The 576,716-nt window shown below is 36.5% G+C and overlaps 9 protein-coding genes and 4 long non-coding RNA genes across 21 annotated transcripts; 7 read left to right on the top strand and 6 right to left on the bottom strand.

The window, feature by feature from the left end:
• Positions 1-48,544: 48,544 nt before the first annotated feature.
• LOC137237821 (uncharacterized) lies at positions 48,545-63,457 on the top strand. The gene is made up of 3 exons (XR_010949045.1): positions 48,545-48,741; positions 51,944-52,138; positions 62,898-63,457. It is a non-coding gene; the product is annotated as an uncharacterized lncRNA (long non-coding RNA).
• A 12,852-nt stretch (positions 63,458-76,309) lies between these two features.
• Positions 76,310-123,358, bottom strand: LOC137237820 (uncharacterized). Its single transcript, XR_010949044.1, has 3 exons — positions 122,077-123,358; positions 91,055-91,223; positions 76,310-86,840 (listed from the first exon to the last, which is right to left on the bottom strand). It is a non-coding gene; the product is annotated as an uncharacterized lncRNA (long non-coding RNA).
• Positions 123,359-146,874: 23,516 nt separating this feature from the next.
• On the top strand, positions 146,875-415,093 carry Alp13 (Alkaline phosphatase 13). 3 transcript variants are annotated; one of them, XR_010949042.1, is made up of 5 exons: positions 146,875-146,975; positions 271,378-271,816; positions 272,558-273,372; positions 273,428-273,692; positions 277,586-277,716. XR_010949042.1 is itself a non-coding variant. In XM_067762024.1 (5 exons), exons 2-5 carry the CDS (start codon positions 271,406-271,408, stop codon positions 414,930-414,932), a joined length of 1,635 nt encoding a protein of 544 aa, XP_067618125.1. In that variant the 5' UTR covers positions 146,875-146,975; positions 271,378-271,405; the 3' UTR covers positions 414,933-415,093. The 3 variants fall into 3 exon arrangements, 2 of the variants coding, with proteins under 2 accessions (XP_067618125.1, XP_067618126.1); XM_067762024.1 differs by lacking the exon at positions 277,586-277,716 and adding an exon at positions 414,703-415,093 and having other exon boundaries at positions 273,428-273,606; XM_067762025.1 differs by having other exon boundaries at positions 273,428-273,606; positions 277,586-277,844.
• Positions 278,072-284,004, bottom strand: nerfin-2 (nervous fingers 2). Its single transcript, XM_067784442.1, has 3 exons — positions 282,376-284,004; positions 282,071-282,276; positions 278,072-278,578 (listed from the first exon to the last, which is right to left on the bottom strand). The coding sequence occupies exons 1-3, from the start codon at positions 284,002-284,004 to the stop codon at positions 278,131-278,133; spliced, it is 2,283 nt and encodes a 760-aa protein (XP_067640543.1). The 3' UTR covers positions 278,072-278,130.
• On the bottom strand, positions 391,001-405,518 carry LOC137237819 (NPC intracellular cholesterol transporter 2-like). 2 transcript variants are annotated; one of them, XM_067762027.1, is made up of 3 exons: positions 405,373-405,518; positions 395,720-395,830; positions 391,001-395,651 (listed from the first exon to the last, which is right to left on the bottom strand). In XM_067762027.1, exons 1-3 carry the CDS (start codon positions 405,440-405,442, stop codon positions 395,326-395,328), a joined length of 507 nt encoding a protein of 168 aa, XP_067618128.1. In that variant the 5' UTR covers positions 405,443-405,518; the 3' UTR covers positions 391,001-395,325. The 2 variants fall into 2 exon arrangements, with proteins under 2 accessions (XP_067618128.1, XP_067618129.1); XM_067762028.1 differs by lacking the exon at positions 405,373-405,518 and adding an exon at positions 397,386-397,524.
• Positions 415,094-423,149: 8,056 nt separating the features above from the next.
• Positions 423,150-426,063, top strand: Fancl (E3 ubiquitin-protein ligase Fancl). The gene is made up of 3 exons (XM_067762023.1): positions 423,150-423,581; positions 424,859-425,872; positions 425,941-426,063. The coding sequence occupies exons 1-3, from the start codon at positions 423,489-423,491 to the stop codon at positions 425,977-425,979; spliced, it is 1,146 nt and encodes a 381-aa protein (XP_067618124.1). The 5' UTR covers positions 423,150-423,488; the 3' UTR covers positions 425,980-426,063.
• Positions 426,064-426,157: 94 nt separating this feature from the next.
• Positions 426,158-566,395, top strand: LOC137237813 (carboxylic ester hydrolase). 6 transcript variants are annotated; one of them, XM_067762017.1, is made up of 10 exons: positions 461,490-461,744; positions 486,836-487,066; positions 529,052-529,156; positions 562,119-562,255; positions 562,313-562,474; positions 562,918-563,107; positions 563,305-563,842; positions 563,904-564,073; positions 564,162-564,442; positions 564,542-566,394. In XM_067762017.1, exons 2-10 carry the CDS (start codon positions 486,917-486,919, stop codon positions 564,732-564,734), a joined length of 1,926 nt encoding a protein of 641 aa, XP_067618118.1. In that variant the 5' UTR covers positions 461,490-461,744; positions 486,836-486,916; the 3' UTR covers positions 564,735-566,394. The 6 variants fall into 6 exon arrangements, with proteins under 6 accessions (XP_067618120.1, XP_067618118.1, XP_067618116.1 ...); XM_067762015.1 differs by having other exon boundaries at positions 486,810-487,066; XM_067762014.1 differs by having other exon boundaries at positions 486,758-487,066.
• Positions 428,833-436,022, bottom strand: ohgt (ohgata). Its single transcript, XM_067762020.1, has 7 exons — positions 435,866-436,022; positions 435,009-435,764; positions 434,018-434,567; positions 431,504-431,903; positions 431,332-431,434; positions 431,165-431,261; positions 428,833-429,836 (listed from the first exon to the last, which is right to left on the bottom strand). The coding sequence occupies exons 1-7, from the start codon at positions 435,897-435,899 to the stop codon at positions 429,626-429,628; spliced, it is 2,151 nt and encodes a 716-aa protein (XP_067618121.1). The 5' UTR covers positions 435,900-436,022; the 3' UTR covers positions 428,833-429,625.
• Positions 437,774-447,716, top strand: LOC137237816 (palmitoyltransferase ZDHHC16A). Its single transcript, XM_067762022.1, has 7 exons — positions 437,774-437,952; positions 438,031-438,160; positions 438,215-438,409; positions 438,464-438,581; positions 446,680-446,891; positions 446,962-447,290; positions 447,347-447,716. The coding sequence occupies exons 1-7, from the start codon at positions 437,906-437,908 to the stop codon at positions 447,462-447,464; spliced, it is 1,149 nt and encodes a 382-aa protein (XP_067618123.1). The 5' UTR covers positions 437,774-437,905; the 3' UTR covers positions 447,465-447,716.
• LOC137244178 (uncharacterized) lies at positions 507,596-508,153 on the top strand. Its single transcript, XR_010950830.1, has 3 exons — positions 507,596-507,700; positions 507,762-507,843; positions 508,060-508,153. It is a non-coding gene; the product is annotated as an uncharacterized lncRNA (long non-coding RNA).
• On the top strand, positions 531,350-532,212 carry LOC137244173 (uncharacterized). Its single transcript, XM_067772800.1, has 2 exons — positions 531,350-531,493; positions 531,566-532,212. The coding sequence occupies exons 1-2, from the start codon at positions 531,359-531,361 to the stop codon at positions 532,142-532,144; spliced, it is 714 nt and encodes a 237-aa protein (XP_067628901.1). The 5' UTR covers positions 531,350-531,358; the 3' UTR covers positions 532,145-532,212.
• On the bottom strand, positions 532,822-533,512 carry LOC137244170 (uncharacterized). The gene is made up of 2 exons (XR_010950829.1): positions 533,348-533,512; positions 532,822-533,286 (listed from the first exon to the last, which is right to left on the bottom strand). It is a non-coding gene; the product is annotated as an uncharacterized lncRNA (long non-coding RNA).
• Positions 566,396-566,428: 33 nt separating the features above from the next.
• Polr3C (RNA polymerase III subunit C) lies at positions 566,429-569,810 on the bottom strand. The gene is made up of 7 exons (XM_067762021.1): positions 569,555-569,810; positions 569,357-569,484; positions 568,802-569,294; positions 568,632-568,737; positions 566,967-567,316; positions 566,729-566,896; positions 566,429-566,664 (listed from the first exon to the last, which is right to left on the bottom strand). Exons 1-7 carry the CDS (start codon positions 569,699-569,701, stop codon positions 566,488-566,490), a joined length of 1,569 nt encoding a protein of 522 aa, XP_067618122.1. The 5' UTR covers positions 569,702-569,810; the 3' UTR covers positions 566,429-566,487.
• Between the last annotated feature and the right edge of the window lie 6,906 nt (positions 569,811-576,716).

Below are 576,716 nucleotides of genomic sequence, written 5' to 3'. Positions count from 1 at the left end.
GTTTTGTACTAATTCTTGCGTTTATTGGATTCGTGACAAACAAAGATTTCAGTGAATTGCCACTTCGTACAACAAAACATTCCTCATCGTTGCAATAAGTGCATACATTTATATGCCTATTATATATAGTTACATAAAAGCATAAGTATATTTATGTAAAAATTTGTGCTCAGCGAAGTGTAAAAGAAGACAAAAAACAATTAAGTTAATTATCGCATTAATGCAAGCGTAGTGAAACTTTGGTAGAGAGGCTGAGCTGAGTAAAAAAAATTACAATCTAACTGACTCATTGTCATTAGTAATTGCGGTTTTAAAAAAGAGCGCTGCTATGCGATAATTACACAGCTGATGAGTGACCAAACTGATGTTGGATTGACTAATCGGCATACTACATATTTGACTAACTAATACTGGCTAGATGACGGCATTTTTTTAGAGGCAGAGACTGTGAATTGTCTTTCAGCAACGAGACCGAAACACGTAAAAATTTCATCACAAAATGAAAAAGTACACTGAAAGAAATGGTGCTAGTAAAATCAACAAATCGGTTCTCTTGTTCTTGACTTAACGGAGATTCGGTGAAATTGATCGAATTATGGTTAATTCGACCGAGTTCTTTGTCAAGCGAACAAATTAGTTTAGTCATTTCAACAGAAGAGAAATTGTCGCTCTTAAGTTAACAAAATTCTGTAAAATTGACAGATTCCTAATCAATCTAACTGATTTTTTTGTTAACACAACTGATCTCACTAGTCATATAAACAGCGATCAACAGTCAATACAAGAGCAAATTTCAAAGCGAATTTTACGCTCACTGCGCTCTCTACTTTGTACTTATATATGATGTGTACTATATGTATGCACATATTTACGTATGTATAGGGCGGCCACCGTGGTGTGATGGTAGCGCGCTCCGCCTACCACACCGAAGACCCTGGGTTCACACCCCGGGCAAAGCAATATAAAAATTTTAGAAATAAGGTTTTTCAATTGGAAGACAATTTTCCTAAGCGGGGTCGCCCCTCGGCACTGTTCGGCAAGCACTCCGAGTGTATTTCTGCCATGAAAAGATCTCAGTGAAAACTCATTTGCCTTGCAAATGCCGCAACATAGGCACTTTCGTACAAAGCTGTCGCAAAAACTTTTTATGTTCATTTGACTACTAAAACGGTCAATTACGAATCAACGATTTGTGCGCAGTTGATTCAACATCTTGTTGCGATAGATAAAAATTGACAGAAATTTCGATTGAATTGATCTGTACTTCGGTTGATTTTACCAGTATTTTTCTTTCAGTGTAACATAAAATATTTAATTGAATGAGAAACATCAATAAACAAGTTTAATATTCTTTGTCGCTTACATATATATGCGCATGCATTTACAACAAAAATTGTTATGCGTGTACATGATTTTGTACGAGCGCAAATTTTCAATTGATTTCTAGGTATTTACTATCAGCAAACGATTATTAAAAAGTCTTATCTGAAGTACAGGGGTACATAAATTAAGTTGCTATTTATACTTAGATATCGACATGTGTAGACATATAATTATGTACATATCGCTATGTAGATATATAAAAGGTATAAGCTCACTCAATCATTACAAACATTTACTAATGACCTTAAAACCAAATTAACTTGTATTTATAAAGTGTGAAATATGGGTTAGTGGTGTTGTTAATTTGGACTGCTTTGCTACGCATGGCAACACTTTAAGCACGAATAACTAAAAATATACATACATACATATGTATGTATATAGTTAAGCAAGGGTGAAGAAATTGAAGTATGTGCTAATAGATGAATCTTACATGGAGGATTTGAAAAAGTCATACTCGTATTCGTATCGCTTTCTATTTGAAAAGTTTGTTACTACAGACCAAAAGCTCATATTTCAAGATTTGCAGTTGCAACGGTGTGATTTTTAGTCGGGGCTGTTATTTATCGTTTTGACTAATTTTATTTATTAATTTTAATTTAATTTAGTTAAAAACAAACTAATCATGATTAGTTGCTTAGTAATATTAAAAAATTATAAGGGATTAAGTTCAAAATAATGAAATGAATAAGCATATTCAAACAATAAAATAAAATCGATTAATTAAAACTGATTATAAGAATGATTATTTCTAATGTGTTCATTGTTTAAGCTAAATGATTATTTTAATTATTTAACTGATTAAAAGTATTTTCCCAAACAGATGAAGCAGTGTTGAGCACATAAAACAAATTGTGTTGAATAATATTAAAAAACAAATCACTAAGCAAGTAAACAGTAAACAGTGCTTTCATAATTATTATGTTATCATTAAATGATTACTAAAAGAATGCCCCATTTTTATGACATTCCTTCTTTAGTCATGAAATAAGTCCTTTGGAAATACTTAATCTTTGTTTTAAGTCTTGTAAATAGAGTTTCGAGTTTTGTTCGGAGTCGGCATAAAACAAGTAGGTCCCACCCAGCCAATTTGTAGGTAAAAAATAAGAGGAGCACGACGGAAAGTGGAAGAGAAGCTCGGCCTTAAATCTATTCGGCAGTAATTTTTTTTTAAATAGAGTTTATTTGGCATAACTACTTGATACGAAAAATGGCAAATTCAACTAGAAAAGAAATAATCATTAATCAAATAAAAGCGAAATTAAAAAAAAAAAAATAGGAATGAAAGAAAAAGTCCCAATAATCGCAACAACCAAGAACTTTAGCTAATCAGATTACTACTTGAAAAGAGTTTTATTTTTATGAGTTTCTTCCATGATTCTAGTTACAAACTAGCTGCCCTGCAAACCATTAATCTATTTTTTAAATTTTATAAATAGACCAAGTTGAATAAAAAAAAAACACAAATAAAAAACTAATAAGAAATAATAAATCAAATAAAAAAACCTGTAAACTATTTGAAAGTCATTTATCACGAAACATAAAAAGAAATTAATAAGCTGATATTTCTTTTTTTAATTTTTTAGTTATTTATCTCCAAAGAAGTAAAACCAATAAGAAATCAGTACATTTCTGCTAATAAGGTCTTGTAAGAGGAAAGCATTCTTTTATTATGTTTAGTCCTTATTAGATAAGTTACCTTTTCTATTCCAATCCCGATTACCGATCTCTAATTGACTGATTAAAGGTATTTAAATCAATAAAAATTGCAACGCCTTAAATTTCGCGTACTATAAATAATCAAAGATGATTGTTTTATTTTAATTGTTTATCGTTATTTCAGTTTCGCCTACCATGCGCAATAGTTTGACTTATGATCATTTAAATTTTGATTGCAATTAGTAATCAATTACTAAAAACATCTTGTCAGTTAATATTATTTACTATCTTTGATAATTTTTGTTTCGCTTTGAATTTTTAGTCTACTGATTTAGTTCTCTTCTCCTCTTTTGTAGTGACAATTTCAATTTCCATTGCTATTATTTATCAATTAAAAGGTGGCAATGCTTTTCAAATTGATAAAAAAGTGTTCCCTCTTTTTTCAATGGATTATGATTATTTCAATTTATATAACAATTTAAAATCAGTTGACCAAATGAATCTTTCTTTTTAATTGTAAGTGGTTATCTTTATTTTAATTAAATTATTAGCTGTAAATGGTTATTTAACTTTCGAATATAATTTGCCATCAACTGATTATTTTGTTTTTTTTTTAGAGATTATATCAATTTATATAAAGTTAAAAAAAGGTTTTAGTAAAAAAAGGTTAGCTACTTCTTTTTTTAGTTCGTATTTTTATTGCTATTCCGATAACGATTAACAATGAACTTATTAAATGTTTCTGTTATTTAATAATAATTTTTCATTTATCACTTAATAGACAGACGATTACATTTTACAAGTTACAAAATAATTATAAGTTATAACTACAAGAGAGTACGAAATAATCAAAAACAATAAAAGTATATTTCCATTTTTTTGATATTTTTTTGGAATAATTTTTCGTATTTTTTAAAAATTATACTTTTTAATTTTTTTAACCCTATTTGGGGAATATTCAGTTACTAATCAATTGCTTTTAATTAATTATTGATTGTATTAATTTGAAATAATCATAAAAGTTTAATTCTCAAAAACGTTAAATTTTTTTTTTTTTTGTAAACCAACTATCATTGTGATTAACAATCATTACCACCAATAATCATTAGCAGATAAATTTGCAGAAACAAATTAAAACAAGTAAGGAAGGTTAAGTTCGGGTGTAACCGAACATTACATACTCAGTTGAGAGCTATGGTGACAACATAAGGGAAAATAACCATGTAGGAAATGAACCGATGGAAACCCTGGAATGTGTTTGTATGACATGCGTATCAAATGAAAAGCATTAAAGAGTATTTTATGAGGGAGTGGGCCATAGTTCTACAGGTGGACGCCATTTAGGGATATAGCCATAAAGGTGGATCAGGGTTGACTCTAGAATGCGTTTGTACGATATGGGTATCAAATGAAAGGTGTTAATGAGTATTTTAAAAGGGAGTGGGCCTTAGTTCTATAGGTGGACGCCGTTTCGAAATATCGCCACAAAGGTGGACCAGGGGTGACTCTAGAATGTGTTTGTACGATATGTGTATCAAATTAAAGGTATTAATGAGGGTTTTAAAAGTGAGTGGTGGTTGTTGTATAGGTGGTCGCATTTTCGAGATATCGCCATAAAGGTGGACCAGGGGTGACTCTAGAGTGCGTTTGTACGATATAGGTATCAAATGAAAGGTGCTAATGAGTATTTTAAAAGGGAGTAATTCTTAGTTCCATAGGTGGACGCCGTTTCGAGATATCGCCACAAAGGTGGACCAGGGGTGACCCTAGAATTTGTTTGTACAATATGGGCATCAAAAGAAAGGTGTTAATGAGTATTTTAAAAGGGAGTGGGCCTTAGTTCTATAGGTGGACGCCGTTTCGAAATATCGCCACAAAGGTGGACCAGGGGTGACTCTAGAATGTGTTTGTACGATATGTGTATCAAATTAAAGGTATTAATGAGGGTTTTAAAAGTGAGTGGTGGTTGTTGTATAGGTGGTCGCATTTTCGAGATATCGCCATAAAGGTGGACCAGGGGTGACTCTAGAGTGCGTTTGTACGATATAGGTATCAAATGAAAGGTGCTAATGAGTATTTTAAAAGGGAGTAATTCTTAGTTCCATAGGTGGACGCCGTTTCGAGATATCGCCACAAAGGTGGACCAGGGGTGACCCTAGAATTTGTTTGTACAATATGGGCATCAAACGAAAGGTGTTAATGAGTATTTTAAAAGGGAGTGGGCCTTAGTTCTATAGGTGGACGCCGTTTCGAAATATCGCCACAAAGGTGGACCAGGGGTGACTCTAGAATGTGTTTGTACGATATGTGTATCAAATTAAAGGTATTAATGAGGGTTTTAAAAGTGAGTGGTGGTTGTTGTATAGGTGGTCGCATTTTCGAGATATCGCCATAAAGGTGGACCAGGGGTGACTCTAGAGTGCGTTTGTACGATATAGGTATCAAATGAAAGGTGCTAATGAGTATTTTAAAAGGGAGTAATCCTTAGTTCCATAGGTGGACGCCGTTTCGAGATATCGCCATAAAGGTGGACCAGGGGTGACTCTAGAATGTGTTTGTACGATATGGGTATCAAATGAAAGGTGTTAATGAGTATTTTAAAAGGGAGTAATCCTTAGTTCCATAGGTAGTCGCCTTTTCGAGATATCGCCATAAAGGTGGACCAGGGGTGACTCTAGAGTGCGTTTGTACGATATAGGTATCAAATGAAAGGTGCTAATGAGTATTTTAAAAGGGAGTAATCCTTAGTTCCATAGGTGGACGCCGTTTCGAGATATCGCCACAAAGGTGGACCAGGGGTGACCCTAGAATTTGTTTGTACAATATGGGCATCAAACGAAAGGTGTTAATGAGTATTTTAAAAGGGAGTGGGCCTTAGTTCTATAGGTGGACGCCGTTTCGAAATATCGCCACAAAGGTGGACCAGGGGTGACTCTAGAATGTGTTTGTACGATATGTGTATCAAATTAAAGGTATTAATGAGGGTTTTAAAAGTGAGTGGTGGTTGTTGTATAGGTGGTCGCATTTTCGAGATATCGCCATAAAGGTGGACCAGGGGTGACTCTAGAGTGCGTTTGTACGATATAGGTATCAAATGAAAGGTGCTAATGAGTATTTTAAAAGGGAGTAATTCTTAGTTCCATAGGTGGACGCCGTTTCGAGATATCGCCACAAAGGTGGACCAGGGGTGACCCTAGAATTTGTTTGTACAATATGGGCATCAAAAGAAAGGTGTTAATGAGTATTTTAAAAGGGAGTGGGCCTTAGTTCTATAGGTGGACGCCGTTTCGAAATATCGCCACAAAGGTGGACCAGGGGTGACTCTAGAATGTGTTTGTACGATATGTGTATCAAATTAAAGGTATTAATGAGGGTTTTAAAAGTGAGTGGTGGTTGTTGTATAGGTGGTCGCATTTTCGAGATATCGCCATAAAGGTGGACCAGGGGTGACTCTAGAGTGCGTTTGTACGATATAGGTATCAAATGAAAGGTGTTAATGAGTATTTTAAAAGGGAGTAATCCTTAGTTCCATAGGTGGACGCCGTTTCGAGATATCGCCATAAAGGTGGACCAGGGGTTACCCTAGAATTTGTTTGTACAATATGGGCATCAAACGAAAGGTGTTAATGAGTATTTTAAAAGGGAGTAATTCTTAGTTCCATAGGTGGACGCCGTTTCGAGATATCGCCACAAAGGTGGACCAGGGGTGACCCTAGAATTTGTTTGTACAATATGGGCATCAAACGAAAGGTGTTAATGAGTATTTTAAAAGGGAGTGGGCCTTAGTTCTATAGGTGGACGCCGTTTCGAAATATCGCCACAAAGGTGGACCAGGGGTGACTCTAGAATGTGTTTGTACGATATGTGTATCAAATTAAAGGTATTAATGAGGGTTTTAAAAGGGAGTGGTGGTTGTTTTATAGGTGGTCGCCTTTTCGAGATATCGCCATAAAGGTGGACCAAGGGTGACTCTAGAGTGCGTTTGTACGATATAGGTATCAAATGAAAGGTGCTAATGAGTATTTTAAAAGGGAGTAATTCTTAGTTCCATAGGTGGACGCCGTTTCGAGATATCGCCACAAAGGTGGACCAGGGGTGACCCTAGAATTTGTTTGTACAATATGGGCATCAAACGAAAGGTGTTAATGAGTATTTTAAAAGGGAGTGGGCCTTAGTTCTATAGGTGGACGCCGTTTCGAAATATCGCCACAAAGGTGGACCAGGGGTGACTCTAGAATGTGTTTGTACGATATGTGTATCAAATTAAAGGTATTAATGAGGGTTTTAAAAGTGAGTGGTGGTTGTTGTATAGGTGGTCGCATTTTCGAGATATCGCCATAAAGGTGGACCAGGGGTGACTCTAGAGTGCGTTTGTACGATATAGGTATCAAATGAAAGGTGTTAATGAGTATTTTAAAAGGGAGTAATCCTTAGTTCCATAGGTGGACGCGGTTTCGAGATATCGCCATAAAGGTGTACCAGGGGTTACCCTAGAATTTGTTTGTACAATATGGGTATCAAAAGAAAGGTGTTAATGAGTATTTTAAAAGGGAGTAATCCTTAGTTCCATAGGTGGTCGCCTTTTCGAGATATCGCCACAAAGGTGGACCAGGGGTGACCCTAGAATTTGTTTGTACAATATGGGCATCAAATGAAAGGTGTTAATGAGTATTTTAAAAGGGAGTAATCCTTAGTTCCATAGGTGGACGCCGTTTCGAGATATCGCCATAAAGGTGGACCAGGGGTTACCCTAGAATTTGTTTGTACAATATGGGTATCAAAAGAAAGGTGTTAATGCGTATTTTAAAAGGGAGTAATCCTTAGTTCCATAGGTAGTCGCCTTTTCGAGATATCGCCATAAAGGTGGACCAGGGGTGACTCTAGAATGCGTTTGTACGATATAGGTATCAAATGAAAGGTGCTAATGAGTATTTTAAAAGGGAGTAATTCTTAGTTCCATAGGTGGACGCCGTTTCGAGATATCGCCACAAAGGTGGACCAGGGGTGACCCTAGAATTTGTTTGTACAATATGGGCATCAAACGAAAGGTGTTAATGAGTATTTTAAAAGGGAGTGGGCCTTAGTTCTATAGGTGGACGCCGTTTCGAAATATCGCCACAAAGGTGGACCAGGGGTGACTCTAGAATGTGTTTGTACGATATGTGTATCAAATTAAAGGTATTAATGAGGGTTTTAAAAGGGAGTGGTGGTTGTTGTATAGGTGGTCGCATTTTCGAGATATCGCCATAAAGGTGGACCAGGGGTGACTCTAGAGTGCGTTTGTACGATATAGGTATCAAATGAAAGGTGTTAATGAGTATTTTAAAAGGGAGTAATCCTTAGTTCCATAGGTGGACGCGGTTTCGAGATATCGCCATAAAGGTGTACCAGGGGTTACCCTAGAATTTGTTTGTACAATATGGGTATCAAAAGAAAGGTGTTAATGAGTATTTTAAAAGGGAGTAATCCTTAGTTCCATAGGTGGTCGCCTTTTCGAGATATCGCCATAAAGGTGGACCAGGGGTGACTCTAGAGTGCGTTTGTACGATATGGGTATCAAATGAAAGGTGTTAATGAGTATTTTTAAAAGGGAGTGGGCCTTCGTTCTATAGGTGTTCGCCTTTTCGAGATATCGCCATAAAGGTGGACCAGGGGTGACTTTAGAATATGTTTGTACGATATGGGTATCAAATGAAAGGTGTTAATGAGTATTTTAAAAGGGAGTGGTGGTTGTTGTATAGGTGGTCGCATTTTCGAGATATCGCCATAAAGGTGTACCAGGGGTTACCCTAGAATTTGTTTGTACAATATGGGTATCAAAAGAAAGGTGTTAATGAGTATTTTAAAAGGGAGTAATCCTTAGTTCTATAGGTGGACGCCTTTTCGAGATATCGCCATAAAAGTGGACAGGGGTGACTCTAGAATGAGTTTGTACGATATGGGTATCAAATTAAAAGCATTAATGAGAGTTTTAAAAGTGAGTGGTGGTAGTTGTATATGAAGGCGTTTTCCAGATATCGACCATGTGGACCAGGGTGACCCAGAACATTATCTGTTGGATACCGCTAATTTATTTATATATGTAATACCTGCCAAGGTTTTAAGGGTTTTTTATTTCGCCCTGCAGAACTTTTTCATTTTCTTCTACATAATATGATAGGTGTCACAACCACTTTATAAAGTTTTTTCTAAAGTTATATTTCGCTTCAATAAAACAATCCAATTACCTTACCATGTTTTATCCCTTTTTTCGTATTTGGTATAGAATTATGGCATTTTTTTCATTTTTCGTAATTTTCGATATCGAAAAAGTGGGCGTGGTCATAGTCGGATTTCGTTCATTTTTCATACCAAGATAGAGTGAGTTCAAGTAAGCACGTGAACTAAGTTCATTAAAGATATATCGATTTTTGCTCAAGTTATCGTGTTAACGGCCATGCGGAAGGACAGACGGGCGACTGTGTATAAAAACTGGGCTAGACATCAACCGATTCCGCCCATTTTCACAGAAAACATTTAACGTCATAAAATCTATGCCCGTGCCAAATTTCAAAAGGATTGGTTAATTTTTGTTCGACTTATGGCGTTAAAAGTATCCTAGACAAATTAAATAAAAAAGGGCGGAGCCACGCCCATTTTGAAATTTTCTTATATTTTTGTATTTTGTTGCACCACATCATTACTGGAGTTGAATGTTGACATAATTTACTTATATACTGTAAAGATATTAAATTTTTTGTTAAAATTTTACTTTAAAAAAAAATTTTTTTTAAAAGTGATCGTGGTCCTTCTCCGATTTTGCTAATTTTTATTAAGCGTACATATAGTAATAGGAGTAACGTTCCTGCCAAATTTCATCATGATATCTTCAACGACTGTCAAATTACAGCTTGCAAAACTTCTAAATTACCTTCTTTTAAGTGGGCGGTGCCACGCCCATTGTCCAAAATTTTACTAATTTTCTATTCTGCGTTATAAGTTCAACTCATATACCAAGTTTCGTCTTATCTGTCTTTTGTAATGAATTATCGCACTTTTTCGGTTTTTCAAAATTTTCGATATCGAAAAAGTGGGCGTGGTTATAGTCCGATATAGTTCATTTTAAATAGCGATCTGAGATGAGTGCTCAGGAACCTACATACCAAATTTCATCAAGATACCTCAAAATTTACTCAAGTTATCGTGTTAACGGACGAACGGACGGACGGACGGACGGACGGACGGACATGGCTCAATCAAATTTTTTTTCGATCCTGATTATTTTGATATATGGAAGTCAATATCTATCTCGATTCCTTTATATATGTACAACCAACCGTTATCCAATCAAACTTAATATACTCTGTGAGCTCTGCTCAACTGAGTATAAAAAGTCTAAGGTAATTAATAAGTCTGCCAATTGGGTTTGATTCGTAAAATGTTTTAGATGATTGCATTGAGAAAACTTGGCTTTGATGGCCGCTAATATTTTTCCATATTGACTTGAAATAGTTATAAATAACATATGATAGGATAGGTTTGGAGGCCCAAAGTTAACAGTTACTTTCTAAGCTCATACAAAAAGTTTCTTAGAATAAAGTCTTCTCCCAATTTAAACTTTTTCAGAGTTTTCCAAGTAAACTCAAGTATTAGCAAGTTTGCCAAATATATCTAGCTTTTGTTTAGGGTCTGTGTTTACAAAAGATCAAAAGTTCAAAGTACAAAAAAACAACGCAAAATATGTATGAGCATTGGGTATTCCCAATGTTTATTACAAATTAAATATTATTCTGCAAATATTGCATCAGAAATCTTATTGACAATCTACCGTGTACAATCAACCTTTGCTCATAAGAAATATGCAAAAGTCTTGACACTTAATATATAAAAAAATCTCTCGCAACGATATACAAATAAAATACATGCATAGATACTCCGAAAAAAAAAAATTACTTAGAGCTTATTTGCTCCTTTGCATTTTTCATCGTGGCTTTCTTAAATTTTTTTTCCCCGGCAATTGGCATGATCTCATCATTGTTTATTTAGCGTAGAGCGTTAATGAAGCAAAACGAAAGTAAAACGTCTCGGGTTTCACTTATTAAGATAAATGTGATATGTATTTACATACATATATATGTATGTAAGCAAGAGCAAAAATATATAGAGAAAATGTAAGTTTGCTGCAGTTAAATCCGAGATGCACAAGGTACACAAACGATACATTTTCCTAGTAGTATGTGTTTACAAGGTGAATGTTTGAGCATATAAGATGTTTACTGCTTGATGTACAAGCAGAAACTGATTCCTTTCCTACTCTGCTCAGTCGCTGCGTTTAGCCGACATGTAAGTGAAGGCCGAATAGCTTTCAAACATGCTACGAAGCTCTTTTGGGCACCTCTGGGTTAAAACTAAATAGTTTTTAGCTACCGGGCAGGTTCCTGGATACCACAGGCAGAATTTTCATATTTATCGACGGTTGTAAGCTGGACGGTAGGGTTGGAGGGGGCGTCTTTTCAAAGAACCCAGATCTCCAACTTTCTTGCAGACTACCTGATCATTGCAGCATCTCCCAAGCAAAAGTAACAGCTATCATGGAAGCCGCGACTCAAATAGGTACACAAAATACCGGCAAGGAAATCTTTATTTTCAGCGATAGTCAAGCGGCAATAAATCCCTTGGTTCCTTTTCATACAACTCCGAATTGACACCAAACTGTGGCCGATCTCTTCAGGAGATGGCCCACAAGAATCGTGTACATCTCACATGGGTCCCGGGACACAGGGGCATAGACGAACTTACTAGGCAGGGTACGACCAGACAGATTCTTCCTGACAAAGAAGGCCTAGGTATGCCTTTTGCCACTTGCAAGCTAATGCTAAAAGACTATACGTACAGTCAAGCCAACGAAGGATGGCTACTAACCCCGGGATGTGGAACATCAAAACAATCCTGGCCTAAATGAGATACTAACAGATCCCGTTACGTCTACACCCTAAGCAGGGATAAAATCTCCGCACTTGTAGGAGTTCGGACTGGGCACTGCCTCAACGGAAGGCATGCGGAAAGGCTAGGAGCGCCCTTTCGACAATGCTGCAGAAGTTGTAAAGAAGACGAGGAAGAGGGTTATGCACCTCATCTGCAATTGCCCAGCGTTAAGTGGCCCTAGACTACGCCGTCTGGGAGCACCCTTCCTGAGCAATTTCCGCCAGGTCTTGGAGCACGATATAAGGGACTTGGTAGCTTTTATCAGGTCCTCGAAATGGTTCGAATAGGAGGGCTAATAGTGTCTTTCTGTGGTACTACAACGGACCAACTGTTACTGACCTATGTGTGCCCATTGGGCAGCTACGACTACCTAACCTAACCTAAGCTGCCGTATAATTAGTTTAAGCTAAGTCGACAACTAACTGGCGGATATCGATCTATATGTCAACCTTATCACTATTAAATTAAAAATGAGAAACAAAATAGTAATCCAATTATTGTAGGTGAGGAAGCGCATATGATTTAACGCCGGATAGTTGATAGCTTGTCATGTTCATTAAAAAATATGACTTCTTTATTTCCTGCAGGGTTTCAATGCCGCAGCGTTTTGCTGCTTATTATATGCCTAGTGATTCTTATTTAATTTATTTCAAGCCCAACTGCCTAGAACTGGAAGCTTGTAATCACTCACGCTAGTGATATAATCTCCAACTAAAAATTTATAAAAAAAAAACTAAAAAAAAGACAACGGGTAGAGCAAAAATAGAATTAAAAAAAGAACGAAAAGGAAAATTTTGTTAAATAAAATCGGAAAAACATGGCATGCGTGTGTTTTTTGTTTTTGTATATTTTATGTTTCTCAAATTGAGTTTGTGGCATTTTTAAAATACGCAACATGCCACACCAACAACACACCCCATTACTGACGACACATAGCCACATATGTTTTTTGCCTTGCCCAACTAGGTTTGGGTTTTTTTTTTTAAAGAAAACTTGTCGTGTTTTTGTTTTTTTGTATGTCTCATATACTCTATAGTTGTTTTTTATGTATATGTATACTAGGGCTGGTCGATTTAAAAATCGCTCATTGCTCTGTAAAAATCGTATTCTAGGGATCAAAATAAGAAACTTTGTCGAAGGAACCATACCTCTAAAACGAATTCTGATGTCCCCCCCCTTTGGGTCGAACTTTTGGGTAGGGGCAATTTCAATTCTACCTGGTGTGTCTTGTGGTGGCTTAAAAAAACAACACAAGCAATTTTACGATCTGCAATTGTGTCACAGTGATACCTTCATTTTTTAAAACGGTTGAATAAAAAACCCACACAACTATGTTTACGACATGCAATTGCATCAGAGTGATGCCTTGGTTTTAAAAGGGGGTTGTAATAACGCTAATTTCTAATAATTTTTTTTTTAATTTCTTTTCTATTACTAAGTTAAATTCATTTTTTCATTAACATATGTTCTGACTAAATAAATTTCTAAAGAGAAAAATAAACTCCAAAAAGAAAAAACATAGGCATTTTAAAGTGGGATTTTTCAAAATTTGCCCCTAGACCCAAAGGGGGGGGGGGGGGGGGACATCAGAATTCGTTTTAGAGGTATGGTTCCTTCGGCAAAGTTTCTTATTTTGATCCCTAGAATATGATTTTCACAGAGCAATGGGCGTTTTTTTTTTGGCTCCTCACAAATCGACCCGGCCTAATGTATACGCATTGTATGTACTTGTATAGAATCCGTTTGTCTATATACAAATAGAGTAAATACAAGGTTGAAAAATTCTGCACATCGTACATTGGTGGAAGCGCAAACAAATATTTGATACCAATTATAAAATGTGCAATATTTAGAAACTAGTTTGTACTGCATATATGTTTATGTATGTATGTATGCATGTGTTGAAATGTCGGTAGCAATTAGCCATTGAATATTAACTCATTCGCGATTTAAACAAATTTTTACATTTCTCACAAAGCCTTGTACAACAATATGTCAGTTAATCGAAATCAATGAACATTTTCTTTTGACTTGACATTCTTTAGCACGGCAAATTGGTTGAATTCGCTTTGGCATCACCTTGTATAGATTTGTCTTGGCTTTATCTCTCGTCTTTAATCAAATATGGTGCCAGAGGAAGTCAGTAAAATGAAATAAAGCGAATTTTTAATTGGACTTATTGTCGTACAGTGGATTGTGCCTTTATTAGCTGTAAAATGCAATCAAATTTGTGAGTGGACTCATATTTGATTCCCGAAATAATATTTGTTTTCAAAGTTAGACTAAAGAAAATCGCAACAGTGAGTTGTAACGAGATATTCGGTGATCGGAATAGCCCTTAAAAAGCTATCAAAAAGAGCAAAGGACTTCGTCTAACAGCAATGACAGCGAAAATTTCAGCTTAGAAATCAACCGAAGATAAACTCTTGCTAAAAAGTACTACATTCAATGAGTAGATAATTGAGCTTTACTTGTCGCTCTTGGTGAACAAAAATTCACGCCCCTCAAGCCGCTCACAGTACCTGCTCTGATGTATGACTCTGAATAATGGACGATGTACAGAGAAGATAATAAGGCTCTAGGAGTGTTCGAGATTTCTCTCCGGAAGATTTATGGTCCTGTCCATGATGCCAAATGCTAGTATCGAAAAAGGTAAATGAAAGCAAATCAGTGCGATTGAACTAAAGAGTACATTCCACTTCGAATAGTCATCTTGCCATTTTAGGCAATAGTTTAACTACCAACCGGGAAGATATATAATTCCAAAAAAGGGTACATGTGTGCAACAATGGCTGTGGGTAGTTAATAGCAATTCACCTAGTCAACTCTCGAATTATCCCATCATTCCCTGTTTTATATTTTATTATTCTTTTGTGAACCTTTTACTAAGTAGTCAAATAATGTGAGCTACACGATGATCGTGCTCACCCTTTTTCTGACGAAAATGAGGTGGGATAACGTAGAATGCTTGAAGTAGTCATATCATATCGTTATCGAGACACATAAGAGTCTAGTACTAGAGTATAGATACGATAGATAAAATCAAACAAAATATCTGCGTATTATTATTTTTCAATTGTCTAGAAATATATAAAACTGCTGACAACATCTCTGAACTGCGTGCAGGGTGTGCACATACACCAACGTTGGGCGCCTTATTACTTCCTTTCAATGAACGAGTTTTTTTTTTTTGTTACTGAGATCAGAAAGTATTTCGTCTCGATTTATTAGGATCTCATCGTAGTATCTTACGTGGTTCACAACGGACCATCATGTTGTCCGAGTGAGATTCCCCGGCCGGGATGGGTACCATTCAACATTTCCCTCTTGGTTTATTTTTTACAGGCTGATTGTTCATACATCTTTTGTATATTCAAATTATCAAATATTTTATAAAAATGTGTTTTGGTAACCATAGAAAGAGATGTAACGGAACGCCCCAAGTAAATCGCTAGTTTACTTTAGTAAAATTGAATGGGAGAAAAGATGATTGCAAAAAAGACAAAAAGTAGATCAGATTTGCTCGAACGGGCGCTGATATCCTAAAGTCATGTACAAAGCTTATGAGGCTCTCTTCAAAGAGTTTCAAACCATTAAACTTGGTGGGATTTTCCTCTGATAATTTTCAATTAAGATATATAGAGCGTATTTAGGATAGAAAGCTGCCTGACGGAGTGTTATGTCTCACAGTTCGAAAAGAAAAATCTATTAGTTAAGGGCCAGATTATGTATGATGCCGTGAAACTTAGCATAGCAGTCACCGACATTTACATTCACCACTATATATTAACAAAGGTTTCACGCTTCCCAAGACAGCCGGTTCTATGTACCGGAGCGACTCGGGATTTTTCCAGACCAAGGGCTGTCATTTCAGTGTAACCCCATTTAAATTGTTGCGTTCTTGGTCGCACCTATTGGATGGGGCAAAGCACTACTACAACAACAACAACAACAACAACAACAACCAAAAGTTTCAAAAAGAAAATCAGGTTTACTGTCATTCACTGAGGTGAATGAATGCTCTTATATCATACGAATTAAGGTTCACACGAGAAAATATGACTCGTTGCGTTATACATAATATGCCTCTAAATATATGATATGAAAAATTTAAATCCAAACAAAATTTATGCAAGAGTCACTTTCACTTGTCATTCAACATCATATTCAAATTATATTAATCACAACTTTATTGCAGATAATTATTTATACAGTATGCATTAAAATCACAATTTCTTTTTAATTGATGTTATGCATTAGTGATTATGCTGTGTGAACAGCTTTTGTTTTAATGGTAATTAATATAAGTTCAATATATTTTGCACTGAAATTTGCTGTTGAACAAATTATTAACTAAATTCAGTAAACAGAATATTACTTGTTATTAAACTCTTCATAATTGCTTCATTTACTTACACTTTCTAGGGATGGTGGCATCGTAAGTGCATCGCAAAGAAATTGAAAATTTAAAAAAAGTTAAGTTTCTGCCCACAAAAAAAACAAAAAAAAAAAAATAACGCTTTCTATGGCGATAACCAGAATAGTAAACTGCAAGGTTGCTACTAATTTGGTGTAAATTGTTGATGGTTTATTGCAGCGCCAGCAAACGGAATTAAATGCGCGCTTGAACTTAAAAATAAAATAAATTTAAAAAAATGTATAAAAATATCTAGCATCTATTGCTTGCATTGCCATTGTGTACATTTATATTTATATAACAAATAAATTACTATATAGACTTATTTACGAAGTTGTTTATGTGTATGTAAATTAGGGTGCACAGAAAAAAATGGCGCTAGTAAAATCAACAAATCGGGTTTGTTCTTTTTCAATTGACGGACATGTGGTAAGATTTATCGCATTATGGTTAATTCAGCAGAATATTTGGGAGGAGAACAAATTTGCTTAGTTATTTAAACAAAAAAGAAGCTGTTGGTCTCAAGTTAGCAATATGCTGTAAAAATGATAAATTTTTAATCAATCTCTTTGATTTTTCTATTAAAAGAACTGATTTAATTGGTAATTTCAACAGTAAACAACTGTGAATATTGTGCATAAACCTGAGCTAATTTAAAAAGTAAACTTATGCTCACGTGGCGTTTTTATGATTAAGGAGCTGTATGTCATACCTACAGCATTCACTGTTATTCTGGTGGTGGAAATGGTGGTGGTGGTTAAGTGAAAACGAAGTTTTCCTTTATCTTCCTATATGTGTCGTTACTTTTTGTACCTTTCTAAGGGAGAAATTTTTCTTTGTTGATTTGACTGTTGAAACAGACGATGCAGAATCAACAATTCGTGCGAAGTTGATTTCACAGCTATTTGCGTTTTTCAAAAAATTTACAGAAACTTCGGTTGAATTGGGCCGTAATTCGGTTGATTTAAGAGCTTTTTTGTTTTAGTGTGGACTTGAAAAAATGTGTTTTCCTTTATTATCCTGAAAAAATTGTTCAGGAGATCCAAAAATTTTGTTGTTTAGAGGTGACTCAACGCGACTTAGTTTGTTTTTTTTTTTTGTGGCCCAGCCTAATGAAGATATTATAAGCCAAAAACGCAATTATTTTTTTATGTTTTGTTTTCCCAGTTTGTGTTTGAGCTTGTGAACTTGCTATTTTTAATTAGAGAATTTTTTCGAATGTTGTTTATTGGTTAACACATATGATGTGAAATGCATTCCATTCTTAAAACCCCACTAAGAATTAAGATGTTTCAAAGATTTATAATATATTGTTTCGGTTTAGTATTTTGCGCATAGATATTTAGTTTAAGAAGCATTATAAATTTTCAATCCAAACTTAATGCAGTTCGAAAAACTGAAGAGATAGTTACATATTTTTAATGAAGAAAGTTTACAGTATTCAGTGTTTAAGTGTAACATAGTGAAATTTGCAGGCAACTTAAAAAAGAAGTTCGAAAAAATTCGAAGTTCGAAAAAGTTCGAAATTTAAAAATTATAAAGAAATGTTTACATATTTATAATGAAGAAAGTTTACAGTATTCAGGGTTTCAGTGTAACATAGTGAAACTTGCAGGCAATGTAAAAGAGAAGTTCGAAAAAATTCGAAGTTCGAAATTCTAAAAATTATAAATAAATGTTTACATATTTTTAATAAATAAAATTTACAGTATTCAGTGTAACATAGTGAAACTCGAAGGCAATTTAAAAATCTTCCTAAATTCTTAAAATATTTTTCTGAGGACGCCTTCCATTTGCTTACTTACTAAACTTTTATTTTCCCTAAAAAATCACATTTTTATGCGGCTAAAAATACATGAAGTACGGAGCTGTATTTTGCGTTATATGATTTGAAGCCAGAATAAAAAAATAAATCATAAAAAAAAATAAAATAAATATATATTCATACATAAAGCTTTTAGTTATGTAAAGAAGTATTGACGGTATTTGAGTGCAAAAAGTCATGGTTTAGGATAGCTGTATAGTTAAACTGAGTTTAATGACGAAAGAAATTAAGCACATGAAACAAAACATCAAACTTTGTGCGGAGGAAAATCTAAACCATACTTCGGAAAAAAAATTGTCAAAAATCAATGCCAAGAGACATATGTATACAGCTATAGCTTTTACTTTATCAGACTAAAATTGATTGCGCTATAAAACTGAATACTGAAAAAAATTCAGAAAACTAAAAATAAAAAGTTGCCTTTGAGTGTTCAAGGCGATTTTATTGACAATGTTGTGCAATTACAAATACAAAACTGCATAATTCACAAATACATGTGTATCTTAAACAGTGGTGGCCAAGACAATAAATTCACATCCAACCACACCCCTCGCATAAGTGAAAGTGCAATGTGGGTCACCACTGATCTAAACCACAATATTCGTTGGACCAATTTTTCTATTACATTTTGTCAAGTGACTAAGCTCTCAATATCTATATAACAAATTTTAATGGCACCTTTATAAACCATATAGATATATGTATATAAGGGGAAGAAGAAGCATACCACGATACAATTGGGCGCAATATATATACTTGTCTTGCATTCTACTTTAGCCACGTGCGACAAATGTATATATCATAAACAATTTGCCCAATAGCTGTTCACTAACAATTGTCTATTAGTATTATACACAAATCTATATCTATACACATACCAAGTAAAAAAAACTAAAACTACAGAACTACAAGCGATTATGCAATCGCGCCTGCAGTCACTTAGCAGATATAGCGAGTACATGCAATTGTTTTCTTGTATTGCCTTGGTTGGCAACTCATCCCATATACGCCCTTCTTTTACACCCACTACCCTCCCACCTAAACTCGTTTATTCGTCTGACATACAACGGATGTCCTTATTTTCACTTTTTACCTAACAGTAATAAATATTTATAGTAAAGTTTTGTGGCGAGTGCTTTTTCAACCTACAAAAATATATACACACTTAATATATACATTCATAGGAACGAGCGACACCCTGTAGGAAAGTCATTTAGCAAGCATTTGAGTGAAAAAATAAAATGTTTTGTTTTTATGTTTGTGAAAACATATTAGATATTACGATTTCACGAAATTATTTGAGAAGAAATTTCTCATAAGAAGCCAAGTTTTCCATATATCGAGTTTCGAAATTCTCACATTCAAAAAGAAAGCGTAAGCTCTGTGTATAATCGTGGCAATGCAGCGAGCTGAGCTGAGCGATTTTTTCGACCAGTTTTTGTGATATGGGATTTTAGAGTCTACAGCCGAAATGATTTCAATACTGCGAATTTAGTTCAAAATATTAAGTGTGTCAAAAACGCCAACATTTTTCCTACAGGGTACTATTCCTATGTGATTTGCCTTCCGCATTTTTTTTTTAGTAACAAGCTGTCATTGCAGCTTTGTATTATTATTGCATTGTATATTGCTCGTGCGGCTTTGTTGTATTGATCTCATTGCTATGATAATTTTTTTCTATTTTGCTATTTTTCATGCAAAGCACTTGCTGCTTACATTATTGCTCACAGCACGCCAATAATGCAATAGGATGTGTTCTTACTAGGCGATAATAGTTTCTTTGATCAAACGACTTTGCGAAATGTGAAGATTTAGCTGCAAAATATGATTTTTTTAACAAATATTTGTACGCCCAATGGTGGGCGCAATTTTTTCGTCCGTATTTTTTTAAATGTATAAATCTAGAGCTTTTTAAAAGGGAGTCAGCCTTTTACGAACCAATAGCAAAAATGAAGTTACATATAAAATAATATGCCTTAAAAGCAATCACTGAAGATTTTTGATTAATCGTAAAAATTTTTGGAAAGAAAGATTTAAGAGAAATATGAGATTTGTTTCGTCAACTGAGCAAGTTATTGTATTATACCCTAATTGAATATACACACCCTAATCTAAACGTTCGTATTGCAGTTACAAGGGCATCGCCTTTTTGGATGCAGGCCAGCAAGTGCATTTATTTTTGGTGTCATCATTTTTAGTGCAATTTATTGTTGATTTTGTTGTTGTTATAGTTGTTTTTGTAGATCTTATTTAAAATTTTGAGCATTTTAAGTTGTTATTATTATTGTTGCTATGATTAGATTTTTTTGCATTTTACAAATGCCACAAATCAGAGCAATTCCTGCAACAATAATATTCACACAGGCATACATATAAGAATATATTAGTTAGTACACATACACACGTACCCTGTAGGGTAGCTCCGAGCTAGTAAGCCTCTAAGGCAGTCAGACTCTCAGTCCCCTAGTTTATGTCAAATCCCTTTTTAAAAACCTTAACTCAATTATTTAATATGGCTTTGTCATATGAAATGGAATCTGGTTGCTGTATATAAACTTTTCTATAATTTCAAACTATTCAGCTAACAAAAAACTGCACTGAAGATGGCACATCATCAAAAATTATTTGCACCTGTAGTAAATTTGACAAAAGATAATAGAAGTTCGTTCTAATATCCTCCAATTTTCCACCCAGATGAAAGACACTCCACTGTTTAGTTCTTTTTTGTGGGTTTTTCCTTTGGTCCCTAACTCTACCTTTTAAAACAGTATTCTAAAAAAGGTCAAATGTATAAGAGCAACGTGAAAATATGTATTTGAGAAATGGGCAATTTATTTCAGAAAAAGTCAACAACATTAACAAAATTCTATTCTTTGAAAAGTTGTAGAGAAAAATTAGTTTTAAGATACAATTTGAATTTCGGGTTAAAGCTAAATTTGTTTGTAAATTTTCAGTTTTAAACTACTGAAGTTCTAGTTATGAACAATCCTTTTAGTTACCAACATGAAATTTCTTTTACTAGCTATTTCCCTGCAGGGTATGTTCTAAATGGCAGGGTATGTACTACATGCATAGAGTCAGGTATGTGAATATGTGCTATAGCACTGACAGCTTACTAAGTGCACTCTATTCTTGTCCCGTCTTCAATAACCATTCACATCACTCTTGCACGCGCTGCCTATTAAGTAAAAAAATGTCATACGATTTATTTGTTATTCGTTTACATTCGCGACCTGCGCATATAAATACATTTAGTACATTGAAATGTAATTTTTTTTATTTTCTATTTACCTACTTTGTTTTGGCCAACTCAGTTGTGATACAATGAGTCATTTAATGTTTGACACATGCTTCCTATTGTTAATATTTAGTACGTATTTTGCTTTTGTTGTAGTTGTCTTTTGAGTTTAAAGTGCTAAATAAATGAGCGCGTGTATTATTTTTGTTACATAGTTGCTTTGACCCGACAGAGGAAAATTTATTACAGCATAATCTGCGAAACTGCTTTCATAATAGTATATTTACCTATTACTTGTTTATTGTTTTAAATTTTTTTATGACATATAAAAAGGTACTTTGTTTTTTGTTGGATTTCAACTCCATGGCCGAAAGAATTTCCTATTGGTGGTAGCAGTACAAGACTCGGTTCCATGTAGAACAAATGGGGACTATAAAATTTATACATTGGTCAGCCGGGTGGACCCAGTGGCAGAAAACAAGGTACTGAAGAAATTCCTAATGCCGCCACATTATTGCATAGAAAAGATGAGGTGATGGTGGATGTTCCCTATTGGTGGAAGCTGCCACATATTGTACTGTTGTCTACAGAATTACAACTTCCATCGCCCGATACCCCTTGTCTGCTTGAAACACGCATAACCAATTTAACAGTTTAGAATGCCCAATGATCTCGCACAAAGAGTTTTTCATAAATTATAGCAGTGTTGGAAAGTTCCAGTGGAATATGAGTTTAGGTACCTAAAATGTTTGGTGTTAAATACTGTATTTCAATGGAAAAGTACGTACATAAATTATATAAAATGTATCTTATGATTGAGGATAACAAGAAAATGGAAAGCTATATTCAACAAAAAAAAAAAAACAAAAAAATCGATAAATAAAACTAAAATGTAAGTTTTATTTTTTTATTTTGTAATTTGAAAAAAAAAAAAATAACAGTAACTTAAAAGCGAAATTCTCATTTTGGTTAAGAGAATAAAACTAAAAAAAATACAATTTTTATATGACAAAATCAAGAGGTTCTACCGAAGAAAGGTCAAAAACAAAATTACGAAAAAAAATAATAATTTCAATAAAAAGTAAAGTTCAAAAATCAGACTAAAAATTATGTTTTTCTTAGGAGGAGAAATAAATGGAAAACAATGATGAAAAAATTAAGTTCAAAACCAAAATTTTAATTGTGTTTTTTTTTTTAAATAAATGTATAAAAATGTTATTAAAAAAATATTTTTGGAGCAAAAAAGTACTACTAAATAAACCTTTTTATTATAATTAACAAATATAACTCAAACAGATTTTTTTTTTTTAAAAAAAGCGTGTATAAATTACAATGAAACAAAGGTGAAAAAATTTTCTCAACTACCAATATCAGAAGTTGTTACTTTTAAAGGAAAAGTGGAAAAGAATAAAATGTGTTTTTTTTTCTGATTCAAATCCAAATTCAGTTCTAAATAAACTGCAAAATCGCAAAATTTTCAATAACTTTAATTTTTGATGACAAGAAAAATTTAAAAAAAATTTTAGTTAAAAAATCTAAGCTTAAAAAATAATAAATTTTTTTGGCAAATAAAACAAAAGCCACAAAATTAACTACAAAATTTTACTCACATGATAAAAATAGTGTATCATAACAATGAGCAATGTCGAATAAAAGTGTTCGTAATAAAAAATTTGAAAAATAAAATAAAAAAGATACAAATTAAAAATACTAATTTTATATTAATAAAATAAATAAAACTGCAAAAAAATTTTTTTTTTCGAAAAAAAGTAAAAAAAATAAAGATAATATTTTTTTTCGTGACATTAACTGAAAATGGCAATAGACACAATAACACTAATTTTATGTAAGGAAAATAGACAAAACTGCAGAAAAATTTGTAAAAAATAAAAGTAGACACAATTTTTATCTTTTATCAAACATTTAAAAAAAACTATTGAAAATAAAAAACTAACAGACGGAATATTTTTTTTAAATATTTCCTTAAAACAATTTTTTAACAGAACCCAATTATTACGATCCATAACTCTGTGCAACAGCCGCCTGGGTATTGGACCAAACCCACTTTTTTGTAGAGATTGAGGCTTATGTAGACAAAGTACTATCTCCGTTTTATGAAGTTAGCCTCCAAAAAATAGATATCGGCTTTCGAAGTTCGAAATTCTACATTTCGAAATTTTATTTTTTTTTGTTAACGCGTTCAGTAAATTAAAAAAGTAAAAATGTGTTCGTGGTCCGCCTTTTTATTTTATTTGAATGGCTCAATTTTTTTTTTTTTGAAAAATTACAGTACGAACAATTCCAGTGCAGAGTATGTGCAGACATGAAAGTAGTAGCCACTATTATGGGACTATCTGACTTTTCACCTCGTATAACAGCTGTTATACTAAATTTCTCAAAAAAAGAATTCAACCCTTTAAATAAGGGAAAAGAGCGGACCACGACCACATTTTAACTTTTTTAATTTGCTGAACGCGTTAACAAAAAAAATAAAATTTTGAATTGTAGAATTTCGAATTTCGAAAGCCGATATCTATTTGTTGGAGACCAACTTCGAAAAACGGAGAGAGTAATTTTCATACTTAAGCCTCAATCTCCTCAAAAAAGTTGGTTAGGTCCAACACCCAAAAAAAAGTTGATTTTTTCGCATAGTGTAATTACTATGCAACAAATGATACTCTTAAATTTCAAAGTATTTCGAGTAAGCACTTTTAAGGGATTCTAAGCTTTTTTTATAATCATTATGAGTAGAGTTTCCTTTTTTTAATATTGAAAAATATATAAATTGAGTTGAAAGAGTTTTCAAAGTACTTATCGACTGCCGAGTGGAATGTCATCTATCTCGTCTACCAGTTCGCAAACGCATTATTGCAGGACATTTTTTTGAAACGACCTATTTCAGCATTCGTTTGAAGAACGCCCGATCTCAGGATTTTATTCTTAAAAACTCTGGCTTCCCTCCAAATGCATTGAAGTATAACTCAGATAGGATTTTTTTGAGACAGACCGTTTTCGAAGCGACAGCCTAAACAGCAATCGATGTACTGGGAAAATATTGCATAAAAACCAACTGACCCGACTGCTTTATGGAATAAATTAAACAGAACGGTAATTCTGAATTAGGAATGCTGTAGTATCAAAACCGTAACTTTTGGTGGAATCAAAAAAATTCGTCATTTTCAGTGCATATCCTTTGATAGATAAATATTTATCTTTGCTCATGTTCATATAAAATATCTTAATGTGGATTGGCTTGAAACTTAAAAGCAGAATAAACTCGAATCAAGGTTGTCATCTTAATAAAAACTAAGCACTAAAATTCACAAACACACACAAACGGCTTTGTCATTTTAAAGGACATTACAGAACAGCAACAGAATTTTGTTTTTGGTTGGTTTGCCAAGAAAAAAATATTGCACTCTAAATTTGATTGCATGTGAAATGCATACATAAATTTGATCATATAAAAGTATTCATGTATGTACATATCTGTGTATGTACACTTAAGTGCATATGTTTGTGTTTATGTATATTTGTATATAAAACTAGGTCATAACATTGACCTAATTTACCAAACTAAATGTGAACACTAAAACTATGTATGTATGTATATAAGTGCATTATATACAAAAAGATAAAGGACATAATGAAATCCGCAAAAAACGACAGCCGCCAACAAATATTTTAGTATTTTCACATTAAGCTAACGATATATATCTATGTATTCATGCGCTTGCTAGGGGCCCTAAGCGCAGTGTAATTGTTGTTAGTGGTTAAACTTCGTTGTATTAGCAGGTAACAAGTGGGTGGGAAAGTGTGGCTTTGGTTTGGTTGTTGCAACATTGTTGCTATTGTTGTACACACTAATAACTTTGTACTTACAATAACAAAATGCAGCTGTGAGCGCTTAATGACCTTTCTTTTTCAACGAAGGTCATGTGAATAAAAACTTGCATGTGCAACAAAAAAGGTTGCATAAACATATGCACATATGTATGTATGTACAATGACAGAATAACATATTTATGTATTGGTTTTTATTTTTAATATCGCTGCACACTACACAATGAAACTTTGTACAAATTAATGTGCAACGATTTTTAATTTTATTTTTTAAGGTTCATTTTGGCATCGTTGGCAAAGGCATCTGTGGTAGTATTGTGGTATTTGGTTCCGGAGGCTAGTAATCTTAAGACAACTAGTCCTAACTTAGTGCCATTTCTAGAAACTTTCAATAATAGAATAGTTACGAGAATAACGATTCAAGTCATTGTTTTAGCTAATGGTTCAATCTGCCCAGAAAATTTGACGAAAATTTGTTCTTCTTCATATGTGAAGCTCTCAGAATTTTTTTAGTGTGCAGCTTTGTATCCCAACCAATTTTAGTCCAACGAAGTACAAATTATAAAACTCTTAATATTCGCATTGATTTTTGACAAGTTTGTTTTTCGGAGTATGTTTTAGATTTTTCTCCATGCAAAGGCTAAAAAAGGTTTTTTTTTTATGTGGAAGAAAATCGGAAAGACACTTTGGGAAAAAAATTTGTCAAATATCAATGCGAATCTTGAGAGATCGAATTGAGAGTTTGTTCTTTGTGAGACTAAAATTAATAGGACTTCAAAACTGCATACTTTAAAAATTCAGAGAGCTTCAAACAAAAAGAAGAAGACGTTTTAATAGAAATTTCATGAAATTTCAATTTTTTTTAAACTTTTTTGAGATTGGTTTGCATAGTTTCATTTACAAAATTTTTTTAAATATAGAAAAGACCAACAAAAATTTTAACCGATTAACAAAAAATGTGCCACTTTCCTGTTCGCTGTTGTAGTTAAGCTAAATAAATATAAGTTATGCCAATTTCACACAGAGGCGTAATGAAATATTAGTAAATTTTCCTACATTAAAGCCCTAATTGAACTCAATCTTCCATACAAAATACAAATTCTTAATTATCTCATTATTGCTTTGTTCAATGCCTAATGGAGTAGAAAATCCAGCCGGCTTTGCTCGGTGCTTCCATTTTTATTGTCAATGTTACAAATGGCATATGCTGATTACATTGATATCATCGGCCTAAACACCCGCGCTGTTAGTTCTGCTTACTCCAAACTGGAAAAAGAAGCGGTAAAGATGGGTTTGATGGTGAATGTGGACAAAACGAAGTACCTGCTGTCATCGAGCAAAGAGTCAGCGCATACGCGCCTTGGCAACCACGCTGCGGTTGGCAGCCATAATTTCGAAATAGTAAAAGACTTCGTTTGTTTGGGAACCAGCATCAACACTAGCAACAACAACAGCACTGAAATCCAGCGAAGAATCAATCTTGCCAATAAATGCTACTTTGGACTAGGTAGGCAATTGAAAAGTAAAGTCCTCTCTCGGCGAATGAAAATCATACTCTACAAGTGACTTATCGTACCCGTACTGCTATATGGGGCAGTGTTCGAGAGAAAAGTTCTTCGAAAGATTTATGGACCTCTACGCGTTGGCGATGGTGAGCACCGAAGAAGATTTAATGATGAGCTGTACGAGCTATACGCAGACATCCACATAGTCCAGCGAATTAAAACGCAGCGGCTGCGCTGGCTAGGCCATGCTATGCGAATGAAAGATGATGTTCTGGCCAAGAAAGTGTTTCTATCGGAACCCGCCTATGGAAGCAGAGGTAGAGGGCGGCCCCCACTCCGTTGGAAGGACCAGGTGGAAAACGATTTAAACTTCCTTGGCGTGACCAATTGGCGCCGGATGGCGGAGCGAAGGAGCGACTGGGGTGCCTTGTTGGACGGCCATAACCGTTTAGACGGTTAAGCGCCAATTAAGTAAGTAATTAAGTTACAAATGATAATCAAAAATAAATAATATTCAATAATTTACGAAAAATAGACAAACACGAAAAAATTCAAAATTTAAATTTCGCTGCATTTGCTGCAAAAGATAATATGGCATTTTCGAAATTAGGCACATATTTGGTTAAGTGCAACATCTATGGGTAGTTGAACATATATTTTATTTTGATTGTATTTATAGTTAAGAAGGAAACGGCTGCTTTCCATTTTAGCTATGTTTTGTAAAAACGAAATATTTTTTTGAGGCTGCTGAAGCAAAAGGCCCTGTATGAAAGGGAAACTTAATTATTTCATTTAATAAAATTGTGATTCGATTAAGTTTCTGAGTGAAAACGGTATTACGTATGATTAAATTTTTATTTTGAACCTATTAAATTTTTTCCATTCCCACATTTATTTAAAATCTTATTGGTTTTCGGCTGATTTGGTACAGCTGTTCGAATTAGTTGAATATTTTTTTGGTCGTTGATATGTCATTCATAGACATTTTTTGCTACTATCACGTGAAAAAACATTGCTGAACTTGCTTAAACCGTCGTCACACAGACGTCAGTGGTATGCCATACGTATGTATGTAGATACCTACATACATATTTATTTATGTACACAAATATTTCTTTGTGTGTTTCTCAAAAAATGCTCTAACACATTTAAGCAAAACACGCAGGAAATGCGTGAATCTGACGACAGAGTCAGTTGCGCCCTACCAACAAAGAAATTTCGGTTGCTGCATATCACTTGTTTTATTTTCTGCTTAAAGTGGACAAAATTTTGCTCATTAATCAATGATAATTTATTTAACAATAGATATCAGTTCCACGCATTGCATGATAAAATAAAGTAAATTTTGTTATCCACAATTTTGTTGTTGTTAAATTTCGCTATGATCTGTTTGATTTCATATTATACAGGGTGAGCCAAAATTGCTTTCAATACTTTTCCAACGTAATCCTGGGACCAAGACAAATAAAATATATTAGATACATTTTTTGCAGTTTCATGCAACTTTTTCGAGAAATCCGTGCTCAAAGCTCTCATTTCAGCCCCTTGTCAATTATGATCTTTCGACCGATGGGGAGCATATTTTTCATTGTAGAAAGATCAGATACGGCACATTGGAAAGAAATGGGCTTCTTTGGGCTTTGATTCTGAAAATATTCGTATGTCCACAAAACGACTCCAAAATATTTAAAAAACTGTAGATTTTTGTTAATTTTTTGACATTCATACCAAAGATCTGAATATCGAGAAATTTCAATATACCACATCAACATTGGAATTTATCGTTCCAAGATTTCAATAGGTTCTATATCTAATATTTCTACCATGTATAGTAAACTCGCCATCGACCGAGATGTGATGGACTAAAATGAAATTGGCTAAAATGAGAGTTTTGAGCACCAATTTCTCGAAAAAGTTGTATGAAATTAAAAAAAAATTGTATTTGATATATTTTATTTGACTTGGTACCGGAAATAAGTGGGCGAAGTATTGATGTGCAATTTTGCATCACCCTGTGTTCCACATATACGCATTTATGTATATCTAGGTTTTGTCAACCGGCGTTAAAAATTTAATTTTTTGTTTACTATAAATATATTAATTATAAAAAAAAAATATAAAAAGCGCGCGAGCAAAAATATGAAACACATTACAGTCAAGTTTGTACATAATTTATTTATATATATATTTTTTTTTATGTATATTGACAGCATTGTTATCGCTTGGAATTTGATGCCCAGACACTTATGAGTCTGAAAAATCAGCTGCTGTCTGATTTTTGCACACAATTTATTGCAGTACAAATGTACTTACATATTTAGTATATGCAATAGTAGCAGATTCAAGAAAAATTCCAGACTTTCTGATTACGTTGGCAAACAAACAAGTCACTGAACTTAACTCTAAGTTGCTACAGAACATTTTACAGTAGAAAGAGTTGATAAGGCTCCCAGCTGCCTTTTTTGTTTAAATGACAAATAAAATATGTGAATTCTATTAAAAAAGACTTAGCGGCTTTTTGACGAAGAAGTAACGCCAATAAGTAAACTAACTTTTACAATATTACATGCAAATAATACAGAGATTTATAGGAGTTTCAAGAGAGAAAATGTGTCACAGTGTCAAACTATGAAAGCACGGAGAGACAACAATGGGTCAAATTAAAATTGGTATTTTTTATACAAAAATTTGTTCAACTTTCTAAATTACATCTCTAACGGATTGTAAATACTTAATAAATGGACGTCATGTAGATGTTTAGAAGAGTACTTATATAAGCAAATTGGAAGCGTTATAGCGCTCTGGTGATCTTGCCGCGCATTCTAGGGTTAATTTGCACTCTCATGTTTTGAGAGGTTAATCAATTTCCTCACTTTCTTTGCACTTGAAACATAATAAATAATTGTTTATAGCGTCTGGTGATTTATTTAATTATTTATTTTTTATTTATGCATATCTGACCTATATACAAAAAAAAAAAAAAAAACGATAAGAAAAATTGAACTGAAATATGCTAAGCCGAATTTAGAAAAAAAGTATTAAGTAGAGCATTACGACTTTACTTGCAGAACAAAAAAAAATAAAAGTGGCATGATAAAAAAGAAATTTCGACAGAAAGATTTTTCGACATTCACAGAAGCGTTATTGTATGAGGTTCTTGGAAAATATTAATGAAGGCATAGAGCAAACAACACAAAATAAAAACCAACAAAACGAGAAATCAACGCAACTAAAGATAAAAATATGTATGACAGCTCAGTCAAGCTCTAAAATGCCATACAGCAATTTCGAAGGAATGGTTCTTCAATTAAGTTTGATATTTATGTTTACTTCGTCTAGGAGCTTTGTGGACCTTTGTGGAGCGTTTGCAACTTTTTATGTACAACCCTAATGAAAAATCTCTTTTTTTCTCGGGCCACACACGTTTATTTTGTGCAAATTTTCTTGTAGGTGGTATTTCGTATATGGCAAAAAAATAATGAATTATACGTAATGACACTACCAACGAGCTATGAACATTAATTGTCAGCGATAAATAACGCCTTCTATCAACTTTTGCAATAAAAAAAATCTTAATTTGAATGAGACGAGTAAAGAAAAGAAGCTCGGCCTTAGATCTCTTCGGAGGTTATCGCGCCTTACATTTTTTGTTTTATTTGAGTAAAGATATTGTTTTTAATTACTTTTTCATTGCTTTTAAGTAATTGAGTTCTTTAAAATATTCCTGATGAAGTAAGATAGAGGGAGACTAAGTTGGTTTTAAAGGCAGTAGCTTTGATCTCTTTTTCTTGTCCCTGTTTTTTGTTTTTTTTTGTATGGATGAAAAACACCAAAAGAGTTTTCGGTTGAATTGATTTAGTGTGTTTTTTTACCAGCGACCGAAACAATAAATATTTCTGTTCATTTTAGTATGAGATTAAACCTGTTTATTTAAGGCAGAAGTTTTTAAATATTTGTTTATGCCAAAATTTTTCATAAATTTTGTTTTGTTAAACAAGTTTTTTTTAAGAACTAAAAACATGTTTGCTTTTAATTTTTAATATAAAATAATTTAAACTTTTGATCTGCATTATTAACAAAAAATTATCTAGAGTTAATTTGTTTTCGTTATTTATATGATGAATCTTTTTTTTTTTATTATAGTGAGATTTATTTTTTTGATCAAAAATAAATTAAACTAAATATTTTTTAAATATATTTTAAATTTTATATTTTAAAATACTTTCGGATTTACTTTAATTTGTATCAAATGTGAAAACTATTCTCAAGTTTTTTCAGATAAATAATAAAATAATATGAAATAAATAAAATAAAATTTAATAAGTTAAAAAATAATAAACAAAAATATTAAAAGAATAAATCGGCCGAAAAGCTTCAAAGAAAACAACAAAAAGTTTAACTAAAATACTTAGCCCTACAAAATTATTTATCGAATTTATTTTCTTTATGATTTATATGCATGATCAAGAAAACATTTTTCGAAATGTTTTTTTTTTTAATTTCAAAAAAAGTTTATTTTCGAGTCTTGATATAAATTTTTTGGTCAAAAATTAAATGTATTTTTGCGCCAAATATTCTCTAAATCTGTAATAAGAAAACCACCTTCCAGATTAATAGTTTTGCTCAAATAATAATTTGTAAGCTTTAAGCTTTTAAATATTTCCAAATTTTTAATTAAAACAAACGAGTTTCTATCCATTTTTTTTTAATATTATCAGATTTATTTCCGATTTCTTTTAGGTGAAAACTATTATTGCGTTAAATTTTTAAATTTAAGCAAGTCATAATTTTTAGATTTAAACAAAAAAACATGTTTATGCTTTTTCTTTGTGTTTATTTTGTTTATTTTATAAAGAAATATTTTGTTTCTTTTTTTTTTGATTTTAAAATAATGAAATAATAAAAAAAATCGGTATTTATTTATATTTTTGTTTCTAGAGAAACGTAGATTATGATTCGTTTATTTTTTAATTTTTTTTATTTATTTCCTTAGCCAAATTTTAAATTACTTTTCAGTTTCGCCTCTTCTCAATCCAAAAACAATTCAAATCATACAGGTTTAGTTAAAAAATTAATTCTAAGTTTTGTGAATTTAAGTTCTTTCAAATAAAATTTTTTTTACCAAGGAACAAAATTTTTTTTTAGCTTCGTTAATCTTTGTTATTTGCTAGTTTTATATTTTTGTTAATTTTTTTTTATTTTTTCAACTTCTGTATTTAATTAGCGAGACTTGCTCATATTACTTTATACAATTTTTTAAGTAAAAATTATTATTAAGTTAAATTTATTTTAAATTATAGCTTTTAAGTTATATTTTTGTATAAAAAAAGTCTTTCGTTTAAATTTTGTAATGACTCCCTTTGAAATCTAGTAAGCTTAAAATCTTGTATTTTATTATAAATAAAACTTCTTTGCGAGTCTTATCTTTAAAATTTTAAACAATTATTAATTTTTTACAATGCCGGAACAAAACATTTTGAAAAATGTTAGTATTTGGACGCGCTGAATCAAAATTTGTAACAGCTTTGGCAAATTACTCGAAATTTGCTTGGGTTTACGAACTGAAAACTCGTTTTTATACACTAGAACAACAAAGAAATTATAAAAATTCAATTTTTAAAGATACTTTCAAGAAAATGTCAGCTATAATTTTGTTCTCAGTAGAAGATATTCCAAAAAATCTTTTTTCGGGCCAGTCTAATGTAAATATCTACCTATGCTTTTTAAGTAAACACGTTTCTATAAGTAAATAATTACATTCGGTCATAGCTTTGTTTATATGTAATTATTCACATAAACTTGTACGAGCTTATTTGCAAACTACTCATCTCAGTTTACGTCAACGTGATTTGATCTATTGCATATCTAAAATCAATGCTGAATTCAAAGAGCATTATGAAATTACACGTACACATTTATATGCATGCATGTGTGTGTGTGCTGGTTTCATTAAAGCTTAATTGATTAATGCATAATTATTGTTGAAACAACTTTTTGCTAAGAATTTTATTACAAAAAAACAGTGATTAGCTTTATGCAGGAATTTTGCAATAAATCAATCATTCACTTTGTCAATATATTAGTCTTGACTAAGCAACAACTAAAACGATAACGGTTTCGAATATATAAAACGAACACAGCCAAAAAACACCAGCAGGTCTTCAGTGAACTCCACAAACAGGCGCCGAGCCTATATGCCAGGAATTGCCCGGTGAATCCTGTACTCAAAGAACAATACCCAAAACTTGCAGAAGAGGAACGCACACTCCCTAGGGCAGCGCGAGTCACTCTAGCTCAACTTCGATCTGGATACTGTAACAGGTTAAACTCTTACCTATCCAGAATCAATCCCGACATACAAAATATATGTCCTGCTTGTAACGTGTCCCCACATGACACCAACCATCTCTTTAACTGTATTGTGGAACCAACGCCTCTAACATCCCTCTTATTATGGTTCACCACTGTTGAAACAGCAAGTTTCCTTGGACTCCCGTTAGAGGATGTTGATGAAAATTTGTGATCGGTCGCACCTATTGGACGGGGCGAAGCACTGCTACAACAACAACAACATTATGGTTTCGAGGCTTAGCGAAAAACGTTTAAGAAACTTTCCCTTTCATCGTGATAATTTGGTGATGAAATACACACATGAATATAAGAATACAGTATTTATTACATATATGCTCCATAAAATTGAGCTTTACTGTCCGTTTTTGTTGGAGGTAAAAACAAAACATTTACTTTTCCTCCTACGCGTTTTGGAGTTATTTAATACCTTCTTCAGGGAGTCCTGCTTATGTGATGGCATCAGTGAAGCGGAATAAGTTTCAAAAAGATAAAAACAGCTTGTTATAGGTGTATTAAATGCAATTTTGTTGATGAGCTAATACACTTGAAGACACCTACATGTTTGTATATTTTCAATGGTTTGTTAAGCCCTTTTGTATTTCAAGTTGAACCGCCACTAATGCAGCGCATCGGAACAATCAAAATGTACATAGATGAGTGGGTGAGTAGCTGAATCAGCGGCAAACCGCTTAACAAAACGAGAAAATATTATTAAAAATGACTAAATATGAAGTAATAAAAATATGCATAGCCTTTATATATAACTCTTTCATATGCACTTCATGTGCACTAATATTTTGCTTGCTCATTCCGCGCCATATGGGAGCCACCCACTAAAATTGCCTTTTGTAAACAATCGAGCTGCTAACACAACTTATTTGAGTGCATAAGCAACTGTTTACAGCATTCTTCAGTAATACAAATAAAATATTTTTATTATTCATTTGCATACTTAATAGTATGTTTGAGATAGTGCGATAAAATTGCTTTTAAATTTTAATGACTTAAAATTAATTCACAGCTGAGCAAAAAATTTTTTTCTTGCAATAAAATTGATGATTAAACTTTGGCCAACAAAGAAATTCTAGGAAAAGTTGTATTTCTTTTGAAATAGAGTTCAAATTGAACTTAAGCACGCGTGCGTGTTTTATGCGATTATTTCGTTTTTAAATCAGTTGAAATTTTTTCAATAAAATGTGCCACAAAAAAATCCCTCTAATGCGAGTTCTAATGGAGAGATTTGGCAGTCAAAAACTGTGTTGCATAGTTTTTTGTTGAGTTTACTCATGGCTCAATTATATGGTTGGCTCATCTCATCCGCTGATTTTATTTTTGTCATTGCATGGTCGATGGGATTGTCAAAAGGAGATGGCAAACAAAAAATGAAATCAACACATTGAAAACATTTCCTTACTACACACAAAAACTGCTAAGTTTTATGTTCTCATTCCATTCAATTCTCATAACACCAACACGCAGATTTTGACAACTAACATATTTTGTTTTTGTAAAGATGAGCCAACCATATAGTTGAACCATGAGTTTACTGAAGTAATTGAGGCTGACAACAGAGTGGAAGCCAGAAGAGTTGTTATAATATAAAGATAGAATACTATGAAAGACATTTCTTATGGAAAACTGTAAACGTTGTCACAGTTCCAGAAACGTTTCAAGCTGGTAAAATATATGAAAATAAAAATTGCTTTTCGCCTAGCCAAGCTTATAGCTAGCGCTCTGCCGTTAGCCTCAAGAAGCTGTTATTGACTTTGATTCTTTAAGAGCTTTCTGAGAGATAATTTAACTAAATGGGGCATGTAGTGAGATATTTGGCAACTCGTGCAAAATCAAAAATCTTAAAAAAAATACTGCTACTAAGCGATAACAATGCTATTTAAAGTGGAAAAATTCCGCTAGATGGCATACAGATCGCGATGTTAAGAAAGTTTAAACATAAAAGGCGAGCTTTACTACTGACTTTTAAGTTATATCTCCGTAACAAGATCCTTGAAACTTGGAAAAGCATATCCAACCGCCAAAAACAATGAAACATATAGAGGCAAAAAATAACGCTAGGTTGCGCACTTGGAGTTAATCAGAAAACTCTTAAAACATGCAAAAAATTAATAGCACAAGATGGAGCACGGAAAGGGTTATTTATAAAATTCGTTCGAAAATATAAGATTTTTGCTAAAGTTTTTTAAGTAACCCGCTGATCTAAAAAATTTTCATGTAACATGATTTAGAATGCCGCATGGTTCGAAATATTTAAAAAATGTGTGTTTATGTTCCGGCTAGCCTCATAATCGAAAAATGTACAGGCCATAGAAAAAACCAGAAAACAAAATTCTTTCCTAAAACTTTTCTCAGACTAAGCCACACAGGTAGCTAGTAACACCTGTGTGCAAAAAAATAGAATTATTAAAAAATTTTAACAGTTATTTTCCCCTATTATTTATTTATTTTTGTTCAGAAATGTCGGAATCTACATATATGTATAACCATGTATGTGGACTTGAAAATTTCAAGAGAAATGTGTTAACCAAATTCGAAAAAAAGATGATATAAAATTTGTCTAGGACTAAGGCAGACAGAAAATTTTGACTTTAAGCGCTAGTTTTCTACTTTTGTCGTTTTTATTTGTTAATTTACAAAAAAGTATTATAAATTATGTTTCGAAAAATATATTAACCGATTTCAAAATTTTTATTTTTTTTTAATTCAAAAAATTGAGTATCTAGTTTTTGAAAATCGTTATGAAAAAAACTAAATCTATATGTACTTAGAATTAATGAGAAAAATATGGTAACTAATTTCAAACATTTGTTTGTAAAACGTTGAAAAATTTGGCTATTCAATAAATTGCATAAAGCGTAAGTTTGAGGTCTTTTGAAATTCGTACTTTATTTTTAAATATTGCTTCAAACAGATACATTTTATTTTATTATTTTTATTTTTCACAAAATTACTGGAATTTAGTTGAATTTTTTGAACAATTTTTAAATTTCCGAATTTTTTTCGCAAAACCTTTTTTGAAATTTTTGCTGTCATTTAATTTTATTATTTTTATTCTTCTCAGACTAAAAATTTGGCTGGCCTATAAAATTACATACTCGATAAGCTTATGAAAATGTTAAGCCAGATCTTGAGATTTTGATGAAGATTTTGAGGAAACTTGGATTTTTGAATATTTTCGAATATTTTTCAATTTTTTTTTTCATTTTGTTATTAGCACCGATTCAAAAATTTGTTTCCCAACTGTGTTTTTTCTAAAATAATAATAAAAATTAAAAAAGTATAAATTTTGAACGTTTTCAATTTGTGGAAAACCTTTTTGAAGTTTTCTATTGTTACCATTATTAACACCCTTTGAGTTATATTAAAAAAAAAATAGAGAGTTTAAAGAAAGTTTTTAATTTAAGCAATTTTAAAATTTATTCATATCGCAATTGTATAAAGATTGAAATATATTTTTTCTTTAAATGAATATTTGAAAAAAATTTCAACAATAAACTAAGCTTGACCCTATCCTTCAGCAGTAAATACGATTACACTATTCAAAGCTTTTGGTATTTGATAAACCACTAATTCACCGATCATTGTACCTGCAGTTCTGAAGTGAAATTGGATACATTCCCAATGAAGTACAAACAGTGAAAAAAAAACATCAATTGAAATTATGGTTTCAGTTGAGATATCGCCTACGAGAACGAATTTTCATACATTGACTTTTCCAACAACTCAATTCAGAACATAAATTTCTTTGCAAATATTTATTTGTCGTAAACGAAGTTGATGAATGCATTTGAAATTAAGTTTTTAATAACAAACCCACACATATTATGCATAAAAATATACATATATATGCATATAAGTGTATATGTGTGGGTTGGAATTAACTTGACTATGGAAACCAGCTCATAAACTGAAATGACATGCAGTAGTCAAATGAACTTAAGCACGCGTGCTCACTTTATAGAGCTATAAGTAAGAAGGAGAAGGGACATAAATGCAAGTCAGTGCATTCATACGTACATATGTATATATACATACATCTATAAACTAACAATGCCAAAGGCAAAGAAAAATTCGAAAAATTAAAGCAAACCCAAATTAAAATTTTTCCACAAAATATTTAAAAAACGAGATAATCTGGAATTGTTTAGCGGTGAAGTACACAACAGCTAGGAAAGCGCTTCTTTCATAAATAAATAATGAACGTTCTTTTTTAATACTTGCCGCGGGTAAAATTGAAATTTGAAATGACATAAAATAAAAAAAAAATAAAGAAAAATTGCGTTGATTAAAATAAAGTTAAAACTCCAGCAAAGTTCTTTGCCAAATAATCAAACTAACGATCACAACAAACACAAAACCAAATGCAGTTTTACATAATTAACTTGAGTTGAGTTAGCTGCCAACACAAGTAGCGTATACGTAACCTCGAAAAATCGCTATAGACCTGCAGGGACCTAGTACATAGACTATTGATTACGTATACGCAGCGGCATGTCGTAGTGTTGGTGTAGAAAGAAATGCTTGCGTGCACACGTGTATGCACAAACACAAAATATCAATACATATATACAATAGGAATGCGCATATGTATTAGCTTGTCAACCACTGCATGTGCCGTGCAAACATGCAAGTGGGCCTGTAGCTGTGTATGTTATTATGTGTATGTGTGCGTATGCATTTGCGAAGGCATGTACTAACTATTTAACTAGTATGACCTTATTACATGCGCATATACAATCATCTCTGAGCAACGGCAAGGTCATTTTATCGGTTTTGTGCTTTTAAATGCAAGTATGCATGTTTGTATGTGTGTAGGTATGCTTGTATGTTTGCTGCACATGCCATCATCGTTTCTCTTCGTATTTAAACTTGAATTTCATTCCATTTAGTTTGCTTTTTTTTTTGTTTTTTTCATTGCACGTTTCTTTAAATACAATTACGTTTGTCACTGCTGTCATTAGTCGTTTATGACATACATAAATTTATTGGGAATTTATGACTTTTCTTTTTTTTCGTATGTTATAGGTAAGCTTATGTATTTGCAGGTAAAAAAATAAACAATAAATGTAAGGTGCGATAACCTCCGAAAAGATTTTAGGCCGAGCTTTTCTTCCAATTTGTGTCGTGCTCCTTTTGATTTTCCCTACAAATTGGCCGGACGGGACCTAATTGTTTTATGCCGACTCCGAACGGCATCTGCAAGTCAGATGAGTTTTCACTGAGAGCTTTTCATGGCAGAAATACACTCGGAACGCTTGCCAAGCACTGCCGCGGGGCAACCCCGCTTAGAAACATTTTCATCGCATTATGTAGTGAAATCTTCTTAGCGACTTGGAAGGTAGATAGAAAAAAGTTGAGGGTTGCTTCACTACTATTGGTCTATTGTGCCCTCATATCCTTCACAGCTCTGGATTAAGCTTAGAAGTTCCACCCGCTCATTACCCTCCACTTCGCTGTGCCCGGGCATCCACGGCCAGTAGTGCTACTTTGTGCATTACTGGTTGCTCTAGCTTTTTCGCACACTGTAGAAGATGAATCGGTTCATTTATAAGGATATAGTGAGTCCTTAGACAGCCAGCAATCTGTTTTTATTTATCGCAAGTTTTGTACGTTTTAAAAGGATTAAGGGAAATATGAAAACAGTAAAATGAAGTCTAAGCAGAAAAAAGAATTATAAAAGCGTGTCGCCTTCTGCTATGCAGACGGTCCCATACTTGTTATGAATGCATAACTCTTCTGCTTTCATATAATGAATGAACAAGATATGTTTTTATTTAGGAGAAAATAAGCAACACTCTTGACAAAAAAAGAAGAAAGAAAAACAGCAAAATATTTAAAAACTCTTCCTTAAAGTATATAACACATTTTTTTAATAGTTCAGTATGAAATAAGATTTAAAAAAAGTAGCAAAAAATAAAGACAAAAAAACCAAAACTATGAAAATTTGTATACTGAATTGTCCGAAAGAATATTTGAGTAATATTTAAGAGGAGCTTTACGAACCGTCGAATTAGATCAAAAAAAGAAATTTATTTTTTCACTCACTCGTTTTGGTACTATATGTACCTTCTTCAAGGAGTATTCTGTATTAGGCAAAATATAAAACAATGACATAATTAAACAATTAAAAGGATTATTTTATATTTTAACAACACAGTAAACTCCTTGAAGAAGGTAAAAATAGTACCAAAACGCGCAGAAGGAAAAAAAACATTGTTTTTCGATTCTAATGCAATGGCTTTGAAGCCACATATGTCAGATATATTTGAATTATTTGCCCAACAAAATTAAACTAAAAGTTCATTACTTCATCCTGAGATATTTACCAGGTATTCTCACTGCAAATCTAATAAATGTAAGGTAATTTAAGTTGAACCGGCCCGTGAGGACCTCACATAGATTCAATGAGTACAAAGTGCTACTAGAAGTTCCTTGTTTTTAATTCAGCTGCTTGTGTAAAAAAACTTGATATCTAAACTTAGATAACAAAAAAATTAGCATCTCTGGCGAAAGAAAATTTGCCATGAAAAAAAAAAAAATGGGGGAAATCAGCTTTTATCTGCATTAGCAACATTTATGAATTCACAAAACTTATAAAATTTTAAAGAAATTTTTAAACCGGATTTTCATTGTCAAGTTTAAACTGCGATTTAAACTATCTAAAATTTTAATATGCAATTGTTTATGCTTAAGGTCAGTATTTCAGCTGCTGTTAAAGTAAACTGCTCTGCTAATCTCTGTTTAAGGGCCAATGTGTCAGGGTTTAAATCTATAAGTTGGCAGTATAATTTTGAACATTTAAATCTAAATTTTATGAGCTATGAAGTTTTGGTTTCAGAATTTTCGATAAAGAATTTCCCCTACTCGGGCGCCCCAGTTATATTGCAGATCAATTACTTGAACTGGCTATGCATCAGCGCAGTCGTATAAGCAAGTGTGTTGGCCTCTCAAAACTCTGAGAATTAAGGAACGGGCATTGAAGATTACACAAAGCAAACTCGGGGTTCTGAAAACGAAAAATTATACTGAAGATGAAGGCGCAACACCGGACGCCCCATTTTGACAAAGAAAGGCGAAAACCCGTTTCAACATATATCAAAATTTAAGTATAATTTATACAATCAGTAAGAATGGCGCAATACATTTGAAACACGCTTCTGAAAAAAATGCGAATTTTGGGAGACCTATGGCTTTGGCGGCGGCCGTGGTGTGATAGTAGCGTGCCCGGGCAAAGCAACATCAAAATTTTTGAAAGAAGTTTTTTCAATTGGAAGAAAATATTTCTAAGCTGGGTCGCCGACCGGTAGTGTTTGGTTAGCACTCCGAGTGTATTTCTGCCAAGAAAAGCTTCTCAGTACAAACTAATCTGCCTTGCAGTTGCCTGTCGGAGTCGGCATAAAACAAGTAGGTCCCGTCACGCCAATTTGTAGGAAGAACTAAAAGCAGCACGACGCAAAATGGAAGAGCTGGGCCTAAGATATTCCTTTGGAGGTTACCGTGCCTTACATTTATTATACTTTTTGTTAAACTAAAATTGCCGGGGTTAAAAAACGGCATACCCAAAAAAATTCTAAGTACCTACTCTAAATAAAAAGAAATCGAAATTTTCGTAAAATTTAAGCGATTTTTAAAATTTTTTCGAAAACGTTCTAGAGATTGTTTTTAATGGTTTTAATTACAAAATATAAGAACGTTTTTTTCAAAGAATCGAACAGATGAAATTTCGTTAAAGTTGTCACTACTATTTTCGTGTTCGTAGCTATGCATAAATACCAGGAGTAATAATAAATATAAAAAAAAATACTTTGTGAAATTTCACGAAATGCAATTAGCTGAAGCTATAACACGAACAAAGTGCATATCTAAGGTATTTTTTAAATCTTTGAACAAATGTGTACATACACCTGCTCCTCAGCTTCTATGCGCCTATAAAAAAATTGAGCAATAAACACACTTGCTGTGAAAATTAGTTATAGCGTGTTAAAAGCGTAGTTTTTTTTTCAATTTCAGTTGCTGCTTAGCAAATAAGCAGTTTCTAATTTTCTTTAGCCAACTAAAGTTTTACGTTAGCTACGCTATGCACACACATACATATGTATGTATAATAATGTGTATCTGCCAAAAGATTATTTGTTTTTCACTTTATTTTTTCGCTACTTTTCTGAGCTAAAAAGCTGCTGCTACCTGCCTTTTCGCCTTTTCGTTTGCACATCTTGTTAAATTCAATTTCTTAAAATAAATTTTGCCTGCATTCTGCTACAATATATCTATTTATTTTTTGTGTTTTTTATTTTGCTTGCATTCGTAAAAGTTTGAATTTTCTAAAAAAAAAAAAAAAAATACACCGAAAAATTTATATATATTCAGCATTTCACACACCAAATACTGCGCTAGACAGTGCTTTGCATTTTCCTTTACCCATAAACTTATTCCTACACCTATATACACACACAATTTCTTATTATAAACGTGTGTGCAACTAATGTATTTGAAATTTTCTTGCTATGTTTTGATGTGTAGAATTAGCTTAGGCTTTGCACTCTTTGGTATGTTGGTTTGGCAACACATGGCAGCCATGCCAATGTCGCTCGAAATTGTAATAATAACACCACTAACAAAATAAAAAAACAAATTTACAAAAAAAGAAAAAAAGGACTAAGATGTTCAGAAAAAACTCTGCTTACAACGTGAAGGTAAATTTCGTGCGGTTACATAATTATGCAAAATGCAGGGCAAGCAAATGGTGCAGTATTCAAAATTTTCAGTTTAAAAATAAGCATGAACATGTGATCAATACTAAATTGGATGTGATATAAAAACTGTAGTGTAGTAAGTATAAAAAAATTAAAACTAAAATCTGAAAAAAAGAAAATAAAAGATTACGAAAAAAAATTATTGAGAAATTAAAATAAAAAAATTTTTTTTTTAATTGAATAAATTTTTTTTTTAAACGACTCAATAAAATTGATTGACAAAGGTCAATCAATAAGATTACGAAAAAAAATATATAGGGAAATTAAGATAAATATTTTTTTTTTAAATTTGAATGAATTCTTTTTTTAAAACCACTCAACAAAATTGATTGAAATTTCAATCAATCAGATTACGAAAAAAAATTTATTGAGAAATTAAAATAAACATTTTTTTTAATTTGAATGAATTTTTTTTTTAAAACCACTCAACAAAATTGACTGACAAAGTTCAATCAATCAGATTACGAAAAAAAAAATATTGAGAAATTAAAATAAACATTTTTTGTTTAAATTTGAATAAAATTATTTTTTTTTAAACCACTCAATAAAATTGATTGACAAAAGTCAAACCATAGTAAAAAACTTGAAATTATCATAGTAACTTTATATTACTTCTTTGTTTAGTGCAAAAGCTTGCTTAGCTTTTAGCGGCATTTTCAAAACGGGCCCATTTTTTTGGTTTTGGTTGATTTTACACTTGCTTTCATGTACATACATATTTATACTAATTTATATATGCATGTGTACATAAGCAATGAATGATATGATTTTACTAGTATGACGATATGATTCTAGTATAGCGTGTCAACTTGATTAATTAGCAGCTATCACCGTTTGGTTGGTATTTATTTAGTCAATGTCAATTGCTGCCTTTTCTGCGATGTAAAAAGTTAAGTATTTGTTAATCAATATACTATTCTTTTATAAATGGAAAAAAATATCAAATTAATTAGACTTGATAAATAGTGACTTTGCAATTGAAAGATTGACTCTATGAGTCACATTTCTATTGCGGAAGTGAGTGGAATTACCGACAGATGAGAAGAATATCACCTCCTTTCTGGTGCCGCCTCGATAACGTTCTACCTCAGCAAAATTTGAAACGCTTTTTACCTTAGCTCAGAATGCGCTTTTTATAAACTCGTTTCAAATTCAACACTCTTTTAAATTTATATAAACGGTTTTTGTAGCAAATTCTTGGATAGCACGTTCGTGTATCGAATTTTGAGGAATGACATGGCGTATGAGTAACAAAAAAAAAAAAAGGATTTGCGAAGAAGTAGATCGAAATAAGATAAATATAGATTAGAGTGTGCAAAAAGCTTTTCTTTTGCAATTTTTTTCGCTCAGAACATCTCTCCTACCTGACAAAGAATTCGCGGAATCAAGCTGAGACCAAACGAGTATATACCCCTAGGAGAGTAAACTGTGCAAAAGTGAGGAATAGTGGAAGTAAAAAGCTTTGGAATAATTCATCTATTCAAATGTAAACAACTACGACTAGTCTACTAATACTGATTAATCGACTAAGACACATATGTCGAATAATTATAGGTAAACAACAAGTTTTACTAGTTGATTCCAAATTGCTCGGTAAGTCGATGATTACTTAGTATGCGTCAATGAGGCTAGGCATAAACCGATCTGTAAGATCTGCTCATATAATTTAAAACTACAGAAAGCCTGACGCCTAAACCTACAAACAAACAATTTAAAATATAATTACGAATAATTTAGTAAGCGATAATCACAATTTTTCAGGAGAGCACACAAACACACAGCTCATTACTGACTATCGAATCTGGTAGGAAATTCTTTGAAACATAAATTTAATAAAAAAAAATAGCTTTATGAGGAAAAAAGAGCGTAAAATGGTTGGTTTTGGAGTTCATTCAATTTAAGTACAAGTTGTAAGTCATTCAAAGTTCGCATTGATTTTGTAAATTTCTTTCGAAGGTTGGTTTAAGTGCATAATTTTGCTTTTAGCACGCTTTTATTAGTTTCACTTGTATATTTGTGTGTATATATGTAACACCCTTTCATATTTCAAATTTTACGTATGCCCACCGGTACCCATCTTTTAAGGTAGTACAGATCTGTTTGCGTGTAATTGGTTTGTAAAACAGCGAAAAAATCTAAAACGCCTTTCGGAAAAAAATGCTCCAAAATGTGTGTGAGTATTAGGCGAGCGGAGACTCACGTAGGCCGTTGTGGCCCATTGTGCTACCACGCGGGGGGCCCCTATTTCCTGTTACCCTACTTTCGAAGGAGAAGAAAGTTTAGACCCCAGTGAAGCTAAACCAGCGCGTTTGCCTAATGAAACGGAAGATGTCGTTTGGGTTTATAGATTCAAGCTTCGCAAGGCACCCAAAGGAGTGTCTGTGGAGGCATTGGTACCTGGTTTTTGACAGTGCGGGACAGTGGCACAGATAGTGCTCTACGCTTTCTATCTCCTCCTCGTCCCTACAGCTGCGGCAGAAGTCATTTGTCTGCAGGTCCATATAGGCACCGTGAGTGCCCATGAGACAGTGACCTGTAAGAAGGCCCACTAGTGGGCTTATAGAGATACTGTTTAACAATATCACCGATTGCGATCTCTCTTCATCCAGCTTAGGCCAGATTTGCTTGGATATACTACAAGTAGGTTCCTTGGCCCATCTGGCGTTTGCCTGCTCTGTGAAAAGAGATCGCAGGCAGTGTTTGCAAGTGTTTAGAGGAGGGCTGAATTGAATGTACTAAAACAACATCTTTGAAAAAATTTCAAAAATTTAAAATCGAAAGTCATGTTGATTTTTAAACAACTTTCGAAATTTTTAATTTTGCCGTAAAGGTTTTTGAGATGGATTTGCTTAGTTTCAGCTACAGAAGTCATTGAAGTTTTTTCTTAATTAAATAATAGGAGTAAAAGAAGCATAAGTGCGTTTACCATTTTTATTGTTACTTTTGCAAACAAAACAATTTCGAAAGAAAAATTAAAAAAAACCTCACATAATACAAAAAAAAAAAAAAAAAATTAATTCGTTAATCTGCTATTGTGATGATGTGCAGAATAGCGTTTTATCAAATAATAAAAGAACAAAAGACATACACATTTTATTGTCACACCTTCGACAAAAAAAGTCCAGAAATTGCAGTTGAAAAAGTTGGTGGATGGCGGTAGACATTCGTTCAGTATCAGAGACTGAATTGAAATCTTAAATACAAAAATTTTGATTTTGATTGGACTCAAATTTCATTGGAATAGTAAGTTCACGGAAACACAATTATTATTAATAATTGCTAATACAGTATCGCAGAGCAAACTATGTACTAAACTTCTTTTTTGTGAGCAAGATGAAGAATAACATACAAAAATTGAAAAAAAAAACTTTTTAGTGTTTTCACTATGTTAAACTCGTACTTTGATCCATTATAGCAATAAGCTAAGATAGAAAAGGGTCAATTTTTTCATTATTTATAAACTAAATATCCCTTTTTTCCTCCGTAATGAAAAAATGCATGAAAAATTCTATAAAAAAAAAAGTCTAGAAAATTTAGTACAAAAATTTTTGGTAAAATATAAATATGCATTTATGAGAGAAGTGTAAATAATTTCAATGAATTTTTTTTTTTACTTAAAAAAATTTAATTTTTTATTATTTTTTCGCTTTTTTTTTGCAAAAAATTAATGCAGAGACAAATTTCAAATGTCAAATTGTTTTCATTAAAAAACTTTTGTATAAGTAACCTTAGTGTGGTATAATAAACAAGTTCAGATATGGGGATTTCCCTACTGTTTATTTTAAAATAAAGATATAAAAGAACAATAAAAATACGATTGGGGCAAAACTATTTTTCCCTAAGATTTAACTTATTATTTTTGCCTACGACCTTTTTAAAGTCATTTATATAAAAGTGGGCGTGGTACTTAACCAATATTATCCATTTTTACTAGAAATATTTCCTGCTATAAGGAAAATATATATGTAATTTTTCTTCGAGTTTTGGCTCCCGAAACATTGAAAATTTCTTAGACAAAAAGGAGGTGGTGCCACACCCATTTTCAAAAATTTTAGCGTTTTCCACCTTAATATTATAATTTAATTTAGAAAGTAAAATTCTATTGATACAAAGCTCATTTTCGCTAATATATAGCTTATTATTTTCATCTTTGACCATTTAAAAAAAAAAAAAAAAAAAAAAATGTAAGGCGCGATAACGTCCGAAGAGATCTAAGGCCGAGCTTCTCTTCCAATTTGCGTCGTGCTCCTCTTGATTTTCCCTACAAATTGGCCGGACGGTACCTACATGTTTTATGCCGACTCCGAACGGCATCTGCAAGGCAGATGAGTTTTCACTGAGAGATTTTCATGGCAGAAATACACCCGGAGCGCTTGCCAAACACTGCCGAGGGGCGACCCCGCTTAGAAAAATTTTCTTCTAATTGAAAAACCTTATTTCTAAAATTTTTGATGTTGCTTTGCCCGGGGTGAGAACCCAGGGCATACGGTGTGGTAGGCGGAGCACGCTACCATCACACCACGGTGGCCGCCCTTTTAAAAATCCTTTATATAAAATTGGGCGTGGTCCTTAACCAATTTCGTTCATTTTTCTCAAAGCATTCCTTATACTAAAGGCAACCTCTCCGTCGTATTTTGTTACGATAGGTTTGATTTATGTTTAATAATATTTGTAAAATTGATTTTACCTAAAGTGGGCGGTGCCACGCCCATTTTCAAAAATTGTTTTAAATTTTTATCAAGAGTCGCAATATCCGCACGTCAAATTTCAACATTCTAGGTGTATTATTTACTAAATAATCAGGTTTTTTTGTGTTTTCCAAAATGTTATACATATATAAAGTGGGCGTGGTTATTTCGCTAATTTTCAATAGCAATCTATTCTGGGTCCAGATAAGCTAGTGTACCAAATTTGGTGAAGATATCTCAATATTTACTCAAGTTATCGTGTTAACGGACAGACGGACGGACGGACGGACATGGCTCAATCAAATATTTTTCGATTTCCAGTCTAATCTATCTCGATTCCTGTATACCTGTACAACCAGCCGTTATCCAATCGAAGTTATAATACCCTGTGTACAAGTGCAGTGGGTATAAAAAGCGTTTGCAATTTTTAACGGTTATACACCTGTACATACATATGTATGTGTCATAGCATGTATATATTTCTGTATATAATTTTGTACGTACATATACACAACGTATTAATACTCGCTTTCAAGAAGTCACGTGTTTCGACACACAAAAATACACTAAAAATAAACTTATAATCTTTTTCATTTACAAACATAGAGAGAAAACACACACACATACACACATTTTCACGTTTGCATACAAAAATGCATAAAAACAAATAACTATGCTTAGGTCACACTTGAGCTAAGTTTTATTTTCGAACTTGTCGTCGTCAAACAGCTGATCATATTACTTAAGTGTGTCGCAGGCGTATGCGTAACATTTAAGAAAAATTTACATACAATCGTTGGAAATACTATTTTGCATGTTGACTGCTAATGAGTTGTTGTTGTGAGTTTGAAAAAAAAAACTAAAAAGATAATTTTAAGCGAATTAACACTTGCTTTTGGAAAATATAAAAAAAATAATCTTTTTGCTGCACTCGCACGCTCAGTTCTGTGCACTTACATTTCATTGCATATTTTGCCACTAATAATAGAGTTAGGTTTGAAAAAAAAAAAACAAAAAAAAATTATAATAAATTTTCAGCAATTTTCTCCACTCAACTAACAAATTAAACAAAATGCTGCTCAATGCATTTTTAATTTGCTGTTACTGCTGCTGCTTGGATTTAATAAAAAAAATTCCTTTTGTTTATCTTTTCCATTGACTTAATAATTATTGCTCAATTGTCACAAAATTTTTTTCAGCTGCTTGTTACTATTAGAGTGTTTTGGCTGTAGCTGTTTGAATGTTGAGCTGCTTTATCTGCTACTGCTGCTGGTACCAATTTGCTGCTGTTGGCTCGGCGTATAAATCAACACTGACAGTCGACACTTGCGAAAAGAAAGTGCAATCGCTTTGCTGCTTTGCGCTTTCTTGCGTATTGTTGGCGTTCGCGTTAGCTTTACAACTGCTACAACGACCATGACTGCTTCTTCTTCTTCCTCTATACTCAACCATTGGTTTGTTTTTTTATTATGTTTTTTATTGCTATGACATTTGCTTAAGTATGCGTGTGCGTGCAATAGTAGTTGATGAAGAAGAAGAAAAGTCGAACAGCTGCTGCAATTCTCAATTGTTTTTTATTTCCATTTTTATTAATATACTTTTCGGATATTTTAAAACTCGCGTTTATTTGTTTCCGTTTCACAAATACAACGTTAACGTACCGAATTATTACATACGTATTTTCGATTTTTTTTTTAATTTTTTTGTATAAATATATATATCCGTTATTGTTGTTGCCATGCATAATTTTCCTAGCACTGTTATTGTTGCTATTACAATTGCCTTGGCCGAATGCGCGCTGCTTTGCTTCGAAAAGTTGACCTTCAACGTCATTACGTTACATCTCTTTTATATGTTAATATGTCACATTGGTTATGTATGCACTGCAAAATGCAGGCGCTCTGTTTTTATCTGCACCCGAAATATTTCATAGTTAACCACGCGCATCAACCACCCAGTTGACTACTTATTCGTGAATGACTGTTTGGCTGACTTGTGTGCGACATCAACTCACTCGCTCGTTCATTTGCTCCACTCATCGCGCCGCACGAAAATTGAAAAATTGTTGAACGAAAGCCGCACAAGGTGTTTTGTGTGTGTGTAAGTGTTGTAGGAAAAGCAAAAGTGCAACAATAATAAATTTTAAATAGTTTCATGTCTACAGTGGTGTCAAAAATAATGGAACGGACCTTGCTCAATTGTTTAGTAATGGGAATTTTAGATTTTTTAAAATTGTTGTAAAGTGTGTTTAAAAAAAAGTACCAAATTTGAATTTTTTGCTAAATTTATCAAAAGTTTATCAAATATCTGTGTTTTTTGGCAACTTTAAATATTTCAAAACCAACTTGTAATGGAACATTTTAAATAAATTTAGTTGAAGGTTTTGTTAAAATTGGCAGGCATTTTTGTTTCTTTCTGAACAAAGTTTAAAATTGATTATATTTGGAATACGTATATTTTGTGTAAGCCATAATTTCTACTGCTTTTTTAGTTGTTTAATTTTAAAATTTTAAAATCTTTTATAATAATTAAAAAAAAATTTGTTTTTAACATTCACAGCTTTTGTCTTATTTTTTTAAATAAATAAAATGTTTCTAAAATTTTTAACAAAAAAAAATTCACATGAAATGAAAAGTAGATATTTTATGTAAGATTTTTATTTCATTTTGATTTTTTTCAATTGGAAGAAAAAAAGATTTAGATATTTCGTAAATTTATTTTTTTCCAAGGATTTTAGAGCTTTAATCTTATATCAGAAAAACTTCCAATATCGTGTTTATTTCAATAATTTGCAATATCTATAATAAATTTTCAATGTTTTATTAGTTAAGTTTTCTAATAACTGTTGCCATCATCATTGGGTATCAACTTTTTCATTAAACATGTTTTTTTATATTTTAGCTGTTTTAAATGTGAACTTTTAATTTTTTATACGTTATTTTATTTTGTTATTAATTTAAAAACATTATATGAATATAAACATATTTTTCTTTTAAACAATTTAAATTTTTACAACATTATAAGAAAGTTTCTAAAGTTTGTTTTAATTTTTTCACTTCAACGTTTTTGGAAATTTTTGGTTTACTTACATGTGAATAATCAGATTTTTTTATTTACAAATAATTATAGAAACTATTTTTTCTTCTATTTTATAATCAATTTATTGTGTTATTATTATTTTATTAATTTATAAGTATTTAAAAACTAATATTTTTTTTAATCAGGTTTTTATTTTAATTTGCTATAATTGCAAAATTATTTTATATATTTTTGGAATAAATAAAAACAATATTCCAACTAGAGAAAAATTATAAAAATAAAAAAAAACATAATTTTATGATAATTATTGTTTTTTTTTTAATTTTTCTATAACTGCAAAATTATTTTTATTTATTCCGAAAATAAAAAATAATTTTTCAACTATAGAAAAATTAAAAAAAGCAATAATTATCATAAAAATTATTGTTCTGGCCTTGAGCTCGAATCGAACGTGGAATCCTTTATCAATAGACCGATAATACTAAAGAACAATAATTTTTCTTAATTATTTCATAATAAAACGAAATTGTTTTTTAATTAAGCCTAAAATTTTTTTTAAGTTTAAAGCTATTTTTTTACTAAAAATTTTATTTTTTTCATTACGTTATTAGACATTTTTTTAACTTACATCATTTTTCATTTTCGATGTTTATTAAAGATTTTAGTTTTCTATATGTGAATCCTCAATTTTTTTATCAACTCATAAAAATATTTTTTTTTATTCATATATATTTCATGACGAAACGATATAGCAATTTTTAGTTTAATACTTTTCTTTACCTAATAGCAATTATTATTATAGATGTTTGAAGAATTTATAATAAAATTTTTATTTATATTTAATTTTTTATCAATGAAAATATACTTAAAGTGTATTTTGTTATTATTTACTTTGTATTTGAATGAAATACTACTTTTTATTTAAACTTTACATTTTTTTATGATAAAAGTAAATTTTTAACATATCTAAAAAAAATATATATTTTTCACCATTTTAGTAGACATTTTTAGTTTTTTAAATATGATTTAAGCTTTTTTAATTAATTTATTAAAAAAAAAAATGTTTAGCTTGGAACTATGCAAAAAATTTATTGATTTTTTTTTTAACTTTTATATGTTTCTAAAAGCTTATCAATGTAATAATTTCAACAAAAATTAAAAATTTTTGGTTCAACGAAATAAATAAAACAAAACAAAATTTTTTGTTTACAAATTTTTTTTGAAAATTTTTCGAACTTTATTTAGTTTAAGTGAAAATTGTAAATTCTAAAGTTATCATTATAATAATTTAAAAAATTAAATTTATTTTTCATTGTTTGCTTCAGTAGGGGAAATAGCAGCAATTTTAAATTTTTTACTTACAAACTTTTTCAAAGTATTCTAGGAACGTACACTTTAAATTTTTTGTTAAAAAACTATTTTAAAGAATTTCAGGAACGTAAACTTTATTACATTTTTCAAGCTCAAGTTAGTTTAGTGAGCGAGATTTAAATTTTTTAAATTTAAACTTTTAAAACGTTTTTGAATGGTGTTTATAAACAAACTAAGAATATCAATATCAATGTTTTTTTATGAACGAATTATTTTTATTTTTTAATTATTTAGTTATTTATTTGTTTTAAATATTAATTGATTTATTAAGATATTTTAAAGCTCGATTTATAATGCACAATTTATATATTTTTTGATACGACCTTTAGTTATATATATTTTATAAGTATTGCTACAAACTTGTTTCACAACCGGGAAAATATTTGTCCGCCATCAGTGTATTTACATATATAAAACTATCAGTTAGATGCCAAAAAAAAAAGTTAGTTTGTGACAGCCACCGCAAGTATTCTGATGGTGAATACTATTAGGACACCATTGATCCATTGGCTGACTGTTAGCGCATCAAAAGGCGTCTAAGGTGGACTATACTATATGAATAAATAAAGTAGTGCAGCTTGCAGCGCACATCACGTTGTTGATACACAGAGCGTATGCAAAAAAAAAAAAAAAAAAAAAAAATTTGAAAATCACTACCCTAACCATACCAAAGCTCTATCGACCGACAACAAGTCAATGCCGTTGACTACACATACACACCATGCACCAACTCTATCTGCTGAGATTTTGCAGCGAAATTACAACTGCACTCATACTAATAAAAAAGATTTCTCGTCTGCCATCTTATTAACTGACGTATCTGACACACTGTACTTCATTGCAGCACTGCACTGCACTATCACTGTCACTTTCATTATTCTAACTATTGCAGCTTTTTACTGCTCGTCTCACATTTCGCACTTGTAATATTCAACGTTGCAACTGCGCTTTTTGAGCATCATCACTCACGACCACAAAAAACGACGCTTGAGCTTAAATCTTCAATGGCCGTTGTAGCAGTTGAGTGGCAGCGACAGCAGCAGCAGCGATTGGTTTTAAATAAGTGTTCTACTGGTTGCGCTCACTGGTTAGTTAGATCTAAAAGTTTATGCATGTTCTCTTTCTTTAAAGCTTTTGTATGAAGGAAATGAGCTTTCTGTCGAATGCTTATTAATTCGTAGATAGGTAATTGAATGTGTTTGTTGATTTTTGGGGCTTGCACTTATCGCTTATTTGCTTTCATTGTACTCGCTGAGATTTCTAACGAAAGAGTATGAGTTATAGCTTGTGCAGCCGTTTAGAATTTAGTTCCATTAATGGTACGATGTACGATGAAACAATCACATTTTTGTTAATCAAGAAAAATGTATCGATATACCTTAAATATTATAACTAAGTTTCTCTTTGAAGGCCATTACATTGTATAACTTGTGTCGAAGGCTTGTCTTGTAACTTTATGGAAACATACAGAAAATCAGTCATAAAAGCTAATGATTAATGTTCTATTCTGTTGAAATATTTTGCACAAAATTTCCAGAAAGCCTTCACTTGAATAAACAGGGTTTCCTATGATATTTGTTAAAAAAAAACCTCATATCATAGCTGCATATGATCAATCAAGTAGAAAAGGCGTGGACAAACCGCGGGCCTTGCAAAGCTTCTAAGATCATGTGTAAAATCTACGATATTAGACTCACAAAGTGGCTTATATCTCTGAAGAGAAAAGACTAAGAGCTCACAATGGGCATACTAACTGGACACAGTCCTCTAGCGTCACATGCTTATAAGTTAGGTCTGGTCAGTAACAGCAGGTGTACTTAGGAAGTGCAAGTTGCAGGAGAAAACAGTTGAGTACATTCTGTGTCCGTATCCTTGCCAGATCTCGAGGCAGCAATTAAGCTAGGTCATAGAAAACTTCTAGTATTAGACGGAGTTATTCTATAACATAAGTCCTGGTACCTGATTGGAGTTCTACCGTTTGGTCGTCAAACAAATTAACTAAACTATGGACACATTCAGTCTATGTGAGGTTGTTTTGTTTTTTTTTTTTACCGGCCAATTCAACCTAACCTAACCTAGGGTAGGTAAGTACCATGACGCAAAAAAATCAGACAGGTGAGGCTTTTAATCCGGTCAAGAGTTTTAAACTAGTAGGAAGGGAAAACTGTACGTACTATTTTGGTACTTTTTTACTACCTTAGTAAAGTAATGTGATATATAGGAAATTGGAAGAAAAAGTAGAGGAAGTTGAAGGAAAGTCGGACAAGTAAAGAAAACAAGAGGAATATGGAGATTGAGGGTAAAAGTAAGAATTAGGGTAACGGTTTGACACAAAGTAGTAATAAAAGTCTAACAGCAAGTTTGAGAATAAGGATAAGACTAAGAGTAATAGTGGGAAAAATATTTGGATAAGAGCAAGAGCCGGAAGATTTCCGAAAGAATGAAAGGGATAGGGAAATTGAATGAGACGATTAAGGTAAACTTGAAAATACAGAGGGGAATAAGAGAAAAAAAGGGTTAGACAGAAAACAGATAGGTGGATAATTAGAGAAAGTCAGAGCAATATCTTTCGGGTTTGATCATACGGCTAAGAATACTTATTTTATGTCTAAACTTTTCATGGTTAGTGGTAGCTATTTAAAATGAAGTTATAAAGTTTTTTCAACCTTCAAGTGAATCTTTAAGCGCTTATTTGTTCAAGCATCGCTGCTGCAGGTCCTCTATCACCAGCTACTCATTTCGGAATCGGGGCAGCGTTATCAATACCAATGATGAAGACGAACAGACTACCTGATTTCGTATCTGCGCTTCCAATGGGCTCTTAGAGCCACAATAGAGGTGTATGGTTTGCGCAAGGGTAGCCAAATGGCAAACGAGGCGAAACAGGTTTACGGTATACTGTGCTAATCCGAAAATAAACAAAACTTACAGGCTGCCAGATCATAGCGTTGTTCGGGCGGAAGTAGTGGCCGTTACCAAAGCAGTAGAAACGCTGGAAGAAAATTGCTTATACTGCAATCGCGTCAACTTTTATATTAGCAACCAAGCACCAATAATCTTGTATAGTACCGTATATAAAATTATATAAGAGTATATAAGAGTGTAAGCAATCCTTGGGAAGAATAGTGACGGGGAGTAGCATACAGCCATATTGGATTCCAAGGCATATATGCATAGATAAGAATGAAAAAGCGTATGAGCTAGCTAAGAAGGGCGCATCTTTCCAAGCTTACTCCGTACATGTCCCAATTAGATTGGGAGAGATTAAGAGAAGGCTAGAGTTGCACATGACTGACCAAGCGGGAAAGGCATGAACCCAGTACGGGGACTGTAAAGTGTCGAAAATCATGTGTAGGTCTTACAACCTTAGAATAACAAATTTACTCCTATAATTAAAAAAATAGCACTGTAGACTCAAGACGGGTATTCTGACTGGACACTGTCTTCTGACGTCACATGCCTTCAAATTAGGCTTGGTTAGTGATAGCAAATGTAGGAAGTGCGGGTTGGAGGAGAAAACGATCGAGCACGTTCTGTGCTCGTGCCCTGCGCCTGTCAGGCGAAGACTCCAGCTATTAGGAGTGATACAGCTGTATGATTTAGAAGTAGCAAGTGGCAAAGGTGCTTGAAAGCTTCTATTATTTGTCATTGAGACGGAGTTAACCAACTTATGGTAGCACTACGCACCGTCCAGTCAATCTAACCTGGTATAAAATATAAAAATAATTATTATATGTTGAGTTTTTAATTAAAATTGAGTTTCTTTGAAATTTCTATTGTGATATGCAAATATCTTTGTTTCAGGGAAAAACTATTGGTTGGCGTATGAAAAATATCTACCCATATACTAAAAAATACAATACGTTTATAAAGCTTTTTAAAATAATATTTCTTTAAAATTCCCTATTTATAAGAATAAGCCACCTAAAGTGTCCTAAATATGAAAAGAAAACTTTTTAACTGTTCTCCATTCAAGGTTCACACAAACAAATCGACATTGAGCGGCAGCAAAATCAGCAGCAGCGAGGTTTCCATGGGTGAAGGTTGCATTTTTTTGATTTCGAAATATGTGAAATACTGCTGCTATTAAAATCACTTATGGTTATTGTTGTTGGCCAGTGTTGGCATTGGTTTAATGCAGCCTTCATGCAAACGTTTTATATAATTGAAATATGAAAAAATTTACGGATCTTCCTTGTCCGTCCGAAATAATTAAAAAGGAAAGTTTTTTTAAGCTTATATAAACAAAAACAAAAAATAGTGGCGAAAGGGATGAGTTGAATTAAATATATGATGAATTTCATATCAAAACCGATATGCATTGATCTCGACCCCCTCAGATTTTGATGAAATTTTGCGCACAGGTACATTTTAGCTATACAAGCACAACCAATTTTTTTACAGTGTATATTTTCAGAAGCCGACTCGAATACCTTTCCAATGGTATCAAGATATTTGAAATCGGTTGAGCCGTTCCGTAGTTATCACAGCTCAAAGGTACCTATTACCGTCATTTTTGACGCATTTTTCACAACTTTGATACCTTGCCACGCCCACAATTTTTCAAAAATGCAATTTCTAAAATTGACGTTCTGCTTTTATAGGTAAATTGTACCTCTATACAAAATTTCATCAAAATCTGAGGGGATCGGGTTCAAATTGTGCCTTTTATAGGTTTTGATATGAAATTCATCATATTTGGTATGTGTGATGAGATATACTTTTAAGAAGGTATGTAAGTTGTCCACTACATAAGTCTATAGGCTGTATAATGAATTTAAAACTGTCAACTTTGCTACTATTTGGCATAGGCTTAGATTTTATACTTTTTTTCAGTCGTTTTAGAATCGATAATCTCACATTAATATAAAGAATGAGTGTGCATGTCAGTTAAGTGTGTCAAGTTTACTGTTATGCCTACATTCCTTTCCATTTCTACTTTTACCTCTTTTAGGTAGAACTTTCATACCTTTTGTATGTATCTCTTGAGTTTTATTTGATGTGTCTTTTCGCTTCGCATTTACATAATGTCTCACCTTGAAAACTAAAGATTCTTGCGTTTTTGTTACTTGTATGTGTGTGTGTGTAATAGTGAATGAATCGATGAGAGAAGCAATGCAGATGGTGAAGCACAGTGCAAGCGTTGGCTAAATCATTTATTATTATTTGAGGTTATGCTCCTTTAATTTTTAAAAGTTTTAGAAAAAGTGATTTAAAAAATGTTAAGTATTACTCTGGTGGCCAAAATGACACTTTTTGTTTGTTCCATGAGTTTTTCTTCTTTTTCTAGCTTACGAAAGACGTTTTTCAGAAGTTTTTCAAATTTTTTCATCCAACTCAAAAAAAGATATGAATTTAAAAAAAAAAACACCGTTTTTGTTTTCAAAATGCTATAACTTTTTCAAAAATTGACCGTTTGGGATCTGTTTTTTTTTTTTTAATTTGTTTTTAAATGTACTTTTCGGAAAAAATTCAAAAAAAATTTTAAAGTTTTTTTTTTTGTAATTTTTCAGTTTTTCGAGATTTTTCGAATTTCGCTATTTTTTTTCTCTTATAAAAAACTTCAATCAATTCTGCAATCATCCCCACTAATCCCGGAGTTGGCCGAGAATTTTTTTTTTTTTTATTTAATTGAAAAAAATAGTTTAAAATTTTTTTTTGTATTTTTTCCGAAAAGTACATTTAAAAACAAATTTAAAAAAAAAAAACATATCCCAAACGGTCAATTTTTGAAAAAGTTATAGCATTTTGAAAACAAAAACGGTGTTTTTTTAAAAATTCATATCTTTTTTTGAGTTGGATGAAAAAATTTGAAAAACTTCTGAAAAACGTCTTTCGTAAGCTAGAAAAATAAGAAAAACTTTTAGGCAATTCTAAAGGGGTCGGGTTCAAAATTGGTCGAAATGGGATGGAATACCCCATACATATTATCATAGTATATCATAGCATATGTAGTAACTGCTGCAATCCATTGTGTTATTTATTATAAACTCATCAAGGAGAATGTGTGTAAACAAACAGTTTTTGTTTTATTTATGGCGCGTATGTGCCCAAGTAATTTCGGTTGAATCCGTCAGACCTAGTGAAACAAGCTTCTGTAGATTTACTCGATTTCCCATATGAAAATAATAACAAACCCCGCATTACAAGTTTTGTATGTAAAAATTGGGTAGCGCCATCATCAGTGTAATTCTTCGTTCGCTTTCTGACATTTTTCGAATGAAAAATGTCAATGATGACGACCCGATACCGAAAACGGTTTGCGTCCAAACCAAGTTTGAAGAATGATGATGGAAAATTGTTCCAAAATACATCAATTAGCCAACCAGTCGGAAATCAATAGAAAAAAAAGAGAAAATTTTAAACTCTGACAAATTCTGAGGAACCAGCAAGTTCAACTTAACCTTAAATTCGAAACACCGCGTTCTTAAAGCAAAGGTCTTTGAAATTTTGGAATATAAGTGAAATTTTCATGAAGATTTTGAAACACTTTTTGAATTTACGAACACTGTCGATAATAATTATTTTGCCTGCAATTTGTTTGCACACACATACACCGAAAGATTTTTATATTCTTGCTGTAGACATAGTTCAAAGTCTGTCTTAGATCCCTCCATTAGTGTGATTGTCTGCTAAAATTCGTGAGCTTTTGTGCGTTATGAAGCTTCCAACGACAACTAGAGTCAGTCAAATTCCCGTGGGAGAATGTCACAGTTTCTTTGCTTGCATGGAAGGCTAGCCTGTTTTAATCATCTTTGTTTTCGACGCAATCAAGCATAACGTATTAGTCTTCCATGCAAACAGCGAACTTAGCTAGGCTTTCATGAGACCAACGATATGGCACTCAAAACAATTAAACTCGCCGTTATGACTCAGAGTACTCATCAGCCTAATAAGAGTTTGGTATAAAGTATATAATAATCAAATCAAGCGAAAAATATGCAAAATATATGGGAGATCACGATGTGGTGTGGTGTCTTGTTTCACACACTTATGGTTGTAGGAAAATAGCGGCCTTGGAGACCAACAAAACTTTCAAAGCGTTAGAACGATTTCTGCTCTGCTTCTCTTCTACAAATATTAAATATTATAGCCGCCTGAAATAGCTTCAAGAGTGGTTGACGCAAACATTAAACTAATACATAGTTGGAAGGACGTAGATCCATATATGATTTTATTTAAAAATAAAGGCATAATACGCATTGAATAAAGGATTCAGTTCAACAATTATTTTTATTTAAACAAAAAACCTTGAAAGACAAGTTTAAATTTAAAATAAAAATAAAAAAACCAACAAATACTGGTATTTACATTTATGCATATAAATACTCGCCCATTTATTTTTATGCACTAAGGAGGCATGAAGGTCGTAATGAAAACTCATACACATACCCACATACACCAACACAATCAATACAACACTTGGCATTTGGTGCAGAGTTTGCCAAAAAAAAATTTGTTTGCCAAAAGTGGCTGAAGGTGAAATGGGCTGCCTGCAGTGTTGACACACTTCTATAAAACACACACACACACACACGAACACACAATCAATACAAAATACACAGCCCGACTATTGGTGATATATTCGAAAGTATTACATAAAGGCAATACAGGGTGGGCATATCCTTGACCCTTTGATTTGATTAATTTGGAAACGAAATTGGCTAAATTACATTCTAATGTAGTTTATATTACTATTATGAGTTTCAGAATGTAGAAATATTTCAATTTATTGATCTCATTCAAAACTATGTCAAGCGAGAAATGTTTTGCAAAAAATTTAATATTTCAGAAGATTTAAACGGAGAGGGGGCGAAAAATAATACTGGCACTAATCAAGTTGTAACTAAATTTTTATTTTTTAACTATTTGATTGCACTCTCTTATTATACACATATAACATGCAAAAAATGCGCGAAAAACTTATTTTCTAATTTGTTAGTAAGTTTTTTCAATTTCTCTAGCTAAAATGATCAGCTCTGATTATTATTCAGTTTCCTTTGTTTTTCATGCAGCAAGATGCCTTAAGTTGTTTATACACTGAAAGAAAAAGACTGGTAAAATCAACCGAAATACGGGTCAATTCAAACGATATTTCTGTAAATTTTTATTCATCGCAACAAGATGTTGAATCAACTGCGCACAAATCGTCGATTCGTAATTGACCGTTTTAGTAGCCAAATGAACAAAAAAAGTTGTTGCGACAGCTTTGTACGAAAGTACCTACGTTGCCATATAAATAAATAAATGTAAGGCGCAATAACCTCCGAAGAGATTTTAGGCCGAACTTCTCTTCCAATTTGCGTCGTGCTCCTTTTTAATTTTTCTTACAAATTGGCGGGACGCAAGCTACTTGTTTTATGCCGACTCCGAACGGCATCTGCAAGTCAGATGAGTTTTCACTGAGAGCATTTCATGGCAGAAATACACTCGGAGTGCTTGCCGAACACTGCCGAGGGGCGATCCCGCTTAGAAAATTTTTCTTCTAATTGAAAAAGCTTGTTTCTGAAATTTTGATGTTGCTTTGCCCAGGTCGTGAACCCAGGGTCTTCGGTGTGGTAGGCAGATCACACTGTCATCACACCACGGCGGCCGCCATATAAATACGTAAATATGTGAATACATAAATACGCATGCTTGCTACATATACATACATATGAATATAGAAATGAAAATAGTAGTCACAAAACTGATTCTCAATTCTTTCAGTTGCAGCTCAGCTCATTCTCAATTTCTTCTCTCGCATGTAGTTGCCACACTTGATTATTTCGAACAAAACGTGTAGTATAAAAGTTTGAGGTAACATTTTAAGAAGAGAACTTGTAAGTTATAGAAAAGTAAAGAATCAAATCGCAGAAACGTAATTCACCACTGGAGTAACTTTACATGTAATTCGGTAAGTTTAGTTCTCATAACACTTTATATTGAAACGATTCCAAAACAACTCAAACTTTTATGCTGTCGGAAAAATCAACATTAAAAAAGGATGTTTTTTATTATCTTACTAGATTCGTTAGCGTGAGTGAAAATTCGTAAAAACTTGAACAAAATGTTACTAACTTTGGAAAAATCATGTTCGTTCAAGCAAAACTTTTGCAATGAGAGGGCGCAATTTTGCATTTCGCTTGGACGAGAAGTTGCAAAATTGTACCTGATAGATAGGTGTCCCGGTATCTCATAACTTTTGCACAGTAAATTCAAAAAAGGGTTTTTTCGTTTTGTATTGATAACTGAAAACCTAGTTTTTTGTTGCTTTCCCGTTTTGTGTGCTTTTTCGATTTGATGGTTTTCGTATTTTGGTGTTTTTTTTTAACAAGTGGCACCATCGTCATAAGTACAAAGTAGAGAGTGCAGTGAGCATAAAATTCTCTTTGAAATTTGCTCATGTATTGACAGTTGATCGCCGTTGAAATTACCTGTAAGATCAGTTGTGTTAACAGAAAAATCAGTTAGATTGATTAGCAATCTTACAAAATTTTATTAACTTAAAAGCGACAATTTCTCTTCTGTTGAAATGACTAAACTAATTTGTTCGCTTGACAAAAACTCGGTGGAATTAACAATGATCAATTTCACCGAATCTCCGTTAAGTCAAGAACAACAGAACCGATTTTTTGATTTTACTAGCACCATTTCTTTCAGTGTAACATAATTGAGTATTTTTTAAGCATGCGTTAATTGCTTTTTATGCATTTCTATGTATGTAAAGGTGGCTATGCAGAGACCGGTTATAATTAATATTTCTTTAAATTTTTAATGCAAGGCTTTCATGTGCATGTCTTTCCCCACATATGCAGCAGCGAACGTGTAAATAGCAGTGGACATTTTTATCAAATTCCGTCTAGTAAATCGTGCTTTTTTCATTTTCGATAATTATAGAAGAGAAAGCTATAGCTTAAAGCTTGTGAGACCAAAATTCATTGGGCTACAAAACAGCATACTCAAAAAAATTCATAAAACATTAACAAAAATGTTCGTAAATTTTTTTTACAATTTTCTCAAATGTTCGAAATATTTTGCAAATGGGTTTGAGACTGTCGATTATGTCATGACATGAATGATAGGCTAACAAAACTCACATGACAGGTAGATATATTGCTGATTGACACTAATCCAAGCTATTCAGCCAATGGTGGTAAAGCGATAAAGATGATCATGCTGTACGTGAGTTATTAGAATATATTGTGGTGAGTGTTGGCAGTTTCGATGGGTCTCTGCGCTGCTAGTAAATAAATGCACAACCACAGCAAAGCAAGCAGACACACATACATGTAAACATCAAAGCTAAAAACGTCGAACATATTTCACATACATCAGAAAAATTTAAATGTAAATGTATTAGTGAGAGCGAGAGAAAATATTGCCGATCACTCGCCTAAAAAATCATATTTCCCAAACTAATACACTTGCCGCAACCAGGGAAATACAAAATGTTTAAAAAATATGTAGCTGACTTAAACTTACTTACTTACTTAATTGGCGCTTAACCGTTTAAACGGTTGTGGCTGTCTAACAACGCGCCAGTCGCTCTTTGTCTCTGCCAACCGGCGCCAATTGGTCACACAAAGGGAGTTTAAGTCGTTTTCCGCGTGGCCTTGCTTAAAGCAAAAAAAAAAAAATGCATTCATGCTAAGTTTCTTTAAACACTCTTTAGTTTTTTTGCAGTACAGAAGTTAAATTTTTTTGGCTCAGAAAAAAAGGGAGTCCAGAATGAAGTTGGTACAAATTATGTTAAAATAATTAAAAAAAAAAAATATTGTATTGAAAAGCTATTAATTATAACATACCCGAAAAGGTAAAAACCCAAACTTAAATATGCTTGGAAGAGGAGCTGCATATGGAAAGGCCATCATTTCAGTTGCATTTCCCCATCGTAATATTTCTCACAGGGAACATTTGTGCGACAATCGTGCGCATTGTTTATTCGTTGCTGTTACGCTGCCGTCGGACGGTGGAGAGTAAGAATATGTGTGAAGAAAGTCTGGCTCAATTGAGCTATGTCCCGTCGACCACTGACATGCATGTAATCAACAGCTATGAGCGAAGAAGAAAGAGGAATAGTCACCCATACTTGTAATTCGCTAAGAGCGAAGATGACATTACTCACACAGATACATGTACATAGCTAAATAACCAACTATGTGATACAGAAACGAGAAATAAAGAAGCAACTGTCCGAGATCGCTATTCGCGAAAGGTCTGTACCCAAGGAGAAACAGGCGAACGAGGCAACTGAGAGTATAAAAGCAGCGCAAGCTGAAGAATAATCAATCAGTTTGTTTTAAGACGCAATAAGTAAATAAGGCGAGTAATTAAATTGTGAAGTAATACTACAATAGAGGTGTTTTAAATAAAGAACATTTTGCTATACTGAATATTTGAGTTATTTAATCGACAACTCAGCAATTCTAACTATAACAGAAGGTGCAGAATAATAAAGAGCTCCCTGAAATTCGTAACAATATGTATAGCTTTACTAATGTTGTTGTTTGATTTTAATAGCTATGATAGCTTAATCAACCTTAGACGTTGAATGGTTGTACGATCCATGGTACAATTCACTTGCATACACATTTGAGCATTAAAATCTACAGTTATTACGATCCCTGGTATGCATGCCTGTAATTTCGTTTAGCACTTATGTGTGTAATACATTTTGGTTTCATTTTTGCGAGCATGCACATCTCACTTTTAGAGCGCATTAATCGGCGTTGCGTTAAATATTGCATGCGTACTTAGAAACTTTACTAGCATGAATACAAAAATAAGTCTTTCTCTTACTTCATATATATATATTGTACTACGTACATAATTATGATTTTTTTAATTTTCTTACTTTGTTTCAGGTTTGTCAATTATAAAAACATATGAAATATTATCTAGTGTTTCATTCGTTTCTCCAAACAAAAATAAATTTTTTGATAATTTCATTAAAGTTAAGCCAATGAATACCTTGTTTTTTAGTTAACTAGACAAATGTAGTCCCAACTTAGTGAAACAAAACTTTTTAAGAGAGTCTAACAACGCTAGCCTGCTTTGAGACCTAAATGACAATGTGATATGGGAATTTATTTCATATCTTTTGCCAATATTGATAAAATGACCGCCTCAAAATTGGGGCGCTGGGCACAGCAGAGACCAAAAAATTATAATGGTATCTTATTTTTAAACTCCAGATTTATTTCTATTGAGTTAAGTTTAGTAAAAACAAAAACTTAGTACTTGGAACACCCCCAAACAATTGGTGCTACATCTTCATCAAATTTTCGATACTTTTTGGGGGAATTTTTATAGCACTATGTATGTCTTATTTGAGTTACACAATTAATTATCTGAACCTATTTGTCTGTTAAATATAGGCTTCAAAGAATGGCCCATTGTAACCAGAGTGTTTCACCAAACAAAGAAATAAGTGGGATGACTCCAGAAGTGCCATTTTGAAACGACTTGCTCGAATAGCGACAACTCTCTGATGCCCAGATTTTTACAATTCCTATAGAAAATGGAATGAGTACCAAAAATTGTACGCATATGCTAACTTTGAATCCATGAAGCAGTTTTAAAACCAAATTTCGCAGAACGGACCCAACAGCTCCTAGGTAAATGGTAAATCGATGTGAGCGGATAAGCCCAGCGCCCGAAATAGGGGCACCACAAAAAAACGCTCAAGAAATTTCAAAGAAACAATTGAAATCGCTTATAATTTTTGTTTTACATTTCGAATTGCTAAATCCTTAAAGTTAATCAAATTTAAAATTAGTAGCTACATAAACTTGACTATTATTTCGCGATGTCGTAAATGTGAAAAAAATAAGTAACACTTCCCACACGCTTCATAGAAAAAATTGTATTATTTCAAGTAGCTCATGGGAGGATTTCAGCATCTTACTAAAAAACGAATCTAAAAAATTTGCCTAAAATAAACAACCATCATTTCAAGGAATTCATAAAAATAAAGCATTTTAAAAATTAGGTGCTGGGCGTATATGGTTGTTTATGTGCCAAAATTCGAATTTCCCAATATAAAAGTTAATGGGCTTAAGTTGCTTAACTGTAAGACTTAATAATTTAGGTGTAAAGTTTTAATGTTAAAAATATAAAATTATGTGCAAAATAGAATTTTTTGGTCGCAGACGAAAAAGCCTAATTATCGTTAAAGGTTACAATGAACTTATAAAGTGTTATGTTTGTTTAGAGTCAATTTATTGTTTACTTTTTAGTTAATTTTATTAACAATAATAAAAGCTTAATTTTAAAAAAGTTTTTTTTTTCTTTAATTTTATTGTTCATTTTGTTCCCACAAGTATAGAACAAAAACGGTCCATCCCCCCAGAGGTCCATTGTAAAGGGATAAGGGCTTCAGTACAACAGGGTTCGCCCTGGTACCCTGAGGCGCAACGTTAGCGATATGAAATTTTTATACACCCTCATATCATTCAGCCTTCGGCAAGTGCTCACCTTGCCACTGGGTCATAAATACTAATAATAAATCAGAAAAAATCCACATTCTTAAAATAATAGCCGTGGTTTTTTTTTACACGTAAACGTCTATACGCTTATACTTTATATGGATTGCTAAGCGTCAAACTTTAAATACACCTCTGAAGTTGCTGCGCATAAAATGTGTACTACTAAATTTCAATACGCATTATACTCAAATGTAACTGAAATATGTGTTTTTGTTTCACCCTCTACACTAATTCTATGTATTCTATGTGCGTCCAGAACTCATCGCAACTGATTTAGCTATATGTTAACACAGAAATACAACAGAGGGTTGTGTCTCCGCTTTTCGCAAGCGTGAGATTCACCACGTGTGACACGCGTGATTCACCACGTCTAAGTCTCAAAATCCACGGTAAGGTACCGGTGGGTTTGTATGGGACTTAGGCTGTTATGCCAAAGTAAACACAAATCTTTGCCGATAACTGTGTTATAGATTTATTTATCGAATTCTCGCAAAGTAATATTGCATTGTCATCGGAGTTATACATGTGTGCAAAATTTTAGCTCAATCGGACACCGGGAAGTGTATCAAATTTAACTTGCAAGATTCCATTACATACAACAGCCAAGTGAAGGTAAATAAAAGCTTATAATGAACGAACTCGCATTACAAACCACCCTCACTTTTTCGATATCGAAAATTTCCAAAAACTGAAAAAGTGCGATAATTCATTACCAAAAACGGATATAGCGATGAAACTTGGTAGGTGCGTTGACCTTATTACGCAAAAGAGAAAATTAGTAAAATTTTGGACAATGGGCGTGGCACCGCCCACTTTTAAAAGAAGGTAATTTAAAAGTTTTGCAAGGTGTAATTTGGCAGTCGTTGAAGATATTACGGTGAAATTTGGCAGGCACGTTACTCCTATTACTATATGTGTGCTAAATAAAAATTAGCATCGGATGACGAACACGCCCACTTAAAAAAATAAAATTTAAGTCAAATTTTAACACAAAATATTATATCTTTACAGTATATAAATTATATCAACATTCCACTCCAGTAATGATATGATGCAACAAAATACAAAAATAAAAGAAAATTTCAAAATGGGCGTGGCTCCGCCCTTTTTCATTTAATTCTTCTAGAATACTTTTAATGCCATAAGTCGAACAAAACTTTACCAATCCTTGTGAAATTTGGTAGGGGCTTAGATTTTATGACGGTAACTGTTTTCTGTGAAAATGGGCGAAATCGGTTGAAGTCACGCCCAGTTTTTATACACGGTGGACCGTCTGTCCTTCCGCTCGGCCATTAACACGATAAATTGGGCAAAAATCGATATATCATTACTAAACTTAGTTCACGTACTTATCTGAACTCGCTTTATCTCGGTATAAAAAATTGGCCGAAATCCGACTATGACCACGCCCACTTTTTCGATATCGAAAGTTACGAAAAATGAAAAAAATGCCATAATTTTATACCAAATACGAAAAATGGGATGAAACATGGTAATTGGATTGATTTATTGACGCAAAATATAACTTCAGAAAAAACTTGGTAAAATGGGTGTGACACCTACCATATTAAGTAGAAGAAAATGAAAAAGTTCTGCAGGGCGAAATCAAAATCCCTAGGAATCATGGCAGGAATACTGTTCGTGGCATTACATATATAAATAAATTAGCGGTACCTGACAGATGATGTTCTGGGCCAGCCTGGTCCACATTTTGGTCAATATCTCGAAAACGCCTTCACATATACAACTACCACCACTCCCTTTTAAAATACTCATTAACACCTTTCGTTTGATACCCATATCGTACAAACAAATTCTAGAGTCAACCCTGATCCACCTTTATGGCTATATCCCTAAATGGCGTCCACCTATAGAACTATGGCCCACTCCCTCATAAAATTCTCTTTAATACCTTCCGTTTGATACCCATGTCATACAAACACATTCCAGGGTTACCCTAGGTTCATTTTCCTACATGTTGATTTTCCCTTATTTTGTCTCCATAGCTCTCAGCTGAGTATGTAATGTTCGGTTACACCCGAACTTAGCCTTCCTTACTTGTTTTCTTTTCAATATGAATACGTACAAAAAATGTGCATTTTTACACCAAAAAACTTTTTTCAACAGGAATTTACCCCCATTTTAATCTTAATTTCATACAAAAGTTTTTGAGTGTATCTTTGCAGGAAATTTTATTGGTTTCAATTTAAATTAGTGATTCCTTGAGTTTAGTGTGAAAAATGTTTATAAAAATTACTTCAAATACACTAAAGTACTCAAAAAAACTCCATAATTTTCGAAATACACTGCCAACTTTTTTGTATTCGCAAACACACCAATCGTTACAAAATAATGTTGAATTGTGAAATTGTAAGTGAGCAGATATCGTGTTATCGACCATTACCATGGATTACCATTCTAATATGAAAAACCTCCGAATTCGTGTGATCATCGATGACAGTCAAAATTCTAAATCTTTGATGTTGTGGGTTAGAACTTGTGCGACCCTCAAACTTCCTTAGACTTTTGTGAATAAAGGACTTAAAATCCACATGATAAGTCACCGTTGCAACATTTAAGGGAAATATGGGTCCAATGGGTCAAGCATGAACTTCTAATTTTTAAACTTGATTTTCTTGGGTTTTCGACAGTTTTACTTCTCTGGCTTGAAAGTTATCTCGCCAACAGGACTCAACAAGTCGTGTTCAACAATTGTCTTTCTAAGAAGTTTAATGTAACGTCTGGGGTTCCGCAGGGTAGTCATTTCGGTCCATTACTTTTCGCCCTGTTCAAAAACGATTTACCAAAAATTGTCTTACATTCCCGAACTATTATGTATGCGGATGATGTTAAGCTTTGTTATGCATACCTGCCCTCTGAGTTATCCCTTTCCATCTGTTGCAGTCCAACTTGGACTCTTTTCAATGCTGGTGTACAGCAAATTTACTAGATTTAAACTGTTCTAAATGCAAGCTGATGACATTTCATCATGTGAAGCCAATTTTGACATCTTATAGATTAAATAGCACGACCGTGGAGCATATATCTGTTGTAAGTGATTTGGAAGTTCTCTTTGATCCGAAACTGTGTTTCAATATGCATATTTAATCAATAGTGAATAAAGCAACAGGGGTACTTGGATTTGTGAAACGTTGGGCCAAAGAGTTTGATGATCCGAATCTCACTAAGCTCCTCTTCACGTCTTTAGTACGCCCAATACTTGAGACACACTGGCAGTCTGGTGCCCGCGGTATCAAAACTATATGCAGCGAATTGAGTCGGTTCAGAAACAATTTTTAATTGTCGCACCTCGTGGCCTTAACTGGGATCCTAACCTTAATCTACCACCATACAAAAATAGGCTGCTTCTTATTAGTTTTCCAACTTTGGAAAACCGAAGAATATTACTTGGGGTAATGTTCCCTCACAAGCTTATCATCGGTGAGATAGACTCTTCTTATACTGTTTTCATACAGAAACTTAATGATCTCATTTCACCTGCTAATGAAATCGTAAATTGTTTGCTTTCACACATAAGTAACTGCTCGATTAGTATGAAGGATGAGACAGACAATCATGGCGGAACAATACAAGGTGGGAGCATGGTGACATACCTATAAACAAAAAAAATTCCATGTGTTTGTAAATTCGATGGACAAATGTCAAAATCGTACTGCGCCGGTAGTTGATGTATCAAATCAAATAAAAAAGGCTATAATCAGCTGTTCGATGCGGCCACCTTGTATCGTTCCGACATGCAGACAATGGCAAAAACTTAGAAGCGGAAACGGTAGTGGAACGCTGCCAACAGAGTTGCATTGTGCTTTTGACTTCATTAGGCATTCGATTAGCTACTAATAAAATAATAATAGATTCGAATTTTGTAGGGAAGATTGAGCTCAATAAGCGTCTTAATGTAGAAAAGTGCCTTTATTATTCAATAAGCCGTCTGTGTGAAAATAGTATTACCTTGTCAGTCACTTAAACTTCGCTGTGCCTAGCAGAATATTTAGACACTATGTGCTCTTCCACCTATCAACTTGCCGATAAAATTTTGCTAAAAATAATCCCTTGCATAATTGGTACTCGTACTATAAAGATTTATATAATTGTATTATCATGGTATACTCTTTTACTGTTTTACATAATTCAATACTCTCATATCTGACCTGATATTTAATTAAAATAAAATAAAAACTAAATTCCCTTTTTGTTTAAAGTTGAATTTAATTCTTAAAGTTTCTATGTATTTAATCATAATGTTAGCTTTTAAATTCCTATTTAATTGGTCCCTCAGATCAGGAAACTTTTTGGATGAGTGGAAAGTTACATCGGTAATTCCAGTTTTTAAATCTGGAAGTAAAAATAATGCATCGAACTATCGACCAATTTCTAAAATAACTAATACTGCCAAATTGTTCGAAAAGATCATCAACTCAAAGCTATCATTTGTTATCACACCATACATTTCGCTGTCCCAACATGGTTTTATACCAGGTCGATCTACAGTTACTAATCTAGCTGTTTTTTCCAATTACTGCATCTCAGCGTTTGCAGATGGTCTGCAAGTTGATTCCATTCATACGTATCTATCTAAAGCATTTGATAGAGTATCTCATATCTTATTAATTTACAAACTACAGTTATTTGGATTTCACTCATCATTTTTAGCCTGGGTGAAATCATACCTAAAAAAAGAGTTAAGTTTGTTGTTGTTGATGGTGTAAAATCATTCTCATATAGAGCAACCTCTGGGGTTCCTCAAGGAATTATTCTTGGTCCCCTATTTTTTGTCATTTTCATCAATGATTGTTCAAAGTGCTTTACAGAGTGTGAACATCTGCTTTATGCCGATGACTTAAAGATATTCAAAAAGATAAACACTCTCTCTGATTTAGAAACATTAGAGATTGAAATAAAAGATTTTCAGGTTGGTGCCTTATTAATAAACTATCTATTAATATTGATAAATGTTGTTCGGTTACCTTCTGTAAAATTAGGTCACCACTTCATTTCTATTCTATTCTATTTGAGATACTGTCCTTAGATCCACTAATAAAATCAAAGACCTTAGTGTTGTATTTTACATTTACTGAACATTTGAATTAGTTCATACCTAAGGCGTATTCCTCGTTAGGGATTATTCGGCGCAATAGCTCTGAATTTAAGAATCCATACACTAAAAAATTACTTTATAATACATTTGTAAGATCTAAATTGGAATATGCTTCCATAATCTGGAATCTGTTTTTATGAAGTACATACTAATATAATTGAAAGGGTTCAAAAAAAGTTTATAAAATTCGCCTTGTCCGGTATTAAGTTTAATTTACCTATTCCATCTTATGTTTCTCATTGCAAATTGATTAGTATGCATACTCTTGCCAGTAGAAGACTGATTTCTGGTTTAGTATTTCTTCATGATGCCTTAAATGGGGCTATAGACTGTCCATATTTATTACATTACATAAGACTTAATGTTCCAACACGATGTCTGCGTCATAATGATTTATTTGCAGTTGGCCTTTGTAAAACAAGGTATGCTCAGAATTCAGAATATTAACTGAGTTTAACTTGCTATGTAGAGTAATAGATTTATATATATTTGCCAATCGTAATGAATTCAAACAAATACTATGCTATGTAAGGTTTGTAAACCATTGACTTAAATAAATAAATAAAAAATAAATAAATTTACAAATATTTCTTATCGAATTATATTAACTTTAGTAGTCGACCGCGTTGTGTCTGTTGTTGACTTTATACAAATAAAAAAAAAACCTGCTTTAGTGAACCAGTACAGTTATTCGAACAGGACTCTGCTCCTGCTTATAGGGCAACAGAAGTTATATATTGGTAGACGAAAAATAAGCTTAAACGCGTACATTTTACCCAACATATAAAATTAATGAATGTCCTCTTTATGAAAATTACTAAAACACATGCCTGTTTCGTACAACGAATCAGAGCTGGTGGTCACCGTAGCTTTAACACTCATACGCCGTGTAGCTTCATATATGTAGGTTATTGGGTCGACACATTCATGGAAATCTTTTCCAATATAGCGTTTACATAAAAAATACATAAGTAATGCAAAGATAACAAAAATATAATATTCTAATAATATTTGTCAGGCATGTCAAGTAATTGTCTTTTTAATTAAATTAATCAAATCGAAACGTCGCATAACGAGTCAATTCAAATTGAATTACATAAATGGCATTGAAAAATAAAAGCCTTAAGCTAAGACTTTATTAAGTGTATGTATATGGTTAGAATAAATAGAATATATGTATGTATTAAGTATCTAAATACAAGCACCCAATTAAGTAAAAAACTACACCCTTGTCTGTGATGAACGATCTTCAAGCGTCAATTATAATTATGAATGAACGCAAAGAACAAATATATCCATTAAAGCGAGAGTAGGCGGCGTGTGAACTTAAAAAATAGCTAATTGGTAATGAATTCAATTTATTTATTGTAAAATTGTTTTTAAATTTTTTTTTTTTTTTTGCTCTATCCAATAGCTTTCAAGCTTTGCAGTGACAATAAAATTGAATGCGCCGCAATGCTAGGAATTTGTAAAAAAAAAATACAAAAAAGTACAATTATCTAATGTTGAAAATATGCAATTTTTCCTAAAATACTTAATAATACTAATACTTTTTTTATTCATACTTTTTTTCGATAAAAGTATTCAATGCTATCATCTTCTAATTGTGAATACATATTTATTTGGTAATTTAGACAAAATTCAAAATATCGGTTTATCAGTTTATGCTAAATACTTAGAATACATAAATGCGAATGGTTGAAAAGCGAACAGAAAAATAGCAGTGATACATTTTTTTCAAATTTCGTCAATTAGGTTGAATTGACCAGTCCGTGGAGCTATTCACATAGACAAATTCGTCAATTAAATTCTTCTTTTTTATTTTCGACGTTTGAAGAAAAAATCTTGTAACTGAAACTATGCAAATCAACCCCAAAAAAGTTTTCGAAAAAGTTCGAAAATTCGAAAAAATTTTACGACAGGTCGCCCCTTTTTATTTAAAATTTTCATATTAAAAAAATTTTTAAGTATGCTATTTGGCGCGCAACCAATTTTAGTCTAACAAAGTACATATTATAGGTCTCTTAAAACGTGCATTGATTTTTTTGTTTTTTTTTTTTTGCGATTCTTCGATATAAAAAGCAAATGTTTCACATTTTTACTTTGTATGTTAGACGGTTTGCCGAAGGACAAGGAGTCAAAAGTTACGGTACTATTTACTACGAAATATAAGGTCCCTGATAGGACTAAGCCTCAGCTTGAAGGGGTAACCCTACAAGAAAAATATAGCGCAAAGTACCTAGAAGTTATGTTAGATAGTAAGTTGCCGTGGAAACTTCATGTGGAAGAGAGAGCGAAGAAAGCCTTCGCGACACTGTATGCATGCAAGAGGATGTTAGGTTCCCATTGTGTATTTAAGACAATTGTCAAATCCATACTTCACTATGGGGTTCTTGTTTGGTGGACAGCCACACAAAAAAGTACGTACACCAAAAAATTTGAGAGGGTATACAGAGTATCAATGATCGGCATAACTGGAGCCCTAAAAATTACCCCCACAGCAGCATTGCATGCGACATACCGCCTGCAGATTTAATGGCCAAAATTATCGCGATAGCAACTGCAACAAGGCTAAAGGCCTCGTGGTAGCTTGAGTCCAGGCAGCATGGCCATTGTAGTATGGATCCATAATTGAGCCGGAGGGTTGGTGCCAGGATGCAGAAATGGAATGAATAGCATATTCATGTATATATGGATGGTTTCAAGTTACTGGAAGTAGTCGGATCTGCTGTTTACTGTGTCGATCCAGAAATAAGTAGATCCTACAGGCTGTCGATTACTGCTGCGTCTTAGACTGAAATTATAGCCGTGAAGGAAGCAGCAAGCAGCAGAAATTTTGAAGGACGCATGCTTAAGCTGCAGTCACATCAATATATATATATTAATAGTCAGGTGGCGATTAATGCAATAATCTCACACAGTACTTCATGAAGCAGTGCAGTGAAAAACTTCGCACAAACCGGACCATACATCTATACTGGGTTCCCCGCGGTGATAAAGAGAGAGAAGATAAGTTGGAAAAGGAGGGTACAACACTAGCTTAATCGGCGATAGACGTCCCAATCAGCTTGCGAGAGATCAAAAGGAGACAGGAGCGCACGCCAGATCAAGACTTCAGCTATTACAGGGTGGCAGAGTTGCCATATCTGCAGGCAGCATTTAGCTAGGTCCTATAAAAGTTGTAGTTATTCTTTAACATAAGTTTTGACACCTGATTGAGGTTCCTACGTTTCACACTGGTCGGTCTTATATGGAGTTGGTGGCCAAAAATACTTCCAGCACAGATATCAACATGAAACTTTTGTCACAGCTTTACAAATATATGAGAAATATTTTTTCATAAAATTGGTTTTTCATAAAATTGGTGCGGGTGATACCTTCATACCGACCCACAACCACCCACTTTCACCGTATGCATACAAAAAGTAAGTAGATGTTTGGTAAGATGTGTCTATCGCAAATACAATGTTTAATAGGATTAAATAAAGAAATTAAAGTTATTAAAAGATCTTGCATACATGACAATAACAAAACAACAAATATATACATATATGTTATATGCTTACATATAACATACGACAATAATTTATCAGGGTGAAGTTATCAGAAAATTGTCACAAAGCATAATTAGTGGCACAAAGTGGCCGCTGATATTAACAATTTAGAATCATAGAGCTTTGACTAATAATATGATATAAGTTCGAACGAGAGGATCGGTGAGGAACCCAACTAAAACTTTAGCTGAAATTGAAATATTTGTGCAAATAAACACTAATAAAGGCACTGGTGAAATTTTAAATAACAAAAACAAAAAAAAAAAAAAACACAACAAGCTAAAGACACCAGAATTATTTCAGAATGAAGTAAATACCTTTGACTTCAATATTCGTTTTTACTTGTTTCAATACAACGCTACTTTAAGTATTTTTAAATAGCTTAAACTTGCAGTTTATTTTTAACTTGTTCACAATGGAAAAACCAACTAATACTATAACCTCACTTTTGAAGCTATTCTTATAGAGTACAGTTCGAATGCTACGAAAACAAATATACCTTTTAAAAGGCTGTTCTAATGAGAGATACTAACGACACATTTGGTGACAAACTTTTCACTTCGATTTTTTTATTTTTGGCTTAAGGAACCGAGCACTGTGCGTTTGGTCGTCAAACAAATTCTGATAACACTACGGACACATTCGGTATGGTTGCCAGACGTCCTCGCTTTCGGGGATTTGTCCCCGATTTCGACGATTTGTTCCAGCGTTCTCGCTTATACTCTAAATGTCCCCGCATTTACGATTTACCAGCACTCATGTAATTTAACAAAGAAATTATGTGCTTTTGTTGCTGACAACACGAATACGAATTTCGAAGGAGTCAATCGCAATGGAAAAAATAGCATTTTTCACAGACTACAAATCTCAATGCTGAATTTATTGGGATCGGATGTTCCGCACATATTATACACAATTCGGCCCATCATGGATTGGAGCAGTTTGTTCTATTTGATATAAATTGTATTGTGTACAAATTGTACGAATACTTCTCTATTTACACTGTTCGAACAACGGAATTGAGATCCTTTTGTGAATTCGTTGAGACAGATTATAAACATCTGCTCAATTATTGTAAAACGCGCTGGTTAAGCCTTTTCCCTACATCGAGAGGATTTTGAAAATGTTTGAAACTTTGAAATCTTATTTTTTATCTCAAAACAAACAACCTGCAATGATTGAACGTTTTTTTTAATAATGACCTCAGCGAAAGTTATCTATTATTTGTCCATTCATTTATGGCTTTGTTTCATTCAAAAATCGCTTCTATTGAAAAAAAGACAATAGTATTTTATATATAGTTTCAGTTTACGATGATCTCCTATCAAAAGTGGATGAACCACAAAAATCGAATTTTATTCCATTAGCTGTAAGGACGAATTTGGCACAATTAAGAAAAGATGGAAAGGACCATGCTTGCGACGAATTTTTGGCAAAAATCGATATTGTTTATTGTGAAACATTAGAATATCTGAAACTTTGGACGTCAGGATTTTCGAAATTCAGAGTTTTCAAATGGTTGGATTTCAAAACAGAACAAAACTTGCAATATAGTGAAGTAGAACCATGCCTGTTTTATTTGCTTGAAAAAAAGTGATCATCAATTATTCTTTGTTACATGATCAAATAGTAAATTTTAGAAAATTTTTGGGATCCAAGGCCGCTGATCACGATTTTTTTGCACAAAAATCTGCAAGCGCCAAAATGGCTGCGTTTTTTCAGCTAGTAAAGATCTCGAAGGATATTCGGAAGTGCTCAAAATTGCAAAATTTTTCTATTCGATATCATATCACAATGCGAGCTGAGAAAGAATTTTCTCCGTAATGAGCTCGCAATGGGCAAAAAAAAGAAATCGTTTGACTGTTGAAAATGTTGGGCACATCCTTCGAGTGAAGTTAAATTTTTCAGATTTTGCATGTCTCGAATTCCAAAAAATTTTAACCCTTCCTGAGAATGCTGAAGTTTTGAAAAAAACCAGCAATTCCCAGAAATATGTCGGTAAGTGCTTATAGAAAAAGAGCACCAGATTCTTGAAATTAGAAGTAAGAAAAAAGAATGTATAAATAATTATCTGTAACAAACAACATGTTTGTGCGAACTGTTAAATTATTTACAATATTCCCCTACTCTTTATAAATTTTTTTGCAGTTGTCTGGGTGCAATTGCCCGTCTTCGACTGCGTTTAGAAGGTTAAACTTGATCAAACTTTTTACTATTGAAATTTGATTACCTTTTTTGCTGGAATTGTCCCCGATTCGACGTCTCGAGCATCTGGTAACCCTTACATTCGGTCTATGTGAGATCTATATTGACCGGCCAGTTCAATCTAATCTACTTTGTATGTGAGAAAATCTGGAGCACGCTTCGTAAACAAAATTATGAAAAATCAATTCGAATTTTAAGAGAGCTATAACTGGTACATTGTTCGACTAGAATTGTTTGGGCTACAAAACTGCATACAAGAAAAATTTTGAGAACTCCAAACAAAAACTTCGAAATTTTCGTAAATTTTTATCGTATTTTGTGGAAATTGTTTTGTGATTGATTTGAATTGTTTCAGTTAAATAATTTATAAAATTATTTTCTTAAATTATTGAAAAGAAATTGATTGACGAAATTTGATAAAAATTGCCACTGCTTGTTTCGTGTTCGCTAATATACGTTTGTCAATGAAAAATACGGGTTTGATGAAAAAACCTATTTTATTTTAAATATATTTTTGGCGTTTAATTAATTAAAAAATGGTACTCACCTGTGCTTTAATACTTTGCTACGCTGCTGCCAAAGAGGGCACTCATTGCTTGTGCAGCAGCTGCTGCTGCTTTAAGTTATCACAAACATACATAGTACAGATATACAAAATAGAAAAAACACTAATAATTTTTACTGCTGCCCACTCATCATCGTATATTGTTGCTTATTGTCGTCACATATGCACCAACCACTGAGATACCACCAGCTGTGTTCACTGATTACGATATGCAAGTTTACGAAGCGAGCACAGGGTGTATCCCGGCAGCAAATGCATAAGAAATTATTCGTTTAACATTAATAACAGCACGTGTTTCATATTCATAAATTTTTCATATTTAAATTTCTTACTTGATACTCTTCCCACCATAATTGCATTTCACTCGCGCACGCTTTTGCATGTGTGGGTGTGCTGTGAATAAAAAAAGCTTACTTTCTCGGCTTTTATTTTCCTTAAGGCCTTAGCCAAGACAAGCACTCAACGAGCATTTGTGCTTGAATTTTTGCATGTAAATATACAAGTTTAGTGAATTGATGAGCTTTCTTTTTATATACATACACAAATTAATGCGTGTGTGCGATATAGTAACTACCCTGTAGGAAAAATATCAATGTAGTAATAAATCTCTTTAAGATGCTATCAATTTACGAATTGAGCATGGCATCCTTTTAGGTAGTAGAAATAGCCCCCTCCAAAAACTAATTTGCAAATAATTAGACTAATTTCGCTACAAAGTATATTTACTTTAAGTAAAAAATATTTCATGGAATACGTTCTTATCTATGTTGTTTGTTGCCATAGATGCATAAGAGCGCTACAGAGCATTTATCCCATATCGGCGGCGAAGGAAATCGAACTTGAAGTAGGATTTGCAATTCTGCCAGACATCAAATCTTTAGCAAGCTTTACAGCTCGTCTTAAATAATTAATTTCTTTCAACTCTTGTCTGCAAGATGTAATGTATTGTAACGAATTTACTTGCAATTTCCCTTATTTGCAATCTTCGAATCACTAAACTGTTGAATAAAGAACTCCAATATTGAATAATGGAAAAATGGCCTTTATTAGAGTACTTCACAATAACACTTATACTTTGCAACGAATAGCTTGCTTAATTAAACCAAACTGATTGATAGCTCAAATGACTCTGATTTCTCGCCTCTACTGTTGTCGCCTTTTTATACTGTCTGATTTCCTCGTTGCATATTTCTAGGCTTTTCTAATTCCAAAACTTAATAGTTAGTTATAAATTTCTCAGCTACAACTACAGATGTATAATTTTTATAGCTTCTCTCATACCCCATGCGCTTGTATGAGTGAGCGACACTTCCACAATCACAATTGCATACCTTTAGGAGCATTTCAGATAAGATATCTGCATGTGTTTGTGCGTTGCTTTTCAGCTGCGTATACGTACATATGTGTAGGCAATGATTGCTTCGTTTATGTAGATACAAGTGACTGTCTCCTTTATTGTTGTTGTGACTTTATTTACTTAGCATCAGACTAGGGATGTGAGTATCACTTAGTCTCACTCATATTCGTCACAGTATGTTCTACTTCCTCCTAGATGCCGACCAATTTTGAAAGTAACGAAAGAGAGCTCCACCGTAGTCGACAGATTCGTTTTCCTCTCTTCCACTTACAGTATCTGGTAAGACTTGGTAGGTGACCAATCAAGTTAATACCTTGGATTATAAGTACAATCCTAGATCGATGCATGAATCCTAAACTTTATAAGGGAAGCTAAATAGCGGTTCTTTATCTCCAGACAGGGTGATCAGGTCATGGAACAGAGCTAAATTACTTCCTAGGTGAAAGTAATGAACCTGGATTTTTAAGAACACTGCTTCATTGACAGCCTAGAGATTATGTGTTTATAAGCTACGCCGAGTAAACATGCCTTTTGTAAACGTCAATTGAGCGGTAATTGAAACCCAGTGATCTAGCGACTTTTTATAAAAGCAATAGGCATTCATACTACGGGCTGGGCACATTCGCATCCCACGAAACTGGCACGTAGAATATAAAATCATCGATTGAGGAATCAAAGCCTTTGGCACTGAACCAAAGATATTGGCCTATGTGAAGATATTCTTACGCAAAAACTTAAGGAGATCTTAGCCACTTAGTTTAAAGAGCTGGGTTAAGGCTGAAAGTACTTGTAAAATACCGTTCTAAAGAAAAAACGTTAAGGACGTTTGGGATACCATAGAAGATGTAACAAAGCTCCCGCATTTGCTTCTTCGCATTCTGCGAGTAGACATGTAAGGCGCTACTGTTTACAAATAACATTGGTAATCTTCGCTGAAGCCAGGCGGTACATCTAGTCTGTTTGATCAGTGTAGACAGTGAGCTATGCATCTGCCGGGCCGACATAGCGTTTCTCTGATATATTATCGGAAATTTATCAGTTATTTATAGAAAGTTATCGACATTTTACCATGAATTTTAAGATTTGTTAACCAGAAGTTATGGGGTTGTTATCGGAGTGTAATTTTTTTATCGAAAATATATCGATTGGTTTTTAAAAGTTTGGATTTGTTATTGCCGTGTCGATTTGTTATCAGAAAGTTATAGATTGATTTTCAAAAAGTTATGGATTCGCCACAAAAATTTCAAAACTTGTTATCGGCGTACTATCGATTAGTTATTGAAACAAAATTGATTTGTTATCGAAAGGTTATCGATTGGTTTTCAAAAAGTTGTCTCTTTTACGTCAAAATATTATGGATTTGTTATTGCGGTGTCGATTTGTAATCAGAAAGTTATAGATTGATTTTCAAAAAATTATGGATTCGCCACAAAAATTTCAAAATTTGCTATCGGCGTATTATCGATTAGTTATCGAAACAAAATCGATTTGTTATCGAAATGTTATCGATTGATTTTCAAAAAGTTGTCTCTTTTTCGTCAAAATGTTATGGATTTTTTATTGCCGTGTCGATTTGGTATCAGAAAGTTATAGATTGATTTTCAAAAAGTTATGGATTCCTCACAAAAAATTTGTTATCGGTGTATTATTGATTGATTTTCGAAGCAAAATCGATTTGTTATCGAAAAGTTGTCTCTTTGACGTTAAAATGTTATTGGATTTATTATCGGCGCATTATCGATTGGTTATCGAAACAACATTGAGATTGGTTTTGAAAACTTGTCGATTTGCCATCAAAAGGCTTTCAATTTGTTATTGGAGTATTAACAATTTGTTATCGGGTTGTCGATTTGCCATCGAAAGCCTATTGATTGGTTTTCAAATATTGTTTATTTGCTATCAAAAATTTATCGTTTTTAATGAAAAGTTATCGAATTGCTTTCGAGAAATTTAAAATTTTTATCGAAAAGATATCCATTGGGTTTCTAAAATCTGTCGACTTTTTATAATTTTGTTTACCAATTTGTTATCGAAAAGTTATCGATTTATTTTCGAAAAGTTATCAATTTGTTACCGAAAAGTTGTCGATTGGTTTTCAACAAGCTGTGATTCGTTATTGAACTGTTACCAATTCCTTATCGGCATGCTTTCGATTTACCATCGAAAAGTTAGCGAATTGTTAGCGGCAACTTATTGGCTTGTTACGAACAGGTGCCGTTAAAACTTCAATTTAAAATCGCCGGCAGCTCTGGAAACCGTCGATAGCAAGCCGATAAGAAACCAATAAGAGACCCATAACTCGACTAGTGAACTATTCGCTATCGATAATAGACCGATAATAAGATAATATATTGTCTGTGTCGGTTGAAGCCGAACCGATGAGAAGCCGAGGAAGCCATTCTCAAAAAAGCCCGAAATAATTTGTTCCCGAAAAAATTGCCTCTATTTAAAGTCAACCCCTCATCAGTTTTGTAGAATACACCTATATTTTAACACATCGAACTTCACGAGTATTTGGTACTAACGCCTGATAAAATGTACATATGTAGGACGCCTTGAAAATGTTCTAGAGTAAATTTCGGTACTTTATTTGGCTCAACACTGTAGATGTTTAAAATAATGTAATAAAAGAATATTACTTCATATTAAGTTACGAAAATTTCGTCAACCACACGCGTCACTTGCACATTTATTATTACAAAATTATTATTAGAAAATTGTCTTTTGAATTCAAATTGCGCTTACTCGTCATTGACAGCACACACAGCAGCACCCACACATTTGCGCATAAAAAAAAAACAACAACAATTTATTGTAAAGCTAAATACGTCATTAGAATTTGAATGTTAACGTAAAGATCGCGTTTATGTTAGCATGTGAAATATATTTTTGGATTTTTTTATTTTTTTATTTTCTGAATTAAGTCACTGCACGCACACCTTGAAGGTAATGAATTTATTTTTAGCAATAAATCAATTGCTTGAATTTTTTATTCTAAGTCAATACTGTACGCTTTGATAATCATACGACTGTTTACGTTTGGTATAAAAAATAAAACAACACAATTCTTACTCGTTAGATATTGCGAGTATGAGTACACCGGGGCGTATAATCAACAAATTTTTGTTTTTGGTAGGTTAATAAATAGTATTTGGTAAAATATAGTTAAATCTTTTTTATATATATATATATTTTTTAATATTTATAAAGATCAAAGGTTAGCCCAAATATGAGATATTTTCTTTTCATACATTTGTTCAGCTCGCTTTTTTATACGAGCCATATGGTCTTCATCTTAAAACAAGACTTGAAAAATTTTACTTTTTCACTTTATAATTGTCTTTTTTGCTATCGAATATTGATTAGCTCATTTGCGCGTAATCACTCAATTGAATTTTGATTACTGTTTTATACTTAATTTTTTTTCTATATGTTTTTCAACAGCTTACACGTACGAGCTTCAACGAACAAGTCAACATATATGATGGGCGAACACTGAACATAAATCAGACGCATATTCCTGTTGAAATTTAACGCCGAAGTAGGGAAACGTTATTATCGGCACTTTTTTCTCCAACATTTTTTTTAGGAAGATAAAAGCATACATACATTCATTGACATATGCATACAATGTGTACAGGTATGTATGTATGTGTAGCTGCTTGTTGTCTCAAGGCTAAAAAGGAAAATTCATTTCCACCACGCCATGCAACATGCTGACGCTGGTAGAAGAAGAAAAAGCGCAGCGTTGCTCTAAATGAAGCTTTTGAACAAAGAAAAGTTAGCTTATGGAAAAGCACACTTAAGTTTATTTATTGGTGCCTGGGTTATGTGTTTGTATGATAGATAAAAAGCTTTGGCTCTCAGCAAAAGCTCTCAATAAACAAATATACTGATGTGTGTGTAGAAAATTTAGCGTCAGTTCTGTTCTTTTCTCTCAGCCTCTGCTTCGCATTTCTTCATCCCTCTCTTTTTCGTTGTCATGCATGGTTGCCACTTTGTTTAGTTTTTATAAAATGTGGTGCTTTTGGCTAAAAATAAAACTTATGCAAAATAACATTTCGGTCTCGATTTTGCTTAATTAATTTCGATTTATTTCTAATTACGGTTCAATATGGAGGTGAAATTTGAAAATAAATTTACTTACTGCCCGCAAACGGATGGGTCATTTCATTATAATAGAGCTTATCATCTTGGGTTAATACTTGATACGTAAATCGTTTACTTGAATAAGCGATACGCCTCAATTCTTGCCGAGGGTGAATGTACCAGTTAATAAATAAATTGTTCTATTCACTGGGTGAAGCGGTAGTATCTTAATATGTACTTGAAAACAAGCCTTCGGAAAGAGACAAATAAAATTGGCATGTCTTAGGTCAAGACAAATTTGATGGGAAAAACTGGCACTAAAAATGTATGAAAATTGTTCAAAAGGAGATGGGTTATTCGAAAGTAACAGAGTCGAGCACATATTCACAAAAGCTGGTCGACTTTCAGTTTTATCAGATACTACAAATGTGAAGTTCATACATTCGTAGTATTTACAGGTGCAGTGAAATAACTCCCAACAAAAAAATTAAATAACTCCCAAATATTTTCCATACAAATTGGAACTTATTTCATTATGAAATAGCTCCCAAATCATTGGGACTTATTTTATAATTTTTGCTGGTAATTATTTCGTAATGAAATAACTCTCAAATGAAATAATCCCCAATAAAATTTCTTTGGGAGTTATTTCATAATTTTTTGAGATTGGGAGTTATTTCATTTTTATTGGGACTTACTTCATTGTTTCTAATTCAGGCATTGGGAATTATTTCAAAATAACATTTCGGTCTCGATTTTGCTTAATTAATTTCGATTTATTTCTAATTACGGTTCAATATGGAGGTGAAATTTGAAAATAAATTTACTTACTGCCCGCAAACGGATGGGTCATTTCATTATAATAGAGCTTATCATCTTGGGTTAATACTTGATACGTAAATCGTTTACTTGAATAAGCGATACGCCTCAATTCTTGCCGAGGGTGAATGTACCAGTTAATATATAAATTGTTCTATTCACTGGGTGAAGCGGTAGTATCTTAATATGTACTTGAAAACAAGCCTTCGGAAAGAGACAAATAAAATTGGCATGTCTTAGGTCAAGACAAATTTGATGGGAAAAACTGGCACTAAAAATGTATGAAAATTGTTCAAAAGGAGATGGGTTATTCGAAAGTAACAGAATCGAGCACATATTCACAAAAGCTGGTCGACTTTCAGTTTTATCAGATACTACAAATGTGAAGTTCATACATTCGTAGTATTTACAGGTGCAGTGAAATAACTCCCAACAAAAAAATTAAATAACTCCCAAATATTTTCCATACAAATTGGAACTTATTTCATTATGAAATAGCTCCCAAATCATTGGGACTTATTTTATAATTTTTGCTGGTAATTATTTCGTAATGAAATAACTCTCAAATGAAATAATCCCCAATAAAATTTCTTTGGGAGTTATTTCATAATTTTTTGAGATTGGGAGTTATTTCATTTTTATTGGGACTTACTTTATTGTTTCTAATTCAGGCATTGGGAATTATTTCATATTTGGTGGGAGTTATTTCATTTTCTTAAAAATACAATTTTATCAAACTTTGACGTTCTTCTAACAGTTTCTGTGGGTCGGCTATACATTAAGGGTCCAATTGGTTTTATTCGTAAACCAAAGGGTTTTGAACTTTGAAATCTCGCACACAGGTTCTCAAGGAGTTCTCCAACGAGAATCAGTAAGTAATCTTTAATTGTTGGTAACAATTTACTAATAATTAGTAGTTAAAGTTACCATGGTATAACTATCACTTTTTATCTACATACGAACACTTTCGCAAGAATTTTATACATAAGTATATTTTATAATGTTTATAAAACCACAATCAACTATTTTCATTTGTTTAAATTGGCGTATTATTGTAAAATTTAATGATTTATTTGTTTACTTTCCGCGAACACAAGCATACAGCCATTTTATCTAATTCACTGCTTGCTTGGTGGTACCAGATGCTTTAAATTGTTCCAACGAATGAAAAATTTTTAAATAGTACCAACGAGGAAAATGGACCTTTTTCATTCAACTCTATTTATTTTACAAAAAATAGAAAATTTAGAATAAAAAATCGCGCGATGCACAGTAATTCTGCGTAGAACACCTTTCTGCATAAGTGGCCTTCGGCCGCGCTTATTAGAAATAACCCTGGCTACGCCATGCCAAGCCCGGGTGTGTGGTATAACCGTGGCTACCGCCACGCTGTTCTACGCAGGCTCGTTCCTTTTATTTTTTACTTTTAATAAATTATCTTAATTTCATAAAAAATGCGATTTTTTTAAATAAATTACGTTTACTTCGACGACACTATTCAAGTTTTCTTGTAATTGTAACTTTTACATATGTACATAATAGTTTGCTGTATTTTTCAAATCTCATTGTAACTGATTATATAGTATAAAGATACAATTTCAAATTTTGATTTGGGATTTATTTCATTTTTTTTGGGACTTATTTCATTTGGGAGTTATTTTATTTTTTTTTTTGGGGAATTGTGATTTCATTATGGAATAACTGGCAAATATTGGGAGTTATTTCATTTCCTTCTTTGGGAGTTATTTCATTTATTAAAGTTTGGAGTTATTTCATTTTTATTGGGACTTATTTCATTGGGAGTTATTTCATGGAATTTATTTCATTTGGGAGTTATTCTCTGCACCGTATTTACATGCTTGCAAACATTAACGTGTATTATCTAATGAGGTTCGTTTGACTCCAAGAATTGACTATAAGACTTATAAGGCCCTCTTATAAAATACATTTTGCTATATTAGTCTAATAATGTCCAAAGAATTTACTTATAAATTTCATCATGTTAAACGATCACGGATCGAAACCTGTTTCACTCAAACGATAAATATGAAACTGTCAAACTTTTGATGATAATGATAATACATTATGGATGTAATGAGTAGACGAGGTCACTAGATCATGTGTATGCCCTTAATCCGACTCGCCAGTACCGGGCTTTTTGTCTCTTTGAATATTTGACTTCGTTCACGGATCATAGAACACGATACGGGCCAAATTTATTTTTTACTAATAGTTTTCAAAATTATTGTTTTCCTATGCTGACTCATTTGAAATCATGATACAATTTTTTTGCTATCCACTATTACCCCAACCACAAAACAAAGCCCTATATCAACGGAATAGGAAATATGAGCTTTCGGCAATTTCATTTCTAAACTCAGACTATTCTTAATTAGCGAAATGATAGAACTAAGCCACAGCATAACAGGTAAGGGAAGTGGTAGGATATAAAAGAAACTTTCACACAAGCTGACTTACAGCTGAAAGGATGTCCAGGGAAAGGCAGATTTTTCTAACAAGTACTTTATTATTTGTTGTTGATTATTTCTATTTATATGAGGGCGTGTCCATGTGCGGCTTTAGTGCTTATTTAAAACTTAAGAGCCGAGGGTTTAGAGAAATGTATGACTTATATTATGGGTTATGCCTCAATTCTGTATTAACTAAAATTCGAGACCCGCCATACATATGTAGCATATGAGTTCAGAAAATTTACTGGAAGTATATAGGAAAGTGGTAAGATCTAAATTATCTCATTCAGTGAGCGACCAGTCACGAATTGTCAACGAAAATTTCTCAAGTGAGTTCTACAAAACGAACAGTTTCAAAAGTTGTGTCATAGCAAATTTTTTGCTAGGGATGTTTCTGCTGTTATGTTCAAGTTCTGGACAATGCCAAAGGTTGCGATTACTTAAATGCGAAAAACATAGAAAAATATTTACAAACAATCTTCATGATTTACTCCAAATTTTTTCAAAAATTCATAAATAATTTGATCATACTTGAAGCTTGTCGCAATAAGTAAGTAGATTTTTCAAACTATCACAAATTTAGACGTTACTGCACTGTCTAATCAATTAACAATAAAAACTAGATACTAAACAACTTTTGGTGTAGTTTTTCAAATGTTTTTATGCAAAAGTAGTGACATATTATTCAAAGTCCAATAAAAATTTTGACCAAAATGTCGCCACCACAGTGGGTTAGTGGTTTGGAATATCCCGTGGTAAGAGGCGACTAAAATACTCAAGTTATTCTAGAGATCGTGTATCGCAACCCTTTCAAGTGTTGCCAATCTCATCTGCTCGTGGCAAATACTGTTTCTTTAGCAGCCGAGTATCTGGTGACCCCAAGTGCCGTGGAACTATGAGGTGGTCAGTATGGTCATATTTAAACGTTCCCGAAATGGTCCGGCTTGTACCTTAATGGTGCTTGTTACCAGAACGTAACAGATCTATATCCTGCAAAAGATCATCAACGTCAATAACACTCCCCAAAACTTCCGGGGAGTTTTTTATCACTACAACAGCAACAACCAACATTTCCTCCTGCAATTACACGAAACTTAATAAGTACATTCAGATACATATGTACATATGTATATATGGGAAAGCTGTGTACGGAGTAATAATTTTATGAATTTATTTAGACATTGTTTTAATATTTGTTTGGTTCTTAATTCTTTTCTTTTGTCCTTTTTAATAACGAATTTTGGTCCCGCAAAAATGTGATCTGGCAACCGTGCACTATTTTTACTCCGCGCTTTCTCTCTTTTAACAACACATCGACCTCTTTCTGTTATTCACTCTTATCTATCTTTCTTCCCCTTCCTCTCCTATTCCATATTTATATCATTCTTCAATACTTTATATTCCTTTAAATTTTCATTTCCGCTTTTCTTCTTATGTTGCATTTAAAGTGAAATTTCTCATTTGTACCATAAAAATCTTTCACAAGCTTTTTTGTCAATTGAATTTACTAGCAAAATTTGTCTTGAGCATTCCCCAAAACGATCTCCCGCATCTCATTTGGTAAGGAAATCGTTAAAATTTCACAATTTTCCACCATCGGCTTTAACCTTTGACCTTCATAAAATAAATAAATTTTTAGTATATAAGTTATTTCATAAGCAGAAAATTTACAATACACGCAGATGTAAAAAGCACATACCTGCTTGTCAAATTAGCCAAATAATTTTGTTTCCAATATTGGTCCGTTTTATTGTAAGCAAAGTATTTCACCAGCTGCTGATGCAATCGTTCAAATGCCACTATTCCAAATATACAGATTCCTGTATTACACAACCTCTATTGTCCTTGTGTTTACGTACATACATACATAGATACATATATGTGTATCCTTTTATATTCCTGTTTTGTGCTCATTGCTTCCTCTGGGTTCCATTTCTCGAGTGCCATAGCTTGAACATTGGGATTTTATGGACGTCTGTTTCCCGTTCAATTTCTGTTGCTGTTGCAGCTGCAATTGCCTTCACCATATAATTTTTCTATATACAAATGCAAGTATGCATGTGTGTATGTGCAATCAGAAAATTTCAAGTTCAAGTTGAAAGCATTTGCGCATGTCTGCCACACATACAAATTGACAAACAAACCTACAAATATATATAAAATGTATATTGTGGTGCTAAACTTTATGTATGCATGTATGTATATATGTAGCTGTCATATTTTAGTGCATTGTTGTTGTTAGTTCATTTCTATTTGATTTCAAACAGCAGCCGATCAACGTATCGCCCAAACACCCCACTGATACTTGATTGAATAAGTTGTACATTAGGGTGGTCAATTTTAATTGAAAAAAAAAAAAAATTAAGAAAACATTTGAATGGGTAGACAAGTTGAATATAAATGACAATGTAGGAGTTTGTGATGTGTATTTTTTTTAATCGTGACCACAAATCGATATTTAAAAAAATAAATAAATGCAAGGCGCGATAAACTGTGAATAAATTTTAGGCCTAGCTTCTCTTCCAATTTGCATCATGCTCTTTTTATTTTTTCTGCAAACTAGTGGGACGGGACCTACATGTTTTGTGCCGACTTGTCATCTGCAAGACATATCAATTTTCCCTGAGGGGCTTTTCATGGCAGAAATACACTCGGAGTGTTTTTCAAATCACTGTCGAACACGTCCCCGCCCAGAAAATCTTTTTTCTACTTACAAAAAAAATTGTTTCTAAATCTTCGATGATGCTTACCCGGGCTTGAACAGTATATTCAAAGCACGCTACCACCACACAATGACGGCCGATCGATCTAAATATTTACATATATAAGCTAGTTTCGAACCATTCCATGAAAAACAATAGAAATGCTTCACAATTGGGTGTATGATAAGGCCTTGACTAACACAAACGCGAAACAAAGAATAGGCAAATACGAAATCTATAAAATCCCAAGTTCCGATCAGTGCTGAAGATTGAAACAAGTTTTAGGTGGAAACCCAAGATGTTGATGTGTATATGACTGGTTTCATTTGGATATACCCATCTTCTGAGGTAAGAATGTGGATGCTGGTAAATATAAAAAAATCTGTTCATTTGCTGTTAATTTAACTATATTTTTAATTGAATGTTCTATCCTGTTTCTTTTTCATTCAAAGCTGGAAAGATTCTGGATGCTCATCCTTGGTTGGAACTACAACAAAAAAAAAAAAAGGAAAGGTACATGGCGACATCTTATCAGCAAAAGTATAGATTAGGATACCCGAAATATAATTTTTCACAATTTACATAGGTATACACTAGGGCTTGAAGTTTAATTCGGATTTTTCCACTATCCGGGAAAACCTAATATTCGAATATCCCCATTGCTATGTAAGAAATTCGGGTATCCACATATACGTCTACATATACAGGAAAACCGGATATTCGTATGTCCGGATACATGAATATCCTAATATTCGAATACAATGAAGCGTCTCCGGAAACAGCGATCTCACGGCCATAGATATAATCCTCAATGATTAGCAGAGTGACAAAAGAGAGGAAACGAATTTTAGCGCTGCTTCTTTTGAGAGCAAATAACCCACAAATTCAGTGCCAGAAATTGGTGAATTATCATGAACAAATATTTCCCTATATGTAGAAATTCGCCAAAAGATATCTTGCAGCACCTGGGACTCCAAAAGCTTCTAAAAAGGTATTTTCCAATTTATTTTATTATTAAAGCTTTAAATGCTATACACGATCCTTGAAAATGACTGGACGAAACTGTGCCCACTAGTTTGTCCCCAGTTTCTTCTCGAAAACTCAAGAAAAATAAAAGTCTGTTTGCAACTTGTGGTCATTCTATTTGACAGTAGTACTCGTCGCCATTTAGTGCCTAATCGGGTGTAGTACTGTACAAAGAATCCGCTGAGACTTCGAAGACTGTAGTTAGTACTGGTTCAATCACTAGAGACCACCCTTTAGAAGTGACCAGAATTGGCACAGCAGTAGTGCTATGTACTCACACTTAGGTCCACGACCAGATTAAGCGCTGATTCACAAGGCAGGGAGTTTCAGGTGGGGCTACGTTACAAATTATTTGAAAACTATGCTGCTTATAAGCTGAAAAAAGAACCGAAATACTCGAATGGAGCTGAGAAATTAATTTCCATGGGAAAATATACAGGCTGGAGATTCACTTTTTTCAAAGTTGATTCGCTGTTCTATGGTAACAATGGGGTAAAAGTTCCAACTCAAATCTCTTGCATGGATAAATGCATTAAAATTTTGTTAGAAATTCAAATCATAATAAATGAATGACTTACTTAAGAAAATTTGTCTAATATAAAAATTGACCACCCCAATATTTGTACGTAATATATTGCACTCACTTTCAAGTCGAACTGTTAGGCGAATGCAATCGATATAAATATGTGTATGCATAATACATTTGCGGCTTTTGAACATGGTCGCGTGTGTTCGTATTATTTGAATTGTAAATGTGTGTATGGGTGTGTGTGTGTGTAGCGGCAAGCTAAAATGGAGAGTACAACACACATGCATACAGACATTCGATTTGCACGAGAGAAAGTCAACTTTTTCTTTTATGAACCATTCATTGCTACGAGAATTTGCTGTGTTGGTGGTCATGGCTGTTCAAATAAATTGTTTCCGCTTTTTTCTCTCTTTATTTATTGCTACCTCTCTCTTTCTAGGTATTTCTGTATAATTTTGTACTCGCACTACTCATCTATTAGCTCCGCTACTCTGCGTTTTGCCCATCTCACAACACTATTGTTGTCGTTGCTTTTTATACTCAGCTGAGCAGAGCTCACAGAGTATATTAATTTTGTCGCATAACGGTATCCCTTAACGGCATAAACTAATCGAGATAGACATAGACTTCTATATATGAAAATGATCTGGGCGAAGAAAGAAATTAACTCGATTAAATTTTGAGGTATCTTAATGAAATTTGGTATGTAAGTTCCTGGGCACTCATTTAAGATCGCTATTTAAAATGAACGAAATCGGACTATAACCACGCCCACTTTTTTGATATCGAAAATTTCGAAAAACGAAAAAGTGCGATAATTAATTACCAAAGACGGCTAAAGTGGTGAAATTTGGTAGACGCGTTGACCAAATAAGTTATTTTAAAAGTTTTACAAACTGTAATTTGGCAGTCGTTGAAGGTATCATGATGAAATTTGGCAGGAACGTTACTCCTATTACTATATGTATGCTTAATAAAAATTAGCAAAATCGGAGAACGACCACGCCCAATTAAAAAAAAAAAATTTTTTCAAGTCAAATTTTAACAAAAAATTTAATATCTTTACAGTATATAAGTAAATTATGTCAACATTCGACTCCAGTAATGATATGGTGCAATTAAATACAAGAATAAAAGAAAATTTCAAAACAGGCGTGGCTCGGCCCTTTTTCATTTAATTTGTCTAGGATACTTTTAATGCCATAAGTCGAACAAAAATTTACCAATCCTTGTGAAATCTGGTAGGGCTTAGATTCTAGGACGATAACAGTTTTCTGTGAAAAAGGGCAAAATCGGTTGTAGCCACGCCCAGTTTTTATACACAGTCGACCGTCTGTCTTTCCGCTCGGCCGTTAACACGATAACTTGAGCAAAAATCGATATATCTTTACTAAACTTAGTTCACGTACTTATCGCAACTCACTTTAACTTGGTATTAAAAATGGGCAAGATCCGACTATGACCCCGCCCACTTTTTCGATATCGTAATTTCGAAAAATACCATAATTCTATAGCAAATACGAAAGAAGAAATGAAACATGGTGATCGGCTTGATTTTTTAACGCAAAATATAACTTTAGAAAAAACTTTGTAAAATGGGTGTGACACCTACCATATATTAAGTAGAAGCAAATGAAAAAGTGCTGTAGGGCGAAATCAAAAGCCCTGGGAATCATGGCAGGAATAGTGTTCTTGGAATTATATATATAAATAAATTAGCGGTACCCGATTGATGATGTTCTGGGTCACCCTGGTCCACATTTTGGTCGATATCTCGAAAAGGCGCCCACCTATAGAACTAAGGCCCACTCCCTTTTAAAATAATCTTTAATACCTTTCATTTGATACCCATGTCATACAAACACATTCCAGGGTTACCATAGCTTCATTTTCCTACATGGTGATTTTCCCTTATTTGACAAAGGATGAAGGGAAATCGTTACAAAAAACGTCACCTTTGGCCTACAATGTGGTCGATATTTCCCAAACGTATGTGATATGGAATTAAAAACCACTTATAAACCATCTACAAAACCCAATACAGCTAAGCTCTCAGCTGAGTATGTAATGTTCGGTTACACCCGAACTTAGCTTTCCTTACTTGTTTTTTTTTTTTTTTTTTTTGTTTTGTTGTCATTCGCTGTTCTCCTTTTAAGCTCTTGTATTTGATTCTGCTTCTATTTAACGCCCATTCTTGTTATACATGTGGCTTGTGTTGTTGTTTTTGCTGCGTCTAATTACATTTCTTTGCTAGCTGACGCATTTTGAAACTGCAAAAGAGAAAAAGGAAACAAATTTCAATTATTGAATTAGTTACGAAATTGAATGTTGTTATACAAATATTTTTTGCACGGGTTGAAAACAAGAATGTGGGGTTCATGTTGAATTAAATATTTTATTATATGGTGCTAGATTTTATCAACGCTTAAAAATCCATATACAACCCTAATGAAAAATCCATATAAAAAGCACTCAAGAAATGCTTAAGACGAATTTCGTCTCTCAATTTTATTTACAGTCCGGATTTCTCAAGAATTTTTTACTGCTAATTTCTGATGATTTTTAGAAGTTCACACGGCAGCTTTGATTTTGATTGATTGAGCATTGCTTCCTTAAATAAAAATGACAGTTTGGACAGCAAACAAATAAACAAAATTAGACATTAATTCAAATCAATTAAACTGCAATATACTATGTGTATCATTGTATACAAAACAAGTGTGATATCTTATTCATCAACTGGCTGACAGGATGTTCAAGACGGCAAAGATGACCCAGACGGCTTCTCTTTAGCGTTTTGACAGGATGCGGGTGATAGAAAGAGACGCAGGATGAGACCACGATAGCATTTCAAAAATCAGCTGATCGTTTATTTTGCAATTTTGACATATATACTTATGTTTCCGTTATCACACTTGTCTTATCCAAAAGGATTTGTATTTTGCATCAATCACGGAGCTTCGGCAAATGTCCAAATCTCGTCGCAAATTTGCACTATGTATATCCATATAAAACAGCTGATCCAAACAAGCTTGTGGATGTCAATGGGCGCTTTCAGCGAACACAAGTGTTGATCAATCGTTGAGTGATAATTGTCTGAACGCATCATTGAGTATTTTTAACCACTCAACGGTTGGGATTTTACGTCAAATTACTTAGCATAAACTTGTTTTGCTACATTCGCTCAACACCAACAAACATTTGGCTTAGAGAAAGATTAGAAAACGGATCGAGTTCTGACGTATTTCTCTAAGGTAGAGGGTTAGAGGACGATTTGGGAAACTCTTCTCGATATCGAGAAAAAGATTTGAATTCGAATAGAATTCTAACGTCAAGTTCTAATTGGTATATATTGTGAGTTTTAAATTGATGCGCAATTTAATTCAATTATTTAAAATCATTTTAAGTTTTATTGTTTTATTATTTCCAATACTTTTAATGGGTTATAAGCTTAAAAACTTAATATGAATATACATAATTCAAAGGCCTCTTATAATAATTCAAAACCTAATTTAAGCGTAATTTTCGTCGGGTTGTCCGCCAACGCGGAGAAGACGGATATGTTCTTGTTTACAAAGAGGTACAATGTCCCAAATTGATTTATTTATTTAATCAACAAAAAAATTGGACCAGACCTAAGCTATAAGAGGTGACCCTGCAGAAGAAACCTTGCACAAAATATCCAGGAATTAACGTAGACAGTAAGCTGTAGTGGCAGCTCGACGTGGAGGAGAGGGTGAAGGAGGCCTCGACGCAATTTATGTATGTAAAAGAATGCTGGGGTGTACGTGGGGTTTATCCCACACAAAATAGAACCTACCTCAAAAATCTAGAGGAGTATGAAGACTGCCATTTTGCACATTCCACATGTGGACCTGGCAGCAAGTAACATACATAGCTTTAATAACTTTCACGAGGCTCGCTGCCTCGGGACAGCTTGAGCGCAGATCATACGAACATACTAGTATAGCGTCATCAATTGCAGAACGAACAAACTACCTGATTCCCTATCTGCGTTTCGAGGGAGATCTTAAAGTTACAATAGAGGTGGATGATTAGCGCAAGGGTGCTCAAATGGCGGGCGAGGCGATAAATGTGTACACAGATGATTCCAAAGTAGTAGAAGGCGTCGGATCTGTGGTATACTGTGCTGATCCGGAAATAAATAGCTCTTACAAGCTGCCAGGTCACTGTAACATTTTCCAAGCGCAAGTATTAGGCGTAACCAAAGCAGTAGAAATACTGGAAGAGAATAGCTTAAACTGCAGCCATGTTAACTTTTATATTGACAGCCAAGCAACAATTAAGGCAATAATCTCGCATAGCATCTAAAAGTGTGTTAGAGTGTAGGCAATCCCTGGAAAGAATCGGGACTGGGAAAAGCATACATCTATGTATATTGGGTCCCAGGGTATATGGGAATAGATGGGAATGAAAAAGCAGATGAACTAGCTAAAAAGGGTGCATCCCTTGAAGCTTGCTCGGTAGACGTCCCAATTTGATTCGGCGAGATTAAGAGAAGGCGAGAGGTGCACATGATCGACCAAGCGGGAAAGATGTAGGTTCTAGCGCAGGGCTGTAAAGTGTCGAAGATTATGTGTAGATCTTATAAGAGACAAGAGTGGCTATTGGAGATGTAGAGAAAGATAATTGTAAAATGAACCTAATGAATATAGACGGAGATTAAAGGATAGGAATTAAGTGGGATTAAAAAATGAGAAAGTGACATACGGAGAAGAGGAGAAGTGAAAGCTGAAAAGGTACAGTTTTTATTTTTTTTGCAGAAGCTACAAATATGACAAATGCTTTTGTTTATTGAGAAGGTAGAGAGGAATATTATTGGATAGGAGAACCTCTCCATTTTCTATCTATATCATATATATAAAGACGAAAGCGATTTTAAAAATTTGCGTTTCACAACATTTCGTAATGGTTTATAAAAACAAAGATATGAAATCAGCCAGTCAGGTGAAGCAGGTATTCCATATTTGCTATAGAGATGCCATATATGCGGAAATTGAGATGAATGTTACCTGGAGTGGAAGTAGCAGTTAGTGTTGGAATGAAGGCTTAAAAATAGGAAGCAATATGGCAGACAACGTAGAAGAGAATGTTATAGTTAGTGAAGAGGGGAAGGTAAGTTCACATTTGAAATGTAGGCAAACCAATTTTCAGACAGAACAAAGTCTGCCTGGTACTCTAGTACATATGTACGTTTATTCAAAATATGACAATATTTATTTGTTAATGAAATTTTTTAGCTTTTATGCAATGCAATTCTTATTTCTTCCACGATTATGTTACAAAGCAAATATTTCATTCATTCAAATTTGGCGTGCGTGCTTTTTCAGTTGTTTGGACTTCATTCATTTGCAACGTGGCATATATTTTCATACAGTTATTTATGTGCATAAATGCAATTAGAAGAATGCGCATCTGTATATACATACATATATATATACTATACAACGTTTATGAGCATATTCATATTGCTATTCTGTAAGTATTTATTGTTTATAAAAATTGTGCCCACGATTTGTTTGTTTTAAGGTTAATGGATTCGTAAGCATTAATATACTGGCACCAGTGAACATACATATATGTATTTAAATAAAACAAGTAAGGAAGGCTAAGTTCGGGTGTAACCGAACATTACACACTCAGCTGCCAAATTGCAGCTTGCACAATTTTTAAATTAACTCCTTTTAAAAGTAGGCGGTGCCACGCCCATTGTCCAAAATTTTACTAATTTTCTATTCTGCGTCATAAGGTCAACCCACCTGCCAAGTTGCATCGCTTTATCCGTTTTTGGTAATGAATTATCGTACTTTTTCTGTCTTTCGAAATTTTCGATATCGAAAAAGTGAGCGTGGTTATAGTCCAATTTCGTTCATTTTAAATAGCGATCTGTGGTGAGTGCCCAGGAACTTACATACAAAATTTCATTAAGACACCTCAAAATTTACTCAAGTTATCGTGTTTACGGGCAGACGGACTAACGGATGGACGGACGGACGGAGGGACAAGGCTAAATTAATGTCTTTTTTCGCCCAGATCATTTTGATTTATAGAAGTCTATATCTATCTCGATTGGTTTATTCCGTTACGGGGTACCGTTATGCGAACAAAATTAATATACTCTGTGAGCTCTGTTCAGCTGAGTATAAATACAAAAGCATGAAGAATACAAAATTCATCATCTTGCTAACATCCACAGCTAAGTGGAACATCATCCTATGTGGGCTGCCGTTTCGAAAATGCACTATCTGAGCATACTTATGAAAAACGCACTATTTCATAAATACTTTCAATACTGCTCTGTATTCGGATTTGTTTCAAAAGAAAATATGACTTTCTGCACAATAAATGGCGATGCTCCCACTCGAATTGTAGGAAAGTGTCGCAGCTCACCAGACATTTCCATCGTCAGCGCAGGACTCGTAAACTGCGTCGAATGGCTACCGGTGCCTACTTTAGCGTCTAACCACCTGCTCATAATCCTTTCAATACAGCGTCCAACTTATTTTATCACCTCTGAAAAATGAGATTTCGCAGGCTTGAAAATAATTTTTTTGGGTATGCGTAGTGGAACTTTTTTTCCTGAGCCCAAATCCTAACGAAAAATCGATGTCGCGATATCAGTTAACATTCGCCCATACAAATCGATCCATCCTAGTGTATGTTGATAACGGGGTTCGACAAGCGCATCCTTGTAAAAGCGCTTACTGATTATGTGTGAATTATGTTGTCAGATGGCGGATCTCATCATAGTGCTTATGGAAATATTCCCTATTTTATCATTGTGTTTTGTCGGGTTAGACAAGGATTTGGCGGTTGAACATAGTTTACCGCATCTTACTCGCAGACAGGTTACAGTTCTTTAAATGCTCTTCCCATCAACATTTTCTTATTATGTATTATTTTTCGAAATCTAAGGAATATATAACCTTCAAAAATCAATCCCCATTTCGACTGATTTTCGGCAAGGCAAGCGTGCGTTCCGCTAAGTCTTCGGCACGTTTTATTAAAAAAAAATTTCATATGTATACCCTGTTCGACCCAAAAATGCCCGCTAAAAAGTTGTCGATAACAGTTTTTTGAAAAAAAAAAAAAATATATATTTTTTATATATACAAATTTTACAATCGAATGAAGTTTTTTTAGTAGGTTAGGAAAAAAACTTAAAATCAAAGTCGAAAAAAGTAACAAAAATAAATTTTCGCAGGCTCGAAAATTATTTTTTTTGGTATGCGTAGTGGAACTTTTTTCCTGAGGCCAAATCCGATCGAAAAATCGATGGCACGATATAAATCCACCCAGTCTGATATTCACTATTCTACTTTTGCAGAAAAGGAAAGCAACCTACCAAGGAAGACACGAGTTTCATTCTCGATACTGTAACAGAATCAACCCCGACATATGTACGTAGTACTGTTGAAGCTGCAAGCTTTCTTGGACTCCTGTTAGACTGTGATGACAATTTGTTGACATTGAATAGGGCGAAGCACTGTTAACACAACAACAACGACGATTTGACGTGTGATATAAAGGGGTTCAATTGCCATCATTCGACCATATGCATAAAACAGTTAGTGGCTTTTTGAAAGCAATAACTGGAAATTTTAATATAATTTGTGAGTGATTACTGTCAAAAATAGACTTCATCACTACATTTATGCATATGGCCCTTTAACAACTGCCGCAAAGGGAAATCAAGTATTTTGCAATTGTTCACCCTACTCAGAAGAGATACTCAGTTGCCTTGCTCTGCTCTCGAATTCGGTTAACGGTGCACGCAGTTTTCAATACGAGAATAATCATAAATCTTCCATACAGCCTTTATTTCGACACTGTCTGTGATACATTTGTTTACTCTGTCCTAAAGAAGCACTTGTTGGAAAGAGTGATTATCCGTCAAATATCTGTGAAGGATACGAATGAGCTAATCCTTGCTGTGATGAATAGTACTTCGCAATTAACTTAATTTCTTTGATCAAAATCAAGAGGCAGCCAAGTTGCTTTTTATATATGATTACGCTGGGACTCGGTATTATAGATGCCAGATTTGGAGATATGGCGAAGTCAATCAACCGAAACTACAGATCCCTTTTTTGCCCACAATAGCGTTAAAGTGCCCAAACAGGATTATGTTGCGGATCACGGCGAGACGATTGCTCACAACAATGAACTGCACTACTAGGTAACAAAGTCTATGCTCTCCCCGCAGCGGGTCAGGGGGCTTAGAATATACCCGCGGCAGGTATGCCTGTCGTAAGAGGCGACTAAGATAACAAATTGATTCAAGTGGTTGTGTAGTGCAACTCCTTCAAGGGGTTGTCAGCGCAATTTATAGCTTCTCCAACCCAATTGTCAACCTCACCTACCCTGTTACTTGATGATCCGAGGCTCTGATGACCCCAAGTTCCTCACGGATCTAGTGGGTGGGAGGGCGGTATATCCTTGAAGGTTTCATTTGATCATACAAAATCGTTCCCGAGATGGTGCTTGTTACCGGAACGTACGCTCTGCATGCGGCAAAGGACCATCAACATCGATAACACTCTCGAGACGAAGAGTTCCCGTCTTACCTTGCCATGTACACGGCATTTCGTGCATTGTGGTGATGTGGTATTAGAATAAGCAGTAGAAGCTACTGATATCACAAGTATACACGGTTTTGGATCTGGGCAACTAAAAGTGGTTTTTAAGTCAATTTATGACGCTGAATCCGAATCTGCATTCCGTTTTTTAAGATTGATTCTAGTTTTTAATATAGTCAATAAATTCATTTTTTAAGATTTTTGTCAAATAATATTCATTTTATTAACTTAAAAGTAACAAATCAGAAATGAAGATTGGTGGAACTTTGCCTTTGTATTGTTTAGTATCTGTTTCGCGTATTAGAGTCCAACAATAGTCGCTCATCATGCCTTCATCCCAAAATCTTTGGTATCGTCTTTCAATGTTGGCTAGATCTTGGTGTAACCGCTCTCCCTGTTCGTCGCTCGTATCACCCAAGTTTTCGGGAAAAAAATCGAGATGGGAATGCAGAAAATGCATCTTTAGAGACATCCGAGCTCCAATCTTGCGATAATTTTCCAACATATCGCCAATAATTTCCTTAAAATTAGGGGATTTGTGATTAGCAAGAAAGTGGTGAACGATATTTTGAAAAGATGCCCACGCGGCTGTTTCATCGGGCGTTAAACATTTTGTAAATTCTTTATCAGCCATTAGTTTTCTAATATCAGGTCCGACAAATATTCCTTCTTTGATTTTTGCATATGACAATTTAGGAAACAACTTGACTAAGTACTGAAAATCCGGCTTTTATGAAGTTCTTTATAAGACCAAGTTTAATGTGAAGAGGTGGCAGGAAAATGTCTTGTGGATTTACAAGTGGTTCAGCGGAGACGTTTTGCTGTCCAGGCTCATATTGAGTATGACTTTGCCATTCTTTCCTCAAATAATAATGTTCGGTTGCGCGGCTATTCCACAAGCATAAGAAACAACAAAATTTGTTGAATCCAGATTGCATCCCAGTTAAGATGCCAATAACCTGTTGAAATAATATTATTTTTATATAATGGTGTTGATGGTTTAGAATATATTTTAATTCTGAGTCTTAAACTATTTTACATTTGCTTATATACTAAATCTTAAAACTATGTTCCTAAACGTAACTATACTTGTAAGTGCGTTTGTGTATCTAATGTTAGACAAAGGACTAATTTTAATGTCTTCTTAGTTTATTCTATTGTTTGCTTCTATTGTTCTATTGATTCTATTGTTTGTTTGTTCAAGGGCATTGCTTGAATATTAAGAAACCATCTGTTTTGTATGAGGGTTGTTTATACTTATCTTTCCTCAAGTGGGCTGTATGTGTGTACATATGTGTGTGTATGTGTGATAGGTTTAGGTACCTTATCCTGTTTGTTTTGTAAGTATGTATGTATGACAATATTATCTTAAATTCTAGTGGACTGTATAAATTTACTTATTTTAGAGCGGCGTAGTTATATGTTCATACTTTTATGAACATTCTGCCATTTTTACTTACTTATCAAGCAGTGCCACGGTTTAAAAGCTGCTATAACAGCACAATGGTGCTATCATGCGAGATCTCGGAAACTAGAATCAATCTTGAAAAACTGAATGCTGATTCGAATTCAGCATATCAAATATAGTTAAGAATCGCTCTTATCTGCTCAGATCCAAAAGTTGACCTGAATTTGTAAACTTGTGTATTTGGTAGGTACATCATTTCAGAAACGAGGTGAAAATCTACTTTTACTAACTTATGGGACCTGCCAGATAGATACAAGGTTTGAACAACCTTCCCTATGCACCCATCATTGTTATCACATAGTGAAGCGGTTACTAATTAAGGATCACGTGGGTAGTATCACAAGAAACCTTGCCACTTTAAATTCTCAAAATTACCCAAAACCCACATAAAAGTTTCCAAATTTTATACAAAACTCCCCAAAAAAAAATTACGTATATCCCCCAAATTGTATCCGGCTTTAATGGCAGCCCTAATTCTAACAACCACAACACAATTTCTGCGAGGAATCGGTCGTTCTCAGTGATGTCAGCTGCCGAAGTTAAACCACTAAAAATTTAAAATAATAATAAACACTCAGGCAATAACATTAAAGCTTACAAACATGCCCACATTTTAGGCATTTCTATCGTTCCAATAGTTCTACAAAGTGAGAATAAAGTATAAGCAAGCAAAGCAATGCGTTTTGTTTTTCTCCACGTGCCATGTGTTATATGTGACGAGAAAAACAAAAACAATAACGGCAGTGTTGCCAGAAGACAAAATTTCTTTGAAGCTAAAAATAAAAGGTAGAAAGAGCTAAACTTAATAATATATTGTTATCTTAGTTTCCCTATCCAGCAGGCGAATTTTTTAACGATGCGTTTGTGAGGATTTAACTGACGATTTTCGCTTGCGATAACAATTGTGCATCATCAACATTGATTGGTCCTTAACCGCCTTAACGATTTTTGGCCGTTTTGTAACAAGTCACGCCAGCTTTCCATGTTTCGCAATAACTGACGTCGAATGAGAGCACCATCGGTCACATCTTCCTTCACCTACCTCTCCTAACCCTGTGTTGGTCTTGAGATACTTAAAATAGATGGATTTCGTGTTCAATAGTGACAATTCTTGGGGATTTTGTTGCTGGTTGGATGACCACCACTAGTCTTACTCTTACCTTCATTGATGTTCTCATTTTCAGTAGTTATGCCGTAATGAATAATGGGGATAGCGATTTATTTTGGGTCACAGTTTGCCTATACAAGTTGGTAGCAGTTTACTGGTGAATAGTGGGTCACTTCTGTGAACAGCTCCAAAAAAATATTACGCTTTTACAAAAAATAATAGATAGTAGCAATTTCCTCCTTAACTATAAAGACAATCAAAATAAAATGCATGCGCAACTACTCATAAATATATGAACAGAAGGGATATATCCAGAGTAGTTGCGGTGCTCACGGGGCATTGGACAATTGGGGTACATGCCGCATGTATGGGACTGTAACACAATACCCCCTGTCGCAGCTGCAAGCGTCCGGAGGTGGAGGAAATGGTTGAGCATCTGCTGTGCGAATGCCCAGCACACTGTCGAAGCAGAATTAAGTTTCTTGGAAAGCACTTTTTCGAAAGGCTCCCAGAACTCAAGGATATTAGGCCGGCAGAGCTTCTCAAATTTATAAACTCCACGGTTTTCCCTGAGGCGCGTGATAATGTTTATTAGTCTAACTCACGAGTTTGTGGTATCAAAACGCCGCATGAGCGCTAATTGGAGTCAATTTGGACTCGCCACTCCAACCAACCAACTCATAGATATTTTCCCTAACCAAATATGTGCCAATTTTTGAAAAAAAAAAAAAAACATATTATTTTTTGCAGCAGATGCAGCGAAAATAAAATTTTCAGTTTTTTCTATTCTTCGTAAATTGTTGAAAATAATTTATTTTGAGTGATCCCAAAATAGTCCATAAACTGTACAGAAAATAATCCGTAAATGATCAGGAAGTAAGTACCTAAATGACGATATAGCCCCAAAGCCAAACCTAACTTTTTTTTTTTTAAATAGCTGAGAGCTCGATCTACATACATGGCTAAGATAGCACATGTATTGAGTATAAGCAAAGAGGATAAATACAATAAGAGCCGTCGCTCGCTATTTTTTTGGCATTTACTCGATGTATACTGAGAGGTAGTCGCTACTTTTTTTTTGGCGAGATGTTTATAAATGTCTTCTATACATTTTCGTGGGGTATTTGTGTTTATTTTTCGACTGTATTTAATTAATTTATTTAATTCTCTTTCCAAAAATCACAGTTGCACAAGGGGCCTACACGGCATGGATAAATGCGAGACAATTAAAAATGTCCCTCTCAGAAAACATTCGGCATCAATTTTTTCAATTTCCAGCGAGATACTCGCCACAAAATAACGACTGACGGCTCTTATTGTATTTATCCTCTTTGGTATAAGTCAAATAGACAAATTTTTAAAACTGTTTAATGGTGGGTGCGGAAGGTAAGGCGGTACATCAATGAATATCGCCCGCATATAGCTAGTGGAAGCTTCTAGGCTCTTGGCAAACTTCATTCAAATTCGTTCAGCTATTCTGGCGTGATTTAGAAAGAAAGTAAGCAAAATGGCAGCACTGCTAAATAACTTAACTGTGATCGGCCAACTACTTACACAAAACAGTTCGGTTGTTTGTTGGAGAGTCAAAATGTTGGCACCGATTATAATAGATTTTGTGTGCTCTCTGCACCTCGCAACCGCCTTACCCAAAAAGCTTGAAATTGCGTCAATGTGTTTGTATGTGAGTCAAGCTACTCGTCGGTGGATATATATGTAAATGAGTATGTGTGTTTCAATTTTGTTTTTCTGTTGTTTTATTGGTGCTTGTTTGCCCCCCAAACTTTTTGCGCCGAGTAACGAGTTCGGCTGGTTTTTTCTGCTATATTTGTTTTGACTTTTTTATTTTGTAATTTTGCTGATGATGATGAGAGCGTACAAAGTATACATATACAACTAGTTTTTAACCTTGAACTTGAAATTTGCTCTGCCACTAACGCTGCTGCTGTTGACGTAGACGTTGCGCTGTCGCTGTTGGCTGTTGATTGTTGCTGTTGTGAGCTTTACAAAACAAATTGTATATGCATATAGCTTGGGGTACACATATGTATATGCACATACATATGTATGTAGGTAAGAATACTTGATTGGAGAATTTATTAAAAATTCAAGCAGCTGTACTCTCCGCTCGCGATTTTTGTTGGTGGTTCATATTCGTTCAGATGTTCATATTCGTCGTTGATTTTTGCTCCCGGCTGTTGGTGGTTGTTTGTCGTTTCTTCAATGGGACACAGGCACGGCACCAGCTTTTGGTTTGGCTTCAATTTTGTCTATTTATCAGCTTTGTTTGAGGTTCTTTTCGTTGGATGTCTGTTTATAATTATAATTTATATATATGTTACTTTTCTCTGTTCGCATGTATAGGTAGCTACATATGTATGTACATTGATATAAACACATACGTAGGGATGTATAAATATTTCAAATCAGACGGGACGCTCGAGCTTCCGGGTACTGCTCTAAATTAAAAACGCCAAGAAAGGTACAAACTGAAAATTTTCTCTTTAAGTATAATAAAAAAGCTATGCTCTTGTAAAACGTGCCTAGGTTCCAAGACCCTCATACCTGATTCTAGCGAATACGTGGTAGATTTACTGCTTATTCATAAAAAAAAAAAATGTAAGGCGCGATAACCTCCGAAGAGATCTAAGGCCGAGCTTATTCAAATGCACATAATTAACCGTTTCATCCGCCTTTAGTAAAAGAGGAAGGATTGTGTTGCCTTGTCACCAGATCACAAAGATGTACATACTTATGTGAAGTTGCCTCGTTGTTCGAATAGGGCGATGCTAAAACTGAGGTAACAATAGGTTGATTTGTAGCTACCCCGCGGAACTTCACTTGGGCCGCGCGAAGATGCTTGGAAGCGCCACATAAGTGACGTAAGCTATTTAGACACACATTACAACGATTTAGTTTGCAACAACACCAATATCGAGCCTGTATAGATCCTGCGGAGATCCAGGTGAGCCGAGATCGAAATATCTTGAACAATTTGTAGAAAAAGTTGTACAGTCCAATATGAAAGCACTTAAGTACCTACTCCGCCACATCAGTCTTCATGCAGATATAGCAAGAAAGGTTTGCTTACCCCACAGAAGGCAGCGATCGTTCAGCGTTTGCTTCGCTGATTCGGGACCCATTTGCACAAAAACCAACCACAGATAGCCAGCGGAACTCTGAGTCTAGTGCAGTTTTACCCATTCCGCCTAAAAGAGTTGCATGACAGTTACATGGAACACAGATTATCATAATCTCGAAATAGCTCGGTGCAACGGTAAGAGAGGTCAGACTGTGGGGTTCAGAACTTTGGTAGCTTGTAAGCTGTCCGAAAGACAGTTGGGGACGGAAGCAGAAGGTGTGATGAACGATAGGGTTCAAATTAAATCGTTCTCGAGATGGTCGGACTAGTACCTTAAGGGTGCTGTATGCCGGAATGTATTTGATCAATATCTGGCAAAGCATCACCAAAACCGATAATACTCCCCAAAACCTTCGGGCCGTGTGTTTATCACCACAAGAAGAAAATGAAGAGATTTTAGTATCGTTCCAGCATAGTAGCATTGGGTAACTTTCCACCCACAGCGTCCTCATTATCCGCAGCTCAAACTTATATCGAGGTCCTACCTAAAAGTCTCCTCGAACCTAGCCTTTAAACTTTGACCTATTCGTTAACCATAAAACTAATCCACTGCCAAATATGAGTTCCACTCGTCATTCCTCTTTCGAGGGAATGACTCGTTTGGGCAAGCCGGTAGAAATGTTGGTGTGCCCGAAACAGAAAATTCATACACATCGACATCCTGATCAGTTCACCACCGCCTTGATATGTGCAGCATGACATTCAATGAAATGCTAGGTATTGTCCTAAGAGCTGTTCTGATACCAACCAGACAGACATCACACCGCCTCAAGCATAATTGATACCTCGTGTCGCATCTCATGTAAGCCAGTGTAGAACCTTTGGTAGGAAGTCCCCATTTGCTCCCACCTATGGCCCTTCTGTCCACATTGAGTATCCAGGACAGTGTCCTGTCCAAATTAATCCATAGATTAACAACAGTGCTCCCCCAATCAAGGCAGTCAGTCAGTCCCACCTTATTAGGGCTGACAGGTCACAGTCAGAATTCTATTCACCCTTGGGCAGGAAAGCAAGATCGTCTGCATAGGCAACCACTCGACAGCCAAGGCTACTTACTCTAACAGAGACCTCTAAATGGATTCAGGCAGGATATTGCTAAATGCCCCATAGATGTCCAGAAAGGCACCAATTGAGAATACTCTCAATGCTACAGGGCTCGCTCTACTTGCTTTGCAAATAAAATCAGAGCCGTTTCAGTAGACCTACCATCAGAATACGCATGCTGTCATGCTAATAGGAATTACCGAAGAATCCTGTCTTTTAGGTGCAGATCGGATTCTTCAACTGACAGGCCTGAAGTTTTGGGTGATATGACAAAGTTTCCGGCCTTTGAAATGAAGGTAATTTTCAACCCGTTTCAAGGCGCAGCCTAGTTTAAGGCATTTATTAGAAATTACGACCAACCAGTGACTGGAAATGACCAAAAACATCGAAGATGTGCAGAAATTACACTAACCGAGCCATGAGACGCGTAGAGCTCCCCCAGCGGGTTCCTCATGGAATTTGGGGGCGGGGAGGGAGGAATGGCCTGAAGGTTTAACGTGGCCATATAAATCGTTCCCGAGATGGTCGGACTAGCGCCTTAATGGTGCTGTGTTACCGGAGCGTACCGGATCTGTATCGGGCCAAGGACCATCACATCGATAACAATCCCCAAAGCTTTCGGGGAGCAACCTTATCGCTACAACAACAACAACGCGTAGAGCTTGAACAGGCGTTGCTGCAAAGCCAACAATCTTTCGTGGTGCAGGTAAAGATTCCAGTCCATGCAAGGCGTCGAGCGGGATTGATTTAATAATGGATTTAATTACGTTGATCGATCGGTACACAGCTAATCATTCCGGTGTTATGCCTAGCTTCCAAAATTTATATTTTTACTTGGGTGCTTTTAGATCTAATTGTGCCATGTGATAAAGAAATATATACTTTATTTAGATAGATTTAGACTGAGCTCTCTACTGTTCGTTTTAAATTACTAGCTCGTGGCACAAGCAAGCATTCACGTGTTACTAAGTGGGTAGGTATGTAATTACTAAAGCGCAAATGTCAATAGCACTTGCGCACTTACAAACATAACACACCACACTTAACATATTTAGAATAAAATAACAAAAGCGTGTATTCCAGTTTGTACGTAAATCAGTATAGTATGATCACATTAGCAGTTACGAGTGGAAACGTTAATTAGAAATATTACAGATGTATGTGTGAAAGTAGGTTGGGTACATGTTAGTGTCCGATCGAGACCCTACCCGAACTGAATAATCGACTATTTTGATGTGTATACAAAATTGCACGCCGTGAAGCCACTGTGGCGTGGAGAGCGAGCTCCATCACCAAACCAGTACTGGGGTAAAGTCCAGGGAAAAGCAACATCAACAATTTTAGAAACAAATTTTTTCAATTAGAAGAAAATATTTCTAAGCGGGGTTGCCCCTCGGCCGTGTTTGACAAGCACCCCGAGTGTATTTCTGCCATGAAAAGCCTTCAGTGAAAACTCATCTGCCTTGCAGATGCCGTTCGGAGTCGGCATAAAGTAAATAGGTTCGCTCCCGACAATTTAATGAAGGAAACATTAAAAAGGAGCACGACGCAAATTGGAAGAGCAGCACGGCCTAAAATCTCTTCGGAGGTTACCACCCTTAAATTTTTATACTTAGCGTGCTTTGCGCACAGAGTATATTAACTTTGATTGGATAACGGTTGGTTGTACAGGTATAAAAGAATCAAGATAGATATAGACTTCCATATATCAAAATAATCAGGATCGAAAAAAAATTTGATTGAGCCATGTCGTCCGTCCGTTAGCACGATAACTTGAGTAAATATTGAGATATCTTCACCAAATTTGGTACACTATATTATCTGAACCCAGAATAGATTGGTATTGAAAATGAGCGAAATCGGATGATAACCACGTCCACTTTTTATATATAAAAATTTGGAAAATACAAAAAACCTGATAATTTAGTAAATAATACACCTAGAATGTTGAAATTTGACATGTGGACTGATATTGAGACTCTTGATAAAAATTTTGGAAAAAATTTTCAAAATGGGCGTGGCACCGCCCACTTATGATAAAATCAATTTTACAAATATTATTAATCATAAATCGTTAAACCTATCGTAACAAAATTCGGCAGAGAGGCTGCCTTTACTATAAGGAATCATTTGAGGAAAAACTAACTAAATCGGTTAAGGACCACGTCCACTTTTATATAAAAGATTTTAAAAAGGGTCGTGGACGAATAAAATAAGCTATAACTTAACAAACAATTGTTTTGAATCAATAATATTTCACTTACCAAGTTTTATTGTAAGAAAAGTAATTTATCTGAAAAGAAATGTACAATTGAAGCTCACGCTGAGTATATAATGTTCGGTTACACCTGAACTTAGACACCTTTTGCTTGTTTTACATTTATTTAAAAGTTATCGATATATTATACAAAAGTTAAGCATAATATATCGAAAATTTATCGTGAACACTTGGTTGAGTTCATATAAGCGTAAACAGATATGAAGGAAAAGACTAACAGAGCAAGAGCAGTAACAGGACAAAAAGTAAAACCGAGGAACTACGAAAACAGGGGCAAAAAATGGAAAATTAGTATGAAAAGAAAAAAGTTTCCAGCTAACCTTAGTTAAAATAATTATTATACTCTGTCATTTATTAATATCCTACTGTCTCGAAAACGATGTAGCCGATTCGGGCAAACTTCTGTTATTGTTATTGTTGTAGCCGCAAAACCATGCCCGAAAGTTTGCAGGAGTGTTGTAGAGATGGGGAATAATTTGCATTTGGTATGCTCCGGTAATAGCACCTTCTGGTATTAGCCCAACTGCCCTCTGACTCTAGATTTTGTGGACTTTAGTCGCCCCGCCTTCCGCGGGAATATTTCATCCCTTGGATAATGCGAGTTTTTGAATTTATGTAACACACTACATTTACAGGTCTTTTGCCAACATATATGCTGCTACTCAGACAAATTTAAAAGTATTGCCACCTATTTGAAATTAAAACAAGTAAGGACGGGACTGTCTTCGGCTGTGCTGAAGACTTCATACCTTTCATGAATGGAGCTGAACAATAATCTTATCACGTAATAAATATCACCAATTTTAACGTTTTATATTGGAAATTGAGAGAGAGAAATGGCTAAAAGTCTTTCTATCTGAACGATCGGTTGTATGGGATATATATTAGAGGTTTACGCCGATCACTTAATCGGCGGCGGCGGCGCAGGCTCTATTATATACCGGCGGCGGCGGCGTGTGCGGCGCGCCGGCGTACGCCGGTGTTCTTACTTTAAAAAGCTTGATTTTTCGATTTAAAAAAATAGTATTTATGAAAGGGTTTGCTTGTATGTATTTAAGGAAATCCACGTGTTGGCCATTTCGGAAAGATCCGAGGTTTTTGCCTCAAGATCTCGCAGACTGTTCAAACATTTTCAGGAGTAGCTCCTTGCGGAGGGATTGTCCCTCGTTCACTTGCTCCAGAGAGGCTTCGAACTTAGCCCGGGTCTTTGGAATTGGTACTGCTGCGTCTGCTGAAAATTGAGATACATAAAATAACCACAGTTTTGTCTGCATATCCCGTGTAAAGCGTAGTTTCACCTAGGGTTAACTCCTAACAATCGTCGCGAACACAAATTCTTTAAATCATTTGTGGCTCCTTGGCGGCCACGCCCAAAGTTGATTTACGGTTGCTGTTTTTAAGAGCTACAATTCCCGATGTGCGAACAGTAGCAATCCCGATCACCAGTCGCTACCAGGCCTTCTTCCCCTCACACCATATGCCAGCACAGAAGCTATAGGACTACGACTTCGAACTCATACCTTCCTCGATGTCATTTTCCTAGAAGTTCTAGGTGTAGCTGCGAAGACTTTCCAGCGGATGCTTTTGCTGAGCTACACCAGAGAAACAAATGGAAACGTTACGGAGTTCGGCCAAGGATGCCGTCATTGCGTAATGGGTGAAAATCGTATAATCCTCGGCGCATCTGTATATTTAAAATTTTACAAGGACCCTGGATAAAATTTTTAAAATGTAGGCCAGAGTTTGCAGACATTTGTGTTCACATCATTGATTTCAATAGTCTTCGTTAAATCAAAACGATATTTTAGAATGAAAGTCGACCGATTTTAAGTTGAATGATGTTTACTGCTGTTTTCCGGCCTAATGATATAAGAGCTCATTATGGATGACCGCGTAGCTTCAGTTTTCAGACTAGTTCGACTGTCCAGTTCGTTAGGGTAGTAGCACATACGATCATTATTTTGACTCTCTTGGGAAAGCTTTTGCTTCACCACTTTGAGTGCTCTTGCGAAGGACAAAGCCTCACCTGGTAGATATATGTGCCTACGTATTCACATTTGTAAAAGGAGCCGTAACGTGTAGGTGATATTTAAACTTGGTTGATAGACTATAATCAATGTAATTAACTCCAATAGTTTTGAATAGGGCCGCCAACTTTATGTCAAACTGGGAGACTTGGGTGTTGAAGGATGAAGTGTTAAAATTAAAATTAACATTTCAGACGCTATTGTATAGTTTCGCAAATAGACAACAGATGTTTGAATGCAAGCCCAAGTGATTTTTCAAACCCTTCTCATACGTACATATATTCTCAACTTAAGTATGAGGTAAAAAACATTTCAAAGGAGTGTTTATGCCTCTAGAACCTACTAAAGGGTTTTGCATCACTGATTTCGCTTATTCTTTCAGCCAATCGCAATATAAAATTTAAAAAAAAATTGGCACTTTTTTTGCTTTTTTAACAACTTGAAAACAATTTGAAACGCCTTGGGTATTTTTTTTTTTTTTTTTTTGGAAAAAATATGCAAAGTGATTATAATAATTTATTATATAACGTTTCTTTTAGTGTTTTGTTTTAATAACTTGGTGAATTGGGTGATGCAAAGTCCGTGTTAGGCTGACATCGAAAGCGCCTGTTTTTAAAATAACTTTTGAACAGTTAGAAAGGGTTAAATTTCGCAATTAGTTTCTTATAACTGGCAGTGATGGGTATCCGTTGATACCACTTTCGACCATATCCGACCAATTTTCGACTTGAACAATAAATAGCCTAAACAGTCTTAAACAAGTAGAAAATATAGTAGAAGCGCGCCGGACGCCGCCGCCGCCGCCGATATTTTGGACATTCGGCGGCGGCGTGCGAAAAACGACCCTAATTGGCGGCGGCGGCGGCGTTTATCGGCGGGGTATATCTCTAATATATATTATATATAGCTCCGATCGGAATGATTTTTACAGAAAACTTTCTATGATATATTAAAATATATATCACCGAGTTTCACGTTTATACTTTCTAAATTAAGGGAGAAATGGCCAAAAATCTTTCTATCTGAACGATCGGTTGTATGGGATATAACTATATATAGCTCCGATCAAAGTGATTTTTTCAGGAAATCTTCTATGATATATTAAAATAAACCAATTACGAAACCCTACGAAACCAACGTAGCTGTAATTATTATGTATCCATGAAAAAGACAATTTTGTCTCCAAAGCTATCAGCTGAGTATGTAATGTTCGGTTACACCCGAACTTAGCCTTCCTTACTTGTTTTCTTTAGAAACGGTGACACTAAAAACCAATCATTAATTACATTTCTTAGTATACCCCTAATGTAAATTTATACTTTCTTTTACAACAACAACAAAAAAACTGAAACAGTTGCAACTAAAAATAAAACAAAAAATGTAAAATTTTCATTTCAAAAATTCAAAGTAAATAAATACAAGCAATAAACTTTGGAATGTACAGCAACTGAAAATAAATATAATTGCAATTTCGATTTTATGGGAAATTTTCTTATTTTCCTGCAAAAAGTGTTGTGTAAACCTGAAAGCATGCGAAGAACTTATTTTTGACAACTTTTTCGCATTCCGGCCACCGTGGTGTGATGGTAGCGTGCTCCGCCTATCACACCGTATGCCCTGGGTTCAACTCCCGGCCAAAGCAACATCGAAATTTTAGAAATACGATTTTTCAATTAGAAGAAAATTTTTCTAAGCGGGGTCGTCCCTCGGCAGTGTCTGGCAAGCGCTTCGGGTGTATTTCTGCCATGAAAAGCTCTCAGTGAAAACTCATCTGCCTTGCAGATGCCGTTCGGAGTCGGCATAAAACATGTAGGTCCCGTCCGGCCAATTTGTAGGGACAAATCAAGAGGAGCACGACGCAAATTGGAAGAGAAGCTCGGCCTTAGATCTCTTCGGAGGTTATCGCGCCTTACATTTATTTTTTTATTTTTTTTTTTTCGCATTCCGAACAGTGCTGTGCATATTTAGCCTTCCTATTTACATGTGAATAATATTCAGTAGCGCTCCCAGGGTGGCTCTTTTGAAGGCAGAGCGGAATATCAGCCTATCTCGCCTGCTAGCTCGAAAGCGATCTACCAAGCCAGTAAATCCATCAAAGATTCTAAGGCTTTGTTATAAAATATTCTAAGTATTCAAGGATTCGTCAACACGGTGGTTCACATTGTTCGATTAGCTAAACGAATGAACGTTATAGTCACCCACTCAGTTAGTTATTCTCAAGCACCTTTAGTTTACTGTTTTGCTCACCTCTGACTTGAAAACAATCTTTTGAAGTGTGGTAATATACATACATACATATATATGTAGTCATGTTATGCAATTTATTTTTAAAGAAAGGCCATGTAGGAAGGTAACAATAAAGCGTTTTTTGGTGTAGGTGGTTCACACGTACGTTAAGAAATCAATAAATAATAATAGCTTAGTTCGGTTGAGAGAATTTTAAATAAGATGCATTGAAGTTAATAAAACTCATAACATCAGTCAGCATTGAATAGGTATAGAAAGAAAAATAGTGATAATTTTATTAGCTAGCTAATATTACAAGCAATTTCGACATATTTATGTAAGCTGAACAATAAGTATGTGATGGTACAAGATTTAAGTGGATTGCGTTTCGTAAGAAAGCCCGTTAATACGAAATTATTTATATCAAATTCTTTATACCACAATTATCAGGATCAGAAAAGATTTTGATTTAGCCGTATCCATCCGTGCGGCCATCAAGACGATAAAAATTGGAATATATCTTTTTAAAATTTGTAAGCCAGTAACGTCGACCCAAAATTGACTTTGAATATAACTGGAATCGAACGATGCTTTTTCGATATCGAAAAGTTTTAATAATGAACAAAGTCGACAGTGTGTTATCAAACATGGAAAATATTTTGAAACTTGGCAAAAAAATTAATTTGGAAACATTTTTGGAAAATGGGTGTGGTACCGACCACATTTAGAAGAAGAAAATTCAAACGTAAATCAAAACCCATTGAAGGCATGGCGTTGAAGTTTGGCACAAATTTATAAAAACTAACAAAACCGGTTTTCAACTTCGGCCGCTTTAAAAAACATCGATGTCGAAATTTCAAAAAATGCTAAAAATGTGATAGTGCAATATCAAAGACCGTTAAACTGGTGCAATTTTATGGTTGGGTTGATTTTATGACGTAAGATAGAAGCTTATTAAAATTTTGGAAACTTGGCATGGCCGCGCCTACATTCAGCAGAGCAAAACTTTAATGTTTTAAAGTCAAAACCCGTTTGAAGATAGCTTATGAAAGTTTGGCATTGTTGCTGTCATTGTTTTTATGTATATAAACTTGTCGAAAACTAACAAAATCGGATGGCGAAGACGACGACTTAAAAACAAACTTTTAAAGTCTAATGGTAACAAAAAATTCGATACATTTGCGGTATCAAACTAAAATATACTTATATTTCATCTCAGTAGTGATATGATGTAGCAAAGTACGATAAGTTGAAAATATTTTAAAATGGGCTTGGTCCCACCCCTTCCATAAATCCAACAAAAAATTAACAATCCTCACACCACTTCCACTGCACTCGAATCCTCAGTCTCACCCCCACTCCAACTCTCGCTATCATTCCTTCTTCAACACTCACTCTCACTCCATATCCCACTTCCACTCTCACTTCCACCCCAACTCCCACGTGCACCCCGCTCATATATGTAATCTCCATAAAAAATTATGGATACCTTCTCTACATAATTGCGGAGATAAAACGAGTAAAGATTTTTACAAATAGGAGGCGTGGCACCGGCAAAAATCATTAATGTTTCTTCTGGTGTTCCTCAGGGCAGCCATTTTGGCTCGATTCTGTTCTTGTTGTTCATAAACGATTTATCAAATACAATAAAATACTCAAAAATCTTGATGTACCCTGACGATGTAATGTGATCATAATGTGATGTGATGTAAATCATACGCGTCTGTTGAGGAACATTCTTTGCTTCAAACGGATTTAAATCACTTGTTTACCTGGTGCAATGTAAATTATGTGCCACTCAATCTTAAAAAATGTAAAGTTATGTGTTTTTCTCGTAGAATTTCGCCGCCAGCTTCATATACAATAACAACTATAGTCTAGAAATTGTATATAGTTTTGTTGACTTGGGAGTCATGATGGATTCCAAACTTAGTTTCAATTTTCATATTAATGTTACAGTGAATATAGGCAAAGGTGTTTTTGCATTTGTTAAACGGCGGTCAAAAGAATTTAACGACCCTTACGTAACTAAAGCACTTTTTACAACAGTAGTTAGGCCAATATTAGAATATGGCTTAGTTCCGCGTTATCAAGTCCATGCAGACAGTCTCGAATCAATACAAAAACAACTTTTACTATTTGCCTTAAGAAATTTTCAATGGGACTCCTTATATTATCTTCCACCTTATACTAATCGATTAAAGCTTATCCATCTCCCAACTCTTGCTAGTCGAAGGAATGGATCAATTTCAAACCCATTCCTTCTGAATGAAGTGAGCTTTTGTGTTCCCTCTTGGACTTCAAGACACTTCAAAGCTTTCCTGCTGAAACAATGTAGAACGAATTTCGAACTAAATAAACCTTTTCGGTGTTTATGCCAAGATTATAACTCTCACTCAAACACATTTGATAGCCCACCACTCTTAATAATTAATGTATAAAGCGATAGGCGGCCACCGTGGTGTGATTGTAGCGTGCTCCGCCTATCACACCGTATGCCCTGGGTTCAACTCCCGGGCAAAGCAATATCAAAATTTTAGAAATAAGGTTTTTCAATTAGAAGAAAATTTTTCTAAGCGTGGTCGCCCCTCGGCAGTGACTGGCAAACGCTCCGAGTGTATTTCTGTCATGAAAAGCTCTCAGTGAAAACTCATCTGCCTTGCAGATGCCGTTCGGAGTCGGCATAAACATGTAGGTCCCGTCCGGCCAATTTGTAGGGAAAATCAAGAGGAGCACGACGCAAATTGGAAGAGAAGCTCAGCCTTAGATCTCTTCTGAGGTTATCGCGCCTTACATTTATTTATTTATTTATAAAGCGATTGCTTCTGTTCTCTTTAAGCATTAAGCTTGGCTGAGGAGCAGTTTCAGATCTCGACGCTTGACAAACCGCTGCCCATTAAAGACTCGGCAAAAAAAAAAAAAAAATTATGATATACATAGATACATATGTATGTATGTAAATCAACCGCATGAACAGGATTAGCCTGCTTTCATTGGGCCACTTGAGGGCAGCGCGCTGCCACAACGTCCATTAAAAAAAAAAAAGTTCCATGTACTTTGTTTTTGTAAATTCGATGGACTTATGTCAAAAAAGTACTGCGCCGGAAGTTGATGTATCAAATCAAATAAAAAAAGTACATATCTGCTGTCCCATGCTGTCACCTTGTATAGTTCCTGCATGAAAACTGCATACCGAAAATAATTCATAGAGCTCCAAATAAAAATTAAGTTTAAATTGTTTTAAAACTTCCGGATTTTCGAATCTCTTCTCAAACGATTTTGAGGTTGGTTTGCATAGTTTTACCTAAAAAACTCATAGACATCTTTTTTAAATAGCGAAAATGAATAAAAAAAAAAGAATTTAATTAACAAAATTTAATAAAAATTTTCCACTGCTACTTTCTTTTTCGCTGCTGTATAATATATATGTATCTTCAGTGTTGAATGGTAGGTAAAGCAATTATTTGTTTATAATCTTCCCTTATTTTTGCAAACTTGGAAACTGCTGCCTATTGTCGCTACGTTTTGGACGCTTCTTTAAGACCAAAGCTTTATTATTTTTGCATGTAAGCTTTTAAGTTGCCATTTGTTTTTTTTTTTCAATTTTTGCAATTTTTGGGCTTATGCTTATGCCTCTTTTTTTTCAAATACAATTTCGTTATGTACTTTATTTTGACGATTTGAATTGCTGTGGCGAATTTTGCGCAATTTAAATAAAGCTTCACTTACACACAAACATAAATGAAAACAAAAATAAAAATAGAAACTGAGTTTAATAAATACATACATATATTTATTTGTTTATCAAGTGTATTAATGTGAAAAGTTGACGCTGTGGCTTCGTAAAAATTAAAAAAGAATTCGTTCACCCGACGCGTTCAGTTTGAAATATTTGTGGCATCTTGGATTTTTGATGATTTGCTTTTTTTCCATTGCGTAAGCGAAACGCAATACGAAATTCATTCGGGGAATGGAATTTATTGTTTTGAATGAATTTCTTTGTTTATACATAAGAGATAAAATTTCACGCCACGAAGATGGGTAATTCTGGAAATTTAATTTGACACAATACTCGGTTTAAGGATCTTTTACAAAAAAAAAAAAAAAAAAAAAACAAATATTCAGAAAATTGGCAGTCTTCTTCATATTATTTTTTAAAAAGTCTTTTCTCCTAAATGTAATATGGAATTCTTTTAGTAGGTTATGAAAAAATCTCAAAAATCAAAGTCGAAAAAAAGTAAAAAAAAGAAATGTCGCAGGCTCGAAAATTATCTTTTTAGGTATGCGTAGAGGAACTCTTTTTTCTGAGCTGAAATCCTATCAAAAATGGGATTGCGCGATATCGGTTAATAAATCGAATCAGTCTAATGTATATATAAAAAAGTTGTTAATGTCCGCCCCGAAATTTTAAGATTATGTTGAGAGGGTTTCGGAGAAAAAAATTTTAATTTTTATTTTTACAGCCGAAAAGGTTTTTTCGTTGTAACTTGGTTATTTGACGTCCGATTTTTAAAATTGATATGGCCTTGAGAAGCTTCACTTTTCTTTGTAATGTCCTTTTAAGCTATGAAGTCGTTTTCACATGATTAGGTAAACTAACAAAATTGTACCCCCCCTCCCTTCCCTCCTAAAGTATCCTTTTTTCCTTACCAAACGAAACTACTTAAAATTCAACAAAAAGTTTTTTTCAAACAATTAAATAAAACTAAAACAGTTTAAAAATTCTAAGAAATAAAAATTTTTATATACTACTTCTGGTTTTCAAACGAAGCCAAAAATTTTAAATTTGCTGCTGAAAATTTAAAAATAAAAAATGTCATAGATCGTGAGCTCGATCCGAGCTCCACGCCTTAACAACCTATTTTTATACTCAGTTGAGCAGAGCTCACAGAGTACATTAACTTTGATTGGATAGCGGTTGGTTGTACAGGTATAAAGGACTCGAGATAGATATAGACTTCCATATATCAAAATCATCAGTATCGAAAAAAAATTTGATTGAGCCATGTCCGTCCGTCCGTCCGTCTGTCCGTTAACACGATAACTTGAGTCTATTTTGAGGTATCTTGATGAAATTTGGTACGTAGGCTCCTGGGCACTCATCTCAAATCGCTATTTAAAATGAACGATATCGGAATATAACCACGCCCACTTTTTCGATATGGAAAATTTCGAAAAACCGAAAAAGTGAGATAATTCATTACGAAAGACGGATAAAGTGATGAAAATTGGTAGGTGAGTTGAATTTATGACGCAGACTAGAAAATTAGTAAAATTTTGAACAATGGGCGTGGCACCGCCCACTTTTAAAAGAAGTTAATTTAAAAGTTTTGCAAGCTGTAATTTGGCAGTCGTTATCATGATGAAATTTGGCAGGAAAGTTACTCCTATTACTATATGTGTTTTAAATGAAATTTAGCAAAATTGGATGACGAACAATTTTAACAAAAAATTTAATATCTTTACAGTATATAAGTAAATTATGTCAAAATTCAACTCCAGTAATGATATGGTACAACAAAATACAAAAATAAAAGAAAATATCAAAATGGGCGTGGCTCCGCCCTCTTTCATTTAATTTGTCTAGGATACTTTTAATGCCATAAGTCGAATAAAAATTTACCAATCCTTGTGAAATTGTGTACGGGATTAGATTCTGGGACGTTAACTGTTGTCTGTGAAAAAGGGCGAAATCGGTTGAAGCCACGCCCAGTTTTTATACAAAGTCGACCATCTGTCCTTCCGCTCGGCCGTTAGCACGATAACTTGACTAACTAAACTCAGTTCACGTACTTATCTCAACTCACTTTGTATTGTATAAAAAATGGACGAAATCCGACTATGACCACGCCCACTTTTTCGATATCGAAAATTACGAAAAATGAAAAAAAATCCCATAATTTTATACCAAATACGAAAAATGGGATGAAACATGGTAATTGGATTGATTTATTGACGCAAAATATAACTTCAGAAAAAAAACTTGGTAAAATGGGTGTGGCACCTACCATATTAAGTAGAAGAAAATGAAAAAGTTTTACAGGGCGAAATCAAAAGCCCTTGGAATCTTGGCAGAAATACTGTTCATGGTATTACATATATTAATAAATTAGCGGTACCCGACAGATGATGTTCTGGGTCACCCTGCTCCACATTTTGGTCGATATCTCGAAAACACCTTCACATATACAACTACCACCACTCCTTTTTAAAACCCGTATTAATACCTTTAATTTGATACCCATATCGTACAAACAAATTCTAGAGTCACCCCTGGTCCACCTTTATGGCGATATCTCGAAAAAGCGTCTACCTATAGAACTAAGGCCCACTCCCTTTTAAAATACTCATCAACACCTTTCATTTGATACCTATATTGTACAAACAAATTCTAGAGTCACCCCTGGTCCACCTTTATGGCGATATCTCGAAAAGGCGTCCACCTATAGAACTAAGGCCCAATACCTTTTAAATAAGCATTAACACCTTCCATTTGATACGCATGTCATACAAACACATTCCAGGGTTACCATAGGTTCATTTTCCTACAAGGTGATTTTCCCTTATTTTGTCTCCAAAGCTCTCAGCTGAGTATGTAATGTTCGGTTACACCCGAACTTAGCCTTCCTTACTTGTTGAGATTGGTTTGCATAGTTTCAGTCTCAGAATTCATTGAAGTATTTTTAAATATGATGAATTTCATATCAAATCCAATATGCGTTGAACCCGACCCCCTCAGAATTTGATGAAATTTTGCATGGGGTTACATCTTACCCACCCAAACACAACCTCATTTTTATAAATTGCATTTTCGAAAAATTGTGGGCGTGGCAAGGTATCGAAATATCCGAAAATATTAGAAAAATGACGATAATAGGTACTTTTAAAGTGTGATTACTACGGAATGGCTTTACCGATTTCAAAAACCTTCATACCATTAGAAAGGTATTGAAATAAGCTTTCAAAACAATACACTGTAACAATTTTTTAATACACTGAAAAAAAAAATGTTTTTTAAATAAAATTTAAAACTGAAAAAACACTTCAAAGATCAAGCGATTTTGAAAAATAAAATTTTATTTCAGAAAGGTCTATTCAAAATATATAACACATCTGAAAAATAAAATGGGTTTTTTTTTTAAATTTATTTAAGTAAATGCATCTCTTGGTTACTTTCTCATATTTGGATATCACGCGTAAGTTAATCAACCAATTTGAAAATTTTTTATACCGTTAGAAAGGTATTAAAATCACCTTTGAAAACATATACTGTAATGATTCTATATTACACTGAAAGAAAAAAAATTTTTTAATTTTTTTCTACATTTTTTTTTTTTTCAAACTGGGAAAACACTTCAAAGACCAAGCGATTTAAAAAAAATTTTTTTAGAAAGGTCGATTTAATATAAAAGCTAGAATGGTGTTTTTTTTTTTCTTTTAAAAAAATTTATAAATAAAACCATCTCTTGTTAACTTTTTTTTATTTTGCTATTATTGTGTGACAAAAAAGGTACCTATCTATACTTTGGAAGTTATACAGATACAGATACTATGACTAAGTATTCTAATAGATTCGAACAAGAATCGTATTATCAAATTTTTCAGACACGCACAATAAATAGACATACACATAATAAAGTTAATTTTTTATTTTTATTTATTTAGATTTAATATACAACTTTGCGCAGCTCATACTGCTGACCTTCGGAATATTTGCTTACTTTTAGTGATGTTTCATCTAAAGGTACAAAGGAATGGAAGCTTTGAGTTCCCGTAATAGTTTTGGCATTTTTGTATCTTGAAAGTAGCTCTTCTTTTGTTTTGTTGTATTCATCAGCGTCTGCGCAAGCAACTTCTATGGAGGTGTCTTACGTTTGTGAAGCCCAATGATAAAGGTCCTTCGCCGTTTGAATTTGATTTTTATTTGCCATGCTATAATTCCGAGCGCCTCTTTTTAATGTCCCACCTATACCATCCCATGCAGATTTTCCATGGCTAGTTGCGTAAAAGTGCCACTCAGCGAATATTTCGAAATCAATTTTATGATGACATAAATTAATTAAGTTGTATTTGTTTTTGTACTGTGCTCCTGCACCATCTGACACGTAGATAATTTTCGTAATTGAATTGCTTATATTAGCCTTAACAAAATTAATCATTTTTGAAATATATAGATGAACTGCTATGCTATCATGGATATTACAATCGGATATTATGGCAAAGGTTCTATGAATTAAATTATCGTTATCTTTGTAATAAATAACGAACGGATGTATGGTGGCTTGATTATTATTCCAATGATATCCTTGAATGGCATATTGTATAACAAACGCATAGTTTTCAGCGAAATCCATTTGAATTAGCAGTTCTCCTGGCAGCAGTGTCATTTTTCGTTCACTTACGAAGCGGGACTGGCGCTTAGCTGTGAAATGATGTGACACCAGCTTATTGATGTGTTGTACAAAATCGTCAACAAATGTGTTTGTAGTAGAGGAAATGGTTTCGAGATTACATCTGAGTGTTGTGTTCCATTTTTCCGTGGTAGGTAACGTTAATATACGTGTGTGTGTGCGCGGTATTGATACGTCCGAATTGTTACCTTTTCCAAGGGTTGTTTTTGTAGGTATCTAGACATACCGCTTGTTAGCTAAGCGGTAGGTTGAGGTAGGTAGAAATCGGTGATTTTTGCCGTTTGGTAAATTTTTCGTTTTTGCTTGTTCATTGTTACGTGTTTGGTTGCTGTACCTTCTGGATTGTGCTGTTTTTTGTAAACTAGTTTTAAGGGTTCAAATATTTCGTCAGAGATAGTGTTGGTTTGTTCGTTTATTATCCTGCCGTCAAATATTTTTAACTTGTATATCTCCATGTTCTCAAGTACATTGAGCCGCCGACCTTTTCCTTGTACGTGAAGTATTCGAGCCGTTGTTTTGATGTTAGCTGGGGTGCACCCCACTGGAATAAAATTTTTTTACAGTGTATTTTTTCAAAAGGCGATTTTAATACCTTTCTAACGGTATACAAATGTTTGAAATCGGTTGATTATTTTACACGTAATATCAAAATATGAGAAAGTAACCAAGAGATGCATTTACTTAAATAAATTAAAAAAAAAAAACCCCATTTTAGTTTTCAGATATGTTATATATATTAAATAGACCTTTCTAAAATAAAATTTTATTTTTCAAAATCACTTGATCTTTGAAGTGTTTTTTCAGTTTTAAATTTTATTAAAAAAAATTTTTTTTTTCAGTGTACTAAAAAATTTGTACAGTGTATTTTTTTGAAAGCTTATTGCAATACCTTTGTAATGGTATGAAGATCTTTGAAATCGGTGAAGCCATTCCGTAGTAATCACACTTTAAAAGTACCTATTATCGTAATTTTTCTAATATTTTCGGATATTTCGATACCTTGCCACGCCCACAATTTTTCGAAAATGCAATTTCTAAAAATGAGGTTGTGTTTGGGTGGGTAAGATGTAACCCCATGCAAAATTTCATCAAATTCTGAGGGTGTCGGGTTCAAAATGTACGTTTTTTTCAGCCTTTGATATGAAATTCATCATATCGAAAACAAAAAAAAAAAAAAAAACAAATTCTTGAAAAATTTACGAAAACTGCCAATGCTATTTTTTTATTCGCTGGTGTACGTAGTGGAGAAAATGTTTCAAATTTAGGCTCACACTTAAAACCGGTTCAATTTGTTATTCGTTTCATAACCCAAAAGCGGAATTATTCGGCTAAAACCGGTTTGTATTCTTGCTTTTGGGGGTTAATACAGAAACTTCTTAGAATATTTGAACTGAAAGCAAAACTTACAAGGTCAGTTAGGTACTAACAAATAGGTCTGATGTTAAAAATATATTTTCTTCCACTGTGCAGAATGATTCAAGAAAAATTCTGAAGTATCTAATTAATTATCTAAGATATGAATGTGCGATTGCGAGTACTCATATCATAATGGTACCTACTTAATTAATTTAGCAATAATATTTTCCAAGATTGATAGTTTACGAAGAAATTTTAATTACGTGGAATGATAAGAAATGAGTTAGCAGAGTTAGAAAATGTAGAGCATGTCATACAACATTCTATAGCATTTCAAGTCAATTAAAAGTTTTTTTACTAGTAAAGTGAAAATATTTTCAAATCAATTGAAACTTTTTCCAAATCCAATTAAACTTTCTTCTAATCAAATGAAAGCATTTTCAAATTAATTCAAGTGAAACTTTTTCGGAGTCAAACGAAACTTTTTTCTAGTCAAATGAAACCCTTTTCAAGCCAAATTAAACTATTTTTAAAGCAAATGAAACTTTTTCGTAGCTAAAGGAAACCATTTGCAAATCAAGTCAAGTGAAACTATTTCTTAATCAAATGAAACTTATTTCAAGTCAAGTGAAACTTTTTCGAAATCAAATGAGAATTTTTTCCAAGTCAAATAAAACGTTTTTGAAATCGAGTCAAGTGAAAGTTTTGTAGGAATTATATAAGAATTTTTCGAAATCAAATGAAACTATTTTCATATCAAATCAAATCTTTTTTCAAATCAAATTAAACTTTTTGAAGTCAAGTCAAGCGAAACTTTTTTCTAGTCAAGTGAAACTATTTTCAAATCAAATCAAATATTTTGTAAGAAAGATTAAACTGTTTGCAAATCCAATGAGACTGAGAAATGAAATAAAAATGTTTTTCAAGCCAATGGAAATTTTTCGGTATCATATAAAACTTTTTTCACATCAAATGAAACTGTTTTCACATCAAATGAAACTGTTTTCAAACCAGAAGAAAGTATTCCCTGGCCTATGAGATCTACGGATTTTGGACCTGCCTTTTAAAACGTTTATTTCATTTAAAAAGAATTACATTTAGTTTGAAAAAAAGTTTCTTTGCTATGAAAAAATTTCATTTAGTTTTGCATTTGATGTGAAAAAGTTTCATTTGATTTAAAAAAAAAAAAACTGAGTCGATTTGAAAAGTTTTATTTGATGTGAAAAAAGTGTGAATTGACTTAAAAATGCTCTACCTAACCTCAAATGAACTTTGACAGAAATTTTTTGAGAATTTCGCTAATATTTTCACAAAATTATGCGATTTTCAATAATTTTGCTACATTTTGTACATTTTTCAAAAGTTTTGGGAATTTCATCACAAACAACAATAGAACATTCATATTGGCATACATACATATATAAAATGCGAAGACATTTGTTGCGACGCAATAAAATTGTACTCACACTATTTTCATGCAAAAATTGTTGTTGTAGCTGCTTTGCGGCTTGTTATACAAAAATTCTCATTCCATATAGGAGCCATTCTAGCTGTCAAGGGTTGATATATTGATGAAATTGTGTTAATTTCTGAATATTAAGATGATTTTTGTAATTCTTTTGAAATTTTTGGCACTATAACAATATTTTTTTTAACGTGTAGTGCAATTTTTACTGTAACAATAAATGTTGATTGTTGAATTGATTAGATAAGTGTTTTATGGGTGTTTTTTTTTTTTTTTTAGTGAACAACAAAATGTTATTTCATATAACTTTTTTTTTCTGAACTACGAATTTCTTTTGAAAAAGTTATAAAATTTTATCAATTGCGTTTTTATTTTCTCTATTCGTGTAGACTTTTTTCACTTAAATAAATTTATTTTGCGTAATAATTAAAAGTTAAACAATTATATTTAAATTTTCCTTATTTCACATTGGAATTTTTTCTACTTTTTATTTTTTGTAAATTGTTCTAATAACACTTTTTTTTATAAAAAAAAAAATTTTTAATAATAAATTTTTTTCCGCTCCTTATTGTCGTCGCTGCCGCGTTGCGGTACAATCGCACAAAGGTTTTAGTTCTCAATGTCGCTGTCGTCGTTAGCAGACCGAATGGAAAGTTCAATTTTCTACCTTCTTCGGCGTTTGTTGCGTCGTTGTTGTTTTCGTTGCCTTCGTAGCCTTTGTTTTCGCTCAGCCATTTCGTTTCATTTTGATAGCGTCGCAGTTGCGGTTGATGCTACTTCTGCCGCATCCGCCGCTAGATTCTGACGATATTCTAGCACCAACACAACGTTGTTATTGTTATTGCTCTTTGCTGCTTTAGTATCCCTATGTTGTTGTTGCTCCCCATTTTGCTGTTATTGTTGTTCTTGTTAGTTGCTCTTCACTTTACTTTGACTGGTTTGTTCGTTTGCTAATACGTAGTTTTCCACTTCTTTGCCGTCGTCGCCGCTGCTGCTCCCATCATTTGGTTCGGGTAAAACTGGGAACAAGCTCGTCGCCCCCCTTACATAAGCTAACAAAAGCCCAGCAATGGTAGTTGCTACACACACATGTGCAAAAAATTATGTACACACTCACATATAGAGCGCTCGTTGATTATTTGATTGTTGCTTGTGCGATTTCTTGTTGACGTTGTTGTTGCTTGTTTTTATCGATGGTATGGCGTGTGCACGTGTGTTGGCTTCCTGTGTCCCGCCCTTTCTCATCCCGCCATTCCACAAATGTCATGGCTGTACTTTTTAATAGCATTTCATGTATGTAAGTTTTTTTGTATATACATACATATGTACATACATACTTAGTAAGTGTATAAATATGATGTGAACGGATGTACGTAAGTATATACATTAGAGCGGGTCAAATTGTATGGATGGATTTTTTTTCATCAGGAGTTAGCAAAAACGTAATCTACAGATGATTATAAGAAAAATTGGTGAAGACAACATAGCTCTAAGTCCGATTTCGAGTCCCCCACTTTTTCAAAATAGATATTTCGCCATATAAATGTAGGGTTTGGCCAAAAAATCTTCATAGCCTCTGATAGAATTATAGGAAAAATATCATATTGGGCTTACTTTAAAGGTATTTTACATACATTTCAGAATCTGTATTAATATCTACAGTGTTTTTGAGTTTTAGTAGAGATATCAGGCTTATATTATGAGAAATTGGCCTAAAATGAACTTTTAACTACTATATTATCATATTTAACAAATTTCTTATGGGAAATTCTTTTTCTTTACAGCTGAAATAAGTTCAGAACATTTCCAACAACTTTCATTCAGACAGTTTTTTTTCGAATTCGTTTTAGTAGAAAAAAATTTTCAAAAAAACAAAAACCTATACGATACGATGCTAAAAATTTTGCTATGATGTGTGACAGATTCGATGTTTCAGATAGAGTTCCTTCATGTTTAGCAACAGCCCTTTTCGAAGATATAAATTTGCGAGATGTTCGTGGTGAACTTGTCATAATGAATAAATCTAAAGTTGCAAGAAAAAAAATTAAAGCTAGATGTGAAGTGATTCGTAAACGATGCATAGATTCCAACATAACTGCATTTTCCTTCGATGGCAGAAAAAATTGTTCATTAATTAGAGAGAAAATTAATGAGAAGTTTCATACAAATATGGTAAAACAACCCCATTTAGTTGTTCTAAAAGAGCCTAATGCTGAATTACTTGGATATGTTAATTTGGGTGAAGAAGAAAATGCAAAACACAAATTAAAAAAATTTAATTAATTCTTTAATAGCGAAAAAATGTCAATAGATCAATTAATAGGCATATGCAGCGATGGAGAACCAGCTAATACTGGAATAAAAACTGGTGTTATAAGACTTTTGGAAAAGCATTTAAATATACCACTGCACTGCTTTATATGTTTATTCATTTCAATGAATTACCATTTGGTCATTTATTCAGAGCATTAGATAAAACAGTCACGAGTGGACCAAGAGCAGCAAGTGGAAAAATATACAAATACTGCGAAAATAAATAGGTATGCATTTGTTAAAATTATTTTATAATGTTTTTTCAATCAAATTAAAATGGGAAAATTATACAAATTTTAATTGATCTAAAAAATTTATAATTCAAGCTGTAAGTGATTTTGAACCAAAAGCATTGCAAAATATGCCTTGTATGATCAGTGATGAACAAGAACGAGAATTATCTAAAGATGTTAAATATTTATATCAAATGGTCTAAGCAATTTCAAATGGTGCTGTTTCAGTTGATTTAGCTAACACAAATCCAGGACCAGTTGTACATTCTCTATGGCTAACCAAAGCAAGCAGGTTATTACGTCTATATACAACAACTAATACACCATCGGAAAATTTGAAAACCCTAGCAGTTTATATTATTAGAATTTGTGTGCCAATGTATTTGAATGTAAAATACTATAATTCTGTTGTATTCAGCAGTGTACTTTTATCAAAGTTTATTCGTTGGACACGATACCTACCACGTAATTTACTTAATATTGTAGATGGTGTAATCCAAAATAATTCATATTTCGCTCATCCAAAAAACATTTTATTAACAATGTTATTTGATGATAGAAAAGCCATACGTGATAGAGCTATCAAAAAAATTGTATACTATCGAGAAAAAATACTTGATCCAACTAAACTCAGAGTTTACAAAAAATATAATATCAATTTTAATGCTTCAGATTATACTGATATGATTGAGCTGAATGACGATAATTTACTATCTGAACCGGCATTCACAAGAAATATTCCATACGATCACTTGGTACAATTCTTAGATTATGATGAGCCAACACTAGATGATCCTAATATTCCAATGCATATACAAGGAACAGAAAGATATGTACAGTTGTTAACAACTTGTTCCAAATTTCTCATAATTTAAGCCTGATATCTGTACTAAAATTCAAAAACACTATAGATATTAATAAAGATTCTGAAATGTATGTAAAATACCTTTAAAGTAAGCCCAATGTGATATTTTTCCTATAATTCTATCAGAAGCTATGAAGATTTTTTGGCCAAACCCTACATTTATATGGAAAAATATCTATTTTGCAAAAGTGGGGGACTCGAAATCGGACTTAGAGCTATGTTGTCTTCAGCAGTTTTTCTTATAATCATCTGTAGATTACGTTTTTGCTAAACTCCAGATGGAAAAAAAGTTTGACCCGCTCTAATATATATATATAATAAACTTTATAGAAGGAACAAATATACATGTATACATATACATACTACTTATGTATATACATATTTATAAATATAGTTTACAAAGTTTACGTGAGTAAATTTATTTTTTGCCATGTTATATTTGTATCTGCTGTGCTTACTTATTTTTAAAATTTTTTTGCAATGCTGTGCTTGCTGTGTAATTTTCACTCTCATTTGCTTCAAAATCATTTGCGATATATTTTTCAGTATGTACCTACTTATGAAAAATATATAGGTTTCATGGTGTTTCACTTTTATTTAAACTCTTCATGGTACAGTGGGTTTGTAGGGATCACGTTTATAGCTAAATGATATGTGTGTGAGTAAATGATGTTCGAATAAAGCAGCAATTGTATATACTATATATATATATATATATATATATATAGATATGAACATTTATTGGAAAATCCAAATGAATGCAATTGAATCTTTAAGTTAAAAAACTCGTGTTCGGAAATTCGAAATTCGGTAATTGAAATTCGAAGTTCAAAAAAAATTCGAAATGTGATATGAGAGTTTAAGGTTAGAATTTGTCACTCGAAAATTATGCATATAAATGCTTATAATTTGAGCACTCAATTATGAAAAATTCGAGATTTCTAAAGTTCGAATTTTGTAGTTAGATGCGTATGTTTCAAATTTTAATTTAAAACTTTAAATTCTAAATTTGGTAATTGAAATTAGAACTTTGAAAACTAAACCCCGAAGTTAGGCAATTTAATTCGAGGAGGGAATTTGATATACGAAAATTCAATATTCCAAATTCTCAGTTCTAAATTTGAGTGTGTACAACTTTAAAAAAAATTATCATTGTTTCAAAAATGCGTATTTTGCATTTAGAAGTTCAAAACTTTAAATAAAAAACTCGTGTTTGAAAATTTAAACACGAAATTTGGAAATTTTAATTCGAAGTGCGAAAACCAAAATTCGAAGTTGTGAAATAGAAGTTCAAGGTTAGAGTTTGACCACCTGAAAATTATACTTTCAATTTGAGCATCCCATATTGAAAAGTTCGAGATTTTTAAAGTTCAAATTTGCATTTACATGCTACAAAATTTAATTTAAAACTTTTAATTCGAAATATGGACATTGTAATTAGAACTTGGAAAACTAAAACTTGAAATTAGGAAAAGGGAATTTGAGGAGAGCATTTAATATACGAAAGTTGTATATTCAAAATTCTTAGTTACAAATTTGAGTGTGTATAATTTGAGATCCCTGTATTGAAAAATTTGAAACTAAAAAAAATCATTATTTAAAAAATGCGTATTTTGCATTTAGAAGCTTTAAAACTTACTTTAAAATTTTAAATAAAAAACTCGTGTTTGCAAATTGAAATTCGAAATTTGGAAATTTAAATTCGAAGCTCGAAAAGTTGAACTCGAAGTAAGGAAATGGGAATTCGAACTTAGAATTTAATACTCGAAATATATGTCTTTTAAATACCAGGCACAAAATTTCAGTGTTAATAACTTGAAAGCCCAGTATTGGAAAAATTGAAATTAAAAAAAGTTCTTTATTCCAAAAGTTCGAGCTTTGTATTTTTGACCATTTGCTTGAAAAATTAAAAATTAAAGTAACAAAAACTTCTTAAATATTTCAAAATCAAAAATCATAAAAATAATCAATAAATCTTTAAGTTGGAAAATTTGTATCCTAAAAAGTTATACTTAGGGCGCAATACTCAATAGTTGAAACTCGAAGTTCGAAAACTAAATATTGGAAATCCAAGGTAATGAGTTTTTGAGCTTGAAATTGCGTTTGACAAAAGTATAAGTTTAAAAGCTCACATTTCACAAGTTCAAAACTCGAACTTTGAAACTTTAAACTAAAGATTTTCAAATGTAGAACATTGAGCAAGAAACATGATATTAGCAATTCAATATTTCGGAAACGCAGTTCAAAATATCTAAAAATCTAACACATTAAGTCAGAAAATTTACTGGTTTACAATGAAAAAAAAAAACAACAATGTTTTATAGTTTAAAAACTTAAATTGAAAAATTCGAGTCTAAAATTCAAATTCTTATTTGGAAAATTGAATTGGTATGTAAGTTCGAATATTGAAATTCGAAACCTGAGATATTTTTGTTCACATTTTAAAAGTTCTTTTGAGTTAACCTTTAATAAACATTTCAAAATAAGAAAAAAAGGTTCATTGAAGCCTGGGCCTATATAGCGTTTTGCAATCCGTGATAAAAACTCTTTTTAAATCACTATAGCTCTGATATGGTGGATCGCATTAATGATTGAGGTGAGCTAGCGACAAAAAGTACTCGTTATATCCATAACTTATTAACGTTTTTAGAAAAGTTTGACAGTAGTATACCTAGTTATCGTTTGAGTGAAAATAGTTTTCAGCCATTGAAATCTAAGAAAATATTAAATACTGAATTTAAACTACAATGTCGATATTCCTACATTGGAAACGAAACAAAATTTCAAGATTTCGTTATTCCAAACATTCGCAAAACTTGAGCCTTTACGATTAGTACCGAACTTTGGCTAACTTAAGCTTGAGCTGAAATTGAATATAGGAAGAGTTTGAATATAAAATACAAAAACAAATGTGAGATCATTGTTTACTGCTTAAGTAGGTACATCATTAGAATGAGTGAAATAATAATTTCGCAGGTTTATTATGCTTGGATATTTAGAGGAGTGTGTACAAAAACAATTTAAGTATACAAATGAATGTATGAGTCATATCGACATTATCGTGCTCAAAATTTGCTGTAAACAAAATAATCTCTTTTCGGCAGGTTACTGAATCGATGAATGATATACGAACTTTTCTTATTGAGAAAATATGTTTAATTGATTATTATTGCAAATTGCATAAAAAGAGTTTAATTTTATTAAAAAATCAATAACTTATATACTGCCCATAAAAATGTTTTTATAATTTTTTTATATAAAAATGTGGAAAATAACACCGCGTTACACACATTCTGTCCTATGAACCAAATATACTTTTTCGGAAAGGGGAGACAAAATAAAAATACACGTGTATCAGCGATTTTCATGTACACGTCAGAATTTTTTTATATGTATAAAGTATAAAGCTCGTAGTGTCCGTCTGTCCGCCAGTGTGAAGACTTTGTATCGATTTTTAACCCTTTTTCCGTGATCCAATCGAGCTGAATTTTTGCAGGAAGACTCGTGGAAATGTCTGTACCAAGTCAAATTTAAAAAAAAAATAGATTTTTATCAATTCTCAGATTTCCCTGATTTTTTTTTTTTTTTTTTATTTTAAGTATATTTGGTTCATAGGACAGAACTAAAGCTCGTTTTGGTAACGCAGTGTAATTAATAAACAGATTTTTTCTTTCTTATTTTATTTAACTTTTTTATTTTCCTACTCAGTTTATCTAGCAACTGGTATTTTTTTCCAAAAATAATTCAAGATAATACATACTAGTTTTATATACAAAAACTTAATTTAAATAAGTTCTTTTAATAATTTGGGAAAAATTTAAACAACGTGACATCGGGACGGACAAGGCGACAGCTGTTTCGATTATACCTTTTAAATCTCTTCAAAGCCTTTTCTCCCAGGAGTGGGAGTCGAATCCGCACTCCTACGATAGTTGAAATGGTTACAAACGCATTCAGCTACGTCATGCCTTAGTTGTTGTAAATTTTTCCCAATTACCTTCTTTTTGCATATTTTAATCTTTTACACATTGCATACTTCGTATACAATTATGTGTTAAAGCTATGCTTGATACGGCGGTTTTCAAAGAAACTTTGGAATTTGTCGCTGTTTTTGTTCTATTTATAGAACTACAACGAATTAACCAATTATGTCTGTTTGTATGATTTAATCGGGGATTGCCCGTATTGCTTTTTTTAAATGTATGAAAACATTTATTTGAAGCAATTTTTTAATCTTATAATCTATTTAACAATTTGGGAAAAATTTAAACAACGTGACATCAGGACGGACAAGGCGACAGCTGTTTCGATTATACCTTGTAAATCTCTTCAAAGCCTTTTCTCCGGGAGTGGTTCAGTTTAAAGTAAAGTTATCTGTAACAACTCGACAGGTATCTTCGAATTAAACGACCGAAATTATTCCGATGGAGTGAACGCAACTTTTGCGGAGAGCCACCATAATATACATACAAACAGACTGATATTCAGCAGCACGTGTAGAAAATGTCTCATAAATCCATACATACATACAGCTGCGAACAAAAAAACAAATGTGGCAATTTTTAGCAATTATAGATTATTTTTTTTAATTTCGACAATGTTCGAAACTTTCATGAATTGTGTAAGTAAAACAGTGAAAACTTATCTCAAAAATGCCAACGAAAAATTTTGTAAAGTCGAAAAGTTTTTAGGAAAGATTTCTGATTTTTAATAAGTATTTGCGGATCTCACGAAGGGTGAATATTTTTATTTTTTATATATGGAACAAAATCTGAAGAACCCTTGGGAAAAACTGTCTAAAATCATTACGAATTTTAAGAGACCTATAACTTGTACCTGGTGGTTAGACTACAATTGATTAGGCTAAAAAAGTGGATACTTAAAAACTTTTCGAATTTTCGAAATTTTTCCAAAACATTTTTAAGATTGGTTCCATAATTTCAGTTACACAATTCATTATTGTTTTTTCTTAAATCAAAAAAATCGAAAATAGAAAAGAGAGGACTAGGCTGAAAAAATTTGCCACTGCTATTTTTGTGTTCGCAACTGTAGGTGCATATCTACTGTACAAATATAAGGGTACCGTAGGAACAAGTATCTACATACTTATATAATATAGAATGATTAATGTTTATTATTGTCATTATTTTTTTTTTGTTTTTTTTTTTTTTTTTTTTTTTTGTTAGAGATAGTTATTTCTGTTTTCTTTTGCACAGTTTTGCTCTTGGGTAATGTGCTTTATTTTCTTTTATAATTTACATTTTTCAATACAGTTGTTACTTGGCTATAATTGAGTGTACCATGTACGATTTGTAGGGTGTGCCACTTTTTGCAATACTGTTCTATTATGTCTACTCTATTGCTTGGCCAATGCTAATGCGAATTCAGTACAAAGTAGTGTTATTCCATCAGCCGATTGCTTGTTTTTGGAATTTTCCTGGCAAAATTTGGTACAACAGGATGTCAGCAAAACGAAATCGGCGTTAATTTTCTTAGCATTTGACATTCTGCTGTACGGCGAATTCGGTTCTTACTCCCTGCAAAAATCGTTGGATCATGTGGTCCCCTGGAGTACCTACTTACCATTGTACTCCACTGTAATGCAGCAATGGACCAACTCATATTTCTACACGAACATATTGTAAGCCGAGCATTGCTCGTTTTTAACGATTGTAATTACTACACGATGTTTATTGGACTGTGCGTACTCCATGGATTACTCTAATGTAATGCGGATCTGGAGTATATGGTCCCGTCCCAGGACATCGCAATGTTAATTGGACCATATTTTTTATATGAATTGTGGTTAATTTTGGAGCACTCGGTTGGTCCATAGCGAGTACTCCATACATGCATGCCTGGAGTACTCGCGATTTTTGCAGGGCTATCCCACTCTTCCGCTTCTATCTTTCTCTAGATCTCTTCTCCTCTCGTTTTACTTATTCAAATATTGAGTGTTCATAAATATTTGCTTGAACAGACCAGTACCTGGTTCCCTTCCTAAACAATTTATCCAAAATACTTATCATGGCAAATTTCAAGTAAATCGAACTATAAATAAGTATTTTTTTTCAAGTATATTGATTATGGTTCATTGACCGGAAAATGAAATTCCAAAAAAAATTAAAAGGAAACCGGGTAAAAATAGGAGTTTTAGGCCGATCCCAGGTCCATTTCTACAAATAAATTTCATACGAATATTCTTCGGGTCTCTTTAAACCCTTCCTGGAAAGTTGCACAAAATCGGTTGAGTGGAATTGGGTCCATAGAAAGAACTTTTGTCTTGATTTAAAACTTGAACAAGAAAAGCAACGCTTCTTTTAAAAGGAACACATTCAGGGTTGCCAAATAGCTTTGCAGGTATTTTGCGTTTACAGATCAGCCTATTCTCCCAATTATTGTGATAGCTCAATGAAAATTAAACTGCTAACTCCATACACCATTATATCCAGTTAATATCGAAGAGGCAACTGGCGCGATGTTTTAAACGGCCAAAAGCCATTAAATGGTTAAGTGTCAATGAAGAGCTGGGTGTAATATCAACCTATCTCGACTGCCATTTCAAAAATGCCCCTTCTCAGAAAAACTTTAAAAAACGTCTTATTATAGAATTTGCTTCAAGAACGCCCTACTTCAGAATTGTATTCAAAATAGTCCATATCAGAAATTGTTTCAAAAATGTACTATCTGAAAATAAATTCAATATATTTTGACGTTTATGGAGCATTTATGATAAAAGAGCGTTGTTATTAGAATGTTAGTCTTAAAACAAGTCCTGATATGGGGCGTTTTCGAACTAGCGAGATAGGCTGATATTCCGCTCAGCCGTCTATATATACCACTTACAACCGATTGTTCAGTTAAGAGGACTTTTGTCATATCTACTCCAAATTTTGTTGTAAATTTCGAAAGACTCCCTTCAAGCAGGACTTAGACTGATGGCCTTTAAAATAATTGATTCATATGATGTGAGGATTGATGCTCCCCAATTTAGAGAATTATCAAAGTTGCAATAAGATTATTAGTTAGATTCATGAGACGTATGAGGCTATGACAGTCGAAGGTAGCATTGTTGTTACTTGGGTAAGTGAACGGCATGAAATTTTACGCAGTCTTTAGTATCGTGGAGAACTTTCTAAAAGAAGAATACAAAGAGTTGGTAGGAATAACTTGGAAAACTAGCACATGATGCACTTTGGAGAATACTTATAGTAAACGGTAAAAAATAGGGCGACAGCGACCAGTTTTTATGCAGTAGCAAAATACTTTGCCTTTGTTGCGAAATTGCTCCGTTAAACAAATTTCTTGAGCAGGTTTGCTTTTAAACCCAGCGGAGCCTAGAATATTCCCGTACTTGCCATGCCTGTCGTAAGAGGCTACTAATATCCAGAGACCTAGAAGGTTTGACGTGGTCATATCCCTCCCAAAACGGTTAAGGGTATAGTACCAAAATAACACTTATTTTGAGAACGTAACGGTTCAATATCCGGTCAAGGACCGTTATCATCGATAATACTCCCCAAAACCTTCGGGAGTGTCGTAATCGCCGCAAGAAAAAGCGGAAGAAGTATTCCATACAAGCTTAGGCACCCGAATTGATAACCACAGTCGTCGAGCGAGTAGTTATTACAAAGGATGGGGTTTTCACAAGGTTTTCCCGAACACAAGATTCAGGCAGACGAAAACACAGATATAACACACTCCCGTCAAAAAAAATATTCAGACAAATTAAAATCTCTACAAGCCACATTTAGCCGAGTTTTTGCACATTTTTTTTCGAACACGAAATTTCGGACAAATGTGTCTTGTCGGCATCTTTCTTTGTCTGGATATTCCCTTGTTGGGATTTTGTTATGTCTGTACTTTGGTCTTGTGGGGATCTCTGAAAACTATCGAAATTGTGTCTTGTTAGAATCATAAGGTGCAGCCATTCAAACCTCCTTCGGTAAGTGGACTTCTTACACACTTCCAATATGTATACAAAAAAAATTGCTCACCCTAATGTACGAGTGCTATGGAAAATAACTACACACACACAGTGATACTTGTTTGACGTTTGTTGTTTGATGTGTGTACTCATTTTGTACTGCCGATTGTTTTTTTGAAGTAGTTATATTCCCCCATTATGCCGTTTACCGCTGAATCGATCAGCGAATTAGTATTAGTTGATGTTATTTTCGCGTGCCATTTTACTTAGGGAAAACAAAGGAAGCACCGCCATTTAATCGCACACACGATTACGCATTACACTACACAGCGCTGATGTAATTACTTTTCTATTTTAATAAATCTGTAAGTTTTACTTTATTTTGAAACATATTTGTTTAGTTTTTCTTTACGCAACTGTACCACTGTTACAAAGTAGAGAGAATGCTGCATTTTTTATGGAAAACGTGGAAAATTGCAAAACATTTGAGCTGCGGCGTTGCGCTCTTCAATTGGATGATTGCCTTGTCGTTTGGCCGTTTGGGCGAAAGGCTGCTTGGTGGCCTGGCTGACGTTAGCCGACTATTACACTGTGGCTCTTCGCGGCTCATATTGCATGCTGCATTTTTTGCCTATTTTATTTAATCGTTCTCTTTTTTCAACGAATTTGCAATTACTTGCCCAGCGTTCTTTATGTATTCAAAGATATTCTTTATGTGACTAACGCATCCACGTTACGTTTGCAAATTTTCAATGCCAACGGGGAATACGAGTTACTCACACACATATTGCGAGAAAGCAACAAATCATTTGTGAACCCAAAAAAACTAACAAAAAAACATGGCAGAATAAACGACGAAAAGGAACGAATTGACATTCGCAACCGAAGCGTCAAAATACGATTTGCAGACATGCATACAAACGCAATTTGTTATCTACTTGCCCCACTCTGCATTGCAACAGGAACATGCTGCAGCAAGGGATGCCGAAATTAGGCGAAGTGTGCGTGCAGTTGTTGCAGACCTACCAACCGAGAGACCAAGAAACCGAGCGACCCAAAGAGCGAACACACAACTCAGTTGTTATCGCCTCCACACAACAAATAACCACCAACAAGCAGCAAAGGGACAGACGGGCATGCTTCAAACAAAATGCTTTCGATTGTTCGAGTAGCCGAGCAACAAACTACCAAATGCGTTTGCCGATCGGATAGTTTAAGTTCGTCTATTCTTTTTTACACAATTTATCATATGCATCACTATATGTAGCACATCGTCCCCCACACAGCACCTTCCCGCTAGCATCACACAGCCTACGCCGGCATCGTGCCACAGCAGCAGCGTAGCTCAAGTTCAAGGATATTATGAAATATCACACAATGAATGCGTTTGTGCAGCAGGCTACGCTGCAACATCAATTTTACTGCAGCCACAACCAGCTGCTGGTAAAACCAGTGTACTTTGCTGTTTGTGTACACACCCCTTTGTCTTACCCCTTCCAGCTGTTATGTGATGGCCTTGAAAGCTAATGCGAGGCGTCGTTCGTCATTGGCGAGATTGTGCTGTCGCCACACCTTGTGATTATGTAGATGTGTGTATGTATGTATGTACACTTGCTATATATTTACTCTTCGTATATGCATAAACATACATATGCACACACCTGTAAATAGAACTATATACAACATCCATATATTGAGCACATCTCATGACATCTTGAAATTGCACATTTCTCCAGTATTCTCTGCCTTGGAATTGAATTCGCTTTCGTTTAGCGTTTGTGCGAGTGCATTGGTATTGAAATAATTCTCTATATGGTAAATAGTTTTTATATAACAAAACTGCAGATCAGGGTCGGATTAACAAGTAGGCTGAATAGCCAGTTGCCTGGGGCCCCCGATTTTAGGGGGGCCCCCGAAAAATGAAAAAGATTTCTAAAATTTTCTTAGAAACATAAAATTCTAGAGAGTGAAAGAAAAATATAATCAGAACTGAAAATAATTTCTACTCAAATAAATAAACTTAATTGACCGCATTCAAAAGGCGGCGACCAACGAACTAGACAAGGTTCCTAAAAACGACATTTCCAACTCATTTGACAAATGGTATTAGCGTGCAAAGAAGTGTATCGAAGTGAAATGAGAGTACATATATTGAATAATAAAAAAGAATTATCTCAAAATGTACGCTGGTTGTTATACTCAGTTGAGCAGAGCTCACAGAGTATAATAACTTTGATTGCATAACGGTTGGTTGAACAGGCATAAAGGAATCGAGATAGATATAGACTTCCATATATCAAAATCATCAGTATCGAAAAAAATTTGATTGAGCCATGTCCGTCCGTCCGTCCGTTACCACGATAACTTGAGTAAATTTTGAGGTATCTTGATGAAATTTAGTATGTAGGCTCCTGGGCACTCATCTCAGATCGCTATTTAAAATGAACGATATCGGACTATAACCACTTTTTCGATATCGAAAATTTCGAAAAACCGAAAAAGTGAAATAATTCATTACCAAGCAAGGATAAAGCGATGAAACTTGGTAGGTGAGTTGAACTTATGGTGCCGAATAGAAAATGTGTAAAATTTTGGCCAATGGGCGTGGCACCGCCCACTTTTATAAGAAGGTAATTTAAAAGTTTTGCAAGCTGTAATTTGGCAGTTGTCGAAGATATCATGATGAAATTTGGCAGAAACGTTACTCCTATTACTATATGTAAGCTTAATAAAAATTCAGCAAAATAGGTGAACGACCACGCCCACTTTAAAAAAAATTTTTTTTAAGTCAAATTTTAACAAAAAATTTAATATCTTTACAGTATATATAAGTAAATTATGTCAACATTCAACTCCAGTAATAATATGGTGCAAAAAAATACAAAAATAAAAGAAAATTTCAAAATGGGCGTAGCTCCGCCCTTTTTCATTTAATTTGTCTAGAATACTTTCAATGCCATAAGTCGAACAAAAATGTACCAATCCTTGTGAAATCTGGTAGGGCTTAGATTCTAGGACGATTACTGTTTTCTGTGAAAAAGGGCGAAATCGGTTGAAGCCACGCCCAATTTTTATACACAGTCGACCGTCTGTCCTTCCGCTCGGCCGTTAACATGATAACTTGAGCAAAAATCGATATATCTTTACTAAACTCAGTTCACGTACTTACCTGAACTCACTTTGTATTGGTATAAAAAATGGGCGAAATCCGACTATGAGCACGCCCAGTTTTTCGATATCGAAAATTACGAAAAATGAAAAAAATGCCATAAAAATATATATATGCCAAAAAAAATATAACTTTAGAAAAAACTTTGTAAAATGTGTGTGACACCTACCATATTAAGTAGAAGAAAATGAAAAAGTTCTGCAGGGCGAAATCAAAAGCCCTTGGAAGCTTTGCAGGAATACTGTTTGTGGTATTACATATATAAATAAATTAGCGTTACCCGACAGATGATGTTCTGGTCCACATTTTGTTCGATATCTCGAAAACGCCTTCACATATACAACTACCACCACTCCCTTTTAAAACCCTCATTAATACCTTTAATTTGATACCCATATCGTACAAATACATTATAGTCACCCCTGGTCAACCTTTATGGCGATATATCGAAAAGGCGTCCACCTATGGAACTAACGCCCACTCCCTTTTAAAATACTCATTAGCACGTTTCGTTTAATACCCATATTGTACAAACGAATTCTAGAGTCACCCCTGCTCCACCTTTATGGCGATATCTCGAAAAGGCGTCCACCTATAGAGCTAAGGTCCACTCCCTTTTAAAATACTCATTAACACCTTCCATTTGATACCCATATCGTACAAACAAATTCTAGAGTCACCCCAGGTCCACCTTTATGGCGATATCTCGCCCAGAACTAAGCCCACTCCCTTTTAAAATACTCATTAACACCTTCCATTTGATATCCATATCGTACAAACAAATTCCAGAGTCAGCCCTGGTCCACCTTTATGGCGATATCCCTAAATGGCGTCCACCTGTAGAACTATGGCCCACTCCTTCTTAAAATACTCTTTAATACTCTTTAATTCCTTCCATTTGATACACATGTCACACAAACACATTCAAGGGTTACCCTAGGTTCATTTTCCTACACGGTGATTTCCCCTTATTTTGTCTCCATAGCTCTCAGCTGAGTATGTAATGTTCGGTTACACCCGAACTTAGCCTTCCTTACTTGTTTTTATTTTGAAAAGTTTCGGTTATTTTTGGAACAGAGGGTGTAGAAGCCTTCAAGCGGAAATTTCAACTAGAATGATGAATGAGTGAATGATTAATGATGGATGAAAAATAAATGAATGTATTGTATCGAATTTGGAGATTTCCTGATATTTTTTGTACGGAAGAGAGTTTAGTTTCATTCCATGGAAAGTTTAATGAGTTCGAGGAAAAAACAAAAAACAAAACAATTATTACCTAGTGCAGGTTATACAGAAATCGTAAAACGTACTCGTTGTTGAAAAAAGCAACCTAATGACGGAAATGAAAAGTAGAATTTTCGCCTCGCGATGATTTTAGGGCAAAAGGTTTCCTCGAAATCATCGACAATCTTCACAGTGAAAGTATATGGAAGTTTCAGAGAGATTTGCATTTCTCATCAACTTTTCTCCACGAAGCTATAAATAACTTAGTTATTTTTTATTCTAGAGCCTTGGACGCATTTTTCATTGAAATGAAACAATTCAAATTTACGTGAACTCCAGATACACTGATGCACAAAAAACTCATAGTCATTTGTATAAGATTCTAAGTGAAGAACACAGAAATAGCTCTTCGGATTTTTTTAACATTAATGATCACAAATTGTTCTGCCGAACGATCCTTCTCGCAATTAAAAAGAATCAAAGCTGCTGAAAGAGCTACAACGCGACAAGACCGACTCGAGATATTAGGCATACTTTACATTGAGTCACATTTATTGAACACAATCGATATTGAAGATATAATTGATGAATTTGCCGAAAACAGATGTGGAAAACGACATGTTTAAAATGTGGATAGTAATTTTATTGATATTATTACATTGTGACAATAACATTTTTATGAAAGATATAAGTTTGTGTTTTTTAATCGAAAAAAGAAGGAAACGGACGTGAAAAAGGCCCCCAAATTGATGTGTGCCTAGGGCCCCGTTGAGGGTTAATCCGGCCCTGCTGCAGATAAATAAGTATTTGCATCGCTTAATATAATTATGCATATTTGTTGTTGTTGTTTTTTTTAACCAAGTTACATATTAGAAATGTTTATTTTCTCCTCCCAAGTAATTTTAGCAAATTGTTGAGTCATCTGCCTCGTATGATTCGTTAAAAATATTCACATTTGTAAGTCCGTATGTGAATTCAAATATCGATTAATCGTCAACCCTGAACTTAAACAACGATAAGAGAACTCAGCAGTATTTGAAAAAGAAGTCAACAGGTAGAAATGTCTTCCGCGCAGTATCCGCATCAAGCAACCTTAAAGTTGGCCCGCTCTGATTCTAGTTGGCCTTCTCATTTGTTTCCTTTTCATCTACTAGTTCCACTTCTATCCTAAATTTTCACTCTATGTACTCGAGCTTCTGCTTCTAAGTACGCCCTATTCTTATTTATCTAATTTCTTTACTTCGATTTATATTTCTACTATTGATTCTTTATTTACTTATACTTTTGTTTCTTATTCCACCTCTACTTTTATTCCTAGTTTTGCCTCCACTTCTTCTTCTTAAAATCTGGCATATACTTCTACTTCAACTTTTACTTCTAATTCTCCTTTTACTTTTACTCCTACTTTCACTTTCACTTCTTCTTTTAATTTTTCATTTACTTTTACTTCTGCTTCTTCTTTTACTCCTTCTGCTACTTCCACGTTGAAGTATTGTTCTTCTCCTTTCACTTCTACTTCTTAAGAGCGGGTATCGATCCTCTACCGGGCGACTCCTTTGAATCTTACATATTCCTCTAATTTTACTTCTAATTCTAATTCTCCTTCAACTTTTACTTCGACTTATTCGTTTAATCCGTCATTTACTTCTACTCTTACTCATTCTGCTACTTCCACTTCCGATAATTATTCTTCTCTTTCTACCGGTGGTGTATACAAGAACGCTTCCGAAGAAGAGAGGTACTTAGTAAATAAAGTGCTCAGGACGAACCGAAACGAGCACAGTTTATAAACGAGTATGTGGCTCAAAAATTACACACTCCTTAAGTTTCGGCGGTAGGGCCACAGTAAATACCATATAAAACAACCATATGGTCAAGACTGGTAAGATCCTGCTGACTGAACAGAACTGGAAGCACGATATTGAAGAGTGTGTTTTGTTCTGGCGATTGCGGCACTCTTCCACCATAATAGACAAAGGTTTCCTCACCCTAACCTGGTAGGTTCCCTCACCATATCCGTCTCGTTAAAGCTTTAGCAGTTACTTGCGAATTCGGTCGCTATTGAGTTGGTGGAGTAGGCTCAGTTGAGTCAATACTGCATTTAAGCAGTTAACAAAGTTTCTCATGTGGGCTTAATACCGCGACTGCACATCGTGCGGAGATAGCGGCTTTAAGCGGAGACCCAACAAAAAAAAACGCCACAAAATCATAAAATATAATAAATGAGAAAGACAAAGTCAACGAAATGATATTCAGGAACAGCTGAATGCACGATTGTTAAGCTCGCGTTGAAATCGGCCACGTAATGCCTAAGCAAGGCACCGGGTGGGTAGAAGAGATACCGCTCATTATAAAAGCACAAGCACTCATCTAGTGAAGCACCCATCTAGTCGGGAAGTAGAAAGCGGCGACAGCCCCAGATTCTCCCTACCATACGCAGCATCAGTAATGCGCAAAATGCCGAAAACTATGCTCCACATAAAAGACCATATTAATAAAATGCTAAGCCGCCTGGGCGTTTTAAAGGCTCTACCTACACACGGACTGAAGATTTAGAGGCTAGAAAGTAAGAACTAAGGAACAAAAAACTTCTGGCTCGGGAGTTTTGGTACGAAATAAAGCATCGGAAGTCAAACCCGTTTCCCAACCAGCTAGAAAGCAAAGGTCAAGTCTCTTGGGACAAAAAAAAACGACGAAAAGGAGTGGATAAGCTGCAATTTTTGTGTAAAATACAAGGGCGATCGTATGGTTAACACGTGACCAGCTCCTATCGACGGCACAGGTATGTTTAAACGATTAGTATAAAAAATCGACCATCTTTCAGGGAAGCCATAGCACACGCAGTCGGATAGATTGAAGAAACACAAGAGCTCCCCAAGCGCGTAAGTCTGGTGGTACTAATGCCTTCCTACCTTCTTCTACTGTTTTGTGCGTTTCTGTAATCTTTTTTCCTTTCCCCTTGCTCCTTGCATTTCTCTTTTCCTCTCCGTTCCACTTCCCATTCCCCTTCCATTTCGTTTGTCTCCATCTCCTTTTCCCTTTCCTGCCCATCTCCCTCTATCCCACCCAACCGTATACATATACGATATTTACTGCAAATATCCTGTTGTTGTTGTAGCGATAAGGTTGCTCCCCGAAGGCTTTGGGGAGTGTTATCGATGTGATGGTCCTTTGCCGGATACAGATCCGGTACGCTCCCGTACTATAGCACCATTAAGGTGTTAGCCCGACCATCTCGGGAACGATTTATATAGCCACATTAAACATTCAGGCCATTCCTTCCCTCCCCATCTCCCAAGTTCCTTGAGGAGCTTGGGGTCGCCAGAGCATCGTCTGTTAGTGAAACAGGATTCGCCGCGGATAGGTGAGGTTGACAATTGGATTTGGAGAAGATATATATTGCGCTGGCAACCTGAAGGGTTGCGCTACACAGCCCCTTGAATCTAGTATTTTAGTCGCCTCTTACGACAGGCATACCTACCGCGAGTATATTTTGATCCCCTAACCCGCTGGGGGACCAAATATCCTGTCTTAAACCTCTGTGGCTCATCTGTATAAAATGATATTCACCTACCAATATCTTACCCTATGCTTTTCTTTAAGCCAGTCGCCACTGCATTATATCCGAAGAAGGCTGTCCTTTTCGGGAATATTCCCTTAAGTTTTGCTTTCATAAGAACAAAACAACGACAAAGTGTCATATTCAACCTTCTTCTGACTCACAACTGGGTTATAAGGGCAGGATCTAGCAGTAGCAAAACTAAGCAAACTTTATCGACTAGTTTGCATTGTCATAACAGATGCGATGAGAACGGCTCCTGCTGATGCACTTGGTGCTTTAGTGGGAATACCTGCCTTCCCTATTTCGATAGAGAAAGAGGCAGCACTAGGCGCACTAAGACTTCAAAATATTTCGGAGTTGAAGCCAGGAAACATGATAGGGCATATGAAAGTAATAAGAAAATTCATAGGAAATCAAACATTACAACTGCGTGACATAATGTTCCATAAGCTCAGAATCTCACGAAACTTTGAAGTGTCAATTTTGGACAGGACCCACTGGGAAACAGGGAATCATTATAATGAGGCTAACTTGGAGGTCTTGTTCACGGATGGATCGAAATTCGATGACGGAGGAACGGGAGCTGTATGGGCCGAACTTCAAGAAATCGATATCAATGGGATGCTACCCCACCACATTTAAGGCAGAAATCCATGCAATAGAAGTGTGTGGTAGAGAATCTCTGCGGAGAGGCTCATCCTCGAACAGCATCTACATTATGTCGGACAGCCAGGCGGCCTTGCGTGCCTTGCATTCCTACACAATTACATCTAAGCTAGTGGATGACTACATTGAAATTCTTAATGACATGGGAGCCAAAAACAAGGTTTTGTTAGGATGGGTTCCCGGTTCACAAAAGCACACACCAGGGAAACCATAGGTAACTGGGAAACAAAACAATTCAGACGTCACTGGATTAACTGCCCAGGGCAAAGACAGGCCAAACTGCTTATACTTCCGGCAACGAAAGTATCAGCCAAACTCATTAATCTAAGCAGGGTGACTTAAGAACTCTCACTTCACATACAAAATTAGGCTGAGAGGTCATGCACAAAATTAGGGCTGCGAACTGCATCCAGATTTTTCAACTATCCGGATAAACCGGATATTCGAATAACCGGATAGCTAAGCAAAAAATCCGGCTATCCGGATATCTGGACACATAAATGGGAAATCCGTATATCCGCTGTTCGGATATCCGGATACATAAACGGAAAATCCGGATATCCGTATGTCCGGATACTGGACTATAAAAGTTGAATATCTGCATATCAGAATTGAACGAAGCAAACATCGAAAAATTATTCACAAAATATGTCTGTACATTATTAAATTAACGCCAAAAATTAAAAAGCCACAATTTCACAAACAAGTGAAAATAAGAACCAGGCATGCTTAACCAACGAAACGATATCATTTCGTTACGATAATCAACGTTAATAAACGAAACGAAGTCATTTCGTTTCGTTTATTAACGTTAAGATCGTCAAATTAACGAAATGATTTCGTTTCGTTTTCTGCCATATCAAAACGAAATCAAATCGTTTATGTTGATTATTAATTTCAAACTATGCTGGCAAAGCTGATTGATGGCGGAGTCATTAAAGGTGAAAGCATTATCCAAGCTGATTGCAACTTTTCTCATGAATTTTGACAGTACGAACATTTCTCAGAGTATTTTTGACATTACCACCAACGAATTACACAAACAAATTACATAGAGTTTGTGTGTGTATGTGCGCTCGTTGTTGCCACCTTACGGCTTCACCATGGCTATAGCATTGCCAGCATAATTCAAACATAAAGTATCACGTTTTCGTTAACGTTTTTAACGTTAACGAAAGCTTTTCGTTTCGGTTAAAAACGAGATACAATTTATCTTGATAATTTCTTTATCGATAATATTTCGAAGTGTTTCAACGGAAACGGTGGAAATTTTTTGATAAACGATTAGCTTAACGTTAAGGTGCATCCCTGATAAGAACAGTGCCATTTGTTTATATTGTGAAAAAAGCTGTTAATTGATTTAAATGCCCCACAAATGCATTGTTATAAATGTTAAATAAACATATATGGTACATAAATTTTTTGCTTTCACTGGATATCCAAAAATACGGTTATTAACCGGATCTTCATAAATCCGGATATCCGGATAGTTTCACAAACGAATATTAACCGGATATCCATGACGTACGGATTTTATCCGGATAGTCCCAGCCCTACACAAAATATTGCACAAAGGTAGCTGTGCTTCCAGGCCTAATAGTAATAATGATAATATTCTAACAGTAATCGATCAATCGTGGAACTGACGTCAATCCCCAATATATAGATAGTATATCTGTTTGAGTTATTAACTGCTAACGGCAAAACACTAAACATGCGAACTTTGTGAAGTTATTTAAATAAAAATTTATTCTTGCCGCACGTTCATCCATTTTAAACAATCCAGAGGGCAATTATAAAATATAACAACAGCAACAATTAGATACAGATATTGCTAAGAACATTTTATTTACATTAATTTAAATATCTTTGATAAAGAGCTTAACTCAAAGTTCCTTTCGTTTTGCACTTTGACAAGGGGCTGACGGGAGGAATAGCGTGGAAACATCAGAATTATTTTCAACAAAGTCGTTATGTAAGCGTTGTCACATACATAAAAGAAAGAGCTTCGAATTAAGGTGAGCGAAAATCTTTAGTTATAGATTTAGAGGTGTCACGGCTATAACGCCTTACTTGTTACTACCCTGTAGGGAAAATCTTTGGTTCGCCCTCTATCTCTTTTACATGCATTACCTGTTCACTAGTTCCGAACCAGTTAAAAATTTTCACTTTAGAACTAGTTCTTTACTGGCACTTTTCTATAGTTTCGAATTAGTGTAAAATCTAGTTCTTTTCTACGTACTATTTCTTTGGCTCCGAATCGGCTCGAAGCTCTACATGTTGCTTCTAGTAGATATCATCCCCTTTTCGATAGTTCCGAACTGGTGGGAATGTGTGGGGAAAAAAGGCATACTGTTGTTTTAACAATGCTTCGCCTTATCCAATAGGTGTGAAAACTCACAAATTGTCATCAATATACTCTAACGAGAGTCCAAAGAAATTTGCAGTTTGAACAGGGGTGGACCAGAGTGAGAGGGGTGTTAGGGGCGTTGGCTCCACATTGCAATTAAAGAGTTGATTGGTATCATATGGGGACACATTGCAAGCAGGACATACATTACGTATGTCGTGATTCATTCTGGATAGGCAAGAGTTAAACCTGTTACAGTTTCCAGATGTTGAGCTAGAGTGACGCGCGTGTACCTAGGTAAAATACTTACCTCTTCCACGAGTTCGTGGTATTTATCTTTAAGAACGGGCTCTCCTGGCATAGAGGTGCGACGCCTTTTTGAGGATATAACTGAGGACCTGTTTTGTTTTTTTTTTTTTTTACATACTTCCGTGTGTGTTCCCAGGTGCTGTATTTCTTCTTGCGGATATGACATCTTTCTTAAGCCCCTTGGAGGTGGAGCCTCTTCAACTAGATCTCTGTTGGAATGCTCAGGATTCTGGGTATTAAACAAAAACTGTTTGTTCAGCATTTCATTTCTCTTACTTATTGGGTGAACTCTCACCTCACTGTGTAGGTGGTGTTCTGGGGACATAAGAAGACAGCCAGTGAGTAACCTCTGGGCTTGGCGACCATATCGATAAGTGGTAATGAGCGTCGCTTTGTCTTTACCCCAAGTGCTGCCGGCAAAAGATTTGAGGATATTATTACAGTTCTGGATTTTAGGTGCAATCGCCTTTGCATGCTCGCCAAAATGTAGATCCTGATGGAACATCACACCCAGTATTTTTGGGTAACGTAATGCCATTGACGTTGATGTTTAATATGGTCGACATTTGTCATGTCCATGTTGCAAATAAGGTCGCTGATGATTTGGTCGGTGACAATGTCAGATTTCGCGAGGCGAAAAGGCTAGAGAGATCAGGGAGATAGTTGTTTATTTTATTACGTAGTTCATGGATGGGTGATCCAACTTCAAATACAGGATAGGCTTCCTGTAAAGATTCTTTCCGGGAAGTGGACAAGGGACCGATCTATTCGATCAAATATTCTTCACTGTTCGATTTGCCTGAAATTTGTTTAGATTATTATTTACGATTTTTTTTTTCGGGAAGAGGACCAGGTACCGGCTGGGACTGGGACTTGGACTAGGACTAAGAATGCGACTGGGACTAGGAGCGGCACTAAGATTAGGACTGGGACTGGGACAATCTCCATTTGTTGCATTTTAGAATTTAATTTAATTATACAATTAAAAATAACATATAAAAGCTGTACGTACATATATATGTACGTACGCATTTATAGCGAAAATTGTTACAACAAACAAATTCAATTAACAATCAAATAATGAGAGAGCACAATGAAAACGATAAAGAAATATATGAGGAAATAAAAGTAGAGAAGTGAAGAGAAGAGAAAGATAGAGAACCAATAAAAGTCAATATTTTAAGAGGTAAAAATTCTATTTTGCGCAATAAGAATGTACATTAGGGTGGATCGATTTGTATGGACGAAATTTAACCGATATCGCGCCATCGATTTTTCGATAGGATTTGGGCTCAGGAGAAAAAAGTTCCACTACGCATACCCAAAAAAATAAATTTCGAGCCTGGGAAATTTTATTTTTTTTTTTTTTCGACTTTGATTTTTAATTGTTTTTGTTTTTATCGGCCTATTGATAAATCATTCAAGGTTCGAATCGAGCTCAAGGCCAGAACAATAATTTTTTTCTAATGTTAATTATTGTTATTTTTTAATTTTTCTAAATTTGAAAAATTTTATTTTGTTTTTGGAATAGTAAGTAGAAAATTTTTCAGACAACCTGCCATAGCTGCGCAGATAGATCCATTTCGAAGGGTGATGATGAAGGCTATGGCAGGTTGTTTGAACAATTTTCTACTTACTATTCCAAAAACAAAATACAATTTTTCAAATTTAGAAAAATTAAAAAATAACAATAATTATCATTAGAAAAAAATTATTGTTCTGGCTTGAGCTCGATTCGAACCTTGAATGATTTTTAAGGTTTTTTTCATGACCTACTAAAAAAATTTTCATATGTATACACTGTCCGACCCAAAAATGTCCGCTAAAAACGTTGTCGATAACAGTTTTTTGAAAAGAAAAAAAATATATATTTTGAAAATTTTACAATCAAATGAAAATTTTTTCAATAGGTTATGAAAAAAACCTTAAAAATCAAAGTCGAAAAAAAAAAATAAAAAAAAATGAAATTTTGCAGGCTCTAAAATTATTTTTTTGGGTATGCCTAGTGGAACTTTTTTTCCTGAGCCCAAATCCTATCGAAAAATCGATGGCGCGATATCGGTTAATAAATCCACCCAGTCTAATGTACATATATTTAAAAAGCCGCTACAAAAGAAGTAATTACTCCCGAACTGGTAACTTCACGAATGTTGCTATAGTTTCAGTAGTTATTGTATTGCCCGAAGGTTTTGTAAAGTGTTATGGAAGCGGTTAGTCATTTGCCGGATATAGAACGAGTCGCTACGTAACTAGAACTTTAAGGAACTGGACCAAGTAGCTCGGTAATTATTTGTTATGCTATTTCCGATCCTTCTCAGTTTTAAACCAGAGAGGTATACATCTGCATCTAAAAAAAGTAAGAAAAATCTAGTGAACGATGCCAAAGTTTCGAACCAACGTGCTCCGCATCACAGCAGTGTTTCTACCCACTGAGCTAGTTATCACATATCGCAACGCCATATATGTATATCAAAATGCTTGGAAAAAGAATCTAAGACTTGCAGCACTTTTCATAAATGAAATTCTTGATGTGCTAACATCTTTGCTCACGGCATGGGGCAATCCTGAATGTAAGATGTAAGAGGAAGCGTAATATTTTAAAGAGCTATGCTATATCCTAACAAATATTTATATTAGAGAACGATTAGAAACGAATCGTATTTCTCTAAGCGGCCGCCGTGGTGTGATAGTAGCGTGCTCCGCCACCCACACCGAAGATCCTGGGTGTACGCCCCGGGTAAAACAACATTAAAATTTTTTGAAACAAATTTTTCAATTAGAAGAAAGTTTTTCTAAGCGGGATCGCCCCTTGTCCGTATTTGACAAGCACTCCGAGCATATTTCTGTCATGAAAAGCTCTCAGTGAAAAATCATCCGTCTTACAGAGGCCGTTCGGAGGCGGCATAAAACAAGTAGGTCCCGTCCCGTCAATTTGTGGGAAAAATTAAAAATAGGACGACGCAAATTGGAATAGAAGCTCGGCCTAAGATCTCTTCGGAGGTTAGCGAGCCTTACATTTATTTTTATTTATTTCTCTAAGGTAGAAGGTTAGAAGATGATTTGCGAAGCTGTCGAGAGTTATAACATTCTTGGGGACTTTGTTCTCGCTATCGTGAAAAGGGTTAAAATTCTAATCGAATTGTAGCGTCAATTTCTAATTGGTTTCTAATGTGAATTTTCAATTGAAGCGCAATTAAATGCATTTATTTAAAATCTATTCAATTTCAATTGTTTCATTTTATTAAAAACTTGTGATGTGTTATAAAATCACAATACTTCTCGAACTTTAGAAACTGTGTCTGCTGAGATGGTGATAGCGTACTCCGCCAAACACACTGAAGGTTTTGGGCTCAAGTCCCTCGCAAAGCAACATCAACAACTAAGCAAAAAGTTGTTTCAATTAGACAACAAGGTCTTCTATGCGGCGTCGCCCTTCAGCAGTGGTTTTGCAAACGCTCCAAGTGTATTTCTGTCGGCATTAAATATTTAGATACCGTCGCTCCAGCTTGTAGGAAAAACTAAAAAGAAGCACAACGTAAATTAGAAGCGAAGTTCACGCTTAAATCTAATCGATGGTTAATCGTGTCAAGTATTTTTTTGTTTAAATAGCGGTACCGCTTTCCGAGGGGTTTCTAATTAGTTCGATTATTGCGACTTCTAGCGACACCTATTGCTAAAATAAAATCGTATTTGGGCAAAATATCGGCTGTTGTTGTTGTTGTTGTTGTAGCGATAAGTACACTCCCCTAATGCCATGGGGAGTGTTATCGATCTTGATGGTCTTTGGCGGATGCAGATGCGGTGCGTTCCGGTAACAAGCACCGTAAAGGTAAGATTTGGTATGATCACATGAAACCTTCTAGGCCATACCACCCTCCCACCCCTTAGATCCATAAGGAGTTCGGAGTCGCCAGAGCTTCGGCTGTTTATGAAACAGAATAGCCACGGGTAGATGAGGTTGACAATTGGGTTGGAGAAGCTATATATTGCGCTGGCAACCCCTTGAGAGAGTTGCGCTACACAACCCATTGAATCAATTTAGTCTTTTAGTCGCCGCTTACGACAGGCATACCTACCGCGGGTATATTCTAGGCCTCCTAACCCGCTAGGGGTACAAAATATCGGCTCTTTAAAGGCCCTGGAAAACTTGCGCTATGAATAGCCCAATTCGTACAACGCAGAAATTTATGGATTACGGATGCGAATACCCAAAACTAATTGCTTGGTTATGATGTCGTTATGACGAAGGCGTTATACTATGGCTTCAATAACCGATTACATTGATTTCCATTAAGGTTTATTGGATCAACTGTTTTACACGGAGTTTGCCAAGGCCTTTAGGGAGTTATTTCGCTATTTTTTTTTTATCTCATGATCTGTTCATACACGAGGGAACTTAAAAGTTGTGAACAAACTTTCACCTCCTGACTTAAGTCATTTACCTGCATCATACTTTCATTGCATACAATTAAAAATACTTATTTATTCGTAATCATAACAATTTATTTGCACAAGGTTCAGGAAAAAAATAACGACATTTCGACTGCTGAGTGAAATAACATCAAACCTCAACTGCTGTCTCGAAATAGACCTATCTTAGATAGTTTGGAAATTCGGCTTTTATTACAGTTAGGGTGATATTCCACTCAACAGTCAATTTATAACAACACGCTTTAATAAGAACGTATCGCGTTTAAAATAAAGTTTCGCACTCTTATATTTGTTACATCTGTTAATAAAATCGGAATATCGGGTTGATTGCAACCACCTTCTACCACCGCAAAAAGTTGTCCTTTCACAACGGCCGCTGCTCCAGAATCTCCATTGCACACATCACTTCCACTACATCCAGCACAAATGAGTGTTTTTGCTAAAATTTCCGGGTCGCGTTTAGTCGCATAAATATATCTGCATTCTTCCATTTCTAGTAAAGGCAATGCAACAGTTTGCAGAAGATAACTAGGAACAAAACTCTTTGGAGTTACTGAACCCCAACCACTAACTCGCATCATTAATTGTTCTGTTAATTCATCTTCGTAAAGTGGTATTGCTCGTACTTTAGCATTTTCTGTAAAGGGTCTTTCGACTTTAACAACGGCTATATCCATAAATTTTGTATGGCTATCATAATCATCAGGACGATATACATGCGTCCCACTTCGTCGTTGCCCCCTTCTTCTGTTTATTTCACGTATATCGACTACACCAGCTAGAACGACGAGGTCCTCCTTAACTCGCCCTACTACGCAATGTGCAACTGTAACCACCAATTTCATATTGACTAACGAACCAACGCAATCGTACTCGTCATCTATAAATATTGCTACCGAGTGCGGGCTCTGTTCTATTGCTATATCTACGCCATTTCGAATTCGAAATTCCGCCTTCGCGCAGCTCAAATGGCAGCTAAGCACGACAAACAGTATCGCGAAATCAATGCGGTAATTCATTTTAGTTTAAGACCTTTTGCAACACTTTTTAAGTATAAAATACACCAAGATTCATTTTATGAGCGGTATTTATACCTATTTGAGTCGTGTCAATAAAAAATAAGCAAAAAGTGTTTCTTCTAGATTTCAGGAACTTGACAATACATAAAAATAAAATAAAAAATTGTTAGCTTCCTTTATATAAATGGACAAAAATCAGCGAAAAATGTATTCTTATATACAGACATATTTTTGCTTAACTTTGATTTTTAAATTTTGACATAGAAATTGCAAAAATATTTATGAGAAGTAAAAATATAAAAGTGGAGCGCATATTACTTGGATTGGAAAGTTGGTAGAAAAGGAGATATTATAAGTTAATAAATTGGAGGGTGGAGACGTGTTTAGAAGTCCGCGGAAGTGAGGAAAGCTTCTGACCGCCATTCACCTGGGAATGGCCAGAGCGATTCTTTTGCATGCGGTTCAAGCAGCTCACTACTGCCGGTCGCTTGCGGCCAAGTATCCTCTGGGTAGCCGCTAAAGAAGACGACAACCTGGCTAGGCCACTCTGACATAATCGGTTTAAGGGCTAGCCGGGGAGATCTCATCGGCAGCGTCTGTACACCTCTAGGTGCGGCTGCAAGCGGGCGTCTGTCTTGGAGCAAGCGGCTCGCTATATAAACGTGCAAGTAATATTTTCACCCCCGCTGAGCGGGTTGTGCGCTGGGCCTGGAACCCGCCACGCAAAACCATACTCCAATGAAATATACCAACAAGCCTCGGATAAATACACTCTCTATTGATGACGACCATGGTAAACGTTTGAAGGACAATGAATTGAGGGCATGCACCTGTAACGTCCGCTCCCTGAATGGGATTGGTGCAGATGCCCGGCTGGTTGATGTCCTCGTCAAAGCAAAATCTGGCATCACCGCCATCCAAGAAATGCGTTGGGCGAAGCAAGGAAGAAAGAAGATCAAAAAATATGACATCTACTGGAGTGGCCATACGAACAAGCGCAGTTTCGGCGTCGGATTCGTGGTGGGAGAGAGACTTCGTCGCCAAGTTCTGGCGTTCATGCCTGTGGACGAGCGTTCCGCGGCTATCCGAATAAAAGCAAAATTTTTTAATATATCATTCATCTGCGCCCATGCGCCGACAGAGGAGAAAGATACTCTTTATGAATAATTAGAACGCACATACGAGCGCTGCCCCCGCCATGATATAAGAGTCGTGATTGGCGACTTTAACGCCAGGGTGGGAAAAGAAGGTGTTTTTGCCCTATAGTCGGAAAGTTCACGCTACACAATGAAACTTCTCCTAATGCACTGAGGCTGATTGACTTTGCCGGTGCTCGAAACATGGTTATATCCAGAACGAGGTTCATGCATAAAAAGATACATCAAGCTACATGGCTGTCTCCTGATCGAAATACTCGCAATCAGATCGATCACGTTGTGTTAGACGGACGGCATGCCTCCAGTGTTTAGATGTGCGCACGATCGGAGGACCTAACATCGACTCGGACCATTATCTCGTTGAAGCCAAAATACGCGCCCGCCTCAGCACGGCTAAAACCAAGGAACAAAAAACACAAGGAAAGCTAGACGTCGAAAGGCTGCAATCGCAACAGACTGCCATTGATTTCACAACTCGACTTTCACACCTGCTCTCTGAGAGCACACCCCAGCCTGAAGGAATACAGGAGCAGTGGGAGAACATCTCCAAAGCTCTTCGTACTGCCGCCGAGGAAAAAATTGGTTACCGGCGGCTACGGAAAAACAACTGGTATGACGAAGAATGCCGCGTTGCAACCGAAAGAAAAGACGCTGCCCACAGGGCTACGTTAAAAACGAGCGCAACAAGAGGAGTGTGTGAACGCTATCGTTAGTTGATAAGGGAAGCGAGACGCCTTTTCAGGAAGAAAAAAGCAGAAGCAGAAAGGCGTGAGTGCGAGGAGCTTAAGCTGCTAGCCACCAGGAATAACGCCCGAAAATATTACCAAAAAAATACGCCGACAGACGGAAGGTTTTAAGACCGGGCAAACTCCTGTAGGAACGAAAACGGCGATCTCGTAACTGATGTCCAGATAGTACTTAGATTATGGAGGGAATACTTCTCTGCTCTCTTAAATGGAGGCAGCGATTCACCGCGCAGAGATGACAAACCCGATCCCGAAATCGAAGATGATGGAATATATGTCCGCCCGCCCGATTATGCCTAAGTTAGAATAGCAATAACCAGATTGAAAAAACAACAATGCCGTGGGCGCTGATGGATTGCTTGCGGAGCTATTCAAGTACGGCGGCGAGTTGGTAAGGCGCATACAACAGCTTCTTAGCAAAATATGGGCGGACGAGTGCATGCCCGACGATTGGAATCTAAGTGTTCTTTGCCCAGTGCACAAGAAGGGGGATACTGCAAAATGCACCAACTATCGTGGAATCAGCCTTCTTAATATCGCATATAAGGTCCTTTCAAATGTATTCTGCGAAAAATTGAAGCCCACCGTGAACCGGCTGATTGGACCTTATCAGTGCGGCTTCATACCTGATAAATCTACCATCGACCAGATTTTCACAATAAGACAAATCTTGGAAAAAAAAACCCGTGAAAAGAGAATCGACACACATCACCTCTTCGTCGACTTTAAAGCCGCCTTCGACAGCACGAAAAGGAGCTGCCTATATGCCGCTATGTCTGAATCTGGTTTCCCCGCAAAACTTATACAGCTGGGCAAAATGACGTTGAGCAACACCATCAGCTCAGTCAGAATTGGAAAGGACCTCTCCGAGCCGTTCGAAACTAAACGAGGTTTCAGACTGAATGACTCCCTATCGCGCGATTTCTTTAATTGATGCTGGAGAAAATTATACTAGCTGCAGAACTTAACCGCTCTGGAACAATATTCTATAAAAGCGTGCAATTACTGGCATATGCTGATGACATTGATACCATCGGCTTAAACACCCGCGCTCTTAGTTCTGCTTACTCCAAACTGGAAAAAGAAGCGGTAAAGATGGGTTTGATGGTGAATGAGGACAAAACGAAGTACCTGCTGTCATCGAGCAAAGAGCCAGCGCATACGCGCCTTGGCAACCACGCTGCGGTTGGAAGCCACAATTTCGAAATAGTAAAAGACTTTGTTTATTTGGGAACCAGCATCAACACTAGCAACAACATCAGCACTGAAATCCAGCGAAGAATCAATCTTGCCAATAAATGCTACTTTGGACTAGGTAGGCAAATGAAAAGTAAAGTCCTCTCTCGGCGAACGAAAATCATACTCTACAAGTCACTTATCGTACCCGTCCTGCTATATGGGGCAGAAGCATGGACCACGACCACAGCAGATGAAGCGGCTTTGGGAGTGTTCGAGAGAAAAGTTCTGCGAAAGATTTATGTACCTCTACGCGTTGGCGATGGCGAGTAGCGAAGCAGATTTAACGATGAGCTGTACGAGCTATACGCACACATCAACATAGTCTAGCGAATTAAAACGCAGCGGCTGCGCTGGCTAGGCCATGTTATGCGAATGAAAGATGACGCTCCGGCCAAGAAAGTTTTTCTATCGGAACCCGCCTATGGAAGCAAAGGTAGAGGGCGGCCCCCACTCCGTTGGAAGGACCAGGTGGAAAACGATTTAAACTGTTTTGGTGTGACCAATTGGCGCTGGTTGGCGGAGCGAAGGAGCGACTGGCGCGCCTTGTTGGACGGTCATAACCGTTTAGACGGTTAAACGCCAATTAAGTAAGTAAGTAAGCGTCACCTAACGGAATTATTTTCTCCTTTTCTTAAATTTTCTCGGCGTCTTATCCTATGTGTGAAGTTTTACAGTTGTAGCTCAATGAGGAACTAACATAAAAATCACTCCCAAAATTCCCACCGTTACGTAAGATTTTTCTAAATATCTCATCCCGTGCACCCCCTAGCGAATCTTTTTGTATCGTGTCATCGGCTGTCATCGACCTCTGAATTAAGTTTGAAATTTCAAATATCTAGCTCATCGAGAAATTACTTAAAAGCTGATTTGAAAATTTTTAAATTCTTATCTAATTATTTCGATCCGTGCGCCACCTAACGGATTTTGTCCCCTTTTGTTTGTCACGGTTTTCTAGCTTATGACCTATGTGTAAAGTTTCACGTTTGTAGCTCAATGAGAAGTTACTTAAAAATCGATTGCAAGATTTATATAAAATGCGGACAAACATTCAACCGACCTAATATAAAGGAAGTAAAATAAATCCAAATTTAAGTTAAAGCTGTACAAACAAAATCTTGTTTTTTTTTTCACTCCGTCTATTATAGCAAATTTAAAAGGAAAATTCCCATTATAGGCATTAAGAAGCCCTTTTAATTAATAACTATTATGACAATTTTTAATTAGTTGAACAAACAGGTTCATATTTACGTATATTCCAGCGTAACGAAATAAACGTGGATTTCACAAAACATTTTGCTATACTTTTTCAAACGAAAATTTCCTTGTAACTTTTTGTTTATATAGGTTTATGTATATTTGCAGAGTTGAATTGCGTTATCAAGTTGATATTTGTAAAATGGCCATATTTTTTAATGAATAAATACATAAAAGTACAACGGACACACTTAACTAGTTATATCTGTTTCCAAACTGCTAATAGTCTCTATTGTATACAGCTACAAGACCAGAGTTAGGAGCAGTGCACTAAATTTTGAATAACAACACTGCTCGAACTTAAGTGGGCTGGCATAATCGAAATCTTGCGTTAAGTCTTAACATGGCGTTAATTTGTTGTGGATTGAAACGCCTGTTCATCTTTCACATATTCGCAAAACTAGCCTTTACCCGCGGCCTAGTCCGCACGACGAAAAAACAAGTAAGGAAGGCTAAGTTCGGGTGTAACCGAACATTACATACTCAGCTGCCAAATTAAAGCTTGCAAAACTTATAAATTACCTTCTTTTAAAAGTGGGCGGTGCCACGCCCATTGTCCAACATTTTACTAATTTTCTATTCTGCGTAAAAAAGTCAACCCGCCTACCGAGTTTCATCGCTTTATCCGTCTTTGGTAATGAATTTTCGATATCGAAAAATTGGGCGTGGTTATAGTCCGTTTTCGTTCATTTAAATAGCGATCTGAGATGAGTGCACAGGAACTTACATACCAAATTTCATTAAGATACCTCAAAATTTACTCAAGTTATCGTGTTCACGGGCAGACGGACGGACGGACATGGCTCAATCAAATTTTTTTTCGATACTGATGATTTTGATATATGGAAGTCTATATCTATCTCGATTCCTTTATACCAGTACAACCAACCGTTATCCAATCATAGTTATAATACCCTGTGTACAAGTACAGTTGGGTATAATTAAAAGGAGCACAAAACAAGTTTGAAGAGCAGCTCGGCCTTAAATCTCTTCGGAGATTATCACGCCTTACATTTATTTAGTTGTCTTCAAAGTTTCCTTTGACAAGTACTTTATCATTTCATGAAGAAATTTATTCCTAACACTCCCAAAGATGCATTTTTAATTTTTCAAGTAAAACATACAAACATACATACTTATATATATTGACGTAGTACTTGAGTTATGGTAAATAAATAAATATAAAATAACATTTACGACGACAATTTGTCTCCTAGCTGACATTCTTATAATTTATAATTGCTGGAAAAAATCGCTGAAAAAACTAGCAACAAAAAATATAAAGCAAATATTCAAGCGCAATTATGCAATGCAATTTGAGCTAAGCGACGAGCTATGAATGTTTGTTATCGTGAATAACATTTTGATTACACAATGCCTTTTCACCAAATAAATATGTATGTGTGTACATAAATATGTTTATAATTTTTTCAGTATTCCAATAGAAAGCGCTTCAGTGATAGAGTAGCAGACCCGGCAGACATTGTTCTGCCCTAAATTTGGTCTATCTGCCTACATTTTAATACGCTTTTCCGTTTAACTCTGCCCTCGCCCCTCTACACTTCTTCCTAATCTTTGTATTCACTCCTCCCTCCGTATTTTTCGCTTCATTTATCTCCATCTTCGCCTCATTATATCTCTTTCTCAGTCTCCTTCTCTCTTTTCTCTTCTCTCAAGTTTTTCTCATTCTAATTCATATCTTTTTGCCAGTCCCAGAGGGTGGTATGTATTTTGTTCCAGTCCCATTCCGAGTTTCAGTCCCAGTCCTAGTCCTAATCACAGTCCCAGTCCGTCTCTGGTATATTTCCTGGAAAAAAGCAAATACTAATATAGGCAAATTTATATACCAAATTTCAGGCAATTCGAATATGACGTATGTAAATAGGTATGTGGGTATTATTAATTCATGTCTTTATTTCGGCTTCGCATGCATATTTATCAGTTTTGCCAGGTTGATGGAACTAAATCGAATATCACAATGAAAATTACTTTAAAGCTTTCAGCAACAGCTTTCATTTGATATCCATAATGCACACACATTCTAGGGGCATCCGGGTCCATGTTTTGGCCTATATCTCGAGACCCTAGTGGTGACTACACTGTACTAAAGCACACATCACCAGCTTTAATTTGATACCCATAATGTAAAAACACATTCTAGGGGTATCCGGGTCCATGTTTCGGCCTATATCTCGAGACCCTAGTCACCCAGCGGCATACAACTTACTCTGTACTAAAGCACATATCAACAGCTTCAATTTGATATCCATAATGTAAAAACACATCCTAGTGTTACCCTGATCCACGTTTTGACCTATCTCTCGATACCCTAGTCACCAATAGGTATGAAAACTACCCTGTACTAAAGCACTCATCAACAGCTTCAATTTGATACCCATAATGTAAAAACACTATCTAGGCGTTCACGGGTCCACGTTTTGGCCTATATCTCGAGACCCTAGTCACCCAGGGTATGAAAATTACCCTCTACTAAAGCATCCATCAACAGCTTTCATTTGTTATTCATATTCTATAAACACATTCCAGGGGTACCCGGGCCCACATTTTGGCCTATATCTCGAGACCCTAGTCACCCAGGGGTTCGAAAATTACCCTCTACTAAAGCACTCATCAACAGCTTTCATTTGTTATCCATATTCTATAAACACATTCCAGGGGTACCCGGGCCCACGTTTTGGCCTATATCTCGAGACCCTCGTCACCCAGGGGTACGAAAATTTCCCTCTACTAAAGCACTCATTAACAGCTTTCATTTGTTATCCATATTCTATAAACACATTCAAGGGTACCCGGGTCCCCGTTTTGGCCTATATCTCGAGACCCTGTACGTCGATCCTGAATTTTATATATTTATAATGCAACCGTGGAAATCGGTTCGTGCGTTGTCTGGGTGGTTGAATTTTTTATAAATAAAACCGTTTAAAAACTAGCGTACTTGGCAGACGTTGTCCTGCCCTGTATTTGAAAAAAAGGACTTCCATTCCCCCTATTCCAACTGTTACTCTCTCTTCCAATGTCTATCTCTTCCATCTAAATTACTTCATATGTGGAATCTATGTACCAAATATTGGATACACCTTTCAAAAAATGACAAAGGCTTTGAGAATAACATTTCTGTTTCATTCACACTCTCACTCCAGCCCCCACTTCCACGGCCTCAACCACTTTCACCTAAATTACCTTATGTATGGAATCTTTATACCAAATAGTGGATACCCCTTTCAAATAACTCTCACTCCTACTCCCACTTCACGCTCTCTACCTCTCCCAACCAAATGACTCCATATATAAAATCTACCTATAAACCGAACATTGCATAACCCTTTCAAATAGTTATGTAGATATAGCGATTTTGAATATTTGTTTCACTCGCACTCACATTCCCCCTACTACTCGCACTGCCACTCCCAAGCCGTCTGCCCTTTCCACCAGAATAACCTCATTCAGAGAGCTTATATATCAAATATTGTACACCCCCTTAAGAAAATTGCATAGATATAGCGAGTTTACATTTTTGTGACACTTCTAATCCGACTTTCATTCCCGTTTTCACTTCCACCCTCACTCCCACTTTCACTCCTTCTACCTCTCCCACCTAAATAACTTCAAATACGGAAAATATGTACCAAAACGAATATAGCGAGTTTAACATTTTTGTTTCACTCCCAATCATTCCTACCTCCACTTTCACTCTTGCGCTAACTTTGAATTTCATTTCTACTTCCTCCACCTGGCCGAGTAAACCTACCCTGAAAGTTTTGTGAAGATCGGTTTAGTACTTTGAATGCCTATAAAACACACACACGCATACACATCCATTTGTATGTATAAAATGAGATATATGCCTAAAATGCTACCATCCGCTATCTTTCTATGTTTTCGAGACAAATTAATTTGGACATGCCAAAAGGTGACTCCTAGTTGCTTTCGTGGACGACGTGGCAGCTTTCTTAACAGCGCGAAGCTGCAAGCAGTCACAGCTTAAACTAAACCAGGTCATGCGCAGTGTAAAAAGATAGGTGGCTGATCACGGTCTTCAGCTTATAACAGCAAAAACGAAGATCGTCATCCTTACGAACAGGCGTATTCCATCATTAACTTGATGGGTTGTGAGGGTGAGGGTGAAGCTAAACAGTAAGCTCACTTTATCGGAGCACATACGAGGAGCCTGCGAAAGGCTGCGAAAACAATATCGAATTTAAGTAGATTATTGACAAAAACAGGCGGTCCAAAGCCATGTACAAGGAAGCTGCTTGCATCAACCTCGGACTCTAAACTCTTATACGGTGCAGAGGTCTGGGTGGATGCAATGAAATATCGAAAGAACCAAGTCCCCCTCACCCCGGTCCAACGCAGAGGGGCACTACGAATAGCTCCAGATTAGGATATCGGCTGAAGCTGACCTAGTCGTTGCGGGAACCATACCGATCCATCTTCTCGCTGAGGAAAGAAAAGCATTATACTAAAGCGCGTCAGAAGAGAGTAGGAAAGCGCACCAGTGAAGTAATTTCCGAACTGAACCGATGGTTAAGGAGACCACGCGGAGAGATCGACAGTTACCTGACTCCATTTTTAACCGAACACGACTCCGCAAATACCTTAACAGAATGGACAAGGTGGAAAACTTAAACTGCTTGTACTGTGGAAAATTCGAAAGCAAGCACTTCGCCAAATAGAGAAGGAGGGTAGAAGAGATACTTGGCGAGCTATCCCCGGACAGTGTCATTAAAAGCATGACTTGCCGAATGAACAGATGTAACACGGTCAGCACATATCGTCGCCCGCTTGCCAGAAGCATGAATGTGTCAAAGTTTATTACTCCCTCAAAATTAGAAGAATTAGTTTCGGGACTATTCCGGGATAATTTCGGGACTATTTCGCGATCATTTGGGGACCCTTCCGGCATCATTTCTGAATGGGTCTCGTGACCCGTCCGGCATCCCGTCGTGGTATTTTTGGGATCATTTGCGTACCTTTTAGAGATAAGTTCTTGATGGTTTCCGGGATCATTACGGTACTTTTTCGGGGTTATTTTGGGTCCCTGTAGACATCATTTCTGGATGGTTTTCGGGATCCGTCCGGGAACCCGTCGGGCCATTTCGGGGCTATTTCGGGATCATTTGGGGTATCTTCCGGCATCATTTCTGGATAGTTTTCGGGATCCTTCCGGGATCCCGTTGGGGTTATTTCGGGACTATTAAGTGATAATTTCAGGACCTTTCCTGCATCATTTCTGAATGGTTTTCGGTATTCGTCATGTATCCCGTCGGGATCATTTCGGGACTTTTTCTCGACTAATACGGGATCATTTGGGGACACTTTCGGCTTCATTTCTGGATGGTTTTAGGAATCCGTCCGAGATCCCGTCGGGGTCAATTCGGGACTTTTGCTCGACTAATACGGGATCATTTGGGAACCCTTTCGGCATCATTTCTGGATGGTTTTCGGGATCCGTCCGGGATCCCATCAGGGTAATTTCGGGAATATTAGGGTATCATTTGGGGACCTTTCCGGCATCATTTCTGTATAATTTCGGGATCCGTCCGGGATCCCGACGGGGTAATTTCGGGACTTTTACGGGACTATTTCGGGATCATTTGGAGTATTTTCCGGCATAATTTCTAGATTGTTTTCAGGATCCGTCCGGGATCCCGTCCGGGTCGTTTCGGGACTTTTTATCGACTAATACGGGATCATTTGAGGACCTTTCCGGAATCATTTCTGGATGGGTTTCGGGATCCGTCCGGCATCCCGTCGTGGTATTTTCGGGATCTTTTGCGTACCTTTGAGATATAAATTCTTGATGGTTTCCGGGATCATTACGGGACTTTTTCGGGTTCTTATAGGGTCCCTTCCAGCCTCATTTCTGGATGGTTTTCGAGAACCGTCCGGGATCTCGTCGGGGCCATTTCGGGGCTATTTCGGGATAATTTCTGGATGGTTTTCGGGATCCGTCGGGAATCCCGTCTTGGTAATTTCGGGACTAATACAGGATAATTTGGGGAGCCTTTCGGCATCATTTCTGGATGGTTTTCGGGATCCGTACGGGATCCCGTCAGGGTGATTTCGGGACTTATTCGGGATCATTTAAGGATGATTTTCAGGATTCGTCCGGGATACCGTCAGGGTAATTTCTGGACTTTTGCGAGACTGTCCGGTATCCCGTCAGGGTCATTTAGGGATCCGTTCGAGATCCCGTCGGGGTCATTTCGGCACTTTTTCGGGGCTAATACGGGATAATTTGGGGACTCCTTAGTTGTCATTTCGTGACTTTTTCTGTATTATTTCGGAATCATTTGGGGACCCTTCCGGCGTCATTTCTTGATGGTTTGCTGGATCCATCAGGGTCATTTCGGGATCATTTTGGGATCTTTTGGGGACCCTTCCGAGATCATTTCTGGATCCGTCCCAGATGCCGTAGGAGTCATTTCGGGATTTGTTTGTACTTTTTCGGGATAGTTTTAGGACCCTTCCGGTATCCTTTCTGGATCCGTGCGGAATCACATTGGGGTAATTTCCGGACTATTTCGGTATCATTTTGGAACCTTCCGGAATAATTTCTGTATGGTTTTCGCGATCCGTCATGGACCCCTCGGAGTAATTTCGGAACTTTTTCTGGAGTATGTCCGGATAATTTAGGGACCCTTCCTGGATATTTTCTGGATGGCTTTTCAGGGTCATTTCGGTACTTTTTCGGTACTATTTCGGGATTATTTTGGTACCCTTCAGGGATCATTTCTGTGTAGTTGTCGGGATAAGTCTAGAATCGTGTCGTTGTCATTTAGGTTTTTTTTTTACTATTTCGGGAACTTTTGGAGACCCTTCCGGGGCATTTCTGGATGATTTTCGGGATAGTGTTGGGGTCATTTCGTGGCTTTTTCTGTATAATTTCGGGATCATTTCAGGATCCTATCAGGTTATCAGCTCATTTAGTTCTTTTTTTTACTCAATTACAAAAACAAAATGCGTTAAACAGAAAAATTTTTTTAAACAGATAACTAGATAAGCAGGCCAACGTGAATGGCCCATATATTTAATTTTTCCTTGCGGACGGGGCCGCAGGTTATAAATAAAAAAATCGTTATACAATTTTGTGTGAACTTCGAAAGGTTTTGGTGAGTTACGAGCTCCTCTAATAATTTTTGCCCAACCTTCAGGCACGTATACCGGAACATTCGAACATACGAATGTGTGTTGTTCTTACTTTTTTTCAAAAATTGTTGAGCCATATCAACGAATGTGTCATACAAACAGGAACATCATTACCTTGTTGTCAGCCAGAAACATGAATGTGCCACATTCATTTTTCTGGCTCAGCTTTGTATGATTGAATTATACATTTATGAAAATGGCACTGCAAATTATTGGGGTTTCCATGTGCGTAGGAAGCTCTAGATTTAAGTAGAACCAAGAGAATATAAAGGGTAATATAATGAGGCCTATAACACAAAATCGGCAAAATTGCACATTCATGCTTCTGGTTAGTGGGCGACGATATGTGAGTTATATACTTCTCAGAAAACGAGAAGGTGGATGCCCAGCCTATTATTAGAAGAAATTCTAAACACGGTCCCAGTTACGGGAAATCGCGGCCGTGGGAGCTTAGGTTTTAGTGGATAGCCCTTCATGGAAGAAGGAAGTCCAACAATCGTAGAGTCTTGCAGTGAGGCTTAAATAAGCCGATTAGTGCATAAAGCATTTCCCCATTCCGCGAAACATAAAAAAACACTACCTTGCATAATTAATTTGAGGTAGAAACATATTTTTTTAAGGCGATTGATTATGATATCAAAATGTATGCACAGTCTAATACTAAGTTGTACAAATAGTTGTTGGTACCAATGCGATTCGCTAAATAAAGTTCTCTTTGAAATTGTGGGTTGCTAATATTTGCTTTTTCAATGCGCGAAACTTATTGATAAAAAAAAAACATAATTGTTGTTGTTTTCGTCAGCTTGGTTATTTGCATTGTTGATCCGAAAACACACGCTGTGAGTTCTGGCTTCTCGGAACTAGATAAACAAGCAAAACAAGTGAGTCTTGAGGTAAATGCGGACAAGCCAAAGTACTTGCTTTCATGCAAGACATCATTCGCGCCTTGGCAGACTCGTCACTGTTTACTGATATAAATTGGAGACTGTGAATGGTTTCGTCTATTTCTGGATCAATTTTCCCTTTCAAATTACCTTTCCCTCACATAAAAATAAATGTAAGGCGCGATAACCTCCGAAGAGCTTCTCTTCCAATTTGCGTCGTGCTCCTCTTGATTTTCCCTACAAATTGGCCGGACGGGACCTACATGTTTTATGCCGACTCCGAACGGCATCTGCACTCAGATGAGTTTTCACTGAGAGTTTTTCATGGCAGAAATACACCCGGAGCGCTTGCCAAACATTGCCGAGGGGCGACCCCGCTTAGAAAAATTTTCTTCTAATTTAAAAACTTTATTTCTAAAATTTTGATGTTGCTTTTTCCGGGGTGCGAACCCAGGGCATACATTGTGGTAGGCGCTACCATCACACCACGGTGGCCGCCTTTCCCTCACTCTCTCTCTTTTTATCACGCTTTCCCTTCCCTTTTCCTTTCCCTTCATTTTCACCTTTATCTACATTTACAATTACCTTTACCTTTACCTTCACCTTTACTTTTACCTTTACCTTTACCTTTACCTTTACCTTTACTTTTACCTTTACCTTTACCTTTACCTTTACCTTTACTTTTACCTTTACCTTTACCTTTGCCTTTACCTTTACCTTTACCTTTACCTTTACCTTTACATTTACCTTTACCTTTACCTTTACCTTTACTTTTACCTTTACCTTTACCTTTACCTTTACCTTTACTTTACGTTTACCTTTACCTTTACCTTTACCTTTATATTTACCTTTACATTTACCTTTACCTTTACCTTTACCTTTACCTTTACCTTTACCTTTACCTTTATCTTTACCTTTACCTTTACCTTTACCTTTACCTTTACCTTTACCTTTACCTTTACCTTTACCTTTACCTTTACCTTTACCTTTACCTTGACCTTTACCTTTACCTTTACATTTACCTTTACCTTTTCCTTTACCGTTATCTTTACATTTTCCTAGTTGTTTAGGATTTCGAAGTGCCTTCCGATCAAAGCAAAATGAAGAAAAATCGCAAAACAAGAAGCTAAAACAAAAAAAAAAAAAAAAAAAAAAACAAAAAAATTAAAATTGTACCGATTTTTCCGGCGAATAGAGATATCCTTAAGATGAAACGGTGTATTATATACAAACCAAACAATTTTCTTATGGTTGAGCGAATTAAATCTTTTCATCAAATGCCCCGTAAAACTTTATTACATAAAAATCTAATTATTTTCTCCAATTTCATAAAAATATGGAAATATGTATGTAGGCATGAACGATTTTTCGTGAGGATGGTCAGGGAATTGTGGTGATGTCAGCAAAAGTCGTTAAAATGTTAAAATAAAAAATTTACATAATATATTATTTCTAAGTGCATATTCCTATTATATGCAAATGTATTATGTGTGAAAAGAACTTATCTATGCCACATACATATATATATACATTAAGCTGGGTCGATTTATTAACCTATATCGCGCCATCGATTTTTCGATAGGTTTTAGGCTCAGGAAAAAAACTTCCACTAAGCATACCCAAAACTTTCGAGCCTTCAAAATTTGAGTTTTTTAACTTTTTTTCTTTGATTTTTAAGTTTTTTTTTCATGACCTATTTAAAAAATTTTCATTTAATTTTAAAATTTTCATGTATACCCTGTCCGACTCAAAATGTCCGCTAAAAACTTCGCGATAACAGTTTTTTGAAAAAAAAAAAAATATTTTTTGGGTTTTGAGGAGTGTTTTGGTGAAAAAATTTATTCTTTCGCCATTTTTTTTTAAGGGTTTCCTCAGAAACGTGCAAAAGTGTTGTCGATGAAAACGAATTTGTCTCATAGTTCCAATCCCATTTTTTATTAACACTTTTTAAAAAAAATTTTTTTTTTTGGTTTTTGAGACTTGTTTTGGTCGAAATCGATTTTTTTCATTTTCACGGCTCCAAATCATTTTTTATGTATATGTTTCCGTTAGACCCACCAATAAGTATACCGAAATGATCAGGGGACGAGCTAAGTTGATTTAGCCATATCCGTCCGTCCGTCCGTCCATCTGTCCGTTTGTTTGAACGCAAACTAGTCGACCGGATCGGACCACTATAGCATATACCTCCCATACAATCGATTGTTCAATAAGATGGTTTTCGCCATTTCTGCCCCATTTCTGCCTCATTTTAACAGCTAGCAACACCAAATTTTACCACAAGCTTACGTATTGGGCATAGATGGTTGTCTAAAAAAATCGTCAAGATCGGACATATTTATAATAAAAATCGATTTCGAAAAAAAATGATGAAAATCCTCTTACCTGAACAGTCGGTCGATTTCGACCAAAACAAGTCTCAAAAACCAAAAAAAAATTTTTTTTTTAAAACTGTTATTGCCAAAATTTTTGTTATATAATTTTAAGTGGGATAGGAACTATGAGACAAATTCGCTTTCATCGGCAACACTTTTGCACATTTCTGAAAAAACCCTTAAAAAAAATGGCGAAAAAATTAATTTTTTCACAAAAACACTCCTCAAAACCCAAAAAATATTTTTTTTTTTTTTCAAAAAACTGTTATTCTCAAAATTTTTAGCGGACAATTTTGAGTCGTACAGGGTATACATGAAAATTATAAAATCAAATGAAAATTTTTTAAATAGGTCATGAAAAAAAAACTTAAAAATCAAAGAAAATAAAAAAATCAAACAAGTAAGGAAGGCTAAGTTCGGGTGTAACCGAACATTACATACTCAGCTGAGAGCTTTGGAGACAAAATAAGCGAAAATCACCTCGTAGTAAAATGAACCTAGGGTAAACCTGAAATGTGTTTATGTGACATGTGTATCAAATGGAAGGTATTAAAAAGTATTTTAAAAGGGAGTGGGCCTCAGTTCTACAGGTGGACGCCATTTCGGGATATCGCCATAAAGGTGGACCAGGGGTGACTCTCGAATGTGTTTGCGCGATATGGGAATCAAATGAAAGGTGTTAATGAGTATTTTAAAAGGGAGTGGACCTTAGTTCTATAGGTGAAGCCTTTCGAGATATCGCAATAAGGGTGGACCAGGGGTGACTCTAGAATTTGTGTTTACGATATGGGTATCAAATTAAAGGTATTAATGAGGGTTTTAAAAGGGAGTGGTTGTAGTTGTATATGTGAAGGCGTTTTCGAGATATTGACCAAAATGTGGACCAGGGTGACCCAGAATATCATCTGTCGGGTACCGCTAATTTATTTATATATGTCATACCACGAACAGTATTCCTGCCAAAATTCCAAGGGATTTTGATTTCGCCCTCCAGAACTTTTTCATTTTCGTCTACTTAATATGGTAGGTGTTACACCCATTTTCAAAGTTTTTTCTAAAGTTATATTTTGCGTCAATAAACCAATCCAATTATCATGTTTCATCTCTTTTTTCATATCTGGTACAGAATTATGGCATTTTTTTCATTTTTCGTAATTATCGATATCGAAAAAGTGGGCGCGGTCATAGTCGGATTTCGGCCTTTTTTTATACCAAGATAAAGTGAGTTCAGATAAGTACATGAACTAAGTTTAGTAAAGATATACCCATTTTTGCTCAAGTTATCGTGTTAACGGCCGAGCGGAAGGACAGACGGTCGACTGTGTATAAAAACTGGGTGTGGCTTCAACCGATTTCTCCCATTTCCACAGAAAACAGTTATCGTCATAGAATCTATGCACCTACCAAATTTCACAAGGATTGGTAATCTAGACGAATTAAATGAAAAAGGGCGGATCCACGCCCATTTTGCAATTTTCTTTTATTTTTGTATTTTGTTACACCATATCATTACTGGAGTTGAATGTTGACATAATTTACTTATAGACTGTAAAGATATAAAATTTTTTGTTAAAATTTTACTTTAAAAAAATTTTTTTAAGAGTGGACGTGTTCGTCATCCGATTTTGCTAATTTTTATTTAGCAGACATATATTAATAGGAGGAACGAGCCTGCCAAATTTCATCATGATATCTTCAACGACTGCGAAATTAAAACTTGCAAAACTTTTAAATTACCTTCTTTTAAAGGTGGCGGTGCCACGCCCATTGTCCAAAATTTTATTGATTTTCTATTTTGCGTCATAAAGTCAACGCATCTACCAAGTTTCATCGCTATATCCGTTTTTGGTAATTACCTATCGCACTTTCTCTGTTTTTCGAAATTTTCGATATCGAAAAAGTGGGCGTGGTTGTAGTCCGATTTCGTTTATTTGAAATGGCGATCTGAGATGAGCGCCAAGAAACCTACATACCAAATTTCATCAAGATACTTCAAAATTTACTCAAGTTATCGTGTTTACGGACGGACGGACGGACATGACTCAATCAAATTTTTTTTCGATACTGATGATTTTGATATATAGAAGTCTATATCTATCTCGATTAGTTTATGCCGTTACGGATTACCGTTATGCGAACAAAGTTAATATACTCTGTGAGCTCTGCTCAGCTGAGTATAAAAACTCAAATTTTGCAGGCTCGAAAATTATTTTTTTTGGGTATGCTTAGTGGAACTTTTTTTCCTGAGCCCAAAACCTATCGAAAAATCGATGGCGCGATATGGGTTAACTTTCGTCCATGCAAATCAACCCAGCTTAATATACATATGTATGTATTTGATTAAAAGTATAGTATGAGTGCTACATATATATATGTACTATATATATGTACTATAAAACCTTTTTACTTTGTAGAAAGCCGTGCCACCTAAATAAGTATATATGAAAATATGTATGTATGTATGTAAATATACACACTTAATTTTGGTGGTCCACCAATTGACAGCTTGCATTCAAAATATTTACACCGACAGGACGTCATCTGGAAACAAAATAGCGGAAATGCTGATTAAGGAATTATTGATAACTGTAAAATCAAAGCGTGAAAAAAAGTTTGACTAAGCTATGTCCCCTCTCGGCAGTGATTTGGCTATCACACCTTGTATTTATTTATTTTATATTCCTCGCACATAAACTGACGTTCATTTCTATTAAAGATATCTAACTTATTTCAAAAAAAAAAAAAAAACGATGGATGTTCCTATTCGTCTGGAATATTCAGTGAAAAAGTTTTCGAACTTTTATGTTTTAATTTAAGCAGCATGCCAACTCGATAGCTGAACCCCTATCATTAGAGATGAGCAAGGTGGGATGACGTTCGTCATAGTCAAATCAAATCGTTAGCCCTCGAACCGCTCTCATAAAAGCTATACCGCAATGTTCAGAATCATGACTTTGAACCAAAAAAAAGTTTTCTCAATACAAAGAAAAGACGATAAGTAGGCAGGGTGAACTGGCCGGTCAATAAAGACCACACATAGACTAAATGTGTTCTTAGTTTGACAAGAATTTGTTTGACGAACAAACGGAAAAACCTCAATTAGTTGTCAGGACTTATGTTATAGAATAACTCCGTCCTCTTCACAAATACTAGAAGTTTGCTAGGATCTAGCCTAATTGCTACCTCGAAATCTGGCAACTCTGCCGCCCCTAGTAGCTGGAGCCTTTACCCGGCGCAGGACACGAACACGGAACGTGCTCAACCTTTCTTCCTCCAGCTCGCACTTCAGCAGTGTCCAGTTAGTATGCCTATCGTGAGCCTCAAGTCTTCTTTCTTCAAAGATATGAGCCACTTTGTGAATCCAATATCGTATGATTTGCATTTGATTTTAGGGTATATGCAGCCTCGCGTTTCTATCCATGCCTTCCTGCTTGATGGATCATTTGGAACTCTTGTCTCCTTTTAATTTCTCTGCACACTGTTTTGCCAACTCATCGGCCTTTTAGCTACCTTCTATCCGTTTTTGGCAAGGAACCCAATATAGATGTATGGTCCGGCCTGAGTGAAGTTTTTGTATAGAAAATGTATCGATTTGTGGTCGAAATACTATCGATTTGCTATTGAAATTTGTTTATATTTTTTTGATGACAAATAAATAAATTTTCTATATCTAATCGATAACAAATAGATATTTTTGCTTTAACAATTCGATAACTCGTATTTACTCAGTCGGCAACACGCCGATTACAAACTTTTCTCATTTCTTTTCTTTTTTGTTTGGTCTTCCCTTCACTTGAGAGCAATGGCTTCTGGATCTGCAATCTCCCTCTGTCAATCTGATTATTGTCACTAACCTGGATCTTGGTCCGAGTCTCTCCCTTTTCCGTCTCTGAAGGGCGGGTTTGTGGTATTCAGCCGTATGCTGCTTCATATTTTCTCAAGGAGCCTCTTCCTCTAGCCAGCGAACTTCCTCCTAACTGCTTCTTGTGGTCTTTTGCTTGGGCTTTGGCTCTCAAGCGACAATTCTTCATGATGCGCAATTCTGTGATAGAGTTCTCTTCCCTTCCTGCTCCATACTCTTTTTATCTCTTACTCTCTCACTGAGCTCTCTGAAAACATATATAAATCTTTTTCCAGATCTGGCTCATGGCTGGTAGTACTATAGTTAAAGGCTACAAACACTTTTCTCAGTAACTTGCTATAATTATCTACGTTATTCATCTATGATATTTATTTCGTTTGAACAACCACCTGCCCCAAGAAGAGACATCTGTGGCCTGAACAATATATGTACACCCAAGCAGCGTCCCTGCCGCCGTAACGCCACCGCTACTTCCAAAAAGCGATCCAGTGTCGGGAAGGCTCTATTCTGTTCGGCTGAAATTTATCCAATGGGCGCGGTCGGTATATCACCCTGGATAAAACCGGTAGGCAGTTCTTAGTCGCCGACCTCCCGCCGCCCTCATACGAAGCAGAACAGCGTTGATGCAAGGTGGACGCAAGGTAGTTCGGTTAAGCCATTACATTAGTGACAAGGTGCCCACTCTAACGAGGCTGCCATCCACCCAAATAAGTACGAAGTTGCTGACTTTTTTCGTTAATCTTAAAGCGTTTCAGAACCAAAAATAAATGAAAATCACTTAAGCCTGAAAAAATAAACAAATCGATGCCTTAAATTTGTATACTAAAGAGAAAAATTAAATATATCAAAGCTATAGCTAGATTGCAAACGTCGCCATAACTTGTTGGCTCAATGCAGCTACCTCATTCATACTTATCTCTCGAGAACTTGTATATGGTCGCTATGGTCTGTCCATTTAGTTTTCAGAGAGTATGAGCACAAGTGCATTGCGCCAACGTCAATTTGTTACGAGAGCGGGCGACCTTGACAGTGAACTTGAAAATTCACTACAAGGATTCTCGTCACGCTTTGTTGCATTGGTTTGGCAAAAACAGCAACAAGCACAAACGTCAGTGCATACATTGCTGGTTGACATGTATTGTGGTGTTGGTAGAGGTGTGAGCGCAAATGCAAAATGCAATCAAATATTGATATACGAGTTTGTGTGTTCATGTTTGATATCGACGTCAACGGTCGACGTTCGCAAATAAACATGATGATGGTTCGCTGATTGTGTGGTGATGAAGCGCAGGTTAAACCTGTGCGCACGTACAAAAAGCTATCGATTTTGCCCTGCGCTCACTCATACCATCAAAGCAATATATACAAAAGTATGTATATGGATATGCAGGTGTCCACGTTGTGTTGTACGGGTGTTTGTGTGGCTTTTTTGCTCCCAAACAGGTTTTCAATCGATTTTTGCTACGCTTAGGTATCTACCTACAAGAATCTATTCAGAAGTATTTACGCTAATGCGTTTCTCTAAGATACTCTCATGCGTACTCATAAATATGTACAGGGCAGAACTAAGCATATGGAGTAATGAAAATTTAAGGGGCATCTTTTTATAAACAGCTGTGCATAGCCCACAGAAAATATTATTCACATAAAAGAGTAAGCTGTAACAACATAAGCGAGTCGAGATATACCTCTATAGTTTATAGAATATTATTGGTATGTGGGCTTAGTCGCTCCTATCTCACATCGCCATGTAAAATGAAAATGAAAAAAAAAAATTGGACGACACCTCACAAACCAGCAGCAGCGAAAAGGAAAATAGCATTGGGAATTTTTATCAAATTTAGACAACTAAGTTTGTCTCTTTTTTAAACGGTTTTATTTAGCTTGACTCTATGTAGCGAACAGAACTTTGTAATTGAAATTTACGTAACTTCCCGATAATAGGTATATAGTTCAGAACCCGGTGACAATGTAATAATAAGAAAACAACTCCGATAGGTGGCGCATGGATCGAAATATATCAAAAAATCGTATTTGAGGTCCGATTTGACTCATATTTGGAACACATAATACATACATGAATAGAAATCGACCAATGAAAAAAATCGCCGCTAGGTAGCGCAAGGATAGAGATAGTCAAAAAATTGTATTTGGGGTCCGATTTGGTTTATATTGGGGACACGTATTATATACATGAATATAAAGCGACATATGAAATAAAATAATAAAAAAATGTTTAAGTTAAACGGTTTTATTGAAAAGAATACTTATGTATATTAAGTAATAATAATACTAAAAGCTAGAAAATAATTAGGCAGGTCCTAGGCACTAGTCATCTCACTCCTCATCAATCTATTGCGTTGATCAGACAAATAAATAAAAGCGTGGGTCGATTTAAAATTCAATTGATAGTCGACCGCCCATATCTTTACAAATCATATTTTCATATATGTATAAGTAAGACCAACTGAACCTTAATCAGGTTATGCTACACCCACGTTTTTAGAAAGTTCACGCGCCCAAATTTAATTGCCTGATCAATGCCTTAGATGGATGAGGAGTGTGATGACTTGTACCTAGGACCTACCTAATTATTTTCTAGCTTTTAGTATTATTATTACTTCATGTCATGGCCGCCGAGAGAAAATCCGGTCCCGGGGGCAAAAAAATACGGGTCCCCTACTAAAACGAACAAATTCTCAAAATCAAAATTACCATCTTTTACATACTTATTTGCATTTGTATATACATGTATATTATACATTCAATGAATATATAGTTGAGAACATTAATTTATCTGCACATTCATACAGATCAACATATGAGTAAATATGTTTACATAGAAATATACATATTCTTCATAAAGTACTAATATATTTGTAGAATATAAATTATTATATTGATTGCGAGAACTATTACACTTTAAAAATCGGTGAGGTGTGAAAACTAATGAAAAAACAAGTAAGGAAGGTTAAGTTCGGGTGTAACCGAACATTACATACTCAGTTGAGAGCTATGGTGGCAACATAAGGAAAAATAACCATGTAGGAAAATGAACCGAGGGTAACCCTGGAATGTGTTTGTATGACATGTGTATCAAATGAAAGGTATTAAAGAGTATTTTAAGACGAGTGAGCCATAGTTCTATAGGTGGACGCCATTTAGGGATATCGCCATAAAGGTGGATCAGGGTTGACTCTAGAATTTGTTTGTACAATATGGGTGTCAAATTAAAGGTATTAATGAGAGTTTTAAAAGGGAGTGGTGGTAGTTGTATATGCGAAGGCGTTTTCCAGATATCGACCAAAATGTGGACCAGGGTGACCCAGAACATCATAAGTTGGATACCGCTAATTTATTTATATATATAATACCACGAACAGTATTCCTGCCAAGATTTTAAGGGTTTTTTTTCGCCCTGCAGAACTTTTTCATTTCATTCTACTTAATATGGTAGGTGTCACACCCATTTTACAAAGTTTTTTTCTAAAGTTATATTTTGCGTCAATAAACTAATCCAAATACCATGTTTCATCCCTCTTTTCGTATTTTGTATGGATTTATGGCATTTTTTCGTTTTTCGTAATTTTCGATATCGATAAAGTGGGCTTGGTCATAGTCCGATTTCGGCCATTTTTTACACCAATACAAAGTGAGTTCAGATAAGTACGCGAACTGAGTTTAGTAAAGATATATCGATTTTTGCTCAAGCTATCATATTAACGGCCGAGCGGAAGGACAGACGGTCGACTGTGTATAAAAACTGGGCGTGGCTTCAACCGATTTCGCCCTTTTTCACAGAAATAAGTTATCGTCCCAGAATCTAAGAATCTATCAAATTTCACAAGGATTGGTAAATTTTTGTTCGACTTATGGCATTAAAAGTATCCTAGACAAATTAAATGAAAAAGGGCGGAACCACGCCCATTTTGAAAATTTCTTTTATTTTTGCATTTTGTTTCACCATATCATTACTGGAGTTGAATGTTGACATAATTTACTTATATACTGTAAAGATATTAAATTTTTTGTTAAAATTTGACGTTCTCCGATTTTGCTAATTTGTATTAAGCATACATATAGTAATAGGAGTAACGTTCCTGCCAAATTTCATCATGATATCTTCAACGACTGCCAAATTACAGCTTGTAAAACTTTTAAATTACCTTCTTTTAAAAGTGGGCGGTGCCACGCCCATTGTCCAAAATTTTACTAGTTTTCTATTCTGCGTCATAAGTTCAACTCACGTACCAAGTTTCATCGCTTTATTCGTCTTTGGTAATGAATTATCGCACTTTTTCGGTTTTTCGAAATTTTCGATATCGAAAAAGTGGGCGTGGTTATGGTCCGATATTGTTCATTTTAAACAGCGATCTGGGATGAGTGCTCAGGAACCTACATACCAAATTACATCAAGATACCTCAAAATTTACTCAAGTTATCGTGTTAACGGACAGACGGACGGACGGACGGACATGGCTCAATCAAATTTTTTTTCGATCCTGATGATTTTGATATATGGAAGTCTATATCTATCTCGATTCCTTTATACCTGTACAACCAACCGTTATCCAATCAAAGTTAATATACTCTGTGAGCTCTGCTCAACTGAGTATAAGTACAGTTTATTACTTACAGAATTTTTTTTAAATATTGCATTAATTGTATGAAATAAATTTCTTTAAATCGCCGTTTACATACATACATACATGTATATCACTGTATAAGAATTTGCATCATACCGACTTTTTCTGCTGCAACAGAAAACGAATTCAACTTTATCCTACAAAGCCAACACGTTAAGAGATTTATAAAATGTGTTGATATTTAAAATGATTGCTATCTACGAAATGTGATTAAATGTGTGGTTTGTTTATTTTCTCTAAGCAAAAAGCTAGGATAGCATTTTGACATTCCCGGACCCCTCCAAAGCCCGGGGGTAATGACCCCCTCATCCCCCTCTCTCGTCAGCCCTGCTTCATGTAAGTATTGTTTTCCATAAATCCGTTTAACTTAAAATAAATTTTTTTAATATTTTTGAATTGAAACTATGCGAATCAATCTTAAAACCCTTTCGAAAATTTTAAGAAAGTTTCTGAACTTTTTATTCATATCTCTCTGATTTTTATACTCAGTTGAGCAGAGCTCACAGAGTATATTAAGTTTGATTGGATAACGGTTGGTTGTACATTTATAAAGGAATCCAGATAGATATAGACTTCCATATATCAAAATAATCAGGATCGAAAAAAAATTTGATTGAGCCATGTCCGTCCGTCCGTCCGTTAACACGATAACTTGAGTAAATTTTGAGGTATCTTGATGAAATTTGGTATGTAAGTTCCTGAGCACTCGTCTCAGATCGCTGTTTAAAATGAACGATATCGGACTATAACCACGCCCACTTTTTGGATATCGAAAATTTCGAAAACGGAAAAAGTGCGATAATTCATTACAAAAGACATAAAAAGCGACGAAACTTGGTAGATGAGTTGAACTTATGACGCAGAATAGAAAATTAGTAAAATTTTGGACAATGGGCGTGGCACCGCCCACTTTTAAAAGAAGGTAATTTAAAACTTTTGCAAGCTGTAATTTGGCAGTCGTTGAAGATATCATGATGTAATTTGGCAGGAACATTACTCCTATTACTATATGTACGCTTAATAAAAATTAGCAAAATCGGAGAAGGACCACGCCCACTTTTAGAAAAAAAATTTTTTTAAAGTAAAATTTCAACAAAAAATTGAATATCTTTACAGTATATAAGTATATTATGTCAACATTCAACTCCAGTAATGATGTGGTGCAACAAAATACAAAAATAAAAGAAAATTTCAAAATGGGCGTGGCTCCGCCCTTTTTCATTTAATTTGTCTAGGATACCTTTAACGCCATAAGTCGAACAAAAATTAACCAATCCTTTTGAAATTTGGTAGGGGCATAGATTTTATGACGTTAACTGTTTTTTGTGAAAATGGGCGGAATCGGTTGATGCCACGCACAGTTTTTATACACAGTCGTCCGTCTGTCTTTCCGCATGGCCGTTAACACGATAAATTGAGCAAAAATCGACATATCTTTAATGAACTTAGTTCACGTGCTTACTTGAACTCACTTTATCTTGGTATAAAAAATGAACGAAATCCGACTATGACCACGCCCACTTTTTCAATATCGAAAATTACGAAAAATGAAAAATATACCATAATTCTATACCAAATACGAAAAAAGGGATGAAACATGGTAAGGTAATTGGATTGTTTTATTGACGCGAAATATAACTTTAGAAAAAACTTTATAAAATGGTTGTGACACCTACCATATTAAGTAGAAGAAAATGAAAAAGTTCTTAAAATCTTGGCAGGTATTACATATATAAATAAATTAGCGGTATCCAACAGATAATGTTCTGGGTCACCCTGGTCCACATTTTGGTCGATATCTGGAAAACGCCTTCACATATACAACTACCACCACTCCCCTTTAAAACTCTCATTAATACCTTTAATTTGATACCCATATCGTACAAGCTCATTCTAGAGTCACCCCTGGTCCACCTTTATGGCGATATCTCGAAAAGGCGTCCGTCCACCTATAGAACTAAGCCCCACGCCCTTTTAAAATACTCATTAACACCTTTCTTTTGATACCCATATTGTACAAACAAATTCTAGGGTCACCCCTGCTCCACCTTTATGGCGATATATCGAAACGGCGTCCACCTATGGAAGGATTACTCCCTTTTAAAATGCTCATTAACACCTTTCTTTTGATACCCATATTGTACAAACAAATTCTAAGGTCACCCCTGGTCCACCTTTATGGCGATATCTGGAAAATGCGACCACCTATACAACAACCACCACTCCCTTTTAAAACCCTCATTAATACCTTTAATTTGATACCCATATCGTACAAACACATTCTAGAATCACCCCTGGTCCACCTTTGTGGCGATATTCCGAAACGGCGTCCACCTATAGAACTAAGGCCCACTCCCTTTTAAAATACTCATTAACACCTTTCGTTTGATGCCCATATTGTACAAACAAATTCTAGAGTAACCCCTGGTCCACCTTTATGGCGATATCTCGAAACGGCGTCCACATATGGAACTAAGGATTACACCCTTTTAAAATACTCATTAACACCTTTCTTTTGATACCCATATTGTACAAACAATTTCTACGGTCACCCCTGGTCCACCTTTATGGCGATATCTCTAAACGGCGTCCACCTATGGAACTAAGGGTTACTCCCTTTTAAAATACTCATTAACAGCTTTCATTCGATACCCATATCGTACAAACGCATTCTAGAGTCACCCCTGGTCCACCTTTATGGCGATATCTCGAAAAGGCGACCACCTATACAACAACCACCACTCCCTTTTAAAACCCTCATTAATACCTTTAATTTGATACCCATATCGTACAAACACATTCTAGAGTCACCCCTGGTCCACTTTTATGGCGATATTTCGAAACGGCATCCACCTATAGAACTAAGGCCCACTCCCTTTTAAAATACTCATTAACACCTTTCGTTTGATGCCCATATTGTACAAACAAATTCTAGGGTCACCCCTGGTCCACCTTTATGGCTATATCCCTAAATGGCGTCCACCTATAGAACTATGGCCCACTCCCTCATAAAATACTCTTTAATGCCCTTCATTTGATACGCATGTCATACAAACACATTCCAGGGTTTCCCTCGGTTCATTTTCCTACATGGTTATTTTCCCTTATGTTGTCACCATAGCTCTCAACTGAGTATGTAATGTTCGGTTGCACCCGAACTTAACCTTCCTTACTTGTTATCATTATTATTACTTTTTTTTTGTGTATGTAGTTTTGCAGCGCAATCAATTATGGTATGACAAAGCTCAAGTTATAGGTCTCTCGAAACTCCCATTGATTTTTGAAAATTTTATTTCTGAAGGGTCTTTCAAATATGCAGATGCGTTTTATTTATATTATTTACTAAGATAAAGAGTAAATTTCTCTTTTCGATTTTAGCTATTTTTTTTAAGAGTTATTTATTTTAAGTAGCGAACAGGTGGTCGGTAATGAAGGAAGTCTCTGCGTATGAAAGGCAAATTTTAATTATTTCATTAAAATCCTTAATGACTATTTAGGGTTTCGGTGTACAGTTGAAGGTGAATTATAACGCAGATACCTGTCTTTGTAGACCTAACTCTACGGTGTCAAACACGGATCTACTGCACTTGAAAGCCGTGTTTCCAAAACTATGTGACACATAAATCAAGGAAGGTATGAAAATATTTTCAATTTATACATGTGATTCACAGCAACTAACAGAGTACAGACCATTGATAGAATTTTTTTTTATTAATTTTCTTGTTTACAATAAGTGCCGTAACTTAAACATTTATGAACCGATTTTGATAAACCTTGACTTTTCTTTGTCGGGATAAAGAGCTCTTTGAGAACGAATATAAAAAACTAATTTTTTTATGATACCTTACATAACCTCAAACTGTGAGAAACGGGGGAAAAAATGGTAAATCTTAGATAACTTTTGGAAAATGTAAAGCGATCGGTTAAAACATGACGACGTTATGATTGTTAGAATGGGCGCAGCAGACGAAAAAAGGTTTTTAGACAATAACTTGAAAATTTGGGCGTGTTAGACAATTTTCAAACACATTATCATGATGTACTCGTCAAGGCCTACAACGTACACTAGGTCACTTCAAAAGTGCAAAATCCCTGTAGCACTGTGTAGTTGATTTCTTTATCAATACAAAATGTATAACAATATGTTAAGTTTTAACAATTATGTAGATAACCAAGTACTTTCTATATTTTGCTTCATGCACGCTCAACAAACATACAAATATAGCACACAGATATGAACTTCGATTTCATACCCACTTACCCAAAAAATTACGTACAAAAAAAACAATACTTTTGTTAATAGACGTGTTTTTTTACACGCGCATACGTTTCGTTTGCGCATGAAAAAAAAAAACGTCTATCTTCGCTTAGACCAGCGATGGGCAAAACGGCTCGTATGAGCCTTTTGCTCATACGGGCACGCTTTGCACATTTAAGTGCTCGGTGAGGGACGATCAAGTGCAGGTGTGTGGGGCGAAGAACACAGGAAGAGAATAATATACAAACACACATAAGATTGATAAAGAGGGAGTATTTGGAAAATAGAGCTGCCACCGCTCTTATTATGTTCAAATTATTAAGAGTTTTAGGATAAACCAGCCTTTACCGGCGGCTTCGCTCGTACCAAAGGCCACAAATATGTAATGTCGCTTTTGTGAATCTCAACTCGAACTGAATTTTCAGTTGTAATTTTGAAAGTTCCTTTATGATTCAAATCATAAGCAAAGCAAGTTTTAAAATTAGAAAAATGATCGCCGTAAATTAAACACATATGCAACACATGCTCCAACAATTTTGGCAGTGTGGATTTAACGATATATGTATGTGAGCTGAAGAAATTTTGAAAAATCCTCCATAATTTTAAATTTATAAATGAAAGCAGTTATGTTTATAATAAAAATGGTAAAATTAGTCATTGTTTATGCGATTGGTACCTTTTTTTATTTGTAAACTGATACATTTCTTTCTAGGCTCACCGCAACACTGCCAACAAGTATGAAAAGGGTTTCGTTTTCCCTCGATTGTATACGAAACGTGCATTAGTACGTTTTTCTACTCCTACTTTCTCCAATGCTACAACTTTAAAAATACTTTTTTAAATACTTTTATGTATATATTGCAAAATGAATCGGCTTGCATATAATTAAATGTATGTGGAGGCGAAATGAATTTCAATAATGCGCTGCTTAACATAAAGTCGACTTTAGTCTTTGGTTATTCCGTTTTTCGTATTTCTTGCCAAAAAATGTATGTTTTTGTTTTCGTACTACTGCAACACAGTTTGGGAATTGGTTTTCGAGGTTGAGAGAGAATATTTTCATTTCAGTTTTTTAGTGTTTCCGCAACATTCTTGAGATGAATATCGTTTGAGGCGAAGCATAGGATATTTCCAATGCATTTTTTACTCCCGTAACACCGCAAAACACATAAACGCCTAACCTAGCACTTGCTGGCACTTAAACTGATTTAGGAGCCTAAAATATGCCCATCCCTGGCTTAGATAATGCTTAAGAGACCGTCCGTCCGTCCGTTTGCCCGTTAACACGATAACTTGAGTAAATATTGAGATATCTTCACCAAATTTGGTGCACGAGTTTATCTGGACCCAGAATAGATTGGTATTGAAAATGAGCGAAATCGGATGATAACCACGCCTACTTTTTATATATATAACATTTTGGAAAATACAAAAAACCTGATTATTTAGTAAATAAAACACCTAGAATGTTGAAATTTGACGTGTGGACTGATATTGAGACTCTTGATAAAAATTTGAAAAAAAAAAAATTTTTAAAACGGGCGTGGCACCGCCCACTTGTGACAAAATCAATTTCACAAATATTATTAATCATAAATCAAAAATCGTTAAACCTATCGTAACAAAATTCGGCAGAGAGGTTGCCTTTATTATAAAGAATGCTTTCAAGAAAAATTTACGAAATCGGTTAAGGATCACGCCCGCTTTTATATAAAAGGTTTTTAAAAAGGTCGTGGACGAATAAAATAAGTTATATCTTTGCAAAAAAGAGCTTTATATGAAAGGTATTTCATTTCCCAAGTGGATTTATAACAACAAATGGGAATATAACAACAAATTTAAAAAATGGGCGTGGCACCGCCCCTTTTATGACTAAGCAATTTTCTATGTTTTGGGAGCCATAACTCGAAGAAAAACTAATGGATCGTAATAAAATTGGGTACACAAATTTTCCCTATAGCAGAAAATATTTCTAGTAAAAATGGACGAGATCGGTTAAAGACCACGCCCACTTTTATATAAAACATGTTTAAAAGGGTCTTAGACTAGAATAATAAGCTACAACTTAGCAAAAAATAGTTTTGAATCAATGATATTTCACTTATCAAGTTTTATTGTAAGAGGAAATGGGGAGACATTTTTTTTTAAACGGGCGGTGCCACGTGTTATGTAGAAAAGTAATTTATCTGAAATGAAACGTACAATTAAAGTTCACGCTGAGTATATAATATTCGGTTACACCCGAACTTAGACACCTTTACTTGTTTAAACTTAAATAAATTTGTACGTGCCGGTGCATAAGAAATTCTTATTAAGAACACTATTGACCATTGTGAATTCATACAAGTGAAAAATCTTTCTATTCCTCCATTGCCATATCTACATGTCAAATAATAACTGACAGGGAGAAGGGCTGTCTCGAATGGCCAGAGAATGGAAGTAAGGTTTGTTTTTTGCTCGCGGTTATTAAATTGAAGTGCCATGAATTGCCCATTAGTGTTTTAAATCAGCTTTTCTTTTCAATATGTATACAGAAAATCAGACTACATATTAATTTTCATTTCTAAAATCTAGTTTATAGATTAAATTTGCGCAGCCAGTTAAGCAAACATTTTAAAATATGTAAATAATGTCATATACCAATCGTCTGCAAAAATATTTGAAAAACGCTATTGAGCAAATGATTCAAGTAATCGAACAGCGATTGAACAGGTAATTCGAGGTTGTTTACTATTGTGAACGTTTTTTCAAACATTCGCCACTTGTATAAATTCAATGAGATTAAACAAGGTAAAATTGACATCTCTCCAACCTCCTAATCAAGGGTGCTAGGGACGGTCCCTATTGGATAAATTGCAGCCAAGGGGTATTTTCGGAACGGAGTCTTCCCCATACCGGACCGCTTCGGGAAGTAATGGTGGCATCACCACAGCATGGGGCGCTGTTGTAGCGTACGATTTTTATCCCCACTTTTAACATTAGACCGCTGAGTCCGCCTTGTTGGACAGGTGGTCGTACGACCAAGATGAACTCAAAAACTTCTAAAGTATGTAAGGATGAGAAGTAGAAAGCGGTGGCGTCGCATGCCCGGGAGGACGAAATCGCTATTAGTAATGATTTAGACGCAGATAGCGACGATGGTATGCAGTCAGTGCGCTCGGTAGAGGAGCAGTCTACCAGTACAATTAAGCTGTGCAAATATATAAACAAATCAAAAGGAATTTTTGTTTTTTTGAAAACAGCCAAATATTTTCTTTGTGCCCATTTCCTGATATCTAGAAGTTTATACTTGTTTTTTATTCACACAGTCCACTAATGTATAAATAACGCCCACAAAACCGTCTAGATTTTTGACTCCATTAGGCACTCAATAAAGCAATATAGATAAATTAAGAATTTGTATTTTGTATGGAACATTGGGTTTATTAAGGGCTTTAATGTAGAAAGCTTGGCTAATTACTTAATTAACGATGTATATTGGAACGATTTTCCGTCATCCCTTGTCAAATTTGGTTCGGTTTGTCTCGAAACCAAATTTGATAAGTGATGACGGAAAATCGTTCCAATATACATCATTTATCCACACTGTCGGAAAATCAACAAAACAAAATAAGTTATTTCAATAACCTTCTGTGAGAAATTGCTATAGAAATCACAAAATTTTGCGAATATGGGAAGGATGAACAGACGCTTAAGTCCACAACTAATTAACGTGTCATTAACACCTAACACAGGATCTTGATTATGTCAGCCCATTTAACTTCGAGCAATGGTGCTGCTCAAAACTTGGCGCACTGCTGCCAACTCTGGTTTTGTGGCGGTAAAAATAGGCAAATTAGCAGTTTGGACACAGATAAAACTAATCAGTGTACCTTTTGTACTTTTCTGTGTTTATGCATTAAAAATACAAATATTATATCACATAGCCTTTCTCAATTCAACAGCACAATTAAGCTGTGCAAATATATAAACAAATTTGAAAACAGCCAAATAGTTTCTTATAGGATTGTGCTGATATCCGGAAGTTTCTAGTTGTTTTTTATTCATACAGTCCGCTAATGTATAAATAACGCCCACAAAACTTATCTTGATTTATTTAATATTTAACAAACGTCTGAAATAGTCATAATTTAAAATGAATTTGCGCAATAATTTCGGGCTCCTATTGGTTGCGCTTAGCTTCCCTTACACCTACACGAATGCGGCATTTCGCGGTGGAGTTAGCACTTCTAGCAGTTCACAGCATAAATCACATGTGGTGGCTATATATAAAGACGATGTATATGCTTGCATTGGATCATTGATCACCTTCGAATATGTGGTTACAACTTTAGAATGCCTGAAGAAAAATGGGATAACCTCAGTTAAGGCTGGTATAAATAGTTTATCTCAAACGAAGCAAGCGGAAGTGCGCAAAAGCTGTGTTTCTATTTATAGAGAAGACAAGGGAGACGGTGTATATATAGGTATTATTCGAGTGTTCCCCCCCTTTGATGGAGATACAGTAGGAACAATAAAACTTTGCACAACTGAATTAAAATCGGGCACAGAATTGGATGTTAGTGGATGGTGTTCAAGACTTGGCAATGAAATCCGCTCTACTGTCGAAATTCTACCAGAAATGTGCCACTTTCCTTGTTACTTATATGACGAAATAATACAGATTTCTGGATATGCTGCAACAAGCGAACTAGATTCTGGAGCACCGGGCGTTGTGAAGGGAGGTCTATGTGCTGTGGCATCAAATTATGTTGGCTCGTCTTCACCGTTTTATATAGATGTATCTCCTGGAAGTGCTGCATTTAAATTTATAAAAAATAAAATAAAATCGTAATAAGTGTTGTTATAAATAAAATGCTGATAGATTTCTATTAAAATGTTTTCGTTTTTCTTTTCCATGAGGAAATGTATCTAAATAATTAAATAATTTTTTATTGTAAAACTTAAACTGCTACCATTGTGAATTCATACAAGGGAAAAATCCATTGTGAATTCATACAAGTGAACAATTTTTCTATTCCTCCATTGCCATACCTACCTGTCAAATAGTTGCTAACAGGGAGAACGGCTGTCGCGAATAGCCAGAGAATGGAAGAAAGGTTTGTTTTTTGCTCACGATTAATAAATTAATGTGCCATGAATTGCCCATTCATGTTTCAAACTAATTTTCTTTTACAGAAAATGAGACTACAAATTAATATTGATTTTCAAAATCGAGTTAATAGAGAAAATATGAGTCACAAGTTAAGTAAACATTTTAAAATATGTGAGTAGCGCAATTTAGGTACCAGTCGTCTACAAAAATGTTTGAAAAAAAAAAAAAAATTGAGCAAAAGATTTAAGTAATCGAACAGCGATTCAACAGGTGATCCAGGCTGTTTATTATTGTGAACATTTTTTTCAAACATTCGCCACTTGTATGAATTCACAATGCTATTGACTCATTTGGTAGGAACCGAATTCGAGTAAGTAGGTCATGCAGTAACAAAACAGACTGCCATATGTCAAAATTTACAGTCATGTGTCTCCATCTATCGTTTCTTCCTTCTGCGAGAACTTGAATAAAAACTGAGATATCTCATAGCAATAAATTTGTGCAAATAAAAAAGTTGTCCCAATTTTACTCCCTGCACCAAAAGAATCATATATCGTCATTTACTTCATAACTCGTAGGAGATTCAAATTTTCTACTTTTACGAGAATTTTATTAAAATATTTTCTAAGACCCACGCTAATTACGAAACCTAATAAGAAACAATTAAAAATTAAGAAATACAAATAAAAATACGTAAACTATTTATTATGACAGTATGACTGCTTCAGGTAAAGGTGTCTAAGTTCGACTGTAACCGAACATTATATACTCAGCGTGAACTTTAATTGTACATTTCATTTCAGATATCGTTAGCTTAATGTGAAAATATGCTAAGTCACTTTTTTGAAAAATTGTATTTTAATGCAGTTTTAAAACTGAATTCAAAATACAACGATAACACAAAAAATATTTTAATTTTTACGTGCTGTGGGCAATGATGTGTAAATGTGCTAATACATCAACTGTTCAAAAAAAATGTGCTAAGTCAACCAGTCAATAATATCAATCTGAATTTCTAGTCATTTCTTTGTGCGCGCATTTTATTATTTTTTATTTAAATCATTCAGTATAAAAGTACATTCTTTGTTGTTGTTGCTGTATTAACGATAAAGACAGTCCCTTTGGGCCGATGTTGATGGTCCTTTGCCGCATATAGATCCGGTACGTTCCGGTAACAAAGCACTATTAAGGTACTAGTCCGACCATTTCGGGAACGATTTATATGACCACATTAAACCTTCTAGGCCATACCGCCCGCCCCACCCCCTAATGTCATGAGGAACTTGGGGTCGCCAGAGCCTCGGCTGTCAATGAAACAGAATTCGCCACGGGTAGGTGAGGTTGGCAATTGGGTTGGATATTGCGCTGGCAGCTCCTAGAGAGGGTTGCGCAACACAACCCCTTGAAATTGGATTCACCCAATTGAGACATACCTTTGGTGTTTGATAAATGCTTTGCGCTGACCATAATCTACTTCAATTCCTACATTTCTATAACTACATGCTTTGTTACAGACTAGTTAAAAATAGAATATAATTCAAGCTTAAACTTATGAAAGCTGTTATTAAATTTAAGAACACTACTGAATCGATTTGCTAGATGTATAGTCCTAGTTATAGGTTCATTCATAGCATAATTAGTTTTATTAGTTATTTAGATAAATAATCTCTTATGCCGAAGATCACGCAGTGGAATATATGGTATGAATAAAGTAGATAAATCAGAGCAATTCGTACTAACGTTTATTACATTATAAGCAAGCATGAGTGAGATTCAAGTTGTTCTGCCATGCAAAGCCTGAAGACCAACCAATTTGCACATGCTGGTATATGATGGGAGACCGTCTGTCCAGTGAAGCATACGTAAAGCAATTTTTGTAAAAAATGTTTGAACTCTCTCAATTTTATAGGAGTTATATTCTTAGAAAGGATTCCATATTATTGAGCAATATTCAAGATCACTTCTGACCAAGGATATATGAAGTGCCCTCAACGTCATAGGGTCCTTAAGTCACTGGTGTTACGTCTACTGAAACCAACCATTGAAACAACACAGTCAATGGTACTAGAAAAAGAGAGTTTGGAGTTAAAAATTACACTCAAGTCTTTACTCTCTTGACAACGATTAAGAGATTTAGTATTTAGTTTGTAGATAAAGTATGTGGCAGTTGTCTTTTTGGAATAAGACACAACACAGCATTTGTCTGAATTTAAATATAAATTATTGTCTCCGCACCATCCGTCAAAAGAGTCCAGATCAGAACCGTTAGAAATAGTTTGACAAATAAATAGTATTTTTTGTCAAATATATAGTTTTAGTGTTATATTTCAATCATTAAATGTGAGGAGTGTGGAAAAACATATTGAGTAAAAAGTGCTAAGTCAGGAGAAAAAATTTGTTTTGAGTTCGGAAATTGTGCTAAGTCATAAATTAGCTGCTGGGTTGGCATACATGATCTTTATTTATCTTTTTCAAAGCTTCTACACTTAAAAGCATTGCAATTAAGGTATCCTCATTCACAGTTTTGTAAAAAGAAGGTTATTTCAAAAGTTATTCATTTTTTTCGTCTCTTGTAAAATTCGTAAAACTTGACTTACCACGTTTTAACATTAAGCTAACGATATATTACTTGTCTACATAACACGTGGCACCGCCCGTTAAAAATAAAAATGTCTCCCCATTTCCTCTTACAATAAAACTTGATAAGTGAAATATCATTGATTCAAAACTATTTTTTGTTAAGTTCTAGCTTATTATTCTAGTCTACGACCCTTGTAAACTTTTTTTATATCTAAGTTGCTGTGGTCTTTAACCGATACCGTCCATTTTTACTAGAAATATTTTCTGCTATAAGGAAAATATGTGTACACAATTTCATTACGATATGTTAATTTTTCTTCGAGTTATGGCTCCCGAAACATAGAAAATTGCTTAGTGATAAAAGGGGCGGTGCCACGCCCATTTTCAAAAATTTTAGTGTTTTCCAATTTAATGTTATAGTTCAATTTAGAAAGTAAAATTCTATTGATAAAAAGCTCTTTTTCTCGCTAGGATAAAGCTTATTATTTTCGTCTACGACCCTTTTAAAAGCTTTTATATAAAAGTGGGCGTGGTCTTTAACCGACATCGTCCATTTTTCAATATTTCCTGTTATAGGGAAAATTTGTGTACCCAATTTCATTGCGATTAGTTAATTTTTCTTCGAGTTATGGCTCCCGATACATAGAAAATTGCTTAGTTATAAAAGGGGCGGTGCCACGCCCATTTTTTTAAATTTGAAGTTTTCTCTTTATTGTTATAAATCCACTTGGGAAATGAAATAACATTGATATAAAGCTCCTTTTTGCAAAGATATAGCTTATTTTATTCGTCCACGAACTTTTCAAAAATCTTTTATATAAATGTGGGCGTGGTCCTTAACCGATTTCGTTAATTTTTCTTGAAAGCATTCCTTATATTAAAGGCAACCTCTCTGCCGAATTTTGTTCGATAGGTTTAACGATTTCTCATTTATGATTAATAATATTTGTGAAATTGATTTTATCACAAGTGGGCGGTGCCACGCCCATTTTAAAAAATTTTTTCAAATTTTTATCAAGAGTCTCAATATAAGTCCACACGTCAAATTTCAACATTCTAGGTGTATTATTTACTAAATAATTAAGTTTTTTTGTTTTTTCCAAATAGTTATATATTTAAACAGTGAATGATAACCACCTTCGATTTTCAATACCAATCTATTCTGGGTCCAGATAAGCTCGTGTACCAAATTTGGTGAAGATATCTCAATATTTACTCAAGTTATCGTGTTAACGAATCAAATTTTTTTTCGATAATGATGATTTTGATATATGGAAGTCTATATCCATCTCGATTCCTTTATACCTGTACAACCAACCGTTATGTAATCAAAGTTAATATACTCTGTGTGCAAAGCACGCTGAGTATAAAAATCCACTTTGTGTGGAGCGTTACTTGCATTAAACTTTAATTCCATTGTATGTATGTGTTGTTGTTCATATATGCTAATATCACTGTCACATAAGCAGTTTTTCATATAGATGAGTCTAACACAAGCTTATGTATTATGAGTAGAGTGCACGTATTTTTATGGAGAACGGTAGATTGAGCGACACTGGCGCTATCTGATATGGAAAATTAGCCAACTCCCAAATTTTGTTGCAAACAAATCGTAAGAAGAAGAATTTGACATTTGCTTTGGGTAAGGGTGTTGGCACACTTTGCAAGTGAAATTATTTTTCCAACTGGTTGGTAACTTTTCTAACATTTTTCGCAATTAAAAACTGCAATATAACAATCGAATACGACACAAAATATGTTAGCAAGTATTTTTGTTGTATTGAGAGAATTTTTATAACAGCGCATCGCGAAATTTTGTATGTGAATGTGCAAGGCGAAATAAACTTCAATTGCCAAGTGTGAAGTTCCTTCATATTTACAAATACAACATCTTGGTTGATTGTGGCGATGTTATTGGAATGCACAAGCTTGTGTTAAACGCATCTATATGAAAAATTTTATTGTGCCGCGGCCTTAAGTTCGAATTGCTACAAGTGAGTTTGTGGATGAAGTTCCAAGATTGTAGCTTAATGGGAAATCTCTTGAAAATTGACGCAAGATTAATACAGTTCCATACGATTTTTTTTAATATCCTAATTCGTGAGCCCCCTTCGAAACTTTTTGTATTATGTTTTTTACTGTCACCGGCCTCTGAATTCAGTTTGAAATTTCAAGTCTCTAGCTCATCGAGAAGTTACTTAAAAGCCGGTTTCAAATTTCCGTGCGCCACATAACGATTTTTTTTTTCCTTTCGTTCCTTTGCCACGGTGTCTTAACCTATCTGTGAAGTTTCACTTTCGTAGCTCAATGGGAAGTTACTTAAAAATCGATTGCAAGATTTGTATTGAATATGCGTATAAACATTCAACCGCCCCAATATAAAGGAAATAAAATTAAAATAATAAAAAATAAAAACTCGATGTGAATAGATGAATAGAGCTAATATCATAATATAGTGGCGACTGGTGTACTTTGAATGCATGCACCCCTCTTTCATGCCATAAAATAAATAAATTGGGGGCAAATTATGTATAGCGCCACGAGCCATTTTTTCTAGAGATGCCACGAATAGTGAATTGGCCGAATACCGAATATTCGGCAACGCTGTCGGCCGAAGCGCCGAATATTAGGCCGCCGAATATTCGGCACGAAATACATGTTTGTCGGGGCGAGTTAGTTACGAATAGTACGAATCTTAGTTGTGATGAATCTAGTAGTACCGATGACGATTCTTCTCCAGTTCATAAAGAAAGAAACTTGAATGAAAATGGTAGGACTACTGAAATACACGACAGTTTCTGGAACTGCTTTGAGGTAGTCGCTACAGATAATATGCGAAATGCTAATGATGAGGCGGACGTGGAGAAGAATGCTGTCGCAAACGAGTTGGATTTTTATTTGCCTATATCGGAAGGCCGATCCTTACAAGTGGTGGTTAGTAAACGAAAAACTATACCGAAAACTTCGAAATTTGCTAAAGTTTATCCTTCTTCTCCTGGAAGTAGCGTGCATAGTGAGAGGTTATTTTCTGAGGCTGGTAACATTTGCGATGAACAGCGTAATCGCTTGCTACTCAGAAATGCTGAAAAGCTTGTTTTTATCCATCATAACTTACCACTGATGAATTTTAAATACTAAAGTGTTGTAATTTGGAAATAAATACATAATTTTGAGTAATATAACGTGTCTTTTTTACATGATTTGATATTCGGTATCCGGCCGAATAATTCGTACTATTCGGCCGAATACCGAATAGCAAAAAAGTGGCCGAATAGGCCGAATACCGAATAGTTGCCGAATATTCGTGACAACTCTAATTTTTTCTCGTGTGAACCAAAATTCATATAACATTTGTCGAAATTTAGGAGTAATCAAACAATTGTATTCATCTAAAACAGAAGTTTTTATTAAAATTTACACAATTCACACGTGATCAACTAACCTAAAACAGAAGAATCAACAATTAAAGTTTTTTACTTCCGTACTAAGTATTTCGATCGGCAAAGTATTCACAACATCAATTCATTAATAAATTATATTTAGGCTGTGTGCGAGTTTGCCTAGATTGCTATCTAAATACACAAAAAACCTAAATCACTGGAAATTGTCGGCAAGGCAGTGCAAAAGAAAAATTTAGAATTTTTTCGAGCATACTTTTCAACCTAAATTTATATGTCAAATTTCAAAATAAACAATTTTTGATTTTTCGTTCTATTTTGTTTTTAAAATGTTGTATGCAAATCAAAAACGTTTGTCCATTCATTAAAAGTACCAGATATATCAGAGGACGAGGGCTCATGCTGCTGTTAACGGGCCGATTCTGAGCGTTACCGCTAAAATAGTACACAGAACATTATGTAACCGAAAATCGTTACCAGTTCTTTTATTCGCGATTCTGGCCAAAGTGGTAACGCTGTCATCACTGAAAAACTCACCAATGTCTGTGGTGAAATTTAAAAATTGGTTTTCTTCGCTTTACCCATGGCGGAACGATACAAAGTGACAGCATACGACAGCTGAATATAAACTTTTTTATTTGATTTGATACATCAACTTCCGGCGCAGTACGATTTTGACATTCGTCCATCGAATTTACAAAAACAAAGTACATAGAATTTTTATTTATGTTTGTAGGCAGTTCATTATGCTGCCGCCTTGTATGGTTCCGCCATGGCTTTACCGAAAATGTGTCACTCGTAGATACGAGGTTAACGAATAAACGAGATGATGTGTATATATGTACATACATGCATAAGATTTTACATAGCTATATTGTAATTTATTCTGTGAAAGTACATAATGTAAACAAATATATAATATATAGCAAGAGGCAACACTTTTTTACTATTATCTTTACTTATTTGCGCTTACAATTCTTTATTTTTCAGTTTTGCCTTTTTCTAAACAACAGCTGTTGTGTGGTTATTTCGATGTAACCACCTACTTTTGTGGGTAAAAAATTACCCGGCTATTTTCGTGGATAGAATACCAAAAGGGTGTAAAAGTTTCCACATGATTTCGTTACCGTGGTGAAGAATGTTGTTACCACACTAGAATCGGGGCGTAAATGTTATAAAATATGGATCACAATCTGCGCATACATATTTGGCAGAAGTGTATACTAATTGGTCCGATGTATGTATGTAGGTAAAGCTGCGGACATTGGTGCTTTATAGGTAACCGTATCGGTAACCTCAATGCAATCGATTATTGGTGCCGCTAAGGTCGTAACCGTATCGTAGCCAACCAATTGGTTTTTGGTTTACCGTCGTAACGATAAACAGTTGATTACGTTAGGGATACGACTAAAGCGATACGACATACCGCACCAATGACTCCCGCTTTATTGGTGGCATGCATAATCGTAGTTACCATTGTTTACTATATTGTTTGGCAGCTTAAATTGAATTCAGTGAAAGAGGCACTCGAATGTGAAATGAAGAACAGTAGGAAGAGCAGAGTTGCATTGGATTAATATAAATCAATCATTGCATCAATATTAAAGATAAATTTAGAAAAAATAATTAAATAATTGAGTATAAGCAAACATTTTCTTTCAATTACTGCAATTAAGGTGTCCTAGATGCTATATATTCTAAAATTATAACATTTTATGTCTGTTTAAAAATTTAACTTCAATATCCGTAATATGGCCATTAGTGATGTTTGTGTGTGTGTGCAAATTTTGAGCGATCAACTGTTAGTTGCGCTACTTGGTAAAGTTTACAATGGTAGTTACATCCACTTCAAATGTTGGCAAACGTCCCTGTCCCTGGCATTTACTCCATGCCATGATGTTAGGCACAGGCCTGAAGGCTTAATGTGGCCATATAAATCGTTCCCGAGATGGTCGGGCTACCACCTTAATGGAGCTGTGTTACCGGAGCGTGCCGGATCTGTATCCGGCAAAGGACCATCACATCGATAACACTTCCCAAAGCCTTCGGGGAGCTACCTTATCGCTATAATAACAACAACAACAACAACGTTAGGCAAAAATACCCATATAAACTGGAGCCGCTGCCTTTGTCTTGCTATCCAGTAATACTAACCGTAGATGTCCCTTGTAGAGATACACGCCGCCGATAAACGCCGCCGCCGCCGCCGCCGAATGTCAAAAATATCGGCGCGTCGGCGCGGCGTCCGGCGCGGTCCTATATTTTGTACTTATTTTAGGCTATATAATGCTGATTATCTACATCGAAAATGGGTTCGATGTTATAAAAATGGGTATCAAATGACTCGTGTTGCTATCACCATTAAGAACACTAATACCAAAATAAATTTGTTTAGATCGGCTTAAAGTTATTTTCTAAAAACAACATATATTAGGTATGCATTTCAAACCCCAGAGGTCTGAATAAAAATTTAAAATATAAGATCTCTTTTAAGTGGAATTTAGTGGAAAAATAAGCGAATAATTTCTTGTCACTTTCATACATTTTTTATTATAGTACGTAAGTAAATTGTTAAAAAAAATAAATAAAAAAGTAAAGTAAATTGTTAAAGGTAAGGTAAAAGTATACAACAGCGGTCGACTGCAAAATCGCGTCCGAAAATATCGGGAGGGGTGTCAAACTGCGCGTCTTGAACTCGTCAACAACAATCCGAAGGTGGAAAAGAAAAACTTCAACTCTGTCAGGAGATAGGAGTAAAACGCTGTTCTAGACATTGCCAAATAAATAAAATTTCATTTTACAAGAACTAGAAGCATCCGGAAGGTGAAGCATTTGATTTTGTCATCTGGGAGGGTTTCTCGACCAAATATTGGTAATATTTTACAACAGCATGACACTGCTAATACGCGTCCAAAAACATCGGGAGAGGTATCAAACGGCGCGTCTTGACATTAGTATTAATAATCCGAAGGCGGAGAATAAAAATTTTAACTCGTTCAAAAGATATTAACGAAAAACCGAAAAAAGACCCACGGGTCCCTCCGAAACCGGGGTTGAAATCCATAGTATTTTTGCGCAGAACATCTTTCTGCGTTGGCGGCCTTCGGCCATGGTGATGCACAATTTTTTTTTGTGGGTACGACACAACAAAAACCACTTGAAAATCGCCAGCTTCAACTGCAAATATCTCCGGACAGAGATACAATTTTTCTTTTCCTTCGTATTATTGTTCTCGAGATTAATACGCGTCTTTTGACACCACTCTCCATATTTTTGGTAGCGTATTAGCAGTCGACCCCTCAACTAGACTTTTACCTTGACCAGTTATAAATAATGTATTAGCAATTTGTTCCGATAGTTACTATGTAAATAACATCAGTTTTCTTTTTTGAACGAACTATTCAACTATATGTTTTTACATATGTAAATACACAAGTTAGTATGTATAAAAGAGTAAGCACCGATTTCAAATATTTTAGAAACTTATTTATGTATATATACCGCTGGACAGTGAATAAATAAAAATGAATCTGAATACTTTACTTTTCGCAAACCATGAATGCAGCCATTTTCCTAGTTCACCAACTTCTTTGTACCACCAAATAACGAATTGAAGTGGAGGAAACCGCGGTATTTTTTATTCAAAATCTTCGGGCGTAGCTATTTTCCCACATAAATTAGATGTATTTGGCAAAAACAGAAACTTTTGGCTTTTAGACATCAATTTTGGCACCTTGTTTACAAAAATCAGGCGTGTTCTTTTTGAACCAAAAGCAAACCAATGTTGCCCGAAGCATTTTCCTCTGTTCTTTCCGTTGGGTTTTGGGTAATTATCAAGTTCGAGACAACTGCTAAATGACGAGAATATTTTAATAAAGAGTATTAAGCAAGATGTTTGTTTTGAAAAAAGAATTTACACCAAAAGCTCACTTCAGATAGGGCCCATTTATATTTGACTTTTGCGTTTCTGCCATTATCGTTGATTGGAGAAAATAAACATGATATGCAAATTAAAATATTTTTTAGAATAAAGCAGATGGAGGTAAAAATTATAAATTTTTTCATGGCTTCCAGAAATTTGAAATTTTGAATGACATCGCAGGACAAAATGTAAGTTTTTTTAATTTTTGTGTGTTGCTTATAGCAATTAAAGCGGGAGTCATTGGTGCCGTATATGGTATCTCTGTAGTCGTATCCCTAACGTAATCAGCTGTTTATCGTTACGATGGTAAACCAAAAACCAATTGGTTGGCTACGATACGGTTACGACCTTGGCGGCACCAATAATCGAAAGCATTGATTCCTATAAGGTTGGTCGAATCAGTTGTTATAAGCTTACCGATACGGTTACCGATAAAGCACCAATGTCTGCAGCTTAAGACGTGTGTTGTCAAAGACTGCTGTATACGCAGCGTAAGCGCCAAAACAAAGCAAAATGCAAATGTGTTCGGGCCTTTGTTTGTTGAGTGAAGACTTTAATTTTCTATATATTGGAATTATCAATTAAATAAAATCCTTTTTCTCGAAAGACAGCGTGAAAAGTTTTTAGTTTTATTATCTAAATTTTTTCTAAACTTGATAATATTTTACAACAGAAGTCGCCTGCTAAAACACAACAAAAATTTACAACAAGCCCATCAAAACTTTCAATCGGTTTTTGAAAATATGATCTCTAGTACACGAATCAAATTTTTACCGTTTAACCAATGGGTGTCAACTCTTGACAGAAGCGAAACTTCAATTTCTCGACTTCGCATTATGCATATAAAGGTCAAAGTGCACCTTTTCGACATTTTTAGACGTATTGTAGCAGGCCAACCGGTTGTTGTTCTTGTAGAATTGCAGGCCAACCGGTCGTAAAGTATTGCGGCGACTTTGACAGATAAGCGCGCTTCAATGCTTCATATTCCACAAACAGCCAGACCGGGTCTAAACAATACATTTAACACATCTGTCGAGGAAAAGGATTCAATGTAAATCCGTCATGAATGATTCAACTTCAAAGCGAAATAAAAGTTGAAGCAAATTTAAACTTTTGATGAATTCGCATTTAATATCCCTTCCATAGGTACCTTTTGCAAAATATAAAAAACCATAGTTCAGGCACCCCATGCTATTATACATTATGGTCGATATTTTGACACCAACCAAAATTACAACGCCATTGATGGGGTTACACCTGTTGGATGGTTCAGCGTCGAAAAGTAGCCTCTACAAATTCCAGTAATGTAAAGGGGCCTTTACATTTAAAGGGCGCCTTTACGTTGAATATCTGGCGGCATCCACTTACTAAAGAACAGTCATATAATGCCCCTATTGTAATTAAAACAACCTAACTTTAAAACAACTCAACTCCTGTTTGGTATTACGAATTGCAACTTATTTCAGTTGAAGTTGAATTGATGTTGTCAACCTGAAAAAGTGATGATTTGACAGATAAATGAACAGCTGATCAATTTGTGGCTGAAATGTAAACATTTGCAAGTGATTTTTTATACTCAGTTGAGCAGAGCTCACAGAGTATATTAAGTTTGATTGGATAACGGTTGGTTGTACATATATAAAGGAATCGAGATAGATATAGACTTCCATATATCAAAATAATCAGGATCGAAAAAAAATTTGATTGAGCCATGTCCGTCCGTCCGTCCGTCCGTCCGTTAACACGATAACTTGAGTAAATTTTGAGGTATCTTGATGAAATTTGGTGTGTAGGTTCCTGAGCACTCATCTCAGATCGCTATTTAAAATGAACGATATCGGACTATAACCACGCCCACTTTTTCGATATCGAAAATTTCGAAAAACCGAAAAAGTGCGATAATTCATTACAAAAGACCGATAAAGCGACGAAACTTGGTAGATGAGTTGAACTTATGACGCAGAATAGAAAATTAGTAAAATTTTGGACAACGGGCGTGGCACCGCCCACTTTTAAAAGAAGGTAATTTAAAAATTTTGCAAGATGTAATTTGGCAGTCGTTGAAGATATCATGATGAAATTTGTCAGAAACGTTACTACTATTACTATATGTATGCCTAATAAAAATTAGCAAAATCGGGGAAGGACCACGCCCACTTTTAAAAAAAATTTTTTTTTTAAGTAAAATTTTTACAAAAAATTTAATATCTTTACAGTATATAAGTAAATTATGTCAACATTCAACTCCAGTAATGATATGGTGCAACAAAATACAAAAATAAAAGAAAATTTCAAAATGGGCGTGGCTCCGCCCTTTTTCATTTAATTTGTCTAGGATACTTTTAACGCCATAAGTCGAACAAAAATTAACCAATCCTTTTGAAATTTGGTAGGGGAGTAGATTTCACGACGTTAACTGTTTTCTGTGAAAATGGGCGAAACCGGTTGATGCCACGCCCAGTTTTTATACACAGTCGTCCGTCCGTCCGTCCGTCTGTCCGTTAACACGATAACTTGAGTAAATTTTGAGGTATCTTCATGAAATTTGGTATATATGTTCCTGAGCACTCATCTCAGATCGCTATTTAAAATGAACGATATCGGACAATAACCACGCCCAATTTTTCGATATCGAAAATTTCGAAAAATCAGAAAAGTGCGATAATTCATTACCAAATACGAATTAAGCGATGAAACTTGGTAGGTGAGTTGAGCTTATGACGCAGAATAGAAAACTAGTAAAATTTTGGCCATTGGGCGTGGCACCGCCAACTTTTAAATGAAGGTAATTTAGAAGTTTTGCAAGCTGTAATTTGGCAGTCGTTAAAGATATCATGATGAAATTTGGCAGGAACATTACCCTCATTACTTTATGTCTGCTTAATAAAAATTAGCAAAATCGGAGAACGACCACGCCCACTTTTTAAAAAATTTTTTTTTAAATTCAAATTTTAAAAGAAAAGTTAATATCTTTACAGCATATAAGTGAATTATGCCAACATTCAACTCCAGTAATGATGTGGTGCAACAAATTACAAAAATAAAAGAAAATTCAAAATGGGCGTGGCTCCGCCCTTTTTCATTTAATTTGTCTAGGATGCTTTTAATGCCATAAGTCGAACAAAAATTAACCAATCCTTGTGAAATTTGGTAGAGGCTTGGCTCCTAGGACGATAACTGTTTTCTGTGAAAAAGGGCGAAATCGGTTGAAGCCACGCCCAGTTTTTATACACAGTCCACCGTCTGTCCTTCCGCTCGGCCGTTAACACAATAACTTGAGCAAAAATCGATATATCTTTACTAAACTTAGCACACGTACTTATCTGAACTCACTTTATCTCGATATATAAAATGGCCGAAATCCCACCAAAACCACGCCCACTTTATCGATATCGAAAATTACGAAAAATAAAAAAATGCCATAATTCTATACCAAATACGAAAAAAGGGATGAAACATTGTAACTGGATTGGTTTATTGACGCAAGATATAACTTTGGAAAAAACTTTGTAAAATGGGTGTGACACCTACCATATTAAGTAGAAGAAAATGAAAAAGTTCTACAAGGCGAAATCAACAGCCCTTGGAATCTTGGCAGGAATACTGTTAGTGGTATTCCATATATAAATAAATTAGCAGTACCCGACAGATGATTTTCTGGATCACCTGGTCCACATTTTGGTCGATATCCCGAGAACGCCTTCACATATACATCTAAGGGCCACTCGCTTTTAAAACCCTCATTAATACCTTTAATTTGATATCCATATCGTACAAACACATTCTAGAGTCACCCCTGGCCCACCCTAATGGCGATATCTGGAAAAGGCGTCCACCTATAGACCTAATGCCCACTCCCTATTAAAATGCTCAGTAACACCTTTCGTTTGATACACATATCGTACAAACGTTCTAGAGTCACCCCTGGCCCACCCTAATAGCGATATCTCGAAAAGGCGTCCACCTATAGACCTAATGCCCACTCCCTATTAAAATGCTCAGTAACACCTTTCGTTTGATACCCATATCGTACAAACATTCTAGAGTCACCCCTGGCCCACCCTAATGGCGGTATCTCGAAAAGGCGTCCACCTATAGACCTAATGTCCACTCCCTCTTAAAATACTCAGTAACACCTTTCGTTTGATACCCATATCGTACAAACATTCTAGAGTCACCCCTGGCCCACCCTAATGGCGATATCTCGAAAAGGCGTCCACCTATAGACCTAATGTCTACTCCCTCTTAAAATGCTCAGTAACACCTTTCGTTTCATACCCATATCGTACAAACATTCTAGAGTCACCCCTGGCCCACCCTAATGGCGATATCTCGAAAAGGCGTCCACCTATTGAACTAAGGATTACTCCCTTTTAAAATACTCATTACCACCTTTCATTTGATACCCATATCGTACAAACACATTCTAGAGTCACCTCTGGCTCACCCTAATGGCGATATCTCGAAAAGGCGTCCACCTATAGAACTAAGGATTACTCCCCTTTAAAATACTCATTACCATCTTTCATTTGATACCCATATCATACAAACACATTCTAGAGTCACCCCTGGCCCACCCTAATGGCGACATTTCGAAAAGGCGTCCACCTATAGACCTAATGCCCACTCCCTCTTAAAATGCTCAGTAACACTTTTCGTTTGATACCCATATCGTACAAACATTCTAGAGTCACCCCTGGCCCACCCTAATGGCGATATCTCGAAAAGGCGTCCACCTATAGACCTAGTGCCCACTCCCTCTTAAAATGCTCAGTAACACCTTTCATTTGATTCCCATATCGTACAAACACATTCTAGAGACACCCCTGGTCCACCTTTATGGCGATATCTCGAAACGGCGTCGACCTATGGAACTAAAGATCACTCCTTTTCAAAATACTCATTAACAGCTTTCATTTGATACCCATATCGTAAAAACATATTCTAGAGTCACCCCTGGTCCACCTTTATGGCGATTTCTCGAAAAGGCGTTCACCTATAGAACTAAAGCCCATTCCCTTTTAAAATACTCATTACCACCTTTCATTTGATACCCATATCGTACAAACACATTCTAGAGTCACCCCTAGTCCACCTTAATGGCGATATCTCGAAAAGGCGTCCACCGATAGACCTAAGGCCCACTCCCTCTTAAAATGCTCAGTAACACCTTTCATTTGATACCCATATCGTACAAACAAATTCTAGATTCAGCCCTGGTCCACCTTTATGGCGATATCCCTAAATGGCGTCCATCAATAGAACTATGGCCTACTCTCTCTTAAAATACTCTTTAATACCTTCCATTTGATACACATGTCATACAACCACATTCCAGGGTTACCCTAGGTCCATTTTCCTACATGGTGATTTCCCTTATTTTGTCTCCATAGCTCTCAACTGAGTATGTAATGTTCGGTTACACCCGAACTTAGCCTTCCTTACTTGTTATTAATAGCAAAATGGATATTAGCATAGAATTATTTTGTGACGAAAATGTTGGTGGCATGTTGCGATTAAGAAAAAATTTACGTGATCACTCCAATCCCTTGGAATTACCAAGTACCAAGTAAGAAAACGTTTAAATGGCAATTGATGAGCTTCTAATGTAGTTATTTTCGGTTAAGTGAGAATTCATTTTGCTCCTTACTAAACGAAATGAGTGGCCATTTCTGCAATCGCGTTATGCACTACACTCCGATTCCTTGCTGGCGGCAGCTATCAAAAATTCTGTGGAAATGATTTTAGTGTTGGACTGGCACAACCTACAACATCTAAAGTTATTAAAGATGTATTAGATATTATTGAGGAGCATATTTGTGCGAAGTGGATTAAAACCCAAATGACTGCAGAGTATCAAAGCGGTTCAAAAATCTCGTTTTCATCTAAAACAGGATTCCCAGGAGTAGTTGGTTGTATCGATGGGACTCACGTTCGCATAATTTCACTTATTTTGGCTGCATCCGAACTGCGGCTGGCCTCGTCCGACTTCGGGATGTTGCTCCATAAGGTCAATAAGATTTTCAATGCAATCTTTCGTTGAAACTGTGTTTTTACTAAAAATGTGCACAGAACTGCTGATTATAAAATTTGTTTAAATTAATTTTACAAGGCCTAAAAACCCGCTTTCCATTTTTTATAATATCCTTTCCAAACAACTTCAAAATTTTCTGAGACAATCATTAATCAGTTGTCAGATTTTGATGCCTTTGACAACTACACCAACACAAGGAAGTAAACGGTAATGCCACAAAAAGTTGTTAGAATAGACAACTCAACCGACTTTTTTTTTGACAGGTGAGTTGAAATCATCTGTAACACCAAATTGCGAAATTTGAACCCAATGAGAGTTGAGTTGTATACCGTAATAGGGGCATAAATTTCAGTGAGATTTATCGATTATCTGAGAGCTATCACATCCCTACAAATATAATTTAACTTGTAAATCCAAATAGTGTAAATTCCTTGCGCATATAATTTCAGTTCAGTTGTTGGAATAAAAGTAAGTTTTCGGTAAGAGACTTGTTGAGGGGTCGACTGCTAATACGCGTCAAAAATATCGAGAGAAGTGTCAAAAGACGCGTATTAATCTCGAGAACAATAATCCAAAGGCGAAAAAGAAAAATTTTATCTCTGTCCGAAGATATGGTAGTAGTGCAGTTTAGGGGCCCCACCCTAAAGTTGGGCCAAGAGTTTCGAGTGAGCTATCAAATACGCGTATTAATCTCGAGAACAATAATCCGAAGGCGGAAAGGAAAAATTTTATCTCTGTCCGGAGATATTTGCAGTTGAAGTTGGCGATTTTCATGTGATTGTTGTAATCGTACCCACAAAAAAAATTGTGAACGCAGAAGGACTGTGGCGGTAGCTGCTAATACGCGTCCAAAAATATCGAGAGAGGTGTCAAAAGATGCGCCTTGAATTCGGTATTAATAATTTAATTAACTCGTTCAAAAGATATTAACGAAAAACCGAAAAAACACCCGCCGGTCCCTCCCAAACTGGCGGTGAAATCCATAGTATTTTTGCGCAGAACATCTTTCTGCGTTGGCGGCCTTCGGCCGCGCTTATAAAAAATAACCCTGGGCTACGCCATGCCAAGTCCGGGTGTGTGGTATAACCGTGGCTACCGCCACGGTGAAGTCCTTCTGCGTTCACAATTTTTTTTGTGGGTACGATTACAACAATCACATGAAAATCGCCAACTTCAACTGCAAATATCTCCGGACAGAGAAAAAATTTTTTTTTTCCCGTTTCGGATTATTGTTCTCGAGATTAATACGCGTCTTTCGACACCTCTTTCGATATTTTTGGACTCGTATTAGCAGTGCCATGCTGTCGTATAGAATTACCCATTTTATTATTAGTAGATAGTGCAAGTAGCTTTTGTTTGATGTACCAACATCTTTAATTAATGAAGACTTATAATAAAAATATGTTATGTAAGAAAGCGTTTATTATGTGAAAATGCATAAAAGCTAACTAATTTGTTCTTAAATTTTATGCATTTTCGTTCTGCTTTATCGGCCTGTAACTTACAGATGGAAAAGGCAGTGAAAGATTACATAATCAAACTACACATTGCAAGTAGCCGACGTAAAAGCAGTGTTTGGCAATTTTTCGGAACCGTTAGAAGAGGCTCAAGTTGGAAAAACTATTGAAAAAGAAAAAGGTTTTTGCAACCTTTGTCTAACAAAACAGAAAAATGAGGATTCATCCATAATTTTTTCTTGGTAAGTTTTGAGCCTAGTACTTTTTCTATTTCACAAGTAACAAATATTTTAGTTCCAAGATCCAGTCATATAGCAAAAACGTTTCTACAGGGAATCTAACGAGGCACTTAAAAACTGAACACAATATTCGTGATTTCGACGCTGAAAGTAGTTCTAACATATCAAACTTTTTTAAAAAATGTCCTAAAAAATCTTCAACGAATTCCAAATGGCTATTGGGAAGAGACTTGGCATTGTGGATGGCACGAGATTTAGTACCGTTCCATACAATTTCCAATAATGGAATAAAAGACTTCCTAAAAAAATACAAAGTTGTATTAGCTGATGGTGATATACCACATTTCAAAACCATTTCAACAACAGCGTTAGATGATGTTTATGAATGCGTTTTAAACACAGTTCGACAAAAAATCTCTGGCCAGGAACATTTTGCACTAACATTTGATTTGTGGACTGATAATTTTCGAAGAAGAAATTATATTACATTTACTTTTCATTATCTCGACAAACATTTCCTGTTGGAAAATCTCACCTTGGAAACAAAATACATTTCAAAGTCTCACACTGGCAATAACATTTTAACAGAACTTGAACAAGTAACAGATTTTTTCAAATTAAAGCTGGGAACCAATTTTGTTGTCACTGATCAAGGTAGGAACATTAAAAAAGCCATTGATTTAGGGTGCATCAACAACCATTTCTGCCTTGGGCATGGGCTACATAATTTGCTTATTATAGATGGCTATAATTCCGTCCCTGAAGTAAGCAACTTAATTGCGAAGGGCAAAAGTATTGCAAGGGCCCTTCGTTTTAAAACAGATGTTTTAAGGTGCCAAGCTGATACAATACAAAACGAAATTTTAGCAAATATTGACAACTTGGAGGAACTCCTTGCTTCCGAAGACTTGTGTTGGGTCGACTACGATGACGGATTTGGTCCACTAGACGATGTTCCGTTAGAAACGTATAAGCAGATCAACAATCCTAATGACTTACATGGTAGTCTGATGGGCAAAAGAAATGTCACTCTAAAAAACGCGGTCGCAACAAGATGGCACAGCGTTCTGTCAATGCTTGATAGTCTTGGGTCTCAAAGAGCCGCAATATATAAATTGCTGAAACACTGTAATAAAACTGACTTGATTTTACTCGAAGATGAAGCACAGCTTATGTACAAGTTGAAGGACTTTTTACAAAAATTCAAAGATGCTGTGAACATTTTGTCTGGCGATTCATATCCATCTATTTCTCTTGCATTAATTATTCGAACGGAGATAGTGACAATATTATTTGAGAACGTCGACATTGATTTGGATGAGAATAATGCAAACTTTTCACAGTTGCATTTAATTCAAAAAATTAAAAATAATATAAGAAGTAAACTAGACTATAGATTTCCAATAAATGATATATTAGTGTGCGCAGCGCTGCTTGATCCGCGCTTCAGCACACTGGATTGTGTCACGGACTACCGCAACGACAGAAATATTACGAAAGTAATTTTTTTAATTAAAATGTATAAATCCCTTATTGGCGACTCAAAAAATACCGAAGGTAATAATGATAAAGATATTTCTCCACCTTCCTCTAAAATATTGAAGTTTGCTCAGAGGTATTCCACAAATTCAAAAAATATGAATTTATCAGCAGAATGCCATTTGCTGTTGAGTTTGTCATCAAACCAAAATGTTTTAAATTTCTGGAGGGAAAAGGCTGCTGCAATGCCACTATTATCTAAGTTGGCACAACAAGTTTTGTGTATTCCGGCAACGAGTACACCCAGTGAGCGGGTTTTTTCTATTGCTGGCCTTACTATTACAAATAAACGGTCACAGCTCAGCCCGCACAACGTAAACAAAATTATTTTTATTCACAATAACTATGGATCTTGCAAAGAAAATTTCAAATAGGTATTTTTTATATGAATACTGGAAGTATATTTTTAGTGGCCTAAAATATAGACATAAAATAGCTGTTCTTACAAGATGTATCTGAATAATTAATAATAAATAATAAATAAATAATCTTTAAATTCAGGAAGTGTTAAATCTAAGCATTTGGGAGAAATTTGCTGGATATAAATTTGAGAACCATAAATTTTTCAAAATTTCTGTAAGGTCAGAGAGTAATTGAAAAAACTTGTGGAGATCAAAATTTATTTACGAAGTCTACGCCGCCGCCGCCAATAAAGTAATCGGCGTAAACCTCTAGTCCCTTGACGTCTGGCCTGTCTAAGTACGTAAAACCAATGCAAACACCATAAAGTTTGATATTTAAATATTTGGAACTTTTCCCCGCATAAACAAACAATTTAGATTGTCAAATGAACTCGCACAGTTTTTGACAATTTTTTCCTAAATTGTTGCGGTGCTGGAAATTTCCAGTGGAACAATCGTTTAGGTACCTAAAATTTAGGCGAACTCGCACCCAGCCTTAATAGTATAATCACTTCAATGTTAAATTAAAGTAGAAGATTTTGTTATAATTTACACAATTCACATGTGCTCAGCTTACTTTGATATAATCAGAAATTTTATTCCTCTCATTGACTTGTTCTAGCACCTTTCTTTTCCATTCTCTTCCCACTTCTTCGTATCGTCGTGTTGCTTTACATAAGGTGCGTCCGCATATACCCAACTTAAATAAACAGAGTAATATACAAAGCTTATACTGTTTTCCCACAGACGGCTTATTCAATAATAAAGGCAGTTTTCTACATTAAGACGCTTATTGAGCTCAATCTTCCCTACAAAATTCGAATCTATAATTATTTCATTAGTAGCTAATCGAATGCCTAATGAAGTCAAAAGCACAATGCAACTCTGTTGGGAGCGTTCAATTTCTTAGTTTTTGGTGTGTTCAGTGCTTAAAAATGTCATTTGTCAAAGTAAATGTCATTGTCTGCATGGCGGAACGATACAAGGTGGCCGCATCGAACAGCTGATTATAACCTTTTTTTATTTGATTTGATACATCAAATTCCGGCGCAGTACGATTTTGACATTTGTCCATCGAATTTACAAAAACAAAGTACATGGAATTCTTATTTATGTACGTAGGTATGTCACCATGCTGCCACCTTGTATCGTTCCGCCATGATTGTCTGTCATATAGCATTGTCATTTTATTCGCTTGACATTTCATCCTTCATACTAATCGAGCAGTTACTTCTGTGTGAAAGCAAAAAAATTACGATTTCATTAGAAGGTGAAATGATATCATTTTCTGTGTGAAAACAGTATTACATTCATATGATAAAAGAACATTTGTACACTTCAGTAAGTTATAGTAAATCTGAGTGCCTTTGTGAAATGTTTGGTATTATGTAGTGTTGAATGTGAAAGTCATTGATTGCGACGCAAAGTGTTACGGCGTCATACGCAATCTGGCCTTTACTTACTTAATTGGGGCTTAACTGTTTAAATGGTTATGGCCGTCCAACAAGCCGCGCCAGTCGCTCCTCCTCTCTCCCAACGGGCGCCAATTGATCACATCAAGGGAGTTTAAATCGTTTTCCGGTTGGCCCTTTCAACGGAGTGGGAGCCACCCTCTACCTCTGCTTCCATAGACGGGTTCCGATAGAAACACTTTCTTGGCCTGAGCATCATCTTTCATTCGCATAACATGGCCTAGCCAGCGCAGCCCCTGCGTTTTAATTCCCTGCATCATGTTGATATCTGCGTATAGCTCGTACAGCTCCTCGTTAACTCTTTTTCGCTACTCGCCATCGCCAACGCGTAGAGGTCCATAAATCTTTCGAAGAACTTTTCTCTCGAATACTCGCAGAGCCTCTTCATATGCCGTTGTCATGGTCCATGCTTCTGGCCCATATAGCAGGACGGGTACGATAAGTGACTTTTAGAGTATGATTTTCGTTCGCTGAGAGAGGACTTTTCTTTTCAATGGCCTACCTAGTCCAAAGTAGCATTTATTGGCAAGATTGATTCTTCGCTGGATTTCAGAGCTGATGCTGTTGCTATTCTTGATGCTGGTTACCAAATAAATGAAGTCCTTTACTATTTCGAAATTATGGCTGCCAACAATAGCGTGGTTGCCAAGGCACGTATGCGCTGACTCTTTGCTCGATGACAGCAGGTACTTCGTTTTGTCCTCATTCACCATCAAACTCTTCTTTATCTCTTCTTTTTCCAGTTTGGAGTAATCAATGTCATCAGAATACGCCAGTAATTGCACGCTTTTATAGAATATTACTAGAACACCCGGCAGACGTTGTCCTGCCCTAAATTTGGCCTATGGGCATAAATTTTAATAAGCTTTTTCCGTCTGACTCTGCCCTCCCCCCTCTGCACTTTTTCCTAATCCTTTTATTCACTCCTCCTTCCGTCTTTTTCGCTTCATCTATCTCCATCTTCGTCTCATTCTATCTCTTTCTCAATCTCCTTCTCTCTTTTCTCTTCTCTCAATTTCTTCTCATTCTTCTGCATCCCTTATTGCCTGTCCCAGAGGCTGGTATGCATTTTATTCCAGTCCCAGTCCCATTCCTACTCCGAGTCTCAGTCCCAGTCCCACCGAGTCTCAGTCCCAGTCCTAGTCCTAATCCCAGTCCCAGTCCGTCTGTGGATAATATATTACTCTGTACTAAAGCACTCATCAACAGTTTTCATTTGATATCCATATTGTATAAACACTGTCTAGGCATTCACTGGCCCACGTTTTGGCCTTTATCTCGAGACCCTAGTTACCTCAGGGTATGAAAATTACCTCTACACAACTAAAGACTCTCCTGAATTAAAAAAAAATGTCATAGTGCCTCTAAATCGCGGGCCCCCTCAGAAACCCACCCACCTTCTCGGCGGGCCTGGTGATGTGCTATACTTGATATCATTCGCTATAATATTTTTTATTGATAAGCAGGTTGTTTAATTTAACACCAGTGCGGAAGTATATCCACACCACCTGAAAATATGAGTGCCCCTGCGTATACGTAACATTTTATTATTACGTATAAAGAAATAAAAAAAATTACAATAAAATAATATTGCGACTATGAACTGAGATATAACCTATCTTATCTTTCAAGCTAGATCAAACTACACACGGGGTGCAAAACAAATTCAAAATCGGTTAAGTAGTTTAGGAGTCCATCGCGCCCAAAAATGTTGTGACACGTGTTTTTTATATATTAAGATTACAGAGCGGTTAAGTTCTGCAGCTAGTATAATTTTCTCCAGAATCAAATTAAAGAAATAGCACAATATGGGATAACCCTCTCTGAAACCTCGTTTACTTTCGAACGGCTCGGAGAGGTCCTTCCCAATTCTGACTGAGCTGATGGTGTTGCTCAACGTCATTTTGCTCAGCCGTATAATTTAAAATCGACGAAGATGTGATGTGTGTCGATTCTTTTTTCACGGGTTTTTCCAAGATTTGGCGCATTGTGAAAATCTGGTCGATGTTAGATTTACCAGGTCTGAAGCTGTACTTATAAGCGCCCGCCGCCTTGTTGCTTTTCAATCTGGTTATTGCTATTCTGACTTCGTCATAATCGGGTGGGGGGACATTTATTCCATCATCATCGATTGCGGGATCGGGTTCGTCATCTCTGTGCTGTAAATCGTTATCTCCATTTAGGAGAGCAGAGAAGTGTTCCCTCCACAATCTAAGTACTCTCTGGACATCAGTTGCAAGGTCGCCATTATCGTTCTTACAAGAGTTTGCCCCGATCTTAAGATCTTCCGTCTGTCGCCGAATTTTTTGGTAAAATTTTCGGGCGTTATTCTTGGTGGCTAGCAGCTCAAGCTCCTCGCATTCACGCCTTTCTTCCTCTGCTTTTTTCTTCCTAAAAAGGCGTCTCGTTTACCTTTTTAACTCGCGGTAGCGCTCACGCACCCCTCTTGTTGCGCTCGCTTTTAACGTAGCCCTGTAGGCATCGTCTTTTCTTTCGGTTGCAACGCGGCATTCTTCATCGTACCAGTTGTTTTTCCGGCGGTAACCAATTTTTTCCTCGGCGGCAGTACGAAGTGCTTTGGAGATATGCTCCCACTGCTCCTGTATTCCTTCAGGCTGAGTTGTGCTCTCAGAGAGCAGGTGTGAAAGTCGAGTTGCGAAATCAATGGCAGTCTGTTGCGATTGCAGCCTTTCGACGTCTAGCTTTCCTTGTGTTTTTTGTTCCTTGGGTTTAGCCGCGCTGAGGCAGATGTGTATTTTGGCTGCGACGAGATAGTGGTCCGAGTCGATGTTAGGTCCTCGGATCGTGCGCACATCTAAAACACTAGAGGCATGCCGTCCGTCTATCACAACGTGATCGATCTGATTGCGAGTATTTCGATCAGGGGAAAGCCATGTAGCTTGATGTATCTTTTTATGCATGAACCTCGTGCTGGATATGACCATGTTTCGAGCACCGGCAAAGTCAATCAGCCTCAGTCCATTAGGAGAAGTTTCATTGTGTAGCGTGAACTTTCCGACTGTAGGGCAAAAACACCTTCTTTTCCCACCCTGGCGTTAAAGTCGCCAATCACGACTCTTATATCATGGCGGGGGCAGCGCTCGTATGTGCGTTCTAATTGTCCATAAAAAGTATCTTTCACCTCATGGTCTTTCTCCTCTGTCGGCGCATGGGCGCAGATGAATGATATATTACACAATTTTTCTTTTATTCGGATAGCCGCGAGACGCCCTTCCACAGGCATGAACGCCATAACTTGGCGACGAAGTCTCTCTCCCACCACGAATCCGACGCCGAAACATTTTTTAATATTCTTTCTTCCTTGCTTCGTACAACGCATTTTTTGTATGGCGGTGATGTCAGATTTTGCTTTGACGAGGACATCAACCAGCCGGGCATCTGCACCAATCCCATTCAGGGAGCGGACGTTCGAGGTGCATGCCCTCAATGCATTGTCCTTCAAACGTTTGCCATGGTCGTTATCAATAGAGAGTGTATTTATCGGAGTCTTGTTGGTATATTTCATTGGAGTATGGTTTTGCGTGGCGGGTTCCAGGCCCAGCGCACAACCCGCTCACCGGGGGTGAAAATATTACTTGCACGTTTATATAGCGAGCCGCTTGCTCCAAGACAGACGCCCGCTTGCACCCGCACCTAGTGGCGAACAGACGCTGCCGATGGGAGATCCCCCGGCTAGCCCTTAAACCGATTATGTCAGAGTGGCCTAGCGAGGTTGTCGCCTTCTCACATTAGCTCACCACTAAACGGATGTTTAGTGGCTACCCAGAGGATACTTGGCCGCAAGCGACCGGGAGTAGTGAGCTGCTTGAACCGCATGCAAAAGAATCGCTCTGACCATTCCCAGGTGAATGGCGGTCAGAAGCTTTTCCCACTTTCATGGACTTCTATACACGGCTCCACGCTCCATCTGGCCCTTAGCATGGCTTTATTCTTGTGTCAGCATTGTTCACAACTGCATTTTCTTCGTCATAGCTCTGAAAAGTAACTAATTTTCTATCCTTCAACCCACCTACCAATATGCATCGCTTTATCCGTCTTTGGTAATGAATTATCGCAATTTTTCGGTTTTTAGAATTTTTCGATATCGAAAAAGTGGGCGTGGTTATAGTCCGACTTTGTTCATTTTAAATAGCGATCTGAGATGAGTGCCCATACCAAATTTCATTAAGATACTTTACTCAAATTATATTGTTTAGGGACAGACGGACGGACGGACGGACATTGCTAAATTAATTTCTTTTTTCGACCAGATCATTTTGATATATAGAAGTCTATATGTATCTCGATTAGTTTATGCCGTTACGGGGTACCGTTATGCGAACAAAATTAATATACTCTGTGAGCTCTGCTCAGCTGAGTATAAAAACTAATTTTTCTAAACGGGTTCATTCCTTGACCGTGGTTTGCCAAACATTCCGAGTGTAAATCCGCCATGAAAAGATTCTTAGCGAAATTCATCTGACTTGTAGATGCCGCTCGAAGTCGGCATAACACACGCAGATCCCGTCTCGCCAATTAAAAAATTAAATTAAAAAAGTAGCAATGAAAATTAAAAAGTAGCAAAACGGGAATTAGAGGCATAGTAGGAAAAGTATATTTTTTTATTACTATATAACTAACTCGCTTAAACCTCCTTTATTTGATGACATTTTATAACAGTGTTTTAAAGCTTTCTCGTTTGTAGAATATTTGCGAATTTGAAAAACGTTATAAATATTTCTTAAGTGTAACATTTGTACAAAGTTACCCGTAAACCTTTACAGTTACTACTGCAATTCTTTCAGTTCTGAAACTTCTAGCCTGAGTATGTAAAGGAATTTGTTCCAAGGATTTGTGGAAAAAGTATCGTCTCAACATAAATGCTATATTTAGCTAAGATAGCTCGTCTAAAACCAATACGTCTTTTGTTTTATTAGGTAATTATATTCGCATACTAGAACTACCGACTTTGGGTCTAAATTCATTTGAAACAATTTAGCTCAAATGCATTTCTGTTTCCATTTTATTCCGAACCATTTAAAATTAGAATCAGACAAAAAGTCTGCATATCGTTACCTTGGCAGTAAAAGCTGTAACTCCTTTCAACAAAATTTCACAATAGGACGAAACAAATCTTTATCTTATATATGTAACTATAAAAAAACTTCACCCCCTATCTTAATTTTTTTGTTTAACCCTTTCAATACTGCGGGGATATATAAGTCCCAGAGAATATTCAAAAATTACTGGAGCGAAAAATATTCGCTTTAAAAGCGCTGGGATGGGATTAAACCGTAGGTTGTAGACAGTACTTCACAACACGTGCTTCGGTCAACATAACCTAATTAATTTGTACTTGGTATACGGTCATAAGTGTAAGAGTGTTCTTGGTGCATACACGTGTAAGCAATATTTTAAGTTTTTTCTAAGTGTTTTAGTGAAACATTTTTCTGTTTCTCATTACAAAATGAAAAGGTAAATTGCATGTCACATTTACATATAAGAATAAATTGATCTGTATGCATATATACCTTGTTTTGCTGCATTGGGACATATACATCCCTACAGTGCGGTAGTGTGGGATGTAATTGTCCCAGCAGTTTTCTATCAAACGAATTTAGTTTTTGTTATTGAAATAATTTTGGATGAATCGACCACTGACTAACGAAGAAATTGAGTACGAGCTTGATAATTCATCTGATATGGAGGTGAATCCTTTCCACGACAGTGACGATAGCCGTGACACAGATTATAAAGTCTCTGATGCCTCCATATCTTCTGAAGTAGATTGCACGGATTCCTGAGATGATGAAGATATCAAGATGCTTGAAAATGTACAAACGGTAAATGAAGATAGTGATAACAACTCTCAAGATGCAAATTTCACTGATACAGCTCCTGTACAATCAACAAGCAGTGGTAAGTTTATTTGGCACGGCGGTATTGATAATTTTTCGCCAAAAATGTCACTGCCTCAAGAGGACAAGCCAATTATAATGGTTAACCTGACCAGAGGTTCCACCAATCTCGATTGTTTTTATAAATTTTTCCTAAAGATTCTCATAATGCAGATAAGCCATTATACAAATATGCGCCTACAGAAGCTCAATAATGCAAAGATGATATCGCCAGGAGAAATAAAAATTATTCTGGGCTGTTCATTGATAATGTCATATAATCGTGTACCACGCATACATCAGTATTGGTCTCGCAACAAATCCCTCCGGAACGCAGCAATATCAGATGCATTTCCCGAGATCGTTTTATGCTACTGATATCAAAATTGTATTTCTGTGACCCCGAAAAACTTCCAGATGCATCAAAAACGTATTACATTGAAGAAGTTTCCATTGATGAGTCAATGACGAAATTCAAAGGGAGGTCCAGTCTGAAACAGAATCTCCCTCTGAAACTTGTTAAAAGAGGAATCAAACTTTGGACAAGATGCGATGCAGAAACCGAGTATGTTTATGACACAAACATATATAGTGGACGGGAAACTGAAGTTACTGCTGAAACCTTGGGAGAGCGTGTGATTCTAAAATTGGCAGAAACCATTAAGAGTTCAAACGTAGCTTTGTCTTTCGACCATTTTTTCACTTCAACACGTCTACTTGACACTATAAAATTTCCTGCTGTAGGAACGTTTATACAAAACCGTAAAAAAACACCTAAGGTTGAAACTAAACTAAAAGAAAGAGGTGAATATGAAATAGCAGTATGTGATGAAGGGATATTAGCAGTCAAGTGGAAAGAAACAAAAGACGTGCTTCTTATGAGCAACTGCCACAATGCCACTATTGATGCCACACTTCGAAAAATTAAAGATGGTACTACTAAAAATATTGAATGTCCTGAAGCTATGATTTTCTACAACAAATATATGGGTGGCGTAGATCATGCAAATCAAATGATTACTTTATACGATTTTGATAGAAGAAGTGCGAAATGGTGGAAGAAAGTATTTTTTAGATTGCTAATGACAAATGTTTATAATTCGTATATTTTTTATCAAGAAGTCACTCGCAAAAAATTCCATTTATCGATTTCATAGTAAATTTAGCTGTACAGTTGATTAGTCAAGGACGATCAGAATCTTTGTACAAACGAACCAAAAGGCAGGGTAGGATTTCAAAGAATGTTAAAGTTTTCGAAAATGTTGGAGATTATCTTCCAGTTGAAAAAGGCGGCCGAAACAGATGCGTGAGATGCCACACTAGGAAAATTTAAAAACGGACTAAAATTATTTGCCAACAAAAGTCAAGTACCTTTATATATTGATTGCTTTACACCATTCCAAACATAATGTATCAGTTTCGGTAAAAATAAATATTTTTTACTCTTGAATACCTAAATTTGTGTTCTGATTATTTACTGCTGGGATATATTTATCCCAAGGCTTTTTTCAAAAATTATATTTTCTAAAAATCTGAAATTATGTAAATATGTTTCTTTACTTATTTACAGCCCATTTAGCTCAATTATATAGAAATATCTTCACTGGCCAAAAGTCGTATTGAAAGGGTTAAGTTAGCAAGTTTTACTTTTAGTTATTTTTAGTGAATCCTTAACACTTCGTTTATACTTTTTCTAGTAATTCTCAACAATTTTGTATTTACAAAAAATCACTCAAGTCTAGTTTTCTCGAAAGAAATACACTTTCTAAGCTGTGAAAACTGTGAAATTTTATTTACATACCTAAGCTTAGTAATGAGATAGAATAGATCAGCATGAATAAATTTGATACTCATTGTTCCCCAAAACAAGAAAAAGTCCTTATGAAAAAGGGAAATATTTGCTCAAGAAACCATTTAATCTCAGGTTATCCTGAGCTCAGTACCCAGCTGTCAATAAAATCAAAAGTGTACAATGTTCCCGCAGTAGGCATGCTTGTCGTAAGAGGCGACTGAATTCCACAAACCTAGAATGTTCTGCGTGTTCATGTAAAATTGTTAAATGATCGGGCTAGCACTATTAAAAATAATAGAGATTAATGAGTTAATTGATAAATTTAGAAAAAATTCCTTTATATCTGCTAACAAGTTTCAAACCTTCTGGCATTAGGTCTATACTATCGCTGACATTTAATTTTAGTATCAAATGTGGAATGACTACGTAGACTTAAAACTCTTCTGCAGATTGTGCTACAATTATGCTATCATTGCGTCTATTTTCTCCAAATATATATAACTCAAGAAAGCCAAGTGTTTCAAATATTAAATAATTGTGTTTTCTTGTTTGAAACAAAAGATAATTACTCCCTGAAAAGGACACAATATCGTGTCGAAACGCGTCGGAGTTAGAAAAGCAAAAATAAGTTGGTTGCTTTAAACTCAACGGCCAATACGGCTCTGAATAAGTACAAAACAAAGAATTTTCCTTGGCCTAAACCAAACATTTTGAAAGTAAGTGGCTTTAGAAAATCCAACAATGCTTCAGAAAAGGATACAAAAAATTCAATAAAGTGCACTTATGTATATACCGCATAATTAAAAATGAGATAAGCATTAGACGAACTACAAGGCAAGCGTGAACGTGACTCTATTGATTTATTATTACTTTTATTGATTTTTGTACTCAGCTGAGCAGAGCTCACAGAGTATATTAATTTTCTTCGCATAACGGTAATCCGTAACGGCATAAACTAATCGAGATAGATATAGACTTCTATATATCAAAATGATCTGGGCGAAAAAAGAAATTAATTTAGCCATGTCCGTCCGTCCGTCCGTCCGTAAACACGATAACTTGAGTAAATTTTGAGGTATCTTGATGAAATTGGTATGTAGGTTTCTGGACGATCATCTCACATCGCTATTTAAAATGAACGAAATCGGACTATAACCATGCCCACTTTTTCGATATCGAAAATTTCGAAAAACCGAAAAAGTGCGATAATTCATTATCTAAGACGGCTAAAGCGATGAAACGATGATTTTATACGCAGAATAGAAAATTAGTAAAATGTTGGACAATGGGCGTGACACCGCCCACTTTTAAAAGAAGGTAATTTAAAAGTTTTGCAAGCTGTAATTTGACGGTCGTTGTAGATATCATGATGAAATTTGGCAGGAACGTTACTCCTATTACTATATGTTTGCTTAATAAAAATTAGCAAAATCGGAGAAAGACCACTCCCACTTCTAAAAAAAATTTTTTTAAGTCAAATTCAAACAAAATATTTAATATCTTTACAGTATATAAGTAAATTATATCAACATTCAACTTCAGTAATGATATGGTGCAACAAAATACAAAAATAAAAGAAAATTTCAAAATGGGCGTGGCTCCGCCTTTTTCATTTAATTTGTCTAGGATACTTTTAATGCCATATGTCGAACAAACATTTACCAATCCTTGTGAAATTTGGTAGGGGCTTAGATTCTGGGACGACAACTTATTTCTGTGAAAAAGGGCGAAATCGGTTGAAGCCACGCCCAGTTTTTATACACTGTCGACCGTCTGTCCTTCCGCTCGGCCGTTAACACGATAAATTGGGCAAAAATCGATATATCATTACTAAACTTAGTGCACGTATTTATCTGAACTCACTTTGTATTGGTATAAAAAATGGCCCAAATCCGATTATGACCACGCCCACTTTTTCAATATCGAAAATTACGAAAAATTAAAAAAATGCCATAATTCTATACCAAATATGAAAAAAGGGATGAAACATGATAATTGGATTGGTTTATTGACGCAAAACATAACTTTGGAAAAAACTTTGTAAAATGGGTGTCACACCTACCATATTAAGTAGAAGAAAATGAAAAAGTTCTGCAGGGCGAAATCAAAAGCCCTGGGAACAGTCTCGTGGTATTACATATATAAATAAATTAGCTGTACACGACAGATGATGTTCTGGGTCACCCTGATCCACATTTTGGTCGATATCTCGAAAACGCCTCCACATATAAAACTAAGGGCCACTCCCTTTTAAAATACTCGTTAACACCTTTCTTTTGATACCCATATCGTATAAACGCATTCTAGAGTCACCGCTAGTCTACTTTTATGTCAATATCTCGAAAAGGTGACCACCTATAGAACTAAGGCCCACTCCCTTTTAAAATACTCATTAACACCTTTCTTTTGATACCCATATCGTACAAACAAATTCTAGGTTCACCCCTGGTCCACCTTTATGGCGATATCTCGAAAAGGCGTCCACCTATAGAACTAAGGCCCACTCCCTTTTAAAATACTCATTAACACCTTTCATTTGATACTCATGTCGTACAAACGCATTCTAGAGTCACCCCTGGTCCACCTTTATGGCAATATCTCGAAAAGGCGTCCACCTATACAACTAAGGCCCACTCCGTTTTAAAACACTCATTACCACCTTTCATTTGATGCCCATATCGTATAAACACATTCTGGAGTCACCCCTGGTCCACCTTTATGTCGACCTCCGAAATGGCGTACAGCTATAGAACTATGGCCCATTCCCTTTTAAAATACTCTTTAATACCCCCCATTTGATACCCATGTCATACAAACACATTCTAGGGTTGCCCTAGGTTAATTTTCCTACATGGTGATTTTCCCTTATTTTGTCTCCAAAGCTCTCAGCTGAGTATGCAATGATCAGTTACACCCGAACTTAGTCTCCCTTACTTGTTTTATGCTCATATGCGCACAAACTAGCGACAATTGTTGTAATTGTAGCGATAACGACAATCCCCGAAGGTTTTGGGCAGAGTTACCGATGTTGATAGTCCTTTTCCAGAAGTAAATCCGGTACGTTCTGCTAACAGGCACCATTAAGGTACTAAACCGACCATCTCGAGAACGATTTACTTCCACCTCCTAAACCCACGAGGACTTTGGGGTCGCCAGATCGTCGGCTACCTAAAGAAACAGCGTTCGCCACCTGCCGCGGGAATATTCAAATCCCCCTAGCGGGATAGGGTACTAGCAGCAGTCATTCCCCTTGGTGGTTGAGACTGATCTCTATTTTGGGTCATTTAACACAACCATAAACAGTTTCAAATTCATTGGATTCGGAGTAATTTCTGATAAATTCTTTTTCTAGGGCTTATTTATGAATGAAATAAAACTTCCGCATTACACTGAACGCTTCCTTACTTTTTTTTTTGTTTTGGCTAGGTAGCGCCCATCTGTGATAAGTAGGTACATAATATAACTTAGTTTCACGTATGTATGTTTATTTGTGCAAAGTTTAATTAACTGCCTGCATGCCACCTACTGCCCCAGTGAGGCTATAAAAACAACAACAACTACCACTACATATCTATACCACATTTGGTCCCAATTCGCTTTTTTGCCAGCTTTCTCATATTTTATTTTTACGTTTTTCGTGCTTTTATTGACCTTCAAACTGACATTTCAGCTTGACTGTGTCTCGAAGTGATTTAGATAAAGGGTACTGGGAGAGAGAGATCGGCTTGTTCGGTAGATAGGTACGTATGTAAGTGGTGGTCGACAATATTAATATGTTTGTGGCTATTGCTGTGGTGTTGTTGCAATACGAACTAAATATGCAATCTGCTGCAAAGTGCCTCAACTACAAATGCATAGCACGAATGTACTATATATATGTATATAGATGTTTGCCAGTACTTTTTATATAAGCATCTGGATATATTTATATATACATAGGACGGTATTTGAGGCGTGAGGCTTGCGTTAAGTTTACAAATGCATGTGTATATGCACAGGCTGTCCGGGTTGCCGGGCTATTAAAAGTACAACCCGTTTTAGTATAATATCAAAGTTGTGCCAGAGTGACGCGGAGCTCTAAGGGATGGTGCAGTATAAAGTAATTGTCCTATATCTGCGACATTGGCCAGACTACAGTTGATGTAGGAAACGGCGAACTCTTTAACTGCTTTAATCCACTTCCATGGAGAGTCAGCCCGGCTTTGTCTTATTACTTATTTCGCTCCTTTACTCTTGAATTTTTGATAGAAATAAGCGAGACCTGCCGATCTCAAGGCTATTCTCCGAACTGCATTTTCTCGATCCGATGAATTTTTGTTGAGAAAACTACGCTCACAACAACTTTTGGAGAAACTTTTATTCGATATGTCACTTTAACTGGGATTTTGGGGATAGTAGACAGTAGTCATCACCCGGGACACAATGGCCGCCAAGCATATAAGCATTCTAATTAAATGACTGTTTTAAATGCTTCGAGATCTTGTCGTCTTCTTGAGAGTTTCAATATATATAACACTTTAAGGGAGATGCCAATACTACATCTCCCCTGATTTAGATGTTTCATTTTAAATTGCATGTGTATATGCACAGGCTCTCCGGGTTGCCGGGCTATTAAAAGTACAACCAGTTTTAGTATAACATCAAAGTTGTGCCAGAGTGACGCGGAGCTCTGAGGGATGGTGCAATATAAATAATAGATAATAGACAGTAGTCATCATCCGGGACACAATGGCCGCCAAGCGTATAAGCATTCTAATTAAATGACTGTTTTAAATGCTTCGAGATCTTATCGTCTTCTTGAGAGTTTCAATATATATAACACTTTAAGGGAGATGCCAATACTACATCTCCCCTGATTTAGATGTTTCATTTTAAATTGCATGTGTATATGCACAGGCTCTCCGGGTTGCCGGGCTATTAAAAGTACAACCCGTTTTAGTATAACATCAAAGTTGTGCCAGAGTGACGCGGAGCTCTGAGGGATGGTGCAATATAAATAATAGATAATAGACAGTAGTCATCATCCGGGACACAATGGCCGCCAAGCGTATAAGCATTCTAATTAAATGACTGTTTTAAATGCTTCGAGATCTTGTCGTCTTCTTGAGAGTTTCAATATATATAAAACTTTATGGGAGATGCCAATACTACCAGCAGTTTGTCTCGAGAGAAGCTGTATTTTTTTGTGGTTTTGACATAAAGCGTGGAGTACACGTACCATTTGAAGAGATATCAGATCAGATCAAAACCAGCGGAAACCGTTCTTTTATTCCGAGAAGTTTGGTTGATTCCATAATCGCATAATCTCAATATATCTGTATGTTTAGCACTGCGGTTGAGATATACACTTTCTGGATTTTGAGCTTAGTTTTCAGTGGTTTAGCTACTGGATAAAGGATAGTTATTGTTGGCTGTGTTTGTATATAGGTTGAAGAACTTCGTTTGATAGCTAGCTTTCTCACGTCTAAGATAATTTAGCATCAGCATAGCGATGACTTATGTGACAGTGAAGATCCACGTTTTCTAATTACTTATGATATCATTGACTTTTCTGGTAAATTACGTCCTAGATTTTCCATTTACATATCAGCAATTCATCTGTTCCACCGAAGCAGACAATGCAATGCACATGATTTTTATTTACATATCTGACCCAACACTGTCGCCGAAGGCAAACGATGCCTTGTAAATGTACTTGATAGCCTTATTTTTCTTCTTTAGCGATAAACACTTTCCATTGCTGAACCAGTACGTTCCGGTTAGAAGCACCATAAAGGTACTAGCCCGACCATCTCGAAAATGATTTATTATTATCTAACGTTGCATCTTTTGGGTAATACCGCCCCCCCCCCCACCCTATAGTTCCATAGTTCCATAAGTAACATGGAATCGCCAGAACCTCGCATATCAAGCTATAAATAATCCTTGGTAGCGTTATATAGGGTTCCTACCATTGAACATAGCCTTCCAACATCAGTGAGGATATTATACGTCCTTAAGTGTACTTTCTATCTGGTAAGTTCATGTCGATTTGCCAGCTCATAAGCAATTTCCCTCGACAGAGCCGAAGAAAGAAGTGACCCCAAAACAAAATCAATGATGGAATATGATCAGAAAGCTGATCGAATCAGCCTTATTATTAGATTGTCTTTAGATCACAAAAATGGTATCTCATCCCCCTTCTTCAATCGAGAGAAGTGTAAATGCGTTAGCCCGTGTTACCATTGGTATGGTCAATGGAGTTGATTAGTCTTGAGGATACCGGGTTAGGTTTAATAATTTACTACCTATCTTATAATTATATAAGATCGGTAGTGCCTAACTGAAGAACTATTATTAACATTCCAGAGTTTGGTGTTGTCTTATAAATAATAGCGTTATACACGACGCAACTTGAGATATAACTCGGCGATAAGATTTGCCTTTTGGATCGCAACGATGCTGATCAATGAAGTTGAAGATTATTTTGGAGAAAGGGATTGCTAAGTAGCCAAGGTGGATAAAGGCAACGACTTAGCCTAGTAAGTTTAAATTATACGCTTAGAAGTGATTAGGGAAGAGAGGAAGGTGCCTCTTCTTTGACAAACCATGCAATTAACCTTCAAAAAAAAAATATGTTGCTAGACCCAAACGTCTGCTCGGAGCTTTTGTGATGGAGTCAACCTGCATATTGCACTGGTTGTATTCTTTCTAAATATCCAAATAATTAAATATATAAGGCAACTCCGCACAGTTTTTTGCATTTTTGTTGCTTCCCTGCAAAGGGCAATCGGGCGTGTAAGAATTTAAAATGCGATCGCTCACAGGGAGAAAAAATGTGAATAATAAAGAGCGAATATGCGCTCACGATGACTTGCATGTGCAGCGGAGATGTAGTCGATAGCAAGACGATTGTTGTTGTTGGTTTGTTTGTTTGCTGGTTTGTTCGTAGCGAAAATTGCAAAATTGCAGTTCATGTTCAAGGCCATCATTAAATTTCACACATACACTCAGACACATGTGCGCATTTGTTGCACTGCACACACTCACTCGAATGTGCCATAAAAGTATACAAATAAAGCTTTATGTGCCGATACACGCCCATATACTTTTAGATACGGCTACGGTCAGTGATATAGCACCAGAAAAGAATATGGCTAATTTACGTGTTCCTTGTCGCGGGAATCCTCTGACTTCAATTAGCGGTAATATGCAAAGTTCGATGAGACTGCTTAAGAAGCTCCGCAGGCAGGAAGTATGAAGAAGAGTGATAAGTATATATCTTTTATTCGACCTTTCAATAAAAAAACTATTTGGTTTGGATATGAAACCGAACCTATTCTTCCTATTGCACTGTTTTACGCAAATAGGGATCTTCAGCCCTTGATCCCTTTTTGCGCGCAACTCCTCAATTATTTAGGCTTTCCGCTTGGTGGTCCAATGAATTGAGGGCTTCAGACTACGTGATGTCTTTATTCTGACGAGTTCAATCTAACCTATTTTCAAAACGCGAACTTCACTAATTGATTTTCCACTATTTTCACATATTCATGTCCCTAAAAAGAGAACGACGATGTGCTAAAGCACTAGCCATAGCTTTACTGTATTACATTTAAATACTTAAACTTGTTCATAAATACAAAGGGACCGCGGGAAGCGGATAGGTTTAATACCCACACGCATACTCTTCCAAATGTGTATTTTTATAAGCTCATATATGTACATACATACATACATATATGTATATTCATTAGGGTATTTCATTTTCAAGAGATTCTACTATACGATTCCTAATAGCAAAAACAGATAAAAAAAAAATAAATGTAAGGCGCGATAACCTCCGGAGAGATCTAAGGCCGAGCTTTGCGTCGTGCTCCTCTTGATTTTCCCTACAAATTGGCCGGACGGGACCTACATGATTTTATGGCGACTCCCAACGGCATCTGCAAGGCAGATGAGTTTTCACTGAGAGCTTTTCATGGCAGAAATACACCCGGAGCCTTTGCCAAACACTGCCGAGGGGCGACCCCGCTTAGAAAAATTGTCTTCTAATTGAAAAACCTTATTTCTAAAATTTTTGATGTTGCTTTGCCCGGGGTTTGAACCCAGGGCATCCGGTGTGGTAGGCGGAGCATGCTACCATCACACCACGGTGGCCAGCAAAAACAGATATAAAATTAAAAATAACTAAAAAGTTCGGAAAGGAAAAAAGAATTTCATTAAATTTAAATTCCGTCCGTCCGTAAACACGATAACTTGAGTAAATTTTGAGATATCTTGATGAAGTTTTGTATTTGGGTTCCTGGGCGCTTATCTCAGATCGCCATTTAAAATGAACGACATCGTACTGCAACCACGCCCACTTTTTCGATATCGAAAATTTCGAAAAACAGAAAAAGTGCGATAATTCATTACCAAAGACGAATAAAGCGATGAGACTTGGTGGGTGGGTTGACCTTATGACGCAGAATAGAAAATTAGTAAAATTTTGGACAACGGGCGTGGCACCGCCCACTCTTAAAATAAGGTAATTTAAAAGTTTTGCAAACTCTATTTTGGCAGTCGTTGAAGATATCACGATGAAATTTGGCAGAAGCGTTACCCATATTACTATTTGTGCGTTAAATAAAAATTAGCAAAATCGGATGACGAACACGCCCACTTTTAAAAAAATTTTGTTTGAGTAAAATTTTAACAAAAAATTTGATATATTTACAGTATATAAGTAAATTATGCCAACATTCAACTCCAGTAATGATATGGTGCAAAAAAATACACAAATAAAAGAAATTTTCAAAATGAGAGTGGCTCCGCCCTTTTTCATTTATTTCGTTTAGAATACTTTTAATGCCATAAGTCGAACAAAAATTTACCAATCCTTGTGAAATTTGGTAGGGGTATAGATTCTATGACGATAACTGTTTCCTGTGAAAATCGGTTGAAGCCACGCCCAGTTTTTATACACAGTCAACCGCCTGTCCTTCCGCTTGGCCGTTAACATGATAACTTGAACAAAAATCGATATATCTTTACTAAACTAAGTTCACGTACTTATCTGAACTCACTTTATCTTGGTGTAAAAAATGGCCGAAATCGGACTATGACCACGCCCACATTTTCGATATCGAAATTTTCGAAAAATTAAAAAAATTGCATAATTCTATATCACATATGAAAAAAGGGATGAAACATGGTAATTGGATTGGTTTATTGACGCAAAATATAACTTTAGAAAAAACTTTGTAAAATGGGTGTGACACCTACCATACTAAGTAGAAGAAAATGAAAAAGTTATGCAGGGCGAAATCAAAAGCCCTTAGAATCTTGGCAGGAATACTGTTCGTGGTATTACATATATAAATAAATTAGCGGTACCCAACAGATTATGTTCTGGGTCACCCTGGTCCAGATTTTGGTCGATATCTCGAAAACGCCTTCACATATAAAGCTAAGGGCCACTCCCTTTAAAAACCCTCATTAATACTTTTAATTTGATACCCATAACGTACAAACACATTCTAGAGGCACCCCTGGTCCACCTTTATGGCGATATTTTGAAAAGGCGTCCACCTATAGAACTAAGGCCCACTCCCTTTTAAAATACTCATTAACACCTTTCATTTGAAACCCATATCGTACAAAGAGATTCTAGAGTCACCCCTAGTCCACCTTTATGGCGATATCTCGAAAAGACGTCCACCTATAGAACTAAGACCCACTCCCTTTTAAAATACACATTAACACCTTTCATTTTATACGCATATCGTACAAACTCAATCTAGAGTCACCTCTGGTCCACCTTTATGGCGATATCCCGAAATGGCATCCACCTATAGAACTGTGACCCACTCCCTTTTAAAATACTCTTTAATACCTTCCATTTAATACCCATGTCATACAAACACGTTCCAGGGTTACCCTAGGTTCATTTTCCAAACGGTGATTTTCCCTTCTCAGCTGAGTATGTAATGTTCGGTTACACCCGAACTTAGATTTCCTTATTTGTTTTTTTTTTTCTTTCTTTTTTTTGACTTTGATTTTTAAGGGTTTCTTCATGACCTACTAAAAAAATTTTCATTTGATTGTAAAATTTTCATGTACGTGGGCGATAACAGTTTTTAAAAAAAAAAAAAAAACAAAAAATATATAAGGTTATCGCCAACGTTTCTAGCGGACATTTTTGGGTCGGACAGGGTATACATATGAAAATGTTTTTAGTAGGTCATGAAAAAAACTTTAAAAATCAGTCGAAAAAAGTCAAAAAAATGAAATTTCGCAGGCTCGAAAATATTTTTTTTTGGGTATGCGTAGTGAAACTTTTTTTCCTAAGCCCAAATCCTATCGAAAAATCGATAGTGCGATATGGGTTACCCTTCGTCCATACAAATCGCCGACCCTATTGTATATATCTATATTTATACTCAGTTGAGCAGAGCTCACAGAGTATATTAAGTTTGATTGGATAACGGTTGGTTGTACATATATAAAGGAATCGAGATAGATATAGACTTCCATATATCAAAATAATCAGGATCGAAAAAAAATTTGATTGAGCCATGTCCGTCCGTCCGTCCGTCCCTTAACACGATAACTTGAGTAAATTTTGAGGTATCTTGATGAAATTTGGTATGTAGGTTCCTGAGCACTCATCTCAGATCGCTATTTAAAATGAACGATATCGGACTATAACCACGCCCACTTTTTCGATATCAAAAATTTCGAAAAACCGAAAAAGTGCGATAATTCATTACAAAAGACCGATAAAGCGACGAAACTTGGTAGATGAGTTGAACTTATGACTCAAAATAGAAAATTAGTAAAATTTTGGACAATGGGCGTGGCACCGCCCACTTTTAAAAGAAGGTAATTTAAAAATTTTGCAAGCTGTAATTTGGCAGTCGTTGAAGATATCATGATGAAATTTGGCAGGAACGTTACTCTTATTACTATATGTACGCTTAATAAATGGTAGCAAAATCGGAGAAGGACCACGCCCACTTTTTAAAAAAAAATTTTTTAAAAGTAAAATTTTACCAAAAAATTTAATATCTTTACAGTATATAAGTAAATTATGTCAAGATTCAACTCCAGTAATGATATGGTGCAACAAAATACAAAAATAAAAGAAAATTTAAAAATGGGCGTGGCTCCGCCCTTTTTCATTTAATTTGTCTAGGATACTTTTAACGCTATAAGTCGAACAAAAATTAACCAATCCTTTTGAAATTTGGTAGGTAGATTTTATGGCGTTAACTGTTTTCTGTGAAAATGGGCGAAATCGGTTGATACCACGCCCAGTTTTTATACACAGTCGTCCGTCTGTCCTACCGCATGGCCGTTAACACGATAACTTGAGCAAAAATCGATATATCTTTACTAAACTCAGTTCACGTACTTATCTGAACTCACTTTATCTTGGTATGAAAAATGAACGAAATCCGACTATGATCACGCCCACTTTTTCCATATCGAAAATTACGAAAAATGAAAAAAATGCCATAATTCTATACCAAATACGAAAAAAGGGATGAAATATGGTAAGGTAATTGGACTGTTTTATTGACGCGAAATATAACTTTAGAAAAAACTTTATAAAATGGTTGTGACACCTACCATATTAAGTAGAAGAAAATGAAAAAGTTCTGCAGGGCGAAATCAAAAGCCCTGGGAACAGTCTCGTGGTATTACATATATAAATAAATTAGCGGTACCCGACAGATGATGTTCTGGGTCACCCTGATCCACATTTTGGTCGATATCTCGAAAACGCCTCCACATATAAAACTAAGGGCCACTCCCTTTTAAAATACTCGTTAACACCTTTCTTTTGATACCCATATTGCACAAACAAATTCTAGGGTCACTCCTGGTCCACCTTTATGGCGATATCTCGAAACGGCGTCCACCTATGGAACTAAGGATTACTCCCTTTTAAAATACTCATTAACACCTTTCATTTGATACCCATATCGTACAAACGCATTCTAGAGTCACACCTGGTCCATCTTTATGGCGATATCTCGAAAAGGCGTCCACCTATAGAACTAAGGCCCACTCCCTCTTAAAATACTCATTAACTCCTTTCGTTTGATACCCATATTGCACAAACAAATTCTAGGGTCACTCCTGGTCCACCTTTATGGCGATATCTCGAAACGGCGTCCACCTATGGAACTAAGGATTACTCCCTTTTAAAATACTCATTAACACCTTTGATTTGATACCCATATCGTACAAACGCATTCTAGAGTCACACCTGGTCCATCTTTATGGCGATATCTCGAAAAGGCGTCCACCTATAGAACTAAGGCCCACTCCCTCTTAAAATACTCATTAACTCCTTTCGTTTGATACCCATATTGCACAAACAAATTCTAAAGTCACCCATCTTTAATACCTTTCATTTGATACACATGTCATACAAACACATTCCAGGGTTTCCCTCGGTTCATTTTCCTACATGGTTATTTTCCCTTATGTTGTCACCATAGCTCTCAACTGAGTATGTAATGTTCGGTTACACCCGAACTTAACCTTCCTTACTTGTTTTATACTCAGTTGAGCAGAGCTCACAGAGTATATTAACTTTGATTGGATAACGGTTGGTTGTACAGGAATAAAGGAATCAAGATAGATATAGACTTCCATATATCAAAATCATCAGTATCGAAAAAAAATTTGATTGAGCCATGTCCGTCCGTCCGTCCGTCCGTTAACACGATAACTTGAGTAAATTTTGAGGTATCTTGATGAAATTTGGTATGTAGGTTCCTGCGCACTCATCTCAGATCGCTATTTAAAATGAACGATATCGGACAATAACCACACCCACTTTTTCGATATCGAAAATTTCGAAAAATCGAAAAAGTGCGATAATTCATTACCAAATACGGATTAAGCGATGAAACTTGGTAGGTGATTTGAACTTATAACACAGAATAGAAAACTAGTCAAATTTTGGACAATGGGCGTGGCACCGCCCACTTTTAAAAGAAGGTAATTTAGAAGTTTTGCAAGCTGTAATTTGGCAGTCGTTGAAGATATCATGATGAAATTTGGCAGGAACGTTACTCTTATCACTATATGTCTGCTTAATAAAAATTAGCAAAATCGGGGAACGACCACGCCCACTTTTTAAAAAAAAATTTTTTTAATTCAAATTTTAAAAGAAAAGTTAATATCTTTACAGTATATAAGTAAATTATGTCAACATTCAACTCCAGTAATGATATGGTACAACAAAATACAGAAATAAAAGAAAATTTCAAAATGGGCGTGGCTCCGCCCTTTTTCATTTAATTTGTCTAGGATACTTTTAATGCCATAAGTCGAACAAAAATTTAATAATCCTTGTAAAATTTGGTAGAGGCTTAGATTCTAGGACGATAACTGTTTTCTGTGAAAAAGGGCGAAATCGGTTGAAGCCTCGCCCAGTTTTTATACACAGTCGACCGTCTGTCCTTCCGCTCGGCCGTTAACGCGATAACTTCGAAAATTACGAAAAATTAAAAAAAATGCTATTATTATATACCAAATACGAAAAAAGGGATGAACATGGTAATTGGATTGGTTTATTGACGCAAAATATAACTTTAGAAAACACTTTGTAAAATGGATGTGACACCTACCATATTAAGTAGAAGAAAATGAAAAAGTTTTGCAGGGCGAAATCAAAAGCCCTTGGAATCTTGGAAGGAATATTGTTCATGGTATTACATATATAAATAAATTAGCGGTACCCGACAGATGATGTTCTGGATCACCCTGGTCCACATTTTGGTCGATATCTCGAAAACGCCTTCACATATACAACAAAGGGCACTCCCTTTTAAAACCCTCATTAATACCTTTAATTTAATACCCATAACGTACAAACAAATTCTAGAGTCACCCCTGGTTCACCTTTATGGCGATATCTTGAAAAGGCGTCCACCTATGGAACTGAGGCCCACTCCCTTTTAAAACACTTATTAACACCTTTCGTTTGATACCCATATTGTACAAACGCATTCTAGAGTCAACCCTGGTCCACTTTTATAACGATATTCCGAAAAGGCGTCCACCTATAGAACTTAGGCCCACGCCCTTTTAAAATACTCATTAATACCTTTCATTTGATACACATGTCATACAAACACATTCCAGGGTTACCCTAGGTTCTTTTTACAACATGGTGATTTTCCCTTACTTTGTCTCCACAGCTCTGAACTGAGTATGTAATGTTCGGTTACACCCGAACTTAGTCTTCCTTACTTGTTAATAATAAATTATTGCTTTTGTACTCGTGTTTTTGAGATCTGCCATCACTGAAATGCATTTGACAGTTTACCTAAGGCACACCTTATTTATGTGACCGATGACTCTCGGTTGAATCGATAATTGCATCTGATTGCAAGTTAAATTTTTATACTCAGCTGAGCAGAGCTCACAGCGCACACCAATTTTGTTCACATAACGGTACCCCGTAACGGCATAAACTAATCGAGATAGATATAGACATGTATATATCAAAATGATCTGGACGAAAAAAGAAATTCCTTTAGCCATGTCCGTCCGTCCGTCAGACCGTCATTCCGTAAACACGATAACTTGAGTAAATTTTGAGGTATCTTAATGAAATGTGGTATGTAAGATCCTGGGCACTCATCTCAGATCGCTATTTAAAATGAATGAAATCGGACTATAACAACGCCCACTTTTCGATATCGAAAATATCGAAAAACCGAAAAAGTGCAATACTTCATTACCAAAGACGTATAAAGCAATGTCACTTGGTAGGTGGGTTGACCTTATGACGCAGAATAGAAAATTAGTAAAATTTTGGACAATGGGCATGGCACCGCCCACTTTTAAAAAGAAGGTAACTTAAAAGTTTTGCAAACTGTAATTTGGCAGCTGAGTATGTAATGTTCGGTTACACCCGAACTTAGCATTCCTTACTTGTTTTATCGTGCCATCATACCCACATCAGCATTTATATAGTATATTATATACATATGTGTATGAAAACGTTATGTAAGCAAATAGATTAATTATACTTAAGTATATTAAAATTTAAATAATTGTAGGTAGGTACATACATATGTACATATGTGTACAGGATGTATGGCGATGTATTCGATGTCGCTACGAAAAAGTGGAGAATGTGCCTCCAGGTTTGGGCACTTATGAAAAACCAAAAAGAAATGTTCCGACGCCTTGTAAAAACAGCGTAAATGGATTTAGTTCTTTGTCTTCTCCATCTTATTATCGATTTTCACTTTAGCACTGCGGCAAATCAAAAATTTGTTTGGAGCTGTCGGTTTTAAGAAAACGTCAATAAAACCTGCAACATGAGTGAATACCTTTAAAACTTTATATTACCAAATGAAATCATTGATCAATAGGTGAGTTATAAAGAAAAAAAAAATTTTTTTGCTGTTGGGTGCTAAAATTAGTAAGGTAGTTCGGCGGCCGACATCGGAGCAAAGTAATATGAAAAATTTAGAAAACAGGTTTTTTCAATTAGAATAAAGATTTTCTAAGCAGGGTTGCTCCTCGGTAGTGATTTGGCAAACACTCCGAGTGTATTACTGCCATGAAAAGCTTCGCAGTGAAAATTCATCTGCCTTGCAGATGCCGTTCAGAGTCGGCAAAAAACATGAAGGTGTCCTTGTAAGTATATTTAATAAAGATCCCGAAGCAAAAAAGGAAGAGAAGCTTATCCTAGATCTCTTCGGAGGTAAATCGCGCCAATTATTTATTTTATTTTTAGTTGGAAACTTTGCATTGGTGGCGCACTTTTGTAGCAAAAAGCGTGGTTGCCGGTTGATTTGGGGCCGAAGGAAATAGCCGTAATAGCAGCTGCAAAATGGGGAAAATGGCATGCTACGAAATCGTTCGACATGTTCTGAAATTTTCAAATTAAAATTTGTCCGGTATTTGTACATTCGAATACGATCAAATAGCGGTATTTTCACGTACTGGGCATCAGTTCATTACATTTTCCTGTTTTGATTTGGGCAACTTTAACCGAAGTGGTTTAATGCTAAGTTTTTACAAGCAATTTAAAACAAGTAAGGAAGTCTAAGTTCGCAATAATACATATACATATAGCTCTATTCTGAACTAATTTTCGTTTAAAATAAACAAAAAGGATACAGAGGCTAACACAAATGACCTTACGCGGATAATAATGTAGTTTTCCTTCAGATATGGGAATTTCCCTACTGTTTGCAAGTAAATATATACAAAAAAAAATATAAAAAGGGTAGGGTTATTAATGAAATTTTCCAACTTTTACTAGAAATAGCTTATTACTTACGAACTTTTACAAAATCTTTTATATAAAAGAAGGCGATTTAACCGATTTAGTCCATTTTTACTGAAAATTTTTCCTGTTAAAAGGCATACATGTGCACCAAATTTTTCGTCGAGTTATGGCTCCAGAAACGTTGGGAAATGCATTGTAAAAAAGCGGCAGTGCCACGCCCATTTATCAATGTTTGATTTTTTTCCCATTTCTTGTTATAATGGCACAAAATACGATTGGTACAAAACTATTTTTCGGTAAGACTTAACTTATTATTTTGGCCTACGACCCTTTTTAAAGTCATCTATATAAAAGTGGGCCTTTAACCGATCTCAATTTTTGCTGGAAATATTTCCTGCTATAGGGAAAATTTGTGTACCCAATTTTTTTAAGATCCGTTAATTTGTCTTCGAGTTATGGCTCCCGAATCATAGTAAATTGCTTAGTCATAAAAGGGCGGTGCCACTCTCATTTTTTTAAATTTGCAGTTTTTCCTATTTATTGTTATTAATCCACTTGGGAGATGAAATACCATTGATACAAAGCTCTTTTTTGCAAAGATATGGCTTATTTTATTCGTCCACGACCCTTTTAAACATGTTTTATATAAAAGTGGGCGTGGTCCTTAACCGATTTCGTTAATTTTTCTTCATAGCATTCCTTATAGTAAAGGCAACCTCTCTGCCGAATTTTGTTACTATAGGTTTAACGATTTTTGATTTATGATTAATATTTCTAAAATTGATTTTATCACAAGTGGGCGGTACCACGCCCATTTTACAAAATGTTTCCAAATGTTTATCAAGGATCTCACTAGCATTCCACACGTCATATTTCAACATTCTAGGTGTATTATTTACTAAACAATCAGATTTTTGGTGTTTTCCAAAATGTTATACATATATATAAAAAGTGGGCGTGGTTATCATCCGATTTCGCTCATTTTCAATACCATCATCAATTGTTTGTGCCTTAACCTAAAAATCGTAAGATTTTCATGAAAATGAAGAAAACGGAAAAAATTGCAAACATATTCCACAAACAATAAGTCTGTTAGTCAAAATGTATCCAAAACAATAAATAAAATATACAAAAAGTTAATAAATTCACCAACTCAAATATTTGTAGGTTATGGATATAGTGAAAACCCAAAAAACAATTGGTTGGCTATGGTATGGATAGGGCGTTACGGTATCAATTACATTGATTTCAATACGGATGGTTGGATCAGCTGTTTTATGTGGATATGGATACGTCAACTTTGCCAGAGCTTTTACCCGAATTTCTTTTTTTCTTTAATGTTATTGATGTTAAAGAAAAAAGTTTACAAACGGCGATGGTTACTATGACATATTTCTGAATTTAACTTCTTCATCAGCTAGCTTTTCGGGAGCTGAGTATTGAACTCGAAATCTCCAACATTCATACTTTATACTAGTGTAGAGGCAGTTGCCTATATCCGCTCAGCCATAGGAATGCCCCGCTGGGCGCTTTGCTATTAGTATAAGGCAATACTTAGTGAAATTCAGAAACATGTCCTAGTAACCATCGCCGTTTGAAAACTTTGTAATTTCTCATCAATAACAAAAACAATTGTATAAAGCATTGTGGATAAGGCAAGTGTGATAACTTCTGCATAGACGTCAAAAATAGAACCGATCGCCTGATTTGTTATTGTCTATCGTGATTTCATTCTGTATCTCTTTCTATCATCCGCTGAAGGTAGCCGGCCTTATACGCCGCCATATTGAACATCCTGTCAAAACGCTAAAAAGTAGCCATTTTGAATGAACATCCGGTCAGGCAGTTGACGGATGAGATATCACACTTGTTTTATCCACAATGGTATAAAGCAATATGAGCAATGGTATAAAGCAATACTAGCAGATATTTATCTCTTTAAGTTCACCAGATATTGGCATTTAATTGAAAGGAATTGAAAGTATTTTATATAATGATCAGGAATGGAAAAAATATGTATTCATTACCAAGTACCAGCAAAAAGTAATTGTACCTGATAATTAAATTTTTTAATTAGCAAATACTCTTTCAATCTATGTAATGTCCATATTCAATTTAAGTTTTAATGATACTAAACCGACTCCATCGATTTCAGACGAAAAAAAATTTTGTTCACAAAGCAACCACAACCTCGAAAGACGCTAGCAGACAGCGGAGTTTCTGGAACTTCCCATTTTAGAAACTGCAGGAATTTACATATTCGTTCTCTTGAAGATAAACCAATCAGCTTTTTAAATTTATCGTAACGGAAGTAATGAGTTAAAAAAACATTCAATAACACTGGTCATCAACATTTTTGTACATGGGCATATATTTTTTTTATTGCTTTTGCGCCCAGAAATAAGAATATGAACATAAAACAGTGTTTGAGTTGGTTTTGTTCGAAAAAAAAATGAGAAAAACGAAAACCATGAAAATTCATCAAAATTTGACATAAATTTGATTTATTCTAGTATAGTGAAAACCAATTTAAGATTTATTTTTATAAATTTAGTTTTAGAATACAGTTTAAATGTTTAAAAATGCCTTTTCCTGCTTTTTCCTTCCTTTTCCTGCTTTTCCTGCCATATTCGGTAATATCGCAGTTCATAATTTTTTTTATTGGAGGGCCAACAAAGACTCTAGCTTTAATTTTCGCCTCTGACAGCTTTGGAAAAAAAGTCTGCAAATATTTGAAAGCTTTAGACTCAATATTAAGAGCCTTCACAAATTGTTTAATAAGGCCCAATTTAATATGCAATGGCGGCATCAATATATTTTTAGGATCGACAATTGCTTCATGTTTAATATTAAATCTTCCCACTCCATACTCAGTACGTTCAGGCCAATGTTTTTGGCTATAGTGGGCGGCATCATTTCTGCTATCCCATAAGCAAAAACAACAGGAGTGTTTGGTATATCCAGCATGCATTCCAGTAAAAAAAAAAACAAACCATCTTGAAGTCTCCAATAACTTCCAACTTGTATTCCGTATATTTGATTGCAGTTAATAGCATTTTAATAGTGTCGTAATTTTCTTTGAGATTTATGGAATGTGCAAGTGGAATAGATGGAAATTTGTTCCCATTGTGTAGTAGAACTGCTTTTAAACTTTTTGTTGAGCTGTCGATAAAGAGGCGCCATTCATTTGTATTACAAGGAATACCAATTGCTTCAAATAAACCTTTCACGTCATAGCAAAAACAGAGTCCATCTTCCTTACTGTAGAAAAAAGAAAATTCTTCATGACGCTTTCTTTGCCGAGATATTCGAACATCAGAAGTAAGTAAATTTCGTTGTTTAAGCCGCGATGCTAATAACTCTGCTTTGTCTTTTGATATATTTAAGTCTCTTATTAAGTCATTGAGATCTTCAGAGTTGATGAGATGGTATTCCTGGTTCAAATTGAGGAACAAATTCGGAATGTACGGATGCAGATGAACTCGGTGTTTGAAAGCTGCCTTGAGGGAATAGTTGCTTTTCCAACACAGGTAGATCAGGTACAGGATTTTGTTCCGTTTGTGGTACTGGAGCGGATGTCGATGGTAGTTCCGCATATATTGTTTTCCTTAAACGTTTCCCTTTCAGTGGTTTCACTACACAAAAATAGCAATCAGTGTCATGATTACTCGGTTCCCTCCATATCCTCGGCACTGCGAACTTCATGGCTCTTTTCTCACCCTGGTACCAAACTATAATAAAACGTAAAGCATTTCATAACAATTTCAGTTATTATGCAATTATATATATGTAGATATATCTATATATATATGAAACAGTTAGTACAATAAAAAAGAGAATATAAACTTACGCTCAAGAATGCTTCTGCAAGAGTTACATGAAACATGTGGAGCCCATTTTTTGTCCTGGTTTTTAACAGGTAGACCGAAGTAGGCTAGGTAAGTCTCGCAAATCCTTTTGTTTTTAGTTAAATCGAACTTTTTTTGTCTTCTTTTAATACATTCGCCACATATATAGCAAAACGAATTAGCCGCACTTCTCGAAGACATCATTCCTCTGTGATATGCAAAAACATAGTGTCGCCCACAACGAGTGACCCAAAAACTACAGCTTCTTAAAAGAAATTTTACTTACAAAAACCCTATCAGGTAGCTGGCATGCTCTATTGCTAGGCCTGTCAATCCGTCAGTAAAAGTTTCGATAAGTTTCTTAATATGTACTTAACGAATTGCCAAATCTACCTAAAATCATGTGTATCTGGGACCTTTTATCTCCTTTTTACTGTTTCTCAGCCACATTTTTTTTTGGTTTTTTTTTTTTTTAAGATGAGTATGTTGTGCTTTAAGTAGATCTTTTTTCGATGCATTGCTGCATCAGGTAGCTACCCGCCGCCCTCTATCAACCGAAATAGCGCGAAAGGACCTACATTAGCCTGGTGCAAAAATGCAAAATTTTCAAATCGCTATAACTTCTACAAAACCAAACATTTTTGATTCGTAATTGCATTTTTTTTTTTTTGTAGAATTGAACATAGAATCCGAATATATAGGGCAAAACCCATGTACAAAAAATTTTTTTTTGTTGACCTGTGTAATCGAAGTAATACGGAAATATAGAAATATAAGACAAATAAATGCATATAATATGCATATATGTATTTTTGTACATATCTATTTACATATATAGGTGTAAGTGTGTATTAAAAAAATCCCTCATACTCATACCACTAATACAAATTTAGAGGCCAAGGTCATAAGAAACTAAATCAGTCAAACCACAGCCATCCCCTTAGCGAATAAGCGTGTCAGTATACTAGTCAGTTGGCCGTTAAGTGCATCTCCATATGCATGTATATATGTAAATGGCATAACGTTATCCGGGCTGGAATTCATTCGGTTGCTTATATTACTACCACGGCTGGACTAGGCATGTTTGGCCGCCAGGCAGTGCAATTTAGGGCCCTTAACTTTTATAATAGGCGGACTCATTTAAACATATAAATGCCTTATAAAGTTTATATCCATTTACATACGCTGTTATATGAACGCACCTAGTAATATTCTAGATAAACTTAACAGTCGTCAGCTGTATTACTGCCAAAAATAAATAATTGGTCAAAAAAACTAAAAAAACACGTTTTTATAGCTAACCGAACTAAAAAATAGAAAATAATTTTCAATTAAAAAGAGTTTATATAACAGTAGTAGAAGGTCAAATAATCATTTATAGTTAATCACCTCAAAATAAAATTATAATAAAATTTAAGTTATTAACAGAATAATTTAATTCAGATTAAAAAGCATGGGGTGCATCTGACTACATTTCATATCTATCCTCTCAGATAGTTGCCAATAGAATAATTGTAACATTCAATATCAAGCCCCACGCTTTTTACTGTGAATTAAATTATTCGGTTAATAACTTAAATTTTATTATAATTTTATTTTGAGATGAGTAACTATAAATGATTGTTTGACCTTCTACTACTGTTATATAAACTCTTTTTAATTGAAAATTATTTTCTATTTTTTAGTTCGGTTAGCTATAAAACGTGTTTTTTTAGTTTTTTTTTTTTAAACTATTATTTATTTTTAATTTTTTAGTTCAAGTAATTTTAAAAGTTTTAGTCGAGCGTGATGAAACCTCGAAACGCCAGCGGTCCATGGATGAATCCAACCCCACGGCACCGAAAAGGGCCAAGACGCAGGGAGGCTGGACGCGGTCTTTCGCCGAAATTGCCAAGGGTGTCGGCAGATCATTGGCATTATAGACGAGAACAGCGAAGATGGCAGGATCCCGAAACAACAGTGGAAGTGGATCGAGGCCGCGCTCGCTACGGTGGCCGTTAAGATTAAGAAAGACAACCCTGGTCCACCGCCATCTTACACCGATGCAGGGTGGTTCCAGGGCAATGTCAAGCTAATTTCCTGTGACGACGCCAGGTCGGTAAACCTCCATAGGGCCGCCGTCACGCTGATAGGGGTGGTATATCCGGGCGCGCGCCTCAAGGTATTGGAGGCGCGTGATATCCCCTCACGACCAAGGGCTAGAGCCTGGATTCCAGTGACGTCAACGGACCCAGCTGACATCCTGGAGCTGCTCCAGGAGTACAACCCGCCACAAGTTTGGAAGTGAACCCGGATAAAACCGAGCTTGTCATCTTCACGAGGAGGTACAGAGTACGAAATCTTACACCGCAAAGAATTTGTTGTACGTTCTTAGCGTTTAGCGATCAAGTCAAGTATTTGGGAGTCATTCTGGATAGGAAGCTATTATGGAGTGACCATATAGTGGAGCGATCCAAGAAGGCAGCAGCAGAGCTGTTCACCAGCAAGAGGGCAATTGGCACCTCCTGGGGATTCTCCCCTAAGGTGACCTACTGGATTTACACAGCCATTGTGCGCCCGATTATTCTGTATGGTGCCTTGGTCTGGTGACCTGCACTAGCTAAAAGTACCTATCTTAAAATGCTTCAAAAGGTGCAACGGAGTTCGGAGCTCTGCATTATCGGGGCTTTCGGCTCCACTCCAGACTCCGTTACATACATACATGGATACATAGATACATAGATAGATACAGGCCAAGCTAATAAAAGCGTGTTAAAAAGGGCTCCAATATGCTCTTTCGTAGATGTGCCATGCATCCACTTCTATCATTAATAAAGGAATTCTTATTTCGCATTATGTGTAAGGTTTCAAATCTATGGGCATTTGGGGTGGTTATAAGTTCAATTGTCCGTTAACCTTATGTCACCCCACCATCACATTATTGCATTGTCATCGAGCCTTGATACGTGTGCAAAGTTTCAATCAAACTTATGGCCATTCAAAGTGGTAATAATGCCAATTGACCTCATGGCCGTTGACCTTATGTCACCGCACCATCACATTAATGCATTGTCATTGATCCTTCATACGTGTGCAAAGTTTCAAATTAATCAGACTTCTAGAAACCGGCGAAAATTAAGCTCAAAGATTCCGTTACATAGATACAGCCCAAGCTAATAAAAGCGAGTTAAAAAAATTGTGATTATTATACAAATTAAAAAATGCCAAGATTAAGTGAAAAATCATAACTGAAACGTCTTTACTAAGATATTCCTGTAAACGACTTGCTAATGTTGGAGATTTCTTATGAAAATTACGGCTTTTATGTTTGCAAGGTTGCATTCCTTTGAGTTTACCGCGTTTACACCATGAAATGTGCGCGTAAATTTATACAAATTGTGTAAATGATTTTTCCGACAGTTCGTTTACGCACTAGATAAAGTTATACGTTTACACACTTTATAAGGCATTTATAAGTTTAAATGAGTTCCCCTAATATCTGGAAATACATTTATTTTTATTACAATTTAGGCTTGACAGTCCAGCGGAATGATGGTATGATATCTTAGGAAGTTAAACCGATTGTATTAAAGTATAGTTGCATCAAACACTAAAACGGGCGCTGACAAACTAAAATTTTTTTCTCATTACTTATAACTGGTTGTCAAGTTTTCATCATATCTAGCTTTTGGCTATAATTTCTGACAATAGCTGTGTTTTTTTTTTTTTTCACATCTATATACGTTTACGCTTAAACTTTATATGGACTGCTAAGCGAAAAACTTTAAATACACCTCGGAAATTGCTACGCATAAAATTAGTACTTCTAAATTTCTATACTCATTATACTCAGATGTAACTGAAATATGTGTCTATGTTTCACCCTCTGCACTAATTCTATGTATTCTATGCGCGTCCACTATTTATCACAACTGATTCAGCTATATGTTAATACACAGAAATACAACAGAGGGTTGTGTCTCCGCTTTTCGGTACATCCTGTGCTGTAGCTAGTTGTTTAACCATTGGCACTAGATGGATCTCCTAAGCATTATCTAAGCGAGGATAGGCGTGTTTTTTTTTCACGCGCAAACGAGACGTATACGCGTGTAAAAAAAACACGGCTAATATCATTATGTATTTTATCCCAAGCTGAGTGGCGTTTGTATGTAATCATGTGGGTAATAGTATACGAAACGGTTTCGGTCTTTAAATGAACGATAGGACCAATCCTCTTTGTACACATATGGAAATGAATGAAGACTAATCTCTTATCTCATCAAAACGTGTTAGTTTTAGTTCCGTTCGAGGTTATGTACATTTTAAACGCAATACTAAAACTTGCAACAATTTTTTTAGATACATCTATGTAAAAAAATTATTAAGTCGCCAACTTACTTATATTATAATATATGGTCCAAGTCATTTAGGTTCAGTATAGGGTTACGCAGTTTTCTTAAATAATTCGAATAAATCAGCTATAATTTTTTTTTATTTTGCTCACTTCGTTGCCGCCTTTTTGTGTTTCTTAAAATAGGCTACATAGTTTTCAACCGGACTAGTCCCAACTGTACCCAAATGGGAGGAGGAGAGTTTATCAATTGTGCCCCAATGTTGACCAAAGAGATCAGTCGGAGACGGCTCTCTTTAGGAATACGTCGCACAATTTTTTGCAGGCTTTTCACTACCGTACTACAAGTAGAGGTCTGCCACATATTAGGTAAATTTTTCCAGATATATATAGTACCCATAACCACCCTTTGAAAAAATCGAATGTCCTTGGAAAACAGATTTTGAACTATGATAATGTGTTCCACTGGTTTCTTACAAGCGGTTGAATGGGATTCATTAGCCCCGATATCTTTTATTAAAATTGAATGCTTATGACCTATTTTTGTACACCAATGGGATACTATGTTCTCTTTTGTGTAGCCCTAACCCCACTGATTAGGTATATAATCCCAAATTAGGTCTAGAAAAGTCTATTTTTAAAACAGATTTCATTGCAAGTTTACAAAAAAATCTCAAAGTTCCAGAAAATTTTTATGAAAATTTCGAACTTCTTACTCGGCGCTGATATTTTTTGAGAATGCAGTTTTGTAGCACTCAACTTTAGTCCTATAAAGTGCAAGTTATAAGTCACTGAAAATATGCATTGTTTTTTTACAACTTTTTTTCCTCCATAAAAAGAGTGAAGCATTATTTTTTTTTATGAAAGCAAATCTGAAACACCCTTCTAATAAAATTGTCAAAAATCATTGCGAATTTTGAGAGCCCTTCGCATATTTTGTAACCTGTTAGACTAAAATTAATCGGGCTACACGACTGCATACTCAAACAAATGCAGGAAACTCCAAATAATAAGTTCGATATTTTAATAAAATTCTCTCAAAAGTCAGAATTATATGCCCAACTTTGCTTATGAATAATCCACCTCTGAGTGCCAAAGTCACAAAAATATTTATGCATGTGTAGGACTGTTTGTATATGCAAACATACTTTCACATAACACTATTTGGTAAATAAGTAAAACTAAACGCCTACTTTATCTTGGTGTGCGTTCGAGTGCATTTCAATTGGTGCATTGTTTTTCCTTTTGTTTTTGTTCAAAGCGCTTTTTGCCTGTTGCCTAAAACGCGAATGTTAATGTTTCTCGCAAACTCTCTCCAATGCAAAGCTTTGGTTGAGCTTTTGCAACCATATGGCATTCAAGGCGTTAAGTTGTCCAGGAAAAAGCTTTGATGTTAAGAAAGTTGGGAACGAAAATACATCTCTCTAAAACCCACCCACACGTTTGAGTACCTAGAAAAATTTTCTATTGGATATGGCATTTGAAGTTTTTTGGGTTAGCTGACAAGTGAGTTGATAGATGAACTCATATCAGTGATGCTCACAGAGAACCAATGTCTTAAAAGATGAGCGAGTTCACCATTCAATTAAACAGTTTACTTAATGCAAAAGTTCCAACCTTAAATATGTCCGCTGAATTAGACTGTCCAACAATTTGAATAAATGAAATCTTAGAACTCGTCATATGATTCAATTGAAAAATACTCTAAAAAAAGAGAAGCTCGTTTATGTATGCAGTGGAGTCTTGAAAAGGCTATCTAAAATGTCCCAAGATTATTGTTAATAATATTAGCATCACTAAGCTGATACTAAATAAATAATCACACAACAATAAAAAAAAAAAACATGAAGCAGCCACTCGTATATACATGAACAGATCAATCATCATTTACACACATATATAAAACGAAGATATATTTCACACACACACATGTGGTCATCAGCCGACGTAGTTACTCAGGCATATGGTTATGCGAGAGGTTATAAACTACAAATTCACACGCATATAGCTGGTAACCAAGCAGGAGATTCTAGAAGGAGAAACGTCTAGACCTTTGGAGAAATATGCGGACAAGGCAACAGAGAGTATAAAAGCAGCGCAAGCTGAGGAATGACTAATCAGTTTGATTTAAACATGAAATAAGTTGCGAAGTGAATTATAATTGTCAATTATAATTGTACTAGTCCAAAAGTAGTCAAATAAAGATCATTTTTCAATACAGAATTTTGGAGTGGTTTATTCAACAGTTTAGCGATTCGAACGTTAGCAGAAGGTTTCAAATAAGCGGAATTTCCCGAAATTTGTTACAGTATTTAACTTTACTCTCTCAAATTTTTATAAATTACAGTAATAAACATTTTTCGTTTTAGTTGTCATTTTTAACACACAAATCATACAAAACTCACAGGTTCAAAAGCTAACAACTTACTAAATATGAGCAGTTAAGAATTATTGCCAGCGTCTAAATAATTCTTCACACCGTAGTTCAGAAAATATAGGGAAATTAACGAAGTTAAGGGAATATCCGGCTCTTTTTTGTTGCCGAACAAATAGTTGGCCTTAAAAAAGTTAACCTGAGCCAACCATGAGTAAACATTTCAAAGCGGTATTTCGACGCTCAAATTCAGCTAACTCAGCTGAGCATTCAACTACTCTCTTTGGTTTCTCACGTTCGTTGGCTGTAGTTTTATTCGAATTTTTTGGCAAATTATTTTCGGAGAAAAATTTATCGAAATTTTCAAAAAAAGGAACAAAAACTAACTTTTTGCGTGAGAACACTAGTAAGATATTTTAGGCCGACCTTCTCTTCCATTTTGTGTCGTGGGATCTACATGTTTTACGTCGACTCCGAACGGCATCTGCATGGCGAATGAGTTTTCACTGAGAATCTTTTCATGGCAGAAATACATCGGAGGGCTTGCCAAATAATATTATTTATAGTTTTTCTTTAGTTAACGTCTAAAAATGAAAACATGCGTACGATTTGTCCCGTATGAACCGTAGAATGCCACACCAGCAATCATAGAATATGAAGAAGATCTTTCAGCGGAATCCTGCAATAGCACTGCAACGGCATCATCTGCTTCGGGTAATTCTGATTCAGTTATGTCTGGCAGCGCAAGTTCACGCGTTCACAATCGTCGAAATATCAGTAAATGTGGGCATAATGATCATCTGCAAGAATTACGTAGGCGTCGTGCTTTTCTCTTGAATTAAATTTTAAAACTTATGCCGTCTAATATGGTACAACCGGAACGGAATTGAAGCGATTTTGTTATGTAAAATGCATTACTAAAACTGGTCATGTATAGAATATTATCATTTTCGCTGTGTTCTTCATTGCTCCCTCCCATTAGGGGGACATAAAAATGTTCCCTCTATTTTTTGATTTTTGTTGGGGCAAAGATACGAGCAGCCTTAGTAGACATAGTCGCGGTTAAATACGCTTTTTAAGTCAACCCTACATAGTTGTTCACACTAAATTTTAGGATTGTCGCTTTATAAATTACATAATATATCCCGTCAGGTATTGAACTACCACAGATTTGGGCGTAATAACAAACCTATTACGCCCATTTATAGGTGGATAATTAGTCACAAAAAACATGGGATGATGACACAGAGGACATATATGAATGATCAGTAAAACCTATCAGTTACTTTTTTGCTGCCCTTATAAAATTGTGACATGCAAATTCGTGACGTTTGTAGTGAACTTCATTGAGGATCACTAAGCAGCTTTCTGGAGATCTTATTCGATTTCTTGCTCTGTTAACCATACTAATTTTTTATGCTTACATATATTTTATTTAACTTTGTGGTTATTGGAGCTGTTCGGCCGATGACTTTAAGCCAAACACATGTGTTTTATTTATTCCTGCGGCCTTAAGCTCAAAACATGACAAAACTATACAAATATATAAGGCTATTAACCAAAATGGTAAAGTTTTACAAGACGTTGCACCACCTAATTTTTATCCAAAATTATCAAAGGTGGTGTCAAAAGACGCGTTTCGACCTCCGTTTAAGAATCCGAAAGCGAAAATAATAATTTTTATTTCTGTCAAAAGATATAAGCAAAAAATCGGTTCGAATTTTCTTGTGGTTGTTGTATTTTGCCAGATTTGTTGTACATACACACACACTAATGCAGACATGTGTTCTGCGCGCATACAATTTTGATCCCCAAACCGGTGTTGGACCCACCCAGGATTATTTTTTTAATCGCGGCCGAAGGACGCCAACGCAGAAAGGTGTTCTGTGCACAAAAAACTATGGATCGGGCCCCATATTTCGGACCCTCTCGTGGTCATTTTATGGTTTTTTGTAAATATCTTTCGACAAGAAGAAAATTTTTAATTTCCAATTTCGAATTCTAAAAACGGAGGTAGCAACGCATCTTTCATACCACCTTTGATAATTTTTGATAAATATTAGGTGGTGCACCGTCTTGTAAAACGTCACCTCCAAAATCACCAAAATGGGGTTTTGTAGGTTAATTTATGCAATTAAAATAGAAGAGCATTAATTCTTCACAAGCAAAATGATTACATATTTCACTGCAATACAAGTAAATTTGCTTTTTAGAATAATACTCACACATTTGACAACATACCCTCAGAAGCCGTTAGCCGCAAAAGTAAAGCACAAATATATTACGACCTCTTTTATTCGGTAAAGTTTAATATGTAGTTGTGGCTTTACTGCAAACTTGCAAAAGCTTCTTAATAAGAACTTATTTGTTGAGCTTTACAAAAGTTTGTAAACTACTCTTAAGCAAATACATAAACCAATGTACTAAAGTACATACCTTGTAGGAAACAAATTACCTATTGCATAGAAAACACTGGGTGGTCGAATATTTTTCGAAAAGTAACTCACTTTTATTTAATTAGTTAAAAAAAAAACAAGCTGTTGATGGGTTGTTAAGTCAGGAAGCGTTGCTATAGCAACTTCTACGTTTTTTTATAAATCAAAAGAAAAGCAATTGTTTTTTTTTTTTTTTTCAACAATAGTTATGTGCGTTGGTTTACAAGAGACCAACCTATAATGAATAAAAGCTAAGTATATTTTCATGCTGGGTGTAGCTATATGTATATAGGGGGAAATTAATGAGAATATCAGGAATGATTTTTCACGGTTTCCTTCCCCATAAAATATAAGCTTATACGAATTTCGGCCAAATCATGATGGAAATCCAGCATTATTTTTGAGAAAATTGTTTTCTTATTTCTTTCAAAAAACACACAATTAACACTTATGTATGGCCATATAGAAATAAAGGGTATAGCGAGTAAGTTCAACAGTTTAAAATAAGTGCTTCTAAATATATTTTATCTTAGTTCCTATTCTTAAAAAAAAAGTGTGGGGAAAATGCCTTGCGAATTGACAAAAAACCATCCGTTTCTTCGACCCCTCTAGCGTTGTTAGTTTTCAAGATATTGTTTTTATACTCAGTTGAGCAGAGCTCACAGAGTATATTAAGTTTGATTGGATAACGGTTGGTTGTACAGGTATAAAAGAATCGAGATAGATATAGACTTCCATATATCAAAATAATCAGGATCGAAAAAAATTTGATTGAGCCATGTCCGTCCGTCCGTCCGTTAACACGATAACTTGAGTAAATTTTGAGGTAAATTGATGAAATTTGGTATGTAGGTTCCTGAGCACTCATCTCAGATCGCTATTTAAAATGAACGAAATCGGACCATAACCACGCCCACTTTTTCGATATCGAAAATTTCGAAAAACCGAAAAAGTGCGATAATTCATTACCAAAGAAAGCTAAAACGATGAAACTTGGTAGATAAGTTGACCTTATGACACATAATAGAAAACTAGTAAAATTTTGGACAATGGTGGTGGCACCGCCCACTTTTAAAAGAAGGTAATTTAAAATTTTTGCAAGCTGTAATTTGGCAGTCGTTGAAGATATCATGATGAAATTTGGCACGAACGTTACTCCTATTACTATATGTACGCTTAATAAAAATTAGCAAAATCGGAGAAGGACCACGCCCACTTTTAAAAAAAAAATTTTTAAAGTAAAATTTTAACAAAAAATGTAATATCTTTACAGTATATAAGTAAATTATGTCAACATTCAACTCCAGTAATGATATGGTGCAACAAAATACAAAAATAAAAGAAATTTTCAAAATGGGCGTGGCTCCGCCCTTTTTCATTTAATTTGTCTAGGATACTTTTAATGCCATAAGTCAAACAAAAATTTACCAATCCTTTTGAAATTTTGTAGGGGCATAGATATTATCACGTTAACTGTTTTCTGTTAAAATGGGCGAAATCGGTTGAAGCCACGCCCAGTTTTTATACACAGTCGTCCGTCTGTCCTTCCGCATGGCCGTTAACACGATAACTTGAGTAAATTTTGAGGTATCTTGATGAAATTTGGTACGTAGGTTCCTGGGCACTCATCTCAGATCGCTATTTAAAATTAATGAAATCGGACAATAACCACGCCCACTTTTTCGATATCGAAAATTACGAAAAATGAAAAAAATGCCATAATTCTATACCAAATACGAAAAGAGGGATGAAACATGGTAATTGGATTGGTTTATTGACGCGAAATATAACTTTAGAAAAAACTTTGTAAAATGGTTGTGACACCTACCATATTAAGTAGAAGAAAATGAAAAAGTTCTGCAGGGCGAAATAAAGAACCCTGGAAATCTTCGCAGGTATTACATATATAAATAAATTAGCGGTATCCAACAGATGATGTTCTGGGTCACCCTGGTCCACATTTTGGTCGATATCTGGAAAACGCCTTCACATATACAACTACCACCACTCCCTTTTAAAGCTCTCATTAATACCTTTAATTTGATACCCATATCGTACAAACACATTCTAGAGTCACCCCTGTTCCACCTTTATGGCGATATCTCGAAAAGGCGTCCACCTATAAAACTAAGCCCCACGCCATTTTAAAATACTTATTAACACCTTTCATTTGATACCCATATCGTACAAACATATTCTAGAGTCACCCCTGGTCCACCTTTATAGCGATATCTCGAAAAGGCGACCACCTATAAAACGAGGGCCCACTCCCTTTTAAAAATACTCATTAACACCTTTCATTTGATACCCATATCGTACAAACAAAGTCTAGAGTCACCCCTGGTCCACCTTTATTGCGACACCTCGAAATGGCGTCCACCTATAGAACTAAAGCCTACTCCCTTTTAAAATACTAATTAAAACCTTTCGTTTGATACCCATATTATACAAACATATTCTAGAGTCACCCCTGGTCCACCATAATGGCAATATCTCGAAAAGGCGACAACCTATAAAACGAGGGCCCACTCCCTTTTAAAATACACTTTAATACCTTCCATTTGATACACATGTCATACAAACACATTCCAGGGTTTTTCCCTCGTTTCATTTTCCTACATGGTTATTTTCCCTTATGTTGTCACCATAGCTCTCAACTGAGTATGTAATATTCGGTTACACCCGAACTTAACCTTCCTTACTTGTTTTAATGAAAGTCACTTACACGTTTATTTTGGAAAATATCGTGACGCCAAAAGGGCAAGCCAATCCCGGGAAGTACACTAACCTTGTTTGTACATCACCATACAAATCCTGCTATGCTCCTTGAGTTCACTAAAGCAATTTTTCGATTTTTTGAACTTTCCACCAACATTGCTTAGCAAAGAGGCCATCGGTCTACTGAGGGACTACTCAAGGTTCCTTGGGTTCAGATCATATGGCTTCGAATCACTGCAGCACCATGTAGTGATTGATTTGAAAATCATTACTGGATAGAATAGTGTCTCTTTCTAAATGATCACTTCGGGCATATTTCTAAATTATTGCCAAATCCTTTCGGGATCACTTTGGTATTTTGTGCCGACGTTTTGTGGTGGGTTTGAAAATATTTTTTTATTATAGTCATTTCGATATTATAAAGCGGTTTTTGAGAAATCTTTCCAACATTATATCGGAAATATTTTGGAAATATTTTTGGCATAATTTGCGAACTATTTCACCAAAATTTCGTGACTGTTTTTGGGATTACTATGAAATATTTTCGGCATGATTTCTAATTTCGGACAAATTTTGGTGCTATTTAAAATTTTTGACAATTCTCAAGATCGTTCTGAGATATTTTTTGAGATTGTATTCGGTAGAATATTTAAACCTTTTTCTAATGCATTAAGATATTATTTGGGAGCATTTCGGCTTTGTATTTAATATTTTTCTCGTTTATTTTTTCTGAATAGTATCAAACATATTTTCGGGGTAATTGCGGGGAGCATTTGCAGACTATCTCATAGTTCCGAATTGTTTTCGGAAAAAGTTTGGCGCTAATTCAGAATTAATTCGAGAGAGTTCCCAAGTTCGTTTAGATATTATTCCGGGATAGTTGTTTGGATAGTTCCAGGTGTAATTTTCTTTATGATCATTTCAGTATTATTTTGGATTGAATGAGGAATATTTTTGACATAATGTTAGAACTATTTTCTGACTGTTTAATGAAAATTCCGGTGTCATTTCTGAGATTAATGCGGAATGGTTTCGGCATAGTTTCTAAATTGTTTAGGGAAACATTTTTGGGGTTACTTCTCAAGATCGTGTCGAATTCATTCCGATATAATTTTTGGGGTTGCTTTTCATACAATTTCATAACTATTTCGGGATCATTACAGGATTGTTTCTGTAATAACTGCGAAATTATTTCCCAATATTTTACGGACTGTTTTTGGGAGCACTTCAAACCTTTTTCGAGGCATAAAGAGACTATTTTGGGATCACTTTGGATCTTCATTAAATAGTATTTGTGTTTTTTTGGGTAGTATTCAAAATATTTTCTGGTTCATTTCGAGACTGTGTATTTCGGGACCAATTAAAGGCTATCTCATAATGACCGAGGAGAATTACGAAATCTTTAAAATGATACGCAAATAGCTTTTAATCTTTCCCGAAAGCAATACCGAAACCATAATACAGTTATCCCAGACAAGTTTCAAAATGAACAACGAAACAAACATGAAATGCCTTGTAGGGGGCAAAATAGCAAAAAGCGGGTCTTAGTATATCTATGTGTAAGCATTCACACATATAACCTGACGCAGCTCTTGTAATATGATATTTATTTGAGGTTAAATATGCCACTTAACATACAAATGCTAAATAATTGATCTGTTGAATTTCAATTGCAAAACTGGCCTAACACACATACATTCATGCATGCGTACATTTGTATGAGTAAAGAACTGCACATTTCTCCAACCACGTATAATGTCAGTTATAACGCCTCAAAGTATGCAATATGAAATGAACAGTTTCGAAGAGTTCAAAGTTTAATACAGAAGTTAGAGGTTAATTAATGAGGAGTAACATTTATGACAATAATTAACAATTCTATTTCAAATGTTATCGATTTGTCATTTTGCGAAAGCATAACTAAACACATACACACATATTATAACAAACATAAGCAAAACTATTTGTACATATGTATGCATGCATAACGACGGTGCAGACAAACATATTTGCATGTAAATAAATGGGCCTATGAATGTCAATTGTCATAGTTGCATGCATTCATCCACCATACTTTTACCAAGCAAATGCATTCAGGCATGCACGAGCTCGAAAATGCAGATACGGATTGAAATTCGCGCCACTAACAACCGATTGTTTAACAATTTGCGGCAGTCATTAGATGTGGGGTAATTTCAAGCCCTAACTAGTTAGTGGAAATGTATAAATGCGTGTGGTCAATCATAAGACGATTTTATTTCTGTACAAGTTATTCAAAGCCTGTCAATACTTTACTTCTAACTCAGTCTCGGTTGTAAATAATATCACAGCGTTTAGACTAAGACTAAACCTCTAAGGCACCATCTGCAGCAAGAAGTCTGGCATAAATGAGATTTGCTGATAATACTGTTCCCATTGGACTTCGTAGTCGCTCCGTCGACACCATCTTTTATGTCCAGGTTAAAGAGGTGTTGTCACAAACGGGGACAAGACACGATTAGGTTAGATCAAAAGGGCATTCATGGTAACTTCTCAGTGATTGCCGGGTGGTGGCATATTCATCCAACCAGATCACTTCCTATTCGTACTCAATGAACCACTTGCTTTCTGTGATGAACTTTATGAGGAGCAACAGATCTACCTTCCCAACCTCTGCCAGACTGTCGAGAATCCGTGCGCCCAGAAATATGAGCCATCTTATTGTTAGTCCTAGATATCAGCAGAGAAAGTGATGCATCAACTCCTCTGCCTACTTATCCTTCTTATTCTGCAGAGAAAGCTTGTTGGTATGCGCCATCTTCGGAGAATCGGTGCAATAGCGCAATGACTTGTGATGCCAACTGTTAGTATTCTCACTGCATATTTGTTAAGCTTGAGCAGGAAGCTACTTCCTTTTCTATCGAAATATAGTCATGAGAACCTTGAGACCTCGCAGTTATCACTTTGTAACCACAGCAAGTTGCCCTAGTTTCAAATTCCTCGTTTTCATTCACGAGATAGCCCAGTGGTAGTCATACCGGGCACACGATCTCGCTTGTGGCCATTTGGGACCCTTTCCATCTCATCTGCAAATTCATTACCTTCATAATCGCTAATCAGGGACCTAGCAAATTTTGAAGCTCAAAACCTCGGCGCAATATTCGTCTTTATCACGTGGGATTATAATGGCTTTAAGGCAGCCTGGCTGTCAAAAGAGGTCGTAACATCGGTGTCTGCAACCGTACTCTCCTGAAGCAGTTTGGCTGCTCTCTCTATGACGCACTAAGACCTTCTCTCTACGACATTCTTAAGCCTCCCTCCAGGGGGTTAGAGGGCTTAGTATATACCCGCGGTATGTATACCTGTCATAAGAGGCGACTAAAATACCAAACTAATTCAAGGGGTTTTGAGCGCAACCCTTTCAAGGCATTTCCAGCTCAATTTATAGCTTCTCCAACCAAATTGTCAACCCAGCTACCCATTGCGAATCCTATTTCTTTAGCAGACGAGGCTCTGGACCCCAAATTCCGCATGGATCTAGGGCGTGGGTGGGCGGTATGGCCTAAAAGGTTTCATGTGGTTATACTAAATTGTTCCCGAGATAGTCGGGCTAATGTCTTAATGGTGCTTGTTACGGGAACGTATCAGATCTATATCCGGCAAAAGATCATTAACATCTATAAAACTCCCCAAAACCTTCGGAGAGTGTCCTTATCGCTACAACAACAAAAACAACAACCTCCGCTTGGAAGACACTGCATGAGTCAAGAAGTCGATACGACTGATGGAGACCTGGAGAGGCTGTAGATTGCAATGCCGAGGCCTTCCTCCCCCTTCTCCCTCGAAGAATATTTTACGTTCTGCATCTGGAATTCAACAACCACCAGGATATGGCCGGTCCCCACGCCATATCATCTTATATCGTCACGTGTACGAATTTAATTGATTTCCACATGTTAGATTCTCTTAGCTGTAGAGCGACTTTCGCGCCCAAACTCTGCACAAAACCTTGTAGAGGCGTCAAGTGAGAAATTACGTGTCACCCTTTCTAGGATGCAGGAGATTTATCGTAGTTCCGTTATTGTTGGATTTAGTGTCAGCTCGATTTGGCCTGCCCATCACGAAATGACGCAAAGTGCCGTTTCCAGGAGCTCGCTAATCGTTGGCAGGAGTTTGTCTGTGATTAGACGTATGCAATTACCCTTGGCCCTTCTATCCTGAAGATTGCCTCTGGTAGCCATTGCACATACTGAAACAGCTCCTAAAATTGCGTGAACGACCCTACTCCGTCTTCATTCGATACCATCTCTTATCCTAGGCAACATATCAGGACAGACAAGATGAAAGACTTATATACCATTATTTTTGCTCGCTGAGAGAGTACTTTAGCTTTCTATTACTTGCACAAGCTTAAGTAGCACTTATTGGCAAGAGTGATTCTCCGTTTCGTTTCTAGGATGACATTATTAGGTGAAAGGAATCACACGATGCGATGTCGCCTTATTTGAAGTTTGGATTGGTTTCCGAAAAGTCCTTCCCAGGTCTAAGGAAGTTCATCGTATTACTTGGTACAAGGGTTTCTACAAACTGTCCCGCTACGCATCGGATAAACTTCAGTAGTCATTAAATCTGTAGTGCGAAACTGTCGAATTGTGTGACTGTATCCAATTTTCCCTGCAGGGTATGCACAAATAATGTGAAAATGTGCTAAGTCAACTTTTACGAATTTTACAGGAGACGAAAGAAACTGAATAATTTTTGAAATACCCATCTTTTTTCAAAAATGTGAATGAGGATACCTTAATTGCAATGCTTTTGAGTGTAGAAGCTTTGAAAAAGATAAATAAAAACAAGTAAGGAAGGCTAAGTTCGGGTGTAACCGAACATTACATACTCAGTTGAGAGCTATGGAGACAAAATAAGGGAAAATCACCATGTAGGAAAATGAACCTCGGGTAGCCCTGTAATGCGTTTGTATGACATGCGTATCAAATGGCAGGTATTAAAGAGTATTTTAAGAGGGATTGGGCCATAGTTCTATAGGTGGACACCTTTTCGAGATATCGCCATAAAGGTGGACCAGGGCTGACTCTAGAATTTGTTTGTACAATATGGGTATCAAATGAAAGGTGTTAATGAGTATTTTAAAAGGGAGTCGGGCTTAGTTCTATAGGTGGACGCCTTTTCGAGATATCGCCATAAAGGTGGACCAGGGGTGACTCTGGAATTTATTTGTACGATATGGGTATCAAATGAAAGGTGTTAATGAGTATTTTAAAAGAAAGTGGGCCTTAGTTCTATGTGTGGACGCCTTTTCGAGATATCGCCATAAAGGTGGACCAGGGATGACTCCAGAATGCGTTTGTACGATATGGGTATCAAATGAAAGGTGTTACTGAGTATTTTAAAAGGGAGTGGGCCTTAGTTCTATAGGTGGACGCCTTTTCGAGATATCGCAATAAAGGTGGACCAGGGGTGACTTTAGAACTTTTTTACGATATGGGTATCAAATGAAAGGCGTTAACGAGTATTTTAAAAGGGAGTGAGCCCTAATTCTATAGGTGGACGCCTTTTCGGGATATCGTTATAAAGGTGGACCAGGGTTGACTCTAGACTGCGTTTGTACATTATGGGTATCAAACGAAAGGTGATAATGAGTATTTTAAAAGGGAGTGGGCCTTAGTTCTATAGGAGGACGCCTTTTCCATATATCGCCAGGGGTGACTCTCTAATGTGTTTGTACAATATGGGTGTCAAATTAAAGGTATTAATAAGAATTTTGAAAAGGAGTGGTGTATGTGAAGGCATTTTCGAGATATCGACCAAAATGTGGAACAGGGTGAGCCAGAACATCATCTGTTGGGCACCGCTAATTTATTTATATATGTAATACACGAAGAATATTCCTGCCATGATTCCAAGGGCTTTTGATTTCGCCCTGCAGAACTTTTTCATTTTCTTTTACTTAATATGGTAGGTGTCACACCCATTTTACAAAGTTTTTTTCTAAAGTTATATTTTGCGTCAATAAGCGAATCCAATTACCATATTTCAACCCTTTTTTCGTATTTGGTATAGAATTATGGCACTTTTTTCATTTTTCGTAATTTTCGATATCGAAAAAGTGGGCGTGGTCATAGTCAGATTTCGGCCATTTTTTATACCAATAGAAAGTGAGTTCGGATAATTATGTGAACTGAGTTTAGTAAAGATATATCGATTTTTGCCCAATTTATCGTGTTAACGGCCGAGCGGAAGGACAGACGGTCGACTGTGTATAAAAACTGGGCGTAGCTTCAACCGACTTCGCCCTTTTTCACAGAAAACAGTTATCGTCATAGAATCTAAACCGCTACCAAATTTCACAAGGATTGGTAGATTTTTGTTCGACTTATGGCATTAAATATATCATAGACAAATCAAATGAAAAAGGGCGGAGCCACGCCCATTTTGAAATTTTGGTTTTTTTTTGTTTTTTGTTGCACCATATCATTACTGGATTTGAATGTTGACATAATTTACTTATATACTGTAAAGATATTAAATTTTTTGTAAAAATTTCACTTAAAAAAAATTTTTTTTTTTAAGTGGGCGTGGTCGTTCTCCGATTTTGCTAATTTTTATTAAGCATACATATAGTAATAGGAGTAACGTTCCTGCCAAATTTCATCATGATATCTTCAACGACTGCCAAATTACAGCTTGCAAAACTTATAAATTATCTTCTTTTAAAAGTGGGCGGTGCCACGCCCATTGTCCAAAATTTTACTAATTTTCTATTCTGCGTCATAAGTTCAACTCATCTACCAAGTTTCGTCGCTTTAGCTGTCTTTTGTAATGAATTATCGCACTTTTTCGGTTTTTCGAAATTTTCGATATCGTAAAAGTGGGCGTGGTTATAGTCCGATATCGTTCATTTTAAATAGCGATCTGAGATGAGCGCCCAGGAATCTACGTACCAAATTTCGTCAAGATATCTCAAAATTTACTCAAGTTATCGTGTTAACGGACGACAGAGTATAATTTTAACAAAAAATTTAATATCTTTACAGTATATAAGTAAATTATGTCAACATTCAACTCCAGTAATGATATGGTGCAACAAAATACAAAAATAAAAGAAAATTTCAAAATGGGCGTGGCTCCGCCCTTTATCATTTAATTTGTCTAGGATACTTTTAACGCCATAAGTCGAACAAAAATTAACCAATCCTTTTGAAATTTGGTAGGGGCATAGATTTTATGACGTTAACTGTTTTCTGTGAAAATGGGCGAAATCGGTTTATGCCACGCCCAGTTTTTATACACAGTCGTCCATCTGTCCTTCCGCTCGGCCGTTAACATGATAACTTGAGCAAAAATCGACATATCTTTAATGAACTTAGTTCACGTGCTTACTTGAACTCACTTTATCTTGGTATGAAAAATGAACGAAATCCGACTATGACCACGCCCACTTTTTCGATATCGAAAATTACGAAAAATGAAAAAATGCCATAATTCTATACCAAATACGAAAAAAGGGATGAAACATGGTAATTAGATTGTTTTATTGACGCGAAATATAACTTTAGAAAAAACTTTATAAAATGGTTGTGACACCTACCATATTAAGTAGAAGAAAATGAAAAGTTCTGCAGGGCGAATTAAAAAACCCTTAAAATCTTGGTAGGTATTACATATATAAATAAATTAGCGGTATCCAACAGATGATGTTCTGGGTCACCCTGGTCCACATTTTGGTCGATATCTGGAAAACGCCTTCACACCACTCCCTTTTAAAACTCTCATTAATACCTTTAATTTGATACCCATATTGTACAAACAAATTCTAGGGTCACCCCTGCTCCACCTTTATGGCGATATCTCGAAACGGCGTCCACCTATGGAACTAAGGATTACTCCCTTCTAAAATACTCATTAACACCTTTCTTTTGATACCCATATCGTACAAACGCGTTCTAGAGTCACCCCTGGTCCACCTTTATGGCGATATCTCGAAAAGGCGACCACCTATAGAACTATGGCCCACTCCCTTATAAAATACTCTTTAATGCCTTTCTTTTGATACACATTCCAGGGTTTCCCTCGGTTCATTTTCCTACATGGTTATTTTCCCTTATGTTGTCACCATAGCTCTCAACTGAGTATGTAATGTTCGGTTACACCCGAACTTAACCTTCCTTACTTGTTATTTAATATGTTTTCCCATCACTCCTCCGCTTTAATGATTGAAATATAACACTAAAACTATATATTTGACAAAAAATACTATTTATTTGTCAAACTATTTCTAACGGTTCTGATCTGGACTCTTTTGGCGGATGGTTCTCAGACAATTTATTTTTAAATTCAAGCAAATGATGTGTTGTGTCTTACACCAAAAAAAAACTGCCGCATTTATCTCCAAACTAAATGCTAAATCTCTTAATCGTTGTCAAGAGAGTAAACACTTGGGTGTATATTTTGACTCCAAACTCTCTTTTTCTAGTCACATTGACTTCATTGTTTCAAAATTTGTTCCAATGGCTGGGTTCAGTAAACGTAACACCAGTGACCTTAAGGCCCATATTACGTTGAAGGCATTTTATATATCCTTGGTCAGAAGTGGTCTTGAATATTGCTTAATAATATGGAATCCTTTCTATGAATCTAACTCATATAAAATTGAGGGAGTTCAACAATTGTTTACAAATATTGCTTTACGTATGCTTCACTGGCCAGACGGCCTCCCATCACATACCAGCAGGAGCAAGTTGCATGACAGAAGAACTTTTATCTCACTCATGCTTTCCTATAATATAATAAACCTTAGCACGAAATGTTCTGATTTATCTAATTTGTTCATTCCATATATTCCACTGCGTGATCTTCGGCATAATATATTACACAGGCCGACAGCATCTCAGATTCAGACCCCAACGGGTTAGGGGATCAGAATATACCCGCGGTAGGTATGCCTGTCGTAAGAGGCGACTAAAATACCAGATTCAATAGGCTGTGTAGCGCAACCCTTCAGGTTGCCAGCGCAATATATAGCTTCTCCAAACCCAATTGTCAACCTCACCTATCCGCGACGAATCCTGTTTCACTAACAGATGAGGCTCTGGCGACCCCAAGCTCCTCATGGAACTTGGGGTAGGGAGGGAGGGAATGGCCTGAAGGTTTAATGTGCCTACATAAATCGTTCCCGAGATGGTCGGGCTAGCACCTTAATGGTGCTATGGTACCGGAGCGTACCGGATTTGTATCCAGCAAAGGACCATCACATCGATAACACTCCCTAAAGCCTTCGGGGAGCAACCTTATCGCTACAACAACAACAACAACAACATCTCAGACTCAGGAACCGGGCTATATATTTTCGAAGGATTTTGATGCGATGAATCGAAATCTGGCCACAAAATTGCTCTATCAGCTCTGATTTTCGAGATATCCTAACCTAAAATTCAAAAAAGACCGTTTTTGCCCATATTTGAGGTCATACAGCTTTCCAGATGTTTTATTTCACCAAAATTAAAGGACGGCATCTTTGAATACAATTCTCATTCTTTCAAATGGCGTTGACATTGCTCAAATATAATTTGTTTTCGCTGAGATATCGTATTTTGAAATTTTGTGGTGTAGTAGGAGTGGTTTCTAGGGGTTAGGGGATACGGAAGTTGATGGGTTAACAGTTAAGTTGGTTAGCCCACTTGTGGTGTGAGATATCTAGATAAATAAAAATTATTTTAGGAAAAATATGTGAGTAAACGCTCCCAGGGTTAAGTGGGTTAGCCTGCTTGCGGTATGATAGGGGTTGTTTCTAGGGGTTAGGGCTGTGTGTGACTTGGTATCCGAGGGTTAGATAGTGTAGGGGTGAGGTGAGTTAGCAAACTTATGGTTTGAGACAAAATTTTAAGAAAAATAAGACTCAATTCAAGAAAATTAGTAATCGACTATATCATGTCTATGTCATCTCAATCGATTTTCAGGTGTAGGGAAATTTAGAAACATGAAAATTTCAAAATGCGATATCTCAGCGAAAGCAAACGGTATTTTCGCAAACTCAACGGCATTTGGAAGAAGAAGACTTGTACTTAAAGATCCCATCCTTTAATTTTGGTGAAAGAAAACATCTGCAAGGCTACATAACCTCAACTATGGGCAAAACCCGTGTTTTTTGCACTTTTAGGTTATGATATCTCAAAAACCAGAGCTGATAGAGCAAAGCCAGATTTGGATTGAAATATATAGTCTGATTTCTGGGTCTGAATAATTGTTTTATTTTGTCGGCCTGTGTTATTTATCGAAATAAATCATAAAAGGAATTATGCTATGAATCAACCTATAACTAGGACTATACATCTACATAGCAAATAGATTCAGTAGTGTTATAAATTTTAATAACAGCTTAGATAAGTTTAAACGTGAATTGTTTTCTATTTTTAACCAGTCTGTAATAAATTATTTAGTTATCGACATGTAAAAATTGAAGTAGATAAAAGTCAGCGCAAAGCATTTATCAAACACCAAAGGCATGTCTCAGTTGGGTGAATCCAATTACAAGAGGTTGTGTTCGCAACCCTCTCGAGGGGTTGCCAGCGCAATATATAGCTTCTCCAACCCAATTGTCAACCTCGCCTACTCGAGGCGAAACATGTTTCATTGACAGCCGAGGCGATCCCAAGTTCCTCATGGAGCTAGAGGGTGGGGTGGGCGGGATGGCCTGGAAGGTTTAATGGGGGCATATAAATCGTTCCCGAGATGGTCGAGCTAGTACCTTAATAGTGCTTTGTTACCGGAACATACCGGATCTATATCCGGCAAAGGACCATCAACATCGGCCCAAAGCCTTCGGGGAGTGTCTTTATCGTTAATACAACAACAACAGCAAAGCATGTACTTTTAGACTGAATGAATTAATATTGTTAAATAATATAAATCTGGCAACTCTAATTATCAGTTTTCTTTTCATACTATTTCATTATACCTCTGTTCGTATTATACTGAATAAAGTTAGTCGCCATCTTACTCTGAAACTGCGTGTACAAATCTCTATTACAACAGGTTATGGGCCTATCCACATAGAGTAAAATTAAAGTTAAATATATTAATTTAATTAAAATGGCAACGGGCACACTCAGTTTTCCTTTCGAAAAACTTCGCGGTCGGGAAAATTTTGATGTTTGGCGGCGAAATGCAAAGTCATACTTGGTGCTGAAAAGTTGTTGGAAAATCACCGAAGCAGGTTTGTCTGAAAATGCATCGGAAAAAGATCGTGACACAAACGAACGGGCGCTGGCGGAGATTACGCTCATGGTGGAGCCGAGTAATTTCTCGCACATAGCAAATGCACAGACGGCAAAAGAAGCATGGGATTCAATAATGGCAGCGTATGAGGACAGTGGTTTAACTCGCAAGGTAGAGCTTTTGAAAAAGCTGGTGCAGTTAAAACTCGAACAGTTCCAGTCCATACAGGATTATGTGAATGAAGTGGTCATGACTTCAATAAAATTGCAAAGTGCAGGTTTAAATGTCGGTGATGAATTGATTGCATCTTTATTGCTAGCTGGGTTGCCTAATGAGTATCAAGCTCTTGTTATGGCAGTGGAAAATTCCAAATCGAAGTTAACCGTCGACAGCGTAAAGAATTTGTTGTTGCAAGACGTCAAATTGGATTGTAGTAAGGAATCCACCAACAACGCTTTGTATTCGAAGAATTTCGAACCGAAAAAGAATGACAAAAATTCTAATCGTAAAAAGTTTCGTTGTTTGAATTGTGGTCAGGAAGGCCATATGCGTAAAGAGTGTCGTAAATCTATACAGTCGAAAAAAGCAAATGAGAACGAAAGTAAAAGCAAGACAGCTATGTTTTCAAATTCTTTGCTAGCGAATTCGTGTTTACACTCTCAGAGTGGCGAGTGTGTATGGTACGTCGACTCAGGCGCAACGTCGCATATGACGAATGATCAACAGTTGCTTTCAAAAGTTCGAGCAGCAGAACACAACGAAGTTATTTTAGCTAACAGTGAGCGAGTTCCTGTTAACAGCGTAGGAGATGTTAGCCTACTGTTAAATGTCAACAAACAGAAAATTCCAACTAATGTTCGAAATGTTGAATATGTTCCTAGTCTTTGTGCAAATCTTTTGTCAGTTCGACAAATGACTAAGCAAAACAAAAAGGTGGTGTTCGAAAAATATGTATGTAAAATTTTCGATGTGAAAGGCAATTTAATAGCAAAGGCATTTGCGGACAACGATTTATACAAGTTGGATTGCGTTAAAAATAAAATTGGGAGAGCAATGACTACAGTTGATAACTTTGAGCTTTGGCATCGTAGGCTGGCACACATTTGCAAAGAAAATATGAAACGAGTGCAGAATTCAACGCTTGGCGTTAATTACAGCAGCACAAGTGACAAAGGGTGTATTATATGCTGTAAAGGTAAACAAACTAGAAATATAAACAAATCAGCTGGTACGCGTGCAGAAAATTTGTTAGACATCATACATTCTGACGTGCTTGGTCCAATTAGCACAAAATCGTTCAGTGGTGCAAGATTTTTACTTGTATTTGTTGATGATTTTTCAAGAAAGGTATTTGCGATACCGATTGTACGAAAGTTAGATGTGTTTGCTAAATTTAAGGAATTTAAAAGCGAAGTAGAGACACAGTGTGGCCGTAAAATAAAAGTGCTGAGGACAGACAATGGCACTGAATATTGCAACGAACCATTTGAAAATTTTTTGCGTGATTGTGGCATTGTTCATCAAAAAACAGCTCCCTACACGCCCGAACAGAACGGGGTGGCTGAGCGTATGAACCGAACGTTGATTGAACGTGTTAGATGTATGTTATTAGATTCTGGGCTGAGAAATATATTCTGGGCAGAGGCTGCAAACACGGCAGCATATTTGGTAAACCGCATTCCATGTAGAGGTAATAATCGAAGTCCAGAAGAAATATGGTCAGGTGTTAAACCTAATTTAAAGCATTTACGAATATTTGGTTGTACAGCGATGGTTCACATACCGAAACAAAAACGTTCAAAACTTGATGCAAAATCAGATGAGTGCATATTTGTAGGATATTGTGCTGTGTCAAAAGCTTACCGGCTTTATCGTAAATCTGATTACAAGTTTATTGTGAGCCGTGATGTTACATTTATAGAAAATTCATGTGACGTAACGAAACATACAGAGCCAAATTTGATTATTGATATTATTGATACAAGGGAAGATTATAACATTAACAATTCAGAGGAGGATAATATGAGCGAATTGTTAGATGTCAACAAATCTTCGGACAGTGACTACGATACTCCTGATGAAAGTGAAGCAGTTAATATGCATAGTGACGATTATGATAAATTGCATCCAGTTCGTCGGTCGGAGCGTATTGCAAACAAAACGAAAAGAAATTTGTTGTTGACAGTGGTGTCTGATGCTGATGACCCTGTTAGTGTTGAAGAGGCGTTGTATAGTGCAGAATCAAGTGCCTGGAAGCGCGCCATGGAAGAGGAGATGGATTCTCTTAAGTCAAACAACACTTGGGTGCTTACGAAATTGCCTGCTGGTAAAAAGGCAATAAGTTCAAAATGGGTATTCAAAGTGAAACGTGATGCAGCTGGTGAGCTTGTTCGTTATAAAGCAAGGCTTGTTGTGAAAGGTTGCTCGCAGAAACAAGGCGTCGATTATTCGGAAACATATTCACCGGTAGTTAGGTATAACTCATTGAGATTCTTGTTCGCCATGGCAGCGAAATATGACTTGGCGGTGCATCAATTAGATGCGGTAACAGCATTTTTAAATGGTGAGCTTCGTGAAGAAGTATACATGAAGCAACCGGAAGGCTATGATGATGGTTCAGGCAGAGTATGTCGTTTGGTAAAGTCACTATACGGCTTGAAACAAGCAAGCAAAGTTTGGAACGATAAATTGAATACAGTACTCATCGGTCTAGGACTAGTTCGGAGCGAAGTCGATCAATGTATCTACTATTATGTAAAAGATCAAAGTATGGTTTACGTAGCGATTTATGTAGACGACGTGTTGGTGTTCTCCAATGACAAAAAGGCTACACAGCGTATTAAGAGCGAGTTGTCTTCCAGATTTAAAATGAAAGACATGGGTTCAGCGTCATCCGTATTGGGCATTCGAGTTCAAAGAGATGAGGTAAAAAAACTAATAAAACTTGATCAATCTGAATATATTTGCAGTGTGCTCAAACGTTTTGGAATGGATGACTGTAATGCCGTTGCTACGCCACTTGATTTGTCACAGAAGCTAACTATTGAAATGTGTCCACAAACTGAAGAAGCAAAGAAATAGATGGAAAATGTTCCATATATGGAGGCTATTGGTTGTCTGTTGTACGCAGCACAGAACACTCGACCTGATATCAGCTTCGCGGTCAATTTACTGAGTCGGTTTACACAAAATCCCGGCAAAGCTCATTGGCTTGCAGTGAAGCGTGTGATGCGATATTTGAAGGGAACTATAAACAAAGGCATCGTGTACAAAAAATCTGCTGAAGGTCTAGTTGGATTTTGCGATGCTGACTGGGCAGGAGATCTTGATCAGCGTCGATCAACTTCTGGTTACATGTTTGTTATGCAGGGTGGTGCTATATCTTGGTCAACGCATAGACAGCGAACCGTTGCATTGTCATCAACAGAAGCAGAACTTATGTCAATAGTGGGTGCAATGCAAGAAACGATTTGGTTGAACCGATTGGAATCTGAGCTTATTCCTCGCGATGCAAAAACAACAACATTGTATTGCGATAACAAAAGCGCAATTCATATTGTTCGTAACAACAATTTTTCTCCACGTACTAAACATGTCGATATAAAGGTGAAATTCATACAAGAAAGGCTGGAAGATAAGTCGTTAAAGCTAGAGTACATTTCTACAAGCGAGATGTTGGCAGATGGTTTAACGAAAGCTATACCAGCTGTTAAAAATGAATTTATTAATGTCGGAATAGGTTTACAGTAAACTTACATATGTATTACTTAACATAGTTTTTGCAATGTAAACATTTTGGATTTGAATTAATGGTCGTAAATTTTTACTTATATATATTTACAATGTTGCCAGATGTTCTATTAAAGGGAAGTATTGTTAAATAATATAAATCTGGCAACTCTAATTATCAGTTTTCTTTTCATACTATTTCATTATACCTCTGTTCGTATTATACTGAATAAAGTTAGTCGCCATCTTACTCTGAAACTGCGTGTACAAATCTCTATTACAACAATTAAATAAGTAAATAAAATGCGCGCACAAAGAAATGACTAGTAATTCAGATTGATATTATTGACTGGTTGACTTAGCACATTTACACATCATTGCCCACAGCACGTCAAAATTAAAAATTAAAATTTTTTTTTTTCGATCGTTGTATTTTGAATTCAGTTTTAAAACTGCATTAAAATACAATTTTTCAAAAAAAAGTGACTTAGATCATTTTCACATTAAGCTAACGATATTTGTAGTTTGATTTGCCTATGCACCTGTCACATTCAATTACTTGTAATTTCATAACAATCTTGACAATTTTTTTTATTTGTTTTATTAATAGATACTTGACAAAGAAATTAATGTTTTATGATCCTTTCATACTACGGTTTATACCCGTAAGCCAAAGGGATGTTAGTTGGATTGACAAACGATGTGCTGAAATTTTAGAACGGCTTAGAATCAGGGTGCGGAGAACGCTCAAAATACGATCTCTCAAACAACTTATCGCTCAATTAAAATTGAGAGCTTGGCATTTCTCGCGAGTGAGAAATCAAATTTGCCTACGAATGAATAAACAATCTCTCACAATAAAATGTAAGGCGCGATAACCTCCGAAGAGATCTAAGGCCGAGCTTCTCTTCCAATTTGCGTCGTGCTCCTCTTGATTTTCCCTACAAATTGGCCGGACGGGACCTACATGTTTTATGCCGACTCCGAACGGCATCTGCAAGGCAGATGAGTTTTCACTGAGAGCCTTTCATGGCAGAAATACACTCGGAGCGTTTGCCAGTCACTGCCGAGGGTCGATCCCGCTTAGACAAATTTTCTTCTAATTGAAAAACCTTATTTCTAAAATTTTGATGTTGCTTTGCCCGGGAGTTGAACCCGGGGCATACGGTGTGATAGGCGGAGCACGCTACCATCACACCACGGTGGTCGCCAAACAATCTCTCACAAGATACAAGAATTTTCACAAACTAATACGAGCAACAAAACTTCTTTTCAAGCGTGGTGATTCGATTTTTCGGTATCGATCGTTATTTGCGAGCGTCCACTGCAAAACTCTAATATTTTCTCGTTTTAAAAAGATCGATCGCGCGATCGATCGCGATCGTTCGTTTGAAAATCAATATGATGTTGTAAAATAAACAATCTTTTAAATAATAAAAAAAAAAAAAAAATAAAAAAAATTTTAAATAATGGTGATGCAATATATTTGAGTTTTCCCTTGATAAGTTGAATGAAAAGAATATCTTTTTTTATAAGTAATATGTGAAAAGTTGAATTAATTAATTCTTAGATAAATTGTAAATAAATAAAAGAAAATTTTTTTAAATGTTCTCAAACATTAAGCCATAAAGGGCTATCCCCTCTTAACACAAAGAAAAGTTACTATTTTTGTAATAAGCATTTAACAAAACTGAACAATTTACTTGAATTTATTTCTAATTTATATGTATTGCGATCGTCCTGAGAAGGTCCCAAGTACATACAAAATTATCAGTAATGAGAAATTACACAAATGCATATACATATGTACATTGGGGTGGGTGTTGTTGTAATGAAAAAGTTTTTCAAGGCATCTAAAAATATAGCCGTATAAAATTTCAAATTTTTATTTGTTGTTTTATGTTCAGAAGAGTCTCATACGGACCTTATTTTTTTCTATACAAATATAAAAAGTGTGGGTTAGTCCCGGGCAAAGCAATATCAAAAAGAGTTTTCTCAATTATACCTACATAGTTAGTTAGGGTAGCTTCGCAAACAATCTGAGGGTATTTCTGCGATGAAAAACTTAGACCCTGGGCCAATCGCATGAAAAAGTAAAATTTTGACAAACCGAAGGAAAATTTTGATACCTATCGTGGTGAATACGAACGTCAGAATTTTCCCTAGCCAATGAGGCTAGGTAAAATATTGATAATCGCTAGGTAAAATTTGACAATTACTATTGTGTGCTCGTGCATATATTTTGTTTCAGAAACATACGAAAAGAAGAAATGCATGTCTTTACACGTGGACTAGCACATCTAAATCGAAAAATTTTCATCAAAATGGAAAATTTTTACACCTTATTTTTCCATTGAGTAAGATGTTATCGATTGACTTGACGGAACAGCTAAAATGACTTCAGCCAGCTTATACAAATCCTTTTCTTTTGTGGACAGATTTTTCAAATAATTAAGTATATCAGCCGCAAAAGGCTTCCTTTCGCCGTATGCTAAACTATCGAGCTTTTGGCGGATACTATCATTGCTTTCAGTTGTCAATGTATACCTGGTCATGATGTTGAACTCCTTTTCTAAAATACTGTAGGGATCATTAAGGAAACCTAGCGCAGTATCTTCTGATTCATTTCTTTCGTTAGGCGAATTGCATTCTCCATTCAAGGAATTAAGGCTTGCCTTTGTTCGTAATATATGCACCTGAGGAAATGACAATTTTTCAAACAAAAGCACTTAGTTAGATTTTTTACACATACCACTGCACTTTTATTCTGCTCATCAGTCATATACGGTGAATCTAAGAAGTTAAATCTTGGATCGAGGTATATACCAGCAAGGAATGCGTCGTTGTTCATCAATATTTCTTTTCTCTTTTCCATAGGTTCTAACAGTTTGGCAGCAAAAGCATTTCCAGTCATTCCTTTTAATTTGACTTCACATATTAGCCAATCTCTGCAGAAATCACCAATGATGTATTGCTCAGTTTGAAGTTGCTTTGTACATTGCGCCATTGGTTTGAATACATCGACAAAACTTTCTACAAAGCTCCAATCAATTTCAGTATCAATAGGAAACTCGATCTCGTTCCTATTTATGTGATCTTTTAAACTCAACAGGGACTCCATCATTTGGTTGAGTTCCAGCGGGTGATGTTGTCCAGAGGTGGCATACGTATGTCCACAATGTTACGACCACGCCTAATGCTCGCCCTTAGGAGTTTCACAATTTGTCTGCAATCTTCTAATTTTCCTTGCATATGTTTTAAGGAATCATGAGCTGCAAGTTAAATTGTATGCGCAGCACATCTAACTATGGCCAGCACTGAATTTAAGCGATCGTGTACTGATTCGCAGTCGTCATCCTCGTTTTCTTGAGGAACCTCCAACTCATCATTTTGCAGGTCTCACATTTCCTGCTGGAGTAGTTGCGAGGCTTTTATCATGTTTCTCCCGTTGTCTGATGTAGTTGAATAAATTTGTGTCAGTTCAATTTGATATTCCCGTAGGCATTTTAATATTTCCTCTTTTAAGAAATGTGCCGTATGCCTCTTTTTCAGTTGTATCATACCAATAGTGTTTATCACAATTTTAAAATCTTTGATGTATTGAATATTTATACCCAATATACTTTTTCCCATTCTTGTAGCAATATCAATCTTTAAACATAACATTTTCTTGGAAAAGTTTAGTTTCAAAATATATTTTATGTTATCTGCGATAAGGTTCACGTGTTCTACGATATTTTTAGAATTCAAATTTAAGGTAAACTTTTTTTCATAGGGTGTAATAATTTGCTTAAAATATAGTTCGTCGTCGAAAATTCGAAAGGGTATGTTGTTTACAGTTACCAGTCGAACACAACATTTTATAAACTCGGTTTTATTTAATTTTACACGATTTGAGTCCTTACTTGCACTTGTGGATGGTTCCACTTCACCAAAGCTATGTTTATCTATGGTCTCGTAGTGTCTTAATGTTTCCTAATATATGCCCTTTAAGCTCTTTTTCGCATAAAAGGCATTTTGACAAATTGGTATCTTTATTAAAGGCCACAAGTTTTGCCTTGTCAATATTCGACGTTTTCCCCATTTTTTTTTATTAATATAATACTAATAAGATTAAAAACAATCTACCACGTATATATAACTTTTTTTCGACTGATCAAACTCAACTTTTTGCATTCGCACCTTAGGAAGAACAATCGCGATTGCTCAAAAATTCGATCTCTCACGATAAATGCTAAGTTCAACGAACGTTCGTTAAAATATTTTTCGTAGTTGAGAGACCGCAGGCAATAATTTTGTGTATACACATCGAAAACGAACGAGCGTACAAAGCGATCGATCGCGGCGGAAAGGCTGCTGTGAAAAGTTGTTTATCTAGTCTCTCAAAAACGAAAAAGGTATACATATATTGTTTTTCAATCGATCGTCCTTATAAGTATTTGTCGCGAGAAATCGCGAACGTAAAATGAGAAAATCATGTTTTTGAGCAATCGCGATCGAATTTTTGCGCACCCTGCTTAGAATACAAAAGCTTGAGTCATTCAAAATGTTAACTCAGCTCGAGCTTGTCTATTAATATCCCAAATATTCACAGATACATACATATGTACGTAAATATAAGGCTCTTTATTAGGGTGGGTCGATCTGTATGGACGAAAGTTAACCGATAACGCGCCATCGATTTTTCGATAGGATTTGTGCTCAGGAAAAAAAAGTTCCACTAAATTTAATTTTTTTGACTTTTTTTCGACTTTGATTTTTAATATAATTAAAAAAAAGACAGGATATACATGAAAATTTCACAATGAAATGAAATTTTTTTAGTAGGTCATGAAAAAAACCTTAAAAGTCGAAAGAAGTTAAAAAAATTAAATTTCGCAGGCTCGAAAATAATTTTTTTTGGGTATGAATTTTTTTCCTGAGCCCAAATCCTATCGAAGAATCGATGGCGCGATATCGGTTAATAAATCGACCCAGTCTACTGTTTATCAAGCTACAAAACATACGCGTATTTCATGCGACTGATTAAACTTCTTTTGAAACCCAAAAAAAAATGTCCCTCTTGGGATAACAACAATCAATTCCACCCAATTTTGTAAATTTTTTGTTTTCTCATAACTCTTCCAAATACACGTAAAGACAGATATAACATGCATACAAACATTTGCAGTACATACAAACAACTTCTGAAATTTCTCTCCAATTTATGCATGACCAAATTTTCTGTTGTTCACTTTTTCTACAACTTGGTTGGTGACATTTAAAACAAATACAACACACCACATTGACACTTTATCGAGTTTGCTGTGACATCACAGGTGGACAAACGACATTTTCCTACATTTGCTTATTTTTTTTTTGTTTTTGCGTGTCTGTACAATTGTCACATTTAAACATCTATTATGACAATTTCTATCAAATATAATTTTTTTATGCATTCCTATATGCCTGACTTGTTTTTGATTTACCTGACTTTGTTTTACTGACCGCAAATTATTTTTGTGTTTTGAGCGTACCATTTGTTGGGGAGCCATGCCCCGAATACTATGAAGATAAGAAACTAGTATTCTAGCCCTAGTGTGTCTTAGTTGCACTGGTAGCGTGCTCTGCCATCCACACCGAATATCCTGGATTCACGCCCCGGGAAAAGCAACATTAAAATTTTAGAAACAAGTTTTTTCAATTAGAAGAAAATTTTTCTAAGCGGTGTCGCACCTCGGCAGTGTTTGACAAGCACTCCGAGTGTATTTCTGCCATGAAAAGCTCTCAGCGAATACTCATCTGCTTGCAGATGCCGTTCGGAGTCGGCATAAAACAAGTAGGTCTTGTCACGCCAATTTGTAGAAGAAATTAAAAGGAGAACACGCAAATTGGAAGTGAAGCTCGGCCTAAAATCTCTTCGGAGGTTATCGGACCTTACATTTATTTAGTTTCTTTAAATAATAAACTTTGCGATATTACACCTTCAAGCGAATTTTCAGATAATTTTTTTTAGCCCCGAAAAGATCCAGAAGTTGTTCTGTAATAATACCTGAAATAATCCAGAAGTGATCGTGTGATTGTACTGAATTGGTCCGAAAAGTCCTCAAAATGATTCCGTAAATAATCCTGAGTTGACGCCATAACAGTCCTAAAATGGTTTCGACATACTTTCGAAATGATCTTAAAATACTCCGGAAGGGATCCTGAAATTATCCCGAAATTTCATCGCAATAGTTTTAGATTTATTCTTATAATAATCCCGAAATAGTCACGTTACAGTCCCGCAGTAGTGCCAAAATACGTGTTCCTATCATTATTTGATCGAAGTCCGTCAATCCGTTTCGCATGGACAAAGGTGGCACTTGTGCGGTGGCCGCTAAGTAGAGAGGTAAAATGCATAAAATTTCAATATCCTGCAAGACCTATGAAAGCTGGCGGTGAATTTTTTTTCCATCCGACCTTCATATCTCAAAGTGTATGTGATTTTCCTGAAGAAAAAAAAAATCAAAAACTGACATATCCCATTCTATTGTAATGAATTTTGGGGAGTTCCTGTTAATTATGTACTGTATGCTAACGTTCGAATCGCCGAACTGTCGAATAAATAACTCCAATATTCAGTATTGCAAAATGGAAATACTACTTCACAATTATACTGCACTAATAGCGTGTTTATTTATTTATTTATTTATTTATGTAGTCTAGTAACAAATATTTATTACAGACACTTATGACTAAATTACAGAGACCAGCTTATAATAAGCTATGGAGAACACTAGCAGAAAGAATTTATATTATTACATATTAAGTAATTTTTTAGTTTAAGTTGAAAAGCGTATTTTGAGTCGGAGAAATCAATATCCAAAACACTTGAGAAGCAATTAATTTCTGATAGGGCTCTGTTAATAGGCGCTTTTGAGTTATAAAGAGTTCTACTCAGCCCTATGAAAAAGATTTCAAAGTGGCGGAGGTTTCTACAGGGAGTATTTAAGCATAGTCTTTCAAGAAGCAGCGCGCAGTCAATTTTGCCCGTGAAGAGATCGAAAATGAACAACGAGGCCAAAAGAATTCTGCGACTGTTTAGGGATAGTAAGGATATTAGTTGGCATCGAGACTCATAAGACGGGATCGGTTCAGAGAAACGTAATGAAATAAGCGCGAAGCGCATAAAGATTTTTTGAAACCGCTCCAGGCGGTTGATGTGAACTGCGTGGTAGGGCCGCCAAATGAAAGCCGCATACTCAAGTTTGGATCGCACAAAGGACGTATATAAAACTTTGAGTGTGTAGGGGTCAGAGAAGTTTGCGGAATGGCGTCTGACAAAAGCAAGCATTGAAAGCGCCTTAGAAATTTTGAAGCTGACGTGAGTGTTAAAATTAAACTTTGAGTCGAAGTAAACCCCCAAGTCCTTAACTTCAAGAGTCGTACGAAGAAAGGTTTCTGCAATATGATAGGAGGTATGAAGTGGCCTTAGCAGTTTACCGTACGTCACAGTGTGGCACTTACTTATATTAAGGAAAAGACGGTTCTTAACACACCAGATATAAAGCTTATTAATCTCAGATTGAAGAACAACGACATCATTATAACAACTGATCTCAGAATAGATCTTGAGATCATCAGCATAAAGCAGAAATTTGGTAGATGAGAAGCAAGAGCTAATGTCATTAATGAACAAGATAAATAGTAAAGGGCCCAGAATACTGCCCTGGGGCACTCCAGAGGTGGCCCAAAATGGTTTCGAATAAACACCGTCAATATTTACAACATTACTTCTGTTGTGCAGGTAAGATTTAATCCACTGTAGGAACGTAGAGTGGAACCCATAACAAGCTAATTTCGCAATTAAAATTTTATGAGAAATTTTATCGAATGCCTTGGAGAAGTCTAGGTATATTGTATCAACCTGAAAACCCCGCCTAAATGCCGCGTAGAAATCCTCAGAAAACACAGCGAGGTTCGTTAATGTGGATCTGGCCGGGACAAAACCATGTTGATTGGCGCAAATCAGGTGTTTAATACTAAAGTAAAGCTTGTCATTGACAACACATTCGAAAAGCTTCGAAGTTGTAGACAATTTGGAAATAGGGATGTAATTAGAACAGTTACTTTTGTTGCCTGACTTAAAAATGGGAGTGACGGATGCTTGTTTCCAGTCATCAATAAAAATACCCGATGCCAATGATTTATTGAATATAGTCATTAACGGTCGTACTAGCGAAGGACAATTTTTCAATAGAATAACTGAAAGATAGTCAACATCAGTTATGGAGGAATTTTTAAGTTTTTTAATCCCCTCAACTATGTCTGCCTCAGTGAGAGTAAGTGACCCAAAATTATTAGCGGAGGGAGACTTAATTAACTTGTGTATGTTATCTGTATCTTCCACAGTTAAATCATTATCTGTGATAAAGTTCGCCGAGAAGAAGTCAGCAAAGAGATTAGCAGCCTCATTAACAGAGTTGGCAGTAATATTATTGTAGCTTACTGATTTCGGTATGCTAGATACGCTCTTCATGGAGGTAATGTAATTCCAAAAGTTCTTCGGATTGCTCTTGATGTTTACCTCAAAATTTCTGACGTACTTAGCATATAAAGACTTATTAAGATTGTTAAATTTTTTCTTATAAACAATAAACAAATCATAAAATCGACGCTGATTAGTAAACTTATATTTTTTAAAGAACTTGTTTCTCAAATTTTTTAGATGTTTGAGCTCACTATTATGCCAGGGAGATTTATAAATTTTATTTTTATATACCGGCACGATTTTTTCGCAAATCTTATGAATTTCATTTTTAAATACATTGAAAGACTTTCCAACTTCACTTTCGCCAAGCATAGCATCCCAATCAACTCCACGTAAAGCAGAATTTAAACGATTAAAATCACATCTTCGAAAATTGAACGATGTTTTCATATTTGATGTAGGAATACAGAAATACTCAAAGAACTAAATTTCAAGCTTTAAGGGCAGGTGATGCAAGTTTGGTGGCGAAATTGAAGACGCAGGTTCCGAGATAACAAAACTAATATTATTAGTTACAAAAATTAAATCAAGAGTGCGATGTAAAGAATTATGGAAACTATTAATTTGAGATAAACCAACCCCTCCAAAATTATCAATAAGATACGATTCATAAGAGCTGTTAATATTAGTAGGAGTTAAATAGAGATTGTTTTCAAGAGAGATCCAGCTAACATTACTTAAATTAAAATCCCCCAGTACACATAGCTGCGTTTCTCCTAAACTTCGCTTAATATTTAAGATATTATTTACATGAGCCTTATAAATACTTTATGGGCTGGACGGCGAAATGTATGAAGCCCAATTCTGCTACGGTCTAGACGTTTGACGATCAAGCCTTTTAGAACAGTTGTATCTCATTATTGGTTATTTAGATATATATATATGTTCTATCAGCAGTTTATTTTTTTCTTCTAACCATATGTGTGTGTATGTGTTAGTAACTTCTGGTCTTAGCTGGCGGCTACATACATTTATGTATGTGAAATAATCTCTCTGCTTTAAGCTGCTGGGTATGTTTATGGAATATTCTTCGTTGCCTTGTACTTAAGTGTGGCTGCTAGCGGTTTCTGTTGTTGTGATTATTTACTAACAGCATAGTAATTTTAACATTCGCCAAACTATTTACAATTTTTAACTAAAAAATTCTAAGTAGTGTTTAGTATAATAGTTTTATAAATATGAAATGTTTGAAAAAGTTTGATTCAAATCCTGTAAATTGTAAGAACCTTAAGGAGAGATCAGCCCGCATTAAAAATCAACTTAAATGATTAGGACGACGAGCTGGGTGGTTTTAGCCACGTTCGTCTGTTTGCTCCAAGGCTTGTCTCGAGACATAAATATTTTTGAATTAAGGTGAGCGGATATAATTCGACATCCCATTAGACACTTGTGGCAACCTATAAGATCGGACCACTGTAGCACGCATCCGCCATAAAATTGATTGTCCAGACAAAAGGTATAAGAAAACTATCCAAAATTACAAAAATTCCCTAACAATTTGAAACTATCTCGAGAGCAAAACTACTTAAAAGATTCAAAAGTCTTTCGTTTAACTAGTCAAGGTACCAGTTACATATATGATCCAATACAGAAACTACAAAAAACTACTATCCCATAACACATACATACATATGAATCCTCAACGAAACGATAGATGGTGATTTTTTATGGGTCGTTGTACCTAATATAGATACAAACATAACGCACACCCAGATCAAAATAGCGATAAACTGAAAATATCGCAATGTGAGGAAAGGAGAAAACTGATTAATTTCCGTAAATGCGTCAATTGAATTTATAATTTTTACCAAGCCTTCTCTGTGTGATAAGTTAAACTAATATTTAATAGAGTATACAGATCAGTAAGTATTGAATAGAGCACACAGGTAGTATGCATAGAGTCGAAATTTCAGAATTTTGAGTTAGCCCCTATTGATCTAGATGCGATATGCATATTAACTGGCATTCCTTATTAACCATATTATCTGATATATAACCATAAACATTGTAAAGCATATTTGACAAATAAATCTGCTAGAAAACAATAAACTGGTTATAGATAAAAATATACACAAAACGACTACATTAAAGGTATAGGGTGACTTAATATCATCATAATGATCAATTTGGCGTTTTTCTAGTTAACCGCTTTCTTATATAAAGCTTCGTTTGGTTTCGAATGGCTATAGATATATAACATAGGATATACAGACATTTTCCGACCATTTTGGGGACGTATCCCAAATTCTTCTTAATTGACGCCCAACGATTAACAGCAATTTTGAAAGTCTTGCCAAGCACTAAACATTTTTTTTGATTTTATTTGGGCACCCATATTAACGCCTAGTCTTTGACAACCTATCATAAAATACAAAGTGGGGGCTTCAAATTGACCATTTTCCTGGCTGGCGACTTTCATTAATTGGCATAACATTACCTAGCCATGTGTATATCAAATGCAAGCTAGTCGATACTGCATTCCATAGGGTGGTCGTAAATATAGAGAAAGCCCTGGAAAGGCAAACATGGACAGTCTTAACTCGACTAAAGTTCATCCAGCTTTAATAAATTGAATCGGCTCTATGTTATGCTGCAAAATGCTCATACCGTAATGGGGTCTGTGCGAGGCAACAAAATCTGTAAACAGTGTAACGCTGCAGGGTGAGGTTCTACCATCATTGCTGTGGACGCTGGTTAAAAGCAAATTGAAGAGGCGGTTCCACTGAGGACCAGTCAAACTTACGGCATATGCAGATTGAAACGTCATCATCATAAGCGGCAGATGGCTCACAAAAATTTCCTCAGGCACTTCCGGATGTACATGCCTCGGCATCTGCAGTATTATTTACTGGGAAGTGTAAAGTTCCTAAGTGAACTCAGTCTAAGCTCTACAAGAAAAATCTAGAAGTTATACTAGATAGTTAGTGGTCGTGGAAACTCCATGTGGAAGAGAGAGCGAAGAAAACCTCTGCGGCACTGTATGCCGATGCTAGGTTGCAAATGAGGCCTATCACCCAAACTCCCACATTAGGTATTTGCGGCAGTTGTCAAACCCATACTTTATATGGGGCTCTTGTTTGGTGGACAGACACATAAAAAGTACGTATACCAAAAACCTTGAGGGGGTATGCAGAGTATGAATGATTAGCATTACGGGAGCCCTAAAACTATCCCGACAGCGGCATTGCCGACATTCTACACCTCTACACCTACCGCCTGCAGACCTAATGGCCTAAAACATCGCGTTAGCAACAAGGCCTCAGAGCAGTTTGAGTGCAGGCCATATGGCCATAGCAATATAGCGCCATCTAATATCGGGCAAACGGAATATATGGTCCCGTTCCTAAGCGTCGAAAGAGATCTTGGGGTCACAATTGTACCAGAAGGGGCCAGGGTGCAGAAATGGCAGAAAATACAATACATGTGTATACGGATGGTTTCAAATAAATGAAAGGGTTGGTGTCTGCTATTTACTACGTTGATCCAGAAATAAGTAGATCCTACAAGCTGCCAGATCACTGCAGCGTCTTATAGGGGTGAAGAAAGCAGCAGAAATTCTGGAGGAATTTTAAGCTGCAGTCGCGTCAATATATTAAATATTGATAGTGAGGCGGTGATTAAGGCAATAATCTCACACAGTACTACATTAAAAAGTGTTCTGAAATGAAATGAAGACATTGGAAAAACTTCGTAACATGAAGGGATAGAAGGTAACGAACGGTCTTAAGCGATATATTTCTGCTGCTCCAGATATCTCAAAATATTACTTCAAGGAGTTGTTAAAAATATAGTTGACTTGGCACAAAATCGGTTTACGGTCGAAAGACTTTAGGAGATTTTTCTTAATCCCAACAAAGCTTCTGGTGTTGGACGGCAAAACCAAATTCAAGAATAGTAATATATTTACAAGCTCTTCCTTTTTGCAAAGATTTGTAATTTTATAAGTCTGTGATTTTTTCATATCGACTGAATGATCACAATAAATGGTAGCGATAGTTGCAAAAAAATCGCCGCGACTGATTGAGAAAGTACATTTCTTGAAAAACATTGCAAATGGACAGCTGATAATAAAAATGTTTGGGATGCAGTTGGATCCTAGTAGAAACTACTTGGGCAGAGTTGGTAATCTGCATATTATATTCAAACTCAAAGTACAAAATCACGTAGAGATGATGGCCGTTTTATCATCCATTATTAGCGCTAACTGACACTTTATCTGGCAGATCACCGAACTATTTCTGCCAAATAAAGTACCAGTTAGTGTTGATTGAAGATGGTGAAAACGTCCCTTATCTATGTATCTTATTGGCATATAATCTACTTTATCTGTTAACAATTAAAAGATGATAACGTGACAGATAATCATGTCTTAGTTGAACGTTCATCACTTCAATGAGTTTAAGTTAGATATTTGTGATCACTGCAGCTTAGATCACATTTTCGTTGCTCGAAAAATGGAAAAAATCAAATCCACAACAACAACAGCGCGTTATCTGCAATTCAGCACCGCACGAATTTTCGGTTTAGCAACAACAATTCTACTCACATTGATGGTAACAGTGTTGTGCATTGCAATTTTAGTGCGTTATGAGGTTGACAGTGAAGTCTCGAGTATAGAGGATATACCCTATTGGAAGGATAAAGTGCCAGCAGAACAACAATTATGGTTCGATGAAGCTATTAAAGAGTTGAAGCTGGCGCTCAATAAAAATTGGCAAAAGCATTTGGCGCGTAACGCAATAATTTTTGTAACGAGCGGCATTGATACGGAATCGATGGCGGCAGCACGAGCTTTGCTTTCGAATCGTACGAAGCCGCAGACGGCGTTAAGTTGGGAGAAGTTTCCACATCTGGGGAGGTTAAGGGTGAATATGTATTGTCTTCTAAAATGTAGAAATGGACAACCAGGAATCCCAGTCCATTTTGAATACTGCAAATTTCTATATCTTTTAATCTCTTCAAGATATCGAGTGGAGGGGAGAGTGAGAGTGGGAGTTGGAGCGGAGTGGAGTGGTAGAAGAAGAAGTAAAAGTAGAAGGAGAGGTAGAAATCGAAGTACATGTAGAAGAAGAAGCAGAAGTAGAAACATAAATAGAAATAGAAGTAGAAGAAGAAGAAGAAGAGGTAGAAGAAGAAGAATAAGTAGAACTAGAACTGGAAGTAGAAGTGCAAGTAGAAGTAGAAGTAAAAGAAGAAGAATGATGGGAAGTAGAAAAATAAGTAAAACTAGAAGTAGAAGAAGAAGAATGATGGGAAGTAGAATTAGAACTGGAAGTAGAAATATTAGTACAAGTAGATGTAAAAGTAGCAGTGAAAGAAATCGAAGCGGAAGTGGAAGTAGAAGAGAAATAACAACTGGTAGTGGGATTGGGAGTGGGAATGGGAGAGTGAGAGGCAGAGGTTAAGGCAGAGGGAGATAGAGGAAAATGCTAGGAAGGGGGATGATAGAAGGGGAAAGGGAAGTTAAGGGGGGCGGGAAAAAGGCAGCGCAGTAAAGGTGGAGAGGAGAGGAAATCTATAAATACAAAAAAACCATAGTTCAGCAGAATAAAGTCGGACCCGCTAGATTCGTATATATATATTTTTTTTTTTTTTAACATTTCCAGAACAGCTGTAGCAACACAGACCTTTGTGATCAGTTCACCGTAGCCAGCGCAATATTCAATGGTGTCCGAACGAAATTTCGCCTCGGCGGATTAGATGCCAGGGTAGCGTTTCGTGATTGTCGGGCCGCTACAAATGTCAGCCATCATATCAAAAGCATAATCGAACAAGCACAGGAGATCGGGCTGCGAACAGGTTTCGTAACAACAAGACGTGTAACTGGAGCAACTATGGCAGCGCTTTACGCACACACACCCAACACCGCATGGGAATGTGATACGACGTTACCTTTACCGGCTGCCGCAGCTGGTTGTCTCGATACAGCGGTGCAGTTAATCAAAAGTAAGACGGCCCAAAATTTTAATGTCATAATGGGTGGCGGTAGGCAAACACTCGTTTCGCACGTGCCGAATACAGTGTGGGATCCCGTGGATGAGACAGTTTGCGATTCACAAGATAATCGAGATATTATGCGCGATTGGCAAACAATTAATTTGAAATTGAAACGTGAATTTGCAGTTTTACAAAATAATGAAGAGCTGCAAGAGTTCAATGGTACTGCGGTGGATCATGTAATGGGTATTTTTGCAAATAATTACATTCCGCTGATGGATAATGGGAGAGCAGTGCCAAAGCGCCATCGCACGCCGAAATTATCGCATTTGTTTGAGAAAGCTTTGGATGTACTCAAGCGCAAAGATCGAGGGTATTTGTTAATAGTAGAGACTGGCGTCGAATCAACAGCGAGCTCAGATGACCAGACACGCACGCTTTTGCAATTGAACAATGTGGTACAGCAATTGGTGGAGCAGCACAGGTGCGACATTTCATTTTCCATAAAATTCTTATATAAAATGTTTTCAATTTCACAGTGACGACGAGAGTTTGATCTTAGCGCTTTTCACCAATGGATTTTATGTTCGCGATGCATTCGACAGTAGCTCTGAGGTCGATGTGACGGCAAATGAGATTGAGTTTGAAAATGAAAATGAAATCGTGAACGCGAAGCGATTGCTCGAATTGCCTACAGAAGCTTTGGTTTATGCAAAAGGTATAGTTAAAATTTGATATTCGAAAAAAATGCGTTCTGTTAATTCTATCAGAGAGTTTGCATTCTACTTTGCCGACATATCTAAGGTGGCAGCCCAATGTTTTCTTTACTAATACTAACAGACATCAAGTGATATCAAAATACTGTCTATTCTATCTTTCCACTTTCTGTACTTTCTCCGTAGAGTGTCGAATACTTTCTAGGCTAGAGTACTTTGGGTTTTGAACCGCTGAACTGTGACTATATCTATGTCTTCTTTGTACAGCCAAATCTCATAAGTTCAAAAGCCAAATTACTCTGGTAATCTCATTCAATGAAAGGTATTCAGTCTTATAAACAATATACACGAAGTGACTTATGCGGCGTGATTTTCGTTCTCCGCAAGCGGAACTTACATCCCAGTTGTCCACTTAGTCCGTAATAGTATATGCTGGCAAGCGTAAAGATGGCTGATAGCAAGTCAAAACTTAATTCGAGCTCAACATTTTCGTAACAGCCTTTCCATAACTTCCTTTTTTTTAGTCTAAGGGATAATTCCACTGTAGTGGCAGTTTCTGGCTAGTCATAATGACAAATCATAAGTCAGTGCGGCGGAATTTACCGCTAGCTAAGCTGTCATCAACCTTTGGAAATGGAGTTTTAGGGCGTTTTTGTAGCTTTTTCGTAAAGAGAAGAAGTTTTGCTCGTTTAGTTGATACCTGAGCTGACCTGAGGTAACCGATTTCGACACTGAAGGGCACGAATCATATAAGAAATTACTACACATTAACCCCGTTTTTAGAAGTCCCCACATTTGAATAAAACTATAAAATAATCTTCTGTGCAATTCTGGATTGCACTCCCTAATCCGGCAGGTCAGAGAAGCTCATATCTTTGGTTAGATTTCTCGGCCCTTCTTCAGGAAAATTCCCTCCAGCATGAGAGTATCGATAGTAAAAGAAAACAAGTATGAACGGGACTATCTTCGGCTGTGCCGAAGACTTCATACCTTTCATGAATGGGGCTGAACAATAATCTTATCCCGTTCGTAATCTCCGAATAATCGGATGTATAAGATAAGAAATATATAGTGAACAGATCTACATACCTAAACGATTTTTAAGATAAATATAAAATAAAAACAGGTTGGTACTTTGTGTGAGGATGGAAAGTTTCAGGTTTTTTGTGGTCTGCGTGTAAAAACTATGACTACGAATCACGTATTTCAAAAATATATGACGTAAAGGTAACTATTTGATTAAATTTGATGAATTTTGAAGCTTCTGGCCGTAAAAAAGGGGCAAAAATGACAGTTTATATGAAGTATATAATATATATACCACCGATCTCTATGATTTTTTCAGACAACAGTATATGCTATATACGTAAGCAATCGGTGAAATTTGAAGCTTCTAGCTGTTAAAATGGGGCCGAAATCGCAAAAATATATATATATATATACTATATATACAACTATATATACCATCATATATATATTATATATATCACTGATCTCTATGATTTTTTGACACAACAATATATACTATATACGTAAGCAATCGGTGAAATTTGAAGCTTAAAGCTGTTAAAATGGGGTAGAAATTACGCAAAGTTTCTTATCTGAACAATCGGTTGTATGAGATATATACTATATATACAACCGATCTCTATGATTTTTTCAGACAACATTATATGCTATATACGTAAGCATTCGTTGAAATTTGAAGCCTCTAGCTCTCAAAATAGGGCAGTAATTACGAAAAGTTTCTTATCTGAACAATCGGTTGTGGGGGATATATACTATATATACGACCGATCTCATCAGTTTTTTCAGGCAACAATATGTGCAATATACGAAATTCTGTGGTGAAGTTTGAAGCTTCAATCTGTTAAATTGAGTAAGATATGACAAAAATCCTCTTTTTCTGAAAAATCGGTTGTATGGAGGATATATGCTATAGTGGTCCGATCCGGCCGGTTCCGACAAATGTCTAATCAGACACCCAAATACACCCGGTAACCAAATTTTATCAAGATATCTCAAAAATTGAGGGACTAGTTTGGATACAAACAGACAGACGGACAGACGGACATGGCTAAATCAACTCAGCTCTTCATCCTAATTATTTCGGTATACTTAATGGTGGATCTATCTATTTTCCTTTAAAGACTTAAAATTTTGGGTTTCGTGACGAAATTAATATACCATTTCATTTTCATGAAAGGTATAAAAATAACATTGTAATTTATCTGGCACTGCGACTTTTCAGACTATCGACTAGGTTGAACCAAGTGTTATACATAACCTCAATTTATCTCTTCATACACTTCTGAATTTGCGCTTAAAATGAATTTCATTAATCTTATGCAAATACCCCAAGTGATAGCTCACAGGATTTTGTCCATTTCAATGCTCCGTCCAGTTAAAATGAACGATATCACGGCTTCGTGTCGAAGACTCCTAAAATAAATGTACGCCTTATGGAAACCAGCGCTGCATATCTTCAATTAGCACCGTATTGCTGAAATCTTATATTTTCCGCAACTGCAATACGAAACCGATGATGAGTACAGTTTTATTGCTCGTTTACTTCCTTCGCAATCCACGAGCTGTTTCAGTAGCTTATCGAAGGTAAGCTTTTTTGGGATCCTGGAAACACGTTTTTCACCGTGTGTGTACTTTGGCTACCACAAGATAGTGGAACTGATCGATTTTGATGGCCAGGATAGCGCTTACATCCGTGTGTCTACCTTTAAAGCTATACCAATGGAACTGTTTTCCTTATTCGCGCCCTCCAAAGCCGATAAGCATTATCTAATTGGTTGATACTACGCCGTTGAAATATTGGATAACGAATAGATTGTGTGTCACCCCCACCGCCTATGATAATAGCCATTACAGATATTAACTCTCTAAAGTTAGTCTCTCTATTGATTTCCCTATTTCTTTCATTGCAACTGCCTTTCATGTGCCCCCCCCCCCCCCCCCCCTCCCTTTCATCTCCTCCTAATTACTGAGTTAGGGTTTGGCGTAGACCTTACTCAGACAATAGAAACTTCAGCAATAGAAACCTAACCACATTCCACAGTGAAGACTTCATGCGACTAGGCACAAATATTTATTAAACTTGTGTTCCCTGTACTGTGAACAAATACTTGCATAGTTTGGGGTCGGAAGAAGACTGTAACACTTTGCTGTTCTAAAAAGACCTTCACTTTAGTTATTATATCATCTGACCAATTTAGTCGTGAGGGAAACTCACTTAAATGTTCTTATAATAGTTCAATTTGGGAAAAATTAATATGTTATCACATCCACATAGGCTTAGGATACCACTGTGACTATACTGCTCCTCGTTCCCGCATCTGGTCTATATCGAGTATAATGGCTGAGACAATAGCCGTTGCGCATTTACATAACTGGGCACTCGAAGTCATTCATCTTTTGACCTAGAAGTTGGCAGAAAAGCAGGCAAGACTGGCTGGCTGTTTGATATATGTATGATGTAAATATGTCTTAATGATGAACTGCATTGAAGACATTATCTACCGTGGAGTCACTGGTAGGGCAGCATCCCATTTTAGTAGACTGGCCCACCTCCCGTTTTATCACCATTTGATGGTACTCAACTCCGAGATTCGATTTTCCAGAGAATTCTATCCGCAAATTACACTTCCAAGTTCCGTAAGCTCAAGGTTCATACGATCTCGTGATTTCAGTTTGAGATTGTCTAAGATTTTTCTCATTATCTTAATGCAGGGTCGTGCGCAAGGGGGAGGGCGGTTTGGGGGTTCAATCCCCCCATGGACTTACAACGACTGAATTTTCTTCGTAAAAAGTGGTTGATGGAAGCGTGCATTTGTTGACTGATAGCCAATAAATATGGTAAATGTTTCTCTTTACTCCCGATATGTTCAAAGCCCCCTCCGCCACCCCATAGACAATTCCTGCGCACGCTCCTGTCTTAATGCAACTAAAGTTACTATTTTCCGCTTTCAGGTCCGCGTGCTTACCTGCTGCATGGGGTCCATGAGGAAACCTACATGTCCCACGTATTATCGTATGCATTAGAGATGGGGTATTTCAATCGAAGAGCTGCCAATAAGCAAAAGTGAACATATAAACGTGATACACATTTAAATACACAATTTAATTTAATATTTTATTATTACACAAAATTAATATTTAATAATAAGTGCATAAAATTTTGTTTTTAATATATTTTATTTAGCTAAGGAAATTTTTCAAAAATTCATAACTAACTATGTACAGCTTTCCAATATCGCTCTATCCCTTTAAATATTTCCAGCGAAAGCTGATAATGGAACTGTTGAAGCCAACGCCGTCGCATCTCTCGTTGGTGGTGGAGCTGTAAACCAATTAAATTGTCGATTACTAACCGCGACCGTTGGCGTACCATTTGTCCGGCTCATCCCCACTGTATTCGGTGATTCCTGTGCCACTGTGGGCATTTGTGTTATATCCATATTTGTTGTTACATTTGTACCCAGAGCAATGCGTGGCACGGGTCTTACAATATTTTGTCACTTGGCTGTTAAAGCTGTTAATGGCGGTGCAAGTGGTGGGCGTGGCACAAAAGGTTCAGCAGCAGCTGTTAAATTACGAAAATGATTTGCCTGTACATATTGAAATGCTGACGTGCGATCCAAATGCTGGGAGAGACAAAGTTCGCCAAGTGAGTAGAAGCGTCGTTGATCGATGGTTGGAAAGGGAAATGCGTTGAAACGTTGCGGGTAAGGCCTGATTGCTGGCGGTGCATGAGTGGAATTGAAGTGTGGTGCATGCGTGCGTGGGGAATGCGATGCTGGTGCTGTGGTCGAAATATTTGAGAAAGGGAAATGACTTTTTGTATGTGGAATTGGATGCGCATAACCGTGGTTGGATATTGCGGAAGAATTTTTGAAAATATTTAATGATTTAAGATTTTCCAACATCTGATGAGATACTTGATGTTTCTTTAGGTAGGCGTGGCTGTGAAAATATAAAAAATATATTAAAAAATTATTTGTTAGTTTTCTTGTTAATGTATGTATGTGTAAATTATTTAGATATCGAATGGTGAAGGAAACATCGGCCTTTTCGAGAACGCTCTATGTTAGCAAACTGAAAAAGGTCCTTTACCCAAATTTGTATACAGAAAGCACTTTCTTCGATATCTGCATGAAGCTTGTACAGTATATCATTAAGTCTGTTTCGGTTATCGCCGCCACCAACGCGTAGATGTGCACAAATCTTTCGAGCGTCCATGCTTCTGCACCATATAGCAGGATGGGTACGAAAAGTGATTTTAAAGCTTGATTTTCCGAAAGAGGAACTTACTTTTCAATATCCTGCTTTGAAAGAAAAAAAAGCTTGCCAAGTCCTCTCATGGCACGAAAAAAATTACGCTAAGTAAGCTTCTCATCATAACTGGCTTGATGTATGGCACAAAATGGTGGACGGTGTCGAGAGATGATGGCATGGCCCTTGGAGTTTTCGGCGAAAAATTCGGCGGAAGATTTAGCAAACTGTCCGAGATGCCGACGGAAAGAACGTATAATTATGAGCCGTATGCGCTTTATGCCGATATGAATGTGGTGCAATAAGCCGTCGAAGATCCAAGATATTCCTATCGAAACCAACAGTTGAAAGCAGAAGAAGGGATAGACCTACACTGAAGTTGGAGAGAGAGTCGGAGGATTACCCTTGCTGCTCCAGGTTGGCGTCAGATATTTTGAGACAGGAATAGCTAATGTGAATTATTACGCTACAACAAAAATACCCGTAGCAGTAAAGCACCATTAGGTGAAGATGATGTTGGTGCTCATTTGTCAGATAAAGTCGTAACGGATGTGTTTTTAGGTCATACGCATCAATTAACCTTCTTCAAAGCAGTTATTTCACAGGGAGCAGTGGTTTATACTGCATTGGAAGCAGAGGTAGAGGGCGGCCCCACTCCGCTGGAAGGACCAGGTGAAAAACGATATAAACTCCCTTGGTGTGACCAATTGGCGCCGGTTGGCAGAGAGAAAAAGCAACTGACACGCTTTGTTGGACGGTCATAATCGTTTAAACGGTTGAGCGCCAATTAAGTAAGTCTTGCCGTAGTACTATTTGAGTTTATTGACTTGATCGCCGTCTGAATATCAATATATATAGCATCTTCTTATTTCTGGATAGATACAATAAACGGCAGACCGGACCCCTTCCGTTACGTTAATTTTATAATATGTTCTGCCATTTCCGCAACCTTGCTTCAACCTTCCTTCGCTATTGCGGCCTTGAGATGTCTTTCGAAGTCCAGGTGCGGTAGTGGTGTGAGTACATTCGTAAAACATGACAATTCATGATTCCTATCAAACCACATGCTTTCTCGTCTATAATTAAGCTGCAGCGAGAGACCTTGAGATCTCAGAACGTTCATTGCCCTTACAGTATGTTCATTGGTTTCCTTCATAAGAACGCCTAATGGTAGTCGTAACTCTGCACGACTCTCTATCTAGTTTATATCTATTTCTGAGCCTTTTCTGTGCATCTTATCTACAATTTTCTTTTCTTCGATAGTGTTGTAACCAGGCACCTAGAAGAGGGAGACATTCAAATGTTCTATGGGCACGAACGAGACTCGACAGTTCCTTAAAACATTCCATTTAGTTAAATTAGATTCTTATGTAGCCTGTGTTTCATTATAGATCGTTATGCTGGTCACTGTAGTCGAACCCTGCTGGAAAAATACGATCGAGGCTTTGAGGAAATTGCAGTGATTAAGTCGATAAAATTGCCTGTCCTGCAGGGCCTTCGAGTAAAACCCTGAACAATTCCTTCTTGCTGCTAGCTTAGCTGCTGGCCTAAGTCAGATTATATCCCGTGGCTAATAAGTAGTACTTTTTTCGACTCTTTTTCTACTGAAAATGGATACTATCGATTCAACCTTCAGCTTCTCGGCGCTCTCCCCAAAATTTTGTAGTGGCCCTACCAGTTTGGCGTTTAATATCTCGTGATGGCTCATTATTGCTATTTGCATTTATTTTCTACAAGCTTTGAAAATTCCAAACTAATATAATTTGACATAAAGGGTTTCCCTGATTTTAAAGCTTTTGTATTAAGGTTAGGTTAGGTTGAACTGGCTGGTCCATGATGACCTCACATAGATTGATTGAGTCCGTTACCAGAAGTTTGTTTTAACGACCAAACTGAAAAACCCTATCAAAAACCAGGACCTATGTTATAAACTAACTCCGCCCTCTTGGCAAATATTAGAAGTTTCCTATGACTTAAGCCACTTGCTGCTTCTAGATCTGACAGCTTACGGAGCTCCTAAAGTCTATGCTGAACTAAAAGCTTTAGGTCTAATTGGGACGTCTGCGGAGCAAGCTTCAAGGGATGCGCCCTTTTTAGCTAGTTCGTCCGCTTTTTCATTCCCATCTATGCTCATATGCCCTGGGACCCAATATAGATGTATGCTGCTCCCTGTCCCGATTCTCTCCAGAGACTGCTTACACTCTAACACGCATTTAGATGTTGTGCTATGCGTGATTATTGCCTTAATTGCTGCTTGACTGTCAATATAAAAGTTAACACGGTTGCAGCTTAAGCTATTTTCTTCCAGGGTTTCTACTGTTTTGGATACGGCTAATCCGTAATCCGTCAGCCTGTAGGATCTGCTTATTTCCGGATCAGCACAGTATACCGCAGACGCTAGTCCTTCCACTACTTTGGAACCATCTGTGTACACATGTATCGCCTCGTCCGCCATTTGCGCACTCTTGCGCCAACCATCCACCTCTATTGTGGCCTTAAGATCTCCCACGAAGCGCAGATAGGGAATCAGGTAGTATGTTCGTCTTGTGATTGATGACGCTATACTACTATGGCCATATGGTCGGCGCTCTAGCTACCCCAAGGCACCGAGCCTGGTTGCGGTTGTTAATACTATGTTCTCTGCTATCAGGTCTACAGGTGGAATGTGCAGAATGGCATACAGTGCAGCCGTCGGGGTTGTTTTCAGGGCTCCCGTAATGCTAAGCATCGATAGTCTGCATACCCCCTCTAATTTTTTGAGGTATGTTGTTTTTTGTGTGGCTTTCCACCAAACAAGAACTCTATAGTATAGAATAGGGCTTACAATCGCTGTAAAAACTCAATGAGAAAGAGAGGGCGATAAGCCCCACGTACGCCCCAGCATTCTTTTACATGCATAGAGTGCCGTTGAGGCCTTCTTGACCCTCTCCTCCACGTTGAGCTTCCATAACAGCTTACTGTCTAGGATGATCCCTAGATATTTTGTGCAAGGTTTCTCCTGTAAGGTCACCCCTCCTTTATATTAAAAAATCTGTAAAAAATATTGGATTGGCACATCAAAGGTATCCGGTCTATATCAAAGCACAGGAGCCTTTGAAAACACATCCTTCATAAGTCTACATACATCCATACATACGAAAATATCTTGAATCTTTTTTTTTTCGTTTTTTACAGTGTACTTACCGACGAAAATGTTTGCCACACTGCTGACATGGATAAATGCCCTCTGGGCCCTCTTCGGTTGCATTGCCCTTATCATGCGATAAACTTTGTACCGCTCTTTGCTCCATCAAATGACGTTTCTTACTTTGTCCACTGCTGGCCATCAGTTCAGACTTGGGCTTATGCCAACGACGATGTGAAGCCAAATTAGCGGGACAATTGAAGACCTAAGACAACAACGAAATTAAATAAAACCCAATGCTAAAAATATTCACATAGCGCAATAGTATCATCAAGTTTTTCTTTCTCCCACATTCAACACTAACCTTCTCACACTCCGAGCATTTGTATTCAATGTGCACAATACGCGGACAACGATGTTGCGCCAATTGGAATGCGTCATCATACAGAGTCCGACACAGCTGGCACAAATAAGCGCCAATTTTGTTGTCGATACTTGCCAAAATCGCCTTAGCTTCTTCGGTGATTTCGACTACATTGAAAGCCGGATCAATGTCACCTTTACGCACCACCAGCTCTTCGTCGTCGCGTAGCTTGCGTATGATGGTGCCTGAGACAGGACTTATAGTTTCTTCATCGAGCGCCAGCTGATGCTTGCGTAATTTCATGCGTTTCCTTTCTGCTTTATGTGTGCGTTGTTGTTGGTGTTGTTGTTGTGGGTGATTATGTTCATGAAACGGTCTACCAAAACTATTTACTTTCATTGTTGATTTTTCCGCATTTGTTATGCTACTGTGCTGCCTTAAATCAGCCTCACTTTGTTGACCGCCAGCAGCTTGCGGGGCATTCGTTTGTTTGTGTGTCGTAGCATCGCCACCAGCAGCGTTCGCATCATTCTTTGGTAGCGCAAAATCTCTTTCAAATAATTTAGCCAACCCATCAATAGCGCGATGATGCAGCTCAATATTGTCGTAGGTAAGTTTGTTGCGCGTCAAAACTTTGCCGGACTTTTCCAACTCTTCCTCCAATGCGTGACTCTGCAGTCGTTGCGTTAAATTGACGCTATTGAGCGGATTTAAGTCATCATCGTCGTTACTTAAGATGTCTACATATTCTTCCTCCTCATCGTCCGCTTCGAGCTCACCATCATTCACACTAATGCTCGATTTTTTCTTGCCGTTCTCATTACTGCTAGCATCTGCGTAGGTGTTTAGTCTGTAATCAGAATGCCGCTCCGAGCCCCTTGTGTCGTCATATTCATCGACTTCGTCAACATCAACAGCATCACCATCCCTACAAACATAACCGTCATCATCGTCGATATCCTCTGTATAACCGTGTGAACTGACAAGTGTTTCCTCCTCCCCCTCCTCTTCCTCATCCTCGTCCTCGGTCAACACAATTGTTTCTTCGTCCACGCATATAATAGGCAATTGGCTTTGTTGTGGCGTTTGTTGTATAAGATGTTGTTCCACTAGCTGCTGGTCTTGCATTGTTGTTTCATGTTGTGCAGGGGAGGTTCGCATTGCGGTTACTTGACTTTCTGGAATTTCTTCATAGTTGTTTATTATTTTGTGTAAATTGTTTTTAGTATATCCGCTGGACTCAGCATGTTGCATCGTCAAAGCGTCCACAAGTCGACAATCATAGTGTACCGTTAGCTGAGGTGGGTAATTGCTAACAGCAGTGACCGTTGTTGTGTGCGTGGTTGTAGAGGTCGTTGATGACAACGGCATTAACGGCGTTAGTTGATTTTGCTGAGTTGCTGCTGCTACCATGGCATGCGGTCGCCAAAGGTAATTCTCGTCTGACATTAATCTTTGTCGCTTTCGTGGTGGTGAGGGTGTTGAGGGTGGCGTTATCGGTATTAGATTTGAGGCGCGTAATGATAAGTCAAGTGGCGAGAACAATGTTGCAATGGATCGTCCAAATTGTGGAAATGTTTCATTGATGGCTGGTAGAATTCTACATTCTGTATATTGTTCGTTCATCATGTTTTATTTATTTTTTCTTTGCCTTACAGTACCTAAGGAAATTTGAAGGAATTAAAGTATATTTTATTGAGAGTGGTCTTTTAAAAGCTTGTACTATTTGCATTAAACGGCGACCCTTGCAAACCCATGACAACTGACCACCTTCTAATATTCGTTTCGATTAAGGGACCTGTTGATTACGCAAATTCCGCAGTTATGTCAACTTCAATAAGGCTGTCTGGTTAAGCTTTCGAAATTCACAGAGATCTTCTTCTGAGCTTTCTCCCAGATGGTCTAACTACAAGAATTCTGAATCAAGCACTTTAATATGATAATTACAAAACTAGTATAACAACAAAAGTGGCTTCACATTATGAAAAAAAACTCGGAAAATATTAAACGCTTTCTAGAACCAACGAAATTGCAGCCTACATATCTGATAATCCTACCGCCCCTAGGAGCTAGAGCCTAGACTTCGCAAGCGCAGCACAGAAACCCGAAATGTGCTCAACCGTGTTTCATCTCATACTGAAGTGACCTTTTTTTATAAGCATATGCCAGCAGAAGACAATGCCCTGCTAGAAAGGTAGTCAATATTGTAGAACTTGAATAAGGTATTAGAGATTCTGCAGCCTCTCGCATGAATCCAAGTTTTTCAATTCCCTTGTTATCCTTCCCATGCAATTTAGAATGTCTGTTGTATATGCTTCGAGTGCCGCATCCTTTTATTTTCACATCTTATTGGTCTTTTTATACCCGCAAAGCAATATAAGTGTACACTGCGCTTAGACGGAACTCTTTTTAAGATCGATTGCATTACCGGGCACTTCTAGTTTCAACGCTAGTGCTTAGATTTCCGCCTGAAAGACAGCCTGCAAGATCTGCTTAATTCAGGATCGTCATAGTACACAAGAGATCCCTTCCGCTAATGGAACCTTCGATTTACACATGTATCGTATATCCCTTGATTCTGCACCCTTGCGAAAACCTTCCATCGCTACTGAGGCTCAAATATCTCTTTCGAAGCTCAGGAACGGCGCCAGTTAGCCTGTTAGTCTTGCGTTATATGACGCTATACCACTATCACCATACTTCCTACACTCGCCACAGGGAGGGACCCAGATCATTATCATTAATTGGCGCTTCACCGCCTAAGCGGTTTTAGCCATTTCGTAACATGTCACGCCAACTTTTCCTGTTTCGCGATAACTGACGCCAATCGGGAGCACCAAGTGAGGTCCAAACTTCCTCTGCCACCTCATTGGAGGTCTCCTCCTTCCTCTGCTTCCAAACTACACTGTCAACTGAAATACTTTCTTCTACTTCTATTCGCATAACATGACCTAGCCTGCGAAGTCTTTGGGTTTTTATTAGCTGCACTATCGCTGATACAGCCTTTCATTATAACTCCTCCGATATTCGCCTTTGGAATCACGGCTGGGACCATGAATCTTCCGAAGAACTTTTCTCTTGAACACTCCAAGAGCCATGTCATATTCTCTCGACACCGTCCATGATTCTGAGCCATACATCAGGACAGGTGTGATGAGCGACTTATAGAGCCTGATTTTTGTTCGTCGAAAGAGGTTTTTACTTTTCAATTGCCCGCTCAGTCGAAAGTCCAAATAGTCCAAAGTAGCGCTTGTTGACAAGAGTTATTCTCCGCATGGTATGACCCTCATAGAGATTGATTAATATTGGTGACAAGAAATGGAAGCAACAGTTACCTCTATTATATTTTGAGCTTTTAAACTTTGTGAAACTCGACTTTGCCGCGGACCAAGTTTACATCCACAGCAAAAACATCTAACAAACTGTTGACACTGCAAGTTTCTTAAAACTTCCAATTTAGGAGACAGTCAAGGCCCACACCTAAGAATAGTGACTCATAACCCGCACTCACCTCCTCCTCTACTTTACTTGAGATATTCTAAATAAACAAAAAATTATATGGCATGAACAAATTAACGACAGTCAAGTTAGTATCTGGATGTGCTCTTACTAGACCTTTCCGTCTTGCATATTTTACATGTTAGGTAGCCAGAGCAATTTATAGCTCCTACAACCCCATTGCCAACTTCACCTGTGGTGAAGTTTGTTTATGTTTCAATCGAGGCTCTGCCAACTCCAAGGAAGGAGGGGGTTGAATGACAAAACGAGGTCATATCTTAATGGTGCTATTTTCCGTACCTATATCCGGCGAAGGGGGGGGGGGGGGGGGGGGGGGAGCCGTGTGTAAAAGTCTACGTAAGTGAAGAAAGCTTCTGATCTAACCAGGAAATGGCAAGGGTCATTCTTTTGGATTCGGTACTTCACTACTTCCGGTCGCTTGCGGCCAAGTATCATCTGGGCAGCCACTGCACATCCGTTTGTTGTTGAGCTAATGAGAGAAGGCAATATTCTAGCTAACCTCTCCATCGTAATCGATTTAAAAGCTAGCTGGGGGACTTAATCAGCAGCTTTTTATCTCCGTAAGCTGTACCATAAATTCCTCATTCCCGCTGAGCGGGTTGTCAACAGGGCTTAGGACCCGCAACATAAAATCAGACTTCGATGAAAATACCAATCAAGCTTCGGATAAAGAAAACCCCCTTTTTTGATGACGACTTCGGTAAACGGTTAAATGAGGCTTACTATTTCAGGAGATGCTCCTGAAATGTCCGTTTCCTTAATGGGATTGGTGCCGATGTCCTGCTGGTTGATGTCCTCGTAAAAGCACAAGCCATGCGATGAACAGAGCATGAAAAGAGACAATTAAAAATGTATGGTCTGTGGCAGATCAGTTACCCCGGTGCTCGAAACATAGTCAAAGCCGGCACTAGGTTTCAGCATAAAGATATACGTCAAGCTACATGTCTGGTCCCTAATCGAAATACATGTAACCAGATCGACCACGTTGTGATAGCTGAACGGCATGCCTCCAGAGCTTTAGACGTACGCACGATTCGAAGACCTAACATAGACGGTATCACTATAAGGTTGCGCGCCCGCCTGCACGCGGCTAAAACCAAGGAACAAAAAATAGAAGGAAAGCTAGAAGTCGAACGGCTGCAATCGCAGCAGCCAACTTCCAATGACTTCGCAACTCGACTCTCGCACCTGCTCTATGCGAACACAACTCAAGCAGATGGAATCAGGAGTAATGGGAGCATATCTTTAAAGCATTCCGTACTACCACCGAGGAAAAAACTGACTACAGACGACCACGGAAAAAGAAATGATACAATGAGGAACGCCGTGTTTCAACGAAAAAAAAGAGGCTGCCTACAGCGCGACGCTAAAAGCGAAGGCAACAAGAAGAGTGTGTGAAGAGGGAATCAAAACGTCTTTACAGGAAAAAAAAAGCAGAGGCAGAAAGGCGTGAGTGCGAAGAGCTTAAGCTTGATAGCTATCAGGAATAACGCCCGCAAATTTTACCAAAAAACTGGTGGCATACAGAATGTTTCAAGACCGTAGCAAACTCCTGTAAAAACGAAAACGGTGACCTCTTAACCACCTCCCGAAGGTGCTTAGAATATGTGGGGAGCACTTTCCTGTGCTCCTCAATGGAGAAACCGTTGACATGCACAGGGAAGGTGATGAACCCGAGCCCGCGATCGATAAATAAAAATAAATGTAAGGCGCGATAACCTCCGAAGAGATCTAAGGCCGATCTTCTCTTCCAATTTGCGTCGTGCTCCTCTTGATTTTCCCTACAAATTGGCCGGACGGGACCTACATGTTTTATGCCGACTCCGAACGGCATCTGCAAGGCAGATGAGTTTTCACTGAGACCTTTTTATGGCAGAAATACACCCGGAGCGCTTGCCAAACACTACCGAGAGGCGGCCCCGCTTAGAAAAATTTTCTTCTAATTGAAAAACCTTATTTCTAAAATTTTGATGTTGCTTTGCCCGGGGTGTGAACCTGGGGCATATGGTATGGTAGGCGGAGCACGCTACCATCACACCACGGTGGCCGCAATCGATAATGATGGAATTATTGCCCCCTACTCGATTAGTAAGAGTAGCGATAGCCAGATTTAAAAACAACAAGGCCGTGGGCTCTGATGCACTACTTCCCGAGCTATTCAAATACGGCGGCAAGAAGTTGGTAAGGCACTTGCCCCAACTTATATTGCCAAGTCCGCAAGAAGGGGGTCTCTGCAAACTGCCCCACCTTCGTGGAATCAGCCTTCTTGGTATCGCATACACATAAGGTCCTGTCCGTATGATTTGAACTAAATTGTTCATAAACCCGTTAATGCCTTTTGCTTGACACCCATATTGTGAAAACATATTCATCGATACCCCAGGTACACATTTTTGCCTATAGATATCCTGTAAATGGGTTTAGAAGTCACAATTAAACTTTACCCGTATTAAAGTCCTCATCAGCAGCTTTCATTACATATCCAATATGGCTAAAAACACAGTCGAAAGTTTACCTGGTTCATACATTAGATATTAGGACCTCAGAGACCTAGAGGTTTAAAATATAACTTAAAATTTGGTATACGGCAGTGAAATTTGCACTGAATTCTTTATATTGATTTCTTAGTGATGCGCGAACAAACACACAGGCAGGCACAAATTCTAAATACTCTTGATTTGAGTTTAATGGGTCTAATAATGACACCCCTACACCCCGATCTGGAGAATATGAATCACCGCTCTTGCAAAAAGCCCTACCAAGGATGAAATATTCAAAATAACAGCACTCGGTCGAGTAAAACCGGCACAAATCCGTTTTTATATTAAATTTTACTGGTCATAACTTCCTCATTTAAAAAGCTGTAAACATGAAAGTCTGGAAAGTGTTTCCCTAGTGGTCATGCGTTTGTTGGGTTAATCATAAGGATCGGTGCTTGCAATCACTAAAACAAATTTGTAGTTAAGAACCTGTTCACCTGCTCTCTGAGAGCAATCTTTCAGCTTACATTTCCCATTTACAACATACCATCGGTACAACGTACATACGGTACAATCGAGCCCGAAACCCCCAAAGGTACGATGAGAAAAACCACACCACCTAGGAAAAGAGGTACGGTGCCCCCTGGGCCAAAATAGTACGGCGCAATATACCCGTTATAACTGACTAGTGGGAGCATATTTCTCGGCACCTACCGCCACTGCGGGTAATATAGGGTTCCACATAATTCAGGAAAAAAACACGTTAATGGCGGTTTGAGCTACGGTATTTTTATACTCAGTTGAGCAGAGCTCACAGAGTATATTAAGTTTGATTGGATAACGGTTGGTTGTACATATATAAAGGAATCGAGATAGATATAGACTTCCATATATCAAAATAATCAGGATCGAAAAAAAATTTGATTGAGCCATGTCCGTCCGTCCGTCCGTCCGTTAACACGATAACTTGAGTAAATTTAGAGGTATCTTGATGAAATTTGGTATGTAGGTTCCTGAGCACTCATCTCAGATCGCTATTTAAAATGAACGATATCGGACTATAACCACGCCCACTTTTTCGATATCGAAAATTTCGAAAAACCGAAAAAGTGCGATAACTCATTACAAAAGACAGATAAAGCGACGAAACTTGGTAGATGTGTTGAACTTATGACGAAGAATAGAAAATTAGTAAGATTTTGGGAAATGGGCGTGGCACCGCCCACTTTTACAAGAAGGTAATTTAAAAGTTTTGCAAGCTGTAATTTGGCAGTCGTTGAAGATATCATGATGAAATTTGGCAGGAACGTTACTACTATTACTCTATTTGTGCTAAATAAAAATTAGCAAAATTGGATGAAGAACACGCCCACTTTTTAAAAAAAAATTTTTTTAAATTCAAATTTTAACAAAAAATTTAATATCTTTACTGTATATAAGTAAATTAAGTCAAAATTCAACTCCAGTAATGATATGATGCAACAAAATACAAAAATAAAAGAAAATTTCAAAATGGGCGTGGCTCCGCCCATTTTCATTTAGTTTGTCTAGAATACTTTTATTGCCATAAGTCGAACAAAAATTTACCAATCCTTCTCAAATTTGGTAGGAGCATAGATTCTATGACGGTAACTGTTCTCTGTGAAAATGGGCGAAATCGGTGGAAGCCACGCCCAGTTTTTATACACAGTCCACCGTCTGTCCTTCCGCTCGGCCATTAACACAATAACTTGAGCAAAATCCGATATATCTTTACTAAACTTAGCCCACGTACTTACCTGAGCTCACTTTTTCTTGGTATAAAAAATGGGCGAAATCTGACCATAACCACGCCCACTTTATCGATATCGAAAATTACGAAAAATGAAAAAAATGCCATAATTCTATACCAAACACGAAAAAAGGGATGAAACATGGTAACTGGATTGGTTTATTGACGCAAAATATAACTTTGGAAAAACCTTTGTAAAATGGGTGTGACACCTACCATATTAAGTAGAAGAAAATGAAAAAGTTCTACAAGGCGAAATCAACAGCCCTTGGAATCTTGGCAGGAATACTGTTAGTGGTATTGCATATATAAATAAATTAGCAGTACCCGACAGATGATTTTCTGGATCACCTGGTCCACATTTTGGTCGATATCGCGAGAACGCCTTCACATATACATCTAAGGGCCACTCGCTTTTAAAACCCTCATTAATACCTTTAATTTGATATCCATATCGTACAAAAACATACCAGAGTCACCCCTGTCCCACCCTAATGGCGATATCTCGAAAAGGCGTCCACCTATAGACCTAATGCCCCCTCCCTCTTAAAATGCTCAGTAACACCTTTCGTTTGATACCCATATCGTACAAACATTCTAGAGTCACCCCTGGCCCACCCTAATGGCGATATCTCGAAAAGGCGTCCACCTATAGACCTAGTGTCCATTCCCTCTTAAAATGCTCAGTAACACCTTTCGTTTGATACCCATATCGTACAAACATTCTAGAGTCACCCCTGGCCCACCCTAATGGCGATATCTCGAAAAGGCGTCCACCTATAGACCTAATGCCCACTCCCTCTTAAAATGCTCAGTAACAGCTTTCGTTTGATACCCATATCGTACAAACATTGTAGAGTCACACCTGGCCCACCCTAATGGCGATATTTCGAAAAGGCGTCCACCTATAGAACTAAGGATTACTCCCTTTTAAAATACTCATTACCACCTTTCATTTGATACCCATATCGTACAAACACATTCTAGAGTCACCCTGGCCCACCCTAATGGCGATATCTCGAAAAGGCGTCCACCTATAGACCTAATGTCCACTCCCTCTTAAAATGCTCATTAACACCTTTCGTTTGATACCCATATCGTACAAACATTCTAGAGTCACCCCTGGCCCACCCTAATGGCGATATCTCGAAAAGGCGTCCACCTATAGACCTAATGTCCACTCCCTCTTAAAATGCTCAGTAACACCTTTCGTTTGATACCCATATCGTACAAACATTCTAGAGTCACCCCTGTCCCACCCTAATGGCGATATCTCGAAAAGGCGTCCACCTATAGACCTAATGCCCACTCCCTCTTAAAATGCTCAGTAACACCTTTCGTTTGATACCCATATCGTACAAACATTCTACAGTCACACCTGGCCCACCCTAATGGCGATATCTCGAAAAGGCGTCCACCTATAGACCTAATGTCCACTCCCTCTTAAAATGCTCAGTAACACCTTTCGTTTGATACCCATATCGTACAAACATTCTAGAGTCACCCCTGTCCCACCCTAATGGCGATATCTCGAAAAGGCGTCCACCTATAGACCTAATGCCCACTCCCTCTTAAAATGCTCAGTAACACCTTTCGTTTGATACCCATATCGTACAAACATTCTAGAGTCACACCTGGCCCACCCTAATGGCGATATCTCGAAAAGGCGTCCACCTATAGAACTAAGGATTACTCCCTTTTAAAATACTCATTACCACCTTTCATTTGATACCCATATCGTACAAACACATTCTAGAGTCACCCTGGCCCACCCTAATGGCGATATCTCGAAAAGGCGTCCACCTATAGACCTAATGCCCACTCCCTCTTAAAATGCTCAGTAACACCTTTCGTTTGATACCCATACCGTACAAACATTCTAGAGTCACCCTTGGTCCAGCTTTATGGCGATATCTCGAAAAGGCGTCCACCTATAGAACTAAGGATTACTCCCTTTTAAAATACTCATTACCACCTTTCATTTGATACCCATATCGTACAAACACATTCTAGAGTCACCCTGGCCCACCCTAATGGCGATATCTCGAAAAGGCGTCCACCTATAGACCTAATACCCACTCCCTCTTAAAATGCTCAGTAACACCTTTCGTTTGATACCCATATAGTACAAACATTCTAGAGTCACCCTTGGTCCACCTTTATGGCGATATCTCGAAAAGGCGTCCACCTATAGAACTAAGGATTACTCCCTTTTAAAATACTCCTTACCACCTTTCATTTGATACCCATATCGTACAAACACATTCTAGAGTCACCCCTGGCCCACCCTAATGGCGATATCTCGAAAAGGCGTCCACCTATAGACCTAATGCCCACTCCCTCTTAAAATGCTCAGTAACACCTTTCGTTTGATACCCATATCGTACAAACATTCTAGAGTCACCCCTGGCCCACCCTAATGGCGATATCTCGAAAGGGCGTCCACCTATAGACCTAATGCCCACTCCCTCTTAAAATGCTCAGTAACACCTTTCGTTTGATGCACATATCGTACAGACACCCCTGGTCCACCTTTATGGCGATATCTCGAAACGGCGTCCACCTATGGAACTAAGGATCACTCCTTTTCAAAATACTCATTAACAGCTTTCATTTGATACCCATATCGTACAAACACATTATAGGATCACCCCTGGTCCACCTTAATGGGGACATCTCGAAAAGGCGTCCACCGATAGACCTAAGGCCCACTCCCTCTTAAAATGCTCAGTAACACCTTTCATTTGATACCCATATCGTACAAACAAATTCTAGAGTCAGCCCTGGTCTACCTTTATGGCGATATCCCTAAATGGCGTTCATCCATAGAACTATGGCCTACTCTCTCTTAAAATACTCTTTAATACCTTTCATTTGATACACATGTTATACAACCACATTCCAGGGTTACCCCAGATTGATTTTCCTTATTTTGTCTCCATAGCTCTCAACTGAGTATGTTATGTTCGGTTACACCCGAACTTAGCCTTCCTTACTTGTTTTTTTTTTAATTCGACAGAGCATAAATAATGCAATTCCATTCCACTCTTCCCTATATATGTATATGTATTAAGATGCTGATGATATCGATACGAGTTGACTCGTACCTTTTACTCTTTGTTTGAATTGCATGGCCGGTGGTCCATCGTTTCCCGACATCGAGATATTGATATTTTCCTTTCGTAACATATAGCCGGCTGGTGGAATATGTATTCCGTCCGTTGTTGTTGTTGTTGTTGTTGTAGCGATAAGGTGGCTCCCCGAAGACTTTGGGGAATGTTATCGATGTGATGGTCCTTTGCCGGATACAGATCCGGTACGCTCCGGTAACACAGCACTATTAAGGTGCTAGCCCGACCATCTCGGGAATGATTTATGTGGCCACATTAAACCCTCAGGCCATATCTCCCTCCCCACCACCAAGTTCCATGAGAAGGTTGGGGTCGCCAGAGCCTCGTCTGTTAGTGAAACAGGATTCACTGCGGATAGGTGAGGTTGACAATTGGGTTTGGAGAAGCTATATATTGCGCTGGCAACCTGAAAAGGTTGCGCTACACAACCCCTTGAATCTGGTATTTTAGTCGCCTCTTACGACAGGCATACCTACCGCGGGTATATTCTGACCCCCTAACCCGCTGGGGGTTATTCCGTCCGTTGTCAGTCATTATGTACGACGTTCGTCATTTCCCTTATTATCTATTAATTGGGTGAAGTATTCATTTCAGGTCACCATTATCGTTCATGGAGGAATTTTCCCGGCTCTTAAAACCACCACAGGTATTTCCCAGGGTACAAATTATTAAATCCAAGAATATGCAATTTTTAAAATTCGAATACAAAATGAGTTCCGAGGAAATGGTATGCGGCAAATTGATTCACTATATTTTGGTTTTAAAAACTAGGACTAGAATTAAAAACTAGGACTAGAAACACATCCGCCAAATATTTCTTTAAACAAGTAAGGCAGCAATTAAGCTAGATCCTAGACAACTTCTAGTGTACGCCAAGAGGACGTAGTGATTCTATAACATAAGTCCTGGTACCCTATTGGAATTCTTCCTTCTTCCTTTTTCTTGGTCGTCAAACAAATTCTGGTAACACTATGAACATATTCAGTCTATGTGAGATCTTTATTGACCGGACAATTCAACCTAGCATAAGGGTGTCTAAGTTAGGGTGTAACCGAACATTATATACTCAGCGTGAATTTCAATTGTAGAGTTCATTTCAGGTAAATTGCTTTTTGGAATTTTGTTACGAGGGACTTATTTTTTTTTTATTTTTTTTTTTTTGAGGCTTTAGAAATGTTGTGTACTTGGTAAGTGAAATATCATTGATACAAAAGTATTTTCGCTAAAATATATGTAGCTTATTATTCTAGTCGACGACTTTTTTAAACATATTTTATATAAAAAAGGGGCGTGGTCCTTAGCCGATCCCGTTCATTTGCACCAGAAACATTTACTGCTTTAAGGAAAATATGTGCACCCAATGTTATTACGATCCGTTAATTTCTCTTCGAGTTACGGCTCCTGAAACATAGAAAATTGTTGGTCTTAAAAAGGGCGGTGCCACGCCCTTTTTTCAAAAATTTTAATTTTTTCTTTTTCTTGTAATAATTCCACTTGGGAAATGAAACACCGCTGATATAAAACTAAAAAAAATCTTTTATATAATAGTGGGCGATTTCGTTCATTTTTCTTCGAAACATTCTCTATAATAAAGGCAACCTCTCTGAAGAATTTTTTTTATGATAGGTTTAGCGGTTTTTGATTTATGATTAATTATATTTGTAAAATTTACTTTATCACAAATGGGCGGTGCCACGCCCATTTAAAATTTTTTTTTAATTTTCATCAATAAGCTCAATACCAGTTCACATATCAAATTTCAACATTCTAGGTGTATTATTTACTAAATAATCAGGTTTTTCGTATTTTCCACAAAGTTGTATATGTAAAAAGTGGGCGTGGTTATCATCAGATTTCGCTAATTTTAAATAGCGATACGAGATGAGTGCCAAATACATACAAAATTTCAATAAGATATCTCTATACTTACTAAAGTTAACGGACAGACGGACGGACATGGCCTCATCATCCATCATTTTTTTCATTCTGAGCATTTTGATATAAGGAAGTCTATATTCATCTCGATCAACCTTTAAGTTACCAAAGTTAATATACTCTGTATGCAAAGAAGCTGAGTATAAAAATACAGCATTTTTCATCTAATAACCTACAGAAAATTTTAAATCGAAAATCGATAAATTTTTTATTCTATATTTTGACTTGCTGCGCTGCTTCTCCTATATTCTGGTTTTTTTCGCATTAAAGACAGGTCGGGCGGACGTTTCTTTGAAATATGAAGACAATTTTGAAATAAACTTCTAATCCACGCTACCATCCTACGGAGCTCTTTTGTTATAGTTCTGATCCCAATTAAAATATGGTCATAAGGGCAATCGAAAGTTTCCTAATCTTATTTGAAGTGATCATTTGAAGTGATCATAAAGTCTATTGACCGGTGATTTTATGTCTTCTGATCGGCCATCCCGCTTCCTCCAAACCTCGGCGGCAGCTTTAAAAACTTCCGGCTTTTATCCCCACAACTACCGTTCCGATGCATACAAACAATTTTACAAAATTTTCTAATTTTTGCAAAACAAGTTTGAACAGGAGATAAAAAAGTATCAAGACGAACGGATATTCAGCTTTCAAAATGGGTGTCATGCATTTGAGGTCAGTTAATTTACGAAACCGAGCTTAAATTTATTTTTGGAATATAGTTAGATATGATAATTTGATTCGCAGACGATCTTTCAGTCTTAATAGGAATGCTTGTTAAAAAAATTTTTTATCATATAATAGTTGTTCGTTTTTTGGTGATAATAATGTTATTACTGTATCATTGCTTTCGAATTATAAAAATTCCAGAACATTTTTCACTTCAAATAAACTCAATAATTTTTGTTTGTTGTTGTTTTTTTTTTCTATTTTGTTTTTTGAGTTTACTGACTATTTTAAGTAACTCTCACAAAAAATTGTTTACGCACTTTCATAATATTTGCCTAATTTTTACTTAGTTCACTTTTAAAATTCCTCTAAACAAAAGTCACATTCATACAATTTTGACAACAATAGTTCTCTACACATATCTATGTAGATTCCTTTTTAGCATTTGCTGACGCACCGTTAGAACCGTTATTTGAGCCATATGCGAGCGACCGTCAAAGTAAACTAAATTCTTTTTATAAATATTCGTTGCCGTTGGGTTACCTGCAGCAATGTTTCCAATTTAAATTTTACAAAAGCGAATAGGCAATGGAAAAGTCAATCTTAGCCTCATAACAGCCACACCCACTAATGCCACCCACTTCAAGGATATTTTCATATTACATACACACGCACATTGGTAGGTCAGTATAAATGCTTGAGAAGTACGTGTCGGCACTCAAATATTGCCATCTCGCTTGCTCGCTTTTGTTGAGTTTTGTGCGGAGGAATCCTTATGCATATGCGAAACCTCCTGCAAAGCAGGGACCGTAATCGCAATGAATGTTATTAAAAAGTTAATTTCATGGTATAACGATAAATAATCTAATTAAATAATTTCGTTAGAAATGAATGAATTTCGAAGTATTAGATCCATTTAGCTTTGAACAAAATAGAAATAGAAACTTTTCTGAAGGACAAAATTTACCAAAACTCCACAATTATCTGTTTAATGAATGTGGGAATAAGTTCGCGATATAATAGGGAAAGTAGGAAAAAGAATAGGAATGAAAAATAAAAAAGAAAATAAGTAGGAACACAATTACGAATACCAATACTAATACGAATATGAATGTGAATACGAATACGAATAGGAATTGGAATGGGAATAGGAATTGGAATAGGAATAGAAATGGGAATGATAATAGGAATATGAATACGAATACGAATAGAAACAGTAAAAGGAATAGGAATAAAAATAGCAATAGTAGTGGGAATACGAATACGTATAGGAATATAAATCGGAATATGAATAGGAATAGAAATAGGAATAGGTATAGGAATAGGAATAAAAATAGGAATAGCAATAGGAATAGGAAAACGAATTGGAATATGAATAAGTATAGGAATATGAATAGGAATAGATATAGGAATAGGAATAAGTATACGAATAGGAATAGGGGTAGAAATACGAATTGGAATAGGAATAGAAAGAGGAATAGGAGTACGAATAGGAATATCAATAAAAATAGAAATTCGAATAGAAATACGAATAGAAATATGAATAGGAATAGGAATAAGAATGGAAATAGGAATACGAATACGAGCACGAATAGGAATAGGAATAGTGTAGCATTATGCGTTATGCCCTCCTATGTAATACATTTGCGGCATTATGCATTATGAACTTCTATGCCAATGCATTTTTTATGAACCTGCCATACACAGTCATAGTGCAGTCGTATTACAATATTGAACCACATAAATTATATTGACCCGACACAGCGGGAAGTCAACATCAATTGAATGCCGAATATGAAACCCATGTCATTTCACACCTTAATAGTTTTGCTCAATTAGTCCCGCCGATCAATGCACGTGCCCATCGGAAGAATTTCTTCAGTAAAATCATTTATTGTCAGACGCTCAAAGTCGAACATTTCTATTTATTAATTTAAATATTTCGATAGGAATAGGAATATGAATAGATATCATCATATCACTCTCGCTGTTTACTGATAAGTCTTATGTCACTAGACTCCAGGTGAACTCAGTGCGCTGCCTTTGATATTGTTTCGGGCTCAATTGACTGTTCTTACCTCTTCATGAAAATTCGTTTTAATGTAGCCTCTCGTATCCTTCGTTGTAACGATTTGCTTTATATGGGTGTTGCTAGAACGGTCTATGCAATGAATGGTCCCCTTAGGAGGGCACTTTCTCAATTTATTCCAATTCCTTGGCATTTGATTTTAGTTTTAGTAAATTTACATTTAAGAACCTGATCATTAGGCACTTGTCATAAAGTTAAGAACATAAAGGACATCAATTGTAATCGGTATTAAAAACAGAAAATAGAAAGAGGAATAGAAGTATGAGTAGAAATAAAAATGGGAATATGAAAACGAATACGACCAGCAACAGAAATAGGAAAAGGAAGGGGAAAGGGAAGATTATAAGATAGGGACGGGACAGGTAGAGTAACTGAAAAGGGATGAATAAGATTAATGGGGAAAAGCATTACCAGATAAGCAAGAAGTTAATTAACCAAAGAGACCGGAAGATATAGAGGCCGATGCATCAAACGGCATTAGGGTATGGTGGCTGTACAACGCCATATAATACTTTATACCCCCCGCTGGTCATACCTTGGTTCTATTCAGAGAACTTTGGCGCTAGGTTGTCGGCAGAAGAGTTTTCGAGAAACATCGTACAATGGTGCGGGGTATCGACAAACTTAAGTCAAAGAAACAAAATGAGGGCACGAGAGGAATGGCGTTAATATTAAAGGGTACGCAAAAATGTTACGAGTTTACAAATAAACCTGCGAAACATTGGACTGGTGTTGACTGTACTCCTCTAGACTCTGGAGCAAAGTTTGTTCATTCCTTGGTGGCGCGTATCATGGCTATCATCTGAAAGAAAGACATCTGCACTCAGAGAGCTTAGATTCGGCGACTGCTACTTGAAGACAAAAAGTGCGATGAGAGCTGCAGTCATGACAGAAAATCACCAACGTATACGCATTTGTGCTGTCTTATATCAGCACGGAAGACCCAGCGATGATGGCCACCGAGAGGGAATAACACCTTCATCTTGATATCCTGTTACAGCGCTGCAGTATACATCAAATCAGGATTAAATCGCAATCAATTTTGATTATATCTCTAAAGAGAGAGGGCTTGGGGCTCATGAGGGGCATACTAACAGGGCATTGCCATCTAGCACGAAATTAGGCCTAGCCTATGGTAGCATACGTACGAAGTGCAGGCTGAAGAAAACCTCCTGTATTAGCCAATTGAACGCCGTTATTTCATAAGTCCTGAACTTTTGAATGGGGTTTTCTGTTTGGTTTGAATGGGGTTTTCTGTTTGGTCGTTAACAAAATTAGACCACAGTGTGGTCACCACACCAACTAAACCTAACTACGTGAGAAAAGGCAGGAGATGCGAGGTTGGGCATTTGCAAATATATCGAAACATTGCACCGAAAGCATTCAAAACAAAAACATTTTTTGTGGTCCCTGCTACCAACACAACCTGTCACACTGTAGCTACTTTGATTTGCAAACTTTACAAGCACTTGTTGCAACAACACCAAGATTACTGAACATCATCCCTCTTGCACGCTAATAAATAATTTAAACACCCTCACCCAATGTAATTCCTTCATACCTACCCCATGGACTTGACTTTTTTCTTTTGCGCATGCCCGGCACCGCCCACAATGATGTACGTGAGCCCCAAACTTTCGAACTGGACTTTTATGACACCGAAGTCCATTGAATTCGGGTTTAAAACTAAAAAAAGAGGCATCAAAACTTCAAAGACATGCTGCTGGATGCCTTGGAGATTGGAGGGAGAGCTTGGCACGCCCCTTTTATTTTAGTCCTATTTTGTACTACCCATGCATAGTTTAACTGTGTAACGAAAGCCAGGCGCATAGAAATGAAAGCAATAGTGGATTCTCTGTATTGGCGCGTGGAACATTGTTGTTGTTATTATTATTCGTGCTCAACAAAGAGAAACGGTAATTGAAATTGATTTACATTTTTATGCAGTCCAACTTTAGTATTGTAGAGCACCGAAGTATCTGCGACATATTGAAAGAGTAAGTATGTATGCATATTGGGTACGAAGTATTGTGGATCTGTTGGTTGAAAGGATGCATTGTCATTGGCTTAATCTGTGGAGTTGCTCTGCCATTTCTCTATTTCTCTTAGTGTAGGGATTTAGTAGGTTGGGTTGAGTTGTGGTCATGGGTAATGGCAAGCTGGGCGTCTTTTGTGGTTTTCGTGTTCGGGGTGTGGGGCAGTAATATTTTTTTTATCCCTGCTGCATGCGTAGAGTTGGAGAAAATTTCAAAATGGTGGAGATCAAAGCCGAATAAAATGATGGCATTGCTTTTTAAGTATTACGGACGATGGCAAATGCCTTTGAGATTAGTTTTTTATGGAATGATGAAAATGCTTTCATTACGTAAAATTATGTGGATTTTTTATTTTGTTGATGATAAGTTTACGGGTTGTGGTTGGTTTGAAATGGAACGCAATATGGAGAAATGATTTTGTTAACTATACTTTTTGAATTAAGATATATTTCCTTGGAAAAGTTCATTAGTTCCTTTTGTTCGTGAATGGATCGTGAAATGTTTCAGATAGAAGTGAGAAGTGACGGCATTGTGTGCAGCAGCTGGCCGATCCATGGGCACCTCACATAGACTGAGTACATATGCTCATAGTGTTACCATAAATTGACTCTGTGCTGAAATCGGAAAGCCCTGTCAAAAGCCAGGACCTACGTTAAGAACTAACTCCGTTCACTTGGCAAAAACCAACACCTTTCTTGGTCTTACTGCTTTTAGATGTGATAGCTGTGACACTTCTTATAGTTGGAGCCTTAGCCTGGCGAGTGCAGGACCCATGCGCCAGAGGTTCTCAATCGTTCCTTGCTGCAACCAGTAATTCTTACATCTGCGAAATAGATTGAAGGTAATCGCGTGCGCAGACGGCGGCGTTAACGCTATATCAGGTCCATTGCCTCTACCTTAGGTGAAATACTAAAGTGGGCGCATCGAAACTTCACGTCTGGGGAGCGAATAAAGGCGCTAACATAAACCCTAGTAAGACCAAGCTGTTACTTCCAATACTGCCCTCTACTAGAGTAAAATATCTGGGTTTCGAGATAGACAGCAAGCTTAGCAGAAAAGCTAATATCCAATGTAGGATCGAAATGACAGAGAAAGCTCTCTACTCGTGTAAGAGAATCGGCAGCATAAACTGTGTTCTTAAACCCAAACTCATGCTGCCGCCAAATACGGCAATTGTTGAACCAATACTAACATGTGGAGCTATAGCAAGGTGACCGATCATGTACAAGGAATACAGTACCAAAGAGATGAATAGAGTGCAGCGAGCAGTCGTGTTCAAATGACGCTCTAAATGTGCTTCAAAAGCAGCTACCCCTGAATCTAAACTTTCTTGAAACTGCAACTTGTTCCGCAGTCAGTCTCTGTAAGTTTGACTTTTGGAACTCGAGGCAATATGGCCACAGTGGTATCATCGGAAAGCTTCCCGGTGTGACTCCATCATCAGACTATCACACGTCACTAAGTTTTGACAGGTGACAGAAGTTTAAGTTCCCTTCATGAGGGGACAAAAGGGGCGACGGGTGCAAAAGAAGCATGTAATTTATTTCTACACCAACGGGTCCAAAATGGACTGCCGCTCTCGAGCTGGTGTCTTTTCTGACCAACGTAAGCTGTATTTCAAACTCTGCTATTATCCCTCAAAGTGGAAGTTCTGGTATGGTCATATCCCCCATCACTTTATCTTGGGCGGTCAGCAGCTGCTTCGCTTCAAGTCATAGCTAACTTCGCAAACATTGCTCTTATATGGGTCACAGGGACATTGAGGGCAATGAGAAGGCAGACAAACTTGCGGAGACAGGGGCACTGCTGGACAGTGCGGAGGCGGTCGAGATACATCATCCACACACATCAATCAAAAGTAAAATGGATATCAATTTCCAGGAGATGTCGATCTCCAGCTAGTACTCCTTGAACACCTGTAAGATAACCAAGCGAACGCGGTGAATTTACGATATTAGGGGAACAGAGAAGCTGCTAAATACTTAAGTCAAGAAACGAAATATTTAAGAGCACTGCAACATTCACCGAACACTGGGCGCTAAGCCTGCATGCTTAAAGAATGGGGATCCTTTCTAACAGCTTATGCAAGAGCTCGCACATGTTCTTCGACACTTTGCAGTCCCGCGCTTGATTCCACGCATTTACTGATTGGTCGCCTTCTTTTTATTTCGCCCAATCCGAATGGGACGTCTTTGATGCAAGCTTCGAATGATGCGCCCTTTTCAGATAGATCATCCGCTTTTTCATTTCCATCTATTCCCAAAACCCCGGGGACCCAAAATCAAATTGAGAAACATACATCTATCCCGATCGCTTACACTCTAACACACTTTAGTTGTGCTACTCGAGATTTTTGCCGCTTGGCTGTCAATATAAAAGTTGACGCGGCTGTTGTTCATGGATAAGCACAGTATACTGCAGATTCTGCCCCTGCCGGTGTATACGTGTATCTCCCCGTCTCTCATTTCACCGTCCTTGCGCTAATCTTCCACCTCTAAGATCTACATCGAAGAGCAGGTACGTGATGAGTTAGTCTGTTCGTCCAATATTTGATGACGCAATATCACTATGGTCGTATGTTCTGCGCTCAAGCTGCTCCTAGAAATTTAGTCTGGTTACGTTTGTTAATGCTATGTTTTTCCCCACGACTACCAAGTGTCTAAAATGATTCCTAGATATTTTGTCCCAGGTATATATGTATGTATATCGCAAAGCACCGGATCCATCACAGAGTAAATGTTGAAATAAATGTTCTCCTTATGACAACTGTAACGTCATATACGTAAGATTAACCATCTGGGCCTGGTGATTTAATCTTAGAGAAGTCGTCAATCTAGATGTCAGGAACAAAACCCAGTACTGCCCGCTCCATGTTCGAGGTGAGAGCGCTTTCTCCTGATCCTTCTGCATCATCTCCCGACGGGAAATGTTTACCGAGTAGCCTCTCAAGGGAGTTTTCATTACTACGCATCATATTGAGAGAGGCTCTCTACAAATATTTGCTTTCTACCGCCGCTCTGCCGCTATTTATATATGCGTCCCAAGGTAAAAAACACATATCTCGCAGTGTGGTCTTAGATGTGCAGAGCTATAACATATCCAATAGAACGGTCAATCCAAACTCTTCAAATAGCTTAAGCATTTATTGCTGCAGTAGTGACCTCAGAGCAGCTCATAGTTTTGCATGAAAACCCACCAGCATGACGAACGCCGACTTATCAGCGTTCGAATTTTGGACGTCCAGCCGTCCTCCTCTTTTTCTTCTTCTTGTTCTTGTTGTGATAAGGAGACTTCCCACAAGCTTTGGAGAGTTTTATCGATGATGATGGTCCTTTGCCGTATTTAGATCATGAATATTCCGATACATAGCACCAATAAATGCTGGTCCGACCTTCTCGTGAACGATTTGACATGACCATGTTGAACCTTCTAGTTCATCCAAACTACTGCTTCCGTGAGGCACTTGAGTTCGCTTAAGCCTCGCCAGCTACATCAAAATATACTGCCGTCGTTCACAAGATCAGCTTACAGACAGACTAAGCTAGTGGTGTTGGTTTATTGGCTTATGATTGCATGAAATTAAGAATTTATTGCAGCGTTTAGAAGAGCATGGACTAATGAAGGGCGTAGGATGGAGCAAATAAATATTCTGACTGAAAGAGTCATACACAGATGCATTGAAAGACGAATAAATATGCGTAGAGAGAGTCTGTAAAATTGATATAGCACTACAAAAGCACAGACAGGTCGATTAATATGCGAATGGGTGGATGGATAAACGACTAAACTGGCTGACGGACATATGGATACATAGACAGGTGAATGGATGTAAAGGTGAATTTACGTATATACCAGGCATGCTTAACGAACGAAACGATATCATTTCGTTACGATAATCAACGTTAATAAACGAAACGAAGTCATTTCGTTTCGTTTTTTAACGTTAAGAACGTCAAATTAACGTTAATTTGACGATCTTAACGTTAATAAACGAAACGAAGTGACTTCGTTTCGTTTATTAGCGTTGATTATCGTAACGAAATGATATCGTTTCGTTCGTTAAGCATGCCTGGTATATACGTATGCAACGACGAATCAATTGATAACGAACCGCTTAACGAATGGACTGCCTGAAATTGAGATAGATGATTCAGGAGGATCATTGTAGAGATTGGCGTTTGGGTGGCAGAAGCATGCGCCGGTCTTATCTATTTACGTATCCGTTCATTGAAAGCATGTTATGTCAATCCAATCACATTTTCAAGATTAAAAAAAAACTTACTACAGTCGTTTAATGCGCTTTTTTAACTGAGTGAACGCATCTTAAGTCCTTCATTCATCAAGCAGTGTTCTCAAATATTTTTTATCTCAAAACCAATATCAGTATTCGATTACTCAACATATGTGAATTTGAAAGCTAATCCGGCGATCACAAATATTTAGTCTAGCAAAGAATAACCGCAGTCTATGTAAGTGCGTATCACCCTCGAGACAAATTAGCTATCTTGTGTATATTAACATTTACCGTTACTTTAGCCGTATCAAAGTATCAAAGTAATTATGAGTGAATCAGATATTTTACTTACTTGAAACCACCCTCCATAGCGTGGCACGTAAAGACGTATGTAAGAATCAACACCCCATTGCCTACGGCAAATAAAACCGCAAGCAAGCGTGTCAAGGGGCATGGGGTGATTTCTCAAATCACATGACTATTTTTGAATGAAATGAAATGATGCATTGATGTGTTTTTAAATGATACGGAAATCAAATAGAAGTTAAGTAATTTGACACTAACTAGAAAATCAACAAGCGCGCTGCATTCGATATGTCGGCATACGCAGATTTCTGATATGAAAGGTCATGTAGGATGGTTTGCTTTGGAATATGTTTGCAAATTTGACCCTGACAATATAGATTTGGCCTTGAACTGGATCTAATATCTTTGAGCAGGTAGTAAGTATCTATCTTAAATGGTTGGTGGGGTAATGTCCTAACTATCTACATTTCGTGTGACTATTGAGTTCTGTCTCTGTTGGTCTGGTTCAGAATCTATAAACTATGCCCGGCGCAGACCCGAATACTATTTCCTGTGATAAAGTGAAAGTGAATTTTCATACATTTGAATACATTTTTGAATGACGAGTTATATGGTTTTTATCGATATGTTATCCACGAGGTAAAGAAAAGTTATCGATTTGCTATCAAAGTTTTATAAATTTGTTATCGACGAGTTATCGGTTTCTTATCAATATGCAATCAATCTGTTATAGAATGGTTTTCGTTTTTTTTATCGAAAAATTATCGACATAATGAAAACAAATTATTCGTTTGCTATCGAAAATTTATAACTGCGTTTTCGAGTTGTTGTCTTAAGGTTATCGATTTTTTTTTAAAGGTTATCGATTTATAGTCGAAAATTTATTGATAATTTCTCGAAACCGTTTCGATATGTCATCAAAAGGTTATCGATTGGTTATCGAAAATTAACCGAATTTTTGTTGAAGTGTTACTAGTTTATTATGGATATGCTGTCAAAAAATGTTTGATTATTTATCGAAATGCTATTGAAGTGACTAGGCAAGCACTTCGAGTGTATTTCTGCCAGGAAAAGCTTCTCGATGAAAACTCTGCTCTCTGTTTGTTATCAATATGCATTTGCTTTTTTCGCATAATCGATTTTTTTTTTTAAATTATCGATTGGTTAACTGAAATTTATTGATTTATTATCCAAAGTTTATGAAAAATGTACCGATTTGTATCGAAAATCTATCGGTTTGTTATCGGAGAGGCCGTTAAAACTTCAATACATCCCGATCCCGTCGATAACAAGCCGGTAAGAAACCAATAAGAACTCATTTGGACCAAATTTAATTAGTAATCCTACATTCAGTTGAAAAGTGGGCCCTATACCAGACATATGCGATCGAACCACTTCTTATATTACTTACTTACTTAATTGTCGCTTAACCGTTTAAACGGTTTTGGCCGTCCAACAAGGCTTGCCAGTCGCTTCTTCCCTTGGCTTCCGATAAAAAAAAAAACTTTCTTAGCCGGAGAGTCATCTTTAATTCGCAAACTTGCCCTAGCCAGCATAGCCGGTGCGTTTAAATTCGCTGAACTATGTTGATGTATGCATATAGCTCGTTCAGCTCATCATTAAATTTTCTTTGGTAGTCGCCATCGCCAATGCGTAGAACTTTTCTCTCGAACACTCCCAGAGCTGCTTCATCTAATGCTTCTGCACCATATAGCAGGACGGGTACGATAAGTGACTTGTATAGCATGATTTTCGTCCACTTCCTATATACCATGACATAAATCATTAGTTATTGTTTTCCTATTTCCGTTTAAAATACGCTTAATGCTCGACGGAAAAGGGTTTCCAGGTTCATTGAGATAATTAAAGTTTGAAAGAATAATATATTGACGGCTAGAGAAATAAGTAGTTCGTTTTCGACTTTTTGTGCGTAGCTAATCACTATGGATTGGTTGATGAACCTCATAATAACGATTTTCAGAATCCTCATAAGATTTATTTTTTTTTACATTGTCACCTGTCAAAATTATATTGCGGTGGGATTTGATTATGTCTAGATTAAGATTATTTGGGAGTTAGTCATGTCGTGACTATGTCTTTCGGCGTTTTTCTAGGTAGGGGTATTTTATAATCCCGAATAGTATTGAAACTTTGGCACTTGCTTGTTCGCATAGCTCATTATATATGTAACCGTAATCGTATTCATTCATAACTGTAAGCGCAACTATAACTGAAAAAGTAACTGGCTACAATTGCCGCAGCAGTCAGAAAAGTCTCAAGCTAGCTTATAATAAGGATTACTATAATCCACCACCGCTAACAGTATCAAAAATCAGCTGTAAATGACCTCGTCTTCGTCCAGCGTTTGCCTTTGCTTCCTATTGTCTTCATCATTACCAATATCTTCGTCATCATCACAACTGAACATCCGGCAATATAAAACGGATTTAGTTTAAGAGTGAATAAAGGAAAACGCGTATAAATACATCCGTAAAACGGAGTTAAAAAAATTTCAGTGAAAATGGGACAACTGCTTGAAACCTCAAATACCGAGCTACTCAATCCTTATACACTTAAGGCACGTTTGTTTTTGTTTTGCTCTGAATCATTGAATCAATAGATACAAATTTATACTTCCAGTTAAAAAAAATCAAAGCACTCCCGTATACCCTCTTATCATGATTCAATTACTAGAGTTTGTTCTCCAGCAATGACAAAGCTTTGACACTCCCAAATTTAAAAATTTTGGCGGGTTGCTTTTACGAAGTAAGGAAAATTTAATTTAATTTAATTTATTTGATATATAAAAACATAAAATTAATGTTACAATTAAAAATAATTAAATTCAACCATACATATGAAAGGAATTACTAAATATCAGGCCAGACGTGACAGTATTAAATTATGCAACTCGGAAAACGAACATTCAAAACTGATGCAGTTATACAAGTTGTTGTAGTGCGAACACCAGCTTCGCAGTGGATTATTTTTGGCAAAATTTTGCCGGCAAACCAGGAACAGCAAAATTTAGTCGACTAACAAGATCAGATGAGTCGATCTCGCCCATAATAAGCTTGTGAATGAACATTACCCCGAGTAAAGTTCTTCGATTTTCTAAAGTTGGCAGATTTATAAGGAGAAGCCTATTTCTATATGGTGGCAAATGCACACTAGAATTCCAGTTAAGACCACGTAGTGCAAATATAATGAATTGCTTCTGTACTGACTAAATACGCTTTATAAAGTTTTGATACCCTGGGCACCAGAGACACGAACAATACTCTAAGATTGGTGGTACGAACGATGTGTAGAGGGTCTTAGTCAGATACGGATCATTAAACTCCTTAGCCCATCGCGAGTATACCCGTTGCTTTGCTTACCATTGATGAAATATGCGTATTAAAACTCAGTTTAGGATCAAAGAGAACGCCTAGATTACTTACGACAGATATACGCTCCAAAGGCGTGCTGTTTAACGTATACGATGTCAAACTTGACTTCACTCGGTGAAATGTTATTAGTTTGCACTTCGAGCAATTCAAAACTAGTAAATTTGCAGTACACCAGCATTGAAATGAGTCCAAGTCTGCCTGAAGAAACTCCACACGGGAAGACTCCGAAGGCAAGTATGAGTAACAAAGTTTAACATCATCTGCATACATAAGAGTTCGGGAATGTATGAGAGTTTGTGGTAAGTCATTTATAAACAAGGTAAAAAGTAACGGAGCCAAATGACTATCCTGAGGCACAACAGACGTTACATCAAACAACCTAGAAAGACTGTTTTAAACAAAACTTTTTGAGTCCGATTCGCGGGATAGCTTTCGGGCCATGCAAGTAATTGCTTCGGAAATCCAATGAAATCAAGTATGTAAACTAAAAGCTCATGATTGACAGAGTCAAATGCATTACTGAAGTCGGTATAGATCACATCCGTTTGCCTATTGTTTAAAAATCCATCCATTACAAAAGAAGTAAACTCTAGCAAGTTGGTAGTAGTTGATCTACGCAGCACAAAACCATGCTGGCAGGACGATAATATGGAGCTACATATGTGTTGAAGTTGACATGTAATTATTCGCTCAAATGTTTTGGGAATAGCTGAAAGCTTAGCTATACCTCTATAGTTCTCGATACTAGACCTACTACCTTTTTTGTGCAAAGGTATAATAAATGATTTCTTCCAAATTAATGGAAAAGTGGCAGATTCCACAGATAATTGGAATAATTGGCTCAGATAAGTTAACTGCACAGTATTTGAGTACACAACTAGGAACACCATCTGGAGCCGGAGAAAAAATCGGTTTCAAACCGAGAAGGCTCTGAAGAACAGTATTCTTAACAATTACTGGATTAGGAATGCAATTAAAACTTTCCAAGTTGTAGGAGTGTTGACCGGGTTGAAAACGTTTACATGAGTAGGTCGACTTGAAGAATTCTGCAAATAATTCCGCAATATCATTATCAAAACTAGCATTCTTGCAACCAAAAGAAAAGGTAGCTGGAAAACCTGATGTTTTCCTCTTAGAATTAACAAAACTGTAAAATCTTTTCGGATTGTTGAAAAATTGAAATTTACAACTGCTTAAGTATAACTTATAACATTGTTGGTTTAGACAATGAAAGTTGCAACGAGCAACCGAGTATTTAGAAAAATCGGCAGAAGATCCTGATATCTTGAAACGTTTATTTAGATTTAACATTATTGAGTCTTATAAGTTGTCTTGTGAACCAATGTGGTTTACTTGTTCCAGCTCTAACACATCGAAGGGGAACAGAGCTTTCAAAGAAGCCATCAAGAATACCGTAAAATAATGAAGTCGCTGAGTCGACGTCATTACTCGAATAAAGATCTGACCAGTCATGAGTAGCAATCAACGGGGAAAGGGGGAATAATTCAATCCCCGTCAGCGAAAATTGTAGTGTCATTCGTCCAGAATTCTTGTCAGAATATTATTCAAAAATGGACTCTCTCAAAATTTGTTTCAAAAACTCCCTATATGACCATAAGTTCAATGCATTTAACATAAGAGGGAGATACTGAAAAGAATTCTTAGGTAAATGGTTCCTCAACCTAATTTTGATATAGGGCGTTTTGAGAGAAATCTTGAAATTGGAAATTTTTTAAAAATATTGAGAGAAAGAACGATTTCGAAATGGGAGACGACATGGGGTGATACTCTACTCATCAGCCGCAATGTTCTGCAAAAAAATAAAAGAAAATGGCTTATTGTCTTAGAACTTTATATTCCGACCTTGACTTTGACAGAAGAGTTAAGATTTTGAATCGTCCTGCTACACATGGAGTATTTACCATTTTATTCTGAAATATCGAAAAGCTCTTCTCCGTTTAAGTGTTCATGGAAGTTTTCCAGATAAACCATTAATTTAGAATACACGGAACACGTTTGTTTGATAATACCTCTCGAGGCCCGAGACGAATGCGCCGAACATACGGAATGAATAAGTTAACATGCCCAATGATGATATAGCAAATTACGAAAAGCAATCGATATATGTATGTATGTATTAAAATACCCAAATATTTACCCCAAAAGGAGGGTAAAAGTAATCTTTTGGAAAATATGAGAAACAAACACACAAATTCCATCCAAAATGTACCCAATTTGTCCTATATAGGTGGGTAGTTATCCATTAAGCTATCGGTTGAATTAGTTTTAATCTGTAATCCAGCGTTTTTCAAAAATATTTAGCCAATAATGCATGCCGTTGCAAAAATTTAAGTTTACCTAGTAAACATTTTAAGTCAAAAAAGGGTAAGAAAAAATAACTAAATTGGAGCGTTTACAGTCGGTATGAGCTCATTTGGGAGGCCGAAACCAAAGTATTTCGCTTCTTGCAATGGTCATCCTAGATGAGCCTATTCACGTATATCATTTGAGCCTAAATAAGAGTCCGATATGAATCTTAAAAGGCTTTTAAACAGCTCATATTATACTCTACTTGAACTCTTTCCGGCGTCATTATAAACTCTGATTATATGAAATCTATTGGGCCTATTTATTAGGCATCGTCAGCGCTTATTGGTGGCATATATAGTTCGACACACCAGGACAGAGTGTGGCAGCTTTGCGGTCACATTAAAAATGTCGAGAAGCGTTCATGAGCGGCAAACCGTCGATGATTATACAAAGAAAGAATAGCAAGGGTAACAATAATGTACAAATGTAATTCATTTTGTATTAAAATGAAAAATTGTCGTAACAAAGTATCAATATTTATTTCAAACTCGCTTTGACGAACATAAATATTTGAAAAATGATAAATTTTTCATGCTAGGTTAGGAGCTTGGAGGAGGAAACGATCGAGCACGTTCTGTGCTCATGCCCTGCACTTGCGAGGCTAAGATTCCATCTATTAGGAGTGATACCGCTGTCAGATCTAGAAGCAGCAAGTGGCTTAAGTCCTAGGAAGCTTCTAGTATTTACCAATAGAGTTATTTTATAACATAGGTCCTGGTTTTTGATAGGGTTTTTCAGTTTGGTCGTTAAAACAAACTTCTGGTAATACTACGGACTCAATCAGACTATGTGAGGTCCTCATGGACCGGCCAGTTCAACCTAACCTAGGAGCTTTTAGGCCGTTAAATAAAAGCCTAGGCGTGTCGACGCTTTTCTAACTCCTACATTGCCCACTTGTTTTCGATTCATTTCGAACTCTTAAATTATGATCATCGTGAGCATGTTTGAGGGGCAGCCCTGTTTGCGTAAATACATTCTCGAAGCGCTTACAGTTCTGGAGTTCAACATGGGTCCGAAATAGGTGAAAATATCAGCCTCAAAAATATTATCACCTAAGAGTTTTTTATGACTCCAATTTGATAAAATTATGAACAAACGAAAAATATTAAAATCAGTAAACTATTAAACTTATATATGATATCCGAAGGAGGCCTGTATAAGACTTATGTTAGAAGCAAAATATGAGCATGCTAGAGATCATATAGCATTCGCTTCAGGCTCCTAAATGAGTTCATAAGAGTGCAAACGATACAAAATTTGGACTCCTTTCGGATTAATTGTTGACTCCGAGTGTTTGCTGGGTTGCTTGATTAAAATCAAAACGAAATTTTTGTAATTTCAAATGACGTATAAATTTAATTGCTGGATTCTAATTCCCAGCAGCCCCGATTCAAATGATTTTTAAATACCCAAAAAAAGATAGAAAAATGGAATATTCCGGGTATTTTCCTAGTATTTACCCATAAAAATGTTAAATAGCCGCTACAATCGCAACTTTATGAATATACAATTTTGTACATGTATTGTGATTTGCACTTCAAAAGAAAAAATTTTGAGCAGCAGTGCTTATATGTATATACTAGCAGACCCGGCAGACGTTGTTCTGCCCTAAATTTGGTATATCTGCATACATTTTAATACGCTTTTTCCATCTAACTCTGCCCTCGCCCCTCTACACTTTTTCCTAGTCTTTGTATTCACTCCTCCCTCCGTATTTTTCGCTTCATCTATCTCCACCTTCGTCTCATTCTATCTCTTTCTCAGTCTCCTTACCCTTATCTCTTTTCTCTTCTCTCAAGTTTTTCTCTATCTTCTAGTCCCATTCCGAGTCTCAGTCCCCGTCCCACTCCGAGTCTCAGTCTCAGTCCCAGTCCTAATCCCAGTCCCAGTCCGTCTCTGGTCTACTTCTCGGAAAAAATCATCGTAAATACTAATATAGGCAAATTTATATACCAAATTTCAGGCAAATCGAATAGGACGTATGCAAATAGGTATGTGCGTATTATTAATTGATGTCTTTATTTCGGCTTCGCATGCATATTTATCAGTTTTGCCAGGTTGATGCGACTAAATCGAATATCACAATGAAAATTACTTAAAAGCTCTCAGCAACAGCTTTCATTTGATATCCAAAATACACACACATTCTAGGGGTATCCGGGTGTATGTTTTTGCCTATATCTAGAGACCCTAGTCACCAATATGTATGAAAACTACCCTGTTTTCATTTAATATCCATATGGTATAAACATTGTCTCGGGGTATCCGGGTCCACGTTTTGGCCTATATCTCGAGGCCCAAGACACCCAGCGGTATAAAAAATTATCTGTAGTAAAGCACACATCAACAGCTTCAATTTGATATACATAATGTAAAAACGCATCCTAGTGTTACCCTGATCCACATTTGGCCTATAACTCGAGACCCTAGTCACCAATAGGTATGAAAACTACCCTGTGTTAAAGCACTCATCAACAGATTTCATTTGATATCCATATTGTATAAACACATTCTAGGGGTGCCCGGGTCCACGTTTTGGCCTACAACTCGAGACCCTAGTCACCAATAGGTATGAAAACTACCCTGTGTTAAAGCACTCATCAACAGATTTCATTTGATATCCATATTGTATAAACACATTCTAGGGGTACCCGGGTCCACGTTTTGGCCTATATCTCGAGACCCAAGTCACCAATAGGTATGAAAACTACCCTGTACTAAAGCACTCATCAACAGCTTTCATCTGATATTCATATTGTATAAACACATTCTAGGGGTGCCCGGGTCCACGTTTTGGCCTATATCTCGAGACCCTAGTCACCAATAGGTATGAAAACTACCCTGTACTAAAGCACTCATCAGCAGCTTTCATCTGATATCCATATTGTATAAACACATTTTAGGGGTGCCCGGGTCCACTTTTTGTCCTATATCCCGAGACCCTAGTCACCAATATGTATCCTGGTCCACTTCCCGGAAGTAAAATTATCCGAAATTTTATTCTAGATATAACGCTACCTACATACCAAATTTCAGGCAAATCAAGCCATATATACGATAGTTTAGAATAAATCGGTCCCTGGTCCACTTCCAGGAAAAAAAACTTTTCACAAACTCTCTCCGAGTTCCTACTAAGCTATCCTGAAAATTTGAATAAAATCGGCATGGCAGTTTCGGAGTTCATAAGCCTCATACAAACATAAAAACATACATACATACACACATACATCCTATTTTATATATATAGATAAGGAGTTCCGTTTTACTAAACTTTTTTTGTGCTTCGTTTTTACGAATATATTTATAACTTTTTCTTCTACACCCACCTTAAAATATTTATATTTGATTGCCGGCGCATCAAATGTGGTTGCAAATATATTCTTGTCAATTTTAATCTGCTTAGAACTTCTGCTGAAGCCTTTTCTTGGCAGCAAATTATTACTAAAACCACTCCCGAGAGGCAACCAGACTCATCTAAACAAACACTAACTCTGACGAAATATTTGAACCTTTAAAGCTGGTTTACAAAAAAAAAAAGGCAAACAAGCATGCACAGCAAACATACTTTAAATTGTTAAATTGTGCAGAATACAATCGGTCTGCTTACGAAACCATTGCCGAGGAGCGACCCACTACCCGAATATCAGAGGGGTTCGCATATTTGAACCTTTAAAGTTGATTTATAAGAAACTAAGAAAACCAGAAAACGCACAAAATAAAACAAAAATCAAAAAATTACTGACTTCTACCTACGTCCAAAAAACCGCATAGGCCCCCGTGCGGTAAAAAAAAATTATTAGTAATGCATATTTCTTAAGCTTTCTACACTCAGTTTCTTATATGCAGCAGCTTCCCATCCTTGTATGCAGTATAAAGGTACTTCTTGGAAAAGGAATGTAATTGTAATTAAACGCTGACAACTGTCATAAGCATAAGCAAACGTTTACAAGAAGTAAAAAATTTAAAAATAACAAGTAAGGAAGGTGAAGTTCGGGTGTAACCAAACATTACATACTCAGTTGAGAGCTATGGTGACAACACAAGGGAAAAACCATGTAGGAAAATGAACCGAGGGAAACCCTGGAATGTGTTTGTATGACATGTGTATCAAATGAAAGGTATTAAAGAGTATTTTATGAGGGAGTGGGCCGTAGTTCTATAGGTGGACGCCATTTAGGGATATCGCCATACAAGGTGGATCAGGGTTGACTCTAGAATTTGTTTGTAAAATATAGGTATCAAATGAAAGGTTTTAATGAGTATTTTAAAAGGGAATGGACCTCCGTTCTATAGGTGGACGCTTTTTCGAGATATCGCCATAAAGGTGGACCAGGGATGACTCTAGAATATGTTTGTACGATATGGGTAGCAAATGAAAGGTGTTAATGAGTATTTTAAAAGGGCGTGGGTCTTATTTCTATAGGTGAACGCCTTTTCTAGATATCGCCATAAAGGTGGACCAGGGGTGACTCTAGAATGTGTTTGTACTATATGGGTATCAAATTAAAGGTATTAATGAGGGTTTTAAAAGGGAGTGGCGGTAGTTGTATCTGTGAAGGCGTTTTCCAGATATCGACCAAAATGTGGACCAGGGTGACCCATAACATCATCTGTTGGATACCGCTAATTTATTTATATATGTAATACCTGCCAGGATTTCAAGGGTTTTTTATTTCGCCCTGCAGAACTTTTTCATTTTCCTCAACTTAATATGGTAGGTTTCACAACCATTTTACAAAGTTTTTTCTAAAGTTATATTTCGCGTCAATAAACCAATCCAATTACCATGTTTCATCCCTTTTTTTCGTATTTTATATAGAAATATGGCATATTTTTCATTTTTCGTAATTTTCGATATCGAAAAAGTGGGCGTGGTCATAGTCGAATTTCGTTCATTTTTTATACCAAGATAAAGTGAGTTCAGGTAAGTACGTGAACTAAGTTCAGTAAAGATATGTCGATTTTTGCTCATGTTATCGTGTTAACGGCCATGCGGAACGACAGACGGACGACTGTGTATAAAAACTGGGCGTGGCTTCAACCGATTTCGCCCATTTTCACAGAAAACAGTTAGCGTCATAAAATCTGTGCACCTGCCAAATTTCAAAAGGATTGGTAAATTTTTGTTCCACTTATGGCATTAAAAGTATCCTAGACAAATTAAATGAAAAAGGGAGGAGCCACGCCCATTTTGAAATTTTCTTTTATTTTTGTATTTTGTTGCACCATATCATTACTGGAGCTGAATGTTGACATAATTTACTTATATACTGTAAAGATATTAAATTTTTTGTTAAAATTTTACTTAAAAAAAAAAAAAATTTAAAGTGGGCGTGTCCCTTCTCCGATTTTGCTAATTTTTATTAAGCGTACATATAGTAATAGGAGTAACGTTCCTGCCAAATTTCATCATGATATGTTCAACGACTGCCAAATTACAGCTTACAAAACTTCTAAATTACCTTCTTTTAAAAGTGGGCGGTGCCACGCCCATTGTCCAACATTTTACTAATTTTCTATTCTGCGTTATAAGTTCAACTCACCTACCAAGTTTAATCGCTTTATCTGTCTTTGGTAATGAATTATCGCACTTTTTCGGTTTTTCGAAATTTTCGATATCGAAAAAGTGGGCGTGGTTATTTTCCGATATCGTTCATTTTAAATAGCGATCTGAGATGAGTGCTCAGGAACCTACATGCCAAATTTCATCAAGATACGTCAAAATTTACTCATGTTATCGTGTTAACGGACGGACGGACATGGCTCAATCAAATTTTTTTTCGATCCTGATGATTTTGATATATGGAAGTCTATATCTATCTCGATTCCTTTATACCTGTACAACCAACCGTTTTCCAATCAAACTTAATATACTCTGTGAGCTCTGCTCAACTGAGTATAAAAATTGAAAACTAACTGTCGTGCGTTTAATTTGTTGGTATGCTAATTGACATCGTATGCCCAGCAGGTGACAACAACTACAAAAGCAGTAAACAAAGCCATATTTTCCGCAAAGGAAAGTGTAAGGTAAGCTGACATTTGTTGGTGGAATGAGCTAACCACAACAGATACCAGTAGACAGGCAACACAAATAGCAGCAAAAGTAAGAAAATGTAACAGTTTGCGAAGGCTAAAAGGGGGATGGGGCCGCCTGCTTGGAGAATGAGCGTTGTAGATATAACAAATATTAAAAGTTTGCAACGTAGCAACGTCAATTAGCAACACATTTTTCACTTTTGACCTGTTTGCTTTGCCCTGGGTGCCCATAGTACACGCACACATATGTACATACAAACACATACACATATATAACGTACGGTAGCATCCCAGTGTGTGTGTGTGGGTAGCGTATAAATTGTGTAGCTAATAAAGGTGCGAGTGAAAATCTTGCAAAAAAATGTATACGCAGTTATGAAAAAAAAAATTGTATTGTACCAAAGTGTAACTCAAACAAAAGATAAGTGCCGTTTAATGAAGTTTATGGCATAAAAAATGCGTTAATGTTGAAAGTCAAGTAACAGCAAAGAATGCTACTGAAGTTTTTTTTTCAAACTTCATAGAAAATTAAATTTTTTCTATACAAATACATTTCTTTTCTAAAAAAATTATATTAATACCTAGTAAAATTTATGTAGTATACTTTAAGGCGTTTATCCTGCAACTTATCTATTAAAGCCTCTCTAGTTCAGCTACATATCATCCGTAGTCGCGCTCATATTTTCATCCTTGCCACGTATACATATATACACTCGTTAGTAAGTATGTATGTGTGCGTCATCTTCCGTCATACCAGTTGCTGTTGTGTCCGCGTTCTGTTGCATTTTAGTCAACATTCAACATTCACCACTTAATTAAGTTATGTTGCACAAAAGTTCATAATTACATTCCAGTTTATTAGCAACGATTGTGCTGCTGCTGGTGCTCTATCAAACTTTAGTAATAGCTGCCGATTCTTCGAAAATATCACACACTTACATATACAAACACAAATTAAAATTTACAAATAAATTTAGTAAAATTGTATTGAAAGTTTTTTGGTTCTACACTTTTTGTTTTGAATTGGGTTTTTCCAATAAGTCCGTGTCCTTAAGGTTTTTTTTTTTTTCAAGATAAAAGCTGGAATTAAATGTAATACGTGATATACTTAGAATTAGTTGGTAATACTATTTTCACACACACGGCTTATTGAATAATAAAGGCAGTTTTTTACATTTGGGCGCTTATTGAGCTCAATCTTCCCTACAAAATTCGAATCTATAATTATTTCATTAGTGACTAATCGAATGCCTAATGAAATCAAAAGCCCAATGTAACTCTGTTGGCAGCGTTCAGTTTCTTAGTTTTTGGTGTGGTCAGTGCTTAAAAATGTCATTTGTCAAAGTAAATGTCATTGTCTGTCATATAGCACTGTCATTTTATTCGCTTGACATTTCATCCTTCATACTAATGGAGCAACTACTTCTGTGTGAAAGCAAAAAATTTACGATTTCATTAGAAGGTGAAATGAGATCATTAAGTTTCTGTGTGAAAACAGTATAACCCTCATCTAAAAAAGGAATATAATTAATGTATATTGGAACAATTTTCCGTCATCCCTTGTCAAATTCGTGTTCGGGGCAAACTGGTTTCAGCGTTGTGCCATCATCAGTGTTAATTTTCTTTCTAATCTGTTGTTGTCGTTTGTGCTGTATTTATAGTTCGTATATACATAAGTAGGTATTGTAAAATTGACACACAAACCAACAAACGCATCAAAGCAACAAACACGCAAAGAAGGTCAAACGACAAAAATTACTGACTTCTACCTGGATTCAAAGGGTTGCTAAGCGCAATACAAAGCTTTATAACTTCAGAACTGCCGCAACTCAATTATCAACCTCACTTACGCGATGGGAAGCCTGTTAAAAATATGAATGTATAATACACATATTTAGAAATCGAGGCTCTGACGATCCCAAGTTCCTCATGGAAATAGTTTTTGAGGCCGCTGGATGGCATAGAAGTTTTAATGTGGCCATATTAATCGTTCCCGATATGATCGGGCTAGTACTTTAATGGTGCTTGTTACCGATACGTAGCGGATCTATAACCGGCAAAGAACCATCAAAATTGATAACACTTCCTAAAACATTCGGGGAGTGTCTCTAACGTTAATACAACAATAACAACTGAATCTATATGCCTCAGTCAGCCACACAAATCGATCAGTAAATAACCACCCTCGGTTCTGAATGAACACATAGCACATACACATATGCATACACAAAAGTCCATTTTAACAATACATACATACTGCAAATACAAAACAAACGACAACAACAGATCAGAACGAAAATTGACATTGATGATGGCACAACGCCGAAACTGATTTGTCTCGAAGCCAAACTGGTATAGGGATGGCGGAGAATCGTTCCAATATACATAAATTACCCTTACTTAGTTATGTACTTGGAGCTTAACCGTTTAAAGGGTAATGGCCATACAACAAGGCACGCCTGTTGCTTCTTCGCTCAGCTAACTGGCGTTAATAGGTCACACCAAGGGAGTTCAAATCATTTGCCACCTGGTCCTTCCAGCGGAGTAGGGGCCGCTCTCCTCTGCTTCCATACGCGCGTTCCAATCAATTTATTTTCTTAGCCGTCTTTCATTCGCATAACATGGCCTAGCCAACTATGTTGATGTCTATGTAAAGCTCGCACAGCTCATCATTAAAACTTCTGCGATACTTGCCACCGCCAACTTGTAAAGTCCGCAAATCTTGCGAAGAAGCTTTCTGTGGAACACATCAATCAATGACCCTGTCGGAAAATCAACAAAACAAAATCAGTCAGAATATAAGTACGAATAGATGGAAACCTTAAAAACTATTTCCAATTACGTTTTTCCGTATTGGTTTATTTGGGTTAAGTATTGATGGCCGTAAATTAAAAGCGCAATGTATGGGAGTGGCCGAAGGAAAGGAAAATAAAATGGCAAACAATTTTGAATACGGAACCGTTTTCGGAAATTGGACGGCATGTTATCGAAGTGTTTGTTATGGAAAACAACTGTTGCCGCTGAGATATCGGTGTTATCGACGTGTTATATATTTCGTTTTGTTATCGATTTATTATCATCAATTGGTATTCGGCTATGAATAGACGTTATAAATTTTTTCATTTTGTTATCGATTTTGACGAATTATCGGTTTCCTATCGAAAAGTTGCCAATAATTTTCAGATTTGTTAAGGAAAAGTTATAGATATGGTATCGAAAGTTTATGCTTTTTTTATGGGTGAGTTTTTTAATTATTATATGCAAGTTATCGGTACATAATCGATTTGTGATCAATGCGCTATGCATTGCGTTTGTAATCGCTGTGTAATAGATTTTTTACCGACGCATTATCAGTTCTAATCGAAGTGTTATTGGTTTCTTATCATAATATATATCATTTCAAACATATAGTATTAAATCAGTATATTAAGGCTGTTTTGGGATGACTTGATGACTTCGCAATGACTTCTAGTTCATACCAGAATTATGTTCATGGCAGTTTATTTCTGGATAGCTTCGGAATTGTTTTAGGAATTATTTGAAATGGAGAGTTATTTATGTACGGTTTCGGCATCATTTCCGGACAATCTTCAACAATTTTAAATACTACGTCCGCCAATTTGTAGGCAAAACTAACAACTAAGGAAGACTAAGTTCGGGTGAAACCGAACATTACATTGCCAGCTGTGCACTTGAAACGCTGTTGTTGTTTGCTTTGTGTGATTAATAAGGCTTTTTAAACTTCCAAATTTTTTCTTATAAATGTTGTAGGTGCCACGCCCACCCATTAGGGCGGGTCGATTCAAAAATCGCTCATTGCTCTGTGAAAATCGTATTCTAGGGATCAAAATAAGAAACTTTGCAGAAGGAACCATACCTCTAAAACGAATTCTGATGTCCACCCTTTGGGTCGAACTTTTGGGTAGGGGCAATTTCAATTCTACCTGGTGTGTCTTGTGGTGGCTTAAAAAAACAACACAAGCAATTTTACGATCTGCAATTGTGTCACAGTGATACCTTCATTTTTTAAAACGGTTGATTAAAAAACCCACACAACTATGTTTAGGACATGCAAAGGCATCACAGTGATGCCTTGGTTTTAAAAGGGGGTTGTAAAAACGCTAATTTCTAATAATTTTTTTAATTTCTTTTCTATTACTAAGTTAAATTCATTTTTCATTTACATATGTTCTGACTAAATAAATTTCTAAAGAGAAAAATAAACTCCAAAAAGAAAAAACATAGGCATTTCAAAGTGGGATTTTTCAAAATTTGCCCCTACGACCCAAAGGGGGGGGGGGGGGGGCATCATAATTCGTTTTAGAGGTATGGTTCCTTCGGCAAAGTTTCTTATTTTGATCCCTAGAATATGATTTTAACAGAGCAATGGGCGATTTTTTCCCCTCCCCACAAATCGACCCGGCCTACCGCCAAATATTTCGAAATTTTTTAGAAGTTATGGTTCACGTTATAAAACCAATCCTCCAATCAAATTTCATTAGCTTAGCAGTATTCGTTTTTGAGTTATCTCGTTTTTTCTATTTTTCTAAATTTTCGATATCGAAGATGTGGGCGTGGTTATCGCCCGAATTCGCTTATTTTCAATACCAATCTATTCTGTATCCAGATAATCCCGTAAACCGAATTTGGCCAATATATCTCATTATTTGCTGAAGTGATCGTTTTAGCGGGTGGACAGACGCACATGCCTTAAGCAATTTTTTTTTCGATACTGATGGTTTTGATACATGAAATTCTATATCCATCTCTATTCCTTTATACCTGTACAACCAACCGTTATCCAATCAAACTTATAATACCCGGTGTACATGTACAGCTGGGTATAAAAAGAAACACGACGCAAATTTGAATAGAAGCTCAGCCTAGATCTCCTCGAACGTAAATTGCGCAAAGTAATTATTTATAAGATTGCGTGTTCGAATCGAGCTCAAGGCCTAACAATAATTATTTTATCTTATTATTGTTATTATACATTGTTTCCTAAATGAAAAAATTGTTTAAATTAGAATAGAAGAAAGCAAAAAAATTTAGACAACTGCGTTGTATAGATCCATTTCGGGAACTGCTAAATTCCTTCATCGGCAACGTTTAGGCGCCGCTCATTCAGCTATCACAGCGGTTGTTTGTTTCACTTCATTACCTCTACCTCTATCCTGTTTCTTGCTAATTGATTTTTACAGCGCTGCGAAACCTGTTGCAGATGTTAGGCCTTGAGCTGGATTCGAACCTGCGATTAGAGATATACGCCGCCGATTAACGCCGCCGATTAACGCCGCCGCCGCAGACGATTTTGGTCGTTTTTCGCACGCCGCCGTGGCGGCGCGGCGTCCGGCACGTTACTATATTTTCTACTCGTTTAAGACTGTTTAGGCCATTTATTGTTCATGTCGAAAATTGGTCGGATATAGTCGAAAGTGGTATCAACGGATGCGCATCACTGCCAGTTATAAGAAACTAATTGCGAAACTTAACTCTTTATAACTATTCAAAAGTTATTTAAAATAACAGGCGCTTTCGATGTCAGCTTAACACGGACTTTCCATCACCCAATTCAGCAAGTTATTAAAACAAAATACTAAAAGAAAAGTTATATAATAAATTTATATGCTCACTTTGGATTTTTGAAAAAATTAATAATGAACAATTATTTCAAATAAAATGACCCAAGGCGAACATGTTTTTAAACTGTCCTCAAGAATAAGCTAAATCAGTGATGCAAAATCCTTTAGTAGGTTCTAGGGGCATAACTCCTTTGAAATTATTCTTACCTCATACTTAAGTTGAGGATGTACATATACATATGAGAAGGGTTTGAAAAATCGCTTGGGCTTACATTCAAACATCTGTTGATTTGCGAAACTATACAATAGCGTCTGAAATATTAATTTTGATTTTCACACTTCATCCTTCAACACCCAAGTCTCCCGGTTTGACATTTCCTAAAGTTGGCGGCCCTATCCAAAACTAGTCCCTTGGAGTGAATCACATTGATTATAGCCTATCAGCCAAGTTTAAATATCACCTACACGTTACGGCTCCTTTCAAAATTGTGAATACGTAGGCACATATATCTACCAGGTGAGGCTTTGTCCTTCGCAAGAGCCACTCAAGTGGTGAAGAAAAGCTTTCCCAAGACAGTGGAACTAATGACCGTGGTAGTATGTAATGATGTGGTAGTATCACACCCTAACGTAGTGGACAGTTGAACTGGTCTGAAAACTGAAGCTACGCGGTCATCCATAATGAGCTCCTATATCGTAAGGCCGGAAAACCGTAGTTAACAACTTTCAACTTAAAATCCGTCGACTTTCATTCTAAATTTGATTTAACGAAGACTATTGAAATCAATGTTGTGAACACAAATGTCTGCAATCTTTGATCTACATTTTAAATATTTTATCCAGGGTCCTTGTAAAATTTTAATTATGAAGATGCGCCGAGGATTATACGGATTTTCACCCATGACGCAATGACATCCACTTAGATTGCTTATGATTTCGAGGGCGGCATGTTTGGCCGAATAGTCACTCCCTAACGTTTCAAAGTGTAGCTCGGCAGCGCAACAAAAGCATCCGTTGGAAAGTCTTCGGAGCTACACCTAGAGCTTCTAGGAAAGTGACGTCGACGAAGGTATGAGTTCGAAGTCGCAGTCGTATAGCTTCTGGCGTGGTAGCGACTGGTGGTAGGGATTCCTACTGTTCGCACATCGGAAATTTTAGCTCTTAAAAACAGCCGAAAAAACTGGACCTGTGCCACGATAGTCATGAGTATTAATAGACCATTCATAGCAACCCTAAGTCGCCTTTATGCGTGACTGCCAAAGAGCGACAAATGATTTAAAGAAATTGTGTTCGCGACGATTATTAGGAGTTAACCCTAGGTGAAACTACGCTTTGCACGAGATATACAGGCAAAAGTGTGACTATTTTATGTATCTCTATTTCTTTTCAGCAGACGCAGCAGTACCAATTCCAAAGACCGGGGTTAGATTCGAAGCCTCTCTGGAGCATGCGGACGAGAGACAATCCCTTCGCAAGGAGCTACTCCTGAAAATTTTTGAACGGTCTGCGAGATTTTGATGCAAAAACCCCGGATCTTTCCGTAATGGCCAACACGTTGATTTTCTTAAATACATATAAACAAAAACTTTCCTAAATATTATTTTTTTAAATAGAAAAATCAAGCTTTTAAAGTAAGAACACCGGCGTACGCCGGCGCGCCGCCTACGCCGCCGCCGCCGATAAAGTGATCGGCGTAAACCTCTACCTGCGATCTTACAAGTCAGTAGGCCGATATAACAACAAAAATTTTAATTATTTTATTAAAATTTTTTTTTGGACTATATCGGGTCTATTCTGACATTATTTACAATTTAGTTTCGGAACCGTTTCCGCACTGTCTCGGGATTGTGTTCCGAATAATTTGGGACCTATTTCGGCACCGATTCGGGATAACTTCGGGAATATCCTGGATAATTTCGACGCGATTTGCGGATTTTTCTAGATCAATTCTGGCGTATTTAGATTTCATTTTGGGGACCTTACGGTCTTATATCTTGATTATTATTGGTATCATTATCACGCCCGTTTTGCAGCTTCCTAAGGCGTCATTTTGGGATAGCCACGGGCTTCTGCGGGATCTTTTTGGGGCCATCTATCGATCATTTCGGGATATGACGAAACTGTTTGCTTTATCATTTTGTGGGCATTTCGGAATCGTTTTGCTACTATTTTGGGATTGTACGCGGTTTCGGGATCGTTTTAAGTAGCACATCAGAGCACATTTTTTTTTAATTCCGTGAAATTTTATTTCATTATGCATATAGTAGATATTAATTTAGTTTTTTAAACAAACAAATATCAGAGAGTAAAAGTACGTTTCTAAAAACACCTTTTGCTTATTATTGTATAGAAAACCCTCTACTACATTAGGTGGCTTAATATGCTTCGTTTTTTGTGTAAATATGTAAATTATAATAGAGTGTTTTGTTATTTGAAATTTAATACTTTAATGGATGTTAACCTCTTTCCATCTAATTAAGATTTCAAAATGCGTAGAGTTAAAACAGGGTGGCTTCCAATGTCCAAACGAAGCAAAATAACCACATAGCCTCAGGTAATCAATACACAAACACATACACATGCATTTGTATTAAAAATCCAAATCGCTGAAAAATATTTCTTAAGCATTGAATATTCATTTTTTACACGCACAATAAAATTTTCGCAAATTGAATTGGAAAATTGAAAATACAAAATATAAAGATATATGTATGTGTGTGAATGGATGAATAATCGAAAGAATTCCCACAAGTGGGTCGGTCATCTCGTCTGCCACACCAAATATCTTACCCAAATGCCAATTGCAATCATTGAAATCAAAATCAAATGCCTAAGATGTTGGATTTTTTTTTTGTTTGTTTGCTAAGGCTTGTGGGTGCCGCGAAATTTTAGAAAAATGCATCCTTACACATACACATACACATGTACATACATATGTACATATTTGTGTGTGTCTGTAAGTATGTATTTATTAATTTACGCCAATCGTCGAGTGTATCAAGTGTCACTTAGGTATGACCTTTGCAAATTCAATTTGTCACCTTTTTATCTGCAAAAATTTCTATTAGTGAAAATAACTGATTTATTCTTCTTTGCTATGAAATTTCTTTCCATCTTCCATTTACGCTGACGTTTATCCTTAAGAGTGTTTCTTGTTCGTATTTGTGGCAGCATTTTCCATTGAGTTTTACATTTTTAGCCAAGCATAAGTAGTGTTAGAGCACTTCATCCACTTATCTTTTGAGATGCGAGATTGCAACGACCAACACACTTACATACATCTATTTGGCATATATGTACGTGAATGTATGTGGGTATGTGTCCCAAACAGGAATATGTGTAACAGTACATTATAGTTCGTTCCTTTGATATTGCTTTCCTTACTCAATTTCTGCCATTTGCTTCTTCAAAATGTTATCACACATGCAAAATTGAATCAATCAAAATCGATTTCGAAAGTCGCAAGACAACAAATTCAATTTCGTTTGCTCTCTGAGCGAGTGTTGGGCAATTGTTTTAGAATCACAGAAATTGATTGAGTTTTAAAATATAAAGAAAAATTTCATAAAAATAAAATTCAAGAGAGATGCACAAAAAAAGTTAACTAATTGTTGAATAATTCACACAAATTAAAATAGAGGCAGAATGTCTCAATTTTGTTGTTAGTGTAGAAATGGGATAAACTAAATTAAGCAAGGAAACAAATACAAGCAGGATAACCTAGTGGTTAAGGCAACTGCAGTTTCACCGTGTGATTCGCGGTTCGAATCTCGGTGAAACCTTTGATAACATTACGAAATTGCCTGATGATGATTACGTGGCGGTTTTCGAAATGGTACCATCGCAATATGCCAGTAAATGTTTCTTTCTTTCTTTTCAGTTTATCTTAGAAAAACATAATAATTGAATATTCAATTATTATAGGCCGGTGTTAAGCTCATGAATTCTTAAATAACTCACTTCTAGTTATCTACATAAAGCCGGGCATTAACTAGTTGGAAAGTAGTGTACAGAGATGGGAAAGGGGGTAAATACCCGGTAAATTTGTTATAAATGGGTAAATACCCAAATATTTACCCAAAAGAAGGTTAAAAATAATGTATTAAAAAATATGGGAAACAAACACACAAATTCAATCCAAACATACCCGATTTGTCCTATATTGGTGGGTAGTTATCCATTGCGCTCTCGGTTGAATTAGTTTTAATCTGGAAACCAAGCGTTTTTCAAAACTCTTTACCCATTTTAAGTAAAACAAGTAAGGAAGACTAAGTTCGGGTGTAACCGAACACTACATACTCAGCTGAGAGTTTTGGAGACAAAATAAGGGAAATAAACCATTTAGCAAAACGAACCTAGGGTAACCCTGGAATGTGTTTGTATGACATTGGTTTTATATGGAAGGTATTAAAGAGTATTTTAAAAGGGAGTGGGCCATAGTTCTATAGGTGGACGCCTTTAAAGTGAACCAGGGGTGACTCTAGAATGTGTTTGTACGATTTGGGTATGAAATGAAAGGTATTAATGAGGGTTTTAAAAGGAAGTGGCCCTTAGTTGTATATGGGAAGGCGTTTTCGAGATATCGACCGAAATGTGGATCAGGGTGACCCCGAACATCATCTGACGGGTATCGCTAATTTATTTGTATATATAATACCACGAACAGTTTACCTGCCAAGATTTCAAGGGATTTTGATTTCGACCTGCAGAACTTTTTCATTTTCTTCTACTTGATATGGTAGGTGTCACACCCATTTTACAAAGTTTTTTCTAATGTTACATTTTGCGTCAATAAGCCAATCCAATTACCATGTTTCATTTCTTTTTTCATATTTGGTACAGAATTATGGCATTTTTTTTTCATTTTTCGTAATTTTCGATATCGAACAAGTGGGCGTGGTCATAGTCGGTTTTCGGCCGTTTTTTATACCAAGATAAAGGAAATTTAGGTAAGTACGTGAACTGAGTTTAGTAAAGATATATCGATTTTTGCTCAAGTTATCGTGTTAACGGCCGAGCGCAAGGACAGACGGTCGACTGTGTATAAAGACTGGACATGGCTTCAACCGACTTCACCCATTTTCACAGAAAACAGTTATCGTCATAGAATCTATGCACACACTAAATTTCACAAGGATTGGTAAATTTTAGTTCGACTTATGGCCCTAAAAGTATTCTAGACGAATTAAATGAAAAAGGGCGGAGCCACGCCCATTTTGAAATTTTGTTTTATTTTTGTATTTGGTTGCACCATATTATTATTGGAGTTGAATGTTGGCATAATTTACTTATATATTGTAAAGATTTTAAATTTTTTGTTAAAATTTGACTTAAAAAAATTTTTTTTTGAAAGTGGGCATGTCCGTCATTCGATTTTGCTAATTTTTATTTAGCACACATATAGTAATAAGAGTAACGTTCCTGCCAAATTTCATCATGATATCTTCAACGACTGCCAAATTACAGCTTGCAAAACTTTTAAATTACCTTATTTTAAAAGTGGGCGGTGCCACGCCCATTGAAATTTACCAGTTTGCTGTTTTGTGTCATAAGGTCAACGCACCCACCAAGTTTCATCACTTTAACCGTCTTTGGTAATGAATTATCGCACTTTTTCGGTTTTTCGAAATTTTCGATATCGAAAAAGTGGGCGTGGTTGTAGTCCGATTTCGTTCAATTTAAATAGCGATCTGAGATGAGCGCCAAGGAACCTACATACCAAATTTCATCAAGATACCTCAAAATTTACTCAAGTTATCGTGTTTACAGACGGACGGACGGACGGACATGGTTAAATGAATTTCTTTTTTCACCCTGATCATTTTGATGTATAGAAGTCTATATCTATCTCGATTAGTTTGTGCCGTTACGGATTACCGTTATGCGAACAAAGTTAATATACTCTGTGAGCTGTGCTCAGCTGAGTATAAAAATAGTAAAAAACAAGTAAAGAAGTCTTAGTTCGGGTGAAACCGAACATTACATACCCAGTTGTGCACTTGAAATGCTGTTGGTGTTTGTTTTGTGTGCTTAATAGTGTTACAAGACGGCTCAATAATACATATAAATATGGTTCTATTCTGAACTAATTTTTCTTCGAGTTATGGCTCCCGAAGCATAAAAAATTGCTTAGTTATAAAAGGGAAGGTGCCACGCCCATTTTTTAGAATGTGAAGTTTTTCCTATTTATTGTTTTAAATCCACTTGGGAAATGAAATACCATTGATATAAAGCTCTTTTTTGCAAATATATAGCTTATTTTATTCGTCCACGACCCTTTTAAAAACCTTTTATATAAAAATGGGCGTTGTCCTTAACCGATTTCGTTAATTTTTCTTCAAAGCATTATAGTACAGTCAACCTCTCTGCCGAAGTTTGTTACGATAGGTATAACGATTTTTGATTTATGATTACTTATATTTGTAAAATTGATTTTATCACAAGTGGGCGGTACCACGCCCGTTTTAAAAAATGTTTTCAAATTTTTATCAAGAGTCTCAGTATAAGTTCGCACGTCAAATTTCAACATTCTAGGTGTATTATTTACTAAATTATCAGGTTTTTTGTGTTTTCCAAAATGTTATATATATAAAAAGTGGGAGTGGTTATCATCCGATTTCAATACCAATCTATTCTGGGTCGAGATAAGCTCGTGTACCAAACTTGGTGAATATATCTCAATATTTACTCAAGTTACCGTGTTAACGGACAGACGGACGGACAGACGGACATGGCTCAATTAAATTTTTTTTTCGATACTGATGATTTTGATATATGGAAGTCTATATCTATTTCGATTCCTTTATACCTGTACAACCAACCGTTATCCAAACAAAGTTATAATACCCTGTGTGCAAATACAGCTGGGTATAAATAATTCAACTAATTCGCCGTGCAGAAGAATGTCAAATCAAAAGATAATTTCAAATGATTTCGATTAACTGACATATGTACGTATTAAAGTGCAAGGCGCTGTATGGAAAATAATCAAAAAGAAGCAACCAGCTGTTGGTATAACAACACCTGGTACTGAATTCGCCTTGAGAGAAGCTCGAAAAATTTAACTGAAATCATTTTAAGTCAGAAATATCTTTCTCAAAAAAAAAATTGTGAAATATTAAAAAAAATTGTTTTTTTAAGGGAATCTGCATGTTATTTCTTGGACTAAAATTTTTTTTTTAACAAACATTTCCTCACCTTTCCCAGCAGCCGTTTATTGGCTTCTATTTAGATTTGATGCATCGCAGATCGGGATAATAATTCTATTATATTAGCTGGTTATCAACCAATCGCTTAGGCTGTTCTTCGGAGGACCAGTCAAACTTACAGCATATGCAGATGACGTTTCAGTTTTCATAAGCCTAACAACAATCAACTGTCTGATGGATCAGGTATTTCGGGATGTACATGCCTGGGCGTCTGGAGTTGGGTTAACCACCAACGCGAAAAAAAAAACCACCTAGCTAAGATATATCTGAACAAAGGTAACCCTACAAGAAAAATGTAGCATAAAATATATAGTAGTCATCCTGGATAGTAAGTTGTCGTGGAAAGCCTCCGCGGCATTATATGCATGCAGAAGGATGTTAGGATGCGGGCCTATAACCCAAACTCTCAAATTACGTATCTACGGCAATTGTCAAACCCATACCTTACGATGGCGTTCTTGTCTGGTGGACAGCCACACAAAAAAGTACGTATACCAAAAACTAGAGGGTTATGCAGATTATGAATGATTAGCATAACGAGAGCCCTTAAATCTACCCCGACAGCAGCACTGCATACCATTCTACACATACCGCTTGCAGACCTAATGGCCAAAAATATCGCACTCGCCAATATAACAACCCTTAAGGCCTCGGGGAAGCTTGAGTGCAGGCGGTAGCGCCATCTAGTATCGGGCAAACAGAATATATGGTACGGTGCCTGAGCTCGAAAAACTTTTGGGGGGACCACAATTGATTTAAAGGGTTGGCACCAGGGTGCAGAAATGGCAGAACATACGAATCACGTGTATACCAATTTCTCCAAATTAACGAAAGGGGTCGGCTGTTTACTGTGTCTATTCAAAAATAGGTGAGCCTACAGACTGCCTGATTACTGCAGCGCTTTCAGGCGGAAATTATAGCCGTGAAGAAAGCAGCAGAAATTATGGGGGAGCGTACTTAAGCTGCAGTCGCATCAATGTATATATTGATAGTCAGGCGGCGCTTAAGGCAATAATCTCGAACAGTACTTCATCAAGAAGTGTCCTGGAAATCAAAGTTGAATTGGAAAAACTTTGCTCAGGCCGGATCATACATCTGTACTTATTCCCGGTAATAAAGGAATGAATGTAACGAGGAGGCCGATGAGTCGGCAACGACGGTAAATGTCCCAATCCGTTTGAGAGGAATCAAAAAGAAAAAGGGATGTATATGATCCATCAAAAAGAAAAGGCGTCAACAGAAGCGCAGGGATGCACAATTTCTAATATCATGCGTGAATCCTACGATAATAGGCTCACAAAGTGGCTCATATCTTTAAAGAGAGAGAGGACTTAAGGCACAAGATAGGCATACTTACTGGACACTGTTTTCTGACGTCACCTGCTTATAGGTTAGGCGTCGGCAGTAACAGCATTTATAGAAAGTGTGAGCTGCAGGAAGAAACGGGTGAACACGTTCTGTGTCAAGGCCAGGTCAAGGCTCCAGCTATTAAGTGTGCCAGAATTGCCAGGTCTCTAGGTAGCAATTTAGCTATCCTCCCGGTGATAGCTCATATGCCATCTCGTTTCTGTGTATGTTACGATGTCCCAGCACCAAAATCGGAGAAATGATATTCCTACTCGCCAAATTCGTGGCCTACTCCCTACACTGACGAACCAGTCTTAATGGTTGACCTGAATGACCTGAAAGCCCGTTTGGTGAAAGGTGCTTCATCTGGCTGTCAGAAAAAATGACTATCCCCTTACTATTAGAAACTATTTTGAATCCAGCAAACGCCTTACGCCTTTTGGCTAGCGGGCATCTTGAATGTAAGCACATTCGCTGAGTCCGAAGGACGATATAGGCGTGCCCGGCAGTGTTACAAAGAATGTCTATCCTAATCAACAAGTCATTTTAGCTTCGTCCGCGAAAACTAAGATGTGGAGTCGGGAAGTAGCGAAAATTATTAAAATTACACCAGGGAGGATGTACAATTTATCTGAAGGTTTATGAACAACCTCTTCGTAGAGCATACTCCGTCACTTGGAGCTTAATTAGATTTTGGTGTCCCTTAATGGTTCGAATACAAAAAAATTTCTGGGGCGATTTACCCCGATGCGTTTCCTTTTTTAATGTTGCTTAATTGGCGGCACACGGCGCCCGCCGCGGTGTGATGGTAGCGTGCTCTGCCTACCACACCGAAGATCCGGGGATCACACCCCGGAAAAAGCAACATCAAAAACTTTAGAAATAAGTTTTTTCAATTAGAAGAAAATTTTTCTAAACGGGGTCGCCCCTCGGCAGTGTTTGGCAGGCACTCCGAGTGTATTTCCGCTATGAAAAGCTCTCGGTGAAAACTCATCTGCCTGACAGATGTCGTTCGGAGTCGCCATTAAACAAGTAGGTCTCATCCCGCCAATTAGTAGGAGAAATAAATAGGAGCACGATGCAAATAGTAAGAGAAGCTCGGCCTTAGATCTCTTCGGAGATTATTGCGCCTTACATTTTTTTTATTTAATTGACGACACGGGACCAACATTGATGATGACGGCTTCAAACGGCATCTGGAAATTTTCACAGAGGGGATTTTCATTGCATAAATACTGTAGAAGTATTTGCCAAACCAGTGCCGGAGATTGACATCCGAATAGAAAAACTTTTTTTCTAAATTCTAGATGCTGCTCTTCCCGGGACTTGAATTTTGAACCTGCCGTGTGTTAGGCTACCACCACACCTCAATAATTTGCTATGAAATTTGCAGAGTTGCCTTAATTTTACTTTAATTGCTTTAACTATAAAAGTTTTCAATAGAAATTATATTTCAAAGTAGTACAAAATTTTGCATGGCATAACTAAAAGGCAATTAGATCTCACCTTTAGGCGCTTTGTAGTTCACATCATCGCAGTCTTCAAGTATTTCTAAACATCAAACACATTTCACTGCTAAAGTAACAATTTTCTATTTTTAATTATTTAATTACTTTTGCATAAATTCATATTCAACCCCGATGCAACTTAGTTTAGTAATTAAGCCAAGATTTGCATAAAAATTACCAATTACATTGAAGAAAGTTGCATTTTTAATTTAATTACACGCACTGCGCTTTGTGGCATACTTACAGGCGCTAAAGCATGCGCATGTACATCCAAACGCAATACACTCGCTCTCTCATAGCCATTCAATAACCGACTACTGCCCCAGTTAATTACTAGGCTGCATAGGCACTTATTAAAGGTCATTTGTTCAGCCTGCAGCATTTTGAGTTTTTTAATGCAAACCCTTTTTTGTGCTGCAGTTTTCCAATGTCAGTGTTATTTAATAAGCAATCTTTGGTTGGATGTTAATAATCTAAAGACATTCGATGACGCGTCTTTGCGTTATCGTTTGTGACTTGTTGGGAATTGTCGATTTTTTGGTTTGGTCTATATCGATTACTACAGTACCCGGCAGACGTTGTTCTGCCATATATTCTATCCTCCCTCTATCACTCTCTATATCATCGAAAATACTACAATTTTACTACTTTTTTTTAAATTTCGCCTTCTTATTTATGGCCTTTCTTTATTGCCTTTATATGTACTCCCCTCCTATTCTGATTCTCCCTCTCACTCCCAAACCCATTCCCCCTTCCACTCCCTCTCTCATTCCCATTCCCACTCGTACTCCCTCTTCCTCTCTCTATCTCTTCAATCTAAACTACTTCATATATGGAATCTATATACTAAATAATAAACCTTAATAACCTAATATATACAAACCTAATATATAGAATTTATATATCAAATATTTTATAGCCCCTTAAGATAATGACATAGATATAGTAAATTAAAATTTTAGTTTCACTTCTACTCCGTTTTCTATTCTCATTTGCACTACCACCCTCACTCCCACTTTCACTCCTTTTACCTTGTTATGGTTACCCTACTGGTTAGCTTAGAAAGCTCCTCTGAAATGCATTAACCTTCCCGTGTTACCCCACCGTGTGCACCTTGCTCGATACCCGGATTTTCAGCCATTGTCGTGGGAAAAAGAAAAACAATTAAGTAACTACAGCAACAGGCCCTACAAAAAAATTATGTGCACACTAATTAACTCACTTACAAAGTCAACGATAATAAACAACCGTGTAACCAGGGTACCAAATAAACAACAAATCATGTTAAGTGAAAGACAACACTACTTGGTCCTTACCAATATCAATCCTGGTAGTTAAGATGGTGGAACTGCCGCTTGCTCACCCTATCCATGGCTTCCACTAAAGTTGGGAAAAGCCCTGCCTTCATACAACCTATTTTACTTTTGGTTTCAGATAGAGATGGAAATAATTTTCTACACAATCATTTTCTATTCACCAATACAGTGACGTAGTGATGTTTTCTTGCGCCCGGGGGAAAATTTCTTTTCCACTGCGAAGTAATATTTTGCTGTCACATATTTCGATAAAAAGTTCTGTTCTATCGAAATCTGTATTATAAAATTCACCCAAGTTCTTACAATTTCTTTTAAGTCGTTATTTTCCTTGTTTAACAAATTTCCAACGTCTAAGAGAAATCCAAATCTAAAACTAAGGTCATTTAGTCGTGTAAATCTTGTACGTATTTCTTGTTGAGACGATCGAGACCTCTTTTCATAACGCAAGAAATTTCACATTCTGCGAAAAGACCAATTCTCCGGGCATTTTGGGGCACCTCTTACACGTTTTACTACATCAATATCCCACTTTTCACAAAGATACTTCGCTTTTTATATTGCTTCTTCACAGAGAGTGTCTCGAAGTTCGGATAGGCCAGTCGGAAGTGATTTAAGATCATGATACGCTTCACTAAAATTCATCCCCGGATTTTGTAATCTGAGCTGCACACGATCAATCCTCTTTAAGATTTCATACCAGAAATGAACTAATGTTAAGAAACTAAAATGTATTAGATTTTGCAATAGAATTGTAGCTTCGCCTCTGTGTCACTTGCGGTGTTAGTGTCCTCTGCTAATTGTTCTAAGTGTTCTACTATATTCTCTAGCCCATCGACGATAACGCTAATTGGTTGCATTCTCGCGCTCCATCGTGTTTCAGATTTACGTTTGACAGTTTTTGTTAAAGCATTTTTTAATAATTCCCATCGTAACGTTGAACGTGAAAAAAAAGATATGTATATGTTTTCAATTATTCCACAACCTGTCGCAAGTTTTCCGGATATATGCATGCATTTTTTAGTATAGAAAATTGTTTCCAGAAATTAGTTATAATCAAAATACAGATTATCCAGTAAGTTCTTTTCGGACCATTTGGCGCTTCGTTGTGAGGAGCCCCCGGTGCAAGAAGGAAGAATCGAAACTATATTGCAAAACAAATGCAAATATGTAAACATAATTTTAGGAGTTAGAGAGATAGTAAATTCCCCCAATAAAAAATTTGTCTATCCTACTTTTTGACCACTCTTCGCTACGCTCTAGCTTATGCTATACACTATAGCGATTAAAATATGTATGTTTAGCCTACACGCGTAGGCACATACATATGTATTTGCCTATACGTAGAAGTACATATGCTATAGTAGGGTGGTTCAAAAAAATTTACGAACAACAAAAAATGTTGACGATTTAACCTTAACGAAAAGAACGAGCTAAGAGTACATTCATGTGCATCAATATATGTGAGCCGGCCTATGAAAAGGTGGCTTATGACTCAAAAAAAAAAAAAACAGCTGTTTCTCGCAATTTATTTTTTGAGTCATAAGCCACCTTTTTTCATAGGCCGGGTCACATATGTATAATTATATAAATAGGCAGACTTGTGCCGCTTTCTTGTACGCCGACCCATGTACACATATGTGCACTACCACAAATATATATATATTAACCTAGGTCGATTTATTAACCGATATTGCGCCATCGATTTTTCTATAGGATTTCGGCTCAGTAAAAAAAGTTCCACTACGCATACCCAAAAAAAATTTTTTCGAGCCTGTGAAAAAAAAATGGCGAAAGGGTAAATTTTTCGACCAAAACACTCCTCAAATCTCAAAAAATATTTTTTTTTTTTCAAAAAACTTTTGTAAAAACGTTGGCGATAACAGTTTTTTGAAAAAAAAAATATTTTTTTGGGTTTTGGGGAATGTTTTGGTCGAAAAATTGACCCTTTCGCCACTTTTTTTCGCAGGCTCGAAAATAATTTTTTTGGGGTATGCGTAGTGGAACTTTTTTTTTTCTGAGCCTAAATCCTATCGAAAAATCGATGGCGCGATATCGGTTAACTTTCGCCCATACAAACCGACCCAGGTTAATTTATATATTGTTTTTTTTTTTATACCCAGCTGTACTTGCACACAGGGTATTATAACTTTGATTGGATAACGGTTGGTTGTACAGGTATAAAGGAATCGAGATAGATATAGACTTCCATATATCAAAATCATCAGTATCGAAAATAAATTTGATTGATTTTTGGAATTTTAAATGAAAAAAAAATCAAGGTATCAAAAATGGATAAATAAAAATATATATGTACATCAAAATACTCACATTTTTACGTACTGGTGAAGCGCTTCCCTCTAGTAACGAACGCTTCGGGCTGTATATATACATATATATTTACGTAGGTCCTCATACATCAAATGTAATTCAATTACTTTTATATATGTTTATACATATGTGCATATTTACATATATAAGCACACCACACACTATACCCGCACTGGTCTTCTAAAGAATACAAACAAATTTTACTGCGTCTGCATGCATTCATATACGCACTTTTCGTATTATTTGTCAGACTCTGGCCCATTCTTCCATATTTCACACAACCTTCTTTTTAACTTTGATAATTTAACTAATTATTTAGTAAATAAAATAATATTTATATGATTTTTAATAATCGGGGATTGCCCATATTGCTTTTTTAAATGTATGAAAACATTTTTTATTTGAAGCAATTTTTTAATTTTATAATTTATTTAATAATTTGGGAAAAATTTAAACAACGTGACATCAGGACGGACAAGGCGACAGCTGTTTCGATTATACCTTGTAAATCTCTTCAAAGCCTTTTCTCCCGGGAGTGGGAGTCGAACTCGCACCCCTACGATAGTTGAAATGGTTGTAAACGCATTCAGCTACGTCATGCCTGTTGTGAAGTCTTTCCCAATTGCCTTCTTTATGCATATTTTAATCTTTTACACATTGCATACTTCGTATGCAATTATGTGTTAAAGCTATGCTTGGTACGGCGGTTTTCAAAGAAACTTTGGTTTTTGTTGCTGTTTTCGTTCTATTTATAGAACTACAACGATTAACCAATTTTGTCTGTTTGTATGATTTTTAATAATCGGGGATTGCCCATATTGCTTCAAATAAAAAATGTTTTCATACATTTAAAAAAGCAATATGGGCAATCCCCGATTATTAAAAATCATACAAACAGACAAAATTGGTTAATCGTTGTAGTTCTATAAATAGAACGAAAACAGCAACAAAAACCAAAGTTTCTTTGAAAACCGCCGTACCAAGCATAGCTTTAACACATAATTGCATACGAAGTATGCAATGTGTAAAAGATTAAAATATGCATAAAGAAGGCAATTGGGAAAGACTTCACAACAGGCATGACGTAGCTGAATGCGTTTACAACCATTTCAACTATCGTAGGGGTGCGAGTTCGACTCCCACTCCCGGGAGAAAAGGCTTTGAAGAGATTTACAAGGTATAATCGAAACAGCTGTCGCCTTGTCCGTCCTGATGTCACGTTGTTTAAATTTTTCCCAAATTATTAAATAAATTATAAAATAATATTTACCCTATTATTAACTTGCTTTATTTTTCTTAATAGTCATAAAATATTTCATTTCTTTCTCTAATTTGTATTATTTTAATTATATATTAATACAAATTTCTTTTTTTTTTTGTTTTTAGTATAAATGTTATCGCTTCAGAATTATCACGTTGACTAATTTAAGCTACTGCTTTTAAGCATGAATTAGTGTCTCACTTGTGCCTCCTGCACCTTTTCTCTTATACAAGAACTTAATTCCATGGGAGCAAAAGTGGGGCCTTTCTATTTCAAATAAAAAAAGAGCTCTCGCAAAGCTATTCATTACTTTTGCAGTTTTTTTTGTTATATTTGTGTTTAACTTTATAGTTGTCTAGGCCGTTAGGAGTACATATATATAAATCTATTTTTCCATGTATGCACGTACCTCCGAGTAAATATTGTGGCGAATATTAGCAACACTATGTTAGTAAATAATCACAACAAAAAAAAAAGAAAGCAGCCACACTTATGTACATGTACACATTGAAACAAGCAGCCACACTTATGTACAAGGCAACGAAGGATGTTCCACACACATAACCAGCAGCTTGAAGCAAAAAGATTATTTCACAAATTATTACGCAAATGTAGTCATCAACCAAGACCAGAAGTTGTTACTCACACATACACACGCATATAGCTAAATAACTAAGTATGAGATACAACTATTCCAGAAGGCATGTTCGTGAAAAGTCTAGACCTTAGGAGAAATATGCGAACGGGGCAACAGAGAGTATAAAAGTAGCGCAAGCCGAGGTAGAATAGGTCAATTGGATTTAAACACGCTATTAGTGAAGTATAAGTGTGAAGCACTACTCCCAAAGTAGTCTAAATAAAGACCATTTTACAATACTGAATATTGGAGTTATTTATTCGACAGTTTAGCGATTTGAACGCTAACAGAAGCTGCAAAATAATTACGAATTTCCCAAAATTCGTTACAATATTATCTATAAATACCGCCTTAAAATTTTCCTTTCACAAACTTCATGTGGCTTAACTTCTTGTGCTTCTCGAGTATGTAGTTATTCAAAGTATGCTCCTTTCCAGCGGCGGTCCTAATCATTCCTACGATATGATAGATTCCAGTTTTGCAATAATAAATGATTATCATAGACTTTTAGTTTATGGACGCAAATTGTTAACGTGCACTTTCACTCATGCTCCTACTTTGAGTTTCATTTCTCTCCACCTATACCACTAATTTTTTTTGATATTTGAAATTTCTATATCAATGAAACCGGGGCTGGACGGCCTTAAATGTTCAATGTGGTCGTATTAATCGTCCCCAAGATGGTGGGGCTAGTAGCTTAATAACGCTTTGTTACCGGGACGTACCGTTAAAGCAACAACAATAACCGCCAAGTTGGCGAAAATCTTGGTCGAATGTGTTGTTGAAACATCATATACGGGATAGACCAAGGCATTAACTGCTTAAAGATGTGTCTTGTCTCAAAACGTGATTGCCCTCGAAAAATAAGGGCGTGAATTATAACTAGGTATATAAGCTTCTGATCACCATCTCTTCTAATCATTATTGGTATGTGGAGTGATCTCCAAAGTGCGCGGCGTGGTTAGACGCGATAACCAGCCCAGTTTGGTGTGGCTTTTCGAGCAGCACCTTTTCCAATCGTTAAGATCTCTAGGAGGCACATAATTCCTACACAAGCTTTAACACCCGAAACACTATGCTCAATGTAACTATCTTTCTCCAGAAGATGCAACTAATTCAATATCATGGCCTGGGATTTGATGTTTTACAACACTAGACTGGCGCACAGTTCACCTGCAAGAGGGTTGGATGAGACGAATAAGACAGTGTATTGTAACGAATTTTGGGAAATTCTGGTTATTTGAAACCTTCTGCAAACGTTCGAATCACTGGTAATAAATCACTCCAATATTTAGTGTTCCAAACTGGTCTTTATTTAGATTACTTTGGGAGTAGCATTTCACAATTATACTTCACAACCAATAGCGTGCTTAAATCAAAACTGATAACTGAATACTCAGCTTGCGCTGCTTTTAAACTCTCTGTTGCTTCGTCCGCATATTTCTCCAAAGGTCTAGACGTTTCACCTTCTAGATTACCTAGATTAAACCTCCCACTGCCAAAATCTAATGAGGTAGACAGTCGTATGTACAATTTAATATGGAAGCATTCAACACACGAAGGATTAAATCGGGAGGCCTATGGAGTGGTCAATACTCCCTTCTTCACCAAAAGAAATGACCATAACTTCTTACACAGACAACTGGATAATACTGACTGCAGACCCAGGTACTTCGTTTTATAAGCCGTGCTCCAAAATAAGCAGTTCTTTTATCCACTTCCACCACACTAAAGAGTGGAACAACAACTAGGCACACACATCGCTGGCATCACTTTTTCCATAGATAACGACCCCATAAAATTTCCTGTGACATTAGGTAGTAATCTGATATTCAACACACATAAAAACGAAACCAAAGTACGTAGGGACAACAAAACCCTCTAGACTTTTTTGGGAAAATCGGGGGAAAAATAAAGAAAAGTACCAAGTACAAGTAGTCATGTGTTATCAATGAGCTCTTGATACCGTCCTGCAAATAAGAGATCATAACTGATAGCACTTTGCTGAAATCCGATATCAACTAAACGAACCATTTGATCTGAGAGATTATATGGAGGTATTTAGCCTCAACTATACACAACCGGAAAGTATTTTTATTAACTCAAGCCCAGAGAAACACATAAGTTAGGATAAGATAAGGATAAGAAGAGTGCGAACTACTTTGGAGGATGCAAATCACTCTAGCTCAAATCTATTCCGAGCGTTGAAGCATGCTAAAATTTTACTTATCCAGACAGATCCAGGCAGATCTAAGTACTGCTTTAACAGCGAAAACTTGCCAGCTTTAGGATTGTGTTGTTGACAACCGGTGGATTTTGAATTGTACATATGTACATATCTGTAAAGGTCACTTTTATATAGTTCTTTGTACCCTTTCTTCCCACTTTCCCATTATTGTTCTTTTCGTTGTTGTTGTGTTTCTATTCAAATTGTTTCTCCATTGAGCGAACACTTTTTCATTAGTCACATAACATTTGAAATTCCGACGTTAATTGACCCCAGCTCAAAGGTTATATCCAAGCAGATGAATGTGTATGTGAATATGGGCCATTCCATGTCAACGATTGATTTGCTTTAGCGATTCCGTTGAAATTTGAAATTTTTGGGAAAAGACTTCTTAGATTGTTTTATAATTTTTTTTTCAGCCACAACAACTAAATGGAGCTCGAAAAGCGCTTAAGTGCCAATCTTTCCAGAAAAGCAAAGGAAATACCTTTTTTTATTTCTTTTTTTTTTCAGTTTATCATAATGTATGGTAAATATGAAAATCTTATGTATAAAATTTTCATATCCAATTGTTTGTAGTTGAACTCCCTCGAAACGGCTCCACCAATTTTTATGAAATTTTGTGAACATATTGCAGAAGTTTGAGAATCGGATCTTATCTATTTTCCAGATCCCAAAACGGTAAGGGTAGTCCACCCCTTATTCTTTTTTTTTTTTTTTGAGCCAAAATTTGTTTCTTTTATTTTTTTTAAGAAACAGCATTCAACCACACAAGAAAAGAAGGCATGGAGAGGGAGAAAGAGACCCAAAGAGAGGAGTGAATAAAAAGATAAGGAAAGTGGTGAGAGACGCGGAGGGAGAAGTTATACAGATAGACTAAGTTAGGGCAGAACAACGTCTGCCGGTTCTGCTAGTATACATGTAAAATACTCGGCAGAGTCATTGGCTAGTCATTGCATCACCGATTCTTATCGGTTCGTTATCGATGGGTTACAAATCTTTCAGCTATTTTATATTGAAGTTTTATAATTATCCGTTTCAAAACAAACCGATGGATGAGTCGTCGGTAGCAAAACAAAGAACCAAGAACTTTTCGATATCAAATGGATAATTTTCTTTGAAAACAAATCGAAACTTTTTAATAACAAATCGCTATATTTTCAATAACAAACCATTAACTTTTTATTCACATTTTGATAACTTTAAAGAAAACAATCGATAATTTAGCGATAGCTTTTTGATAACAAATCGACAATTTTTTGATAAAAAATCGATAAAACGCCGATAACAAATTGGTAACACTGTGATATCAAATCGATAGCTTTTCCATTGGATATCGATAACTTTTTTATAACATATCGATATTTTTTCGATTATTAATTCGTAACTTTTCAGTAGGAATCCGTGTTTGCGATTACAAGCCGATAATTTTTAATAATATTTTAATAGCTTTAAGAAAATAATCAATAACTTTTCGATAATAAATCGATAACTTTTTGAAAAAAAATCGATAAAACGCCTATAAAAAATTGGCAACATTCTAATATCAAACCGATACTTTTTCCATAGCAAATCGGTAACTTTTTGATAACATGTTGACAATTTTTCGATTAATAATCGGTAACTTTTCCATAATCATTAGATAATAAATCGAAAAACTTTTCGATAGAATAGTTTTTCGATAGTAGATCGATATCTATTCGATAACTTCCTGATAATAAATCGACAACTTTTTGATAACAAATCGATAAAACGCCAATAACAAATTGGTAACACTATGATATTAAATCGATAGCTTTTCCATTGGAGATCGATAACTTTTTTATAACATATCGATATTTTTTCGATTAATAATTAGTAATTTTTCAATAGTAAATCTGTATTTGCGATTACAAGCTGATAACTTTTTAGCTCCATCTTAATAGCTTTAAGAAAATAATCAATAACTTTTCGATAATAAATCTAAAACTTTTTGGTAACAAATTAAATCGATAACTTTTTGATAACAAATCAAATCGATAGCTTTTTAATAAAAAATCGACAACTTTTTGAATACAAGTCGACAAAACGCCGATAACAAATTGACAACAGTCCAATTAAGCCATAGCACATCGATAATTTTTCGATTAATAATCGGTAGCTTTTCAATAATCATTCGATAGTAAATCGGACAACTTTTCGATAACATATCATTAACTTTTTGATAACAAATCAAGTCGATACATGTTTAATAAAAAATCGACAGCTTTTTGATAACAAATCGATAAAACGCCGATAACAGATTGGAAACACTCTGATATTAAACGGATGCCTTGCCATAGCAAATCGATAATTTTTTTTATAGTATATCGATAATTTTTCGAAGCGATAGCTTTATATAACGAAGCGATTACTCTTCGATAAAAAAATTGCTTAATAGAACAAGTTTTGACTAAGTCATTCCATACAAATTTAATAAAAACTAAAACCCCGTAATTTTCAGGTCGGTTTGAAAAAAAAAATTGTTAAAAGTTGCAAAACAAATTTGGAGGTTATATTGTAAACGAGAATAGGTTGACATGGAAGGCTTCAAATTTGTGCACATATACAGATATGTACTTGTATATTTACGTGTGTATGTGTGTATTTATGTTTGACTTGTGTATAACAATTAAGCACACTTATGGAACGTGCGTTCTCACCTCAACTCAGACCAGAGACCATGATGGTTTGATTTATAATATACACACCTACTATGGGCAGTGGTTGTAACTCAACACATACACATACATATTGTTTTAAGTATATATATATATGCATTTTTTCCGTCTGCGTCCTCCTCAAAAGTAATATTTGGGGGCGCCAAATTGTCACGATAAAAGTTTGTCAAGTGATATGAATTTTCATCGTGCAACAAATAGTAAAATTAAATTGTTGCTTAATTGACAAGACGCGCGCGTATTAAATTACTGTTACTCCAAACCAGCTGGCCAACAATTCGTTGATATTATGAAAAATATTTGTATGTGTACCAACATACACACATATGTAAGTATTTCGGCCAGCATACCCGTAAAGGAATCTGTGTGTGTGGCCCGAATGTCATTTCTGATTTGATAAATTAATTGTTTTTGAATGAGCTTGTTGATTAACGTAATGATGATACTGTTAATTGAAATTGCATTATACTGGTTTGTATATACAAACAATGTTTGAAGTCACGCCTTGATGTTTTGCATATTAACATTTCCGAGTATAGCAAGATTTTACTACAAAGAAAGGGCAAAGACAAAATTTAATATTTGAAGCGCCTTTTTTTTTAAATGGATTATGAAATGGCTTCTATAATGGACTATTTTGACTGATTTGCTATTGTGGTGTTCCAGTTATAACTATTTACTTCAATAAGTATAGAAGTAACGGTTGAGCCGTAGGTAAACTCTCCGGAAATAGGAGTTCTGGCAATAGCAGGTAATACCTCGATGATTGCACTTCTTCATCCTCCACAGATTGTAGGAAGGTGTTTCCAGTATATTGAGACGTACAGCATGGACTCCGATTGGACCCATCAGTACCCAAATTGGTCTTAATTGACGCTTGGATCTGCAAAAAAAATTTTAAATTGCCTTTACGTAGAGGTACTGGATACTCTACACATCCCGACTTCCGCTGTGTAGCCTAACCTTTTCAAGGTATGTCAGCGAAATTAAAGCTTCCTCAACCCATTTGTCAACCTCTCCTAACCTAGACGAATTCTGTTTATTTGAAAGGCGAGGCTCTAGGTCCTCCAAGTTCCTCAAGTATGGAGGGCATTGGATGACCTTGAAGGTTCAACGTGGTCATAACTGAAATTAGAATAAAAACAAGCATTTCCAGAAAACTTTCTGCCGACACTTTGTCACTCTCGCGATTACCCACGCCGCAGATATTATTGGCCTAGGTAATATATATATATATATATATATATATATACAAAGAGTTATAGTGATTGAAAAAAAGCATGCAATTGCTCCCATAGGTGGGTAACCCCGACCTTTATCAAAAAAAAAAAAAAAACATTCTGACCCCTAAAGATCCCTCTTCGCAATTTCATAACAATTACTTTCACCGTCTATTCTTTCGAGGCAGGGCTACAATCGCCATTTTTTTAATAGTTCTTCGGTACCCCCCTAAATTGTAGCGATAAAGACACTCCCCTAAGATTTAGCGGACTGTTGTCGATGTTGATGATAATTTGCCGATATAGATCTGAGAGTTTCGGATAACAAGAACCCTTAATGTACCACCTTCAACCTTCTACGTCATACCGCCCCTGAACCCCTAGTTCCGTGAAGAGAAAATAATATTTAGGAAAGGTTTTGTTTATATTTATTTAAGGAAATCAACGTTTTGGCCATTTCGGGAAGATGCGGGGTTTTTGCCTCAAAATGTCGCGTTAACAAATGTTAGGAGTAGCTCCTTACGGAGGTACTGTTCTTCGTTCACTTACTCCTGGGAAGCTTCGAACCTAACCCCAGTCTTAGGGACTGGAACTGCTGCGTCTGCCGAAAAAAATAGAAACACTTGAAATGGGCACATTTTTGTCTGTGTGTCTCGTGCAAAGCGTACTTTCGCCGGAGGAGATGTTCTGAGCCAACTCCTAATACTCGTCGCCGACACGATTGCTTTAAATCATTTGTGACTGGTCAAACACAAAGGCGAACTAACGGTTGCTATTAATGGTATATTAATACCCATGACACTCGTGGCATAGTTCTAGCGATTAGCATCGATGCTGGCCTATTATTAAACGCGGCTGTTTTTTAAAGCTAAAATTTTAAGAAAAAAGATATCAAGGTAATATCCTCAGTCCAAACTGTTGTTTTCCGGCCTTATAATATAAGAGCTAATTATGGATGACCGCGTAGAGAAGAGTTTTCAGACTAGTCCGACTGTCCTCTACGTTAGGTAGTAGCACACCCTCCTGCTTCGCCAATTTGAGTATTATTGCGAAGGACAAAGCCTCACCTGGTAAATTTATGTGCCTATGTATTTACATTTGTAACAATTGCCGTAACGTTTAGTTGATATTTAAAATTGGTTGATAGGCTATAATCAATGCGATTCGCTTTTATGGACTAGTTGGGGATAGGGTCGCCAACTTTACGAAATGTCAAACTGGGAGCCTTGGGTGTGAAATTTTTAAGTATGAAAATCAAAATTAATATTTCAGACGCTATTTTATAGTTTTGCAAATAAACAACAGATGTTTGAATATAAGGTCAAGTGGTTTTTCGAACCATTCTCAAACGTACGTACATATATCTTCACTTAAGTATGAGGTGAGAATCATTTCAAAGGGGTGTTTAAACCCCTGAAACCTACGAAAGGTATTTGAATTACTGATTTCGCCTATTTATTTAGCCAATCGGGATAAAGAACTTTTGAAAAAATCTGCACCTTTTTCGAGTAACTTCCTTTTTTTAACAACTTGAGGAGAATTTGAAAACATGTTCGATTTTGGTCATTTTACTGAATTCATTGTTCCTTTGAAAAAATGATGCAAAGCGGGCATTTAAATTTATTATATAACTTTTCTTTTATTGTTTTGTTTTAATAACGTGGTGAATTCGGTGATGCAAAATCCCCGTTAAACCCGAGCTAAAGTTGACATAGTCATAACGCCATAGTCATAACCATATTTTTACTTATCCATATCAAATTAGCATCAGGTATTGGTGCCTTAACCTATAAATCGTGAAAATTCCATAAAAATTAAGAAAACGTAAAAAATTACAAACATATATGTACCAAAAAAAATAAGTCTCTTAGTCAAAACGTATCCAAAACAACAAAATGAAACCTACAAAAAGGTAAATTTCCCAACTCAAATATTTTTAGGTTATGGATATGGCGAAAAACCAAAAGCCATTGCTTGGTTCTGATATGGTTATGACTTTAGCGTTATGGTATGACACCACTAATCGATTACATTGATTTCCATAAGGTTGGTTCGATCAGGTGTTTTATCTGGTTATGGTTAAGTCACCATTAACTGGCCTTTGAGCTGGCTTGTTTTTTTAAGTAATCGCATCCGGCGATACCGCTTTCGACCATAGATGAATAGTAAACTGCCTAGAAAGCCTTAAATGAGTAGAAAATATAGTAAAGCGACGATATTTTTGACATTACGAGGCGGCGTTTATTGGCGGCGTATATCTCTAACTACCTCAACTTATAGTTCGAACTTTTGCCATTGTCGTCATTTGGTATTTTTATACTCAGCTGAGCAGAGCTCACAGAGTACATTAACTTTGTTCGCATAACGGTAATCCGTAACGGCATAAACTAATCGAGATAGATATAGACTTCTACGTACGTAGGTTCCTGGGCGCTGATCTCAGATCGCTATTTAAAATGAACGAAATCGGACTACAACCACGCCCACTTTTTCGATATCGAAAATTTCGAAAAACCGAAAAAGTGCGATAATTCATTACCAAAGACGGATAAAGCGATGAGACTTGATGGGTGCGTTGAGCTTATGACGCAAAATAGAAAATTAGAAAAATTTTGGACAATGGGCGTGGCACCGCCCACTTTTAAAAGAAGGTAATTAAAAGTTTTGCAAGCTGTAATTTGGCAGTCGTTAAGGATATCATGATGAAATTTGGCAGGCACGTTACTCCTATTACTTATATGTGTGCTAAATAAAAATTAGCGAAATCGGATGACGAACACGCCCACTTTTAAAGACAAATTTTTTTAAGTCAAATATTAACAAAAAATTTAATATATTTACAGTATATAGGTAAATTATGTTAACATTCGACTACAGTAATGATATGGTGCAACAAAATACAAAAATAAAAGAAAATTTCAAATGCGCGTGGCTTCGCCCTTTTTCATTTAATTTGTCTACAATACTTTTAATGCCATAAGTCGAACAAAAATTTACCAATCCTTGTGAAATTAGGGACATAGATTCTATAACGGTAGCTGTTTTCTGTGAAAATGGACGAAATCGGTTGAAGTCACGCCCAGTTCTTATACACAGTAGACCGTCTGTCCTTCCGCTCGGCCGTTAACGCGATAACTTGCGCACCAAACGATATATCTTAACTAAACTTAGTTCACGTACTTCTCTGAAGTCACTTTATCTTGGTATAAAATATGGCCGAAATCCGACTATGACCACGCCCACTTTTCCGATATCGAAAATTACGAAAAATTTAAAAAATGCCATAATTCTGTACCAAATATGAAAAAAGAGATGAAACATGGTAATTGGATTTGTTTATTGACGCAAAATATAACTTTAGAAAAAACTTTGTAAAATGGGTGTGACACCTACCATATCAAGTAGAAGAAAATGAAAAAGTTATGCAGGGCGAAATCAAAAGCCCAGCCGGAATACTGTTCGTGGTATTACATATATAAATAAATTAGCGGTACCCGAAAGATGATGTTCTGGGTCACCCTAGTCCACATTTTGGCCGATATCTCGAAAACGCCTTCACATATACAACTAAGGGCTACTCCCTTTTAAAACCCGCATTAATACTTTTAATTTGATACCCATATCGTACAAACACATTCTAGAGTCACCCCGGGTCCACCCTTATTCCGATATCTCGAAAAGGCGTCCACCTATAGAACTAAAGCCCACTACGTTTTAAATAATCATTAACACCTTTCATTTGATACAAACACATTCCAGGGTTACCCTAGGTTCATTTTGCTAAATGGTGATTTTCCCTTATTTTGTCCCCAAAGCTCCCAGCTGAGTATGTAATGTTCGGTTACACCCGAACTTAGCGTTCCTTACTTGTTTTATTTTAAAAATTTTTAACTGTTAAGGTACTTTTCTCGAATAAAAAATCTCTATATTTCTTTCCTCCTTCAGTGCAATCTTAATTAGCAATGCCACCCTTACATACTAATTATTTGTTAATCAAATTATTATGTTGAAATATTTTCGTACAAATTTTATTAAAAATTAATTAACAAATGTAAATTGCGTGACTTTACTCAAAATACATACAAATATTTGCACACATACATTAACAAGGCATACTTGTAGATAACATTTTTACATACATTCATAACAAAATATAAATACATTGACAGACACATCATTTTCGCATTATTAATGCAAATTTTTCAACCTTTAAATCAATTTAAAACATAAAATATGCTAAAAACTTACATTAAGTGGTGTGCGTCAAAAAAAGGAATAACTGTGAGACAAGCTAATTTGCATATAAAGCAGTTCAGCACTTTAAAATTCAATACATTCATACACACACCAACACATTTGTACATATACAAGGATTCTCATAAATCATTAGCCCTCTTATTTACGCATAGCAACTCAATATTGTAAAAATATTGAAATTTAGTTACACACAAAAACAATCCCCCTTTTTTGGGAAAACAGTGCTATTGACGAGCAGCAACTGATTGACACCATAATCTAAAACACCACCACAGCATCACGGTCGTTGCACAGTGTGTCGGAGATTAAAAATATTATTATGAATTGCGCTTTACCTCCTATTCGAATTTGGCCGTTTCCTAACAAGTCAGATTTTGTATACCTGTTTCGCCACAACTGAGCAAATTTGGAGCGCAAAGTGAGATCAAGCCTTCTTCTACCTACCGCCCTTAACTCAGTGGGGGAGTTCTTCCTCTTCCACTACTTCAAGTGCTACTCTAGAGTCTAAAAATATAGCCCTCTGCGCTTATATGGATATATCAGGGGCTTTCGATAACACAACACATCAAGCTATCGAACAAGCTATGATTGACAAGGACATAAGCCCTATAATAATTCGATGGGTGCTGTCCATGTTAAAGAGTAGAAAAATCCATTTGGAACTGGGAGGTACAACTGAATTGTGGCCACAAGAAGATGTCCACAACAAGGTGTGCTCTCCCCTCCCTGTGGACCCTGGTCATAGATGACCTCCTTCAGTTAATGAAAACCTAGGGATTTGACACACAAGGATATGCAGATGACCTAGTTATTTGCATCACAGGGATGGCCGACGATACAATGTCAGATCGCATACGACAAGCCCTTTGCATCATAGAGACGTGGTGCGATACCAAATGATTGTCTATCAATCCTAACAAAACTGTTATAGTGCCTTTCACCCGGAGAAGGAAAGTATCCATCCCAGATCCATCCCTGGGTGGTACAAAAATACAATTCTCAATGGCGGCTAAATATCTAGGGGTCACACTGATAGAACCCTCACGTGAAATGCTCATTTGGATCCTATCATAAACAAGGCAACAAGAGCTTTCTTCTCCTGTACTCGTCTCTAAGGCGAAACATAGGGGATATGTCCAAAAATAGTATATTGGACAGTTAATGCTGTTGTAAGGCCAATAGTCATCTATGCTTCCCTAGTTTGGTGGCAGAAGGCCCCGCAAAGAACGACAACAGCTAAACTAAGCAAACATCGACTAGTTTTCGTTGGCATAACGGGTGCGATGATAACCGCGCCTGCTGATGCACTTAGTGCTTTAGTGTGAATACCTCCCTTCCTTATTCTGATAGAGAAAGAGGCAACACTAGGCGCACTAAGACTTCCAAATATAGTTACCTGAATTGAAGCAAGGAAATATGATAGGGCATATGAAAGTAATAAGAAAAGTCATAGGAAATCCCTCATTACAACTGCGGGACGTAATATCCCCTAATCTCAGAATCTCACGGAGCTTTGAAATATCCATTGTGGACAGGACCCACTGATAAATAGGGAATCCTTATAACGACCCTGACTCAGAGGTCTGGTTTACGGATGGATCGAAATTCGATGACGGCAGAACGGGAGCTGGCATCTATGGGCCGAACTTCATGAAATCGATACCAATGGGATGCTACCCCACCATATTTCTGGCAGAAATTCAATAGAAGTCTGTGGTAGTGAATGTCTGCGGAGAGGCTCAGCATCTACACTATGTCGGACAGCCAGGCGGTTCTGCGTGCCTTGCAATCCTACTCAGTTACATCTAAGCTAGTGGATGAATGCATTTAAATCCTTAATGCCCTGGGAGCCAAAAACAAGGTGTTGTTAGGATGGATTCCCGGACGTCAGGTACATGAAGGTAAGGAACATGCAGATTACCTAGCAAAGCAGGGTGCTACATCAGCATTCTATGGTCCAGAGCCCTTTTGTGGACTTACAAAAGCACACACCAAGGAAACTATAAGTAACTGGGAAACTAAACAATTCAGACGTCAATGGATTGACTGCCCAGAGCAAAGGCAGGCCGAAATATTTAAACTTCCGGTAGCGAAAGTATCAGCTAAATTCATTAATCTAAGCAGGAAGGACTTAAGATCTCTCACTGGGTACTATACGGGACACTGCGGTCTACGATATCATCTAGACAAGTTAAATATATCCGATACCCAAATTTGTCGTTTCTGTGAGCTGGATGATGAAAGGCCGGTTCACATTCTCTACGATTCCGTCGCTCTGGCTAAGCAGAGACTATCCCATCTAGATGGTGGCAATCTTAATCCCTATGTGATATTAGGTAAAAAGCCTGAAGAGGTACTTAGACACATCAAAAGCCTCCAGATACAAAATTAGGCTGAAAGGTCTTGCACAATAGATCTGCACAAAGGTCGAATTGCCTCCAGACCTATTAATGATAATAATAATAAATTCAAATACGAATGTGGATAGATACACTATTTTAGTCGTACAGTCTGCGTCCATTTTCACCAACATGATCTATCGAGGAAAGCCTTTGGCCTGCTATTCGTTGCACTATCTTCATATCTGCGTAAAGCTCATACGGCTTATAGCCAAAAAAAAATACATACAATACGTGATAACCTGCGACGAAATTTAGGCGGACCTACTCTCCTACAGCGAAGAGAATATTTCACACACATGTAGACGGCTTTACATAAACATACAAATACATGTATGTAGCCAAAGCCAATAAAAGATACATAAACTAGAAATAAATAAGCAACTATTCGAGACAACTTTTCGCATCGATGCAATTTAGAAATGAAACATCAAAACCAAGAATAATTAAACAGGGGGTGCCACAGGGTGCCACAGGGTGGTGTGCTATCCCCACTTTTGTTTAATTTCTACATATCTAAGCTACCTTCGCTACCAGAAGGAGGTACTATCGTTTCCTATTCCGATGACTGCACAATAATGGCCACAGGCCCAGGCCTAAAGATCGATGAGCTTTGCAACAGAATAAACGGCTACCTCTCTGATCTCTCCAGTTTTTTTGCCTCGCGAAACCTGGCATTATCACCGACTAAATCCTCCGCGACCTTATATACAACATGGACGTCCCAAATGTCGACCATTTTGAACATCCACGTCAATGGCACTACGCTACCGACTGTCCTACACCCCAAAATGTTGGGTGTGACGTTTGATCAGGATCTATATTTTGGTGAGCACGCAGCCGCAATTGTATCGAAAATTCAGAGCCGTAATAAAATCCTCAAATCCCTTGCTGGCAGTACTTGGGGAAAAGACAAAGTAAGGCTCATTACCACATACAAAGCAATTGGCCAGCCGATTGCATGCTACGCGTCCCCTATATGGTCGCCAAGGATAAAAATTACCCACTGGAATAAGCTACAGGCCTGCCAAAATTAAGCATCAGAACATCATCTACATAATAAGGCGAGAATACTTCCCATCAGGGAGAGAAATGAGATGCTAACCAAATAGTTCCTGTTGAATACCCAGAAACCTGGGCATCCCAACAGACATCTGATTTATGAGCCAACACCACCTAGGGACTTAAGGAGTCATCTCCGTAAGCCTTTTGAGGAAATACGGCACCTGACAACTCAGCCGTATGAAGCAAAAAAAAACACAAGCAGGTCCTTGGTGAACTCAACAAACAGGCGTCGGACCTTTATGTCAGGAATTGCGCGGTGAATCCAGTACTCAAAGAACAATACCCAAAACTTGCGGAAGAGGAACGCATACTCCCCAGGTAAACGCGAGTCGCTCTGGCTCAACTTCGTTCTGGATATTGTAACAGGTTAAACTCTTACATATCCAGAATCAACCCTGACATACAAAATTTATGCCCCGCTTGCAATGTGTCCCTACATGACACCAACCATCTCTTTAATTGTAATGAGGAACCAACGCCTCTAACACCCTTTTCATTATGGTCCACCTCTGTTGAAACAGCAAGTTTCCTTGGACTCCCGTTAGAGGATATTGATGACAATTTGTGATCGGTCGCAGCTATTAGGTGGGGCGAAGCATTGCTACAACAACAACAACAACTTTTCGCGAAAATCTAGACCCTGGGAGAAATACGAGAACGAGGTAAACTGAGAGTATAAAAGCAGGCGGTGCAAGCGATAGTCATTCACTTCAATTTTAAGCGAGCATTGTAATTGTGAAGTACTACTACGAAAGTAGTGAAAATAAAAAACGTTTTGCTATATTGAATATTTCAGTATTATTATTATTCGACAATTCAGAGAATCGAACGTTAACGGAATCTGAAAAATAATCAAGTATTCTCATAAAATTTAAAATAAAAAATAAATAAAATAAGATAGCATATTAACACCTAACACTAACTCCAGTGAGCCAACCCACTAAAAATATTTTTTATACATGTATGCATCAAATTTTAACTGTCAGTGGCAAAACCTAGGTGAAAGCTACAATACAAATTATTACATTGAAATTTGCGTTACTAGCCACTGTACTTTCACACCATATGAATGCATGTAGTAGCTGTTGTTGTTTTTGTTTAGATTTAAAAGTCAAGTGGCGGAATAAATTCTATAAAACTTGTTATAAATTTCTTCTGCATATAAATTGGCGTTAATGTTGTTGGCGTCTAAAATGGACAGACTATAAACGTTTTTTAAGTAGGCGAAGAGTAACAAAATAAATCTGTTAGGAGAAAAAAATAAGTTTTTTAACCAATTCTAAATCCATGAAAAGCATTATTGTAGGAAATTTAATTGAACGATCCGTAATCATGTCTACAACACACAGTCAGCGTGTTTTGCACACAGAGTATATTAATTATGGTAAATGATGAATGATGTGACCATGTCCGTCCGTCTATACGATAGCTTGAGTTATTGAGATATCTCATTAAAATTTAGAACACCTATCCACCGATTTACACGGTACTTGTTTTACACGATTTCGCTTTTACACGGTTCATAAATCAGCAAAATTTGAAAAACTCCGAAGTTTCACAAATCATTAAAAAACTTTTTGAGTCCCCTTGGCAACACTGATTGCAATATTGAGGGATTCCCCTTATTGTGAATATGTATGCACATAACCAAACGCAGAGTACATATGTAGTTCATGTGGAAGGAAAATCGTTTGATAGAAATTTGAACAAAAAGCCATAATTTTTACTATTATTGCGAGCTTTTTTGGTTTGAACTGGTAAGTTATCGATTGAATTATCTTTTCGTGAACCTTCATTAAGATGTTTTAGTTTTGTTTTATTTAAATAAGTGACTGAATTGGGTAGTTTGTTCGCTTTACACGGTTTTTGTATAGGGAAACGAAGATTTCACTTTACACGGTTTTGTCTGGAACCGATCTTCCGTGTAAATCGGGGGATAGGTGTATATGGGTTTCTTGAAACTCACTTCCTATCTCTGTTTAACCCTAGAAAGATAAAGTTATTTTCTTACCTTAGAAAGATAACGTACGTCTGAGAGACGTGTTCAAGCTTAAGGACCATAAATATATAAAAAAACTTACATTTTTTTTTGTTTTTTTTTTTAATCATTTATTTGATATATATTCACTTGTTTTAAATGGTTTTTAAAGAAAAATATTTTTTTTAATATATCAAAAATTAAGTTTGACTTGTCTTGGACTTGTCCTTACAAAAATCAGTCTTTTTCGAAGGACCTCAGTTTATAGCAAAAAAATTAAAATAAAATACATTTTTTTGTACTTCAATTGAATGAATTGACTGTTTTAAACTATACTTAAAAAAAATATTAACTAAAATTACCATTTTAGGCAAAAATTACATATAAAATTTGTATTCACGTATTTTTAAAAAACGATCGTATATATGTATGTATTTATTTATTTAGTCTATGATATACAGAGAATCATACAGACTAGATTACATAAGAATTCATATACTTATATATAATAAAAAACGACTTAACTTAAGGCAGAAAAGAGCATATTTTTAAAGCATTGTCGCGATAAAGAAAAATCAATACAATGTTTATGATTAATTGAGTTGATTAAAATTAGAGCGCGTGTGATTGGTCCATTCAGCTCATAATTATACTTAAAATTCTCAAGAGCAAACATATTATGTTGACGCAAATTACGTTGCGGAACATAGAAGTTCAAAGATTCAAGAATTATTGGACAATCGATTACGCCATTAACAATATCATAAAGGAACATAATTGTGGATATTACCACTCTACTTTCCAGGGAATGAAGGTTAATTAACTTACACCTTGAAGAATAAGGAGGAAGGGGCTGGTCGAATTTTAAATCAGATAAACAGTACTTCATAAAAGTTTTCTGAACACGTTCAATCCTCATATTATGAACCTCATAGTGAGGACTCCATATGATGGAAGCATAATCAAGCCTAGATCTAACGAACGCATTATACAGCAGCTTCTTAGTATATGGGTCCTTAAATTCGGAGCCATTTCTTTTAATAAATGCCAATAAGGCGTAAGCTTTGGGAATTATGAAATTTAGATGTTCAGTAAATGTGAATGATGAATCAAACACATCACCTAAATCCCTTATTTTACTTACCCCAACTAGAGCTGTATCAGAAACAAAATAAGTCGAAGTCACTGTATTTCTTAATTTAGAATACGTAACACTGTAACATTTATTGACATTGAGCGCGAACTTATTTCTACAGCACCAAGCATTAAAATCATTGAGTTCAGTTTGAAGAATGGAAACATCAGACTCTTTTTTAATTTTCAAAAAGATTTTTAAATCATCAGCATACATGAGGTGACGACATTGTTTAAAACAAGCACTTAATAAATAAATAAATGTAAGGCGCGATAACCTCCGAAGAGATCTAAGGCCGAGCTTCTCTTCCAATTTGCATCGTGCTCCTCTTGATTTTCCCTACAAATTGGCCGGACGGGACCTACGTGTTTTATGCCGACTCCGAACGGCATCTGCAAGGCAGACGAGTTTTCACTGAGAGCTTTTCATGGCAGAAATACACCCGGAGCGCTTGCCAAACACTGCCGAGGGGCGACCCCGCTTAGAAAAATTTTCTTCTAATTGAAAAACCTTATTTCTAAAATTTTGATGTTGCTTTGCCCGGGGTGCGAACCCAGGGCATACGGTGTGATAGGCGGAGCACGCTACCATCACACCACGGTGGCCGCCAACAAAACAAGCACTTACCTCATTGAAAAACATAATGAAAAAGAGTGGACCAAGAATGCTTCCCTGAGGTACGCCCGATGTAGCCACATAAGCTGCTGACTCCACACCGTCAATAACGACGAAATTGACTCTATTGGATAAGTATGAACTTATCCATTGTAGAAATGAGGAATGAAATCCCCATCTTTCTAGCTTACCCAATAGTACGCAGTGCGATACTCTGTCAAAAGCTTTGGCTAAATCAGTATAAATACAATCAACTTGACAGCCATCCGTGAATGATGAAATGCAATAATTAGAAAATACAGTGAGATTGGATACTGTGGAACGTCCTAGAACAAAACCATGTTGACAAGAACTTAGATAAGGATTAACCATGAATGATATTTTAGCCATAACAATTTTCTCAAATAATTTAGATATAACAGGAAGTTTAGAGATTGGACGATAATTTGAAACTTCATTTTTATTGCCACTCTTATGAATTGGTTGAATGTACGAAATTTTCCATTCATCCAAAAAATTGCCAGACTTTAGTGATAAATTAAATAAATACATTAGAGGTTCCGCAACAGAAACCGCACATTGCTTTAAAAAGAAAGATGAAAATTGTTGATAATCGCATTGCTTTGAATTTTTTATAGCCTTAATACCCAAAGTAACGTCATCAATATCAAGAACTAATGAGCACAAATTGAGATAAGACGGTATATTGTTGAACATATCACCATTGTCATTCAGTGGTTATTCACTCACGAAATTCGCCTTAAAAAATTCAGCAAAATAATTAACTTTGTCGAAAGACGATGTGGAATTCTTACCTTGGTACGACACAGACACGGGAACTGCCGAAGATGAGCGCTTGGAGCGAATGAAATTCCAAAACGATTTTGGGTTCGATTTAATATTCGTTTCAAAATTATGAATATATTGCTTATATAAAAATTTGTCTAGGCAATTAAACTCTTTGGCATACCTTAAGTATAGTTGCTTGTGGGCTACCAGATTCTTTGAAGAGCTTATGAAATTTATTACGTAAGTGTTTAAGTCTCTTTAGATTCCTGGTGTACCAAGGCAACTTATACACTCTTTCGGGAAAACGCGGGATATTATTATTTACTATTTCTGATACATTGTTTTTAAATAACGCAAAACAGTCCTTGAGATTACGCCCATTAAAAAGGTGTTGCCAGTCAAAATTGGAAATCAAACTATTTATTAAGACAAAATCGCAGCGACTATAGTTGAAACCGCACTCATTATTGTGTAAATTAATAGCAAACTCATAAAATTCAAGCTCCAGTATTAATGGAACATGATGCTTATCTGTATTGGACAACGGACAGCAGGCGCGAGACAAATTATAATTTAGATCAGTACTAACAAAAATTAAATCTAGGATTTTACCAAGCGAGTTTACAAAATTATTAATTTGAACTAATTGCAAACTATAAAAATTATCAACAATATGCATTTCACTAGCGTAATTAACATTTGTTGGAATAAGAGTATTTTCACCTGGAAAATAACTCCAAATGATTCTATTTAAATTATAATCACCTAATACACAAAATTGCGAATTCAAATTAGTCTTCGATTCGTACATAATATTGTTCACATGATCTTCATATAGCTTAACAGTACTATTTGGTGGTATATAGAAAGCACTAACATGAAGAAACCCAGTTTTACCTCTAATGTAAATAATTAATTGATCCACAACAAGATCATCAATATTAAGAGGAACTATGCAAACAAAAAAGTTACTACTGAAAAACACCCCCCACTGACAAGCTGGTAATGGTAGCTGAGAAAACTGAGAATGAGAATGTTCTCTCTTTACGATTATGGGAGACTGAGAGCAAAATTAAAACGATGAACGTTTCACAGACGTACGTTATCTCACTATAGTTAAAATACATATGTGAAATCAGATGATAACCACCTCCACTTTTTATATATATAACATTTTGGAAAACACAAAAAAACCTGATTATTTAGTAAAAATACACCTAGAATGTTGAAATTTGATGTGCGGAGTGATATTGAGAATCTTGATAAAAATTTTTAAAATGGGCGTGGCACCGACCACTTTATATAAAATCAATTTTACAAATATTATTAATTATAAATCAAAACCGTTAAACCTATCCTAACAAAATTCGGCAGAGAGGTTGCCTTTACCATAAGGAATGCTTTGTAGAAAAATTAACGAAATCGGCTAAGGTCCACGCCCACTTTCATGTAAAAGATTTTAGAAAGGTCGTGGATGAATAAAATAAGCTATATCTCCTTTTTGTTTCGTGATCCATAACTCGAAGAAAAATTAACATATCGTAATGAAATTGGGAATACAGTAGACGCTTACAAATTAGAACCTCTTTGTTTTTAGGGTGATTGTAATTTGAAATATGAATAATGACAAATTCTAATTCCTGCACGTTTTTTTATTTGTATAAACCTTAAAAATTATGTCAATTTGCATTAAAAAACTACAATGAAATTTTTTTTATTCATAAATATATTTGTTCATTAAAAATACATAAATGATGGATAGAAATACATTAAAAAAGCCAAAAATTAATCAATAATTTCATTTCTAATATTCAACGATTTTTTGTTAGCCTCATGATAGGTATTTGAAACAGCGTTTAAAACTGTTGATTTATTCGATTTGATAAACTAGCTGATTGCAAATGGCGCCACATCAAATTCTAGGGCTAACCGCTTCCCTTGAACACCTTTGTCAAGCTTGACCAAGATCTGAACTTTGGTTTCTAAGGACAAAGTATTTTTCTTACGTTTATTTGGCATTTCAGCGAATTACTTTTAAACAAATAATGCCAAAACTCGTGCACGCGTATCGAATTTCACACAAAAACTGTGCAGAACCGCGACGAAAATCGAGCGACTACCGAGCGTAACATGAATAAATTGGGGATTACCCTTTTTATATCTATTTTGCAACAAAAAAATAAAATAATGTAATGTATTGAAAAAGTTGATTCTAATTTCTGGACATTCTAATTACTGAAGGTACTTATTTGTGAGCGACTACTGTACATACTTTCCTTAAAGCAGGAAATATTTCTAGTAGAAATGGACGGGGTGGGTTAAGGACCACGCCCACTTTTATATAAAATATGCCCACTTTTATTTAGGTTTAGAAAAGTAATAACAATTGTACAATTGAAACTCACGCTGAGTATACAATGCTCGGTTACACCCGAACTTGGATACCCACAAAGTTTCAGGTTTTCGTTTTATTCCTAACACCAAGACGAACTTTTTGACAATCTGAACAAAGGTATGTTGTTGCTGTAGAGATGAACCAATCATATAGTTGAACCATGTTTAGATCCTAAACCATTAACAGAATAGAGCTTAGCATCCAGTGTGTTAAGAGGATGAGAATATTCGCCTCGTAGGTCGTAAAAAACGACGAAAATCCACAGACCTATGGGATGCGACGTGGTTATAACAAATCGTTCCAGAGATGATCGCGCTGGAAGGTTGATTGTGCTAACTTTCGGAGCATACTGGATCAATGTTCGGCAAAGGACCATCATTGTCGATAATACTGAAGAACCATCTATTTGTGTCTTTATCGCTGCAAGAAGGGGAAGAAGAAAGATGTAAAATACTTTACTTTATCAAAGCAAGTTAATCTGTGCGCTATTGATTCACCTCAGAACAAATTAACTTTTTGTAATATGATCCGGATGATATTATAAACATAAACAGCTTCAACAAAACATATGCACAATAAAACAAAAACTATCAGAAGAATTTTGGAGCACACTATAATATTAATCAATCTCATTGTTTCATATCGCTCTATAATTAATTGTATGAAGTATTACACAAAAAAAAACTTTCTTAAATCAGCTTAAGTTAGAAAAACCAAATAATTTGACATTCGTCTGACAGACAGCTTTCAAATAAGAAATTCAAACTCGTGGATTTATAAAGGTATGTATGTATGTTTATTATTAGCCACCGTTGATACAACTTAATTAAATGATGCAGAAAATTACCAGCCAAAAACAAGAAGCTAAGGCAGTGGGGTGTTAAAGAAGGCAGCTAAACACAACGAAAAGTGTATGTAATTAATCTTAACGCACAAATATTCACCTTTCACCTTTGAGAGTATAAACGAGTTTATACATATATGTGCATAAGACTGGGTCGATTTATTAACCGATATCGCGCCATCGATTTTTCGATAGGATTTGGGCTCAGGAAAAAAAGTTCCACTACGCATACCCAAAAAAATAATTTTTGGAGCCTGCGAAATTTAATTTTTTTTATACTTTTTTTCGACTTTGATTTTTAAGGTGTTTTTCATGACCTACTAAAAAAATTTTCATTTGATTGTCAAATTTTCATGTATACCCTGTCCGACCCAAAAATGTGTGCTAAAAACGTTGTCGATAGCAGTTTTTTGAAAAAAAAAAATATTTTTTCCGACCCAAAAATGTCCGCTAAAAACGTTGTCGATAACAGTTTTTTTTTCAAAAAAAATATTTTTTTTTTTTCAAAAAACTGTTATCGACAACGTTTTTAGCGGACACTTTTGTGTCGGACAGGGTATACATATGAAAATTTTTTTAGTAGGTCATGAAAAAAACCTTAAAAATTAAAGTCGAAAAAAGTCAAAAAAATGAAATTTCGCAACCTCGAAAATTATTTTTTGGCGTATGCGTAGTGGAACTTTTTTCCCGAGCCCAAATCCTATCGAAAAATCGATGGCGCGATATCGGTTAACTTTCGTCCATACAAATCGATCCACCCTAATGTACATACATACATACTACAAACATATGCACATGGAAGTTGGTCGATTATAAGTTAATGGTAGCCAATTAGACAGTGTTCAACAATAACTCTCAACCAAGTGAAGAATTAATAATTATTATCAAAAAGAAGATAAACTTCTGTATGAAGTTAATGTAAAGATAGCTTTTAACAAGTAAGTCGACATAATACGATTTTCCGTTATCCCTTTGTCAAATTTGCTTTGGAGACAAATCGATTTCAGTGTTGCGCCATCATCAGTGTCATTTTTCGCAGAACTGTTACATTATACATCAATTATCCATCTTATCGGAAAATCAACAAAATAAAACGAGACCTCATACCTTTCATGAATGGAGCTGATCAATAATCTGTTGAAACTTGAAAAATTCATAAAATCTGAGCAATCAGTTGTGTGGGAAATATATATAGTATATTGATCCGATCGAGACGGATCCGACAAATGATTAATCGAACACCTAACTATACCCGCTCACCGAATTTCATCATCAACAATTTAAAGGCTAATTTGCGCTCAAACAGACAGAGGGACATGGCTTAATCAACACAGCATGTCATCCGTACTTATTGGTGGGTCTATCTCATCTCCTTAGGGGACTCAACATTTTCGAGAGTCGGACCAAACTTAATATGACATTTCATTCTCATGAAAGGTATAAAAGCAGTTTTAACAGAAAACCCAGCGAACAGCGGAAGGCTATAAAACTGCTGCAGAACTCACTGAAGTTATATATGTAGAAGGTTCGACCGAATATAAAAGTCCACTGATTAAACTATGTGAATACAGCTTTAGACCTAGTAAGGTATCAGGAACTTATCGCAGCCAATGTCTTCCTGCTGTTTTATCTCTTCGTGACCTTCAAATAAGTTTTTTCCAGATTAAAACAATAATGCCTGTAAGCTGCTATATCTAATTTAAGGCTCTCTGCATAGCTTACACGATGATAACAAATTATGTTAAGTTAGTAACAGCAATAAGGGTAAAAGACCTCTTAGGGTAATTCATAATCAAACGAGTCTTCAAACAAGTCGACACACATCATATGACTAATTTGTTCCAAAAGAGAAGACAATTAAGAAGTTAAATTTTACCAAAATTAGTAAAGTGGATAAACAACCCAAAAATGAGGTCAGACGAAATACCTGCTGACTGAAAGAAAACTCGGTTGTCAAAAGTGTTCTCAGGTAGCTCACTACTTCCGTATGCTTTCGTTCAAGTATCCTCTTCGTAGCCCTTGAACACCCGATTAGTGATGAGATTATGTGAGAAAGTAACAGTCTGGCAATACCGATATCACATAATCGGTGACTCCATCGGCACCAACTGAGCACCATGTGGGGCGGCTTCAAGTGGTTGTCTGTCTTACTTACTTACTAGCACCTTCTGGTACCAGCCCGTCTGCTTCTGACACGATTCGTTGAACTCTCGCCTCTTATGACATACATGCTTTCGGAGAGAACCATCTAAGTCCCTTAATACACTGCCGTAATGATATTGTGCTGTATGATATCAAGTACTGCACATCACTTTGTAGATCATATTTCCACCACCAAGCCAGTGTAAACTCATCTGAGCAGCGGTCCACTGAGAGTGGTACCTGTGCTTAAAAACTAATTATGAAGGACTTCAACTTATACGCTTTGGGACAGGACCTACTTGTTTTATGTCGACTCCGAACGCCATCTGCCAGACAGATAAGTTTTCCCTGAGAGCTTTTCATGACAGAAATACACTCGTAGTGCTTGCTAAACACTGCCGAGGGGCGACCCCGATTAGAAAAATTTGCTTCTAATTGAAAAAACTTATTTCTAAAATTTTAATGTTGCTTTTCCCGGGACGAGAACTCGGGATCTTCGGTGTGGTAGGCGGAGCACGCTACCATAACACCACGGCGGCCGCCTTAGAGCTTATTAATGGTGTAATATTTGGCCATTCATTGAAACGCACCCGTAACAAATTTTCTTTCTTCTCGTATTTTGGAGCCCGGGAGGAAGGGTAGGATGTATAGTTTCATATACACATCCTTGTGTATACGTGCAGATGTATATAAGAAAGACTCACCTTTGAACAAATTTCTCGTACTTGTCGAATAAAATTACACTCATAATCGAGTTGACAATTTTCTCAATTTTCACACCTTTTCGACCATAAAATTCACACCTTTTCGTAAGGAAATTACCTATAATTGCGGCTTTTGCCATTCTTGAATTTCCTGTAGTTGCAAAATTTTTAAGTGCTCCTATAATAGGGAACTCCCATGGCAATATTTTAATCGTCTCTAATATAATTTAAATCGTTAACTAGATGACCACTAATTGTAGTACTAAAATAAAAAAATTAAAAAAAAACAATTTCGTATGATACTGCAAAGAACAATAAGGAAGCAAGTCAAATTATTTCTGGGGCTGCGGCAATTTTGGAGTCAAGATTTTTTGTCAAGCGAGGCGGTAGCACACTGTTTAAAGTAAATTCGCTAGTGGTGGTGCGATGGATTGAAGCTGTCACCAGTGTTGAAAACCTTCAAGGAGCTCAACCCGAACTGATTTATCCCCTTGTACTGAATAATCAGGCTCGGCGACATTTTATCGATTGTGATCTAGTCATAGAGACTACCTGCTATTCTATTGGCCTGAGAACTTTGTACCGATTCGCAATAAGTTTTGGAATGGAGTCCACTGTCAATACAGGAGATAGCTCCAAGATTTAAACTATATATTAGACGAAGCAATAGATAAGACCGAAGATTCACCTCCAGCTGCTCTTTCGCCATAAGGCATCGGAACCGCGGAAATTTAATGATGTCATGTATGTAAAGCCCACAACCTTAGTTTCATTTTTTCAGCTAGTCCCACTGAAGCACTGAAAGGAAAAGACTGGTAAAATCCATCGAAATACGGGTCAATTCAACCGAAATTACTGTAAATTTGTATCCATCGCAACAAGATATTGAATAAACTGCGCACAAATCTTTGATTCGTAATTGACCGTTTTATTAGTCAAATGAACAATAAAAGTTGTTGCGACAGCTTTGTACGTAAATACCTATGTTGCGGCATTTGCAAGGCAGATGAGTTTTCACTGAGATCTTTTCATGGCAGAAATACACTCGGAGTGCTAGCAGAACAGTGCCGAGGGGCGACTCCGCTTAGGAAATTTTTCTTCTAATTGAAAAACGTTATTTCTAAAATTTTTATGTTGCTTTGCCCGTGGTGTGAACCCAGGCTCTTCGGTGTGATATGCGGAGTACGCTACCATCACACCACGGCGGCCGCCATATACATACGTAAATATGTGCATACATATAGTACACAGCACACATAAGTACAAAGTAAAAAGCGCAGTGAGCGTAAAATTCTCTTTGAAATTTGCTCATGTATTGACTGTTGATCACTGTTGAAATGACCAGTGAGATCAGTTGTGTTAACAAAAAAATCAGTTAGATTGATTAGGAATCTTTCAATTTTACAGAATTTTATTAACTTAAGAGAGACAATTTATCTTCTGTCGAAATTACTAAACTAATTTGTTCGCTTGACAAAGAACTCGGTCGAATTAACCATAATTCGATCAATTTCACCGAATCTCCGTTAAGTCAAGAACAACAGAACCGATTTGTTGATTTTACTAGAACCATTTCTTTCAGTGAGGATACTTTCTTCCTGCTACCATAGAACATCAGGCCCATTAACTTTTCCTCTACCAGCAACCATCTCTCCGGCGATATCTTCCCATTTGGGATAACCTTGTCGTTGATGACTCCTTCTTCGTCCTCTCAAAACCATTTTTACTGAAAACATGCAAATGTCAATTGCAATAAGTACTAAATACTTACCTCAAGTCCAATGGAAGCCGCTTAATATGCCAAAGAAATGCTAATTATCGAAGCCGCATCAGAAATTACGCCCCAAAAAGATTTCTTTCATGCATGTCAATAGTTAAATGAATAGCCAACTAACGTTATAAACATATACACTTACGTGTGTATTAATGCCATTTTAGAAAAAAACATCAATTTAGGATTAACCAAACATATTCTATTCATACATGTTTATACGTATTTTGTCAGATGTTCGATAGAATGATGTGCATTCGTGCACCAATTATACCACATGCAGGTTAATGCAAACTATGACCTGCATATGGCTTCTGTCCAATGATGTCCAACTCACAAAGGTATTATATAAAGATACTTTCATACCCAGCAGTCAAAATAACTAGTAATTGTGAAATTTCTCAGTCAGAAGCACGCCAACTTTGCAATGAGGGTATAATGAATCAAAGCGTTCAATATTTATTGTTCGCGGTCCGAGTAACTTGATACACAGTTTTTAAAGATCACTGACTACTAATAAGAAATCATCATTATCAACTTAATGCAACAGGGCGGTATGGCTATTTAAACTTTAGAAACGTTTAATATCGAAAAAGTTGATCTCTCGTACGGTTCTGATGAGAGGGCATGATGCACTGATAGTCCTGACGCGTTCAATATGAAATAGGTCTATGTTCTAAAGTTCTTGTATTGAATCAGGAAGTTAATCCGTTCAAAAATAAATGGAGGTTCTACCGCGCCTTGAATGATGTCGAATTCGCAACTGAGAGAGAGATATCTAGCATTATGTGTAGGAATACAACCCGCAAAATGTGTAGGAGATTTTTAAATAGATTTTAAAATCATCTGATAACAAACGGAGCAAGAAAGAAACAAAACTAGATGATATGTTATTAATGAAAATTATAAGAGGAAGAGACCTTAAAATGCTGCCTTGACGACGACTACACTTTGCAAACCAAATGCTTGAAAACAAAATTAATCAAATATAGAGCCAAGCTTTTCCGTACACAACACAAAGTCCTAAGATTGAATACACTTGAAAACATGAAAGTATAGAAACATAAAGCATTTCAAAAAGGTATATCAATAAGCGGTGTATCAATTACGACAGGCATACCTACCGCTGGCGGTTAGAATATACCCGCGATAGGTATGCCTGTCGTAAGAGGCGACTAAAATAACAAATAGATTCAAGGGGTTGTGTAGCGCAACGCTTTCAGGTTGCCAGCGCAACATATAGCTTCTCCAAACCCAATTGTCAACCTCACCTATTCGTGGCGAATCCTGTTACAATAACAATATAGGCTCTGGCGGCGGTATAGGCTAGAAGGCCGCATGTGGTCATAACAAACCGTTCCCGAGGTGGTCGAGCTTGGTACCGGTACGTACCGGATCTGCATCCGGCGAAGGACCATCAACATCGATAACACCCCCAAGACCTTCGGGGAGTATCCATATCGCTACAACAACAGCAATAAGCGAACAAGCAAATACCGATCAAAATAACATACGAAAAAATTTCTAAAACACAGAGTAACTGACGAAAACACAATAACACGAAATCAACCCCCAGAAATTAACAAATTAGAACCACTTACTTCTACCTGCTAACGAATCGCATGAACTGAGTAAACTTTATACACAGAAGACGTGACAAAACTGTTGAGTGCAAACTAATTTATAAGATCGCGGGTTCGAATCGAGCTGAAGGCCTAACAATAATTATTTTATCATTATTATTGTTATGATAAATTTTTTCTTAATTGAAAATGTTATTAAATTAGAATAGAAGAAAGAAAAAATTTAGACAACTGCCAAAGCTCGTTTTATAGATCCACTTCGGGAACTGCTAAATTCCTTCATCGGCAACGTTTAGGCGCCGCTGTTATAACCATTCAGCCATCACAGCGGTTTTTTGTTTGTCGTCATTAATCCTACTTCTATTCTGGTTCTTGCCAATTTATATTCACAACACTGCGACATCTGTTGCAGAATGAATGTGAAAATTGGACTCGTTTGATGGCAGTGTTGCCATAGTGTCATATTTTATTGACACTTTTTCCCCGTGCTCTGGTATTTATTAACAATTTTTGTTGTTATATCGGCCTACTGATTTGTAAGATCGCTGGTTCGAATCGAGCTCAAGGCCTAACAATAATTATTTTAGCTGGCTACACCTCCTAAATTAACCAAAATATGGCTTAAAATTGAAAACGAATGCAACTATTTTTTATTAACTTTCAACAAGGGTGTATCAAACCCCCTATCTGCAAGTATTTGCAGCTAAATTTAATGCAGTTGACAAGCTAATTGTGCCAAGTACCATGTTCAAATCTAATTTTCAATTGGACGGACTTGGAAACATAACAAAACAGGTTTTGAAAACCAAAAAAAATGTTTTTTAATATCCTAAAAAATACGTTCTTTATTCATGTATAACTTTATAACTTTTAAATATCTCAAAAACCATTAATAAATGTTAAAATTTTCCTATAATATCAGAATCCATCACAATTACTCAATTCAAATGTTTTAAAACTCAAAATATTCACGTCAAAACAGGGGATTTCACATAGGTTAAAAAAAACTATAACGCTTTTCAGAAATAGCTAAATTCCGATTACTTGATAGCTAACGCAAAGTATGCGATCGATGGGAAGGGATAGAATTATTGTCCCCCTGTCTATTCTTAAGCTCTGGGAGTGCCCTTTTTTTGTAATTGTGCCAAATTTCAGAAATTCAATTATGGCCGCCTAAATGTCTAAAATCTACCTATGTGAGACGTAGCGATTTAGCCAAGATAGTTTGCTCATCTCCATAATTTACCTAGGTAATTCCACGAGTCTGGACTTGTACAATATCACTCTGAACATACCAGTACTGTGGGGTTAGTAGTTAGTAGTTTTTGACTAGCCTGCCGTTTCACTGCTGGGTATATGTATCATTCATGTTTATATGTACATATTGCATACACATTAGCCGTTATCCTCTGGGAAATAGATTTTGATGTAATCGATTTCTTTTTTTGTGGTTATTGTATTTATTTTAACAAACTAACAAAGCGGTAAATTAAGTTAAAAACACAACGATAATCATGATAATCGTCCAATGGCCTGAGCGTGAGCTAATACAACCACAAAGTTCTGTGCAAATTATTGTGAGCCAAGGAAGCACGAAATCGACATTCTGTAGTTACTTTCCAATTACATTCGATGCATTATTGTTTTTTGAAAATGTGTAAACTCAAAGGACAATCGGCTTAAGTACGCTTTAACATTCAGAAGCTATAATACTTAGGGTACATTACGTTAGCGGAACTTTCTTTGTGCACTGTCAAAGGTGGCTAAGATAGAAAAATATAATTTTAAAATAAAAATTTTTAGTTAAACGCGTTTATTGAAAACAATACTTACATTACTTCATGTACTAAAAGCTAGAATATAATTAGGTAGGTCCTAGGTAATAGTCCTCGCACTCCTCATCAATCTAGGGCATTGATCAGACAACTAAATAAAGCAGCGACGGAAAATAATTATTTTTTTTTTCGGAGGCGAAAAAGTCCTGGTCAAAAAATTGTCCTAGATGAAAATTTTTGAGTTCCCAAGTATCGCTATGGCAATATAATGTCAAATCATGCATCCTTTTTATTTTTCGAACTTTTTACATAAAAGGCCACATATAAAAGTAAAATCAGTATTTTTATTTTTTTAGTCCATAGAACTAGTTAAACTCGGACTTTTAAAAATAAAAGTCCCGAAATAAAGGTTAAATCCGGACTTTTATTTTTTATGGCCAAAATAAAAGTCCCGCTTGATAACAAAGAAACGGCTTATCCGAATTAAAAAAAAAATTGTTTCGGATAAGCCGTTTCTTTGTTATCAAGCGGGACTTTTATTTTGGCCGTAAAAAATAAAAGTCCGGATTTAACTTTTATTTCCGGACTTTTATTTTCAAAATTCCGAGTTTAACTAGTTATATGTGATTCAAAAAATAAAAATCCGAAAATAATTTTTACCTTTATCCAAATATATTAAAAGTCCAAAATTAATAGTTTTGCAAGGAATTATATAAAAATCTGAGGCGTAGCATAACCTGATTAAGGTTCAGTTGATCTTATATATGACTATCAATAGAAATTTGGCGCGGCCAACGCTTTTATTTAATTGTCTGATCAACGCCCTAGATTGATGAGGAGTGTGATGACTACTACCTACTTACTTACTTACTTAATTGGCGCTTAACCGTCTAAACGGTTATGGCCGTCCAACAAGGCGCGCCAGTCGCTCCTTCGCTCCGCCAACCGGCGCCAATTGGTCACACCAAGGGAGTTTAAATCATTTTCCACCTGGTCCTTCCGACGGAGTGGGGGCCGCCCTCTACTTCTGCTTCCATAGGCGGGTTCTGATAGCAACACTTTCTTGGCCGGAGCATCATCATTCAATCGCATAACATGGCCTAGCCAGCGCAGCCGCTGCGTTTTATTTCGCTGGACTATGTTGATGTCTGCGTATAGCTCGTACAGCTCATCATTAAATCTTCTTCGGTACTCGCCATCGGCAAAGCGTAGAGGTCCATAAATCTTTCGAAGAACTTTTCTCTCGAATACTCGCAGAGCCTCTTCATATGCTGTTGTCATGTTCCATGCTTCTGCCCCATATAGCAGGACGGGTACGATAAGTGACTTGTAGAGTATGATTTTCGTTCGCCGAGAGAGGACTTTACTTTTCATTTGCCTACCTAGTCCAAAGTAGCATTTATTGGCAAGATTGATTCTTCGCTGGATTTCAGTGCTGATGTTGTTGGTAGTGTTCATACTGGTTCCCAAATAAACGAAGTCTTTTACTATTTCGAAATTATGGCTGCCAACAGTAGCGTGGTTGCCAAGGCACCTATGCGCTGACTGCTCGATGACAGCAGGTACTTCGTTTTGTCCTCATTCACCATCAAACTCACTACTACCTAGGACCTACCTAATTATTTTTTAGCTTTTAGTATTATTGTTACTTGATGTAAGTATTGTTTTCAATAAAACAGTTTAACTTAAAATTTTTTGTTTTTATTATTTTAATTTCAAGTTATTAGTCTTTATTTAATTGCCTATTATTTCTCATTCTATTTAGTTCATTTAGTGACTCATTATTACAACGACTCTTTCCTGAAAATTTGTTACAATCTAAGTCCTCAATACATAATCCTTCCAATGACTTTACTCGACTCTGCGCCACGTATGCTTGTCCCTCCTCCAACTCTAAAATATTTTGATGTCACTTCTACCGGACTATATGTAATATTTGTTCCAAATATGAGCCAAATCGGACATCATAGGTCGCTTTCTATTAATGTATATATTATGTGTTCCAAATATGGACCAAATCGGACCACAAATACGATTTTTGTGAATATCTCGATCGTTACGCCACCTAGCGCCGAATTCTTATTATTGCATTGTCATTGTGTTGTGAACTATATTCCAAGTTTCAAGCTTGTAGCTTATCGGGAAGTTACTTAAATTTCAATTACAAAAAAGTGCTGGCCAAGAAGCCTGTCAAGTCAACCTAAATAAAACCGTTTAATAATAATAAAAAGATGATCTTGGCTCACGCATTCAGCTCCCACGCTAATGAGATACTTCGTCAAAAGTAGATGACGCTCATAAATTAATTTATTTTAATTTGAATTCTTCCTTATTTCTTATGGTTGCGTGCAATATTCGTTTTTCTCTTTATAACTCAGAAATGCACTTTTGGGAACCAATTTATTGTCTCTAATGGATTTTCGCTTTTAAATCAATTCAATAAACTCAGTACATACGTTACATGGTTTTAATGCAGCAATTGGCTTCATTTTTAATTTTTTAGCTAGTATTAAATTTGCCAGCGGTCACGCCAACTCGGTGTTGATCTCCAAACAATTACTTACAATAATCCTTTTACACCAAGAATGCTCCATTGATTGAGATAAGGCGAAATGTTCCAACGAATACTCTGCATCAAAGATGCGTGTAAATCGGGCGTTTAATGACTACACATTACCCAACAACAAACAAATCTAATTTGATAGAATAACATGGAAATTTAGCACAGCATCAGAGAACGTTGTGAATTTAGAGAAGAGCTAACAGAAGGTAAATTAGGCGTTCAATATGAACTTCTTGAGTGGGAGGAACACAACAAATTAAATGGGGTTACACTGAAATGATGGTTGGGAAAAATCCCGATTTGCTCCGGTATATAGAACCGACTGCCTTGGGATTTTGTAATGTGAAATCAACGCCGCGTAACACCCTTCCCATTTTGGTCAACCCCTGTTGAAACAGCAAGTTTCCTTGGACTCCCGTTAGAGGATATTGATGACAGTTTGTGATCGGTCACACCTATTGGATGGCGCTAAGCACTGCTACAACAACAACAACAACTTCTTGAGTTTTAATGTTAGTAACTATCTGCCCAGTTCACAAGAAGGGTGATCCTGCAAACTACGCCAGCTATGGCAAAATCAGCCTTCTTAATATCGCATATAAAATTTTGTCAAGCGTATTGTGCGAAAGACTTAAGCGCACTGTGAGTCGGCTGACCTTATCAGTACGACTTTAGACCTATAAATATACCATCGACCAGACTTTCACTATGCGCCAAATCTTGGAAAAAACTGGGAAAAAGAATTGACACACATCACACATCTTCGTAAATTTTAAAGCCGCCTTCGACAGCATGAAAAGGAGCTGCCTATATGCCGCTATGTCTGAATTTGGTTTTACACGGCTGTGCAAAATGCATACGAAGCAACACCAACAGCTCAGTGAGAATTGGGAAGGACCTCTGCAAGCCCTTCAAAAATAAAGAAGCGGACAAGATGAGTTTGATGGTGAATGAGGACAAAATTAAGTTCCTGCTGTCATCAAGCAAAGAGGTGGCGCATTTGCGCCCTGGTGCACACCCCACCATTAGCACCCATAATTTCGAGCTAGTAAAACACTTCGTATATTTGGGAACCAGCATTAGCACAAACAACAGCATCAGCGTTGAAGTCCAACGAAGAGACCCTCTTGCCAATAAATGCTACTTTGGATTAGGTAGGCAATTGAGAAGTAAATTTCACTCTCGGCAAACGAAAATCATGCTCTACAAGTCAGTTATCGTATCCGTCCTGCTATATATGCTAACATCAGATGAGGTGACTCTGGCAGTGTTCGAGAGTAAAGTTCTTCGAAGGAGTAACGAAGGAGATTTAATGATAAGCAGTACGAGGTTTACGCAAACTCCAACATAGTCCAGCGAAATAAAACACACCGCCTACGCCATGTTATGCGAATCAAAGATGATACTCCGGCTAAGAAAGTATTTTTATCGAAACCCACCTGTGAAAGCAAATGAAGATGGCGGTCCGCATTCTGCTGGAAGAACCAGGTGGAAAACGCCAGTTAGCAGAGTGTTTAAACGGCTAAGCACCAATTAAATAATAAGTAAGTAACTTTTCACGGCCTGACACCTAAAATTTCTCTATGTAGAATCCCTGCAGCACAAAACTATCGCATGAAAAAACGGTTTTAGTCCTAGTTCTATCCCTCGCAGTGCTTTCAACTGACACTTTTAACATTATGGCAATTGCTGTGCACAATATTCGCTGTATGTTGGCTGTTAACCAGGTAAGGAGGTGTGGGCCCGCATCGAAACGCGGTTAGGAACACATTTAATCACTTTATTCTACATATAACTTAAATCAACGGAAGGAAAGCTCGGAAGGAGTACACATTGAGATACGTGTGTTACTAATAATAGAGGACAAATTTAAGAGTTTGCGATGACTTCAACTCTAGTTGTTATGAGTTCTACGTAAAAAAGCACTTGAAGATCAAAAAGCTCTCAGGAATGACACAATTCTTGGAAAAGTTGTTTAACAATGCTAGAATCATGGTAGGCCGGATGCCAAACGATTAAGCAAAAGCATGAAAGGCAGCGGATTATTATCTCAAACAAAGGTCCTCAAAGTATCGTGTCAATCCACCGAATCGGTTCCACCCAATAAAACATGAGGTGGATTAGCAGGAGATAAACTTTTCAGAACAGCTTTAAAACCATAAATTTCTCCAAAATCAGTTTAAAAATCATAGTAGGATTACACCCAGCCTACGTCCGAATTTAGACGGAACATCACACTTTTTTTACATTTTCTGTTCAAAGTTAGGGAGAGAGAGTATCTATAGAACCTAGATACAATAAATTGATCATAAATATACAGTTGGTGCTACTGAACAACTGTACGGCTCCTAGGCAAACTTCGCCAGATTATGACAATGGAAGAATAGAAAACCCAGTAAGTATGCTAATGAAGGAAATATTAAGCCACAATAGCAGAAGCGCGCGGTCATATTCTCTGACCCCAGTTTTAATGGCAGCCCTATAATTGCAATCAGTCCGAGTACTCCATTATGAAGATAATTACTTTGTATTCGTGAGTTTTAAATGCATCCAACTCCAGTCTTTCCAATCATTCGCATCACTTTTTTCACTTTAACCGTAGCGCTCAAATACTGGTGACGTACCAGATGGGTAGAGATTGACCAAAACAGCAATGTGCACTCATGTGTAGTTATTTTAATAATATACCACATATTCCTCTATTTAATTGTCCTCTTTATTATAATTTTCATGTTAAAACCAAAACAAAACGCTGCGCGCCAATGGCCTTGAATTTGTTCTACAGAAGCTTCAAAAGGCTGTAAAGGAAAACAAATACGGCCGAATGAACTCGGACAGCAAGTGAAAACGCATTTTATGCGGAAAATTACACAACAGGAAGATTTCATGCATAGTTTGTGTCAAATTGTAAGCAAAGGTACAAGTGCGATAGTGTTTGTGAGTTATGACCAACCCAACTAACTTGCAAACTACCTCACGACTAATCTCTGTAACTAGTCAAGTGATATCGGTTTACCATACAGGTTGTGCACCTCACAATTAGAGTAATGTCAACCCGGAAAAGATTTCGGTGTACCCTCCGTTTCTATTGTGGCCACACGAAATAGATTTGAGAATAGAATTGGAAGGTTAGCGAAAGAGAACAGAAACGACATAACATATCATTCATGGCGTAAATCAAGAAAAAAATAGATTACTGAAATGTCTTTCTGACGGAAATTGTAGCCCCCAAGAATGTCTTGCAAACAAAAAAAGCTCTAAAGAGACTTTTCTCAGGCCAGACATACATCTTTACTGTGTTCAGGCCATAAATAAATAGAAGGCAACGACGAGGCCGATGGTCTGGCAAAGTAGGGCGCTGAGCTCGATGAATCGACGGTAGATGTCCTAATCCACTTGGGAGAAATCAAAAGGAGACAGGAACTGCATATGATCCTTTAAGCAGGAAAGGTGTGGAAAGAAACGCGGAGATGCTACATTTCAAAGATCATGTGAAAACTCTACGATATCGCACTTACAAAGTTGCTCGTATCTCTTAGGAGAGAACACTTAAGGTTAATGAGGGGCATACTAACTGTACATTGCCTCCTAGTGTCACATACTAACAAGCAAATTCTGTATTCGTGTCAAGGCCCCAGCTACCAGGGGCGGTAGAGTTGCAAGATCTCAAATTAGCATTTAAGCTAGGTCCTAGAAAACTTCTAATATTTGTCAAGAGAACGAAGTTATTTTATAACATGCGTCGTGGTCGCTTATTTGGGCTTATCCGTTGGGTCGTCAAACAAATTCTAGTAAAACAATTGACACATTCAGCCTATGTGAGGTCTTAATTGACCGGCCAGTTCAACCTAACCTATGCCGACATTGAAAATAAGATTAAAAGCTCCCGTGGCAAAGTAGGCGAATTCTCGGTTAGCAAAAGATCCAAGGTTCATGCCCTGGCCTAGATATATATTAGAACTGCTATTAGGGACGGGCTTCGAAACGACCCTGCTACCTAAATGGACGCTAGAGCCAATAACGAATCACAATTGTATTCCCGAACCAAAATTCCGAACCGAAACTCTAGCAATAGCCTTAAACGAAATTAGAAGCAGCCTACCAGTGCAAAAACTATTAGTTCGGAAATGGAAACCCAAAGAAAAACCAAAACTGGCAAAGAAACTGAAGTCGGAAACGTACCCATAAATATAATGGAAGCAGAAACGGGAAATCGATTCCGGAAAGGAAAATATAATTTGGAATGAAACATATATAAGAATAGAAACCATAGCTGTAATTGAAACTGAAATCAACAATTAAAAATTACCCGGATATGACAACGAAGCCGGAAACACAAATTCGTTTGAAACCCGAAACTGGAAATGAATCGGTAATTGGTTGGAAAACAAAACCAGAGCTGTAATCACCAGAGGATTGGAAACCAAAGCGGAGCGTAACTTTAACTACAAACCAAAGAAATAACTGGAATATAAACTGAAGTCTTGACTGAAATAAAAACCTGAAGGTAAATCATAATAATAAACCCTCGACCTGACGGTGACGTGCCATGCGCTTTGACCACAATCCATATCAAAGCAGCCAACCGTTTTGACTACGAAGTGACAACTAAATAAATAAATGTAAGGTAGAGTGCTTGCCAAACACTGCTGAGGGCGACCCCGCTTACAAAAATTTTCTTCTAATTGAAAAAAATTTGTTTCTAAAAACACCACGGCGGCCGTGACAACTAAAATAAATAAATATGTAAGTGCACATGGCTATTGCCCGCCAGTATGGCAAATTTAATATTGTAACGAATTTAGGGAAATTCCGCTTATTCCAAACCTTCTGCTAACGTTCGATTAGCTAAACTGTTGAATAAATAACTCCAATATTCAATAATACAAAATGGTCTTTATTATATTATTTTGAAAGTACTTCACAATAACACTTATACTTTACAACCAATAGCGTGCTTAAATCAAAGCTGATTAGTCATGCCTCAGCTTGCTCTGCTTTTATACTCTCGGTTTCCTCGTTCACCCATTTCTCCTAAGGTCTAGTAATTTCGTGAAATTCATGCTTGGTTACTAGCTATATACATGTATATTTGTAGTTTGTATCCATAGCGTGTGTATATGTGAGTACTACTTCGGCTGATGATGACATGCGTTTGTGAGTATCTCTCTGCTGTATTGTATGTACATATGTGTGTACATGATGACTGATTTGTTTACGGACATACGAGTGGCTGCTTAGGATAGGCTTAATGATGGTAGTATTCGTCACAATATTTTTTCGTTTGCCAACTGGCGTCATACGGCATGGGAAGCAACAGGAAATAACAAAACGGTTATGTAATAAATGACCAAAAAAAAATTTAAGTTTGGTTTTCACCAATTCGGGCCAGTTGCGAAGGCGAATCAGTTGTGTGTCATCATAGATGCGCCTTGGACACCAAATGACTAGCGGGTAAGTTTGAGGCAGTTTTTGATGTCAGTCAATTTGACCAAGCATAACAAACAACAGCGGATAGCATCCAATTTATCGTAATTTTTGTAGCGGCGGCCTTCGCTTTCGAATCTGGCAACAACAGTGGAAGCCGACAACCAATTCTGGAACCCTAAACACTGCAGTATTCCCAAAGCTTTGGATTTGGATATGGAAAAATTCTGGTTCTTTTTCGACTAGTTCATTTCGAACCGTAAAGGTCAACCTGCAAACTTGATTCATTGCCGACGAGCTGGTACCGTAGCTTTTTTACTTCCTTTATATTAGGTCGGTTGAATGTTTGTCCGCTTTTTATACAAATCTTGCAATCGATTTTTAAGTAACTTCTCATTGAGTTGCAATCGGGAAACTTTACACATAGGACATAAGTTAGAACACCGTGACAATGCAACAAAAGCAAAACAAATCCGTTAGGTGGCGCACCGTGACAATGCAACAAAGAGAAAAAAAAATCGCTAGGTGACGCACGGATCGAAATAATTAGATAAGAATTTGAAAATTTTCAAACCAGCTTTTAAGTAACTTCTCGATGAGCTAGAGACTTGAAATTTCAAACTTAATTCAAAGGTCGATGGCAGCCGATGATTCGCTAGGGGGCGCACGGACTGAGATGTTTAGAAAAATCAAACGGAATGGACGGAATTTTGGGATTGATTTTTATGTAACTTCTCATTGAGCTACAACTGTAAAACTTCGCAGATAGGATAAATTGCCGGGAAAATTTATGAAAGGGAGAAAAAATTCCGTAGGGGCGCACGGATCGAAATATTTAGATAAGAATTGGGAAATTTGGTGTTTTAAGATCGATTTTAAAGTAACTTCTCATTGAGCTACAAATATGATACTCAGAGATAGATTGAGACACCCTCACAAAGGAACAAAAGGAGAAAAAAATCCGTTAGGTGGCGCACGGATCGAAATAATTAGATAAGAATTTGATAATTTTCAAACCAGCTTTTAAGTAACTTCTCGACGATCTAGAGACTTGAAATTTCAAACTTAATTCAGAGGTCGATGACAGCCAATGACACAATACAAAAAGTTTCGCAAGGGGGCGCACGGACTGAGATATTTAGAAAAATCAAACGGAACGGAGGGAATTTTCCTATTGATTTTTATGTAAATTCTCATTGAGCTACAAGCGTAAAACTTAACAGATGGGTTAACACACCGAGAAAATATAAGAAAAGGAGAAAATAAAAATACAATAAAAAAATTTTAAGCACTTGCTTTATATAAATGGACAAAAATCAGCGAAAAATGTCTCCTTATATAAAGACATCTTGCTAAACTCTGATTTTTAAGTTATGACATAAAAATTGCAACAATATTTATGAGAAGTAAAAATATTGTCACGAATGTAGGGAAATCCTGATTATTTGTGCACTTCTGCTAACGTTCGAATCTCTAACCTGTTGAATAAATTACTCCAATATTCAGTATTTCAAACTGGTCTTTATTTAGATTACTTTGGGAGTAGTACTTCACAATTATACTTCACAATCAATAGCGTATTTAAATCTAAACTGATCACTGATTACTCAGGTTGTACTGCTTTTATACTCTCCGTTGCTTCGTTCGCATATTTCTCCTAAGGTCTAGACGTTTCATATTCTACAATTTTTGTATCGCCTGCTTGGTTATCATCTATACACATGTATAATTGTAGTTTATGTTTTTCTTATAGCCATATGCGGGTGTAAGTGTGAGTAACTACTTCGGCTGATGATTACATGTGTTTGTGAAATACCTCTTCGTTGCCTTGTATGTATATGTGTAAATGATGATTGATTTGTTTATGTACACAAGAATGGCAGCTTGCTTTATTGTTGTTGTGCCTTTATTTACTAACAACATAGTGGTGCTCAAATTCGCCACAATATAAAGGTGGAACGCAATTCATTGACTAATAATATCTCCTTTCCTACCAACTTTCCAATCCAAGTAACGTGCGCTCCACGTTTAAATGTTTACTTCTCATAAATATTTTTGCAATTTCTATGTCAAAATTTAAAAATCAAAGTTTAGCAAGAATATGCTTTTATATAAGGAGACATTTTTCGCTGATTTTTGTCCATTTATATAAAGGAAGTGCCTAAAAGTTTTTTATTTTATTTTTGTGTTCTATTTGAACTATTTACATGCGTTGTTCTAGTTTTTTTCACTTTATATTGTGGTTATACTTATGTACATATTTTGTTATTTTATTAATTTGCATATTTTGTCATGCGAAAATTTTGAAAACAACAACATAACAACATACCAACGCGTCAACAATCATACAAACACATACATATGAGGAGCATGTGAAAGTGAATATGCCAGCAAGTTGTCCTTTTGCCTTTGAGATTCGTTTGAGGAACGACGCGTCGTCACTCGCAACGCGCCATCAATTAATTTGCCACAATTACTGAATGTATGCAAAAATTCTTCGATTCAGATAAGAAATTACACGCGTCCAAACAACTTGAACATACAAAGTGCTGCGGCGTACACCTTAATGTTAAGCAATTTGCCGCCGATATTGTCAGCGTGTCGGCATGTTGTTGCAGATGATGTTATTCTTGTTGTTGTTCGTATTGTTGTTGACATACATCACCTACTTTCGTTTGTGTTTAGTAAATAATAATAATTTTATAACGTAAAAATGCAAAGAAATGCGCTTATGAAATATGAAATATAAATTTATGCTTAAAAGTTATGGCTGCGTCGTAGAAATTTGCCTAGAAAAACACAAAAACTACAGTGTTGAGCTATGCATATGCGACAGTGCAGCTGTTTGTGTATGGGAGAATATGCATATTTGGTACGGAATTTACATTCAAATGTTATAAGATTAAAAAAGTGTATGTAAACTATTATTTAGTTGTAATTAAAATGTTACTTTGCGGCTTTTACTTTTAATATTTTCAGTTATTTAGAATGCGTTGCCTACTTCAAGGCGCTCGCACAGCATGCAAAGCTCATATTTTTTGCAAGTGTGAGTGATTGCCACTTTGCATAAGGATTTTAATTATATGACTGCGTTGGTTAATTAGTAACATACGCGTATGAGTAGAAATTGGCACAATTGCATGGAAAAGAAAATTGTAGTTAGCTTTCAACATTTAGATTGATTGGATATTTTTTGCGTGAGTTTCAAAAAGGATTTCAGAATGCGTTGCGAAGGATAGATGATCAAAAATGGTCAATTGAAGATTCCAATATCAAAAAAAGGAAAGAAAAGGAGAGTGCAGTAGAGTTGGAGCGGAAATGAAAGTTGAGGAGAGGAGTGGAGAGGAGAGGAGAGGAGAGGAGAGGAGAGGAGAGGAGAGGAGAGGAGAGGAGAGGAGAGGAGAGGAGAGGAGAGGAGAGGAGAGGAGAGGAGAGGAGAGGAGAGGAGAGGAGAGGAGAGGAGAGGAGAGGAGAGGAGAGGAGAGGAGAGGAGAGGAGAGGAGAGGAGAGGAGAGGAGAGGAGAGGAGAGGAGAGGAGACGAGAGGAGAGGAGAGGAGAGGGGAAGAGGGGAGAGGAGAGGAGAGAGGAAACGAAAGGAGAGGAAAGGAAAGGAAAGGAAAGGAAAGGAAAGGAAAGGAAAGGAAAGGAAAGGAAAGGAAAGGAGAGGAAAGGAAAAGAAATGAAAAGAAAAGAAAAGAAAAGAAAAGAAAAGAAAAGAAAAGAAAAGAAAAGAAAAGAAAAGAAAAGAAAAGAAAAGAAAAGAAAAGAAAAGAAAAGAAAAGAAAAGAAAAGAAAAGAAAAGAAAAGAAAAGAAAAGAAAAGAAAAGAAAAGAAAAGAAAAAAAGAAAAGAAAAGAAAGGAAAAGGAAAGGAATGGAAAGGAAAGGGGAAAAAAGAAGGGAAGATAAATAAAAGATAAGAAGTCAAAACCAATGCCGGAATCCAAACCGGACGGCTAGTTATCAACTTGTAGTCCAAGTATTAACGGGTTGTTATCGATGAGTTATCGGCTTGTTATCGACGAGTTTTGGGCAATATGTCTACTTCTTATCGGTATCAAGTTATCGATTTGTTGTTATACATAGGTGTGTTATCGACGAGGTGTAGACGATTTATCGACTTATTGTTGAAATGTTGTAAATTTTCTGTCGCTAAGTTCGTTCGTAATTCGTTATCGACGAGTTAAAGATTTTTTGTCAAAACAGCTCTGTATTTACTATCGAAGAGTTAACGATTACTCATTGGAAATTTATCGATTTATTATATTTTTTTCGCAGGCTCGAAGATTATTTTTTTGGGTATGCGTAGTGGAACTTTTTTTCCTGAGCCCAAACCCTATCGAAAAATCGATGGCGCAATATCGGTTAATAAAGCTACGCAGTTTAATATATATATTGCGGCGATTGTTAGCAACTTCGATGCGTCACTGTGCGGTTAGTAAATAAATGCTATACAACAACAGTAAACCGAATACACATATACATAGAAGGCAACAAAGAATATTTTACACACATAACCAGCAGCTTGAAGTGAAGAGAATATTTCACACATAAACGGCAATAAAGCATATGGCCTTACATAAACTACAAATATACATGTATATAGCTAAAGGAGAAACGGGCGAACAAGGTAACCGAGAGTATAAAAGCAGCGCAAGCCGAAGAATCAGGGATTAGTTTATTTTAAAACGCTTGAGTGAACTACGCGATAATTGTAATTGTAAAGTACTTACCCCAAAGTAGCCAAAATAAAGAACGTTTTGTTATACTGAATATTTGAGTTATTTATTCGAGCGATGCGAACGTTAACAGAAGCTGAAAATAATCAGGAATTTCTCAAAATTCTTTACATTTTGTATTGTGGTACTTTTTAATATTTCCTACAAATCGAGTCGGCCCCGAACAGCAGCTGAATTTTCATTGGAAAGCTTTTCATGGCAGAAATACGCTCGGAGTGCTCACCAAAAAATGCCGAAGGGCGACCGCCTCCTTTTCTTCTTTTATTTTACTAAATTTTGGATGTTACTTTACCCGGTATTGTGTTGCGGCTTAGCTTCGGAAAGAAAACTTTTATATATATATCCATCCTCAGCTTGCGCTACTTTTATACTCTCAGTTGTCTCGCTCGCCAATTTCTCCTAGGGTCTAGGCTTTTAACGAACAGCCTTCTCGAACAGTCGTATATTTATTTCTCCTTTCTGTATCTTAGTTGGTTAGCTATATATATGTACATATATGGCTGAGTAATTTTATTTTCGCTCTTAGCTGATTACATGTAAGTTTTACCATTTCTCTTCGTTCTTCGCTCTTAGCTATTGATTACATGTATGTGAAATATTCTTTTAGCTCTGATGTTTACATGCATGTTTGGCTGTTTGCTCCGCTGTTGTTGTGCACTTAATTACTAGCAGCATGCTAATATACGCCACAATATATTTGGTTGCCTAGGATATCGCCATGTTAAATTCGCCAGTTGAAAGCTGTAAAACAGATAAAGGGTGAACCAGTAGTGGTTCCGAATGCACTAAAAGGGACCAGTTTTGAACTAGAAATTTTCGCTACAGGAAAAGTTCCGCGCTAGTTTTGAACTACTAAAGTTCACCGCATTATTAAATTTTCTTGTCTCTTTGTTTGCATCGAAAACACTTGTTGTGCTTCCTAATTTTAAAGTTAATACGTCCCATATCTAAATGGAATGAATGTCGTTATACTCCCAAGCTACCGTAATAACATTCTTTTCACCTTTAAACTTTAATAACAGCACTTCTAAGTATGTACGTATTTGCTTGAGAAGAAAAAAAAGTATGCTTCATTTGTTAAATGATGTACAAATCCTTAAGGATGCGTTAAGCCGCAAAAGCCCATAAAGCAAAGTACGAAGCAACAAAAAAATGAAAAATTTGTCCAGACGTTTCTTCAAAATTCTTTTGTCCAGCAAAAATGTGAAAGGTGGAAAATTATATCAATGTAAAAATTGCACACATTTTCTGCACAAGTGAATCTGTGTTTAGATGGAAATGAATACTTACATACACGTGTATAAAATAGTGCCCGGTTGGAAAATCTAGGATATATTATAATATAAATTACGTCGTATAGCTACAGTAAGTATACATGTTTAACACGCTTATAACCAGATCGCGTAAGTCAAGAACTAGTTCCTTACGATCAACTGCAAAAACTTCCCACGAAGTATTGACCTAGGCTCAATGCATCATCGGTGCTCTACCAGCTCGTAGGCGACTTAATATCTTAGTGTTTTCAGCTCGTATTTCAGGTGTATATGCGAATCATTGTTTGATTGGTCTCGCTATCGACTCATCTTTACCACGTTATCGCTTGGTTATCATCGCATCTTCGTTTCATCATTATCACTCCGATGGTTGTACATTGGGCCGAATAAAGTCATGCGCTGAAAAAAAGTACAACTATGAAGGCTTGGGATTATTGCCGATGTTACGAAAGGAGAGGTAGTGAAACGAAAGGAAAGGAAATGTAGGGAAAGGAAAGGAAAGGAAAGGAAAGGAAAGGAAAGGAAAGGAAAGGAAAGGAAAGGAAAGGAAAGGAAAGAAAGGGAAAGAAGAGGAAAAGTAAGAAAAGGAAAGGAATGGAAAGGAAAGCAAAGGAAAGGAAAGGAAAAGAAAAGAAAAGAAAAGAAAAGAAAAAAAAAGAACAGAAAAAAAAAGAAAAGAAAAGAATAGAAAAGAAAAGAAAAGAAAAGAAAAGAAAAGAAAAGAAAAGAAAAGAAAAGAAAAGAAAAGAAAAGAAAAGAAAAGAAAAGAAAAGAAAAGAAAAGAAAAGAAAAGAAAAGAACGGAATTAAGGCGTGAAAAGGAATAAAGAATAAAAGGGGCCGCTAGATAAGGATATGAAACTGAACGGCAGCGCAACCACAACCAAAAAACCAGAACTGAAACCAGAACCAAAATTTTAAGTAGAAACAGAACCAGGCCGACAACGGACAGAAGCTTAAAACAACGATCGAAGTTTAAATCGAAACTGATATCGGCCACGAAATAAAAAGGGTGCACCTCATAGTTTCGACTTTCAATACCCCAAAAAATCATAATATCAACAATTTTCTAAAATCTGGACAAGACACAATTCAGACATAACAAAATCCCGACAACACACAATCCAGACAAGAAACATGAGTTAGTTCATTGCTGCATTACAGTGGAGTATAATGGTAAGTACTCCCGTGGACCACATGATCCAACGATTTTTGCAGGGATGCAGTATTTCTGCGCAGAACACCTTTCTAGCTACGCGATCCGCAGCGGGCCTAATAAGTAATAACGAGCATTTCGAGTACTCCATAGCGAGTACTCCATACATGCATGCATGGAGTACTCGCGATTTTTGCAGGGATATGGCGGTAAAATAAAAGAACAATATCGAAAATGAGTATTTATTAGGACAACATATATGATTTCCCAATTTATATGCTATCGGGATTGAAAGTCTTGACTTGGTTCTGTCGGGACTATGAATTACAAGGATTTGGTCCTGTCGGGATTTTGTTGTTTAGGGATTATGAACTGTCAGAATTTGGTCGGGTTGGGATTATGTGTTTCGGGTTTTTGTATTTTGGAATGGTAAATCGGGTTAAAATATTTTTCATAACATGCATAACAGCCTAAGCGTAACTTAAACTGCCTAACGTAGCCATAAGCCCAGAATCAATATTTGTTTTTTTATTCCCATTTCCGGCAGGGTATTGCATCCAGTCAATGGATTTATCAACGGAAGCATTGCAAACCCACCCCAATACAAAATCCTGTTGCTCCCTAAGTTTTCGCAAACTAACATTGTGACGTGTGTCAACGTTTACCACCTTCCTGCGTACAACTAACTGTAACTATATTGTTTTTTTTTTACTTTGTATAGAAAGAACACAGTAATTTGTCACATTTACCGCAAACCAATCACTCACATAGTTACATATGTACATACACACTTACTTACATACTTACCCATACACACATAATAGTTGTGATTTTCACTTAACATTGCGCTTTCAATGTGATTTTTCACAATTTTCTACCTGTGAAATATGTGATTTCCTTTAATGTGATGCAACTATGAACTTACATACACATGCACACATACATAAGTTAAATATAGCGCATTAATGTGTATTGTGACATTATTAAATATGTCAAAGAGCGTTCACACACGAATCGGATTAGTTAAATTCTATTAAGAATGAAAATGAAAATAAACTAAAAAAAAAAATTTGTTCATTTATACGAAGCTACCGATGGTAGAGACGTAGTCGTGTATATGTGTACCTACATACATATATGTAAATGTAAATCAATGAAACGGAAATATTTGATTAAAATCACAAAAATACGCATCGATTACTGTAACGCCTACAGATATGCATCTTTTTTCATTCATAAATAGACTTATATACATTTGTATGTTTAACAATGCATATGCTTATATGTATACATATGCGGTCAAGCTTTTTTATACCTTTCATGAAAATGAAGTGGAATATTCAATTTGTCACGAATCTCAAAATTGTAAGTCCTTAAAGGAAAAGAGATAGACCAACTAATAAGTATACTGAAATGATTAGGATGAAGAGCTGAGTTGATTTAGCCATGTCCGTCTCTCCGTCTGTCTGTTTGTATGCAAACTTTTGAGATATCTTGATAAAATTTGGTGAGCGGGTGTATTTAGATGTCCAATTAGACATTTGTCGAAACCGGCCGGATCGGAGCACTATAGCATATATAAAACCGATTTTTCAGAAAAGAGGTTTTTTAGCATCTTCCACAATTTAGCAGATTGAAGCTTCAAACTTAACCATATGATTTCGTTTTTTGCACATATTGTTGTCTGAAAAAATGGATGAGATCGGTCGTATATATAGCATATATCCCCCACAACCGATTATTCATATAAGAAGCTTTTCGTAATTACTGCCCCATTTTAACAGCTAAAGGCTTCAAATTTCACCGAATGCTTACGTAGAGGGCATTCACTGTTGTCTAAAAAAATTTATGGATCGGTGGTATATATAGCATATGTCCTCTACAACCAATTGTTCAGATAAGAAACTTTTCGGAATTTCTGCACTATTTTAACAGCTACAAGCTTCACATTTCAGCAAATGCTGACGTATATAGCATATATTTTTGTCTGAAAAAATCATAGATATCGGTGGTATGTATATATATATATATATATATATATATATATATTATACCCCATATAAACTGTCGTTTCTGCCCCATTTTTAGCGGCTAGAAGCTTCAAATTTCATCAAATACTAATAAAATCAATTTTACAAATATTATTAATCATAAATCAAAAATCGTTGAACCTATCGTAACAAAATTCAGCAGAGAGATTACCTTTACTATAGGGGAATGCTTTGAAGAAATATTAACGAAATCGGTTAAGGACCACACCAACTTTTATATAAAAGATTTTTAAAAGGGTCGTGGACAAATAAAATAAGCTATATCTTTGCAAAAAAGAACTTTATATCAATGGTATTTCATTTCCCAAGTTGATATATAACAATAAATAGGAAAAACTTCAAATTATAAAAAATGGGCGTGGCACCGCCCCCTTTATGACTAAGCAATTTTCTATGTTTCGGGAGCCATAACTCGAGAAAGATTTACATATCGTAACAAAATTGGGTACACATATTTTCCTTATAGCAAGAAATATTTCTATAAAAAATGGACGAGATCGGTTAGAGACCACGCCCACTTTTATATAAAAGATTTTTAAAAGGGTCGTAGACGAAAATAATAAGCTATATCTTATCAAAAAAGAGCTTTGTATCAATAAAATTTTACTTTCTAAATTAAATTATAACATTAAATATAAAACACTAAAATGTTTGAAAATAGGTGTGGCACCGCCCCTTTTATGACTAAGCAATTTTTTTATGTTTCGGAAGCCATAACTCGAAGAAAATATTTCTAGTAAAAATGTACGGGATTGGTTAAAGTTCACGGCAACTTAGATATAAAACATGTTTAAAAGGGTCGCAGACTAGAATAATAAGCTATAACTTAGAAAAAAATAGTTTTGAATTAATGATATTTCACTTATCAAGTTTTATTGTAAGAGGAAATGGGAGACATTTTTTTTTTTTTTTTTTCAAACGGGCGGTGCCACGTGTTATGTAGAAAAGTAATTTTGTACAATTGAAACTCACGCTGAGTATATAATGTTCGGTTACAACCGAACTTAAACACTTTTACTTGTTTGTTCTATATTTATTTCGAAAATCGCTTAGGTATGTTCATATTGTGGCGAATGTTGACATCACTTACCTGTTAGTAAATAGTCACGCAATAACAAATACAGTAAGCAGCCAAACTTATGTACATGCACATATAACCAGCAGCTCGAAGTGAAGAGATATCTCACATACACACACGCATGTAGTCATCAGCCGAAGCAGTTACTCACACATACACACGCATATGGCTATAAACTACACATATACACGTAATGGTAACCAAGCAGGAGATAGACAAGTTCAAGAAGGTGAAACGTCTAGACCTTAGAAGAAATATGCAAACGAGGCAACGGAGAGTATAAAAGCAGCGTATGCTCAGTAATAATGAATCAGTTTTGATTTAAACACGCTATTGGTTGTGAAGTCCAATTGTGAAGTACTACTCTCAAAGTAATCTAAATAAAGACCAGTTTGCAATACTGAATATTGGAGTGATTTATTCAACAGTTTAGCAATTCGAACGTTAGCGGAAGGTTTCAAATAAGCGAAATTCCCCAAAATTCGTTACAATATGTTCACTATATATTTCATATCTTCTACAGACGATTATTTGGATATTACGAATGGCATATGGTTATTGTTCAGCCCCATTCATGAAAGGTATGAAGTGTTCGGCACAGCCGAGAACCACCCCATCCTTACTTGTTTTATATTTGTTTTTTTCATGTGGGAAGTATTCTTAGAACAAGTCCGTAATGTATTGTTGTACCTAATCTTTTACCCTAGTAAATGTCAAGGCGTGCGAACATAAATGCAACTTCAGTTTGCAAATACTCGCAGCAAAAAATTAAAACCTTATATTAGGCTTGCTTCATATGGCCAAAAAGCTTATGGTATCAGACCCTAATTCTATAAGGAATGTGAGTTGTGTGGTGTATTCCTTTTATTACCCCTTATATTTCTGTACTTATGTCATCAAGCATAAGGCTTAACTGGACGAAATTATGTATACGGCTTATAGGCTAACATTTAGTTTGTATTTTTGGATTTACCTTAGAGATGAGACTTATTTTTAGCCTAAATATGTCTAAAATAAGGGGTTATTATAAGGCGTACGATTTGCTCTTTTTACCTTACACTGAACTTTATCTGTCAAAAGTAAAACCAGTATTCCTTACTGCTTACCACCGCTATGTTTTGCTGGGCATATATTCATATATAAGTATGTACCTACATATGTGTATAACTAACAGCTCACCCTCAGACGTTGCGTGCTTTCTTTCATATTCCCAATACATTTTGTCATTCAAATGCTTTTACATATCCGATTAGCGTATTGAATAATATGCTATTGCGTTCCCTAACGTATTGAAATGCTCTTTTAAAAATTTACAAATAATAAATTTATGAATATAACAAAATACTTATTCAATTCAAAGAATGTAAATCTACTATGTACGTACATATCAAATCTAAACTAACATTATAAAGTGGAGACTATTTGTTTGTTTGTTTGTCTTCAATAGGCTCCCAACCTAAAGGACCAACCAAAACGTGCGACCACTCACTAATTGTCATCAATATCCTACAACGGGAGTCCGAGGAAACTTGCAGTTTCAACAGGGGTGAACCAGAGAGATAAAGGGGTTAGAAGCATTGTTACCACATTGCAAATAAAAAGATGGTGGGTATCATCTGCGGACGCATTAAACGCGGGACATACATTGGGTATATCGAGTTTGATTCTGTTTAAGTAAGATTTTAACCTATAACAGTGTCCCGATCGAAGTTGAGCTAGAGTTACGCGCGTCTCCCTGGAGAAGTAGGTGAAGGGTATTTTTCTTCAATAACGGGATTCACCGGGCAATCCCATTTGATGGATGTTTCTAGAATTAGAATCACTCCATGGTAACAACATGGTTTGGTCTTATATTTACGTTCGGTTTCAGACCTAGTACCATCGAACCTGCAAAAAAAACTTCACGCGCATCACCTCTTCACCAATTTTTATACCGTATTCGATAGCGCCAAAAATTTATACGACTGTGCGAAATCACGTTGAGCCTCACCAACGCATTCAAATGCGCAGGGACCTCTTGGCGCTGTTCAAACTCAACCAGGCTTCAATTCTCGTATCATAAACTTTCTTTCATTTCAACTATTAAAGCATTTTTGAGTTCTTGAAATAAGTTGAGTTTTTATGTATGTATACTAAACCTAAAGATAACGGATCTGCTACTCTTCCCGAGGAAAGACAAAACCTACCTTTGAATTATCAAAGCTAAACCACCAGCAATCAGCCATATTAAATAGTACCAAGTATCGGAGACTAACCATCGATTGTAAACTCATTCGGAAAGAGTGCATCGAGGGGCAGGTGCGTAAAGCCTGCATCCCTTTCTACGCCTGTAAGTTAACGTTCGGTAGGAAATGGGTCCATACCAAAGATGGTAATATGGCTATATGAGACTGTGGTGCGACAAGCTTTGACGTGTGGCTCTTTAGTGTGGTGATAGTGTAGTGAGAATTACAATCTCAACAAACTTTGAACCGTTTTAAATCAACATGCACATACTATGTACGTCGCACTGAAACTCAGGGAATCGGGGTGCTGGAAGGATACTCATAAGGGTCATAGCAGCATTCTTACTTTACTTCCGGCATGCACTTTTAATGCAGAACTATATTATTATTTCCATAAACTATAGTTTGAGGGCAGCATCAATAATATCCTTCTAAGAAGAAATGATTGGAATTGTGGTAACATTCCAGCTAATAACGGTATACAAATCGACAGCTCTAAAATGGACTCAGGCTTGGGGGCTGGAATCTATTTGCAATCTCTAGATATTTCTACTCTCTTAAAACAACCGCCACACTGCAGTGTGTTTCAGCCAGAAGCCCTCGCGATTTGACAAGCCTGTAAAATCGATAAAATGAGATGGGTGATGAGCAGACAGATATGGGTTCAGCAGAAGGAAATGAGGGAATAACATGCATCGAGGTAAGCATATCTCTAGGGCAGTGGTGTAGTGAGGGGGGAGAAAGGGGCATCTTACCCCGGGCGTACTCACAGAGGGCGCCAAAAGGTCCGCAAAGCAGAACTTCTTTAAAAATATTTTTCCCCGGGCGCAAGAAAACCTCACTACGCCACTGCTCTAGGGGCAACCAAAGGGGAAATTCGAAAATTTACGGGTAAAAAAGTGAAAAATAATATTGGCTATGCAATTTAGGAGCAATATGGCCAGACGACAATTAAAGAAGGACAAGGTATCTGCTGAGTAGATCTAGCGCTGGTCCCCATAACAGTCTGCACGGGTGATTGGACTTTAGGCATTCGTCCGGAAACGATGGGTGCTTCCTATAATGACGACTGCAGAGGTTTGAATACTTAACTACCAAGGAGACTGTTGAGCAATTTCTATGGAATTTCCAAGCTCTAGCTAGAACACGTCTAAGATTCTTCGAAAGCTTGTTCTTGCAAAATCTGCGTACATTGTCGGAAATGGCTCTAGATTATATAAACTGGATGTAGTGCATATGCGACGAGCTTAATGTGCTCAAAACGGTTTTTCGTTACTTGGTCCACCCTGGGTTGCAGCCATTATACCTATCTTCCAACCAGGTTCGCGTAATTCCCATTACTAAGCTGTTTCCGCCATTCATTGCTTTTTTCCGAATTATGATTTCATACATTTTTTTAAGCTTCACCATTGTCATTCATTTCTGTATCGGTACGAAAACTCATCCTCCGTTCATCACATCCGCTTCAGCTTTTACTTTTCATTCATTTTATAATCCCGCAACGCTTCAATATTTAATGCTGCCTAAAAGCTCGTGTTGGCCTTGGGTTTAAGGGGGTACTTTGTGTTATTCCATGCTGATAAAAGTTAAAATGCCATAAGTATATGTAAAACTGTTTTGCAAAAATACATATGGGCACATATAGAGGTAATTGTCATCCATATTCCATCCACCAAACGATTATGAGTTTTCTTTGTTCATTCTTTTATTGCTGTTGTTATTGTAGAAGTACAGAATTGCTTAGCCGACACTTGTGTATATCACGGGGCATTGGAAGAGCTACATTGTTTGGTGTGGTGCTCTCTCCATGGAGTATAAATATTGACTACATAAAGTTTTAGCCCGAGCAGACAAGAGTGTAAACTATTGCAGTATTCCTCGGCTGGTAATGGAACCGAACCAAATAACTTGTATCTCTTGGGATAGATCACATTCTGACTTTTCCGTAGGTGTTGCTTAGATCCGACGGTATTCGAAATATAAATGGAGCCTTATGAATGGCGTGAATGGTCTTTGCCTTGAATCAAATAGCGTTTTATATACCGTTAATGCGTTGTCGATTCATTTTTCGTGGGTTTTCCAAGAATTGGCGCATTGTGAAAAACTGGTCGATGGTGGATTCACCAGGTCTGAAGCCGCACTTTCACGCAATACACTTGACAGGACCTTATATGCGATATTACGAAGGCTGATTCCGCGATAGTTGGCGCAGTTTGCAGTATCCCCTTTCTTGTAGACTGGGCAAAGAAGATTGCAATCGTCGGGCATGCACTCGTCCGGCCATATTTTGCAAAGAAGCTGAGGCATGCGTGTTACCAACTCCTCGCCCTTGTATTTGAATAGCTCCGCAGGCAATCCTCACCCCCCCCCCCCCCCCCCAACACCCTAGTTCCATCAGGAGCTTGAGGTCGCCAGAGCCTCACCTACTAAATATGTGTATGGTAAATTCATATTTGTAACAGGACTCTCCTCATGAGGTTGACAATTGGGTTGCAGAATCTCTGAAGCTATGAAGCTTTGTATTGTGCTTATCTACCTCTTGAACAACAAACACGACGTTTCGCTCAACACCATCACCATTAAATAAGAAGCGATTAAAAATGCTAAACCTTCAAAATTAGTAGGCTTTGGCGTTAGCCTGAGAAACCTACTAACCAATGCTAGCCCGAAATCGCTCCCTTCACCAATATCAAAGACATTGAAACCCGTTGCGCTCAGTTAAGTCAAGGTCTAAATAAGGAAAACCCCCATGAATAGCAGCTTCATCAATAGTATCTTCAAAAATTTAATTTTCTTCCTGATCACAAGTCTCAAGATTTTCCACATAAAAGAAATAAATGTAAGGCGCGATAACCTCCGAAGAGATTTTAGGCTGAGCTTCTCTTCCAATTTGCGTCGTACTCCTTCTAATTTTTCGTACAAATTGGCGGGACGGGACCTACTTGTTTTATGCCGACTCCGTACGGCTTCTGAAAGACAGAAGGGTTTTCACTGAGAGCTTTTCATGGCAGAAATACACTTGAGGTGCTTGCCAAACCAAAAACCTTGTTTCTAAAATTTTGATGTTGTTTTTGCCCGGAGCGTGGACCCCGGATCTTCAGTGTGGTAGGCGGAGCACGCTACCATCACACCACGGCGGCCGCTTTCCACATATAAACGTTTTAATTTGATAAGGTTTGCTGACTTTGAAAAAAGATTCCTGTATGTGACAGGAGTTCAACTAACGCTTGCCTTGAAAGTCCTTTTGACATTTTAAATTATAAAACTCCCCGTTTTACAAAGGAGTTCTTTCCACTCCTGACGATAAAAAGACACTTTTCCCTTCGTATTTAAATTTATATTTATTGAAGCGTTTCCTGTGAACAGTTTTCTATCAACTAAACTTCTTAACAATATTTTTTCCAAAAAAGTAATTTGAAAATATGTAGTTATTTTTCAAAGCAATAACGATATTTTTTACATTCATACATTAAGGCCCAGTTTTTCAGTAAAAGTTCAACTCAGTTTTTCAGTTAAACTACGCTTAAACTTATTTGGCAGTTATTCAGTCTACTTTAACTGAAGTTTGCGCTAAGCTCAAGCGGCCGATCTGCCAGGGTTAAACTCTAGTTAACTTATCAGTTATTTGAGTTCGTTCGAATTGACGTCGAATATACCCAACAAGCATTTGGACTTGAGTACCATTAGAGCTCATGTTGATAACTAGGCTTACTTCTAAAATCTCAAGAGTTGTTTCGAAACAGTGGCTCAACTCGAGAATCATAGCGTACTCAGCAAAAGAGGAACTTTTTTATAAAGTAAAACATGCTATTAAGTTGAAAAAGTGTAACTAACAACTTGCGGTTCTCTAACTGGACTCAAATGTAAGATTCCATGATGTTGATGTTGGATCTTCGGTGTGGTAGGCGGAGCACGCTACGATCACACCACGGCGGCCGCCTTTATAATTTATTTTTGAATGATTACGCTTCATTACTTCTACCAACCAGGTGTTTATTTCTCACAATAATCAGCTGTTGGTTTTTGGTGGTACCACCTTGGAGATTTTTCTCAACTCCACTTCCACTCGATATATAATGTAAAATATCAACTGGAGAAATGGGTTGAATATTCATTTGAGAACTGTACATTTCTCAAAATCTGTCGAAATTAGGATAATAATTGGAAAATATTAATGACGTTGGCAGGGCCGTAGAGAGAAAATCCGGGCCCGGGACTAAAAAATTTACGGGCACCCTATAAAAAATCCGCTAATACATTTGATTAACTTGAATTAATGACGTCTCATTCATGAATCATTATTGATGGATTACATCAAAAAAAATGTTTGCCACACCAACTAAATGATTTTGGACTAAGAGGTGACAATAAAATTAACACAGAATATTTACTATTTATGCTACTTTATTGTAACGTAGAAAGAAAATTCTCTTTTAACAGCCACATATTGTTTCAAATAATCTGTTCTAGTTATTTGGTAACATTTTAATATATTTCTGATAAATTTAACGATGATTATAAATTTTAATTATTCAATATAGAAGGTTCGGATATCAAAGAGTGGATTTTCTTGCTTTTTTCGCTGCAAAATTTTTATTATAATATCGAAATTTAACTGTCTTGCCAAAACGGATTCAACACAAAGCGTGTCAAGCCCTGAAATTCGCTCTTGAGATGAACACGATCTATGAAAGTTTTTGATTCTTGAAAGGACGCTGAAGGAACGTTCTGCACTAGCTACAGTAACAGGTATAGTGCAAAAGATACGTAAAGCAACACAAATGTTGGGGAAACTCGTATACAGATTTTTAACATATGTAGATATCATTTAGCAATTCCAATGGTGGCAGACTTTTATCAAAATTTGCTTCGTAAATGTGTTTCAAGTGAATTATTTCGCATTCTAAGCTTTGAGAAATGTCCGACTTGTATTTTTCGACAAATTTTGCTGCACTCGCCCGAACCGTAGTTTCATCCATGTCTTCAAATTGCCACAAAAAGGAAAACTTCTCATAGCTGCAAATCGTTCAGTAATGCCAGTGATTACCGAATCGACGATCACCAAGAATGTATTGTTTTTAAAATCAAACTCTGGGTCATCCGTAGTCATCTCATTTCCATTATCTTCAAAACGTCTTTGGGTTTTCTCTTTCGAATGTCCGGAAACTTTAGAGAGATGTTCAATTGAATAGCAACTGTTTTGTATTCATTTAAAATTGTTTCCCATTGGTTCCTGATCAACTTCAAATCAGATAATAAGGCGTCTAGATGTCGGACCTCATCATCTATGGTGGCGTCTCTAGCTTGGAAGACCACGTTTCTTTCATTAATGGTAGTCAGTATTTTGAACCAAACTGAGGACAGCAACATACATTCTACCTTGTTCATGTACTTGAGAATGCTAATAACATCGCCGTACGCTTGCGCAGTCAAATTTGGCTTTGGCTGAAAGACTATGAAGAGAGCTCGGTACATTTTTTTTTTTTGAGGATGTCCCATCGTTGTGGAGTACTGCTGAAAATAGTAAAACATTTTTATACAACTCCGAAGAAAGTAATTGCAGCCCCACAACATTCTGCAGCTTCAACACCACATAAATTGAGACTGTCGGTTGCACAAAGCGAGTAACCAGCATTCGAGTTTTTGTCGAGAATGTAACCTAGTGCTCCGTTGTAAGCTCTTTTCATATTGGCGCATGGCAAATTAGATCAGCGATTTCCTGACCAGTTTTTTGGTTACAATCCACGAAAGCCAAAAACCGTTCTTGAATTGTAAAATTTGCTGCTTCGAATTGAAATGGAGGTAGCGCAAAATGAACGTAGTCTGTTCAGCGTGACTAGCATCAGGTATAGCATCAACAATATTAGCAAAATTCTTGGCTATCTTGCGTTGATCTAATATAGTTTCCCCCACGTGCTTTGCACAAATTTCTATAAACTAGTTCTGAATGTCTGGGGAAAGTTAGTGAACTTGTAAACATTTGTGCTGCTGTTGTGAAATCCTAACTTTCTCCAAATGATCTCTAAGTATCGGATCATAATGGCTTATGAGATCTTAGATGCCCAAAAAATGTCCATCGTTTCGTTCACCAAGATATGTACCCTCGCCTTGAAAGCTAGATTTCTTTCCCCCAAAAATTAAATAGTGTCCAAAATTCTATATAAAATTTCTTTTCACTTTTGAGTTTCAGTGATTAGCTGTTCATTGATAAGTGTTTCAATTGTAGCCTCCTTTTGAATTAGATTTTGTAAAGATCGCCAGTGAATATAACATTTAATGTGATCTTGGGTATATTCGTGTGATGGCAGTTTATCGTATAGCTTCTTCCATACCTGGAATTTCGAATATCCGCCAGGACATCAAATTTTAGGTTGATTTAAAGTATTGGTGCTTAACAGACGCCATGGTAGGCAATAAAAAGCATTGCTACTGGCACTCCACACTAACCAGTCACGCTCCACTTTCTCTCCATTTGGCAAGATTCTGTTTAACAACGAGGTAGGATGTGCCTCGTCATGACAATCACGTGGAAAAATAACAGGGCATTTTTGATGACCTCGACGAATTATTTCGTTGACTTCTTCAGGTCGCAAAAACTCGTTATTCACGGTACCGATATCGAAGTCGTTTAAATAATCTGGTTGGTGGTATTGTTGGAAGACTTTTTGAAGATGAACCTTCATCAGTGTCACCACGAAAACTTTACGATTTCGAATTCATGTAAACATACATTTTTTTTGAGGTTTTTATTGCCTCCTCAGGTCCAGGCAAAAAATCATTATCAATATTCCTTGCTTTTGAAATTCGGCTTAAAATTTGCACATAGAACAACTAAAGACTTTCCTGAATTAAATAAAAAATATCTTAGTACCTCTAAATCGCGGGCCCCCTGAGAAACTCCGGGCGCGGGGAATCCCCCCATCCCAATTCATCTGGAAAACTTTTAATTTTACAAAATTTCTCATAGGTAAGATAGTGACTGGAGAACGAAGTTGGATATCAACTCGAGAACTACCTGATTTAAGAATAATTAAATAATGTTGTTGGATATCACTTCCGGAACTATGTATATATATAAATTTCGCCAGAGAATTTTTTTCCATGTTTGTTGGGTAAAAAAAAGACAACTGTTGTCGTATCTACAAATTATCTAGATAATAAAAAAACCAATGCTGCCGCACAAAACAGCGTACCCCAAAGGCGGTCTTAACCTGTGACTGAAAAACTGCTCATTAGTTTAACTGGAGTTTAAATTTGAGTAGAGTTTAAGCAAACTTAGTTTAAGCTTAGCTTAACCAACTACTGAAAAACCGGGCCTAAGGCAGTTCAAAATTTTTGTGCATTTGACATTGGAAGTGTTGCTATAGCAAATATAAACTACGGGTATTGAGCAACTATTTTCACTTTAAACTTTTTCTTTGCACTTAATTTTGTTTTGACAGTTTATGATTTGCTATTCAAAGTTGAAAAAATAAACTAAGGTTTTTCATGTTGCGTATTTGTCATGGCGTAGCAAATGCATAACCGTGTATTTTGTTGGTGTACTTTAAAATATGCTACGGATGTTTGCAATGCAATAATACTAGACCATTTGCACAAACTCCTAATTCCCTTATTATAAAAAAGTCTTTAGAAGTGTAATCATGATAACTGAAAATAAATTAAATGTCGGAAAAATACATATAATTACGCAATTTTATCAACTTCCTCGGCTTCCAAATATTTTTTTGATGATCCTTTTGTTACTTTAATATCCACAGTAAAGCAAGCAATGGATTGTTTATTTTCGTCCACCAAATCTACCTCCACTTTCACAGGAATTTCTGGATAACTCTTATCAATATAGAAATTTAATTGGTATGTCGCATCCTCGCTCTGATCAATCGGACAGTTGGCTCCATATAATAAGTTTTCGCATACATTGGCTACATCTTCGGGGAGTGGGTAAGGCACAGTTATTCCCAAAGTTGTAGCACGAATAGCTGTGGTAATTTCTTGAATATTATCGTGTGCTGAAAATAAATTTATTGTCATAGTTGTAATTGTAAGGATTTGGTTTTTATTTATCCATAGTACTTACTGCCCACAAATTGGGCTTCCATTACAGCTGTGGAGCCTTTTGCAACAGCACATGGTGGTACATCGCAACCCACAACATTTACACTTAATGGGAATGGTCGACCTTTTGAGCCTGAAAATTTAAATTTGTTTCAATCAATTATTTTATTAGAAACCATGGAAACATCCTATTGTCTTAATTGTCGTACTTAACTCCTAATCGGTAATTATATAACTAGATTTCCCATATAAATGTTTTCCCTCGATAATCGGTAATTAAAAAAAAAGAATGTAAGTTGCGATAACCTCCGAAGAGATTTTAGGCTGAGCTTCTCTTCCAATTTGTGTGGTACTCCTTTTTTAGTTTTTCCTACAAATTAGCGGGGCGGGATCTATATGTTTAATGCCGACTCCGAACGGCATCTGATGAGTTTTCACTGAGAAGCTTTTCATGGCAGAAATACACTCGGAGTGCTTGCCAAACATTGCCGAGGGGCGACCCTGCTTAGAAAAATTTTCTTCTAATTGAGAAAACTTGTTTCTAAAATTTCGATGTTGCTTTGCCCGACCCATGAGCCCAGGATCATCGGTGTGATAGGCAGAGCACGCTACCATCACACCACGGCGGCCGCTAATTAGGAACAAATTATTAATACAACATTTGTTTTTGTTCATAGAAAAAGTTCAACCTCTAGAGTCGTATCTAATTGGAAGCACAAAAGCCATCATCCAGTGAGTTTTCTAGCTCCGTATCACGGTTAATTCTCACGGGAATGCTCTGGATCATTGGGAGACTTGAGAAGCAGTGGTCGTGATATTTTTGTACATATGAGTAGTGATAGGCAGATGTCACCGTTGCATTTCATTTAGCAACGGCTAAAGGTTTATTAAGGCAGCGTTGCCAAACTAAAGATAAGAAATTAACAAATTATCTGGCTCACAAATTTAATCAGACTTCTATCTGGATTTATCTGTCTCAAATCATTATTTTTGCATTTACATGCACAATTATTTATACCGATTGTGCGGATATGATTTAACACCTGTAACACGCGGCCTCGCTAAAGATCGTGGTTTTTGTATTGAAAAGAAACAAATAATAAAACAATCTTTTTCTGGCATGAAGAGCTCTTCAGTAAGAATTCATCTGCCTTGCAGCTGGCGTTTATAGTCGGCATAAACTATGTAGGTCCCATCCCGGCCACTTTGTGGGAAACAATAAAAGGAGCATGACGCAAATTGGAAGAAAAGCTTGGCCTAAATCTCTTCGGAGGTAAATCGCGTCAAGCATTTATTCTTTTTTATGCTTCCCTGGTAGGTTTTGGAACTAGTATCCTAACTAACTGGCCCGTTTATCTCACTGTGCCGTCTCTATATCCTTCCGTACTATCTCCTATCTCGCTGGAACTTCGCCTGCTAAATATGTGTACGAACTCGTACACATTGTAACAGATTCATCTGTTATGGGCGAGGTTGACAATTGGCTTGGAAAACCTGTATATTGTTCTTGACAACGCCTTGAGTACCGTTCAATTTTGCTCTGATACCTGTTCAGGTAGAAATAAGCATGATTTCCTTGGTCTTTTTAATTGACGCGAAGAAGAAAGCCAGCAGTGCTTGCTTGGATATGAATCATACAACTCACCGTATAGTCGACAAGCGAAAAGTGTACGAATTTGTCAGCCTACCTGTGATCCTCATAGTTGTTGTAAATAGTTAAACCAAAAAGTACGGAAGGTCTGAGTGGCAGTTCGAGCTTGGCGTCGAATGATATCCGGCAATAAACAAAATTAACAAGGAATTGGTCATATGCATCATCACTTCCAGTCCGACGAATGTCATAATTCACACTCAAGCACTCAAGAGGAATAAGAAAATGCCAGATCTATTCGCGTTACTTTTGCGCAACTTTGATCGCTTATCTATCTTAACTGTATTCACGTTTACATAATGTATGTCTGACTTATAGGCTATAGGCATACATTAATTTTTTTGGCACCGTCACTGAACTCTGTGACTTAGATTTTGAGTTTATCAACTGATTGTACACTTAATCTTATCGACATATGTTTTATTACGTTATCACACAGATTTATAAACGTTTCCATGTGTTTACTATATGGCTCATCAAAAGAATTATTTTCTCTTTCTTCATAAAGGCGATAGATAACGGGACGCTCATCAGTTTCTATTCTTAACACAAAATGTTGAATTAGGTTATTGGCCTCTTATATTGAATGAGGATATATGTTTGTCTACCCCTTCTCCTCTACACCTTGCTAGTTTCATAACAAAATAAATTCAGTCCACTTTTTTCAAGCACCTAGGATAGCATAAGCTGAAGCTGGAAGTAATCATTCCAGTGGTGAAGAGCACTAGCACTATGTTTGATGAATTCATGAGGTTTACAAACCCGAAGTCTCTACACATCTAGTCAGTCCACTCAGTGCCCGTTGATACAATTGGGCACATACGAGATTCCCGTACTATCATGGATCTGCGTATTACTTAAGGGCAATTTTTTGACGTTCAACCATTTTGTTGCAAAAATACTCTCCGAAGTATAGGGGAGTGTTGGTAATATGGGCAGTCAGTATACGGTACGCTCCTCTACTAGCCTCTCACGATAGACAGGCCTACCGCGGAAATATTCTAAACTTCTCAATCCGTTAGGTCAACCATAAAGTGCCTTAACATCAAAAATTTCAATGAATTAAATGTCTCATATAAAAAAACCTTAACGCCATTTCCGTTGAGTTGACGAACAGTGTTTGCACTTCCATTTGATTGTCTGGGATATATTATTTTAGAAGTCGGCTGAGTCGGTCCAGTTTTTCATAAAAACAATTAACAGATTTTCCTAAAATACAGGCCTCAGAAAGGCTGGGAGGTGACTATGGCTTCGCCGGAAACGGTTTTATCTCAACTGATGGGTGTTAGTTAAGGGCCAATTAAACTTCCTTAAGGGCCAATTAGACTTCCTTAACCCTAACGCCAACGTAACCATACCCATATCCATATCCATCTCCAATGTGATCGATTAATGGTGCCTTAACCTAAAAATCGTGAAAATCTCATAAAAATGAAGAAACCGCAAAAAATTACAAACATATTCCACAAAAAATAAGTCTCTTAGTCATAACGTATCCAAAACAATGCATAAAATCTACAAAAAGTTATTAAATTCACCAACTCAAATATTTGTAGGTTATGGATATGGCGGGAAACCAAAAACCAATTGGTTGACCATGGTATGGTTATGGCGTTAGCGTGATGGTATGGCACCATTAATCGATTACATTGATTTCCGTAAGGTTGTTTCGATCAGCTGTTTTATCTGGTTATGGATAAGTCACCATTAATTGGCCCTTTAGGTCAAAGTGTTTTATTCTCAGCTGCCTCACCCACCAGGTTTCAGAATGTAAGGTCAACTAGTTGACTGATTATTATTTTAAACATAGAAATTTGCACATGAATTTTCTCGTAGGATCTTTTTTATAGAAATCAAATAAGTATATGTGTACCGCCGTGAGATAATTTGCTACCCCAACTAACCGAACATCCTCGACTCAAGATTCGCGACAGTTAACATAAAAAAGTAATATTTTTATACTCAGTTGAGCAGAGCTCACAGAGTATATTAAGTTTGATTGGATAACGGTTGGTTGTACATATATAAAGGAATCGAGATAGATATAGACTTCCATATATCAAAATAATCAGGATCGAAAAAAAATTTGATTGAGCCATGTCCGTCCGTCCGTCCGTCCGTCCGTCCGTCCGTTAACACGATAACTTGAGTAAATTTTGAGATATCTTGATGAAATTTGGTGTGTAGGTTCCTGAGCACTCATCTCAGATCGCTATTTAAAATGAACGATATCGGACTATAACCACGCCCACTTTTTCGATATCGAAAATTTCGAAAAACCGAAAAAGTGCGATAACTCATTACAAAAGACAGATAAAGCGACGAAACTTGGTAGATGGGTTGACGTTATGACGCAGAATAGAAAATTAGTAAGATTTTGGACAATGGGCGTGGCCCCGCCCACTTTTACAAGAAGGTAATTTAAAAGTTTTGCAAGCTGTAATTTGGCAGTCGTTGAAGATATCATGATGAAATTTGGCAGGAACGTTACTACTATTACTCTATATGTGCTAAATAAAAATTAGCAAAATTGGATTAAGAACACGCCCACTTTTTAAAAAAAAATTTTTTTTAATTCAAATTTTAACAAAAAATTTAATATCTTTACTGTATATAAGTAAATTAAGTCAAAATTCAACTCCAGTAATGATATGATGCAACAAAATACAAAAATAAAAGAAAATTTCAAAATGGGCGTGGCTCCGCCCATTTTCATTTAGTTTGTCTAGAATACTTTTATTGCCATAAGTCGAACAAAAATTTACCAATCCTTCTCAAATTTGGTAGGAGCATAGATTCTATGACGGTAACTGTTCTCTGTGAAAATGGGCAAAATCGGTGGAAGCCACGCCCAGTTTTTATACACAGTCCACCGTCTGTCCTTCCGCTCGGCCATTAACACAATAACTTGAGCAAAATCCGATATATCTTTACTAAACTTAGCCCACGTACTTACCTGAGCTCACTTTTTCTTGGTATAAAAAATGGGCGAAATCTGACCATAACCACGCCCACTTTATCGATATCGAAAATTACGAAAAATGAAAAAAATGCCATAATTCTATACCAAATACGAAAAAAGGGATGAAACATGGTAACTGGATTGGTTTGTTGACGCAAAATATAACTTTGGAAAAATCTTTGTAAAATGGGTGTGACACCTACCATATTAAGTAGAAGAAAATGAAAAAGTTCTACAAGGCGAAATCAACAGCCCTTTCAATCTTGGCAGGAATACTGTTAGTGGTATTGCATATATAAATAAATTAGCAGTACCCGACAGATGATTTTCTGGATCACCTGGTCCACATTTTGGTGGATATCACGAGAACGCCTTCACATATACATCTAAGGGCCACTCGCTTTTAAAACCCTCATTAATACCTTTAATTTGATATCCATATCGTACAAAAACATACCAGAGTCACCCCTGTCCCACCCTAATGGCGATATCTCGAAAAGGCGTCCACCTATAGAACTAATGCCCCCTCTCTCTTAAAATGCTCAGTAACACCTTTCGTTTGATACCCATATCGTACAAACATTCTAGAGTAACCCCTGGCCCACCCTAATGGCGATATCTCGAAAAGGCGTCCACCTATAGACCTAGTGTCCACTCCCTCTTAAAATACTCAGTAACAGCTTTCGTTTGATACCCATATCGTACAAACATTCTAGAGTCACCCCTGGCCCACCCTAATGGCAATATCTCGAAAAGGCGTCCACCTATAGACCTAATGCCCACTCCCTCTTAAAATGCTCAGTAACACCTTTCGTTTGATACCCATATCGTACAAACATTCTAGAGTCACCCCTGGCCCACCCTAATGGCAATATCTCGAAAAGGCGTCCACCTATAGACCTAATGCCCACTCCCTCTTAAAATGCTCAGTAACAGCTTTCGTTTGATACCCATATCGTACAAACATTCTAGAGTCACACCTGGCCCACCCTAATGGCGATATTTCGAAAAGGCGTCCACCTATAGAACTAAGGATTACTCCCTTTTAAAATACTCATTACCACCTTTCATTTGATACCCATATCGTACAAACACATTCTAGAGTCACCCTGGCCCACCCTAATGGCGATATCTCGAAAAGGCGTCCACCTATAGACCTAATGTCCACTCCCTCTTAAAATGCTCAGTAACACCTTTCGTTTGATACCCATATCGTACACACATTCTAGAGTCACCCCTGGCCCACCCTAATGGCGATATCTCGAAAAGGCGTCCACCTATAGTCCTAATGTACACTCCCTCTTAAAATGCTCAGTAACACCTTTCGTTTGATACCCATATCATACAAACATTCTAGAGTCACCCCTGTCCCACCCTAATGGCGATATCTCGAAAAGGCGTCCACCTATAGACCTAATGCCCACTCCCTCTTAAAATGCTCAGTAACACCTTTCGTTTGATACCCATATCGTACAAACATTCTAGAGTCACACCTGGCCCACCCTAATGGCGATATCTCGAAAAGGCGTCCACCTATAGAACTAAGGATTACTCCCTTTTAAAATACTCATTACCACCTTTCATTTGATACCCATATCGTACAAACACATTCTAGAGTCACCCTGGCCCACCCTAATGGCGATATCTCGAAAAGGCGTCCACCTATAGACCTAATGCCCACTCCCTCTTAAAATGCTCAGTAACACCTTTCGTTTGATACCCATACCGTACAAACATTCTAGAGTCACCCTTGGTCCAGCTTTATGGCGATATCTCGAAAAGGCGTCCACCTATAGAACTAAGGATTACTCCCTTTTAAAATACTCATTACCACCTTTCATTTGATACCCATATCGTACAAACACATTCTAGAGTCACCCTGGCCCACCCTAATGGCGATATCTCGAAAAGGCGTCCACCTATAGAACTAAGGATTACTCCCTTTTAAAATACTCATTACCACCTTTCATTTGATACCCATATCGTACAAACACATTCTAGAGTCACCCTGGCCCACCCTAATGGCGATATCTCGAAAAGGCGTCCACCTATAGACCTAATGCCCACTCCCTCTTAAAATGCTCAGTAACACCTTTCGTTTGATACCCATATCGTACAAACATTCTAGAGTCACCCTTGGTCCACCTTTATGGCGATATCTCGAAAAGGCGTCCACCTATAGAACTAAGGATTACTCCCTTTTAAAATACTCCTTACCACCTTTCATTTGATACCCATATCGTACAAACACATTCTAGAGTCACCCCTGGCCCACCCTAATGGCGATATCTCGAAAAGGCGTCCACCTATAGACCTAATGCCCACTCCCTCTTAAAATGCTCAGTAACACCTTTCATTTGATTCCCATATCGTACAAACACATTCTAGAGACACCCCTGGTCCACCTTTATGGCGATATCTCGAAACGGCGTCCACCTATGGAACTAAGGATCACTCCTTTTCAAAATACTCATTAACAGCTTTCATTTGATACCCATATCGTACAAACACATTATAGAATCACCCCTGGTCCACCTTAATGGGGACATCTCGAAAAGGCGTCCACCGATAGACCTAAGGCCCACTCCCTCTTAAAATGCTCAGTAACACCTTTCATTTGATACCCATATCGTACAAACAAATTCTAGAGTCAGCCCTGGTCTACCTTTATGGCGATATCCCTAAATGGCGTTCATCCATAGAACTATGGCCTATTCTCTCTTAAAATACTCTTTAATACCTTTCATTTGATACACATGTTATACAACCACATTCCAGGGTTACCCCAGATTGATTTTCCTTATTTTGTCTCCATAGCTCTCAACTGAGTATGTTATGTTCGGTTACACCCGAACTTAGCCTTCCTTACTTGTTTTTAACTGGTTCGCCTCTCGGTGACGCATAGCAATTTCATTGATGACTAAAGTAGAGATAACAGCTATATCCTCTGCTATCTTCCCGAATACGAAACAAGATAGCAAGAAATCACCTTTAGCATACCCCTAGACGTATGTACTAGCTCCAAGTGCGTAGGTTATAATTTTGAAATGCTTCCTTTATGTCTAGAAACTTTGCCAGGTTCAACTGTTTACCCCTTTGGACCGATGACTACGTCGAAGTAGGTGCACAGCTGTCTGTGCAAATAGACGAATAGCAATACTTCAAACGTTTATGAGTGAAGAGGCGAACAAAATGATTTCGAAGTCCTCCGGCTTTCCTTTCCATATACTTTTGAAAAGAAGGCCACCCTTGTCCCTGTCCAATTATATTGAATTGTATCTTATTTGCACTCAGCTGAGCAGAGCTCACAGAGTATATTAATAAACTAATCGAGATAGATATAGACTTCTATATATCAAAATGATCTGGGTGAAAAAAGAAATTCATTTAGCCATGTCCGTTAGTCCGTCTGTCCGTAAACACGATAACTTGAATAAATTTTGAGGTATCTTAATGAAATTTGGCATGTAAGTTCCTGGGCTCTCATCTCAGATCGCTATTTAAAATCAAGCAAATCGGACCATTTTTTCGATATCGAAAATTTCGAAACGACGAAAAAGTGCGATAATTCATTAACAAAGACGGTTAAAGCGATGAAGCTTGGTAGGTGGGTTGACCTTATGACGCAAAATAGAAAGTTAATAAACTATTGGACAATGGGTGTGGCACCGCCCACTTTTAAAAGAAGGTAATTTAAAAGTTTTGCAAGCTGTAATTTGGCAGTCGTTGAAGATATTATGATGAAATTTGGCAGGAACGTTCCTCATATTACTATATATATCAAACAAAAATGACCGAATTCGGATGACGAACACGCACACTTTAAAAAAAAATTTAAGTCAAATTTTAACAAAAAATTTAATATCTTTACTGTACATAAGTAAATTATGTCAACATTCAACTCCAGTAATGTTATGGTGCAACAAAATACAAAAATAAAAGACATTTTCAAAATGGGCGTGGCTCCGCTCTTTTTCATTTAATTTGTCTAGAATACTTTTAATGCCATAAATCGAACAAAAATTTACCAATCCTTGTGAAATTTGGTAGGGGCATAGATTCTATGACGATAACTGTTTTCTGTGAAAATGGGCGAAAACGGTTGAAGCCACGCCCAGTTGTTATACACAGTCGACCGTCTGTCCTTCCGTTCGGTCGTTAACACGATAACTTTAACAAAAATCGATACATCTTTGCTAAACTTAGTTCACGTACTTATCTGAACTCACTTTATCTTGGTATTAAAAATGGGCGAAATCCGACTATGACCACGCCCACTTTTTCGATATCGAAAATTTCGAAAAATGAAAAAAAAAATGCCATAATTCTATACCAAATACGAAAAAAGGGATGGAGCATGGTGATTGGATTGGTTTTTTGACGCAAAATATCACTTTAGAAAAAACTTTGTAAGTAGAAGAAAACGAAAAGGTTCTGCAAGGCGAAATGAAAAGGCTTTGGAATCATGGCAAGAATACTGTTCCTGGTAGTACATATATAAATAAATTAGCGACAGCCGGCAGATGATGTTCTGGGTCACCCTGGTCCACATTTTGGTCGATATTTCGAAAACGCCTTCACATATAAACCTAAGGCCCACTCCCCTTTAAAATGCTCATTAACACCTTTCATTTGATAGCCATATCGTACAAACACATTATAGAGTCACCCCTGGTCCACCTTTATGGCGATATCTTGAAAAGGCGTCCACCTATAGAACTAAGGCCCACTCCCTTTTAAAATACTTATTAACACATTTCATTTGATACTCATGTCATAAAAACACATTCCAGGGTTACCCTAGGTTCATTTTCATATATGGTGATTTTCCCTTATTTGACAAAGGATGAAGGAAAATCGTTAAAAAATACATTTGGTCGATATTCCCCAAACGTATGTGATATGGAATTAAAACCACTTATAAACCATCTACGAAACCCTACGAAACCAACGCAGCTAAGCTCTCAGGTGAGTATATAACGTTCGGTTACACCCGAACTTAGCGTTCCTTACTTGTTTTTTTTTTTTTTGTTTTTTAATTTAGCAACACAATTTTACTCACATTGCTTCACAGTGGTAGCTGTTGCAGCGGCCAGAAAAAGCGCCAAACTCAGAATGATGAAACGTTGCATTTCGATAAAAATTTACGGCACTCTACTTTTGTTTAAAATAAAACGGTAATGGTATTATTTGAACTTCACAATCTGTCGAAGTGGCGACTTGAAGTGATGTCAACTTAGTATTGCTATCCACTTTAAGTACTTTTAGAAAAGCATTAGGGGTATTCACAAAACGAAGCAGTTTGAAATACTAAACAGGTTAGGTTTTTGAGTTATAAATTTACTTAGGATTTGCAATAAATTTGAAGGCCTAATTGGATCTTGTAATTATGGCAAGATTAGGTTGAACCTGTCGGTCGGTAAAGACCTCATTTGTGTGTGCGACAATATGTTTAGCTACCCCAATTATGTAAAAGCAATAATGTTATCAAATAACTCTGTTCCCTTGCAAATATTTGAAGTTTTACTGCGCTCTTTATGACAATTTGGCTGTGCGCTAGCTTTTACCCTAATTCTAAGTGTTGGAAAGAAAAATTACAGCCCTGTGGCCAAATTTACTAAATATTTGTTGATTTAAAAAATATATTTTTCATTATCGAACTGGTGAATGCCACTATCATTTCTTCTGATAATTCCATAAATAAACTTTAGGCTTGTTAAACTTGCAGGTGTTTATTTGTGCCAACAACGTGCAGGTGTCTCGAAAAGTTTCTTATCTCCAATTAGTAATGTCTAATAATGTCTATTGATAATTTGAGGAAAAAACCGTACAGAAACTATTTAATAAAATGCACTATGACACATATTTTTCCCGCTTATCGTATTTTGGCCATAACATCCCTGCATAATGGAATAACTGGAAAAATCTCTACATAGATTACAATATATTTTATAACGTTGTCGACAGTTCTACGATAAGTTTCATTCATGAAAAAGATTTTGTTAACCTAGGCCGACTTACTGAGTCTCACTGCTTCGTAAATGGCTTCGACCATCTAATTTTTCCGCTATGGTCGGACTTGTACCTTACTGGCGCTTGTTACCGGAACATACCGGATTTATATCCAGCAAAGGACCATAAACACCGATAACACTCCCCAAAACCTTCGGGTAGTGTCTTTATCGCTACAACCACAACAGCATCTAACGTCGATAGCTAGGTCATATAAAAATTGCGTCTTATTTTCTTCTTAGCGACATTTAAGCGAAGCTCAAGCTCGGAAAGCTCTTGTTAGTGGCGGTCACCCTCAAAGCAGTTCTCATAAGCTTTTGGAATGATTTCACGATTAGATATCTTATATTGAGAGCCACAAATAATATTAAACTTCAAGATTTTCGCTTCAGGCTAATACGACTAAGACGACAATTAAGGAGACTAAACCCATATTAATGCACTTGACTATCTGTTTTATTTATTTACCTGAAGGTCATCAAGCAAAAAGTCAGCTCATTTGCGTCTTGGCAACCACGTTACTGTTGGCAGCCGAAATTCAGCGTAGAATCACTCTTGCCAACAAATACTTCTTCGGACTGAGCAGGCAATTGAAACGTTAAGTTTTCTCTCAGCAAACGGAAGTTATGCCTCTACAATTCAATTATCGTACCTCTTCTGGTATATCGCGTAAAAGCATGGACGCTGACCATATCTGATGAGGCGGCTCTAGGAGTGTTCGCGAGAAAAGTGCTTCGAAAGATTTACAGATCTATACGCGCTTGTGACGACGTGTATGGAAGAATATTTATTGATGTGCTGTTATGCGAAAAGATGATGCTCCGGCTATGAAATAAATCTTCTAGGAACCCGCATATGGAAACAGAAAAAAAGGGCGACCTCTTATACTCTGAAAGGACCAGGTGGAAAACGACTTCCCTTTCCTTGGTGTTGTCAATTAGTGCCAGTTAGCACAGCGAAGGAGCGATTATGTAAAATAGTAAGCTGTAGACATCTGTTAAGGTCAAGACTTATATAGGAATTTATGAGTTAAAAGATAGCTGTATTTTTTTGTGTACTCTGTTGAAGTAAGCTGATGGTGGCTTGGTGGTATGTAGTTTGTTTGCTTATAAGTATATCTTTTCCTAACTAATGAGTTTATTTTTCTAAAACTGTGTAATTTCTCGACAGTGGCGTGGAGACTCTTCGAATTAATTTCCTCCATTAAGAGCTCCTTAGGAGGAGTTCAATGCCACCATAAGACTGTATGTCTGGGATTCAAGGGGTTGTGTAGCGCAATATATAGCTTCTCCAACCCAATTGTCAACCTCACCTTCGAGCGGCGAATCCCGTTTCACTAACAGACGAGGCTCTGGCGACCCCAAGCTCCTCATGGAACTTGGGGGTGGGGAGGGAGGGATGGCCTGAAGGTTCAATGTTGCCATATAAATCGTCCCCGAGATGGTCGGGCCAGCACCTTAATGGCGCTGTGTTACCGGAGCGTATCGGATGTGTATCCGACAAAGGACCATCACATCGATAATACTCCCCAAAGCCTTCGGGGAGTAACCTAATCGCTACAACAACAACAACAACAACAACTGTATGTCTCGCCAATTCATACGAAACAGACAAAAATTCTACTCCGAGGAGAAGCTGAGCTCACAACTCCTCGAAAATAGTCCCACCAAATTTTTGCATTCTTTTTGTGGTTTGGTTATAGTGCTGTTCTTATTTAGGCTTATATGGCATTGCCAGTCTTCTAATATTTGCACCAATGTTAGCTCTATACGGACCGTTTGAGAGAAATTTGCGCGAAAGTCGCAACAAATTAAATAAAAAAAAATCATTCGCTGATCTTTCAAATGCGCCAGTTAGCGTTAACCAAAGATTGTGAAAACTGTGTATATACTCTAATCCAGAGCAGGAGTTAAAGTGAAGGAGTCCGAGGAGGAAGAGCAAAGCAGATTTCGTCTGAAAAAAAAAAATAAATGTAAGGCGCGATAACCTCCGAAGAGATCTAAGGCCGAGCTTCTCTTCCAATTTGCGTCGTGCTCCTCTTGATTTTTCCCTACAAATTGGCCGGACGGGACCTACATGTTTTATGCCGACTCCGAACGGCATCTGCAAGGCAGATGAGTTTTCACTGAGAGCTTTTCATGGCAGAAATACAATCGGAGCGCTTGCCAGACACTGCCGAGGGGCGACCCCGCTTAGAAAAATTTTCTTCTAATTGAAAAATTTTATTTCTAAAATTTTGATGTTGCTTTGCCCGGGAGATTTCGTCTGAACTGCTGAGATATTTACACCAGGTGGTTCATAATCATTATATCTTTAGCTTTCTCAATCAAGATTGTTGTGTGTGAGTGCAGCGTCGGCCAAGTTGGCGTTGGCAACCATATAAAGCAGTTAATTAAGACTATGTTGAGGGTAGTGAAGTCTATTCAGCTTTATTAACTTAACATAGTTCATATGAAGGCGTAGTTTTCATCTGTCCAGAATATGGAATCGTCTGTTTGGCCAATCACCTCCTAACCCCCATTTAGAAGTATAGAGACCTAAAGATGTATTGGTTTCCACTTCATATTAGTTTAGGGATCTTCCTTTGATAAGTGGATTAATGTCGTCCATTTTATATAGCGCAGTTTCTCCTAGATTTCAGCAAAACCTAGATGTGGTAAACAGTTGTTGATAAAACATTCCATATGAGCAAGTCTCAGTTAGAGCAGCGCATTGTGAAAACACAACTCTTTCTACTTATAGCCTTCTAATCCTGGAAGAGACAATGTTCTATTAACATTCCAACCAGTTGACCTAGGGAGGGAAAATTATAATATAGTAAAATTTTCTCTGAATACCTTCTATGTGGATTCCAATGTCCATATGACATTACCTCACTTAGTTAAATCAAACCCAAACCAGTGATTGCATGGCGGTCGGCGTGGTATAAGAGCAGTGTGCTGGCCTAACTAATGAAAGTTAATCGACTCAAGTTACGGGACAACTAACATCAAAATACCTTAGACAATGCTTCTAAAAGAGGGAGTAGTGGTCTGCAACGTCCTTGGAGTGTATTTTTGTCATAAAAAGCTTAACAGCAAAATTTATCTAGGAAATGTCATCCGCAGTCATCATAAAACATGCAGATCCAGCAATTTATAGGAAAAAACAAGTAAGGAAGGTTAAGTTCGGGTGTAACCGAACATTACATACTCAGTTGAGAGCTATGGTGACAACATAAGGGAAAATAACGATGTAGGAAAATGAACCGAGGGTAACCCTGGAATGTGTTTGTATGGCATATGTATCAAATGAAAGGTATTAAAGAGTATTTTAAAAAGGCGTGGGCTTTAGTTCTACAGGTGGACGCCTTTTCGAGATAGCGCCATAAAGGTGGACCAGGGTGACTCTAGAATGTGTTTGTACGATATGGGTATCAAATTAAAGGTATTAATAAAGGTTTTAAAAGGGAGGGGTGGTAGTTGTATAGGTGGTCGCCTTTTCGAGATATCGCTATAAAGGTGGACCAGGGGTGACTCTAGAATGCGTTTGTACGATATGGGTATCAAATTAAAGGTATTAATGAGGCTTTTAAAAGGGAGTGGTGGTACATAGTTGTATATGTGAAGGCGTTTTCGAGATATCGACCAAAATGTGGACCAGGGTAACCCAGAACATCATCTGTTGGATACCGCTAATTTATTTATATATATAATACCACGAACAGTATTCCTGCCAAGATTTCAAGGGTTTTTTATTTCGCCCTGCAGAACTTTTTCATTTCATTCTACTTAATATGGTAGGTGTCACACCCATTTTACGAAGTTTGTTTCTAAAGTTATATTTTTCGTCAATAAACTAATCCAAATACCATGTTTCGTCCCTTTTTTCGTATTTGGTATAGCATTATTGCATTTTTTCGTTTTCAGTAATTTTCGATATCGAAAAAGTGGGCGTGGTGATAGTCCAATTTCGGCCATTTTTTATACCAATACAAAGTGAGTTCAGATAAGTACGTGAACTGAGTTTAGTAAAGATATATCGATTTTTGCTCAAGTTATCGTGTTAACAGCCGAGCGGAAGGACAGACGGTCGACTGTGTATAAAAACTGGGCGTGGCTTCAACCGATTTCGCCCTTTCTCACAGAAATAAGTTATCGTCCCAGAATCTAAGCCCCTATCAAATTTCACATGGATTGGTAAATTTTTGTTCGACTTATGGCATTAAAAATATCCTAGACAAATTAAATGAAAAAGGGCGGAGCCACGCCCATTTTGAAATTTTCTTTTATTTTTGCATTTTATTTCACCATATCATTACTGGAGTTGAATGTTGACATAATTTACTTATATTGTAAAGATATTAAATTTTTTGTTAAAATTTGACTTCAAAAACAAAATTTTTTAAAAGTGGGCGTGGTCGTTCTCCGATTTTGCTAATTTTTATTAAGCATACATATAGTAATAGGAGTAACGTTATTACCAAATTTCATCATGATATCTTCAACGACTGATAAATTACAGCTTGTAAAACTTTTAAATTACCTTCTTTTAAAAGTGGGCGGTGCCACGCCCATTGTCCAAAATTTTACTAATTTTCTATTTTGTGTCATAAGTTCAACTCACCTACCAAGTTTCATCACTTTATTCGTCTTTGGTAATGAATTATCGCACTTTTTCGGTTTTTCGAAATTTTCGATATCGAAAAAGTGGGCGTGGTTATAGTCCGATATTGTTCATTTTAAATAGCGATCTGAGATGAGTGCTCAGGAACCTCCATACCAAATTTCATCAAGATACCTCAAAATTTACTCAAGTTATCGTGTTAACGGCAGACGAACGGACGGACGGACATGGCTCAATCAAATTTTTTTTCGATCCTGATGATTTTATATGGAAGTCTATATCTATCTCGATTCCTTTATACCTGTACAACCAGCCGTTATCCAATCAAAGGTAATATACTCTGTGAGCTCTGCTCATATTTGTATTATTATTATTAGTACCAGGATTTAAATGCAGCCGAAGGCCACAATATCCACAGCAAAGTTCAGGCTTACATAATAATGTTATAATAACGAGGTTGAAAAAGGATTGTTGTATAATAGTCTAACCTTATTATAAGTTTTATTGCACATATGAAATTGCTTGGACTTATGTATAATAAGACACCATCTTACTTCAAATGCCTTTATTCATATTCATAATAAACTATTTCAAACCTATTTTATTTAACCGCGGGTCACTAATCGACAGTGGTTCGGTCAGCCCAGAAACTGTCTTGAAACTTGAAAAAATGGTTCTCATACAGTGTGGAATGTATAGAGTTTACATCTTTCATGGGTTCGTTAAAAGGACAAAAAGTAGATTTTCTTATTGAAAATAGTTTTATCGGCGTTCTTATTTTGCAAATAAAAAACCATTTACCTCAAACAATTTCGAAAACTTATAGACTATAGTGGAGTTTTATTTATCATGTAACCCTTTTAAATTAAAACACAAATAGCGTCTGCAAACTATTTTTTTTTTTTTTATGAAACTGGAGTACAAATGTTATGTTTGTTTAAAAAAAAAATTTATAAAACGCATAGAAAGTTGCCTTAAATTTTTTTTTATATCCAGTATAAGTTCAACTCAGTTTATCAGTTAAACTACGCTTAAATTTATTCTGCAGTTTTTCAGTCTACTTTAACTGAAGTTTAAGCTAATCTTAAGCGGCCGATCTGGCAGGGTTAAACTCTAGTTAACCTATCAGTTAGTTATTTGAGTTCGTTCGAATTGACGTCGAATATACCCAACAAGCATTTGGGCTTGAGTACCATTAGAGCTCATGTTGATAACTAGGTATACTTCTAAAATCTCAAGAGTTGTTTCGAAACAGTGGCTCAACTCGAGAATCATAGCGTACTCAGCAAAAGAGGAACTTATTATAAAGCAAAATATGCTTCTAAGTTGGAAAAATGCAATCAACAACTAGTGGTTCTCTAACTGGACTCAAGTGTAAGATTCCATGATGTTGATGTTGGATCTTCGGTGTGTTAGGCGGAGCACGCTACGATCACACCACGGCGGCCGCCTTTATAATTTATTCTTGATTAATTACGCTTCATTACTGCTATCAACCAGGTGTTTATTTTTCACAATAATCAGCTGTTGATTTTGGTGATACCACCTTGGAGATTTTTTTCAACTCCACCTCTACTCGATATATAATGTAATATATCAACTGGAGAAATGGGTTGAATATTCATTTGAGAACTGTACATTTCTCAAAATCTCTCGAAATAATAATTGGAAAATATTAATGACGTTGGAGATGAGCTCAACAACTTTTAATTTTACAAAATTTTTCAAAGGTCCGATAGTGATCGGAGAATGAAGTTGGACATCAACTCGAGAACTATCTGGTTTAAGAGTAATTAAATAATGATGTTGGATATCACTTTCGGAACTACATATACATATATTTCGCTGGAGAATTTTTTTCCATGTTTGTTGAGTAAACAAAATCGAGCTGTTGCCGTATCTACAAATTATCTAGATAATCAGCCCAATTCTGAATATTCCCATGGGAATTCATCTCCCAGAAATTTTTTTCTCCCAAAAATAAATTCTCCCAATTATAAACTCCCTGGGAGAAGATTTTTCCCAAAAGTTTTGGGAAGAAGAATTCGAACCTCGAATCAGCTGTTTCGGGTAAATTTGACATTTCGTTTACAAGTTTTTATTTAGCGCGAAAAAGATTTAATTTATCAAAAATTAATAAAATAGTGGCTCAATATACAAATCTTTAGTATTTTGCATAAAGTCATCAATTTACCTACAAATAAAGTATTACCATTTACTATGAGGAGAATAGCAGCCCGAAAACACCAAGAATCTGAAGGTAAACCAACCTGAAGACAGAAGCATCAGATATACATTCTCGTGATTGATTAACGTCCTGGCCATTCAACCAAATTTCTAAAAACATAAATAACAAAAGGTTACTAGCGTAAAAATTATAGTGAAAAGTTTTTGTAATAGTCTGGAACAGGGGTCGACTGCGCGTACCCGCAGTTACGGTTTTTATCTTTTCTAGACATACAATTTAAAATATAAAACTTAAAACTTTGAAAATTGTGTAAAAACAGAAATTTTGATTAAAGAATTAACATTTCTTTGTGCGCGGCATTTTCCAAATAAAACTGTGTTACGAAATATATTTCTTTTTTGTTAAATGCAGTGTTGCGGGTCTATCGGTTGTGGATTGTTGTTGTTGTAGCAGTACTTCGCCCCTTAAAATAGGTGCGACCGATCGCAAATTATCATCAATGTTCTCTAACGGGAGTTTAAGGAACAAGAGGACAGTATTTTGGCAGGCCTGTATTTTCTTCCTGTGAGTAACCTTTAGGCTTGGCGACCATATCGAGGACGCGTAGCATGCAATCGGCCGGTTAATTGCTTTGTATGTGGTAATGAGCGTTTCTTTGTCTTTACTCCAAGTGCTGCCGGCAAGAGATTTGAGGATTTTATTACGGTTCTGGATTTTAGGAACAATTGCAGTTGCATGCTCCATATGCCATAGATCATGGTGGGCATTGAAATCGCCTAAGATAATACGATTATCGCCAGTGAGTAGTACGCTGATATCAGGGCAATATCCACTGGGGCAACAGGTGACAGGAGGGATGTAGATGTTGATGATTTCTAAATTTATATCGCCTGACCGGACAGAAGTGCCTTGACGTTCCTGAGTGTTTTAAACTTGGTCTAGAAAATTTAGAATATCTTCTATGCTTTTAACCTTTTTTTTTTTAATTATTAGGATTTTTTTGAGAAGACTATTATGCATTCTATAGCAACTAACCAAGTATATTTTTGTCTTGAAATGGTTCTCACCAAAAAGCGACACATTTAAACAAATAATAAAACTGTGCTGAGTTTTTTTAAATAGTTCTAGAGTCCTAACAGGAAACCGCTGTGGTTTGATTCGCTGGACTACGTTGATGTCTGCGTTAAACTCGTAAAGCATATCTTTAAATCTTCTTCGATACTCGCCGCCGCCAACGTGTACGTCGAAGAACTTTTTCTCGAACACTCCCAGAGTCGCCCTTGGGGGGTTAGTCCCGGGTACATTTTTAATAGTTATATTTTTTCATTATTTCAAAATAAACCCAACAGACCTGCTTGCTTTGAGGAAGCAGCGCCCAAACAACAAAATCAAACCAAGGAAGCGTTGAATAATGAATATCAGATCGCTAATCGTTTTGATAATTTTTGCGGCGGTTGGGGCTATTCAGGACACAGCGTAGAGCCTATAAGCTTTTCGGTCGATACTGATATAATGATTTGTAAATATGTAGTTTTTAAATGTTCAATCACATTCCAATCTTCAAAACGTTCTCTTTTTTCACTTCAGGCGGTTTCGGCATGTTTGGCGAACGCGGTGAATATACTTGCAAGCAGAGACTTTTCGATTTAGGCGTTGACGGTGGCGGTTATGAAAAGGAGGGTGCACTTATAAATGAGACAAAAGAAATACCATTTGAATGCGCGGCACGTAGTAAACATCATATTATGTTGCCGAAACCGCATTGCTGCGCCATCGTCCAACTGTGGCTCATTCGGCCAGGCTTCAGTCACTACTGAGGATCAAGTTGTCTTCACTTTTAAACCATCGAAAAAGGCTAATAATGGCACTGATATAAATTCAGGTCAAATACCATCAATAGTCTGTCGTCTGATTACACAAGAATCAAAACAACCAAGTGTAGCGGTCGACGTAGATCCGGTACAAGATGTACTACTACCACAATTGCAAAATTAAAACCTTTATGTAAAATTAGATACTGAATTGTCAATCTTAATTTTTTTTAAATTCATGGATATATAAAGCACAAAGCAAATCAAAAAAATTGGATCATATACGTATATATTTTAGTAATTTTTACTAAATATTAAAATATAACAATATAATAAACAAAAACAAATAATTCAGAGCAACAAAATTTTTCTAAAAATAGTTGTGTATAAAATATGAATTTGTTCCAAAAAGCCCCTGAGTATAAATTCAACATATTTTGGCATGAGATAGGGCGTTTTTGAAACGAAATCTCCCTATCTGAGAATGTCAAAATATATTGAATTCATACTCAGGGGCTTTTCGAAACAAATCCTAAATTTGGGTGTTCTTCGATCAAATTCTGAGATAGGGTTTGAACCATATTTTGAGATGGGGCGTTTTTGAAAAGGGGTTTGAAATAGGGTGAGATATACATACATATACATTCTAGTATATTAGCAAAAACATAGCGATTTTTAAAAAGACGTTTAAGGTGATAGAGAGCCTATAAATAAAAAAAAATCAAAAGAAGTCCTTTGGCACAAGTCACATCTTCAGTTACAGTTTAACTGCAGAATTCTGAAGTGCAACGGGGTAGACGTCGTCACTCTGGGAGTAAGTGACGGGTGCCTACGCCTGGGTTGTGAAAGGCTATGACGCAACTGCTGATGTGGCCCTGGGACTGGACGTCCTTGGGTAAGCATTGGGGTACCCGGTGTATTTGATTTGGGGCCTGGCAACATGGCGCAATGAAACCCGTCGGGGGGTTGCCGTAGCGGAAACCAGAACATCTAGGAAAGTGGCACCGTCCAAGGCAGGAGCTGCATTGGGCGGATGTCGCAAACATTTATGTTCTGTGCTGGCACAGCAAGGAGCCACAAAAGATTTATAAAAGTTACGGGGACGTCGGGTTTTGGGTTATAGCCCAGAACAACCTGTCCGATGCACGAGACAGCTATTTCTTCCCTTCAAAATCTTTAGGGAATTAACTCCCAAAACAAACAAATCAATTCAAATTTCTTATTGCGCTCGTGATACCTACTTTTCTCCCAAAACACTTTTCCCCTTTTTTGAAGTTCGTTTGTGATAGCGGGAATGGGAAATGGGAAAAAACTCCCAAGAAATTTGTGTTCGTGATTGTGGGAATGGGAAAAGGGAAAAATCTCCCAAAAAATATATGTTCAGAATTGCGCTGAATAAAAAGAAAACCAATGTTGCCGCACAAACAGCATACCCCAAAGGCGGCTTTAAACTGTGACTGAAAAATTGCTCATTAGCTCAACTGCAGTTTAAAGTTGACTAGAGTTTAAGCAAACTTAGTTTAAGCTTAGCTTAACCAACTACTGAAATACCTGGACTTAGCCTTAAACATTTTTATTTAGCCTTTTTTAGCTTTTTTTACCAATCTAGCGTTTTTTCTGAAAAAGTTCTGGCAACACTGGACGCCACCTCTAATGACATGCCAATGTTAGGGCCGGTTTTTCCGTAGTTGGTTAAGCTAAGCTTAAACTAAGTTTGCTTCAACTCTAGTCAAATTTAAACTCCAGTTAAACTACTGAGCAGCTTTTCAGTCACAGTTTAAGGCCGCGTTTGTGGGTTGGATTTCACCCAACAAACATGAAAAAAAAATTTATCCAGCCTTAGAGAAATATATATCTAGTTCCAGAGCTGGTATCCAACATCATGCTGTAAATTCTTAAACCAGATAGTTATCAAGTTTTTATCCAACTTCATTCTCCATTCACTATCCAACCTTTGAGAAATTTTGTAAAATTATTTTCCAACCTTTGAGAGGTTTTGTGAAATGCACAGCTTCCATGCATATCCAATACGTTTCTCCAGTTTATATCCTACTTTGGATATCGAGTTGAGGTGGGTTGAAAAAAATTTTCCCCGAGGTACCACCACAGCCAACAGCTGTTTGTTGTGAGAAATAAGCACCTGGTTCAAAGCACTAAAGAAGAGCCATTAATTAAAAGTTAGTTGTACCAATTTTATTTTCGTGAAAATACTGTAGCATTGTAATCTTACATTAAAAAAGGCATATGAAGTGTATAAACGGGGGTCACCCTTTCCCAAAGTATTCTCATACTAGTGACAGACCCACTGAAAAATTGCACTATCACTAAATAGTATTGGGACTCTTATCTGAAACAGTTTACACTATCAAAGATCAACTTTGCTCCGAAATGAATAGTTAAATCCACCCAGATTACAATGCTCTAAGATCTGGCCAAAGTTTAATGAAAGAGGAGGAAATGTTAGCTTAATGAAATGCTGAACAGGCAGCTTCTGCTAAATTTCGAGAAACCAGGGCATTGCAACAGACAACTACTTTCAGGGCCGCTGAGAGAAAATCCGGGCCAGGGGCAAAAAAAATACGAGCCCCCATACTAAAATGAACATATTCTCAAAATCAAAATTACCATCTTTCACATATTTATATGCATTTGTATATACATGTATATTTACACGTAATGTATATTATATACAATGAATATATAGTTATCTTTAATTTATCCACACATTCATACAGAACAACATATGAGTAAATACGTTTACATAGAAATATACATATTCTTCATAAAATACTAATATATTTGTGGAATATAAATTATTATATTGATTGCGAGAAATATTACACTTTAAAAATCGGTGAGGTGTGAAAACTAATAAGTACAGTTTATTACTTATAGAGTTTTATTTAAATATTGCATTAATTGTATGAAATAAATTTCTTTAAATCGCTGTTTACATACATACATACATACATGCATATCACTGTATAAGAATTTGCATCATACCGAATTTTTCTGCTGCAACAGAAAACGAATTTAAACAAGTAGGGAAGGCTAAGTTCGGGTGTAACCGAAGATTACATACTCAGTTGAGAGCTATGGAGACAAAGTAAGGGAAAATCACCATGTAGGAAAATGAACCTAGGGTAACCCTGGAATGTGTTTGTATGACATGTGTATCAAATGGAAGGTATTAAAGAGTATTTTAAGAGGGCCATAGTTCTATAGATGGACGCCATTTAGGGATATCGCCATAAAGGTGGACCAGGGCTGACTCTAGAATTTGTTTGTACGATATGGGTATCAAATGAAAGGTATTAATGAGTATTTTAAAAGGGAGTGGGCCTTAGTTCTATAGGTGGACGCCTTTTCGAGATAACGCCATAAAGGTGGATCAGGGGTGACTCTAGAATGCGGTTGTACAATATGGGTATCAAACGAAGGGTGTTAATGAGTAGTTTAAATGGGAGTGGGTCTTAGTTCTATGGGTGGACGCCTTTTCGAGATATCACCACAAAGGTGGACCAGGGGTGACACTAGAGTTTATTTGTACGATATGGGTATCAAATGAAAGGTGTTAATGAGTATTTATAGATGGAGCGGGCCTTAGTTCTATAGGACGCCTTTTCGGGATATCGTTATAAAGGTGGACCAGGGGTGACTTTGTAATGTCTTTGTACGATATTGGTATCAAATTAAAGGTATTAATGAGGGTTTTAAAAGTGAGTGGTGGTAGTTGTATATGTGAAGGCCTTTTCGAGATATCGACCAAAATGTGGACCAGGGTGACCCAGACCATCATCTGTCGGGTACCGCTAATTTTTTTATATATGTAATACCACGAATAGTATTCCTGCCAAGGGCTTTTGATTTCGCCCTGCAGAACTTTTTCATTTTCTTCTACTTAATATGGTAGATGGAACACCCATTTTACAAAGTTTTTTCTAAAGTTATATTTTGCGTCAATAAGCCAATCCAATTACCATGTTTCATCCCTTTTTTTCGTATTCGGTATAGAATTATGGCATTTTTTTAATTTTTCGTAATTTTCGATATTGAAAAAGTGGGCGTGGTCATAGTCGCATTTCGCCCATTTTTTATACCAATACAAAGTGAGTTCAGATAATTACGTGAACTGAGTTTAGTAAAGATATATCGATTTTTGTTCAAGTTATGGTGTTAACGGCCGAGCGGAAGGACAGACGGTCGACTGTGTATAAAAACTGGGCGTGGCTTCCACCGATTTCGCCCTTTTCCTAGAATCAAAGCCCCTACCAAATTTCACAAAGATTGGTAAATTTTTGTTCGACTTATGGCATTAAAAGTATCCTAGACAAATTAAATGAAAAAGGGCGGAGCCACGCCCATTTTAAAATTTTCTTTTTTTTTGTATTTTGTTGACCCATATCATTACTGGAGTTGAATCTTGACATAATTTACTTATATACTGTAAAGATATTAAATTTTTTTTTTAAATTTGACTTTAAAAAAATTTTTTTTTAAAGTGGGCGTGTTCGTTCTCCGATTTTGTTAATTTTTATTAAGCATACATATAGTAATAGGAGTAACGTTCCTGCCAAACTTCATCATGATATCTTCAACGACTGCCAAATTATAGCTTGCAAAACTTCTAAATTACCTTCTTTTAAAAGTGGGCGGCGCCACGCCCATTGTCCAAAATTTTACTAATTTTCTATTCTGCGTCATAAGTTCAACTCACCTACCAAGTTTCATCGCTTTATCCGCCTTTGGTAATGAATTATCGCACTTTTTCGGTTTTTCGAAATTTTTGATATCGAAAAAGTGGGCGTGGTTATAGTCCGATATCGTTCATTTTAAATAGCGATCTGAGATGAGTACCCAGGAACCTCCATCCCAAATTTCATCAAGATACCTTAAAATTTACTCAAGTTATCGTGTTAACGAACGGACGGACATGGCTCAATCAAATTTTTTTTCGATCCTGATGATTTTATATGGAAGTCTATATCTATCTCGATTCCTTTATACCTATACGAAGAACCGTTATCCAATCAAAGTTAATATACTCTCTGAGCTCTGCTCAACTGAGTATAAAAATTTGTTGAAATTTAAAATGATTGCTATCTACGAAATGTGATTAAAAGTGTGGGTTGTTTATTTTCTGTAAGCAAAAAACTTGGATAGCATTTTGAGATTCCTGGGCCCCTCCAAAGCCCGGGCCCGGGGGTAATGACCCCCTCAACACCCCCGCTCATCAGACCTGACTACTTTATGCAGCCGCATCTCATGGAATTATAAGGATAGGACATATTCGTAAGCAATATGATGGGACTGCTGCTCATCTTGGGAAAGTACTCTGTCCACACAGGTCAACTTTTTACATATGCAGAATCACCCACGGCATGATGTATGTTCAGCATGAAACGTGTTTTCACAACCGTCTGTTCATTTGGAATATGGAGGTTAGGTTAGGTTGAACTGACGGGTCCGTGAGGACCTCACATAGAGTGAATGGGTTCATAGCGTTACCAGAAGTTTGCTCAACGACCAAACTGAAAACCCCTAGCAAAAACTTGGGTCTGTGCTATAAAATAACTCCGACCTCTTGGAAATACTAGAAGCTTCCTAGGAGCTATTCTATTTGATGTTTCTAGATCTAATAGCTTTACCACTGTTTGTCTAAAATTTGTAAGATCTGTACATAATCTTCAATTTTTTGCAGCCTGCCCTTGGTTCTACGCCTTTCCTGCTTTGTCGAACATGTGAAATTCCAGTTTAAGCTATTTCCTCCAATGTTTCTCCTGCTTTGGTCATGGCTACTTCTTCCGCCGTAAAAACACTACCATGATCTGGCGGCTTGTAGAATTTGTTTATTACCAGAAAAGCGCAGTATACCGCAGACCTCACTGCTACAACAACAACAACAACAACCGCAGACCCTACTTCTTCCGTTATTTTGGAACCAACGTGTACACGTGTATCGCCTCTTCTGTCATTTGGCTCTAAGAGCCTATCGGAACGCAAGTAGGGATCTTGGTAGCTTCTTCATCCAATATTTGTAGACGGTATACCACTCAGGCCGTATGGTCTGCACTGAAGCTGTCGCTAGGCATTGAGTTTCGTTACAGCTGTTAAAGCTATGTTCTTCGATATCAGGGCCCGTATCGTGTTAAAAGATCCGTGTTCGAAATTAATTTTTTAAACCGAAGTAGCTCCGAAATGGTGAAGCGGATTATGGATATATGTGAAAAAGTGGCTACTAGTTCTCATAAGGTCCATAACTTCTTATAATTTTTACGAATCTTTTGACAGTTTCACATTTATCGCTTGAGTGAAATCCCTTTTCGATACGTGAGTATAAAACACGATACGGGCTTCAATGTGTGCAGAAAGGCATGCAGTGCAGCCAACAGGGTTGGTTTCAAGTACTGCGAGAGAGCTGTCTTACTCCCTCTACCTTTCACCATTCTACTTCTCAGTTTGGATTCACCTTCCGTTCCACCACGGAGCTCGTTAACTTTATATTATTTTCGCTTTCCGAGTCTGACGCACCGCTTATAGCGCTTTCGTCTTTCTTGGCGCTTGCGAGTCCTTTTCTCCCTCTCTCATTCTTCTTACTAACATAAGATCTTGAGTTGTTCATTTTGGACGTATGACCACCAGGCCGCCCAGGCGATCTCATAATATTAAATATGGGTAAGAAACCCGTCTACCACAGCTGCTCTCCTAACTGTTGTAAGAACATCTTGTCCTTTCAGAATGATAGAAATACAATCGCCAAACAGTAACGGGGCGATATAAATTACAGTTTTTTAAAACTTCTCAACAACGCAGCCATAGTTCGGTATCTGCCTTGGGACTGCGGGTTAAAAGGATAGACGGTGCTCCCTTATGTGCAGGACTAAGGCCCGGTTTTTCAGTACAAGTTCAACTTAGTTTGTCAGTTAACTGGACTCAAATGTAAGATTCCATACTACAGTATTTTCACGAAAATAAAATAAAATATATATAATTTATTTTTGATTAATTACGCTTCATTACAGCTATCAACCAGGTGTTTATTTCTCACAATAAACAGCTACTGGTTTTGGTGGTACCTTTTTCATCTCCACCTCAGCTCAGTATGCAATGTAGGATGTCAACTGGAGAAATGTGTTGAATATACGGTAGTAGTGCAGTTTACGGTACCCACCCTAAAGTTGGGCCAAGATTTTCGAGTGAGGTATCAAAAGACGCGTATTAATCTCGAGAACAATAATCCGAAGGCGGAAAAGAAAAATGTATCTCTGTCCGGAGATATTTGCTGTTGAATTTGGCGATTTTAATGTGGTTGTTGTTGTGTTTGTACCCATAAAAAAAATTTTGCATCACCGTGGCGGTAGCCACGGCTATACCACACACCCGGACTTGGCATGGCGTAGCCCAGGGTTATTTTTTATAAGCGCGACCGAAGGCTGCCAACGCAGAAAGGTGTTCTGCGCAAAAATACTATGGATCCCACCCCCGGTTTCGGAGGGACCCGCGGTTCTTTTTTCGGTTTTTCGTTAATATCTTTTGAACGGATTCTTGATTTAGGCGTGAATACGCGTCTTTTGATACCTCACTCGAAAATTTTGGCCCAAATTTTGGTGGGTACCGTAAACTGCACTATTACCGAATATACATTTGAGAACTCTACATTTCTCAAAATCTCTCGAAATTACGTTAATAATTGGAAAATATTAATGACATTGGAGACCAACTCGAAAACTTTTAATTTTCAAAAATTTCTCAAAGGTTGGTAGTGATTGGAGAATGAAGTTGGATATCAACTCGAGAATTATCTGGTTTAAGAATAATTAATGTTGCATATCACTTCCGGAACTAGATATTTATTTCGCTGGACAATTTGTTTCCATGTTTGTTGGGTAAACAAAATCCACCGGTTGACGTATATACTAATTATCTATATAATAAAAAAAACAAATGTTGCCGCACAAAAAGCATACCCGAAAGGCGGCCTTAAACATTGACTGAAAAACTGCTCATTAGTTTAACTGGAGCTTTAATTTGACTAGAGTTTAAGCAAACTTAGTTTAAGCTTAGCTTAACGAACTACTGAAAATTCGGGCCTAAATGGAGGGTACTGATATTTAGGAAGAAATAAGAATGTAAATACATATAAATGCAGTCCTGAGGAAGAAAGAAAAAGCATCACATTCACAATAAAACCCATCAGCTGTTGTTGTCTTCGGTGGTCAGCAGTTTATTTTAAATTGTTTTTGATTTATAAGAAGTATTTGTAATTTCCTTTTATTTATAAATATAATAGTAATATTTGCACCAAGTTTAAGCAAGTTTCGTTGTGCAAAGATCCAAAGTTGAAACTGCAGTTCTTTTGGGCGTCCACTATTCTGTGATTTGCGTTGTGGGACTTGTAAAACGTTACCGCGTTGCGAAATGAGCTTACATATGTGCAGATTTGTGGGCGGGAAATTTAAATAATCTACCTGGCCTAGTTTTGCTTTGGAACTATAAATTAAAGGTTCTGCGTAATCATACTTGTCCTCCACTTCTTTAGTAACTCCAATCAGTTTGGTGAGCATGGAGCAATGTGGAGAGTGGGAAAAATTGCAACTCCGTTATGCTGGTTTTACCGGTAGCAAGGCAAATGCAAGGGGGACGATAAAAATTGAAGTAAATAACATGAACTTTATTCATACACGTATATTTGTCTTGAACAGTGGTCGACTGCTAGTACTCTTCCAAAAATATCGAGAGACGTAGGACTGAGGCATTTTCCCTTTCCCTACTGCCTCTTAAAGGTAGGATTGTCGGCTTCAGCCAATTGCTGTTTCTTCTATTTTCCTCATCAACTCGGTTGAAGTATGGAAGGCTTCTCACGGTAAAGCTCTCCTCCACGAACTATCATCAACCAGATTCCAATGTCTCTGGGGCTGTGCGAAATCATTTCCTGATCGGTTGGATCGACCACGACGAACATGCGCTGGGTTCTGCCCTCAGAACTGCCACGGGCTGTCTTCTTATGTCCCCAGAACACCCTCTACATAATGAGGCGAGAATACTCCCCATCAGGGAGAGAAATGAAATGCTAACCAAAGAGTTCCTGTTGAATACCCAGAAACCTGGGCATGACATCAGACATCTGATTGATGAGCCAACACCGCCCAGGGGCTTAAGGAGTAAGCACTATGAGGAAATACGGCACCTGAGAACACAGCCGTATGAAGCCAAAAAACACAAGCAGGTCCTCACTGAACTCCACAAACAGCCGTCGGACCTCTATGTCAGGAATTTCCCGGTGATTCCTGTACTCAAGGAACAATACCCTAAACTTGCAGAAGAGGAACGCACACTCCCTAGAGAAACGCGAGTCACTCTAGCTCAACTTCGATCTGGATACTGTAACAGGTTAAACTCTTACCTATCCAGAATAAACCCCGACATACAAAATGTATGCCCTGCTTGCAATGTGTCCCCACATGACACCAACCATTTCTTCAATTGGAATGTGGAACCAACGCCTCTAACACGCCTCTCATTATGGTCCACCCCTGTTGAAACAGCAAGTTTCCTTGGACTTCCGTTAGAGGATATTGATGACAATTTGTGATCGAACACATCGATTGTATGGGGCGAAGCAATGCTACAACAACAACAACCATGCGCTGGACTATTCCCAATACACACAAATTAAATGGGGCAATTCCCAATGTTGTCTGGTACTGTGAAATCTTTCTTTCCATCTCAGTTTCGGTTATTTTTTATATTCCAATTCTTTGTTTGGACTTGTCAGTTGCCGCTCCCTAACGGAGCTTACGGAGACTTCCGGAGTACACCCTGGATTAATGGGTTCGTAGCCTAGTTTGGGCGATATTCCACTATGTAGTCGCATTACACCTCAATAATTTACTTTTTAAATTGCAATCAAAAATTATATTAAAATCTTTCAGGGAAAATGGTATCGCTTAAAATTAATTTGTCCACATTTTCCACAACTTCAAGAAGCCCGAATTGAGCTACTACTACCACACCAAATTAAATACACTAAAATACCAAATGAATATCTGCCATCTTCGTGGACATTGTATGACTTTATGGAAAACATGCCACAAATAGCAGACAAGTTAAATACGGATGTTACACCGCCCACTCCAAGTGAGCATGAAACATCGACACAAAATATCTACAAAGAAATAGCTGATGTTTATGCCCCAGAGTCGTATCAACTACATTTGAGTGACAACTATGAACGTGTAAGATTCTCAAAATTTTCACATTACTATCAACACTATTTGCAAGTGGATCTACCTAATCTGCTGGTTAGCGCCCATAGTTTACCCGATTGTTTTGCTTGGGAGGAACAATTACAAAAATGTTCAAATCTAGCCGCAATGATACAACAATTTCAAAAATATTTGCAAGATTTACAAATGTTTTACGATTGTTTTCAAGACATTGATGAACTATGTTATGTTGTGCAACCAAGACCACCGATATCTACTAAACACAATTGGCGTTTATTTGTTTTGCGTGAACGTGTCTACTTGAAACTGGTGATTAGTGATCCTTTTGCACCAATAGCTTCAATGTCACTACAAATTTTAGGACCAACACAAGCTGTTGAAGAATTGAGACGTATGCTTAGTGAAGGTTTACGTGATTGGGATGCTGAATTGGATATACATAAGAATTTATTGCGTATATTTGATCTTTGCTATTTTCCTATGCCACCTGGTAGCGGTTGGATTGGTGCCGAACATGAGACTACATCCACTGGTGAACAATTTTGTAATATTTGTTATGCGTATGCATCGGATGAAGGTGAAATACCAATTGTGTCATGTGACAATGCACAATGTACATTGATATATCATGCGGCGTGTCTGCGTGAATGGTTTAATACACTAACAGAAGGCAAAGATTTTTTGAGCGTGTCTTTTGGTGCATGTCCATTTTGCAAAACGGTAAGTTTGAAATTTTCTCTAAATTTACGTTTATATTTTAAGAGATTTCTATATCGCCCTTTTGTTAGAAACTTTCAACATCCTTCGCTGAGTTATTGGAAAATTAAGTTTTCTCGAGTTCGCACCTGGTCCCGAAAAGCGGTTTTGTTCGGAGCTTCAAGCACTGCTGCAGTACAGATGGAGTACTCAAAGAAAAACCTCTAGCTTTTAAATTGTTACTTTTAGAAATTTGACATACATTTACTCAAAATGAGTACTTGGATGTATCTGTGAGAATAGCAGTTCCATCCTTTCCAACTTAACAATACTGCGGCAGTAAGTTAAGCTCAGAAACAGTCCAGCGTGCAGCGGGGTATTCTAATGGCTGACTTCATGGAAATGTCTGATTTCTACACTACTATATATGCAGGTAATCAATTTCATACCGATACACTCGAAAAGCTAACTGTTGAGTTTAAATTAAGATCCATGTTCTAATAACCACCACCCTGAGCAGTTTTGCAATTTTACTCTAATATCAATATAAATGATAATTAATCATTTCGGAAAACGTATCATGTCAATACATAGTAACTTATATATAGTATAGTTCGGAGTTGATGTGGCTGTGGTTGAAGCAGTGCATCGTCCAATAGGCGCAATCACTAAAAAAAATTCATAAAAACCCTCTTGCGGAACCATAGAGGCGATGCTTCAACATTGTTGTTGTGTTAACAGTGCATTTCCCCATTTAATGGGCACGACCTTTCCCAAATTTTCATCAAAGTTCTCTAACGGAAGTTCAAGGAAACTGTCAGTTTCAACAGGGTTGACCTTAGGAGATTGGTGTTAGAGGTGTAGGTTCCACATTAAGATTGAAAAGATGGTTGATGTCATATGGAGACACATCGCATGCAGCATATATATTACGTATGTCGGGGTTCAACTTCAAAACACTCCGAGTGTATTTCTGTCATGAAAAGCTTCTCAGCGAAAACTCATCTGCCTTGCAGATGCCGTTGGGGGTCGGAGTCGGCGTAAAGCATGTAAGTCCTGTCACGCCAGTACGGAAAATTAAAAAGGAGCACGACGCAAATCAGATGAGAAGCTCGGCCTAAAATCTCTTCGAAGGCTGTCGTGCCTTGTATTTTTTATTTTTTTTTTTCTTTCCTATTATCAGCCTAATTGTAATTCCCTTCGAGATTTTTCCCTTCTTCCATTCTTTATATTCTAAATAAAAAGTCCTTGAGACTTTTTTCACTTCTCTTTTTCCTCTTACTCTGAACAATGTTCGAACCGGTTTGGATAAAAGTAGGTATTTTTAGTCATTTAAATTATAGTTTAATAATTTGGTGTTAATTTTAACAAATTTTTGGATAACATTAATATTCTACGAACATACTCTTTATTTTAAGTCGAAAAGTAGTAAAGCAGCAACGGAAGAGCTGCTCTTAGTAAATTTGATGCAGCTATCCAGAAATTGCGCAATGATTTTTTAAGAAGGCTTAAATAGATTTTCCATATGACGGAAGAGGATTTCAACTCCGATTGGCCGCCAGAAAATTGTTTTGCTGAATGGAAGCAGCCAACTCCAGCTGATTTGTGATATCGCGCAGTCTTCTTCTTAAGTTCCTCTATTGATGTTGCTGTGGCACCAATTCATTGCTTATTCGTCCAATACCATATGAAATGCAATATAGTTTATACTTTATTTCTGAATTTGAAAAAAAACTGGCCACATGGTAAAATTTTTCAAAATTCAAAACTTGCTACATACTACAGGCTAGGTACACTCACAAACATCAGAGTGCCGATATATGCTGTTTAAATGTTTTTGTTTTTGTATTCAATAATCGAATGTACGTTATAATTTAAAATTTTTCTTGTCACACTTATGCTGCTACAATCACAAAAATTTTGTAGGCTGTCTTGTTTTGATTTCAAAACTCCTTGAGAGGATTTGGTATTAGCAATATAGGAGTATTACATATATGGACTGCTTGAAAGGAAAATAGAAATGCCAAATAAAATATTTACACCTTCCGCTTATTTTACACCTTCTACTAATGTTCGTATCGCTAAATTGTTGAATAAATAGCTCCAATATTCAATAATGCAAAATGGTCTTTATTTGACTACTTTGAAAATACTTCACAATAACACTTATACTTCGCAACCAATAGCATGCTTAAATCAAACATAACTGCCTACTCAGCTTTCGCTCCTTTTATACTCTGCTGTCTCGTTCGCATACTTCTAGGCGTTTCTTCTGCTAGAATTTTCTACTTGGCTACCAGCTATACGCGTCGAGTATGTATCTGTAGTTTTTAGCCTCTCGCATAGCCATATGCGCGTGTATATGTGAGTAATGATGATTGCATACTTTTGTGAGGATCTCAGATATATGCATGTGTTTGTACGTATCTCTCCACTGCTTGTATGTACATATGTGTAGACATAATGATTGATTTGATTATGTACATACAAGTGACTACTTAGTATCGGCTTAGAGGTGATAGTATCCCTTAGTGTTGCTAATATTCGTCACAGTATATAAGCTTGAAAAGAAAAAGATTTATACCATTCCTTCAAAGGGTTCAGTATCTAACTTCGATAGCATATAAAGCTGCGAATACCAAAAAAGTTGCGGAAATTATTGACAATTTTATCATTTATTTTTGTCCTTTACTTAATTTCGTTAATTTAAGAAAAAACGCCAATGAATTGTGTTACTTAAATTATGCATTATTTCAAAAACGTTTTCGAAAAATTTGAATTATGATACATTTTCTTCTAAAATACCTGGTAAAGGTTGTTAATAATATTTGTTGCTTTTTCGTTTTTCGCAGCTGTAAGTATGGTAACACATCGAACTTGAAGAGTACTTGGTGCTCACGCCTTTTATTTCTTTAAAATTTAAAAAAATTCTTTAGTTTTCATGTTTTTTTATACAGTAAACAAACATATAATTATGTGCAACATTTTTAATTTTTATGAACATCAAAATATTTATTATTTATATTCATCTTACAAATTATAATTTTTTCAACAAAGATTATAATGTCAAAAGAAAAAACATTACAATCAGTCTCTCTTCTTATGCATACATACAAGATATGCCAACAATTCAAAATGCTCATGGTAATAACTAATATAAAACAATGGCTAAAACGAGGCGGCCCATTTTCTTTGAATCCAGATACGCCTTACATTAGAAATTGTCAAAATTGTAGAATAAGTAGTATTGTTTAAAAGCTAGAGTACACATGCGTTGAGTATTAAATACAAACATATGTTTTTATGCGATTCTTAATTATAAAATTATGTATGGGCTTGTTTCAGTGGTGTGCAAGTATAAACTTTATTAAATTTTAATAAATGTAATCAAATGGATGTCGTAATCTGTAACTCAATTCGAAAAAAAAAATGGCTATTTTAATAACTTGTTTTTAAACAATTTAAGTAAATGTATTAAAATCTTAAGCATCGTTGAAACAGCTTAAAATACAAACAAACTGCAAATATATTCTTTAAATTACATCCGCCCACTTTCCATTTAGGGTGAAACGTTTGGCATTCCTTTGTCAAACTGACTAATACATATACATAAGACGTACAATATAAAATTGCCTCACGTCAGACTAAATTTATGACATTTACTTCATTAACTTGCGGTCCGTGAGCACGACTAATACGCCATCTTCTCATAATGGCGCCGCAAAACTGGCCTGAAGAACAGCAACAACAACATAAACGCTTCACCGTACTCCAAATTCATTGCATTTCCCGACGTGCCAATCTCATTAAACTTTGAAAAACTCTAGCACGTGTATTGGTGTTAGTGGCCGGTAAGGGTGAACTGATACGTACGCTGGAACTTGAAATACCAAAAAATGATTTCGGCACTAAATTCGGTTCGAGCGCTTTAAATTTCCAGCCAATGTGACGTGAACAAATCTTGCAAACAATAATGTGCCATTCGTAACTGTATGGGGGAAAAATAATAAGATCTTTTTTGTGAATTGTGATATACGAATAAGATTATAGTATGAAATCGAGCGAATTTCCTTAAAGCTTGACACAACTGTACTTTTTTTCAGAAAGTATGCAAAGTGATTTGAATGTGCCGGCCTTTTGAGTAGTTCGCATTTTAATTGTGATCCAGACCGCTATAGTTTCGTAATTATTTTAGGGGCATTTCGAGATTGCTTGCGAAAGCCTACCCGTACAATTTAGAAATTTTTTTCGAAACCATAAATGTAAGAGGATATTTTCGGTCAATTTTTGGTATTATTTAAGGAATATTTGTCGAGTATTTGTGGCCGCTGTGGCATGGTTGATATTGTTTTTGGCTACTATTCAAACGTTCGTGGTTCGAATTCCGAGCAGGTAACATATACAACCAACATTCAGAAAGATGCCATTCGAAGTTCGAAGCTAAAATACTAAGCTTTCTATTTGATTTATTTATATATACATATAATACTTCTATATTTGCTACTATATTCTCGGTACACTCGCAAACATCGGAATGCCGATACATTGCTGTTCAAATGTTTCTTTTCGATAAGGGAATGTACCTCGAATCCCTTATCAACCGCTTGAATGCCAGGGATTGTATTATCAAGAAATTGATTAATTTTTAAGTTATTTTTATTTTGAATTTATATATTACAGTTTTTTTGACAACTGGAAATTTCTTCTTTGCTCTAAGAAAACATTTGGTGCAGAAATTTTGATCCATATTGCATTAGAAGACTCAAAATTACGTGAAATATTTCAACTTGGCGTAAGTTAGAGCAGCTCAGTGGTAGTAGTCGGTATTTTTGAATTAGCGCAATTTCGACCTAGATGTTTGAAATAGAATCCATGAATCCCGAAAATATCATCCAAGTTATTCCAAAGTCCCGAAATAATTCCAAAATTAAATCCGATTCCTTACTCATCCATTAATAATATCGAAATCATTTCGAAATGATCGTTATTATTTTACATTACTTATTCCAAAGTTATGCCTATCGATATAAGAAAACTCAATGTGCTCCTTAATCCCCCCCCCCCCCCGCCCTACAAGTAAGCTAAATACTTTCCCTGACTAGCCTTATAATGGCGGATACAACGACCTCCAAAGTTTGCGACATTTTTATTCGTTCTCATTATTCCACTGCTAAAAGTAACGTGATTTATATTTTTAATTTCCAGAATAAAGTCCGGAAATGACCCGAGATAACTTCGACAAAATCCTAAAGCTATCTCGAACTTGAGTAGTTCGCAAGTTCGCTCAATAGTTCCATTTTTATTCACATAACTCACCCAGGAAACCAACTAAATTCTGCGGATGGTTGTCCACTGTAGGTGATAGCATCTGGCAACAGCTGATACACAGTATTTGTTTCATGTATATAACCAGCTAAAAAAATAGATAAAAATAAGTTATAAATATTTGAATAAACTTCAACATCAATTCGTATTAATTTTACCTGAGTTACAATATTGAGTTTGTACACCATGCTTGGACATAGCAAAAAGTTGCTGGCAATTTGCAATGCGATTGCCACAATAACGACACGTGAAAACAGAATCCTAAAAATTTCATGAATATTATATAAAAATTAGGAATGCAAAGATGTATATAAAATCACACGAACTAACATCTGTAAATGTGTCCGAGATCAGTTTCATACGTATATTAACGGAATCTGTTAAAAATATCGTTTTCATTAAATTATCAGAAAGATGTAGATTTCTCACAAGCCAAAATGATAATTGTGTGGGATCTGTGGGCATTGTATCGATTTTATGTTGTGCCAATTGGGAACGTGCCTTTTCCACAATGGCCGTAATGCTATAATAATCATATACATGGGCTGGCCAAGCTGTTGTTGCAGCTTGATAACGTTTATATGTATCGCGCATAGATTCTATATCGCGAAAACGATTCAACGAACCCATATCCAAGCATTTCAATGGTTCACGCAAATAGATTTCGGGTAAAATGCGTACAGTTCCATATACTTTCAACTGTGGATGAGCAGCAATGAAGGAGAGTGGACTGTAAGAAAAGAACAAAATGAAAGTGTTTAAAACAGGGGCCGAAACTGTTATTCCTTTTATAATATAATTCCTTGCAAAACTATTAATTTTGGACTTTTAATATATTTGGATCAAGATAAAAATTACTTTCGGATTTTTATTTTTTGAGTCCGATAGAACTAGTTAACTCGGACTTTTAAAAATAAAAGTCCGGAAATCAAAGTTAAATCCGGACTTTTATTTTTATGGCGAAAATAAATGTCCCGCTTGATAACAAAGAATCGGCTTACCCGAAGCAAACAAAAAAGTTCGAAAAATAAAAAGGATGCATGATTCGACATGATATTGCTAAAGGGATAGCTGGGAACTCAAACATTTTCACCTAGGTCAATTTTTTGACCAGGACTTTTTCGACTCCGAAAACCCGTCCCTGGTTTAAAACAATATTTAAAAGTATATTCCTGTTGGCTCGTAAAATGATAATTCGTAAGGAATTTATCTGTACTACAGCAATCTTCCACCAAGGTGGTAAACAACAAGGTCTTATTACCCACAAGCATTTTAGAGAGCAGTTATTAGAAAAACTTCAAGAGCCAAGGGTTAGTTGCCGAAGTCAATGGTAAGCTGGATATTGGCGTCTATCGGAACGATTTCACCTTAACTTGAATATACGGATTCTTTTCAGCTATATAGAACCAAACTATTTATGATAACATAGCCAGATAGAGATAAGTCTTGGAGTCACACCATGGCGATCGATCCAAGCACGCTGTAGATTACTGTAAGCACAACAACAACCACGCCGTAGATTACCGGCAAACAAGTATATTCCCTGCTAAACAGAGCTGACGGAAACACCACATTAACAGAATTGTTGACATCATTAATACGCTCGCATAAATTTTTCCTTTTATTCGTATGGAATACCAGGGTATGTGTGTGCATGCATACACGTATGCACAATGTTTATATCAGGTTTGTCATGACGCTTCTAACAACCTGATAGAAACTTTGCTTTACGCTGTGATGATAGCTGTCTAGCAGGGTTGTTTCGACTGTGCTGTTGACACTCAGACCTGTGCAACCTAAGGCAAATGAGAGCGGAGGAAATCGACCATATTGAACATCCACGTCGATGGCACTACGCTACCGACTGTCCTACACCCCAAAATCTTGGGTGTGACGTTTGATCAGAATCTACATTTTGGTGCGCACGCAACCGCAATTGTTCCAAGAATTCAGAGCCGTAATAAAATCCTCAAATCCCCTGCTGGCAGTACCTGGGGAAAAGATAAAGAAACGCTCTTGACCACATACAAAGCAATTAGCCAGCCGATTACGTGCTACGCGTCACCCATATGGTCGCCAAGCCTAAAAACCACCCACTGGAAGAAACTACAGGCCTGCCAAAATACTGCTCTCAGAATCGCCACGGGCTGTCTTCTTATGTCCCCAGAACACCATCTGCATAATGAGGCGAGAATACTCCCCATCAGGGAGAGAAATGAGATGCTGACCAAACAGTTTCTGTTGAATACCCAGAAACCTGGGCATCCCAACAGACATCTGATTGACGAACCAGCACCGCCTAGGGGCCTAAGGAGTCATCTCCGTAAGCATTTTGAGGAAATACGGCACCTGAGAACCCAGCCGTATGAAGCGGAAAAACACAAGCAGGTCCTTGGTGAACTCCATAGACAGGCGTCGGACCTTTATGTCGGGAATTGCCCGGTGAATCCAGTACTTGAAGAAAAATATCCAGAACTCGTGGAAAGGGATGTTATTATGTTATGACTTGACATTAAGATGAACCAGTAGATACGCCCAGTAGAACAAAGTTTCTTTAAAAAAATACAAAAAAAGTTTAAAATGTCTTATATGTAAATACATAACGTCGGCTTAGAATGCAAACCCGTTAAGGTACCGTTTTTCCAAAAATTTCATTTTCATGCAGTTTGATGGAGCAGGAGCTAATGCATCAACCTGCCATAACAATATCATCAAATAGTGACCACACACAAAGTAAATCAACTTTATGATGAGTTCACTTTCTATACTTTCAATGAAAAATTCAAATAGATTTTTGTTCTTTTATGTCAATTAGGTTTGCACTGTAGACCGACGATATATTACCCAGTTACTTGACTGCCCTTCGTTACAAATCGCTGTAGTGCACGCGATTTTATTAGCACATTACCACGTTCATCCGTGCCTTTTTCGTATATTTGACACGTCACACCATAAAAATTATCATCCACATCCTCACTATTGCAGAGTATCGGAAAGCAAACACCAAAAAGCAAACCATTTTGGGCATGCATATTCGATTCAATAATCGTACCCGAAATCATAAATGGTAAAATTTCACCCGGGAATAATATGTGTTGATGCATGAAGAGCATCATATTATATTGTTGTCCAACTTCTAAATAATGCACGCCTGACACACGATTCATATTCTCGCCCAAATACGAATGTTCAGCTGGCAAGTTTGTGTCAAATGAAATAGGGTTTTCAGGTTCTTGCTCCTCTATTTCCACTTCATTGTTTTCCGGTTCAGTACGGCGACGCTCCCTATTATGTTCCATTGTAAAGAAAGCGCTACGAAGACGTTGCATAAAATTTTCACCGCCTCGTCTATTTTGCACTAACATTTCCCGAAAAGCAGCGCGCATCTGATCATCTGTAAGAAGAAATTTGGTATACAACATTTTTTAATTTATATGATTATATATTGTAAGAGTGATATTGTGTAGTCATATAATACCGGTCCGTTAGTAAACGGAGCGCACGGAATCTATATCAGGCAAAGGACTATCAACATCGACTATCACCCGAGAAACCTTGAGAGCGTCATTATCGTTACATCAACAACCTGGGTGTATTATTGTTACAATAGCAATCCAGCAATTCGAGGGATCAAAAAAAAACATACTCTCAGAAGTTTTGAAGAGGATTTTCGTAATTGATGGTCTTTTGCTGGTTATAGATCTGGACCGTTTCGGTAACAACCACCATTAAGATACCAGCGGACTATATCTGGAAAGGTTTAACATGGCCACATTGAAGCCTCTAGGTCATCCAACAAGAGGCTTAATAAATCATAAATCAACTGTATTCGTACCATCAAAAACAGCATCTGAAGAAGATGAAGCATCATCTGATATAACCTCTAGCATTAAATTATCCTCGCCATCATTTGCACCGTCAATTGGCTGCTCTTCATTATTATCATTATCGTCTAATCCTTGTTCTTCCATGTCGTCATCTTCTAAAAGCGGGTCAATCAGCGGCGAGGGATCGAAATGTAATCCACCTTCATTATTATGATCATTGTTTTGATTGTCGTAATCAATATGCTCAATACTATCATTGTGTTCTAGCAGTTCTGGTAATACATTTTCTACTTCATTAGAGGTTGCTTCATTTGCTTCAACTTCCATATTGTCGGCCACGTCTACTGCCTGCTCCTCCAATTCATGGTATCCTTCGTTCTCGATCTCATGCAATACCTCTGATTGGTGATCATTCTCTTCATTTGCAGAAGAAGCAGCTTCAGTAGTAAAACCAGCGGCTTCCGTAGAAATACTTGGTTGTACATCTCGTGCTATTGGCGCTTGTCCGTCAACGCTATTCTCTTGTAGTGGCTCGTTACAAGAAGTGGTTGCTGTTGGTTCATCGCTCACGACTGGAGAAATTTCAGGCGGAACTGCCACTGATGATTTCTGTACGCTTAACGGTGGAACATCCGTACTATTACAGCCTTCACTAGGTGGTGGCGTTTCCACCTTGCTATTGGCATTTACCGCAGCCGCATTAGCGTCAGATAATGTTGTTGCGTTAGTGCTGTCCTCGGCGATATGCTCCGCATTTGCTGTCGCTGCAAAAGACAACAAAAAATAAAAACATTTTCGCCTATGATACTCCAATCGATTTTGTCTATGTATTCTATAATTTTGGCCTTTTTGAACTCATTAGTACCTTCTGCAGGACCTTCTGCTTCAGATTGGTCCATTTTAATAGAATATAAATATTCCTCGATTCGCAATTAAACTTTATTTTATATTTTCTGTGCTGATATCTTCCATAAAAAATTTTCACTTGTTTCTGATTCCTTTGCTTACGCCTCTTCACAGTGGTGAGTTTAGTTTACACCATGTAACCTATCAATAAAAAAAAAAGATTTTTTATTTAAAAATAAATTTCGCACGTATGCTCACTGTACATTAAAAAAATAATTAAATTAAACAAATGTTACCTCGCAGTGCTTTAAACTGTCACTTCTAATAATTTTAATTCAAGGCCTGGGTCAATTGGTAGCAGTGATTCCAAAAAGTGTTGGTTTGTCCTAAAAAAGGGGAAGGGGATTTCCTCAAGCTAACTGAACACAAAGTGGGAACTTTCGATATGAAGAATAAGCGGATTATGGATAATTTATACAATTTCTTGGGATATTTGTCTCGATGCGATGGCATCGCTGATCAAAAGCAATACTTTCCAAATATTTGCTCTAAACATCTTTTCCAAGGGACTTTGCCACCGGGCCCTAAATATTGAATTCATCTGCAAAAGGCTAAGGATTGGCATATTCATTTTATATCTACCACCTGTTTTTATAACACCCCACAATCCGTTTATCAATTAAGGGCTAATTAAACTTCATTAACTCTAACCCCATAGTCGTACCCATATCCATATCCATCTCCAATGTGATCGATTAATGGTGCCTTAACCTAAAAATCGTCAAAATTTCATAAAAATGAAGAAAATGCAAAAAATTACAAACTTATGCCACAAAAAATAAGTTTCTTAGTCATAACGTATCCACAACAATAAATAAAATATACAAAAAATTAATAAATTCACCAACTCAAATATTTTTAGGTTATAGATATGGCGATAAATCAAAAACCAATTGGTTGGCTATGATATGGTTATGGCTTTAGCGTTATGGTATGGCACCATTAATCGATTACATTGATTTCCATAAGGTGGATTCGATCAGCTGTTTTATCTGGTTATGGTTATAAGTTACCATTAATTGGCCCTTTAAGCATGGTTCAACTATATGGTTGGCTCATCCCCACAGCAACAAAATACCTTTGTTCCGATTGTCAAAATCTGCGTGTTGGTGTTAGGCGAATGGAATGGAATGAAAACATATAATTTAGCAGTTTTTGGGTGTCGTAAGAAAATGATGACATTGTTTTCGTTTAATTTTGAGTTTACCATCTCCTTTTAACAATCCCATCGACCATGCAATGAAAAAAATTAAATCAGCTGACGAGATGGGCCAACCATATAATTGAGCCATGTCAATTAAGCTAACGCCGTTTGTTTGCGAAACTTTTAACACAAGCATATGCATTCCAATAACATCGCCACAATCAATCAAAAGATGTTGCATTTGTAAATATAAAGGAACTTCGGACGTAGCAATTGAAGTTTATTACGCCTTGCCCATTCACATACAAAATTTCGCGAAGCAATGTTATAAACATTCTCCCTATACAATAAAAATACTTGCCAACATATTTTGTGTCGTAATCTATTGTTATATTGCAGTTTTGAAATGGGAAAAATGTTAGAAAATTCATCAACCAGTTGGAAAAATAATTTCACTTGCAAAAAGTGCCAACACCCTTAGCCAAAGCCAATGCCAAATTCTTCTTCTTATAGTTTGCATGGAACAAAATTTGGGAGATGGGTACATTTCTCCATAAAAAATACGTGCAATCTACTCATAATGCATAAGCTTTTGTTAAACGCATTTATATGAAAAACTGCTTACGTGTCGGAGCTATAAAGCGGAAGGCGTGTGAAATGTGTGGTGAACTCCTATACCGAAATGAAAAAGTCAGAATAACCTGTAAAAATAAAATATAGACAAAAACAAAAAAATGTTTTTTTTTATACGCAACATGCAACTTAATTCTACTAGATAGCTGAATTTAGTGCAAAAAATATGGTTAATTGAAATAAACAAAAAGAATAATCAGACTCAATAAGAACGCAGAAAAGATGAGTCGCTTCAATTGGCGTATAAGCGGTTCATTGGTGAAAATATTGTAAGTCAGCATTTGCATTAATTCCAACTTTAGTGCATTTAACAATTTGTAATAAAAAAAATAATTTCTTTCCTTTAGCAATAAATTTCGAATAAGTTTCCGGCATGCAAAATCATGGTTTCACAGACTTTACACAAACTTCGATTCGGACACTTGTTTGGAACCGATGTTCTGGATCGTTGACAACTATACATATGTTCTGGGTCCCGTGAGTTTCAGTCACAATCATATTTTTACAGAAATAATTATATTCTTTATTCAGTTCTTCATAGTTGCTGTGTCGAGTCTTACCATTGCTGTAGTTGTAATTGCTTATTGGATCGGTTTGCCATTTTGGTGGCAGAAAAGCCAGCGAGCTACTGTCGGATTATTCATTATAGGCAATTGGCTTTTAATAAATGTCGTCTTCCACTATGTAATGGGTGTTATTACGCCTCCCGGCGAACCGCCAAAAGTTGTAAGCTGACTACGTATTTGCTTAGAGTCTGTTATTATAAATTTAAAATTTTAGGTTGATGGTACTTTTGAGGTGCGAAAGATTTGTAAGAAATGTCAATCACCGAAGGCGCCACGAACACATCACTGTTCCATTTGTAACCAATGTATACTAAAAATGGATCATCATTGTCGTAAGTACCTTTTTTATGCGTTTTTATCGTTGTTTTAGCTGCTTTATCGGCCGTCATGGTGTGTTGGTAGCGTGATACGCCTATCACACCGATGGCCCTGGATTCACGCCCCGAGCAAAGCAACATCAAGATTTTAGAAACAAGTTTTTTAGAAGAGAATTTATCTAAGCGGGGTCGCCCCTCGCCAATGTTTGGCAAGCACTCGGAGTGTATTTCTGCCATGAAAAGCTCTCAGTGAAAACTCATCTGCTTGCACATGCCGTTCCGAGTCGGCATAAAACAATTAGGTCCCGTCCCGCCAATTTGTAGGAAAAATTAGAAGGAGCACGCCGCAACTTGGAAGGGAAGCCCGGCCTTAATCTCTTTGGAGGTTATCGCGCCTTTCATTTATTATGTTTTTTTTTTTAGTTGCTTTGTTATGTATGAAACGAAGTGGTAACGCCCAACACTGAATTAATTTACTATCATTTTGGTAACTCAACACATTTTACATTGTAATATTCATATCCACTCATATTAAATAAACTGAGTAAATATACATATACAAAAGTGGTGTCAGAAGTGGGATTAAAAAGATGAGCCTCACACCGGAAGATTTGACGAGGGTGTTGGATGCAGGGGCAATTCACGAGGCTGTAGAGGGGGCGTCCCACAGTGCTGGGGCAAATGCAAATCAGCGGGCAGCAACCAAAACGCCACCGTTTAGTATTGCAGAATACAAGTCAGAAGACAAATCCTCAGTGCAGGATTTTTTCACACACGTAGATCGGGCCTTACAGCTGAGCAAAGTTCCAGAAGAGGAACAACACAAATTCGTACTCGTGCATATGGGGGCAGAGCTGAACGCCGCACTAAAAATACTTGTTAGCCCAAAGACGCCTGACTCGCTGAAATACAATGAAATAAAAACCGTGTTAATTCGCCATTTTGATGGCTCACGGAACAAGTATGCTGAAAGTATCAAATTTAGACAAAGTAAGCAAGAAAAAGGCGAATCGATTGCCGAGTACGCACTTCGTTTAAAAAAGGGCGCTGCATATTGTGAATATGGCGACTTTTTGGATAGGATGTTAACAGAGCAGTTACTGTATGGCGTGGAGTCACGCTATATTTGCAATGAGGTTATAAGTAAAAAACCAAACAATTTTACTGAGGCATACGAAATTGCGCACACAATCGAACTAACACAAAGTGCAACAACAGATCTGAAGTGTACAGAGTGGGAACTACCAAGTGAACCAACGTGTAAACTGGGATACGAACCAGTCAAAACAAAAAGGAATGCAAATGCTTAAAAGTTGACCAAGAAGCCAAAAGAATAATCCGCAAATTGTTACGGATGTGGGGGCCAACACAGCAGAAAAGACTGCAAATTCAATAGCTCCAAATGTTTTGCGTGTGGAAAATTGGGCCACATTGGAAAAGTGTGCAAGGCAAAACTAGATCAGATTTCAGAGGATGAGCTCGAACCAGTTCAGCAGCTGAACTGCATTAATGTATGTAAAGCAGTAGACAGAAAAATGCTTCACGTAAATATCGATGGAAAGCAAATACAGATGGAGCTTGATACGGGTGCCCCATGCGCCATTATTAATTATAAAACTCTTCGCACTATAAAACCGAATTTTAGATTATTAAAAACAGATAGACGATTTACAAGCTACACGGGGCATAGAGTGAACTGCATGGGTAGGGTTGTAGTAACCGCATCAATGGGGAGGACTAAGCGGCGCCTGAATCTGTATGTTATCCAAGAAGATTTCGATACACTTTGCGGCAGAGAATGGATCTCACAATTCGCACGTGAAATTAACTTTTCGGAGCTATTTTCGTCAGCCAGGCAAATTAACTCTATAAGTTCAACCGCGCCAAAACTTTCAGAAAACCAACGAGAACGGCTGTAACATCTCCTTGCAAGTTACGAAGAATTGACACGACAGCGGGTAAGTTGAGAGGGCCGCCTGCAAAAGTGAAGCTGAAGGCGGTAGCCACACCAGTGTGCGTACGAGCACGCGAAATACCAATGGCATTGAGAGAGGCGTATGCCAAGGAAATAGATCGCAAAATCCAGTCTGGCTTTTACGTGAGAGTATAGCATTCGGAATGGGCTTCAGCAACACATGTAGTCGCGAAAAAAAATGGAGATATTCGCATCACTGGCAATTACAAGCCAACGGTTAATCTAAGAATGATTATTGACGAACATCCGATTCCTAAAGCGGAAGACTTGTTCAATAAAATGAAAAAAGCGGCGATATTTTGTCACTTGGATATAACCGACGCATATACACACCTTACGATCGACGATGATTTCGCACATGTTTTGACATTAAACACAGCTACACACGGACTAGTACGACCGACTCGTGCGGTATATGGGGCAGCAAATATTCCAGCTATTTGGCAAAGAAAAATGGAGACGCTCCTGCAAGGAGTGCCAAACGTTTTAAATTTCTTTGATGACATCTTGGTGTTCGCGGAAAATTTTGAAGAGCTGCTGAGGGTTTTGGCGACAACGCTAAATCGCATCAAATGCAATGGTCTACGCTTAAATAAGTCAAAGTGTGTTTTTGCTACTCCATCGGTGGAGTTTTTAGGCCATCGCATCGACGCACAGGGGGTGCATAAATCTGACAAACACATTGAAGCTGTACTGAATAGCCCCAAACCAACGAATGTGGAGGAGCTACAGCTGTTTTTAGGAAAAGCTACTTACTATAGTGCATTTATCCCAGACCTGGCGACGAGAGCGCGACCATTGCGCGATATGCTGAAAAGCGAAAAATTTCACTGGTCCAAAGAGGCAAATTCAGCCTTTGAGTATCTAAAACAGGCGCTGGTTTCTCCACAAGTCTTGATACCCTACAACCCGGCACTACCGGTTCTACTAGCGACGGACGCGAGTCAAACAGGATTGGGAGCGGTGCTATCACATCGCTTAGAGAACGGAACTGAACGACCCATTGCATACGCAAGTCGAACACTGAATACTGCAGAACAGCGATACCCACAGATGGACAAAGAGGCACTGGCAATAGTATGGGCAGTTCAGAAATTTTTCAAATATTTATACGCGCGTCATTTCACGCTAATCACAGATCATAAACCGTTGTCACAAATTTTACAACCAGACAAATCTCTACCAGTACTTTGCATTAGCAGAATGGCTAATTACGCAGACTTTTTTAGTAGATTTGATTTCGAAGTGGTGTATAAAAATTCAAAGGCAAACGCTAACGCCGACTATCTTTCACGGGCCCACCCTCTACGACAGCAAACATTACAGGTGGGACAGGTGCGGCAGGCATATACGGATAATCCAGACGAATACGACGAGTTCGACAACTTTGTGATTCGCCAAATCAACCAATAACCATTAAGATCCGACAAAATTGCAAACGAATCCAGAAAAGACGAGCGACTGGGTAAAATAATTAAACTGCTGGAAACAGGTCATTGACAATGATATCGAGAACATGGCGAACAAATGCGAATCATGTGCAAAACAGGCAAACAAACCCGGGAAAAGTGGCGATCATCATTGGGAGTATCCCAAGGGACCGTGGGAACGCATTCATATTCAGACCAATTCTAAATATTCTCGCGGAATTTTGTTCTCGCGGATTTTTTTATTCCCGCGGAAAAATTCCTCCAATTCTGTTCTCCTAGGGAGAACAATAATTGGGGAACAGGAATTTCGAATTTTCGAAGTCAGCTGTTTTGTCAATTGAAATTTCGTTGCACATTTCTTATTTTGTTTAAAAAATTGAAAAGTTTAATTATTGTTGTAAATTTGTTGGAAATTAAGAAATAAAATATAAACAATGCACAGTATTTATTGCATTTCATGTGGTATTCACTGAAATGAGTAATGAATTGGTGCCACAGCAACATCAACAGCGGAACATAAGAAGAAGACGGCCGCAAAACACAAATCTGCCGGAGTTGCCTGCTTTCATTCAGCAAAGCAATTTTCTGGCGGCCAAGTTGAGTTGAATTCGTCCTTCGTTCCTTCGTCATATGCCAAAATCTAATTAAGCCTTATTAAAAAATCCTTGCGCAATTTCTGGATGGCTGCATCAAATATGTATACCAAGAGCTCTCCCGCTGCTTATGATATACTTTTCGACTTAAAATAAAGAATATTGTGGTTGTAGTTGTTGTTGAATTAACAGTGAGAATATTGTGGTAGAATGTTCATAGATATTTTAGCACAAATTTGTACAAATAAGTGTTTTCTTAAAAGAACCAATTTCCTTTAACTATTTTGATGCATTCCCTTTAATTTAACTAGTGAAAAAAGTCCTATGAAATGGCAGAGAAATCTCCCTCTCCCTCACATTTATAATACCTACTTTTCTCCCATAACCGGTTTCCACTTTTTCGAAGATTGTTCAGAATAGGAGGAAAGGGAGAAGTGAAAAAACTCACAAGGAATTTTTATTTAGAATACGAGGAATGGGAGAAGGGAAAAAACTCGCACGGAATTTTGGTTTAGAATTGGGCTGATTGACTATGCGGGGCCGTTCGAAGGAGCAATGCTACTGATAATCTCGGATGCGTATAGCAAGTGGTTAGAGGTGAAAATCACTAAATCAATTACGGCGGCCGCGACAATTACTTTGCTGGACGACGTATTTGCGGCTTATGGCGTTCCTCAAACGGTTGTATCTGATAATGGAGCAAATTTCACGTCCGCGGAATTTAACAACTTCCTGACTACAGTCGGTGTTAAATATCACAAATACTCAGCACCGTATCACCCGGCAACTAATGGACAAGCAAAGCGAAGCGTACAGACGGTCAAGAACGCATTGAAAGCAATGGGTACCACGAATAGTTCTTTGCAGGAAAACATAAACGATGTCTTGAGACAGTACAAAAATGCACCACATTCGACAACAGGCACCTCGCCAGCACTATTGTTTATGGGGCGGCAGCTACGAACACGATTGGACTTGATTCGACCAGAGGAAATCTCGAGGAAAGTAGAGGAAAAACAATACATGCATCTCAAGAAAAAGGGAAGAGAGTTCAAGGTAAATCAAAACGTATACTTCCTGTCGGGTAACCCGCGAATTTCTAAGTGGCTCAAAGGAACAATACACGCCCGTCTAGGGGATCTTCACTATCAAATACAATTCAATGGGAAAATGATAAAAAGACATGTATACCAAAAACGGAAGTCACACGCGGGGCCCGATAAAGCAACACCGGAAGTGAATCATCATGAAACGAGAGTTGCAGCTAAAGAGAACGGCACAGCTGCATCGGGTATAGTAGAAAACCACGAAGAAGTCGAAGCACCCATAGAATCACCACAAAATATATCATGGGATCAGAAGAAGATTTGGAAGGGTTCTCTACTCCCAACGCGACAATAATACAGGACGATACACCGCCATCGCATTCAACACCAGCACGGCAGGCGACACCGGAAAGAGATCCGGAACTAAGCGAGACGCCGGCAGCCCCTCGGCGGTCGACCAGACAAAGGAAACCGAGAGTTCCATTCTCACCTTAACTCCTGCAGAGGAGGGAAAAATTTTATGTATGAAACGAAGTGGTAACGCCACACACTGAATTAATTTACTATAATTTTGGCAACTCTGTTTTGCTTATTCTTTTTCGTTCTTTTTTATTCTTTAGTATTAACTCAACACATTTTATATTGTAATATTCATATCCACTCATATTAAATAAACTGAGTAAATATACATATACAAAATGCTTTAAGCTGTGAGAAGTCCTTAACGGCTTGTGTTAATTGCGAACTAGTTTTGTTATTGTAATTGTAAAAATAGTTCCCGAGATTAGTAGAGTGTAACGGACATGGGCTGTTATTTACCGGATATGAATACACTACCCTTCGGTACTATGTAGTCCTACTGTCGCGAGAACTTAGAGGTTTTGTTTCTATGCTTGTGTCTTAACCATGCTAAGCAATGGAAGGGTCCTGTTTCAGACTCCCCTAAATGTTCTGGTATTGTTTTTGCCTTTGTGAGTAGAGAACAATTTTCAGATTTGCTTGATATGAGGCATTTTTTAACGCCAATCATCTTTTGGAGAACACACAAGTAAGGTTAGGCCATCCGAAAGTTTGACAAGGCTAAAAAATAATACGTTCAGGATTACACAACATCAACAAGTGTACTTTCTTAATTTAGGGGACTTTATCGATGTGATGGTCCTTTGCCGGGTACATATCCGGTACGCTCCGATGACACTGCACCATGAATGTGCTAGCCCGACCATCTCGGGAACGATTTATATGGCCACATTAAACCTTAAGGCCATCCCTCCCCCCACCCCAAGTTCCATGAGGAGTTTGGGGTCGCCAGAGCCTCGTCTGGTAGTGAAACCGGATTCGCCACGGATATGTGAGGTTGACAGTTTGGTTTGGAGAACCTATATGTTTCGCTGGCAACCTGAAAAGGTTGCGCTACACAACCCATTGAATCTGCTATTTTAGTCGCCTCTTACGACAGGCATCCCTACCGCGGGTATATTCATTTAGATCATAGTTGCAATTTCTTCAAAGTAATTTATGTATTGGTTCCCACAGATAAATTCGTGCAGTCAAGAGGTTTAGGGACTTTCGCTGGAGTGGACAGTCCGTTGGATGATATTAATACGGGGCACTCGATCCCTCTATGCCAGCCCCTTATGCTCAGAGGGAAGTCTGCGCATCAATATATATTCAGACCAATTCTAAATATTCTCGCGGAATTTTGTTCTCGCGGATTTTTTTATTCCCGGGGAAAAATTCCTCCAATTCTTTTCTCCTAGGGGGAAGAATAATTGGGGAATAGGAATTTCGAATTTTCGAAGTCAGCTGTTTTGTCAATTGCAATTTCGTTGCGCATTTCTTATTTTGTTTAAAAAATTAATTATTGTTGCCAATTTGTTTGAAATTAAGAAATAAGGTATAAACAATGCACATTATTGCAGTTCATGTGGTATTCACTGAAATGAGTAATGAATTGGTGCCACAGCAACATCAACATAGGAGCATAAGAAGAAGACCGGCGGGATAACACAAATCCGCCGGAGTTGTCTGCATTCATTCTGCAAAGCAATTTTCTGGCGGCCAAGTCGAGTTGAGTTCGCCTTTCGCCATATGCCAAAATCTATTTAAGCCTTCTTAAAAAATCCTTGCGCAATTTCTGGATGGCTGCATCAAATATGCGAAGAGCTCTTCCGTTGCTTATGATATATTTTTCGACTTAAAATAAAGAATATTGTGGTTGTTGTTGTTGTTGTATTAACAGTGAGAATATTGTGGTAGAATGTAAATACATATTTTAGCACAAATTTGTACAAATAAGTGTTCTTTCTTAAAATAACCAATTTCCTTTAACTATTTTGATGCATTCCCTTTAATTTAACTTGTGAAAAAACTCCTATGAAATGGCAGAGAAATCTCCCTCTCCCTCACATTCATAATACCTATTTTTCTCCCATAACCGGTTTCCGCTTTTTCGAACATTGTTCAGAATAGGAGGAAAAGGAGAAGTGAAAAAACTCACAAGGAATTTTTATTTAGAATTCGAGGAATGGGAGAAGGGAAAACACTCGCACGGAATTTTCTTTTAGAATTGGGCTGATTGTATTCAAGAACACTTGAAATTTCATTTAAAGCTATACCACAAAATAAGTACATGCCTGATCTCTGAACTCAAGCTATATCTGCTTATTAACAAAAAAAGGAAAGGCGCGATAACCTCCGAAGAGATCTAAGGCCGAGCTTCTCTTCCAATTTCCCTCGTGCTCCTCTTGACTTTCCCTACAAATTGGCCGGACGGGACCTACATGTCTTATGCCGACTCCGAACGGCATCTGCAAGGCAGATGAGTTTTCACTGAGAGTTTTTCATGGCAGAAATACACCCGGAGCGCTTGCCGAACACTGCCGAGGGGCGACTCCACTTAGAAAAATTTTCTTCTAATTGAAAAACTTTATTTCTAAAGTTTTGATGTTGCTTTGCTCGGGGTATGAACCCAGGGCATACGATGCGGTAGGCGGAGCACGCTACCATCACACTACGGTGGCCGCTCTACTGTTTATTAATCCTTTTAAATATCATATTTTTAATTAGCTTGGCTCAACAATTGCGTGGGTTTTTTCAATCATCGCTATTTCTTCCTCTACATGGCCTACACAACTATTGGTTGTCTCTTCCTAATCGTTTTTGGCTTTGAAATTGGTTACAACTTCTTGTGGCTGGATCATAGCGACAGTTGGGTAGAGTCTGAGCCATTGGAGGGACAACCAGTTAAATTTAATATTAGCGGTCACATCATACCGGTGGTAAGAAAATGTGACAGCACACCCAAACCAAAGTTAAATAAATTTTTTTATTACTTTGTCTATATAACAGACGCATGCCAATGAATATGATGATGATTTTATATTAGCCGCTAAACATATATTACCTACTCCGCCTACATCAGAGGGCAGTTACTATACAGACGGAAAACGACGCGCCATTGTATTTATGGCTGTGACAAATGTAACTGCCGCATTTGCATTGGGTGCTTTGACATTATGGCATGCAAAAATAATAACACGGGGCGAGACCAGTATAGAAGCGTTAATAAATCAAGAAGAGACCGAGCGTTTACTTAAAGAAAATAAAATTTATGTAAATCCATATAATTTTGGTGCCCGCAAAAATTGGAAATTATTTTTGGGATTAGTGCGTGGAAGGTTAGGGTGGTTGTTTTAATTTATTTAGTGATAGAATTATATTAAATTTGTTTCAGAAAATTTTGGCGTTGCGTCTTATTGCCATCATGGCATAAACCAGAAGGGAATGGCTTAAGTTTTTACACTGTTAATGATGCTCGTAACGAGGATTCATCATCCGATGAATGGCCATAACGTATTAGAAAATGTTACTTTAAATAAAAACCAAAATAATATGCCATTTGATGTTACCAAATGATAAGTGGCGGCGAGCTGCTTAATATTGAATGCTACTCAAGGCATAAAAGTATTTTATTTTTTTCTTTACTGATACTTGTAAACATTCTGCTAGGATATTTAATTAATTATTGTTACTTATATATTTATCTTAGTTAACATTAAGGTTTTGCACACTATTTTATAATAATTAGCTGTAATAGACAAAATTGTATTCACATAATGTTAAGACAAATTAGTTTAAAAATAAAATTTTTCTTAATATTTATCTAAAATTAAATAAATATATTTTTATTACTAAAAGTGAACATTACGGTTAATACATTTGATTGAAACTGTGTTTTGTAATTGTTTAATATTTGCAAAAGCATAAATACAATGCTGCAAAAGCCACAGTCCATGGTCGATATAAATACAGCTATGGTATCGTAATCACTCTAGCTCAACTTCGATCTGGATACTGTAACAGGCTAAACTCTTACCTATCCAGAGTCAACCCCGACATACTACCAACCATCTTTTCAACTGTATTGTGGAACCAACGCCTCTAACACGCCCCTCATTATGGTCCCCCCTGTTGAAACAGCAAGTTTCCTTGGACTGCCGTTGATGACAATTTATGATCGGTCGCACCTATTGGATGGGGCGAAGCACTGCTACAACAACAACAACATGGAATCGTAACATACGATCACGGATCGAAAACCGTTTTCACACAAGCGATAAAAATAATGCTATCCAACTATTTAAAAACATAGTAATATGTATATTATAGATTTCATGAGTACGCGTTGTCCCTAGTTCACATATTTCATTAATCCAATGCACCATTTCGGAGCTAAAGTGATTTAAAAAACGGCATTCGATCACGGACCGTATGTAACGATTCGGCCCCAGGCAATAACAACATTAGTAGTAGTAGTAGCCACTATCATGGGACTATCTGACTTTTCACCTCGTATAACAGCTGTTATACTAAATTTCTCAAAAAAAGAATTCAGCCCTTCCAATAAGGGACAAGAGCGGACCACGACCACATTTTTACTTATATAATTTGCTGAACGCGTTGCCAAAAAAAAAAATTTCGCAGAAATGCAGAATTTCGAACTTCGAAAGCTGATATCAATTTTTTGGAGGCCAACTTCGAAAAACGGAGATAGTACTTTGTCTACTTAAGCCTCAATCTCTACAAAAAAGTGGGTTGGTCCAATACCCAGAAAAAAAGTTTATTTTGTCGCATAGTGTTACTATTCACACTTCTATTAAATATTAAGAGCAAAAAAAAAAATTCAAAGTATCAAAAACTTGGCCAACAGACAAATAAACACGTTGAGTGAATGTAGCGAAAAGAATTATGCTCAGTAATTTGACGTAAACCCCAAACCATTGAATGGTTCACAAATCGACTGTTGATTTGAATATCACCCTATCTTGGATACCTTCTCGAAGGCTTACTTACTTACTTAATTGCCGCTTAACCGTCTAAACGGTTATGGCCGTCCAACAAGGCGCGCCAGTCGCTCCTTCGCTCCGCCAACCGGCGCCAATTGGTCACACCAAGGGTGTTTAAATCGTTTTCCACCTGGTCCTTCCAACGGAGTGGGGGCCGCCCTCTACCTCTGCTTCCATAGACGGGTTCCGATAGAAACACTTTCTTGGCCGGAGCATCATCTTTCATTCGCATAACATGGCCTAGCCAGCGCAGCCGCTAGGCACCCTGTCAGAATTGATATTGATATTGAATTTATGTATTGAAATTGAGCTCAAATGGGGCGTTTTTGAAAAAAAAACTTGGTAGGGCTTCCCAGTGTTGTACCGCGGAAGGGCAGGATTTGTTGGTTGAAAATAATATACCACTAAGGCCCGGGTTTTCAGTGGCAGTTTAAAATACAGTTAAAGTTGACTAAAATTTAAACCTGCCACTTTGGACACCTAAGCCGAGATGAGCAGTTTTTTTTTTTTTTTTTGTATTATTAGCCAAATTGGCAAGGTTGAACAATAGTCAACTTTAACTGATGTTCAAAACTCGCACTGCAAAACCAGCCATAAATCGCTCATATCAACGAAAAACCCCGAACGCCTCACAAAAAACGGTAGCCGCTACGGATGAACGCATAGTTGAGACAAGAGACATGAAACATCATAAATGTTATTTATACTCGGCGTGCTTTGCACACAGAGTATATTAACATTGATTGGATAACGGTTGGTTGTACAGGTATAAAGGCATTGAGATAGATATAGACTTCCATATATCAAAATCATCAGTATGGAAAAAAAATTTGATTGAGCCATGTCCGCCCGTCCGTCTGTCCGTTAACAGGATAACTTGAGTAAATTTTGAAGTATCTTGATTAAATTTGGTATGTACGTTCCTGCGCACTCATCTGAGATCGCTATTTAAAATGAACGATATTGGACTATAACCACGCGCACTTTTTCGATATCGAAAATTTCGAAAACCCAAAAAAGTGCGATAATTCATTACCAAAGACGGATAAAGCGATGAAACTTGGTAGGTGAGTTGAACTTATGACGCAGAATAGAAAACTAGTAAAATTTTGGACAATAGGCGTGGTACCGCCCACTTTTAAAAGAAGGCAATTTAAAAGTTTTGCAAGCTGTAATTTGGCAGTCGTTGAAGATATCATGATGAAATTTGGCAATAAAGTTACTCCTATTACTATATGTCTGCTAAATAAAAATTAGCAAAATCAGATGAAGAACACGCCCACTTAAAAAAAAATTTTTTTAAAGTCAAATTTTAACAAAAAATTTAATATCTTTACAGTATACATATAAGTAAATTATGTCAACATTCGACTCCAGTAATGATATGGTGCAACAAAATACAAAAATAAAAGAAAATTTCAAAATGCACGTGGCTTCGCCCTTTTTCATTTAATTTGTCTAGGATTCTATGACGATACCTGTTTTCTGTGAAAATGGGCGAAATCGGTTGAAGCCACGCCCAGTTTTTATGCACAGTCAACAGCTTGTCCTTCCGCTCGGCCGTTAACACGATAACTTGAGCAAAAATCGATATATCTTTACTAAACTTAGTTCACGTACTTATCTGAACTCACTTTATCTTTGTATTAAAAATGGGCGAAATCCGAATATGACCACGCTCAGTTTTTCGATATCGAAAATTTCGAAAAATGAAAAAAATGCCGTAATTGTATACCAAATACGAACAGAGGGATGAAACATTGTGATTGGATTGGTTTTTTTACCCAAAATATAACTTTAGAAAAAATTTTGTTAAATGGGTGTGACATCTACCATATTAAGTAGATGAAAATGAAAGAGTTCTGCAGGGCGAAATCCAAAGCCCTTGGAATAATGACAGGAATACTGTTCGTGGTAATACATACTATATAAATAAATTAGCGGTACCCGACAGATGAAGTTCTGGGTCACCCTGGTCCGATATATCGAATACGCCTTCACATATACAACTAAGGTTCGCTCCCTTTTAAAGCCCTCATTAATACCTTTCATTTGATACCCATATCGTACAAACACATTCTAGAGTCACCCCTGGTCCACGTTTAAAGATGTCCACCTATAGTACTATGGCCCACTCCCTTTTAAAATACTCTTTATTACCTTCCATTTGATACCCATGTCATACAAACACATTCCAGAGTTACCCTAGGTTCATTTTCCTACATGGTGATTTTCTCTTAGTTTGTCTCCAAAGCTCCCAGCTGAGTATGTAATGTTCCGTTACACCCGAACTTAGCCTTCCTTACTTGTTGTTTTATAGAATGAAGCTCGATTTGCCATTCTTGTAAACATTTATTTATTTTATTTTATGAACCAATTACCTTAATCTAAGACTTGCTAGACGCCATTTGGTAAAGCAGTTGGACTTGACGTTGTTGATTTACTTTGCAAGTCTTGACCATTTTATGCGAATATTTTCAACAAATTTTTTCAATATGTTCAAAGTGTAGTGCTAAATAAAAGCAACACAGATTAGAATACTTGATTTTGTAATGCTAATAAACGGTTGTCTTCAAGTAAAGAGTCATAGCCTTTATATATTAGCAAATCAGGTAATTTTTGGCAGCCACAACAACAGCAAAGTCGGCATAGAAATCCGGCTAAGAATTACCCTTACCAGCAAACGAAGGTGAAATGAGTTGGGAAGTGGATTCAGCTTCGCTGGCTAAAAAGGTATACTTATGGAAAAAAATTCTGTGAGGCCATAGAATGCTTTAGTAAAACGGCAAGGCTGATAAAGAGAGATAAGGGAAAAGGTCTCGTAGCAGCAAGGAGTCCCTCGGGCACAGACAATTTCCATTACATATCGGATAGTTGCAGGGTTGATAACTGATATCTAATTTCGAGTTCAGATAGAATATTAACTGTCACGCTACAAATGCCAGGTATAACTTGTGGAGTGGCTACCAAAGGCAGGGAAGATCAGCAATTCGGACCCCAAAGCTTAGCATTGTTTGGGGCCCTAAAGATTAACATTTAAAGGACTTTATAACGTCGAGCAAGCAAAACTGTTCTCTTCAACAAAACACGCTTAAGGCAAAAGCTATTATGTAAGCAGTTTGGAAAGCTTTGGAACACAAGAATCCTTTGATGCTAAGATGCAGGAAGATTACTTCCTTATGGATCTACATATATAAACCCATACAATCTACAAACAGGGCTGATAACCACAAAGAAACAGTATAAAATATTTATGAATCTTACTAAAGAAGAGTTACATTTGCGGCCTTTCGCTAGCACCCCACCTCCTTATTTTGTATTTATAGCGACAAAAGAACAAAAATTAAGAAAATCAGTAGACTGCGAGCTTTGAAAAATCATCTTAGCGGCATCATTGCATTCTGTACATCGCAACACGTTAACAAAAGCAACGACAACAACGCTTCGGACTTCATGAACGTGGGCCAGCTTGATATGGGGCCATACGGTCATTTTAGTATGTCGTTATATAACATTGATTGGGCATATCGCGTTACTGTACTTCGATACAGATCTTAATATTGATATAGATGAGAAAGATTTGCGCGTAGGTACGGTAAAAGCGGACGAAACGGGAAACGTGTACATAAACTAGTTAAGGTCTTAGTATACTGTACTGATAACTGGAAAATCTGTGTAAAACCTCTCTGGCGGGCGTGGTAGCTATGACCAAACGTGTATCTCGACCTACGGAGGATAGTCAGTATTGCATCTTCCAAACAAACAGTCGGTTGATATGTTGTAAACGCAGCTAGGGCTAGATTTATTTGCGACTCAGGAAAAGAAGTCCCAAGGATAACAATCTCAACACGATAGAAGCGGGTGAATAAGGTGACGGGAGGACAGGAAAAGAGCAAGGGCCTCACGGTGAAGGTGTTAGTAAGGAACAAACGGCAAAATGGTGCTACGGGTCTAACAAAGGAACCTCCAGCACAGCTTTTACGCCTCGGCAAGAAAAATATAGAGGATAAAAATTGCAACATTCGACAAGCGAGTGAGGTTAAAGATGATCTCGAAATTCTGAAATCCAAAGAGCAAGAGGATTACGTAGACGTCACGACATACGTGTTGGATGTGGACATACTCCTCCTAACAATTAAGGATGGTGCCTTTGACGTGGCGCTGGATGGTGGCCTAAACATTCAAAGACGCATCTTGCTTATCGCTTCAATTTCCGGCAGTTTAATTAACTACGGAGAAACACGCCTCGCATTTGGGGGTTTTCACGTGAGCTTGATCATCAGCTAACATGTTGGCTTATGTGCTTATATCTTTTACACAGTTTAAAAAATAAAATACACTGGAGCGAAATTATTTTTAAACGGTTTTATTTAGCTTGTCTTGACAGGCTGGCTGGTTGGCTGGCACTTTTTTGTAATTGAAATTAAAGTAACTTCCCGATAAGCTACAAGCTTGAAACTTGGAATATAGTAAAAGTTTCTGTACGGACATAGAGTGCTCCAGCAAAACAGCACGGTTGAAAAAAGTCCTAGCAAAGGGAAACATAGTCCAGAGACTAATAAAGAAAGAGAACGGAGAATGGTCACGTAATAGTGACGAATCCCTTGAGGTGCTTCTCGACACACATTTCCCATCGGGAGACGGTTTAGAAGAGCCAGCAGACATCACTCACATTTCGATCACGGAGCTAGTAGTGCCGGGCTTGGTGACCGATACCAAGATAGAATGGGCTGTGAAAACGTTTTCTAAGTTTCAATCGCCGGGCGGTATATTCCCGGCCATGCTACAAGTTTCAAGTATGGCGGTCGTGGAATGGCTTAAAATAATATTCGATGGGTGCATAAGGCTGAATCATGTACCGCACTCTTGGAGAACTGCTCGTGTAGCTTTCCTACCAAAGGCGGGGAAGATCGGTCACGTGTATCCCAAAGACTACAGACCCATTAGCTTAACATCATTTCTGCTCAAAACCTTTAGATGCTGATAGATGTGTACATAAAGTCCAACGTGGATGAAAAGCTGCTCTCCACAACACAGCATGCGTACACCAAAAGCAAGTCGGTAGACACCGCATTGCATAGGGTGGTAATAAGCGTAGAGAAATCCCTGGAATATAAGGAGTATGCTCTAGGAGTATTCTTGGACATTGCCGGAGCTTTCAATAATGTTGCAAAATGGGCGATTATGGATGGTCTTAATTACATTAAAGTACATCCTTCCTTAATCAGATGGATCGGCTGCATGTTAAATTGCAGAAAGATTACATCACAATGGGGACTGTACGAGGCCACGAAATCAGTGCACAGGGGCACGCCACAGGGTGGGGTGCTATCACCTCTGCTGTGGACGCTGGTCATCAACCAACTGCTCAGGCGATTCGATGAGGGACCCGTAAAACTTACGGCTTACGCAGATGACGTTGCAATTGTCATAAGTGGAAAGTGCCTTCCAACGATTAGTTCTTTGATGGATCGGGCGCTTCGCGATATTCATACCTGGGCATCTAATGTCGGGTTGAAAGTCAATGCGGAGAAGACGGATATGGTCTTGTTTACAAAGAGGTCCCAAATTGGACCAGGCCTAAGTTAGGAGGGGTGACCTTACAGGAGAAACCTTGCACAAAATATCTAGGAATCATCCTAGACAGTAAGCTGTCATGGAAGCTCAACGTGGAGTGACCCTCAACGGCACTTTATGCATGTAAAAGAATGCTGGGGTGTACGTGGGGCTTATCGCTCTCTCTCATTGGGTTTTTACAGCGATCGTAAGCTCTATTCTATACTACGGAGTTCTTCTTTGGTGGAAAGCCACACAAAAGACAACATACCTCAAAAAATTAGAGGGGGTATGCAGACTATCGATGCTTAGCATTACGGGAGCCCTGAAACCAACCCCGACGGCTGCACTGTATGCCATTCTGCACATTCCACCTGTAGACCTGACAAGACGAACATACTACCTGATTCCCTATCTGTGCTTCGAGAGAGATCTTAGGGCCACAATAGAGGTGGACGATTGGCGCAAGGGTGCGCAAATGGCGGACGAGGCGATACATGTGTACACAGATCGTTCCACAGTAGTGGAAGGAGTAGGGTCTGCAGTTAACTGTGCTGATCCGGAAATAAGCAGATCATACACGCTGCCGGTACTGTAGCGTTTTCCAAGCGGAAATATTAGCCGTAACCAAAGCAGTAGAAACCCTGGAAGAGAATAGCTTAAGCTGCAACAGTGTTAACTTTTATATTGACAGTCAAGCAGCAATTAAGGCAATAATTTCGCATAGCACAGCATCTAAATGCGTGTTAGAGTGTAAGCAGTCTCTGGAGAGAATCGGGACAGGGAGAAGCATACATGTATATTGGGTCCCAGGGCATATGGGAATAGATGGGAATGAAAAAGCGGACGAACTAGCTAAAAAGGGCGCATCCCTTGAAGCTTGCTCCGTAGACGTCCCAATTAGACTGGGCAAGATTAAGCGAAGGGGAGAGGTGCACATGATCGACCAAGCGGGAAAGGCGTGGGTTCAAGCGCGGGGCTGTAAAGTCTCGAAGATTATGTGTAGGTCTTACAACGTTAGACTAACAAAGTTGCTTCTATCATTAAAAAGACAGGACTGTAGACTCATGACGGGTATTCTGACTGGACACTGCCTTCTGGCGTCACATGCGTTTAAATTAGGCTTGGTCAGTGATAGCAGATGGGAAGTGCGCGTTGGAGGAGGAAACGATCGAGCACGTTCTGTGCTCCTGCCCTGCACTTGCCAGGCTAAGACTCCAGATATTAGGAGTGATACAGCTGTCAGATCTAGAAGCAGCAAGTGGCTTAAGTCCTAGGAAGCTTCTAGTATTTGCCAAGAGGACGGAGTTATTTTATAACATAGGTCCTGGTTTTTGATAGGGCTTTTCAGTTTGGTCGTTAAAACAAACTTCTGGTAACACTACGGACTCAATCAGTCCATATGAGGCCTCATGGACCGGCCAGTTCAACCTAACCCAACCTCTACCGGACTATAGATATGCACTATTCGTTCGAAATACGGAACACAAATATGATTTTTTAAATATCTCGATCCCTGCGACACCTAGCGGCGATTTATTTCTTATTAATGCATTGTCATTGGGTTCCGAACTATATTCCAAGTTTCAAGCTTGCAGCTTATCGGGAAGTTACTTAAATTTAAATTTCAATTTTCCCTATCATCGGCCTAAACACCCGCGCTGTTAGTTCTGCTTACTCCAAACTGGAAAAAGAAGCGGTAAAGATGGGTTTGATGGTGAATGAGGACAAAACGAAGTACCTGCTGTCATCGAGCAAAGAGTCAGCGCATACGCGCCTTGGCAACCACGCTACTGTTGGCAGCCATAATTTCGAAGTATTAAAAGACTTCGTTTATTTGGGAACCAGCATCAACACTAGCAACAACATCAGCACTGAAATCCAGCGAAGAATCAATCTTGCCAATAAATGCTACTTTGGACTAGGTAGGTAATTGAAAAGTAAAGTCCTCTCTCGGCGAACGAAAATCATACTCTACAAGTCACTTATCGTACCCGTCCTGCTATATGGGGCAGAAGCATGGACCATGACAACAGCAGATGAAGCGGCTTTGGGAGTGTTCGCGAGAAAGGTTCTTCGAAAGATTTATGGACCTCTACGCGTTGACGATGGCGAGTATCGCAGAAGATTTAATGATGAGCTGTACGAGCTATACGCAGACATCAACATAGTCCAGCGAATTAAAACGCAGCGGCTGCGCTGGCTAGGTCATGTTATGCGAATGAAAGATGATGCTCAGGCCAAGAAAGTGTTTCTATCGGAACCCGTCTATGGAAGCAGAGGTAGAGGGCGGCCCCCACTCCGTTGGAAGGACCAGGTGGAAAACGATTTAAACTCCCTTGGTGTGACCAATTGGCGCCGGTTGGCGGAGCGAAGGAGCGACTGGCGCGCCTTGTTGGACGCCCATAACCGTTTAGACGGTTAAGCGCCAATTAAGTAAGTAAGTAAGTAAGATCAACGCCCTAGATTGATGAGGAGTGTGATGACTAGTAGCTAGGATCTACCTGATTATTTTCTACCTTTTAGTATTATTACGAGACTCCAATTGTATCTTGCGCTGCTTGAGTATGGCACAACACTGTATGAATGCGATTATTACGTTAAAAAATTATATTTCTGATTTGCATGCGCGCGCTGCTAAGATGCGCCAACTTTACTTTTTTTATAAGTATATCTACAAATTTTCTAGCACATATGTTGTATGTACATACAAATAAATGAGCTGCTTTTAGCAATTTTTGAATTAAAGAAATTCGTCAAGCACTCAAGTTCATTGAAGTGCTAACATAATAGATCAAGGATTTGCAAATGTATTAACAACGGCTTTACATGTTTTTGTTACAAGTAATAAAATAATTAAGTTACAGATGTTAATGGACTACATAAAAAAGTGATAATTAACAAGTAAAGACTAAAACAAAACAAGTAAGATAGACTAAGTTTGAACCAAACCAAACATTATATACCCAGCTGTGCGCGACCACTCACAAATTGTCATCAATAACCTCTAACAGGAGCCCAAAGAAACTTGCAGCTTCAACAGAGCTGAACCAATGAAAAATAGGCACTAGAGGCGTTGGTTCCATTTTACAATTGAAAAGATGGTTAGTGTCATGTTGGACACGTTACAAGCAGGACATAAATTATATAAATATGCCGGCGCTGATTCTGCAAGGATAAGAGTTTAACCTGTTACAGTATCCAAATCGAAGTTGGGCTAGAGTGACGCGCGTCTACCTAAAGAGATTGCTTTCCTCTTCTGTGAGTTCAGGGTATTTATCTTTAAGAACAGGGTTCGCCGGGCAATTGCTGGCATATAGGTCCGACGACTTTTTGTGGATATCACTGACGACCTCTTTGTCCTATTTTTCTACATACGGCTGTGTTCTCAGGTGCCGTATTTCCTCATAATGCTTGCGGAGATAATTTCTAAAGCGCCTGGGAAGTCCTATTTGAGCAGATGTCTGTTGGGATGCCCAGGTTTCTGGGTATTCAGCAGAAACTGTTTGTTCAGCATTTTATTTCTCTTCCTAATGGGAGTACTCTCATCTCACTGTGTAAATTGTGTTCTGGGGACATAGGAAGAAAACCCGTAGCGGTTCTAGCGCTGTTTTGATAGGCCGGTAGTTTCTTCCAGTGAGTAATCCCTTAGGATCGACTATATTGGGGACGCGTAGCATGCAAGTGGTCTGTCAATTGCTTTGTAAATGGTAATGAGAGTCTGTTTATCTTTACTCCAAGTGCTGCCGGCAAGATATTTGAGGGTTTTTTGTTACGGCTCTAGATTTTAGGGACCATCCCGGATGTATACTTACTTACTTACTTAATTGGCGCTTAACCGTCTAAACGGTTATGGCCGTCCAACAAGGCGCGCCAGTCGCTCCTTCGCTCCGCCAACCGGCGCCAATTGGTTACACCAAGGGAGTTTAAATCGTTTTCCACCTGGTCCTTCCAACGGAGTGGGGGCCGCCCTCTACCTCTGCTTCCATAGGCGGGTTCCGATAGAAACACTTTCTTGGCCGGAGCATCATCTTTCATTCGCATAACATGGCCTACACACGGCCCCACCCTCGCGGATGTATACTCGCCAAAATCTAGATCCTGATGGAACGTTACCTCCACTACTTGGGTGTAGGATAGTCGGTGGCGTAATGCCAGCAACGTGGATGTCCAATATGGTCGACATTTGTTTTGTGTATTGTGTAAGTTATTCAATATGCAATTGTGTGTTTGATTCAATACGCAATTGCTCTGTGTGTTGATGGCGTTTAGTCCGGTGGTAGTGCTATGCAGTTTTCGAAAGCCATATTGATGATTGGCAAAATGTAAGTTTGCGGTGAAATCAGGCAGCAGAATGGCTGAAAGTGTTTTGGCTACTGGGATAGGAGAGATGTCGGGCGATATGCCTCTCCTATGTTAGCTGGTTTTCTCGCCACTTTTCATTTTTCGGAGATGAGGAAGTGGACAAAGACATGTTGAAGACATGTGCTAGATATATAAATCCCTCTTTGCCAAGTTTTTAAGCATCGGCATGGATATACCGTCTGAGCCTACTGCTTTGGATGGTTTAGCATGACCCATGGCATCTTCAACTCCTTTGACGGAGATGGTAATGGGGGACGCGCTGTTTTTATGCTTGTGTGCGCGTCTGTTGGCCCGCCGTCTGGCTTTGTCACCGATTTTGTCAATTTTCAGAAAGTGTATATATAATAGCAAGGACAAGCACCATGACATATGTAGTTCAACATGATATCTTGACTTTCCTTTGATTTACGGCTTATGAAACTACGCATATTTTCCAAAGTTTTAGGATATTTCTATTTTGAGTCATGAGGTTTCATCCCTTTATCGGTCTTTGGTATTAAATTACCGCATTTTCATTTTTCGAAATTTTTCATATAAAAAGGTGGGTGTGGTTATCGTTCGATTTCGCCCAAGTTCAATAGCACTCTATTTTGAATCATGATAAGCCAGTATAGGAAATTTTGTAAAGATATCTCAGTTTTCATTCAAGTTATCGTGATGCCTTTATACCATTTCGTACTTACGTTAAAAAAGTGAGTGTGGTTATCGTTCGATTTCGCCCATTTTCAATACCACTCTATTCTGAATCATGATAAGCCAGTAGAGGAAATTTTGTAAAGATATCTCAGTTTTCATTCAAGTTATCGTGATGCCTTTATGCCATTACGTACTTACGTTAAAAAAGTGGGTGTGGTTATCGTTCGATTCCGCCCATTATCAATACCACTCTATTCTGAATCATGATAAGACAGTATAGGAAATTTTGTAAAGATATCTCAGTTTTCACTCAAGTTATCGTGATGCTTTTATGCCATTACGTACTTACGTTAAAAAAGTGGGTGTGGTTATAGTTCGATTTCGCCCATTTTCAATACCACTCTATTCTGAATCATGATAAGCCAGTATAGGAAATTTGTAAAGATATCTCAGTTTTCATTCAAGTTATCGTGATGCCTTTATGCCATTACGTACTTACGTTAAAAAAGTTGGTGTAGTTATCGTTCGATTTCGCCCATTTTTAATCGCGATAAGCCAGTATAGGAAATTTTGTAAAGATATCTCAGTTTTCACTCAAGTTATCCTGATTACTTTATGCCATTACGTACTTACGTTAAAAAAGTGGGTGTGGTTATCGTTCGATTTCGCCCATTTTCAATACGACTCTATTCCAAATCATGATAAGCCAGAATAGGAAATTTTTTAAAGATATCTCAGTTTTCACTCAAATTATCGTGATTACTTTATGCCATTACGTACTTACGTTAAAAAAGTTGGTGTAGTTATCGTTCGATTTCGCCCATTTTTAATCGCGATAAGCCAGTATAGGAAATTTTGTAAAGATATCTCAGTTTTCACTCAAGTTATCGTGATTACTTTATGCCATTACGTACTTACGTTAAAAAAGTGGGTGTGGTTATCCTTCGATTTCACCCATTTTCAATACCACTCTATTCTGAATCATGATAAGCCAGTATAGGAAATTTTGTAAAGATATCTCAGTTTTCATTCAAGTTATCGTGATGCCTTTATGCCATTACGTACTTACGTTAAAAAAGTGGGTGTGGTTATCGTTCGATTTCGCCAATTATCAATACGACTCTATTCCAAATCATGATAAGCCAGAATAGGAAATTTTCTAAAGATATCTCAGTGTTCACTCAAGTTATCGTGATTACTTTATGCCATTACGTACTTACGTTAAAAAAGTTGGTGTAGTTATCGTTCGATTTCGCCCATTTTTAATCGCGATAAGCCAGTATAGGATATTTTGTAAAGATATCTCAGTTTTCACTCAAGTTATCGTGATTCTTTATGCCATTACGTACTTACGTTATCTAACCAAAGTTATAAGGTGACGTGTAGTGTCAATGGAGCTAACATCAACTGACATAAATTCGCTTTTGAAAGAGAATTAATTGACACTAGTTCCATTGACAGTGTTACACGTCACCAAGTGATAATATCCTTGCGTACAAGTACACGCTGGGTATAACAACAATTTATTTACGTGAAGATGGCTAATCTTATTCTAAATAGCTAACAAAATTAATAGAAACGCACATGAGTTTACAAATGTTTTTTCCTTTTTTTAAGCAAATGTCACACAAACTTTTTTCTTGTATTTTTTTTTAATAAATTTTTATTTTTATTTTTATTTTTTTTTTTTGTTTTATTGCTCTTTGACATTTGTTCGCGCGGACGTTTATTTGCAGAATGCGGCACTATTACATCGTAAATATAACGTGCATTACATATCGACATATCTACATACTCGCAATGGCATTTTTATTTATAATTTTTTTATTTATTTTTTATAATTTAAATATTTTTTGTGACCGCGAGCTCAGCATGCACTTGTTCGCTTCAACTTTAGCAGTGTCGATCTCATATCACAAAACAATTTGACGCATAAATGAGCAAAGCAACTTCAGTTCAGCGACGACCGCCAAAGCATAAACAACATTTTGCGCTAATAAAGCGGTTAAACATTGAAAATTTTTAAATTCGTAAATCAAAGGCGGAAAAACGTGATTTAAATGCAAAAAAAAAAATAAATAAATAAATACAAAAATTCCATGGTGTCCAAAAAAGTTAAAAGAAAACGAATTTTTTAAATTTAAATATTGTAAATATTAATTTACCAAAAAGAAATGCAAAAAAAAAAAATAAATAAATTTTAAAATAAAAATTAAAAATCACATAACGGTAATAGCAACATAATTCATGTTTATCAAACCAATGTAGTGCAAGCACGGAAGGCGGATTTGACAGTTTTTTGTTTTACCAAAACTAAAGACTTAAGCTACAAACTTGAACTTCAACAAAAAAACCTCACGCAAGCAACACTGCTGAGCTACGGCCTGACATACTTACACACTAACATTATAGAGCACAATGTCGGGTAGACTAGTGTATTTATTTTATTGCTTATCAATAGAGCGCATTTTCATAACTCTTTTGGCGCTTATTTAGCTCGTTGTATTTTTACTTCCTTGTACTTTCCCGAAAAAAAGCCAATATTGCATAAGAGTTGGCATATACACACACATAAACACATAATTACATACATGCCGGGTAACGAAAGCGGGAGCGCAAAAGTAGTTACTATTTTGAGGCTTCAACTCTTGATAAATATCAGAGACGGACGTCTTTTAAGGAATCATAGCATGGGATGAACGAATGCCTTCATATAGAAATTTATGTGTGCTCTGTCCATCACACAAAAAAAATGATGCCGCAAACTGCGATTATTACCGCAGAATAAGCCTGTCTAATATCACGTATTGACCAGATCTTCACGATGCGCGTACAATCGCTAGTGTATTCTGATGATATTGATATTATTGGCCTTAACGAACGTGCTGTGAATTCTGCCTTCTCTGCATTAGGCAAAAAATAATATAAATAAATACAAGGGGCGATATACCTCCCAGGAGATTAAGGCCGATCTTCTCTTCCAATTTGCGTCGTGCTCCTTTTAACTTTTCCTACAAATTGGAGGGACGGCAGCGGCATATTTTATACCGACTACGAAGGGCATCTGCAGGGCAGCCGAATTTTTACTTAGAAGCTTTTCATGGCAGAAAAGGATTCGCATTATTTGCCAGGACAGTGCCGAGAGGTAACCTCGCTTAGAAAAACTTGTTTTCTAATTGAAAACACGTTTTTTTAATATAATTTTCGATGTTCCTTGCCGGGACCTTGAACCCACACACCACGGCGGTCGCCCTATGATGGTATGAATTACATACGAGTACTACTCGAAGTGAGTGGAACGTTTTTCAGTTCTTTGAGCTGTTCTGGAATCGTTTGAGCTCACATCACAAACCCACATTCGGGTTGTAGATGTTATGTTTCGACTTGAAATATGTGTCAGGAAGCGCATCCAGAGAACTTTCACTACAACATGACCATTTCCGGTGTTGTCTCTAAATTCTAGCTCCTTCAGGGAGAGCATTCTTCAACCTGTTTTGCTGAAGCATCCAATATACTCATAGACATTTTTTCATTCAACTCCCTTTTCCTTGTTAATTTCACGTTTAAAGATCCTGGAATGATCCTTATCACCGTCCCATCAGGACTCGTGGTGAAATGTTGGATTCATCCAGCTTCTCTATAGTGGTGGCCTTAGGTGCATACATTGCAGGAGTTTGACTCTTTTGTTCTCTACTCTTTTTATTGACATACCGGAGCTGATATAAGGTCTGGCTACAACCGCTAGATCTTTATCGATATTAGAACAGGCTTTTCGTTACCATGAATTCAGCTTTTTCCGTACCGTTTCTTCTACTGCAACATCTTCAGCATTGTACCTACGTCTTAGTTTCAAGTTCTTGAGGTCTCTTAACTACCTATGCTGTTTCCACCGTATTAGCCGTTTGAAGGTCGCGTTATTGTTCCATTTCTTCTGCGTTCTACCTTAGAGACTTAAGTAATTCCTGCTGGCTTACATTATTTTGACTGTCTCTTCATCCCAGCCGGAAATTCTTTCTTTTTCTAAGAGCAGTGCTTCTTCTCTCTATCAAAACCGCTTGCGAAATTAAGGACTAATAGTGGCAAAGTTCTTGTTAGTGAATTGGCGTCGGCAGAGGGCAGCCTCTTCTGGCCAGTTTGGTCAACTATTCCCTCAGTGCGCTGTACAAATCTCAAAGCTGCCCGTTATAGTAGAGGGTTCTTTTCTACTGTTTGTCTCGTTCTCTTCTATACTCTGTATCTGTATTCGGGGTCGCAAACATCTGCCTCTTTTTCACCCAGCTCAATATCTTGTCCCGCTTCCCGGGCCCCAATCAGCGGTTTAATATTAAATATGGGGAGAAGCAACCTTCCGCCATATTAGCCCCCCTTTCTGTGGTAAGGCCACCGTTTCGGCAAAAGCTCCAAAAAGGAGTTTTTTTCATATCTTCTACCTCAAAATTTTTGGTTTGGCGAGAAGTGTGTATGTATGTACTTAGGCCAGTTAGACAGTGGGAAACAAAATTCAGAAAAAATAAAAGACCAAAAGTCAAATATTTGAACGAATTATGAATGTCAATATCTAATGTATGTCGCAAGTGTCATTGAAGCTGTTTTTTTTTTTTCATTTTTTTCTTATCAATTTCAAAAGTGACTGCCAACGCAAAGAGTGACACAAAAAATCTAACCCAATGGCAAGAAATAAATGTGATATGTATATTAAGTCACGTGTTCTTAGTGACAGTTTTACTTATTTAGCATGCAGCGTTTGGCGGTCCAACAAATTCGGCATGTAACTTCTCTCAATTGGAGATTCCAAGAGATCTTCTGCTTTCAAATGAGTTAAGCATTCCTCTTTCACTGCTTCCATAGGCAATCCGATTATCGATAAGAATACTTTACTCCATTCTTGTTGACAGCAGGTCCTTCGTTTTGCTTTTGTTCCTTGCGTCAAAGTCATTTTGAACAACCGTATACGTTTTTGTGGGAAAACAAAAGTCAGACTCTAAAATCAGGCGGCTTTAGTTTAGGTTAGGTTGAACGGGTCGTTCCATGAGGACCTCACATAGACTGAATGAGTTCGTAGTGTTACCAGAAGTATGTTTTAACGACCAAATTGAAAAAAGCTATCAAAAACCAGGACCTATGTTATAAAATAACTCCGTCCTCTACGAAAAAAATTCGAGAAGCTTCCTAGGACTTAAGCCACTTGCTGCTTCTAGATCTGACAGCTGTATCACTCCTAATAGCTGGAGTCTTAGCCTGGTAAGAGCAGGGCACGAGCAGAGAACGTGCTTGATCGTTTCCTACTCCAACCCGCACTTCTTACACCTGCTATCACTGACCAAGCCTAGTTTAAAGGCATGTGACGCCAGCAGGCAGTGTCCAGTGAGAATACCCGTCATGAGTCTACAGTCCTCTCTTTTTAATGATAGAAGCAACTTTGTTAGTCTAAGGTTGTAAGACCTACACATAATCTTCGACATTTTACAGCTCGCGCTTGAACCCACGCCTTTCGCTTGGTCGATCATGTGCATCTCTCTCCTTCGCTTAATCTCGCCCAGTCTATTTGGGGCGTCTGCAGAGCAAGCTTCAAGGGATACGCCCTTTTTAGCTAGTTCATCCGCTTTTTCATTCCCATCTATTCCCATATGCCCTGGGACCCAATATACATGTATGCTTCTCCCTGTCCCGATTCTCTCCAGAGACTGCTTACACTCTAACACGCATTTAGATGCTGTGCTATGCGAGATTATTGCCTTAATTGCTGCTTGACTGTCAATATAAAAGTTAACCAGGTTGCAGCTCAAGCCATTCTCTTCCAAAGTTTCTACTGCTTTGGTTACGGCTAATATTTCCGCTTGGAAAATGCTACAGTAATCCGGCAGCCTGTAGGATCTGTTTATTTCTGGATCAGCACTACTTTGGAACCATCTGTGTACACATGTATCGCCTCGTCCGCCATTTGAGCTCCCTTGCGCCAACCGTTCACCTCTATTATGGCCTTAAGCTGACCCGAGTCACCTAGCCTAGTTGCAGTTGTTAACGCTATGTTCTTTGCTACCAGGTCTACAGGTGGAATGTGCAGAATGGCATTCAGTGCAGCCGTCGGGGTTGTTTTCAGGACTCCCGTAATGCAAAGCATTGATAGTCTGCATAAAAAAAAAATAAATGTAAGGTGCGATAACTTCTGAAGAGATCTAAGGCCGAGCTTCTCTTCCAATTTGCGTCGTGCTCCTCTTTATTTTCCCTACAAATTGGCCGGACGGGACCTACATGTTTCATGCCGACTCCGAACGGTATCTGCAAGGCAGATGAGTTTTCTCTGAGAGCGTTTCATGGCAGAAATACACACGGAGCGATTGCCAAACACTGCCGAGGAGCGACAGCGCTTAGAAAAAATGTCTTCTAATTGAAAAACCTTATTTCTAAAATTTTGATGTTGCTTTGCCCGGGGTGTGAACCCAGAGCACACAGTGTGGTAGGCGGAGCACGCTGCCAGCACACCACGGTGGCCGTAGGGCTTACAATCGCTGTAAAAATCCAATGAGAAAGAGAGGGCAATAAGCCCCACGTACACCCCAGCATTCTTTGACATGCATAAAGTGCCGTTGAGGCCTTCTTCACCCTCTCCTACACGTTGAGATTCCATGACAGATTACTGTCTAGGATGATTCCTAGATATTTTGTGCAAGGTTTCTCCTGTAGGGTCACTCCACCCAACTTAGCCCTTGTCCAATTTGGGACCTTGTACCTCTTTGTAAACAAGACCATATCAGTCTTCTCTGCGTTGACTTTCAAGCCGATATTAGATGCCCAGGTATGCATATCCCTAAGCACCCGATCCATCAAAGAGCTAATCGTTGGAAGGCACTTTCCACTTACAATTGACAACTGCAACGTCATCTGCGTAAGCCGTAAGTTTTACGGGTCCCTCATCGAATCGTCTGAGCAGTTGGTTGATGACCAGCGTTCACAGCAGAGGTGATAGCACCCCTCCCTGCGGCGTACCCCTGTCCTCTGATTTCGTAGCCTCGTACAATCCCCATTGTGATATAATCTTCCTGCAATTTAACATGCTGCCGATCCATCTCGTTAAGGCTGGATGTACTTTAATGTAATTAAGACCATCCATAATCGACCATTTAGAAACATTACTGAAAGCCCCGGCAATGTCTAAGAAGACTCATAGAGCATATTGCATATATTCCAGGGCCTTCTCTATGCTTATTACCACTCTATGCAATGTGGTGTCTACAGGCGGCTTTAAAATCAAAGCATTTTCTACGGATTTTATTGATTTGACACCGCGAACATAAGATACAATCTCTGGACATCGTTTACCAGGTTGCCTATTTTTGTTCTACTTCTGCTGGATATTTTTCCCACTCACGTCTTTCTGTGTATACCATTGCATTTTGATCATCCACTCAGCCATCGATATGCTATATATTAGGGGCATTCCACGCCAACTTGCCCAACTGATTGATTTTACATAATCACCTTCGCTGAAATTTGTAAATCTTTTCGTACCCTTCCTAGACGGTTTATGTGATCCCAGCCAATCGGAAAATATAATTTTTACAAATTTCAGAGACTCTTCCTGGAAATACAATTTTTAGGCTCAGTCTTGCAATAGGATTTATTAGTTATATAGCTGATAATCTGGAAATACTGTTGAGAGAAGATTTCTGGGCACCCTGGGCAATGTTTTGTAATATCATATCTGTATATTGTAAATAGATGGGAAGAACCGTGCGGACAGGCTGCCAACCCCACCGACACTGACGTCGTTCTTATCAAGAATATATGAGCTTCCCTGTTTCAGGCTGTTCCTAATTAGGAAAGTAACTCTGGTATTATATTTTAGGATTAAATGTGTCAAAAGGTAAGTTGGTGTGTTAATCCTATGGGGGTCGTAGTATTCATACTGCATTTGTTATGCATGTCTAGGTCTGCTTTGACTGTGACTATGAAGCTTACTGTGTTTCTGGTGCATTGGCTTCTTTTAAATTTATTAAGGCGGATGCGGTTCAGCAAACCCCAATTTCTCGTCATTGCTGCAGCGTGGCCAACAAAAATAGCTTTTTAACATATCAAATATATCTTCCTATACTCACCTCCTGGTTGGAATGGGTATTCGTGAAAGTTTCGCTGGTTTATTGAAGGCTCTTCTTCAAAAGATGGGCTCATGGTGAGCTAAAAAACACACAAAGCAGGAAATCAGATAAATGTAACAAAGGGTAATCTTCCCTATCAATTGGTAATTTATGCCTGGTATTTGTTGTTTTGACAGCTCAGCTTAAAATTTTATTCTACTGGAGTTGACAAGATATAGTCATAAAGTTCAGTTATAGTAAAACAATATGAAAGTACCTCGATGTCACCCTTCTCGGATCTCCGGAAGACTTATCCAAGTACCTCAGTCTCACCTTTCTCGGATCTCCGGACGATTTATCCAACACAGCGCGTTTCCATGTAGTTTAAATATGCTTATCCTACCCAAAGGCAGCTACCGTTCAGCACAAACTAACATAACATGTGCTTTTAATATTCCAACAACAACTCTTTAACATTAAGGTAACCGTTAACTACCCACAATAGCGAACAAATTATTACATAATTATCACTTTGACGTTTTTGTTTGTATTTAAAAACGAAATCTGCAACTCTAAATGGTGAGCGAAAGTCGATTTTTTTTTTCTTTTGAAGATGAAGTCATTGTCCAGCACACATCCCACTCTCATGTAATGAACGTTTGAGGCAACCTAATAAAACTCTTTATTACTGCGCATGCGCCAAATGTGTCCACAAGCGTGCTCGTTTTTATGCGCTTCAATGAGCATATTTTGAATTTCTTTTTATTTAAATTTTTTTGCAGATTTTTTTTCTTACCCCATTGAACTAGTTTCAGTTTTAAGCCTTATTTTAGTTAACGACCTTATCCAATTATGTTTTTGCTAATTTTCTTTTAGTTACAATATTTTTCAATTATTATTTGCACACTTTTCAATCATTTCGACAAGCATTACATAATTGTTATCCATTAACTGCAAATCAGTTACGCATCACTAAGTAAATGTGTACAATATATTTGTCATTTCATTGATGAGCTAAGCATCCCAACCTATGCACTGCGCAGTTCGGAGATAATCAGCGAAGTAAATTAGAGAATCGAGTTTGTTGCTTAAGTCTTTTGTTGGGCTTGGCATATTCGCTTGCAAAATTGATTTATAAGGGCGGTAGCAATTGTAACTTTGATATTTTGATTACTGTTAAGTAGCTCAATTAAGTATATAACTCCTATAAAAACAACAAAACCAAACTCGTGAACTTGTAAATCTGTTAATAATTATCTTCAATCGCTATTTAAATGAATTCGTTCAATTAATGATGATAATTAAATAAAGTGATTTATAGCAGCTTAAATTGAAATAATTTATCTTATAAATCATATATGTAAATATATTTGCATCATATACTTACATACTTACACAGTATTTACATATGTAGTACATACATTCACGTAAACCCAATAATCATTGGGATTCGGCTCGAATTTTATGGATAATTGTGATTGTCGGGAATGTCCATTTTCGTTAATCGGTTGAGTATTTTTATTTTTTCTGATGGTTCGCAATTCGAGATTTAGGGAATTTGGCTCTTTAAAATTTTGAGTAATTTTACTTTTGGGAGATTTCGAAATTGCAGCGTTAGAACTTTTTGGTCGTTCAATTTAAAGCAAAAACATAGATTTTGCTTTTCTCCAATGCGTTTCGACACATTGTAGCTTCTGTCTGACACTGTAACTTCTTCAGAGTTACTATGTATTTATTCAAACAAGAAAGCAAAATAAGCATTTTTTTTTTTCAAAATTACACACAATCCACAAAATTTTTTCTTTTTGTCGATTCGAGATTTTAGCCCTTAGGCAATTCTTTTTCCATTCCAATACTTTTAATTTTCGAAGATTTCGCAACTCGAAATTTGTTCTCATTAGCGATTCGAGATTTTTGTGATTTCCGACAGTTCGAAATTATTCTTTCCCAGATCGTTCAAAATTCGAAATATTTTCGAATATTTCCAATTTTTGAACATTTTAAAATAAAAAATTTGTTCTTAATGTCGATTCCAGATAAGTTCTTTGGAAATTCGAGTTTTTGCGTTTTTTCCAAAAGCTCGAAATGTGAAATATTTCCGAATATTTGCACTTTTCGGACATTTGGAAACTCAAAATTTATTCTCTTTGGTGATTTGAGATTTTTTCGACTGTCGACAGTTCGAAAATATTCTTTCTCCGATCGTTCAAATTTCGAAATATTTTCGAACACTATCACTTTTCGAAGATTCGGAATAAAAAATTTGTTCTTGCTGTTGATACAGATTTTAGGTGTTTACGTTGCCTGATAGCTCGAAATTCGAAATACTTTCGATTATTTTACTTTTCTGAGACTTCAAAACTCAAGACTTGTTCTCATAAGCGATTCAAGATTTAAGTAGTTTAAAATTTGTTTTCATTGACAGTTCGAGTATTGTTACTGCATTGACATTTAAAAATTTTGTGTTATTGGCGGATCGAGATTTTTTTTGCAAACTTTCTCAAAAACAATCGTTCGAAGTTCAAAATATTCTCGAATATATTTACTTTTGGGGCATTTCAAAATTTGTTCTCATTAGCGGTTCAAGATTTTAGATTTTTGGTACTTTGAAGTTTTAAATTTCTTTTCATTGGTTCGAGATTATTCTTATCCCGCCATTCGAAACTCAAAATATTTTCAGTTAGTTTCACATTTAAATTTTTATACTCAGTTGAGCAGAGCTCACTTTGATTGCATAACGGTTGGTTGTACAGGTATAAAGAAATCGAGATAGATATAGACTTCCATATATCAAAATCATCAGGATCGAAAAAAAATTTGATTTAGCCATGTCCGTCCGTCCGTCCGTCCGTTAACACGATAACTTGAGTAAATTTTGAGGTATCTTGATGAAATTTGGTATGTAGGTTCCTGAGCACTCATCTCAGATCGCTATTTAAAATGAACGATATCGGACTATAACCACGCCCACTTTTTCGATATCGAAAATTTCGAAAAACCGAAAAAGTGCAATAATTCATTACCAAACACAGATAAAGCGATGAAATTTGGTAGGTGAGTTGAACTTATGACACAGAATTGAAAATTAGTAAAATTTTGAACAATGGGCGTGGCACCGCCCACTTTTAAAAGAAGGTAATTTAAAACTTTTGCAAGCTGTAATTTGGCAGTCGTTGAAGATATCATGATGAAATTTGGCAAGAACGTTACTCCTATTACTATATGTACGCTTAATAAAAATTAGCAAAATCGGAGAAGGACCACGCCCACTTTAAAAAAAAATTGTTTTTAAGTAAAATTTTAACAAAAAATTTAATATCTTTACAGTATATAAGTAAATTATGTCAACATTCAACTCCAGTAATGATATGGTGCAACAAAATACAAAAATAAAAGAAAATTTCAAAATGGGCGTGGCTCCGCCCTTTTTCATTTAAATTGTCTAGGATACTTTTAATGCCACAAGTCGAACAAAAATTTACCAATCCTTTTGAAATTTGGTAGGGGCATAGATTTTATGACGCTAACTACTTTCTGTGAAAATGGGCGAAATCGGTTGAAGGCACGCCCAGTTTTTATACACGGTCGTCCGACTGTCCTTCCGCATGGCCGTTAACACGATAACTACAGCAAAAATCGACATATCTTTACTGAACTTAGTTCATGTACTTATCTGAACGCACTTTATCTTGGTGTAAAAAATGAACGAGATCCGACTATGACCACGCCCACTTTTTCGATATCGAAAATTCCGAAAAATGAAAAAAATGCCATAATTCTATACCAAATACGAAAAAAGGAATGAAACATGGTGGATTGGTTTATTGACGCGAAATATAACTTTGGAAAAAACTTTGTAAAACGGTTGTGACACCTACCATATTAAGTAGAAGAAAATGAAAATATTCTGCAGGGCGAAATAAAAAACCCTTGAAATCTTTGCAGGTATTACATATATAAATAAATTAGCGGTATCCAACAGATGATGTTCTGGGTCACCCTGGTCCACATTTTGGTCGATATCTGGCAAACGCCTTCACATATACAACTACCACCACTCCCTTTTAAAACTCTCATGAATACCTTTAATTTGATACCAATATCGTACAAACACATTCTAGAGTCACCCCTGGTCCACCTTTATGGCGATATCTCGAAAAGGCGTCCACCTACAGAACTAAGCCCCACGCCCTTTTAAAATACTCATTAACACCTTTCATTTGATACCCATATCGTACAAACATATTCTAGAGTCACCCCTGGTCCACCTTTATGGCGATATCTCGAAAAGGCGTCCACCTATAGAACTAAGCCCACTCCCTAATAAAATACGCATTAACACCTTTCGTTTGATACCCATATCGTACAAACACATCCTAGAGTCACCCCTGGTCCACCTTTATGGCGATATCTGGAAAAGGCGACCACCTATACAACTACCACCACTCCCTTTTAAAACCCTCATTAATACCTTTAATTTGATACCCATATCGTACAAACACATCCTAGAGTCACCCCTGGTCCACCTTTATGGCGATATTTCGAAACGGCGTCCACCTATAGAACTAAGGCCCACTCCCTTTTAAAATACTCATTAACACCTTTTGTTTGATACCCATATTATACAAACGCATTCTAGATTCACCCCTGGTCCACCTCTATGGCGATATCTCGAAAAAGCGACCACCTATACAACCACCACCACTCCCTTTTAAAACCCTCATTAATACCTTTAATTTGATACCCATATCGTACAAACACATCCTAGAGTCACCCCTGGTCCACCTTTATGGCGATATTTCGAAACGGCGTCCACCTATAGAACTAAGGCCCACTCCCTTTTAAAATACTCATTAACACCTTTCGTTTGATACCCATATTGTACAAACGCATTCTAGAGTCACCCCTGGTCCACCTTTATGGCGATATCTCGAAAAGGCGTCCACCTATAGAACTAAGGCCCACTCCCTTTTAAAATACTCATTAACACCTTTCGTTTGATACCAATATTGTACAAACGTATGCTAGAGTCACCCCTGGTCCACCTTTATGGCGATATCTCGAAAAGGCGACCACCTATACAACTACCACCACTCCCTTTTAAAATACTCATTAGCACCTTTTTTTTGATGCCCATATTGTACAAACAAATTCTAGGGTCACCCCTGGTCCACCTTTGTGGCGATATCTCGAAACGGCGTCCACCTATGGAACTAAGGATTACTCCCTTTTAAAATACTCATTAACACCTTTCATTTGATACCCATATCGTACAAACGCATTCTAGAGTCAACCCTGATCCACCTTTATTGATATATCCCTAAATGGCGACCACCTATAGAACTATGGCCCACTCCCTCATAAAATACTCTTTAATGTCTTTAATTTGATACACATGTCATACAAACACATTCCACGGTTTCCCTCGGTTCATTTTCCTACATGGTTATTTTCCCTTATGTTGTCACCATAGCTCTCAACTGAGTATGTAATGTTCGGTTACACCCGAACTTAACCTTCCTTACTTGTTTTCTTTTGATTCAAGATTATTTATCAATAGCGAATCGAAAATTTTATCCTTTTTTAGTTTTTGGAGATTTTGAAATTCAATATTTGTTCTTATTGGCTATTCGAGATTTTAGATCTTTAGTAAGTAGTTAGAAATGCTAAATTTGTTCGCAATGGCCCACAAAGTATTTTTGCTTCTTCAAAATGTGAAATTTGGTCTTATTGGCAATTCAACGTTTTAGCTCCTTTTCAATCTTACCTTATCTTCGATCGTTCGAAATTCGAAATATTTTTGACTAATTACGATTATCGGAGTTTCGATTTTCAAAATGTCTTCTCATTTCGTTCTTATCCGAATTCAAAGCTTTAAGTTTTTCATATGAGCTTTAAGCAGGGATTATCCTTATTGCTTTAAATGTTTGAAAATATTTATTTGAAGCAATTTTTAATTTTATAATTTATTTAATGATTTGGGAAAAATTAGGCGACAGTTGTTTCGATTATACCTTGTAAATCTCTTCAAAGCCTTTTCGCCCGGGAGTGGCATTTGAAGCCGCACTCCTACGATGGTTGAAGTGTTACGAACGCATTCAGCCACGTCATGCCTTAGTTGTTGTTAAGTTTTTTCATTGGCTATTCGAGTATTGTTGCTTCTTCGAAAATAAAAATGTAGTCTTGAGGGCGATTGGAATTTTGGGTATTTGGCAAATCGAGTATATTTGCTTTTCCCGATAGTTCGAAATTCGAAATATTTTCGAATATTCTTACTTTTTGAAGATTTCGAATATCAAAATCTGTTCTCGGGGTTTTAAACATTTAGATAATTTGAAATTTGATTCCTTTTCCGATCGAATAATTTTGCTTTTTCCAAACATTTTCGCCTTCCCGACCTTGTGGCAACAAAAATATTTTTACTTATTTTTTAGCTACTTAAGAACTAGAGCGTTTTCACTTTCTCGGGTCTTTCGAGATTCAGGATGAGTCGCGAATGGAGACTCAAAATTTTTTCTCTTTAAAAATTCGAATAATTTTACTTTCCCACATTGAAAAATTATGAGTTTGAATCTCTGGCAATTAGTGAATTTTAGTGTTCTCGAGTTGCTCGAAATTTGGTCGCTTTTGCAATTAAAAACTTTAGCTGTCGACTGTATTCGCTGTCGTGGATCTTTCAGAGTTTTTTAAAAAATCGAAAATTTTTACTTCTTTGGGTTGTTCAAAATACGACATTGGTTTTCATTGGCTATTTGAAATTTTTGCTTTTCGCAATTCAAGTGTTTTTACTCCGTCAAATTGTTCAAACTTCGAGATTCGGTCTCATTGGATACGAGATTTTAGCCCAAAAGGCTATTCTGTTTTGGAAAATGCCATAGTGCAAATTCTTGTTAAATTTCTAACGGCAAAATTCAATCTTCCTCGGTATTTGTGCTTATTGGGATTATGTATGCTAATCAGCTAACTGTAGTTATGTCTTGCCTTCCCCATGAACTCTAGTGCCAGTATAAAGCTAAGGTACAACATTGAAGCTAGTTTACCAAACAAGATTTTCATGCTATTCAATTACAAAAACAATGCACTTATTCAAATGTAATGATACCTAATCTCTCCAATAAAAAAAGTTATAATAATAAAAAGCTTAGCTCACAACATGCAGAAAACCATGCATACCAAAATAAGGAAGCTGACTAAAGTGATGCTGAGGCAAACGACCGAATATAAAGTAGGGAGAGAAAATTTGGCAGAACCACTTATAGGTGCAAGTGTGTTAGTGTGGGCAGGTTTGTGTGTTAATTTTTGTAACCGATTGTGTTTTAACAACTGAGCAGTCTCCCCCTGCTGGCCACCAACCACACAGATAGCGACGATTTTCATAACACTTTCGTTGAAAATGCAAGTATTACCATATCATTGCCATAAGAGAACTCTACTCTCTTTTGTTTGCCTTCATTTGGTGCATTTTACTTGCCCCATACTTTCGTTGAATTGAAAAGCTGACCGATACAAAATAAAAATTAATAAACTCACAGCTAAGCTGATATGTAAATTTGCATGTGTGCAGTGAATACTCCCTGCAGGAAATACTTCCATATTGTTACGAATTTAGTAAAACTCCGCTTATTTTCCACCTTCTACTAACGTTCGTATCGCTATACTATTGAATAAATAACTCTAATATTCAATAATGCAAAACGGCCTTTATTAAAGTACTTCCAATAACACTGGTACTTCACAACCAATAGCTTGCTTAAATCAAACTGATGATTGCCCATGCCTCAGCTGGTGCTGCTTTTATACTCTTCGGTTTCCTCGTTTGCATATTTCTAGGCATTTCTAGAATTTACTACTTGTTTACCTGCTATAAACCCACCAGCTATAAACTACAGATGCACGTTTATAGCTTCTCACATAGCAATATGCGCGATGATTGCATACTTTTGTGAATATCTCAGATATATGCATGTGTATGTGTGAGAACTATTTTGCTGATGATTGCATACTTTTGTGAGTAACTCTCCGCTGCTGTATGTACATATGTGTAGACATAATGATTGATTTGTTTATGTAGATCAGACATCGGCGTTTCATAGATCAATTGATCAGACAAACAGGTTACGCTCTTCACACAGACAGTTTGCTTACCAAATGATTTAGTCGTCGCTGAACAAGTGGCGTAGCAACATCATGTGTTTCTATCGCATGTTTGCGCAGCGAATGTTAAAAAAATGCATGAACGTACGTAAAATTTTTTTGGTTAACATAGAAAATTGTTCGCTTTGCACACTGCGCATCAAAAAAATAGAAGTCTTTGTTATTTGATGTCTAACAAGTAACTGAGATGAAAACAAATTGGTTCGCGTGATCAATGCGCTCCCACTTACCTATACACTTGCATTTACAAATCTGCCTACGCTTGATATAGATACAAGTGACTGCTTAGTATTGGCTTAGAGATGATAGTATCCCTTAGTGTTACTAATATTCGTCACAATATATTCAGTACAGTTGTAAACATCTATTAATACGGTATGACGAATCTATTAAGTTTAAGGCTACCCGTCAGCTATTATCCAACGTAACCAGCTCTATAATGTTATATGCAGCACCAGTATGGCACGGATCCAAAATGGTCCACCAAAAAGATATATTATCAGTCTACCGCATTACTGCTATACGAATAGCATGCGCATATCGGACGGTGTCCGACGACGCGATCCATGTTTTATCCAGGAAAATCGCAGTAGATCTATTCTCAGGTGAAATGGCCGACCTGTATGGCATTGGAAACAGCCGACCATCTGAAGATGCTAAGAAAAGCGCAAGGTCACGAACAATAGTTAGGTGGCAAGAACGGTGGGAAGATTCGAGAAAAGGGCGCTGGACTTTCATGCTAGTCCGGAATATAGCGGAATGGTACGAGCGAAAACACGGCGAACTAAATTACCACCTCACACAGATATTGAGCGGGCATGGCGGCTTCAAGGGATATCTACATAAGCGTGGGATATGCGAGGATCCTTTCTGTCCACACTGTCCCTCCGAATTGGAAATCGCATAACATGTAATGTTTCACTGCTCTCGTTTACACAGCGAACGACTGTCTGTACACAGAATTTTTGGAGAGGAGCCTTCCATTAGGAATTTTGTTCCACAAATATGCGGACAAATAGATTGTTGGACTGCTGTGAGGAAGATGACTTTTATTGTAATGACGAAATTGATGCACGCTGAAACGTAGTGCAGAGAAATGCGCATACGAGGTAGTGGCGACTAAATCGCCACAGTCATTTTCCACACTTCCACTCTCCAAAATTTATTCCATTGTGAACTCTTTCAGTGAGTTTGCTCGGTGAAAGAATATTCGCCCAACTATATTTTTCCTTGTTTATTTCCATATGAACTTACGAAGTATAACCGAAGGATCCATGCAATTCCAGTCATCCGAAAAGAATGTGATGAATTGACTCCTCTCTAGAGGAAACTCGTTGGTATACGCCATTGTCGAACTATCGGCGGCATAGCGGAATGAACTGTGTTGACTTTCGTACGTATCCTGCCTAGCTTCATATGTAGGATGAACAGCTGAGTCAATAAAGGCCTAAATAAATAAAATATACTAAATTTGTCCGAAATTGGTTTGAAAACCTAAGGAATGAACCCAATTGAATATTAAGACTTCTGTTATAAAACTATTCTCTTCAACAGTACCTTATTCAGATTTGTTAATTTCAGAAGGAAGCTCGTTATTTTCCTTTCTCAACATGTACATTGGGCCTTTGATACCTCGAAATCGTTCGAAGGTAGTTTGTTGCCTAGCACTATGCTGCTCAATTTTTCTCATGTAATAAATCTTAGTGGTCGTACAGAGCTTAGTGATTCCCTTATGTCCATTTCGGACTTTCCGTTATCATCTCCTTCAATTTAGTTTTCTTTCAGATTTTCGTGTCTGAAGACCCAGTAAAGGGATGCTCCATGAGCGCAAATGAGGCTCGACATTTACTTGCTCGACAATTATTGCCAATTTAGCCAAAGAGGACTCTGATTTCTTTAAGACATCCCAAACATCGTTCATCGGTGTAACTCTATAACCTATCCTTAGTTCCCGTCTCCATTCAAGAGAGGTTTTTACACAGTAATTTTTCTACCGCTGCATAAGCTCTCCTACCATTCCGCCCTCGAAGGATATTCTATATTCTGTGTCCTTTGCTCTAAGTGCAAGACTTCCTTTTTCAGCGCAACGCTGCACAAGCACATGCAGTGGTTCCAGGTGAAAAATTATAAATAGCCTCGTGTGAGCTGCGCTGCTCTTGTGAAACAGAGCTTTCCACATTTTCTAATGACTTTACCAGTTACGAATTACTCGTTACCACTTTTTTAAATTAGTATAAGTGCAACTAAATACTAAGAGACATAAAAAAGAAAAGATATAAAATAATAAGGAAAAACGGATAAGAGAAGGGGATAGAAAAGGGAATAGATAAGAAAGGGCTATTGTTAGAGTTACATTTATGGCTACTGTTCCGACTTCGGTTAGTACGGACTAGACTTTAGGCAAAGGTTATAATTACGGTAGTTTTTAATGGCACGATATTGGTTACTCTCACGACGGATTATTAGCTTTTTTTTCGATTTTTTATGAGTAATCGGTATGTTATCTATTTGTTATCGATGTGTTATCAACGAGGTATAGACGAGTGGTCGACTTCTAATCGAAGTGTTACAAAATGTGTTATTGATTGCAAACATTATGTATGAGTTATCGGTTTTTATCGACGATTTAATATCGAAAAGTTATAGTTATCGGTATGTTATCTATTTGTTATCGATGTGTTATCAACGAGGTATAGACGAGTGGTCGACTTGTAATCGAAGTGTTACAAAATGTGTTATTTATTGCAAACATTATGTATGAGTTATCGGTTTTTATCGACGATTTAATATCGAAAAGTTATAGTTATGTTATTGCAAAGTTATCCTTTTTCTATCGAAAAGTTACCGATTCGCTATCGACGAGTAATTGGTTTGTTATCGAAATATTTGCGGTATAATATACGTAATCGACGACTCAGCGGTTTGTTATCAAAAATATAAAATCGAGAACTCTTCGATAGTAAACCGGTAACTTGTCGATAATTTCGTTGTCAATAACAAGACGATAACAAAACTATAACTCGTTTATATGGCTTGCTACCGATTAGAAGCCGATGAACCTCTTTTCAAAAAGTCTCTAAATTATACCCGAATGGTTCTAAACTATTCCTTCTCGGCGTGATTACGAAAAAGTCCAAATGTAAATCCGAAAGCAATTCCGAAATATTCCCAAAGTAGATCCGAAATGACTCCGAATGTTATCAAACAGACATCGATGTGTGTTCCAACTTTGATTCAGAATGGTACCAAAGTAATTGGAAAAAATTTCCAACTGGGCTCCAGACAGCAAAGATTCTATTCGAATCCCCAGAAATGCTGAAAACCTTTACAATTTTCTTAAATTTCACTATTTTCTCACATTTCAATATATAATTCAAATTTCGTACTTTGTACTAAGCAACACGTCAAAGTGTTTTACAATTTTGAATTCGGTTTCATACCATTGTTGCGTTTTGGGATGCACACTCTTATTTGGTGTATATATGTTTCGGATATAATTACTTATTTTATGGTATAACTTCAACCATTAGGCGAGCTCAGATACTTGGCTCTTGAGAAAAGGAACTACTCGGGGACCACGCGAGTAGTCGCACAATTTTTTACAGGGTATATACTTGTAGCTAGGCGGCCACCGTGGTGTGATGGTAGCGTGCTCCGCCTATCACACCGTATGCCCTGGGTTCAACTCCCGGGCAAAGCAACATCAAAATTTTAGAAATAAGATTTTTCAATTAGAAGAAAATTTTTCTAAGCGGGGTCGCCCCTCGGCAGTGTCTGGCAAGCGCTCCGATTGTATTTCTGCCATGAAAAGCTCTCAGTGAAAACTCATCTGCCTTGCAGATGCCGTTCGGAGTCGGCATAAAACATGTAGGTCCCGTCCGGCCAATTTGTAGGGAAAAATCAAGAGGAGCACGACGCAAATTGGAAGAGAAGCTCGGCCTTAGATCTCTTCGGAGGTTATCGCGCCTTACATTTATTTTTTTATTTTTTTATACTTGTAGCTATATATATATTTACTATTATTGACATAAATATCTCGTAAGATATATTATATTTGTTTTCTCTTGATAAATACCATACTTGTTTGTGAATAAAGGAAGTGAGCAAAACCATTAAGTACAATGGGGTAGTCGCATATGCATAAAAGGCGGAAAAAATGTTAAACAAAAGAGTTGTAATAAAATATAAAGTCGAATTTGTGTGAAGTCGGGCATTTGACGCCAACTTTCCTTTATTGTTTGCATTAAGATGGATTTCAAAATCAATACAATGGGCGCTTTCAGCGAACAGTATTTTTGTTGCTACGTTGCAAACATGTTTCCGTAAGTTGAGTGATAGAAAATTTGTTCTCTGAACAGCGAGTTGAGCCAACTGTCAAATGAAATAATTATCCTTAAATGAGCGAATATAACGAAAAAAAAATGTATGCTAAGTAATTTGACGTCAAAATTCAACCGTTGAGTGGATCAAAAATACTCAACAATGCGTTTAGAATATGAGCACTCAATGATTGCTCAACGCTTGTGTTCGTTGAAGGCGCCCAATGTTGACTCCGTGGTAAAAACTGCTAACCCCACTTTTTACTTAAATAAAAATAAATAGAAGGATGATTCCAAATCCCTAAAAATTACTTATATTTATATCATACTTCAGCAAAAAAACGGCCAACTCAAGCAAAATGAAAGTTATAACAAAATGCTCAGATTTCCTCATTTGTTTTATTCACTATATTTAGCAATATTAGTGAAAGTTTGCAATATAAATTTTTTGAACAAATACTACTAAATTTTACGCCAAACAAACCATAGTCTACCACGGCGGCAACAAGTGAGGGAGTTATGAAATATTGAATCCCTAGTGCCCGCAATACCCTCGCGACACCGTATCAAGCTCACCAAGCGCTTTGAAGAGAACTGAAGATATGCCGTGATGTCATGTGAACGGTGTTTGCTGGTGGATCAGGTGCCGTATCGTTGCAACGATCGATATAGATAAGGCGTGTTTTTCGAAACGCACCTCACCAGCTTCTCGTTGCATATCACGCAGTTTTCCGTCTTCCCGCTGGAAGAGAACTCAAGGCATTAGCTCCCTGTCTTGGCATATTTTTATGAAAACGTTGTTATATGTAAAATTAGTGTACATATGTGTCATGTTCAAGAGTCCATACTGAGCTCTGGTCGTTAAGTATTTGGAGATCCTTGAGTTTGTCTGTAAACATAACAGGAACAGACTACGATTAACAAGTGTTAATGTTAACGGTTATGTAAAGATATTATTTACGAAAGAAATCGGAACTAGAGGTATGTCACTCGTAAAGAGTGCCCACAACAGAGCTACAGCTAGAGCTTCATCCAAATACCTGTTAGTAACGGAAGCCGAACGTCTATAGTGTCTTTCAGCAGCCAAAATAACCAAGGAACAGGCCACTTGGTGCCCCGGACACAAACGGCAATGCTGTTTCATCTCTTCCGTCGACTCCGTGGACATGTTTTCATTTTAACGACTCGCCGCAGCGTTCGCCGCATTTACCTGGGCCAAGCCATGGCAAGAAGTTGTATGCCTCAGATTTACCATTGGATGACGGCGTCAGAATGCCGAAAAAAGCTCGTTCTCTTTTCGTACTGGCAGCTACATGTAAATATACAAAGGTCGTAATGTGAGTTGTATTCTCGCTTAACCAGCCATCCAAGCAGGCTGTTGCAATCAGAGTAGTCTTCATAAAGAACAAGCTCTTCATAGGGTGGGTTGGGAATAATATGAGTCCAGCCATGAAGAGTCGAAGTCTTCACACCTCAGTCACAGAGTTTGAACTGACGCTCAAAGCTATCATCGTGTCGCCGTAATCCGATGACTGTATAAAACAATCCCCCGTTAACGTTGGCCAGAGATTGAGGTATGAGTCACTAAAACATCTCCGGCGCCAAGACATACATGTGTACATACATATATACATATGTACTATGTACATACGGTTATTCGAAGATTCCAGTAACTTGGCACTACCACTGGCCAAGTCATTTGCGACTGTATTTACAGCGTGGACAATTTACAGCATGGACAAAGCAAATATTAGATATCCATGTGCAGGCATTACGCTACCGACTATTGACACCCAAAATACTGGGAATGACGTTTATTTATCGGCGAGCATGCAGCCGCAATTTTAATTTAAGTTGAGGGCCGTAACAATATCCTCAAGTTCCTCGCTTTCAGCACTTCTCTAAAAACTAATCATGATTTGTAATGAAGCTAGTCAAACAGAGCCACTCAAGTCTTCGACCTCCTAGCCTAAGAAAACCGTAGTTATTCATCAAAACTCCTATTTCTTATTTGAGTCAATATTTGCATTATTTTTATATTTGAAAATATTAAATGACATTTATTGTCAATATTTCTATTAAAAATAAAAAATTAAAGGCGCGATAATCTCCGAAGCGATTTAAGGCCGAGCTTCTTTTCCAATTTGCGTCGTGCTCCTTTTAATTTTTGCTACAAATTGGCGGGACGGGACCTACTTGTATTATGCCGAATCCAAACGGCGTTTAGACGGTTAAGCGCCAATTAAGTAAGTAAGTAAACGGCATCTGCAAGGCAGATGAGTTTTCACTGAGAGCTTTTCAAGCAGAAATACACTCGGAGTGGTTGCCAAACATTGCCGGGGGGCGAGCCCGCTTCGAAAAATCTTCTTCTAATTGAAAAAACTTGTTTTTAAAATTTTGATGTTGCCTTTGCCCGGGGCGTGAACCCAGGGTCTTCGGTGTGGTAGGCGGAGCACGATACCATTACACCACGGCGGCTGTAGGAGATACATATCGGGCCCAAATCGTTGTTGTCGTATTTACATGCAAAATTGTTTATCTGGATCCGGATCATTACGAGGGGATGACAAGGTATATCTACCTCGATCGCTTTAGGTTATTACAAACCCCTCTAGGGATTCAAGGGGTTGATAAGCGTAATACAAAGCTTTATAGCTTTAAAGCTTCCGCAACCCAACTGTCAATCTCACCTACGCGAGGGGAATCCTGTTACAAATATCAATGTACCATACCCATATTTAGCAGGAGAGGCTATGGCGACCCCAATTTCCTCATGGAAGTAGAGCGTGGGGAGGGGGGCGTTATGACCTAGAAGGTTTAGTGTGGTCATGTTAATCGTTCCCGAGATGGTCGGGCGAGTACCTTAATGGTGCTTTTTACTGGAACGTATCGGTTCTATATCCGGCAAAGAACAACAATGATAACATTCCACAAAACCCATTCGGGGAGTGTCTTTATGTTAATACAACAACAACAGCGCTAGTTTCTAGGTTATTCGTACGTTTATATTAATAATAAACCACCAACATACTCAACTCATTCATATCTACATTTATGGGAACTAAAGTTTCTATTATTATGATCTTTAGTGGAAATTTTTGAGTCGAGTAAATCTAGAACGGTTACCACATATCAAAAGACTGAATTCCTTTGTTTAAGGTAAAAAAGTGTTTAATGTTCATACATAGTCACATTAATCAGAACACAACACTTATATGCACTTTTATAGCTAAGTAGGTACGGTACGTAAGTAAACTCAAGGCCATAGAATATAGTACTGGTGCAATCAGACAATAAACCGTTAATTACATGATACTGGATTTGCCAAAAAAAATATTCTTTACGGTACACATGGCACGCAATAAAATTGTTTTTTTATTTCTTGTATGATTTAAAAAATTTAACAACTTTACAATGTTATGTAGACAAAGTGATTAACCTTTTATTTTACAACAACAAGTAAGCTCTTCAACTTTCAAAAGTCGTTAAGGTTATAATGAAGCTAACATTTGCATAAATTATGAAGCCAACTTGTAGTTGGTTCTATGTAGTATAAGCTATTCATATTACATAATATGGATGGTGTGGGCTACTCGCCGGAGTTTCTCTCGCTAACTGATACTAGTTCCGTACAAGAATGAAATCAAAAAATCATTAGATGTTTAAACAGGCAAAAATCTCGAATTAATGTCGAACAGCTAATGAGAACAAGTTTTGAATTTCGAAGAAGTAAAAATACTCGAGTTGCCAATGAGAAGAAATTTTGAATTTAGATCTACCAACCATCCGAAATCTCGAATCATCACGGAAAACAAAATTTTAGTCTCAGATCATTAAAAACATTCGAAAATCTTTTGAATTTCGAACGATGTTGTTGTTGTTGTAGCGATAAGAATACTCCCCGAAGGATTGGGGATGTTTATGGTCCTTTGCCGGATACAGATCCGGTACGATGCGGTAACAAGAACCATTAAGGTACTAGCCCGACCATCTCGGGAACGATTTGGTATGACCACATGCAATCTTCTAGGCCATCCCGCCCTCCCGTCCACTAGATCCATGAGGGACTTGGTGTAGCCAGAGCCTCTGCTTTTAAAGAAACAGAATTGGCCACTGGTAGGCATGGTTGACAATTGGGTTGGAGAATCTATATATTGGGCTTGCAACTCCTTGAAATGGTTGCGCTACACAATCCCTTGAATCAATTTGGTATTTTAGTCGCCTCTTACGACATGCATACCTGCCGCGGTTATTTTTAAGCCCCCTAACCCGCTGAGGGTATTTTCGTGCCTTCTGAGCATTGCAGTAGTTTTTTAAAATCGTTATTTGGTTTAAAGACTTTAATTGTAGAAGGTATATAAAATCGTTTCCTTCGTACCAAATTTTGAACGATCGGAGAAAGAAATGCAAAAAAAGCAAAAATCTCGAATCACGAAAAATCTTTACTCTCGGTTCGTAATGAAAACTAATTTTAAGTTTCGAAGTCTCTCAAATTGCTAAGGACCTAAACTCTATAATAAAAGTCAAGAATCTTTGAAAAGGAGAATCCCAAAGTGTGTGAGATAGGTGCATATCAATATAAGTTATTGTTTGTTCTCTCTAGACCTATTTTGAAGACACCACGTGCACCTTTCAATATAGTATGCTTCGCCTACCACTCTGAAGATCCTGGATTCTAGTCCCGGATAAAGCAACATCAAAAGTTTGGCAAACACTCCGAGTTTAATTGTGCAATGAAAAGCTGCTTGTCGTTCGGATTCAACGTCAAACATGTGGCACCTACAACCAGGCCACTTCAACCTGTCTGCCTGTTACCGATTTGTTAACAAGTTATGGATTTTTTCGCAAACTTATCGATGAATTATCGATTACTTATATAAAAGTTACTGCCGTGTTATTGTTTTTGTAACTGGCATGTCATCGATTTGTTATCAAAAAGTTATTGATTTGTTTTAAAAAGTTTCCACTTCCTTATCGAAAATTTATAGATTTTCTATCTTCTTGTTATCGATTTGTTACTGAAAATTTATCGATTTCTCACCGAAAAGTTATCGATTTGCTATCGGCGCTATAGATTTGTTATCAAAGAATTTAAAATATTTTTTGAAAAATTATCGATAACCACTTGGAAAGTTAACGATTAGTTATCAAAAAGTGAGCAACGGTTTTTTTTTTAAAACTGATAACTTTTTTAGTTAAATTTTCAATAACTAATGATCTTAATTTATTGCGGTGTTATTCTTTCGAAAGCCTCCACTTCACCATTTCTAGGCAGTTTTGTAAATTTCACCGAGGCTCGAACCATCATCCTAACTTCAAATCTCGTTGAAACAGTGGATTGCATCGTGTTAGCGACAGACCACATGTCGAGGATTGAAACATTAAAGTCCAGTAAAAAGATGGCATGAGATTGTGACAAATATGGATGGACCAGCTACTGCCTCTATATTTGAATTTGAATTTATTCGACCTTATGAATGTACATAGCTTGAAACCTGATAAGTGTTTGCCGACTTCAATGAAGGTTTCGACAGCGCGGAAATAGTCTTCCTGCATGACCCATGAACCAAACAAAGTTTTTATGAGACTTGGAGTATTTCAACCCAAGCTGTATCGTTAGCTAGGTTATGTTGTGATGTTGTATTCAATTACTACGCACCAAGCGTTTACCTCTGGCTCCAGGCTGTAGATAATAAGGTGATTCAAAATATATATCGAAATATGTAGAAGTTTACTCCTATAAAAGTAGTTTACACTTGCAGCACGGCATGTTAATTTTTAAGCTCGGAGTCAATGTAAAAAGTTTTTGAAAAATGTATGAGTATAAGCCCTCATGTCAGATTAATCCTGAGCTAAAAATTTGACTTACCGCTCTGCAAGTCGATCTTCAACTACTTTGTTTTCATTCAAAGATGTAAGACCACGTTTATACATGCACAAATCTACAATAAATCCTCAATAGACAATATACGCGTTTACATATGAAGGGCTTAGAACCAAAAGGATCTAAGTAACATCGACGTTGAATTGAGATAATTAAGGTTAATGTAAATTACTTATTGTAAATTCGGGGTAAATGCGTTTGAAATGATTCCTGTCTAAATGAATGCAGGTTAGTCAACTAATTCAAAGGATGTTTACTGCAGATGGAAAATAACTGTAAATTTCCAAAAATTATTGCAAAAATTCCCAAAAATTATTGCAATAAAATTTCGAACGTTGATTGCTAGGCCAAACGAACATGTAGAAGTTTTTCGAGTATGCAGTCTTGTAGCCCGTATAATTTTAGTACAATAAAGTGCTAAACTTAAGTTCGTAGGAAGTCTCGCTGATTTTTTTTTTTTTTTTCACATTTTCACTTTTTACCACATTTTTACTTTTTTAATTTGCTGAACGCATTAACAAAAAATAACTAAAATTTCGAAATGTAAAATTTCGAACCTCGAAACCCAATATCTATTTTTTGGAGGCTAACTTCGAAAAACGGAGATAGTACTTTGTCTACATAAGCCTCAATCTCTACAAAAAAGTGGGTTTAGTCCAATGCCCAGCCGGCTGTTGCACAGTGTTTATGATGGAAAAATTTATATGGGAAATCTAGTTTAAAATTAACGATTAGGAGTTAAGTACGAAAATGAAGATAATCTCGTTATATGTAAAGTAGGTCTAAATGGTTTTTCTTTATTCAAAACAGGGAACAAATGAGCTAAAGTGTTTTTTTTTTTTACAATTTGAAATCGACACAGTGCTGACGCCTGGAATGCATTTTTAGTACAACTTATTTAAATTAAATACAAATATTTACAAAACAAAAGCAATACTACAAAAGTGTAATTGAAAATTTCTGTTAAAAATGGTGCGAACACATTTAGTGACCTTATTGCCATTGTTTTTATTTGCATTGTGTAATATATTTGTGCGTGAGTCCTCATCGATTGCAATTGCACCATCAACTTTTAGTTCGGCTCTAGCCAGAGCTGGGAAATTATCAAATACTTTAAAGGTAAGTCGTTTTAATTGAAATGTAAACTATCTTATCTTAACAAAGTACATATTTATTTATTCCCAACTTATTCCTTAACCTTCGAGGAACTTAATGGGCCAAGTAAAATTGCTTCCCCGCAACAATTTTCGCAGTACTCATAATTATGAGTCATATGGGAGCGCGTCTACCAATATGTTTTTAATTTAGTAACAATATTTATGTCCGCACCAACCAAATGAGTATGAGTAATCATGTACCTGGATTTAGTGCGGTGTTAAGTGATTTTAGGGCGCGGAAGCGATAAAGATTAAGTATCGTTTAGCTTTTTAATAATTTTTTGGATAATGTTTTTTTTCACTTTTTCGATAACTTCCTCATTGTTTACATAGTTTCTTGAATATTTTGTCTGTCCGTGTGACTAAGTTGTCGCTATAAAATTATGATGTGATTTATTATCTTTCATTAGCATCTTTACCCGCTTAAATCTGACATCAATGCCTCAAATTCAGAAAAATAATATTAACGGCAAATAAATTTTGTTTACACATGTTAGTAAAATTTTGTGTTTGTATATATTTTGGTTATACCCTGCAAAAAATGCGATTAGTCTAGGAACAGTCCGGGAAGAGTCGCAAAGGCGTGTGCGACTAATGCCAGATTTGATCTCTTTGTATGGGTTAAAGCGTTCCTTTTTGTTTGAGCATGTCCTATGAAGAAACTAATTGTACCAATTTGTACACGAATGGGAACGATAGGACCAATCCAATTTTTACCCATATGGAAACGAATGAAGACTTATCTCTTTTCTCATCAAAAAGTTAGTTAGTTTTCGTATAGTACGAGGTTATGTAAATTTTAAACGTAGTATTAAAACTTGCAAAAAATTGTTAGATGCATCTTTGTAGAAAAAATTATTAAGTCACCAACTTATTCCAAGAGATGTAGGTCGACGATAATGGAACATATGGTTCAAGTCATGGTAAAAGTCTAGTTGAGGGGTCGACTACTAATACGCTACCAAAAATATCAAGAGAGGTGTCAAACGACGCGTCTTGACATCAGTATTAATAATCCGAAGGCGCAAAATAAAAATTTTAACACATTCAAAAGATATTAACGAAAAACCGAAAAGTGACCAGAGGGTCCCTCCGAAACCTGTGTTGGGGTTCAGAGTATTTTTGCCCAGAACAACTTTCTGCATAAAGAAGTTACCATGGGTGGGTCCAACACCGGTTTGGAGACCAAAACTATGTCCGCGCAAAACACTTATGTTCACAATTTTTTTGTGGTAAACAACATGACAACAACCACATAAAAATCGCCAACTTAAACTGCAAATATCTCCGGACAGAGATACAATTTTTCTTTTCCGCCTACGGATTATTATTGTCGAGGTCAATACGCGTCTTCTGACACCTCTGCCGATATTTTTTGACGCGTATTGGCAGTTGACTCCTCAACTAGACTTTTACCCAAGTCATTTAAGTTCGGTATAGGGCTTCGCATTTTTCTTAAATAATTCGAATCAATCACCTATTATCTTTTTTATTTAACTTACCCCTTTGCCGCTCTTTTATGTTTCTTAAAATGGGGTACATAGATTTCAACCTCACTAATCCCAACTGTACCCAAAAGTGACTAGAGGGGATCAATTATGCGCCAATGTAGACAAAAGAGATTAATCGGGGAGCGGTCTCTTTAGGGATTAGTCGCGCTTTTTTTTTTGCAGGGTATCTATATACATATATAAAAGTGAATTTGTATGCGTCAGTACGTTCAAAGCTGAAAAGCGGCTACACCGATTTTAATAATACAGGCCGACAAAATTTAACCAACATTCAGACCCAGAAACCTTATGATGCGCTGAATCCAAATCTGGACTCATAATTGCTCTATGAACTCTGGTTTTCGAGATATCTTAACCTAAAAGTGCGAAAAACACCGTTTTTGCCCATATTTGAGTTTATGTAGCCTTGCAAGTGTTTTCTTTCACCAAAATTAAAGGATGGCATCTTTAAATACAAGACTTCTTCTTTCAAATGGCGTTGAGTTTGCTCAAATATAGACAAAATTTTAAGAAAAATAAGACTCAATTCAAGAAAATTAGTAATCGACTATATCATGGCTATGTTATTTCAATCGATTTTCAGGTGTAGGAAAATTTAGAAACATGAAAATTTTAAAATGCGATATCTCAGCGAATAAAAATGATATTTGAGCAAACTCTACGCCATTTGAAAGAAGAAGACTTGTGTTTAAAGATGTCATCCTTGAATTTTGGTGAAAGAAAACATCTGTAAGGCTACATAACCTCAAATATGGGCAAAAACGGTGTTTTTTGCAATTTTAGGTTAGGATATCTCGAAAACCAGAGCTGATAGATCAATTTTGAGCCAAGTTTCGATTCATCGCATCAAAATCCTTCGAAAACATATAGTCCGGTTTCTGGGTCTGAGATGCTGTCGGCTTAACTCAAAAACGGTTTGACCGATTTCAATATTTTTTTCTATCCTTACTCAATCAGACTAAGCATACATTAATAGCAATAAAAAAATTTTTGAAAATCCTCAATTTATTAACTCTTTAGCTAATAGAACTAGTTCGGCTGTTATCATTCCCGTTAATTTGGCTGTTTTTATACCTGCTGTTACACCCTTTTCGTAAATGCAACATTTCTCCATTTCGTATATGCTTAGATGTGATATAAATTTAAAATTTTCCCTATGCAACCAGTGCTGCCGCTCACATATTTTTCTTTGTACCCAAAAACGGACCAAAACCCTTCTGAGAGTACCAAAATAACTGTTCCGCAGTTTTAATCTTAATATATATAAATTTCATGTCACGTTGTTTGTCCGCGTTGGACTCCAAAGCTACTTAACCAATTGCAGTTTGATCCAACTTGAAGATAGGATAGCGTTCCTGTGAAGTTTCTTTCCGGGAAGTGGACCAAGGACCGATCTATTCGAAGAAATTCTATTCGCGGTTCGATTTGCCTGAAATTTGGTATATAAGTAGCACTTTACCTAGATTTGTATTTATGACACTTTTTTCGGGAAATTGAGCAGGGACCGTCACAGTCCCAGACTTGAACTAGGACGGGGACTGCGACAGGGAAGAGACGCAGTAAAAGAGAAAAACAGAGGGAAGAGTGAATAAACAGATAAGGAAAAGGGGTAAAGTAAGAGGTAAAAACTACAGAGCAACGTCTGCCGGGTCTGCTAGTAGATAATATGATATAAATGAGGTGAAAAACTTTACGGCAGGCTTTGCTTGTAACTTTTTTTTACCTAATTAGACTTTACAAACCAATGACAAACTTTTTAAAGGACGAAAATGTCTTTTAGAAAAATTAGTATACAAGTAAAAGAGAAGAACAAAAGACTGCCCAGGGGGTTAGGGGGTTAGAATATACCCGCGGTAGGTATGCCTGTCGTAAGAGGCGACTAAAATACCAAATAGATTCAAGGGGTTGTGTAGCGCAACTCTTTCAAGGGGTTGCCACGCAATATATAGCTTCTCCAACCCAATTGTCAACTCCACCTATCGAATTCCTAATGGATCTAGGGGGTGGGAGAGCGGTATGGTCTAGAAGGGCGCATGTGGTCATAACAAATCGTTCCCGAGAGGGACGGCTTGGTACTGGAACGTACTGGATCTGCATCCGGCGAAGGACCATCGATCGTACTCGCCAAAGCCTTCGGGAGAATGTACTTGAAATGTGATATTGCCATTCAAGAGATGCGATGGATATGTCCAGGAAATATGACGATTGACGTTTACTTAAGAGATAGTTCAGGAAAATGCAAACTTGATATTTGTTGTTTACAGGTGTGGACGAGTGCCTTACCATAACTCGCATGACCTAAAACCAATGCTTGGAAAGTTTAACGCAGGTGGGCTAAGGTCAGGTTAGCTTGAGAGGGCATGCTTTTCTCTTCTACTTAGAGACATAGTTGCTCTCTACAAATTAAAGGAGCTTACGATGAAAGCTTATATCTTTTTTTTCTAAAATGAGAACAAGGACCTTGAGGCATCGTAATCATCCCGGTTTATCTACATAAAGTGCGTTACTTTAATAGCCCGTGGACCCAGAAAAGGGCTGCAATGATATGCCCTATGGATGCCAGAGACAATCTCTACACTTCTTAACAATATCCAATTTCATTAAGTTGAGTTCTAGTGCCAATAAGGCCTACTTTTTCAGTACAAGTTCAACTAAGTTTTTCAATGAAAGTACGCTTAAACTTATTCTACAGTTTTTCAATCATCTTTAACTGAAGTTTTGGCTGATCTTAAGCGGTCGATCTGGCAGGGATAAACTCTAGTTAACCTCTCAGCTGTTTACGTTCGTCCGCAATGGCTTCCAATATAGCCCTTAAGCTTTTATACTCGCTCGAATGATATCGTGTGTTCTGTACAGCCAGTTAAAGTTCAGTCTTAATGGCAGGAAGATGATGTTGTCTTTTGTAACGCAGTTGGAAATTCAACCTCCTCGATGTGTGGTAACTGATCGCCTTCACCGGCACCCGAAGCGTACTTATATCCAACACCAAGTGTTAACATAAAAATATAAAAGTAAACTGCGCCATCTATCGCGGAACTTGATAAAGCTTTTGAGGCTCTATTAAGCGTTTTATAAAAGACTATCGTAGATCGACTGATTGAACCATATCAATCAGCTTCAGGCCTGGCAAACCGACTGCCGGCTAATTGCATAAAGGGCAGCAATTCCTACATAAACGGCTGTGGAAAATAGCGCTGTGATAAAATCTGCTATAGAAGGTAATTCAAGCTGCAGCTTTGTGATGCTGGAACTAAACATATTTTATAAGGGAGGCTACAGCTGTGTGTTTTCAAAACATTTCTAAATAAAACAAGTAAGGACGGGACCTCATACTTTTCATGAATGGGGCTGAACAATAATCTTATCCCATTCGTAATCTCCAAATAATCGGCTGTATAAGATAGGAAATATATAGTGAACAGACATACATACACAAGCGATTTTTAAGATAAATATAAAATTAAAAAACTAGGTGGGCACTTTGTGTGAGGATGCAAAGTTTCACATTTTTTGTGGTCTGCATGTAAAATCTATGACTACGAATCACGTATTTCAACAATATATGACGTAAACGTAAGTGTTCGTTGAAATTTGAAGCCTCTATCTCTTAAAATGGGGCAGTAATTCCGAAAAGTTTCTTTTCTGAACGATCGGTTGTGGGGGATATATGCTATATATACAACCGATCTCATCCATTTTTTCAGACAGCAATGTGTGCAATATACGAAAGCATTTGGTTAAGTTTGAAGCTTCAATCTGATAAATTGAGGAAGATATGACAAAAATCCCCTTTTTCTGAAAAATCGGTTGTATGTAGGATATATCCTGTAGTGGTCCGATCCGGCTGGTTCCGAGAAATGTCTAATCGGACACCTAAATAACCCGCTCATCAAATTTTATCAAGATATCTCAAAAGTTGAGGGACTAGCTTGCATACAAACAGACAGACGGACAGACGGACATGCTCTTCATCCTGATTATTTCGGTATACTTAATGGTGGATATATCTATTTTCCTTTAAGGACTTACAATTTTGGGATTCGTGACGAAGTTAATATATCATTTAATTTTCATGAAAGGTATAAAAAACAAAAACATGTACAACGCCGCCGGAAAAAGTTCCCCCATTGGCATCTTGCCAACCATACCACCAACCCCATACTCTTGGCAGCCATAATATCGGACTAGTAAAGGGCTTCTGGAATAGAAACAAAATAACTAATTCTATCACTAGTGGCTAATTTATACTGAAAAGAAAATTGAATAGTAAATTCCTTTCCCGTCGAACGAGTAAAGTACTTCGAAGTATTTATAGACCTATACGAGTTTGAGGTGGCAAGTATCATTAGCAGTTTAATGATAAGTTATATGGGCGTTACGCAAACATAGGCATGGTTCAGCGAACTAAACCCAGTGGCTACGTTGGCTAGAAGATGTTAAGAAAATGGTTAAAGATACGCCAGTACAGGAGTCGTCACACAACTCTGAAAGCGGCGGGGGAGGGAAGCTTTCACTGCATTAGAAGAACTTGATAGAAAACGATTTGAGATCGTCTTCAATTTGCAGCAAGGTACCGAAACGAAGGAGCTTTTGGCGCGCATTTTTGAAAGGCGAAACCCGTTTGAGCGGTTAAGCGTCCATTACTGTAAAAGCCACTTTGGTATGTTGTATGCATCTTATTATTATTTTTAGTTGTTGCATTACCAATTCTATTCACAACGCACGACACATGTAAAACTGTATATTTATGTCACTACGTTTTTATTCACATATTGCAACAAGTGCAACAACCTACGGAATTCCCAACAATAAATATTCAATATTAAATACAAACAAGTAAAGGTGTCTAAGTTCGGCTGTAACCGAACATTATATACTCAGCGTGAGCTTGAATTGCACATTTCATTTCAGATAAATTACTTTTCTACATATCCCGTGGCACCGCTCGTTTAAAAAAATGTCTTCCCATTCCCTCTTACAATAAAACTTGATAAATGAAATATCATTATTTTTTGCTAAGTTATAGCTTATTATTCTAGTCTACGACCCTTTTAAAAATCTTTTATATAAAAGGGGGCGTGGTCTTTAACCGATCTCGTCCTATTTTTCTAGAAAATTGCTTAGTCAGAAAAGGGGCGGTGCCATGCCCATTTTTTAAAATTTGAATTTTTCCTATTTATTGTTATATATCCACTTGGGAAATGAAACACCATTGATTCAAAACTAGTTTTTGCAAAGATATAGCTTATTTTATTCGTCCACGACCCTTTATGGTTAATTTTTCTTCGAAGCATTCCCTATAGTAAAGGCAACCTCTCTGACGAATTTTGTTACGAGAGGTTTAACGATGATGCTATTGGTTTATATTCTATAATTCATTAAACAATTAGAAATAGTTCAACTAATTCTAATTCGAGTTAATTGAATATCTAATTGCAAAGTCAATTAGATTTCTAATTGTAAATGTAAACCAATCTTTTTTGCTAATGGCAACTAATTGCAATTAGATTTACCATTAGAAAAAAAATTTCAATTATCTAATGGGAATTAGTTGAACTATTTCTAATTATTTAATGAATTAGAGAATTTCGCAAATGAAGATTAATTAGCAATCATTAGCATTATCTAATCATTACTTAACATCTATGGATTTATCATAAGTGGGCGGTGCCAGGCCCATTTTAAAAAATGTTTTCAAATTTTTATCAAGAGTCTTAATATCAGTCCACACGCCAAATTTCATCATTCTAGGTGTTTTATTTACTAAACAAATAGGTTGTTTGTGTTTTCCAAAATGTTATATATATAAAAAGTGGGCGTGGTTATCATCCGATTTCTCTCATTTTCAATACCAATCTATTCTGAGTCCAGATAAGCTCGTCTACTAAATTTGGTGAAGATATCTCAATATTTACTCAAGTTATCGTGTTAACGGACAAACGGACGGACATGGCTCAATAAAATTTTTTTTCTACACTGATGATTTAGATATATGGAAGTCTATATCCATCTCTATTCCTTTATACCTGTACAACCAACCGTTCTCCAATCAAAGTTAATATACTCTGTGTGCAAAGCACGCTGAGTATAAAAAAGAAACCTGCTCTGTTGGATGAAAAGTCAACAACACAATCAGCGATGTCATAAAGAGATGACGATCGCACAATTGAACCAAAGAGTTTCAATGCTCGACGTACTAAATACAATGGAGCTCAAGGCGTGAGGCTGAATAAGTTTCGTGTTTTACGTAATGAAATTTAGGCATTTAAAGAGTAAATCGGATAAAAAGGGTAGCACCAACAATAAACAATAAATAGTCAAAACAAAAAACCAATAATTACATTTCATTTAATATGCAGAGCTCACAGATAACTCGCAACCAATAAATAGAAGATTTCATCATAATTGTTATTGAAAGATATATATATATATAACCTTTAGGAAAGTATTTAAATATGAACTTATGGAGATATATTATTTTTCTATCTTACCGTCGTGTTTTTTTAATAAACGTTTCTCTGTGTTAAAATCTTCGATACATTTTCGACTAACTATTATTTTGGAGCGCTGCTGCCAACCGACACAACTAAAACATAAAAGCTTTATCTGCAATTAAGGTGATGTACAGTGGAATAGAGGAGGCGAATAACAACAATGAAAAATTGAATAAAAATATAGTTCAATAGCCATTTGCCATTTACTAAAAGGAAAAGAGAACTGCAGCTAGAATGTACGAAAAGCATCTGCACTCAAATCAATCGTACTGACTTCCTGCTCCATGCAGTGTCTTTCAGGCGGAGGTCTAATGCCATAGAGAGATAGGACAGAATGGTCCCAAACAGCAATGTAACGAAGGAAAAACAGAAATGGGATTGGAAAACGCAGAAAGGATAGAAGCGAAACAAGAAAAGAATAATAGAAATAGGTAAAAGAGCCAGAGGGCACAGCCGAAGACTTCATACCTTTCATGAATGGGGCTGAACAATAATCTTATCCCATTCGTAAATCCAAATAATCGGCGGTATAAGTTAGGAAAAATATGGTGAACAGATGTACATACCTAACCGATTTTTAAGATAAATATAAAATTAAAAAAAATAGGTAGGTAGTTTGTGTAAGGATTCAAAGTTTCACGTTTTTGTGGTCTGCATGAAATAGCTATGATAATGAATCACTTATCTTAACAAGATTGTAACGAATTTTTGGGAAATTCCGCTTATTTGACACCTTCTGCTAACGCTCGAATCGCTAAACTGTTGAATAAATCACTCCAATATTCAGTATTGCAAACTGGTCCTTATTTAGATTACTTTGGGAGTAGTTCTTCACAATTATACTTCACAACCAATAGCATGTTTAAATCAAAACTGATTACTGATTGTTCAGCTTGCGCTGCTTTTATACTCTCCGTTGCTTCGTTCGCATATTTCTCCAAAAGTCTAGACGTTTCACCTTCTAGAACTCTTGTACCTCCTGCTTGGTAATTAGTTATATGAGTACATGCATATTTGTAGTTTATAGCCATATGTGTGTGTATGTGTGAGTAACTAGTTCGCCTTATGACCACATCTGTGTGTGTGCGATAGCTTTTCGTCGCCTTCTACATAGTGTTGCTAGCTTTAATGTGTACATGTACATAAGAGTGGCTGCTTCACGTTTTTATTGTTGTTTGATTATTTACTAACAGCTTAGTGATGCTAATATTCGTCACAATATATAACATATACGTAAACATTCCGTGAAATTTGAAGCTTCTATCTGGTAAAATGGGGCAGTAGTTAATTACGAAAAGCTTTATCTGATCAATCTGATAGCGACCGATCGCTATGATTTTTTCACACAACAATATCTGCTATATATATAAGCATTCGGTGAAATTTGAAGCCTCTAGCTATTAAAATGGGGCAGTAGTTACGAAAAGCTTCTTATCTGAACAAACGGTTGTAGGGGGTATATGATATATATACGACCGATCTCATCCATTTTTTCAGACAAAAATATGTAAAATATACGAAAGCATATGGTGAATTTTGAAGATTCAATCTGAAAAATTGAGGAAGATATGACAAAAATTTTCTTTTCGGTTGTATGGGGGATATATGCTATTGTGGCCGATCCGGCCGATTCCGACGAATGTCTAATTGGACACCGAAATATACACGCTCACCAAATTTTATCAAGATATCTCATTGAGGGACTAGTTTGCATACAAACAGACAGACGGACATGGCTAAATCAACTCAGCTCATCATCCTGATTATTTCGGTATACTTATTGGTGGGTCTATCTATTTTCCTTTAAAGACTTACAATTTTGAGATTCCGAAGAAGTTAATGTACCATACATTTTTATGAAAGGTCTAAAAAGGAGGAAAAAGTAAACAGGAAAAGAAAATGTAAAATAAAATAAAAGAAGGGTGGTAAAAAAGAAAAGGAGAAAAAATGGAAAATTAAAAGAGAATGGGGAAGAGTTGAAAGGGAAAGTTAAAGAGAGCAACCGAAATAGAAACGTAGGGTTCACTGAGACCGATCACCGTTCTGCAGTTCTGAATTGATAGCTCGTGGGTCGGTATGTGTGAAGCACTCAACAACTTTTGACTACATATTATCCAACAAGCCTGGTCCAACAAAACACCTAGAATCAAGATGACGGCATTTCCGATACCTTTAGCTCTAAATCTTTGTTGCAATAATGATCATGAAGCGATAGATTCTGTTTGATCAGTATATCGAAGCGAAAGTAAAGAGAGGTTTTGAGATAAAATCAGTCCAAAAGCAGAGGACAAGTAGCCAGTAAAGTTCCAAAGTCTCCACCAGCACACACGTGAAGCTCGCCAATGCCTGCTCAGTCCTAGAGATTAACCTGGCTGGTTTCAGGCACATTCTCGTGGCATGGTACCCACACAATTTTTCTCAAAAAGAAGTTAGATGCCACCACAAGCGAGGTCAAGCAATCCCTCACAGCTCTCGGCGGAGCTCAAGGCTTAGCTTTGATAATCACCTACTACCGCATCTTTTATAATGGCGACCTCCATTTTGAAGATGCTGAAGAGATCGGATAGTATAAATTTCTGTCCCACACCGAGCTCATAGCAAAATGCACCACCCTTACCTTCCCGATCAGTCTGTTCAAGTTCACCAAACTCACGTCCCATATTAATTTCCCACAGCCTTCCTCCCTTAAGGGAATATGAGTGGTGAATGTAACGACAACAGCAAAAGCCAGCTCACAGTACTCTGCCCTTCCAATGAAAGTCGATCAGAATGCTGGAGTAGGTGCAAACTCAACCGGTAGTAGCTTTGGTTGCAAAAGCCTGAATAGAAACTTTTAATTTGGAATCAAGGTGAATAGATAAGCCCTCAGAGCTTGCTCCGGTTCTGCTCGTATTGCAACCGTGTGCCATGACCCATAGATTGGTAGTGGTTTTAGATAGGCCTCCACCACAACCAAGTGCTGGTGTGTCTACTCATATCATCAATTATTCCAAGATAAGCGAGTCCCGGGCGCTGGTAAAACGTTGTTTTGACCCATTGGCATTGGTGCATCGTTAGGTTAGACCAATAACAGCACGTACTTACGTAAAAATGTATCATTATCATCCCACGCCGCCCAAGCTACATCTATTTCGCCAACGATGTGAACCGCTACAGATTCATCACTGCCTGTAGTGCCAGTGTAGGTATTGTACGAAGAGCCACGCTTATTTCAACCATCGCCGATCGTCCGGCTGTTTCTAACCTTTTGACCGTGGAAGGAAAAAATAATTCCTTCATAAGACTCTTTTTATACCCACCAGGGTATTATAACTTTGATTGGATAACGGTTGATTGTACAGGTATAAAGGAATCGAGATTGATATAGACTTCCATATATCAAAATCATCAGCATCGAAAAAAAAAATTGATTGAGCCATGTCCGTCCGTCCGTCCGTCCGTCTGTCCGTTAACACGATAACTTGAGTAAATATTGAGATATCTTCACCAAATTTGGTACACGAGCTTAGCTGGACCCAGAATAGATTGGTATTAAAAATGAGCGAAATCGGATGATAACCACGCCCACTTTTTATATATATAACATTTTGGAAAACATAAAAAAACTGATTATTTAGTAAATAATACACCTAGAATGTTGAAATTTGACGTTTGGACTAATATTGAGACTCATGAAAAAAATTTGAAAAAAATGGGCGTGGCACCGCCCACTTGTGATAAAATCAATTTTACAAATATTATTAATCATAAGTCAAAAATCGTTAAACCTATCGTAACAAAATTCTGCAGAATGGTTGCATTTACTATAAGGAATGCTTCGAAGAAAAATTAACGAAATCGGTTGAAGACCATGCCCACTTTTATATAAAAGATCTTTAAAAGATTCGTGGACGAATAAAATAAGCTATATCTTTGCAAAAAAGAGCTTTATATTAATGGTATTTGATTTCCCAAGTGGATTTATAACGGGACCGCCCCTTTTATGACTAAACCATAACTCGAAGAAAAATTAACGGATCGTAATAAAATTGGGTACACAAATTTTTCCTATAGCAGGAAATATTTCTAGAAAAAATGGACGAGATCGGTTAAAGACCACGCCCTGTTTTATATAAGTGACTTTAAAAAGGGTCCTAGGCAAAAATAATAAGTTAAATCTTAGCAGAAAATAGTTGTGTACCAATCGTATTTTGTGCCATTATAACAAGAAAAGGGAAAAAATTCAAATCTTGAAAAATGGGCGTGGCACTGCCTCTTTCTTACAATGCATTTCCCAACATTTCTGGAGCCATAACTCGATGAAAAATTTGGTGTTTAAAGGAAATATTTTCAGTAAAATCGGACTAAATCGCCTTCTTTTATATACAAGATTTTGTAAAAGTGCGTAGATGCAGGTAATAAGCTATTTCTAGAAAAATTTGGAAAATGTCCTTAATAACCCTCCCCTTTTTTTGTAATAACGCTTTTTAGTACAATGGCATTTGTGTGTTTATGTTTATTGTTCCGTTATATCTTTATTTTAAAATAAACAGTAGGGAAATCCCCATATCTGAAGGAAAACTGCATTATTACCCGCTCAAGGTCATTGGTGCTAGCCTATGTACCCTTTTTGCTTCTTTTAAATGAAAATTAGTTCAGAAAGAACCATATGTACATATATGTATGTATTATTGCGCAGCCTTGTAACACTATTAAGTACACAAAACAAACAACAACAGCATTTCAAGTGTACAGCTGGGTATGTAATTTTCGGTTTCACCCGAACTTAGACTTCCTTACATGTTTAAATTTATGTCGACTTATTCCCGATTTTATGCCACAGTGCTTGAGCACTGATGGTGCTACAAAAACTTACTATATTTACAGCCAGCTTAAAAAAAGCTTGCATATGTAGTGGATTTTCGCAAAACTCCTTGGCACTATTTGCACTAAATAGCGAGTCACAGTTTTTAGTTGCAGACGTGTATTGGAGTCGGAGTGTTGTCATAACATAAACGCGCATCGTAATCGAAAGTGAAAAATTGAAAGTGAATTGTGTGCCTGAAAAAAAAAGGATGGAAAATTTTTTGTGAAATTTAAGCGGAAGCTAATTGAACAAAACTTTTTATGCAAATTAAGTGTAGTGATTTTCAGTTATGTGAGTTACATGCTCCACAAGTGCTTTTCTCCACTTTTTTTCATGCTATAGTACCTATTACGTAAAGTACATTAACCCATTGCTGCACAAAGAGTACACCAACACACACTGCCATAAAGCCATTTATGCGAGAAGCTTCGTTTTATGCTCGTTAAACGAATGTATCGCAATCGTGTGCCACTACTCTAACCGGCTGATCGAGTGTCAAGTTAAATTTTGAAACGAAAAAAAAAAAACGGTACCTAGCCAATCGGAAAATTTTTGACGAGTGCGCACGCGTATCGAATATCACAAAGCTTTTCATAATTTTGTTACCGTTAATTCGATCATCGTAAACTTTGTCACTATGAATAATAGCTGTTTTGTTAATTTCATTATTGTTGTTGTTGTTATTGGTGCAGCCAGTGGTCTGATTGTTTTTGCTATTTCAAATCAGAATGCCAGCCGGCGCGTGCACCGCAACCTGCCGGAGCCCGAAACAAATTTAACAAAAATGCCAGAAAAATTGATGTTGATCGGTACAACAATAAAAGCACCGCTAACAATGAATGTTTTAACAACCATTGAAACAACCGAATCGGGAAGTGCAGCCACGAATATAATAAATACAACTACAACTTATATGAATGCCGGTACAAATGATACAAATGATTTATTGTTTATTGATAAAATTGGGGCAGCCGCGGCGTATGAGGAACCTACAATGACTACACATAACAACGAGGCAACGAACCTTAAAATACCAACAACAACAATTGAAACATTAATACCAGATTATATAACAATTGACGAACCAGCTGCTGCTGTAGCGGTTATACCATCCATTATAACAACACGACGAAAATTACGCAGATTGCGAGGAAAACCTGTAGCAACAGCGATCGTAGCGGCGGCAGCACGCGCAGCAACCGGCTCAATGGAGGTGAGTATTTGAACAAGTATTGGTAGATAGCTATGAGGGGTCTTTGGACTCACCAGTGCATATGCGCTTACGAATGATTAATGACGAAACGTGTATCAATATTTCTGTATGTATGTATATTCGTATGGTTTTGTAACATTGCACTTCGTACAAAAACTGAATTTTGCGGTTGAACGCAATATTTTGTTATGAAGTTGAAAAATGCATAAGAGAATACTGCAAAGCAAGGAATGAAACTGATTTAAAAAAGAATGCCAGACTACAAAGAACTCATTGGGTATGATGTATAAAAACAAGTACATAAATAGATATCTATGTAAATGCACTTAAGGCTAGCGTCTTGATAAGTTTATCCGGTTGTTGTTGTTGTGGTAGCGATAAGGACACTCCCCGAAGGCCCTGGGTCCTTTGCCGTATGCAGATCCGGTACATTTCGGTAACAAGCACCTTTAAGGCAACAGCCCGACCATCTCGGGAACGATTTTGTATGAACACATGAAACCTTCATGGCCATACCGCCCTCCCTAGATCCGTGAGAAACTTGGGGTTGCCAGAGCCTCGGCTGTTAAAGTAACAGGATTCGACACGGGTAGGTGAGGTTGATAATTGGGTTGGAGAAGCTATATTTTGCGCAAGCACGCCTTTTATGACAGGCATACCTGCCGCGGGTATATTCTAAGCCCCCTGACCCGTTGGGGTAAGGTTTCTCTGTTATAAATTTATAAAAAAATCAATCCTAAAAACAATCCCAAAATTGTTCTGATATAAATCTGAAATAAATTTGAAACCAACCCGGAAAAGATCCCTAAGGAGTGCCCAAACGACCGTAAGACAGTACCTTATCCACCCCAAATGATGAAAACGTTCATTTAATCACAAAATATGTACGGGAAAATTTCCAAAAACAAACTTTAAATAGAAATGACAAGAGTCCTAAAATGATCCCGAAATAAATCCCGTTAAAGATCAATGATATTGTAACAAATTTTGGGAATTTTTGATTATTCTGCACCTTCTATTACGTTCAATGTCGAATAAGTAACTCAAATATTCAGTATAGCAAAATGGTTTTATTTACAACACTACTGTGGTAGTAGTACTTCACAATTAAATTACTCGCGTACTTCACTATAGCATATCAAAATCAAACTGATTCACCATCACATAAACTGCGCTGCTTTTATACTCCCAGTTCGCCTTATTCACCTATTTCTCCCAGGGTATAGACTTTTCGCGAACAGCCATCTCGGTGAGTTGCTTTTTTATTTCTGATTCTGTATCTCATAAGTACATACTTACTTAATTGGCGAATAACCGTTTAAACGTCCAACAAGGCGTGCCAGTCACATCTTTTCTCTGCCAACTGGCGCCAATTGGTCCCACCAAGGGAGTTTAAATCATTTTCCACCTGGTCCTTCCAGCGGAGCGGGGGTCACCCTCTTCCTCTGCTTCTATAGGCGGGTTCCGATAGAAACACTTTCCTAGCCGGAGCGTTATCTTTCATTCGCATAACATGACCTAGCCAGCGCAGCAGCTGCGTTTTAATTCCCTGGACTATATTTATGTCTGCATAAAACTTGTACAGCTCATCGTTAAACCTTCTTCGGTATTCGCCATCGCCAACGCGTAGAGGTCCATAAATATTTCGAAGAACTTTTCTCTCGAACACTCCCAGAGCCGCTTTATCTGATGTTGTCCTAGTCCATATAGCAGGACGGCTTCGATAAGTGACTTGCAGAGTATGATTTTCGTTTGCCGGGGGTGGACTTTACTTTTGAATTGCCTACCTAGTACAAAGTAGCATTTGAAGTGATTCTTCGCTGGATTTCACAGCTGATTTGCTGTTAGTGTTAATACTGGATCCCAAATAAACGAAATAAGTAAGTAGTTGCTTATATATTTTCGTTTCTGGATTTCATATTGGCTTCAGCTACATATCTGTAGTTTATGTAAGGTCTTATGCGCTCTTTATTGCTGTGTACATGTGTATGAAATATTATCTTCGCTTTAAGCTGCTGTTCACATGTGTGTGAAATATTCTCTGTTGCTGTATATGTATGTATGTGTATATGTCTTGTTGTGAATGTTGCCCAGCATCTATTACAAGCGGCATAGTGACTGCTAATAGTATCCACAATATAGTCCTAAATTGATTTTTAACACAATCTCGAAATAGTCCCGATATGATCTTAAATTTTCCAAAAATAGCTCTGAAACTGTCCTAAAATAGTTAATGTCTCAAAAATTATTGGAAAATAGTGCTAATTTATTCTCTAACTCTGACGCCGTCAGGACGACGGTAACGCGTCACTGTTACCGTTAAAAAATTCGAGAGTGTGAAGGTTTCGTTCATTTGGGAACCAGTATTAACAGCAAAAACATGCCAAATTAGAAGAACGGAGAATAACTCTTGCTTTGGACTGAGTAGACAATTGAAAAGTAGAGTGCTCTCTCGACGTGCGAATATCACGCTCTACAATTCGAAATCATGGACGGTGTCGAGAAAAGTTGATATGGCTGTTGGAGTGTTCGACAGAAAAGTACTCCGGAAGATCCGTGATGTCGACCGTGTGTATCGAAGGAGGTATAATGTTGAGCTGTATGAGCTTTAAACCGATATGACGATAGTGCAGGTCATGTTATCCGAAAGGACGACGACAGTATTTCAGTCGACACCGCAGCTTGGAAGCAGAGAAAGGGGGAGACATTTTTTTTAGTTGGGAGATGCAGGTGGAGGAAGAGTTGCCTTGGTTCTGCCAATTGGCTTCAGCTATCGGGAACAGCAGGCGTGACTTGTTACGAAATGGCCGAAATCGCTTAGGGGTTTAAGCGCCAATTAATGATCATGATGATTTCCACTACCGTGGCGGCTGCCTTGGTGTGGCTGTAGCGTGATCCTCCTAATAACCGAAAATCCTGGGTTCAAGCCCCGGACAAAGCCACATCAAAAATTTATAAACAAGTTTTTTAAAAAGAAAAAAACCACGTCGCCCCTCAGCAGTGATTTGGCAAGCACTCCGAGTGTATTTCTGGCATGAAAAGCTTCTCAGTGAAATATAATTATCTGCCTTGTAGATGCGGCTCGGAGTCGGCATAAAATATATAAGTCCTGTCCCGCCAATTTGTAGAAAAAAATTTAAGAAGTGCACGTTATAAATTGTAAGAGAAGTTCAGCCTAAATCTTCTCGGAGGTAAGTTTCACCAAGTATTTATTTATTTCTATTTTAATCCCGAAAAAGTGAACTTCGAAACCAACCACTTTCGTTGCCGGAAATATAATCAGTTTGGCTTGTCTTTGCCCGGGCAGTCAATCCAGGGACGTCTGAATTGTTTTGTTTCCCAGTTACTTATGGTTTCCCTGGTGTATGCTTTTGTGAGTCCACAAAAGGGCTCTGGACCATAAAATGCCGCTATAGCACCCTGCTTTGCTAGGTAATCTGCATGTTCATTATAAGGACAGTATTAAATGTCCAGTATATCATTTTTGGAGATATCCCCCATGTTTTGCCGTAGAGTCGAGTATAGGCGAAGAAAGCTCTTCTTGCTTTGTTTAGGATAGCATCGAAATGAGCATTCCACATGAGGGATCTATTCAGTGTGACCCCTAGGTATTTTGCCTCCATTAAATAAAAATAAATGTAAGGCGCGATAACCTCCGAAGAGATCTAAGGCCGAGCTTCTCTTCCAATTTGCGTCGTGCTCCTCTTGGTTTTCCCTACAAATTGGTCGGACGGGACCTACATGTTTTATGCCGACTCCGAACGGCATCTGCAAGGCAGATGAGTTTTCACTGAGATCTTTTTCATGGCAGAAATACACCCGGAGCGCTTGCAAAACACTGCCGAGGGGCAACCCCGCTTAGAAAAATTTTCTTCTAATTGAAAAACCTTATTTCTAAAATTTTGATGTTGCTTGTTGGGGTGTGAACCCAGGGCATTCGGTGTGGTAGGCGGAGCACGCTACCATCACACCACGGTGGTGTGATTGAGAATTTTATTTTAGTTCCACCCAGGGATGATTCTGGGATGGATGCTTTCCTTCTCCGGGTGAAAGGCACTAGAACAATTTTGTTAGCATTGCTAGTCCTTTGGTATCGCACCACCTCTCTATGATGCGAAGAGCTTGTTGCATGCGATCTGATATTGTTTCTTCGTGTACCCCTGTGATGAAAATAACTAGGTCATCTACATACCCTTGTGTGTCAAATCCCTTGGTTTTCATTAACTGAAGGAGATCATCTATGACCAGAGGTCCACAGGAGAGCCCACCTCCTTGTGGGCATCATCTTGTGGCCGCAATTGATTCAGTTGTCCCTCCCAGTTCCAAATGGTCTTTTCTACTCTTTAACATGAACAGCACCCATCGAATTATCATAGGGCTTATGTCCTTGTCAATCGTAGCTTGTTCGATAGCTTAATGTGTTGTGTTATCTAAAGCCCCTCATATGTCAATAAAAGCGCAGAGGGCTATATTGCGTGGTTGATTCATAATTGATTGTGCGTAGCGAGTGACGTAAATGGTTGCGCGTGAATAGCTGGATTCGCCTATAGCCAGATTAATCATGTTTATACATCAATATGGTTCCGCTTTTGATTTGTTTCGACCGCAGTTTCAGGTTTGCAATAAAAATTCGGAACTAAGTTTCTTGGGAGAAGCTGTCTTAAAGAAATAATGAAGGGGCTGAATGGATGTATATTGGAATGATCTTTCGTTGACGAAAAATAATAGTACTGAAATGAAAATGTTCACGTAACAGTTCTGAAATAGTCCTAAAATGGTCCAAGAATATGCGATACAATTCCATCCCGTCAAAGACTTTTTCGAAGTGCGTCAATACTTTACGCATGGACAAAGGTGGCACTGGGCTCAATATTATGTGTTACTATCTTTATTGAATCATTTGGTGTGTCCCCTTCTTATGGAAAGAACGGTGATTCTCTTCTTTATTGTATGAATTGATGTGTCCAAGTTTGAATGAAAAAAAACGTTGTTGTTGTAGCGATAAGGACACTCCCCGAAGACAGTGGGGAGTGTTATCGCCGTTGATGGTCCTTTTCCAGATGCAGATCCGGTACGTTCCGGTAGCAAGCATCATTAAAGTACTAGCCCGATCATATCGGGAACGATTTGGTATGACCATATGAAACCTTCTAGGCCATACCGCCCTCCCACCCCCTACATCCTTAAGGAACTTGGGGTCGCCAGAGCCTCACATTTTAAAGAAACAGGATTCGCCACGAGTAGGTGAGGTTGACAATTGGGTTGAAGAAGCTATATATTGCGCTAGCAACCCCTTGAACCAATTTGGTATTTTAGCCGCCTCTTACGATAAGCATACCTGCCGCGGATATATTCCTAACCCTCTTCTTTTCTTTTATAGCAATTTTACGGATATGTTTATAAGTTTCGCTTTTAATCTATATCCCGTTTTATCCGCCGACCGTTCAAACAACAACCGCTATAAACCTATCAACAAAAAATTTCCTTAAAGATACTAAAGTATGTCGAAGAGAGACGAGTCTATTAACAACTTGAATGCAACTTTTTTGTTGAATTCTTTCACCAGCTGTTTGGCTATCTAAAATGATAATTTGATACCAGATACAAAATTTATATAATATTATAAATTATAAATGTAAATAGCAAATTATGTTACTATTGTTTTTTTAATTCATTGTCTCCATGTATATCGACTTTAAACAGTGCAAGCAGACACTTTGAGTTCAGCTCAGTTATTGAGCTTTGGGAATTGTGTTTGAAAAAACGGGTACACCCTCAAAAATATGCAGAAAAACTGTTATACGGATTTAAATACATTAAAAAGTTTGCGAAGACACAAATTGTTTAATATTTAACTGATTTGCATCATAACATCTTCATGGCGATACTTTTGTGAACGGATTATGTACAAAAAAATAATATTTTAAACTACAAGTCCGAACTTGAAGCACACTTAAGTTGAACTTGAAATCTTTAATTTGAAAAATACATACAAAAGCAAAGACTATAAAATTACGGCATGCGAAAATAAACGCAAATTTTTGCAACGTGCTTAGTGAGAAAAATATTACATAAATGAACTCAATGTAAGTTCACCGAATTGACATAGAGTAGTTAATAATTACATTTATATTGACATTTCGGTGGTTTTAAAGCACTTACATATATCGTAATCTTTTTTTTCATCCAGTTTTCTTCATCTGAGACGACGATTTGCTAAAAGCTTACTTAAAAGTCTGATACAAACTCGATGATCATGATGTGAAATGTTTTAAGAGCAAAGACAGTACCTTGCAGTCAAACCAACTAGTTATACAGCCCAATTCTGCATTTCGACTTGAATTGGAATTTTTTCGATTTGGCAATTTTGGTATTCTGTGTTCCAATCTCTTTCGATCCAACTTCGAATCGTTCGATTTTTTGTATTCTGCATTTCGATCGTAGTTCCGTTTTTCTAAGTTGCAAATTAGTTGGCGGAAAAATATTTTCTTTTTATTTTTTTATTAATTTATAACAGAATTTTAACAAAAATGTAAGTAAAACTTGTTAGGAAACGTAGAAGGCTTGATGATGATTGTTTTTTATATTTCCAGGTCAAAAACAACATGTCGATGTCGAAGTCCTTGGACGTATTTGCGCCGCAAAAGTATCTAACACATACTTGAAAGCATCCTTGTTAAGTTGAAAGTTTTTTATGAACCTAAATAAGAAAATAAGGCATTAAACTATACCACTTTTAAGTTCAATTTCTTACAATTCGTCACTCATCTCAAATGGATTACACAAATCTCGCAATATTTGCCTTTCCATTCTCGCCTGGCAATTTTCGTATGCGTTGCTTTCCAACTCCATAAATAATGCCGCGGCTATTGATTCCATTATAATAGACAGCTATAATTTGTGTCTGTTCGTTGGGTCCAGATATATGCCAAAGCAAGCTGCCGGAGTAGAGGAAGGTGAAGCGAAAACGTAAACAATCCTTGCGGAAAGAATAAATAAATCTTCATAAAGTATTTTAGGCCAGTGCAATGAAATTAGCATCCTTAAAATTCAGAAAATGTCAACTATATTCGTGCAGGAATCCATTTTAACAAAACTTGGTGGCCACGGCAGGAAATTGGCCAAAAGAACGACAAAAACACACTTACAATTATGAAAGCACTTCACTCAAAAAAATATAACACTGCGGCAATATATTCTATTGCTTTTTTTTGTACAATTTGGCGTGGATAATAAAATATAAACGTTTTTCATTATTTTTTACAAATTTTCTTTAATTTATTTTGTTCCAATGTTCACACATTCCGTACCAACAGCTGATTTCGAAGAATCATTTGCTCTTCCTCTTCTCTTACAATTCCGTCGTAATGCAGAATACCAAACTTCGATTGAAGCGGAGCGTAGAACGGGAACGTAATCGAAATGCAGAATAGGGGTGATAGACTAGAATAATACTAGTTTTCCAAAAATCCCAACTACATCTGTCTTTTTTCCATATTAACAACTCGTATTTTTAACACGGCGATGTCCTACGAAATATCAATTTCCAGTCTCTGCATCAACATCATACCTGTTGACAAACTAATCATAGAATCGTACCAGATGCCATACTAGCCAGTATAATCAGCCCAACTGCATTTCGACTTGGATTGGAATTTTTTCGATTTGACAATTTTGGTATTCTGTGTTCCAATCTCTTTCGATCCAACTTCGAATCGTTGGATTTTTTGTATTCTGCATTTCAATCGTAGTTCCGTTTTTCTAAATTGCAAATTAGTTGGCGGAAAAATATTTTATTTTTATTTTTTTATTAATTTATAACAGAATTTTAACAAAAATGTAAGTAAAACTTGTTAAGAAACGTATAGGGCTTGGTGATGATTGTTTTTTATATGTTTCCAGGTCAAAAACAACATGTCGATGTCGAAGTCCTTGGACGCATTTGCCCCGCAAAAGTATCTAACACATACTTGAAAGCATCCTTATTCAGTCGAAAGTTTTTTATGAACCTAAATAAGAAAGTAAGGCATTAAACTATACCACTTTTAAGTTCAATTTCTTACAATTCGTCACTCATCTCAAATGGATTACACAAATCTCGCAATATTTGCCTTTCCATTCTCGCCTGGCAATTTTCGTATGCGTTGCTTTCCAACTCCATAAATAATGCCGCGGCTATTGATTCCATTATAATAGACAGCTATAATTTGTGTCTGTTCGTTGGGTCCAGATATATGCCAAAGCAAGCTGCCGGAGTAGAGGAAGGTGAAGCGAAAACGTAAACAATCCTTGCGGAAAGAATAAATAAATCTTCATAAAGTATTTTAGGCCAGTGCAATGAAATTAGCATCCTTAAAATTCAGAAAATGTCAACTATATTCGTGCAGGAATCCATTTTAACAAAACTTGGTGGCCACGGCAGGAAATTGGCCAAAAGAACGACAAAAACACACTTACAATTATGAAAGCACTTCACTCAAAAAAATATAACACTGCGGCAATATATTCTATTGCTTTTTTTTGTACAATTTGGCGTGGATAATAAAATATAAACGTTTTTCATTATTTTTTACAAATTTTCTTTAATTTATTTTGTTCCAATGTTCACACATTCCGTACCAACAGCTGATTTCGAAGAATCATTTGCTCTTCCTCTTCTCTCTACAATTCCGTCGTAATGCAGAATACCAAACTTCGATTGAAGCGGAGCGTAGAACGGGAACGTAATCGAAATGCAGAATAGGGGTGATAGACTAGAATAATACTAGTTTTCCAAAAATCCCAACTACATCTGTCTTTTTTCCATATTAACAACTCGTATTTTTAACACGGCGATGTCCTACGAAATATCAATTTCCAGTCTCTGCATCAACATCATACCTGTTGACAAACTAATCATAGAATCGTACCAGATGCCATACTAGCCAGTATAATCAGCCCAACTGCATTTCGACTTGGATTGGAATTTTTTCGATTTGACAATTTTGGTATTCTGTGTTCCAATCTCTTTCGATCCAACTTCGAATCGTTGGATTTTTTGTATTCTGCATTTCGATCGTAGTTCCGTTTTTCTAAATTGCAAATTAGTTGGCAGAAAAATATTTTATTTTTATTTTTTTATTAATTTATAACAGAATTTTAACAAAAATGTAAGTAAAACTTGTTAAGAAACGTATAGGGCTTGGTGATGATTGTTTTTTATATGTTTCCAGGTCAAAAACAACATGTCGATGTCGAAGTCCTTGGACGCATTTGCCCCGCAAAAGTATCTAACACATACTTGAAAGCATCCTTATTCAGTCGAAAGTTCTTTTTGAACCTAAATAAGAAAATAAGTCATTAAACTTTACCACTTTTAAGTTCAATTTCTTACAATTCGTCACTCATCTCAAATGGATTACACAAATCTCGCAATATTTACCTTTCCATTCTCGCCTGGCCATTTTCGTATTCGCTGCTTTCCAACTCCATAAATAATGCCGTTGCTATTGGATCCATTATAATAGACAGCTATAATTTGTGTCTGTTCGTTGGGTCCAGTTATATGCCAAAGCAAGCTGCCGGCGTAGAGGAAGATGAAGCGAAAACGTAAACAATCCTTGCGGAAAGAATAAATAAACCTTTATAAAGTATTTTAGGCCAGTGCAATGAAATTAGCATCCTTAAAATTCAGAAAATGTCAACTATATTCGTGCAGGAATCCGTTTTAACAAAACTTGGTGGCCACGGCAGGGAATTGGCCAAAAGAACGACAAAAACACACAATTATGAAAGCACTTCACTCAAAAAAATATAACACTGCGGCAATATATTCTATTGCTTTTTTTTGCACAAAATGGCGTGGATAATAAAATATAAACGTTTTTCAGTATTTTTTACAAATTTTCTTTAATTTATTTTGTTCCAATGTTCACACATTCCGTACCAACAGCTGATTTCGAAAAATCATTTGCTCTTCCTCTTCTCTTTACAATTCCGTCGTAATGCAGAATACCAAACTTCGATTGAAGCGGAGCGTAGAACGGGAACGTAATCGAAATGCAGAATAGGGGTGAATATTGGTCGGAAAAAATTTGTTTATAGAGGAAAGGTATAAAAGCTTACAACAAAAATTAAGCTTTATTTTGTTTATTATTAAAGACACTTTATTAAACAACAAAATTAAAATTAGTTGATTGTAAACAAAATGGCGCAGCTTAGAGTTGTGTAGCGTTACATGGAAATGCCCCTCATTCTTAATTGTATTTAACAATACAAAATACACACGCACAGACCACACAAATAGCTAAATGTACCGACCCAAATATTTATGTATTCTCAGCGGGAGTTCACCAATGGGTTGTTAATGCTTGCACATGCAATGCATATTTGTTTACATTTGTCAACCCGACACATTGACCAACACACTTATCGATCAATCAATGGTCAATGCGACTGCCAAAATATTTATATGTACTTAATATCTATATTAGGGGTTTACGCCGATCACTTTATCGGCGGCGGCGGTGTAGGCTCTATTATATACCGGCGGTGGCGGCGTGGGCGGCGCGCTGACGTACGCCGGTTTTCTTACTTTAAAAAGCTTGAATTTTCTATTTAAAAAAAATATTATTTAGGAAAGGTTTTGTTTGTATGTATTTAAGGAAATCAACGTATTGGCCAATTCGGAAAGATCCGTGGTTTTTGCCTCAAGATCTCGCAGACCGTTCAATTTTCAGGAGTAGCTCCTTGCGGAGGGAATGTCCCTTGTTCACTTACTCCAGAGAGGCTTCGGCGACTTACGGTTGCTATTAATGGTCTATTAATACTCTTGACTCTCGTGGCACAGGGCGCCTCCAGTTTATTCGGCTGTTTATAAGATCTACAATTCCCGATGTGCGAACAGTAGCTATCCCGACCACCAGTCGCTACCACGCCTCCTGACCCTCACACTATATGCCAGCACAGAATCTATAGGACTGCGACTTCGAACTCATACCTTCATCGACGTCATTTTCCTAGAAGCTCTAGGTGTAGTTCCGAAGACTTTCCAACGGATGCTTTTGTCCCACTATGCTGCCGAGCTACACCAGAGAAACACCTTGAAACGTTAGAGAGTGACCATTATGGATGACCGCGTAGCTTCAGTTTTCAGACTGGTTCGACTGTCCACTATGTTAGGGTAGTAGCACACACGATCATTATTTTGACTCTCTTGGGAAAGCTTTTGCTTCACCACTTTGAGTGTTCTTGCGAAGGACAAAGCCTCACCTGGTAAATACATATTATGTGCCTACGTATTCACATTTGTAAAAGGAGCCGTAACGTGTAGGTGATATTTAAACTTGGTTGATAGGCTATAATCAATGTGATTCACTCCAAGGGACTAGTTTTGGATAGGGCCGCCATCTTATGTCAAACCGGGAGACTTGGGTGTTGAAGGATGAAGTGTGAAAATTAAAATTAACATTTCAGACGCTATTGTATAGTTTCGCAAATCAACAGATTTTTGAACGTAAGCCCAAATGATTTTTCAAAACCTTCTCATACGTACATATATCCTCAACTTAAGTATGAGGTAAGAAGAATCATTTCAAAGGAGTGTTTATGCCCCTAGAACCTACTAAAGGATTTTGCATCACTGATTTGGCTTATTCTTTCGGCCAATCGCAATATAAAATTTTTTAAAAAATCGGCACTTTTTTTGCTTTTTTAACAACTTGAGGACAATTTGAAAACAATTTGAAACACCTTGGGTAATTTTATTTGAATTCATTGTTCATTATTTTTTGGAAAAAATATGCAAAGTGAGCATATAAATTTATTATATAACTTTTCTTTTAGTGTTTTGTTTTAATAACTTGGTGAATTGGGTGATGCAAAGTCCGTGACATCGAAAACGTCTGTTTTTTTCAAAATAACTTTTGAACAGTGAGAAAGAGTTAAATTTCGCAATTAGTTTTTTTTTACTGGCAGTGATGCGCATCCGTTGATACCACTTTCGATCATATCCAACCAATTTTCGACATGAACAATAAACGGCCTAAACAGTCTTAAACGAGTAGAAAATATATTAACGCGCCGGACGCCGCCGCCGCCGCCGCGCCGATATTTTTGACATTCGGCGGCGGCGTACGAAAAACGACCTTAATCGGTGGCGGCGGCGGCGTTTGTCGGCGGCGTATATCTCTAATCTATATGTATCTAATTACATGTGACCATACATAGGTCACTATAATAATAATATGCTGACTTGGCATATATGCACTAGGAATGTAGGTACTTTTTAGTTTGTAAGTATTAGTGTAAATACGTATTTGTAATGTAAGAAATTTTGTATAAAAGAAAAAGCATTTTCCAATAAAGAATCAAATAATTGCCAGACTCTAAGCCACTCCGGGCGTTTTAATTATTTTCATATTTCAGTTGATCCCTTTCATAAGGCAATGGGCATCGGTGTTCCTCACGGTATCTGCTGATTTAATAGAACTCGCTGTTTTAAGCAATTTTGTTTTAACCATAACCCAACATTTTTCAATAGGACGCAATTTTGGGCAGTTTGGGGGGTTGTGATCTTTTTAAACATTATTTACGTTGTTGCTTTTATACCAGTTCATAGCCAGATGAATATAATGACACGATGCTGAGTCAAGTCAAAATAGAACTGAACTCTTATGCTGTTTTAAAAGTGGCAATTTGTACAAATACTCTGTTATGTTTTGCTTTACATACCACACCGACAGATGGCGATTTGGCTCATATTTGGAACACATAATACACACAAGAATAGAAAGCGACCTATGAAAAAAATCGCCGCTAGGTGACGCAAGTATCGAGGTATTCACAAAAATCGTATTTGTGGTCCGATTTGGCTCATATTTGGAACACATAACACATACATGAATAAAAAGCGACCTATGATGTCCGGTTTGGCTCATATTTGGAGCACATAATACATACATGAATAGAAAGCGACGTATGAAAAAACTCACCTTTAGGTGGCGCAAGGATCGAGATATTCAAAAAATCGTATTTGTGGTCCGATTTGGTCCATATTTGGAACACATAACACATACATGAATAAAAAGCGACCTATGATGTCCGGTTTGGCTCATATTTGGAGCACATAATACATACATGAATAGAAAGCGACGTATGAAAAAACTCACCTTTAGGTGGCGCAAGGATCGAGATATTCAAAAAATCGTATTTGTGGTCCGATTTGGTCCATATTTGGAACACATAACACATACATGAATAAAAAGCGACCTATGATGTCCGGTTTGGCTCATATTTGGAACAAATATTACATACAGTCCGGTAGAAGTGACATCAAAATATTTTGGAGTTCGAGGAGAGACAAGCATACGTGGCGCAGAGTCGAGTAAAGTCTTTGGAAGGATTATGTATTGAGGACTTAGATTGTAACAAACTGCCAGGAAAGAGTCCTTGTAATAATGAGTCACTAAATAGAATGAGAAATAATGGACAATTAAATAAAGCCTAAAAAGTTGAAAATAAAATAATAAAAAAAAAAATTTTAAGTTAAACGATTTTATTGAAAACAATACTTACATTAAGTAATAATAATACTAAAAGCTAGAAAATAATTAGGTAGGTCCTAGGTACTAGTCATCACACTCCTCATCAATCTAGGGCGTTGATCAGACAATTAAATAAAAGCTTTGGACGCATCAAATTTCTATTGATAGTCATATATAAGACCAACTGAACCTTAATCAGGTTATGCTACGCCTCACATTTTTAGAAATTTCACGCGCCCAACGCTTTTATTTATTTGTCTGATCAACGCCCTAGATTGATGAGGAGTGTGATGATTAGTACCTACCTAATTATTTTCTAGCTTTTAGTATTATTATTTCTTCATGTAATTATTGTTTTCAATAAAACCGTTTAACTTAAAAAATATTTTTTTTATTATTTGTTTTCCATTTCACTGGAGTAGGGATTGTCACAAGGAGCTTGAAAACTCGAAACGAAACCAATACATTGACAACATTTTCTTACAACACACAAAAACTGCTAAGTTTTGTGTTTTCATTTCATTCCATTCGCCTAACACTAACACGCAGATTTTGAAATAAATACAGATAAATAGAACAACGTTGCATCTGAAAATTTCAACTTACGCCCGATTCTGAGCGCTACCGGTAAAATAGTACCCAGAACATTATGTAACCGAATATCGTTACCAGTTCTTTTATCCCCGATTCTGGCCTAAGTGGTAACGCTGTCATTACCGAAAAACACCAGTGTCTGTGGAGAAATTGGAAAGGTAGTTTTCTTCGCTTTCGCGGTTACCACTTTGGTCCATTTGGACCAAAAATGGTCCCTTCCAACCCCATTTGGTCCGCTGGTCCCATTTCTTCAATTTTGGTCCTTTTTAGGCAGTAGACACGATTGGTACTTTTCTTTCTTTTTCACTCAGGTAAAAATTCACAATATTGCCCAAAAATTCGCCACACTTTCGTTAGCCGCCCTATAATTTTGAATTTACTGCAATGGAACTCTCACCATAAAAAATTGCTCAGTCAATAAAATGTACCAGAACAATAACATTTCACGTAGGATATAATTTATGCCAGGTTATAAAAAGAAGTGTTGGCAAACACATTGTCGTTAATTGTTGATGAAATAACCGACTAATAAAAAAAACTGTTTTTTTTTTTTATAATAATATTAATAAATAAAAAATAAATTTAAGGCGCGATAACCTCCGAAGAGATCTAAGGCCGAGCTTCTCTTCCAATTTGCGTCGTGCTCCTCCTGATTTTCCCTACAAATTGACCGGACGGGACCTACATGTTTTATGCCGACTCCGAACGGCATCTGCAAGGCAGATGAGTTTTCACTGAGAGCTTTTCATGGCAGAAATACACCCGGAGCGCTTGCCAAACACTGCCGAGGGGCGACCCCGCTTAGAAAAATTTTCTTCTAATTGAAAAACCTTATTTCTAAAATTTTGATGTTGCTTTGCCCGGGAATTGAACCCAGAGCATACGGTGTGATAGGCGGAGCACGCTACCATCACACCACGGTGGCCGCCATAATATTATTAACGGCTAGATATCTCGATCGGTTATACAATACTATGTAAAATATATATATAAAATAAAAATTACTTCTCGCCTAGCATAGCTTATAGCGAGTACTCTGCCGTGGGCCTAACACTTTCAAAACTTATAGAAAGAAATTCTATGCATTACTTCTCATATGGCACGTTGATATTTAAATCTTTCTCACCCAGCTCAATGAGTTCAAGGAATTCCAGGACTATTGTGGTGTTAAGCCACGCGAGGTATTTGAAAATTAAGTATCTTGGCACAAGAAATATTTTAACTCGAAGGCATAAGGAAGCAAATGCAAAAGAAATTTGATTTCGGAAGAAATGTTTTGTATAAAATTATTCCCGTAGGTGCTAGCAGAACCCCTGAGGCCTGAGATCAAAACCCACACTTACTGAATCTAAGCTCTGATATGAAGTTTAAACGTTAAGGGAAAAAGTAAGCATCTATAAAAATGGCACTAACAAAATTGCCTAGTTTCGTTTATGATTTATTGATTTTTCCACATACATAGTTCGGCAACACCAGAACGCAAATTTTGAACCGTTTCTTACTAAAACCTAACTGCACTATATATTTTATTTCATTGCAATCAACAAGATAATTCTAGAACCAAGAGCTTTGTGACCAACACTAGGTTCACAACGTTTGGTTGGTGAAAGACATTTTTGGTTGCATGCACATATATTTTTTTGTTCAGCTTGAATTAAAGGAAAGTCTTCACTATGTTTAGTAAAATTTTATGTAGAAACATCCTAAAATTTTGTATTCAATACTAATAAAATAAAACAAAAATTTGGTCCTTTTTTCGATGAATTTTGGTCCCAAATGAAAACATGGTGTGGTAACAGTGTTCGCTTTACCGAAAATGTCTCACTTGTAGATACGAGGTTAACGAATAAACGGGACGATGTGTATGTATATGCATATTATGCATGATAAGTTTCTACAAAAGTATATTGTAATTTATTCTGTGAAAGTACATAATGTAAACAAATACATATGTATAGCAAGAGGCAACACTTTTATTCTTTTACTAACTTTACTTATTTGCGCTTACAATTCTTTATTTTTCAGTTTTGCCTTTTTCTAAACAACAGCTGTTGTGTGGTTATTTCGATGTAACCACCTACTTTTGTGGGTAAAAAATTATCCGGCTACTTTCGCGGGTAGAATACCAAAAGGGTGTAAAAGTTGCCACATGATTTCGTTACCGCGGTGAAGAATGTTGTTACCACACTAGAATCGAGGCGTTAATGATAAATATTACTCATACGACATGCCTGTCTTTTTATACTCAGTTGAGCAGAGCTCACAGAGTATATTAAGTTTGATTGGATAACGGTTGGTTGTACATATATAAAGGAATCGAGATAGATATAGACTTCCATATATCAAAATAATCAGGATCGAAAAAAAATTTGATTGAGCCATGTCCGTCCGTCCGTCCGTCCGTCCGTCCGTCCGTCCGTCCGTCCGTCCGTCCGTCCGTCCGTTAACACGATAACTTGAGTAAATTTTGAGGTATCTTGATGAAATTTGGTATGTAGGTTCCTGAGCACTCATCTCAGATCGCTATTTAAAATGAACGATATCGGACTATAACCACGCCCACTTTTTCGATATCGAAAATTTCGAAAAACCGAAAAAATGCGATAATTCATTTCCAAAGGCGGTTAAAGCGCTGAAACTTGGTAGATGGGTTGACGTTATGACGCAGAATAGAAAACTAGTAAGATTTTGGACAATGGGCGTGGCACCGCCCACTTTTACAAGAAGGTAATTTAAAAGTTTTGCAAGCTGTAATTTGGCAGTCGTTGAAGATATCATGATGAAATTTGGCAGGAACGTTACTACTATTACTACATATGTGCTAAATAAAAATTAGCAAAATTGGATGAAGAACACGCCCACTTTTTAAAAAAATTTTTTTTTAAATTCAAATTTTAACAAAAAAGTTAATATCTTTACTGTATATAAGTAAATTAAGTCAAAATTCAACTCCAGTAATGATATGATGCAACAAAATCCAAAAATAAAAGAAAATTTCAAAATGGGCGTGGCTCCGCCCATTTTCATTTAGTTTGTCTAGAATACTTTTAATGCCATAAGTCGAACAAAAATATACCAATCCTTCTCAAATTTGGTAGGAGCATAGATTCTGTGACGATAACTGTTCTCTGTGAAAATGGGCGAAATCGGTGGAAGCCACGCCCAGTTTTTATACACAGTCCACCGTCTGTCCTTCCGCTCGGCCGTTAACACAATAACTTGAGCAAAAATCGATATATCTTTACTAAACTTAGCCCACGTACTTACCTGAACTCACTTTATCTTGGTATAAAAAATGGCCGAAATCCGACCATAACCACGCCCACTTTATCGATATCGAAAATTACGAAAAATGAAAAAAATGCCATAATTCTATACCAACTACGAAAAAAGGGATGAAACATGGTAACTGGATTGGTTTATTGACGCAAAATATAACTTTGGAAAAAACTTTGTAAAATGGGTGTGACACCTACCATATTAAGTAGAAGAAAATGAAAAAGTTCTACAAGGCGAAATCAACAGCCCTTGGAATCTTGGCAGGAATACTGTTAGTGGTATTGCATATATAAATAAATTAGCAGTACCCGACAGATGATTTTCTGGATCACCTGGTCCACATTTTGGTCGATATCGCGAGAACGCCTTCACATATACATCTAAGGGCCACTCGCTGTTAAAACCCTCATTAATACTTTTAGTTTGATATCCATATCGTACAAACACATTCTAGAATCACCCTGGCCCACCCTAATGGCGATATCTCGAAAAGGCGTCCACCTATAGACCTAATGCCCACTCCCTCTTAAAATGCTCAGTAACACCTTTCGTTTGATACCCATATCGTACAAACATTCTAGAGTCACCCCTGGCCCACCCTAATGGCGATATCTCGAAAAGGCGGCCACCTATATACCTAATGTCCACTCCCTCTTAAAATGCTCAGTAACACCTTTCGTTTGATACCCATATCGTACAAAAATTCTAGAGTCACCCCTGGCCCACCCTAATGGCGATATCTCGAAAAGGCGTCCGCCTATAGACCTAACGCCCACTCCCTCTTAAAATGCTCAGTAACACCTTTCGTTTGATACCCATATCGTACAAACATTCTAGAGTCACCCCTGGCCCACCCTAATGGCGATATCTCGAAAAGGCGTCCACATATAGACCTAATGTCCACTCCCTCTTAAAATGCTCAGTAACCCTTGGTCCACCTTTATGGCGATATCTCGAAAAGGCGTCCACCTATAGAACTAAGGATTACTCCCTTTTAAAATACTCATTACCACCTTTCATTTGATACCCATATCGTACAAACACATTCGAGAGTCACCCTGGCCCACCCTAATGGCGATATCTCGAAAAGGCGTCCACCTATAGACCTAATGCCCACTCCCTCTTAAAATGCTCAGTAACACCTTTCGTTTGATACCCATATCGTACAAACATTCTAGAGTCACCCTGGCCCACCCTAATGGCGATATCTCGAAAAGGCGTCCACCTATAGACCTAATGCCCACTCCCTCTTAAAATGCTCAGTAACACCTTTCGTTTGATATCCATATCGTACAAACATTCTAGAGTCACCCTTGGTCCACCTTTATGGCGATATCTCGAAAAGGCGTCCACCTATAGAACTAAGGATTACTCCCTTTTAAAATACTCATTACCACCTTTCATTTGATACCCATATCGTACAAAAACATTCTAGAGTCACCCCTGGCCCACCCTAATGGCGATATCTCGAAAAGGAGTCCACCTATAGACCTAATGCCCACTCCCTATTAAAATGATCAGTAACACCTTTCGTTTGATACCCATATCGTACAAACATTCTAGAGTCACCCCTGGCCCACCCTAATGGCGATATCTCGAAAAGGCGTCCACCTATAGACCTAATGCCCACTCCCTCTTAAAATGATCAGTAACACCTTTCGTTTGATACCCATATCGTACAAACACATTCTAGAGTCACCCCTGGCCCACCCTAATGGCGATATCTCGAAAAGGCGTCCACCTATAGACCTAATGCCCACTCCCTATTAAAATGATCAGTAACACCTTTCGTTTGATACCCATATCGTACAAACATTCTAGAGTCACCCCTGGCCCACCCTAATGGCGATATCTCGAAAAGGAGTCCACCTATAGACCTAATGTCCACTCCCTATTAAAATGATCAGTAACACCTTTCGTTTGATACCCATATCGTACAAACATTCTAGAGTCACCCCTGGCCCACCCTAATGGCGATATCTCGAAAAGGCGTCCACCTATAGACCTAATGCCCACTTCCTCTTAAAATGCTCAGTAGCACCTTTCGTTTGATACCCATATCGTACAAACATTCTAGAGTCACCCTTGGTCCACCTTTATGGCGATATCTCGAAAAGGCGTCCACCTATAGAACTAAGGATTACTCCCTTTTAAAAAACTCATTACCATCTTTCATTTGATACCCATATCATACAAACACATTCTAGAGTCACCCCTGGCCCACCCCAATGGCGACATTTCGAAAAGGCGTGCACCTATAGACCTAATGCCCACTCCCTCTTAAAATGCTCAGTAACACCTTTCATTTGATTCCCATATCGTACAACTAGAGACACCCCTGGTCCACCTTTATGGCGATATCTCGAAACGGCGTCCACCTATGGAACTAAGGATCACTGCTTTTCAAAATACTCATTAACAGCTTTCATTTGATACCCATATCGTACAAACATATTCTAGAGTCACCCCTGGTCCACCTTTATGGCGATATCCCTAAATGGCGTCCATCCATAGAACTATGGCCTACTCTCTCTTAAAATACTCTTTAATACCTTCCATTTGATACACATGTCATACAACCACATTCCAGGGTTACCCTAGGTTCATTTTCCTACATGGTGATTTTCCTTATTTTGTCTCCATAGCTCTCAACTGAGTATGTAATGTTCGGTTACACCCGAACTTAGCCTTCCTTACTTGCTTATTTTATATTTATCTTAAAAATCTTTAAGGTATGTAGATCTGTTCACTATATATTTCTTATCTTATACATCCGATTATTCGGAGATTACGAACGGGATAAGATTATTGTTCAGCCCCATTCATGAAAGGTATGAAGTCTTCGGCACAGCCGAAGACAGTCCCGTTCTTGCTTGTTTTCGTTTGAAATCGATGGAGTCGGTTTAGTATCATTAAAACTTAAATTGAATATGGACATTACATAGATTGAAAGAGTATTTGATAATTAAAAAATTTAATTATCAGGTACAATTACTTTTTACTGGTACTTGGTAATGAATACATATTTTTTCCATTCCTGATCATTATATAAAATACTTTCAATTCCTTTCAATTAAATGCCAATATCTGGTAAACTTAAAGAGATAAATATCTGCTCATATTGCTTCATTCCATTGTGGATAAAACAAGTGTGATATCTCATCCGTCAACTGCCTGACCGGATGTTCATTCAAAATGGCTACTTTTTAGCGTTTTGACAGGATGTTCAATATGGCGGCGTATAGGGCCGGCTACCTTCAGCGGATGATAGAAAGAGATACAGAATGAAACCACGATAGACAATAACAAATCAGGCGATCGGTTCTATTTTTGACGTCTATGCAGAAGTTATCACACTTGCCTTATCCACAGTGCTTTATACAATTGTTTTTGTTATTGATGAAAAATTACAAAGTTTTCAAACGGCGATGGTTACTAGGACATGTTTCTGAATTTCACTAAGTATTGCCGTATACTAATAGCAAAGCGCCCAGCGGGGCATTCATATGGCTGAGTGGATATAGGCAAAACTGCCTTTACATTAGTATAAAGTATGAATGTTGGAGATTTCGAGTTCAATACTCAGCTCCCGAAAAGCTAGCTGATGAAGAAGTTAAATTCAGAAATATGTCATAGTAACCATCGCCGTTTGTAAACTTTTTTCTTTAACATCAATAACATTAAAGAAAAAAAGAAATTCGGGTAAAAGCTCTGGCAAAGTTGACGTATCCATATCCACATAAAACAGCTGATCCAACCAACCTTATTGAAATCAATGTAATTGATACCGTAACGCCCTATCCATACCATAGCCAACCAATTGGTTTTTGGTTTTTCACTATATCCATAACCTACAAATATTTAAGTTGGTGAATTTATTAACTTTTTGTATATTTTATTTATTGTTTTGGATACATTTTGACTAACAGACTTATTGTTTGTGGAACATGTTTGCAATTTTTTCCGTTTTCTTCATTTTCATGAAAATCTTACGATTTTTAGGTTAAGGCACTAACAATTGATGCTTATTGATATGGATAATGCTTTGCTTTGCACAAAGAGTATATTAACTTTGATTGGATAACGGTTGGTTGTATAGGTATAAAGGAATCGAGATAGATATAGACTTTCATATATCAAAATCATCAGCATCGAACAAAAATTTGATTGAGCCATGTCCGTCCGTCCGTCTGTCCGTTAACACGATAACTTGAGTAAATATTGAGATATCTTCATCATATTCGGTACACGAGCTGGACCCAGAATAGATTGGCATTGAAAATGAGCGAAATCGGATGATAACCACGCCCACTTTTTATATATATAACATTTTGGAAAACACCAAAAATCTGATTGTTTAGTAAATAATACACCTAGAATGTTGAAATATGACGTGTGGAATGCTACTGAGATCTTTGATAAACATTTGGAAACATTTTGTAAAATGGGCGTGGTTAAACCTTTAGTAACAAAATTCGGCAGAGAGGTTGCCTTTACTATAAGGAATGCTTTGAAGAAAAATTAACGAAATCGGTTAAGGACCACGCCCACTTTTATATAAAACATTTTTAATAGGGTCGTGGACGAATAAAATAAGCCATATCTTTGCAAAAAAGAGCTTTGTATCAATGGTATTTCATCTCCCAAGTGGATTAATAACAATAAATAGGAAAAACTGCAAATTTAAAAAAATGGGAGTGGCACCGCCCCTTTTATGACTAAGCAATTTACTATGATTCGGGAGCCATAACTCGAAGAAAAATTAACTAATCGCAATGAAATTGGGTACACAAATTTTCCCTATAGCAGGAAATATTTCTAGAAAAAATTGAGATCGGTTAAAGGCCCACTTTTATATAAATGACTTTAAAAAGGGTTCGTAGGCCAAAATAATAAGTTAAATCTTACCGAAAAATTGTTTTGTACCAATCGTATTTTGTGCCATTATAACAAGAAATGGGGAAAAAATCAAACATTGATAAATGAGCGTGGCACTGCCGCTTTTTTACAATGCATTTCCCAACGTTTCTGGAGCCATAACTCGACGAAAAATTTGGTGCACATGTATGCCTTTTAACAGGAAATATTTTCAGTAAAAATGGACTAAATCGGTTAAATCACCTTCTTTTATATAAAAGATTTTGTAAAAGTTCGTAAGTAATAAGCTATTTCTAGTAAAAGTTGGACAATTTCATTAATAACCCTACCCTTTTTATATTTTTTTTGTATATATTTACTTGCAAACAGTAGGGAAATTCCCATATCTGAAGGAAAACTGCATTATTATCCGCGTAAGGTCATTTGTGTTAGCCTCTGTATGCTTTTTGTTTATTTTAAACGAAAATTAGTTCAGAATAGAGCTATATGTACATGTATTATTGCGAACTTAGACTTCCTTACTTGTTTTAAATTGCTTGTAAAAACTTAGCATTAAACCACTTCGGTTAAAGTTGCCCAAATCAAAACAGGAAAATGTAATGAACTCATGCCCAGTACGTGAAAAAACCGCTATTTGATCGTATTCGAAAGTACAAATACCGGACAAATTTTAATTTGAAAATTTCAGAACATGTCGAACGATTTCGTAGCATGTCATTTTCTCCATTTTGCAGCTGCTATTACGGCTATTTCCTTCGGCCCCAAATCAACCGGCAACCACGCTTTTTGCTACAAAAGTGCGACACCAATGCAAAGTTTCCAACTAAAAATAAAATAAATAATTGGCGCGATTTACCTCCGAAGAGATCTAGGATAAGCTTCTCTTCCTTTTTTGCTTCGGGATCTTTATTAAATATACTTACAAGGACACCTTCATGTTTTTTCCTGACTCCGAACGGCATCTGCAAGGCAGATGAATTTTCACTGCGAAGCTTTTCATGGCAGTAATACACTCGGAGTGTTTGCCAAATCACTACCGAGGAGCAACCCTGCTTAGAAAATCTTTATTCTAATTGAAAAAAACCTGTTTTCTAAATTTTTCATATTACTTTGCTCCGATGTCGGCCGCCAAACTACCTTACTAATTTTAGCACCCAACAGCAAACATTTTTTTTCTTTATAACTCACCTATTGATCAATGATTTCAATGGGTAATATAAAGTTTTAAAGGTATTCACTCATGTTGCAGGTTTTATTGACGTTTTCTTAAAACCGACATCTCCAAACAAATTTTTGATTTGCCGCAGTGCTAAAGTGAAAATCGATAATAAAATGGAGAAGACAAAGAACTAAGTCCATTTACGCTGTTTTTACAAGGCGTCGGAACATTTTTTTTTAGTTTTTCATAAGTGCCCAAACCTGGAGGCACATTCTCCACTTTTTCGTAGCGACATCGAATACATCGCCATACATCCTGTACACATATGTACATATGTATGTACCTACAATTATTTAAATTTTAATATACTTAAGTATAATTAATCTATTTGCTTACATAACGTTTTCATACACATATGTACATAATATACTATTTAAATGCTGATGTGGGTATGATGGCACGATAAAACAAGTAAGGAATGCTAAGTTCGGGTGTAACCGAACATTACATACTCAGCTGCCAAATTACAGTTTGCAAAACTTTTAAGTTACCTTCTTTTTAAAAGTGGGCGGTGCCATGCTCATTGTCCAAAATTTTACTAATTTTCTATTCTGCGTCATAAGCACCAAGTGACATTGCTTTATCCGTCTTTGGTAATGAAGTATTGCACTTTTTCGGTTTTTCGATATTTTCGATATCGAAAAGTGGGCGCTGTTATAGTCCGATTTCATTCATTTTAAATAGCGATCTGAGATGAGTGCCCAGGATCTTACATACCACATTTCATTAAGATACCTCAAAATTTACTCAAGTTATCGTGTTTACGGAATGACGGACTGACGGACGGACGGATATGGCTAAATGAATTTCTTTTTTCGTCCAGATCATTTTGATATATACATGTCTATATCTATCTCGATTAGTTTATGCCGTTACGGGGTACCGTTATGTGAACAAAATTGGTGTACGCTGTGAGCTCTGCTCAGCTGAGTATAAAAATTTAACTTGCAATCAGATGCAATTATCGATTCAACCGAGAGTCATCGGTCACATAAATAAGGTGTGCCTTAGGTAAACTGTCAAATGCATTTCAGTGATGGCAGATCTCAAAAACACGAGTACAAAAGCAATAATTTATTATTAACAAGTAAGGAAGACTAAGTTCGGGTGTAACCGAACATTACATACTCAGTTCAGAGCTGTGGAGACAAAGTAAGGGAAAATCACCATGTTGTAAAAAGAACCTAGGGTAACCCTGGAATGTGTTTGTATGACATGTGTATCAAATGAAAGGTATTAATGAGTATTTTAAAAGGGCGTGGGCCTAAGTTCTATAGATGGACGCCTTTTCGAGATATCGCCATAAAGATGGACCAGGGGTGACTCTAGAATTTGTTTGTACGATATGAGTATAAAATGAAAGGTGTTAATGAGTATTTTAAGAGGGCGTGGGCCTTAGTTCTATATGTGGATGCCTTTTCGAGATATCGCCATAAAGGTGGACCAGGGGTTACTCTAGAATTTGTTTGTACTATATGGGTATCAAATCAAAGGTCTTAATGAGTATTTTAAAAGGGAGTGTGCCCTAGTTTATACTCAGTTGAGCAGAGCTCACAGAGTATATTAACTTTGATTGGATAACGGTTGGTTGTACAGGTATAAAGGAATCGAGATAGATATAGACTTCCATATAGCAAAATCATCAGTATCGAAAAAAAATTCGATTGAGCCATGCCCGTCCGTCCGTCCGTTAACACGACAACTTGAGTAAATTTTGAGGTATCTTGATGAAATTTGGTATGTAGGTTCCTGGGCACTCATCTCAGATCGCTATTTAAAATGAACGATATCGGACAATAACCACGCCCACTTTTTCGATATCGAAAATTCCGAAAAAACGAAAAAGTGCGATAATTCATTACCAAATACGGATTAAGCGATGAAACTTGGTAAGTTAGTTGAACTTATGACGCAGAATAGAAAAATAGTAAAATTTTGGACAATGGGCGCGGCACCGCCCACTTTTAAAAGAAGGTAATTTAGAAGTTTTGCAAGCTGTTATTTGGCAGTCGTTGAAGATATCATGATGAAATTTGGCAGGAACGTTACTCCTATTACTATATGTATGCTTACTAAAAATTAGCAAAATCGGAGAACGACCACGCCCACTTTTTAAAAAAAATTTTTTTAAATTCAAATTTTAAAAGAAAAGTTAATATCTTTACAGTATATAAGTAAATTATGCCAACATTCAACTCCAGTAATGATATGGTGCAACAAAATACAAAAATAAAAGAAAATTTCAAAATGGGCGTGGCTCCGCCCTTTTTCATTTAATTTGTCTAGGATACTTTTAATGCCATAAGTCGAACAAAAATTTACCAATCCTTGTGAAATTTGGTAGAGGCTTAGATTCTAGGACGATAACTGTTTTCTGTGAAAAAGGGCGAAATCGGTTGAAGCCGCGCCCAGTTTTTATACACAGACGACCGTCTGTCCTTCCGCTCGGCCGTTAACACGATAACTTGAGCAAAAATCGATATATCTTTACTAAACTCAGTTCGCGTAATTATCTGAAGTCACTTTGTATTGGTGTAAAAAATGGCCGAAATCCGGCTATGACCACGCCCAATTTTTCGATATCGAAAATTACGAAAAATGAAAAAATGTCATAATTATATACCAAATACGAAAAAAGGGATGGAACATGGTAATTGTATTGGTCTATTGACGCAAAATATAAATTTAGAAAAAAACTTGGTAAAATGGGTGTGACACCTACCATATTAAGTAGAAGAAAATGAAAAAGTTTTGCAGGGCGAAATCAAAAACCCTTGGAATCTTGGAAAGAATACTGTTCGTGGTATTACATATATAAATAAATTAGCGGTACCCGACAGATGAAGTTCTGGATCACCCTGGTCCACATTTTGGTCGATATCTCGAAAACGCCTTCACATATAGAACTAAGGGCCACTCCCTTTTAAAACCCTCATTAATACCTTTAATTTGATACCCATATCGTACAAACAAATTCTAGAGTCACCCCTGGTCCACCTTTATGGCGATATCTCGAAAAGGCGTCTACCTATAGAACTAAGGCCCACGCCCTTTTAAAATACTCATTAACACCTTTCATTTGATACCCATATCGTACAAACAAATTCTAGAGTCACCCCTGGTCCACCTTTATGGCGATATCTCGAAAAGGCGTCCACCTATAGAACTAAGGCCCACGCCCTTTTAAAATACTCATTAACACCTTTCGTTTGACACCCATATTGTACAAACGCATTCTAGAGTCACCCCAGGTCCACCTTTATGGCGATATCTCGAAAAGGCATCCACCTATGTAACGAAGGCCCACTCCCTTTTAAAATACTCATTAACACCTTTCATTTTATACCCACATCGTACAAACAAATTCTAGAGTCACCCCTGGTCCACCTTTATGGCGATATCTCGAAAAGGCGTCTACCTATAGAACTAAGGCCCACGCCCTTTTATAATACTTATTAACACCTTTCATTTGATACCCATATCGTACAAACAAATTCTAGAGTCACCCCTGGTCCACCTTTATGGCGATATCTCGAAAAGGCGTCCACCTATAGAACTAAGGCCCACGCCCTTTTAAAATACTCATTAACACCTTTCGTTTGATACCCATATTGTACAAACGCATTCTAGAGTCACCCCTGGTCCACGTTTATGGCGATATCCCGAAAAGGCGTCCACCCATAGAACTAAGGCCCACTTCCTTTTAAAGCACTCATTAACACCTTTCGTTTGATACCCATATTGTACAAACAAATTCTAGAGTCATCCCTGGTCCACCTTTATGGCGATATCCCTAAATGGCGTCCATCCATAGAACTATGGCCTACTCTCTCTTAAAATACTCTTTAATACCTTCCATTTGATACACATGTTATATAACCACATTCCAGTGTTACCCTAGGTTCATTTTCCTACATGGTGATTTTCCTTATTTTGTCTCCATAGCTCTCAACTGAGTATGTAATGTTCGGTTACACCCGAACTTATCCTTCCTTACTGGTTTTTTTTTTTTTTTTATACACAGTAACATACATAAATGGTAATTAAAAGTGTAGGATAGGATTTCATATAAAATATAATTGTTTAAATGTAAGCGTGCGATTTTTACTATGCTAGACATATATTATACATAAGTCAAGGATATGTTTACAAAAAATCGTTTTATATATCCTTCACATTTTATCCTTTAATTTTTTTTTTAATTTTTTGTTGTTATTTAAAATAAAATGTGTGGTAACGTCTTATTTGCAATTTGCTTTCTGGCACTTACGTTGAAACTGAAAGACTTGCTCGATATTTTAAAACTTGTATTCATTCTTTTTTTTTTTTGTTTAATGCCATAACTTGTTAATTCATAATTAAGTTTCTGTATTTCTATCTATTCTTGCAGGAATCTACTGCATGGAAGACACTGACAACCCATCCCAATTCATTGGTGCAACTTTTTCCATCTCGTGCGATGAGAGTCGTGCAAGAAGTTGTCAGATCATTGCGTGTAAGTATCGAATAGAAGTTATAAACTAATCGACCAGACATACATACATATGTTGTCCTTAACAAATATTTAAAAATATTACTACCTCCTCGCTCTCTTGGCTGGTATATTTCTTTGGTAACCCGTAATAAAACTTTTGCTATAGACAATTAGATGCGCGATTATTTCCGTTATCAAAGAGCTATGCATTTGCTACGTCATTGCACATAAGCAAACATCAATATCAAGAGTATATTTTTTCAATGCTGAATAAGTTGTATATCAGTCGAAAAAGTTGTACACGATTTGTAGTTAGTATCTGCTATGGGATCAATTTTCAATACTAAAATCTCAAAACCCTGAATTCACTGATTTACATACCTGAATTCGCTCACTGAAACTCATTACACCCCTGGAAAACTTATATAAATAAATGTAAGGCGCGATAATCTCCGAAGATTTTACGCCTACAAATTGGCGGGACGGGACCTATTTGTTTTATGCCGACTCTGAGCGGCATCTGCAAGGCAGATGAGTTTTCACTGAAACCTTGTCATGGTACAAATACACTCGGAGTACTTGCGAAACACTGCGGAGGATCAAACCGTATAGAAAAACTTTCTTCTAATTGAAAAACCTTGTTTCCAAAATGTTAATGTTGGTTTGCCCGGGGCTTGAACCCAGGATCTTCGGTGTGGTAGGCAGAGCACGCTACCAACAAACCACGGCGGCCGCCATAAGTTTGGTGAATTTGCAAATATAAAAAATAAAAATTTCTGAACAAAGATAAAAAAACTAACCAGCAAACATTTCGAGTCAAAAAAGAGCCAGAAAGGAGTCCTAATTCGGATTGTTTATGCTCATTATGAGCTTATTTATTAGTCCGAAATGAATGAATGTATTTCCCTTCTTGCGATGGTCGACCGCTATGAGCTTAGTTCCATACATTATATGAGCCTATATAAGAGGCCGGTATGGCTCCTAATAGACTCATAAACCGCCCATAATTTGCTTCTTATATGACTCTTTTCGGAGTCTTTTATGTATATGCTTCATATAAGAGATTAGATTTGCTAGATCCGGGCGCATTTTGGAAGCATGGCATTAAAAATGTGGAAGCATATCCTCAATATTGAATGAAAAGCAGTAATTTCGGAGGAAACCCATAAATGTAGGGCATACCGACATCAGCTCTAATTAAAGACAGGCTCGAGACAAAGCAACAGGGGCATGTCACGGAGGCAGTTTTGCTCGAAATACTTATGTATGTACATTTTTAAAATGCCGATCATTACGATCATTACAGAGTTGATTAGATAAAAGCGTATATGCCAATTTAAAACAGGCACAGCAAGACACATTATAAGCTATAATTTTATTCAAATTGAATATGAAAGAAAATTTTTTCAAAATAAAATATGAATATTTGTTCTTTAGTTGCGTTGCTTGCTGAGCACTCTTGGCATATAGCTCAAAACATTCATCATATCCATTCTCAACATTCCCATATGCCTTGTGCTCCAAATTAGAGCTATGCTTCTCCCCACCCCTATTCTTTCAAGTTCTTGCTTACACTCTAACACACTCTTAGATGTTGCACTATGCGAGATTATTGCCCACAGTTATCTATCTGGTAGCTGGTAGGACCTATTTGGCACTGAATCAGCAAAGTACACCGCAACTTCTACTCCCTCCATTACTTTGGAACCATCGATGTACACATGTTTCGCCTTATGTGTAATTTGGGAAACCATGCGCCAACTATCAACCTCTTTTCTGGATCTAAGAGCCCTTTTGAAGCGCTGCTACGGAATTAGGTAATCTATTCGTCCAGTAATTAATGACGCCATACTACCATGGGGCCCTATGGTCTGCGGTAAAGCTGCCCTGAGGCATTCAGGCAGGTTCTGTAATTCACTTTCGAGTGAATATCAAGCAAAATCATTTTGAATTCGACTAAAGGTGTTCCGTGTTTCACTTCCACTATTTTATTTTCACATTTTTTTCAAAATGAACGCCCTGTGATTTGGCATGTTCTAGAAAACCAATTCACAAGATAACATTCGGTTAGCATTCGCTTCAATTTGAATTGGTGAATTTGGCAAGAGAAAACATGTAAGTTAACTAAATCGCAATAAACACACGCCAATTTAATAAATTAACGTTGAATACTTTAGGGGTAAGCATAAAAATGTGCGAAAAGAAACAGTTTTACTGCAATTTATGGAGAAGCACCCACATATTGCAAAGGGTTTCATTAAAGGTGACAAGTTGAAAGTGGATGCACTATGGGCGGAGGTGGTAGTGGAATTGAACGAGCATGGCCCACCTCATAAGGATATTTCTGGCTGGAAAAAGGTGCAAAATTAAATTTTTTTCTGTATAATTTGTGTATTTTCTTATACTTATTTAAATTTGTACAATTGGCAGGTTTGGATAGATTGGAAAGCCTTTATAAAAAGGAAACTCGTTCATAACAGCAAAGAAGCTAGGGCAACTGGAGGTGGACCATACAACAAATATGTACTAACCCCAACAGAAGATGCAATTGCCCGTTTATGTAACTTGATTACTTCTGTGAAAGGTGTTCCAAACACAAAAGACTACGGGGCTGCAGAAAGCGATACACCTTCAGATTCATCAAGTGATGATGACCAGCCATCTACAAGTAGAGCTGCTGCATTATCTCGCTCGCGAAGGTCTGAGCCTTCTGCAACTGATTGCCTTAAGGCCAACATTGACGAGCAAACAAAACATATGAAAAACATTGTAAATGGTTTAAAAGGATGTATTGAGGCAACTGTGTATGTGAGCGGAGCAGTTGAAACTCTCTGTGAAGCAGTGAAGGCAACGACGACTGCTATACGTGAAGGCAATGCCGAAAGAAAGAGACACCATCTTGAAATGGAAAGACAGCGGCAAACGGAAAATGAGCTAAAACAAAAGGAAAATGAACTGACTGAACTTAAAATACATTTAAAATATAACAAAAGCGGAAACAATAATTAGATTCTTAGTTTGTAATTTATGTAATGAAGTATCAAATTTTAATTTATTAACTGACACCTGAAATGTGATTAATTTTGTGTACCTGAAATGTGATTTGAATATAATAATTAAAGTATTTGCTTTGTGTTTTCTACTTTCACGAATTTCTATGAAGGCTATGTTTTCTCTAATTAATGCAGCTTCGTCATAAAGTATAGAATCGTTAAATATTTCTTCGGCAAGAGCATCTTCCTGATTTTCTATGTCTACATCTACAATTTCCTGGACTTTGTAGTGTATACAAATGTTGTGTAAAGCACAACAAACATTAATTATTTGTACAACCTTTTCCGGTTGGTATTGAAGAGTACGAGCTAAACATCTAAATCGGCTTTTTAACACCCCTATAGTTCTTTCAACTATATTGCGTCCTGAACAATGTTTTTGGTTAAACGTATGCTCTGCTGTGTTAGCTTGTGGATTTCTGAACGGTGTTAGCAGAAATGGCTGAAGTGGATGTCCGGCATCACCCAAAAGCCAAGAACCACGTTCTCCATTCTCATAACGGCGTTGGAAGGAGTCATTTGCTTTACTTACACTCCATATCAAAGCATCGTGACTTGACCCAGGGTGACGACCATCAACACTTCTAATAACAATATTTTAATCACATATCTGTAATAATTTACTTATTTAAATTATTTTATATTTTTAGATTTTATATTTGTATACTCACAATCATTGCATTCATGCTAAAATAACCCTTACGGTTATAAAATATGCTGTGATCTTTATTAGGTTTAGTTATTTGTATGTGCGTCCCGTCTATGCAGCCAATTACTCCAGGAATCCCAAAGTGTTGCTGAAAATGTTGCTTCGATTGAGTCAGTTCGCTTTCTGTCATTCGCAACTTAATCCACCGGGGACACAAGTATTTTTCCAAAATACGCAGCACTTCTTTTAACACCTTTGATACCGTGCTTCGCCCCATAGCGATGTAGCTATCCTTACCCACAGCTTTTTGGAAGCCACCTTCGGCTAAAAATCGCAATGTTGCAGCCATTTGCAGTGTCGTTGGAAGCGAAGTGTGCTTTATATGTGGCGCAGCAATATTTAAGAGCATAATGAATGCTTCTTTGCTAACACGATAGCTGGACACGAAACTATAATGAGATTCACTATGTAAAAAGCAGAATAGGGCATGCGGTGTCCCTACAAACTTACGCAGATTCCGGCACATCTAATGGATTTGAGTGGTCACGGAGTATCTTTCTATGAAGAGCTTCTTCTCCATTTCTCTCATTTTCCAAAATAATAAACGAAAGCGTTGTTATAGCACTCATTTTTTATTTTAAGTTTTATTTTTCCCTAAAATGTATTATTTTTTCTTTATCAATTGACAACTGTCAAATGCTAAGTTCATTTTAAGGGTGAATTTAAAACGAGCAAGAAAATGAATGAAAAACTCGGTTTGCAGAACACCAAATTTTAATTCCCTCGTTTTAGGTTCCATTTTCATATTCACTTTCACTCGAATTTCAGAACCTACCTGATTATACCTTGAGTCGTGAATGCTATGTTCTTAGCCACCAAGTCCATAGGTGGAATGTGCAGAATGGCATACAGTGCTGACCATCAGGGTTGTCTTCAGGGCTTCCGTGATGCAAAACATTGTTGGCCTGCATAGTTTCAGTATTTTGTAAATGATACTATGCAAACCAATCTCAAACACGTTTTCGAATAAATTTACAATTTTGTTTATTTTCATAATATTTCTTAAAACATCAGAAATAAAATAAAATTAAAGAAAAAAACTTTTTTAAAAATAAGCTTTTATTATTGATTAATAAAATTAACTAAAAAGTAAAAAATAAATTGACTGTAAAGAAATATAACACTTTATAAGTTCATTGTAACCTTTAACGATAGTTAGGCTTTTTCGTCTGCGACAAATAAATTCCATATTTTACATAATTATATATTTTTATACTCAGTTGAGCAGAGCTCACAGAGTGTATTAACTTTGTATTTAATTAGCGAGCTTTGCTTATATTGCTTTATACAATGGTTTTTTGTAATTGATATTAGAGAAAAATTGTAAGTTTACAAACGGCGATGGTTACTAGGACATGTTTCTGAATTTCACTTCTTCAACTAACTTTCAATTAACTTTGATTGGATAACGGTTGGTTGTACAGGTATAAAGGAATCGAGATAGATATAGATTTCCATATATCAAAATCATAAGTATCGAAAAAAAATTTGATTGAGCCATGTCCGTCCGTCCGTCCGTCTGTCCGTTAACACGATAACTTGAGTAAATTTCGAGGTATCTTGATGAAATTTGGTATGTAGGTTCCTGTGAACTCATCTCAGATGAATGAACGATATCGGACTATAACCACGCCCACTTTTTCGATATCGAAAATTTCGAAAAAACAAAAAAGTGTGATAATTCATTACCAAAGACGGATAAAGCGATGAAACTCGGTAGGTGAGTTGAGCTTATGACGCGGAATTGAAAATTGGTAAAATTTTGGACAATGGCGTGGCACCGCCCACTTTTGAAAGAAGGTAATTTAAAATTTTGCAAGCTGTAATTTGGCAGTCGTTGAAGATATCATGATGAAATTTGGCATGAACGTTACTCCTATTACTATATGTATGCTTAATAAAAATTAGCAAAATCGGAGAACGACCACGCCCACTTTAAAAAAAATTGTTTAAGTAAAATTTTAACAAAAAATTTAATATCTTTACAGTATATATGTAAATTATGTCAACATTCGACTCCAAGAATGATATGGCGCAATAAAATATAAAAATAAAAGAAAATTTCAAAATGGGCGTGGCTCCGCCCTTTTTCATTTAATTTGTCTAGGATACTTTTAATGCCATAAGTCGAACAAAAATTTAACAATCCTTGTGAAATTTGGTAGGGTCTTAGATTCTAAAACGATAACTGTTTTCTGTGAAAAACACAGTCGACCGTCTGTCCTTCCGCTCGGCCGTTAACACCATAACTTGAGCAAAAATCGATATATCTTTACTAAACTCAGTTCACATACTTATCTGAACTCACCTTGTATTGGTGTAAAAAATGGCCGAAATCCGACTATGACCTCGCCCACTTTTTTCAAAATCGAAAGTTACGAAAAATTAAAAAAATTGCCATAATTTTATACCAAATACGAAAAAAGGGATGAAACATGGTAATGGGATTGGTTTATTGACGCAAAATATAACTTCAGAAAAAAACTTTGCAAAATGGGTGTGACACCTACCATATTAAGTAGAAGAAAATGAAAAAGTTCTGCACGGCGAAATCAAAAGCTCTTGGAATTTTGGCAGGAATACCGTTCGTGGTATTACATATATAAATAAATTAGCGTTGCCCGACAGATGATGTTCTGGGTCACACTGGTCCACATTTTGATCGATATCTCGAAAACGCCTTCACATATACAACTACCACCACACCCTTTTAAACCCCTCATTAACACTTTTCATTTGATACCCATATCGAACAAACAAATTCTAGAGTCAGCCCTGGTCCACCTTTATGGCGATATCCCTAAATGGCGTCCACCTACAGAACTATGGCCCACTCCCTCTTAAAATACTCTTTAAGACCTTCCATTTGATACACATGTCATACAGACACATTCCAGGGTTACCCTAGGTTCATTTTCCTACATGGTGATTTTCCCTTATTTTGTCTCCATAGCTCTCAGCTGAGTTTGTAATGTTCGGTTACACCCGAACTTAGCCTTCCTTACTTGTTAACATTAAAACTTTACACCTAAATTATTAAATCTTACAGTTTATATCACAGTCCTAATTCTAATAAAAGCGTGTTAAATTTTGATGGTATAATTAAGAACATTTAGGACCTCCTTTTCTTGCTATCACGATGTAAACCTTTGAACAGTCAAGTTCTTCTATTCGAGTGTTAAATAACTTAAAATCATATAATATTGTGACTTTGCCTATGTCGCGTTCAGTTTACTACTACTTATTGCAGATCTCTGCTATGTTCCATCGCCAAAAATCTGTAAAACAAAATCAAGTGCGCAGAAAAGTATGCAACAAAAAGCATGCAACATTTAGCGATAACAGCCTAACTTCTACGTTTGTTGCATACACAAACAAAGCGAAGTTACTTGCGTTCTTGGGGACTTAGGCTTTTATTCCCTTTTGAATACAAATCTTTACCGATAACTCTGTTATCGATGAATTTATCGAATTTTCCCAAAGTAATATTGCATTGTCATCAGAGTTATACATGTGTGCAAAATTTCAGCTCAATCGGACACCGGGAAGTGTATCAAATTTAACTTGCAAGTTTGATTACAGACAACAGCCAAGTGAAAGTAAATAAAAGCTTATAATAAAAAGGAAGACATTTTCGTTTGATAAAAATTGCCACTGCTATTATCGTGTTCGCTGCCGTCAATACTTAAACAAATATTAGTGTCTATACATATTCACCTTTATATAATTTTGATAATAATTACAAATTTATACAATCCTGGATTTTCTCATTACGTGCTTTTTACGGTTACCACGGTGCATTAATTCGCCAGCCTTCAGTAGCAGTTAAGTGGTAATGGAAAAAATAGCAGCAACCTCAGCGTTAGTAGTAGTAAAGCTGACAATTTTTTCACTAGAATTTGAAAGTTAATAGTGAAAGAATTTTCAGCTTCTGCTTGGTGCACAGAAACTTTTCTGCTCTCATTTGAGTGCAGCATAGAAAACTTCCAATATTTTTTTTTTCACTTAGCTGAGGGTAGTGAAAAAATAAAATGACTACAATACATTTATTTTTTCGTAGTATAGTGTAATTCAATCAAAAATTTAGTGCACTACCCCCAACTATGAACTTTATGAATAAGTTGACAGTCAAATCCAATCACATTAATTATGACAGCTGTCTTTGAAATAATTCAGATAAAATTCGTCCTGCGGTGCCACTTCTAATTATAAGACCACCACTGTACTTATATTTGAACATTAGAAAAATGTAGAAAAAGGACATACAAATTTGCTTAATAGAAGTAATAAAGATAAAAAAACAAGTAAGGAAGACTAAGTTCGGGTGTAACCGGACATTACATACTCAGCTGAGAGCTTTGGAGACAAAATAAGGGCAAATCGCCATGTAGGAAAATGAACCTATGGTAACCCTGGAATGTGTTTGTATGACATGGGTATCAAATGTATGGTATTAAAGAGTATTTTAAAAGGGAGTGGGCCATAGTTCTACAGGTGGACGCCTTTGCGAGATATCGCCATAGAGGTGGACCAGGGGTGACTAGAATGTGTCTGTACGATATGGGTATGGCAGTGGCCCCTAGTCGTATATGTGAAGGCGTTTTCGAGATATCGACCAAAATGTGGACCAGGGTGGCCCAAAACACCATCTGTCGGGTACCGCTAATTTATTTATATATGCAATACCACGAACAGTATTCCTGCCATGATTTCAAGGGCTTTTGATTTCGCCCTGCAGAACTTTTTCATTTTCTTCTACTTAAAATGGTGGGTGTCCCACCCATGTTACAAGGCTTTTCTAAAGTTATATTTTGCGTCAAAAAACCAATCCTATCACCATGTTTCATCCCTTTTTTCGTATTTGCTATAGAATTATGGCAGTTTTTCATTTTTCGCAATTTTCGATATCGAAAAAGAGGGCGTGGTCATAGTCAGATTTCGGCCGTTTTTAATACCAAGATAAAGTGAGTGCAGATAAGTACGTGAACTAAGTTTAGTAAAGATATATCGATTTTTGCTCAAGTTATCGTGTTAACGGCGAGCGGAAGGAGAGACGGCCGACTGTGTATAAAAACTGGGCGTGGCTTCAACCGATTTCGTCCATTTTCATAGAAAACAGTTAACGCCATAGAAGCGACACTTTTACCAAATTTCACAATGATTGGTCAAATTTTGTTCGACTTATGGCATTAAAAGTATGCTAGACAAATTAAATGAAAAAAGGCGGACCCACGCCCATTTTGAAATTTTTTTTTATTTTTGTATTTTTTTGTTACTGGAGTTGAATTTTAACATAATTTACTTATATACTGTAAAGATATTAAATTTTTTGTTAAAATTTGACTTTTAAATTTTTTTGTTTTAAAGTGGTCGTATTCGTCATCCGATTTTGCTAATTCTTATATGCCACACATATAGTAATAGGAGCAGGGCCGTAGAGAGAAAATCCGGGCCCGGGTCTAAACAATTTACGGGCCCCCTATAAAAAATCCACTAAGACATTTTATTTATTTCAATTAATGACGTCTCATTCATGAATCATTATTGATGGATTACATCAAAAAAAATGTTTGCCACATCAACTAAATGATTTTTGAACTAAGAGCTGAAAATAAATTAACAGAGAATAATTACAATTTATACTATTTTATTGTAACCATGGTTCAATTATACAGGTTGGCTCATCTCATCAGCTGATTTTATTTATGTCATTGCATGGTCGAAGGGATTGTCAAAAGGAGATGGCAAACTCAAAATGAAACCAACACATTGGCAACATTTTACTTACGCATACAAAAACTGCTAAGTTTTATGTTTCCATTTCATACCATTCGCACCAACACCAATACACAGATTTTGACAATTTGAACAGACATATTTTGTTGCTTTACAGATGAGCCAACCATGTATAGTTGAACCATGATTGTAACGTAGAAATAAAATGAATGAATGGAATGAAATGAAAACATAAAACGTAGCAGTTTTTGTGTGTGGTAAGAAAATGTTGTCAATGTGTTGGTTTCATTTTGAGTTTGCCATCTCCTTTTGACAATCCGATCGACCATGCAATGATAAAAATAAAATCAGCTGATGAGATGAGCCAACCATATAATTGAGCCATGACACGATCTATAAAGTTTTTGATTATTGAAAGGACGCTGAAAGAACGTTCTACACTAGCTACAGTGACAGGTATAGTGCAAAAGATACGTAAAGCAACACAAATGTTGGGGAAAATTGTATACAGATTTTAAACATAGATGGCGTTTAGCAATTCCAATGGTAACAGACCTTTATCAATGTGTTTCAAGTGAATTATTTCGGATTCTAAGCTTTGAGAAACGTCCGACTATATTTTTCGACAAATTTTGCTGCGCTCACCCGAACCGTAGTTTCTTTCATCCATGTCTTCAAATTGCCACAAAAAGGAAACCGTCTCGCTCAAATTTCTCATAGCTGCAAATCGTTCAGTAATGCCAGTGATTACCGCATCAACGATCACCAGGAATGTATTGTTTTTAAAATCAGACTCTGAATCATCCGTAATCATCTCATTAAATGTGACCCGGTTTATGAAAAGGTGGCTTATGACTCAAAAAAAAAAACAGCTGTTAACCAAATTGAGGACAGCAAGATACATTCGAACTTGTTGATGTACTAGAGAATGCCGGTAACATCTCCGTATGCTTGCGCAGTCAAATTTAGCTTTTGTCTGAAAGACTGAAGAGAGCTCGGTACATTTTTGAGGATGTCCCATCGTTGTGGGGTGGTGCTGAAAATAGTAAAACATTTTGTACAACTTCAAAGAAAGTAATTGCAGCCGTACAACATTCTGCAGCATCAAAATAAAACAAATAAATGTAAGGCGCGATAACCTCCGAAGATATTTAAGGCCGAGCTTCTCTTCCAATTTGCGTCGTGCCCCTTTTTTTATTTTCCCTACAAATTGACGGGACGGGACCTACTTGTTTTATGCCGACTCCGAACGGCATCTGCAAGGCAGACGAGTTTTCACTGAGAGCTTTTCATGGCAGAAATACACTCGGAGCGCTTGCCAAACACTAACGAGGGGCGACCCCGCTTACAAAAATTTTCTTCTAATTGAATAACCTTATTTCTAAAATTTTGATGTTGCTTTGCTCAGGGTGTGAACCCAGGGCATACGGTGTGGGAGGCGGAGTACGCCACCATCACACCACGCTGGCCGCTACCATCACACCACGGTGCAGCATCAACACCACATAAATTGAGACTGTGTGTTGCACAAGGCGAGTAATCAGCATTCGAGTTTTTGTCGAGAATGTGACGCAGTGGTCCGTTGTAAGCTCCTTTCAGATTGGCGCTACCGTTGTGCACGACAATCTTTTAATGGGATATCATGTTTACCTAGAGTATGGCAAATAAGATCAGCGATTTTCTGACCAGCTTTTTGGTTACAATTCACGAAAGCCAAAAACCGTTCTTGAATTGTAAAAATTGTTGCTTTCGAATTGAAATGGAGTTAGCGCAAAATGAACGTTGTCTGTTCAAAGTGGCTAGCATCATGCGTAGCATCAACGATATTAGCAAAATTCTTGTCTATCTTGCGTTGATCTAATATAGCTCACGTGCTTTGCACAAATTTCTATAAACTCGTTCTGAATGTCTGGGGAAAGTTAGTGAACTTGTAAACATTTGTGCTGCTGTTGTGAAATCCTAACTTTCTCCAAATGATCTCTAAGTATCGGATCATAATGAGTTATGAGATTTTAGATGCCCAAAAAATGTCCATTGTTTCGTTCACCAAGATATATACTTTCGCCTTTGAGGGCTAGGCCTCTTTCATCCAAAAATAAAATAGTGTCCAAAATTCTATATAAAATTTCTTTCCACTTTTGAGTTTCAGTGATTATCTGTTCATTGATAACTGTATCAATTGTAGCCTCCTTTTTAATTAGATTTTGTAAAGATCGCCATTGAATATAACATTTAATGTGATCTTGATTATTTCGTGTGATGGTAGTTTATCGTATAGCTTCTTCCATACCTGGAATTTCGAATATCACGCTCTACTTTCTCTCCATTGGCAAGATCCTGTTTAACAACGAGGTAGGAAATGTCTCGTCATGACAATCACGTGGAAAAATAACAGGACACTTCCGATCACCTCGACGAATTATTTCGTTGACTTCTTCAGATCGCAAAAACTCATTATTCACGGTACCGATATCGAAGTCGTTTACATAATCTGGACTTTGATATAGAGTTGTTGGTATTGTAGGAAGACTTTTTGAAGATGAACGTTCATCAGTGTCACTACGAAAACTACGATTTCGCATTCATGTAAACATACATTTTTGTTTGATGTTTTTATTGTCTCCTCACTGTTCGAAGACACAGGCAAAAAATCGTTATCAATATTCGCTGCTTTTGAAATTCGACTTAAAATTTGCACATGGAAAAACTAAAGACTCTCCTGAATTAAAAATAAAATGTCTTAGTTCCTCTAAATCGCGGGCCTCCTGAGAAACCCCGGGCCCGGGGGGAATCCCCCATTCCCCCTCCCCTCTCGTCGGGCCTGAATAGTAGTAACGTTCCTGCCAAATTTCATCATGCAAAACTTTTAAATCACCCTCTTTTAAAAGGGGGCGGTGCCACGCCCATTGTCCAAAATTTTACAAATTTTCTATTTTGCGTCATAAGGTCAACCCACCTACCAAGTTTTATCGATTTATCCGTCTTTGGTAATGAATTAACGCAGCTTTTCGGTTTTTCGAATTTCCGATATCGAAAAAGTGGTTATAGTAGTTATAGTCCGATTTCGTTCATTTTGACCGATCTGTGATGAGTGCCTAGGAACTTACATACCAAATCTCATTAAGATACCTCAAAATATACTCAATTTATCGTGTTTACGGGCAGACGGACGGACGGAAAGACGGACATGGCTAAATGAATTTCTTTTTTCGTCCAGATCATTTTGATATATAGAAGTCTATAAATATCTCGAAAAGTTTATGCCGTTACGGGGTACCGTTATGCGAACAAAATTCATATACTCTGTGAGCTCTTCTCAGCTAAGTATAATTAAATTCGCCACTTGTGTTCTGTTATTACTGGCATGATAGCAATTTAAGCATCAAACGCGAATGCAATCAATTTATCAAAACCCGTTAACCATTCATGCAACATTCTTACGACAGCAGTGACCTTCGCAAATGATAATTGGTGACAAAACAAAATTTCAAAAAAGCTATATTAAGAAAAATTAACGCAACCAATTTGTTAGCAAAATTGTTAAGTATGTTTGTGCTCTTTTTTCTAGTTGCAAAAAAACTTTTGCGGTATCAGCAAATGATTGCAACTGCAACGTGCAACAACCCACCTGACCAAGCCTCCAAAAAATGGTTATGTTGCCTTAAGTAAATGCTTCACAGTGCCGTAATTGGTGATTACTTAAGTATTTTTTCTTGACACACTTCTACACTTCATTGTTCTGATAATCAATGACTATGTATGGATGTTTGTCTACGTACATAAGTATAATGCTTGTTCGAGGTTATGGATCTGTCTACCAGGACCATGGAAGCGTGACAGTGTCTAAGTATGACATTTGAAGTCAATAAATTTGTTTTGTATTTGAGGCGTAACTTCAACTAGACAAGTGCTTAAACTGTCTGCTAGCACACATTCCCGCATTACATGCACCACTGCGTGTATACTTGAGGCTTACAAAGTAAATGAAGCGCTTCACAATTTTCGTTTTAGACGTTTTAGACTTACTCGTCATTGTAAAACTTATTAACTTTAGATGTAAATTTGCTATGATGGGCAAATTAGTAAACGCCTAAGCAGCCTTTGACAGATGAGGTAAAAAAGAGTTTTTTCGAAATGAACCGCTGCTTATTAGCTAATTGAACGTTTCTTTGTTTGAAAGTGACATAAGTCTAAGGCCTACAAGTGGCACTGGAATTTTTTTTTTTTTTCAGTGTAAAACTACCTATTGCCGTATCTTCAGATTATTTAGATCAAGGGTGCACGAAGAATTTGGATAACGTAGCAATACAGCAGCAAATGTTAGGTTTTTACAAAAACTTCAATAAAAACTACAACAGTATCCTCCCTGGAATGACAACAAATAATTGTCTTGCTTGTGTGAGAAAATTTTTAAATTCCTTTGAATTTCAAGGCATGCACAATTTTCCGTGTAATTTTACCAAAATCTATTTGGTTGTTGTTGGGAGGCACCCGGAGCCAAAATGATGTTGTTGGGAGCCATCCGGAGCCAAAATAATCATTGGGCGGGCATCGTTGATCTAGATAATGAAAAACCAATATTGCCGTAAAAAGTAGTCTTACCCAAAGGCGGCTCTAAACTGTGAATAAAAAACTGTTCTGTAGTTTAACTGGAGTTTAAAGGGTTTTGTTATATTCAGAAAATAAATTAAATATCTTCTTTTTTATTCGTATTTATAGGATTCTCAAAATAGGGTAATAGATATTGTTGTGGTGTCCCTGATATGCTCAGCATTCAAAGGAGAAACTTGTTAAAAAGTCTCACTTATAGTCCGACCAATTTTTGGCCCATGCCGACTACCTGCCCAAAGATAGTCTTCTGTTGTTGTTGTTGTTGTTGTAGCAGTGCTTCGCCCCACCTAACAGACGCGACCGATCACAAACTGTCATCAATATCCTCTAACGGGAGTCCAAGGAAACTTCCTGTTTCAACAGGGGTGGACCATAGGGAAAGGGGTGTTAGAGGCGTTGGTTCCACATTACAATTAAAGAGATGGTTGGTGTCATGTGGGGACACATTGCAAGCGGGGCATACATTTTGTACGTCGGGGTTGATTCTGGATAGGTAAGAGTTTAACCTGTTACAGTATCCAGAACGAAGTTGAGCCAGAGTGACACGCGTTTCCCTGGGGAGTATGCGTTCCTCTTCCGCAAGTTTTGGATACTTTACTTTGAGTACTGGGTTCACCGGGCAATTCCCGGCATAAAGGTCCGACGCCTGTTTGTGGAGTTCACCAAGGACCTGTTTGTGTTTTTTCGCTTCATACGGCTGTGTTCTCAGATGCCGTATTTCCTCAAAATGCTTACGGAGATGACTCCTTAAGCCCCTAGGCGGTGCTGGCTCGTCAGTCAGATGTCTGTTGGGATGCCCAGGTTTCTGGGTATTCAACAGGAACTGTTTGGTCAGCATCTCGTTTCTTTCCCTGATGGGGAGTATTCTCGCCTCATTATGTAGATGGTGTTCTGGGGACATAAGAAGACAGCCCGTGGCAATTCTGAGAGCAGTATTTTGGCAGGCCTGTAGCTTCTTCCAGCGGGTAATTTTTAGGCTTGGCGACCATATGGGTGACGCGTAGCACGTAATCGGCTGGCTAATTGCTTTGTATGTAGTCATGAGCGTTTCTTTATCTTTTCCCCAGGTACTGCCAGCAAGGGATTTGAGGATTTTGTTACGGCTCTGAATTCTCGGAACAATTGCAGCTGCGTGCTCACCAAAATGTAGATCCTGATCAAACGTCACACCCAAGATTTTGGGGTGTAGGACAGTCGGTAGCGTAGAGCCATCGACGTGGATGTTCAAAATGGTCGACATTTGGGACGTCCATGTTGTAAATAAGGTCGCGGAAGATTTAGTCGGTGATAATGCCAGGTTTCACGAGGCGAAAAAACTGGAGAGATCAGGGAGGTAGCCGTTTATTTTATTGCATAGCTCATCGATCTGTGGGCCTGGGCCTGGGCCTGTGGCCATTACTGTGCAGTCATCGGCGTAGGAAACGATTGTGACTCCTTCCGGTGGTGAAGGTAGCTTAGATATGTAGAAATTAAACAAAAGTGGGGATAGGACACCACACTGTGGCACCCCTTGTTTAATTCTCCTTGGCTTTGATGTTTCGTTTCTAAATAGCACCGATGCCTGCCGACCACCCAGATAATTTGCGGTCCACCTTTTAAGACATGGGGGAAGGGTAGACCCTTCCAGGTCTTGCAGTAACGAGCCATGGTTGACCGTATCAAAAGCTTTTGATAGGTCTAGCGCTACCAGTACTGTTCTATGGTGGAGGTTTTGATTTAAACCGCAATTTATCTGGGTGCTAATGGCATTTAGCGCGGAGGTAGTGCTATGGAGTTTTCTGAAGCCATTCTGATGGGAGGCTAGTTGCAAATTTGCTTGGAAATAAGGGAGCAAAATGGCTTCGAGCGTCTTTGCTACTGGCGATAGGAGAGATATCGGACGATACGACTCTCCTATGTTAGCTGGTTTACCAGGCTTTAGTAGCGGGACCACCTTGGCCATTCTCCATTTCTCGGGTATGACAAAGGTGGAAAGAGACAGGTTGAAGACCTGCGCTAAATATTTGAAACCCTCTTTCCCTAAGCTTTTAAGCATCGGCATGGCTATGCCGTCTGGGCCCACTGCTTTGGATGGTTTAGCGCGACCAATGGCGTCCTCAACCTCTTTAGCGGTGATGGTGATTGGTGACGCGCTGAATTTGTGTTTATGTGCGTGTCTGTTGGCCCTCCGTCTAACTTTGTCGACCGTAGAATGCATTATATATTGTCGGCAGAAAGCGCTCGCGCATTTTTTCGCATCCGCCAGCACTTTGTCGCCAAAGGCGATGGAAGCTTTGTCTTTGTGCTTAGTCGGATTCGATAGGGACTTTACGGTGGACCAAAGTTTACCCACACCGGTAGAGAGGTTACAACCTCTTAGGTGCTCCTCCCATTTCGCCCGCTTGTGTTCATCCACAAGCAATCTGATGCGTTGGTTTATATCCCTTATTTGGGGGTCGCCTGGATCAAGCTGCCTTATAAGGTCACGTTCTCTCGCTAAGTTTGCGGCCTCCGCCGGGAAGTGGGGCCGGATTTCGGGAATTCTCCCGGCGGGAATGAAACGTGCCGAGGCGGATTCAATGACCTTGCGGAAGGCACGCTCCCCTTGGCGGGCATCAGTCGGGATAGGGAGGGCAGCAAAGAGGTTGTCTGTAAAGGATTTATATTCTTCCCACTTTCCTTTTTTAAGGTTTATGAAAGTGCGTTTTTCGGTGACGATGAAGTCGGCGGTACGCTCGAGCGAAACAAGTATAGGCAGGTGGTCGGATGCCAATGATACCATCGGCTGCCAGTTGACGCAGTTTACGAGTTCTGCGCTCACGATTGAGATATCTGGCGAACTGTGACAGCTTCCTACCATACGTGTGGGGGCGTCTCCGTTTATTGTGCAGAACGTCGTTTCTTCTATTTGATCCGCCAACATCTCGCCCCTACTGTCCGCCCGCAAATTTGAATGCCATAGATCATGATGGGCATTGAATTCGCCTAAAATAATGCGATTGTTTCCAGTGAGTAAGGCTCTGATATTAGGGCGGTATCCACCGGGGCAACAGGTGGCAGGGGGGATGTAGATGTTGATGATTTCTAGGTTTGCATCGCCTGACCGGACAGATAGGCCTTGACGTTCTAAGACGTTGTCCCTGCGGTCGATGCCAGGATCAAATATGTGATATTGCACAGAGTGGTGTATTATAAACGCGAGGCCGCCATTTCCGCTCTCGCGATCTTTTCTGTGGACATTATACCCAGAGCAGGTCTGCAATGCAGATCGTGCTGTGAGTTTAGTCTCTTGAATCGCAGCAATGCGGATGTTGTGCCGCTTCATGAAATTGACTATCTCCGTAATCTTCCCAGTTAGTCCATTACAGTTTAACTGCAGAATTCTGAAGTGCATGAGGGGAGACGTCGCCACTCTGGGGGTAAGTGACGGGTGACTACGCCTGGGTTGAGGAAGGCCAGGACGCAATTGCTGTTCTGGCCCTGGGACTGGGCGTCCTTGGGCAAGCATTGGGGTACCCGGATGATTTGGGTTTGCGACCTGGCAACATGGCGCGATGAAACCCGTCGAGGGGTTGCCGTCGCGGAGACCAGAACATCTAGGAAAGTGGCACCACCCAAGGCAGGAGCTGCATTGGGCGGATGTCGCAAACATATATATTCTGTGCTGGCAAACGGTGCAAACGGAGGTAGGGACTAAGAGTCTGTTTCCCTGACCTACACGATTGCTGCCGGAAAAGAGGGGGGGAGAAGACGGGGGCAGGGGCTGTTGCTCAGCATTGCTTCCGACTCTACTACGAAGATTGTAGTTATGAGTGGTAGCAGCTGTTTGAGTTGTTGGCGCCATAAGGCGCGAGCAGCAGTGGGTACTTGTTGTGGCTTGCTGAGCAGCAGGGCTGCTGGAAGGTAATGGGGGGGGCGCTTAGACGTAGACTACGGGGCGCCCTTGGGCGTGAACAGCAAGGAGCCACAAAAGATTTATAAAAGTTACGTGGACGTCGGGTTTTTGGATCAAGCCCAGAACAACCTGTCCGATGCAACCATCCCTTACACGAGACACACTGAACAGAGTATGACCGTCCTAAAAAGATTATTTTCCGGCAGATGCAGCAAAACCATTTCTCAGGACCATGGTCAGGAGACGGACCCGGATTGGATTCGATACCTTCCCGGAGCAAGAGAATATGGAGCAGTCCTGCTGCAAGGAGCTGCTGGGTGGATGACAATTTGTGGGAGGGACGAAACAAATTAAATGGGGTTACACTGAAATGACAGTCCTTGGTCGGGAAAAATCCCGAGTCGCTCCGGTACATAGAACCGACTGCCTTGGGAAACATGTCTGCATTGGGAAGATAGTCTTCTCTTTTACAGGTACAGCAATTTTTGAACTGACAACCGATGTACAGAGTGTGCTTAAGTTACGGGCGAGCACTTCGCCTCATTCCTAGATAGCTAGGGGGTAGATGAACCCGATACCTCGTATACTTTCCGCCACCCGACTATGACGAAAAAATTACCAAACTCTAGTTAAAGACGGAGCTGAGCTGTTTGTCACAGAGGCGAAGAGTAAGTAAATAGCATGCACCAAATATACATCAGCTGCTCGAAATCATGTTCATTCCGATAATACTAATAATCAATTCCCGTTGCTCGACATCACAGTCCATCCCGACAACGGATTTAATAATACATATACATATTTTATAATATAATTTTGCTCAATTTGTATACTTCTGTAATTTATCTGTAATCCGTAACTATATTTAGTCTGATTAATTGTTAAATTTGTAGACCAATTAATAAATAAATAAACTCCTATGCAAAATATGGTCGGACAAGCGCATGCCTCCTGATTGCATCTAAAGTGTGCCCTGCCTAATCCACAAGACGATTCGATTAAAACGCGCTATTTACCACGGCATCAGCCTAACTAATATCGCAACTAAAATTATATCCACAATATTGTTTGTAAAAGTCAAGCTCAAAAGCAATGGAATGACAGGACCTTATAAGTTCGGCTTCATATTCGGTAAATCTACTATACACCAGACCCACACGATACCCGAATCCTAGTAACGACTCACGAAAAGAGAATCGATACGTGACATCTTTTTGTGGACTTCCTTGTATCCTGCTGTCTGAATCTGCAAAGCTTATAACGCTTGGTAAAATGACGTTGAACAACATTATCAGCTTCGTATGTATTGGGAGCGACCTCTTTCAGCCTTTCGAAATCAAACGGGTCGGGCGTTGGACAAGGCGAATCAGAGTAATAAAACGGGCGATTTAAACAAGATTATATTGAAAAAAGATCCCTTAAACCAAAATCATTGCGTTACGTAGCCTCAAATTTTGTGGAAATGGGACCGATTGCCTAGTTTGTGAAATAGGGCATTGTGTCCTGATGGATAATGTTGATTACTGCCTTAAAACTTTTGGTATTGCTATTTCCCATTATATATCTTTTGCCCGATGTCAGTGCTACTATCACATTTGTGAATTCTTCTTTTAGAGGTGCAGTACAGAACTAGCGACAGTCTAACTGTAAAACGACAGCCTTGTGCGTGGCTAGACAGATTCTTTTTATGATGATTTTTTTTTGTAACCTGTTTCATCTTTATATCTGCAAATATACGAATATCGCCCCTGAAAGATGTTCAGAAACTGTCCGAGTGGTATGGACTAATTTTATGTAGATTTTTCCTTTGACAAGACTCGCTCGAATAGTTTGATGAGTGATTTGCTCACTACCTAAAGGCTGCCCTGGACACCTATACGACCGCTTCACACCCGGGTTAAGATGTACCAGTCATAAGAACTGAATAGAATTCACAAATATAATCATACAGATGCCACTTTGGGAAATTATCCTTAAAATGTTTGAAGAATATTTCTGCCGGTACAATAACAGAAAATGGTATTGTTGGGAGCAGAAAAGAAAACTAGAATGTCATTCAGGCCGCCAAGTACTTGACTTTCACTTCGGTAGTGATGATAGGGGCATTAACTCAAGGAAGCTCATCCCAACTTTTTATATCAGAATACAAAACATTCATATACTTCCACAAATGAATTGGTATGACATAAGATCAAAGGCCAAACCGTCAATTGACGTTATGATCACTTCAAACGGCCAAAATGTCGGTTGACCGCACAACACAAAAACAAACAACTTCAGCAGGATGGGTTGTTCATCTTGTATCAAAAGAATACTCACCGGCCCAGATTTTAATCAAATTTTGCACATAATGAAACCAGAACTCTTATCGCAAAGATAAACTCTTTGAACCACTTTTTATCCGATTTTTCACTAGAATGGGACCAAAATATAGAAAAAGGACTGCCGTATCCGAATATTTGTAATAAAAAATTCTATTTTCTTTCGACTGAGCAAAAATATAACGAAAACAATAAAATATAGCTCTTATTTAACAGTTGTTAACTTATTTATACATGGAGGTGCGAAACGAAATGGCGAACCTTATGGCCACTTGAGAAAGATGACCATTTGGGAAAAGCATGGTAGTGATAACGTCAATATCGTGGACATTTTAACCATTTGAAATTGGACGATGTGACTATTTCATTTAAGCATAAATTCAATTGACTTCATGGTGAATTGAAGTGGTCATAAGGTCAACTGACGCAATGGCCGTTGACCTTGTGTCACCCCTCCAAAAAACTTCGTTAGTTGTAGTTCTTTAAGTGTCATATATAGACTTTCCACTTTGGTCTAGTAAATCTCGTCTACTTAATGCCATATGTATGTGCATTGTACATACATACATAGCGTAAGTTGAAGTACGCAGTATCGAGCTTCCAATAATTATTTTATTTATTTATTTATTTATTAAACATTTCTTAATGCATATTTTAAATAAATTACAATATTGAAAGAGCACATTCTATTACTCTATAGCATAAGAAAGGTACATAGCATTTTTTATATTAAATTTTTAAAATAGTATTAAATGCCAGTTCACATATTAAAATTCTTTTTCAGTGTGGGGTGTATAGTTTTTAATAATATTATAGAATAAACTCATAATAATTCAGATAATTAGTTAAGATTACGATAGAGAAATAATTGATAATTCGTTAATTAGTTAAGGTTCCGATAGAGAAACAGTTGATATAGTTAAAAAAGTTACATATGACTTACAACAACGTCCTCAGCAAGGCTTCTAGATCGTAGTGGCTAAAACTAATCAGATACATTTTTATTTTATTTTGAAATAGGTTAAGATTTCTTATAACTTGTACAGAAGTAGGGAGAGTGTTGAACATTTTGCACGACGTGTATGTATAAAAACTTCTGAAGTGAGATGTCCTAGCATGCGGGATTTGTACCGATGGAAGCAGATTTCTCCTAAGGTTGTAGACTTCAGACGGATAACTTTCTAAGTACCCCGATCTAATAAAGAACGTTTTTAGGACTTTAAATAAATATAGATGACGACATGGTAGTATATCTAGTCTCCTAAAGGATATCATAGCGTGAGACCTGTAGTTTGCGCCACATATGCGTCTTATAATTCCCTTTTGGAGTGTTACAATGGGTGACAACTTACTAGCCGAGGCGCCACCCCAGCAGGTAATCCCATATTGAAGTTTCGATTGGACTAGACCATAGTAAACAGCTTTTAGAGTGGACATAGTGCAAAACTTTTTGAGACGATAGAAGTGACGGGTAGTGTACAGAAAGTAATGTTTTAGTTTCTGAATGTGTGCAGACCAATTTAAATGATTATCGATTGTAATGCCTAGGTATTTGAAATTTTCAACAACATCAATCCTGAAGCAGTTATCACTGCATTTAACGTTGGTTGCAAACGAACTTTTCGTGCCATTCAAAGTACACACCATATGATGCATGTTAAAACGTGCGCATTCTGCTGAATGAAAAAAAAGATCACAAACCTCAAATTCTTTGGGAGCAATGCTAAAATACATCAACTTCGTTTTGTTACTAACTAGTAGCTTGTGTAAAGCAAACCAAGTCTTCAGCATATGTACATCGTGGCTAATATCACATATTAGTTCGAAGTAACTCGTTGTACTATACGCAATGGCAAGATCATCTGCAAAGGCAGTCGTTTTGCCCTTCAATGGAATTGAAAAAATTGAATTAATATAAATGAGGAACAGTACCGGGCCAAGGACAGAGCCTTAGGGTACGCCCAGATTAACTTCCTGCAGGCTACTGTAGTAACTACCCACTTTAACTTTTTGTATTCTATTAGACAGATAAGATGTAAACCATTTGTACATAAAGCCACGAAAACCTGCACTATGTATTTTTTCCAGAAGTATATTCCTGTTTACCATATCAAAAGCTTTTGTTATGTCGACAAATAAACCAGCACAGTTACTTTTACTATCTAGAGCTTTGTACACCTTTGAACAGAAATCTAGTAGAGCGTCCTCTGTTGAGAGTCTGGATCGAAATCCGATTTGCATGGGGCTGAAAAAGTTCGATTTATCTAGAAAGTTCACAACTCTATTTTTAACCGCCTTTTCAAATACTTTGGAAATCGATGGGAGTAGAGATATGGGCCTGTAGTTACGTGCGTCCCTCTTATCCCCTTTTTTGAAGATCGGGATTACAATGGCACATCTAAGATCATCAGGAAAAACACCCTGAGTTATACTTTTATTGAATAAATGTTTCAGTATATCTACTATATTGAGCGATATTTTTTTTAATAAACTATTTGAAATACCGTCATCGCCGCAAGAGCTAGAGTTGGTCAATGTTTTTATAATTTTAGCGATTTCGAAGCTGGATATGGGGTTAAAAAAGAAACTATTAGTTGCAACTTGGCATAAGGGTAGATTGGCTGCAAACTGACAATCACAAAGGGTTGAACTTGAATTACCAATCGAGGTAAAGTATGTATTAAATTTGTTAGGAACTTCTTCTGGGTCTGTAGTCAGCTGGCTGTCAGCACGTAGGGTAACTGGCTCGTGGCTCCCTACACTGTCCCTGTTTAGGAAACTGTGGATGACGCCCAATTACTCAAAGCACGTTAAGTAATCGTACCCATAAAGAAAAGAACAAAAGCACACGAATTGCTAAATAATTAATAATATTAAAGAAAAAAACTGTAATTAAATTTTTGGCGGTTAGTATGACAGACAGCAAAAGTCCGCCTATAATTTAATACCGAAATATGTTTTAATAGAAACACATTTGACTGTGCATATGTGAGAAACAAAATGCCTACGAGTTGATTGGGATAGTCAATCATTTTTTGGGGACCTGAACAGGACCAATCATGTGCTCAAATTAATGTACTGGATTTACATACGCTTAACAGCTAGAGGTTCAGCTATTACAGAAATAAGAGTCAATATGCGGGACGAAAAACAGTATGGCCAGTGGAAACCTCGCATTGGAACTATCCGTTGTGGAGACTGACTCTCGCCCAATTTGAACTTTGACAAGAACTTTAAGACGGATTTTCCCTCAATAATGGATTCGACAGTCGATAAAGGATGCAAACAGGACATCATCTCACTCTACACAGACGGATACAAAATATACTGCGAAGTTGGTGCAGGAGTCTTCTTCGAACAACTAAAATTCGCACTCTCCATTCGTTTCTCAAACTCAATAAGGATCTTCTGAGCAGTGGTACCAGGTGTAGAGGACTCGTATTTCTTGTTAAGAAATCATCGCGAGGTATACGAGATTCGCTGTTTAAGTCTTTATACTATAAAAAGCGTTAAGCGAAGCAGCAAAATCAGCGACCATCACATGCATTTGAGTACTTCGTCGCCGTAATATTGATGGCAATGAAAAAGCAGTTGTACTAGCAAAGTTCGGGGCAACGAAAGACATCACTGAAGCAGTAACGATACACTATCCACTTACAACAAGAGACCTACATAATAGTTTCATGAAAACTGCTATGGGAAATTTGTGATCCACAGGATCTGTAGAACCAAACAAATATGGGTTGATTACGACCAGAATTGAACAGAGTTGCCTGGGTAGGACATGGAAATAAATATTCCGAATCACAGCCACAAATAAGTAACACGAGCCATTGGGCCTACACGTGGAAAATGGTTCCGTACAGCGACGTATGTAGGAGCTGCGACCAAAAGGTTTTGCAAATCAACTGCCACCTCTGCGAATGTTTAGCTCTAACGGATATCAAGTATCGAACATTGGGCTGTTTTTTATTGAAAAATCAATACTCCATAAATCCCCCTTCCTCTTCAACGGCTAGTTCGAGAGGGAACTTGAGGTCAGCTGAGCCTCGCCTGCTAACGAAACAAGATTCACCAATGGTAGATGAGGTTGACAATTGGCTTGGAGAAGCTATAAACTACGCTGATAACCCCTTGAAAGGATTGCGCTACTAAACCTCTTTGAATCATTGTCACTATCTCTCTTCTCAACCTGCGAAGAGTATTTATACTGTTACAACTAGTTCATCTTAGCTTATTTAGGCGGTTTATTGGTGACATTGAATGGTTGCACTATGTATTTGCTGCCGAGGTGGTCCCTTATCAGTATTTTAAAAATATTAGCCTCTGCCCAATGGTCGACAAACCCCCTACAACGTATATCTCTTATGAAAAGATTCTCAGAAAATATTTGTCTTAACAGATACCGGTAATATCTTATGGTGGCCTTGCCAGACTTCTCACTTCCTCAAAGGGTTTTCTCTACCCATTTCAATATAAATTGCGCTCACAAATATGGACTTCGCCAAATGAAAATATCCTCCTACACATTGTAAATCACTAAATCAAATTCTCGCATTGGATCAATGGTGTTCACTCGCTAAAAACTGGCCAGCTTTTTGAGAAATTGCCTTATGTGTCAGAAATATGAAAAGCGAGCGCAGAAAATAATATTTTCTACGAGTTTCTACATAGTCAGTCCGGACCTGCCTTCGACAATCCATAACTGGCGCCTATTCGACTTGCACCTGTTAGCAAAATTACTAAAATAATTGCATATATGTATATTGGAGCGGGTCAAATTGTATGGATAGATTTTTTTTCATCAGGAGTATAGCAAAAACGTAATTTACATATGATTCTAAGAAAAATTGTTCAAGACGCCATAGCTGTATGTCCGATTTCGAGTCCCCGACTTTTGCAAAATAGATTTTTGCCATATGAATGTACGGTTTGGCAAAAAAATCTTCATAGCTACTGATAGAATTATAGGAAAAATATCATATGGGGCTTACATCAAAGGTATTTTACGTAGATTTCATAATCTGTATTAATATCTATAGTGTTTTTGAATTTTAGTAAAGATATCAGGCTTAAATTATGAGAAATTAGCCTAAAATGAACTTTTAACTACTATATTATCATTTTTAACAAATTTCTTATAAACATTTTTTTCTTTACAGATAACATAAGTTCAGAACATTTCCAATAACTTTCATTTAGACAGTTTTTCTTTTTTCGAATTCGTTTTAGTATAAAAAAATTAAAAAAAAACCTATATTTTCATGTAATCAGCAAAAAAATAAAATTTTTATAATTTTAATGTAATTTATTTAAAAAATTATCTTTTTTTACTTAGAATTGACCATTTTAACGTATTTTTCAAAATAAAAAGAATGTTGTGTTATTATTTTTTAAAATCTTTTTTGCTCTCCATTCGTGATTGGTTTTCACCACTTTCTGCTATAACAGCCATAACACCTTCACGTTTTTTTTTTTTATAACACGTTTGGAAACAGATGTTAATAACGGTACATATCTTCCTGTTCCTTGTATATGCATTGGAATATTAGGATCATCTAGTGTTGGCTCATCATAATCTAAGAATTGTACCAAGGGATCATATGGAATATTTCTTGTGAATGCCAGTTCAGATAGTAAATTATCGGCATTCAGATCAATCATATCAGTATAATCTGAAGCGTTAAAATTGATATTATGTTTTTTGTAAACTCTATGTTTAGTTGGATCAGGTATTTTTTCTCGATAGCATAAAATTTGTTTGATAGCTCTATCACGTATGGCTTTTCTATCATCAAATAACATTGTTAATAAAATGTTTTCTGGATGAACGTAATATGAATTATTTTGGATTACACCATCTACAATATTAAGTAAATTACGAGGTAGGTATCACTTGATAAACCAAATGCAATAATATCGTGTTCAAGTATATGTGATATAGTGGATTCAGATGATGTAGAAGGATTTGGTTCATCCATTTTAAATTTAAATACAACAAGTAAGGAAGGTTAAGTTCGGGTGTAACCGAACATTACATACTCAGTTGAGAGCTATGGTGACAACATAAGGGAAAATAACCATGTAGGAAAATGAACCGAGGGAAACCCTGGAATGTGTTTGTATGACATGTATATCAAATGAAAGGCATTAAAGAGTATTTTATGAGGGGGTGGACCATAGTTTTATAGGTGGACGCCATTTAGGGATATAGCCATAAAGGTGGATCAGGGTTGACTCTAGAATGCGTTTGTACGATATGGGTATCAAATCAAAGGTGTTAATGAGTATTTTAAAATGGAGTAATCCTTAGTTCCATAGGTGGACGCCGTGTCGAGATATCGCCCCAAAGGTGGACCAGGGGTGACCCTAGAATTTGTTTGTACAATGGGCATTAAACGAATGGTGTTAATGAGTATTTTAAAAGGTAGTGGGCCTTAGTTCTATAGGTGGATGCCGTTTCGAAATATCGCCATAAAGGTGGACCAGGGGTGACTCTAGAATGTGTTTGTACGATATGGGTATCAAATTAAAGGTATTAATGAGGGTTTTAAAAGGGAGTGGTGGTTGTTGTATAGGTGGTCGCCTTTTCGAGATATCGCCATAAAGGTGGACCAGGGGTGACTCTAGAATGCGTTTGTACGATACGGGTATCAAAAGAAAGGTGCTAATGAGTATTTTAAAAGGGAGTAATCCTTAGTTCCATAGGTGGACGCCATTTCGAGATATCGCCATAAAGGTGGACCAGGGGTGACCCTAGAATTTGTTTGTACAATATGGGCATCAAACGAAAGATGTTAATGAGTATTTTAAAAGGGAGTGGGCCTTAGTTCTATAGGTGGACGCCGTTTCGAAATATCGCCATAAAGGTGGACCAGGGGTGACTCTAGAATGTGTTTGTACGATATGGGTATCAAAAAAAAAAAAATAAATGTAAGGCGCAATAACCTCCGAAGAGATCTAAGGCCGAGCTTCTCTTCCAATTTGCGTCGTGCTCCTCTTGATTTTTCCCTACAAATTGGCCGGACGGGACCTACATGTTTTATGCCGACTCCGAACGGCATCTGCAAGGCAGATGAGTTTTCACTGAGAGCTTTTCATGGCAGAAATACAATCGGAGCGCTTGCCAGACACTGCCGAGGGGCGACCCCGCTTAGAAAAATTTTCTTCTAATTGAAAAATCTTATTTCTAAAATTTTGATGTTGCTTTGCCCGGGAGTTGAACCCAGGGCATACGGTGTGATAGGCGGAGCACGCTACCATCACACCACGGTGGCCGCCATATGGGTATCAAATTAAAGGTATTAATGAGGGTTTTAAAAGGAAGTGGTGGTTGTTGTATAGGTGGTCGCATTTTCGAGATATCGCCATAAAGGTGGACCAGGGGTGACCCTAGAATTTGTTTGTACAATATGGGTATCAAAAGAAAGGTGTTAATGAGTACTTTAAAAGGGAGTAATCCTTAGTTCCATAGGTGGACGCCGTTTCGAGATATCGCCATAAAGGTGGGCCAGGGGTGACTCTAGAATTCGTTTGTGCAATATGGGTATCAAACGAAAGGAGTTAATGAGTATTTTAAAAGGGAGTGGGCCTTAGTTCTATAGGTGGACGCCTTTTCGAGGTATCGCAATAAAGGTGGACAAGGGGTGACTCTAGACTTTGTTTGTACGATATGGGTATCAAATGAAAGGTGTTAATGAGTATTTTTAAAAAGGAGTGGGCCTTCGTTCTATAGGAGTTCGCCTTTTCGAGATATCGCAATAAAGGTGGACCAGGGGTGACTTTAGAATATGTTTGTACGATATGGGTATCAAATGAAAGGTGTAAATGAGTATTTTAAAAGGGCGTGGGGCTTAGTTCTATAGGTGGACGCCTTTTCGAGATATCGCCATAAAGAGGGATCAGGGGTGACTCTAGAATGAGTTTGTACGATATGGGTATCAAATGAAAGGTGTTAATGAGTATTTTAAAAGGGCGTGGTGGTAGTTGTATATGTGAAGGCGCTTTCCAGATATCGACCAAAATGTGGACCAGGGTGACCCAGAACATCATCTGTTGGATACCGCTAATTTATTTATATATGTAATACCTGCCAAGATTTTAAGGGTTTTTTATTTCGCCCTGCAGAACTTTTTCATTTTCTTCTACTTAATATGGTAGGTGTCACAACCATTTTATAAAGTTTTTTCTAAAGTTATATTTCGCGTCAATAAAACAATCCAATTACCTTACCATGTTTCATCCCTTTTTTCATATTTGGTATAGAATTATGGCATTTTTTTCATTTTTCGTAATTTTCGATATCGAAAAAGTGGGCGTGGTCAGAGTCAGATTTCGTTCATTTTTCATACCAAGATACAGTGAGTTCAAGTAAGCACGTGAACTAAGTTCATTAAAGATATGTCGATTTTTGCTCAAGTTATCGTGTTAACGGCCATGCGGAAAGACAGACGGACGACTGTGTATAAAAACTGGGCGTGGCATCAACCGATTTCGCCCATTTTCACAGAAAACAGGTAACGTCATAAAATCTATGCCCATACCAAATTTTAAAAGGATTGGTTAATTTTTTTTCGACTTATGGCGTTAAAAGTATCGTAGACAAATTAAATGAAAAAGGGCGGAGCCACGCCCATTTTGAAATTTTCTTTTATTTTTGTATTTTGTTGCACCATATCATTACTGGAGTTGAATGTTGACATAATTTACTTATATACTGTAAAGATATTAAATTTTCTTTTAAAATTTGAATTAAAAAAAATTTTTTTTTAAAAAGTGGGCCTGTTCGTTCTCCGATTTTGCTAATTTTTATTAAGCAGACATATAGTAATAAGAGTACCGTTCCTGCCAAATTTCATCATGATATCTTCAACGACTGCCAAATTACAGCTTGCAAAAGTTTTAAATTACCTTCTTTTAAAAGTGGGCGGTGCCACGCCCATTGTCCAAAATTTTACTAGTTTTCTATTCTGCGGCATAAGGTCAACTCATCTACCAAGTTTCGTCGCTTTATCTGTCTTTTGTAATGAATTATCGCACTTTTTCCGTTTTTCGAAATTTTCGATATCGAAAAAGTGGGCGTGGTTATAGTCCGATATCGTTCGTTTTAAATAGCGATCTGAGATGAGTGCTCAGGAACCTACATACCAAATTTCATCAAGATACCTCAAAATTTACTCAAGTTATCGTGTTAACTTTAACTTTAACCTTAACTTTAACTTTAACTTTAAATTTAACTTTCACATGGCTCAATCAAATTTTTTTTCGATCCTGATTATTTTGATATATGGAAGTCTATATCTATCTCGATTCCTTTATATATGTACAACCAACCGTTATCCAATCAAACTTAATATACTCTGTGAGCTCTGCTCAACTGAGTATAAAAAGCTGTAAAGAAAAAACATTTCCATAAGAAATTTGTTAAAAATGATAATATAGTAGTTAAAAGTTCATTTTAGGCTAATTTCTCATGATTTAAGCCTAATATCTCTACTAAAATTCAAAAACATTATAGATATTAATACAGATCCTGAAATATACGTAAAATACCTTTAAAGTAAGCCCATTATGATATTCCTATCTCCTATATTTCTATCAGAAGCTATGAAGTGTTTTTGGTCAAACCCTACATTCATATTGCAAAATATCTATTTTGCAAAAGTCGGGGACTCGAAATCGGACTTACAGAGCTATGGTGTCTTCAACAATTTTTCTTAGAATCATATGTAGATTACGTTTTAGCTATACTCCTGATGGAAAAAAAATTTTACACGCTCTAATGAATATGTGCATACAGGGGCGGATTAAAGGAGGCGCTAGCAGGGGCTATAGCCCCGGGCCCCAGCATCGGGCGGGCCCCGCGAGATCGAATAAATAATATCCTATTACGTATTGTATATTAGAAATATTAGCAAATGATGTTAATCAAAAACGTGACACACGACAAGAAGCTTTAGCTTTACTGAATCATATAGTTAAGATTGAGAATATTTTTATGGCGATTTTCTGAAATAGCATTTTTCAAAGATTTAACGCGATTAGTCAATATCCTCAAAAAGTTAATGTAGACTTAATCTCTGCTAATAACATGCTACTTTCACTAGTAGATTTTGTTCAAAATTTGCGTGATTCTGACATTGAGCAAGAAGCTAAACAATTGAGTGATTTTGTAAATCAAGAATATTCTGCTTGTAATAAAAGAAAAATCACTCGTAAGTTTACAGACAAGGAAGTACAAGTCGATAGTTTAAGCAAAGAGGATAAATACAATAAGAGCCGTCACTCGTCGTAGTCGCTACTTTTTTTTTGGGCGAGATGTTTATAAATGTCTTCTATACATTTTCGTGGGGTATTTGTTTTTATTTTTCGACTGCATTTAATTATTTAATTTAATTATCTTTCCAAAAATCACAGTTGCACAAGGAGCCTACACGGCATGGATAAATGCGAGACAATTAAAAATGTCCCTCTCAGAAAACATTCGGCATCAATTTTTTCAATTTCCAGGGAGATACTCGCCACAAAATAACGAGTGACGGCTCTTATTGTATTTATCCTCTTTGGTTTAAGTGCGACTGATAATTTTAGGATAAATACATTTTATGTTATTATAGATAAACTTGTTGCCGAGTTGCAAAAACGAAGTAAAGCGTATAACCATATTATCAACTTATTTAGTTTTCTTACCCAATTATTATTAATAACATCAGATGAATTGGAAACTAAAGCAACGAATTTGATAAAAGTTTATTCGGATGATTTGCAAAATGACTTATTATTAGAACTCAAACAGTTTATACCCCGCTTGAAACTGCAGCCAAAAGGCTTTTCTCTAATAGAACAGAAAAATTATATAACGAAACAGAACAAATTCTGTGCCATTTGCAAGTTCTTAATTGTATTGTAAATGTGAACATGATCGAAGTATTCCCGAATATCTACATCGCTTACAGGATTTTGGTTACGATTCCAATAGCAAACTGCGAATCTGAAAGGTCATTCTCGGTTTTAAAAAGAATAAAAAATATGTATCGATCAACTACATATGTTAGATGAACGGTTGTCCGCATTGATGAGGTTACGCATTGAAGTTGATTTACTTCGATCGATTGACTTTGATGATTTGATAAGTGACTTTGCCAGAGCAAAATCAAGGAAAAAATATTTTTAATTGTATAATAATTTATAGTTTTTAATATATAAGTACCAAAGAAAAAATATTTGTGAGAATAAATTATAAAAATAATTATAACAGTTTTTATTTATTTTAAAAAAAAAAAGATCATATTTTGCTCCCCTTAAGTGGGCCCCATATTCATTTTAGTCCCGGGCCTCGTAAATCTTTAATCCGCCCCTGTGTGCATATTTAGTTATTCATGTAGGTTGCTATGTGGTAAAATGTGCGTTTTAATAAAGATTTGCGCTCAACTGAAAAATACTCGCAATTTTTTTATAGAAGCGTGTCAAGGTGAGTTGTGGCAAAAATATGAAAATTTCAATTTGGAGAAAATCTGGTACAATAATGTACATATCCCAAGGTTAACTACAATTTAAAGTATATCATTCATAAGAGATATGTTCATTGCTTAGAATTGGAAGCATATTAACCCCTTAACTACCGCAGCTAACTTTTCTAGTTTGTAACAAGCAACTACTTACATAAATTGATCAAGGGGCTTATTGGAAAGTAACGGTTGCTAGTCAAGGACTTCTTGTGTCTATTTTGCCTTTCTGTCTGTTAGGTCGTTATTTAGATCGGGTTATGTGCTTAATTAATAGGAATATGTATTTCCGTGCGTCTATCGTTTGAGGCGAAAGCGTGAATCTACAAATATTGACGAAGGTACCCCTATTGCGTAGCTCTACTCTTTTTCATTCGTTTCTCAGTTCCATTCAGTAGAATATGCTACTCATCAGGTAATAGAGGGTTAAAATTCGGATATTACATGAATTTCGAGATTGGACGCGCCGATGGTGTCACACTACCGACTGTCAGTCACCTAAATATCTTAGGGGTAACGTTCGATAATACTCTAACCTTCAAAGCTCATGCCACCGAGATTGTTTCTAAAGTACAAAGTCGCAACAAAATCCTCAAGTCGCTTGCCGGCAGCACCTAGGGAAAAGATAAAGAAACGTTGCTAACCACGTACAAAGGGCCGGCCACTCATGAACTACGCGTCACCAGTCTGGTCGCCTGGTCTTAAAAATACGCACTGGAAAAGGCTACAGGCCTGTCAAAATGCTGCAACCATAACTGCCACCGGATGTCTCCTTATGACTCCCGAACACCATCTACATAGTGAGGCCAAAGAGCTCAATATTAAAGAGCACAACGAAATGTTGAACTCTAACTTGTCCAGAATCAACCCCAACATACGTAATGTATGTATGTCCTACATGTGATGTGTTCCCACATGACACCAACCATCTTTTCAATTTTAATGTGGATCCTACGCCTCTAACACCAATCTCCCTATGGTCCGTCCCTGTTGAAACAGCCAGTTTCCTTGGACTCCCGTTAGAAGATTTTGATGACAATTTGTGGGTGGTCGTGCCCATTGAATGGGCCGAAGCACGTTTAATACAACAACATGAATTTCTAGCTACTATTTAGAACGCTGTTAGCTACTCAGAAGCAACTTTAACAACAAAACAATTTTTTGTGTATTTGCAGAAAGAAAAAAATGTTATAATTGAAACATCATTGGGTAAAATACGTGGACGATTTCTCAAATACAGATCCGGTGAACCTGGTGGCTATTACAGTTTTAAGGGAATTCGTTATGGTGAAGCGCCGATTGGAGCCAGAAGGTAAAATGCTTATCTTTATATTCAGATAAATCCAGATTATAATTTTATTACTTTCAGATTCCGTGCTGCTGCACCAGAAAAACCATGGCTCGGTGTACGTGATGCATCACGTGAAGGAAATAGCTGTCCGCATAAGAATATGATATTGGATACATTTAAAGGCAGTGAAGATTGTCTGTTTTTAAATGTTTTCACAACTAAACTACCTGGCGAGGATGGGTGAGTTCATATTAAATTCTTGTTTGCTAGGGTAGAAATATGCAACTACATGATATAGAATAACAGATTTACAAGTTCGGTCAGCAAGAAAGTTCAGGAGGTCAAAACAAATCGGTACCACTGCAGTACCACTGAGTAATAGATTCGAAACCTTCGCCACGGAGGGTTAAGGAGCTTAGACTACTACCGCACACTGTACCACGACCTAGAAAGTTCGACGTGGCCATGTAAAATCGATAATACTCCTCAAAACTTTCGGAAAGTTTCGCTATCGCTAAAGAAGGAGAATCATATCAAGGGAGTGTTTTATCGGCTACTGCAAAATTAAAAATCACAAGATCTAAATCCCTATCGTTTTAGCTCGCATCTCAAATTTAAATTGTGATTCTCACATTTTAAAATTCTAAACCTTACTTTTTTTTTTATTTACTTCTTTTTTATAGTACAAAACTCATGCCCGTTATGATTTGGTTACACGGAGGCGGCTATTCGTTCGGATCAGGCAATGCTTTTATGTATGGTCCTGATTACTTGGTTGCCGAGAATATTGTTTTAGTGACTCTTAACTACCGACTGGGTCCTTTAGGGTTTTTAACTGCAGGTCCGGATGCACCGGGCAATCAAGGCTTAAAGGTGAATAGCATAATTATAACATATCGCCGTTCACTTGTCGGAAATGAATTTTAAAAATTTGCCCCCGTACTTAACACAAAAAAAAAAAAACCATCAATTGTTAGCCCAGCGAATTCATTCAAGGGTTCTGACAAGTTCAATACGATGTACAATTCATTTTTACCTTTTAACAAATACATTTTTTTTTATTAATTTAGGATCAAATACTCGCCCTAAAATGGGTACGTGATAACATCCCTGCCTTTGGTGGTGATCCAAAACAAGTGACCATATTCGGTGAATCGGCAGGTGCCTCATCCGTGCAAATGCTTTTGCTTTCACCAGTCGCTGAAGGCCTATTCCATCGCGCAATCTCCCAAAGTGGTTCCACGCTCAATCCATGGGCAATGACTGATAGTTCGTCTGATCGAGCATATCATTTAGCTGCCAATTTAGGTTATGTTGGAGGCAACGATACAAGCGAAATATTAGAATACTTGCGACGCATACCTTCTATGAAATTAGTAGAAGCTGCGCCTACAACGTTGACAGCGGAGGATTCACGTAATAATATTGGCTTGCCATTTGTACCGGTTGTGGAAGGTTATTGGAATACTGCTGACGCGAAAAAGATATTCTATGAACAGCCTTTCATAACACAGCATCCCGATGAGTTCTACAAACAACATAAATTCCATAGTAATGTACCGTATTTGACGGGCTACAATACGCATGAAGCTATGTTATTTATAAGAAGTGAGTGGTAAAATTGCAAAAATTAAACGACACGTTTTAATATGGCATATGTCTGTTTCAGGACTACGTAAACATCCTCAACTATTAGAGTTAATCGAAAATGATTTTTCACGTATGGTGCCACGCGATTTGAATGTCACAGAGGATCTTAAAGGTGTTACACGTGACATACGACAATTCTATTTGGGTGCTAAGCCTGTTGGCGAAGACTCGGTAGATGAAATGATTGCTGTGCGTATTATTCCACTTCTGAATTTAATTGATTGATACATGTTTAAAATAAACAATATATATATCTACTTTTGCTTTACCTTTCTAGCTTTTGACTGATCTCATGTTCCTGCAAGGTATACGCAAAACAGCACGTAATCATGCTAAATTTGGTAAAGCGCCCGTTTATATGTATCGTTTTTCATATGATGGCGCGCTAGGACTATATAAGCGCATGTTGGGCATATCAAGAGCGGGTGTCTGCCATGGCGATGAGTTGGGTTATTTATTTAAATTTGGTTTCTTCAATTTGAATTTAGATCCACGTTCAACAGAGATTCTAGTAAAAAATCGTATGGTGCGTATGTGGACGAATTTTGCCAAATACGGGTGGGTAGAAAATTCTAAGGGAATTAAAAAATTTAAATTTTTAAATAATTATTTTTATTGTTAATTTAATTATTTTATAAAACTTACAATTCATATCAGTAATCCAACGCCACAAGATGATGTTGACAACATGTTGACCACTAAATGGGCGCCTATTAATCCACAAACTGTGATGGAGGATATCAATTATTTAGATATCTCTGGTAATATGAAGATGCGCAGCAATCCAGAAGCAGAGCGGCAACATTTCTGGGATTATATGTACGAGCGTTTTAATGGTGCTTCAATGTAGATAATATTTAGATAGTTGAGCACACATTTTAATCACACAAATGTGCAGCTGCATTCAAAATTTTATTTATGCCATAAATTTATACAAAGTGATGTCACAAAAGCAACATTGGGAGAAATAGCTGCACTGAAATCTTATTTTTTAATGGTAGTGCTTTACAATAGGTATTTATATTTTTCTTTCAGCACCTCCTTAGTTAGCTATATTATTTGTATTGAATATTATACGCGTCAGAAAATCTCTTTAAGCCTGCTGGGTTGTGTTTATATACATATCTTTTTATATTCGAAATCAGTTTTTCCGCTGCTGAGTGGAATATGGCCCTATCTAATTTTGAGATAGGGCCTTCTTCAACGGAATTCTCAGATAGGAAGTTTTTGAAATAAATTCTGAAAAAGCGCGTTATTCAAACGTTTTCTGAGATAGGATGATTTTGAAACGGCAGCCGAGATAGGGTGAGATTCTACACAACAGTCGAATTGCATTGGTCTGGTACCTCAAAGAAAAAAGCCCTTAAACAATTACCGAAACCAACCAGAAGTAGTGCCAATATGATTTCAAAAACAATTGATCTTGGAATGAAAATTCCGAAATGTTTCCGAATTTATTCGAAATAATTCTGAACTCGGCAAAAATTCTCAAAATTGTTCCAATATTATTTCGCAAACATTCTCGATATTGTAATCTCAAAACGGTGCCCTCAAAGTTCCGAAAACAATTTCGGAATAACCCCGAAAAAGTATCGAAGCCAACTCCGCAATGTTTCCCTATCGCTCCTGTTGATTCGGAAATTATGCCGAAAACAATGCCCAAATGGCTTCGAAATAGTAAAGAAATGAGTAAAAAGCACACATTTTTCCAGCCTGTGCTGCTGGAAAGGGATAGTAAGATTTTGCAAACGCAAGTGTCATTTCTTGTTTTGGAGATTTTCATTATTAAATTTTCGATTTTTCTTCCGACTTCTTTTCTTTATCGATAGATCTGATTTTGAGTCTAATTTTTTCTAAACTCCACTGTGCATCGCAGTGAACTCCTTGTGGAAGTTCTACATTGATGATTTCAAAAACAATTTGTTAAACTTTTAATTGGTAATTAGTAAAAAAAAGTGTCCTCTATGTAGCTCGATTCGAATTTCGAAATTTTCTTGAACTTCTGTATGAATTTTGCAATCGTTCGGGTGGAACTTCTTTTTCTTGTTGCTTTGTTCTCCAGAAATATACAAAAAATTACGAGTTCGAGCAAATTTTTTCCGAGTTAGCGAAATATTCCTTGATATTTTACATGTGAGTCTGCAAAGCTGCTTGAAAATTATAACAAACAGATCAATTTCTTCATATTCTTATTGAACTATACTTAAAATACAATAGATTTCTTGTCATTCGCTACTCATTTCGCATTAACAAAATACTAATTTATATTACATGTACTTGGTAGCATTACGTTAGAGTTATAAATATTATTTTTAAGTTAAAGAGTTTAAAAATTATTTTTTAGCATTTCATATGCCCACAGCATTTACAATATTTATACAAACATATATGATTTAACATATACATAAACAAGCTACACACATATAACTATAGTTACAATTGGTATTTTCTTCATTTGTACATAGTCAAATTTCAAAACTTAGTTACTATGCACTTAAAAATTAATTTATTATTAATAAGTTAAAGTTTACTTTTGAAAACAAATTTTATTGATTATATAAGAATTTTTTTTTTATTGAAATAAAAATTGTTAATTATAAATATTATTTTGGAGTTTTATCTTTATTTGCCGCTGTCTGCGGTCCCTTTGAGTGATACAAATACATTTGTAACAAAAATATACTGCTATCAATAGTAAGTTCCGCTTTCGAAAGTGTTTTAATGCGTGATTTGACCTTTTCTAAAATTTCGCGTTCAGGGGGTGTTAAAGTTTCAAGTATCTGCAAAATATTTAAAGCTTGCTTATACACTTTTTACTTGGAATTTTTATTTTGTTGCACATACCTCGTCTATGTATTCCGCAGATTCGCCACGCTCCTTCATTGTTGCAACAATCGTATCAAGTTTTTGTGATTTGTCAATCAAACGCTTGTGTTCCGATTTTTCAAAATTAGAACGCTCAATGGTATTGTATAAAGCTTTATAGCACATATTTAATATCATCCTGACACTCTGTTAAAAAAAACAAGATGCCGTATATAAAGATTTTATAAAGTTTGCACTATTCAGCCTTATAATATACCTGTTTAGTTTTGAAATGAAATAAAAAGAATGCTTTCGCCGGTCCAGTACCACCACCACCTGCTTTTCTTATTGTCTTGATTTGTATAAATTGATCTTGAAAGAGATAATATGACAGTAATTTCGCTTCGCGTGCTGGTATCATAGCTTCCTTTTGCAAATCCTCTTGCTCAATGAATTTCTTCATGTGTATAATGCGAAAAATACGGGCTGCTTTCGAACCATACCGTTCAGTGATAACACGTCCAAACCAAGATAGTGTCAATTCTTCAAAAGCGCGACTCAAATCCACAACGTACTGGCCTCCACCCATTTCACCAATTTTACGTATAAAACCCAATGGATCATCCGCTAAAATAATGTTAAATTGAAGTTTTTGGCTTTGAAATGTTAAGAGGCATTAAACGGAAAAAGTGGCTATATAATCGTAAAACTATTTGCCCTTTCGTACACTAAATGAGATTTTATTATATCGTTGCTTGAGTAGAAAGTCGCTTTGTCTCAAAGAAAAACGCATTATCGGGGAGAACGGTTAAAAACGTCATATTTCAGAATTTGGACCTGGGACTTCGGAATCACCTAATGTAGAGATTGCTTCTTCGTGCAATGATTAGTCAAAGAAGTTGCTGGAAGGAAGTAGAAAAAATTATCCCTATCAAACCAAAGCGCATGTTTATATATGTAAGAGAAGAATGGTAGCTTAAAGAAGCAGAAGAAATCTTTGCGTTTGGTGAGGTCAAATGAAGACCCAAATTACGTTTACTTAAACTATAACTAAGCAACTGTCACACTATTTCTAAAAACTATAATTAGTTATGGATCTAAAGATAATACTATTATATCCGATACACTATTTCAGAGTTATTTTAATTTAAGAAAGGTGTTCCGATCACGGATCGTAAAACGTAATACGGGCCCAGAGTACTTTCGATACGTAGAACCGGCCAATATCGGGTGCCACTTCGTAAACGCTATATATCAGCCAAATTTTAACTCCAAATGTTTTGACTCTATGCTAAGGTAGTGAGTTTTTAAATAAATTCCAAAATAGGTTGTACATCAAAATTCTGAATTAGAGAGCTATTCAATAAAATTCTGAGAAAAAGATCCTGAAAGGCGTTTTTCAAAAGTCTACTGAGTTGGGGCGTTGGGGCGATAGGCTGATATTACACGTTTTCATGCAATAGAATTTTCCTGAATCATTTAATATGTTGTTGTTGTTGTTGCTGTTGTAGCGATAAGGACACTTCCGATTGTTTTGGGGAGTGTTATCGATGTTGATGGTCCTTCGCCGGATGCAGATACGGTACGTTCCGGTAACAAAGCCCGACCATCTCTTGAACGATTTGTTTATGACCACATACGACCTTCTAGGCCATATCGCCCTCCCATCCCCTAGATCCATAAGGAGTTCGGTGTCGCAAGAGCCTCGGTTGTTAATGTAACACAGGATTCGCCACGGATAGGTGATGTTGACAATTGAGTTTGGAGAAGCTATATATTGCAACCTAAAGGATTGCGCTACACAACCCCTTGAATATATTTGGCATTTCAGTCGCTTCTTGCGACAGGCATACCTACCACGGGTATATTCGAACCCCATAACCTTTAACGTTTTTGTGCAGAATTGCCAACAATATCTTAGTTTTTATAATGTTTTACGTACCTATGAGTGAAACATATTGATCTAAATATTTGATTAAATCCAGATTATTGGATTTCTTCTCAATCATTTGTTTTATTTCTGCTAAAGTGAAAGGATTTGAGGTTTCCTACAAAACAATAAAACAAAATTAACTAAAATGAAAGTCTGCCAATTCTACAACTTTCACTTACCTTCTGCCATGGATCAGTACGCTCATACATTTGTTTTAGAATATATTTGAAACATTCACTTGCGCTAGTCCCAAGTTTTTGCTCGATTGCGCCCAACATTAATGTATCTCGAAAATCCTGATGAAAACGACTAAAATTCACATACCATAATATCCCCGCATCCGTGGCTTCTTCAGCTTTTGCATTTCCTGCTTGTACTTTTGCAATGAATTGCAAATTTATATCTGGTGGCGCAAAATATTGATAAGCGTCAATTTTAAGTTTTGGTACTGCTTCTTCCTCTGTAGAAGCCAGCTGCGGTAAACGTATTAGATAATTATCGCTTACTAATGTTAGGAATGCATCACGATAGGATTCAACTTTTTCCTTAGCTTCAGAGTTAGCAATACATTTAAGCAGCACATTGGTAGCTGTTTGTGGGCCCCCGTGTAGCAGTTCCTCAGCAATGGTAGCACCGACTGGACCATATTTTGTATGCAGCAATTGTATATAGCTGTAAGTATGAACATTGCTTGTTACTTGTATTCGGTCTAAGAATCATTACAAGGTTATTACCCTGGATAGCGTAATATATAAAATATTTCTTCGCGTTTTAGTCCATATTCCGCCAGATATGGATTTGACTCGCAGGGCATAAATTCGACCAACTGGTATTTCACAAGTACCGCCAACGCTAAAGATACCTGAAATTGTGAATCTTAAAGTTTACATGCAATTCTCTAATGATCTCATATAATATTATGTGTACGTCACCTCTTTCCGTGACAATTTTGTTGTTTTTATAATTGCCAGCAACGTGCGCGACACCGCACAAAATAAACAATCAGCCACGGCTTGCACAGTCTCCCCAAAAACTTGCTTCACCACCACAGAACAAAGATTTGCATATTCGATAGACATTTTGCAAGTCCTTAGAAAAGCCAAACAATGAACCCCTTTTTCCGACAAATTTTTTTTTTTTTTTCAATTAGTTCTTATCAGCAGACATCAGTTTGGGTCAGCTGTTTGAGAAATTTTTAAAGGTGTCATAGCGATGGGAACGCTATGAGCAGTGCACGGACTCTACCAACTTTTTAGCCCATTTTCATTTTCTACCACTTCTACCACCAAAGCCCAAAAATCTACCAACATTTGCCTTTGTAACGAAATTAAGAAAGGATTCAGTTTCGAAAGCGAAAAATTACACCTTTTGGAATATTTTGATGCAAAAAATATTCAATCTAGTCAAAGACAACGATTGTTCCCTTACTTAAAGCTTTTACATTTCACATGACTTCCATGGATATTCTTAACAACGAATGGCGATCATTAATGTTATTAAGGAAAAAATAGAAAAGATATTTTCCGACGACATTCTTAAAGGATGGATAAAATTGGGAACTCAAAAGAGTCTTCTAGAAAAAATTTGTTTGAAAATTTGTTAATAAATAAATGTGCTCCTTAGCAATATTACCTCACAGTAGTGCAGCTGCAGAAAGGTCGTAATGAACGACATTAAAACCGCCAAGCGTAATGGGTTAAAAATTTCAAACATTTACAATCAAATATTAATAAAAGAGTATTGCATCGGACGGTCTTTATTTCAGCCTCCAATTCAATTAATAAGTTTTTATAAAAAATTTTAATTTGTAGAAGGTGATTTTGTTCCTTTTATTTAATAACACCCACATCGCACTAGATTTTTCTTTTGTTTTTTTCTGACAATTTTTTGTTGTTGCAAATTTTGAAAAATTTGTGCACAAATTCAATACGAGAAAATGTAGTGGACATCTACTCGCAAATATTTTCTGCGCTATTTTCATCAGTTTTTTTATGAATAATTTTGAACGAAAATATTAATGACGTTGGAGATCAACTGGAAAACTTAATATAATAATATCAATTACAAAAACCATTGTATAAAGCAATATGAGCAAAGCTCGCTATAGTTTATATAAAACTATTTATTTTCAATAATTTATTTAAACTTTATTTACTTTAAAAGATATTTTTGAAGACTAAAATATTTTCATTTTTTTGATAATAAAAAAATAACTAATATAATAAGAATAAATTTAAAATATAACAAGTATATTTGTTATAAGTAGATAACTCTACATATACTCCCCCTCCAGTGAAACGAAATTTTTTAAATGTTAATAATTTTGTGTTGATTGCGTAAAAAGTTTATGTTGGTATTGATGTAAGTACTCAATCTTTTGATGATTCGATGTACTTGATAGCTTATTTTATTTATTATGTTTAGTTATTGTATTAATATTTTATGTATATTAATATTTGGTTGTGTTATTGTTATGTTGTTGAGGTTAAAAATAACTTAATAGCTGTTTGTTAAATATTGTTAATTATAATTATGTTTTTCATGAACCTAGAATGAGGTTGAATTATAGTAGATGGCTACTTTGTTTGCACAATTACTCAAAAATTAAAAACTTGTATTATGCAGAATGTATGTTCAATATATAATTGTACTCTGCATAATGTATGTCCAAGTTGGTGATAAGGAATGAAAAGTTGATTCCTTAATTCGTTTGAGGGTGATATGAAATTGTCATATGATTTTAATTTAATATGAAAGAATTGATATATGTCAATAAAAATTATTTTAAGAAATCTTTTGTGATTTTTTAAAATAGATTATAGTAATTAGTTTGAGTTTAAAAATTTAAATTTATTTCTTTGCTCTTTTTTTTGTTTTTTTGAATTGAAAATGAGGTTTGTTAAATATGAATTTACTTGTATTGTGAAGTTTGTATGTCTGTTGCAAAATTTCTTAAATGTGTTAATGATATATATTTTTGATTATAAACTGGAGAAAGAGTGTACATAATTAATATAAATAATAAATTGACTATTGTTTTAAACCAATTAAAATACATTTTTAAGTAATGTAACATTAGTATTATAAATGGAATTATTTTGTTTAGATAAAATTTTTGTTTCATAATATAACAAAAGATTGAAGAAACAAACTTTTAAAAATAAAATATAAATATTAGTTGTCGAAATATATAAAACTTTGAACAATATAGTTCACCAAATAGTCAGGTCATTCATTATACTGATACTATTAATTTTATGTGTTACATTTATTTTGATATTTTTTAAATTTTAATAAAGTTGAATTTTCAAAAACAAATTGCTGTATTTTATATGACTAGTTTAGTAGAATATTAGTGACAATTAAAAAATAAATGTGGTCGTAGACTAAAAGAAATGGTAAATTCGTAATGCCAAACATATATATATATATATATTTAATTTTTGATTTAAGTATCTATATGATTGATACGATTATCACTGGCTAATAGGATTTCAAGATTTTTTTGTTTCATCGAGGCAGCTTTGTATGTGATCAAAACGATTATTGTATATTTTCAACTCCCGTAACGTATTCAGACACCCAATTCTTTCGGCAGATCAGAAAGTTGATTGCATGACAAATTCAGCAAAGTAAGGGGTGTAAATAGAGACACAAATGCTGGTATTTTAGTTAGTTGATTCTTAGCAAACACCAAATCACTAGTACAGTCCTTTTGAAGTTGAAACGATTCAGGCAATGTATCTTATCATGAATTATTGATAGATATTGTATTGTAATAGTATATATTTTAATTTTATAATTGTTCACTATTGTATTAAAAATTTAAAGATTCTTGTTCAAATAATTTATTGACGTTGACGAAAATTTTGCATATAAACTATTTTGTAAATAATAGTCTTTATTTTAGTCATAATTCTTTTATATGTTTTTACAGTTAATTTAAGTCCAAATTCGTTCTACAAGTATGCATGTTCAAATAATTTTAGGTCCGTTGGTAGGATCGCCAATATAGTTTATATAAAACTATTTATTTTCAATAATTTATTTAAACTTTATTTACTTTAAAAGATATTTTTGATGACTAAAATATTTTCATTTTTTTGATAATAAAAAAATAACTAATATAATAAGAATAAATTTAAAATATAACAAGTATATTTGTTATAAGTAGATAACTCTACACTCACTAATTAAATACATATGATCATATTGATATAATAGTAACAGCGGAAGTATTAAAAACAAATACTGTAAATATCCGAACAAATTGTAAGTTTTACAAACGGCGATGGTTACTAGGACATGTTTCTGAATTTCACTTCTTCATCAGCTAGCTTTTCGGGAGCTGAGCGTTGAACTCGAGTCTCCAACATTCACATCAGTGCAAGCCTTTTTAGCTGCTACGCCATATGAATGTTCCGTTGTTCGCTGTACAATTGGTCTCTAAGAGTTGCCTTTTTTGTTTATATTCCATTTGATCACCATGTAGGCACATACACTCTGTATGTAGTTTATTCCTAATGGTGTGGATATGATTTTTAGGCGTGCTTTTGAAAGCTTAGTAACATTTGTTCGGATTTTTACAGTATTTGTTTTTAATACTTCCGCTGTTACTATTATATCAATATGATCATATGTATTTAATTAGCGAGCTTTGCTCATATTGCTTTATACAATGGTTTTTGTAATTGATATTAGAGAAAAATTGTAAGTTTTACAAACGGCGATGGTTACTAGGACATGTTTCTGAATTTCACTTCTTCATCAGCTAGCTTTTCGGGAGCTGAGCGTTGAACTAGAGTCTCCAACATTCACATCAGTGCAAGCCTTTTTAGCTGCTACGCCATATGAATGTTCCGTTGTTCGCTGTACAATTGGTCTCTAAGAGTTGCCTTTTTTGTTTATATTCCATTTGATCACCATGTAGGCACATACACTCTGTATGTAGTTTATTCCTAATGGTGTGGATATGATTTTTAGGCTTGCTTTTGAAAGCTTAGTAACATTTGTTCGGATTTTTACAGTATTTGTTTTTAATACTTCCGCTGTTACTATTATATCAATATGATCATATGTATTTAATTAGCGAGCTTTGCTCATATTGCACAACATTCATATGGCGTAGCAGCTAAAAAGGCTTGCACTGATGTGAATGTTGGAGACTCGAGTTCAACGCTCAGCTCCCGAAAAGCTAGCTGATGAAGAAGTGAAATTCAGAAACATGTCCTAGTAACCATCGCCGTTTGTAAAACTTACAATTTTTCTCTAATATCAATTACAAAAACCATTGTATAAAGCAATATGAGCAAAGCTCGCTAATTAAATACATATGATCATATTGATATAATAGTAACAGCGGAAGTATTAAAAACAAATACTGTAAAAATCCGAACAAATGTTACTAAGCTTTCAAAAGCACGCCTAAAAATCATATCCACACCATTAGGAATAAACTACATACAGAGTGTATGTGCCTACATGGTGATCAAATGGAATATAAACAAAAAAGGCAACTCTTAGAGACCAATTGTACAGCGAACAACGGAACATTCATATGGCGTAGCAGCTAAAAAGGCTTGCACTGATGTGAATGTTGGAGACTCGAGTTCAACGCTCAGCTCCCGAAAAGCTAGCTGATGAAGAAGTGAAATTCAGAAACATGTCCTAGTAACCATCGCCGTTTGTAAAACTTACAATTTTTCTCTAATATCAATTACAAAAACCATTGTATAAAGCAATATGAGCAAAGCTCGCTAATTAAATACATATGATCATATCCGAACAAATGTTACTAAGCTTTCAAAAAGCACGCCTAAAAATCATATCCACACCATTAGGAATAAACTACATACAGAGTGTATGTGCCTACATGGTGATCAAAAGGAATATAAACAAAAAAGGCAACTCTTGGAGACCAATTGTACAGCGAACAACGGAACATTCATATGGCGTAGCAGCTAAAAAAGGCTTGCACTGATGTGAATGTTGGAGACTCGAGTTCAACGCTCAGCTCCCGAAAAGCTAGCTGATGAAGAAGTGAAATTCAGAAACATGTCCTAGTAACCATCGCCGTTTGTAAACTTACAATTTTTCTCTAATATCAATTACAAAAACCATTGGAAAACTTTTAATTTTACAAAATTTTTCAAAGGTTGGATAGTGACTGGAGAATGAAATTGGATATCAACTCGAGAACTATTTGGTTTAAGAATAATTAAATAATGATGTTGGATATCACTTCCGGAACTAGATATATATTTCGCCGGAGAATTTTTTTCCATGTTTGTTGGGTAAACAAAATCCAGCTGTTGCTATATCTACAAATTATCTAGATAACAAAAAAACAATAGCCATCATCCGGTGGCAAAATCCTGAGCCAGATAAATAATTTTGCATGTAAATGCAACAACCACGATTTGAGCCAAATAAATCCAGATAGAAGTCTGGCTCAATTTGTGAGCTATATAATTTGTTAATTACTTCTTTTTAGTTTGGCAACGCTGCCTTTAATGAACCTAATTTTTCAAAAATAGATGTCGCTGCTTAGCCTTTCGTTATGAGTTAAATGAAAAACAGCGGCGACATCTGCCTATCATATTTCACGTGTGCGAAAATTTCACGACATCTGCTTCTCAAGTATCTCAATGATGCAGAGCATTCCCGTGAGAATTGAAAGTGAGCCGGAGCTGTAAAACTCACTGGATGACTGCAAATGTTGCCGTACAAAGAGCCTACCCCCAAACACGGCCTTAAACTGTGACTGAAAAACTGCTCAGTAGTTTAACTGGAGTTAAAATTTTACTAGAATTTAAGCAAGCTTAGTTTAAGCTTAGCTTAACCAACCACTGATAAAGCGGGCCTAATACATGTTTTTTTTTTTAAATAAATTGATTTTAATATAAGCATTAATTTCATAAAGCAGCAATAAATTAGCACCGGGTACTCAGTTTCGAAGAATGTGTTTTAAAAATTTATAATCTCCTCAATGATTCAAAAGGCTGGATAATGAATCAAAAGCCATATAAATTTCGACTGTAGCGCATATGACGGTACTCGTTCTCAGCTAAGATACCTAAATGTTACAGAAAAATTTCTCCGAAATAAGAAAATATTAACTTGTTTTTTCAGTTAACTCTTAATTTGAAAATTAACAATTTCAGAATAATCTAAGCGTATTAAGAAAAAAAATTTGTTTATGCAGAAAACAATAAAAACAGACAACCTAAAAAACTTTTCTTGTTTGACACAGGGTCATATATTAGCATTTTTACTATATCTTGTTTTAAAAGTAATTCATACCTTGCAAAAAATTGATAATTTAAGAAAGAATTAGAATATTTTCTATTGGTCATAACCTCTAAACGAGTAGATTTAACTATTTTTGTTTTGAATGAGTCATAGGGCTTTATACTTTAGGCATGGGCTTTAAAATCTTCTGTAGTATAGGGAAAACGCTAACATTTGACCCTCCACCAAGCAAGGCGACTATTTTTTGTTATCCAAGGGAAGCTTCTAAACCTTTGCCACATATCCTTTTTCCCGTTTTGCGAGCTAAACGATGGTTTTTGGCACATTATTTTGCTACTTTTTTTCGTTTTAGAAATAATTAATTTTAAGACTAGTTTCGCGACAATTGTCCACAATAAGCGGATACCAGAGCATGAAATGCACAGTGACAAACGCGTGGCATTGATCAATCTAAAAAAAGTTGATCGGTAATTATCTAAACACTTAAACGGCATCAATTAAATTAAGAATAATTAAATGATAAATATTAATAGAATCTAATCATGATTTTTTTAAACTAATAAATAATCATAAAAATTCTCATTATATTATTAAATCTCAAGAGCACATGTACGCGTCCTACGGGGTTAAAGTCACCATAAAATTATTTCGGTTGACTGAACACGGTATTGGACGAGTCTTTTATTTTAAATTAATATATCTGCGAGATCACGGTGTGTAATTATTGAATAGAATTACTACCTCAAATGCGCAGAAGAATATTTGTTTCTAATAAAAACAAAGTAAATTAAAATTTAAGTAGTATACACATAAATATATGTACATATATATTTTCTATTATAA

This window comes from Eurosta solidaginis, chromosome 1 (genome assembly GCF_040869045.1).
Source record: "Eurosta solidaginis isolate ZX-2024a chromosome 1, ASM4086904v1, whole genome shotgun sequence".
Classification (NCBI taxonomy): domain Eukaryota; kingdom Metazoa; phylum Arthropoda; class Insecta; order Diptera; family Tephritidae; genus Eurosta; species Eurosta solidaginis.
This window is presented reverse-complemented; position numbering and strand designations above follow the sequence as displayed.

Excerpts from the sequence above, each read along its gene's own strand:
- Alp13 (XM_067762024.1), top strand. The coding sequence starts at position 271,406 with ATGGAAAAAATCAAATCCACAACAACAACAGCGCGTTATCTGCAATTC. Across the intron at positions 273,373-273,427 it reads CAATTGGTGGAGCAGCACAG|TGACGACGAGAGTTTGATCT; the intron begins GTGCGACATTTC and ends TCAATTTCACAG. Across the intron at positions 273,607-414,702 it reads AGCTTTGGTTTATGCAAAAG|GCGGTTTCGGCATGTTTGGC; the intron begins GTATAGTTAAAA and ends TTTTCACTTCAG.
- nerfin-2 (XM_067784442.1), bottom strand. The coding sequence starts at position 284,004 with ATGATGAACGAACAATATACAGAATGTAGAATTCTACCAGCCATCAAT. Across the intron at positions 282,277-282,375 it reads AATGCTCGGAGTGTGAGAAG|GTCTTCAATTGTCCCGCTAA; the intron begins GTTAGTGTTGAA and ends TTGTTGTCTTAG. Across the intron at positions 278,579-282,070 it reads TGTGGCAAACATTTTCGTCG|CCACGCCTACCTAAAGAAAC; the intron begins GTAAGTACACTG and ends ATATTTTCACAG.
- LOC137237819 (XM_067762027.1), bottom strand. The coding sequence starts at position 405,442 with ATGCAACGTTTCATCATTCTGAGTTTGGCGCTTTTTCTGGCCGCTGCA. Across the intron at positions 395,831-405,372 it reads AGCTACCACTGTGAAGCAAT|GCTCAAAAGGTCGACCATTC; the intron begins GTGAGTAAAATT and ends TTAAATTTTCAG. Across the intron at positions 395,652-395,719 it reads GGAAGCCCAATTTGTGGGCA|CACACGATAATATTCAAGAA; the intron begins GTAAGTACTATG and ends ATTTATTTTCAG.
- Fancl (XM_067762023.1), top strand. The coding sequence starts at position 423,489 with ATGGAGCAATGTGGAGAGTGGGAAAAATTGCAACTCCGTTATGCTGGT. Across the intron at positions 423,582-424,858 it reads GGGGGACGATAAAAATTGAA|GGAAAATGGTATCGCTTAAA; the intron begins GTAAATAACATG and ends AAAATCTTTCAG. Across the intron at positions 425,873-425,940 it reads CATGTCCATTTTGCAAAACG|AAACTTTCAACATCCTTCGC; the intron begins GTAAGTTTGAAA and ends CCCTTTTGTTAG.
- ohgt (XM_067762020.1), bottom strand. The coding sequence starts at position 435,899 with ATGGACCAATCTGAAGCAGAAGGTCCTGCAGAAG. Across the intron at positions 431,435-431,503 it reads TCTCGGACACATTTACAGAT|GATTCTGTTTTCACGTGTCG; the intron begins GTTAGTTCGTGT and ends TGAAATTTTTAG. Across the intron at positions 429,837-431,164 it reads GAATTTAGTTGGTTTCCTGG|TTACGAATGGCACATTATTG; the intron begins GTGAGTTATGTG and ends TCCCCCATACAG.
- LOC137237816 (XM_067762022.1), top strand. The coding sequence starts at position 437,906 with ATGAGTCGCTTCAATTGGCGTATAAGCGGTTCATTGGTGAAAATATT. Across the intron at positions 438,410-438,463 it reads CCGGCGAACCGCCAAAAGTT|GTTGATGGTACTTTTGAGGT; the intron begins GTAAGCTGACTA and ends TTAAAATTTTAG. Across the intron at positions 446,892-446,961 it reads GCGGTCACATCATACCGGTG|ACGCATGCCAATGAATATGA; the intron begins GTAAGAAAATGT and ends TCTATATAACAG.
- LOC137237813 (XM_067762013.1), top strand. The coding sequence starts at position 500,593 with ATGAATAATAGCTGTTTTGTTAATTTCATTATTGTTGTTGTTGTTATT. Across the intron at positions 563,108-563,304 it reads CGGGCAATCAAGGCTTAAAG|GATCAAATACTCGCCCTAAA; the intron begins GTGAATAGCATA and ends TTATTAATTTAG. Across the intron at positions 564,443-564,541 it reads ACGAATTTTGCCAAATACGG|TAATCCAACGCCACAAGATG; the intron begins GTGGGTAGAAAA and ends AATTCATATCAG.
- LOC137244173 (XM_067772800.1), top strand. The coding sequence starts at position 531,359 with ATGGAGAAGCACCCACATATTGCAAAGGGTTTCATTAAAGGTGACAAG. Across the intron at positions 531,494-531,565 it reads ATATTTCTGGCTGGAAAAAG|GTTTGGATAGATTGGAAAGC; the intron begins GTGCAAAATTAA and ends TACAATTGGCAG.
- Polr3C (XM_067762021.1), bottom strand. The coding sequence starts at position 569,701 with ATGTCTATCGAATATGCAAATCTTTGTTCTGTGGTGGTGAAGCAAGTT. Across the intron at positions 567,317-568,631 it reads TCAATATGTTTCACTCATAG|CGGATGATCCATTGGGTTTT; the intron begins GTACGTAAAACA and ends ACATTATTTTAG. Across the intron at positions 566,897-566,966 it reads TTCATTTCAAAACTAAACAG|AGTGTCAGGATGATATTAAA; the intron begins GTATATTATAAG and ends TTTTTTTAACAG.